Below are 576,716 nucleotides of genomic sequence, written 5' to 3' on the forward strand. Positions count from 1 at the left end.
CCACCCCTGCTAATACCACTAACTATTAATCTATTAATTGTAATTGTACTTGTTCTACAGGACACGAGAGCGGAAAAGCGGCCCGCACTCTACAGAAGAAAAGTAATAATGTTTATATAATAGGATGTGTGTATATTTGTGTATATATTTACAGAGACAAGTGTGTGACACCAACACCGCAAAGAAGGGACGTCATCAGGCGGGAAAGAAGATGCCCCTTACAACAAGTAAGGCTTGGCACTACTCCCCTTCTCCTTAAAAGGAGACTTGGCACCAGGGACTGCTGGCTGCTGGACCAAGGGACTAACCTGTGGCCCAAAGCCCAGACGCCAGCGGACCCGAGCCGCACCAGGCAGTGACAAGTAGGACTGATCCCCCATAATAATTGACAAAAGCTAGGTAAATGGTTATGATTGCATGACACATATTCCTAACTAACACAACCTCTGGTCTTTATCCAGCCCACATCCTTGCATGTGCTATCAAAAGATGTCAGGTTTTACATGTAGGCTCTTTCTTCTTTCTGCCTATGTGGTTTTTCCCTGACCCTTCAATACCATACACCAATACCATATACCTAACACAATCTCGCCTGGTAACGTGTCTGACATGGAAACAGGCAGATACTCCTTGTATCACATCCCACTCTACCCAGCTATCTCTTTTCTACTTAGAAATTAATAGCATGTCGGAGGCCATGTAGATTGAGTCGATGGTCACGGCGGGGGAGCGGGCTACGGGGGCCCCCCGTAAAAAAAAAAAAGCTCATTCTCACTTCGCCTCACTTCTAACTGCTGCTCACTTCAGCTTTCTTCGTCGCACGTCAGTGGAGATACAGTCATCGCCAAGGATAGTGGACGCATTTCCAGCGTTCAGCTCATACTTAAATTCTGCCGGGCTAGACGACTATAATTAGTGTTCAACCAACAGACGTCGAAAAGATTAGATACATAATTAAGGTACGTGTTTCTCTATAACAACTTGCAGGATTGTGCTTAAGACGTTTTCTAATTTATTCTGTACATGTTTCAGCAAAATCATCGGGAAGTGTAAGGTGGAAGAGGACCTCTACAGCATTCATCGAAAAAAGATGAAAGTTCGTGCCAGATACTACACATATTCCATCATGAAATTCTAAGTCAACGGACCGGCGCCAACAGCGGAGAAATGCAATGATTTCAACCCTAGAATGTTCGATTGAGGACACCAGGAGCTCAACGTGAAGACTACAGTATAAGTTAAGTCGACTACGTCTTATTTATATCTGTGCTTTATAGCACTTTATTTCTACTCTTCTTTTTTTGGTGTGGTCTTGTAGGCTGTAGTTGATTTCTTCTTCATGATATTTCATTGATTGTTCCCTAATATGTGAGATAGGACTTGGAGTTTATTTCGTGTACTTGTTCAGATTCCTGACCACGTGTTACTGAGTTCTGAAATGATAGATCAGTTGAAGTTATCCATGTGTTATCGTAACCATCCTTTCTTATTTTACGAATTTCATTATATTAGTGAGTTAATATTTTCCCAATATTTTTCGATTTTCCATGATATTTGGACTTATATTCAGACCTCGTGGTAATCGTAGTATGTTATCATGATATTAATTCCGGAATGAGATTATGGATTTATTAGGAGTACGTGAGCAGTGATATATAATTATTAATGGTTTATTTAGTCATCGAGATGAATTTAATGGGAGTAAGACTTGTTCTTGGTCGATAACATGTTCTTATATAATTCTCTGGCTACACATTGTGTGATATGCGGTTGTGATGAATATTAGTCGTCATTGTAATGTTGTTATTGTACGTGGAATTTATGTGGAATTAGTACATGTGATATGAGTCTTTTGATAGTGAATTGTCACGTGTTTGTGCGACGATATTTTTAATACATGATGTTGATCATGGCAGGAAACAGATAATGGTTCTTCGAGATTATACGAGGTGTAGTCACTTTGATAAAGTCTTCCGATGATGATAATAATAAGTATATGCCGATCGATGTACTCCAGAATTCTGTCTTAATATTTAGGAGTTAGCTTATCCTGATATAACTCATGGGAGTCATAAATTCAGAGTTTCTAATGTATGTGTGAATCCTTCTGGAAAGGCATTAAATTTGGAAAGTAGATTCTCAAATAAACACCCTGATAAAATTATAGTTTGATACCTGGCGAGCTCACTTTTTATCGCCGGAATTCATACTCACGTGGAGACCTCACATTTTCATTAACACTTCTAAATGGACCTAATGGAGAGTGATGATGTTAATTTGTACCTGGACGCGATGTAGATATTGTAAATATTTCTTCTTTAGAAATTTTCCTGTGGATAGTTGGTACAATTAGTAAGATTTTCTGGTGAAAATATATTTCTTTTGCATTTCAGATGTGATGTGTTAACAGAGGGGATAATCTGTGACACTTTAGTGGCATTTAATTTATAATTTTGGACAGTATTCCTACGTCGTTGAATTATTTTGTTTTAAGGGATTTTTTGAGGAATAATAATTTCGACTCCTCAGATGCCCACATAATAGTAACGTTAGATTTTAGTTCCCACGAGAAGATAAGTGGGAAAGACTTTGAGCAGATATACTCGACGTCTCGAGTTAATTTGTACTATTCTGCCGAGCACTTTCAAGATACATTTAATGATAAAAAATATTTAATGAACGTAATTTCACTAACATTTTGATATGAGAAGAAGTAAACTTTGTAAATTTTGATTATTTGTTTTATCTCATATACTTCATTAAAATTTAATGTGTTTTTCAGATTGTTCGAGGAATTTGGTACACCAACCTCATTTTTCAAGATTCCAAAAATTTCAAATTATTAAATTAATATTAACAAACGAAATATGTAAAATAACGAAAATAACTCTGTTAGAATTGTAGAGCAAAAAGAGTCACGTGTACCACCCCATTTGTTTGAATTATTTTTATGTCACGTCAAGATTCATCAGTAATTCAGGCCTAACTTAACGTAGCGATCATTTCCCATAATCATGGATATCAGGATGGCAAACGTTTTTTATTTTGAATAAAATATGTTATTTCATTGAATATCAAATATTCTTATTTCCGAACCTCATTTTAAATCCTGCTACTTGTGTTTATTCAGTCAGTAATCTTGACGAACTGAGCACCCCTGGGGTGTCTCTTGTTCACCGGCTAGATCTAGTTACGGGCACAATACATACATACATACATACATACATACATACATACATACCACCAACCGCAGTGGCACAATGATTTAGTCGTTGCTATTTCGTTCCTAAGATAGTGGGTTCGATCCCAACTGGATCTTCCTCGCGCACGTGCGTGCGGCGGCGTGACCGCGACCGCTCAAATCACATCATCGCGTGATCCGATTCGAGAACACTGCCAGTCTACAACCATTCCAGTCCCAGTTCGACTGTACTCTTCCAAACGTCGCCTTAAACCAGCTCCGAACCATTCATTTTTTACTTCCCACTTGCGATATGGGGGTCATCTTTGAGCACCTGATCTGAAGAGTAACAACTCAGGAGAGGAACAATTTGCCGTATATGAATGCCGACCGTTGAAATTGTTCCAACAACCCCAACAACAACCTTGGAATATCTCTAGATATAGAGCTACATCAGGTGGTGTGCGGTAACGTGCTAGTCAGGTGAAGCAGTGGATTCAAGCAACAAGCAACACATTCGAAAATAATAGCTCTTTCTAAATATTCCTCATACAGCATAATCACGTACATTTTTTAAGATATCAGTTAAGAAATGTGATCAAAGTACAAGTTATAAAACCAACTGCGCAATGTAATGAGGAAAAGAATTCCGTTCAAATTTCAAGAAATCGGTTATAAAATATAGTGTAATATATTCTTATTAATTGTATACATCCGGCTATTAATATATTTGTTATTTCATTGTAAGAACCACAACCTGTTATTGCTGTGTGCCTCATTGTTCAGTGCTGGCTTAAAGCCTCTACACACGACCCAATCTGGTGGGCCCGACCTGCAGAGACCCTGCAGATAGGGTGGTGTGTAGGATTGTCGGGACCGGTCGGGCCGACACAACTCATGTCGAGTGGTTTGGTCGGGGCCACCATACAATCTCCCAACTCACTACTGCGACACTCTGCAAGTTCGGTCGTGTGTTGGGCGATAGTGCAACTCGGGCCAATTTGTCATCGAGCATTTCATTGAAAGTGTCTATATCCATCCGTAGAAAGTTTCTAAAATCGAATGGTTCTAGTTATTTAATAATATTTGCATGACTAAATTCTTTTCTCTGTAATTACCACGTTTTAGCCCAATATTTTCTCTTTCGTATCGACTTCAGTGACAACAAAGTCAGGGCAATTCCTACTATTTGAAATATAGAAAATGAAGGAGCCATGATCACGCGTGTTTTCAGTGCAGAGCGAGCCAGCCTACTACAGATCGGACCCAGGAGATTGGGTCGTGTGTTAAGGCTTCATCCTATTATCAAATAGCGAATACGGCTTGGCGAAGGTCAGACCCACTCACAAACACGCAGCTCGCACAAGCACAAGCGCAGGGTATCAGGGGCCTGTTCCACGAACGAACTTGGCAACTTTTCCACTTTGCTTTTTTCACTTTTCAATCCTTGCAAAGTGCAAAGTCTTTCTGTTCCACCATGATCTATGTTCTACTTGTTCGCAAAGTGAAAAGTCTTTGCGAATGAGTGATCCGATCAAGTTTATTCCGTAGGCAAACTGTATAATACTTCATGATTTTAATGCTTTACTTTTCACTGCGAACTTGATAGTATAATTGTGGTACCGGTAGTTCTAAAGTTTTGATATTGGGGAAGAAAGATGATTACAAGACGCTGGCTGTGCTAGAAGCTGTCTAGGAGAAACGGGAGATACTTTTTTGCAACTTTAAAAATAACATCTCAAATGATCACAAGCATGAATATTAACGAGGGTGCCGTCAACACATCCACACACAGAAGGAAATTCACCCTTCATTAGAAATTCCTTCGCTATATTGAGTGGATTATCAGGCCAACTATGTCAGCATTTCCTAACCAATGTAAGCATAAGTATTTATTCTTTTTCGGAAAAAGATTGGTCTCTTTTTGTTGCATGTTTCAATAAATTACCGATCATTGCAAGAATATAGTCAGCCTTTATTGGGGTAATACGAAAACAATCGCGAAATTCCGTCGAAGTGAGGTTATGAATTTTTATTTTTTGCTATTTGCTTTACGTCGCACCGACACACATATGTCTTACGGCGACGATGGGATAGTAAAGGCCTAGGAATTGGAAGGAAGCGGCCGTGGCCTTAATTAAGGTACAGCCCCGGCATTTGCCTGGTGTGAAAATGGGAAACCACGGAAAACCATCTTCAGGGCTGCCGACAATTGGGCTCGAACCCACTATCTCCCGATTACTGGATACTGGCCGCACTTAAGCGACTGCAGCTATCGAGCTCGGCGTTATGAAAATTAATCCTGTCTTTGTACGTTCTCTTGTTGGATTCTTCCGGTCTAGAAAACCAAGAATAACGGCCGAGAGGATTCGTAGTGATGACCACACGACACCTCGTAATCTGCAGGCCTTCGTGCTGAACAGCGGTCGCTTGGTAGGCCAAGGCCCTTCAAGGGCTGTAGAGCCATGGGGTTTGGTTTTTTTGGTTTGGTTTTTGGATTCTTCATCACTGTCCTCACTTGATGATAACAAAAGCTCTCGTCGTAACATGTTTATATCACTAAACCAAATTCTACGCCGAGAATGTAGTGTGTATACTTGTTAATTAAGAGATGAAAAGGGAATCATCTCTTTGCAAGATTTATGAAAAAACTTTTCACTTCATTTCTTTGCACTTTGCATTTCTGTACCAATGGAGGAACATAACAGGCTTGAAAAGTGAAAAGATTCCTAACTTTTTACTTTTCACTTTGCAAGCTAAATCTGAAAAGTGATGGTGGAACAAAATCTGAACTCAAAAGTGCAAAGTGAAAAGTTGCAATGTTCGTTCGTGGAACACTCTCGCCTTCAGTTGATCAAACCTTAATTTATTTTATTTGAGTTTTGACATACTATATCATTTCTACACACCATTACAGGAAAAATGATACTAAACAATGTCTGTCTGTCTGTCTGTCTGTCTGTCTGTCTGTCTGTCTGTCTGTCTGTCTGTCTGTCTGTCTGTCTGTCTGTCTGTCTGTCTGTCTGTCTGTCTGTCTGTCTGTCTGTCTGTCTGTCTGTCTGTCTGTCCTCAAATAGCACCACCAAAGGTTATGTGGTTATAGGTACACCTCAAAAACAAATGGCGGTGCCAAAACGAGGCGTACTAGGCAAGATGAGGAATGAGGTAGTTTTCCATTGCTTTCCTCAATGGGCCAGATAGTGCTATAGGCGCACAAATGACCATATGAGCAACACTTTTCATAAGAATCAGACACACTAGTCATGCTCCGAATGTCATTACTCAGCACCACCCATACTCCAGCAGCTTCCATATTGTCAAAGCCATGGACCTCGGACTGAACAACTGCTTGTCCGACGAGTTTCCGCCATATGGGAACTGCTCTTACAACACTGTGTACAGAACGCTTTCATGTCAGTAAAAGCAAAGCAAAGCAAAGTCATCTCCGTACAGACCATGAAGACCCTTGGAGGGGTGGAAGGTAAAGGCTTCCACCATCTGTAACCTCGGCACTTGACGGGGTAGAGTAATTAGCTCTACGCTCGGCCGCATTTGCTCCCAGGAATTAACGTGGTACTCATTTTTCGTGTAGGCTGAGTGAACCTCAGGGCCGTGTGCACCTCCGAAAGTGGAAATCTCATGGAACCCACGTCCTTCAGGGCGAACCGAGCACGCCTTTACCACCTCGGCCAGGCAGCCCTTTCATGTCTGTATGAATACTTATGACACGATAACTGTTCATGTTTCTTGACACACTGTCTTTAATGTGTATACACATTCCGTTCAAATCTTAGATGTATAAAAATAAAGAAATGTATTGTTTTGTAATATCATCAGTCTTATTACTCTACCCCCCATCCGGCTCCATGACTAAATGGTCAGCGTTCCCGCCTTTGGTCACAGGGGTCTCGAGGTCCATTCCAGGCAGGGTCGGGAATTTTAACCATCATTGGTAAATTCCCTTGGCATGGGGCTGTGTGATGTGTCGTCTATATCATCTCTTCATCATCATTTCACCCTCATCACGACGGGCAGGTCACCTACGAGCGTCAAATCAAAAAGACCTGCACCTGGCGAGCCGAACATATCCTCGGACACTCCGGGCATTAAAAGCCATCTCCATTTAATTTCATTACTCCAGCCCCGACAAGTATCGTAATGCTACACACCGTTCGTCAGCATAGGTGTACGAATACTTATGGCATTACTGTAGAAGCTGATTCTTCTGACAGCTCCAGTAGGTATTCGCTCTACTGTGCCCATAAGGACCCTACGACAGATTGTATGATTTAAAATCTTTAGATAGGAAAAGCAGATGTGCGATCAGTTTTCTTTCCTGTCAGACTTGCCTTAATCAACCCTTGTTGTTTGGCGAAGTCTAGGGAGTCTTTCACTTTCACACGACCTTTGCGGCCGTTCTCTTTCTTTTGTTCATTCTCCGAAGGACCGAACCACTTCCTTTTTTCATTCTGATTAGCCTAGTGTTAACAAGGGGTGGTTGCCCAGTTGTACCAGTTGTAATGTTTGATAAAATGAGTGTTCAGAGCAAAGTGGATCAAATCCATTTTGTAAATAAATCGAGATAATGAATGCGTTGGTTTGCTCAGGATACCCTCTTTCTATTTTGCCTTCAGTGAAGCTCTGTAGTTTCTTTATTGGCCGCAAGAAGTAGAGATTTTTGTGCACTGAGTCTGAGTAGAATGTCATTTGTCTTCGTAGCACAAGTATTATCTGCGCACTTTTAATCGATATTTTTGTGTACGGGTGTGAGGAGAAAGGAGGGAGCAGTTCCGGTTCCAGTAGTACTGCCAACTGAATGGAAATGAAATCTGAATTGAATCGATAATATGATCGATCGATATGAATTTTGCTAACCCTTTGTTATCTTAAGCCAACAACTGTGTCACACACACATTATATAACATTATATAACATTTCTCGATGCAAATCTTATTCCTAGAGTGAATTCTATAGTTTGGCTTTGTTGTGTAAATAACAACATTACTAGTACGTAAAGTGTACGCCAGATGTCGCACAGCGATGCATAAGCGATTCATAGTTTGTGTTTCAAAGGTTGCCAGTACGGATCTCGAAGATTGCCGAGGTCGACCAATTCAGCACTAGGGTGTAAATGTATCCAGAAAAGGTGCGCAGATAATACTATACGTCCTCAAGGTCCGCTACTGAATTGCAAGTATGGACTCCGACGTATAAAGCGATAACTTCAGCACAACGATCACAATTTCTGGTAAGTTTCCCATTATTGACATTGCTTCATCATTACTGTTCTATTTATTTTTATTTCATTTCTTTATTTTTGATTTGATGGCCCTGAGAAGCAAAGCTTATCAGCAGTGAAACTGAATAATAATAATAATAATAATAATAATAATAATAATAATAATAATAATAATAATAATAATAATAATAATAATAATAATAATAATAATAATGTTGCAAAGTTTGGGCTGGGAAGAACTGGGAGATAGAAGACGAGCTGGTCGACTAAGTGGTATGTTCCAAGCTGTCAGTGGAGAGATGGCGTGGAATGACATTAGTAGACGAATAAGTTTGAGTGGCGTATTTAAAAGGAGGAACGATCACAATATGAAGATAAAGTTGGAATTCAAGAGGACAAATTGGGGCAAATATTTATTTATAGGAAGGGGAGTTAGTGAGCCTCCGTGGCTCAGGCGGCAGCGCGCCGGCCTCTCACCGCTGGATACCGTGGTTCAAATCCCGGTCACTCCATGTGAGATTTGTGCTGGACAAAGCGGAGACGCGACAGGTTTTTCTCCGGGTACTCCGGTTTTCCCTGTCATCTTTCATTCCAGCAACACTCTCCATTCACATTTCATTTCATCTATCAGTCATTTATCATTGCCCCAGAGGAGTGCGACAGGCTTCGGCAGCCGGCACATTTCCTATCCTCGCCGCTAGATGGGGGCTTCATTCATTCCATCCCTGACCCGGTCAAATGACTGGAAACAGGCTGTGGATTTTCAGGAAGGGGAGTTAGGGATTGGAATAACTTACCAAGGGAGATATTCAATAAATTTCCAATTTTTTGAAATCATTTAAGAAAAGGCTAGGAAAACAACTGATAGGGAATCTGCCACCTGGGCGACTACCCTAAATGCAGATCAGTGGTGATTGAAAATAATAATAATAATAATAATAATAATAATAATAATAATAATAATAATAATAATAATAATGTATGTTCAGTCGTCAGCCCTAAAACTGGTTGGATCCTCAACAGCCCCGCCATCAGCTGTCATAGATTGCCTAGGCATCACTGAAGAGGCGTACTAGGGAAATGAGGAGTGAGGTAGTTTCCCGTTGCTTTCCTCATATAATAATAATAATAATAATAATAATAATAATAATAATAATAATAATAAACACTTTATTAATCATCATAATTAATAAAGATACAGCACACAAATTGTGCATTGTATAAACAAAGTTTGTCATATGTACTGTCACTTCTCACTATTACAGAAGTTCACAATAGATAATCCCCGGTTTTTGCATGTGATTACGTGATATCGACTGCAATGCTCATTGCACAGCTTGCAAACACAGGTTTCGTCGGGTTCATGGAAGTACTCGGTCTTGCACAGTTTATGGTGATACCCATGGACCGCCATCGAGTTAAGGAAATGTCGCATGTCTTGATTAGTCTTTGTCCATGTCCTATTCATCATCGCCTCCGTTGAGTAGAAATCGAGCCAGATTTCTTCCCTCTTCTACACTCTGTCCTGCATTAATTTTTCCCAAGCATCTGTGGATGGAAACCCTCGCTTCATTCGGAGGTCCTCGATGAAGAAGGTTTCCTTTGCAAGCTCATATGCAAGCCTTGATTTTGTGTATTTTGATATTCCCAGTGTAGCTTTCAGGAAGCGCGACTTGACTGCTTCAGTTGTCTTCAGCTCAGCCAGACCCAATTTATCCCATATAATGTCCAGTCCATATGTGGCAACTGGCTCAATTTTCGTATCGAATAGTTTCATAGCAGTTTCTAGTGAAAGCTTGGTATTTGTTTTAATATCATATATTGCTTTAGTGGCCGCCGTTGCTCTAGACTTTATGTGAATTCTATAGGTTGTTGCTGTTGTTTACATGGTCAGTCCTAGATACTTAAATGTATTGACAGTCTTGAGGACTGTAGATCCTAGGTATATCCTGTCACTTGCGGCCTCTCGGCCACCTTCCCGAAATGTCATTTTCACTGTTTTCTCTGTGTTAATTTTCATCTTGTTATCTTTTGCCCACCTGTCTAGATTGTCTACAGCTTTTTGCACATCATGTAGGTAACTTGATCCAATGACCATATCGTCTGCATATAAGTATATTTTCAAATCCTCTATTCCTTGCTGAGTAACCTTTACCACATCGTACGTCGCAATGTTAAACAGCAAGGGGCTTAGTGGGTCTCCTTGGTCTGCATGATCAATTTCGAAGTCGCGACCTGGTCATCCATTTGTATGTAATATGTCGTCAGTATGTTACTTATCAGAGTCGTGAGCTTGTCTTTCCCCATTATTGCTTCCAGCTTCGCGATTATTAGTGGTCTGCTTAACGTGTCGAAAGCTTTTGCATATATAATCAATAAATACTGCATGGAATTTGCCTCTTGGATGTCTGAGGGCTTCTTCAATGTCATTGATGAGGTTGTTAATGGCATGGAGGGTGCTCCTTCCTTTACGGAATCCAAACTGTTCCTCTGGGAGTTTGTGTTCTACTGCGTCTGCAACTCTTTTTGTGAGAAGCTTTGTCATTATTTTCAGCATGCAATTTTTCTATAGCTATTCCTCTATATGAGTTAAGGTCTGACTGGTCGCCTTTTCCCTTGTACAACATTTTCATAGTCGAGGTTCTCCAAGATGTTGGGTTGTTGCATACTTGTAGACAGAGGTTCATTAGGTTTGAAATCACCGGTAATAGTGTTTCTGATGAGTCTTTTATGTGTTCGATGTATATGCCATCGGGTCCTATGGCCTTCTTATTTTTAAGTGACATAATAGCTTCGTACACCTCTTCCTTTGTGAACGGGTCAGTTACTTCTTGGTATGATCCTGTTATCGCAGCCTCAGTATTGACGTCCTCATCAACATTTAGTATATTCCTAAAGTGATCTTCCCATGTATCCATTTATATGATTCCACTGCTTTGCATTTTTCTAGGCTTTAATGCTACAAACGGGTCCTTGATGGCATCCTTCATGATTTTTATCGCTTCCTTTTTCTATATGTTCATTTCGTTTTACCGACAGCAGTTTCTTGTATTCCTTCCTGATGACGATATATTGCCTTACTGTCTCAATGCTCTTGTTGTTCTTTGCTGCATGCATGGCCTTAATAGTGCTCTTTCTCTTCTTATAGCAATCTTTATCGAACCATATTCGCGATCTTCTCTTACGCTTATACACAAGTGCTGATTTGATTGTCTTCTCCAGGGATAGTGCGGTTGCATCTATGTCATTATTCTTTATGTTCTTTTCAAGTTCATTCCGTTCTTTGGTTTGTTGTCTGGGTACATTTTTATTTATCTGTCTTGAGGGTTTGGCATCGGTATAGTTCTCTCTCTTCTCTATTCTTGAGACATTAAAATGCGTCGAGACAGGACAGTGTTTCCTTATCATCGCCTGTTCTGTAGTGAAACACACGGAGTAATTTATTAGCTTAATGTTTTGACCTTTGTAAAAGATTAAGTCTATAGTACTGCTCCCTGTATATGTAAAGTACGTTCTATCTTCGAAGTTGTTAACAAGGTTGAAACCTTCTTCAGTCATCATTTCCAGGAGCTCTTTCGCTCTATGATTGTTGTTGTCAAGTCTGCAGTTTAGGCCTCCGGCAAGTATTATGTCTCTGCCCGGAGCTATTTGCTTTATGGAGGACATGATGATTGCTATTAGTTCTTCAATGGGTGTTAGTGGTCCTGCGTATATTGCTATCACGGAGATCCATTTAAAGTTTATTATCATTGTATCCTGTTCTTGGTGTGTACTTAAAATTTTACCTAGTCTTGGTTTGCAGTACCATGAAATACCGCGCATTGGCCTCCCTCTTGGATCTTGCGTTGCTGGTAAATGTTGCGCATAGAAGTGCTTTAGTTCAATGGGTTTGGTTGATAGAGTCTCAAGTAGTATGATAATATCATGTGATCGTAGAAGGTTATTGTTTGTCAACTGTATGGCGCTCTTTAGACCTTCTACGTTCCATAACAAGATGCGAAGAAGGTTAGGCTGGGAGTTTGACTCCTGTTTCTCTGGAGCGAAAAAGACGGTATCGTCTCACGACAACGCCTTTAGGCCACGCTTCTGGAGCGTACACCTTCCCCATTTCATGTAAAGGTATAACTACTCTTAGTGCTTTAAGTGAATTATTAGTTTGTAATTCTTCACATTCAATAATATTTGTCACATTTAACTTGGTTAGGTGTCGCTTTATCATTTCTACAGTGGTATTATGGTGTAGTCGCCCTATGTATATCCAAGCTCTGGGTTCTGCTGCTTGTAATTCTGTTTCATTCATCGTGAGGTCCTTTTCGGAGTTGATTAATCGTGCATCTGCTGTTGTCAAGATTGTCGGCTGTATGTTGGAAGGCGTTGGTGTCTTTTGTGTGGATCGTGACTCTTCCATGGTTTCTTTGTATGTGCGGCTGAGGTGCGTTGTGATTTCCATGGATGACATGTTTGAGGAAGTTGCTCGATCCGCTTCTGTGTTCGTTATGAACGAATTATTACCTCGAATATCGTTCAAACTATTTCGATTGATGAGTTCACCCTTATGGATTGTAATTCTCGTGTTAATTTCCTCACGTAGCATACTCGTTAACTTGGCAGTTAAAGTATACATCATGGCATGTGAGTCCTGTGTAATTTTTCTTGTGATTCTTTCTTCCATTTCATGTTCTGAGGAACTGACTATGTTGCCCTGCTGGAGGTTGTCCTGCTGACCTCTAGATGGCAAGGGCGGTGCGTGGTATTGTTGCAGGTTTGCACAACTCCCAATAATTTTACCTTTCATTGGTCGTCTTTTCTTCCTATTTTGCAGCTTAATAAACCTAACATGTACTCTAAAATGTGTTAAAACCAACCATCTTTTGTCGTTCGATGTACTAATGCTTCGTAACGGACCATTAAATTCCGCCGTCTTCAAATCAAACTCAGGGGGTTGACTTTCCTACGCCAAACTCCCTAGCGCACAGCGCGCCGCTGTTTAGTTTCAGCAGGGACGAGCCTAAGCCTGTATACGATGTATAGCATCAGGTAGCAAGCCCGCCAGTATCGGTCCTAGGGAGTTGCACGAGAACAGCAAGTCCCCTAACGAAAAACAATTTCAAATGTCCCCGTTAGATTGCACCACTCTGCAGAGATGACTTCATCCCTGCTTTCTCTCCTCTCGCAACGGTAATATCTTTTCCACGCCACTAGGATAAGCTGTACCGCACCATTAACAATGTTACCAACATTTGTATTTCATGGGCAATCATGACCATTTTTTAAATCGCAAAATTTGTTTTGAGGATATACTTTCGGAGGAAACGTTTTTTCATGAGCATAACTTGATGTTATACCTTTTTCAACCGTAAAGCGAGCTTTGTGACAACATTGTCACATGTTGATTGTTGATAAACGGCTGGACTATTGCGATTTGCGACATGGAGTTGTTGGTGTTCCTGTAGACGTTATGTTTACATTTATCACGTGTAGGTCTTGGTGTGTTTTCAGGTGATTGAGTGTTTTGGTTGTAGATAGTTTGTCTGTGCGTTATTATTATAACTGATGGATTCTAGATTGTGAGTAAGAGTTCGTCACAAAGCTGCCGGTGTTAGTGTAGTTAAGTTTGACTATTTGTTGGTGTCGTGTCCTGGCATTATCGGTCAAATCTATCACCTGTGGGTGTATTAGTATTTTATTTTAACTGAATGTTTGGTTTGAAATATTAACTTTTCAAGGTGTAATCTCATGTGTAGCGGAGTGTGAGTGAAAATGAATACTGTAAGTAATTTACAAGTTAGAGAGTTTTTCCAGCTTTCTGACGAGGAGAAACTTACCGTAAAGACACTCGGAAGACCATTACCGGACTTAAATATTGTGCAGAATATTAATACTGGAAATCGACAGTTTAGGAGGGTGTTTAAAAGGGATATTTATACAAATAGTGATTGGTTATGTGGTTGCGAACTTAAAAATGCGTTATTCTGCTTCCCGTGCTTGTTGTTTGGTGGGGAACCCGCGTGGACCAAAGTAGGAGTTACGGACATAAACCATTTAAGAACCAAAGTAAAGAAACACGAATCTTCAGCTGTTCACATTCAAAACTGTTTAAGACTGACACTTTTTGGAACTGTCAACGTAGCTGCACAACTCGATAGTGCGTATAGAAGGAAAATTGCGGAGTATAACGAAGAAGTTAGGCATAACAGATATGTGTTAAATATTTTAATAAACTGTATTCGTTTCTGCGGTTCTTTTGAACTGGCCTTAAGGGGGCACGATGAAAGTGAATCATCATCAAACCCAGGTGTTTTCAGAGGTCTAATTAATTTTAGCGCTGAATTAGATGCCGTGCTAAAAGGTCATTTGGAAAAGGCAACTGTTTTCAAAGGAACATCCAAAACAATTCAAAATGAACTTTTGAAAATTATGTTGGAGGTATTCCAGGAAGAAATATCAAAACAAATAAGGGAATCAGAATTTCTAGCTATTATAGCAGATGAAACCAGTGACATTTCCAATATATTCCAGATGGCTGTTGTGTACCGTTACGTAGTAACGTAGTAACCAATAGAAAGGTTCTGGAGTTTCCTGTCTCCTGCAAAACATGACGCACAGACATTAGCTGCGTGTTTATTGGAAGAATTAAAGAAGCACGAAGTAAATGAAACTCCCCAAAAGTTAATTGCACAGACATATGACGGGGCATCCGTTATGGCTGGTTCCTCTGGTGGGGTATAAGCTATTGTAAAAAAATCCTATCCCAACGCAGAATATGTGCATTGCTATGCCCATCAAGTTAATCTTGTAATGAGCAAGGCGGCATCAATCAACCGCAATGTGAAAATATTTTTTTCAAGTTTGCAAGGAATTTGTGCGTTCTTCTCCAACAGTCCACAGCGGACCGCGATACTTGACGAGGTAGTGAGGAAACGTTTGCCACGGGCTTGCCCTACTAGGTGGAATTTTCAATCACGATGCGTAAATACAGTTTATGACTTCAAGGAAGATCTTATTGAGTGTATGAACCAGATATTGGAAGGCGACTCTGTAATGAGTGAAACTACAATTTGTCAGGCTCTTGGTCATAAAAAAGTTCTTTCAAGTTGTAGTTTCAATTTTTGGCTGGAATTCTTCCGTAAAATTATGCCACTAGTCGAAGTTCTCTTCGGTCAGCTACAACACGGAGACACTGATGCTGGTTCTGCACATAAGGCCGTTTCAGCATTTGAAGTAAACATCTCCAAGATCCGAGAAGAAATTGACCTCACGAGCGGTAATGAACCTACCGATTACTCATTGAAGAAAAATAAATTGGACAAGCCTGAATGGAAAAGAGAAGCAAAGGAAGTGTGCGATGTGATAATTTCCCAGGCTAAAAATCGTTTCAGCTTCTCAGGTCATCTTGTAGCTTCATCATTGTTTCTTCCAGAGAAGTTCTCCTTGTACTGTTCTAAGTTCCCTGAAGGTACCTTACATACAGTGTGTTCAGTGTATACGTTTTTGGACAAACTAAAACTACGCCATGAACTATCGTCCATCTATTTAGCACAAGAATTCAGAGCATTGTCGGGTGCTGTTAGTCTAGCAGAGTTTATAATAACCAACAACCTAGAGAAAACGTTCAGTGAGTGCTTGAAACTGTTGAAATTAATTCTTACAATCCCCATGACGTCTGTTGAAGCAGAAAGATGTTTTTCTACTTTGAATAGGATAAAAACTTTCTTAAGGAACTCAATGACCCAGGAAAGATTGTCGGCCTTGGCAATGCTTTCTATAGAAAGACATCTGGTGATGGAAATCGCAGACTTCAATCAACGAGTGACTGACAAGTTTGCATCAATGAAAAACAGGAGGGCACATTTTCAATTCAAGTGAGGTAAGAATAACTGTAGTTATACTGTATAAATAGCCTATTATTTCCTGGGTTTTAATTGCTGGTTATATTTCAGTTTTAATAGGAATGCAATTCATTACATACGGATACTAGGGATTCTTGTTATTTCTGTAAGATTCTCATTTAAAATTGCAACATTGAAAATTTTGGTGCAACACCCAGCTTCAGATACCACCAGCCGCCACTGCTAGATGGCATCTGGCCCTGTTGGCGCTGTTCTAGATTCGATATCTCATCTCTCTGATCATAGGTTGTTCTCCCTGTGCCATCGCTGCTGTCCCTAAAGCTGTTCCGCGGATGTCCGCTAGACAGAACCTGTCCCTCATCATGTTGGTCATTACTCATAACTTCGACTCGTTGCTCGGATAATGATATCTTTGGGTTATCTCCGTTATTCTCTTGACTGCTCTGTGACCAATCGGGATATTGCCTGCTACTAGTTGTTTCTTGCGAGATCCCAAGAGATGGCGCCACCTGTCCTGCAGTTAAACTATCTGACATTGCTGACATATCATTTTGTTTAACCTCATTGTCCTCATGTCGAGGAGTCTGCTTTCTTGCACTGTTATTTTCAAGCATAGTTTTCATGTCATCAAAACAGCTTATGATGACACTCACCATTTTATGAATATCTTCTTTAATTTCTTTCTTCATATATCCTCCTGCATCTGCAGTATTCTGTATAAACCTTAGAGCAATGTGTAACCGGCTTTCGATCTCGTCCGCCATCTTTTTGATTTATAATAATAATAATAATAATAATAACATTTTACAAATTATTTGCGTATTTTCATACAGCTAGCGATTCCTTGATACATTACTTAATATACATTACTTAATGCATTAAATTAAATAATAACTATAATAACTATAAATAATAAACATTTAGCTCGAGAGTACATTTCCATTCAACCATTTTTAAGCCTGCTTTAAAAGTACCGTATGCATTTTAGTGGAATTTAATAAACTACCTGCAATTTGATTATTTTGAGTACTTGGTATTTCAATGTCTTTCACCAGATTTATTACTTACATTTGGAATTTTTTAAATGCTCCAAATTTGGAGTGTTGTATTCACGACATTATTTACTTGATAAAACTTTAAAATGTTTAAGTATTGGTAAAAACCTCTTGGAGTTAACGTATTAATGAAATGAAATAAATACGTTTTACTTTTTAGTCCACATTTTGTTTGATCGAGCTTGGAATTATTATTATTATTTTAAATTCAATTTTGAATGTCGACCCATTTGACAAGCAATACATTTGACAGCACAGATTTAGTGCGTTTTTAGTCAGTTTGTTTTTAGTGTGTAACGCATTTTTAATACAATTTATTCTCAATCATTGCAATGCAGATAATCTTTCAGACATAATTCTTATTGTTTTGCGGTTTAGATGGTGAAGGGCTGTCCACATATTAACTGTTCGCTCTCCTAATCTTCACACATGAGGAGACGAAAGTTAATAGCTGGGGACACATGACTATAAATAAATATAAACTATATGTGGCTTGCCCGTAAATTGCCACGCAAATAGAACATTAATTATCAATCCATGGTTTCCCATTTCTCTATGTATTGTATGAGCGCCAGCTTTACAGTTTTAAACAAAACTGTACAGCAAAATTTATAGTTAATAGCATAGAGACTTATACTTAAATCACAGGGGCAGGATTTTAAATAATTAACCATTAATTATCGCTTTGAGAAAGAAAATTAACGCAATATCTGGTCAAATGAATGTATTAAACAAAAAATGAGATGAGTCGGAAAAGTACCTTTTAGCTTGGAGGGAATTAAGAATTTAACGTTACTGTAATTTACTGTTGCTTGCATTGTCTAATTGTGGCTCACCAATTGTTGCTTCCGTTGAGGTCTTCCGTACTCCGTGGTTACTCGTTCCCCTTTTCTCGTTGCAGACTGGCTCCATGGACATCCTTCCTTCCTTCTGCGATATGGTTTGGGCATCTGGACTAGCACTCCTTAATTGCCTAGTCTTTAAATTAGACATTGGTCCTATGCTTGTGAAAATTGATCATCGTTGATCATATGAGGAGAAAATTCAGTGTTGTGAATTTTTCCATGTTATCAGTAATCTTAATCCAACTTAGCTATTCTACTGATATAATACAGACTTGTACCAAGTTCCGTGGACTTGAACTAACGTAGTTCTTCATCCAGAATAATTATAGAATACAGTACATCACAAGCCGTATGCTTGTTTCGTCTCACCCTGATCCGACAACATCATAGCAGCTACGTACTGTGTCTTGAAGCGACAACTCACTGTCCCGAAAATGATTGTGTCTCGAAGCGAATACTTACTGTCTCAAAAATAAGTTGTAGTTGTGTGCTGAGGATTTTTTTTTTTTTTCGGGGGGGCCCCCGAAGCCCGCTCCCCCCGCGTGACCAACGACTCAATCTACATGGCCTCCGACATGCTATTATTTCTAAGAAGAAAGAGATAGCAGGGAAGAGTGGGAAGTGATACAAGGAGTATCTGCCTGTTTCCATGTCAGACACGCTACCAGGCGAGATTGTATTAGGTATATGGTGTTGAAGTATGGTATTGAAGGGTCAGGGAAAAACCACATAGGCAGAAAGAAGAAAGAGCCTACATGTAAAACCTGACATCTTGTGATAGCACATGCAAGGATGTGGGCTGGAAAAAGACCAGAGGTTGTGTTAGTTAGGAACAGGTAACATGCACAATACATAAACCAATTCCTTGCCTTTCCATCACCTGGGGATCAGTCCGTCTGGGCACTGCTGTGACTAGCACGGTCCTTGCCGGCTGCGGAGCCATGCGTCGAGTACCACTAGGGCCTGTCGCACGACTCCACCTCCTTGGGGTACCTCGTACCCAGTCTCCGATCCCGGAGAATGAGGCCAAGCCCGCCGAGGCGGGGGCCTCCTGGAAGGGGGTGGGTCATAGCGCCGGGCCTCCTTCCTCTCTGCCCGCGCCATGGCCCGGTAGACAGGGCAACTGCGATGGGAGGCCGGGTGGCCCCCCGAGCAGTTGGCGCACACCGGCGCGTCTCTAAGTGTTGCGCAGGCCGTGTAGTAGTGACACCACCACAGCGGTTGCACCTCACCTCGAGCCCACAGCTGACCTGACGGTGGCCCCACCTCAGACAGCGGAAACACTGCAAGAGCTGCTGAGGGGGACGTTTCACTCTCACCTGACTGCCGCTACCCGCTGAGGTCCTCTCCTGATTGGCTCCTCGGTTGACTGCTGTCCTGGGAGCAGTCCTGGGTTGCGGCTTGGCTGTCCTCTCCTGGTGAGCCAGCGTCGCCTTCTGCTTCCTGGTGCGGCGTCGTCTTCTTCTTCTTCCCGGGGGTTGCTTCTCGGCGGGGGAAGAGGCCTCGTCCAGGTGGCCCTCTTCCCGGCCTGGTGACCCCGGGGTAGTTGGTGGCTGCGCTGCGTCGCCATCTTCTTCTTTCCCCTGGCTGGGGGCGGCGTCGGTCGTTCCCGAGGTTTGCTTCTCGGCGGGGGAAGAGGCCTCGCCCTGGTGGCCCTCCTCCCGGCCTGGTAACCCCGGGGTAGCTGCCGTCTCCTCTGCGTCGCCATCTTCTTCTTTCTCCTGGCTGGCGGCGGCGGTGGCGTCGGTCGGTGCTAACACTCGACTGCGTTCCCTGTCCTGGGGGGCGCACATCGAGGTCTGCAACTCGACAGACGTGCAGGCAGGCTGGACCTGGGCAGCAGTATCAGTACGCCAGGGGGCGTCCTTCTCCACCGCTGTGCTGCTCTCCACCAACACGGGTGCGTTCCTGGTTTGCGCCCGGGTAACAGGCCCTTCCTGGTAGGCCTGCGTCTGCGACCACTTCGCCCTGGTTGTCGCCTTGTTGGTCTGCGTGTACTTCGTGGAGTACAGCTTTCCAACTGGAGTCGCGCCGTCGCGGCGCTCGGGAGCGCCGCCGTCGTCCTCGGTCGTTGGCTCCGTCTGCGAGGCTGCCTCCTGGTAGCCCGAGACGTCCAGGTGCTCCCTGAGTCCTGGTAGCCGGGCAACCTGGAACTGCTGGGACGCGCGCTCCTTGTAGACCCTGAAGCTGGCTGCGTCGTTAGGGCGGATGATGATCGCCCAGGAAGCAACCATAATGCCGATGATCGGCAGGAGTGGCTCTCCGATGAACTCCGCAGTCGCATTCAGGTGGTCGAAGACGCGCAGCGTCCCCTGGTAGTCGCTTTCCCCCGGCCGGTTGAACACCACCAGTCCCGGGCGTTCATAGCTGGGGACATCCGCCGTGTCGAGCGCGTCCAGCAGCTTCTCGACGGCTCCCTGGTAGTCGTAGTCGACCAGTCTCACTGGTAGGGTCGGCTTCTCCATCTTGGTCCTCCTGTAAGATAACCTGAAACAGAAGAAAGAGCGAGCACTGAGAAGTGCTACAGCTCAGACAATGCTCCTTCGAAAATGTACTAATAAGTACAAGTGCCTGGCTGATACTTGAAAAGTACAGAGCGCCTGGCAAGGAGAGAGAGAGCGCAGCGAGAGGCACGTATGTCCTTTCACTACGGCAGTCAGCTCGCTCCTGTAAAATGTGCTGAGGATTTTTTTTTTTTTTTTTTTTTTTTTTTTTTTTTTTTTTTTTTTTTTTTTTTTTATACGGGGGGCCCCCGTAGCCCGCTCCCCCGCCGTGACCATCGACTCAATCTACATGGCCTCCGACATGCTATTAATTTCTAAGTAGAAAAGAGATAGCTGGGTAGAGTGGGAAGTGATACAAGGAGTATCTGCCTGTTTCCATGTCAGACACGTTACCAGGCGAGATTGTGTTAGGTATATGGTGTTGAAGTATGGTATTGAAGGGTCAGGGAAAAACCACATAGGCAGAAAGAAGAAAGAGCCTACATGTAAAACCTGACATCTTGTGATAGCACATGCAAGGATGTGGGCTGGAAAAAGACCAGAGGTTGTGTTAGTTAGGAATATGTGTCATGCAATCATAACCATTTACCTAGCTTTTGTCAATTATTATGGGGGATCAGTCCTACTTGTCACTGCCTGGTGCGGCTCGGGTCCGCTGGCGTCTGGGCTTTGGGCCACAGGTTAGTCCCTTGGTCCAGCAGCCAGCAGTCCCTGGTGCCAAGTCTCCTTTTAAGGAGAAGGGGATTAGTGCCAAGCCTTACTTGTTGTAAGGGGCATCTTCTTTCCCGCCTGATGACGTCCCTTCTTTGCGGTGTTGGTGTCACACACTTGTCTCTGTAAATATATACACAAATATACACACATCCTATTATATATACATTATTACTTTTCTTCTTTAGAGTGCGGGCCGCATTTCCGCTCTCGTGTCCTGTAGAGCAAATACAAGTACAATTAGTAGATTAATAGTTAATGATATTAGCAGGCGTGGGTTTTTTTTGTCCACTCCTTTGTCGTTGGTGGGAGCGGGTAGGATTGGATCGTCTCTTTCTTGGCTGTGCTGCCTTCGTCGTGATGTATTACTTCTCTCAATCCTCGCTCGCTTGGCCAAATCTGTAACATAGCAATAACATAACACAATCTAGGGAAAGGATGTATGTTGTAAACAAGCATGCACATATATACAGGTGTTGCGGTGTGTGTGCATAGTGTTAAGTGGTGCGGTATTGTGGGTTGGTGTCAGTTTAAGAGCGAGGGCGGTTTTGGGCCCCCGGCCTCCTGGCCCTGTGCCTGAACAGAATGTGTTTCGGTGTGGGGTATTTGGTGTATAGATCGACGTCATAGCGTCCTATTCCACTGACTAGTGGGTTGACCTTACTACCCCATGACTTCTTGTACATTCGGAGTGTTTGATTTCGTATGTGTTGCCTTATCGAGCTGACTTTCGCAATTGCGCGTAGGTGGCGTATTGGTGTGTCATACGGGAGTCTAGCCGCTGCTCGAATGCATTTGTTTTGTATTAGTTCCAGCTTATCCAGGTTTGTCATAGCAGTGTAGCCCCAGGCGGGAGCTGCGTACGTTATTATCGGCCTAATTAGGGCCTTGTACATGTTTATTGCTACTCGCTTGTTAATACTGGATCTTTTATTCAGTATCGGATAGAGCTGTGCCAGTCGTGCGTTTGTTTTCCGCTGGATGTCTTTAATGTGATATAGCATGGTTAGTTTTCTATCTAGGACTACTCCTAGATATTTGACCTTGTCGTGCCATGCTATATCCCGATTAAATAGTTTGAGCGGTTTTATGTTAGCTGGCATACGTGTGCGTCTGTTCTTCCTAGTGAACAACACAGCTTGGCATTTGTCAACGTTGACCTTGATACGCCATTTGGTTAGCCAGGGCTCGAGAGTTCGCAGTGCTACTTGTAGTCTCTTTCGGGCGCATGCTAGCTGAAAGTGTTGTACTGTGATAGCAGTGTCATCCGCGTAGAGGTGCGTGGTAGTGAGTTCCGCTGTCGGCATGTCATTCGTAAATAGAATGAACAGGATTGGCCCTATAAGTGACCCCTGGGCTACGCCCGCCCTGATTGGTCGCGTGCTTGACAGCGTGTTATGAACATCTACTTGGAACTCTCGGCCTTCCAGGTATGATTTAATTAATCTTATGTACCCTGGGTGGAATTCGAGGTCAATTAATTTCGCTAATAGGCCTTCGTGCCAGACTTTATCGAATGCCTTCTGGATATCAAGGAATACCGTGCCTGTGTCCCTCCGCTTGTTTAGTCCGATGGTCGCTTGTTCTAGGACCCGGGTAAGCAGTTGCGGGGCGGAGTGGCCGTTTCTAAAACCGAATTGTTCGTTTCGAATGATTCCTCTTTCCTTGATATGTGCTATGAGCCTTTTCAGCAGTATTTTCTCAAATACTTTGCTGAGGGCGTCCAGGAGACTGATGGGCCTATAATTATTGGGGTTAGATTTGTCCTTGCCTGGTTTGCCGAATACAAGAATTCTCGCCTTTTTCCACTGTTCCGGATAATACTGCAATTGGAGCATTGCATTGTATATTTTAGTGAGTAGTGCGAGGGCTTTCGGTGTTAGCTTTTTGATTATTATATTTTGAATCTCATCTGGGCCGGGTGCCTTCTTCGGGTTAAGGTGATCTATTATCCACTTAATTTCGTGGATATTAGTCTTCTTAACCTCGGGCTTAGGTGCGTTTGCTAGGAATTCCGCTACCTTGACCTCTGTTTGCCTAATGAAGGCAGGGTCCGACGGTTCGTCATTGGGCTTAAAGGCCTCCTCGAGTGAGTCGGCTATCACCTCTGCTTTGTCTTGATTTTCGTATACTGGTCCGTTGGGTCCCTTAATTGTTGGGATCACGTGTGGTTCTCGCGTGAAATGTCTCGCTAAGTTCCACACCGGTCTGGTATTTGTGTCGAATGTACTCAGTTTGTTATTCCAGATTCGTGACCTATACTCCATTATTTCGGTTTCGATTTCGACCCTGAGTTCGTTTTTACGTATCCGGTCTTCATCGCGGTGGTGTCGGGCCCAGTTGCGCTTGTGTCTGTTGCGCTGGCGTATTAGATCTTTAATGTGGGCCGGTATTTCAATGTTAGTGTTTTGTCTAGGTTTGTGTACCGGAATGCTCGCAGTTGTGGCTGCCTGGATCGCATTTACGAGTGTTCTTAGTGATTCATCCGTTTGGGCTGGGTTTACTATTTGTATGTCCTCAGTCCCCTGCAGGAGTGAATCTAATTTTCTTTCGAATTTACCCCAATTGGCTGCTTTATAGTTGAGTCGGCGCTTGGGGTTATTCTCATATTCCTCCGGGTTCGCTTCCAGTGTAAGTATTACTGGTTGATGCCTCGACCCTAGGTCGTTAATGACCTTTATGGTGTGTCTTTGAGGAATATTTCGCAGTAGGGCGATGTCCAGTATGTCGTCGACCTGTTCGTTTGGTGCTAGGAACGTGGGTTCGCTGGGGGCTGTTACCACATAGTCCTGTGATAGCATGTGGTTGTACAGCCTTTCGCCGTCTGCGTTAGGTTTCAGGCACCCCCAGCTGGCGTGTTTCGAATTTAGGTCGCCTCCTAGGATCGTGTTTCGATTTTGCCTTAATACCGATTCTAAATCTTGTGTGTTAAGGTGTTTAGGTCTGGAGTATGCCGATATTACATTAACGAGTGTTCCTCGCACTGGCATGGCAATTCCGCACGCTTCCAGCTCGACCAGTTCTGGTAAGTCTATTTCCATATGTTTGATGTCCTTCCTTACCAGAACTGCCACTCCTCCGACTCTATTAGCCTTATCGCTTCTGTGTATTTTGTAGCCTCTTATAGTGAACTTCTTCCCCGGTGGGAGGAAGGTTTCAGTTAGGAGAGCTACGTGTATAGTGTTCGCGGCTAGGAAGGCTTCGAGTTCGTATTTCCTAGACCTGACGCCCTGGCAGTTCCATATTAGAACTCGAAGCTCCTGCGTGTTATTATTGTTATTATTATTATTATTATTATCGTCTTCGTTTGGTTGTTCAGCCTTCTAGGGTCAGGAGGTCAGCAATGGCATTAATCAGGTCCTTCAGCCAGGGGAATGGTAGCATGTTGGCCATCATAACCCCAGTGGTTATGGCTGCCGTGAGGTTCAGGTTCGGGAAGAAGGTTTTCAGGATTTCTTCGATCCTTTCCCTGAACGCCTTTACTACCATTTTCCCTTCTGGCTTCTGTGCCTGTTCTTGTGTAGGTGTTGTGATTGGTGTTGTGCAGGGGGCGGGCGTTGGGGGCGGTGGTGCGAATGCCGGTTTACTATTGGCAGGTTCACTGCGGGGGGGTGGAGCTGGCCTGGGTGGGGCCCTGTGGCTGCTCGGTATGAGCTTGCGTGGGCTTAGCCTGCCTTTGGTTTCTTGCTTGGGTCTGGGCCTTCTTTTTGTCTAGTTTGGAGTTCTTGGTTTGAACGGTGGTGGGGGCTGGTTGGGCTGAGGGCCCGGGGTTGTGTTCACCCACCGTCCTTAGGGGTTTAAAATTTAATATTCTCATGCCTGATGGGCGCTGTGTGCCTGAAGGGCCTTGTTCTTGGCCCTTTGTGTCTGAGGGACCTGCAGGACCTGAAGGGTCCTTTTTGCCTGACTGGCCTGGTTTATTTTTGCGTGATGCGCCTTTGCCTGAAGGGCCTGCTTGGGCTTTAGGGTTGCCACGCTTATTACCCTTTGGCCCTTTGCCTTGATTGACGGCTTCGAGTGTCCTGCGGCTGGGACAGTTTCTGAAATTAGCCGCGTGTTTTTCCCCGCAGTTTGCGCACTTGGAATACGCAGGGTCGTTGCCATGGGGGCAGTCGCGAGACAAGTGGGAGGCGGCGCATCTGCGGCACCTGGGCTCCAGTCGGCACCCCGCCCCTGGATGGCCATGCCTCTGACACACTCCACATTGGGGGCCAGTGGCTGGGGGGCGGTACGGCTCGACTGACACCAGCATGTTCGCGAGCATCCTCATTTTCCGCATGTTGTCCGCTCCTGGGGTATCCGCCACGGCAACTAGGAAAAGGTTGCCCTTGGCAGGCCTATTTCCTGGTCTCATTCGCACCACGGAGAATGCGGGGATGTCCTGCGCCTTCAGGGCAAGTTGGATTTCATCCGCATTACTTCCGTTAATGGGAGTCCTCACTACGAATCGCTTCATAGTGCTGTTGGGCAATATTCTTACAAAGTTAATATTCAGCCGTTTCAGCACCTCGATAGCGATTTCATAGCTCTCAAAGCTAGTCATATGCAGCCGGATTGCTTCGTGCGCATCTACTCTCGGCCTAGAGAAGTAGTAGTTTCTCTGATCATGCGCTAGCTTTTTGAGGAGCTCCTCTTCTAGTGACTTGGTGTTCTTGGTGTACACCGTAAGGGGTGGGGGGGTTGCCACCTTACGGGTGTTTGGTTGTGTTCGTGGTGGTGGTGGTTGAGGTGGGCTCAGCCGAGTGTTGTTATCGGCTTGGGTACTTGGTTTACGTACCCCGCCTATCTGAGCCTTGCGGCTCAGGGGCTGGGCTACTTTGCCTTTCCCCTTCCCCCTCTTCCTCCCTTTTGCCTCCCTGAAGCCGTCGCCCTGGTTTCCCAGCCGGGTGGCTGGGACCTCGGGTTCGGTCGCCACGCGCTCGCACGGTTCCTCTCCCTCCGAGCCTTCAGAGTCGGCATCCTGGGATGTGCTTGATGCATCTATCACCAGTTGTTCCTCATCTGAGTCGGAGTCCGATTTGCCAGCTTGCTTGTGGTGGGGTTGAACTTTACTTTGGGCCTTTCGCCCAGTTCGTTTATTCTTGCCCTCTCTCCTTACCTTGGCCGCCGCCTCATCACACAGGTTGGCGGGACTGGGTCCCGCTTTCCCGGCGTCCGGCTGGCTTGCCGCTGGGTTGGGTTTGGGGGCAAGATTTGTGTTAGGGGGAGAGGTGGCCTCCTGTTTATGTTCAGGTGTCTCCCCAGTCACTTTCCCATGTGCGAGTTCCGGCACTTCAGGGTCGAACCCCGGTTCCCGCTCACTCGCACATAACGTCAGGCCTCCTGCTTCGCTTTCCCCGCGCTGCGCGCTCCTTTCTCGGGGCTCGGCTCGAGTAGAGCCAGCCGGCCGAGTGGGCAGCAGCTGCACAGGTATGTGCTTGCCAGTGGCTACTGACGGGGTGGCTATGGGGGTTGTCCTGGTAGTGGTGGTGGTTGTTGTGTTCGTGGTGGTGGTGAGCGCAAAGTACTGCATGGCGCACCCCGTTACGTGAGTTTCGTGCGTCAGGTTTACTTGCACAGAATCAGGGGTGACTGTTCTGTGCTCCTCTGGCGCATTTAGCTCACTGCTCACGGGGGGCACGCAGTGGTGGGTCGCCAACAGTCCCCGCTCGGCCGGGTCCGTGGCCGTAGCGGGGTCCGTTAGCGCTGAGCTGCGCGCTTGTGGACACCCATCCAAACACTGACCAAGGCCTATGTTGCTTAACTGCGGTGACAGCACCGTGGAGCACAACATGGTATGGCCGTTGGCGGCTTGGGTAGGGCTACCTGAAGGCAGGAAATGGAGGTAGTCCTTAAAGGTGTCCTTGTGTAGTGATATGGGGCTGGTCAGCCCCACCGTACTCTGGGTGGTTGGCGGGGGGTTGCGCTGTGAGAACAGCGCTGTTCCCTCCGCTGGTGGACTGACGGCCGTAGAGTGGGTAGGGAGCCGTGATAACGGCATCTCCTCACTCTCCGTCAATTCTTGAAGTTCGTCGCATATGTCTGTAGTGGCTCCAGACTCGCTGACAAATTGCTCTTTCCTAAGTGCATGACAAATGCCCTTTTGGAGATTACGAGTCTGTTGCCGTGTGTTTTTGTGTGGGGACATTCTAAAGCGAGCTAGTAGACGCGGGATGATCCGTTGTTAAGCGGGTCCCTGGCCTACAGATTCCCTATCTAACACTAGGTACCGAGAAGCGGTAACCGATTGGGACAGGTAGTGTAGTCTCGTAGTCTTGAAGGTCTCGGTGAGAGGAGAGAGACAGCGGAGCGACAGGCACGTATGACCTCTCGCTACGACAGTCAGCTGCTCCTTATGTGCTGAGGATTGCTCCGCGCAAGATGATATACAGGAGCCATTCCCCCACCCCCACCCCTGGTAACTGCTCCATACCCAGTCTCTTTACAACGTAGCATTGGATTCGTTGATCTCATATCATGTTTTCCATCTCTTCATTCTTCACAAGTAACCAGTAGGCGTGGCGACGAAGTACTCGGTAGCTTGCGCTAGCGTTGCGCGCGGGTCGCTGTATAATGCAGTACTCATGAGTTAAACCCAATGACTCATTCCAAATTTCCAGCGTCAAGAATAACTTTTTCGTATACACAAATATGAGACGAAATGACACAAATTATGTTTCAACATATTAACCAAATCCAATACATAATAAATTCCTATCCTTCATAATAAAATAATAAATGATGTTCTAACTATATAATATGATTCCAATAGCCTTCTTATTTACAATTGATTGAAGTTAAATTAATATGTCTTTATGAATAATCGCCGATGGCGGATGATCTTGATATCGAGTGATATCACGTAATAAGACTGTACAATAAATTAGTATGGCTGGAGAAGTCTGGGCGGTTACAACATCTGATGATGATAGAGAAGTATCGGGCAGTAAACAATCACCAGCATCAGGGCCACCGCGAAAGAAGGAGGACAAAAAATCCATCGAAATGGAAGAGACGTAAGAAAGAAGCGTCAAAACAGAGGGCAGAAATACCAAAAAACCAAACCAAACCCCATGGCACTACAGCCCTTGAAGGGCCTTGGCCTACCAAGCGACCACTGCTCATCCCGAAGGCCTGCAGATTACGAGGTGTCGTGTGGTCAGCACGACGAATCCTCTCGGCCGTTATTCTTGGCTTTCTAGACCGGAGCCGCTATCTCACCGTCAGATAGCTTCTCAATTCTAATCACGTAGACTGAGTGGACCTCGAACCAGCCCTCAGGTCCAGGTAAAAATCCCTGACCTGGCCGGGAATCGAACCCGGGGCCTCCGGGTAAGGGGCAGGCACGCTATTCCTACACCACGGGGCCGGCAAGGCAGAAATACACTAGCTGTAAATGAGTTCTAGTACCCACAAAGTCTGCCAAAGAATATCAGCTGCTACTGTGAACACCAGCAGAGCAGTGCGGCTCGAACATTTCTAATACTGACCGATTTTTCAAAACAGAATATTTTTTTGTGTGTGGGCTAATACTGTTATCAAATGTGGCTCGACTTCGTATCAGAGATGGACCCGCCATTCCAAACAGTGTGCATTCAAGTGCTTTTTGAAAAGAGAAAAAGAAATGGTACTAGTTTGTAAGATTGTTTTTACAGACTTTACAAATGAATACAGGTGGAGTGTATAGATGCATGACTCAAGAAAATGTCTGTGGCGTTGTTGACATACGGGGTAAAAAGTCTACAGACAACAAACTTAATGACTCACATATGATTGCGCACAATGGCATTCCTGACCTATCGAAATCATTATAGTCTGCGAGATAATCCTCACCGAAAGTATCTTCATCCTGACTTAACATGGCAGTGAAAACCATTGATCACAAGTTCATCGTTAGTGGTCACTCATACCTTCCAAATGATGGCAGAGTTTGGTATTATCGGGATTGCTATAAAAAAGAACGCCAGTGTATTTTTACACCGCAAGACTAGTTAGAAATTGTGCAACGATCTAAACGCAAATATCTTAAGTATGAAGTAATTGAGTGCAAAAGAGATGACTTCTTATCAACTGAACCATTGGAACGTGCTATGACAAACAGGAAAAAAACCCGTTAAAGGTGAACAGTTCAGTTGGCTGAGTATTTCGTACCCCACTGTCGGCAGCCCTGAAGATGATTTTCCGTGGTTTTCCATTTTCACACCAGGCAAATGCTGGGGCTGTACCTTAATTAAGGCCACGGCCGTTTCCTTCCCACTCGTAGGCCTTTCCCATCCCATCGTCACCATAAGACCTATCTGTGTCAGTGCGACGTAAAGCAAATTGCAATTTTAAAAAAGGAATATTTGGTGGCTTCGTTCTGAAAAAGAATCTCACTTTAGCTTTAAAACGTCATTCGATTCAGGAGAAGAATTCAGCACTGTTTCTTTAGAAAAGAAATGTCGTGGTCGCCCTCATACAACGTTATCCAACGTTGAACAGCCGCTACTTTACCCCATACACCGTGCAGTTTCAGAAACAAAGGAAAATGACATGGAGGACTTACTGTCGTTTATTCCACCGATTTATCATGCCTATTTAATGCAGCTTCCTGTCGAAACTCGAAAAAGGACTTTAAATCGCTGTGGGTAACCAGAAGAGGATGATGACGGCAACGACGAGATTTTGTATGATTGAAGTACCGTACCGAGAAGCGTTCTGTGAGTATACAGTATTTACTTCACAAGATGGAAGTATTTTATTTTATTTTCCTGACAAGAAGTCAGAGCGTTATGCAACAGGAATATCGCGTTCGAGATGAGAGCGTAAAATTTTAATGTAACGATGGCACTTTACACTCCTCATTATAAAGTTTGTAAACGTACTGCACCTGTCCAGGGCTCCAGTGCATAACAATTTACATTAATCGGCTTGTGAAGTGGCTGTAAGGATTTATTTGACGAGACCCTGGGACGGACCCTGGAATCGAAGCTCATCACCCCTACTTGAGTCTTTCCTCGGCTTGCTCAGAGCTTGGGTACGTGGTCTGTCCGGAAAGGGGCTTAAACTATTTAATTCTAAGTAGAGGGAAAGAGTCTCGGACATCATAGGAATACGAACACATTACTAATGAGAAGGAACGCCGTCATTTTGCAGAAACACTTTTAATTAACTAAGGAAAACACTTGAAATTTCATTACATACAGATATGCCGAGATATTTATTAATACACTACACTAATTCATAATCAGGTCTGAGCTTGAATGTCCTTTTCTGTCTTTTTCTCAGACCGGCATTTGTCATTTCATAACCTTCAAATCATTAAACACACTGAAAAGGGCGTCCCCTTTGAATTACCTATCACACGAAGATCTTATTCTATTAAGCATTTTACACACATATTATTTACAAGGGCATGAGTTGTATCACTCAAGTTAATCATATCATGTTAATTGAGGGTCCTTGAAATTATCGAGTACACCTTGAAACACATGATAGCTATGTCACATTCTCTATGTTAATAACCTCGTCTGATTTATCGCACGGAGCATTAACTCCTCATAACGACTGCTTCATAGGGATTTACCTAGGCAACAATATAACACGTGACATTTCATTTCAACGGTGTTCCTAAAAATAACAGGCATATCAACCGACAACCAATAGATTGCATCACTTAACATATATTACACTTACTGGAAGAAATAACATAACACCTTGCATTTGTTTCTCCATGCCAAAGAAGAGAAGAAAAAAAACACGGGATCTTGGTACAGCTCAGCTTAGTTACCACATGTGGGCAACAGTCTCCGTCGAACCCTGGAGCCTCGAGCTCAGGACTCCCATATGTGGGGTGTAAAAAAACCTGAAAATCCTATCACGGTTTTTATTTTAATAATAATAACAAAGGTGGAAGGAGTTCATTCATTTGTCAAACCTGAGATATGTGCGACGGTGTCTTTATCTTGAATTATGCATGTTTTCGTTCTACTATGGAAAGAAAGGAGGACTGAGAAATTCCCTTTACACAGTGGCCAGCGAGCTCCGCTCGTCCCCTCTAGGCCATAAATTTGTCAGTCGGCTCGGCTCGCCTGTTCTCTATTTTCCTTTTTTCTTCCCCCACAGAGCAAGGCCATTCACTTACTTTCTATATTTAAATACTCAGATTAACGCAAAACAACTTTTTCTCTGCGATTCATCGGCGCTGTCAGCGTGACATCCTACATATGGCCTCAGCCATCTCATTCATATGACGGCATTCACATCGTCCCATATATCTGTTCTACCGGGGGAATCCACATATGTAAACACCACTGTACTTTCATACTTACGAACTCACAAATCAAGTACCGTCCTTTCGATCCTCATATTCCGAAAACTATGCACATTTAAATAAAAGACTCTAGCCTTCAGGACAAAAAAAAATAAAAAAAATTCATGGTTAATCGCGGTCTATGTAGTTCAAGTACACCCCACAATTGGTTCATTGCCGTCTTGTAGTATGCAGCCTTAAATATATACAGGAGGAAATTCTATCATCAGGTGACGTATCATCCTAAATAACTAATCGGGAATTTTGTGATGATTCGTAACATTTAAACTCAGCCTTGGACGATCGGATCATATTATGAAACCTTATTCCCCTTTATTTACATCACGTCACCAGTAAATTATACTAGGGCCTTATTAATTACCATGCATTATATCCCCTAATTAATGAAATGAGTGGCTCCAGCCACGAAGAAAATCTCACAGGAAAATCTTATCAACTATAATCCCTGAAACCTGCGTTATACTCAAATGATATTCAAAGTATTTACATGCAAATGATTTTACTTCCCTACACGTGACTAGCTATCAAGATAAATGAAAGAGTACTCAACACTTCTGCAATCAGCTCTCCTCAGGGAGTACATCCATCAGCTTAGGCGGTCATCGGGGCGTTGATATCTGCAGGGTTGTCCAGAGTCCTCATATCTCGGTTCGTCCGCATGCCGATTGGATCCTCAGATGTCGTCGGAAAGTCCAGAGTATACCTGATGTGTTGAAGTGACTATACAGCGGACCGCTCACCAGCCCTGAAGTTCTCGGAGGTCAAATATGCAATGAGGAAGGATTAATGTGTTATAAATGCACTAATTGTGTCATGCATTATAATTCTGTCACGGCTAAAGGTACTCATATATTCAAGTATCCTAGCCCTAGATTGTTAATCTGTCCTGCAGCTCGACACCGTTGCCTTCCCTTGCTCACACTAGTTCTCCATAAATACTGTAGTTGAATCTAGGAGCACCACACACTAGACGGGCGCACTCACAGGGTTCGAACATACATGTTAATATATTTTTTTATCGGTCATCAATCGACCCACTCAGCTTCAATAATCTTTAGTACAATGTGCAACTCACTGCATTAGAGCGAATACGGCGGACACTGCCCGGTCTACAAAAAAATGATGGCTGAATGCCAGTCACTGATGTCGTCGGTTCGGACCTCACTGCGACACTGTGATCGAACTATATCTTTAACACCCCGCGCCTCTCTGATACATGATCCGAATAAAAAATTCACATCCAGATCATTGCAGACTGCATTAGAAACATAATAAATATCTGGCTTGCAACGCACTGTCACTCACTATATGTTGTCATTTACTATTACATATCACTGTCCGATGAGGAATTTCCACAATGTACAACACTGAGTATTCATACTAACTGTTCACTCACGAATAGGCCTGTTGATTAGACCGAATGCACAGAATATACTGGAATACACTGGTCTCTTGCCTCTCGCTTATATGGTGGAAAAAAGTATTTCTGGAGGGGGAATCAATCCACGCCCTCTTGTCAAACATCGATCCGCTAGCAGATATTTTTACACGTTGAATTTAGTATCGAATTAAAGCCTGTACATTCCACTTTCCGTTGATCAATTTTCATTGCGAATCCTTCACGGGCTCGCCTGTAATTATCAAAGCGTCAGTACCAATTAAAAGTAGGTGGAGCTTGACCCCCGGGGATTTTTCAGTCTTCCTGGTCCCGTCATGGCCAGGCATCTGGTTTTTCTCATCTCAGGCGATCAGCTATGTGCGTACTTCCTCTTACTCTTATTATGTAAAATGGTTCTCCACATGATAAATCCACATAAAATCCCCTCATTTATTGAAGCTGTAACTCGAAATTATCTATCAAGTATTTCCGAGTTATTAATGTTGATAGCCTCGAAACAGATGAAAGCTATACATTGGTGCCACCAGATATTTAGGGGAATACATGGGGTGATATCGTCTCGAATGTTGGGACGACTTCTTTGAGGCTGTTTCGTGACCTCATCTCTCAGTCATGTGACATCTCGCTTGCCCCAGCTCTCTCGCTCAGAGAGAGAAAGAATTCCACTTACGGGCGCCTGTACTCCCTGTTTTCTCAATTGCGCGCAACGAGAGGAGAGGCGCGTGACTCAACGGGGGGCGGCTCGCATCCCGGAACCGTCAAGATTATCCCCGTTCGGCGGCTATTTAACGTACAACCGCGCGGAAAACGGCATATTCTCTCTACAGGATGTCTCCATATACGTATGACGAGGTCATGAACGGTCACAGTACGGTTTGAGATGTTATGTTTTCTTTCTTTCTTTCTTTCTTTCTTTCTTTCTTTCTTTCCTTAAAATGAGAATATTACTTCCGTAGTGCCATCAGGTCATCACGAACAAGAATGGAGCCACTTTGGTAAGGACGAGTTTATGTACCTCAAGTTTTGTAAATGTATAATATTTTAGTTTCGCTTAAAAATAAATATTACAATCTTGTTACATTCGTAGTAAAATATTTGTACTTGAACAACACATTCAGAATATTCAGAGCACAAGTGAACCCAAACTGTGATTTGTACTGTTTTTCGTTCAAACACTGTAAAAATAAACGCACCGTCCTTGTTGTCATCATCAATCTTCTCACTAACGGTTTTTCTCTTTCTTTCTTAATCTGTTTACCCTCCAGGGTTGGTTTTTCCCTCAAACTCAGCGAGGGATCCCACCTCTACCACCTCAAGGGCAGTGTCCTGGAGCGTGCGACATTGGGTCGGGCGATACAACTGGGAAGGATGACGAGTACCTCGTCCAGGCGGCCTCACCTGCTATGCTGAACAGTAGCTTGGGTGGGGGTGGGAAGATTGGAAGGGATAGACAAGGAAAAGGGAAGGAAACGGCCGTGGCCTTAAGTTAGGTACCATCGCGGCATTTGCCTGGAGGAGAAGTGGGAAACCACGGAAAACCACTTCCAGGATGGCTGAGGTGGGAATCGAACCCACCTCTACTCAGTTGACCTCCCGAGGCTGTGTGGACCCCGTTCCAGCCCTCGTACCACTTTACAAATTTCATGGCAGAGCCGGGAATCGAACCCGGGCCTCCGGGGGTGGCAGCTAATCACACTAACCACTACACCACAGAGGCGGCATACTAACGGTTGTTACGTCATTATATCGTGAAATCCAGTTATCGCATACTTCGTGGAATTTATAAAAGCCCACCAACTTTACGAGTGAATATGTCTCTAATCATCCCTGAATGGACTTCATCCACTTGTGCTCTGAACACGCCAAATAATACTCACTTCCACTACCACCATTACTTTCAAACGTTCAGTGTATTGTTAATTACTACCCATCTTACCGGACCTTCCTTTCTTGTTGTTTATGAATGTTTCGCCGGGCTGAGTGGCTCAGACGGTTAAGGCGCTGGCCTTCTAACCCCAACTTGGCAGGTTCGATCCTGGCTCAGTCCGGTGGTATTTGAAGGTGCTCAAATACGACAGCCTCGTGTCGGTAGATTTACTGGCACGCAAAAGAACTCCTGCGGGACTAAATTCCGGCAGCTCGGCGTCTCCGAAGACCGCAAAAGTAGTTAGTGGGACGTAAAGCAATTATTATTATTATTATTATTATTATTATTATTATTATTATTATTATTAGTATTATTATTATTATTATTATTATTATTATTATTATTATTAATGTTTCTCCATCTTTCTCTGCCACTTAACCCACAACATGGTGTGGATGTAGTTGCGATCCGTGTCATGCATGTGGATTTGGCCCAGTTTTACGGCCAGATGTCCTTCCGACGCCATCCATGTATAGTTTTATTTTTCTAGTGTTCAAATTAACTCAGGTGGGTTTTCGGAAACGATGGGACAGGAAAGGGCTTGGAATGGGAAGGCAGTGGTCTTGGCCTTAATTAAAGTACAACCCCAGCGTTTGCCTGGTGTGAAAATGGCAAACCACGGAAAATCATCTTCAGGGCTGCCGATGGAAAGGTTCGAAGATACCGTCTCCCAAACACAAGCTAACAGCTACGCGGCGCGTACCGCGCAGCTAGCTCGTTCTATCCTGTGTGGCTTAATGTCACATCAGGATAATAATGTTGTCCCTTTGAAACCGTCGAATATTCATTTTACCTTTACCAGTTAATGTAAGACAATACGAAAGGTGTTAAATCATACAGTTTATAATATTGTGTATTCATGGATACATTCGAACGAAAACCTAGCTGTAGCTGTCAGAAGAAGGTGCAGAAATTCTCTCTGTCAACAGGTAGCTCATGTTTCATACGTAGCGCGAATGGAACAGGGCCGCCCTTCGCAGGCAAATGGAGAACGTTTGAATGCATTACATTTTCTCCAGAAGTATTTGTCCGGTTTAAAAAATAGTAACGGTACAGAATTTCTAATGTTTGTACGTTTAATGGTAGGGGTAGAAAACAGCATAGTTCCATTTTAAAAAACAAAATTAGTACAACTATCTCGAAAGATACTGACACGATGAAAAAGTACTTTAAGTCTGATTATGAGCCCCTTGGTGTCATTACTACAAGTGAAAACAGAATGTCGACGACTTTTGCGGTTCACGGATTATTTGAGGCAGACATTTTACAAGAAGAGGCTAGACCCTGCGTCCAACCGATTTCAACGAGCCTTCAATGTGCAGTTCCTGTTGGGGGACACTCAACAGTAACTCTTCTTCTTCTTCTTCTTCTTCTTCTTCTTCTTCTTCTTCTTCTTCTTTATCTGTTTATCTTCCAGGGTCGGTTTTTCCCTCAGACACAGCGAGGGATCCCACCTCTACCGTCTCAAGGGCAGTGTCCTGGAGCTTCAGACTCTGGGTTGGGGATACAACTGGGAGGATGACCAGTACCTCGCCCAGGTGGCCTCCTCACCTGCTATGCTGAACAAGGCCCCTGCGGGGGATGGGAAGATTGGAAGGGATAGAAAAGGAAGAGGGAAGGAAGCGGCCGTGGCTTTAAGTTAGGTAGCATCCCGACATTTGCCTGGAGGAGAAGTGGAAAACCACAGAAAACCACTTCCAGGATGGCTGAGGTAGGAATCGAACCCACCTCTACTCAGTTGTCCTCCCGAGGCTGAGTGGACCCCGTTCCAGCCCTCGTACCACTTTTCAAATTTCATGGCAGAGCCGGGAATCGAACCCGGGCTCCGGGGGTGGCAGCTAATCCAACAGTAACTCGTGTGTAAGAATTTAGGTCAATGCGCTTTCGTTTTCGAAAACAATGAGGTCAAATGTCTTGACGCAGGATCCGCTTCGGACGAAGTGGGGGTGATGAGTACAGCAAAAGGCGAGCATATTTTACGTTTACCTGTCAGATCCGCAACGTATTACTTTCCGAAAAATTTATGAATCCCCTATTCCAATGCAACACATACATACTTGAAGAGTTACACCGCAGTCAAGAGTAGTGGCGGCCGAGTGGTCAGCGTACTTGTCTGCGAACGTCGAAGACGTGAGTTCGAGTCTCGTTGCAACGATGTAGGCAATGTTGTACAAAATAAATTAATATTTGAGGGAACGTGAAGATAAAAATGCGAACAAAAATATTACGCACATTGCATTACGCTTTATTTTCTACCTGAAATGAATATAGACCTAAACGTTCTCACAGTTACTGCTGGAACACACACACTCTCTCTCTCTCTCTCTCTCTCTCTCTCTCTCTCTCTCTCTCTCTCTCTCTCTCTCTCTCTCTCTCTCTCTCTCTCTCTCTCTCTCTCTCTCTCTCTCTCTCTCTCTCTGTTAATTTCTTTCTTTTTTTTAAACCGCCTCAAGGGCAGTGTCCTGGACCGTGAGGCTTTGGGTCAAGGGATACAACTGGGAAGGATGACCATACCTTGCCGCGGCCGCCTCACCTATGTGTTAACTTGAGGTAGAAAATAAAGTTCACTGCGGTTTGCCTAATGTTCTTATTCACATTCTTTTTTTTTTTTTTTTTTTTGCTATTTGGTTTACGTCGCACCGACACAGATAGGTCTTCTGGCGACGATGGGATAGGAAAGGCCTAGGAAGTGGAAGGAAGCGGCCGTGGCCTTAATTAAGGTACAGCCCCAGCTTTTGCCTGGTGTGAAAATTGGAAACCACGGAAAACCATCTTCAGGGCTGCCGACAATGGGGCTCGAACCCACTATCTCCCGATTACTGGATCCTGGCCGCACTTAAGCGACTGCAGCTATCGAGCTCAGTATTCACATTTTTATCTTCACGTTCCCTTAAATAATGGTTTATTTTGTACAAGCAATGTAGCTGCGACGAGCTTCGAACTCACGCCGTCGAGCTTCGCCGAAAAGTTCGGTGACCACTCCGCTAACGCTCCGTTTGACTGCGCTGTAAAGGCCCGCTCCCACCTAGTGGAATGGAATCGAATCGAACCGAACAGAATTTGTTTTTAACGTGTGTTTAAATGGGAGATAGAGATGGCGATCGCCACGAGTCGAATCGAATCGAACCGAACGGAACAGGATTCTCTGCCAAGAATATTTTTCTACTAGCGGAGCGGAATCGAACAGAATTATCAAGATTCGTGCAACTTCGTAGACGGTCGGATCGAGTCGAGATCTTTAGGACGACCATTTGGCGGCAAGCCGGCAAATGTGTATCAGCTTCAGCTGGAGAGTCAGCTGTTTCTTGGATACGGTCGGGAATGTTCTGTTTTGTGATTGTTTATTTAACTTATTGATACTAGACACGGAAAAATTGATTAGTTTAGTTCAAAAATAGAATTTCCTCTACTACAAAACCCACGAGCATTACTGCAACAACGTAAAAAATAATGCCTTGGAGGATATAAGCAAGGCTGTGGAAAACCAAACTTATTAGCATATTCAATTTTGTGGTAGGTTACTGTATTCTATATACAGTTTATTTCATAATTTTTGTTGACTTCATCACAAAATCATGTTATGTTGGAGTCCACATACAGTATATCAGTACGATAATTGACATCACATCTCACATAGGACGTATCTTTAAATGTTTATTATATTTTCAGTGAACGATTTCGTAAGTGGCATTCCCTAGGTTTCAAACTGTCGTATGTGAGCTGTGCGGTTAGGGTTGCGTAGGTGCGAGTTTTCATTCGGGAGATAGTGAGTTTGAAACCCACTGTCGGCAGCTCTGAAGATGGTTTTCCGTGGTTTCCCCATTTTCACACCAGACAAATGCTGGGTCTGTACCTTAATTAAGGCCACGGTCGTAGCCCTTTCCTATCCCATCGTCGCCATAAGACCTATCTGTGTCGGTGCGATGTAAAGCAAATTGTAAAAAAATAATAAAAAGGAATGTTGAGGCTTCCTCGATTAATGATTTCATCCTCCCACGGGACGCAATCTACTGCATTAAAGTAGTTTCAAAAATGATCACGGACTCCCATTGCATCTGATGTAGCATTTCCTTCTGTAAAACTGAACTTTTCTGTTAAATTCTACTATCTGAAATAGTTGTTGAAATTGCAATACAGTAACTCTGAAGTAGGCCTACCGTCGAAACTTAGCTTCATCGCGTATTCACCATTCAAATAAGTTTGAATACTCTCCGTTTGGCTGTCTTGTTAAATTCATGCACCCAGAAACTTCTCCGATCTCTCGTAATTTTCTACCTCCTCACACCTTCTATCAGACCGTCCATTGCAAGCCTGTGAAGTTTCTCGTAGAATCCCGTTCGATTCTGTTCCGCTAGATGTGAGCGGTCGAGTGGAATTTTAAGCTGTTCGGTTCGATTCGATTCCACTAGGTGGGAGCGAGCCTTAACTCTCCAAGTATGTATATGGGTTGCATTGGAATCGGATCTTCATCAATTTTTCGGAAATTATTAGGTAGTGAACCTAACATGTTTACGATAAGTAAAATGTGTTCGCCTCTTAGTGTTCTGTCACCTCCATTTGGTCGGAAGCGTATCCTGCGTCATGACATTTGTCCTCAATTTTTTCGAAAACGAAAGGGTATTGACCTAAACTCTTACACACGATTACTGTTGAGTGTCCCCCAAAAGGTACTGTACATTGAAGCTCGTTGAAATCGGTTGGACGCAGGGTCTGGCCTCTCCTTGTTAGCTGAATAACACTGTATATTAAACATTTTACGATAAAATGTCAAATGAAATAAATCAAGTTTTGATCAACTGAAGTCTACTCTACTAGTAACCAATGGGGCGAGAATCCAGCCGGTTCTAATCCCCTGCGCTCGTGTAGGTACAAAGTGAAAGTTTCTTTTCCATCCCCCTTCAGACAGGTGATTGCCCTGGATTCCACATTCCGGGGTGAATATTCCAATGGCTCTAACCTGCCGCTGTATGCTGATGATGGACGAATGATCTGCTGAACAGCCGGATGAAGCGTGCTTCAGTTCGGAAAATAGCGAGTAGTGACGAACAGCAGAACAGTGTTACTTAGGAGTGCTTTGCGGGCAGAAGACGTTGTAGGTGAGAGCTCCTATAACTTCACTGTGTAGCCTTTAGTGCTAACTGAATCAGCCATTTTACTCACGGACGAGAGGGAACCTGAGCGTTTAAACAAGGTAACATAGCAACCATTCTTCAGTTTCAAGGACATTTGAAGCTAAGTTGGGCACTGTTTTAGCTTAGTAAAGCAGTGCTTCATTTACTTCGGTCCAGTGTGAGCCACTGTGTATATCAGTATATACATGTTTCAGAAAGCCTCTACTCTTGATGATGATAATAATTATGTTATTGGTTTTTACGTCTCACAAACTACTTTTATGGTTTTCGGAGACACCGAAATGCCGGAATTTAGTCCCGCAGGAGTTCTTTTACGTGCCAGTAAATCTACTGACACGAGACTGACGTATTTGAGCACCTTCAAATACCACCGGACTGAGCCAGAATCGAACCTGCCAAGTTGGGATCAGAAGGCCAGCACCTCAACTGCCTGAGACACTCATCCCGGCTCCCTACTCTTGGCGTGTGCCAGAAATGAAAGACGATTCCACAACAACAAAGAAAAAACTAAATTAACAGCAAACCTTTTTCAATATTTTTACCATCCAGGGTTGGTTTCTCCCTCGGACTCAGCGAGAAATCCCACCTCTACCACCTCAAGGGCAGTGTCCTGAAGGTTCGGGGATACAACTGGGAAGGAGGACCAGTACATCGCCCATGCCGCCTCACCTGCTATGCTGAACAGCGGCCTTGTGGGTGAATGGGAAGATTGGATCGGGAGGGGTAGACAAGGATGAGGGAAGGGAGCGGCCGTGGCCTTAAGTTAGGTACCATCGCGGTATTTGCCTGGAGAAGTGGGAAACCATGGAAAATCACTTTGAAAATGGCCGAGTATGGAATCGAAACCCCCTCTACACAGTTGATCGTCCGAGGCTGAGTGGACCCCGTTCTAGCCCTGGTACCACTTTTCAAATTTCGTGGCAGGGCCGGAAATAAAACCCGGCCTCCGGGGGCAGCAGCTAATCACACTAACCACTATACCACAGAGGCGGACTTGAAGTGAATTCATTAAATTTGCTTATTCTTGTGCTTCCTGCTTTACTTCATTGTATTGTAGAAAATAATCTTCAAATACGTTTGCAGTGGGGTGTCTTGCATATCCTAGTGAAGCAGATAGTCGAGCCATAATTATAACCATGTTGTACAGGTATCTGTGGAGAGGCGAGATTAACGAATGGTTCATGGAGAAGGTAATAAAGCCCTTCGGATATTGTAACAGTTGCAGTCTGGACATTGGATGAAGGGGCCCATGTAATGTTACATAGCATGGCTTGGTTATGTTAGAACTGCTGCACGGCTGAAGGCAACGGGAAATTACAGTCGTATGACATTTTTTGTTAGCCGTTCAAAGTGGCACTAACTTACATTGGTTTTCGGTGACAATGGGATAGCCAGGGTTTATGACTGGGAAGGAGGCCTTAATCATTTGCCCGGTGTGAAAATAAAATACAACGGGAAACCAACTTCAGAGCTGCCGATGGTAGGGTTCAAACCCACCATCTCCTGAATGCAAGCTAACAGCTACACGGTCCGAATACTATGCAACCAACTCAATCTCGATTTTATAGTGTATTCTACTGATTATGCCTTCCTCGCTGGTAAAATGTGTATTTCAGAGGTAAAAATAGTCCTTCATTCATCGGGCGAGCTGCCCTTGCTCTTAGGGGCTCGCAGCTCTGAGCTTGCACCCGGGAGACAGTGGGTTCGAACCCCACTGTCGGCAGCCCTGAAAATGCTTTTCCGTGGTTTCCCATTTTCACACCAGGCAAGTGCTGGGGCTGTACCTTAATTAAGGCCAAGGCCGATTCCTTCCTACTCCTAGCCTTTTTTCTATCCCATCGTCGCCATAAGACCTATCTGCGTCAGTGCGACGTAAAGCAAATTGTGAAGAAAAAAAGAAGTCCTTCATTCGGATCTCCGGATGAGGTCTACCTCAGAAACCTTAGAAAGGTGAAAGCTGGCATTCTGTTGGTAAATGAAATGAAATGGCGTATGGCTTTTAGTGCCGGGAGTGTCCGAAGACGTATTCGGCTCGCCAGGTGCAGGTCTTGTGATTTGACTCCCGTAGGCGACCTGCGCGTCGTGATGAGGATGAAGTGATTATGAAGACAACACATATACCCAGCCCCCGTGCCAGCGAAATTAACCAATGATGGTTAAAATTTCTGACCCTGCCGGGAATCAAACGCGGAACCCCTGTGACCAAAGGCTAGCACACTAACCATTTAGCCATGGAGCCGGACATCTGTTGGTCAGAGCGTGGAATATCAAATAACAGAGTCTCAGACGAGGAAGGAGATGCTACACAAAGCCAGGGAATGTGTGGGCAGGCGAGCTTGTACACAAGACGGATGTGTGATTTTAATGGACAGTGGCGGCAAAAAATATGTTGTAAATACACCTGCTGAACTAGATTGTGTTCTCCAAAGGTTTGGTGCAGAGATGAACTATCTACTATGGCTGAATAATTCTGCAATAATCTTAGGTTTATTGTTATAGTGCGTGTGCCTTATTTCAGTTATGCTCTCTGTGTGTGTTTGAGTGCAAGCATAAGTTGGCGTTATATCTACAGAGATACGACGGTCTTTCTCTCCTGGTTAATGCGTTTATTATAGAGTACCGTTATGCCTCCCCGAAAGTGTGGCAATGACCCTCAACTAGACAGCGGGCCTGCTCCTTTCCCTTCCCCACCCTCCCAGCACTTGCCCCTTCACTACCATCGCTTTGTAACACACTAGAGAAAGTATTTGTGACTAAACCTCATTTTTTTTAACTGCATTCATACAAATTTTCAGTCTGTCCCAGACAATATTGACGAACTTAAGCCAAAAACATGTTGGAGTTGTTCATCTCGCCGCGCATCTCGCCATGCACCACGCACCTCGCCTCTGCATAACATACTGAAGCATTTCGCCTCGCCACACTTCCCGCCGTTTAATACATTGCAGTGGCGTCGCGTGACTTTCGTCACTGGGGGTTCAACAGAAGGAAAATTCCCCCCACCCCCACCCAACCTCAATATCTCCCCTCTCCCCTGTCACCTGTGCCATGACTAATTTCAGAGAATGGGCATAACGGTGCACATAATGTGCATGCCCAAAATCTTCCCTGATGAGAACTTGCACCCTGAATGGTGACCACTCATTACATTTTCTCCATCGTAACCTTGTGAAATCAACTTATCTCTATTATCCACAACTTCGCCCAAAGAAAATTTTAAACACTCTGCTATTGTCTTAGCATCATGACTAGAGGGTAGAGGAAAACCCAGAATCTTTCAACTGGCTTACCGTTGGGAAGAATGATAACAAATTGTGCTGTAGTTGATATATCGGTGGTCTCATCTGCGATTACCAAAATGAAGTGCGCTGTGGTGATTTTTTTTTCTCACGACAGATTTCATACATGCACGAAAGCAAATCATTCTGAATGTCTTTCGAGGTGCCTTTGAAAACAGTAGCTTTGGACAGATGGTCTCTTAATGCAACGTCAATTTCAGAACTAAAATTGACGAGGCCTCGAAATATGCCAGGATTCGATGATGCACTTGTTTCGTCATGCCCACGCAATGCCATCTCAAACGCGCCACAGAACTTTACACAGCACATAACGAATTTTCCGTACTTGGTCGTTGTCTCTTTCCACAGACTGCCTGTAAGCACAATCAAATTACTGACGGTTATCGTATCTTCCCAGGAGATCGAAACTGGGCAAGCATATGAGATTTAGAACTTCTGTGTTTCTTTATTATTTTTTTGGACAAATATCCTATATCTACCACTCCGACTTTGGTCTAAGTCCCTTCCCTTTCATCACCCATGAATCATAGAAAAGGAAAACAAATCAACATGTTAGTAATTTCGCAATCACAGATCCACTCGATTCTTTTATACGGTATAAATCCATTCTGAATTTACGCACGATTTCATTACTTTTACTTTTAGGATGCCTCGTTATATCAAGATCAGGCATTGGGCGTCCGGCATCCTTAATCTTGATCTTAAGTTTACGCTCAAGAGAGAGAGAGAGAGAGAGAGAGAAGTTTGTCTTCTTAAGTATCGTATCACTGTTCAAACTCATTATGTAGCTCCTTACCTTTCCCTGGACCAAAATTAAGGACGCAACTACAGTGCACAAAAATACACACACGGAGAAAATATTGTAACTTCTTTATGTCCTAAAAATTAAGTTTCTAAACGGCACAACAGTGCAGAAAAACACACACACGCTTGCACAGCGTACAATAATATTACGAATTAAGATAACTATTGCAAACTGTTATAAACACTAGCATCACACTTGAAAAACAGAGTAAACTTTAGGAATGTATGTTCGCAATGTTGGTAACTTAATTTTAAGAACTCCTGTGGCTAGGCAATTGGCGTTTTCTTTGGTATTACATTCCCGCTGCTCTTTTCCTCGGTGATTTTTAAGTTAATTTTCTCTAAAAAAACGTAATTATTCCAAAGAAGGCAAGTGAACAGATGTTAAGTAAATATTGATGTATCTGGAAAAAGACATCAATTGGAATTTGGCAATTTAATGTGACTGCTGGCAGAATGATGCTCTTCAACACTAGCGCTAATTATGTGCACTATTTTCTGCTACGTAGTTGAATTCCTGTAAGGGCAACAGATGGCAGGCACATACTTACCCCAACACAAGGTCAGTCTAGACAGACCTTGCCCCAACACCCCCGGCAACACGACTAGAGAGAGTGGCATATTGCGCATGCGTAAACCAAGGATATATGTTTCTGCGATATCCTGGTCTTCTCTACGTGCCGGCCGATGTCCCCCCGCACCTCACCACTCCCTTCGCCCAGGTACGGACGGAAAGATTTCCTTCCAAGGGGGTTCATTCCAGACAAGTACCCAGCCACGACACGTGCGCAGTTCACATGAATTGAAAGCTAGTACGAGTATATTACTGAGCCGTATCCGACCGGCCCATAATAGTAATTGGAATATTATTTGACCAAATATGTGAATTTTATTTATAAAAGATACAGTCTAATATGTTAAAGTATCGTATCCCAAGATAGTTAATACCGGATGTTGAGCAAGACTGTAAGTTGCTGGATATTGCTTCATATTTCCGCATGACCGTGAGAAAGTAAGCGTACCCAAGCGATGGCAAGGACCGACACGTGTATTACATGATGACCAAGCAAGATATTTCAGCCAATGGGAACTTAAGGATTTGGCAAACATGGAGGCTACACCGCGCTAAATGTTAATTCCAGGATGACCAACATGCTCTGTGGATAAAGTCAGTTTCTGTAGACAATCGGTTTTCCACAGTTTCTGAAGTTAGATATATTTGGAAATGTATTATAGAAATTGGTGGAAGAGATTTGCTAATGTTTGAGCTGTGTTTTATAAATATATCACAATAAGTATTGTATCATTATACATGACGAATTCTCTGATTGGTGGTTGGTTCAGATACCCGGGAACCCCAACAATATTAGCGTCACCGAAGCCTCCTCAGTAACCCAAGCTCTGGAGAGCGTCACTCTGTAGTTGAAATTTGAGCAGTACGGATGTACTAACTCGGCACTCTGTAGGAAAAGTTTGAACAGTGCGGATGTACCAACTCTGTGACTGGTGATTGTAATTAACGTGGCGTTATTCCAGAAATAGTAACTGGTTCTCATTGATACTTCTAATTGTGCAGTCGTAATATTTACTGTACTTGTGTAAATGAAGTAGTACAATTTTGACAAAGTTTACTTTTAATCGATAAAGACGGTGTAGTGACCGCTGAATAACAAGTGTGGTGGAAACGTGCTAGTGTTTCACTATTTCGCGACGGGCGCGTATTCGCGTGGAACTTCCGTACCGAACCGTGGGCTGCTTTTAAAACTATTTTTTACCCTTTTAGTGAAGTGTGTTATATATATGTGAATCAGTGTGTTAGCTGATCTGGTAAAAGAAAGGGTATCTCCTCGCAGCATTAAGCAGTGAAGAGGTTATCAATAATAGTCTTTTGTGTTCCAGTGAATTGTTTTCCAGCAAGATGATGGATACACCTGCAGAGGAAGGAAGCGCATTCCCACATGTTAAGGATGTGATTAACATGGTGTAGATCCCAAAATTAGTGGGGATGTAAGCTGCTATCCTGGTTCCCCGAGAGTCATCATAAAGTAAGATGCACATATTATATATGGCATGATATGTAAGTTATGTTAAGGTACTAGGGCAGTGTAGATAGAATTTTCAGTTTCATTTAAAGTAAGCCTGACGGCATGTATTTGTTTAACTTTGTTACTATGGTAGATTCGGATACGAGATTAATGCATGTTTATTTTATTTTCATTTTGCTTTATGATTAGGTGTTTGGGAAAATGAGGGATTGATAGGATCAGTTATTGTTGTAAATATAGTACTTAGAGTAGGATATTCCGAGTTTTCCTTAAATATATGCTAGAAGGGCTAGATCGACAGGTTCATTTTTATATTACGTCAAACACGTATCAATTCATTTTATTTCGGTTATTCAGAGAGACAGGTATAGCTATTTTGCATGATGCATGGTTTTACAGAAGCTGCCAGAAGGAGCTGCAGAACGTCGTTGTTAAATTAAGATCTTTGAAGTTAAGTTGGATTTTGTTTGCCTGATGGTTTGCCAAGGACTCGAACAGCGTCTCGTTATGTGGAAAGGCCAGTAGGATTCATGAGGAATGATGAGATAATAATTGCATGCTTAATTATAATGTATTGGTGCAGGCCGATTGTATGCTTGACAAGATAGAGAGAAATTATGCAGATGTGTGTGTCTGCTTAGCGTCTTCTGAGTATATTGTGATCAGAATGGACAGTGTTAATTCCAGACTATTGAGTCTGATGTTGTTAAATGGCCCAAGCATGCTAAGAAGAAATTAATATACGGGAGTTTCCGTGTAGTTGATGATGGGCGTTATCTCATGGCAAGCTGATTCCTGGCCTGTGTTATCGGCATGTGTGAAAGAGACAGTATTTCCTTGCGGCTGCCACGGGAGACAAAATCCAATCTTTAGCGTAGTGGAGTTCTATATTTCTTTACAGCTCGTAATCTACCCGGAAGTACATGACGGATGACCGCGCTATTGAGCGCTCAAACGCAGCAGAAGGAGGCAATGTTGCCCATTGCTTTCTTCATGACATCAAGGATTATTTATATGTTTTTCTCTTACAGGATGGTTTTACCTTATTATTTTGTGATTGCATACCTTGTCTCGTTGTTTTTAAAGGGAACAGCCCGAGTGCTGATGTATTGTTGGTTTATCTAGTTCTGTCTAGATCTTTTGTAGTGAACCGGGATTCACATTAGAAGCAGTGTAGCATTTAAGACTTTACTCGATATCCGATGTATATATATATGTTTAGTTTGATTATTTGAATTATCGTAAATATAGTGTAGGATTTGCCCCTAGTATTTTGCATACCTTACATAGCGTCCGGTGCGTCTTAAGTATTTTTTCTTTCCGTCGTAAATTTTCATATGATGTAACTTTGATTTTACGGAAATAGTTTGATGACTCTCGGGAGTAACTTAATTTTGAAACCGTATCGTTGGGATGCGATAGTGTGAAACTCCATACCGAAACACCACATGGCAGTGTTTGCATACGCTTGTTGCCATACAACATAAACATTGGACTATGAGAAGATACTCAGTCTTGATTTTTATATATGTTCTTCATTGAACTTGTTTTTCTTTTAATGTCAAATTTGTATTATCACTCATTTAACGTTTCTGATTTCGATTTATTTTATTACTTTGAGTTCATTTTTTACAAGTTATTATTTTTTTATTCAATTATTTTCGTGTGATTTGATCGGGGATATTTGTTAATAAATCCATCTTACCCCCTATGATTGTTTCTCATTCGTGTTATACCTCCATTTCCTGTCATTGATTGCTATTTTAGTGTTGAACTTCGACTTTTATCCTGACCCAATCGACAACCAACCCACACTCTGCCCAACCCTGAGTTAGTCGGATGTTCATACAGGAATGGAGGCATCGTCCTAGAGGGTATTTACCCCTGGGTACGGTAAATATATATTTGGCGCCGCAACTAAGGGCAAATAGACACTTTGGTGTATGTTCGTATCCTACTGGGAGTATTTTTGTGTTACCCAAAGATGTCTAGGTTGTTCTTATAAACTTGGGCAGGTCAAATTGAGATTTACGAGAGTGAATGTGATTTGACAAGCTATTCCGAAGGCTAGATAGGATTAGGATCATGGTTCGAAAGCTGGAAGAGACCAATAATTGGTATCCAGATAATTATTAAATTTAAGAAAGGTAGATAGGTAATTTCGAACCATAGGCGCAACTTAGGAATCTGGCAACCTAACGTTCAGACAACTTGAGTCTAGAGTCCCATGTTCAGTACTACGAATGATAGTAGGCGGACATGAAAGGGCAAGATTTCATCGGAAATCGTGTGTTTAGAAAATAGAGTAAAATCTAAATGCATTACGTTAGGGACATCGGCAAAAAAGTTTGATTTAAATTATGTTAGGAAGAATGAGGAACATAGCCGATAAGTAAGGCGTGTCGTAGTAATAAAGGAACTCTATTTGAGTCAGAGAACTATAAAAAGATTTCTCTAATGAGGTAAAGTGGTCGATGACGTGTCCTTCAGACATGGGTTGATCTTGACATAGCCTGGAATTTGTGTGCAGATCAAATTTCAATTGCCAGTAACGAAAATTTTATTTGATTTAGAGTAAGGCTAGGAACTTAAGAGCGCCCCAGTCTTAAGAAAATGGTGATGATATTTGCAATGAATGCTGATGATTCAGGACTGGTAAACCTATGCTGGAATATTAGTCTGGAGTCGGAGGTATTTATCGTAAATATGGTCCAGTACTGTTGTCTAGTACTTAGATTAGAGCCCAAAAGACAGGAAAATTAATGTTTGGATTTAAAGAATTTGGGGCTACGATATTAGTAATTTATTTTTAAAGTTATGATAACGCGTTTGTTTGTTATGCGCAGCAGAAAATAAATATCCCAAATCATAGAAAGCTTCTATATGGCGAATTTTGAGGCCATGTTTTCTTGATATATGATTAACGTAAATCATAGAAGCTTCTCAGTAAAGTAAATGGTTTTCGTATGGAGTACACAAGATACGGTATAGGATACTAGGTAGTGGCGAGCATCCCTGCGTTTTCTCGAATACGTATTTGGTATGGCGATGACGATAGAGGAGTTGTTGGCGGAGATGGACAGAAGGGAGCAGGAGCGTATGGCGGAGATGGACAGAAGGGAGCAGGAGCGTATGAATGAACTTTCGAGTAAGTTGGAGGAACAATTTAAACAAGCTGCAGATAGGACTGACGAACAGTTAAAACAGGCTGCGGAAAAAAGCGAAGAACAGTCCAGAGAGACTAGACAGTTACTTAAGCAGGCTGCAGATAGGACTGAGGAACAATTAACACAGGCGGCGGAGAAAACTGAGGAGCAACTTAAGGTGGCGACTAATGAGTTACAGGGGAAAATTGACTTCGTTCGTACATGCTGTTTAGAAGGCATGGGAAAATTAGAGAAACAGCTAGAGACAGTAGAATTTAAAACACAGACGCAAATTGAAAAGATCAGAGATTCTGTTGAGGAAATCGCCGATCGGGTTACAGAACACATGACTAGCACAGATATGCGGCTGGGAGACTTATCGCATACAGTAGAAGGAGCTACAGCAGAGATTACACTCCAGCGAGGCGCGATTGATAAGTTACGGATTGACACGGAGACGAGGTTGGAAGAGTTCACCGTGGACATCAGTAAACAAATTACTGAAGCTCAGCAGAAGACTGAAGACAAAATTGATTTGAAACTTAAGATGAAGCAAAAGGAAACTGAGGAAAGAATGAAGGAAATAGAAACTCAGATTCGATTGGAAATGAAGGAGGACATCGCGGAGACAGGCAAGGAAGTCAAAGATATGATAATGGCTGATCGGGAAAGGAACAAGGAAGATATACAGGTACTTGGTTCGAATCTGGAGACGTTGACAGAGGTTTCACAGAAAAATCAAGTGAAGATAGAGGTTGTTGAGAAGGAAATCGCCTACATGAAGGATAAGTTAGAATTGTTGGATTTACGAACGGACAAAGAACTTAGTAAATTAAAATGTACAGTGCAACAAACCATTATAGAGAAGGCACCCAGTCAAGTTAGCGATAACGTTGCGCTGAGCGATCTTTTACAGTTACCGCGTCAGGAGGTCCACTGTTCAACTCCGAATGAAACACACAATGTTCCTATTTACAATATTATGAGGAGCAATGAAGAAAAACCACGGAAGTTTACAGGGAATGATGAGAGAACACCTAAAGCTTTCTTGCGTGAAATGGATGACTTCTTAGCAGATTACAAGGTAGCACCAGAGCGTAAATTAAGGACAGTAGAAAGATTTCTAGGCGAAACCGTGGCTGAATGGGCGAATGCTTTCCGTTATACATTTACTACATATGAGGAGTTTAAGGAGGCATTTCTTAAAAAGTTTTGGGACGTATCTACGCAGCAATCACTGAGGATGGAATTGTATTCACGTAGATATCCGGCTACTACGCCAACGAAGTATTCTCCTTTTTTCATTTCTCAGATGCTAAAATTTCGTGATTTAGACATGCCCCCAAGCGAGAGCGAAATTATAGCAGCAATCTCTCGACAACTACCTCTTGAAGTGCAGAGAACATTAATTGCAGCTAATGCCAAAACTGCAGCAGAGGCGGAATTGACTTTAAGACAGTTAGACTTAACATCTAGTCAAAACCAGCCAAGGTTGAGGCATGTTGAGGCTATCCATACGGTAGGGGTGGAAGAAGGAAGTAATCCACCGAAAGTAAGGAAGAGAAATGATTATCAAAGCTTAGGGACTCAAACAGCAACACATGAGCAAGCCAATAGGAGTGCTGTATATCAGGATGGTAACTGGCAGCGGAGAGACAGAAGAGACCAGTTTCGAAGAAATAATTATCAAGGTAACAGCCTAAATCAGCGAGGATATAGCTATCCAAACGGAAATAATGGGAGGACTTATAGATACAAGTATAGAAACTATGGTGGACCCAGAAGACCATATTATCGTTGGGATGAGAAGGAGCGAAACCCCAGAGGAGGAAGAGACAATTACCAGGAGAACCGTGACCAAAGAAGAGAAGAATCAAGACAATACGTTGAAGAGTTGAGAGGAAAAAGGCAGGAGGAAGACCGGTGGAGAGGAGCCATACAAGCTAATGGTAACGAAGAATGTCACGGAGCTGAAAGTGTTGCGTACAGGGAATACCGTGTAAGGCAACAGGAAAATAGGTTGAATCCCAATGCTCCTAACTATGAGAGCCGAGGGACGGACAACAAAAAAAAGCACAATAGATGATGAGGAAGATAGCCTGGATTTGACCAATGGGAACAATAATGGTTGGACCGTAGTCTCTGTAGACAGTTGGATTGTAAGACCCGAGGATTTATTGGAAGAGGAAGTATCGCAAAATTATAATTCTGTAAAGCGCTTACCCGTAATATATACTAGAGCTGGTCATTTACGAGTAAAAACTTTGGTGGACACTGGAGCGTCGATTAGTGTGGTATCTCAGGCATTAATTAACGAATTGAAATCACGCATGAAGGTACTCACTATTCCTATATCAAAATTGAAAGTCAGGGGAATTGTACCGGACAAGACAGCTGTGTGTAAGGAGCAGGCTCTTTTGGATATTCAAATTGGAAATTTAACTATGTCACATCCCTGCGTAATTCTACCAAAGATGGAATTTAATTTGATTCTTGGTGCAGATTTTCTTGGAGAATATAATGCCTTGATAGACATGGGAAACAATAACATTATTTTCCGAACACAAAATTCTAGTGAAGAGCTGAGATTAGACCAGGTTGAAGAGAATGTTGGAGATGAAAGAATTTGGACAGCAGCTGTAACCGAGGGAAAAGAAGAATCTTTTGAGTTTCCAGTAAATTTTGTAGAAAATTGTAATGAGCTCGCAGAATATTTTGAGGCCATGACGTTAAACTTAGAAGCCGAGGAGGATGAAAAATTTTCAAAATTGTTACCAGAGAAATTAGCAGAAGCACCAGTGAACGAAGAAGCCCGTGGGAAAATGAAAGAAATTTTAGAACAACATAAGAAGGTATTCGGATCAAAACCAGGAAAAATACCTAACTACAAGTACAAAATTATTGTGAATAACTGGGAGCCATTTAAACAGAGACCATATCCCATTCCCGAGAAGATATTCCCTCAGGTGAAGGAATTGGTAGATGATATGGAGAAGAATGGAGTCATTACCAAATCGCCCACACCATTTTTGAGTCCGATCTTGGCTGTTCCAAAAGCAAATGGTTCTGTGAGGGTATGTTTGGACGCACGAGAGGTTAACAAGCGCCTAGTCCCCGAGTATACGCAGGCACCAGCAATTAAGGACATTTTAAAGAGGTTCGGAGGCATGGAGTACTTCGGCACCGTTGATTTAACTTCATCATTTCATCACATTGAATTACATCCAGAATCTAGTATGCTAACTGGTTTCATGTTCAACAACCAGACTTATCACTTCTTACGTTTGCCCTTTGGGTTAAAGAACTCAAGTTCCGTTCTTATCCGTGCATTGGAAGGCAATTTAAGTCCAGACATAAAATCATTTACTATCATCTACATCGATGACATAATTTTCTGTTCGAAAACAATCGAGGAACATTTGGACAAAATTGACCGACTTTTGGCAGATCTTAATCGCTGCAATTTCAAGGTGAATCTGGAGAAATCTCATTTTTGTAGCAGGAGTACCTTATTTTTGGGCCATGTCATCGATGGAAAAGGAATCAAGCCTAATCCGGCGAAGATATCAGCAATACAAAATTTTCCGAAACCTACTAAAATTAAGCATATCAGGCAGTTTTTAGGACTTTGTCAATTCTTTTCGGACCATTGTAAATCATATACAGACACTGTAGCACCATTACAGGAGCTTTTGAAGGTGAACAACAGATGGAAATGGGGAGAGGATCAAGATGTGGCTTTTAGAAAGACCAAAGAAATGATGGCGAAGGCAGTGAAGCTAGGCTATCCTGTATATGACCGTCCTTTCATAATTCAAACAGACGCTTCAAATGTGGGCATAGGAGCGGTTCTGTATCAGGAAAATCCAGAGAACGAACCCAGGATCACTTATTTGGCATTCACGAGCAGGAAGTTACGTAACCATGAGTTAAAATGGACTACAACGGAACTAGAAATGCTGTCTATAGTAGTTGCCCTAGGTCAGTGGAAGAAGTATATTTATGGATTTCCGATCATCATTAGAACGGACCATAAGGCATTAACTTTCATCCTAAAATCCAATGTAGGTAGCGACAGGGTGTACAGATGGTCGTTATTTGTACAACAGTTCGATCTGACACTAGAACACTGCCCAGGCAAGTTGAATACCGTGGCAGACGCACTCAGTCGAAACCCGGATGAAGTTGAGGCTACTGTAAATTTGGCAATGTTGGGCGAAGAGGACCAAAACATTTTGGACAAGTTACCAAGTTTAGGCCAAGAGCAGAAAAATTATGGACCAACCAAATTACTGATTGATTATTTTAATAAGGAACTTGAACCCGGCACCCCAGGTTTCATCGAGGCACAAAAGAAGGCATCCCAATATCACTACTTCAATAACCTTTTGCATAAATTTATTGACGAAGAACACACTAAATTTCGTATTGTTGTTCCACCAGTGTTCCAGATGGACTTGATATGGTTAGGGCATCATACCACTGGACACGCGGGCATTGAGAAAGTTACAGCTACGTTACAGGAAACATTTATTTGGCCAAGAATGAGGCGCATGATTCAACAAGTCTTGCGAACCTGTGACACATGTCAGCGTATCAAACCTAACACTTTCCTATTAAAACAGCAACCAAGAGCTGTATTGCCCACAATGCCCAGGAAACTGTTCGCAATTGACTATTTTGGAGCGTTACCTGCAGGACGTCGTGGTGTGAAATATATTCTAGTATGCATGGATGTATTTTCTAAGTATGTAACTTTGTGTCCCGTACAAAAGGCCAACACGAAATCCGCACTACATCAGATTAAAAATAAGATCATTCCTAGAATGGGTAAGCCAGAAAGCATACTAAGTGATCACGGTCCACAGTTCACCTCGCCTGCTTTCAAGAGGGAGCTCGATAGGATGGAGATAAGACATGTGTTGAGTTCAGTGAGACATCCGGAATCTAACCCGAGCGAACGAGTTATGAGAGAGATAGCAAAGTACTGTCGGATCTTCATACCAAGAGAGCACTGGAAATGGCCTGATGTAGTTCCAATTATCATGGAAAGCATTAATTCTACCAAGCATGAAAGTACCGGACAGATTCCCAGTATTATTCATCTCAACGAATACCCACAGCGTCCATGGTACGAGAAAATTCAATGTCCAAATGACCCAAGGCCGTCGGCAGAATTATGCATACGAGAGACTGCAGAAAAATTAAAGGCTCAGGCAGACAAGAGGCTACGCAGAAGCAGGAACAAACGATTTCATAGACAACTGCGGGTTGATGAGCTTGTACTGGTAAAACGTCCTCAGAGCTCAGATGTGTCAGCGCGCTTCTGTCAGAAGTTTGCTGAATTGTATATAGGTCCATATAAAGTAACTCAGGTATATGGAAATAATTCCTACAAGGTTTGTAGCTTAGACGGATCTACGGAGAAGGTTTTCAATGCCTCAAACCTCAAGCTTTATTATCCCAGAGGTCAAATTAGAATAGACGACATCCCAGAAGGAGAAGAAGAAGAAGGAGAGATGGCAGAAGATGAGAGTGAAGATGATGGAGAAGAAGAAGAAAACCCGAATGATGAACCTGTGATGGTGGATGCAGATGACCCGGAAGAAGACACGGAGAATGTCAACTTCGCGCAGATGGAAAGAGACAACTATTCAGAGGAAGAAGATTGTGAAGAGTGTGGTGGTGTGCAGAGACGTTTTCATGCGTTACTTGACATCTACTATAACATCCGCCAAGATAATGATAGACTGTGGGAAGAGAATACAAATTTGCGAGACGGCAAATAGTACTAAAGGAAAGAGATTGCATATATCCAGATGATAATAAATAGTCAAATTATACATTAAGGAAAAAAAATAAATACTCCATATTCATTTTTTTTCCCTGGGTAAGAGGAGGATGAGCCGTATCCGACCGGCCCATAATAGTAATTGGAATATTATTTGACCAAATATGTGAATTTTATTTATAAAAGATACAGTCTAATATGTTAAAGTATCGTATCCCAAGATAGTTAATACCGGATGTTGAGCAAGACTGTAAGTTGCTGGATATTGCTTCATATTTCCGCATGACCGTGAGAAAGTAAGCGTACCCAAGCGATGGCAAGGACCGACACGTGTATTACATGATGACCAAGCAAGATATTTCAGCCAATGGGAACTTAAGGATTTGGCAAACATGGAGGCTACACCGCGCTAAATGTTAATTCCAGGATGACCAACATGCTCTGTGGATAAAGTCAGTTTCTGTAGACAATCGGTTTTCCACAGTTTCTGAAGTTAGATATATTTGGAAATGTATTATAGAAATTGGTGGAAGAGATTTGCTAATGTTTGAGCTGTGTTTTATAAATATATCACAATAAGTATTGTATCATTATACATGACGAATTCTCTGATTGGTGGTTGGTTCAGATACCCGGGAACCCCAACAATATTAGCGTCACCGAAGCCTCCTCAGTAACCCAAGCTCTGGAGAGCGTCACTCTGTAGTTGAAATTTGAGCAGTACGGATGTACTAACTCGGCACTCTGTAGGAAAAGTTTGAACAGTGCGGATGTACCAACTCTGTGACTGGTGATTGTAATTAACGTGGCGTTATTCCAGAAATAGTAACTGGTTCTCATTGATACTTCTAATTGTGCAGTCGTAATATTTACTGTACTTGTGTAAATGAAGTAGTACAATTTTGACAAAGTTTACTTTTAATCGATAAAGACGGTGTAGTGACCGCTGAATAACAAGTGTGGTGGAAACGTGCTAGTGTTTCACTATTTCGCGACGGGCGCGTATTCGCGTGGAACTTCCGTACCGAACCGTGGGCTGCTTTTAAAACTATTTTTTACCCTTTTAGTGAAGTGTGTTATATATATGTGAATCAGTGTGTTAGCTGATCTGGTAAAAGAAAGGGTATCTCCTCGCAGCATTAAGCAGTGAAGAGGTTATCAATAATAGTCTTTTGTGTTCCAGTGAATTGTTTTCCAGCAAGATGATGGATACACCTGCAGAGGAAGGAAGCGCATTCCCACATGTTAAGGATGTGATTAACATGGTGTAGATCCCAAAATTAGTGGGGATGTAAGCTGCTATCCTGGTTCCCCGAGAGTCATCATAAAGTAAGATGCACATATTATATATGGCATGATATGTAAGTTATGTTAAGGTACTAGGGCAGTGTAGATAGAATTTTCAGTTTCATTTAAAGTAAGCCTGACGGCATGTATTTGTTTAACTTTGTTACTATGGTAGATTCGGATACGAGATTAATGCGTGTTTATTTTATTTTCATTTTGCTTTATGATTAGGTGTTTGGGAAAATGAGGGATTGATAGGATCAGTTATTGTTGTAAATATAGTACTTAGAGTAGGATATTCCGAGTTTTCCTTAAATATATGCTAGAAGGGCTAGATCGACAGGTTCATTTTTATATTACGTCAAACACGTATCAATTCATTTTATTTCGGTTATTCAGAGAGACAGGTATAGCTATTTTGCATGATGCATGGTTTTACAGAAGCTGCCAGAAGGAGCTGCAGAACGTCGTTGTTAAATTAAGATCTTTGAAGTTAAGTTGGATTTTGTTTGCCTGATGGTTTGCCAAGGACTCGAACAGCGTCTCGTTATGTGGAAAGGCCAGTAGGATTCATGAGGAATGATGAGATAATAATTGCATGCTTAATTATAATGTATTGGTGCAGGCCGATTGTATGCTTGACAAGATAGAGAGAAATTATGCAGATGTGTGTGTCTGCTTAGCGTCTTCTGAGTATATTGTGATCAGAATGGACAGTGTTAATTCCAGACTATTGAGTCTGATGTTGTTAAATGGCCCAAGCATGCTAAGAAGAAATTAATATACGGGAGTTTCCGTGTAGTTGATGATGGGCGTTATCTCATGGCAAGCTGATTCCTGGCCTGTGTTATCGGCATGTGTGAAAGAGACAGTATTTCCTTGCGGCTGCCACGGGAGACAAAATCCAATCTTTAGCGTAGTGGAGTTCTATATTTCTTTACAGCTCGTAATCTACCCGGAAGTACATGACGGATGACCGCGCTATTGAGCGCTCAAACGCAGCAGAAGGAGGCAATGTTGCCCATTGCTTTCTTCATGACATCAAGGATTATTTATATGTTTTTCTCTTACAGGATGGTTTTACCTTATTATTTTGTGATTGCATACCTTGTCTCGTTGTTTTTAAAGGGAACAGCCCGAGTGCTGATGTATTGTTGGTTTATCTAGTTCTGTCTAGATCTTTTGTAGTGAACCGGGATTCACATTAGAAGCAGTGTAGCATTTAAGACTTTACTCGATATCCGATATATATATATATGTTTAGTTTGATTATTTGAATTATCGTAAATATAGTGTAGGATTTGCCCCTAGTATTTTGCATACCTTACATAGCGTCCGGTGCGTCTTAAGTATTTTTTCTTTCCGTCGTAAATTTTCATATGATGTAACTTTGATTTTACGGAAATAGTTTGATGACTCTCGGGAGTAACTTAATTTTGAAACCGTATCGTTGGGATGCGATAGTGTGAAACTCCATACCGAAACACCACATGGCAGTGTTTGCATACGCTTGTTGCCATACAACATAAACATTGGACTATGAGAAGATACTCAGTCTTGATTTTTATATATGTTCTTCATTGAACTTGTTTTTCTTTTAATGTCAAATTTGTATTATCACTCATTTAACGTTTCTGATTTCGATTTATTTTATTACTTTGAGTTCATTTTTTACAAGTTATTATTTTTTTATTCAATTATTTTCGTGTGATTTGATCGGGGATATTTGTTAATAAATCCATCTTACCCCCTATGATTGTTTCTCATTCGTGTTATACCTCCATTTCCTGTCATTGATTGCTATTTTAGTGTTGAACTTCGACTTTTATCCTGACCCAATCGACAACCAACCCACACTCTGCCCAACCCTGAGTTAGTCGGATGTTCATACAGGAATGGAGGCATCGTCCTAGAGGGTATTTACCCCTGGGTACGGTACATTACGGATAGATGGGTTAAGCAAGAGCTTCGAGATTGACAAGGGAGTTATGAATATTAAGTAGTTGAATAAAATTTGGAAATAAACTGGAGGTTCATTGCTCCATTGCGCTATACCAGAAACTGCCACTGATACATTGAGTAATAGTATTTAGTCAGTAAGCGAGTTGCTTTCAGAGAACACTCAAGAGGAACTGTACTATCGTAATATTGAGATGCTTGCAAACTCTGACAGTGATAGTGATGTACGAGGAAAGTAGAATCGTTGTTACTTTCTAGTACGAGGTGCAAATATAGCGCACATCCAGTCACTAAGGAACGAAGCGAACTGGGAGAGTTCTATAAATTCAATCGGGAGTTTAAAATGTACTCGGGTAGATTTTGTGAATATCTAACCATGTCTCAATCGGGGGTCGTACATTGCAACGGGGCGTTGTTACTATTTCAAGATCGTGAGGTCACTTGATGTACATTCTCACAGTAGGTTCTTTCCACATAGTCCATTAGATTAGATATTTCACCACCGTGGAATAAGTCTTACCACACAGCTTACATTTCGCGGATTTGATTTCTTCACATACGTCAAAAAATGCCAAGCACCAGACAACTTTCTTGGCATTTTTATCACTGTTCTAGTAACCTACAGACCCAGCGAGTGGCTACACGATTTCCATCACGTAGCTGTCAGCTTGCGTTCGGGAGATAGTGGGTTCGAACCCCAATGTCTGCAGCCCTGAAGACCGTTTATCGTGGTTTTCTATTTTCACGCCAGGAAAATGCTGGGACTGTATCTTGATCAAGGCCACGGTCGCTTTCTTCCCATTCCCAGGTCGTTCCTATCCCATCGTCGCCATATAAAGCAGATTGTTAAAAAAAATCGACAAACTAAACACTTAACGATAAACGAGAATGTACATGTTTTCATATTTCATATATTCCCCTTCTTAACATGTATAAATGAGTATCACGTCGCGAGTACTGCAACTGCAAGCGAGCACACACGCAGTACTGTTCCTCTGTCCTCCGCTCACCCTCCGGAGCACCAATTGGTTCGTGAGCAACAATGGTGAATACCGGATGTAGCGCTGCACTCGCACTATCGATTACCATCATAGGATCAACTGCTCGGTTCCCACCTCTAACAGCAACGTGCATATTGCTGGAGTGAATAAGTCCACTCCTAGGAGGAAGTCCATTTCTAGTAGCATGGTTGATATAAACGGATATCGTCCATACAATCAGTATAAAAATCAGTCTGCAGTGATAAGAATCGAGGCGTTTGAAAAAGAATCAGCAATCCAGAAAGGAGTGAGGCAAGGTTGCAGTTTCCCCCCTTCATTTCAATGTTTATATAGAACAGGAGGTAAAGGAAATCAAAGAGGAATTTGGGAACGGAATCATAAACCAAAGGAGAGGAAATCAAAACCCTGAGATGTGCTGATGATATTGTTATTTTGTCTGGAGAAGGTCTGGAGAAAATGCTGAATGGTATGGACAGAGTCTTGGGTAAGGAGTACAAGACCACAAAAAAAAAAAGTAATTGGAGTGCAGTCGAACAAAGTCAGGTGATGCAGGAAATATTCGATTAGGAAATGAAGTCTTAAAGGAAGCAGATGTATATTGTTCCTTGGGTAGTAAAATAACTAACGGTGGCAGAAGTAAGGAAGACATTAAATGCAGACTAGCACAAGCAAAGAAGGTCTTTCTTAAGAAAAAAAATTGCTCACTTCGAACATTGATACAGGAATTAGAAAAATGTTTTTGAGGCGGAGAGTGGCATTGTATGGGAGTGAAACATGGACGACAACTAGCTCAGAAAGAAAGAAAATATAAGCTTTTGAAATGTGGTGTTACAGAAGAATGCTGAAGGTGAGATGGATTGATCGAATCACGAATGAAGAGATACTGAATCGAATTGGTGATCGATTTTGCTAAATATGACCAGAAGAAGAGATACAATAATAGGACCAGGGAGATGAGCAGAGTAATGGAATGGCCCTTAGCTAGGCCAAACGGGACCACTCCTTGAAAGCGGAAGCCATATTATTCGGCACCACGGCCTGCTGAGGAGCAGTATGAGTTAGTTGCTAGTCATAAGTTTGTATTCCCCCAGTAAGTTACCTGTGACAAGTTGCCTGATGGGACCTTTGTTTATCATAGGACTTTGCGTGTATGGTTACAATAATAGAAGTGACAGAAACAGCAAACCCGGCATTGCTTTTCATCGGTAAGTTTTTCTTCTCGTAGGCTAGTACGTATCAAACTTAGACACTCATGTTTGTTCTTTTCTTCATGGAGAGAACGTCATTGGATTGATGTAGGTTCCCTAAGAACCCAGACCGTCGGACCCTGTGGACGAAGGCAGTTTAGAGGAGGAACGACACCTGTTGTTCTTAGCGTTATTTTTACGGAGCGCAGCGCCTTAATAATTATTATAATAATGTCATTTGCTTTACGCCCCACTAAATAGTTTTACGGTTTTTGGAGACGGCAAGCTGCCGGAAATTAGTCCCGCAGGAGTTCTTTTAATTGTCAGTAAATCTACCGACACGAAACTGACGTATTTGAGCACCTTCAAAGACCACCGGACTGAGCCAAGATCGAACCTGCCAAGTTGGTTTCAGAAGGCCAGCGCCTCAACCGTCTGAGCCACTCAGCCCGGCAGTACTTAAATTAAGATAGTGACTGATATGCGTTTTGGTTCCGTTTGGATGACATTCTAAATAATAATAGTTTGCAGAAAAGGAAGGGTCCGCCTCTGTGGTGTAGTGGTCAGTGTGATTAGCTGCCACATTCCGGAGGCCCGGGTTCGATTCCCGGCTCTGCCACGAAATTTGAAAAGTGGTACGGGGGCTGGAACGGGATCTATTCAGCATCGGGAGGTCAACTGAGTAGAGGTGGGTTCGATTCCCACCTCAGCCATTCTGGAAGTGGTTTTCCGTGGTTTCCCACTTCTCCTCTAGGCAAATGCCGGGATGGTACCGAACTTAAGGCCACGACCGCTTCCTTCCCTCTTCCTTGTCTATCCCTTCCAATCTTCCCATCCCCCACCAAGGCCCCTGTCCAGCATAGCAGGTGAGGCCGCCTGGGCGAGGTACTGGTCATTCTCCCCAGTTGTATCCCCCGGCCCAATGTCCCACACTCCAGGACACTGCACTTGAGGCGGTAGAGGTGGGATCCCTCGCTGAGTCCGAGGGAAAAACCAACCCTGGAGGGTAAGCAGATTAAGAAAGAAAGAAGAAAAGGAAGGTACCAAAATCCAGGGATGTTGACACACACGAACCAAATAATATCTTATTGAAGTGGGCTACCAGTGCCATTAATACTGTTCAGGTGCAAAAGGTGAGAATTCCTGTTTTATTACAGGAAGAGCTTTGAACACAGTATACTCCTATCGTAGTTCGGTAGTCCCCATTTTAACTAATAATATTCTCGTTTACTAATTCAGGGTGTTCAACCCCAGACGAGGAAAATGGAAAAAAACTTTGAACATGCACAGTGTCAAAAGAAAGAAAAGAAATTGAAATTGACAATTAGAAAAATGAGGGCTTCATTGAGACGTACGAGAATGATCATTAAAAATTTACGAAGAAGGAATGCTAGAATGACAAACAGGAAAGCGACAGCTATGAAAACTTTATTTCACGACTTGAAATCCAAAAGTCTGTGAGTGCAATGCTGGTTCTTGTCAATTTGTGGTCTGTGAACGGCTTTAGTTTGATCAAAAGTACAGTTTTATATGTTACAATTTTGTGCACAGTGTAATATATTATCATTAGGTGCCTTGTGCTTGAATAGCAAGGAAACACAGCTAGTTTTAACCGCATTCTCCCTCATTCAGTAGCGCTCGGTTGTGGCGAATGGGCGTGGCCTCAAGGGCTTCCCCATCCTGTGAAGTGGGCCCACTTTCTCCACAGGCTATATGATTTTTCACGAGAGTTTAATCCTGATGTAAACAAATAGGCGGAGCACCTTGGCTTTGCACGTGGACATAGACGTAGTTGATTGGAGAAGCAACCGTCGCACTCACTGAACTGTATGCGAGCTCGAAGAAAAGTAGTACGTGGCCTTAATTTAATTTTATGTTAGTTTATTACATTTAGATAGTCTGAAAGAGTACGTAATCAAATTAAAATATGGTTGTCACATATACCGGTGTGTATCTATATATTTTTTTAAACAGTGATTAAATAACGAGATATGAAGGCAGAAGGCGTGGTGTAATGCAGGAAGTCTTCTCATAGCGAGGGAAAGTCCCAAGCTGTACAGTGTGGAGATAAGGTGTTGCATCTTGCAAAAGCTGTCAGTGTCAGTATTCACAGTGAGAGAAATGGAGCAAGAGGTGCTCTAGCCTACGATAGCTTTCTTTAATATTCAGAAATGAATAAATAAATAACGTAGGCCCTAATCTTCAGCAGTAGATCTCCCTTTAGACCCCTCTGTTTAGTTTCGCACAGCTCAAAAACTGTTCCTCGTCTATTTTAGGTAATATGCGCAGCACTGTATGTCCGAACACGAGACGTTGACGGGGCGGAGGTCGATACTACACGCTCAGCGAATCACAACTCTTTCTTTGGCTGAGGCGTGGACATGCCTTGTTTACATCAGGATTAAACTCTCGTGAAAAATCATATAGCAGTGGTGAGGGGCCACTCCATTACTCTTCTCACCTGCCTGGATAGGATACATCTTGACACCTAGGACTTGTGCAGTTGGTTTTTAGGGAAGTGTAGGCTGTAAGAACGGTAGATTTTATTTGTCCATTAATTACTTATATAATTTATGCCTCAGTTCTGGAACATATCCAAGGATATGGAAAGATGCAATCATAAATCCGGTACCATAAAAGTTTCCATCTGTTTCTCTGTCAGCCTATCGACCGGTGTGTATACTTTCATCTCTCTCCAAACCCTTCGAACCGATAATCCACCGGCAACTAACCGAGTATCTTAACAAATATTCCTTGATTGACCCTTTACAGACAGGCTTTAGAAGGGGATACTGCACGACAACTGCTCTAATGAAGGTTACAAAAAATGACATGGCGTATGGTTTTTAGTGCCGGGAGTGTCCGAGGATATGTTCGGCTCGCCAGTTGCAGGTCTTTCGATTTGACGTCCGTAAGCGACCTGCACGTCGTGATGAGGACGAAATGATGATGACTACACATACACCCAGCCCCCGTGCCAGAGAAATTAACCAATGATGGTTACAATTCCCGACCCTGCCAGGAATCGAGCCCGGGACCCTTGTGACCAAAGGCCAGCATGCTAACCATTTAGCCATGGAGCCGGACTGAAGGTTACAGATGACATTAGATACACAACGAGTGAACATTACAAAAGTCATTACAGTTGGACTATCGAAATGAATAAACATGACAAAGACTTTAGACATCCCTCACTCGCTATATATGGTACCAAAATTCCGTATGAAAGTTCGGTAAATAATTTAGGTGTTGATATATGTGAAAACCTAAATTGGAATGAACATGTCACTGGCACCCGTAATAGAGTGTATGCCTTACTCCATCATCTGAAATACAACCAAAATATTTTACCCTTAAATACGAAAGTCAGGCTTACAAAAACATTAGTTCTCCCTATATTCTATTACTCTGATGCTGCATTCATAGACTCAACGAAAGAGCAAATTAGAAAGATATTTCCTATAAAATGCAGACTAGCACAAGCGAAGTTCTTGCTTTAAGAAAATAAATTTGCTCACTTCGAACATTGATATAGGAATTAGAAAAAATAGAAATTTTATTAGATATTTTAAAGTAAGTTAGAAATCTGCATCAGGTTTATGTTTATGTTACGTTATGACACACATGTCACACCATATTACAAGCAACTTTCTCTCCTGAAATTTGAAGACCTCAGAAATCTTCATGTAGCCGTGTTGGTGTTCAGATTACTAACTGAGAGAACTATCTGTCATCAAACTTTATACACCTTTCCTCTTTTCACCAGCATAATATACGCTCTGCTACTACACCTGCCATTCCCTTTAGCAGGTCACCTGCCTATAATCGCTCATTTATTGCGACGGGGACGAGATTACGGAGTTCTGCTCCAAATAACATCCGCAGCAATAACTCATTAGAGTTTTTTCAAGTCTTCCTACAGAAAGTAACTCTTAGATGCATAAACCAACGTTGTGAATCTTGATGAGTGAATGATTGTGCGTGTGTGTGTGTGTGGGTGGGTGGGTGGGTGGGTGGGTGGGTGGGTGGGTGGGTGATGTAGTTATTTGTTATTAAATTAATTTAAACTTAATTTTCGTTAAATTTCATTTAGTATTTTGACAAATGATATGTACATATTGGTTTAATTATTATGTTGCATTTACTTTGAATTTATATCACAAATAAGTTTCCTTTTAAAATGTGTAATATTCTCTACAATTTGTCTGTGCAATGATGTGTTTAAGAGTAAGAGAGGACCATGAGTCCTGACTTCGCAGCTACTAAAGACAAATAAAATTAAACAATAAAATAAACTAAAAAGTCCGTCTCTGTGGTGTAGTGGTTAGTGTGATTAGCGCCATCCCCGGAGGTCCTGGTTCGACTCCCGGATCTGCCACGAAATTTGAAAATTGGTACGAGGGCGGGAACGGGGTCCACTCAGCCTCGTGATGTCAACTGAGTAGAGGTGGGTTCGATTCCCACCTCAGCCACCCTCGAAGTGATTTTCCGTTGTTTCCCACTTCTCCTCGAGGCAAATGCCGGGAAAGTACCTAAGTTAAGGCCACGGCCGCTTCCTTCCCTCTTCCTTGTCTATCCCTTCCAATCTTCCCATCCGCCTACAAGGCCCCTGTTCAGCATAGCAGGTGAGGCCGCCTGGGCGAGGTACTGGTTTTCCTTGCCAGTTGTATCCCCCTACCCGAAGTGTCACGTTCCAGGACACTGCCCTTGAGGCGGTAGAGGTGGGATCCCTCGCTGAGTCCGAGGGAAAACCAACCCTTGGGGGTAAACAGATAAAGAAAGAAAGAAAGAAAGAAAGAAAGAAAGAAAGAAAGAAAGAAAGAAGAAATAAATTAAAAAGTGTGTATAGGACTAGATGAAGAGGTTAACTCATGATAGTGTGGCATGGAGAACTGCATCAAACTAGTCTACAATATCTATCACTGCTGAGATGTTGTTAAAATCAAACACAGACATTCTTTCAAGACAAGCGAGCGTCTTTTCAACAAATGTACTTCGGTTAAGCACTGAAAAATTTAAGAACCAATATTGTTTTGTAAAGTAAATAGCAAGTAGTCCGTCTCTGTAGTGTAGTGGTTAATGTGATTAGCTGCCACCCCCGGAGGCCCGGGTTCGATTCCTGGCTCTGCCACAAAATTTGAAAAATGGTACGAGAGCTGGAACGGGGTCTAATCAGCCTTGGGAGGTCAACTGAGTAGAGGGCTTCGATTCCCGCTTCAGCCATCCTCGAAGTGATTTTCCGTTGTTACTCATTTCTTCTCCAGAGAAATGCCGGGATGGTAGCCAACTTAAGGCCACCGCCGCTCCCTTCCTTCTCCTTTGCCTATCCCTTCCAACGTTCCTATCCCCTATAAAGCCCCTGTTCAGTATAGCAGGTGTGACCGCTTGGGCGTGGTACTGGTCCTCCATCCCAGTTGTACCCCCGACCAAACGTCTCGCGCTCCATGATACTGTCCTTGAGGCGATAGATGTGGGATCTTTCGTTAAATCCGAGCTGGAAACCAATCCCGTACGTTAAACGGACAAATAATAAGGAAAGAAATAAGGGACTAACTAAAATAAAAGTATGGGAAAAATAATTTTGAAATTTCCAAGGCATCATGCTTAGTCTCACTTAATGATGAGAAGCAAAGCAAAGCAAAGTCACCTCCGTACAGGCCATGAAGGCCCTTGGAGGAGTGGAAGGTAAAGGCTTCCACCATTGTTAACCTCGGCACGTGATGGGGTAGAGTGGTTAGCTATGCGCCCGGCCGCCTTTGCCCCCAGGAATTAACCTGGTACTCGTTTTTGGTGTAGGCTGAGTGAACTTCCGGAAGTGGAAATCTCGTTTCTTAAATTCAGCCCAATAAATTTCTTCTTGCACTTTTTCCAGCACTGGTCTTATCCAAGATTAGTAGTCTCCTGATTCTTGACGATGTGAAACTCTGTAAAGATATATTCGTAAAATCGAGAAAATTAATGCCGAGTTTTTGTGCAGAAACAGAGTTTGTCTAGTCTGAGACGGTAAAGGTGTGCTTGGTTCACCTGGAAGAACGTGGGCTCTATTCCCCGCCAAGAAGTCGAAAAATTTAGAAGTGAGACCTCCCTTCCTGGAGAGAGACATGCCTGGCGTTAACGCTGCCTACATCGCAAAAGAGGACCAGGTTAATTCCTGGGGGTAAAGGCGGCCAGGTATAGAATTAACCACTCTATCGCACTTAGTGCGTAGGCTACTGACAGCGGGGCGTGGTAACCGAGTGGGATCGCCACTGACTTTTTTTTTTCACCAAAGCTCTTGCGATTCAAATTCCGACCAGTACAGGTGAGAATTTTGTAATAAAAAGTCTCGTCTCTGTGGTTCAGATTCCACGTAAAACTGGAGGCCACGTGGCTTTGGTTACGATAACACCCGTCACGTAAAACTACACGCCTGCTTGCTTTATTTTTTTAGGTTATGGTTAGCGGAAGCCTTTACCTTCCCCTCCTCTGAGGTCCTTTTAAAGGCTGTATGGAGATGGGAATCATTTTTATTTTTGGTCCAAAAATAACTATTTAACGTTGAATAATGTACGGTCATGACTTTTATCAGGAAAGAAAAATATACTAGTACTGAATACTTTGCTGGTAGCATAGAAATTAAGGGATGTACCCTATAAAGTACCGCTATACTGTATTTGGGTACTATTATTTGACGTCAAGTTAGAAAGTTCGGGTCATGTTAGTACAATTACTAACATAGGAAACAGGACGGTAGGCTTCATAATAAGAAATTCGAAATTATTCTCGTAGACGTCAATCATTATTAAATAAAATATCAGCCTAGTCAGAAGTAAATGAGGATATTGGTGCAATCATTTGAGAAACTCTCCGTAAAATTGTGAATAACTGTGAATGATTGTGAGATGAATATGTGATTAATAGAAGTGATTTAAGGTTGAATGGCGGAACGAATGGAAGAATATGTTTCAGATGTATGGAAAATAGCTACGAGAAGATAAAGAACGTAAAGAAAGCAAAGAAAGGGGGAGGGGACAAGACCTTTTTTAAAAAAGGAATGGGGAGTTCAGCCTGTCCCCCCACGTGCGTGTTAGCGGCCCATATGGTCCGTGTCCTTTCCACCTGAGCTGATCTTGCACACCGTACGTAGTCGGTGGATGTTACTTCATCCAGTCTATGCTGCTGTCTATGGACCTAATGATCGGCAAACGTTTCGTTTTTTGGTAGCGATGGGATATTGCATCCGTTCAAGAATAATATTATTCCACAATCCATGGCACAAGGCCTTCAGGCCACTAGAGTGTGTATAAGCTTACCCGCACTGTCACGCACCAGCAAAATACGTGTGGCCTGACACTAAAAATACGGGGTTGCAGACTCGCACGGTATAATAATATGATAATGTATGTCTTCACCTTAGTCCTCTTTCTTGATACGGTTAGATGAATTTATATAGCACATTTTTACGGCCGAATGCCCTTCCTTACGCCAACCTCAGTTGAGGAGTTAAAGAAGGAAACTGGGTAAGAGGGTGGAACGAATCATCTCTTTCTTACAAGTTGCTTTACGTCGCACCGACACACATAGGTCTTATGGCAACGATGGGATAGGAAAGGGCTAGGAGTGCGAAGGAAGCTCCAACATTTGCCTGGTGTGAAAATGGGGAACCACGTAAAACCATTCTCAGGACAGCCGACAGAGGTGTTCAAATCCACGCGTCTCCCGAATGCAGAGCTTGGTTCCATATTTTCAGCGCGTTAACACACGGGGCCACTCCACTCGGTATGACAAAGTCAAAAATAGTTACGATGATACTGAAACAAAACACATTTGTAAAACTGAAGAGAACTCTATTTAACGTTATTTTAAATCATAATGTCGACATGTGTGAGAACGCTTTAATGATATGATGGTGATAATAATTATTGTTTATATTATTTATTTACAAAATATAATGCCTGTATAATTTCAACCAAAAAAGTAAGTAAAATAACATTTTTTCTTCAATTTTGAATGAAGAGTCACGTAAAACTGGAATTCTCGTGATCACGATATCGAAAATCACATGAAACTACAAGCCTGCTTGCTTTTAAGAATAAGTAACCATGTGGTTTCTGAGGCCCCTAGATCAAGATGATTATTTTAGACAAATTCCCGCTTTGTAAGGATAGTATCTTTGTACAACTGACTGAGTGAACACTTGTAACTGTTGTTTGATGAAACCTGTAAATTTCTGAATAACAAATACTAATCGCTTGAAAAATAAATTTGATATCGTAACCATAGCCACGGGACCTCCAGCTTTACGTAGAATCCGAACCCAAGGAACGTGACATTTCGTTTAAAAAATCCCACATGCATTGGCCTGGATTCGAAACACAACAGTCGTTGCGTCACATAATCTTATAAATACAATTCTACTGGGGTCCTCTGTCTGTAATGTTATTTATTTCGCCAAATTTTTATATATTTATCCGTTTTAGGTCAACCCGAGATCATATCAGTAGCTTTTAGCTTTCGTGTCGGTTCCACCATCACGGTTAAACGGCTGAATAGATCTCAACCAAACTTCATATTTAGAGTCTACTCATACAGGAGCAGGTTTTGATATGCATATCATTGAAAAATCACTGAATGGACTGGGGATTTATAGGAAGACTAGAAGAGTTTTTTCAGTTTTCTGTTACACTATTGATTATATGTCAACTAAAGTTCATATTTAGAATATACATATCCAGGAGTAGGTTTTGATATGCATATTATTTATACAGGGTTATTCACCTAACATGTTACACGGAAATAACTTCTAAACCATCAAAGATATCAACATTCTGTTTTCATATTCGTAAATGGTACGCAGGATCTTGTAAAATAAAGTGCTACTTAGTCTCATAGGGTGATTAATAACCGAGATATTGATACTAACTCCATATTTTTAAATGGAACGGCACAAATTCATACAGCTGATTTAAAAGTTCATCTGCGTACAAGTTCAAATATGTAAGTATTTTCAAAATCGGACAATTACTTTTTGAGATATAAGTAAGAACAGCATGCGCTGTTTTGCATGGGGCATCAGACGGCGTGAAGTCGGGCAAGGACATATTGAGGCGCAAGCAGTTTCCTGGGAGTGAGTTCAGCCACAGAATGGATACCAGGCATGTAAGCACTTCGTACACATGTGATGGGTTTGTAAAGTGTGTATGACAGGCGAACACATGACAAGACAGGGAGGGTTGATGTGTTTAAAAAGGAATAAAATAAGTGCTTTGCCTTGAAAGGAACATAACGAAAGCTATAATTGTCACTGGTTTTAGTGTACAGTTCATACTACTCTATGAGCTGAGAAATAAACATTACACAAAACACCGGAAGAGCTCCTTCTAGAAAAGCAAATGTTCAGAGCTGATCGTGGTGAGATGGCAGCAACGCTATTATTTATGTTTTATTTTACACGCATTAATCTCCGCAGAGCTCCAGCGCGACTGTAGTAGCGTGCATTCGGGAGAGCGTAGGTTCGAGTCCTGCCTCGCCCAACCTGAAAGTGATTTTCATGGTGTCCCATGTTCAACACCAGGCAAATACCGGATAGGTACCTTTGTGATAGGCCACGGCCGACTTTCTTTCCAAATCCTTCCCATTCCCATCCGTGGAAAAAAAAAACCGCTAAACTGAGCGCAACTTGTTACATGTCAAAACAAAACAATACAACTTTAATCTCCCTTCCCCGTTGTGTGTTCGCCAGTCATACAATAACGTTGCACACCCAGGGTATGTTAGGTTCATCCCATTATGTTTACAGTACATGCCTGGTATCCGTTCTGTGACTGGAATGAAGGTCAGGAAGCATCTTGCGCCTCAGTATGTCCTTGCTCGACTTCACGCCGTCTGATGCGGCATGCAAAACCGCGCATGATGTTCTTATTTACATCTCAAAAAGTAATTGTCCGATTTTGAAAACACTTACATATTTGAACTTGAACGCAGATGAACTTTTGAATCAGCTGTATGAATTTGTGCCGTTCCATTTAAAAATATGGAGTTAGTATCAATATCTCGGTTATTAATCACCCTATGAGACTAAGTAGCACTTTATTTTACAAGATCCTGCGTTCTATTTACGAATATGAAAACAGAATGCCGATATCTTTAATTGTTTATAAGTTATTTCTGTGTAACATGTTAGGTGAATAACCGTGTATATCACTTAACAGACTGGCGGTTTATACGAAGACTAGAAGAGATTTTTCAATTTTATTTTACACTATTGATTATGTCCGCCTCTGTGGTGTAGTGGTTCGCGTGATTAGCTGCCACCCCCGGAGGCCTGGGTTCGATTCCCGGCTCTGCCACGAAATTTGAAAAGTGGTACGAGGGCTGGAACGGGGTCCACTCAGCCTCGGGAGGTCAACTGAGTAGAGGTGGGTTCGATTCCCACCTCAGCCATCCTCGAAGTGGTTTTCCGTGGTTTCCCACTTCTCCTCCAGGCGAATGCCGGGATGGTACCTAACTTAAGGCCCCGGCCGCTTCCTTCCCTCTTCCTTGCCTATCCCTTCCAATCTTCCCATCTCTCCGCAAGGCCCCTGTTCAGCATAGCAGGTGAGGCCGCCTGGGAGAGGTACTGGTCATACTCCCCAGTTGTATCCCCCGACCAAGAGTCTGAAGCTCCAGGACACTGCCCTTGGGGCGGTAGAGGTGGGATCCCTCGCTCAGTCCGAGGGAAAAACCGAACCTGGAGGGTAAACAGATGATGATGATGATGATGATGATGACTATTGATTATATCTCGACCAAACTTCATATTTAGTGTCTACTCACTCAGGACCAGGTATTGATACGGACATCATTTAAAAATCTCTGAACAGACTGGGGGTTTATAAGAAGACCAGAATAAGTTTTTTTAAAATTTCTCTTACACTATTGATTATATTTCGACCAAACTTCAAATTTAGATATCTCTCATCCAGGACCAGGTTTGTTTGTTGTTTGTTGTTGTTGTGGTTACTGTTGTGTAGTTATGTTTTAACTTTATTATCACTTGTAATCCTCCTCTGCGAACCATGTGACCTTGCCGCGGTGAGGAGGCTTGCGTGTCCCAATGATGCAGATAGCCGAGCCGCAGGTGCATCCATATCGGATGGGTATCTGTTGAGAGACCAGACTAACGAATGGTTCATCGAAAGGGGGGGGGGGGGGGTAGCAGCCTTTCGGTAGTTGCAAGGGCGACAGTCTAGATGATTGACTGATACGGCCTTGTAATAATACTCAACATGGCTTAGCTGTGTTGATACTGCTACACGGCTGAAAGCAACGGGAAACCACAGCCGTAACTAACTCCCGAGGACATGCAGCTCTCTCTGTATGAATGATGTACTGATGATGGCTTCCTTCCGGGTAAAATATTCCGGAGGTAAACTAGTCCCCCATTCGGATCTGCGGGTGGGGACTACACGAGAGGGGGCGATCATCAGGAAGATGGATACTGACATTCTGCGAGTCGGAGCGTGGAATGTTAGAAGTTTGAATCGTTGTGGTAGGTTAAAGAATCTGAAAAGGGAGATGGATAGGCTAAAGTTAGATGTAGTTGGTATAAGTGAAGTACGTTGGCAGGAAGAACAAGATTTTTGGTCAGGCGACTATCGAATTATCAACACAAAATCAAACAGGGGAAATGCAGGAGTTGGTTTAATAATGAATAAGAAAATAGGGCAGCGGGTAAGCTACTACGACCAGCATAGTGAAAGAATTATTGTCGTCAAGATAGACACCAAAACCAATGCCCACCACAATAGTGCAGGTCTATATGCCTACTAGTTCAGCGGATGATGAGGAAATCGAAAGAATATACGAGGAGATAGAAGATTTAATACAATATGTAAAAGGTGATGAGAATCTAATTGTGATGGGAGACTGGAATGCAGTAGTAGGCCAAGGAAGAGAAGGTAGTGCAGTAGGAGAATTTGGATTGGGACAAAGTAACGAAAGAGGAAGTCGGCTGGTTGAATTCTGCACTGATCATAATTTAGTCCTTGCCAATACTTGGTTCAAACACCACAAACGACGGCTGTATACGTGGACGAAACCTGGAGACACTGGAAGGTATCAAATAGACTTCATTATGACTAGGCAGAGATTCAGAAACCAGGTGCTGGATTGCAAAACTTTCCCAGGAGCAGACGTGGACTCTGACCACAACTTGTTGGTGATGAAATGCCATCTGAAGTTGAAGAAATTGAAGAAAGGAAAGAATGCAAAAAGATGGGATCTAGACAAGTTGAAAGAAAAGAGTGTGAGGGATTGTTTCAAGGAACATGTTGCACAAGGACTAAATGAAAAGGCTGAAGGAAACACTATAGAGGAAGAGTGGAGAGTCATGAAAAATGAAGTCAGTAGGGCTGCTGAATAAATGTTAGGAAGGAAGAAAAGATCAACTAAGAATCAGTGGATAACTCAGGAGATGATAGACCTGATTGATGAACGATTAAAGAATCAAGTGGATAGAAAGTGCAAGGTAGCTAAGGAACAATGGCAGAAGGAGAAGTGCAAGGATGTCGAAGGCTGTATGGTCTTGGGAAAGGTAGATGCTGCATACAGGAAAATCAAGGAAACCTTTGGAGAAAGGAAATCTAGGTGTATGAATATTAAGAGCTCAAATGGAAAGCCACTTCTAGGGAAAGAAGACAAAGCAGAAAGATGGCAGGAGCATATCCAACAGTTGTATGAAGGTAAAGATGTAGATAATTTGGTTCTGGAACATGAAGAGGCTGTTGATGCTGATGAAATGGGAGACCCAATTTTGAGGTCAGAGTTTGACAGAGCTGTGAGTGACCTCAATAGGAACAAGGCACCTGGAATTGATGACATTCCCTCTGAATTACTGACTGCCTTAGGAGAAACCAGCATGGCAAGGTTATTTCATTTAGTGTATGAGACAGGAGAAGTCCCATCCCATTTTCGGAAGAATGTTGTTATACCTATTCTCAAGAAAGCCGGTGCTGACAGGTGTGAAAACTACCGCACCATTAGTTTAGTATCTCATGCCTGCAAAATTTTAACACGTATTATTTACAGAAGAATGGAAAAACAAGTTGAAGCTGAGTTGGGAGAAGATCAATTTGGCTTAGAAGAAATGTAGGAACACGTGAAGCAATCCTGACTTTACGTCTGATCTTAGAGGATCGAATCAAGAAGGACAAGCCCACGTACATGGCATTCGTAGATCTAGAAAAGGCATTCGATAATGTTGATTGGACCAAGCTATTTAGGATTCTGAAGATGATAGGGATCAGATACCGAGAACGAAGAATTATCTACAATCTGTATAAAAATCAGTCTGCAGTGATAAGAATCGATGGCTTTGAAAAAGAAGCAGCAATCCAGAAAGGAGTGAGGCAAGGCTGCAGTTTGTCCCCTCTCCCTTTCAATGTTTACATAGAACAGGCAGTAAAGGAAATCAAAGAGAAATTTGGAAAGGGAATCACAGTCCAAGGTGAGGAAATCAAAACCTTGAGATTTGCCGATGATATTGTTATTTTATCTGAGACTGCAGAAGATCTCGAGAAGTTGCTGAATGGTATGGATGAAGTCTTGGGTAAGGAGTACAAGATGAAAATAAATAAGTCCAAAACAAAAGTAATGGAGTGCAGTCGAACGAAGGCAGGTGATGTAGTAAATATTAGATTAGGAAATGAAGTCTTAAAGGAAGTAGATGAATATTGTTACTTGGGTAGTAAAATAACTAACGATGGCAGAAGTAAGGAGGACATAAAATGCAGACTAGCACAAGCAAGGAAGAGCTTTCTTAAGAAAAGAAATTTGCTCACTTCAAACATTGATATCGGAATTAGAAAAAAATTTTTGAAGACTTTCATGTGGAGCGTGGCATTGTATGGAAGTGAAACATGGACGATAACTAGCTCAGAAAGAAAGAGAATATAAGCTTTTGAAATGTGGTGTTACAGAAGAATGCTGAAGGTGAGATGGATAGATCGAATCACGAATGAAGAGATACTGAATCGAATTGGTGAGAGGAGATCGATTTGGCTAAATTTGACGATAAGAAGAGATAGAATGATAGGACACATCTTAAGACACCCAGGCCTTGTTCAGTTAGTTTTTGAAGGAAGTGTAGGTGGTAAGAACGGTAGGGGTAGACCAAGGTTTGAATATGACAAGCAGATTAGAGCAGATGTAGGATGCAATAGTTACGTAGAAATGAAAAAGTTAGCACAGGATAGGGTGGCATGGAGGGTTGCATCAAACCAGTCTATGGACTGATGACTCAAACAACAACAACAACATCACTTGTAATGTTAAGGTAGTAGTAAATGAACTTACAGTATAGTATCGTAAGCCGTAATGTCACGCATTGGATATACTTAAGAATGTTAAACAAGTAATATTTCTTGTAATATTTTCGTTCAAAGGAAATGCTTGTTGTACTTTTGTTGTTGTTGTTGTTGGATACTTATGTTTCAACTTTACCTTATTATCACACTACTGTAAGTGACCATTGCCACCGGGATATTTCACAATTGTGATGTATTTATTATTATTATTATTATTATTAATAATAATAATAATAATAATAATAATAATAATAAATAATACATATTATGTAAAAATCACCGAACAGACTGGGGGTTTATATGAAGACCAGAAGAGATTTTTTAGATTTTCTTTTACTCTGTGATTAAATCTCTACCAAACTTCATGTTTAGAGTCTACTCATCCAGGAGTAGGTTCCAATAAGCATATCATTTAAAAGTCACTGAACAGAATGGGGGTTTATATGAAGACCAGAAGAGGTATTTTTTCAGTTTTCTCTTACACTGTTGAGGAGCCTCCGTGGCTCAGGCGGCAGCTCGCCGGCCTCCCACCGCTGGATAGCGTGGTTCAAATCCCGGTCACTCCATATGAGATTTGTGCTGGACAAAGCGGAGGCGGGGCAGGTTTTTCTCCGGGTACTCCGGCTTTCCCTGTCATTTTTAATTCCAGCAACACTCTCCATTAACACTTCATTTCATCTGTCAGACATTTATCATTGACCTAGAGGAGTGCGACAGGCTTCGGCAGCCGGCACATTTCCTATCCTCGCCGCTAGATGGGGGCTTTATTCATTCCATTCCTGACCCGATCGAACGACTGGAAACAGGCTGTGGATTTTCATCTTTCTCTTACACTATTGACTATATCTCTACCAAACTTCATATTTAGAGTCTAATTATCCAGGAGCAGGTTTTGATATCTATGTCATTTTAAAATCGCTGAATAGACTGAGGGTTTGTAGGAATAAAAGAAAAGTTTTTCATTTTTTACACTATTAGATTATATCTCGACCAAACTTCATATTTCGAGTCTAATCGTCCAGGAGCACGTTTTGATACGCATATCATTAAAAAACACTGAATAGGCTGAGGGTTTATAGGAACACAAGAAGAGGTTTGTTTTCAATTTCCTTTTTCACTATTGCTTATATCTAAAATCTGTGGACTATATGTGAAACGCCCCTTCATTTTAAACATTTTTGTTATGTACATAATTTCTCTTACTCTTCAAATGACGGAGAAAAATATTATTTTCTACGGGCTTTGATAATGTTATTTGTTTTACGTCCCACTAACTACTCTTTTACGGTTTTCGGAGACGCCGAGGTGCCGGAATTTGGTCCTGCAGGAGTTCTTTTACGTGCCAGTAAATCTACCGACACGAGGCTGACGTATTTGAGCACCGGACTGAGCCAGGATCGAACCCGCCAAGTTGCGGTCAGAAGACCAGCGCCTTAACCGTCTGAGCCACTCACCCCGGCTCTGCGGGCTTTATGCTCCGCAGCCAGTGACGGACATCCTCGCACATCTACAGTTATTATTTCTCTCGGCTTGAAACCCACCTAATGTAACTGAACACCGAGGAAACATGAGGTAGAACTTTTCCTTTTTGTGTCTCTCTGTATAACTGTTTGTATATTCCTAAAAGTGGAAAACTGGTGGACTTATTTCAACCAACTATTTAATTGGAATCTACTCACTCCGGATTGTGTTATCAGGTACATATGATGGCATGGTAATCACATGGAGTTGCTATTTTTAGGAAGATCTTTCTCAAATATTTTCGTTGACATTAGGTCTATCAAAAGATTGTATATAACAAACGTTTAAGAATATGTTATTTCCATTCCTCTGTTCCATGTACGTATTTATCTTACGACGGATAATAACGCAGATGATTACGAAAAATTAGATTTTTAGTCCAAGACCCGTGGGGCATGTCGTGCAGATTATTAAGAAAAATTAGATTTTTAGTCCAAGGCCCGTGGGACATGTCGTGCAGATGATTACGAAAAATTAGATTTTTAGTCCAAGACCCATGGGGCATGTCGTGCAGATGATTACGAAAAATTAGATTTTTAGTCCAAGACCCGTGGGGCATGTCGTGCAGATGATTACGAAAAATTAGATTTTTAGTCCAAGACCCGTGGGGCATGTCGTGCAGATGATTACGAAAAATTAGATTTTTAGTCCAAGGCCCGTGGGGCATGTCGTGCAGATGATTACGAAAAATTAGATTTTTAGTCCAAGGCCCGTGGGACATGTCGTGCACGTCACTTCAAGTTGGGTAACGGGAAGAACTAAAGAGCCATTTTACTATTTTCGGTAGGGCAGATGTTAAGAGAGGTATCATCAACGTCAGAGCGCCACGCAAGTGGTCAGAGATACAATATGCAACCTGAGAACCACAGAGAATTTCACACAACTTCGTAACAGGAACTGTACCGTATAAGGAATTCGGAAATCGTTCTCATTCTCTCTCGATTTTGATCAGCTTCATCATCATTTTGTTGTCCGATTCGTTGGCTGAACGGTCAGCGTACTGGCCTTAGGTTCAGAGGGCCCCGGGTTCGATTCCCGGTCGGGTCGGGGATTTTAACCTTAATTGGTTAATTCCAATGGCACGGGGGCGGGGTGTATATGTTGTCTTCATCATCGTTTCATCCTCATAACGACGCGCAGGTCGCCTACAGGCGTCAAATAGAAAGACCTGCACCTGGCGAGCCGAACCCGTCGTGAAATATCCCGGCACTAACAAGGGGGCATTCCCTACTCGTCATCACCGATTTCGCTCAAATGTATAGAACATGCAGGGCTTGGCTGGAATTGATAGTACCTAAAGTGGGAACTCCAGATGATCAAGCGTATAGAAAATGAAAATAAAAATAACAATGTTGACGGCTCTCGCACTGTGTAAGCTACTTACGTTAGTGCGCACGCCGAGCCGTCGTGGCGTAGCGGTAAGTGCTCGGGCTGGTAAGTCGGTGGTCGTGGCTTCGACTCCCCGTGTGGAGAGTACTTCTTTAAAAAATTTTATATTATTAATTTATTTTTATGCATATAAGACGTCATTATTTTAATGAGCGCACAATTGTAGAAAATTCGGAGTTGCGAAATTTCCCGGCGTCTTCAAACAGAAATTCTTCTTTTTTCTCCTTTATTGGCTATCTCTCCTCCTTGGGGAATGTGCCATAAACGAGAATAGTCGTTTCGCTGTAAGATTCGTTTTCACCTGACAAGTGAAGGTTGCTCCTGGCGGCTGTGCACAAACAATAGATTCTTGGCGCAGGTAGGAAAAAGTCTGACAATTAAATCCCAGTATTTTTACCTTTTCTGTGCCTTTTGCGTATAAATAAATAAACAAATAAATAAATAAATAAATAAATAAATAAATAAATAAATAAATAAATAAATAAATCATCATCATCATCATCTGTTTACCCTCCAGGTTCGGTTTTTCCCTCGGACTCAGCGAGGGATCCCACCTCTACCGCCTCAAGGGAAGTGTCCTGGAGCTTCAGACTCTTGGTCGGGGATACAACTGGGGAGTATGACCAGTACCTCGCCCAGGCGGCCTCACCTGCTATGCTGAACAGGGGCCTTGTGGAGGGATGGGAAGATTGGAAGGGATAGGCAAGGAAGAGGGAAGGAAGCGGCCGTGGCCTTAAGTTAGGTACCATCCCGGCATTCGCCTGGAGGTGAAGTGGGAAACCACGGAAAACCACTTCGAGGATGGCTGAGGTGGGAATCGAACCCACCTCTACTCAGTTGACCTCCCGAGGCTGAGTGGACCCCGTTCCAGCCCTCGTACCACTTTTCAAATTTCGTGGCAGAGCCGGGAATCGAACCCGGGCCTCCGGGGGTGGCAGCTAATCACGCTAACCACTACACCACAGAGGCGGACAATAATTAAATAAATAAATAAATAAAATGAATTATTCATCATCATCATCATCATCATCATCTGTTTACCCTCCAGGTTCGGTTTTTTCCCTCGGACTTAGCGAGGGATCCCACCTCTACCGCCTCAAGGGCAGTGTCCTGGAGCTTCAGACTCTTGGTCGGGGGATACAACTGGGGAGTATGACCAGTACCTCGCCCAGGCGGCCTCACCTGCTATGGTGAACAGGGGCCTTGGAGGGGGATGGGAAGATTGGAAGGGATAGACAAGAAAGAGGGAAGGAAGCGGCCGTGGCCTTAAGTTAGGTACCATCCCGGCATTCGCCTGGAGGTGAAGTGGGAAACCACGGAAAACCACTTCGAGGATGGCTGAGGTGGGAATCGAACCCACCTCTACTCAGTTGACCTCCCGAGGCTGAGTGGACCCCGTTCCAGCCCTCGTACCACTGTTCAAATTTCGTGGCAGAGCCGGGAATCGAACCCGGACCTCCGGGGGTGGCAGCTAATCACGCTAGCCACTACACCACAGAGGCGGACATGAATTATTCACCTCTTTGCTTAATTGGAAAATGAATAATATGAAAGTTGACAGAATAAAACCAGTCTCCACACGGGGAGCTGAACCCACGACCATCCAATTACCAGTCCGAGCTCTTACCGCTACGCCAACAACTTCCGGGCGCGCGCACTGACGTACGTGGCTTATACCGTGCGAGAGCCACGTCAACATTTTTATTTTTATTTTTATTTTCTATACGCTTGGCCATCTGGAGTTCCCACTTTGCGTACATTCATTTCTAGCCAAGCCCTGCATGTTCTATAAATTTGAGCGAAATCGGTGGTGACGAGTAGGGAATGCCCCCTTGTAACAGCCATACGACATTTCACATGTCATCATTTTGTTACTGCCCCGCACTGTCATAGGAAAATATAATTTTAACATGCCGCATTAAACGCGAATAGAGCCATGTTACTTTGCATAAATTCCTAAAAGAAGCATGTAATCCACTGCAAATTCACGTGCGAAGAACGGGTACAAATGCTAGTTTGACATATTACAAACGACCTTACCGAGAAACGTACTTATGCATTTTCGGATGACATCTACAAAACAACTAACATGTTTTATTTCTAAAGCAGTTTCTAAATTAATACTTTATTTGCTTGTCATATTTCCCTTAACTAGATGTTCGATATTTGAAGTCGTATTCTGAACATACAGCAATTTAGCCTTCAGTTGACATCAGACAGTTGCTTTGACCATACTCATCCGCCTCTCAGGGGTACTGAACTCGACAGCAGGCCGTGGCTAATTAGTGCGTGACGTCATCGATGCCGGCCCACAGGTTTCGCTTACACGAGTCAGCAGCCATGGGCCATCCACAATAGCCTTCCGTGCCAGGTGGTTCGCTGGGTCGTTTCCGAGAGCCCCTACTCCGTCAATAACGCAAGTGAGAGCCTCTCGTGGCTTGCTGAAACCAGATAGATAAAACAGCTTGAAGTTTTAGGTGACTATGATCGCTGTAAAAAACCTAAAATTACCCAAAAGAAGGCCTAAATATTGGCAAAAATAACGTAAAAATGCGATCCAAATTCATTCATAATTTTAGTTTTAATTACACATTTAATGAGGGAATGTGTTTTAAAATCCAAAATTCTGGTGGTCTGGAACACACATTGCAAAAAAATATGAGTGAAATACTTCTTCCTTAAGACATTATATAATTTTGGATTAACATAATTAAAAAAGAATTGCGTGTTTTATAAAACTTGCAGAATTTAGAATGAAATGGTTTTTTTCCACGCAGAATGAATTCAGCGAACCCGCAATGGACATCCAGGAGAAAGAAATTCAAATTAGTATAACTGGAATCATATTTGGCTTAACCACGCTAGGGTTACATGAATTGGAATTCGAAAATCGTACCTCAGTTGGCTTTGCAAAATATCACAATAGTCATCTCCAAGTTCTTAGGTGTAAAGGATAGTCGGTTTTCAGACAGCACATTGCAAAACATCGAGAAACTTCACTCCACATCACTGGATGTTAAGGGTTCATAATTGAAGCAGTGAGATCTTCCTCTTCAAAAAATACTCACATCAAAATTGTCTCCTTTCAATATTTCACTTATCTTGCGCGTAACTTGATACCCCTGATTTTTTCAGGCATTAGTTTCATTTTTTCATTTCATTTCCTCCCTTCGTTCGTTCGTAATCTGTTTACCCTCCAGGGTCGGTTTTTCTCTCGGACTCAGCGAGGGATCCCACCTCTACCGCCTCAAGGTCAGTGTCCTGGAGATTCAGACTTTGGGTCGGGGATCCAACTGGGGAGAATGACCAGTAACTCGCCCAGGCGGCCTCACCTGCTATGCTGAACAGGGGCCTAGTGGAGGGATGGGAAGATTGGATAGGACAGGCAAGGAAGAGGGAAGGAAGCGGCCGTGGCCTTCAATTAGGTACCATCCCGGCATTTGCCTGGAGGAGAAGTCGGAAACCACGGAAAACCACTTCGAGGATGGCTGAGGTGGGAATCGAACCCACCTCTACTCAGTTGACCTCCCGAGGTCCACTTTTCAAATTTCGTGGCAGAGCCGGGAATCGAACCCGGACCTCTGGGGGTGGCAGCTAATCACGCTAACCACTACACCACAGAGGCGGACCATTTCCTCCCTTACTAGAGAAGAGATGTTTAAGAGGCGAGGATGAACGAATGATGATTCAGTACAAATGTAGTTTAAAGAAGATGAAGTTGAAAAACCCCGTTAGGACCTAAAAAAGAAGGCTAAGAACGACCTATAAGCCAAGAAACGCCGAAAAAGTCAAAAAGTACAAATAAAACCCCACCATTTTCTGGCCTAGAGTAACCCAGAATGAACATGTTATGTTGGGCCTCGTCTTTGGACTCTCGAGGAAAAAGGGACTTTTCCTCAACTTCCGAGCCCTAATGATCACCCAGGGCTATGGCCACTATTCGATATTTTCTTTATTCATTTATTTTCTTGATTTATTATTACTTCTATAACAGTAAAACCCACAATTACTGTATAATTGGCGGTACAAAATACTTTCTTTACCTATAGCACATTTTATACAGCAAAACCTGCCTAAACCGGAACGCACATTCCGTTAATTATTTTCCATTAATGGAGATTTCCGGTTTACAAAAGGTTGTGTTTTAAAATAGTACTGTATTGCTGTAAATAATTAAACCATGAACAGATTATGTTAGCTTTATTCTCCGAATTAACTTACAGTATATGGCTGCGGCCTCCTATTTACTCTGTCCCAAGGCCGTTCCGGGGGAGCCTCAACCGCCCCCCCCCCCCTTCCCCATAATAGAAATGACTTGACAAATGTAATTTAAGCAGCACATAAGGTTTTAAAAATTTCAGCCCATTAAATTAAAACTGGTATGAAATAAAGATTTTGTAAAATGAAACAATTGAATTTAACCTATAAAACAGCGAGGGCCGCCTATAAAGGTTATCTCTGAATATAGTTAACAAATTGATAGAAAATTTAAATGAAAATTTTGCTTTTGGTGAGATTTGATTTTGAAGTTTTTAAATAAATGTTGCACTAAATAAATGTTGCACTAATATTCAATTATCTACACTTCAGGCCAAGTTATTCTTGTCTAAAATGTTTTGCTTGGATCTTTTATTAGCGTCGTATAAATACAGAAAACGGAAAACATAAAGAATATTGTCTAAATATTGCAAGTGTTGAAATACCAATATATTTGAATGGTTATATAATAGAAACTTACGATAGTCTTCACTTTTTGACACATTTGTTATCAGTTCATGTGGATCATGTTTCAGGTATAGGTAGTTAAGAGATACTTCTACTTTCCTGGCTTTTTCCCAGTTACCTTGGATCGGCACTATAGTGGATTAAGCTCTGTCTTACGAATGCCAAAGGGGGCAGAATATTTATTTACTGCTGCATGTGGTGATTAGAAGTGTGATATGTAGTTAGTAGGGAAATGTGTATTAGGATGATCACGAACACTCGACCACCGACTTAGAAGAATTAACCAAACGTGTTTAATACAATTCCTCCTGGGAGTCGAACTTTCAGACATAATTAAGAGCCTTAAAAAAACATTCTTATAATAATTTTCGAGAAATTATTGCAAATAATTCAAATAACAAATTCGTTTTTGTTAAGAAAATATTCAGGTTTTTTTTGTCTAATACAGTGGTCACTAAATAATTTCATAATTTCGTATTTTGCTTAGAATAATTGCATTTTGTAAAACCCTTACTTGTGCCAGCCGATTAACAAAAGACCAGTCCCTGACTCAGAAGCAGGAAAATAAATGCTCGCAAAGGCAATCTCTATCCTGAAGTAAACAAAACATATATGGGCCACCTTTATCCTGGTATAAGTACACATTCTTTTACTTTTTGTTTTCCTCACCTAAAGGTTTTTTAATGATATTTGTTCGTGGTGTCGACCTCTAGAGACCTTTTGCCACTACTTGCACCATGTGATATGAACCTGAGTATAATGAGGAATTGCGGAAGTGAAGAGTGTTGAATGTGAGGAAAGGAACGTTAAGGACTACGAACACCCAATCCCCAGGCCAGGAATATTAATCATTTACAATTACAAACACCGCACTCGGCCGGGAATCGAACCCGAGGCCGGCGGGTGACAGGCGGACGCGTTGCCCCCTACACCGCGAGACCGGACACATAAAGGGTTACCTTTGTAGTAAATAAGTGGTGAATTGAAGCGAAATTCGTTAGTCTAAAATCGTATTCGAACATCACAAGTCCCATAATCGTATCGTTCTGACTGCCAGTTAACTTCTTAATTGATAACAGTTATAGTCTGATCGAGATTTCGTGAGTTTATATTTCTAACATTACAACACACCCGGAAGTCTTATGGAAACAATACTTTGCTATAATAGACGTTATTATAATTTTTATTTATGTGCGTGAAGTGTTATAGTTTATTGGAGTGTGAAGATGAATTGATTTTAAACTGATTTTATGCAACCATATATGTAATGAAATAGATTTGCTGCATAATAATACGGTATGTATACACTTATTTGTGGACACGATTGATGAAATATCGAACTTTTTTTAACCAAAGTTTCTTCTGTACGAAGAGAAAGTATAATCTTTCCGATTTAGGTAATGCGTATTAACGAATATTTATACCCACTAAAATCTCGAAACTAGTATGAACAATTATTTATTATACAATCTTCCTGCAACAGCTGCAGGTTGCCCAAAGACAAAGAGTACCTTCACAACAATAATGGATGTGGATACAATAGATAATGTGTTCGTACTTACGAAAAAAAATGTACTCACCTACACATTTTTTGAAAAAATAATTAAAGACAGATTTGAAGAATAAAGTGAAAATGATAATATAAATGAGTCAAAATATGTGAATTGGCCCCCTATTTCACAAACACTACCCAAATGCAAAAACTATACACTTCAATAGTACTAAATGAAATATATTTTGACTATAGTTAACCTTGCAAATTCAAAATATTATGAAAATTGTGGACAAATGATTTGTATGCAGTGTTTCAAAAAATTCTGTATATGTGTGTTGTAAATTAATGAAATTCACGTATAATATATAAACAAGAATGAACTATTAAATATGATGCACGGGTGGCATTATGTTTGATGAACATACAGAAATATTTTCATGCTGTCGAGCCGCTATCAGATTTTTTAAAAATGTATCAAACCTGTATACGTCTTTTATAATAATGTTAGTGTAAAGAAATTGGTTTCCTCCATTTTAAACAAATGGCAGATATCTTTGTCTAGACCACTGTGACTTTACCTTCTCACTTAACCCGTTGAGTAGTAGGTGGTGCTATTCTAAAATGTTCGACTTTTTATTCAATTAAACCTATTTTATGACTAAAACTATAGTTTTTATTCGCTGATGGTTGTGGTTATTGCTTTAAGAGAAAATTCGACTTCGTAGCGTAACTGTTAGTGCTAAGTGTTGTCATCAGAGGCACAGTACTGCCAGACATTTAAGAATGGCAGGAGGGTTGGTATGAGGTAGCTCACCTCCACTGGGGCTGTGTGGGAAAAGAGCTCAGGATTTTTGTCCAGCTTCATGGCTAAATGGTTAGCATGCTGGCCTTTGATCCAAGGAGTGGGTATTCGGATCGAATCATGACATTAGGTTGCCCGAGAATTTCAGAGAAATGATAGAATATTTCATCTGAAGGAATTTTACAATTTTCAGCATTGGAATTTAAAACAGATCTAATAGCCTGATTGTAAAAGTGGTACTGGGTAAGCTGATATTTGTATCTTTCGCGGTGTTTTATTCGGTCATGTTTTGTTGCCCGTTCAGGATTGGTTGCCTCTTTGTATTTCCTTTGGTTTTCCGTGTTTTTTTAATTTTCCTGTACTGGTAGTATTTTCATGACGGATGTATGGGGCCAGGGAGCAAATCAATCGCTGAAGCCAAAAACTCACACCAAATGTTAATCTCATGGTTAAATAGCTCGTCTGCCAAATTATTTAAAAATCTGCTTCGCCACTGCATCATTTTCTGCTTAAATTCATGCAGTAAAGCGTTGACACCTTTAGTTTCCATGTTAGCATGAGAGTCACTATCTTGAGCATTTGTTTCGACATTTTGGGAGGAGTCAAACCCCTGTCGATTTCTAGAAACTAAAATTTGACGGTGAATATTAGGATGAGCCCTGCTGTTGTGTATTTTGACCCCACGAGAACTGGAATAATGACATCCGCAGTGTGGACATTGAGAATTTATATTGTAAAATACCTGATTTGAAGAATTCGCAGTGTGGCTAGCTGGTAAACTTGGATGAAGAATTTGAGATGCCTGAGGAATTCTTAAATTAACGTGCAATTGTTCATTATCTAAACAATGAGTCCTGAGATAGTGACTCGTGAGGTCTTGCTATGTGTATGTTAATGCCCATCTTTATAAACTTTCTGTGACATATCTTGCATTCAATAAATGTAAGCACAGCACTTGGAGTGCTTGATAGTTCCCGAGAATCGACCATGATCTGGTGTGTGTGGCTAATATATATTGAACCCATGACCTTTGTGTCCCAAGAATTTTGAGTCTTAAAGTTACCACATGAGGCCCCACATTAATCGTAATGAGAAGCTCGAATATATATTTATATCGCAGAGGCGACACGAGGCAGGAAGGTTGCTAGTTTCTTTCTCACGCTCTGAGATGTGACCTCATCCGCACGTGTCGAAGGTGGACGGATACAGAATAAAGTGTTGGTTAAATAAATATATTTAATAAAAGGAATTAGCAGTGAACGTGCTGTAATGAGTGTCCTGTAATTATCTGTGAGACAATTGGTCTTTAATAATACAGATTTGAGATTGCAGAGCAGTTCCGAGAATATTTTATGAAAACACGCGCATGTCTATTCAATCCACGCCACATCGTCAGAATATAGTGCCTATCAAATGAGGTCATTTAACCAGTTAATTTGGAACGAGATAATTTTAAATGTTCATGAACAATGTCACTAACAGCTTAGCAAGTACAGCAAAAATGGCTTTAAATACATTTCCACAAGGTCTCCAAAAGCACGCAAAATTTTTTGGCGGCAAGAAAAATGCCTAAGAGAGGGGACGGGAAACTATAAATAAAGGGAGGCGCCATCTTGAAATCCCCCTACATTGGATCATTGGAGCTCACGAAAGGTCATATTGTTGAATAAATCGATCGGCGAGCAATAGATTAAGTCCAGCAAAACTTAGATTTTGGCCGATATGGCTGGGGCATTGACTCCAAATGGAGATAGTTTGTTCATTGCAGTATTAATCAGATATAAAGACCGTCGTCAAACACCGAAGTAGTAGTAGTTAAATTCTAATAATATTGTGTCGTAAAAGAAAGAGTATTTTGTGTGCGGGTGACAGTTCAATCATTCGAGTTTGGTCCGCGAAAATATCGAGTGAAGGGTATTTCTTTTCTTTTGTGATTTATTTTTCAGGAAAGAAATATGAATAAAACAAAATGTGAAGCCAGAAGTGTTAAAATGGTTAACTAAACATCAAGAGGTTACTGGTGACCTAAAATGGAAGCTGACGTGCAATTAAGGTAGGTGGAAATGCCACTAACCCCGCGTTTGTATCTGTTTTATGATGTCACACTGATATGAATTTGTAATGGGTGAATGTCAGAAAGTATGACGAAAGGTTATTTGTTTTTTATGCTTGGATAAATTTTATAAATTATTACGAGTGCCGTGTAATATGTTGTAAATAGTCAATAATGAGGGTTAGGAAGCGATATAACGTCCAAAGTAGATCGTCATTTCCGTGAATTTATTGCCTGTATTTTGTGGTGTCAAGTTAAGATTTGTTTAACCTGACGTAAAAGTTTCCTGTTTGAATTGACGGAGGTGGTGCAAGACATCCGTGGTTACCCAGTTTCAATCGGGTGTAGGCGCGCTGTCGTGTTGAGCAATGCAGATCGGTGAATATCTGTCACGAAGGTACTGCTATTTCTATGTCAGTTTAAACTGTGTCTTACTGACAATAAATAACAGTAAAGTTTGTCAGTCATTTTGGTGAAAATCCAGTTCTAAAAATACGAGGTCATTTGATGCGAAAGTGTTTCCTTATTAGAGTATTTGTGTGTAGTTATGCGTTGTGGATTCTAAGGATTATTATTCCATTCTTTTGTCAGTGAGATTTGTCGTGTTTGAGGCAAGAGGTTTAAGTCCTGTTAGATATGAGTTGAGGTAGGATTTTGTGAATCAGGTGACTGGAAACCTGTAATGATACCGGGAGATTCTGCGTGAACCCGAGGAAGTTATTCGTATAACGTTTGAGATGAAAAATTGTGAGAGAATCCACGTCAGTGTAAATTTGTGACGTGTATAATTATTGAATGACATCTTAAGAAAATCTCTGTGCATATCTGTTTGGGCCAGGAATGTCGTATTTGTAATTTTATTTGCGAAATCGTAGATTTCATTCTTGTGAGACCAGTTAAGCGTGAATATATAATAGGTGTTTTCATTCAAAGCTATGACAGCGGAGGATAGCTTGTTTCCGATACACCGGCTGATCGAGAGTTCGCCGCTCGGAGAGTAACGGTATTTGTGCTGCCTGTTTCGTGTTGAAAATTAGATTGTCTTCTTTAGAATGGAGATCGTAAATTTGCAAGGACTAGTTGAAATGTTCATCCATGAGTAACGTGTATGTTATTAGATAGCATTCGATAATATTAACTTGTTTAACCGTGATCTGAATGTATATTTGAAACCACGAAGTTAGACTATAATGAGCGAAGTCAACCATTTCAGGGTGTCCAAACTTAAAGTGTTGGTAGTAGTTATTGATTTATTTTTGAGGGGTGCACAAAGCCTTATTTAAATGTCATGATGGGATATGACAGTTTTTGGCTTACATTTTACGGCAAGTTACTTATGCAGAGTTTAGTACTTAATAATTAGGGTATCCAAGTGTTAATAATTGCTAGTGTTAGATTAAACTTATGGTGTGATGTCATGAAACGAGATATAATACTGGAAATAAATGATGTAAATTTTCTTCCAGCTGCACGATACCAAACGACGATAAACATTATAAAAGAGTTATAAAATATAATTACGTCAGAATTTGAGTAGGGACTTGTTAAAGAAACCATTCGTCCGAGGAGATAGAATTTGTTGTTAATAAGGATTTATAAAAATCATGTAAATGTATTAAATTATTAAACTCAATGGAAACCGTATTTGTGAAATAACTTAAAGCCAAGTGAATAACTTGAAGGTGTATTCTGGAAATCTTAGTTTATTTTGCTGGGAAAGTTCAAGTATTAACGTAACGCTTAAGGGGACATGTCCGAAGGTTATGGATTTTACTGCCACAAAGTATTGTGAGCATTGTTGTTGTTGTATTAGTTGACTTTGATTGATTGAGCATTAAATGTGCTGGGATTAGTAAAGTGGAAACCTTGGTCGTCAACCGATCTAACTTAATTGTGTTTAGCCTTCAGCTTAGAAACTTGGATGGTCATGGGTCATCAACCTCAGTGACTTAGATTAAGGCCATACGCCATATAGCATCATTTTCCTTGCGGTCATCATCCACAATTACTTTAAAGTAGATTAGAAGGTTAGAAGTCGGTCCATGACATGGTCGCAGGTCACATCGATTCAATTAAGGATCCATGCCGTACAACCACTATGTGGCACATGCCGATTGGACTGCCTTAATTATACCCAGAGTCCAGAGTTCGTGTTACGAGGGCTGGACCATCACGAATCATTATGATGGTACAAGTAGTCTCACACGGAAGCCGAATTTAAGGATTTCCAGACTTTCTTTTCATTCTTAACTTGTTACAATGGTTTCTAGTAAGGATGCCCATCAGGCATTTATGTCAAAGTCTCAAACCAGTATACCGCTCCTCTGCGTTGTAATTATGGTTGCATTGATTGGACAAGACGAGTTCAATTTTTAATGATGATTTCTAAATTTTACTCGTTATCTCTTTAATATAACACAAAATTTTCTAGAATTGATCTTTTATTCAAGTAACTAGATTAGATATACTGAAACCGGTCTTTACCTCAGCAAGTGACGAAGAACCCGTAACGACCCAAGAGACAGATCTCATGCTAATTTCTGATAGGTAAGGAAGGTAGGTATCCTTTATGGACCACCAAGGGTTCAATATATAAAATAACATGTCCTGACTGACTGACTGACTGACTGACTGACTGACTGACTGACTGACTGATGCATTTATATTATAACTAGCTGATGTACCCGTGCTTCGCTACGGAATTCTAAATTGTTTACAGAATTCTAGGTTAAGTAGTGTGCACGTTGTGAAGCAAGATTGTATTAAATTGCATAGCACTTAACGTTACCCTAGAAGTAAATAAGTCACCAAACGTCTTTTCTCATCTGAAGACTGGGTTAGGGAATTTTCATTGTAATGGTGGGCCCCCTTGCCTACCATCAGTCACAATCAGGTTGGCGAGTTTTCAATATAACGCAAGCACTCGCCCTCCACCTGCCTTTTCACTTCCTCAGAAAGTCTTAGTAGTTTTCCCAACTGAAATGAACATAGTTCATTACAATGACGTCAGTAGGAATGTCGCGATTAAAAGCAATGCTTTCATATGAAATACTCGATTAAATGAAAAACCACACATTTTCTCACTTTTAATGAAGAGTACTACGCTGCCGATCTAACAGTCCGAAGTTCCAGAGCGGGAATGACCAAGCCGCAGACAGCCGTGATCCGTGAACCCACTTCGTCTTATTTCGGCCGGGTGGGGATGTCGAATAGTGGAGACTTCCAGGGCAAAAACTATGCTCTTTTATTAATCTGTTTCCTAGGAGTACCCGATGAGTCGGAAAATCTCAGTTCACTACACAGGCGGAGGAAAAATCTATCTGACTTAGCCAGAGGAGAAACCCCCTCTTCACTGCTTATTTGGATTAAAATGAATATAGAATTTAATAAAAGTGAAGAGGAAGAAGGTTTTCTTAAGAAATGGCTCTTTTCAGGGTTGAGTTTTGAGTTATTTAGTGAATTGTGGTGCTATTATTTGGAATAGGCCTAAGTTGTAATTCTAGACCCCTACTACAACTAAGTGAGCCTCTGCCTTAAGTATGCACACTGCTCATTCAAACCAGCGTGTCAGAGTAGGGATCGAATAGCTGGAATACTATGATGAACCAGTCTATTACGTACCGGCAGTCTCAAAATATGTATGAAACAGAGGAATGGCATGCTAAAGAAGAAAGTTTTGCAACCCCCCAGCTATTTCCCGCCAATATTCAGTCAGTCTGTTATACTCGGTACGCAGCAGTAATCCCATCTATCTGAGTTGAGCGGCAGAATAAGAGAAAAAGAACATCACAACAAACAATGGTCAATGTAATGTCATTGTTGATTAATGTTATGCGCTTTCAGTATTGTAGGCCTTCACATTTAGTTTTCTTCCGACTCTGAAATACCACTCTTTTCATAGTCGGTACGGTAAAACTGAATAAAACATTTGTTATGCAGTACTTTTCGATAGGAACAATAACATAGGTATTTAAAAATTAAATTTTAGGCGCCTTCCCCTAAACTACAATTTCATCCAGGGTGAATAAAAGTGTTTATAACTTAGACTGTAGTTTATTATTCCCCAACTGCATGTACTGAATTTCATTAAATTCTGTTAACCCATTTTCTCGTGGCTCGGCGTTGATGTGGCTCGGTGAAATCGGTTGACCGCAGGGTCTGGTCTCTACTGATAGATATTATGCTTGAGACACTTTTCATGTAATTGTAGGCGACTATGTTCACGAGTGCAAGAAAAAGTGTATAGAATCCTGCAAAGAATTCCTGCTGCCACTGCAGCATTAACAAGGCATTACATTATTTTGCCCTCAATAAAAGAATGCTCGAAAACCATTCAAAACATATCAATTATCACATTTTTCCGGTGATAAGAATATAAGAATAGCCTATAAGAATAGGCTACATCGAATGTTGTGATATAACAGTCCGTTCTTTCATTTTTTAAGCACATTCGCATAATTTTAAATTAAAACTATAGCAACATTTGTCTCGCATCTATCATAATAACGCTTCTGTTGCCTCTTACTTAACATGTTTACGTCTTATCGGTCTACGGTAACCATAGAAGAATTTGTAAGCTACGAAAAAGCTAAAGATGACAAACATGAAATTCTAGGGCTAAGGCTCATCTCTAAAGATAATAGGCAACTTGATGTCTTTGGAGTGTACAGACCAGGAAAGGGTAGCGCAGATGCTGATTCAGAATTATTTGATAAGATAATCAGCTATGTGGGAAATGATAAGGGAAGGAACGTGATAGTAGCGGGTGATCTCAATTTAACAAATGTCAGTTGGGAAGGTAATGCGAACGACAGGAAGCATGACCAACTAATGGCAAATAAGTTAATATGGGAAGGGCACCTGATTCAGAAAGTGATGCAACCAACTAGAGGGATGAATATTCTGGATGTGGTGCTCGTAAAATCAGATGAGCTCTATAGAGAAACCGAAGTAATAGATGGTATTAGTGATCACGAAGCTGATTTTGTGGTAATTAAAAATAAATGTGAAAGAAAGAAAGATATTAAAATTAGGACTATTAGGCAGTACCATATGGCTGATAAAAAAGGCACGAGGGAGTTTTTAATAAGTAACTATGATCGGTGGAAAACGGTAAATAAAAATGTAAACAGACTCTGGGATGAGTTTAAAGCAATTGTTGAGGAATGTGAAAGTAGGTTTGTACCTTCAAAGGTGGTAAGGAATGGTAAAGACCCACTATATTATAACAGAAAAGTAAATAAACTAAGAAGGAGGTGCAGGTTGGAAAGAAATAGAGTTAGAAATGGCTGTGGAAGTATGGAGAAATTGAAGAAACTTACCAGGAAATTGAATCTAATAATAATGTTATTTGTTTTACGTCCCACTAACTACTTTTACGGTTTTCGGAGAAAAATTGAATCTAGCAAAGAAGACAGCTAAGGATAACATGATGGCAAGCATAATTGGTGGCCATACAAATTTTAGTAAAAAATGGAAGAGTATGTATAGGTACTTTAAGGCAGAAAAAGATTCCAAGAAGGACATTCCAGGAATCATTAATGAACAAGGGGAGTATGTATGCGAGGATCTTCAAAAGGCAGAAGTATTCAGTCAGCAGTATGTAAAGATTGTTGGTTACAAGGATTATGTCCAGATAGAGGAGGTGACTAATACTAAATAAGTATTAAAATTTACCTATGACAGCAATGATATTTACAGTTAGATACAAAAGTTGAAAACTAGAAAAGCAGCTGGAATTGATAAGTTTCGGGGTATATACCAAAGACAATGGGTTGGGATATAGTACCATAGTGCCATACCTGAAGTACTTGTTTGATTAATTATTGTTTGCATGAAGGAACTTTACCAAATGAATGGAGAGTTGCTATAGTAGCCCCTGTATGTAAAGGAAAGGGTGATAGACATAAAGCTGAAAATTACAGGCCAGTCAGTTTGACATGCATTGCATGAAAGCTTTGGGAAAGCATTCTTTCTGATTATATAAGACATGTTTGCGAAATTAATAACTGGTTCGATAGAAGGCAGTTTGGGTTTAGGAAAGGTTATTCCACTGAAGCCCAACTTGTAGGATTCCAGCAAGATATAGCAGATATCCTGGATTCAGGAGGTCAGTTGGACTGTTTCGCGATTGACCTGTCTAAGGCATTTGATAGGGTAGATCATGGGAGACTACTGGCAAAAATGAGTGCAATTGGACTTGACAAAAGAGTGACTGAATGGGTGGCTCTGTTTCTAGAAAATAGAACTCAGAGAATTAGAGTAGGTGAAGCTTTGTCTGTCCCTGTAAAAATTAAGTGGGAAATTCCCCATGGCAGTATTATTGGACCTTTATGTTTTCTTATATATATCAATGATATGTGTAAAGAAGTGGAATCAGAGATAAGGCTTTTCGCAGCTGATGTTATTCTGTACAGAGTAATAAATAAGTTATAAGATTGTGAGCAACTGCAAAATGACCTCTATAATGTTGTGAGATGGACAGTAGGCAATTTTATGATGATAAACGGGGATAAAAGTCAGGTTGTGAGTTTCACAAATAGGAAAAGTCCTCTCAGTTTTAATTACTGGGTTGATGGCGTGAAAGTTCCCTTTGGGGATCATTGTAAATACCTAGGTATTAATATAAGGAAAGATCTTCATTGGGGTAATCACATAAATATGATTGTAAATAAAGGTTACAGATCTCTGCACGCGGTTATGAGGGTATTTAGGGGTTGTAGTAAGGATGTAAAGGAGATAGCATATTTGTCTCTGGTGAGACCCCAAATAGAGTATGGTTCCAGTGTATGGGACCCTCACCAGGATTACTTGATTCAGGAACTGGAAAAAATTCAAAGGAAAGCAGTTCGATTTGTTCTGGGTGATTTCCGACAAAAGAGTAGCGTTACAAAAATGTTGCAAAGTTTGGGCTGGGAAGACTTGGGAGAAAGGAGACGAACTACTCGACTAAGTGGTATGTTCCGATCTGTCGATGGAGAGATGGCGTAGGAGGAGATCGGTAGACGAATAAGTCTGAGTGGTGTCTTTAAAAATAGGAAAGATCACAATATGAAGATAAAGTTGGAATTCAAGAGGACAAATTGGGGCATATATTCGTTTATAGGAAGGAGTGTTAGGGATTGGAATAACTTACCAAGAGTTATGTTCAATAAATTTCCAATTTCTTTGCAATCATTTAAGAGAAGGCTAGGAAAACAACACATAGGGAATCTGCCACCTGGGCGACTGCCCTAAATGCAGATCAGTAGTGATTGATTGATTGATTGATTGATTGATTGATTGATTGATTGATTGATTGATTGATTGATTGATTGATTGATTGATTGATTGATTGAAAACCAATAAAATATCAACTATGTGTCTGTGTGACAAAATACTATTTCAACACACCACTAGGAGCACTTTATGAAGAGAAACAAAAGACGCTCACTGCCAAATGCGTTCAGAAATCTCACGGAAATGTGTTAATTTGTCTTCAGCAATTGTTTCGTAACAAATGTTGGAAATGTGTTCGTGAAACAGGGCACTTTTAAAGGAAGTGTTAAATTAATAACAATTGTTAGTTAACATTTGTTAAGTAAAATTTAACATAGAGTTGAAGAAACCGGGCCTGAGTCTTGCTTGTGGACCTAGATTCGTAGTCACGTGAGGCGTGCTTCATCTGAACTTTGTCGCACAGGAGAGAGAACGTGTTCAAGTACAGGCGCGTGTACTCGCTTCCCCCTCTAATTACGCGCTATGTGCCTTCAGTCGCACGAGCCCACAGAGAGTCACTTGTGTCTCGGAACAGGTGAAAAGTGCTAGTTTGGACACTATTAGTTATAGAATGTTGCGGAAAACGGCATGTTTCATCTTCACAGTCTCATGGCATGCTCTTGATAATGTTGTGAATCGTCACAGTACAAAGTTGTAATTTTTCGAGAAGGGTCTTCTTTTACGTCCTGGTGTAAAATATCGTATACTTAAAAATATTTCTCCCCCAAGGGTTTTAGATGGTGGTTGACTCTCGAAAACACAATATCCATTCTTTTGAAACTATTTCGGTAAGGAACTTATTTTTTATAAAGGGTAGTTTTCTATATCCTATATGTTATACAAATATTTAAAAACATTAACCCCTTAAAAAAGTATTCATTCCTCCATTACTGTTCGACGTACAAAATCAAAATTTCACAGGTTGGTTGCTTTTACATCCTAGATGTTAAATAAGATAGGGATTAAAACATTCAAATTCTTCCGTATGGGGTTCAAATGAGTGTTACATCAGAAAATAAATAATCATTCCCCCAAAACCGTTAGAAGTACGAACGGAGGGCGTATTTTACAGGCTCGACTGACAGTGGACTCTCCAAAATGAAAAATTTTGAATAATAATTTTCAGGCTAAAACCATAGCGAAGCGCCGGTATCTTGCTAGTCTGTATTAGTACTGTTTTTTGAATGATAGATCTTACCGAGTCAGATAGTTCGTTCCACTGCTAACACAAAGGTAAACAGCTGATATGAAGTGTCAGAACTTCGTCATTTGTACAATGACAGTGGTACAGAAATCGACCAACGAGGCCGTCATAGAAGGTAACCCACAATGATGTCACGGATACTGCCTTGATTGTCCTAATCGGAGATTGTCTTAGTTAATGTTTAATATATTCGTAATACAGAATAACATAGCAACCATTCTATGAACGTAAACGAACAACACGTGTATTAACATATAGGTATACGACAAAGCAACTATAAATGCAGAAAACAACACAGGGCACAATGTGAACCACAAAACATAACTCAAAATATCATCAAGACCAGAAAGCAAATAAGGAACATGAATATTGACCGAAATACAAAGTCAAAATATCAAATCGATATCAAGATCAGGAAGTGTGTCTTGACTACCAAGTTACAATAGTTAAAGAATTTATATCTAATAGGTACCGGTACTTATTTCTAGTACACTAATAATCTACATGTTATTCACAGTTCACATTTACTACGCCACACAACTTGATACTGTATATGTTTCACTCATGAGTAATTCTACTCGAATTTCGTATTAAATAAATCACTTGTGCACACAACACTGAATAGTTCCCTAGATAAGGTGCGTAGAATTGGATTCTGTTCGTATTCCAATTCAGTTCGATACCAAAAAATCAAACCTGATGTAACACAGATTAAAAATGTATCTTCAGTGTGAGGTATTGCATGTACAATATCAAACTTAGAGGATAAGAAAATAAATATCAACTTAGAAAAGAATACACAACACAGACTAATTGTTAAAAACAGCTGCAGCATTATATGCATAACATTTCAGTGCCACTGATGCAATGGTTTATAAAGACTGGATACAAAAAAGGTACAACTTCAGACCTACAGTTACTAGGTTCGCCGTCCATGGTTTTCATTATAAACTGTGTGAAACAAAACGGTTCCAGGAGCCAGGTCAGGACTGTGTATGTGATCGTTGTGGAAACTATACCACGCAATGTATTGCAAACTCCGGTGTGAATCCTGGAAACATTTCTATTCTGACGAGTGTTAGATTGTGTAATTTAGTATTGTGTTATTTTGAGTTATATTGGAATTGTAATATTGTATGTAATTCTTTATTCATAATGGTCATTGCTAAAATAAATGTTTCATTCAAAACAAAATCCATTTCTCTGAACTCTGTAGATATTTTGTTAAATACATAACACATTTTTATAACTGAAGAATTGTTCTGAAGCAAAGAGATTCAGCTGGGGTGAGAAATATGTGTGTCAAACGTAGACTTACCATCTTTGCATTACAAGTAATCACTGTCGATAGTAACATAATATTACAAACTTGCTTACCCACTTGCTTGTTCTGTGAAATATGCATGCATATGTTTTTTAAGGCCCCCAGAAAACGATCACAGTATGCCTTTTTCTAAACCAGTTTCTAAATATTTAATTATTTTTCGCTTGATCAGATGTTCGATATTTCAAGCCATATTCTGAGCCTTTCAAGCAACATATTTTAAGTCACAGGCCATGATACCTTCAGTTTTGCGTTTAATGCGAACCACTGGAACATACATTTTCATTTGTGGTACAGGGTGAGTGAATAATAATAATAATAATAATAATAATAATAATAATAATAATAATAATAATAATAATAATAATAATAATAATAATAATTAATAACGGACCAACAAGTGCTTCTCACATCGTACATCAATTCATCCTTTACTTACTTGAAAGTAACAAGGGGATAGCCAATGCCATGGGTAGCCTACCAGAGGTGGGTGTTTACATACCTTTTTTTTTGTTGCTAGTTGTTTTACGTCGCACCGACACAGATAGGTCTTACGGCGACGATGGGACAGGAAAGGGCTAGGAGTGGGAAGGAAGCGGCCGTGGCCTTAATTAAGGTACAGCCCCAGCATTTGCCTGGTGTGAAAATGGGAAACCACGGAAAACCATTTTCAGGGCTGCCGACAGTGGGGTTCGAACCTACTATCTCCCGAATACTGGATACTGGCCGCACTTAAGCGACTGCAGCTACCGAGCTCGGTTGTTTACATACTAATATGTGGAGAGGTATTCTGCAATAAAAAATAAATAAATACAGAAATAATCAAGAACTCTTCCATTCTCCACCCTGAGGTGGTGAGGCGGGTCACCTAGAGGGCAACACCTTCTCTCTGGCTAGGAAACCTACTTTGTCCTTAAGAAGATACAGTTACCTATTTTAAGTCATAGACCATGAGACCTGTCCGCCTCTGTGGTGTAGTAATTAGTGTGATTTGCTACCTCTCCCGGCGGCCCGGTTCGATTCCCGGCTCTGCCATGAAATTTGAAAAAAAGGTACGAGTTCTGGAACGGGGTCCACTCAGCCTCGGAAGGTCAAATGAATAGAGGTTGGTGGGTGGGTGGGGGGTGCTATTCCCACTCAGCCATCCTCGAAGTGGTTTTTCGTGGTTTCCCACTTCTCCTCCAGGCAAATGCCGGGATGGTACCTAACTTAAGGCCATGGCCGCTTCCTACCCTTTTCCTTGTCTATCACCTCCAATATTCCCATCCCGCCACAAGGTCCCTGTTCAGCATAGCAGGTGAGGCCACGTGGGTGAGGTACTTCTCCTCCTGCCCAGTTGTATCCTTCCGACCCAAAGTCTCACGCTCCAGGACACAGCCCTTGAGGTGGTCGAGGTGGGATCCCTTGCTGAGTTCGGGGGAGAAACCAACTCTGGAGGGTAAACGGATTAAAAAATAAATAAAGAAACAAATAAGACATGAGACCTACAATTTTGTGTATTATGATGAACCCACTACCTCCCGAATGCTAGCTGACAGCAAGCTTTCAGCACTTTCTGCCATTAACACCAAGTTATCGGCACAAGCCAAACTGCTTGCAACATTTCAACAGAAATGTATTCCTCTTTGCCATTTTATACCTTTCAGTAAATGATCCACGTAAATTATGAACAACAAAGGTGAAAGATTACCCTTGTTTAATCCCTGTAACTACTTTGAACCCAGATTTCATTCTACAGCCAATTCTTACTGAAGCCAAAATGTCAACGCACACGCCTTTGATTGCACGTATTAGCAGTGGCGTACACTGAGGGCTACCAAGGCTATCGGTAGAGGAATAATTTTTTCGCATTAACGACAAACGCGATAAAATTATTTTGAAGCGATTTTGAGATATCTCTACGAATAATGTGGTTGTGGTTAAGAAAATCGTGATTTTATTTTTACGAATATCAGCGAATTAAAGCGATAAGATCAATATAAAGCTAAATGTACTTATTTCGCTATAAATGCGAAACTGCAGCGAAATTCGCGGAAAATAGCGAACTTGAATTGTATTCTAGCGTTACGAGTGTGAAGGAAAATGAAAGACAGAATAAGGATTTCTCACTTCGACAGAAATACCTGTTCGTTTTAACATCCTAGGAAATCCCTTAATGGTATGGCCTTATAGGGTGAAAGCCATGGCTATGTAGGGTGTAAGGGTAATTTATTAAGTAACCTTGATAAGGGTTATATTGCGGTACATAAAGGAATCATGCATGATCATCAATATTGTTTGTATTTATTTATCTATCGTCCACATTAATTCGTGTGATTTGTGAATTAATTCACTCTTTATGAATAATTTTAGGAAATTATTAAAGCGAAATTAAAGCGAAGAGGTCAGTTCTATTTCGTGAAATAACGCGAAAAAGTTCCTTTTTCGCTAAATCATACATAAATTAATGCGAAAAAATCATGCATCTAGCTATCGGTGAAGTTCAAAACTTCAAATGAGAACGATGCAAATCTAAAGCACATTATAATGTAAGCATCTGACACATTGTTCCATTTACAAAACTTGAAAGCAATGAGAATAAATGACGCACGTACGGTATATCTGAGAGCAAGACGTCGGAGACTGATCTTGCAACGCAGGCTCTGCGTCCCTCTCCCCTCGACACACCTCACTCGGCTTGTTGCTGTATGAGCGAAGGTGCGGTGACCGGGGAGATAGCTGAGCTAGCAGTAGGCTTTTAGTAGGCTTCGCTCCATCAGACTTGCCACGGCTAACAACCATGCGTTCCTCATCGTATATACTTCCTCACCTCATACTCATAGACAACAGAGTGCTGGTATTTCACTCCCGTTTACTTTTACATCCTTGTAGGAAGATGCTGCAGGCCTGCTGTTATAGGAGAAATGTAGGTGGATCTTCTAACATGAAATGCAGTCCTTCAGGTTCAGTGTTCTCTTTCTTTTGCTGGTTGGAATCGAACCCGTAATCATCGGTCGCACACCACCACTGATCTCCCGAGGAAACTTAAAAAAAGTGAACGATGGGTACACCGTTGGTTATGCTGTAAAATTCATAATTGTTTGTAACAATAAGAAGAAGAATGGTACATGTCATCTGTATAGGCTTGGTGGTAACCTAATGAGGATGAAATGAATGGCGAAGAAGTCATAAACACCCAGTCCCCAAGCCAGTACGAGGGGATTGATTTTGAGAATTGAACCGGAGCCATCGGACCAAAGGCAAGCATTCTATCCAGTTAGCCATAAAGCCTGCCTTTTGCTACGGACTATAATTTGCCAAACCTTAGGCTACCATCTCCACTGATCACGTGTGGAGTATTGACAGTAGCAGAGGCCAGGGCAGTAGCTTGTGAAGCAGCCTTGACAACTCTGCACGCTTCTCCGTTGGCTATTGGCTGCAGCGCAAAACGCAGGCTTGGCATTCTCTGAACCAACCATCGAAAAGGGGTAACCTAAGTCTAGTGGTAGTCCACGTCTTGATCCCAGCATACGCCACTATGTATTAGCCTACCCCTAATCACATAATCCCCAAGAAACTTTTCCCTTGGCACTTTCTTATGCCTTCTTTATATATACGTAACATAAACATAACTGCCTATTCCTCTCGTAGCATTTTTAAGTTACTTGGTACATACCGGTACTGAATATCTGGTGCTGACAGCCCCTCTGTCGTCTGAAATCACACGGGATTTCATCCAACTTACTTTCAATCCCTGATCGCACCCTCCTTTCCAAGATGCCGCTGAATATCTTGCCTGGTATGCCGATGAATATAGTTAAGTGCGATTACGGCTTTCGTCCAATCAGAAGGTACCTTATTCACATAACCTGCTCATCTTATTGTACGAAGCGATCTCATCCCTGCTTTCTCATTCAGGTATAATTTCATCAATTCCTGCTGCTTTATGACACCGTATTTTATTCACCATCTCTCCCACTTTCTTGAGCGTAATGATACTGCCTATGTTGTTCTCGTTCGGGACTTCAACAGGAATATTTTCAAATATTCCTTCCATCTGTTCAGTGATTCCCTGAAATCTACTATGAACTCACACTTGTCTAAAACAGTATTCATTTCTTTTCACCCCTCCCCGCCCCCCACCTTTTGTAAGAGTCTTTATTACTGTCCAGGAAGGTTTCCCTGCCGTTTGATCAAGACCTTCCAGGTTATTACCGAAATATTTCCCATGCTTTCTTCCTGGATTCAAAAGTTATTTGTTTCGCTCTATTTTTTTCATCTACATACAGTTCGCTGTCTGTCAAGTCCTTGTTTGGAATCATCTGGATACACCGTCCGACTCGTTGGTTGAACGGTCAGTGTACTGGCCTTTGGTTTAGAGGGTCCCGGGTTCGATTCCCGGCCGAGTCGGTGATTTTAACCTTAATTCGTTAATTCCAATGGCACGGGCGCTGGGTGTATGTGTTGTCTTCATCATCATTGCATCCTCATCACGACGCGCAGGTCACCTACGGGTGTCAAATAGAAAGACCTGCACCTGGCGAGCCGAACCCGTCCTGGGATATCCCGGCACTAAAAGCCATACGATATTTCATTTCATTTCATCTGGATACACTTTCGTTTTACGTTTACAAGCTGCCCTCACATCTTCATTCCACCAAAAGATTTGCTTTTTCCCATTTTTACACACGGTTGTTCCTAAGCATGCTGTTTCAACTATAGCATACCTGTATGTCACCCGTTCTCTTTATATATCCTGAAACTGGTGCCTGTCTATTCTTTGGAACTTTTCAATAATCATATCCATGTACTTCTGTCTAATTTCCTCTTTCTGGAGGTTCTCAACCCTTATTCGCCTGGAGACAGATTTCACATTCTCCATCCTTGGCCTAGATATATAGTACTTTGTACACTGCAGATCAGATAGTGATCTGTGTCATCGAAAAATCCTCGGAATACTCGCACATTCGCAACCGATTTCCTTAATTCAAGTTCTGTTATGATTAAGACTATTATGGATCTGGTGCTAATACCCTCCCATGTGTGGCGGTGAACAGCCTAATGCATGAAGAATATATTCGTAACCTATAATCCCATACTAGCACAGAAGTCCAGTAAATGCTTCCCATTCCTATTTGCTTCCATGTCCTGCCTATATTTACCCATCACCTTCCCATATCCTTCAGGTCTATTTCCAACTCTCGCACTGAAAGCACCCATTAGCATTATCGTATCCTTGCTGATCACCCCGACTACGACACTCGGTGCTTCATAAAACTTGTCAACTTCATCCTCATCTGCACCCTCCCATGGTGAATAGACTGAGACAATTCTCGTCCTAATTCCTCAAAGTGCTAAATCTACCCACATCATTCGCTCATTTACGTGCCTAACAGAAACTGTGTTGCGTGCAATAGTATTCCTGATGAACGGCCCTACTCCACACTCTGCCCTTCCCATTTTAACACCTGTTAAGAATACTTTAGAATCTCCTATCTCTTCCTCGTTATCTCCTCTTATCCGAATATCATTAAGTCCGTACACATCCAGATGCATCCTCTTTGCTGACTCAGCTAGTTTCACTTTCTTTCTTCCATAAGATTCGAAATTTGCTTAAAACGTTCTGAGCTCGGTAAATTCTGTGAAGCAGGATGCTACCCTACTTACACATAGACCCAATGAGGACCGCTTCTCTTACGGTTTAGGGCCCGCCGGTGGATTATATAGTCCTAGCCGCCTGGGCACAAGGAGGTTCATGACTCACAATATGTCTGAGATGCCCACACGTATTCCATGCCAGTATCCAGTAATCGGGAGATAGTAGGTTCGAACCCCACTGTCGGCAGCCCTGAAAATGGTTTTCCGTGGTTTCCCATTTTCACACCAGGCAAATGCCGGGGCTATACCTTAATTAAGGCCACGGCCTCTTCCTTCCCATTCCTAGGCCTTTCCTATCCCATCGTTGCCATAAGACCTGTCTGTGTCAGTGCGACGTAAAGCAAATAGCAAAAAAACGTATTCCATAGCAACTGGTATCCCAATTCTCAGAACCGCTTACTAGGCCACTCAGACGTTGCCCATGGTTCTCCAACTAGGACGTGACTAGAGTGACCCACAGTCACACTCAGAATGTTCAATATATTTTAACCAAACCAAAATAAGCATAGTTATGTTAAGCTTTAACATATTTCCTACTACTGCTGGTGCCAGCCCGAGATCGATTCGCTGGCAGTCCAGGGATGTTTATTCTGGACTGAGAACTGGAATGAGTTCACTCAGCCTCGTGAAAGCAATTGAGGAGTGGATCCGCATAAGAAATACAAGTAGTATGGCTGACCGCTTGGCACTCCAGTACCTGTAGCCCACCTGGGTGGGCAGTAGCCGTCTTGGCAGAGCAAGGCCCTAGCGGGCTCTTGCGCCACGCATTGTTATTACTTCTATCGGCCGTTAAAGACACTAAAAACCCGGATCTATCTGTAGCTAAAATTTGCTGATATGGTTTTTTGTAGGTGACCGACAGTGATGAGATTCGATCCCGCAAATGCGCAAGTCGTTATTTATTTCAAATATTACCTTTTCATTCCAAAATGAATGTATGATCATCTGAAAAATATTTCGAATAATATTTATCGATCAAAGTGAAAACTTGATGAGTTTTGAATGTATTACATGCATACAAAGGTTTGCAATTAACTACAGAGGCTACTAACATTCATTAAACCTAGAGTATGTCCATGCTCGTGAATGGTGTGTGATAAACATTTTAGTGCTGAATTTTCCTCCATTACTTAAAGTTTACAATTTACTCCAGCTTATTAGCATGAAAAGCCTTCAACCACGTCTCTTTCTCTGTTCAGACAGAGTTTCACTTTACATTTTTTACACGTAATGAAGGTGTTCGCACCGGGCGAGTTGGCCGTGCGGTTAGGGGCGCTCGGCTCTGAGCTTGCATCCGGGAGATGGTGGGTTCGAGCCCTTCTGTCGGCAGCGGTGACGATGGTTTTCTGTGGTTTCCCATTTTCACACCAGGCAAATACTGGGGCTGTGCCTTGTTTAAGGCCACGGCCGCTTCCTTCCCACTCATAGGACTTTCTTATCCCATTGTCGCCATAAGACCTATCTGTGTCGGTGAGCCGTAAAGCAATCAGCAAAAAAAAAAAAAAAAAAAAAAAAAAGTGTTCGCCCTTACACGAGGGCAATTTGTATGTTGTGTGTTTTTCATTTCATTGTGGCCAGTAGGCCTAGTAATTACAACCCTTCCTTACGTCAGTTGGAGGGATTGATGTTCTTCGAAACTTTTTCTCAATGATATCCGAACTTGGTCTCCCTTACTTGGAATTTCGCTTTCCAGTCCGACACAGGTTTTGTGCAAGATCATTGCGAAATTGTTTCTAGTTGAAGTTATTACCATTTGTTTGTTTATATTCATTTACTTTTCTGTACAAAATCCAATCATTTATCACTGCTATAGCAACTAGAGGAAAAAACAATCGAAAATAGGTCTACTATCATCTAGATTTAATGTTGTTGTAACGGTACTCAACTACCTAAAAGAATGTATAGACTCTTATATAGGCCTATGCTGGATTGAGTTGCTATTTTTTGCTATTTGCTTTGCGTCGCACCGACAACGATAGGTCTTATGGCGACGATGGGATAGGAAAGGCCTAGGAATGGGAAGGAAGAGGCCGTGGCCTTAATTAAGGTACAGCCCCAGCATTTGCCTGGTGTGAAAACGAGAAACCACGAAAAAACATCTTCAGGGCTGCCGACAGTGGAGTTCGAAGCCACTATCTCCCGGATGCGAGCTCACAGCTGCACGCTCCTGACCGCACGGCTAACTCGCCCGGTGGACTGAGTTGCTAAGACGGTTGAGGCTCTGGCGTTCTGGCCCCAACTTGGCTGGTTCGATACTGGCTCATTCCGTTGGTATTTGAAGGTGCTCAAATACGTCGGCCTCGTGTAGGTAGATTTACTGGTACGTAAAAGAACTCCTATGGAACTAAATTCCGGCACCTCGGCTTCTTCAAAAACCGTGAAAGTAGTTAGTGGGTCGTAAAGCAGCCATTATTTTTTATTATTATTATTATTATTATTATTATTATTATTATTATTATTATTATTTGCCGAGGGAGTTGGCAGTGCATTTAGGGGTGCGGCAGTAAACTTGCATCCGGGAGATAGTGGGTACGGACCCCACTGTCGGCGTCCCCGAAGATGTTTTCCGTGGTTTCCCATTTTTACACCAGGCGAATGTTGGGGCTATGCCTTAGTTAAGGCCGCGGCCACTTCCTTCACACTCCTAGTCCTTTCCTATTCCATCGTGGCCGTAAGACCTATCTGTGTCGGTGCGACGTAAAGCAAGTTGTAAAAAATATACATATATTATTATAAAAGAATGTATAGCAAGAAAATATAAAATGCTGCGCATTTAAGAGTTAAGCATAGGTGACGACCGCCTACTAACCCTAATCTTCCGGTCTTAACGCTAGAGGAACGAGTCACCCTAACTAGAAGGCCGGCTAGACGTCATTTTTATCTATGCCTTGCTTTTATATCCGGAGAGAGATGTTGCTCAGAGAATCTCTTTTATAAAAGTGATACGATTTAATTCATGCACATTATGATAACATACAAGAACCTGAAACATTAAAGGAAGATCGAAAGTTGATAGAATATACTAGTAACAAGAGGATATCATGTCGTGTACCGACCTCCCACGGACTCGAACCGGCGGACTGCCAGGTGGAAGGCAGCCGGGGTTCGCAGCCGAGTTTGGAGCTCAAGGTGTCAGAGGAGATTAATTAGTGTTAGAATGATTATCAAAGACAGGAGACACCTTGTAGCGTTAAGGTAATTGATTAATAATTATAGTCAGATTTAGTTACTGTAAGAAAAGGGAAATATTTCAAGAAGTTACATGTAGTGGAGAGAGCTTGCGAAGTGCGCTTACACAAGTGTTGACTAAGAGCGGGGACTTGTTGATCACAACAAGTTATTTACTGTGTATCGACAAACAGAGGTAGTATGTCGGCGAGCCAGGCGGCCGCCGAAACCGACAAAGAAACAAAGCCCAGTGCAAGGCCATTCAGGGTCAGTACAGATGCACTAGGGAAACAAGGAAAGATGAGGACAAAAGTAAGACAGAAGACAGTAGTGCCTAGGTAGCAGCACTTACTGTAACGACTATTGAGAATAGCCACTTGAGGGCGCTAGTGACTGGATGATCAGTTTAGCAATGCCCGTAAGACCCAAGGAGGTAGGGATAGAACTTTGAGTTCAGGAGCGGAGATATAACCCCTGGCCAAGATGGCGCGGGGCCTTCTTCCAGCTAGTATTTCGTACTTGTCAGAACGATATTCTGTTCGGGCATAGCCCAAGTGCCGTAGGGCAAGATTCAGATAGACGCGTAGTAGAACAGTAGGCGCGTGAAACAAGCTCGCTCTCTCTATAGATCATTACATTCAGACTTGTAAATATACTGTACATAGTAGTTTTAGTTGTCCTCAGTAATAAAGGACAGGGAAATAACTTCTTCTTTTATTTCGGGAGTTGCGGGACGAGTCATACCTACAATTACCTCCCTACATTCCGCTCGGCAGGTCAGGTAATACTTCAACATCCAAGTGCCTGGTGACCAACCTACGAGAACGTCTCTCAGGACAGGTAGGTCACGACAGGCACGTAAAAAAATTTGGTGTCAGGTAGTGCAGGGTCCCGAGTTCGATCCTCGAACAGTGTCAACTCACCGAAATAACGTGAGAGAACCGCGACTTCGTAGAAGATTGTCCGTAAGAGAACCGCGACTTCGCAGAAGATTTCCGTGTGAGAAAATCGCGACTTCGCAGAAGATTGTCCGAACCGCGCTACCGCGTAGTTTCGTTCGTGTGCCGCGCATCGCAGAAGAGGAGCATCACTACCGCAGCCTACTAAGCCAGCCCAGCAGAGGGGTAGCAGTCCAGTAGCAGACAACGCCATCCGGTGGAGACGCAGCACTACAGCTGACTACTCATCCAGCCCAGCAGTGAAGCAGCATTGCAGATTAAGGTAAGCTGAATATTTATTTCAAATGGCACGACAGAACAGTTCAGTACCAGCAGACCAAGGCACTGAGATGCTTGACGAGGTGGAATCAGTAAGTATGAGTGGGCCTTTTGTTACAGTAGTAGAAGGACATCGCCTCATTGGACGAGAGTTTGATGGCAGTCAACCAGATAGACTGCATGAGTTCATAGCTAACGTAGATGCTGCTGTTCGTATGATTAAGGATGAGGATCAAGAGTTGTTTTTCAAGTATATTTTAACTAAGGTTACGGGCAGAGCCCGAGACAAATTATTGTACAGACGTGATATACATAATTGGGAGAAAGCCAAGCGGGCATTAACAGAATATTATGGCCAGCAAGGCACGTTAGATTTGTACATTTGTCAAATGTTCCAAACAGCGCAGGACCCGCGAGAATCAGTAGCACTTTGGGCACACAAAATAGAAACATTGTCAGCTTCTTTTAGAGAGGCAATACTTGAGGATGAATTAGAGGAGGATCGTGACGCGCAGTTGAAAATAACGAGAAAAATATGTGTTGCTAGTTTCATACAAGGATTAGCCAACCCTAGAATACAAGCTAGAGTACAGTCAGAAAAGGGCATCACTTTTGAGAGGGCCGTTGCACTTGCACAGCAGGAAGAAACCGTAATATTGTCAAAGAAGGCACGAGAGGGCCTACAACACAAACATAGTTCAGGGTTTAGCAAGCGCAAACCAGAACAGGAGCGCAGTGCAGCACCAAAGTGGCATACTAAGCCAACACATGCTAGGGAGCGCAGTGCAGCACCACAGTGGCATACTAAGCCAACACATGCTAGTGTTAGGGTGGTCTGCTACAATTGTAGCAAGGAAGGCCACATAGCAAGGAACTGTAAGAACACAGGAACGCAGGGGGCTCACACCACACAGACCACTAGTTCCAATACAGCTACAGGGGGCACATTCAGTAAATTAAAATGTCGCTATTGTGGGAAAACAGGGCACATTGAACGTGAATGTAGAAAGAAACAAAGAGATAAAGAAACAGATGTACGAGAAACAGTGCGCATAGTACGTACGGAACCAAACACAGTGACAAGGGAAAACAGAATTTGTTATCGTTGCGGCCAAAAAGGGCACATACAGGTGAATTGTCGACAAGGTGCACACACACAAGGTGCACGCACACAAGGTGCACACACTCCGGTGATGCGAACGGATAGCCGTAGATGCTATTCGTGTGGCCAACAGGGCCACATTCAGAGAAACTGTCGAAAAGCCCAAGGCGAGTCCACAGGCAGTAGGGCCATGAAAGGCCAAACTCAGAGTGATCGCATAGGGGGCAAGGCCGTAAGATACCGAGCCCAATGCGAACATTGTGATAGGTGGTCACATCGAACCCAAGACTGTTGGTTCAAAAAGAAGGGTGGCAGTACGCACGCCACGAAAACCTCCGTGGCTCAGGCGGCAAACTAGAACGGGCCCGTAGCAAGGGGACAGTTACGGAGGCCCGCACACCAGAAGGTCCCAAGAATCCTGACGTAGAAGGCACGGTGCTGATCCAGGTCACAAACCAAGGAAGACCGTTGAGATTTTTAGTAGATACTGGGTCCGATATCAGCCTAGTTAAGAGGCAATCGGTACCCAAGGAATGCATGATTGACGGGAGCAAATCAATTGAATTAGCAGGTGTAAGTAAGGGAATAATTTACACTCAAGGTACTGTACGTTTTGTCATTGGAAACACAAGTCACACATTTCATGTGGTAGGGAGTGATTTCCAATTAACACAGGATGGTATAATTGGACGAGACATCCTGACAGATAGTGTGATTGACTATAGGGAAGGTCATGTCACCATAAGAGGGCGACAATACCCTATGGGGGCACGAGAGACGAAGGTGATCCGTCTCGAACCAAGGACCCAGAAGGTCGTTGTTATAGAAGTAGATCGGAATCTACCCCTAGGAATTATTGAGAAGGAAGAGGTGATACCAGGGGTGTACCTCGCAGGGTGCCTAACCAAATCAGAGCGCCACGAAGCAGTGGTTAGCATGATGAATACCACTGAAAAGGCAGTGACTTTACACAGTCCACGAGTGCACATACAGGAGGTAGATAAAACCTGCCTAGCACAAGTGCGAAAGGTAGAGCAGAACAGTAGAGTGGCAAACGGAGAACCGGCCACCCAGAAGCCCCGATCACAGCGGGTGATAGACTGTTTGCGAGTTGATCACCTCACGCAGGTAGATAAGGAAGGGATATACGCCATCTGTGCTGAGTACAATGATATCTTCCATCTTGAGGGAGACAAACTAACTCACACTGATGTACTACAGCATGAGATCCCTACACCCCAAGATCAACCTCCAATTAATGTACGACCATATAGACTTCCCGAAGCACAGAAGGGGAAGATACAAGCTCAGATAGATAAGATGCTGAATGATGAAATTATCACACCTAGCACATCAGCCTGGAATGCGCCATTACTTTTAATTCCGAAGAAATTAGACGCCTCAGGGAAACAAAAATGGAGGGTCGTGATCGACTTTCGAAAATTGAACGAGATAACGATAGGAACCAGTTATCCCCTGCCATTAATTTCAGAACTGTTAGACGCCCTTGGCAAGGCGAGATACTTTTCAACTTTAGATCTCGCGAGTGGCTATCACCAGGTGTTGTTGAAGCCTGAAGACAGGCCAAAGACAGCATTCTCTGCGCTAGGACGCAAGTACGAATTTAGGAAAATGCCCATGGGTTTGAAAGACGCGCCAGCCACATTTACGAGGCTGATGAACAATGTGCTCACAGGGCTAACGGGTATAAAATGTCTGTGTTACCTGGATGACGTCATTGTGTACGGAAGTTCAATCCAGGAACACAACGCGAAGCTAAGGGACGTATTTCAAAGGCTGAGAGAGAACACGCTGAAACTCCAGCCAGATAAGTGTGAATTCCTAAGAACCGAAGTAGCGTTCCTAGGACATGTAATTACTGACGAAGGTGTCTTACCAGACCCACGTAAGGTACAGGCCGTTAAGGACTTTCCGAGGCCGACCACTAGCCGCCAGATCAAGCAGTTCTGCGGACTGAGTGGGTACTATAGGAAGTTCATACCTAACTACAGCAAAATCGCGAAACCGCTGTATCAGTTAGTGAAAAAGGACGTTCCCTTTGTATGGGGAGACGATCAGGAACAAGCGTTCCAGATACTAAAGCAAAAGTTAATTGAGGAACCTATATTGCAGTATCCGGATTTTGAAAAACCATTCGTTGTTACCACTGATGCGAGCAACGAAGCGGTTGGGGCAGTATTGTCACAAGGACCTATCGGGAAAGACCTTCCAATTGCCTATGCAAGTAGAACGCTTAACAAAGCAGAAATGAATTACAGCGTAACTGAGAAAGAATTGTTGGCAATAGTGTGGGCAGTAAAGTATTTCAGACCATATTTGTTTGGTAGAAAATTCACTGTTGTGACAGACCATAAGCCGTTGAAGTGGGTCTTCAACGTGCAAGATCCGTCTTCACGCCTGCTAAAGTTCAGGCTGAAGCTGGCGGAATACGACTTCGACGTCGTATATAAGCAGGGCAAACAGAACTGCAATGCAGATGCCCTGAGTAGGAATCCCACTGAACCCAAGTGCCAAGCGCGAGTAGTTAACTCGGCTCAGCACAGGTCTCACTCAGAGACAACGGTAGAAACTCAGGCCTCAGACGAGAATAGAGAGGAGGTACTGTCTTCAAAACCCGAGGACGCTACGGCAGAGGGAGTTGAAGCGGACGGTAGCGAGGTTTCCGAGGACGCTAACGCAGAGGAGATTTCGCCCGAAGGTAGCTTATCTGAGGAAGAGAACGAACTAGGCGAAGCTGAAAAGCTAGCCATTTTGAAAGAATGTCATGATTCTTTGGTGGGAGGCCACCAAGGAATAGCGCGCACGTACGCCAGGGTACGTGAACGAATTCAGTGGAAGGGCATGAAAGGGGACATTGAGCGCTATGTACGCACATGTCCCTCCTGCCAAAAGAATAAAGGGACCAGACCAGACGTCAGGGCTCCCATGAGAATTACGGATACCCCGAACACAGTCTTTGAGAAAATATCCCTAGACGTAGTTGGACCTCTTCCGTTGACAGAGGCAGGAAACAGGTACATACTGACATGCCAAGATCAGCTGTCTAAGTACCTAGTAGCGAGTGCCATGCCTAATCAGGAGGCAGAAAACGTGGCACGGGCGCTAATCAATAACGTAAAAAGTATCTACGGGATACCAGAGCAGATTCTCACTGACCAGGGTAGTAATTTCATGAGTGATGTGTTTAAGTCGCTGTGTAAAACGCTGCGCATTCGTAAAACACACACTACGGCTTTCAGGCCACAATCGAACGGTAGCATAGAGAGATCCCATAAGGTGCTCACGGAGTACCTAAGGCATTATGTCTGCTCAGGGGAGCAGAATGACTGGGACAAGTATTTGCCTACAGCTAGCTTTGTGTATAATACCACAAAGAGCACAAGTACAGGGTTCACACCCTACGAATTAATTTTTGGAAGGAAGGCAAATATCCCAGGTGTGCTGCCAAAGCCACCTGAAAAGAATTACAATGAACACCAGAACGTGGTGGAGGAACTGACGGCACAGCTTAGGCGAAATCACGAGGCCGCCAGAAAGACCTTAATAGAGCGAAAGGAATTAGAGAAAGAACACTACGACAAAAAGCAAAATGAGGTCACCTTTCAGGTAGGTGATAAGGTTCTCTTGCGCAATGACGCATTGCGAAGAGGAAAATCCAGAAAGCTAAGCCCACCATTCGAAGGTCCGTACGAAATAGTAGATGTTTCAGGGGTGAACTGCACCCTACAGATGAATAAGAAGGGGAAAAGGGTTAAGGTACATAAGAACCGTTTGAAATTGTACTTGTAGATGTGTGAAATGAGAACTGGGAAGCGAATGTATTCACAGATAGAAAGGTAACACACATCCTGTCTTTACCTTGCAGGTAGACAGCAAATATGGCGCGAATGCTAGGATTGTTGTCCATCGTAGTAGCAGTGATAGTCGTGACGTCACATCGCTACAGAATAGCCGGAGAAATACTGGATGTCAAGGTGACACCATATGAGAGTACTCCAGGGGCATACTTCGACAATCAGGGTGAGATACAGTTATACCATACGGAATGGACATTAGTTACCTATGTAAACCTGAATAAATTAAGTGATGTATTTTCAAATGTCAAGAGACACATACACTGGACTCAATTAATATGTACACAGTTAGAAAGAAGTACTAACCTAACATGTCAACAGGATGTTAAAATGCTAAGTGCACAATTAGATAGAATTAGGGAATCGAAGGAATTAATTACGAGGATTACTAAACCAATAGGGGAAACGGATAACACTAGGCGAAAACGAGGCCTAATTAACGCAGTAGGTTCCATCGCAAAGGCATTATTTGGAACATTAAGTCAAGAGGATGCCGATAAATATGAGTCAAAAATTAGTGAGTTAGAGCAGGAACAGCTTTCAATTATGAAAATTGCAAAAGACCAGATGATAGTAGTAAAATCAACATTGCAATCTATGAACAGCACCATTTACGATGTCACAGCCAATGAGCAGAGATTAACTCAAAACATTGCAGAAATTAGATCATATCTTGCCAATAGCACGCTTCAGATTACAGAAGCACTTAAGCAAGTAGAATTAGAAAACACAGTGAATAGGCATTTAATTGAGATTGAAGGCCTTCTCATACAACTGTATGAGCATTACAGTGTTGTGTTATCAGGTATAATGAATGCTCACGTAGGAGTCATTCAGGTGCAAATAATTTCACCAGATGATATTATTAAAGGTTATAAGAAAGCTCAGGGAGATTTCCCTAAAGGATTGTCCTTGCCATTTGATTTAAAATCAGCTTACGCCTACCTGATTTACAAGGTAGCCACAGTGGAAGTGTTCGCTAACAAAAATTATCTAGTGTACGTCATCAAGACACCCCTTACAGATAGGGTAACTTATACATTGTATCACATGATTCCATTCCCCACGTATATGAAGAGTAATTCACACCATTTTGTTTATATTCAAGAGACCAAGGATTATATCCTTATGGACAAGGAGAAACAAACTTATGTTCAATTAGACAAAGATCAGGTAAATCAATGTAAGGTAGTAACACCCAGTTGGAGACTATGTCATGTTAAATTCCGTATTAATACAGTGTACACTCAAAAGAGTTGTGCAGTCCAACTTATCTTAGGAGTTAGTCAGATTCCAGATTATTGTGATAAAAGAATACTTCCCGTTCAACAGCTCATGTGGATACCTATCAGAGCTAACAGATATATATACGTATCCCCAGAAGAAGTTAAAGTAACATGTATGTGTAAGGATACCACCAGTGATATCAGTTTAACAGGCACTGGTATTCTTGTTTTAAGTGCAGGTTGCACAGTGTATGGGCCACATAATAAAATACAAGGTGTAAGTGAAGTGAACACTACACAAAGTAAAGACTTTGTACCAGAAGTCACACTTGATTATGACTGTTGTGAACAGATAGGTAGTGAAATCAAGTTAGAACAGATACCCGAAATGAATAAGTTGTCATTAAACAATTTACTAAATCACATTAACGATTTACAATGGGCTACCCATAAGACACAAGAAGTGGAAGATATGGTGAGACAAAAAGAAGAAGAACTGCAAAGACAAATGGTCTATCAACATATTAATGTGTACAGATATATTGTGTGGATAGTTGTTGGTATCATAAGTTTAATTTTAATTTGTTACTGTTGTAATTGTTGCTGTCCGAAACTAGGGTTTCCAGCAAAGAGATGGTTTGATGATGCACGGGCTCATTGCCCTAATATATGTATAAAACAAACGGTAATCACGAAGGGAGATAAGGTTAAGACTTCAGATGAGGATTTAACTATATTCCAACGTCCCAGGCGGATCCGGGGACGCCCGGAGATGTCTGCGGAGATCATGGAATTACACTCCAGGCCTGCTGGGGGACGCCCTAGTACGCCTGTGAGATCTACAGAAGCAATAGAAATAGATGCAAGTGATAATCAGAGTAGAGAACAACCTTCCCCTTCACCACAGGGTCGCCGATCCTTACGTACCGGCAACATCAGAGTATAAATAGTGTAGGACAGAAATGGACGCAACGTATGGTTGCATCCATTTCTTCCCTAAGGGGGGAGATGTCGTGTACCGACCTCCCACGGACTCGAACCGGCGGACTGCCAGGTGGAAGGCAGCCGGGGTTCGCAGCCGAGTTTGGAGCTCAAGGTGTCAGAGGAGATTAATTAGTGTTAGAATGATTATCAAAGACAGGAGACACCTTGTAGCGTTAAGGTAATTGATTAATAATTATAGTCAGATTTAGTTACTGTAAGAAAAGGGAAATATTTCAAGAAGTTACATGTAGTGGAGAGAGCTTGCGAAGTGCGCTTACACAAGTGTTGACTAAGAGCGGGGACTTGTTGATCACAACAAGTTATTTACTGTGTATCGACAAACAGAGGTAGTATGTCGGCGAGCCAGGCGGCCGCCGAAACCGACAAAGAAACAAAGCCCAGTGCAAGGCCATTCAGGGTCAGTACAGATGCACTAGGGAAACAAGGAAAGATGAGGACAAAAGTAAGACAGAAGACAGTAGTGCCTAGGTAGCAGCACTTACTGTAACGACTATTGAGAATAGCCACTTGAGGGCGCTAGTGACTGGATGATCAGTTTAGCAATGCCCGTAAGACCCAAGGAGGTAGGGATAGAACTTTGAGTTCAGGAGCGGAGATATAACCCCTGGCCAAGATGGCGCGGGGCCTTCTTCCAGCTAGTAGTTCGTACTTGTCAGAACGATATTCTGTTCGGGCATAGCCCAAGTGCCGTAGGGCAAGATTCAGATAGACGCGTAGTAGAACAGTAGGCGCGTGAAACAAGCTCGCTCTCTCTATAGATCATTACATTCAGACTTGTAAATATACTGTACATAGTAGTTTTAGTTGTCCTCAGTAATAAAGGACAGGGAAATAACTTCTTCTTTTATTTCGGGAGTTGCGGGACGAGTCATACCTACAATTACCTCCCTACATTCCGCTCGGCAGGTCAGGTAATACTTCAACATCCAAGTGCCTGGTGACCAACCTACGAGAACGTCTCTCAGGACAGGTAGGTCACGACAATCATTTCATCGCTTTGAAAAATTCTTACACTTTGGAAAAGTAGACATTATTACTTTTATTTCAGCACTTAAAGATATAACTGGAGAAATAACTGCTTGATTCAAGATGATTGCATTACAATACCTTATGTGGAACTATTAAGTGACAATTCGATTCGATTTGTCCAGGTTTTGTGGCATTCATTACTTAGCACTTTGGGCAAACATTTTCCTCATACGATTCTTGTAAATTATGGTATCATTCGCATTCTTCTTAGATCTTGTTCTTGGCTGAAGAGGGAATTTCCCTGCGATGGTTTCATTGTACAACACTGGTCCGTTCCTTTGTTCAGTTTTTCTACTAAGGAAACAGATGTGAAATAGTTGCCACAGATAACATTCAGTCCTTTGGTGAAATATAGACGTAGAACGACAAATTCAGGTAAAGACTGATTCTGAGTTTTACGAGTAGTTTCATGTTTCCCAGCCTGGCTGAGTAGTTCGTACGGTAGAGCACTGGCCTTCTGAACTCCAGATTGGCAAGTAAGATCCTGGCTCAGTCCGGTGGTATTTAAAGGTACTGAACTTAAATACGCCAGCCTCGTGTTGGTAGACCTACCGGTACGTAAAAGAACTCCTGTGGGACAACATTCAGGCACCTGCCATTTCCGAAGACCGTAAAAGTAGCTGTGAGCTTTCATCCGAGAGATAGTGGGTTCAAACCCCACTGTCGGCAGCCCTGAATATGGTTTTCCGTGGTTTCCCCTTTTCACACCAGGAAAATGCTGGGTCTGTGCTTTAATTAAGGCCACGGCCGCTTCCTTCCCACTCCTAGGCCTTTCCTATCCCATCGTCGCCATATGACCTATCTGCGTCGGTGCGTCGAAAAGATAATTGTAAATATCTATACCAAGGCCTCTCAGAGTGCATGCGCCTGGTGCATGCACTGTGCACGGTGCAAAAAACGACTTCGCTTGGTTGACCAGAGTGCAGACCCCCACTCCTCGATTTGGAGCACTAGCGCTGTCTCTCTCTTTCCCCACACCTGTCTCGCTCGCTCCCCCTGTCTCCCTCTTCCTCACTTGCTCCGTAGCGCTCCAAATCCGAGTCGAGTTGAGCCGAGCTTAGTCGAGTAGCCCAGAGACGAAGCGTTGGTCCGAGCCGAGCCGAGCGGGACCGATGCACTGTGCACAGGAACTCTGCGCCGCTGTTTGCACGCTTGAGATTTTGGGCGTTTGGGAGGCCCTGATCTATACTAATATATTTTAATCTCCATTGCCCGGGGATATTGAGGGTTCGTAGGTGTTGTAATTAAGCCTCGGCCGGAGTCAACGGTGATGCTTAAGTCTCCACTCAGGGCATAGACATTCGACGAGTATCTATGCAGTTCTACTGACATTTAACGCAAGATCCCTATTATCGTAATAAATAATTGTTCAACAGATTATGCAAGACAAAAGTATACCTCACTTGAATAAAAAGATATCAAATGTTAGTTTCTTGGAAGGATCTTCCCAATTTAATGAAATCATAATAATTAAGCTAATACAACAATGTTTACATCGTAGAAAGATTGGATAATAATCAGATAAATGAAATTAAAATCTTTGTTGGCTGATATTTATATAATTCACCATCATTAAAGTCTTATTTTAAACTGAAAATTCTACCTTGATGAAAACAAATATGGAACTTGCTGAAGGCTTATTCTCATTCGAAAAAAAATTAGTTCGTTATTATTAATTATCCGCCCGTTATAAAATAATGAAATGAAAATATTAGACGTCTCACTTGTTTCTATCGTTCATTTATCCAAGATTTCATCTTTCAATGCCCTATCATTCTATCGTTCTTCTCATAAATTGCCTAAGTGCTAATCAACTTGAGTTCCCTAATGGTGACCTCTCATCAACATGACCATCCTTAAATGTGCAATCATACAGTATTAAAAGATATGATAATTGGCTTCAGCAATGATTCAATTGAAATAAAACAGCATGCGCCAGGAACTCACTTTCGCCACCTAAAAAAATGCACAATATCTAGCTGATTCTACATAATCAATAAGATCTAAAAATGATTAAGCCGCGCTGAGTGGCTCAGACGGTTGAGGCTCTGGCCTTCTGACCCCAACTTGGCAGGTTCGGTCCTGGCTCAGTCCGGTGATATTTGAAGGTGCTCAAATATGTCAGCCTCGTGTCGGTAGATTTACTGGCACGTAAAAGAACTCCTGCGGGACAAAATTCCGGCACCTCGGCGTCTCCGAAGACCGTAAAAGTAGTTAGTGGGACGCAAAGCAAGTAACATTATTATTATTATTATTATTATTATTATTATTATTATTATTATTATTATTATTATTATTATTATTATTATTATTTTTATTATTATTATTATTAAAAATGATTAACGGCATCTGATTTCGCCGGAACTGTCCTCCTGAAAGAGAGTCGTGAAGGTCTACTATCTACAAAGATTCATACCACAAGCAACTACACAAAGAACACAACCTACATTACACCAGGTGATAATAATTTGATTAATATGACATCCTACTACGTCCATATTGTTGTAACCAAGGTTGAAGTTTACAAAACACAACTTTTATTGCTTCATTTTATGATATTTACACAAATAACTGAAATTTATTTTGAAGCAAAAAGGAATATTGAATCTTGAGAAAAGTCTGTCTTTATACAATATGTACAGGTTTGCAGTCTTTATATACACTTCTATCTTGAAAAGATAGTCTTTGTGAATTGACACGTTGATAGTCGAGAACTATCTGGCACACTAACATAAATGTTCATGAGAGTCCTTGTTTGTTGAAGTGCCTGAATTCCTAAAAAGCAAGTTCAATTGATTGAAGAAATTCCACCTAGCGAAACTAAGGGAGCTTGCATAAGTTAGGGAATGAAAATGGCTTGTAAAAGAATTACGGGACTTAGGCAGCGGAAACAGGTAAGGGAACGGTGGCCAGAGGTGAGACCTCGTACTGCCAGAAATTCAGTCCACCTGGTCGAAGCACATTTTCAAGAGGAGTAGCCTCCGTGCTCGACGTAGGGTGTATTCTGGAGCTGGACACCGGGGCAAGTGGGCAAGTGAGCAGGCAGGGAGCTCCTATTTATAGTACACTCGATGGTCAGGCACGCGCACTGAGGGCTGCGCGTCGAAGCTAGCAGAATGATACACAGGCGCGCGTGCAGCTGGCTGGCGGAGCGAGAAGGGAGCGCCGGACATACAACACCCTCCCCTCCTAAATGCGCCGGTACGGCGTGAAACGGCGGCGGCGCTGGCGGCGACTGCGATGCTGGGGCGGAGCTGCTGATATCTCTGTTGTATTGTCCGGAGCTGGAACTGGGCGGAGTGGCGCTGTCTCGTCCTGAAAGGAACCCATTGTTATTAAATGATCTAAAGCGCGTTCAGCAATAGATTTATCTGGTTTAGCAATAGCATCAATAGCTGGACAGGGGCGGTAGCGCAGACGTATCTGATCTTGATGGCGGCAGATACGTTTCTCCGTAGTCTGTATCTCGTAGAGACGATGACCCAAAGATCTGCAGATGACTCCAGGTATCCAGAGTGGGTTGGATTTGAATGTCCTGGTGTAGACCTTGTCGTTGAGGGAGAACTTCGTTGGTGAGGTCTTACGCTGGGCCGGAAGAGGCTGTAACAGAGAAAGTAAAGTTCTGTGAGGTCGTCCATGGAGCTTCTGTGCAGGAGTGATGTTATCAGCGCCGGGTAGAGTTCTGTAGTTGTTTAAGAGTTGGAGCAAGGCTTGGTCTTTAGTTAAGCCGGAAGAGACAGCTTTCTTCATACTTCTTTTAAATGTTTGTACGAAGCGTTCAGCTTCACCATTAGATTGAGGGTGAAAAGGTGGTGCTAGGATATGACGAATGCCATTATGTGTACAAAAGTTCTGAAAAGCAGTAGCTGTAAATTGAGGTCCGTTGTCCGAAATGAGTACTTGCGGTAAACCTTCTGTAGTAAAGATTTTCTGGAGAGCACGAATGGTAGCTTCTGTTGTAGTAGTCGAATGCATATCCACGACATATGGAAAGTTTGACAGTGAATCAATGACTATTAACCACATGGAATTGAGGAAAGGACCTGCGAAATCGATGTGAACTCGTTCCCATGGAGTAGTAGCAGGAGGCCATGAAGCAAGATCAGAAGACGGGGCGTTCTGATTCGTTTGACATTGCTCACAATGACGTATTAGCTTTTCGATGGCGGCATCAATACCGGGCCAGTAGCAGTGTTGACGGGCGAGTTGCTTTGTTCTGGAGATACCCCAATGGCTTTGGTGTAATAATTCGAGAACTTGTTTCTGTAGGCTAAGTGGGATAACCACTCGGAAGATGGTGCCTGCTTCTAGTAGTACAACTCCGGCACGAGTCGTGAGACGATGCTGCATACGATGATAAGGTGCCAGGTGGGCAGGAAGTGTGCTCTGAAGAGGCCAACCGTTGCGGATGTAAGTACGTACAGTAGCAAGTGTACTGTCCTTATCCGTAGCTTTAGCTATGCAGGTAGCATCAATAGGAAAACTGGATACAGTATCTTCAAGTTCTATGTCCAACTGAAGACATTCAGATTCTTGAGAATCGAAGGCAGTATCAGGACCAACGGGTAAGCGGGAAAGGGCATCAGCATTACAATGCTGGGATGTGGCTCGATATACAATCTGATAGGAATAATCAGAAAGGAACATGGACCATCTTTGAAGCTTTCTGAGGGAATTCTCTGGGATCTTATTACCAGGATGGAATAAGTGTACGAGAGGCTTATGATCGGTAATGATCAGGAAATGGTTGCCATAAAGATATTCATTGAAACGGCGAATACCAAAGATGATGGCTAAAGCTTCTTTCTCTATCTGTGAGTATCGACGTTGATGGTCATTAAGTGTTTTCGAAGCGAAGGCGATGGGGCGTTCTTGTCCATGACGATCCTTCTGGGAGAGAACGGCACCGACACCATAGTCTGAAGCGTCAGTAGCTAGCGTGATGATCTTGTCGGGCTGAAAATGAGTGAGTTGTATAGCTTGAATTAAGGCGTTGTTGATTGTTTTCCATGCCTGTTGGCATTGCGGAGTCCACTGAAACTTAACACCTTTTTTACGTAGTGCGTTTAATGGAGCTGCCACTGTAGCGAAGCGTGGAATGAACTTATTATAATAGTTCGCTTTGCCTATGAAGGACTGGAGCTGCTTGAGGTTCTGAGGTGCTGGCATGTTTACTATCGCGGAGACATTCTGTATACTAGGACGAATTCCATGCTTATCAAGTATATGTCCGAGGTAGTGAACTTGAGGCTGAAAGAAGGTACATTTAGCGAGATTCGCTCGTAGGCCATTGTCTTTCAATTTCTGAAGAAGAAGGCGGAGATTGGTTAGATGTTCCTGATGATCTTTTCCAGTAACAATAATATCATCCAGGTAGTTAGCACAACCGGGAATTGAGGCGGTGAGTTGAGCCAAATAGCGCTGAAAAATAGCCGCTGAGGATGAAACACCGAATGGGAGCCGCTGGAGCTGGAGCAGTCCTAGAGGAGTGTTGAGTGTGAGAAATTTCTTAGATTCTTCGTCTAAAAGTAGCTGGAGATATGCTTCTTTAAGATCAACTCGAGAGAAGAATTGTCCACCAGAGAGACGACGGAATAAGTCTTCTGGACGTGGAATAGGAAAGATATCGGTTTCGAGTTGTGCGTTGACTGTAGATCGAAAATCGCCACAAAGTCGAACATTACCATCAGGTTTCTTGATTACCACGAGTGGAGTAGCCCATTGACTAGAAGTAACTGGTACTACAATGCCAGTTTGTATCCATCTTTCTAATTCTTTCGTGACCTGGTCTTGAAGTGCTAGGGGTACTGGACGTGCTTTGAGGAAGCGAGGCTTAGCTCCGGATTTCAGCTGTATGTGAGCTGTATAGTCTTTTGCTGTTCCAAGCTGAGAGTCGAAGACTTCAGGAAACTGCGCTAGGAGAGCGGTAACGTCAGAAGTAGGATGCAATGTAGATACGACGTTAATGTTGTCATGTATCTGGAAACCAAATAAGTTGAATAGATCCATGCCCATAATGTTTGATGCAGTGTAGTTGTTAACTACGAGAAGAGGAATGGCCTTCTGAATTCCTTTATAACTAGCCTGAAGCTTAATTTGACCTTTGATGTCAATTTTCTTCTTGTTAAATGTCACGAGCTGGATGTCAGCTGGAGAGCATGAAGGTGAACCTAAGTCGTGGTAGGTAGTCAGGTTAATAATAGAGACAGGTGATCCAGTGTCTAATTGAAAATCGACAGATCTATCAGAGAATGAGAGAGGAATGATGATTTTGTGAGAATCCTTTGTGGGAAGAATAAGATTGATCTGATCAACTTCCATGTCTTTGCGGGGCTGTATATGCTTCCGGCGCGCTGCAGTAGTCTTAGCAGGGCGGGGCGAACTTTGACAGACAGTCTGAATGTGTCCAAGTTTATTACATCGTTCACAAGTAGCTTTGAAAAAACGACAGTCACGACGTTCATGATGCTTGAAACAACCTCGGCAGGAAGGCAGGAGTTTCGAGGTGCTTTTAGAATTGGGCTTCCGTGTAGCATTACGAGAGGGAACCTGGCGAGAATGCTTGGTGGAGAGCGCCTTATCCGTACGGTGCACTGTAGCAGAGGACTTGCGGGCCTGAGGCGAGACTTGTGCAACTTCGTGTGGAGAAGCTATGGCTGCGGCAGTCTTGGTAGTAAGCTCATAAACCGTAGCAATACGCTGGACGTCTTCTAAAGAAGGGTTACTGTGCTTGACAGCGTCAAAACGTATTTTGTCTTCAGGAGTATGTAAAATTATCATGTCCCGAATGAGAGAATCAGTGTAGGATGAACCACAACCGTCCTTGGAGCAGATGAACTGGCATGGTTTAGCTAGACCACGCAATTCAGTTATCCATTCAGTATGTGTCTGATGGGGTTGCTTTCTGCTCTGAAAAAATTTATAGCGAGCAGCCACTATGTGAGGAGCTTTGGCATAGTGTTCCGTGAGACGGGCCAAGAGCTGCGTGAAGGGTACCTCAGATAAGTGTTCTTCTGGACTTAATTTACGTAGTAATTCACACGTAGCATTGCCAACCGAACTAAGAAATAGTGCGCGGCGGCGTTGATCGTCTGTGACAGAATGGCAGATGAAATGCTGTTGCAAGCGGGCTAAATAAACTGACCATTCTTCCTTAGCCGGATCAAAAGCAGAGAACGGAGGAATAGCTGATGGCTGTGTAGAGACAGAAATAGCTTGAATAGCCTGAATTAATGCTGCCTGTTGTTGTTGCATAAACTGCTGTTGTTGCTGCTGTAAGGCTTGGAAGACCGTAGCGAGTTGTTCCGCAGTAGCCATTGCGAGATGCGTGCAAGAAAGAGTAAGGTAAGCTGTGTGTCAGAACTGGTTGGAGTGTCGTTGCTGTTTAGCACGTCGCCGTAGAGTTGACGACTGGGCCCGTTGAATTGTAGTGTTGGTTTCGTGTTTACCTCGTCGCTATAGAGTTGGCAACTGGGACCGAAGAATTGTAGTTTGTTGCTGTTTTTACCTCGTCGCCATAGAGTTGGCGACTGGGGCCGAAGAATTGTAGTGTCGCTTTTTTACCTCGTCGCCATAGAGTTGTGTTGTAACCAAGGTTGAAGTTTACAAAACACAACTTTTATTGCTTCATTTTATGATATTTACACAAATAACTGAAATTTATTTTGAAGCAAAAAGGAATATTGAATCTTGAGAAAAGTCTGTCTTTATACAATATGTACAGGTTTGCAGTCTTTATATACACTTCTATCTTGAAAAGATAGTCTTTGTGAATTGACACGTTGATAGTCGAGAACTATCTGGCACACTAACATAAATGTTCATGAGAGTCCTTGTTTGTTGAAGTGCCTGAATTCCTAAAAAGCAAGTTCAATTGATTGAAGAAATTCCACCTAGCGAAACTAAGGGAGTTTGCATAAGTTAGGGAATGAAAATGGCTTGTAAAAGAATTACGGGACTTAGGCAGCGGAAACAGGTAAGGGAACGGTGGCCAGAGGTGAGACCTCGTACTGCCAGAAATTCAGTCCACCTGGTCGAAGCACATTTTCAAGAGGAGTAGCCTCCGTGCTCGACGTAGGGTGTATTCTGGAGCTGGACACCGGGGCAAGTGGGCAAGTGAGCAGGCAGGGAGCTCCTATTTATAGTACACTCGATGGTCAGGCACGCGCACTGAGGGCTGCGCGTCGAAGCTAGCAGAATGATACACAGGCGCGCGTGCAGCTGGCTGGCGGAGCGAGAAGGGAGCGCCGGACATACAACACATATTATGTTTATTTAATGTCGATGACCTCTTGTCAATGATCATTCATTCAAAATATTCGATATCCGTACCATATCATGCCGCAAAATAGTGTCTCGATGATCGTACGCCAATCTCTACTTTCGGACATGTTACACAACAAAATTAATAACAACCTTACAGCTTGCCTATCTCGGATTCTTAACTTGTATGATGAACGCTTAAATCCACTTCTCAATCCTAAGTTCATTAAAAATCTCGAAACTTACGCATTACGCTTCATAATACTTATTCTCAACGAACCATCTGCTATAACAACATTATTTCACCCTTAAACACTTTATCGACGACCCTATCCTTATATTATTCACTATACTTCAAGCGCACAACACTTATTCACAATTACTTACCCCAAGAACTTCACAAGCATCTGTCCGAAGAACCTTACCATCATTACAAACATATCACAATCACCACGGCACCAATATTACGTAATATACGCAACTGTACAATGTACCCACATGATATTATCACAAGAAGACCTTTTAAAATAGACATTAAATCACATCACCTTACGAAAATATTCATGCAGTGCTCGTATGGTTCAAATTACGAAGACAACGCCTCCTTACATCCGCAATAAACCTACGAGCTAAATCTCGCATAAGACAAATGATCTCAATACCTTCACATCAGACTTAACTGTAATCACGAGTGTAACTGGGCACTTGCGATGATCGCTTTAGGTCACTCAAGCTGTTTCAATTAATATCACTTCATTATAAAAATAAAATAAGATCTACTCTACCACTATGCATCTGTAAGATAGAGTAAAGAAGATGAAATCTTGGGCACTTATAAGTGAAGATCGCGTAACACTGCTCTCAATCCTCCGTTCCATCGGTCATAGTTTGGCATTCATCTTAGCATCATCTCGCGGGCCTGTTAGGACATCAAATCCTTCACGCCCACATAGTAGCTTTCCTCATTACATCACAGGAATAGTCTTCATACATTATGAGTCCAAGGACCTGAAACTTATAAAATAGAATTAGTATAGTGATATAGGTGTTATATAATTTCCCACTATTATTCCAGAGCACTCGCCTTATTTTGAGAACAAATACAAGATCGTTATTAAATGCAATATAGTTATCTCCCTAATACGTCTTTCAATATTTCCTTTGAATTCTATTACTCCAAATACTCCTTAAGACGCGTGTATCGCTATTAGGTCAACCTTCGATATCAGTTTCTTTCATTACAATACAATTGTTCATAAAAACAAAAGTTAATTTAAAAATTGTTACATTAACAATATTGGTCCGCGTTTCATATCTTAGGCAAGTTCGTTAACTTGTAACTTCTCTTCCACATGTTTTTGACATTTGAGGAAATGAATTCCGAGATAACATCATCTCTTCTGATTAGAAAGATGCACAAAGGAACACTTCACCATTTGTTTATCTTCATGACGTATGCAATCGATTTATTTTCTTCAGCGTCTTCTTGATCATTTAACCTATAACGTCAAGTCATGGCCTCCGCCGTGTTATTACTGGACCTGAATATCATATGGTAGACTTGCTTTTTCATACTGTTTAAAATGTAAACTTTACTTGCTAGCCTCAGTTCATATATTAAATAACATCTCATGACTGTAAGCATTCGGTGACCACGGGGTTCTGAGCTTATGAATCTCCGTTCTTATTTTTATATCCATCCTATTTCTTATTTGAATGAGCGAGTTATTCCGGCTATTTGACACAATTTGACGTATTACAACTTGATCTGCGGCTGCTGGACATATTTTCCGAGTAAATCCGGTTGATCTTTTCGTTAGCATAACCTCCAATGGCTCAATAGCTGACTCACACGCCATTGAACTGTTATAATATAAAGAGGTAAAATTTGTTTGTATGTAATGGCTAATCTCAGGAACTACTGGACAGATTCTGAAAATTCTTTCACTGATAGGAAGGTACATTATCCCTGAGTGCTATAGGCTATATTTTATTTTCAAAACAATTCGAGGGGGGGGGGGCGACGTGGGGAGATATAAAAATACTAGGCTAATATAGGCGAAATATCAAATTTGTCGTATAAGGAAGAGACAAAGCTCATTTTAAGCCCCTTGACGCAAAGAACAAAACTCGGTAAGCCCTACGGGCCCGAAAACCATATTTTAAGGCCCTAAAACCAACCGTTATGGATATATTATCACCACACTACCCCTGCTCAAGAAATCGGATAAAGAAATGAACTGGCATCAACAGCTCCAGTATGCTTACAGCAGCGAGATTATCTAGAATATATCACAAAAACCTAACATGTTACAGACATAAAATTTGGTATTTGGAATCGCCTTTCAAATAAAAGAACACACATTTTTGTTTTCAGAAAATCCACTTAAGGGGTGAGGGTTGAAAAGATATGAGGAAGGAGTTGAATTCTTTACATAAGGATACATATATCTCAGAAACGGAAGATGTTACAGACGTTAAAATTGGTAGGCCGTACTTGGAATCTCCTTTAAAAAACAAATGAACGCACTTTTTCTGGAAAATCCACTTAAGGGGCTGGGTTTTTTTTAAAGCGGGTGATATTTTAAAATGAGTATCTTCTTCTCTTCTACCGGTTTTCCCACACCTGTGGGGTCACGGGTGCGAACTGTGTCGCACATGTGGATTTGACGCTGTTTTACGACTGGATGTTCTTCCTGACGCCAACCCTATGTGTATGGATGTAATTACTATTGCGTATTCCTTGTAGTGGTTGGTAATGTGGTGTGCTGAGTGAATATGAAGAGGAGAGTGTTGGGACAAACACAAACAACCTGTCCTCGAGCCAGAAGAATTAATCACACGCGATTAAAATATTCGACCCAGCCCAGAATCAAAACCAGAACTCTGTGAACCGAAGGCCTCAACGATGAACTCTCAGCCAAGGAGTGAGGCAGTTTTTAAAATTAGTATATCTACAGTATATCTCATAAACTTAACATGTTACAGGCGTGAAGATTGGTATTTGTAATCTCCTTTAGAAATAAAGACACCCCTTTTTTGACTGATTCTCATATGTAGAGTTCCATGTCGCATGTTCGAGATTTAGCTCTGCCAGTAGCTTGGTCATCTTAGCCCTAAAAGGCAATACCACAATCGTGGTTTACAAAGAGGTTCTGGCGTAAATGAAATGCAATTTTTCGGCGAGTTTTTATACTTTAAGGATTTACTGATAATGTCTGAGTGCAGTACCAAGGAACAATTAATTTCAATCAACTTACGAAATCCTCGCGAGCGAAGTCGTGGGTAACAACTTAGTTATTATTATTATTATTATTATTATTATTATTATTATTATTATTATTATTAGTAGTAGTAGTAGTAGTAGTAGTAGTAGTAGTAGTAGTAGTAGTAGTAGTAGTACTACTATTGAATGGCTGGTGTTGTTTAGTGCTCCGCGTATTTGCTTAATTAAGTGGTGTTTTAAAGGCTGTGTATGGTTAAAATATATTGCGATTATAAGTGGAAGTGCTGCCCTTCAGAACGCGGTATTATCTCTCTTTGATGAGCTAAAGAGGCATCCCTTTTCTGACAAGGTAAATAGGCCATTTATATTGCTTTAAATGATTTAAGGTTATGTTTTCAAAGAGAAAAGAGAGTAGAGGTACTGAGAATAGAAATGTCAAATCCAAAGAGGTTGAAATAGACGTAGAAAACCAAAGAGATACTATGTCGGATGAGGAGCTGGACGTAACCATGGAACTACAGAGTACGAAGACTATAAACCAAAGAGTAGGATTAGAAGAGATGCGACTAGAAATTGATAAGTTAGTCAAGCATTGTGAAGACTTATTAGCATTAGTTAAGATGACTCCCAATACGAAAGCGGAGATAAAGAAAGGTATTAAAGAAATGGGACAAATGGCAGAAATAATCCGTAGTCGTTCGTGGGAATGGGAACAATTTGATGTGAATGAAGATCCAAAGGCTAGGAGTGATTTGGAACAGGGCACTACCTCCAGTAAGAAAATAACCCGTGATGTTGGGACACAGGCGCAATTCAGTGACAGAGTGCTAGATATAGAGCAGACCCTTTTGGAAGCTACGTGCTTTGACGAGTTTGCGAAGCTATTGGATAAGGAATGGCCTGACTGTGTTTACAGTAACACGCACGTCATCTCCGGAAATATAGGGAAACTGACTGATTGGGATATATCAATGGTTGTAAATCCCAAACATCTTACAGAGGAGGATGGAATTATGAGAAGCATGAAGAATATGCATACAGAAATCTCTGACTTGCTGAACTCTAATCTGGAGGAAGGTAAGACGGAATTCCTGCGCACTGTTACGCAAACCTACACGAGTCGAGGAGGAGAGCGGGAGAAGCTGCGATATGTATATGTAATACCATATTCATTTAATCAAGATGGAGTAAATGACCTGCAGAGCCTGTATTCATGTCTCACCCACTGGAAAGAGATAATTGAGACTCATGCAAGAAAGAAGGTGCTGATAACTATCCCGGATACCCTTGATCGGAATTATATAAGGAAAATCTTGGAATGGATGTTTCGTAAGAGTGATATTGAAATAGGGTGCTTGGAATCGGGTAAAACGCAGGTAAAACAGGCTGTTTCTGTGGGATTAACATCGAAAAAGAAATCCTTAAATGACAATACTCAGGAAACAGTTACGTGCAAAGCTGCGGGAAAAACGTACGCCGAATTGCTTAAAACAGTAAAGGAAGGAGTAAACATCGAAAAAATTGGTGTTAAAATAAAACGAATAAGGAAAACAGCAAAGGATGACCTTATACTTACTGTAGAAGGCAAAGGAAAGGCTGACGTATTACAACGTGAGATAACTAAAAATGTCAAGGAAAAAGAGGTTTCAACAAAAAGGAAGGAGACAACAATTCTAGTGTACGGTATGGATCCGGATTTAAATGAAAACTATCTCAGAGCAGCACTCTCCTTAGAAGCTGCTGTCGAAGAATCTCAGATCAATATTACGTCCGTAAGACCGGGGAGGTTCGGAAATCTGAATGCTACCGTAACATTGCCAACGGAACCATCGAAAATACTGTTAAAGAAAAAGAAAATAAATGTGGGATGGGCAACCTGTATGGTGAAGGAAAAAGTTACAGTTGCAAGGTGTTTTAAATGTCTTGGATTTGGACATAAAGCGCCACACTGCGACGTTAAGGATGACCGGTCACGGAGCTGTCTAAATTGTGGACAAGAAGGCCATTTGGCGAAGGATTGTGGGAACATTTCGTTTTGCACCATGTGCCAAGTGGAGGGCCACCGCTCAGATCAAATGAAATGCCCTACTTACAGGAAGCTAATATTAGAGGCAAGGAAGTTGAATTTAAACGACCAATAATGGACATACTGCAGGCGAATCTCATGAGGAAATCCGACAGTCATGACATCATGTATGCGACAGCCTTGGAAAAGAAAGTAGACTTAGTGCTTGTTAGCGAGCCAAACAGAAGGCGAGTAGCCGAAGGTGGTTGGTTCACGGACAAAAGATGTGATGTAGCTGCATATTTTTTAAATGATAAGTTGGAGGTGCTAAGCATAAGTGCAGAAGAAGGATATTTGTGTATTCAACTTCAGCAATATCAGATTTATTGTTGCTATATCTCTCCTAACATCCCTTTTGATATTTTCAAAGCTGAAGTAGATGCAATAGTTCAGGACTGCATGGCGTCAGGTATTGAATCTATCATTCTCGGAGACCTAAATGTCAAGTCGCCTCTGTGGGGGGCACCAACTGCAGATCGTAGGGGAGAATATTGGGCAGAATGGATAGCGACCCTAGACTTGGTGGTTCATAACACTGGAATCTTACCAACTTTTTCCAGAGGGAACTCAGAGTCTTTCATAGACGTCACCTGCTCAACGCAGGGTATAGCATCATTCATTGTTGACTGGGAAGTTATGGAAGATGAATCTCTCAGCGACCATCGTTTTATTTACTTTCAAGTTAAGGGATCGAAGAAGCTTAATGATATCACGAAAACGGTGTGGAACTATAATTGGGAAACCTTTAAAATTGCAATCGAGTGGATGTCACAAACTGTAGATACAGTGCAACATACTCTAAAAGATGTAACTACTGCTCTTAAAGATGCTAGTAGGACCAGCCGATTGAGGGGATCAACAAAATATAAAACACGAGTCCCTTACTGGTGGAACAATGAAATAGACATGCAAAGGAAAGACTGCAATCGCAAGAGACGAATTCTTACAAGATCTAGGAAAAAAATCAGCCAGGTCAACTTAATACCATTAGAAGCTGACTATAAGGCATCAAAGAGGCAACTAATGAAGCTAATAAAGGATTCTAAGAGAAATCTCTGGCAAAAGCTATGCGAAGATCTAGACAGTGATATCTGGGGAGCGGGATATAAGATAGTGACCGGTCGAATAATCAACAGGGTACCAGTTCAGCTCCCAGCTGATAGAAGGAAAGCCATAGCAATGGAGTTGTTCCCTTGTACTAATGACAGACTTGAAACGGAATCAGATTTTTGTGTTGCAGAACCGTTCACTGTGGTTGAGTTACAAGAGGTAGCACGCAATATGAAGACTGGTAAGGCACCAGGTGTAGATGGAATCCCACCAGAAGCCATCAAGTATGCAGTTGAGGTGGCACCTGGTTGGATCTTATCAGTCTTCAATGATTTATTAAAAAAGCGTGAATTCCCCGATGAGTGGAAAGTAGCCAAGCTAGTGCTGTTATTGAAGGCAGGGAAACTATCATTAGATCCATCAGCATACAGGCCACTGTGCTTATTAAACACCTTGAGCAAACTTTACGAAGGATTGATTAAAACTAGACTGGAAAAAGAACTTGAACAACAGGGAGGACTTTCTTCGAACCAGTTTGGATTTAGAAAGGGTAGAACCACAACCCAAGCTATTGAGAGGGTGATTCAAATACAGGCAGAAAGCAGTGAGAAATGGGCTGCCTTGATAACGCTAGATGTCAAAAATGCTTTTAACACTGCTTCTTGGAGCATTATTTTGAGAGAACTTCGTAGGATGAACATTTCTCAGTATCTACAACAAATAATCGTTAAGTACTTCAAAGGACGAAGAATACGATTTCATGATTTAGAAGATCTTGAAATGAGTGCTGGCGTTCCACAGGGATCTGTCCTAGGACCCACCTTGTGGAACATTCTATATGATGGTGTCTTACGCCTGCAGCTGACAAAAGGGACAACATCTATTGGTTATGCAGATGACCTTGCAATAGTGGTAATAGCAGAGAATGTAGAAGAACTGACCTTCCGAGTAAATGAATCACTGAGACGAGTTAACCTTTGGATGGTAAATAATAAGTTGAGATTGGCTCCACATAAGACTGAGGCTGTAATTTTGAAAGGTTCCAGGAATTGGAAAAATGTCCGTTTCTTATTAAATGATACAGTGATTATCCCAGGAAAGTCTGTACGATACCTTGGGGTTCTTATTGACAGGAATTGCACATTTGGTGCACATGTGAAGGCAGTAACCCAAAAGGCAGAGAAGAAGGCATCGGCATTAGCCAGACTTATGCCTAACATCGGGGGACCAAAAACAGTTAAGAGACAGATTATGTGCTCTGCAGTATATTCCATTTTACTTTATGCTGCACCTATCTGGCACAATGCACTCAGGAGGAAGATTCACCGAAGAGCTATGGAAAGAGTACAGAGGAAAATGCTGCTCAGAGTTACCTGTGCATATCGAACTGTTTCGACAGCAGCTTTACAAGTTGTAGCTGCCAGTATTCCCATTGACCTCCTCGTTGCAGAGAGAAAACTTTGGCATGAAAGGGGTGCAACTATATCTGCTGAGGAAAAGAAAGCCTCGAGGAACCAACTCTTACTAGAGTGGCAAGACCGATGGGATGGCACAACCGATGTTGGCCAATGGACAAAAAAGCTAATACCCAACATAGGAGACTGGCTTAAATGTAGACATCGGCAGGTAGATTACTATCTGTCGCAGATCCTGACAGGACATGGAAGATTCGGCGTATACGCCATGAAGATGGGAAAGACGCAGGGAGATGGTTGTTGGTACTGTTCTGAAAGGGATACAGTAGAACACACCTTTTTCTACTGTGTTCGATGGGAAGAAGAACGAAGAAAAGCCTGCCAACAACTTGGCCGACAACTCACACCAGGGAATCTGGTTCAGATTATGTTAGAGAGCCCGTTTGCCTGGAACACAGTAAAGGCAATGGCGACAAGCATTATGGGGATGAAGGAGAAAGAAGAGAAAGGAAGAACTTAATAACATACATCACTCCATTCTGATGTCATGCCGACAAGCAGTTCCAGAATGGTTTGAGTGAAGAGGGCAGGGGTTTTTAGTTGGTGGAAATCCAACTCCCACACAGAGTGGTGTCTTTAAAAGATTTTCCCCTGCCATAACAAAAAAAAGTAGTAGTAGTAGTAGTAGTAGTAGTAGTGGTAGTAGTAGTAGTAGTAGTAGTAGTAGTAGTAGTAGTAGTAGTAGTAGTAGTAGTAGTAGTAGTAGTAGGGGAAGCCGTTCAGGCAATAACCAGTAGCCTACTTCTTGATTGAAAACATATCTGGTTTCCTTGCTACGTATATTACAAGAATCTATGTCTACATTTTGCTGGGTTCAGTTGTTCCTCACAAGTCATTTTCTCCAGGACTGAAACAGCGTTGGGAATATTTTACATGACAATATGTCCTATGGATGACGGAAGTGCTAAGTTGTCTTACAACCTATCACATTTTTCTGAACTAATATTTTATAACCTCTAGCATTCTTTCTCGGCATTGAGTTACTAAAAGTTATCTTTCCCTCGTACTTTCAGAACAACAAATTTTCAGTGGCATGTGCCGAAAACCTTGCCCACGTCCTAACATACAGCAGAGCAATAAATGTTCAGATCTCTTCTTCAGAAACTGCCTAACCTGGCTTTCCATATAGTGCTTCTTTATCGGTACACATTTTTATAACCGAGAAAACTTAATGATTTATGTTTAGGAAACCACTAAACCACCAAGGCAGTGTTATTGGAAATACATGTTTTCTTATATATATAGATAAATGATAGCCTATGAGTAAAGAAGTAAAATCAGAGATCCGGCTTGTTGCGGATGATGTTATTCTGTATAGAGTAATAAACAAGTTACAAGATTGTGAGCAACTGCAAAATGACCTCAATAATGTTGTGAGATGGACGGTATGCATAATGGTATGATGACAAACGGGTTAAAAGTCAGGTAGTGAGTTTCAAAAATAGGAGAAGTCCTCTAAGTTTTAATTACTGCGTTGATTAGGTTTAATTTAATTTCGTGTGGCTATTTCTAGCCGGGTGCAGCCCTTTTAAGGCAGACCCTTCGATGAGTGTGGTGGGCATCTGCCATACGTAGGTAACTGCGTGTTATTGTGGTGGAGCATAGTGTTATGTGTGGTGTGTGAGTTGCAGGTTTGTTGGGGACAGAAAAAACACCTGGCCCCCGAGCCATTGGAATTAACCAATGAAGGTTAAAATCCCCGTCCCGGCCGGGAATCGAACCCGGGACCCTCTGAACAGAAGGCCAGTACGCTAACCATTCAACCAACGAGTCAGACACGTTGATTAGGTGAAAGTACCTTTTGGCGATCGTTGTAAGTACCTAGATGTTAATATAAGGAAAGATTTCCATTAGGGTAATCACATAAATGGGATTTTAAATAAATGGTACAGTTCTCTGCACATGATTATGAGGGTATTTAGGGGTTCCAGGATATGGGACGAAGACTTGAGAGAAAGAAGACGAGCTGCTCTACCAAATGGTATGTTCCGAGGTGTCAGTGGAAAGATGGCGTGTAATGACATTAGCAGACGAGTAAGTTTGAAGTGATGTCTTTGAATGATCACAACATGAAGATAAAGTTGGAATTCAAGAGGACAAATTGGGGCAAATATTCGTTTATAGGAAGGGGAGTTAGGGATTGGAATAACACACCAAGGGAGATGTTCAATAAATTTTCAATATCTTTGCAGCATTTAAGAAAATACTAGGAAGACAACAGATAGGGAATCTCCCACCTGGGCGACTCCCCTAAATGCAGATCAGTTGTGATTGATGATTGAAACTTAGAATAGTCTGTGACATTCTGGGAAGCCCATCGCGATGGTCAACGTACAATATGCATAATATTTTGTGCTGATCGCCTACCTGGTAGTGGAGAAGAACCATCTAATATTTCCTATCTGGTTTCGGTTGCTGTTGTTTCAGCAAATATTCCACTCGAGCTGGAATCAGAAGATGGCCTGTTCATGTATTTTACAACATTTGGGATCTTTCGGCAGTAAACTCTTGGATGCTCTACAAGACAGTTACTGTAACGCATAAAGCAGGGGGACATTCATTCTGAATCTAACAATAGAAAAGCTGAAGGAAATGGAAAATCACAGGGGTCCTCAGCAACCCCTTCAATCACATGTGAAGATGTTACTGAAACAAATGTTCGACCGCTCCAATAAATCCGCATGCGTGTGCTCCCCTTGCTAGAAGTAGTTATTACAGTCGAACCTCGATATCTCGAACCTCCATTACTCGAATTTTCATTATATCGAAGTAACTTAAATTTCCCGGCCGTTTATCCTATTCTTCACGTGTATTTATTTCTCTGTCTGTCTGTCTGTCTGTCTGTCTGTCTGTCTGTCTGTCTGTCTGTCTGTCTGTCTGTCTGTCTGTCTGTCTGTCTGTCTGTCTGTCTGTCTGTCTGTCTGTTAGGTCATCAGCCCAGAGGCTGGTTGGATCCTCAAATAGCACCACCAAAGGCTATGCAGTTATAGGGAAACAGCAAAAACCAATGGCAGAGCCAAAATGAGGCGTACTAGGAAAGATGAGGAGTGAGACAGTTTGCCATTGCTTTCCTCACTGGGGCAGAATGTGCCACTGCAGCACAACTGACCCTATGAGCAACACCTTTCATAACACTGAGACACTATTTGTGCTTTGAATGTCATTATTCAGCACCACTCATACCCCAGCAACTTCCATACTGTCACAGCCATGGACGAGACTGGGACTTCAGTGGAAGCTACATTTTGCTCTGGCCTGTGCCAAGAGACGGATACAAAAGTACTGTATCCATCAAGAAATGGCAATTACTCGAAATTCGGTTACACAAATTTCTCGTAGCAAACATTTCCTCCCTTGAAGCAAAAAATACTCTGTAACTCGAATTTTTTGCAACATTAACTGTACAATACGGCATTTATGGTTTGTGGGGAACAGTTAACAAGTAATGAAAGGGTTACAGTGATGCTGGGAGCTAATATGACGGGAACCGTGAAACTAAAACTTCTAGTGATAGGAAAATCAGCGAAGCGTAGCTGTTTCTCGGGTGTGAATTAATTACCGGTCACATACGAAAGCGACCTCCCGAAGTCGCGGATGACAAGCTCCATTTACGGATTCCGGCTGCGTGGTATTGACGGCAAGTTTCAACGCGAAGGAAGGAAAGGTTAACCGTAACAAACAAAACAGACTAACGGATTTTTTTCCAAGGGTCTTAACGGAGGTATGTTTCTTGTTTCACTACTGTATGTACTGTTCTGGGTGTATGTGTCATAATTAAAGTGAAGCCGTAAATAAAGTTTGTCTGAATATTTTTAAGTACTGTTAAAAATTATGTGTTCAGTATAAGCCCGTAGATATATAGATATTATGTGCTATACATGCTCAAAAACGATATTCTCTATATCTCGAAATTTCGATAACTCGAAATAAAATTTAGCTCCCGAGGTGATTCCATTGTATATTGCTTGTAACTAACTTTAAACTATTCATTGTTACTAGGGTTCGGAAGTTTATGACCTAAAGAAGTACAAAGTACGCAAGAAAATAGGGCCTAAAAATGAGCGAAATATGACCTAGAAAGGTAAAATATAACTTAAGCATTTTAGGAATAGGTAGCAAGTATTAGATTATTACTAACATTAAAGGTGTCAAAAAATGATTAGCGATTAAAGCAGCAGACACATTTAATCCTGCAAACTGACAGAGCTACAATATGTACCGCACGTCAAACCTTCTATCTATCTTCTTCTATCTTAATCTGTTTTCCCTCCAGGGCTTTTCCCCTCGGACTCAGCGAGGGATCCCACCTCTACCGCCTCAAGGGCAGTGTCCTGGAGCTTCAGACTTTGGATCGCTGGATACAACTGGAGAGAATGACAAGTACCTCGCCCAGGCGGCCTCACCTGCTACGCTGAGCAGGGGCCTTGCGGGGGGATGGGAAGATTGGAAGGGATAGACAAGGAAGAGGAAAGGAAGCGGCCGTGGCCTTAAGTGAGGTACCATCCCGGCATTCGCCTGGAGAATTGGGAAACCACGGAAAACCACTTCCAGGATGGCTGAGGTGGGAATCGAACCCACCTCTACTCAGTTGACCTCCCGAGGCTGAGTGGACCCCCTTCCAGCCCTCGTACCACTTTTCAAATTTCGTGGCAGAGCCGGGAATCGAACCCGGACCTCCGGGGGTGGCAGCTAATCACGCTAACCACTACACCACAGAGGCGGACACGTCAAACCTTTATACATTTATTCAGTATCATAGCCCTGAGGTGCAGTTCGCACTCTGTTTTCGTTTTAAAAAAATAATTAAAAAGCTGGGTATTAGCATGATAGGGCCTATTTGATTTATGTTGGCGTACGTTAGTACTGCGTCTCTTTTTCGGAATCATGTTTTCTAAACCTGCTACCTATCTGTTTCTGGAAAAGGAAGAAAATACATCTACTACTTTATTTTGAAGTTCTATTTTTGCCTCCTTTTTACAACTGGCTTTACGTCGCACCGACACAGATAGGTCTTATGGTGACGATAGGAGCGGAAAAGACTAGGAGTTGGAAGGAAGAAAGGAAGCGGCCGTGGCCTTAATTAAGGTACAGCCCCAGCATTTTCCTGGTGTGAAAATAGGCAACTACGGAAATCCATCTTCAGGGCTGCCGACAGTGGGGTTCCAACTCACTATCTCCCGGATGCAAGCTCACAGCTGCGCGCCCCTAACCGCACGGCCAAACCGCCGGGTAGTCCTGTATTTGAAATTCGACACAGCACCTTGTTAAAAACGACGCCACAATTTAAACAAAAATGCTCAAATATAATCAAATATGACCTTATCTCACTAAAATGAGCAAAATTTGCGGGTGAAATGAGCTCAGGAAAGAAATACGACTTTTCCTTAACACCCGAACCTGAATTATTACTCTGTATATTGTTATTATTTTCTTTCTCTCCTTCTTTATAGGTTTACCCTCCAGGGTTGGTTTTCCCTGGGACTCAGCGAGGGATCCCACCTCTACCACCTCAAGGGCAGTGTCCTGGAGCGCGAGACTTAGGGTCGGAGGGATACAACTGGGAAGAAGGACCACTACCTCGCACAGGTAGCCTCACCTGTTATGTTGAACAGGTGACTTGTGGGGGTTGGGAAGATTGGAAGGGATAGACAAGGAAGAGGGAAGGAAGCGGCCGTGGCCTAAAGTTAGGTAGGCCTACCATCCCAGCATTTGTTTGGAGGAAAAGTGGGAAACCACGGAAAACCATTTGGATGATCGCTGAGGAGGGGAGAGAAACCCCCTCTACTCAGTTGACCTTGCGAGGCTTAGTGGACCCCATTCCAGCCCTCGTACCACTTTTCAAATTTTGTGGCAGACCCGGGAATCGAACCCGGGCCTACAGGAATGGTCGCTAATCACACCAACCACTACACCACAGAGGCAGACCTGTTATTATTTTATTTATTTTATTTACTTTAGTAATGGCGTTCAGCCTCGGAAGACCATGCGGCCAATATATATATTTTGCTATTTTTCTTTACGTCGCACCGACACAGATAGGTCTTAATTGCGACGATGGGATAGGAAAGGCCAAGGAATGGGAAGGAAGCGGCCGTGGCCTTAATTAAGATACAGCCCCTGCATTTACCTGGTGTGAAAATGGGAAACCACAGAAAACTATCTTCAGGGCTGCTGACAGTGGGATTCAAATGCACTATCTCCCGGATGCAAGCTCACAGCCGCGCGCCCCTAACCGCACGGCTAACTAGCCCGGTGCGTCCAATATTTACACAGTGAGTGAGTATGTAATTATAGATCTTCGTGGTTGAAAGCTCATACCTTATAACATAATACCACAGTCTGATAAATACTGAATCATTACAGCGCATAATTGTGGAGTTAGTTTTGATAAGTGAGGAGTTGGCAGTGAAGTATTTAACTTCACTAGAGAAGAGTACAGATGGTTCTGCTGTTGGGAGTACTTCTTTCATGACAGTAGGATGTGGTTCAAGTCGACTATTTCTTCGGGCTCTTCTGGGCAGTGAGGGGTGTTCATCACCTTGATCCTGTGGAGATCACTTGGAAAGCAACACTGTTGTTGAATACAATGTATCTAATAACGATGGCCAGAACATGTTTGAAATTCAAGTATAACTGTATATTAATGATGGATCGAAATGACCAATTCGCATCCTCACTGGTATATATCTTATTCTTCCTCTACCTAATCAGGGAAAGAAGTTAAAAAATGTACTGCAGAGGGAAATATGAAATAGAGCGTGAATAATACCAGCAAAAGAACGTAGTGCTTACCAGTAGCGGCGATTAGGGGGGTGCAATTATCCCCCACTTTGTTGAGAAAACATTACATTTTTATTCCATTTTATGCGTATGAAACTAGGAATTATATGAATTATTAAAACAAGCAATTTGTACAAGCCTTGTAGTCTTATCAGCTAATTATTTCCTTTATTTTCTTTAATTATTAACAAAATTATTAGCGGAAATACATACAAGATGTCGTTCGTCACGGCTGACCGATTTGTATAGCGCCACAGCAAGTAGTGGACACATTGCATGTGTTGTGAGGAAGGGTAGCATGGACACTTGAGATAATATAATTCACACGCTTGCCGCGCGCACCGTCAGTATGGCAGTCTCTTCAGTGTCTGTTAGTTTCTTAGTGTGAAATCAATTGCTAAAAGATTTGTAATTGTATAATCACAACGTACTTTTATTTAATTGTAATGCGTGTGTAATAATGCTTTTGCTGGCAGGACCTAGTGTTTACAGTGCACTACGTCTTCTGGTATGGGCTAGAGCAATTTTGTTACTTTTATTGACCTGTCTCTGTCTTATCCTTGGCTTTGACAATGATGAAAGTGACTGAGGTATGAGCGATGCTAGTAATGCCATTCCTTATGCAGCCAGTCCCTGCTATGAATGGTGTGGAAATGTTGCTCATAGGGTCGGTTGGTGCATGCGTATCAGTGGGCTTGGTAGACTGATATGTAACTGCAACTTCTGGCTCGGTGAGGAAAGCAACGGGAAACTACCTCGCTCCTCATTTCCCTAGTACGCCTCTTCAGTGATGCCTAGGCCATCTATGACAGCTGATGGCGGAGCTGTTGAGGATCGAACCAGCCTTAGGGCTGAAGACGGTTGAGGCGCTGGCCTTCTTAAGGCCTGTTTTCACATGTAAGACTGTGCTGCGACTGTGCTTCGACCGTGCTGTGTCTTCCGCAATCGCCAAACAGTATAAACCATTCCATTTACATTGAACAGCAGTTGAGTATTTTCACATGTAGGACTGTGTCCCTACGTGTTGGTACCGTGCTGTCATGGATCGCCGAGCAGAGCGATTACGGCCCACACAGTCGTCGCCTGGTCTCACCACAGTACCACATGTGAAAATTAGAAACGGTCGCCCTAGTGTCGCCAAGCCGGACTTCCGTCTTATTTCGGTGGTAATCGGAAGCACTCGGTCGTACGTGATCCAGTGACCAACGAGCACAGAATAACATAGAGTGCGCAATGCGCTGTCTGAGTACTGTGCTCGTTGGTTGAGATACATTGTGTGATAGTTTGCAGTAGTAGGTGTGGCGCAGTTGTCTTCCTTAAAGATGGACGAACAAGTGATAATTTTAGTTCAACAACATGAATGCCTTTATAATTCTTATTTTTCTTCTTCTTTTGTTGTAAAACAATGTACGCTGCGCAGGCAATAACTACGTCTTCTTCGTTCGGATCCATGTCTCCAACCTGTGAGCACAGATGCAATGAACAAGGACCACACGACCACAGCACAGTCGCAGCACAGTCCTACATGTGAAAAGACAGAGTAGGCGACACCGCCGTAGCACGGTCGAAGCACAGCCGAAGCACAGTCCTACATGTGAAAACAGGCCTTTACTCCAACTTGGCTGGTTCGATTCTGGCTCCGTCCGGTGGTATTTGAAGGTGCTCAAATACGGCAACCTCGTGTCGGTAGACTTACTGGCACGTAAAAAAGTCTCTACAGGATTAAATTCCGGCACATGGGCGTCTTCGAAAACCGTAAAAGTAGTGGGACGTAAAGCAAATAGCATTATTATTGTAGACTTGGGCTTATGCCGTGTCAAGAAAACATGGTCAAACTCTTTACCTTTCGCAGAGAACTTTGATCCGCGTCTTCAGAAGAAACTCCGACAGTACAGGAGGAAGACTTCTACAAGCCCAAAAGCCTGTATCATGTCTTCAAGTACGGGCCGTGAAAGCATCAATGTAAACATTATTATTATAAAATAAATTTGATTCAGATTATTCAAGAATTGGGTAATGTGCAAAGAAGCAGCCAACATGAGACATAAAGTCCTGCTAGTGGTTTTTTAGAGTTGGCCGTGCGCGTAGAGGCGCGCGGCTGTGAGCTTGCATCCGGGAGATAGTAGGTTCGAATCCCACTATCGGCAGCCCTGAAGATGGTTTTCCGTGGTTTCCCATGTTCACACCAGGCAAATGCTGGGGCTTTACCTTAATTAAGGCCACGGCCGCTTCCTTCCAACTCCTAGGCCTTTCCTATCCCATCGTCGCCATAAGACCTATCTGTGTCGGTGCGACGTAAAGCCCCTAGCTAGTGGTTTTTTACGTCGCACTGAGCATGTTCTCCGACGGTTTGAAATCTTTACACGTACCACTGTCTCGAACACATTGACTGGCCATCAAGCATCCATTCACCGTAGAAGTAATTAGGCTATTCCAATTTTTTAAATGTTTATTTTGCTGAACATTCTTTCACAATCAGCATTCGAGTGAGGGAGTGACAAAACAGAGAGTGCAAATTCTGGATGTGCAGGAACTCACATTCGCCAAACGTGTTCTCCACCACCTGTCTCTTAGTCCAAACTTCATTTACTTCAGAGCAGGCTTTAATATCTCATTCACTGGGCGAATTGGGCGTGCGGTTAGGGGCGCGCAGCTGTGAGCTTGCATCCGGGAGATAGTGGGTTCGAATCCCACTGTCGGCAGGCCTGAAGATGGTTTTTCCGTGGTTCTCCATTTTCACACCAGGAAAATGCTGGGGCTGTACCGTAATTAAGGCCACGGCCGCTTCCTTCCAACTCCTAACCCTTTCCTATCACATCGTCGCCATAAAACCTATCTGTGTCGGTGCGACGTAAAACCACTAGCAAAAAAAAATCATTGATGTTGACAAAGTATAATTTCCTCCAGTCATCGTCAATCTGCTGAAGGCGAATGCTATGATCCACTCATTACAGTACAGGCGCGAGACCGTGAAGTAACTCACAAAGGAAAGAGCCCACTCTTGGTAAATTCCCTTTGGGAATCTCATTATTCGAAAAGCCCTTCCCTCTCCTTCCAACTTGTCATCTATGACAGAACATAACTAGCACGAATAAAAGGAGGAGCAAAAATCTACGCATTTTAAAGAGAAAACAAGACAAAATTTACGATATGTCATAGGATCGTACAATAGGCGTACGATCCGCGCGTTGGAGCGTACGATAGTACACAGCCAGTTACCTTGAGTACACAGCATCGAATTATCTTTTTTTTAAATTTGCTTTACGTCGCACCGACACAGATATGTCTTATGGCGACGTTGGCGACGATGGGACAGGAAAGGCCTAGGAAGTGGAAGGAAGCGGCTGCCGACAGTAGGGCTCGAACCCACTATCTCCCGATTACTGGATACTGGTCGCACTTAAGCGACTGCAGCTATCGAGCTCGGTCATCGAATTATCGCTCCATGGCTAAATGGTTAGCGTGCTGGCCTTTGGCCACAGGGGTCCCGGGTTCGATTCCCGGCAGGGGCGGGAATTTTAACCATCATTGGTTAATTTCACTGGCACGGGGGCTGGGTGTATGTGTCGTCTTCATCATCATTTCATCCTCATCACGACGCGCAGGTCGCCTATGGGAGTCAAATCAAAAGACCTGCACCTGGCGAGCCGAACATGTCCTCGGACACTCCCGGCACTAAAAGCCATACGCCATTTTATTTCATCGAATTATCGTACATGTACGATCTAAATCGTACGGTTGGCAACGCTGCGTGTAAAACCGAAGTAGAATTCAGGGCTATTGCCCGAAAGCCTCATCTATGGATCCACATTTTTATCATCTGAAGTCTGTACAGTAATATTTCTAATAACCAAACCAATACAGAACGTAGCCGCTATGAAATCTGATATTTATAATAATTTTGATTGTTGTACTAAGGGGTCAAACACAGAGGTCATTGGTCCGACTACTACTGCGATGCCTGCTGTCCCTCGTCTGTTCTTTATTCTCCTAATCTGTGTGACCTCAGTCGTGTTAACATAAAGAATCCGCCAGGCAGTATCTCTTTTAAAATTTTAATCAACATATTGTATGTCTTCACGTTTCCCACCGAAGTTCATCTTGGACAGGCTCAGTCTGATAGCTTAATAGCACAGTTCGTCTTTGCCCCTGATCTCTTTACGCAATAGATTTAAAGCAGAAAGTCCAAGAGTTCAAGTCCGACGAACGGATCAGATCACATTGTCGGCTACTTTATCTGAAGGTGGAACTCGTTTGTATAAAATTATATGTTTACAATCGTCATCATCCAACTACATAATAATAATAATAATAATAATAATAATAATAATAATAATAGAAGGTGGGTCAGCGGGCTAGTGGCTCGGACAGTAGAACGCTGGCTTTCTGAGCTTATGTTTTCAGTTTCGAGCCCGACTCATTCCGGTGGTATTTGAAGGTGCGTCGGGTGATTTACCGGCACGTAAAAGAACTCCTTTTCTTCTCTTTTTTACAAGTACCGTAGTTTAGTGTTGCTCTAATCATCAAGGGGAATGTAGCGGCCGTTGGAAAGTGAGAAACCACGGAAAAGCACCTTCAGGGCCGCCAATGGTAGGATTCGAACCCACCACTCCTAAAGGCAAATTCACGACTATTCGACCCGAAAAGTGCGACAAAATCGCTCAGTGAAAAAAATCCCATGGGAAAAAATTCCGTCATGTCTGCGTCTCAAGTTAAAAAAAATAAAAAACAACGTAAAAGGAGCATGGTTGCATGGCGAGAAGTCGCGCGTATGCGGTAAGAGGTGCGAGGGTTAAGCATGGCTGCCGCTCAAGCGCCTGTCTCAAGTCTCAAGGCCTGACAATCAACATCTGTTCCGTCCGCGGTGACTCTTGCAAACTGTGGTGCTATCGTGAAGTTTCAAAGTGGTTGTGCAATTGTGCCTTACTGCATAATGAGCAGTCTGATAAACAATATACATTGATTCAGAAAGCTTGCGTTGTCTGACACGACTGACGTTTGTTGCTAAGAACGTAGGATCTGACTCTTGCCGTACCTACAAGCTGCTGTGAATTCTCGTCAGACGCACTTAATAGTAAGTGGAACGTAAAACCATTGGGCCGGGCTGAGTGGCTCAAACGGTTGAGGCGCTTGGCTTCTGACCCCATCTTGGCAGGTTCGATCCTGGCTCAGTCCGGTGGTATTTCAAGGTACTCAAATACGTCCGCCTCGTGTCGGTAGATTTACTGGCACGTAAAAGAACTCCTGCGGGACTAAACTCCAGCACCTCGGCGTCTCCGAAAACCGCAAAAGTAGTTAGTGGGACGAAAAGCCAATAACGTTGTTGTTTAAACCATTGGCGGCCGGTCCAAATGGGGCTGTCGATGTTTATGATGCTAATCTCCTGAGAACACATGGGGCTTATCTTACCAATATATGTTATTACGAGACATCAGTCGATGTATTTAGTTCAATTATTAGACTATTTTCAGTCAGCCAGATTTACAGCCCTCCCAGCCCCGACCAGCCACCATTGCGTAGAAACCAATAACATTATTAATAGAATGTGGTTAACGTCCTTCCAAATCCCTACAGACTTAGTAATATGCCGGAGTATCTGAATGATACCATGATTCGTTAACTTGCCAGTAAATTTATCGTACCGCCATGTACTATAGGTGTAGTGCGTCTGCCTCTTATCAGGAGGTCCCGGCGATTCTCGGCTCATCTGAGGATTTCAGTCATGGACCGAGGACTAAAACGGGGTTCACTCAGCCTCGTGGAGTTAACTGAGAAGCGGTTTGATGTAAGTAGCCGCAGGCCAGGTCAAGAAAGCCAAGTTATACAGTTGAGAAAGTTGTCACGGGGCCCACGTAACGGGATACAGAATCTTCAAGTCATTGGGCAGGACAGCAGTCATTCCGTGACCCAGTTAGGAAACGAACCCGAGGCTCGAAATCCAAGACACCACTCAACCATGGATCTGGACTGAGTATAATAATAGTAATAATAATAATAATAATAATAATACCGAGCTCGATAGTTGCAGTCGATTAAGTGCGGCCAGTATCCAGTAATCGGGAGATAGTGAGTTCGAGCCCCACTGTCGGCAGTCCTGAAGATGGTTTTCCGTGGTTTCCTATTTTCACACCAGGCAAATGCCGGGGCTGTACCTTAATTAAGGCCACGGCCGCTTCCTTCCACTTCCCTCCTTTCCTATCCAATCGTCGCCATAAGACCTATCTGTGTCGGTGCGACGTAAAGCAAATAGCATGATGATAATAATAATAATAATAATAATAATAATAATAATAATAATAATAATAATGGATTTACGTTCCAATGACTACTTTTCTATTTTCAGAGGCGTCCAGATGCCGTAACTTTGTTCCGCAGGAGTTATTTTACGTGCCAGTAAATCTACCTACACGAGACTGGCGTATTTGAGCACCTTGAAATACTACCGGACTGAGCCGGGATCGAACCTGCCAACTTGAGCTCAGAAGGACAGTGCACTAGCGTCTGCCACTCAACCCGGCAGTGAGTATAAATGAGTATTGGATTAAGAGAAAAGAGAATTTACCTTTCAATCCTCATGTTTTATTTTAAGGAAACCGTGTTCCAGTTCTTGTTGCAGTCAACCTGACTTCACAAATCAAAATCAAATTAGTCACTACTGATCTGCATTTAGGGTAGTCGCCCAAGTGGGGTGGCGGATTCCCTATCTGTTGTTTTCCTAGCCTTATCTCAAATGATTGCAAATAATTTGGAAATTTATTGAACATCTCCGAAGCCTCCGTGGCTCAGGCGGCAGCGCGCCGGCCTCTCACCGCTGGGTTCCGTGGTTCAAATCCCTGTCACTCCATGTGAGATTTGTGCTGGGCAAAGCGGAGGTGAGACAGGTTTTTCTCCGGGTACTCCGGTTTTCCCTGTCATCTTTCATTCCAGCAACACTCTCCAATGTCATTTCATTGCATCTGCCATTCATTTGTCATTGCCCCAGAGGAGTGCGACAGGCTTCGGCAGCCGGCACAATTCCTATCCTCGCCGCTAGATTGGGGCTTCATTCATTCCATTCCTGACCCGGTCGTATGACTGGAAACAGGCTGTGGATTTTCATTGAACATCTCCCTTGGTAAGTTATTCCATTCCCTAACAGCCCTTCCTATAAAGGAATATTTGCCGCAATTTGCCCTTTTGAATTCCAACTTTATCTTCATATTGTGATATTTAATACTTTCAAAGACATCACTCAAACTTACTCGTCTACTAATGTCATTCCACGCCATCTCTCTACTGACAGTTCGGAACATACCACTTAGTCGAGCAGCTCGTCTCCTTTCTCCCAAGTCTTCCCAACCCAAACTTTGCAACATTTTTGTAACGCTACTCTTTTGTCGGAAATCACGCGGAACAAATCGAGCTGCTTTTCTTTGGATTATGTCCAGTTCTGGAATCAAGTATTACTTATGAGAGCCCCATACACTGGAACCATACTGAAACTGGGGTCTTACCAGAGACTTATATGCCATCTCCTTTACATCCTTACTACAAATCCTAAATACCCTCATAACCATGTGCAGAGTATTGTACCCTTTATTTACAATCCCATTTATGTGATTACTCCAATGAAGATCTTTCCTTATATTAACACCTAGGAAATTGCAATGATCCCCATAAGAAATTTTCACCCCATCAACGCAGTAATTAAAACTGAGAGGACTTTACCTATTTGTGAAACTCGCAACCTGAATTTTAACCCAGTTTATCATCATGCCATTGCCTACTGTCCATCCCACTACATTATCGAGGTCATTTTGCAGTTAAAAAAAAATAAATGAAATGGCGTATGGCTTTTAGTGCCGGGAGTGTCCGAGTAAAAGTTCGGCTCGCCAGATGCAGGTCTTTTGATTTGACGCCCATAGGCGACCTGTGCGTCGCGAAGAGGATGAAATGATGATGAAGAAGACACTTACACCCAGCCACCGTACCAGCGAAATTAACCCATTAAGGTTAAAATTCTCGACCCTGCTGTGAATCGACCCCGGGACCCCTGTGGCCAAAGGCCAGCACGCTAACCATTTAGCCATGGAGCCGTACCATTTCGCAGATACCGAGCTCGATAGCTGCAGTCGCTTAAGTGTCGCCAGTATCCGTTATTCGGGAGATAGTGGGTTCGAACACCACTGTCGGCAGCCCTGAATATGATTTTCCGTGGTCTCCCATTTTCATACCAGGCAAATGCCGGGGTTGTACCTTAAATAAGGCCACGGCCGCTTCCTTCCAATTTCTAGGCCGTTCCCATCCCATCGTCGCCATAAGACCTATCTGTGTCGGTGCGACGTAAAGCAAAAAAAAAAAAAAAAGAGTTGATCTTCAGTGGAAACACCTTTCCCAAACCCGAACTGCCTTCTATCAAACCAGTTATTAATTTCGCAATCATGTCTAATATAATCAGAAATAATGCTTTCCCAAAGCATACATGCAATGCATAGCAACGTATTGAGGACTGATTACATTTAGTTTGATCCCAAACAACATCGATGGAACTTTATTAGTCCTCAGATGCGACCGATGCAATTGGATAAATTTACATGCACTTCATTTACAGAACACTTATCGAGCGTGGCCGTGCGTATTAGCGCGCTGCGGCTGTGCGGCCATGCTCTCTACATTGGGGAGACGAGTTTGTTGGAATCCCAATGTGGGCTGTCCTGAAAACGGCTTTCTTTACTTTCCCATTCTCACCTCCAGGCAAATGCCGGGACAGTTCCTATTCATAGGCCACAGCCGATTCCTTCCTCCTGCATACCCAGTTTCATTCGCTATCATTCATTTCATTTTCATTGGCTCCTTAACTGAGATTGGCGGCAGGAAGGGCATCCGGCCGTAAAACAAGTTTCATCATTAACCACCCAAATATCAACTTTATGTTTGTGTCTCCTGTCCCTGGTAGTTTCTTAGATGGATATTAAAAGGGCAATCCTTGTGACAGAAAGAGAAAAGTACTTTTACAAGATTAAAGACGAATTATAATGCACGAAAACAAAGATAGAGTAATTAGGCACTTCGTAAGTTTTCCAGAAATGACAGCATATTCACATCGTTTTAGGTCTACAAAAATCAACTGTTATGCGAGTAATATCCCTATCAGATTGCGTGAAGTCATCACCAGAATCATCAAAAATGACCTCCTCATCAGTATTATCAATAGCATCGGTGACATCTCACTCTGTAACCGTTTCGAACTGCACAAAGCTATCTCTTTCTGGAAGCAAACGCCACAATACCGATGCCGTCGAACAGCAAGATACGGCTTTGAATGAGGAGAAATGAAGATAAAGTGTACACCATATCCCGATGAAAAATTATGTCCTAGTATGGTCCTTTCAACACGACACCTACTCGGAAGATCTGTATTGTTACATAATTGGCATAAGAACTAATCTTGCAATTTCACGTCGTAATATAGAAATATGCATTTTAGAAAATGTTTTCAGCTTACTGAAGAGAAGTCAGAACAGTATTTATACTTCCCTCTTGTTCAATCTATGATTGCAGTCAATCTCTGTTGTAAATAAATAAATTTCGTGTGGCTATTTCTAGCCGAGTGCAGCCGTTGTAAGGCAGACCCTCTGATGAGGGTGGGCGGCATCTGCCATGTGTAGGTAGGTAACTGCGTGTTATTGTGGTGGAGGATAGTGTTATGTGTGGTGTGTGAGTTGCAGGGATGTTGGGGACAGTACAAACACCCATCCCCCGGGCCATGGGAATTAACCAATGAAGGTTAAAATCCCCGGCCCGGCCGGGAATCGAACCTGGGACACTCTGTACCGAAGGCCAGTACGCTGACCATTCCGTGAGTCGGACAAGTATCTATTTTAATAGATCAGAACTACAAGGAATAATCGAAAAAAAATAATTGAAATGCAGTTACATGAAGAATAGTTTGGTTTCAAGAGTGGAGGATCAGTAGTGCAGCCGTTTTCATTATGGACCAGAATATGAAAAAGCATTGGAAGTATAGGGAGGATAAATGATAGAGACACTTATTAATTTAGAAGAACGTCTATGATAGTGTTTCAAAAGGGAATGTTTGGTAAACTTTGGATGAGAGAAGTACAGGCAAGGAGAAAATAAATATATTATGGTAGAATAAATGTATTTCAAATGCTATAGTTGTGTAAGGAAGTAACCATTGTTGTTTCTAATAGTAATGCACGAGGGAGCAAAATCAGCAAATCGAGGTACATAATAATAATAATCGTATGGCCTCAGCTACTGTGTGCAGACATTTCGATTTGACGCCATCTGGCTGTCTGCTCGTCAATTTCGACGTTCCGTTTTACTCTAGGTCCGTTCAAATCGCATAAATCGAGGTACATGATTGAAGACAACACTCTTTGCTGGTGGAAAGAACTTTAAAAAACCGTCAAAAGGAACTAATGGGAATGTTAAAGAATGAAGGATGAGAATCAGTGCGGAGGAAAGCATGATAATGGCTAGGGAGGGGAAGGGAGGGGGTGGGGAATCAGACACAAATTACTTTTTTTTTTTTTTTTTTGGCTATTTGCTTTACGTCGCACCGACACAGATAGGTCTTACGGCGACGATGGGACAGGAACGGCCTAGGAATGGGAAGGAAGCGACCGTAGCATTAATTAAGGTTCAGCCCCAGCATTTGACTGGTATGAAAATGGGAAACCACGGAAAAGCATCTTCATGCTGCCGACAGTGCGATTCGAACCCACTATCTCCCGGATGCGAGCTCACAGATGCGCGCCCCTAACCGCACGGCCAACTCGCCCGGTCAAATACATTAAATTGGCGGAGAACAGTAAGTATGTTACTGAGAAATTAATTAATAGAGTACTGAGGACTGCAAATGGAAATCAACACTTAAATAAATACAAGTCGGGTGTTCTCTCTGTCACGTAGTACACAATATTGTATGGAACAAAGGTATACCATTATCCCCTACCCCCATGGCACTACAGCCCTTGAAGGGCCTTGGCCTACCAAGCGACCGCTGCTCAGCCCGAAGGCCTGCAGATTACGAGGTGTCGTGTGGTCAGCATGACGAATCCTCCCGGCCATTATTCTTGGCTTTCTAGACCGGGGCCGCTATCTCACCGTCAGATAGCTCCTCAATTCTAATCACGTAGGCTGAGTGGAACTTGTACCAGCCCTCAGGTCCAGGTAAAAATCCCTGACCTGACCGGGAATCGAACCTGGGGCCTCCGAGTAAGAGGCAGGCACGCTACCCCTACACCACGGGGCCGGAGGTAAACCATTATAGTCTAAGAAAATTATTACCTATTACGTCATGCGCGCTGGGATGAGTGGCTCAGACGCAAGAAGTTGGCGCGTTCGATCCCGACGCAGTCCGGTGGTATACTTGAAGGTGCTCAAACATGCCAACCTTGTGTGGGCAAATATACAAGCAAGTAAAAGATTTCCCGTGGGACAAAATTTCGGCACACCGGCATCTCCGAAAACCGTAAAAGTGACTAGTGGAATGTAAAATCTACAGTATAACATTATTATCATCATCATCATCATCTGTTTACCCTCCAGGTTCGGCTTTTCTCTCGGACTCAGCGAGGGATCCCACCTCTACCGCCTCAAGGGCAGTGTCCTGGAGCTTCAGACTCTTGGTCGGGGTATACAACTGGGGAGGATGACCAGTACCTCGCCCAGGCGGCCTCACCTGCTATGCTGAACAGGGGCCTTGTGGAGGGATGGGAAGATTGGAAGGGATAGACAAGGAAGAGGGAAGGAAGCGGCCGTGGCCTTAAGATAGGTACCATCCCGGCATTCGCCTGGAGGAGAAGTGGAAAACCACGGAAAACCACTTCCAGGATGGCTGAGGTGGGAATCGAACCCACCTCTACTCAGTTGACCTCCCGAGGCTGAGTGGACCCAGTTCCAGCCCTCGTACCACTTTTCAAATTTTCGTGGCAGAGCCGGGAATCGAACCCGGACCTCCGGGGGTGGCAGCTAATCACGCTAACTACTACACCACAGAGGCGGACTATAACATTATTATTATTATTATTATTATTATTATTATTATTATTATTATTATTGTACGGCTCCATGGCTAAATGGTTAGCGTACTGGCCTTTGGCCACAGGGGTCCCGGGTTCGATTCCCGGCAGGGTCTGGAATTTTAACCATACCTGGTTAATTTCGCTGGCACGGGGGCTGGGTGTATGTGTCGTCTTCATCATCATTAAGTCTTCATCACGACGCGCAGGTTGCCTACGGGTGTCAAATCAAAAGACCTGCTTATTATTATTATTATTATTATTATTATTATTATTATTATTATTATTATTATTATCATGTCCGACTCGTTGGCTGAATGGTCAGCGTACTGGCCTTCGGTTCAGAGGGTCCCGAGTTCGATTCCCGCCTGGTCGGGGATTTTAACCTTCATTGGTTAATTCCCATGGCCCGGGGGCTGGGTGTTTGTACTGGCCCCAACATCCCTGCAACTCACACACCACAAATAACACTATCCTCCACCACAATAACACGCAGTTACCTACACATGGCAGATGCCGCCCACCCTCATCGGAGGGTCTGCCTTACAACGACTGCACTCGGCTAGAAATAGTCACACGAAATTATTATTATTATTATTATTATTATTATTATTATTATTATTATTATTATTATTATTATAGAGCAAGTTGACCGTGCGGTTATGGCCGCGCAGCTGTGAGCTTGCATTCGGGAGCTAGTTGGTTCGAATATTACCGTCGGTAGCCCTGAAGATGTTTTTTCCGTGGTTTCCCATTATCGCATCAGGCAAATGCTGGGCTGTACCTTAATTAATGCCACGGCCGCTACCTTTCCAATCCTGGCCCTTTCCCTTCCTTCCGTCGCCGAAAACCGTCGATGTGTTGGTGCGACGTTAAACATGTAGCATAATTATTATTACTTGCGCAGCTAGACAGTTACCGAGACAAAGAAGGATGAAAATTGAATGCAGACAGCTGAGATAAGTATGTAACGGTAGACATGGAAAATAATAAAAGTGGAAAGATTAAGTGCTTGTTTCACGTCGCACTCACTCATCGAAGGTTTTCGGCGACGGAAGGACGGGAAAGGGCTAGGACTAGAAAGGTATCAGCCGTGGCCTTAATTAAGGTACAGCCTGGCGTGAAAATGGGAAACCACGGAAAAACATCTTCAGAGCTGCCGACGTGGGATTCGAATCCATTATCTATCGAATGCAAGCTCACAGCTGTACGACCCTTAGCGCACGGCCAACTCCCTCGGAAAAGTGTAAAATGGAGAGAAAGAGATTGTAAACATATAGACGAAGAAAGAAGGAAAAATCAAGCTATTAAATTTAAAAAAAAGAGATGCCGGAGAAGACCCGGATTACAACAATGGTTGGATGTAATTAAACAAAGCATAAGGCAACGGGACCTGGACTGAAACACGGTGACGGATGGGGAGCAGAGGAGTGAGAGAGAGATAGAGAGAGAGGTTAAAATGAAGAAGAACTGTATCTGCCTCGACCCGGCTGCATATGTTTAATGGAAAATTATGATGATCAGTTATAATAAGACAAAAGTCTGTCTTTTGTCTCCAGACACTTAAAAGAAATAACCACGACTACCGACTACCACCATAGCACCGCAGTCGGTTAATCATTGCTATTGTTTGTAAGATTCCCCCCCCCCCCCTTTAGTGCAGCTGCCTTAATGGGTCTTGGCCTGCCAAGATATTGCTGCTCAGTCCGAAGATCTGCAGACTGTGAAGTGACGCATGGTCAGCATAACGAATTCTCTCGGCCGCTTCGTGGTTTTGTGGTTTTCTAGACTGGGGCCGCAATCTCACCATCAGATAGAATTGTAATCACATAGGCTGCGTGGGCTTCGAACCAGCCCTCAGATGCAGGTAAAACACCCTAACCTGGCCGGGAATCGAATCTGCAGCCACCTGGTAGCAGACTCGCTACCCCTAGATCGCTACCCCTCTGTAACTAAGGTAGTACCGGCAGGTTCAAATCTTGGTTGAGGTCAGTGACAAATGAGATTGTTAAAATGAGATAAATTATATCGTCAAACGACTTAGGTTCGAAATACATTGAACAGTTTCATAATAAATTTAAATTATAATTAATTTTGAGAATCGTTGTAGAGAAAGGATTTACTGTTAGTTTCCAAGATTATTCTTGCATTGAACTGGGGAGCGTTTCTTACAGGCTAAAAATACTTAAGAGAGCAATTTTCAACATTAGTGTAGGTGTTAAATTATATACATTTTTTTCCATTTATTTCTGCTTAAAATGTCTGTATTCAAAGAACTCCAGTTTTTTTTTTTTTGTTTTTTTTTTTTTTTTTTTTAGGGCGAGCACCTGAGAGCCCCAGGGCGAAATCTATACTCCTTCACTCACCTGTTTCCGAGAAATGACGATGAATCCGAAAAGTCTCTGGTTCTACACTGGCGGGGGAAAAACTCGAGCTACAAGTACTGAAATATTTATGACATTGAGCACGAGTCCTTTTCGGTAACGAGAGGATACTTTGCATGGGACATTTTGTACATTACTTTTTCATTAGTAATTTCAATTAGGTAAAATTTTCTTAGCTGTATAGTTTAGAGATAATATGCAAAATATGTAGGCAAACAAAGCTAAAGTGAAAAGAAAGACTGTGAAATAAATTTCCCCGAGAGCGCATTCTGGTGAGCTGTGAAATGTACGAGCTGGAATTAGTTGGGTAAGGTTGGCTAACTGGTTTAGTGAGGCACCGACGCCATATTTGACATTTCTGTTGTCGGCTGTCGGCGCCAAAACAATCCCGGTGGGGCCATATTGCGGGGTGTTAAAGAGAACTATATTCCCTGCTAATTTGATTAACGGTGAACTAACTTTTGTGCTTAATTTGTGAGTGTGTATTTGTTTACTTTCTGGTGTTAAATCGTTCGCGTGTATTGTGAGGTGGTCACACCACAATGATGAGAGAATTAATGCCGGCTGAACACACCATTTGGCAGTTCTGAGTGTTTTCCGGGTGTTATGCTGGTTGGACGCACTATGTCAGTGAACAAGGAAATGACTGGGTAAGTAACCAGCAGGTTCCCAGGCCTTTATACATTTCTTTCTGTTTGTTATGTAGTTATTACGGCAGCTGTCACATCCGTAGACCAGCAGACAACTTAATTTCTGTTGTGTACATAAAACACGGGGTTCCTCTATGTGTGATTAAAGTACATAAATACATCTTTGTTATAGAGTGTTACGCCTTTCACTGTTCAGTCTGCAAGCCTCCGTGAATTCACTAAATACCTCCACAATCCTATAGGCTATTTGCAAACAGCTTTTTCGTTCATTCAGTCCCATACACCTTATCTTTAAATCATTAGGAACTGAGTCTAACCATCGTCCTATTGGTGTCCCACTACTTCTCTTACCGTCAATGACAGTACGTTATTCTCCTAGGTAGTCTGTTCTCATCTATTCTCCTTACTGACCCCACCACAAAAGCCAGTTTGTGTGTACTGGTTTATTCCTCAAGTTCATTCCTAACATAGCCTTGATCTCATTCCGAATACCCTCCCGCCATTGTTCCCATCTCTTTGTTTTTTGGGAGATAGTGGTTTCGAACCCCACTCTCGTCAACCATGAAGATGGTTTTCCATAGTTTCTCAATTTCACACCAGGCAAATGTTGGTGCTGTACCTTAATTAAGGCCATGGCTGCTTCCTTCCCATATGAATAAGTTATCCTGAGTCTCCCAGCTTTCACTCTCGTACTACAGTCATTAAGATAGTTTCAGCCGAGAGGTGATATCTTTCTTACTGAGCGCCGTTGACCACAGTTGTGAGCTCACTGCATTAGCTTTGCTGCACCTTTAGTTTCTCTTAGTATACCTGTTATGTGAGGAGAATACACATCCAGAGCACTTGAATTGTTCCACTTGGTCCAGTTTTGTGTTTTCTACCTGGCATTCATTCCTCTACTGTGAACAATAACCGTGAATGATTGGAGGCTTGTCTAATCCAAGTAAATAATATGAATCAGAAACTCATTCTTCCATCAGTTATTACTTTGGCCCAATTTTCACCATAAACACCTATATTGCTGGTAATAAACTACTACTCCTAATATCTTTTCCCCTGGTACTCTGTCAGTATGCCTTCTCTGGATCTACAAAATGTAAACATAACTGTCTGTTCCTCTTGTAGCATTTTTCATTTACTTGGCACAAACAGAAATTCTGGCCCTACAGCCCCTGTGTGGTCTGAAACCGCACAGGTTTTCATCCAACTTACTTTCAACCAGTGATTGCATCCTCTTTTCCTAAGTGCTGGTGTGCACTTTGAGCGGTATACTGATCAGTGAAATACCTCGATAGATGTTGCAATTCTTCCTGTTCCTTATGGATAGGTGCAATTATTGCTTTTGTGCAATTAGAAGGTAACTTCCTCGCATTCTGTGCTAACCCTGTTAATCTGTGAAACTGCCATTCATTAAGCTCATATTTAAACTGAATTATATGATTTTATCATTCATAATTAATTAAATAAATTTTCCTTTTTAGTAAGCTGTTCGTAAAGAGCCTCCGTGGCTCCGACGGCAGCGCATCGGCCTCTCACCGCTGGATACCATGGTTCAAATCCCGGTCACTCCATGTGAGATTTGTGCTGGACAAAGCGGAGGCAGGACAGGTTTTTCTCCGGGTACTCCGGTTTTCCCTGTCATCTTTCATTCCAGCAACACTCTCCATTATCATTTCATAGCATTTATCACTCATTACTAAATCACCTTGGGAGTGGCGACCCCATTGTAATAACAGCCTATATATGTTTCATTCATTTCATACCTGATCCGGTCAATGACTGGTAAACAGGTTGTAGGTTTTCATTTTCAGTAAGCTGTTCGTAAAACTCAATAAGGTTTGGAGCTATGTTGGTCGAATGGATGTTAGGTTACCTATGAGAATAATAGATTCGGGCATGGAGGGTGAAAGAAGCAGAGGGTGACCAAGGCCGATGACAGCTGGACTTGGATTTTGATGATCTCAAGATAAGACTTGTAGAATTAGACAAAACCACATTGGACATTGGTGTATGAAAATAGAGGGCAGGGTTATATGAACGAATTGGATACACAAAATGGCACTGTAATATTTGTCCCAAATGGAAGATAATAATTGCTTTCACTCAAAGTGTAAATCTGCGGTAAATTAAGAAATATCTAAAATATTATTATAATATTTATAAGTCCACCTGTTCAATACAATTTGTAAATTAAGAAATACCGTCGTTACTAGAGAAATATATATATGTACTTACGGGCTGTAGACACAACTCCTTTGTGTTGCATTCCGCTGCCCGTGCCGTCTTTTGTTTCTTTCTTGAGGTCCAGGGCTAACACCGACGAATGGGAGTGCTATGTCTGTGAATTCTCATTATCTTTGTCCATATGACTAGCATGGGCAGTTCATACAGCAAAATAGCATGATCCCTGGACCAATAAATATATCATTTAATGAATGAGTTAGGGCACAAAATGAATGAACAACATGAAGAAAACAACACCTTATTAATTCGAACAACTTCAGTGAGCAAAGACATTACACACGAAAATGTTGGACAAACAACACACATACGGAAGCGCTGCGACGAAGCAGAAGGAAGTAAAGGAGAGAGCACATTTGTCTCTGGTGAGACCCCAACTAGAGTATGGGACCCTCACCAGGATTACTTGATTCAGAAACTGGAAAAAATCCAAAGAAAAGCAGCTCGATTTGTTCTGGGCGATTTCCGACAAAAGAGTAGCGTTACAAAAATGTTGCAAAGTTTGGGCTGGGAAGACTTGGGAGAAAGGAGACGAGCTGCTCGACTAAGTGGTATGTTCAACAACAATAAAGGTGTTTTAATTGAATCCACCTATTCAGTACTTTTATTTTCACTTATAGTGGTTACATAAACAGACTATCAGTTAAATGGGACATGTTTCGCCCTCAATTAAGGGTATCTTCAGCCTAAAAACAATAATCAAGAGTACAACTAATATTAAATGTGGAAGTTAAAAGTTTAGCCAGTTATTAAAATTCGGGACATAAAGATGGTAATGGAAACACTGTCAATGATTAAACTTTAATCTTGTCGGAGACTAAAACTTCTTCCATTAAAATTCTAATTAAAACAGTTCATTTAAAATGTTAGTGGAATACCAAAGTGGAAATAATATAAAGCCAACGACATGAGGGCGTGAACACAAGCGTAAACATGATTGTCATAAATACAATATGTCTGAGGTGGCTGATGAAATTCGTGAGCATAAAGTGAGACAGAAGCATCACTTGAAAAATTGTAGAAGTGGCCCTTAACACCGGTAGGTAATACTATTGGCTGAAACCTTGTCAGGAAATGTCAGTCGATACTGAAATAATGTTTTCTGTAAGAGAAGGAAAAGATGAATTAAGAAGTTGAACGTAAGGAGAGACTTCGGATTACATAATTTGAAACAGATGAGGACTTACATGTTAGTTGAAAGTTATTTGTTATCTACTGTTGTGTTGGTTGCTGCCCTTCTGTTGGCTGTGAGTCTCATGTTATAACTGTGCTGCAGAGGCGGCAGTGGACTCGGAGGGGACTGTTTTAATTAGAATTTTAATGGAAGAAGTTTTTATCTCCGACAAGATTAAAGTTTAATCATTGACAGTGTTTCCATTAGCATCTTTATATATTGTATCATTTTTCACTTTTTTATGTCCCGAATTTTAATAACTGGCTAAACTTTTAACTTCCACATTTAATATTAGTTGAACTCTTGATGATTGTTTTTAGGCTGAAGATGCCCTTAATTGAGGGCGAAACATGTCCCATTTAACTGATAGTCTGTTTATGTAACCACTAGAAGTGAAAATAAAAGTATTGAATAGGTGGATTAAATTAAAACACCTTTATTGTTGTTGAACTCTAAATTTTTCAATACGGACCAAAAATGAGATTTATAACATGTAATAAGTGGTATGTTCCGAGCTGTCAGTGGAGAGATGAGTGAATTTATAATACCAATATAAATGGTCCGTTATTGGACATTATAAATTTTCCAGCTAACTCATTCCTGGTTGTCCAATAACGGACCATTTATATTGGTATTATAAATTTACTCATTCGGAACAAATATTTCAGATTCCCTATGGGAATCAACATCTATATCATCTGATGGCCAAGCAGGCATCAATTTTTGATAATGAGACAAAGTATCTCATAGTGCATTGGCACTGCCGGTGGCTACAATTAGCCTACGCAGTGGCCCCCCCCCCGTGTGCACTAGCCATCGTCTTGGTAGGTGTGCTAGGTACCAACTGATGAGCCCAGCCTAGCACATGAGGGCGAAACGCTGGCAACCAGGAATGAGTTAGCTGGAAAATTTATAATGTCCAATAACGGACCATTTATATTGGTATTATAAATTTACTCATTCGGAACAAATATTTCAGATTCCCTATGGGAATCAACATCTATATCATCGTTAAGCAACTAGCAAAAAAAAAAAAATTACAACATAGCAGTAGAAGAATTGAACGGTTGCACTGGTCGTTTGTTTGTATTTTTTGCAAAACCAAATACTACATTCGAGAGATAGCGGGTTCGAATCCCAATGTCGTCAGTTCTGAAGATGGTTTTCAGTGGTTTCTCATTTTCACACCAGGCAAATGCTGGGGCTGTACCAAAATTAAGGCCACAGCCACTTCCTTCCAACTCCTAGGCTTTTCCTATCCCATCGTCACCATAAGACCTATATGTGTCGGTGCAACTTAAAGCCACTAGCAAAATTAAAAAAAAAAACACAAATACTGGTACATCTGGGTTTAGTTCTCAGTTTCCTGTCAATAAACAAAGCAGTAATTGCTGCAAATTTCCTCACCTACTGATTAAGAAAGGCCTGTCACCTGAATAATGTTTCATAAAATATTTGTGGGTCATTGACCTCATTGTTTGGCCCCTTAAATTAGCAGTCGTCATTAAAATATTCATGAAAATAATAAGATATTTGTGACAAATAGCAAGCATAACAAGGAGCAATTCAAGATAAAACATGTAGAACTAGACAAAACCACATTTGACAATGCTGTATGAAAATACCGGTAGAGGAGAGTACAGCAGCTTAGTGTATTCAGAGGCTGTGCAGTTTGGGTGTTATAGCTGTGAACTTGCATTCGGGAGATGATGGATTTGAATCCCACCGTCGGCAGCCCTGAAGATGGTTTTCTATAGTTTCCCCATTTTTACACCAGGCATATGTTGGGGCTGAACCTTAATTAAGCCGGTGGCATGGTCGCTACTTTCCCATTCTTAACCCTTTCCCATCCTTGCTTCACCGAAAATCTTCGATGTGTTAGTGCAACGTTAAACCATTAGCAATTTCTTCACCTGTTATGAAAATTACTGAGCTTGTTCAGTATGTTAGGGAAAGTAATCTATCTCATGTAAATGCATATGCAGTGAAGTTAAAAAATATGCCTGTGGAACTTGAAATGAGCAGAAACAAACAGTGACAGAACGTTTGTTGTACCTATTATGAAGTTACATTGGCCATTTAACGTGGTATATTATAGCAGTATATACTTGTAAATATACTACAGAATCATGGTTTTAATTATGTGCCTGCTAGGAATAAAGGACAGTTCCAGTCATGTGAGCATTTTCAGACCCTGAAAGGTATTTACTTGAATGGAAATCTATCTGGAAGGAAAAGAAAGTACAATGCCGAGCATGATTAGTGCAATGGTTCAGCTGATGTTTGAATCCTGTTGGACCCTGGGATGAAACCGTTAATTGTAAAATAATGCATCAAGAAGGGCATCCAGACTCAAGCCCTGATCAAACCCAAAATGATCGAGTGTTGCTCTAGCGACCCAGGAAATACCTGTGATAAGTCGAAGGAGGTTATTTATTCTATACAATACATGCATTTAAAATGCTTGAGAGTTGATTTTCACTGGAATCAGTTTTCATACTAGAGTTATCAAGATGCAAAACCCACCGGGCATTTTGGCCGTTCGGTTAGGGGAGGGCAGCTGTGAGCTCGCATCTGGGAGATAGTGGGTTCGAACCCCACTGTCTGCAGCCCTGAAGATGGTTTTCCGTGGTTTCCCATTTTCACACCAGGCTGGGACTGTATCTTAAATAAGGCCACGGCCGCTTCCTTCACATTTCTAGGTCTTCCCTGTGCCTTTGTTGCCGTAAAACCTAACTGTGTTGGTGCGACGTAAAAAAAAAAAAAAAAAAAGGAGATGATGCAAAACCAGCTCATACCTTGGGGGTTATATGCTTCGCTGTGTAAATTTTCATTTATGCTGACTACAGAAATTATGTAACTACTAATACTCACATTATTCATACTTGTAGTCTGAATTATTATTATCTTCATTTAAAAGCAAATGTTGCAAGATGTGCTGCTGTATCCTCTTACAGCTCATTTTCTCAAATTTTATCACAATACCGGACATTTTGCCACATTTTACTTTTTACAATCAAACCTCTCATCTGCAGACACCGTTGGTTCTTTGGAATAATGTCCGTTACGAGAGATGAACTCTAAAACAAGGTTGTAAAAATTAATCAAACATTTTAATGGCAAAGAATATCAATCTTCAATATAAGTATACATCTTTATTTTGATTATTCTAAATAATTTCTAACTAACTATTTGCCTGGCAAGATATTACAAGTGATTTTAAAGCATTTACATTCATTACAGCTTTGGCAAGTAATCATTCAACTGGATGTACAAATTAAGCACCTTTTTTAGCGCACTATCCTCAAAAAGGGAATAACGGCCCAGCGTGACATGAAAAATTCTTTATTCAATTAACCTCAACTTTCAGGGTATTTGTGATTTCTCGCGCTTTTTCTTGTAACATTGACGCACTCACTCCCAGTTTCTTTGCTCGAACACATTTGAATCACTCGTATACCACAGTGTTCACTTCTGCGAAAACTGACTCCCACTTTCTTTTCATTCCTCAAATCCTATTTTCTTCCCACTCATTTAAAATGTCAGTTTTATTCTTCACAATTGTGTTTTCCTGCAATTTAATTTTTCAAAGAGCTTTTCTTATTGAAAGTCCTTTTGCACTAAGTTTCTTCTTGTCTCGAGATCTAAACGTGCTCGTCCCTCCTACTCATGTTAACTGGGCGATTGAAATGCTTTTCTCAACAATCAGCATATGAAAGTCTCTTTCTTGTAAAGTTTAACTAAACTTCTGACTTCGGCCTTATCAGTGACAATCTGAGTTACACATGGAATGATGCAAGATAGGCTTGAAAATCCCTTGTTAACTTTCTAGTAAACAATCAATAGCGATATTCCCAGGCAAATAGAATTCCCAGAGTGTACATTAATTAAAACACAAGCGAACCCTAACAAAAATTTGGGAAGAGTCCTGTACAGAACAGTTAACTTCACGGCTACTTCAGCATTCTTATGTATGTTGCATCTCTCTTTTTCTTGGACTCGAAATAGTACAAATAATGAAAATAATAAACTATAACAGTATAAATATTCAAGAGGAATTCCTGTATGTTTGCAGAATAATATTAAGAGTAAAAAAATGACATAGCCTTGTGTAAAGTAAGCGTTCGCTTACGACAAGTGGACGAGATGAACGGCGATATCCGCTGTCCGGAATTCGAGGTGTCTGCTTAAATGAGGCTTATATAACATGTATCTTACGTAAAATAGAATCTGTTCCATGGAAAAATGTCCGTGTAGGGAGGGGTCCATTCGGACAGGTTAGACTGTACTTATCTTAAGCCATTGATTTCTAATATTGCTAGGTGATACCCGATTTGGTACAGAGAGATGTAGCTGGTAATTTTTCTTCTTGGTAATTAACAAAAAATTCACCACGTGCATTGCATTAGAAGGTGGAATTTTCCTTATGTTCAACATACATTTGACTATCATTTCAAAAGTTCAGTTTTCAGAGTAACTGCTTGTGATCTTTCTTCACATTTAGTGGACTGTGGTGTTCTTACCTCTTTAAATTTTGACTAAACAAGGAGAGTTCAGTTGTTTCTTAAAACAACCTTTTGAAAAAAAAAAAAATTCTTCTATAGCATTCAAAATTTTAGTCATTAATCCAGAAGCTATTAGGTCTCGATTGCCTTGGTAATGTAAAATGCTCTTCTTGCTTTTTCACCTCTCTTCTAAATGAGTCTTGGAAAATAGCAAATACAATTGAACCTACCCTAATGGACACCTTTATTCTGCGGACATTTTTCACGGAGCCAATTTTATTTTACATAAGACACGTGCTAAGTAAGCCACATTTAAGCGGACACCTCAAATTCCGGACAGCGGACATCGCCATTAGTCTCGTCCACTTGTTTTAAGCGGGCACTTTACGTGTTCCAGGACACTTCCTTTACACAAGGCTATGTCATTCTTTCTCTTTAATATCATTCTGCAGACATTCACGAATTCCTTTTCAGTGTTTTTACTATTTTGAGTCCAAGGAAAAGAGATACGAAACATCCATACGAATTCTGAAGTAGCCGTGAAGTTAATTGTTCTATACAAGGCTCTTTCCAAACCTTTTGTTAGGGTCATCTTGTGTTCTAATTAGCGTTCATTCTGAGAATTCTAGTTACCAGGGAATGATACCAACTCACATGTTACCAAGGTATTTTCCAGCATATCTTGCATAATTTCATTCATAACTCAGATTTTTGCTGATGAGGTCGTGGTCAAGTAGTTCTGTTAAACTTGACAAGGAAGAGACATTTAACGTGCTGGTTGTTGGGGCAGAAATTCCATAGCATTTCAATGGCCCAGTAATCCTGAGTTGGGAGAACTAGCGTGTTTTTGATCTCGAGACAAGAGAAATGTAACGCGAAAGTAATGTCGGTGAAAAAAGCTTCCTGAAACATTAAACTGCGGGAAAACACAATTGTGAATAAAAATGACATTGTAGGTAAGCGGGAGGAATATACGTAGGAATCGAGGAATGAAATGAAAGAGGGAGTCAGTTTTTGCAGAAGTGAACATTGTGGTATATGACTGATTCAAATGTGTTCAAGCAGAGAAGCTCTGAGTGAGTGGGCCAGTGTTACAGGAAAAAGGGCGAGAAATTGCAAATAACCTGAAAGTTGAGATTAATTGAATAAAGAATTTGTGTCTCACGCTGGGTCGTTATGTGCTAAATTTACACCTAGTTTGAATGATTACCTCCCAAAGCTGTAATGAATGTAAATGCTGTAATATCACTTGCAATGTGTCCCAGGCAAATATTTAGTTAGAAATTATTTTGAATGATGAAAATTAAACTGTATTATATTTAAGGTGGATGTTCTTTGCCGTTAAAATGTTTGATTAATTTTTACAACCTTGTTTTAAATTTTTCAATGCTTCAGTATTTTTATTCTTCAGTTGATGTCTTTCCTAATTCCATGTTTGTAGTTCTCTAACAAGGGAGTTGTTTGGATTGGACCTGACAGATATCAATGAAACTTGGATGAATGATAAATTAGCATATCCTAAATATAGTGGTAATAACGATTTTGCCGTAAAATGAATGGTGGTGTAAAAATAGCTGAAAAATAGCCGAGCGGCTTGAAACAGCTGTTTGTGACGTAGATTTATCATGCGTATGCATTATAGAAATGTACTGATAGTTCTATTTTAAACTAATGTAACACTTGCATTTGGGAGATGGTTCGATTCCCACCGTCAGCAACCCTGAAGACGGGTTTTCTCTTGTTGCCTATTTTTGCAGCAGGCAAATGCTGCGACCATGGCTGCTACCTTCCCCGTCCTAGCCCTTTCCCTTCCATCGCCAAAAACCGTCGATGTGATGGTGCAACGTTAAACCAGTAGCAAATATATACACAGGACACATTATACCAAAAATGAGCTTTTAACAACATGAAGAAATGTCATTCTCTACAAGCCTATTTTATTAACACATACAGTATATGAGTGGGCCAATATTCAAATAGTAGGGTTTTAACAATACTCTATTTTTATAGGCCTAATGTTAGCTGAAATATTATGTAGTATGCAATTGCACATCTATATATTTAAAATAAGAGTTTTGTCTGTACATTGCTCAGAATTTAAAAAGGGTGGTATTTCTGTATCAGTTGTGTCCACAGTAACAAGGAAATGCATTTTTTTAATTTTCCGTAATTTCTGTATGTATGTACATGCATCACAAGAAAACAGCTGAAGAGAATTTAATGAAAAACGGTATGCAAATTCAGGGAATAAGGCACTACAATCTAGGCCATAAATAATTGTATTCACGCTGAATGAAATGGTAGTTTAGGGGAAGGCCTAAAAGTTAATTCTGAAATATTTGTTATTAATGGTCCTATCTTGATGAAAATCAGTATGTAAAGTTCAAAAATGTGTCGCTATAAATAATTTTATTCACGCTTAGTGAAATGGTAGTTTTGGGGAACGCGTAATATTTAATTCTCAAATATGTATGTTGTTAGTGGTCGTATCGTAACGAAAATCGATAGGCAAAGCCGGGGAATACGTCGCTACAATTTAGGCTATAAGTTATTGTATTCACGTTGAGAAAAATGGTAGTTTAGGGGAAGGCCAAAAATTTAATTCTCAAATATTTATGTTATTAGTGGTCGTATCGATAAATAGTATTAAATTTCCGATCATTTATGTCTTATACATTGTTACTGAACCGGCTATGATCACAGAGATATTCATGAATTTGGATTTTTGTTACTATGTTTTTAACTGCGCCGGGTCACAAGAAGATTGGTAAACAGAATTTAATGAAAATCGGTATGTAAAGTCGGAGAATAATGAACTACAGTCTACGCTATAAATATTTTTATATACGCCCTAATACCATAGACTCGAAAGAAAACTATGTGAAGGCCTACAATATAGAAAGCTCATAAAATTGATCAACAGTAACATTACATTGACCGTTGTTTGTTGTGATGTGCTTAGTGTCTTCTGTTGCCACTCATCTCCGATACATGGGATTACTGCTGCGTACCGTATTTTTTTAAAATTTGCTTTACGTCGCACCAAAACAGATAGGTCTTATGGTGACGATGGGATAGAAAAGGGAAGCGACCTTGGCCTTAATTAAGGTACAGCTCCAACATTTGCTTGGTGTGAAAAAGGGAAAGAACGGAATGCCATCTTCTGGGCTGCCGACAGTGGGGTTCGAATCCACTATCTCCCGATTGCAAGCTCACAGCTGAGCGCCCCTAAGCACACGCCAACTCGCCTGGTCGTACAGAGTGTAACAGTCTGCCTGAATATTGGCGGGAAGTAGCTGGGGAGTTAGATAACTTTCTTCTTTAGCATGCCATTCCTCTGGTTCATAAATTTTCTGATACTAGTGGTACGTAACACACTGGTTCATCATAGCATTCGAGCTATTCAGTTCCTACTCTGAGGCACTGATTGGAATGACCAGTGTGCATATTTAACGGAATAAGGGCAGAGGAGTGTTCACGGCAGTCTGCGCCCTGGTCATTCCTGCTCTGGAACTTTGGACTGTTAGATCGGCACTGTAATACTGTTCGTTAATGGTGAGAAAATGTGCGGTTTTCCATTTGATCGAGTGTTTTATATGATAACATTGTTTTAATCGCTACATTCCTACTGACGTTTTTGTAATGACCTATGTTGACTTCAGTTAGGAAAACCACAAAGTCAGTCTTTCTGAGAATCCTGTAGCGAAGCACGGGTACATCAGCTAGTCTATGTATATAAATGTACACACTATTAAAATCTTTTATTTTTACAAAGTAGGAAACTGCCGGGCTGAGTGGCTTAGACGATTGAGGCGCTGGCCTTCTGACCCCAATTTGGCAGGTCTGATTCTGGCTCAGTCCGGTGGTATTTGAAGGTGCTGAAATACATCAGCCTCGTGTCGGTAGATTTACTGGCACATAAAAGAACTCCTGTGGGACAAAATTGTGGCATCTCGGCATCTCTGAAAACCGTAACCGATGTAGTTAGTAGTATGTAAAACAAATAACATTATTTCATTAAACTAGGAAACTCTAAGATTCCTGTTCAGACCTGCTCATTTTGTCATGATGTGGACAGCCTGTGTAGAAACGACAAGCATGCAGTGATGTTCTGATGTCTTAATTGATCATCCTACCTCGTTTCATTGGGCTCGGTCGTATCCAACCCAAACAGTTCTCCTGTATTACACAACACTTGCTCTTGAATGGACAGTAGTGGTTTCATGAGACACTATTTCATCTGTCAACATCTGAAGCGATACACTACATACCAAATCATGTTTGGGGAGTAACTCAACTATTCCCTCCCCATTTTTTAACCAGTGTTCATGATTGTATGGTGAAATCTGGTTGAGAGCAAGCTATTGTTGTGACTTACATCTTTAGGAAAGCCATTTGGATGACACCAGCCCTATCAATATTTTGTATGTTCTTTGTACATATTATTCTAACATAATATTGACAGATCTCAAAATTAACTTAATCACTGAATTTTGAATGGACAGATTTGAAAATGGCTTCATTTTTGCTATTATCCACTGAGTTATTTCTACCATGCTTTCTATGAGCACAATTTTCTTTTGGACTGCAAGTGGAGCAGTTAGTTATCATTGCAGTACAGGTACTGAAACTGACCTAGGATGATAATAATGAAACCATTATTTTAAACTTATAGGCCTACACAACCTGCTCTCATTTTGCTATGTTCTTCATTTGACCAACAGTAAAGAGTAATGAAAAACTTTATCCTTTAAAGATACCGTACTGTGAACAGTACATTGTAACATGAGGATGGTATCTGACTGCCTAGACATCTTGATCAAGTTTAATAACTTCATCATTATTTTGACCCATTATTTTGTTCCTATTTTATACATCTTGTACCATCTCCCAGTCCCATTCATGCTGCAGCAGCAGCTACAAGTGTTCTTACTGGCAGGAAGAATTGTCATAATATTACACATATTATAGAAATAAACATAACTGGACAATGGAATGCACAGTAATGTCATTTGTTTTCTGTTCCATCAATTGAAATAGATTTTAGGAGATGCTGAGATTTGGAATTTTGTCCCACAGGAGTTCTCTTATGTACCAGAAGTTGGCAGCACAGTTATCACATTTAAATACCTTCGAGATGTCACTGATCATGGCCAGTATTGAACATGCTACCATGTGAATGGAAGATCAGTAATTAACCGACTAAGCCACTGAGGTCATCACTGTTGAAGAAAGCTCTGTGCACGAGTAGGTCTGTGATGATAGTCGCATTAATCAGTCGCGTGGAAATGGACTTTGGGACAGGGTTATGCTGCTATAGTTGATATTTTATAATAGTACATTGTAAAGAAGCAATATGTTGTGATGTGTCTTCTGAACATCTTAATGACCTCGGTCTGAAGGTTCCTTCAGTTAAAGTACATACCGGTATGAGAAGTTGTTACAAATTTTGTTAACTTACTCGGTTAAATTACCATTTTTAATTGAAGTATGGTATATGTAAATAACTCTTGTACTTCATATGAGCAGTCTGTGGGCATGGAATTGGTGCGTTGTTCAATAGTTTTTGAAGGATAATACTTCATGATTTCTTTTTCACTGTTGATACCTTTTGGTTATGACACAAAAAGCATTGGGCAGTATGCCCAATACGTTTTGTAGTATAATTAATTTTAGGTTATGTAGCTGTAATATCAATGTCAAACTATCATGGTGTTTTTATTTCGTGTATAACTTACCGGTACCTTGAAGTATATTTCCAAAAATGCATATTTTTTTAATATCTCAGGGTGCGTCATTCAGTTTTGGACATGTTTCATTTCGATCCGGCTTTTGAAATTTACTGTTGATTAAATGAGGATTGATATAATAATTTCATATTATTTAAAATGTCCTTCTATATGTCTCATGAAAGGAGGATTCAAATGTTTATGCTGTGAGATCACAAACTTGCGAATAGTGCAGTGTGAGGTGTTTGTTATTATTATATCAGAGCTTGTGTTTTGAGAATTGTCTACACCATTTTTATACATAGATATTCATTAAAATATCATATTTAGTTCATGACAGTTCGATGAATGATTCTGAGTCAACCCAGACCACCTAATTTCATTCCACTCTAGCCTTCGTTTCTGGTCAATGTGCTGCCTTTTGGACCCCAGGTTCGATTTCTGACTGGGTTGTGGTATTTTAATTGTAAATGGTTTACTCCCTCGGTTCAGGCACGGATTCTTCTTCTTTGTCCATTTACTTGTCTTTGCCTCGTATCTGTGGTTCATGGTATGGGTTACTGCATTCATGTCCTATTTCGCAAACCATGAGCGATGGCTGAGCGACCTAGTAAATAATCCCTGAGGATTGAAATATACCAGTTGCTATTAAATACTGGGCATCTTGGACATATTCAGAGTCCTGGCCCTCCTTGTCCAGAAGTGGATCATGACTATTGTGGTAACTACTGATACTTGACACACTGGTCCATATTAGTATTTGAGCTTTTCTGTTAAAAATTCCTGTAGATTCTGACTGGACTGAAATGCTCGTGTTTTTATTTCATGAAACTGGAATTTCTTGGGTATGAGAGAATTCAGTTTGATTGTTTGGGTTGTGACACCATGGTAAACAAAAGGATGGTAGAAGCATTAGATCAGACTGATGGACATAGTTATGGGGGGGGGGGGGGGTACTGATGCTTCTGCAGGAGGCTTAAACAGACAGTGCCTGTTGTAGCAGTGGGACGAGAATGGACAAAGTACTGAAGTAATCATACTTATGGCCGATGATTGAGAAGCTTTCTCTCACAATCAACATGCATGTGCTTTTCTCTATTTTTCTGAACCATGTACACGGGCGACCTGACGAGAACCAATATGATAACTAATTTGCTGTATACTTCCCTCAAATATCTCTCATCCAATTTTATGCCCTGTTAACTACCAACATGTGTACGTATGCCATTTCTTTGTTAATTGTTTGCATTCACTTTTGCTCACTAAGGGGGATTTTTAAAACATTTTTTTCATTGGGCAGTCATGTGATTGCCTCTAGAAAAGCCAAAGTGGTATTTCAACCACACGTACCACAATAATGCATTATCTAACAAGGAACAGAATCAAAGCATTGGCATTATGATTTAGCTGCTTACACAGAAATTACAAGCAAGTTTATAGTTTTATGTGACTGTTGATATGGTGATGGTTGGTTTACGGGATAAAATGTATTGATATCATGACTAGCCTCAGGATCTCTAGTTTTATGTAGAATCAAATACGTGAGGACATGATTTTTCATTTTCAACATTTCCTCATTCATTGGTCAGAAATTTAGCTGCAGCAACGATTATGATTCATATACTGACAGTTTTCTGAACATATAATTCAGCCTTGTAGGCTATTGTCATAAATATTAAAAATCCTTACAATAGAGATTTTCCCCTCCATATTTGAACACACTGCCTGTTGATATTTCTTGATGGATGTAGTATTTTTTATCTGTTTCTTTGCACAGGCCAAAGTATAATGTAGCTTCCACCCAAGTCTCATTCTCATTTATAGCTGTGTTAGTATGGAAGCTTCTGAGGTATGATTTGTGCTGATTAATGACATTTGGAGCATGACTAATGTGTGTGTTATGATAAGTGCTGCAAATAGCACACTCTGGCCCAGGCCTGCTTCATTTTGGTGCTCCATTGGTTTTTACAGTTTCCCTATAACATCACAGCACTGCTCACCCTCTCTCTCATTGACGGCTATATAGCAGTTGTTTTGCCATTATATTATGTATCTAAACACCAGTTTGATTGTCTTGGCTTCCTTCTTTCAGCAAGTACACAAACATAATGCAGTAGTTGGGAATTTGAGGGAGCTTAAGTACAATGGACCTGTCAGTAGGTTTATTGACACTTTGGAGGAACCTTTTGTTGTTGCTGCTGCTGTTGTTGAAGGAATTCCAGTATTTCATTTTGTTTTAAAATTATTAAAGGGATGTTGAGAGCATATTACTCAGATCCAGTGTTTGGATGTAAGGAGTAGATCATTTCTTGAAAGTTGTTATTGTGTTACAGTTTCAGGCTATTCAATGTAGTTGGAGATTTTCACATAACTGGATGAAGTTTGTTTATAACGTTTTTGTGCCCACATCATTTTAATATTGCATTTTAATTTATTGTAATATTGTTAATGTAAAAATAATCCTGATATTTGATTGTACAGTGTTGTCATGTTGAGGGGAAGAATCAAATTACCAAGCGAGTGGGCCGTGCGGTTAGGCTTGCGTAGCTGTGAGCTTGCATTCGGGAGATGGTGGGTTCGAATCCCACCGTCGGCAGACCGAAATATGGTTTTCCGTTGTTTTCTTATTTTCACACCAGGCAAATGCTGGGGTTTTATTTTAAGGCCACGGCCACTACCGTCCCAATCCTAGCCCTTTCCCATCCTTACGTTGCAAAAAATGTTAGTGCGATGAGAAACCACTAGCAAAAACAAAAAAAACAAAAACAAAAAAAACCGAAACAATACACTGTACTGTACCTATGATATGATTGTATAATGCGCTCGGCAAGTGTACGCTAATATAACAGCAGTTTTGCTTGCGGATCCTGGGGTGGCTGGTTGAAATCACAGTCTCGGATGATACTTTTCTGCGAATGAATGCAAAGGAGTAGTTAGAAGCACCAATTTCTTCCACGACAGGGACACAATCCCAGTGCAGCAAAGCTCTAGGTCCATAGGCAAGTATGCTGGCACTAGACTCCCCCTGACCAGTTGACGGTTTAGCCTTATGCCATTTATTTTGCCAGTTTTGATAATTATTCTCTTGCGAACAGTACAGAGGTACCCTTTATTACTTCATTTTTCTATTACCGCACTGAAGGGCTCTCGGTTGAGGCGCTGGCCTTCTGACCCAAACTTGGCATGTTCGATCCTGACTTAGTCCGGTGGTATTTGAAGGTGCTCATATACGTCAGCCTTGTGTCGGTAGATTTACTGGCGCGTAAAAGAAACTCCTGCGGTACAAAATTTCGGCACCTATACGTCTTCGAAAACTTTCAAAAGTAGTTAGTTGGACGTAAAAACGATTATTATTATTATTATTATTATTATTATTATTATTATTATTATATTTCGTTTTGTTATATCTAATATGTGCTATTAATACACGAACTATCAATAAAATCTCTGACCCGAATGTCTGAGGGTCTCCTTGTCAGCTGTCAAATCTTGAATATAATTGTTGAAAATTATGGAATTCTCATAGTTGAGAAGTCAATTGGAAATGTATTCTACTTTATGGATGTTGACAATTATCCTTTATATCTTACATTTCCACTTAATACAGTGACTAAAATACCTTCAGACTGGGAATGCTGAGATATACTTATGAATCCTTCCTTCTTTGAAAATGAAGATTCACAGCCTGTTTCCAGCAATTCGACCGGATCAGGAATGTTATGAATGAAGCGGTGAGGAGAGGAATTGTGCCAACTGCCGAAGCCTGTCGCACACCTCTCCTCTGTACAACTTTATAATCATCAATGGCTAAGGGTATAACTTATTTCCTATGAATTTACCTCTTTTCTGAAGTAGGTCCTGGGACTGTGCATGTTGAAAATCTCTCGTGTTCAACTGAGTATCAAATCCTTGGACCAAGCTTTCATCGTCTTCTTTAGTGTTTATCATTCATAGATTGGTTAGAAGAGTGCTCTAGGATAGCACACATATAGCCTACAGTAATGTGGATATTATTCTAAGTTGTGATCTGTTAGATTTTACACGAGGACTTAAGTGAAAATGTACGTAATGGGCACAATAGATCTTTGAAAGGATTATCTCATCAACCCTGTTGTGGTCCGAATTTTAATCGGTTGCATGCAATATTTTCAAATTGTAAAATCGTGGTATGCATGGCTTATAGTAGCTTAATTAGATGTCAGAGTTGCTTCAAAGTTTAAAAGTTTCACATTAATAATATCATAATATTATCAGAATGTCCATTTCTCAAAGCCTCATATTCTCAAATTTTGATGGAATAATTTTGCTTGTTGCTCTACATCAGACGTTGTTGGTACTGAATACCGAGTGAGTGGTTGCCTGGTTGGCGTCACGTAGCTGTCAGCTGACATTCGGGAAATAGTGGGTTCGAAACCCACTGTCTGCAATCCTGAAGATGGTTTTTCCGTTGCTTCCCATTTTCACACCAGGCAATTGCTGGGGCTGTACCATAATCCAGGCCAGGTCGATTCCTTCCCACTCCAAGCCCTTCCTTGTCCCGATTCCTTCCCATTCCTAGCTTTTCCTGTCCCATCATCGCCATAAGTCCGGCTCGTTGGCTGAACGGTCAGCGTACTGGCCTTCGGTTCCGAGGGTCCCGGGTTCGATTTCCGGCCGGGTCGGGGATTTTAACCTTAATTGGTTAATTCCTACGGCACGGGGTCTGGGTGTATGTGCTGTATTCACATCATTTCATCCTCATCACGGTCGCCTACGGGAGTCGAATAGAAAGACCTGCACCTGGCGAGCCGAACCCGTCCTGGGATATCCCGGCACTAAAAGCCATACGAGATTTCATTTCATTTCATCGCCGTAAGACCTATCTGTGTCAGTGCGACTTAAAGCAAATTGAAATAATACTGTTAGGTACAGTGTTGCCAACTTGCGGGTTTTAGGGGGATTTAATCGTCCTAGAGGGCAAGTTGGGGGGATAAAGGAGTCAGGAGTAATTTTTGGGGGAAAATTATTTTTTGAGGAAATTTGAGGGGCTATGGGAAAGATATTTATTTTTTTAAATTTATTTATTTCATTGCTATAGCATGCTTGGGTCCGCTAGTGTGTCATAGTTATCTTGAGGTTTGATTTTTCACTGTTGGCCAGCCTGGTTAGGTACGGTATTGAGGAACTTCATCATCGGAGAGGCTCGCCGCGAACAGTGAGTGTAGTGGAGTTGGACAGTAGTAGTAGTAGTAGTAGTAGTTGTGTGGTGGGTGCCTCATGGAATTGATTTTGTGCCAGGGAGTAAAGTCGTGTTCTGTCGGATCCTCATAGTACAAGTCACTGTCCGTCTCCATGACTAAATGATTAGCGTGCTGGCCTTTGGTCACAGGGGTCCCGGGTTCGATTCCCGGTTGCGTCGGGATTGTTAAACATAATTAATTAATTTCGCTGGCACGGAGGCTGGTTGTATGTTGCGTCTTCGTCATCGTTTCATCCTCATCACGTCGCGAAGATCGCCTACGGGCGTCAAATCAAAAGACCTGCATCTGGCGAGCCGAAATTGTCCTCGGACACTCCCGGAACTAAAAGCCACACGCCATTTCATTTCAGTACAAGTCACTGATTTAATTTTTAACAGCAGAAGGGAACAGTTATTCGAGTATGAAAATACAATTTTCTGAAACTTATGTTGATGTAAGCCTATTCATTTCAAAAACTCTACAGTTAATACTGTGTCTGTTTTTGGAACTCCAAACTTATGTCCTGAAATGCAGCTACTTTGACTGATACTCTTCAGCCGTGGCAAGAAAGAATTGAGGAATATTATTGGCACTGAGAGTCGTTGCTGTTATGTAAACGCTGTTTAATTGTTAATGTTGAGTAGTTCAGTATGTGGAGCAGTCACTTTGACTGTGAGGTAATTGAGTTCTCTATTGTGTGAGTTTAATTCATTTTTAATTTCGTGTGGCTATTTCTAGGCGAGTGCAGCCCTTGTAAGGCGGACCCTCCGATGTGGGTGGGCGGCATCTGCCATGTGTAGGTAACTTTGTGTTTTTGTGGGGAGAGGATAGTGTTATGAGTGGTGTGTGAGTTGCAGGAATGTTGGGGTGAGTACCCTCCGATGTGTAGGTAACTTTGCTTTTTTGTGGAGGAGGAAAGTGTTGTGTGTGGTGTGTGAGTTGCAGGAATGTTGGGGACAGTACAAACACCCAGCCCCCGGGCCATTGGAATCAACCAATGAAGGTTAAAATCCCCGACCCGGACGGGAATAGACCCCGGAACCTTCGGAACCGAAGGCCAGTACGCTGACCATAGGCGGACATTGTGTGAGGCCTACCGGACTCATCTGGAGTCAAGCCAAGGAACAGTCGTCGTGCATAGTGATTGCTAACATACTGTGCTGGAACCCCTGTGTATAAAGGAAAGGGTGATAGACATAAAGCTGAAATTGACAGGCCAGTAAGTTTGACATGCGTTGCATGTAAGATTTGGGAAGGCATTCTTTCTGATTATATTAGACATGTTTGCGAAATTAATAACTGGTTCGATAGAAGGCAGTTCGGTTTTAGGAAAGGTTACTCCACTGAAGCTCGACTTGTAGGATTCCAGCAGGATATAGCAGATATTTTGGATTCAGGAGGTCAAATGGACTGTATCGCGATTGACCTGTCTAAAGCATTTGATAGGGTGGATCATCGGAGACTACTGGCAAAAATGAGCGCAGTTGGACTAGACAAAAGAGTGACTGAATGGGTTGCTATATTTCTAGAAAATAAATCTCAGAGAATTATAGTAGGCGAAGCTTTATCTGACCCTGTAATATTAAGAGGGGAATTCCTCAAGATGGTATTATTGGACCTTTATGTTTTCTTATACAGTATATATAAATGATATGAGTGAACAAGTGCAATCAGAGGTAAAAGCGTTTTGCGGATGATGTTATTCGGTATAGAGTGATAAATAAGTTACAAGGTAGTGAGCAACTGCAACGTGACATCGATAATGTTGTGAGATGGACAGCAGACAATGGTATGTTGATAAACGGGGTTGAAAGTCAGGTTGTGAGTTTCACAAATAGGAAAAGTCCTCTCAGTTTTAATTACTGCGTTCATGGAGTGAAAGTTCCTTTTGGAGATCATTGTAAGTATCTAGGTGTTGATATAAGGAAAGATCTTCATTGGGGTAATCACATAAATGTGATTATAAATAAAGGGTACAGATCTGTGCACATGGTTATGAGGGTGTTTAGGGGTTGTAGTAAGGATGTAAAGGAGAGGGCATATAAGTCTCTGGTAGGACCCCAACTAGAGTATGTTTCCACTGTATGGGACCCCCACCGAATTACCTGATTCAAGAAAAGGAAAAAAAATCAAAGAAAAGCAGCTAGATTTGTTCTGGGCGATTTCCGACAAAAGAGTAGTGTTACAAAAATGTTGCAAAGTTTGGGCTGGGAAGAATTGGGAGAAAGAAGACGAGCTGCTCGACTAAGTGGTATGTTCCGAGCTGTCAGCGGAGAGATAGCGTGGAATGACATTAGTAGACGAGTAAGTTTGAGTGGCGTCTTTAAAAAGTAGGAAAGATCACAATATGAAGATAAAGTTGGAATTCAAGAGGACAAATTGGGGCAAATATTCATTCATAGGAAGGGGAGTTAGGGATTGGAATAACTTACCAAGGGAGATGTTCAATAAATTTCCAATTTCTTTGAAATCATTTAAGGAAAGGCTAGGAAAACAACAGACGTCATCTATATTAAGGGTATCCACTTTGAACAGCATGTCGTCACTAAAATGTATGTCACATACTCGCGACATTTTCAAGTTAACAGTCTATCACTTCTTGGAATTTTTCTGTTCCATTCACTCTAAACGGTTTTGCTTAGGTCTAAAGTGCCTACCATCCGCTTCATTATACCCAGATTTACAAACTGGTACAAAACAGCCTGGTGTGTTCACGATGTTAATTACATTTTCTGTAGTTACACCACTTAATTCACACCTAAACAATATTTCACCCTTTAATACAGTGTGTCGCGCTACACAACAGTACGCTCAACCGTTACTACTTCAGACCAAATGATGCGTGCGGCGCGTGGTGTTGAAATATGGAACTAAGTTTTCTGGACAACGCAGCCTTATGGAAGTTCCAACACTTACATAATTAGGCATATGGTTCTCTGACTGGAGGATTGAATCAGATGGCATGAAATGCTGTAAACAAATCATTGTAACAGTAAGCCATCCATGTTGTTCCGTACCTTGATGTATTCAGCCAATAAGCAAAAGGTGTATGTTGTGATGACAATGGAGTGGAAAACACGTGTAACTTCACTCTGAAAGTAGGACCAAGGAAACGTGCACAAAGTGATACGGTGCATATGCTGTTCATGCATGATCGAGCAGGTGGAAGCAGTAAAGATTCCAGGTGCCTATATCATGATGCGTTCCGACGTCGTCGCCTTCTATATCACCTAACATTTGCAGCGGTTAGGGTCGCGCAACTGTGAACTTGCATTCGGGAGATGGTGGGTTCGAGCCTCACTTTCGGCGGCCCCGAAGATGGTTTCCCCATTTTCACACCAGGCAAATGCTGGGGTTGTACTTTAATTAAGGTCGCTTCCTTCCCACTCTTGGCCCTTTCTTATCCCATCGTCGCCATAAGACATATCTGTGTCGGTGCGATGTAAAGTTGTAAAAAATACTGTACACACATCTTCATTATACATTGTTATGCTTGCCGGGTTCAGTCTGCAAGCGTCTGTGATATAACCATGCGCCTCCTCAATCATCTGTTTGCAACTAGCTCTGCGATCTCTCTTAGTTCCATACTACCTTATTTTAAACTTACTAAAACTGCGTCTGACCATCATGGCCTTGGTCTCGCTCTGCTTCTCTTACCCTCCATCGTCGAGTTTATTCTTCTAGGTAATGTATCCTCCTCAATTTGCTTCACCAGACCATGCCACCGAAGCTGGTTTCTACGCACAACTTCATCAGAGTTCATTCCTAACAGCCTTTATTGCCCATTCTGTGTACCCTGTTGCCATTGTTCCCTACTGTTTGTACCAGCAATTATTCTTGGTACTTTCATGTCTGTCACTTCCAAATTATGAATACGATACATTAAAACCACCTAGCTTTTACTCTCTTACAGCAAAGTCAGTATGAAAATGGACTTAAATCAACATTGAAAATTGCTTTCATACAATCCTGTATTATGTTCAGTCTTCAGCCCTACGGCTGGTTGGATTCTCAACAGCTCTGCCATCAGCTGTCATAGATGGCCTAGGCATCACTGAAGAGGCGTACTAGGGAAATTAGGAGTGGTGTAGTTTCCCGTTGCTTTCCTCACCGAGCCAGAAGTTGCTAATACATATCAGTCTGCCAAGCCCACTGAAATACATGCTTCAACCGACCCTATGAGCAACATTTTCATACCATTCATAGCAGGGACTTGCTGTAGAAGGAATGACATTTCTAGCATCGCTCATACCTCAGTCACTCCCATATTGTCTAAGCCAAGGATAAGACAGAGACAGATCATTGAAAGTAACAAAATTGCTCTAGCCCATACCAGAAGACATAGTGCACTGTAAACACTACTGTAGGTCCTGCCAGCAAAGGCATTATACAATCATATTGGAATGATTAACATAATATTGAAACTTAAATCAAGATGTAGGAAGACTAGTCATTACCTTCTCTCGCTTTGTCCCGAGCGAGTGTTAGCTACGCTGAACAGGTCTTGTCGCTGTGAACTCGCATTCCGCAGATGATGGGATTGAACCCCACCGTCGCCCATCCGAAGATCGGTTTCCATGATTTCCCATTTTCACATCTGGCTGGGCTTGTACGCTATCCCTTCCCGGCATCGTCGCAAAAGTGTAGGTGTTCGAAGTTGAACCACTGACAAATACTGTAATGTTGTTTTTATCATTAACTTACTGCAGTAATAAGCCGGCCCCGCTGTGTTGGGGTAGCGTGCCTGCTTCTTACCCGAAGGCCCCGGCTTTGATTCCCAGTCAGGTCAGGAATTTTTACTTGCATCTGAGAGCTGGTTCGAGGTCCACCCAGCCTACGTGATTACAATTGAGGAGCTATCTGACGGCGACATGGCGGCCCCGGTCTTGAAAGCCAAGAATAACGGCCGAGAGGATCCGTCGTGCTGACCACAAACCTCGTAATCTGCAGGGCTTCGGGCTGAGCAGCGGTCGCCATGGGGTTTGGTTTGGTTTTTTTACTGCAGTAATCTTTGATACGGATTCTGTCACAAAGTTTCGGTCGTCTCTTGTCTGTTGAAGAACTCGCATGGCTTAGTTTTGGTGTTTTTGAGCGCTTAGGTAGCTTCTGCTGTTAGTTTAGCGTTTTGGAACAGCTTCAGATAATATTGGTTTGAAGTTCTTCACTGCTACTGCTGTTAGGGGTCTGCCGAAACTTCATATCGTTGTTGAAGTATTCAATATAACAAGGCGTTGGGAATCAGATCCCAGTAGACAACGCGACGATGGGATTCGGGAGTGTTAAGATTTACGTCGTTTGTTTCTACTCCGTTGGACATTTCGACTCCCTCACGTCAGTTTTAAGACAGTCTGCAGTTCTGGACGTAAATTTTCTTATTGTGATATGTATTGTTCGGATTGCCTAGGTTCTTCATTGATTACCGCTCGTCGGCGTGTGGTAATCATTCGAAGGTTATATCCTATTAGCTTTTTAAAAAATGTTACGATTTGCTTTGCGTCGCACCAACAAGGTTGGAGACGATGGAATAGGAAAGTGTTAGTAGTGGGAAGGTTCGACCGTGACCTTAATTAAGGTACAGAGATTTGCCTCGGGAACCATTTGACGGCAAACCACCTTCTGGGCTGCCGAGAATGGGGTTCGAACCCACTATCTCCTGAATGCAAACTGATAGCTACGTGATCGAAACCGCGCAGCCACTTCCTCGGTATTAACTGTTGTGTACACGTTGTTGATGATTTAGCTTTTTAAATTGCAGCAGTGGTGCTATCAAATGGTGATGAGAGGAGAGATACAGCACATCTCATCTGACAGCAGGAGTCAGTCATTTTAAAGTTACATTTTAGGGGCTTGGGACATAGTAGGACATCAAATTTCATTTCTTCCGCCTTGGCTTTCAACATCCTTCGATTTATCATTCCTTCATGTTTTTCTTCTCATTCTGATGGTTATTTTCATTACCTTACTGACCAGTAGGGACTAACGACTACACTGTGTTGCACTTAATAAAAACGAACACAACCATCACCAGTTAGTTCGTTACCATGACCACTGAACAACATTTCCATATTGGTGGTTCAGCCTGCAAGCCTCTGTGAATTAATTGAGAGCCTCCACAATCCTCTCTGTTTGCTGTTAGCTCTGTGACCTCGGCGAGGGTTTAGTGCCGTTTCGTCCAGCAACAAATTTCATTGAAAAACGTGCCATTTCGTCCAGCTCGGTTTTACAAATTATTACACAAGTTAATGAGTGCCATCTCGTCCAGACGAAATGTTGACAAGGGTTGAGGCAGTGCAGGTTAACGCTCACGTGCACAACCACAGGTTGTGGGATTTCCCACCCACCCCTGCTGTGAAATTCCATTCCTCCCCTCCCCACCTTTGTTTATGAACAGAGAATTCATTCGTTCGAATGATCTCTACGAATTAACATCTTTCTTAATTATGGAGTTTTCAACCGCCTCAAGGGGCCAACCTAGTTTATTACTTAACGGGTATCGGTATACGGTTAAGAATGGGAAGAAGTGCGGTAAAGTTGTGTGGAGTTGTGTTAACCGTTCTTATAGTGGAAAAGTGTTTACTATAAACCGTGAAATTATTAAAGAAGAAATCCAGAATACGTGTGTTCCTGATGTGGCTGCACAAGAAGTCCACAAGGCTATGGTACAGGGAAAGAAGAGAGTCCGCAAATAAAGCGATAAATCGATTGCACAGGTAGGTTTATATTTTTATTAGTGACAATATTTACGGCCTAGACTCTAGGACTCCGCCTCACTGGCTTTTAAACGGGCATATATTAATTTAAATTGAGTTTGAACTCCTTGCAAATCCTGAGGCTGAAGGCCGAAGGAAGTAAACTTGCGAACCGAGTTTACATTCTGTGAGCGACGTCTTGCTCAACAGACAGAAATTGAGATAAAGTTCGATTCGGCTTCTATGAGGTATAATACATGAAGTTATGCCAAAATTTCATTATTCCAAGTAATATACAGACAGAACTCTTATTTTATTCATACATATAGTATAGTTAGTTCCTTTTGGTTTCGGATTTTGGACGACGAATTCAAACCTCTTCTACAATCCGGATTTGAACTAGTTACCAGAATTCCTCAATTATATAACTGCAAGTCTACTCTGCATAGACAGCGAAGGGATGCTCAGGGAATTCAGGCTGAAAACAATCATCGACATGAAGTTGAGTTGGATTCAGAAAGTTCGAAGATGGCAGATGGAAATAATTTCTTACTAGCTGACGACTGTGGTGGTGAGCGGATACTTATATTTGTCAGCTCCACAGGAAAAACTGTATTAAAAGAAAATAAGATTTTTTTTCATGGATGGCGCCTTTAAGAGTGTTAGCAAACAATTTTCTCAGTTGTACACCATCCACGTAGATTTAGGAAGCACTGTGGAAGAAACGGACGTAACCCCCGCAGTTTTCGCATTACTTCCTGACAAGAGACAGCCAACTTACATTCCCCTGTTTAACGCCATTCTTCGGGTGATTCCAGACTGGTCCCCTGAGACAGTAAACGCAAATTTCGAAGCTGGAGTGATCGAGGCAATCAACACTGTATTTCCTGCTGCAGAATTTCACGGGTGCTTTATTCATTTTTCACGAAGTCTATGGAGGAATGTACAAAACCTTGCGCTTGCCAAAGATTGCAACACACGCCAGGAAATACGAGACTCCGTGAGAATATGCGCTGCTCTGGCGTTTTTAAAGACGAGGGATGTGGAGGAAAGCTGGCTACACATCCACAGTGTTGCTGTAGCACATGAGAAACTCAATGAGTTTTTCGACTATTTCATTGGCCAGTGGTTAGAAAACCCCTCATTTCCCAATTGATACAGGCAGGCGACATCGTACCAACAACGCTGTGGAAGGATGGAACCATCGCTTGAATGCAATCGTAGGCAAGCCACACCCTCGAATAAAACACCTAATTATGCCACTAAAGAAAGAAGCAGATTATTCCGACACGGAAATCATCCGGATTGACCTAAATTTAGAAGGTATAAAGAGGAGAAACAAGTACATTGTAATAGACAACAGAATAGAAAGAGCAATTGAAAAATTGGAGAAGTCACGAGACATTGAGAAGTTTTTGAGGAACGTCTCCTACATAATTAAAATGGATTAAGAGGAACAAAAAAGTTACTGATTTGCATCATCGGACAACGCATTAGCTGCTGCATACATTGTACACACTATATATATTTGTAAATAGACACAAAACTTGACAAGGCTGAAAGGCCGCTTCTTCCATTGCCAGATTTGGTTTGTGTTTTTAATGAAACCTTTGTAGTAATGTAAAAATTGGCTGAACGTGACTTCATAGCAGTCTCGAGAAACGCAGTTAATAGTGAGTATATTATCATATATTTAATTCCGTTAGGAACGTAATGAAATGAAACAGTTATTGTAGACCTGTCAAACTGTCAGTCATATGTGTTTGGACGAAATAGCACTAGTGGGCCGATAGAGAGTTAACTACCTGCCTCTGTTCGTGAAATTTGGACGAAATGGCACGACACGTCGGCGAGTTCCTCATGCCTTATCAAATCACTTACCGAGTCTAGCCTACGTTGCCTTGGTCTCTCTCTTCTGTTATCCTCTATGGCAGAGTCTGTTATTCTCCTAGGTAACCTATCCTCCATTCGCCTCACACCAAAGTCGATGTATGCACACAACTTCATCTCTCAAGTAGTTTAGTGCTGTTTTGATCCCCTTATTATCACTACGCCACTGTATACTAATACAATAATATTCTTCTAGTGGACAACCCGACTATCCCTTAACTTAAATACCGAGGTTCGAGAAAACCTGTTGAGCTGTTTTCCCGTTATGAACCGCAAGCAGACAAAAGATGAAGAGAAGTTATCTTCGACTTTTGTGTACCTTGTCGGAGATTAAAATAATTTCATTTTTATGGATATGTGACCATTGTCCTTTTTAACTCCCATGGATGCCTGGTCCTTTCTTAGAATCGTTGCTCCATTTGTAAATCGCATCACCAGTTCGTGAGCTTTGTCTTGTTTGGTTTTTCGAGTTACTTTCGTTTAACTTTCATTTTATTCGCTATCGCTTCAGGCTCTTTACGTGTTATTCGAAGTGTGGGAGAGTACCGTTAGAAATGTTGTTCTGCAAGTTCTGTATACAATTTGATAATTAGAAAAGGCAGTGTATGGTATGTTAATTTTGTTGGTCGATGTGCGTGTTGTGATCGTAGTGAAGCACAAAGAGATTCTTACTACTTTAATTTAACTGGTCGATTTTCACAGTGTGAGTTTCTCTTCGGAGTTGATATGTTCCATTGATTGGCTTGATTTGATTCTTGCGAGGCTCATCTCTTTGTCTGATATAAAATGTAATCGTGAGCGTACATAGATTCCTATTGTAACACTATGCCATACACGAACCTAAAATTGTTGCTCGTGACTGGTCTGTTCTTTCCGATGCCTTAAGCAGAACTGAGTATTATGTAACAGCACATCAGTATTTCTTGGGTGTATTCCTCAAATATCTGTTCATAAAAAACCAGCACATCAATATAATTTTCTTCGTCCCTTCTAACAGTTTTGTAGGTATGTACACTTACATTTTTCATCTTTTATTGTGTTTAGTGGATGAGTAAAATCGCATGAGAAGCTAAGATGGTAGTTTTCAAGAACCATTCCTTTTCTGTGAGTTCTAAGGGCATTTATTTCCAAGACAATGAGTCGCAAACTAGCAGTAACAGCTGCTTGCTAGCATGGCATTAGCTTTCCGGTCCTGCTGGACGGAACACCTGCTCTAGACTAGTCTGTTCTTTCCGATGCCTTAAGCATAACTGAGTATTTTGTAACAGCACATCACTATTTCTTTGGCGTATTCCTCAAATATCTGTTCTTAAAAAAAATAACACAGAGGGATCTCAAAACACCTTAACTGCGTGATGATCCGTCCCTGTATGGCATATAGATTGTCCATATTGAGAGGGGGACGTATATTTGCCTTGCGTAAAATTTATATTGTTCGTTTTTATAAGATACGATTCACAAATTGTCATGCTGACACGTGGTAGGAAGTGGTATCATACGACACCGTCCCTGTCTTCTAACCAAGTAGGCCGAGATTCGAATCCCGCTTAGTGCATTAGGAATGTTGTTGTTGGTAGATAAAATTAAAGCTAACCCTTACTATAGAGTCTGGAAATTGTATTTAGTGTTTGCTTATTTTTCGTTTTGAGACTCTATTCTTCGTTAATTTTGTTGGCCTTGTACATTTTGTTACATACTCTAAAACCAACTTTCAATGAGTCTATGTGCTTGTTACGCTCGAAGGAATAAAACAACTTGGCCATTCCATTCAAGGACACAGACCATTTGAATCCCGCCCCCCCCCCCCCCACTTTTGATTTTATACATTGTTTCATTTAATCTCATGATTATCAAACTCATAGGGAGAGGATCATGTTCAGAACAGCGGCGTTGAAATTTTTATCTGAAAAATGTTGTGGCATCGGGGAAGCCGTCAGAACTGAAAACTTTCAGCCAAAGCCCAAAATGAGGGAAGGGGGCTCCAGTGACTCCAGGAATATCTGAAAAAGGCTGGAGAATGTTTTATTATTGGAAGTGTATGAACATTGATTTAATCAATTCAACAATTTAGTGGTGTCGTCCTTCTCTGCCCAGTTAATTCAAATGCACCGCAATGATATCGTCTTTGGGCGTAAATTGCGGCAAGACATTGGTAATTGTAAACTTACTGGATTGCTGGTTCGAGTCTCGCCTCGCATGCTCTTATGAAATACTGCAATACCCAAATCATTGCTGTAATAATTAATCGTTTGGTACACATTTACATTTTATAGAAAAGAAAACAGAAAACAACCATGTAAGGCCGATTAACAGTCTAAGATTCATTTTCAAAAATTTTGAAAGGTGATCTCAATATAAAATCCAAGGTGAAAATATAGTCTACTAATGCATAAATCACAAGAGGAAAAATCCTTGATGTCTCCTCAATATGCTCTTAAGGGACAATCTTGAATGATGTGCTCACTGTCTCTCTATCGGCTCCAGTTCACTTTAAACTTCGGGTTATCTGTTAGTCGTGTATTGTAAAACTTAGTCTTAAGTTTAACTAGAGATTCATTTTACTGACACTCAATTACCGTTTAAACTGAAGTTTAAGGATACATAACCTTACAACATGGCAGAACGAATGGATCTCGAAGATATTTTTGAGGTGTTCGAAGAAATACTAAGCGATGATGTAGTGGTTCAAATTATTGAACGACCGTGGGCACCACGAGTTTTTCGAGCAAGTGCACGTCACTTTCATATAGCCTATGGAATGAAAAAATAGTTATTAAGTAGGTTTAGGCTTTCAAAACAGACTGTCGTAACCCTATTTCAGCAAATTGGTGCAAGAATAAAACATGCAACGAAAAGGTAAGAATGTAAAAATGACTTTTTGAACGGTTTGAATGTCAAAAGTGTAAATGCTGGGGCTGTACCTTAATTAAGGCTACGGCCGCTTCCTTCCAACTCCTAGGCCTTTCCTATCCCACCGTCGCCATAAGACCTATCTGTGTCGGTGCGACGTAAAGCCGCTAGCAAAAAAAGAAAAAAAGAAAATAAAGTCCATGAACCTGCTACGCTGGCGTAGCAGGGGGAGAGATGATACTCCCACATGGCACGTCCTAGGTGGCGGATAGGGGGGTCCTAACCGGCTTGCCGGTGAACTTGAGGGAAATAAAATACCTCTCGCGGACCAAGCACACACTCCTTGTGGGTGGGGGAGGCAGACGAAGAATCCATCCACGGTATCCCCTGCCTGTCGTAAGAGGCGACTAAAAGGGGCGACAAAGGATGAACCAATTAGAACCGTGAGACTACTTGTAATTACTATCATCACGCAGGGAACACCATGGGTCGCATTTACTTGCGCGTAGTACCACTATGTTAGGTACGCAATAGGTTTGTGATTTGTAGCGACAGTGTGTGAATCGGGATGTGGGTCCTACAGTACCTGCGATTCGTACCCCTATATGAGCGACACCATGGTTCTGCCTTACCTATGCTTAGTTCCCACTATGCGAGGAATTCCACGGGATAGTACGAGTCCCTGTGGTTAGTCCTCTTATGTGAGGAACGCCATAGGTTTGCGTTACCTGTAAATAGCGCCGCAATGTGCGAAACACAATAGGTCTGTGTTACATGTGCGCATTACACTACCTGTGAATAGTACCATAATGGGTGGAATACCGCGAGTCTCCGCTACTTTTGATTAGTACAGCAACATTACCCATAGCATGGTTCTACTTTCCTAGCGATAAATACCATTATGAGGGGCCGATGACCTGGATTTTGGACCCGTTTCGACTATAAGCATAATCGATTCAGCATCGTGCTATAGAACCAGTCCCTTGGTCAGTATTACTATTGTTTTGTGCCAGCTTCTGTGGGTCGGATCCACTGATCATTTTAAATTCATATCCGTTCATTCTTCGTCCTCATGCTGTGAATTCTGGTCAGTGGAGGGTTTTGGCCTTTTAAGTTATTTAATTTCTTCTCATTTCGTACCATTAGGGGCCGATGACCTCGATGTTATGCCCCTTTAAACAACAAATATCAATCAATCAGAAAATAAACTAACTTCCTTCTGTTTCCGAAATCGTGCTGTAGAACCCCTCAGTCAGCTACTAATAGCATTGCGGTTTTAGGCTATGTCTCCCGTAGTATGTTTATTACAATGGGAGATTTCGGAGGAATTCGTAAGGCCACTGCTTCACGGACTATATAAATATTTCTGTACTAATTGCACAAGCAGTTCTATTTCCTTACAAGTAAAATGAGGACAACGTTAATTGCTTTTATCCGCCCTTTTACCTACAAGAAGGAAACAAAACATTATCGTTAGTCATCTTTTCTTGCAAGTCACTGCAAAACATTATCAACAATAATCTTTTCTCGCAAGTCACTGCTACCAAGATCGTATATTTCGTTCTTCACCTCAGTTTAACTCAGACTGGCCATTATAAGACTCAACATCGGTTTAAACTCAAGTTACAGTTTAACTTAATCTTCAGTTTAAACCCTCATTATAATACCGGACCTTAAACAATGAGTCCGCACAAACTCCAGGGAACCGGGCGAGTTGGCCGTGCGCGTAGAGGCCCGCGGCTGTGAGCTTGCATCCGGAAGATAGTAGGTTCGAATCTCACTATCGGCAGCCCTCAAAATGGTTTTCCGTGGTTTCCCATTTTCACACCAGGCAAATGCTGGGGCTGTACCTTAATTAAGGCCACGGCCGCTTCCTTCCAACTCCTAGGCCTTTCCTATCCCATCGTCGCCATAAGACCTATCTGTGTCGGCGCGACGTAAAGCCCTTAGCAAAAAAAAAAAAACTCCAGGGTCGGTCCTGATCCGTTTAGTTTTGACCATATCCCGTGAGGTAGGTCACATTCAGGAACTTTAGAGGCGACTGATGACGTGTCTGGAAACTCCTGAGGAGCGAAAGTCTTCCAAATCCTGGGACCATTGTCGCACCATGTCGAAGGTATCACTGATTAGTCTTAGAGCTCTCTTCATAGGGGTCTGTCTTGAACGAAGTCTGGATATACAAGCTTCAGATGTCAGGATGAATAGGAAGATTCTGATTTTGTAGTACCTTGCGGTACTTCTTGACCAGAACATTACACCTGTGGAGATGACATCCTTCAACAAGAACTACGAGCCAGTGTGGAAATGCACAGCCAGTGTGGCGAATGCATCTTTATGCAAAACTAGCTGTTACCCGCGCCTTCGCTCGCGTGGACTTCGTAATTTGATAACAGTAATCGTTCCGTAATTTGATAACAGTAATCGTTCCTCGATACTGCACTAAGACATTATCTGAAATTTCCTAAAATTCACCGAAAAGTTGAGTTTCATTTACCCCAAACCACGTTTGTGGTAGCCTATTGCCTTTTGGGGCTAAGATGACCATGCGACATAGAACTGTACATCTTGAGAAACATGAGATTCCAAATTCCTATTTCCACGCCTGTAACATCTTCAGTTTTTGAGATATAAGTATCCCCATGAAAATAATTCAACCTCTTTAATAGTTCTTCACCCACCTATGTGGATTTTTCGAAAACAAAATAATAAATGTTTAATTATTTTTAAAGGAGATCCCAAATTCCAACTTTCACTCTGTAACATCTTCAGTTTTTGAGATATACGTATCCTTATAAAAATAATTCAACAATTTTGCACTTCTTTACACCCTCGTTAATTGACTTTCCGAAAACAAAAAATACATGTTCCTGTATTTTAAATGGACTTTCCAAATACCAGTTTTCACGTCTGTTAAGTTTTTGGCGTATACTGTAGATATACTTATTTAAAAAATTCACCAGCTTTTTCAATTTTCACCCCCCCCCCCCCTAGGTGGATATTCAGCAAAACAAAAAAAATCGTCTTTGTTTATATAGGAGATTCCAAATGCCTATTTTCACGTCTGTAACATCCTCATAAAAAATAATTCGAATCCTTCACTTATTACAACCCCCCCCCCCTCGCTTAAGTGGACTTAACGAAAACAAAAAAAGTGTTACTTTATCTTTAAAAGAGATTCCAAATACCAATTTTCACGTCTGTAACACCTTCAGTTTTTGAGATATAAGTATCCTCATAAAAATAATTCAACTCCTTTCCTTCTTTTCACTCCCACTCCTTTTAAGTGGATTTTCCGAAAACAGAAATACATGCTCTTTTATTTTAAAAGGAGATTTCAAATACCAGTTTTCACGTCTGTAACATCTTCAGTCTTTTAGATACAAGTATCATCATAAAAATAATTCAATTCCTCCTTCACTTCTCTTCACCTTCACCCCCTTGAATGGATTTTCCGAAAACAAAAGTACATGTTTGTTTATTTTTAAAAGAAATTCCAATTTTCACGTCTGATACATGTTAAGTTTTTGAGGTATAGCCTACTGTAGATGTACTCATTTTAAAAATTTACCCTTGTTTTCAATTCTCTTCACTGCCTCAAGGGGATTTTCCAAAAACAAAAATTGCTTGTTTCCTTTTTAAGGATATTCCAAGTACCAATTTTCGCTTCGGTAATATCTTCAGTTTTTTGAGATATAAGTATCCTCATAAAAAGAATTCAAACTTTTTCCGTCTATTTCACCCCCTCGCGTAAATGGATTTTCCGAAAATAATACGCATTTCTTTAATTTTAAAGGATATTTCAAATACTAATTTTCACGCCTGTGACATTTTCAGTTTTTGAGATGTAAGTAACCCTATTAATGGATTCAACCCCTTTTTCATTTATTTTCACCTCCTTTTAGTGGATTTTCCGAAAACAAAGGAATACGCGTTTCTGTATTTTTAAAGGAGATTCCAAGTACCAGTTTTTACTTCTGTAATATGCTAAGTTTTTTGAGATATATTCACTTTAAAAATGCACCTCTCCCTTTCATACCCTTAGCGAAGGAATATACTGAAATCCTCCCTTAGTGAGTACCTACACTGTAATATAAATATATCCCCAGAATTTCATCTCTGTATGTCCAGTAGTTTTGGTTCGGCGATTGTGAAACGGTCAGTGAGGACAAATTATGATGATGACTCCAAGCCTACCGCTCATAATGTCAAACTCTGACTGTTGTATAACACTTCCGTACACCCATACTCTCCACCCCAGTCCCCTGATATTACTCCCATTGAAAAGAACATGAGAGACAGATATATTATAAACAAAGATCTCAATTATGCTATGCTGGCTGAATCGGAACAAATACCTCCGACATTAACGGCATGTTACGTGAGCTCCATGTATCGCAAACTAAAAGTGATAATCAAAGCTAGAGGATATCCAACAAAGTACTGAAATAATAGTGTTGTAAGGTAGTTTTTTACTGGAACACTCATTGTCGGAATATTTTTTGAAGGAACCTTTATTTGTTTACCTGTTGTTTCTAATGTTATTTATGCTTTCCTTCTACCGAGCAAGTGGCCGTGCGATTAGGGTTGCGCAGGTGTGAGCTTGTATTCGGGAGACAGTGGGTTCGAACCCCAATCTTTGTTAACCTAAAAATGGTTTCCGAGGTTTCCCATTTTCACATCAGGTAAATGCTGGGGCTGTACCGTACCTTAATTGAGGCCATGGCCGCTTCATTCCCCTCTAGCCCTTTCCTGTCCCATTGTCGCCATAAGACCTATCTGTGTCGGTTCGACGTAAAGCAAATTGTAAAAATAAATGAACAAATATGTTTTCCTTACTTTCATCCGTGCTTCATGAAGGTGTAAATGCCCGAAATTTTGTTTGATTGTGTGTTCAGGCTTACATATGCATAATTCCACTCTACGAGTAATGGCCGTAAGAAACTGGCGGTGTACGAATACTTTGGTTCTCTCAGTATTTCTGGAGGGTATTCCACCGCAGGTTGTGAACAAACATTGTCCGTGCATATAGCGCTTACATTCATCTAACTTAACCAGTGTTATAACATTTCTGTTTCCTATTGCCATAACTCTGTTCTCCAGTCTAATCATCACGTTCCTGAGGTTCAAATTCCACGTAAAATTGAGGATCCCATGGCTTTGATCGCGTTGTTAACAGTAACATAAGACAAAAAAAAAAATGCTTCCTTGCTTTCACCTGAACCATGTGTCTTGGGTAGTTTTACTGCCTTTTTTTGAGATTGTCCGTATCTTTTTAATTTCATTGTCCTAAAGCCTTTCTCCCTTATGTTTCTATAGTGAGGCTTCAGCTTTACAGACACTGACAATCTATGGACGATATATGAAAATCTCTCTGTACTAATTTCCAAGCTTCATGCCAGTGATGTTATGTTCAAGCCACTGGAATAACTTTGGCCTTGTGCTTGGAAATGGATTGGAATGTCTACAAATAAAAAATCCGTAGATTGTACGTAAACATTTCGGGTGTTTTAATGACAATTTCGATAGTTTCTCTAACACCGAAATGTTATTATATAAATAAGTTAAAGAATGCAATAGTCGTGCGAAGTTATGAGAAAAATATACAATTCCACTCACCCGTACTCTCTGGCCACTGTATACTTCTTTTTCTTCTCCCCACTATTCCTGTAGATATAGTTATTCATTAGGCGTAGAAGTTGTGTGCCAGTTTTGAACTCGTAGCAGGAGGCAGATTTTGTATTCTACAGTATATGCGGGTCGGGGATTTCCCTTCGAATGATGCAGTCAAGCGTGAGTTTGGGGTTCAGTAAGAGGGGCGGGATTACGTAATTCGAGCCTGAAATGAATGCGGGGAAGTACCTAATGAAGTGGTGTTATCGATAAAATGTCACGCATTGAGACGAGCAAAGAGTTTTTCGGCACAAATATATTGTGTACCATTAATCATCATTATTCAGTTTCCCTAAATTTGGATTACAAAATATTTCGGGAGATTTTGTGTTTTTTCGGGTTTTCTGGTGTGTTGCAAACAAATCGGGAGATAATCTGAAATTTCAGGAGACCTGGCAACACTGGGCTCGCAAACCAGTCTGCTTGGTGCACGAAGCGCCTCCTTGCTAGTCCCATTATTATTATTATTATTATTATTATTATTATTATTTTGTCATTTGGCTGAGTGTGTCTAACAGTGCGGTGGCGGTTCGTAAGTTTTCACGTACGTGTGAGCTTAATGTGTGTGTATACTCTGGAGCAGGCATGGCAAGCTGATCACTTGGTAGCATTGGCCACGTCGTGGCTGATTTGATAGGCAGAGCTCCCGTGTAATGAAAGGTGGGACAACGATGTCCTGCGTTATGCTGCGTTTAAATGAATAGGTTTCATTCAAAGAATTTTACAGTCACCGGGCTGAGGAGCTCAGACGTTAGAGCGCTGGACTACTGAGGTCCTCAAATGTCGGAGAAAACGATTCGGAAACCATTGTGCCTACTATCGCAAGAATCCTGCGAAAAAAGGCTGAGTTCCTTTTGTCTATGGCCTACGAATTGACAGAGCCTGATCAAGTGAAAGCAGTGGCGTAATGTTGGTGGTTTGAGAGAGTTCTACAGGAAAGTCTGTTCATTCGGGAGTACCCTTGTTCGTTGGACTACGCGTGGTTTTTCATATTGCTATTTGTTAAGTCTCAATTTCCGTATTTAAGCAATATATGAAGAACCGCTTTGTTCATAGAACATTGGTGTTTTGTGTGGGATGTCCTGGCGGCGCATAGTTGGTCCAGACATCTAGGATACAATCATCGCAACAGTTGCGTGTATGGGAATCTTCAATAGCTTCGTAATAGCCCCTATTCTCTGACCGTGCCATTTTGAAGGGACTTCGGCCATCGTGCTTGTCCGATTTTACTCCGCCTGAGTATTTTAATGAGGATATCTGAAAGGGTCTGTTTACTAAAACCACGAACCATTGACGCCTTGAAAGCGAATTAGGGCTTCGATGAATTTTCGCCAGTGGACACTGCTGCGGGCCATCCGACGTAGTTCTCCCAAGGTTTTTCCTGCCTCACTTGCCTCCTCCAATACGGATCTCTTCCAGATCTGCCGTGGTCGACCCCGCTTTCGCTGTCCCTGCGGATTCCATTCCAGGGCTTGCTTCTCAATGGACCCATCCTGCTTTCTCAACCTGTGTCCTATCCACCTCCACTTCCGCTGTTTGATCTGATTTCCAATTGGTGTTTCCCAAGTCACTTCCCATAGATCTTCGTTACTAATCGTGTCCGGTCGATGAATGTTTAGGATCTTGCGCAAACACCGGTTTACAAAGGTTTGCAGCATCTTAGTAATTCCTATCGTTTGTGTGCTTAACAAAAACTGTGTTGCAGTCTGTGTTGGATTATTGGGCCATATAACGTTTGATGACTGATGGAACCGCCATATATCCGACATTCTTCTATCATTTCCTGCCATCGCCGGTAATCAGTATTTTCTAGTGCAATCTGCTTCCTGATTCCGGTAATTTGACTACCTTCTAGAGATACAGTATATCGTCGCTGCCGGGACAAAACCTCCTGTGTGAAATATTTTAGCTTAGAACTTTGGCCGGTAAGGTTCTGTCATCTAAGGTGCAATATTGTGTGAATATTATCAAGGCATTCTCGCTCTTCATAATGCATGTGCTGAGGGTCAGTTTATCTCCAAATGTGTTATCACATAGGAGGGTTTGTCCCGGCAACGACGATATTCTTCTTTGCCTTGACCGCTCACTGGCGATAACACCCTACGGATTATTTTCCCCTGCCGAGTCACGGCAGTAGTATACATCCAAATAATTACGTAAGAGTAGCTCGTACTCACGAAGGTCTCACGAAGGTCTCATTTCCAGATATCTATTTAAGATCTGGATCTAATCTTCGCCACATCTGCGTGATGAGCATTTTTTTAAAGCTTCATATTTTCCAGAGTTGCAGGTATACGTGATCGATTGCTGAGTGTCTCCCTGGGTGACTCAACGTCTTCTGTGGCGAAGTCCCTGGTTGAATATCGCACATTACCATTTATGCACCTTCAGTACACACTCCGTACCATTCATAGTGGTTTTACTCATCTGTATATCATCTTGCCTCTTTTACGTTTATAAAATATTAGTTCATTGCATACGTATATTGCAGATTGCGGCCGAACATAATGGAGAAACGCAGTTAGATGTCTCATAGAGATATACCGTATTCTACTCTGTCTTGACCGCTCACTGGCGAGGACGTCTTACGAACGAATGAAAACACACATTAGCCACTAATGAGCGGTATATTTAGTATCTGCCCATTGTAGTGTAGTGTGTGGGGTCGATGACCTAGACGTTAGGCCCCTTTAAACAACAAACATCAATCAATAAAGTGTGTTATTGGCCCTTACAATTCATTTTTAATAATTGCAGTCACCTTAGCTGCAACACTTCACTATCACGACGACAAGAGTTCTCAGAGAATTACTGGTTGTCAGTAAATATAGACGCTTCTGTCCTGAATACTAATTAAATATGACAATTCCGTATTTTTTAGCATTAATTGGTTTGACTCTATTAGCAGCTACTCAATTTGTTCACGCTTTATATACCCAACTTTCATCTTCACCATTTTAACGCATTGACTTTTCAGCACCTCGGTTACGCCAAAATACCGCAAAAATACTCTGTGGAACGTAAAACGTATATTATTGTTGTCTGTCTGTTAGGTATCAGTCCAGAGGCTGGTTGGATCCTCAAATAGCGCTACCAAATGCTATGCAGTTATAGGAAAATCACAAAAACCAATGGCCGCACCAAAATGAGGCGTACTAGGCAAGATGAGAAGTGAGGTAGTTTGCCATTGCTTTCCTCACTGGGCCGGACAGTGTTATTGTAGCACAACTAACGCTATGAGCAACACCTTTCATAACACTTGGACGTACTACGAGTGTCATTACTCAGCACCACTTATGTCCCAGCAGCTTCCATATTGTCCCAGCCATGGTTGAGACTGGGACTTTCGTGGAAACTACACTTAGTTCTGGCCTGTGAAAAGAGATGGATGCAAAAGTACTGTATCCATCAAGAAATGACAGCATGTGCATATTATTATTATTATTATTATTATTATTATTATTATTATTATTATTATTAACTTCGCATTCTTCTTTAAGCCTTCGCAAATGCGACCCATTCTATAAGTTTGTCGCATTATGACACAATGCCGTGTTTTATGTACTTAGCAGTGACCGGTATTTTGAATTAATGTACCAATCTTGGAGGGAGAGAGAGAGAGAGAGAGAGAGAGTGTAGAATAATCCAATATTTTTCTTATTTTTTGACATATTCACGTATGTATGTTTTTCATCCATGAGTTATTCGAATATTCATTCAAGTCCGGATATTGATTTACACTTGGACACTAATACTATCTACCGTATGGTTTTTAGTGCCGGGAGTGTCCGAGGACATGTTCGGCTCGCCTGGTGCAGGTCTCTCTATTTGACACCCATAGGGTGGTGGTGGTGGTGGTGGTGATGATGATGATGATGATGATAATAATAATAATAATGTAGGGAGAGGGTGAAACTCGGTGTCGGCACGTAGCCTACTCCTGTTGAATTACACCAAAGGGTCTGCTCAAAGCTGTACGCTCCATCCGACGGATGAATAATCATCAACGGCGTCAATGCCCTCACTCCATATGAGCGCTGCGGAGAATTTTGGAATTTATCCTAGGCTTTTGGCACGCAATCTAGTGATTAGAAATTGTATACAAACACATCCCCTACCCTACCGGTCAACATTATGATGATTTTTTTTTCGACCAGCGGATTCGAACCGGCTGACCGCGGTGCCAGACCATATAGACCTCAACGCCTTAGCGATCATGGCTACCGGGCGGGCAATACTGATACAAAACATATTCTATAAGCTGCTTGTTTCTGCAGCAATAGGGGCGTGATATCAGAGTGGATTTGCTGTTGGCTTCTTACTGAGGCGGTTGTAGTTCGAATGCCGGCCAGTGCATATAGAATTTTTGAAATAAAATGTCATATTCTTGTAATTCAAAACACACATAAAACTTGAGGTTGCGTGACCATGTTGATATCAATAGTCACGTAAAATTAAAAGCTTTCTTGTTTACTACGAGAGTTTCTCAGCGCTCGAACTTAATGTGTAGGGGCGTGTTGCATGTAAACTCGGTTATTAATTCTCTTCAACGATCATCTTTGTGAGCACTTTGCTTTCGGAAAATAGCGTTTGTCATACGCTATAACCTTGTGATACTAATTTTAGGCGGCAATATGGTCATACACGCAGACCGGGTATAGCCCGAGTCAATTTTAATTACTTACGCCAATGGAACTCAGGGTATCAGACAACAAACTTCATGCCTCTAAGACGGGGCAGACGATAATGAGGTTCCGAACCTCTTATGATGCAACACGAAGAGTGCCTCATAACCTACGTAAATTCGGATAGTTATATGTAATCTGTGATTAATTACTGCATTGTGTAGGAGTGGGTTTAATGGTTATCGCTGTTGTAGCTGATGTCAAGTTGCACGATGCGAGCTTCGCGTTGTTGTGATATCATTATTCAGGCAATAGGTCATGGTGGTTGTTCCATAGTCCATGTTTTCAGTAAATTGACTCTGAGGTTATCGGCTCATAACGTCAAGAAAACCGTAAACTGGGCGCAGTTGACCAGGACGTGATAGTCTTTTGAGTTGAGAGGTTCACCAGAATACCATTGACTTATTTGAGTTTTTATTTACGTACGAAATCGGAATTGCTCTCGGGAGTGATGCAGATATTGAATTACTTTTCAAAATCAGATTCCCATTGAACTGTTTGTTGCTTTATTTAAACTGAACTACCTCGTGGACAAGTTCCTACGAGGCAAGTGACCATTTATAATACAGTATCTTGTTTTTGTGGCTGTGGGCTGTGCCAGTTATGGCTTAACACGTCAGTTATATGTACGAACATAATCGCAAGGATTCGAAGATAATTTCCTGAAATGTGGGAGTTACGTGTCTGTTCGGATGAGGATACTTTAAGGAACTAGATGATCCTTTCGAAATCGTCTTAGCGCTGGTCCTTGAGTCGACACTCCTTATCATGTTCCAGACTCCATACTCCCGAAGTTTCTGCTCATACTAGCGAGCCTGTTCGAGCACGTAACCGGTATTGTCGTTCAGCAGGTTACGTCTACTCTCTTAAAACTGCTGAGATAGTACCGGTTTCAAGCCCCGGTCACCTATCTCAAACCCTAGATTCCTGCAATTACTGTTTCATACAATGCCACTGACGTCACAATAAGACATACAGTGAGTAAAGTAATTCTGTACACTAGCCTCCGATGATTTCGAATGTGTACGATATTGCGCAAATACGTATTACATCGCTTGGAACTCGTTTAACCCGTAGAGAGCCAGACAACGATATATCGTTGTTTCGTATATACGCGACAAGTGCCAACCACGATATATCGTTGTTTGGATAGCGCGTAATTCTATACTAGTTTGTACAACTTGGGCCGTCAGATTGCAACATCTTATGTGTCGAGTCCATAGAAACTTGTCATTAGATTTTAACTATGCCGCTAGATGGTGCGCAAATTCATTCATTATCACGCATTGAATTTTTTAAGTCCGTGTTTTTCTACGACGTATGCTCTCCATGCTGCGTGAGTAAAATGGCGACTAGCGGGAGAAGTTATTTTGTTAACGATGAAGAACTGGCTGTTTATTTTTATAATTTTTAGTGAAGAAACTTTACATGAAGACTCGGATGAGGAATACATTCCTCCAAGTAGTGAGGAATAGGAAAGTGAAAGTGTTATTTGGAGTGATAACAGCGAGTTTTCTGTAAACACTCAACCACGTGCTCATTGTCCGAGTGTAAACATTGAAAGTAGTAATGACCGTCTAAGTGACAGTACTGGTGATGCTGACGGCTCTAACAATATCCAACAGCAAGAATTTCCTGTTTTCCGTGAAATTCAATTAGGTCAAGATGCAAAATACCAACCCTCACCTGATTATTATGATACTCCTGGCCCGAGACACGCCCCTTTGTCAGGCGCTAACCTCTAGCGTATTTTTATTTTATTTTTCACGGCTCAATTATGGAACCTCGTAACTACAGAGACAAACAGATATGAGAAATCATGTCTTTTCACCCCGATTACATTGACTGAAATGAAGACTTTCATTTCTGTTTTGTTGGAAATGGGTATAACTAGAAGGCCGAGCATATTTTCTTATTGGGTCAAAAACTCCCCTTATATTCCATGGTTTGGAAATATGTTCTCAAGAAACAGATTCCAATTGATCTTGAGATTCTTTCATCTTGTGAACAATGGTAATCTATCACCATCTGGTTACCCTGACTACAACCCATGTTCCAGGTTCTATCCCATTGTTGAACATGCCCATTGTATATTACGATACCATTGTACATAACTCTTAAAATACTGAAGATAAAAATATGAAACTTTACATGTTTATTCGTCTGAAATAGGACATTTCGAAGAAGTCATCAATATTTATCAAGTTGAATTTTCTGTTTTTTGTGTGTTTTGTTTCTGATTTTTAATTTTTCGTGTTTTAAAATTGTTTGGAAATTTTTTTTTTCAAAATACCCAAGAGCATTTTAGTGTTCTAATTTATTTCAGCAGTAAGAGTGGCTTCTCGTTAACATTTAATACAAATTTCAAATCATAGTTATAATATTTGTGAACTATGTAGTCCAGAGAGTGAGAACCTGCAAAATTCTCTAAATCTGTCTGGCACTCTTGGCATACTCTGAGCACCTGGGCCTGGCACTAAGAGGGTTTAATAAGTTATCTGCATGTGCAATGTATTTTCACATATAATGGCGAGGTTATCTCACTCCATGTAAAACATGAGACTACTCAGAGCACTGTTTGACCTTCAAATAAGCCTCCGTACACATAGCGCATGTTCGTATAATCCTGCTCGTTACTTGTTTCGAATCCGAACAGTCAGTAAGGAGATTCAGTTGTCTATGTGCAGAACAGCACAGTGCATAAGGTTCGTCACGATGGAAAAACCACTTCCTATTGGAGAGTTAATAGTGCGGTTACGAACAGAGGGACAGTCTATAAGGAAAATGGCCGAAACTGTTAAGAAAACACCGCCTTCTGTGCAGTATGTACTAGAAAAATACCGGCAGACAAAATCTGTGGAAAACAGGCGTCGTTCGGGACGACCAGTAAAACTAGAAACTAGCCACAATCGCGCCGTTTTGAGATGTATAAGGCAAAATACGAAGATGAGTGCCTCACAGTTGGCAGCCATGCATGAAAGGGATTACGACATAAACGTAGTAGCACAAACCATCCGTAATATAATTTAAAAAGTTGGATATAATGGTAAGGGTTTCCCGAAAAAGCCCTATGTCAGTAAGGTCAACAGACGGAAGCGATTAGCCTTCGCAAAAGAGCATATCAACAAATCAGAGGCCTTCTGGGATTCAGTGATATTTAGCGACGAAAGCATCTTTAGGATATTCGGCTCGGGTGGCAGAGTTATGGTGTGGCGGCAGAGGTGGCAACTATTACGGATTGTCCGTAATTATTACGGATTTCACCTCACGATAACGGAATTACGGTCGAAGGGGAAATTATTGCGGAAACGCTGAAATTATCACGAAGAAATAATTTTCTACGAAAAAAGGAAAGGAGAAATGTTCAGTCCTTTCGAGCCTTTCTCCTAAATCGTCTTTATTTCAATGCTTGTGAGTTTGCAACGATACTTATTCGATCGTGACTTCCTTTTGTTACCCATAAGCGTTGTAAAATTCATTGCGAATGAAGGAATTCAGGCGCTGCTCTTCTGCACTACAAATCCTTCGGTAATGTTGTATTTGCTGCGTTTAAGTGTACTTGACAGTCGACTGAAAGATTGAGAAAGAAGTGAGGCCTACATTAAGCACATCTGCACTGGAATCGCTTATGGTTCAGAAAAGTGTCATCACAATCGGAAGGATGCTTCGAGAAAAACTACATTGAAAAGCAGCTGCTGCGTGAGAAACAAGCTACAAGGAATGTTTTATCACAGAACCAACAGGTTGCATGCAAATGTTATTGTGTAATATGATAAACTTTCTGATAGATTCCTAGAGGGAAGGGCAAAAGGGGTGTCATTATCAAGAAGGAAGGAGCATGCTTTGGACTTGATCCGAAATTTTACTGATTACTGATAATCCACTTCAAAGTTGGCACCTTTGTGGTGGAGACCAAATCTATAGTTGCAGAGCCAAAATCTTACACCAGCATTGAAGCATGGTGGAGGTGGTGTTTGTGTCTGGGGTTGCATGAGTGCTACTGGCGTGGGAAACCTGGTGTTTGTGGAAGGAAACAATGACTGGCGGCAGTATTTGGACATACTGAAACAGAATCTTCACGCTAGTGCCGAAAAACTCCATTTGAGAGAGTCATTTATGTTTCAGCAGGATAATGACCTTAAGCACACAGCGTTGAATGTGAAGCTGTGGTTACTTTACAACACCAGAAGACAACTTCATACACCCCCACAATCACCCGACGTGAACCCCATAGAACATTTATGGGGGGACTAAAAAAATTGACGGCACATGACATCAGGAACAAGGAACAATTAAAGTTAGCATTGCTAGAAGAATGGCATAAAATCGAGCCCGAAACAACTCGAAAACTAGTCACAACTATGCACAAGAAAACGAGGGACATCATCAAGGCTAAGGGAGGCCCGACGGATCACTAAAATGTGATGAATGTGAAATGAAGCTCCTTGACGCAAAATTCAGTGTACGGAGACTTCCTTTGCCGTATAATCTGTAATATGTTTTATGTCGTTCATAATATGCGTTATATTTCAAGATGTTATAAGTAATTTCATTGCACCAATTATTGAACTTTTATAGATACACCATTCGTTGTCCGCCTCCGTAGCGTAACGGTTAGTGTTATTAGCTGCCGTCTTCGGGGGCCCGGGTTCGATTGCCGGTACTGCCAGAAATTTAAGAATGGCAGGAGGGCTGGTATGTGGTTGAAATGGTACATGCAGCTCACCTCCATTGGGGGGGGGGTGCCTGAAAAGAGCTGCACCACCTCGCGATGAGGACATGAGTTCACGTTCACCATGCGTTGTGTTCTGATGTGTTTTGTATACCGGAAATTTTGTGAAAGTACATTCAAACGTAATGTACGGAAACTTTTTATACTACCTTTACAACCTTCAAGCCTTTAATAATTTCCTGCGTTTACACTTTCTGATATTGCGTTCGCAGGAGTATGCTTGGAAATAATGATATAGTAAACAGCACTGGCAGAGAATTGGCGATTGTATCATGGAGGAAACAAGGTGTGCAATTGATTTTGACACGATTAGCTCAATATTTCTATTTCCTTGAAATTCTTCACTGTCGCCAGAAGCGCCAGTGCTACGGATTAATATTTGGCGAAAGTGTGGAAAGCGTTGTTGTCATCGGGTTGTTTCAAATATCTGAAGTGTTATGCAGTACTTGTTGGAGAGTGAAAACCCATACAGATGTTTAAGATTCGCGGAAGGACATTCTGGTATGCGTTATCTGCTTGTATCGTATTTAAACACGATTCATAGGGAGCTGTGCTATGTTGCTAATTACAACATCCGCTTGTAAGAGATGAGGAATGAGTTGTAACGTGACAGTTTTGCTGTAAAGCTTTCAAGGCATAGCTTGAAGATGGAGTTGTAATAATATACTTTTCACATGCGTGGTTGAGATGGTTGCTGAACGCGTTACGTAGCTGTCGTGTTTTTATTTAATCTTTAATTCAGTTTAATGCTGTAGATGATCCGCTGGTGGCAGTGTAGTGTCATACCTGCTCAGCAGGAGGGCATACTAATATAGGGAAGAAGTAAGAGAGCAAGGACCTGTTTTCATTTTAGTAAGGATACGCCTGGAAAACTTCGAATAGTACAGTAGTGATCATCACTCATTGCACTGGTATGTGCATAGAACATCTAGTGGAACATTTTAGTTTAATGCAAATGCATCCAATCACAGATTTATTCTCTCGAAGTAAATAATGAACCATGTATGTAAAAGTAAGAATCATGTCTTGTTTGTACGCCTTTCAGTGAACCTGGCCACGCAAATTAAATTAATCTTGAGTTTAGACTGCAACCTCCCGAGTCTGTTCATCGCCCTGCTTAAATGTGCGATTAACTTGTAGGTGTCATTTTGGTGCATATTTTAAGAGAATTTATTTATTTATTTATTTATTTATTTATTTATTTAAATGCCGTCTTTGGGAACTTGTTTCCGGTTGTTAAAATTCAAGGTACTTTAAGTTAACTTGCGTGCTACTGTGTTGCCATCCTAGCTAGGTGACTGTACTTACGGTCGTCGCAGCTTGCAGCTTGGGTACTCCAGCCACGTCACGTCCTTTCACCCCTATGTGTGCACACCTGGTCGCTGCCTGGGTCTCTTCCCCTCATTTCCCCCCCAGTACATATGACGACATACTTCCTACCCTTATGTATAGCTAGAGTAGTGAACTGTTCAGTAGTGCACAGACCAGCCCGGCGGAACGGTGTTGTGTGCTGCAAACTTTCCCTCCCCCCATCCCCTCGCGTGAGAGATGGAGTGTGTGGGAACAGGACAGATGCCAACGTATGACTATTACTACTCACCAGCCGGCACAGAGCATAGAGAGGTGTAAGTACAAGTGTACTGCGATGAGTGTTTACATAGATGAGAGTTAATGGTAAGGTTTATGTTTTTTGACAGTCGAATTGAAAACGACCACTAAGTGAACTCTTTTTCTGCTTTTGATGAATGCCTGTTTGTTTTGAACTCCTGTTATCTAAGATTTTTTAATTAGGTTGCGTTTACTCAGTAGCTTGAGATCCTGTTCTTATCTGCTAGGGGATATTTATAGGAATTTGCATGGGATGAAACACAATTGTTCTCATTTAACTGTGCTATCTCCATTTGATGACTTCCAATTATTTGGACAAGCGTGTGCTAAGCGGTGGTATGTCGTGAATCATACTGTCATGTCATGTTGTTGTGGACCTGAATTGAATTCTGCAGTTCTCGGGAGTATTTGTTGTTTTTCATTTTAACCAAAGGAATTTGAACGCCGGTGCGTTTCATAGTTGTTTCAGTGTTCCTAGTAATAATAATAATAATAATAATAATAATAATAATGGTGTGTAGCTTCCGGAGAGGCCTGGTGCAGGTATTTCGAGATGACGGCCTGCGCGCCTGTGAGCACGGGGTCCAGCTTAAGGTGAATTCTAATGCTGGAGGCGGCACAAACACCCAGCCGCCGAGTCGGGGAAATTAACCATCGACCGAGCGAGTTCGCCGTGCGATTAGGGTCGCACAGCTGTGAGCTTGAATTCGGGAGATAGTGGGTACGAACCCTACTGTCGGTAGCCCTGAAGGTGGTTTTCCGTGGTTTCCCATTTTACACCGGGCAGATTTTGGGATTGTACTTTAAGGACACGGCCGCTTCCTTCCCACTCCTAGCTCTTAAGACTTATCTGTGCCGGTGCGACGTAAAGCAAATTTTAAAAAGAACCAATGAAAGTTCCCTGTCGGTAATTGAGCCCGGGACCTCTTGCGCCAAAGGCCAGCTTGCTAACGATTTATCCTTGTAGCCGGACAGTTTTCTTCGTAGAAGGGCGTACTTAGCTTAACTATGCTCGGAGTCTCGGTGTAGACAGTGTTCATGCAACGTTTACTAGTGACTCACTCTCGACTTTCCAGCTGGTGAAAAGCTATAGAGTGGGAGGTTGAAGTCATCTCAGTACAGCAGTTACGTCATGTTTTAGCAAACAAGTAGGGTTTTGGCGCGAGATGTAGCAGAGGACAACAGGCAAGACCTTCAGCCCACGCTGTGCTGAATGATTCTCGATTTTACCAAGTCTCCATAGCAAACATTTTATAAGATTTGTCATCGCGTGTAGACTACTACTGACACCTGAATTCGTATTTGGTACTATATTTGTCACGAAAGAATTAACTATTTAATGTGAACTATCAATGATAGCGTCGTGATCAAGGGAATCGTGTTTAATTCAGCAGTAGGACTAAGAGGCCTGTTGTTTAATCACGAATCCTTTATCCACCTGGTTTTCAATTTAGTACCGTCTACTAAGCAGTCTCATTCTTGTAATATTTGTGTTGGGAAAGCTTGTAATGGGTACTGCCGATCTCTGCAGCTGTGTGGATAAATATATCGTTTTCATTTATGTTGCGATTTACTTCGAATAATGACAGTTTCTTTCCTGTATTTCATGCGTTGTGCTTTATTTACGATGGAATCCAGTGCTGAAAATGGGTAGTGTGAGAAATAATTTAGCACATTTGCATAATATTAATTTGTCAGTAACCGGGCGAGTTGGCCGTGCGGTTAGGGGCGCGCAGCTGTGAGCTTGCATCCGAGATATAGTGGGTTGGAACCTCACTGTGGGCAGACCTGAAGATTTTTTCCGTTGTTTCCCATTTTCACACCAGGCAAATGCTGGGGCTGTACCTTTATTAAGGCCACGGCCGCTTCCTTCCCATTCCTAGCCCTTTGCTACCCCTTCATTGTCATAAGACCTATCTGTGTCGATGCGACGTAAAACAAATTGCAAAAAACAAGGTCATTGATCTCATTTTTGTAATCGGGCGTTTCGATTTCGTTCGATCCTGAGTTTATACGACGTTGGACTACTAGCGAAAAAAAATATATAACATTAAGCTTGGTGTTCGTACTCACGTTTGTTGGTGGAAATAATCTAGTGCAATGATGCGAAGGCGCCCCTGATGTTGATACGGGTTGTGCCTGGAGGAAATATGAGGAAATGAAATGGCGTATGGCTTTTAGTGCCGGGAGTGTCAGAGGACAAATACGAGGAAAACGTGAGCACTCAGGTACGTCAGTTTTCATTATTGCGCGGGCACTAAAAAGAGGGACCAAATTGGAGGACTTGGAAGTGACCCCACCGCGCCCTAGAATGAAAGTCCACCGTGCACATTGACTGCGTGATTTGGGGCGTGTGGCTGTTTGCTTTCGGGAGATTTTGGGTTCTGGTCCCACTGTCGACCGTCCTGAAGATGGTTTTCTATGGTTTCTCATTTTCATACCAGGCAGATACTGGGTGGCGGTCTGTTCCTCAAGGCCTCGGTCGCTTCCTTCAGAGTTCTAGCTTCGTCCTATCTTGTCATAGGATCTGAGTCGGTGTTACGCAAAACCAGCAGAAAACGATTCATATCCCCAGTCTTACGCTAGCTTATTGAACAAGTGGGTTTTAATTGTCGTTTTTCATGACAGATCGAGTGATCTTAGTTGATAAGGTTATGTTGAGGAAATCGTGAAATAAGCCCTTGCTTTTAATTTTAAAATGTTCAATAGAACAATACCGAGTTAACTTTGACATACCTGAATACTTATTGCTCTACGTAAGATGTGCCGCTACTCCCCCATCCCTCCCCGATAAAAGTCCCCGACCTAGCCAGGAATCGAAGCTGAGGCTTAGAATTGAAATATATTTGCCGGCTGTGTACCGCACTTAGATACTGCTTACAGTCTTCAAGGTTGTGGGATCAATTTCCTGCACATACGATTGACATTTTGGAGTGCGTAAATGCAAGAGATACGTCCGTACTGTAGATTAATTGGCACACTAATGGCTATATTATAGCGGCTTCAGAGAAAATCTCACCCCTCTATTTCCTTTGTAGATTGCATTTAGTAACAGTTATTTCAGAATTTTTCTGATTAGTATTGTGTGCTAAACAACCTGGCAACCAAATAATGTCGTAAAATGTAACAAAATTCGCATCAAGTAGTAGACAATGGTACAAATGACTTGTCATCTTCGAATTCGGGGCCACTACGTCGTAGTTCCCGATGAATGCAGGTACCGGTACGTCATATAATCGAAACTACTAATATTGTTCTACGGTTATAACGCGGAAGTAGAAAGTGGATGATCTCGGATTCAAACCCCGCTAGAGTCTTTTTAGGTTTGCGTAACATATCATTCCCTATTTTGAAACGGGGAGCATCTATTGTAACGAAGGACAATGTTACTGTTATGAATGAATGTTGGAATACTGATTTTTATAACGTTGGAGATTTATAAACTGATACGAACGCTTATTTAGACACGAAAAGGTATAGTACATATGTGACATACTATCTGCTAGTAACAAACACGAGATTAATCTGCATGTTGACTGCGATAGTTTGCACATGTTGCTGCGAAACGTACACGCAGGTGCAGGGGATCAGTATGCTCCATAGCGCGTCGCGATAAAATGGAATTCCAATCTGGTCGGCGTTGGTTAATGTTTTATTTGGGTCGTCATTACATAAGCTGGTTTGACGCAGCCCTCCGTGTTAACCTTTTCGTTTCTACGTAACTACTGCATCCTACATCTGTTCTAATCTGTTTCTCATATTAATACCTTTGTCCACCCCTGCAGTTCTTACAACCTACACTTTCCTCAAAAACCAACTGAACAAGACCTGGGTGTCTTAAGGTGTCTCCTATCATTCTCTCTCTTCTGGTCACCACATCGTTCTCTTCTCCCCAATTTAATTCAGTATCTCTTCATTCGTAATTCTTTGCACACACTATTGCAGCAAGACATAATGTACGAAGAGACATAGCAGATGTAATTCAACTATTTATTGGTAAGTTACATCTTTGGCCAGAAACTTACAGGTTTTATTTTCCTATTGTTTAAAGCGAGCGTTCAATTGGTAAGCTAGTCTTCCCTCATTTGCAGAAACATTACATGCAGTGAAAATAATAGTGGATCCGGACAAAAGGGCCCGATTGCTTAGTCAGGAGGCTGTTGACCAATTTTTAAACACGTTACCAGACTTCGAGTGAGGAAGATAATTTGGACCTGGACAGTGGACACATGACGGCATGCGATGAACATGTAGATGTGGCTGAAGTGGACGAAAGTTTCACTACTGTGGATAGCGGTAGTGAATGTCACTCAAAAAAGATACAACACTACGGAACGAAATGATCTGTCACAAACGTGCATATTGCAAGAGTGGGCATTGACAGAAAGTTGACGGTATGTATCTCATACCTTCCATATTTCGGCATCTCGGTCGTGGCTTGTACAATAATTTGAAGCGAAATACCGAATCTGACAGCGGAAAGTGGCATTGTGTTTCCAGCAGTGACAGTATTTCTTAACGGCACATTGAAAGCTGCAGGCATTTTTCAAAAGCAGATGTCACAATTCCGAAGTTCAATCCAGACTATGTTATCAATACAGATAAACACTGTCGGTGTACATTGGGGACAGGAATAAAGTTACGCATTCGTACACGCCCGAATGTGTCGTTACTCTTTGTGGCCGTTTGTTACCTGAGGTTTTTTATATTTTAATGCAATTTGCTTAATGTCTCACCGACACAGATAAGTCTTACAGCGATAATGGGATAGGGAAGGGCTAGGAGCGAGAAGGAAGCGACCGTGGCCTTAATTAAGGTGTGCCTGGTGTGAAAATGTGAAACTACGGAAAACAATCTTCAAGGCTGCCGACAGTGGGGTTCGAACCATTATCTCCCGAATGTAAGCTGATAGCCACGTGACGCAAACCGCGCAGCCACTTGCTCGGTGAAGGTATTCTTACGCATGCAGGAAACGGCAGTCCTCGTGTCTGTGAAAAAATGAGAGGATTTTAGGGATAATGAAAGGATACAACAGCCAAAGCTATTTTCCGCTCATATTTGCAAACTTTGTATAAAACCATATGAATCAGTAAGTTTCTGGCCCGCCTGGTGGTCATGATCGTTAGGGCGTTAAGTCTACGTGGTCTGACGCCTTGGTTACCCGGTTCGAGTCCTGTTGGTCGAAACGAAGTTTACGACCGGAGTGATGCCTGGCAGGGTAGAGGAGGTTGTATATAATTCCTAATCGATAGATTGCGTGCCAAAAGTGCGGATTTAATTCCAAACCTCTTCGCAGTGTTCATGTGAAGTGAGTGCATATGCTGCTGTTGATGGGGATTCGTCCGTCGGATGGAGACGTTAAGCATTGAACAGACCCCTTGGTGCTCTTCGACTGGAGTAGGCTACTTCTTCTTACTATCATGTCACACAATTTATTTAATATCATTAATTCCTCTGGTAAGGTTGGCGTCAGGAAGGGCATCCGGACGTAAAACATGCTACGAAGTTTCATATCACTTCATACCAGACCCCGTAGAGTAACGGGACAAGGAATACGTTTTCTCTTTGCATCGCCTGAGTTCACGAAGATGATTAAATATGCATTGTTCGCATCCAAGTTGGTGGATAACCGAAATACCTTAAATTTTCGTGATGTTAGTTTCCCTGAAGCCTTAAGCAAAGTGAGGTATGCATGCGAACATGAGTAATTTTTCAGATGTTCGTGGTGTCGAATATTTTTTTGTTTTTGTTTTGTGTGTTTCTAAGATTCAAATCATCGAGCAATATGCGCTAGAGATCGCAGTTAACATGCAGATTAATCTCCTGGGCCCTATTTCATAAAAGTTACAATTTTACAGGTGACAGGAAGTTGTCGGAGAGGTTTACATTTTTACAATTTTGTGTTTCATAAAAACTTACTAGTTTAAGGTTTTGCAGGTTTTTACGACAATTTTACAAATGTGTGTTTCATAATGCTTTTGAACTGATGAAAAAACTGACGTATTTGTCAAATTGTAGGCTGCGCATAGTGTTACAAAACATATGTAATTAGTTTTTGACATATTTACAAATTTATAGAATTGTCATTGTGGTGGCCTGTAATGTGCATATATTTAGGGAGTTTATTTTCGCAACGTTTTGTAATTTAAGATCACTTGTGGATAATGAACTATTCGTAACAACGGTAATAGCAGTAATGAAGAAATTGATGTGAGGCTACGCACAATTTCAGTGGCGTTGTAGTCAAAGATAAATTCCGTATTAGCAAGACATCAGCTGAATACATTATACAGTAAATCCTATAGGACAGCAATTGCAGTCACAAAGACAAAGGTTATTCATTCACACCTCAAGAGCAAATTTTGCTCTCTCTGCATTGGCTGTTTAATATCGTAATCTTACCAAAATTACTTGCCATTCTGAGTTAGGAACAAAATGTAGGTTACATTTCAGGCTTCGATTTTATTGCTTCGTAGTAAGTCGATCGTTTGTGCATCGCATTCAGTGATCGATATCACTCTTCACGGCCATTTAGAGCGAAATACACCGAGCTCGATAGCTGCAGTCGCTTAAGTGCGGCCAGTATCCAGTATTCGGGAGATAGTGGGTTCGAACCCCACTGTCGGCAGCCCTGAAGATTGTTTTCCGTGGTTTCCCATTTTCACACCAGGCAAATGCTGGGGCTGTACCTTAAGGCCACGGTCGATTCATTTCCATTCCTATCACTTTCCTATCCCATCGTCGCCATAAGCCCTATCTGTGTCGGTGCGACGTAAAACAAGTTGTAAAAAAAAGAGCGAAATACAGTAAACTTGTGGAGTTTATGAAACAAGTTCTACAAGTTACAATATTTATCCTGTCACACAAGAGAAACTAGTAGCATTTACGAAACAGAAAATTGTTATTACATATTAACAAAATTGTTGCACCTGTCAAGTTTTATAAAATAGGGCCCTGTCTGTTACTGGCAAACTGAAATGATGGTATGTAGCAAATGTGCAGTACCTTGATAATTAACTCCTCTAGAAATAATAGTTTGTATCATTTTATAAATCTCCCACGTTACGTACATCAGTATTCTGGCATTAACGACAGTGCAGATATTTCGTTATAATAGACGTACCCAGTGGCGGCCCAGCGGTGTAGGGGTAGCGTGCCTGCCTCTCACTCGGAGGCCCCGGGTTCGATTCCCGGCAAGGTCAGGCATCTTTACTGCATCTGAGGGCTGGTTCGAGGTCCACTCAGCCTACGTGATTACAATTGAGGAACTATCTCATGGTGAGATGGCGGCCCCGGTCTGGAAAGCCAAGAATAACGGCCGAGAGGATCCGTCGTGCTGACCACACGACACATCGTAATCTGCAGGCCCTCGAGTTGAGCAGCGGTCGCTTGGTAGGCCATGGCTCTTCAGGGCTGATGTGCCATGGGGTTTGGTTTTTAGATGTGCTCAGTTTCAAATTGAGTGCATGTTATGTTACATAAACCTAAAACAACTCTAGCGGGATTTGAACCCGGGATCCTTCACTTTCTAGTTCCGTGTCTTAACCATAAAGCAATATGCGTTATGGTCACAGATTATATGACCTTTGTTCCATGAGGTACTGGCCCCGATTTCCAAGGTAACGTGTCATTTGGAACCATTGTCACTTTTTTTTTTGCTAATGGTGTAAATGTTTTCGCTGACGGAAGGATGGGATAGTTCCAGGATTGGGAAGGTAGCGGCCGTGGCCCCAGTAGTTGTCTGTTACTTGATACCAATTTTGTTATATTTCATATGTATAGTATTTGTTGGGTACCTCTTCTTAGTGTACTTACCTGAATTGCCTTATGATCACACCCGAAATAGATTTTATCTCGAACCTTTTTGAGTTTTAAATCCACATACCAAATTGCCCATCGTGTACATACCTGCCAACTTTCCCGATTTAGGCGTGAGACTCCCGATTTTCGACATTGTTTCCCGCCTCCCGATTATTCTATTATTTCTCCCGATTGTAGCTTATTTTTTGTTGAACTAGAAAACATCTTTTTTCAAATCCCGCCATTTCAGCATTGTACGCAAGTGGCCGGAAGTCCTTCGCTCATTGCCGCTTTCAAATTAAATATCGACGTTTATTAATACGAAAAATGTGCGCGAATGTGCGATGTTTATTGAAACCTGAATATCACGACACGTATTTCGATCGTCAATCTGTCGTTGTCACGTGCTACGTTCGTGTTCGTTCACATCAGTCTAGTCGATTTTAGAGACTAGTCGCTAGGTTTGAAGTTTTTTAATAAATTAGTGACAGAATTTCAAAGATAGCGGCTAGTGACTTTTCTGGAGATTTTAGGAGCCATTCGGAGACAATTCTGGCGAATTTATATTTATTACTATAAAAAACAGTATTGAGATTCGCATAATCGCGCGGGCGCGTAATGCAATATATTCTATGCACTTGCTAAATAATGGCATCTACAGTAAATGCATGACCGATTCACACATGTGGAGCATGAGTTCATACTATTTTCGGAAGAATTATCAGAGACCGAACATTCACTCGCATACTTTCTGTGAGGGACTAGAGATGTGTAATTTTCAACCTTGTAGCGTCGTATAGCAACAGTCGTGTTTTCAGACAATAAGTATTATAATATACCATAGTACTCCTGTATTTCAGTTTTCAGCAATTGTATCTCCTGATTCCTCCCGATTTTTCCTGATTGTCATATCCAAATCTACTGATTTTTGGTTTTGCAAAGTTGGCAGGTATGCGTGTATGTGATATGGACGAGTAGGATGTTCGTAGTTAATGAAATGTTCAAAGTACTGACCTTCCATATGCTTTTCGTTAATTAATGAACAATCTTGTTCCATTTTCATGGCCTTGGTCGTCCATTCCTATCCTAAAACAAAATCATAACCAACCCCCATGGCGCAACAGCCCCGAATGGCCATAGCCCCAGTTAATAATAAACATGCACGCCTGAATGGACATCACGCTCTCACCTTCCCTTCCCAACCGAGCGACTGTCAACGTACAGTGGGTAAAATATGTGTTCATACACTGCATGTGCGGCTTGTCACAAGTCTTTAATGAAAACACAAACACTTCATGCCCTAGTACATGAATTATATTTCTTAATGAAGTGTGAAGAACCACCTATGGATAGAAATTATGCAGGCTTTAAAACAAAACAAGACGAATATAATTTTCTGTCCGCAGAATTAATATTCATACATGTTGAAACGCTGTCCTGAAACACACACAGTTTTACAATCGGTACTTCGTATGCATTCCCTGGGCATCTATAACTGCATTCGTGACATGGAAGCTTACAAGGTTTGATGTGATTTCGGCATCAACTTTTGACCGTTTCTTCTTCACATGATCGATGACGTTTTCTTTTGACGAGCATTTCCATTTATTTACTCTCTTTTTCAATAATGCCCACAGGATTTATTATGGGATTGAGGTCTGGGGACTGTGGAAGCATTGGAAGTTACTCGCTAACATTATACAGCAGCCATTTTTTTGTAATACGAGCAGAATGCTTCAGATCGTTGTCTTGTTGAAAAACAAACGAGTCCTCAAGATTGAATTTCGCAACACCGGCCAGCAAATTATCACGAAGTATGTTCACATATGCTGTGGCAGCAGTCAGATCTACTACCCCAGTGTCATGCATCCTCACACCATGACATGACCTCTGCCATTCTTGAAGTTGGTACAGTGTCCTTGGGGTCAAATTCTTGAGTTGGTTTACGCCACACTTACCTTCCCCCATCAGATCCAAAAAGGTTGAACTTCCTCTCTTCCAGTATTCCGTGTGTTTGTTGATATATGCGCGAGCAAACTGCAGTTTTGTCACCCTATTGCGCTGGTGCATGAATGGTTCTTTTCTTGTCACTCTGCCTTTTAAGCCAGCTTCGTAAATGTATTTCCTTATTGTTTGAGGTGTTACTTCCTTGCCTGTTGCTGTTGCGAAGTCTTAGCAAGCATTCGGGCGCTCACGCCCGCGTTCTTGCGCGCTTGTATTACATACCGCGACTCTGGGTTCGTAGAGCTCTAGGATGTACAGACCTTTCGCATATTCGCAGTAGATCTTGTTCGTTTCTATTTGTTCATAACATACTGGACAGCAGCATGCGATTTTTTCATTTTTTAGCAGTTTTTCGGTAACGGAAGTCCCTCTTACCATAAGGAAATTATTTCTTTCTTTACAACAGTCTTTAAATCACCTGATCGACATCCGTTCCTGTCCACTATTAGTTCCGGGACTAATACTCACTGTTTTAGTGGATACACGATGAATGATTTGTTTTACCCGCAGTCGGGTGGCATTTACTTACCATACATGACTATGATCTGATTGTATGAGAATTGTGTGCCGTTAAACAATACTTTGTTATAAATCAAGGAATGTAGTGCGTACGCTTTCTGTACGTCACAGTTAATTACGTCAAATTATAGTGCATCTGTAGTGTTAGTATAAATCGCTTACTGATAATTACCGTTTGAAACCATACATATATGAATACTTATTTTACCCACTGTATCATTTGTAGCAATGTCTGGAGGGCGCATTTACTGGTATTCATACAAAGTAAGAAATGTATCTTTTGTGTAAAGGAAGAACCTAGTCTCACTTACGCTCATTTAAAGACCAGACCTCTCACAAGTTCAGATTCACCTTGCTTGAATGAAGAATGTAAAATTAGTAATGCTCTTGTTGCGTAATACTAAATGTGAACATAACTCGTACGGATTAGATGCGTCATTTTGATATAAGTTTCAGTAGAATTTACTTTGTAAATATGCCGCCAACTTCACAGTAGGACTGAAGGGCTGCACCATTCGTGACTCTACCTAAGGGGGGTGTGATACTGTCACATTCACCCCAGGAAAATACTGGGGCAATACAGATTTTCAGTCTCAGGGCACCTAGATCTATCATAGATCACGAAATAGAGGTAATCTCAGCTTCTGTATTCACGTCAGCAAATGAGTCTGATAAGCAAATATGTCTCAAATATCTAAAAGCAAACCATCACCGCTCTTGCACATGTTATCAGGCATAATTCGAACCGGAATGGCTTTTTTCGTGCAGGCATGCCCCTCCACATATTCACTGTCAGTGCCTAATTGTAAAAATAGATTGGGTATAACGACCTTAATTATCCATCTGGATATAGTTGAAAATATTTTTTTTGATGGAGTCTGTTGTTGTTCTTCTTACTACCCTCTCTCCTGCATGATATTTTTTAAAAATTCCTGTTTAGGCAAGTCACGTAGATTAACTACAGGCAAGGTGTCTGTCCAGGGAAGAGGTGAGATGTGAAAAGGAAGTGGATAGCGTAACTGATTTGTCCTGGGTCCCTTTCTCACGCCATTTGGGCGCAGTTACGTTGTATTATGCTACTTAATGTTTCGAGAAACATCTTCCACTTTAGGAATGGGTTCCTTGAAGTGTACTTAGGCATCATTCTTGCACTTACGCGATATGTATTACATTTGTACTATCCCATGGAACAGATTATATACGCTCTAGTCGCGAAAGGTCAAGTTACATTTCCATGGCTTCTAAATATACGCTGTAGAATACTAACATTCATCCTATGTGGTTGGTGACCTCTGTTCGGTCTATAGGCATTCATTTGTAGGTGAAGTTTCCATGGTGATGCAGTAACAACATACTTACGTAATTTTCTTTCATACGGATATCAACCTTGATCTTAATTTCTCATGCAGGATTCTCGGTTGTTAAAAGGAATACGTTATGGTGTATGTTGAAAAACATGGAGACAACTTGCATGTTGAATTAACTCGATGGGTCGCGAATTACCGGCAGCCCATATGATTTGTTTGGCAGTTTAAGTATAAACTTTGCACATTATTATTTTGAAAGGTTGTGTACAAAGTACATATAACTCCTTGAACTTTTAAGTTGGAACTTGTAACCTGTGATTAGAGCGCTTATATAAGAACATTTTGTTCGGGTTATCAGTCTGTAGACTGGTTTGATGCAGATCCTCTTGCCACCCTATCCTGTGCTAACCTTTTTCATTTCTACGTAACTATTACATCTCTAAATTGTTTGTCATATTCATGCCTTGGTCTACTACCGTTCTTACCGCCTACACCTCCCTCAAAAACTAACTGCAAAAGTCGTCGGTGTCTTAAGGTGTGTTATGTCATTCTATTATCTTCTTTTCGTAGAATTTTGTTAACTCTGTTTTCCTCTCACCAATTCGATTCAGTATCTCATCATTTGTGATTCTGTCTACTCATCTGAACATCAGCATCCTTCTGTAACACCACATTTCAAACGCTTTTATACTTTCTGTGTTGGTTATTGTCCATGTTTCACTTCCACACAATGCCACGCTCCATACGGAAGTCTTCACAAAACCGAGCTCGATAGCTGCAGTCGCTTAAGTGCGGCCAGTGTCCTGTATTCGGGAGATAGTGGGTTCGAACCCCACTGTCGGCAGCCCTGAAGATGGTTTTCTGTGGTTTCCCATTTTCACACCAGGCAAATGCTGCGGCTGTACCTTAATTACGGCCACAGCTGCTTCCTTCTCACTCCTAGCCCCTTCCTCTCCCATCGTCGCCATAAGACCTATCTGTGTCGGTGCGACGTAAAGCAACTTGAAAAAAAAAAAAAAAAAAAAAAAAAAAAAAAAAAGTCTTCACAAACATCTAATTTCTATATCAATGTTTGAAGTGAGCATTTTCCTTTTCTTAAGAAGGGTCTTCCTTGCTTGTGCTAGTCTACATTTTATGTCGTCCTTCTGCCATCCACAGTTGTTCTACTACCCAATTAACAATAATATTTTACTTCCTAATCTAATGGTTTCTGCATCACCTGACTTCGACTGCACTCCATTACTTTTGTTTTGGATGTATTTTCATCTTGTACTTCTCCTCCAAGACTGTGTCCTTTCCATTCAGCAATTTCTCCTTATCTTCTGCAGATTCAGATAAAATATCATCGGCAAATCTCGAGAGTTTTGAGTTCCTCTCCTTTGATTATGATGCCCTTTCCAAATTCCTGTTTGATTTCACAGTTTGCTTTATGTCGCACCGACGCATATGGGTCTAATAATGTTTTTGTTTTTACGTCCCACTAACTACTTTTTGTCGGTTTTCGGAGACGCCGAGGTGCCGGAATTTTGTCCCGCAGGAGTTCTTTTACGTGCTAGTAAGTCTATCGTCACGGGGCTGACGATTTGAGCACCTTCAAATACCAGCGGACTGAGCCAGGGTCGAACCTGCCAAGTTGAGGTCAAAAGTCCAGCGCCTCAACCGTCTGAGCAACTCAGCCCGGCACAGATAAGTCCTATGGCGACGATGAGATAGGAAAAGGCTAAGAATCGGAAGAAAGTGGCCGTGGCCTTATTTAAGGTACAGCCCCAGCATTTGCCTGGTGTGAAAATGGGAAACAACGGAAAACCATATTCAGGGCTGCCGACAGTGGTGTTCGAACCCACTATCTCCCGAATGCAAGCTCACAGCTGTGCGCCCCTCACCGCACGGCCATCTCTCTCGGTCCTCTTTGATTTCCTTTACCGTTGGTTCGATATAAATATTGAAAAGAAGAGGGGACAAACTACCTCCTTGTTTCACTCCTTCGTGGATTGATGCTTTATTTTCATAGCCCTAGGTTTTTATCACTGCAGACTGATTATTGTTCAGATTATAGATAGTCTTCCTTTATTGGTATCTGTTCCCGATCACCTTGAAGGTCTCAAATAGCTTGATCCACTCAACATTACCGAATGTCCTTTCTAGATCTGCGAATGCCACATACGTGTACTCGTCCTCCTTAAGTCGATCGGCTTTAAGATCAGACGTAAATTCAGGATTGCCTCACGTCTTCCTACATTTCTTCTGGAGCCAAACTGATATTCTCCCAATTTAGCTTCAGCTTGTCTTTCCATTCTTCTGTAAATGATACGTGTTAAAATATTGCAGACATGATGTACTAATGGTGCGGCAGTTTTCACACTTATCAGCACCTGCTTTCTTGGGAATAGTTACATAACATTGTCTAAAGTCGGATGGCACATTTCCTGTACCATACATCTTGCACATTAAATGGAATAACCCCATCACTCCGGTTTCTCCTAATGCAGTCGAAATTCGTAAGGTGTATCACCCATTCCAGCTGCCTGTTCCTATTTAGGTCTCTAAAAGCTTTGTCGAATTCTGACCTCAAAATTGGGTCTCCCATTTCATCAACAGCCTCTTCTTGTTCTAGAACCATACCTATTTCTTCCTCTTAATACAATGGTTGAATATGTTAAATTAAAAAAATGTCTTGTTCCCATATAGGCTTGCCTGAAACTTCACCTTTCAAGATCCTCTCCGGAATTGTAATTGAAGAGAGTTCTGAAACAGGAAATCAAGCCATTGAAGGGTTGTTCATGGTATTCTCGACTCGGTGTAATGAACTTTCAACTCCACATAATGTCATTTCATATTATTTCCCTCCATCTCATACCACTGTTTGTTGCTACAATTGTTTTAAATTTCCTGAATGCTTGCCATACAGACACAATGTTTCCCCAGTCGATATTTTTGACCGTACTGTGTAATCACGAGTTGCATTTCTTCCCTTGGCTGTTCAACGGTTAATTGCATGGGACATACAGCAAGCAGACCTGAGATAGTTTGTAGTGTATGTTATTGTTTTAGCACAGTATTAGGATTTGGACATGTTTCAGGATATACCGTCTCGTGTGATGTTTTGTTTACTCTCCTGGGGCGTTGGTCCCCAATTTTGAGTGTTGTAGGATCCAAGAAACAGGACATTTCTGGACCCCGACTTTTCTCGGGATCATTTGTAGGCAATGGGACGTTAACACACAATATTTTCTTCCCAGTTGTGCTGCCGACCTTTTTGTGCGTGGTAGATTTTGATGCCGGTAAAATTTCTCACTGATGAAAGCATTTGTTTTTAATTACTAAAATGTTTAATTGAACAAAACTGTGTTTATATAATAAAATGCGATCTTCTAAATCTTCAAAGCTCAAACATACTACCGGTATATGTCGGATATTTATTTTTGTTAATAGCATTGGTTTGAACAGTGTTGTATTCTCTGCAAAATTGTTAATTTATACTTAATTTCACTTTCCCTAATTTATGATTTCATGATCTTGATACGGCAGTGGAAGGTGGAACTTGTTCCCTGGTTAGTGAGATTTGCACTCGGTGCTTGACTTGCCCCACACTGTTGGCAGCAGCTGGGCAAGCAGGTACCCTTGCTCCCAGGATGGGTGCGTATCGTGGGAAGTCCAGCCAGCCCTGTGAGAAGGGGAGCCTCCCCACTAGACGGATTAGTTTACGTCTATTATGTAACCTGCCTTGCATCAAGGTGCGGGGCAAATGCGTGCTTCGCTATTGAAGTCAGTCGGCACTGCATGATTCTCATAATATGCACCTCACCTCGTCATGCCAAAGTGTATTGGTTACTTGTATAATCCATTTATTTAGTTTCTTTATTTCCGGAAGATTGAAGAGTGGTGAGCAGCACGATTGTCCTAGGCTTGTTTTGTTTTTTCTTCTATAGGACCGTCTGATAATTATAAGCTTAGTTTCGCTCATACATACAAATTCGTTCCTTACTCTTTCAATATAGACCCAATACCCTCACCCTCCGGTCTGCTTTCACCGTCTGTAGTGCTCTTCGTTACATTGGCTTACTACTTAGTCTAACGTGTGCGTATAGTGATTTCCTCGACACTGTGGATGATAAGCCTTCTCCAGATAAGATTTATTTCGGGCATTTATCAGTTACTGAGCGTGCACTGAGACTTGCACACTTGACAGTCTGATAGTCTAACCGTATTGATATTTAGGTTCTTGTTGAAAAAAATTTCCAGTGATAGCATATTCTCCACGGTGCTCACAAACATGTCTTGAATACTGGTATTATATTTATACCTGTTCCACTCTTTTGGTACCTTTCTAAGTCGGATGATTTCGTCCAGTTAGGGGAACTTACTTTAATTCCACTCAGAGATTTAGGCTGTGCACCCGTTTTACATACTGTAGGCCTACGTCTTATTTCAGTAGTATTGGTCTAAAACTGCTTATTCCAGGTTTTTGGCTGTGTAATTTCCTCTTTATCTTCTGTCATGAATCTTTTATCCTGATTTTCTTTCCATTGGCTTACACAGTTAAGTTTCCACCTAAATTGAACTAGTTTTTCAAAATTGTCCTATCAAGTGTTTCCTTAGGTTTTACCTGATATGTAAATACTCTTTTCCGCTTCCTTCCAATTCTGAGATTATTTTTTCTTTACAAACGTGATTTCTTTTGAGGATGTCTATACTGCTGATCTGCTGGGCTGAGTGGCTCAGACGGTTGAGGCGCTGGCCTTCTGACCCCAACTTGGCAGGTTCGATCCTGGCTCAGTCCGTTGGTATTTGTAGGTGCTTAGATACGTCAGCCTCGTGTCGGTAGATTTACTGGCACGTAAAAGAACTCCTGCGGGTCAAAATTCCGGCACCTCGGCGTCTCCGAAAACCGAAAAAGTAGTTAGTGGTACGTAAAGCAAAACATTATTATTATTAATACTGCTGATCGGCATTTAACAGTGCTCAAATATGAGAGACCCACGTCATATTTTTTGCCACGTTAAAGGAAATCTTTTATGTCGAAAATCCATCAGTTTGGCGTATCATAATTACAACAGAATTGAAGGGACGTTAAATGTCTAGTAATAGTTATTCGCTCAGCTCCCCGCCCTGTAAATTTTCTCCACGCTGTTTTTATACGACCCTGTTCCATAATATTAGCTTCTCAGCCAGTCTGTATATATGAAAATGGCTGTTTACAGAAAATACGGTTGTTGGAGTCCCAAGTATTGTCTTGATTCGGTTAAAAGTTACGTTCGTAGCATTTGTTATGAATCGGAATCTCTGCGTTCAGTCTGAACTGGTACAATTACTTGTCTTCTGCTCTACCAACAGTCAGGTTGTATTCATTATGAGGCATACTTTTCATTTTTGCATATTCCTTAACCGCGTCCAAAATGCTCCATATCCGTAATAATTCTTGTTTGAGGCAGTTTTTCTTTCTTTTTCATGTAGCCTTCACTACAATCCTCCATGATATTTTCCTTCCAGTATCCTGACCTTCCTTCTCTATGTTCTTACCGAAACTCATTACGACGGAACGGATTTGTATGTGCTAAAAATTTGAAAATGTTTTTTTGTGTAGTAAAAATTAAAAATATTTATAAAATATATAACATTTCAAAAATATGTTGTTTCAATATTGCACATTTGTAAATACTTACGTAAAAAATTACTCACAAATGCCATTGAGGCAGTGGTGGATTAAAAGAGCTCACAATTGCAATGAAGTATGAAAACTTTTTCAATGTTTGCCATCACAAACGATGTCGTTTGTCTCGGAACAATGCATGATACCGAGAAAAGGACCGTTCAGTATCATAAGAAGACAGTCTTGCATATTTCATCGAAGGAATGTCACTACCAGCGTCGTCTTGCCCTTCCCAATCTTTGAAAATCTTACACGTAGTATGGAATCCACCGCATTTTTCAAACACACTTTAAAATTTGCTTAATGGCTTCCACTTCAGAACCTCTGAGTGAATTAATTTTTTTCCTCATTGTCGTGCATCTGTTTGTGCCATTTACCATGTTGGTTTGTCCGGCTCCTTGGCTAAATGGTTAGCGTGCTGGCCTTTGGTCACAGGGGTCCCGGGTTTGATTCCAGGCAGGTTCGGGAATTTTAACCATCATTGGTTAATTTCACTGGCACGGGGGATGGGTGTATGTGTTGTCTCCATCATCATTTCATCCTCATCACGACGCGCAGGTCGCCTACGCGTGTCAAATCAAAAGACCTGCACTTGGCGAGCCGAACATGTCCTCGGACATTTCCGGCACAAAAAGCCATATATACGCCATTTCATTTCAACATGTTGGTTGATGTTTCTAATTTTTTATGCAGGAAGGCGAAACTGAGTAAGTCCTGAGGAATTTTGATTGATGAAACGTCATCATTTAGTCCATCTATCACTGATTTAAAAATTCAAAATTGTTTTCTAACCACGTTTCCCAATGAGTAACAATGGGTCTAGGTGGAAGAGCAAGATCTGGAATTTTTGCTCTGAACAAATCAATTCTTGTTTGCGTTTTCAAAAAACATTTTTCCCCCGTTTGAAATCAATTTGTCAAGTGTCAGATACAGTATACGTATCTGCTCAAATACTCTGTGTAAACCATGCACTACAGAGGTTACGTATATCATGTTGGGGAAGCTCACAGAGAGGCAATCTGCTGCCTTCTTCGTATACGGAGCAGCATCCGTAATTTAGAGGCATGATGTTGAGGCAGTGGTGGATTAAGAGCTCTCTCTTGCAGTGAGTAAACGTTTTCCAAGTTTTCAATCTTAAAGCGATGTCGTTTGTCGCAGAACAATGCGCGCGCGCGCGATACTAGGAAGAGGACTGTTCATTATAACAAAAAAAATTCATACATGATCAAATTATTAAACATTATCAAATTTCACCCCATTCGGGCATAACTGCAGATATTCATTGAATAAGCGGGGCATTGTTACGTGATTCGATGCTGATATTTCTCTACATGTTAATAGGAAACACCTCTTGGAAACTGTTTCATTATTTTCTAGCACACCTACCGCAAAGTTTCCCACGTTCCTACTGCTAGAGTCTGGTGATTCTTTCATGCTTACCCATATATATATATTTATATATTTATTTATTTATTTTCACATTCTGTTCTGATCTTCGCTAGCATTTCTTCGTAACACGCAGGGAAATACTATTTTCGTAATGTTGATTTATTTGGTGTTTCAAATTTTGTGTACTTCATAAGAAAATTTCTAAGCTGTGGACTTGTTAACTTCTGTAAAGGAATAACACAAGAAAGAACAGTTTTGAATACATCTGCATACTATTCGAACATTTTGGAACTGCTGTATATGACCAGGAAGCCTAAAAGTACTTGTCTCGAGGTAGAACGTGAATCGGCTGTTTGTTTATTTCCTGCTAAATGCTGCAAGACTTGTAATCGCTGTTCCGCACTTACAGGTTTTTCATCTTATTGGCAGAATAGAATTTTGCAATTACTTGTGAAAATTCCACTAAATTCAGCAACGCATTGCCGCAAGCGAGAACATGTACTTGACTTCCCTTTCGACATTTTATCACCAATCACATTCACTATACACTTCAGTTGATATACCGGTGCTACATACACAGGGATTCACCCATAGACGAAGGAAGCCACTATGTGCGTTCAAGGTTAGTCACTGACAACGCAACAGTTTACAAAATTCGTTCGCATTGAGTTTTCATTAAAATGAAAAATACATGAAATATGTTTTTTAATTTAAAAATTAGAACAAAATAATTTGTTTTTTTAATTCAAAATATTTATTTAGATAAACATTTTTCAAACATATTTTTAGTTTAAATAAAATTTTATATATAGATTGGTTTCGGAATTCCTGTCGTTAGTCTTATAGCTATAAGCAAAAAAGATATTTATTTTACATAAAAATCCGTTCCCTCCTCATTACATATTTTGTGTATTTCTGTTCAGTTTTGTTGTTCTTACGTCGTTGTTCGCTCTGATATGCCGAGCTACAGTATGTGCAGAATAGAAATGTATCCTGAATTTTTATTATGTAATATTTCCTCAGTTTTTCGGCAGTGATATCATCGGCTGTTATCAGTGTCGTTACCACACAGCTATAGCGGTGTATAGCCATATGCTTCAGCAGTGTACTTGCTAAATGTAAACTCGTACAATTCGTGTTATACCTCCGTCTCTCCAAATTTACCCATTACCGCTTCATTCTCTCGATAAGTTCTCCGATTTCACCGTCTCTGTTCTGAAGATTGGGTTCAGTTGAGTTTCGCTAGTCTGTTTTTAATGAGATATTCCTTGCAGTCAGAAGTATACAGTTTTCTTTGCTGTATAAATACTTCGAAGCCGGAAGCACGTGTTCTAAATAATCATGCGGATCGTCCACGCTCGCTATGATGTCGATTTTGCTGTTGCTCCACGCTGCTGCTATTGCGCTACACTATGGTTACATTGTGTGGAAGGGCGGAGAGTTCATTAACCCAAGTATTAACGAAACTCTCGGGCATTCAGACAATTAGAGAACATGTAGTCTTCAGTGCTCATCGAAAGAGAATACTAGTCTAATCCCCTTAGGTCCGGTCGAGCTTGTCAAGTGTGGTAAGAAATATCGCCGTTTCAGATCTTTAATGATCATATAAATACAAGAAAAACTTGTCTTTTTGCGTCTTTCAAGGGTACCTCTCCCATTATTTGTACAAAACTGCATGAACTTGTTTTAAACTTCCGAGTACTTAAGTTTATCACTGGCGAGCCCTTCGTAATCCTACTGGAAAGAGAAAGCAAATACAGCACTGTTTTAAACAATAGTAAATACTTTCGCAGCATCCACAGGCATTGGACTTGCTCCGAATACTGAGGGCCGAATTCATAGACAGCACTTATAAGTGCTCCTTATAAGCCAGGTTTTATTTCATATTACCTACTTAAGTGTCCCACTTATTGCTATAAGTGGACCTCTCTCACACTCTCTCTCTCTCTCTCTCTCTCTCTCTCTCTCTCTCTTAGTGACTCACTTAAGTTGAAGCAAGATGGAGGATAATGATTTTGCTGAATATGTTGCATTTCACTCACAGAATGCTTTCCGTGCACACAGTAGAGATGAAAAATCCTGTCTAAATATGTGACCAACAATTTAAAGGTTTCTTTTATGTAAAGTGACAGTTATGAATATTCTTGTTCCTTTGATTGAGAGAGTGAACATAAACACCTAGAGGACTCCACTATCTCACCATTAATGAAGATATTGTTTTGGGATTTTATGCCACCTCTTAATTTCAGGTTATAATAATAATTATAATATTATTATTATTATTATTATTATTATTATTATTATTATTATTATTATTTCGCTCAGTTAATTGTAAACGTGTTACAAGTTATCAAGACTGTAGGCCTATAGAATAGTAAAGAACAATACTGACTTCTCCGAAAAATGAACGTGTTGCAGTATCGTCATTTATTTTAAGGCTGGTTTGTACTAATTATATCAGGTTAGTCAACCAATCGTTTGTCGAATTAGGCTATATCGGAAGTTTCTGAAATCGTGGCATCGCACATCAGAACATACTATTTGCATTTTATTGGGGAAGTAATTAGGCCTACTACAATGTAAGGGCTGTGGATATATTTGTCAGATCATTAGAAGCGTTGTAAGACTAGGTATTCTACATTTGGAGCCCTCCCTGGGTAGTGGACAACACTCCTCGTGGCTGGAACGCGGCCCACTAGTGTGCGGGGCTCAAATATTACTTAATACGTTTTCATAAAATAGCAAATTGTGCAGTGCGCGTGTTGTTTGGAGCCAAATACCACCAAAAATAGTTTGATTGAAAAATAGAGTTAGGCTCGATGTCAGTCATGTCCATTATTGTGGGCTGTGAAAGCATCGGTCTAAGTACAATTTAATCAGATAATACGGAACGTCAAATTGTTTGCCGTATTGTGACCTTCACAAGATGGTGACAAACTAGGTACTAGTGATTGAAATACAGTTAGGAATTACAGTCAACTTCAATACTAACCACAAAGGACCAAATAGTAATATTAAACCGAAGAGCCTGTTTTTAAACAAAACAAAAATAGGGAATAGGTATAATAGGTAGACACGGCGAAAGCTATTTCAGGAGCTTCCATATTATCATTGCTTTAAAACAGGTGGAAAGCCAGCCCCGCGGTGAGGGATAGAATGCCCGCCTTTTATCCTGAAGCCCTGGGTTAGATTCTCGGCCAGGTCAGGGATTTTTACCTCGATCTGAGGGCTGGTTCGAGGTCCACTCAGCCTACATAATTACAGTAGGGGAATTAACTGACAGTGACCGGTCTAGGAAGCCAAGAATAGCGGCCACGAGTATTTGTCGTGCCGACCGCACACACCACCTCGTAAACTGCAGGTCTTGGGACTTAGCAGCTGTTGCCTGGTAGGCCATGGCCCTTCGGGGCTGTTGCGCAATGGGGTTTGGTAAGACAGGCGGAAATTAGATTTTGCTCTGCCGTGTGCCAAAAGGACGACACATTACAGCATCCGTTAAGAAATGGAAGTAGACAATTATTTAAAAAATGTATGTTCGTATAATGTACATTCAGACATTTTACATTATATTTGGAAGTTTAGGACAGTGAAACAGTTTTTTTTTTTCTGTTTGTCACTGACTACATTACTGTAACGTTAAGGGAGATTCATATTATTCCATAATTAACCGCGTAGTTTTTATTATATCCGTCCTATCTGTTTAAGCACGTTTCCTTTATTAGAATGACTGGTGGAATACGGGACAATGATTTTTAAGCTTCATTCTCAGAATTTTGCGTTGTGGCGAGTTAAAAAGTATGACTACGGTGGCTGGGGCTCTGTCACCACCAGTAGCGTGGCTGTTCGTTGTACATCATTCATCGAGCACTTTTCGGATATATTTTCTTGACCGATATGTGCTATTCTCGCAGATGTACAAATCAGTTCAGTTTCACTACACAGTACCGCAGCATAATTGCGAAAATTTTGAGCACGGTAGATAGTGTAGTGAAACTAAAATTGACATTTCAGTTTTGCCATGTCTTTTCCTGTAAACTGTGTATTTGAATTTCTATTTTTAAATGTTATACTACTCACCAGAAGTATTAAACTGTGCCCCCTTTTTTATATATTTAATCAGTTCCACTGCAGTCAGCTGCTGATTGTCGTTCATATCACATGGTATGTGTATGCTAGATAGTGTCATCTTCGGGATTCGTATAGCAATGAACTGCTTCAGGTGTAGATTCTTCGTAGTTATGCACTGTACCTCGGTTGTCGTCTTGGTTCATGCTTCAAGACATTGTTGCCTCAGATTTTTGGGACATCATAATAATGAGTTTCGTGTATTCCGAGAATGTGAAATTGTCTCGTAATTTGTGCTCTGTAATATCTGTACTAGTGTGTGTAAACGATTGGAATATGGTGGGAAAGAAGCTTCCGTAGCCTATGTTAAATGCCGTAACAGTATTAGTCTGCAGTTTTAGTGGTTAGCTACTTTGAAGGTGGCCGATTGAGGGAATTCAATTGGGGTGTCTTATAATGTAAGACGTGTTACCTGAAGTTGAGTTCACCCCGTTTCCCCTTAAACCAGTCTTTAATGCGGGATAGAGCCAATAATCTAGCCTGGACCAACCGGCCGAGAAACTGGTATACCCATCTCTATGTAGCAGAGATCAGGGGCGCAAAAACCTTTGTCTAAATATTTTTCACGTGCTTTTTTCCGAATTCGAATTGCGTTAAAGGCATTAAAAATTTTCAATAATACAAGTCCCAGTGGTTCGATTTTTTAAACTATGTCTCCTACGTATAATCAGGAGTTTAATGCACGGTAAGCTTGTCCTATTTCGTTCTCTTTCTTTCTAATGGTGACAGTGATACATTCTTTCATGACTATTCTGTAGACCAGACCTTGTGAGTTCTCTTTATCTCCTATGCATTTCTATATCCAGGGTAAGGGCTCTTGCGTTTGGTCGTTTAGGACAGGGCTGTCAAACATACGGCCCGGGACATCAATCCAAATGGTTCGGAGCAAAATATGAAGTTTCTGTTAAGTTTGGCCCTAATTAGTTACAGATAATTGGAAGCAAATATACTGTAAATAAATCCCACAATATAATACCTCGTCTTTAGCAGGTGTTTGTTACAAATTATTCTGTTACAGAACATCTTTAGTTTCAGATAATTGAATGAAATCAACTCCCGTCTTCCATTCTAACTCTTGTGGATGGGGGTGTTAAAATGTATCCGTTGTATCCCTTGCCTGTCTTCAGGGGTTCAGCTTGGGGGAGCATGGATTGGCAACCACGTGTGTAGTCTTCACTTGTGCCAGGCTACTTTCATCTTTCCTGTCCGACCTTCCTTCCCCGACAGTAATAGGTTTGCGAAGCCTAGAAAGTCAGTTTTCACGTCCTTCGTAGCCCTTCCCTTTCTTTTCCAGATACCTTTTTTTTTCGAAGGATTGGACATGCTCAATTTTTCCATCTGGATTGTATGAAGAGAGGATGGTTGCCCAACAGTACTTCCTCTTAAAACAATAACCACCACTACACTTACACTCTACCATCGGAGGTATTACCGCACATTATTCAGTAGTTCACTCTAATACTTTCAATATGCGGTGGAATATATGTTTGCGGAGAGTTTTTCTCGTTCGTTATGTTGAACAAATTCAAATTAAGTCAATTTACAGATTAGTTTTTAAACATGTTAAGGCAGTTTTATCAAGCCAAGCCATTTCATGGTATTTTGAATCTGCGGTAGGCGAGAACTGTTACAAGACTTCCAGAATAAGATAATTATTTAACTCTACATGGCAGTGTAAACTTTTTAAATTTCTTACTGTGTCGATGTTTTTATATTTATGTTCTTAAAAATAATGGGGAATTTTACGGTACTGTTCTTTCTTATTTCACTCAACTTCTATCGAAATAAATACATACCATTAGGAAACTTTTTCATTGTATGTAAAACAGTTGTTTAGATACTTTATGTGGCTGCACTGTGCCATATGTGCGGGTCAATGCATCTATTGACTGGTTCTTGGATGGTATCGATTCTTTCACGGATGGCGTCGCATCTTTGAACAGTGGGCCCTGAACTGAGCATAATGTGTTCATAAAATAAAGAAATCCAACAAGGTATGAAATAAAATATTGTACATTTCACGGGAAAAAGTGTTTCACCTATTCGTTTCGAAACATCTCAATTCATGTGTAAAGACTCGTTTTCGACCTTCGTAAGGTAAATAATTTAAACGGTACTCTCGCATAGTTTAAGTATGTCCTTGTATTTTCTTCATTTAATGTATTATTTCGTACCACATTTCAGTTATATAAGGTTCTAATACAGGGTCTCTCATACAAACTAAGACCGAACCCACGGTGTTTGTACTCTGCGCTACGGCAGCTGCCTCAGCCGAATTTATGTCGTGCGCGGCCGCCCTGCTTTAAGAGTATAATATACAGTCTTGTATGAAATCTTATAAAAGATGCTGGAGGTGTCGTCCTTCCTGGGATATACAGGCATTGTATCTGGTAACAGCATTCTGGCTGACGCGAGCTAGTTCTGCCACTGTAATGTTTCTGATTTCATTCGTAATATTTTCTTTCAGTTCCACCAATGGGTGAGGATTTGTTCGATACCCTTTTTCTTTCAGTTTGCCCCACAAGTAAAAATCACACGATGTTAGATCTGCAGAACGAGGGTGAAATACACCAGTACTGATCACTCTGTCTGCAAACACTACCGAGATTGTAACGCCGGGCTGAGTGGCTCAGACGGTTGAGGCGCTGGCCTTCTGACCTCAACTTGGCAGGTTCGATCCTGGCTCGGTCTGGTAGTATTTGAAGGTGCTCAGATACGTCAGCCTCGTGTCGGTAGATTGACTGGTATGTTAAAGAACTCCTGCGGGACTAAATTCTGGCACTTCGGCGTCTCCGTAAAACAGTAAAAATAGCAGGACGTAAAGCCAATAAAATTACCGAAATTGTAAGAAGGGATTCTTCTGCTTTATGAGCAGGGACTGAATCTTATTGAAGCCACCCACGTGATTCTTCTTCTTCCGTTAACTGATGGAAGAACAGCGCCGAAATGTCATACTGGTACCTCTCCGCATTTTACTGTAGTCTCGAAAAAACATTAGGCCGAATTATTCGTCTTGCTCCAAAAGTACATCAAACACCAATCATAATGAGGGACTTCATAAACACCATTGGAATTTTCTGCACTCCAATAGCGAGAGTTACGACTGTTCACACAACCATTAAGATGAAACCAGAACTTTCCCACATGAAAATATGGTGTTGCAAATTGTCACTTGTTAACAGCTGAGTTTCAGAGTGGCGAGTCATACTTGCCAGGTCGAACACGTACAGGCTGCTTGCAGAGGATAAGAAGTATGCGCGCGCCTTTCATACTGCAGCTTACGGATTAGATAGAAAAACGCCGCTTCGACGGTCTTAGTTTATATGAGAGACCCTGTGTAAGAGCATTGAAATATCTTGCCTCGATCGGTGGCTAGCTGTGCTCTCTTGGTTAGGTTTGTCGCGATCGGTGGCTCGCTGTGCTCCCATGGCCCGTACACCAGTTCGACACACTTGGTCCTGGACATTGATTCAGGGTTGCCACTGGGCAAAATATTTTCGTAGTAAATTTTCCCTTGAAAAGGTACTAGATTATGGAAAAAAAGGCGTTTTTATTTCTACAGTGGAGAAGGATTATTCATAAAGGAGGTATAGAAAAGAAAGTATACTTATGAAAAATACACCTTTATTAACTTAAATGAGGAATTTGTAATTATCAGAACTTCCCGGTTTTGATATCTTTGTGGGAAGCAGCAGTGTTGCAGTTTCAATCACCAGCATCCTAACACTTCCAGTTCCAAGATAACTAAGAGATGAATCATTTATTTATGGTTAGAATATGAACAATAGTCCGGCTCCATGGCTAAATGGTTAGCGTGCTGGCCCTTGGTCACAGGGGTCCTTGCAGGGTCGGGAATTGTAACTATCATTGGTTAATTTCTCTGGCATGGGGGCTGGGTGTATGTGTCGTCTTCATTATTTCATCCTCATCGGACACTCCCGGCACTAAAAGCCGTACGCCATTTCATTTCATATGCACAATATGAATATTCTCATGCATTTCTGTTCAACACTCTCTCTCTCTCTCTCTCTCTCTCTCTCTCTCTCTCTCTCTCTCTCTCTCTCACACACACACACATATATATACAGGGTGAAGCGTAATTCGCGCACTCGGGCGTCGCAGCGCGACTCCTCACATGCCAGCAATAAAAAAATGTATCTTACAAAATTTCATCTTGCGAGTATATCCGGCAGAAAAACGACGTTGAAGATTAGCAATCTGGCAACACTGTAACCACATGTAGGGTAACTACCTCTGTCAGCAGACATTGCTCGTATTGTACAGTTGGTACAATGGATAGAGATTTGGGTTAGCATGCAGGAGGTCGAGTGGTCGATCCTGGGTTGAGGCGTATGTTTTTTATTTCCTAAATGTAGTCCAGGTGGTATGGTATCTGGCATATTAATCGTCAACAGCGATTGCAGTGGGTCCTCTAGAAACCATTTGCATCACTTCATCTACTAGATGTGAAACCTGTTTTCTTTGTACCCTCCTCCAATGGTCCCATAGATTAGTACCAACTATTATTCTTGCCTCGTTCAGGTCCATTACATTTCGTTAGGGCCTTACGTTACCAGTAGGCCTCGCAACGTGCTCTGCGAATAATGTCCAAACTCGGTTACAATTTGTATGTGTTATCACCATGGTCCCAATAATTCTGCCTTTCAACATTGCGTGTTGCGCCTGGTAACCGCATGCTGTTTAGTACGTATCTCAATATATTATTATTATTATTATTATTATTATTATTATTATTATTATTATTATTATGTTGTAAATGTAGGATACATGTGACCTCAGAAACGGTGTCTTACTGTATCACAGTAGGTAATGTCAGATGGAAATGAGCAAATAAAAAATGCGCCTCAACCCAGGATCGAACCATCGACCTCCTGCATGCCAACCAAAAACTCTACCCACTGCACCAACTGTACAGCACGACGAGGGCGTGCTGACAGCGGTAGTTTATCTACATATGGTTACAATGTTGCCAGATTGCTATTCTTCAACGTCCGTTTTCTACCGGATATACTCGCAAGACGAAATTTTGTAAGAGACATTTTTTTATTGCTGGCATGTGAGGAGTCGCGCTGCGACGCCCGAGTGCGCGAATTACGCTTCACCCTATATATATATATATATTCATTCATTTTGTCTTTATACACTACCCAAAACTTGGCTGTCTTTTAGAATATATTCACATGCACTTCACGTTTTGCTCTTCTCTTAATCCTTCGGAAACATCGCCGAAGCAATAAATGTTTTGAAATGTGAACATTTTGGGCAGACGAGTGTTCTAGTTTCTCCTTTCTTAGGAGCCCATTCAACATACAGGATTGGAGTTTGTTTCTCAATTTGGTCTTATTAATAGCAAAACCATGAGAAAAACCCGTTCTGTTGGAGCAGAAGAATGTGGTAAAGAGCACTACCTTCACAGAATTCGTCAAATTTGGAAAGATGTAGTCGTCTACAGGATTTTTCATTTCGAAAACAAGAGTTCCAAAATTTCATAAATTCTTAGTTTTCTTTCAGCGATTCTGTGGACTTGTTTCTTAAGAAGGAAGCCGTACTTCTCAGTGGCGACTCAGTTACATGTAACTTTAAAGTTTTCACTCTGTCGAAACACACAAGTTCAATATATATATTGTTTAATGGTGTGTAATATTTATATTGAGCTTGTGTGTTCGACAGACTGAAAAGCTTTTAAGTTTCTGTGGACTTGGCTAACCACCATTTCCTATCTAACTTCATAAACACTTTCTGTAATTATATTTGGGAAATGGGATTATACTGATGAAACTGCCATCTCTTTTGTAATTTTCTAGGTTCGACATGGACAGATTTCTTAAAATAGGATCACGAAAATCCACCGTCTTAGAAATCTGTTCGCAGAATTGGCTCTGAAATTACTTATCAATTTCTTTTTTGTTCTGCTGCACTAGAAAAGGTAATAGATTTCCATAAAAAGAACTAACATACTGAAAATGTCCATGAAGTACTAGATCTAGTACTAAAGTACTAAAGATGGCAACGCTGTAGTGCTTAACATCTAGCCATCCGCGCTCTCAGGGCGGTCCACGCTCATAGCGTAGAGCGCAGGCAAGAGGATTAGCCTGTTTGCGTTGGAATATATACGTGGGTAAGGAGGGGGAAATGATCAGGTTGTTACGAGTAACGATTGCATGCAAAGCATATTCACTCATGCAACCAAGCGGAAGTAAATCGGTAAAATGTCGCATAGAAAATCGAGGCAGTTTGTTATAGAGTGGTTCAAGCGAATTGTTTTTGCGGTTTGAGTTACATAGCTGTCAACTTCCTTTCGGGAGATATTGGATTCCAACCCTACTTTTGGTAGCCCTGAAGATGGTTTTCTGTGGTTGCCCATTTTCACGCCAGGGAAATGCTGGGACTGTACCTTAAGGCCACGGGCGCTTCCTTTTCAGTTCTAGCCCCTGCCTATCCCATCGTCACTGTAAGACCAGTCTGTGTCGGTGCGACGTAAAGCAAATAGTATGTATGGAAGAGAAAAAGAGGAATTCCTTGTGACATCTTTTGGAAATGGAACTCAGTGTTTGGTGTGCAGTTCTGTTAAAAAAACTTAAAATCATCATCGGTCTCCACAAACACAAAATGCACATGAAGACGTGGCTGGCAATGCATTATTTTGCAAGTACGGTTATATGAAAGCTGACAACTCCAGTTTGTTATTAACAAAATGTAAGCTTACTACTATTCCAGCGTGTTTATTACTAAATGATTGGTGTGTGTGTGTGTGGGGGGGGGGGAGGGGGGCATTTTTAAGCAAACACCACTAATCTGTCACCCAGGTTTCCGATTCCCTATCAATTGTTTGCTTACTTTTTTCTCAAATGATTTCAAAGAAGTTGGAAGCTTCGCTCTACTGACCATGCACATCCCACTACCCATTGCTACTAGCCATATGCCCTCCCAAAATCTTCGCATCATATCCATCTGTGTCACTCGCACTGCGTCTCAGCCTAGTTGCTTTCGGGAGATAGTGGGATCGAACCCTACTGTCGGCAATCCTGAAGATGGTTTTTGGTGGTTACCCATTTTCACACAACGCAAATACTGGGGCTGTACCTTAATCAAGGGCACATTCGCTTACATGATCTTTTAGTTGGACATTGCAACCTTTGATCGACCGAAAATCGAACCTTGATCGTCCGGGTGGGAAGTCAACTTGTAAGCCACTACACTGTTTATACCCCCCGTAAAATTGATATTAGAACAATAGCATTGAACTGCTCTATTGGTTTTGTTATAGAAATTTATTACAGATTGACCGTCTGTAATGGACAAGAAAATGTATCAGCAACGTGGTAACGCTGAAAATTCTTATAAACACACCTTGTATGGAGGAAATGCCGCTGAAGACCAACATACAGTGTCTGTTTCACGTGTTAAGGACGGCTAAAACGGCAGGTTCGCCATTTGTGAGGTGGCCTAATAAGACACGCCCCTTAGGGGCTTTCAGCATCTGGCTGCACGACAAGCCTCTTGCAGGAAATGATCCGAGTTCACATCATATGAAAATGAGACATAATTTTTATGCATGTAATACTTTTTTGGCTAGTTTTACGTCGCACCGACACAGATAGGTCTTACGGCGACGATGGGACAGGAAAGGACTAGGAGTGGGAAGGAAGCGGCCGTGGCCTTAATTAAGGTACAGCCCCAGCATTTGCCTGGTGTGAAAATGGGAAACCACGGAAAACCATTTTCAGGGCTGCCGACAGTGGGGTTCGAACCTACTATCTCCCGAATACCACTGGATACTGGCCGCACTTAAGCGACTGCAGCTATTGAGCTCGGTGCATGTAATACTAGAGCGTACTCGAGAAGCGACGCGGATTGCACCCGCCCAATCTATATGAGAAATGGACAAGGCTACCTACTCAAGACGGGGTAGGTTTATGTCACTATATGGCTATTCGATTTGCAGCAATCAGTATGGGAACCCTCATACAACGAAGGAGAGTATTATCTGATTTCCCTGGAAAGCAGAAGAGTCTATGTAGCCTGCATTCAGGAAAAAATAGGGTCATGGTTAAATACAAAGGACATTGCCAAGGGCTACGAACTGTTCTGTCATGGCAGGTCTAGTAGACGAAATGGTGTAAGCCAGCGTCTGCGTGATTGCATCACTGATGTGGCACGAATTTCTGACGGCATCATGCCCATCAAAATTGACACGGATGGTAACATCGTGCGAATTGTTTCATGTTATGTGCCACAAACTGTCTGCAAAGATGAGAAAGAACAGTTTTGGAACAGCCAGGACCCACCTGAGTACCATCGATACAAAAGAGGTCTCGTTTGCTGATGGTGACCTAGATACATATCTCTATAGGGTGGTGACCTAAACGGATATGTTGGGCAGAGGAGAGATGGCTTCGAGCGCATCTATGAGTAAATGGGTCTGGAGCGCATGTAGACGAAGTGGTCTTGATCTTCGAATGTGCAGAGGCACATGACGTAGCCATCGTGAACACATTTTACAAGAGAAGACCTCACATTGTCGCATACAATAGCGGTTGTTGTGCAACGCAAATTCATTACTGGTTGGTGCGCAGACGCATTTCGAAGAAGGCACTTGATGAAAAACTCACTCCATCTGAGAGCATTGCTCCGCAGCATCGACTAGTGTTCCTATATTTAGCACTCCCAGCTCCAGTATCACAGTAACTACACTCATGGTCATAAAAACCAAAACAACTTGAAATACTAAAGATAGGAAGTTCATATTCACAGGACATGTTCATCAATATGTTCTTCAGAAACCATTAGCATTTCAATCACCTAGGTTCAGCATGTGTCCTGTTGCTTAGTAGGCAGTGGGTCGTCAATAGGCACTGATAACTTTTTCCATTCGTGATGGCATCGACGCGTATAAGGTGCGAATGGCGTCCTGGAGTAGAGCCGTCCATGCTGCATTCACCTGGTTCCACAGTTCATCTTTGGTGGTTGGCATTGGGTCACAGCGCCGCACACGTCTTTTCACCATATTCCACACATTTTCGATTGGCGACAAGTCCGGTGATCGGGCGGGCCAGGGCAACAGTGACATCCTGTGATAAGAAGGCCCCTGTTCGTGCAGCAACATGTGGTCGCGCATTGTCCTGCTGAAATATGGCGTCTGAGGTGTCGTGAAGAGTTTGGTTACGGGTCGCAGGATATCATTCACGTAGGTCAACCTGGTCACAGTGCCCTGGACACGCACCAACTGTGATTTGTGGTTGTACCCAGTAGCACCCCACACCATAAGGCCTTGAGTTGGCGCTGTATGTCTTGTGCGAATGTAGTGAATGTGATGCCTCCCCCCTGTCTGCGGCGAACCAAAATGCGGCCATCATTTTCAAAAAACAGAACCAGGATTCGTCCGAAAACACTGTCTGCTGCCATTCCTGTCCCCAGTTACGTCGTTCCATATACTATTGCATTCTAGGATGTTTATGCGCATTAGTCAAAGGTAGGCGGAGAAGTGGACGACGTCCTGGTAACACAGACCGTAATAAACGGCGACGGACTGCCATTCCTGATAGTGTATGATGTGTTAACAATATTCCAGTGTTGCGCCAGAGCCGAGGAGGACGCAGATCTGTCCTGCAATGCCATTCGGATGAGGTGTCGATCTTCTCGGGGTTTGGTTTGGGTGCTGCGACCAGACCCATCTCGTGGTGTTCTACGCCCTTCTATGATCCATTCTGTACATATCCGTTGCAGTGCCGACACACTTCGTCCCACACGGACAGCAATTTCCCGGATGGATGCATCACGTTCTCTCATGCCAATAATGCGCCCTCTTTTAAACTCACCCTTTTGACGGTACGGTTCTCGAGTTCTCGTAAACTATCAAGGAGTGACAGTCCGTCGCCGTTTATTACGGTCTGGGTTACCGGTGCGTCGCCCCTCCGCCTACATTTTACTAATGTGCATAAACATGCTAGAATGCAATGGTGTATGGAACGCCGTCTTAGGGGACAAGAATGGCAGCAGATAGTGTTTTCGGACGAATCCAGGTTATATTTGTTTGAAAATGACACCCCCTGTGGCCGGGGGACGCAGATGAAGAATACACCCACGGTATCCCCTGCCTGTTGTGCGAGTTGATTAAAAGAGGCGACCAAGGGATGATTGCATTAGAACCATGAAACTACTTTTGATTAGTACCATCTCGCGGGGAACATCATGGGTCGCCTTTACTTGCGAGTAGTACCACTATATTAGGTAGACCAGAGGTTTGTGATTAGTAGCAACAGAGAGTGGTTCACTGTGGGTTTCCAGTACCCGTGATCAGTATCATTGTGAGAAACTCTACGGGTCTGGGCTTTGCCCGTGATTAGTACCACTATATGAGCGACACTCCGTAGGTCTGCGTTGCCTGTGATTAGGAACACCACGGGAATACCGGCGTCCGTGATTAGTACACATAGGTGAGGAAAACATCGGTTTGCGTTGCCTAGGAGTGGCGCCATTACGTGAGGAACACCATAGGTCTGAGTTACCTGTGTGACGTACAATACTTGTGAGTAGTACCATCATGTATGGTATACCGTGAGTCTACGCTCCTTTCGATTAGTACCCCAACATGACAAATACTATGGTTCTACTTTACTACCGATAAGTACCATTATGAGGTGCCGTTGACCTCGATTTTGGACCCCTTTGGACAACAAGCATCCTCGATTCAGGATTGTGCTTTAGAACCGGTCCCTTGATCAGTAATACTATTTTCATGATATTTTTTTGGTCGGATGCACTGATTGTTTTAAATTCATACCCATCCATGAATTCATGATTTTTTTATTTTGGCCAGTGGATTATTATGAACTTTTAATTTGTCATTACATTTCGTACCATTAGGGGCCGGTGACCTAGATGTTAGGCCCCTTTAAACAAGCATCATCATCATCATCATCATCATCAAAATGATGGCCGCATTTTAGTTCGCCGCAGATAGGGGGAGAGGCATCACATTGCATTCGCACAATACATTCAGTGCCAGCTCAAGGCCTTATGGTGTGGGGTGCTGTTGGGTACAACCGCAAATCACAGCTGGTGCGTGTCCAGGGCACTGTGACCAGTTTGACCTACGTGTATGACATCCTGCGACCCGTAGCCATACCCTTTCTGCACGACACCCCAGACGCCATATTTCATCAGGACAACGCGCGACCACATGTTGCTGCACGAACACGTGTCTTCTTGTTGTCCCAGGACGTCAGACTTGCCCTGGCCCGCCCGATCACCGGACTTGTCGCCAATCGAAAATGTGTGGGATGTGGTGAAACGTCGGGTGCAGCGCTATGACCCAATGCCAACCACTAAAGAGGAACTGTGGAACCAGGTGAATGCAACATATGGCTCTACTACAGGTCGCCATTCGCGCCTTATACGCGTCGATGCCATCCCGCACGGAGCACGTTATCAGTGCCTATGGTTATGGAGGACGCAGTGCCTACTAGGCAGTAGGACACACGCTGAACCTAGGTGACTGAAATGTAAATCGTCTCTGCAGAACATACTAATGAACATGTCCTGTGAATATGAACTTCCTATCTTTTTTTTTTTTGCTAGGGGCTTTACGTCGCACCGACACAGATAGGTCTTATGGCGACGATGGGATAGGAAAAGCCTAGGAGTTGGAGGGAAGCGGCCGTGGCCTTAATTAAGGCACAGCCCCAGCATTTGCCTGGTGTGAAAATGGGAAACCACGGAAAACCATCTTCAGGGCTGCCGATAGTGGGATTCGAACCTACTATCTCCCGGATGCAAGCTCACAGCCGCGCGCCTCTACGCACACGGCCAACTCGCCCGGTGAACTTCCTATCTGTAGTATCTGTTTTTTAAGAACATGAGTAGCCTATTATTTTATACTCAAGTTACATGTGGGCAGTACCGTAATAACACTGTTAAGAAGTGTAATGAATGTAACATTCGTTTCCATGCCAATTGTTTTGAGTGGTTTATTTGCTGAAAAACATGTAAGGACCTGTCTTACTATGTTATCCGGACCCCTGGGCAGCAGTAGTGAGTTGGTTTGAAAGGTCTCATTTTTACGGTGTGTGTAAGCTGCCTTTGGTCTATAGATCAAACTGTACTGTTATTCGTGATGATGTAGGCTACCGTTCTCAATATAAATGCGTTTAAAATAAATACGCATTATCTCAGTTATTGTATTTGGATTCTTTTCTTGCTCTCCAAAAGTTGCGATTTTATGAAACTACGACGTATTCGTAAACAGGGGCCATCGATCGCAGAAAACTAAACGCTGGAATACTGATTTCCATTTTCTTTCGTAAGTGTATCCTTCAGTTCCACGTACCCTACCGTGCCCAGTAATGGGCCGCCTTGTTTTTCTTTCCACAAACCTTGTTAGGTTAACACGTTTTCATTTCCGTTGCTCTTTAACCACGAATTCCTTTTACATGAATACAAAATTACAAATCAGAAACAAACAAAATTTTGGGCATGTACGGGATAACATATTTTTATTCTATAAAACCGTAATCCAGACAGGTTTAAAATGGCGTTATGTTCGAGGTACACATGACTTTTATTAAGAAAGCCTGAAAAACTTTCCGTATGAGGAATATGTTGGTACCACAGTTCACCTTACGCTGTAGCTGAGGTGTTGCTGTAACGAAGTTCTGCTGTATGTCGAATTACAGGTAAACACGTCATCTCATCTGTAGGTTTTTTCATACTGCTTTTGCCTTGTCTGTTGGTCCTTCACGTCCGTAGAAACACTGCTTGTCATGCGATTATTTTTGTAATAATAATAATAATAATAATAATAATAATAATACTTGCGTAACGTTACTTTAACTACTTTTACGGTTATCGGAGACACAGAGGGGCCGAAATCTGATCCCGCAGGAGTCCTTTTACGTGCCAGCAAAGCTACCGACACGAGGCCGACGTATCTGATCACCTTCAAATACCACCGGACTGAGCAGGTTAGAAGGCCAGCAGCGCCTCGAACATGTGAGTCTCTCAGCCCGGCGATATTTTTTATATTTCAGTAAACGCTACTGGTTTTTGGGCCGTGGGAGTCAAAGGGTAATATTTTTATTCGAGCCAAGGTATCCCATTTTAAACATCAGTGATTTACTTGTAATCTGACTCAAGTGTCTTTACAGAGAGTAATGATATACTGTTGCTTCACACGTTTAAGTTTGCTGCCTATGCTATTGTTCGATATTTTCATTGAGAATTGGAATTGAAAGGCTCTCCGAAATCACCGCTATTTGAAATGAGCGTAAAAACTTCCGAAGAAAATGCATCCACTGGTTTCTTGGCTATTTCGATCACGGGCCTTTTTTGAGTCAAGTTTTTGGAGCGCGGCCTTTAACGTCTTTTGTGCGCTTATCGATAAAATGTGAACCGTAGGGAATAAGCAAATCTTTATATAGTAAGTTGGTGTATTCGAGTCAGAGCACCACTTTGGGTGGATCTGACTAAATTTCGCGTGGCGATTTGAAATTCTGCGTACAGTACTAGTAATTTCTAATAGGCCTAATCACTGCTGCGAGGATTATTGTGTGCATTAAGTTATTGATCTTGAGGGCAAACATCCGTTGACTAGTAAAACCAAACAACATGGCGCTACGGCTCTGACTTGATCTACCAAGCGACTGCTGCTCAGCATAAACGTCTGCATATTACTAAGTGACGCGTGGTCAGCCCGACTAATCTATTCGGCCGTTATTCTTCGCTTCGTAGACTGGTGAGTTTGATGGATTTTAAACTGACTGTCAGCTTTCCTTGAAATGGCTTTCTCGTTCATTCAGTGGTACCTTTCTAGAGAACTTCAGTGGTGCGTTTTCTCGGTCCTAGTTCTAATCATTAAAGCAAATAGAATAATACAGTAATAATGTACATAACATATTGCTCACACGCTACAAGACGCATTAGTCGGCACTTTCACGTGTTGTTGGATTATCTCATTTGAGGATAATTCGTCCTATTCTCTTAACATTGTTTGCACCGAGCTCGATAGCTGCAGTCGCTTAAGTGCGGCCAGTATCCAGTATCAGTATCCAGTATTCGAACCCCACTGTCGGCAGCCCTGAAGATGGTTTTCCGTGGTTTCCCATTTTCACACCAGGCAAATGCTGGGGCTGTACCTTAGTAAAGGGCACGGCCGCTTCCTCCCCATTCCTAGGCCTTTCCTATCCTATCGTCGCCATAAGACCTATCTGTGTCGGTGCGACGTAAAGCAAAATAGCAAAAAAAAAAAAAAAAAAAATCATTGTTTGCGAGGTCGGGTCGGGAAGCTGAATATCAGAGCACTGCGGGGTAGCATCTGAATACAGACAAGGTGGCACGTGCACGCGTGGGGCTCCCACCAGCTGCGTCCTCCATCAGATGGCGGGGGTGGGGGACAGGAGATACGCAACAAGGCAGGCAGCTGATGAATTATACTTCGGATAGTATAGCAATGGCATTTCGATTGATTCGTTATGTTGCTGCTTCATTTGCTTTTCTTCAAGATAAAGGAGTTGGATTAATTCGCCATGACCTTACGATTAACTACACACCATTCAGAAATGAAAATGAAATGTATGGCTTTTAGTGCCGGGATATCCCAGGACGGGTTCGGCTCGCCAGGTGCAGGTCTTTCTATTTGACTCCCGTAGGCGACCTGCGCATCGCAATGAGGATGCAATGATTATGAAGACAACACATACACCCAGACCCCGTGCCGTAGGAATGAACCGATTAAGGTTAAAATCCCCGACCCGGCCGGGAATCGAACCCGGGACCCTCTGAACCGAAGGCCAGTACGCTGACCGTTCAGCCAACGAGTCGGACTATTCAGAAATTATACTAGCAGTTACCCGCGGCTTCGCTCGCGTGGATTTCGTGCTTTGATAAAAGTAATCGTTCCTCGGTACTGTACTAAGGCACTATCTGAAAATCCCTAAAATATAAAAACTTACCGAAAAAATGAGTTTTATTTACCGCAGAAACTCTTTAACCACATTTGTGATATTGCCTGTTGGGGAAAAGATGGCCATGCGACATAGAACTGTGCATGTAAGAAACAGTCTTCTCTCAAGTCGAAAAATATAAATTAAAAAAGTTTATTTTTAAAGGAGATTCCATATACCAATTTTCACGTCTGTAACATCTTCAGATTTTGGGATATAAATATCCTCATAAAAATAATTAAACTCATTTTCACTTCTTTTCACTCTCATTAAGTGCCTTTTCCGATAAAAAACATGTTCCTGTATATTTCAAGGACTTTTCAAATACAAGGTTTCTTGTCTGCAACATCTTCAGTTTTTTAATGTAGGTATGCTCATACAAATAATTTAACTAATTTTTCAAATCTTTCACCCCACCCCCTAAGTGGATTATCCGGAAACAAAAGAATATGCGTTTCTTTACATTTAAAGAGATTCCAAGTACCAATTTTCACGTTTCCAACATTTTTAGGTTTTGAGATTTAAGTATCCTCATACAAAGAATTAACCTAATTTTTCAATTCTTTCACCCCCCCAAATGGATTTCCTGAAAAAATACGTATATCTTTATTTTTAAAGGAGATCATCTGTAACATCTTCGGTTTTTGAGATATCAGTATCCTTATAAAACATTCAACTCCCTTTTCAGTACTTTTAAACCCCCACCTCAAGTGTTTTTTTCCGAAAATAAAGAATACATGCTTCCTTATTTTTAAAAGAGATAAAAAATACCAGTTTGCACCTCTGTAACGTGATAAGTTTTTGAGATATACTGTAGATATGCTCATTTTTTGAAATTCACCCCCTTTTTCAGTTCCCCTTAGGTGGATTTTCCAAAAACAATTTATCTGTTTCTTTATTTTTAAAAGAGATTCCAATGTTTGAGATAAAAGTATCCCCATGAAAATAATTCAGCCCAATTGTCAGTCCTTCCCCCCAAGTGGATTTTTCCGAAAATAAAATACGTGTTTATTTTTAAGGGAGATTCAAAATACCGATTTACACGTCTATAACATCAACTATTTTTTCACTTTTCAGTCCCGTTAAGTGCCTTTTCCGAAAAAACAAAAATAAAACATGTTCCTGTATTTTTAAAGGACTTGCCAAATACCTTCACGTCTCGAAGATGTTAAGTTTTTGACATATACCGGTACTCATTTTAAAAATTCATCAGCGTTTGCAATTCTCTACACCCCCTTAAGTGGATTTTCCGAAAAAATCCTTTATTTAAAACGATATTCCAAATAGTGATGGGACATTCGATTCTTTTTACTGAATCGATTCATTTGATTCCGTTCACGGTGCTGAATAGATACAGTGATCCGATTCACGGCACATTAGTTACCGCTCCTACTGCATCTGTGTAGTAAGTGTAACCGTCCAGTCTTCTCCAGCCATACTAATTTATTGTACAGTCCTATTACGTGATGTCACTCGATATCAAGATTATCCGCCATCGGCAATTATTCATATAGACATATTAATTTAACTTCATTCAATTGTAAATAAGGCTTTTGGAATCATATAGTTAGAACATCATTTATTATTTAAATTATAAGATAGGAATTCATTATGTACTGTAAATGTGGTCAATATGTTGAGTCTGAGTTTGTGTCATTTCATCTCATATTGTGTGCGCAGAGAAGTTATGAGTCATTGGGTTTAACTCACGAGTACTGTACTATACAGCGCCCCGCGCGCGAGGCTAGTCCTACTGGTTACGGGTGAAGGATGAAGAAGGGGAAGATATGATATGAGATCTACGAATCAGATGCTTCGTTGTATAGAGACTGGGTATGGAGCAGTAACCAAGAGTGGGGAGAGCTGTATATTATCTGCGCGGAGCAATCCTCAAAAACCACAACTACTTGATTAATTTTTAAGAGTGGTCGCTTCGAGACAATTATTTTCGGGACAGTGTGTTGTCGCTTCAAGACACAGTAAGTAGTTGCTGTGATGTCGGATCGTGGCGAGACGAAACAAGCATACGGCTTGTGATATATTCTATAATTATTCTGGACGAAGAACTACGTTAGTTCAAGTCCACGGAACTTGGTACACGTCTGTATTGTATCAGTAGAATAACTAAGTTGGATTAAGATTTCTGATAACATGGAAAAATTCACAACGCCGAATTTTCTCCTCATAAGATTAACAGCGATCACTTTTCACAAGCATAGGGCCAATGTCTAATTTAAAGACTAGGCAATTAGGGAGTGCTAGTCCAGATAGCCCAAACCATATCGCAGAAGGAAGGAAAGATGTCCATGGAGCCAGTCTGCAACGAGAAAAGGGGAACGAGTAACCACGGAATACAGATGACCTCAACGGAAGCTACAATTGGTGAGCCAAAATTAGACAATGCAAGCAACAGTAAATTGCAGTAACGTTAAATTCTTAATTCCCTCCAAGCTAAAAGGTACTTTTCCGACTCATCTCATTTTTTGTTTAATAAATTCATTTGACCAGATATTGCGTTAATTTTCTTTCTCAAAGCGATACTTAATGGTTAATTATTTAAAATCCTACCCCTGTGATTAAGTATAAGTCTCTATGCTACAAAATATAAATTTTGCTGTATAGTTTTGTTTAAAACTGTAAAGCTGACGCCCATGCAATACAAAGAGAAATGGGAAACCATGGAGTGATAATATTCTATTTGCGTGGCAATTTGCGGGCAAGCCACATATAGTTTATATTCATGTGTCCCCAGCTGGTAACTTTCGTCTCAAGTGTGGAGCTTAGGAGAGCGAACAGTTACATATGTGCTGGTGAGATACCAGCAACAGCATTCAGTGCTTGCAGCTGCCATCTGGTCTTCATACTATGAACTCCTTTCTTAGAAAAAAATGCTAGTCACTCTAATACATCGAAGGTTTCCGGCGACCCAGGTTGGGAAAGGTTAGGATTAGGAAGGCAGCCACCATGGCCTGAATTAAGGTACAGTCCCAGCATTTCCTGGTGTGAAAGTGGGGAAACTACGGAAAACCATCTTAACGGCTGCCGACGGTGGGATTCGAACCCACCATCCCCCGAATGCAAGCGCATAGCTACGCGATACTAACCGCACGACTACTCGCTCAGTCATTTTTGAAAATGTGTATTTTTCTATCAGTTGAGAACTTTTTAAATCGTCATATTTTGTATAGGCTACCCGAGATGTACAGTAGCCCGCTGGTTTTCTGATTCAACATACTGTTGGTTAAGTTTTTGCGTCTGTCCACATATGATTGAAGTCTTGTGCAACGATGGGACATATGAACTGAGAGAATACTGAGCCGTTCTTCCCAATATAAAACAGCTACTTTTGAGTGGTCATGAGCATGACTCATAGTCATAGGGCAGGCTAGAGTCGAGTTTAATTGTCAAATGTCAACCAAGTTATAATACCAAGATTCATTAAACTATTAAATGGTATAACCTAATATCTTACCTAGTTACTAGTTACTTCAGAATTATGTTTTGACTACTTTTTTTTTAACACTGCAAATAAATCCATCTATTATTTAAACCTCCCTGTAAGAAGAGGACAGTGAATGCAAATGGGTATTATTTTCAAATGAGCTGAGCTCAAGAGTCCATTATAGCATACGATTCTTTCAGTGTACTATGGCTCACTGTATGTCTCGCTGCAGCGGAAGCTCGGCTTTCCGCCAGTGTCCAGTATGCCGATAAGGAGCCGTGTGTATCTTGTGTCTCACTGAGCCGTGCTCGTTCACGATTCTTTCGGTGTGCTGTGGCTCACTGTATGTCTCGCTGCAGCGCAAGCTCGGCTCTCCGCCAGTGTCCAGTGAGCCGATAAGGAGCAGTGTGTATCTTGTGTCTCACTGAGTCGCGCTCGTTCACGATTCTTCCGATGTGCCATGATTCAGTGTCTCGCTGCAGCGGATGCTCAGCTCCCCGTCAGGGTCCAGTGAGTGCGCCACTCAGCACTATCCGCTGGGAGTAAGCTGAATCGTGTGCCGTGAGCTCGCCGTTCCTGTGAATCGATTCACTCGGACACTGGAATAAATCGATACACTACTTCGAATCATGCATTCAGTAGCCTACACTAATTCCAAATACCAGTTTTCACGTCTGCAACATCTTCAGTTTTTGAGGTATAAGTATCCTCATAAAAAGAATTCAATCCTCTTTTCAGTACTTTTTATCCCCCCTTGGGAGGTTTTCCCGAAAACAAAAAATACGTGATTCTTCATTTTTAAAGGAGAGTCATGATACCAGTTTTCACGTCTGTAACATATTAAGATTTTGAGATGCTAAAGATATGCTGATTTTAAACAATTCACCACTTTTCTCTTCCCCTTAAGTGTATTTTCCTCAAATCATGCTTGATCCTTTACTTTTACGGGAGATTCTAAATACCAGTTTTCATGTCTGAAACACGTTACGCTTTTTTAGATGTGCTGTAGATATATTTTTTTTATAATTCACCCCCTTTTTCATACCCGTTCACCCCCCCCCCCCTCCGTAAGTGGATTTTCGAAGAACGAAAAAATACGTGTTTATTCTTAAAGGAGATTCCAAATACCAATTTTCATGTATTTAAACGGTTCAGTTTTCGAGATATGCACTCATTTTTAAAATTCACCCCCGTTTTCACCCCCTTAGCGACCGAATATCCAGAAATCCTCCCGTAGTGAGCACCTGCATTGTAAAATGAATGTATCCCAAAAATTTCATTCCTTTATGTTCAGTAGTTTTGGCTCGCCGATGACGAATCAGTCGGTCAGAACAAGTTATTTTATACGTATAGACTTAGAATAATATTTCGGAAGTTACGGGTTTTGTGTGTTGAAATAGTCCATTCGGTTAGCTAACATTTTATCCTTAGCTGACGGGACCTAGTGTTTACAGTGCACTATGTCTTCTGGTATAGGCTAGAGCAATTTTGTTACTTTCATTGACCTGTCTATCTTACCCTGGGCTTTGACAGTATGAAAGAACTGAGGTATGAGCGATACTAGTAATGCCATTCCTTATGCAGCCAGTCCCTGCTATGAATGGTGTGAAAATGTTGCTCATAGGGTCGGTTGGTGCATGCATTTCAGTGGGCTTGGCAGACTGATATGTAATACTAACTTCTGGCTCGGTGAGGAAAGCAACAGGAAACTACCTCCTTTCTCATTTCCCTAGTTCGCCTCTTCATTGATGCCTAGGCCATCTATGACAGCTGATAGCAGAGCTGTTGAGGATCCAACCAGCCCTAGGGCTGAGGACTATACATACATACATACATACATACATACATACATATATACAACATTTTATTAAGTGAATTGAAAATTTGTTATTATTGGAGAATAATTAATATCCGGGCGATTTTCTTGTGTATATTCCTGTTAGCATGCTTCATTTTGTCTACCGGTCTGGGTACTGTACTTATCGACCCATTTGCAGGAAATAGAGAATCGATCTAATAGTTGGCTGTTGCTTCCAGTTTTCTCGTATTAAAAAAAGCCGTTGAATATTGGGTACTTCTATTATCAATGGCAGATGAAATGTACAAAACTATTCTGACATTTCACATCAGCGGAACTGCCCTATCCCAATTTAACGAAATTCGGGCCGTAACTCTCTAGCAGGACGGGTTGTAATATTGTACACACACATTTCTTTGGCTAATTTTCCGTGTCATCAACGGGAATCTGTTTTAGAAGGCTTGTTTCCTTCCAAGTAGGAGGGCATCCTACATTTCGTGTACTCTGATTAATCCTCTTCTCACCGGTCCATTTCGCATCATGACGGGGTAAGCACCGTATAATAGTAAGAATCAAGATTTTAGGATTTTCAGACCTTCTGGGTAGCTCATTTGATTTGAAGATTGCCTGTTGTGCTCAAGGTTGCAGAATCGAAGCCCGACAGTGTCTGTTGGCATTGTTCTTTTTTGTTATTTGCTTTACGTCGCACCAACACATATAGGTCTTATGGCGACGATGGGACAGGGAAGGCCTAGAATGGGAAGGAAACGGCCGTGGCCTTAATTAAGGTACAGCCCCAGTATTTGCCTGGTGTGAAAATGGGAAACCACAGAAAACCATTTCCAGGGCTGCCGACTGTGGGGTTCGAACCCACTATCTCCCGGATGCGAGCTCACAGCTGCGCGCTCCTAACCGCACGGCCACCTCGCTCGGTGGCATTGTTCTTAAATGCAACAGATGACTAGCACTTCATGATGATGATGATGATGATGATGATGCTTGTTGTTTAAAGGGGCCTAACATCTAGACCATCGGCCCCTAATGGTATGAAATGAGATGAAATGTTATGACAATATAAAAATCCATAATCCTCCACTGACCAGAATTCGAAAACGTGAGGACGAAGAATGAATGGATGAATATGAAGTTAAAACAATCAGTGGATCCGACCTACAATGCCCCAGAAACTAGCATTAAACAATAGTATTACTGACCAACGGACTGCTTCTAAAGCACAATACGGAATCGATGAGCTTGTAGTCGAAACGGGTCCAAAATCCAGGTCATCGGCCCCTCATAATGGTACTTATCGCTAGGAAAGTAGAACCACGCTATTTGTCATATTACAGTACTAATCAAAAGTAGCGTTGACTCGCGATATTCCACACATTATGGTACTATTCACAGGTCATGTGATGCGCACATGTAACACAGACCTATGGTGTTTCGTACATTGCGGCGTTATTTACAGGCAACGCAAACCTATGGCGTTCCTCACATAAGTGGACTAACCCCAGGGACTCGAACTATCCCCTGGTGTTCCTCACATAGTGGGTACTAAGCATAGACAGGCAGAAACATAGTGTCGCACGTATAGGGGCACGAATCACAGGTACTGTAAAATGCACCCTGAGCCACACACTGTCGCTACTAATCACCAAACCTATTTTGTACCTAACATAGTGGTACTATGCGCAAGTAAAAGTGACAGATGGTGTTCCCTGCGTGATGGTACTAATTACAAGTAGTCTCATGGTTCTAATTTGCTCATCCCTTGGTCGCCCCTTTTAGTCGCCTCTTACGACAGGCAGGGGATACCGTGGGTGTATTCTTCGTCTGAGTCCCCCAACCACAGGGGGTACTAGCACTTCAGAGAACCCCTTTGCTGGACAGCATTCTCTCAACACGCATAGTTGAGGAGACGTAGCATTATTTCTCTCGGATCTGTTTTATATATTTTCTTACGGATCCTATTTTTAAGTGATATATTTTACATGAGTACATGTTAGATAATACTCCGCCCCCCCCCCTGCACCCTACTACTGTAATACAAGTAACAGAAAATGTCTATCATTAGTGAACCACTTAGCTCATATTCTAAGCAGTACAGAACTATTATGAAATATTGACGTGTAGCTTATTTTGCTGCACTGAGATAAGACATTCCAGTGGGATGATTTTCGAAATAGTTGAAAAGTCCGTGTGTATCTATCGTCCTAATCAACCTCATTATGAAGCAAAGATTCTCCATAAATCGCTGAAATCCATTCTGGAATATTTTGTTCGATTAGGCATGCTGCATAGAACTCAATGATATCTATAATGAACTTATATGAGTGTCATCTTACATTTTTATATTGCAGATTTTTACTTAGTTTTTGACGTGTTAATAGCAACATGGCCCGAATTTACTTATATGTGTATATACTTGAAAGAAGTTTGGATCACATCCCGCTGTGTAGGGGTAGCGTGCTTGCGTCTTACCCAGAATTCCCGGGTTCGATTCCCGGCCATGTCAGGGATTTTTACCTGAAGCTGAAGGCTAATTCCAGGTCAGCTCAGCCTACGTGATTTCAGTTGAGCTAACTGACGGTGAGATAGTCCTGGTCTAGAAAGCCAAGAATAACTGTAGAGAGTATTCGTCGTGCGGACCACACAACATCTCGTAATCTGCAGACCTTTGGATTGAGCAGCGGTCGCTTAGTAGGCCATGACCCTTGGGGGCTGTTGTGCCATGGGGCTTGGTTTGGATTTGCGTTTGGAAATCGAAAAATGTTTCCTGATTTGAGTGATCGTTTTGGAGAAACTGAAATGTTCCTTTCTTGAACCTTCGTATTGCGCAAATCGTTGAAGCAAACTTCTTTTTTTGTGGTAATAACAGAGAATTAAAATAATCAACACACTTTCGTACGGAACTCTCAAGAAAATTAATAGCTGTTAAGAAGTGAAGTGAAAAATGTCAGGACTGAATTCTGTACATCTTTTTTATGCCATGCGGAAGTTTCTTTCGTTTCATTATTAAAAAAAAACCGGTTTGCTTTACCAGCGAGTCCATATGAGATTATCTTGTAGGCATTTAAATTATCTGTATTGGAAGAAGGTAATTACGTTAGTTTGGGAACCGTTTGCATAAGGCTCATAATAGCACGAATAGCACATTTTTTCTCGAAAACTACTTCCCTACTTCGGAAATATTCGTACGTCTAAAAAGAATAGTTATCTAATATTATCTCCCGGAATTTTCGAACTTTCTTGGTATTCTCGTGTCGCACATGTGTACTTCGGCCAGTTTTACGGCCGGATACCCAACCTGACGCCAACCCTATAGGGAGGAATGCCTTACTATCACATGTTACTGTGGTGATTGGTAGTGTAGTTGGTTGGCATTTGGCTCAGTGTAAATTAAGACAAACACCCCGTCCCCGAGTCAGAGGAATTACCCAGATGCGGCTGAAATCCGCATTCCGGCTGGCAATCGACCCCAGGACCCTCTGAACCAGTGGTACACTTAACCATTAAGGCAAGGAGATGGACAACTCGAATATATTGAAGTAACATGTAAATTATTGCACCTTAAACTGCGCCTTTGCACTACCGTTCCACTTTTAATGCCGTAAGTATTAATTTTATAACTAAATCTTTTTCCTATGATCATTTTAAGTCCTTGCTTCATAGTATTAATGTTGAGTAGTCAGCCCGATGGCCGGTCCGATCCGCAACGGCTCCGCCGCCAGCCGGCACAAACGGCGTAGGCGTCACTGAAAAGGTATATTAGGGAAATGAGTTATTTTCCCGCTGCTTTCCTCACCGAGCCAGGTCTGCCAAGCTCACTGAAATGTAGCACCAACGATCATATGGGCGACATCTTCACACCATTCATAACAGGGACTGACAGGAATGACGTTACTACCGTCGCTCATACCTCGGTTACTTTCACGTTGTCAAAGCCAAGGATGAGACTGAGACATTTCAATGATAGTAACAAATTTAACTTTGCCCATACCAGAAGACGAAGTCCACTGTAAACACCAGGACTCGCCAGCAAAAACGAACCGAAGTTTTTAAACATTTCCTTTATTCGTTCTTTTACGCCGTTAGAAAAAAAGTACAAAGACACCATATTGGTGTGAAGTTCCAGGAATTGGTTAATAACACAGAAATGAGGTACTGTAATGCAAATTACACTAAATTTCTTTTAAAATTCCTTTCTGCAGCGACACATTTCTGTCAGGGCGTGTGAAGTAGGGTGACCACCCGTTCCCAATTTTGTGGGACAGTCCCGCATTTTGGGACTTATAAAATTGCCCCTCTCGGGACGACGTTTGTCCCGAATTTTCGTAAATCTTTGCCTTCTCTTATTTTGGTCAAATTTTCGAATGTCTCGACAATCGATAATATGCTGTCCTTGCTGCAATGCACGTAATAACATTCCGTCCCCCCCCCCTGTATTTGGCCAATAATATGATGTTGGAAGCACTGTTGTTGCCGCTCCTTGGTAGCATTGCTACGCAAATTATCATTTCCGCCACCACTTCGTCTTTTCTTTTTGTTATTGGTTCAGATGGTGCTATGGCATGGTCCGACTCCTTGGCTGAATGGTCAGCTTGAGGCCTTTAGAGGGTCCCGGGTTAGATTCCCAGCCGGGACTGACATTTTAATCGCGTTTGATTAATTCTTCTGTCTCGGGGACTGTTTGTGTTCCAACGCCGTCTTCATATTCAGACCACACCACATTACTAACCACCACGGAAACACGCAGTAATGATCATATGTAAGGAATTTGCATCCGGCCGTAAACCAGTGACAAATCCACATGTGAGACGCAGGTCGCACCCGCGACCGCACAAGTTGTGGGAAAGCGGTAGAAGAATATGGTGTGGCATGCAGAAGCTGTACAGTAGTGTTGTAAAAATGGATTGTTATGGTAGTTCCGATGAAGATTTTAGGGACAAGAGGGTAAATTTAGTAAGTGCCTTTCTAGGTAAGAAGCGTCTGTGTGCATATCATTTCAAATGGGAAACGAAGGTAACATTCTTGGCACCATGCTCAACTAACCTGTACAGAGCCACGCGTACGATACGTAATAACTAGAGCCCGGATTTTTATGCATTAACTAGCAAGATACCCGTGCTTCGCTACGGTATTATACTGAAATTTATAATTGAATGCTTATTGTTTTATATATAATCCGCCGAAATTCGCGATCTGACTGGTTATCTGAGAGAATCCGCCAAAATTCGCGATCTGACTCGTTTTCTAATAGATTACTGCAAGTTTCCTCCCATTTTCCAATCTTTCTTTCCAGCAATCGATTTCGTACTTCCCGGGCAAGGTCCAGGTATTCCACCCTGTCAGTTGGGTCCTTAAATCTTTGCCATCTTTTCCTATAAGAATTTTTAATATGGATCAAATCCTTGAGGAGATCCGGCGTGGTGTCCTCTTGGGTGCCTTGGTGGTACTGAACCCGCGGCTGGACTACATTCTTAGTCATTACCCGTCCAGGACCCGTTTCCAGCGCGGTCTGCACATTTGACGACGGTCCATAACATTATTATTGTTATTATTATTATTATTATTACTACTAATTTTATAGATGTTCTGGACACAACAGGAACATGCAAGACCGCTACTTGGCGGTAAATTTCATCTGCTGCCATTGTAATCGTTGATAATGTGACCAATGTGACCAGCACCATTGTCGCTCGTAGCCAAGTGTGCGGGATTTCTTGTGATACGAATGACATATTCCGTGCATTGTTGACCTTATTATAGAGGTGAACAATTGGACGGTCATTCTCATTCCTATCGTTTATTTCAAAGGTGTTTAAATTGTTATTTATATGCCAGGAGAATGTACTGTAATCTAAGAACGTTTTCCGAAGAAAAAGATGGCTCTTGAAAACGAACCCAGGAAAGATAAAAAATGATCGGTTTATGATCAGAATAAGTACATCGGAAATCTACAGCCTGTTTCCAGTCATTCGACAGGGTCAGGAATGGAATGAATAAAGCCCCCATCTGGCGGCGGCAATAGGAATTGTGCCGGCTGCCGAAGCCTGTCGCACTCCTCTGGGGCGATGGATAATGAATGACAAATGAAATGAAATGATATTGGACAGTTTTGCTGGAATGAATGATGGCAGGGAAAACCGGAGTATCCGGAGAAAACCCTGTCCCGCCTCCGTTTTGTCCAGCACGAATGTCTTATGGAGTGACCGGGGTTTGAACCATATAACCCAGCTGTGAGAGGCAGGCGCGCTGCCACCTGAGCAACGGAGGCTCCTTATAAGTACATTATGAACAGTAAAATCAACTATTCTCACCTCCTTTCACACCCCACCGCCGTTAAGTTTATTTACCCCCCCCCCACAAAAATAACAGAAAGGCATGTTTCTTTATGTTTAAAGGAGATTCCAAACACCAATGTTCACGTCTATTACCTTCAGTTTTGAGATATAAGTATAAAAATAATTCACGAATTGAGTTTTTCGGCAAAAACCTTATTTCTTTAATAGTAAAGGATCTTCTAAATACCAATTATCACGACTCTAACTTCCTCAGTTTTTGATTTGTGTGACCTCATGAAAGGAATTCAACTCCTTTTCAAACCCGCCCACCAAGATGATTTCCCCCCCCCCCCCAAAACGCGTTTTCTTTGTTTCTAAAGGAGATCCAATTTTCACGTCTGTAACAACTTTAGTTTCTATTAGACGTAAGTATTCCCATACAATTAAGTCAATTAATTTTTCAATTATTTCACCCCTCCCCCCTTCATTGGATTTTTCGAGAATACATGTTTTTTTATTTTAGAGCAGAATCCAAATATCAAATTTCACGTCTGTAACATCTTCATTTTTGAGATATCAGTAGCTTAATTAAAATAATGGCATTCAACCCATTATTCACCCTTTTACACCACTCCTATTGGGATTTTCCGAAAACGAAAAATACATGTTCATTATTTTTAAAGGAGGTTTTAAATACCAATTTTTACATCTGTAAAATTTTCAAGTTTTAAGATGTAGATACACTCATTTTAAAAATTCACCCCCCTTTTCACCTCCCATATTTGGATTTTCCAAAAAACGAAAAAATACCTGTTTCTTCATTTTAAAAGTAGATCCCAAATACCAATTTTCAGGTCTGTAATATCTTCAGGTTCTAAAATAAAAGTAGCCTCATTAAAGGCATTCAACCCATTTTTCACTGTTTCCACCCTTCCTATTGGGATTTTCCGAAAACAAAAATATGCGTGTTTCTTTATTTTTAAAGGTGATTCTAAATACTAATTTTTTACATCTATAAAGTTTAAAAGTTTTGTGATATAGATACACTCATTTTAAATATTCACCCCCTCTCACCCCCCCATTAATTGGATTTTCCAAAAACGAAAGAATACGCGTTTCTTTATTTTTAAAGGAGGTCCAAAACACCAATTTTCAGGCCTGTAATATATTCAGTTTCTGAGATATAAGTATCATCATTAAATGCATTCAACCAATTTTTCACCCCTTTCCACCTTTCCTATTGGGATTTTCCGGAAACAAAAAAATATGTGTTTCTTTATTTTTAATGAAGATTCTAAATACCAATTTTTATATCTGTAAACTTTCAAAGTTTTGAGATATAGATACACTGATTTGAAAAATTCACCCCCCTTTTCACACTCCCATTAATTGGATTTTCCAAAAACAAAAGAATACATGTTTCTTTATTTTTAAAAGAGATCAAAAGTACCAATTTTCAGGTCTGTAATACCTTCAGTTTCTGAGATATAAGTACCGGTATTCTGATTAAAGGCATTCAACCCATTTTTCACGCTTTTTCACCCCTCCTATTGGGATTTTCAGAAAACAAAAAAAAAATACGTATTTCCTTATTTTTAAAGAAGATTCTAAATACCAATTTTTACATTTGTAATCTTTTAAAGTTTCGAGATATAGATTCACTCATTTTAAAATTTCACCCCCCTTTTCACCCCCTTAGCGACGGAATATCCAAAAATCCTCTCTTAGCGAGCACCTAGATCTTAATATGAATGTATCGCCAAAATTTCATTTCATTATGTCCAGTAGTTTTGGCTCGGCGATGATGAATCAGTCAGTCAGTCAGGACAAGCTATTTTATATATATAGATAGGTTAGAATACAAAGTTTCTGAAGAGAGCAGCAAGTATAGTCTACCCACAGTCTAATATATATTAGACTGTGGTCTACCTTCACAAAAATTGTGCTATGGGGTTTGAATAAACATTAGGGGTACGGCCCATCAGAACTCCTATAATTTATGTTACTCTTGCTACATGATGGAAGGGTGGGTGGCCGACATTTCCTATTAACCTAATTTAGTTTGCAATCTAACCTGTTACGGCATGAAAATCCGGGCTTTGGTAATAACTGTAATAAGCGTTGGTCTTAGGGAGATGGAGGGGCGGTGGTTTATACATCACTAAGCATGGAAATGTGCAAGAACACAAAAAGAATACAAGTTTATCAATTAAGCACAAGACAATACATGAATTTTTGTTCCATTCCTGAAAGTACCATTTATCAAGATAAAGTTACTGTTTCCGAATTGACGAAAGTTTTATCATAATGTTCTGCACGACGTTCCCTACCGTTATTATGAATTGACTCCCAGATTAGGAAGTAGTCAATAGCATTTCTTTGGAAAGAACCAAAGCAGCCACATTAGTTACTAATGTGCTTGCACACAGAATTTTCAATATCTTGTTCAGAGAAACAATCATATTTTATTCTATAGCGAGTAATGCCTCTAATCATGAACACACTGTGTTCCCCGTTTTGATTAGATATTTTGATTGTGATATGGGTATTGTACTTTTTTGTTACAGTCACAGTGATAGTCATGAGGCTGCAGATGGCATTGTTGATCAACTTAAGAGCAGGTTAACAATACACAACTTAAGTTTTAAAGAACATTTGTGCTTATTCTGCTGATAGTGTAAACATTAACTTTGGAACCAAACATTCACTATATACGATCTTAATAACTGAAAATTATTTAATCCTACAAAGTTGCTCAGCTCACAAAGTTCTACGCAGTTGATGAATTTCGTCTTTTTGATTTAGAAGGGTTTGTCACTAACGCGTATAGCCATTCTTCCTGTCATTCAAAAAGAGTAAAAGGTTTAAGGGAGTTTTGTTTCAAATTTTGTGACAATGAATAAATGGAACCTCTTGGGCATGTGCCCGCTAGATGGCCGAGCATTTATTCAGCCGTTGATAGGGTACTCAGAGGTCTTCCTGTCACAAAACCTTTTGTGTCTCTGGGGGATGATTGTTCTGTGACTATATAGATATTTTTTCAGGATGTTCAGCATGGCGATGATTTATTCAGAACATAATGCTAATTATTTTTTTGTTCACAATTATCTAAAAGTGTTTTATGACACAGTGCAGTCCTTGGAAAGAAATATGTTGTTGGCCTTGAAGTGTATTCTATTATGAAATCCCCCAAAAAGCAGTCAGAACAACAAATATCAGATACTGTCTGCCAGCATGAGAGATGCAGTCCATGGAGTTATGGTTTATACAACGTTATGCAAAGGCTTTAGGGCATTTGACTTTCAGATTTGACTTTTCGGAAAATAATTTAAGATCGGAATGTCATTAGAACAGAATTGATTTGAACTCTGTTCTCAAAATGGTTCAGGGATTAAAGTAGGAGACTAAGAATACATGGTGATGAATTGTATGAAGACATTTTGTTCATAAGAGATGCTCTTAACATTAGTGCGTAAAACATAAATGAGTCATATTTTGATGATTGGATGTTAGTCATAACATTTCTCCCTGAATAAAAAAGTGCAGTCTAGTTAGTTTGTTTTATTTTCAGTTCCACCAAGCAGTTAATTTGCTGAACAAACTTTCAGCCAGGGACAAATTGTCGTGATCAAAAATGGCTTCACATATACGCCTAAAGAATTTTTTATTGCTGTTCTCAGTGACTAAACTATTCTAGCATGCACAAGAAGTAGTAAGTAGTAAACGTTTAAACAGAAATAATACAATTTGGACTTACGTACTTATTAAATCCACAGGTCAGAAACTGATAAAAAAATGATCGTAGTATTTATTGCAGAAACAGTATTCATAATTTTCGTAATATTTTCAAAATATTTTAGAAGGTCTTCAACTTAATAAAGAATTTCAACTCTTATGCGTATTATTACAGTATTTTATCCTTGGTGCTTTCTAATTCGGTGATGTATTTTAAAGCTCTGAGGTGAAACACTGCTACGTTGTGTACCTCATAATCCTTAAAAAAAGCCCGCTTTTTCGGCTCTCCTGTCCTTCATTCCTCACGTATGGACCTAGTGTGAAGTGACTTGGATAACTGCTAGAAGCTATTTTGCGAAACCAGTCGCTCTCGTGGCATTTGCAGTAATTTCATCAACGTTTGCGAATTTCACCCCTTCACAAGGTACTGCTATGTAGCAGACATTATCAAATGCGAAAAAATGCATTCGAGAGATGGTGGGTTCGAATCCCACAGTCGGCAGCCCTGAAGATGGTTTTCCGTGGTTTCCTACTTTCACACCAGGCAAATGTTGTGTCTGTACCTGTACGGCTACTACCTTCCCAATCCTAGCCCTTTCCCATTCTTCTGTCGCCGAAAACCTTCGAGTATTGGTACGACGTTAAAAGATATACACGAACATGTGCAAAAAAAAAGTTTGCAATGCAAAGACAACAATTGTTATGATTATGAATATTCTACAGAAGTGGCTTCATGAACGCTCCAAACACCTGATAAAATATCCTTTACTGACTTATACATTAAAAAGAAAATATTGTAATGCGGGAACTTTTTGAATCTAGAGTTAAATTGCTATGAAGGCAGTTACACTGTTAACTCTACTCCTAAAGAGGTAGGTCCTAGGAAACGTGTCATCTTCGGCAGGGCTAAGTCCAGTGGAGCTTGGAAGGTTCGAAATTCGTTTGCTCATGTCCTGACAAATGAAGGGTTTCTTTTTGTTCAGAAATATTTTGTGGATAACTGGCACAGGTTGAATACTTCATCAATTTAAACACACCTACTTGAATGTTGTTGTAACGTCCTCATTTTAAGGAGAGGTTGTAAGCTGCTTTGTGTCAAAAAATCGAATTTTACATTTTATGTTATTTTGATAGCCTGAAGTCCAATTTACAATGTACATATGCTTCTTTGCTGAAAATGTTTGCTGAACACAATTTATAGGTCATTTAAATTCGATGTCCTGAAAGCCACGCCCTCTTTTAAGATCTATTCGTGAGATCCGGCATATTTTCGGTTTCTTGGGCTAGTTCCTTTCTATTTCAGAGGTTTGTGGTTTGCAGGGGAGTTTTGTGTGTTGGTAAGAATGGAAGACGGCTTGCGACATTCATTTGTTGGCTTCTAAACAACCAAATTCAGTATCTTTTCCTCGTGTCTAGAAGTTTTATTTTTGTGTGCTAAAACAATGCCAAGATCACAGATAATATTCAAGAAGAGGAAAGTAAAAACCGGACCTGGCAGAGGACGTATTGAAAATATATAATGCTGTGCTGGCATTCAATGAGGGGAACAATGGTAGGATTAAAGTATTGAAAAAACCGGGTAGAGAACCACAAGTGAACATGATTGGCGCGTGCTGTGAAATGGACAATTTCCCTATGAAAAAAGTCTGATATCCAATTTCAAGCAAGTTCTAAAGAAGCTAGGCAGTTAAAAAGAAACCATAAAAGGCAGAGAAGACGAAGACAACCCAGATGATCCTGAATATGGGCGTGGTGCACATTATGGTAAACACTTATCTTTAACAGCATTTTCTTCACTTTTGTATTTTTCGAGGCAAATGTTATTTTTTCTCAAGAAGTATTAACAATAGCGCTCTGTTTTTTTTCAGTAATTCAATATGATCAATGAAAGGATTGTATGTTTTCTTGTGATTTTATCATAAATAGAAAAAATAATATTTTATGTTTTCGTAGAGAAATAAGTTGAAAATTTAACATTTGAAATATATATTAGAATATTATTTGCAAACACACGTTTCCAAAAACAACCATTTAAAAATAAAACATAGGTCTAAAAATCTGAGAGGTTTTGTTTCAATAGGTTAAATACTTAATGAGCTAAAGGCACATGAAGTTGACAAATTTAACATGGCGGAGATAGGGCTTACAACCTCCCCTTAATTTAAAGGTTTGATTGACATTAGTACCAGTTTGGCATTTGGCCTTTTTATCTGCCTTTACAAAAATACATATTATTGTGTGTTAATAGTCAGGCTTGGGATAAATCTTTGAGTGAAAAAAAAACAAACTCTGAAATGAACTTCCATGGAGTGAAGCTCGGAATAAGGTTTTTGAAGTAAAATTAGTCACTGTATTCATACAAAACATTGTTGTTCCCTATTCATATAGCACTTCATTTGTCTTCCTGTTTCACTAAATTTGAGAACATGTTTTCTTAATTCTGAAGGACCTTTTGTCCTGGTGGTCAGGGACGCAATCCTAGTAGTTAAATTAAAAATATCGGAGGAGTTACATTTATCGCATTATATTGGCATATCGGACTTCTGCTGTATTGTTACTATAACTATCAGTTGTATCGGAGAAAATATTATTGAGATTGTATACGAACTGGGTAGGTAGATCAATACCATTATTTCCTGGATCGGTGCGTTAATATCTTTATGGTCATGAAGACACTATTATCATAGCCTATTTGCGATGTATGGAGGTAATAACATTGAATTTCCTTTTAGTATATTTTATTAATCCTTAAAGCCAAGCGAAACAGAGCCATTGTGGTACATGGTATTAGTGTTAATTATATTGGTCTTGGTATCAATAGTTTTCACTATTCTTTTTCCCTTTTTGCTCTGCACATCAGGCACTGATAAGACTTCAGTGATACAGTCCGCTGGGCATACGAGCGCATCTGGCCAGCGAGATGGGGTGGTATCTTGACATCTTGCAGGCTTTGCCACGAGCCAAGCCGTTCCACTTCATGGTCTTGGGAGAACTGCGGTGGTGAGTTAGTCAAGGATGACGGCTAGTTTTCCGGCAGTGGCAGGACACGCGCCCTGCTCCCCCAAGACACAACTGTCGTCCTGCCATGCCGTCTTCTCTAATAAAGAAAAGTATGGAACCATACAATCTAGTTTTCTTGCTATACAATTAAAATAATTATTCCTTCGCAAGTGGAAAATTAAGCCCAGTTTGCTTATTTTCTTTCTGTGTTCTCCAGCTCTTAAGATGTCATATCGTGAGGCAGGGGATTCATTTTGAAGTAGTCTCTACATCTCCTCTTGACTGTTTAAAAATTTGTTTGGTGCGTTGTGTCTTCAAATATCATACCTGTTGCAAGGACTTGTCTACTAAACTATGCAATATTGTAAGCCGCTTTGTGAATACATACATTATCATTATAGACTGTTATGCCTTTCAGCGTTCAGTCTGCAAGCCTCTGAGAATTTACTAAACGTCGCCACAATCCTCGATTTGCAACTAGTGTTGTGGCCTCATTTAGTTCTATACCTCTTATCTTTAAATCGTTAGAAACCGAGTCTAACCATCGTCGTCTTGGTCTCCCTCTACTTCTCTTACCCTCCATAACAGAGTCCATTATTCTCCTAGGTAACCTATCATCCTCCATTCGCCTCACATGATCCCACCACCGAAGCCGGTTTATGCGTACAGCTTCATCCATCGAGTTCATTCCTAAATTAGCCTTTATCTCCTCATTCCGAGTACCCTCCTGCCATTGTTCCCACCTGTTTGTACCAACAATCATTCTTGCTACTTTCATGTCTGTTACTTCTAACTTATGAATAAGATATACTGAGTCCACCCAGCTTTCGCTCCCGTAAAGCAACGTTGGTCTGAAAACAGACCGATGTAAAGATAGTTTCGTCTGGGAGCTGACTTCCTTCTTACAGAATACTGCTGATCGCAACTGCGAGCTCACTGCATTAGCTTTACTACACCTTGATTCAATCTCGCTTACTATATTACCATCCTGGGAGAACACACAACCTAAATACTTGAAATTTTCGACCTGTTCTAGCTTTGTATCACCAATCTGACATTCAATTCTGTTGAATTTCTTACCCACTGACATCAGTTTAGTCTTCGAGAGGCTAATTTTCATACCATACTCATTGCACCTATTTTCAAGTTCCAAGATATTAGACTGCAGGCTTTCGGCACAGTCTGCCATTAAAACCAAGTCGTCAGCATAGGCCAAACTGCTTACTACATTGCTTTGTGAATGCTGTAAATAATAATAATAATAATAATAATAATAATAATAATAATAATAATAATCATCGTCGTTTCAGATATTGGCGAGAAATGGATTCTTAAAAACAGTTTCTTCTAACTGCGTTATGAAGACCATATTGGGCAATGATATATAGTGTGCTAAAGTAAAATTTGTGAAGACATTCGTATGCTCATTTTACCCTTTCTGGTTTCATATCTGCATATATTTTACGAGATTAAAGTTTAGTTTATAATTTCGGCCATAGAAGATCCACTGTTATGTAGTTGAGATAATCATTTTATAATGCAGTCCTGGTGCTTTTCCTATAAATAGCCAAGAGTTCCGGAAATAATAGGCTCATCACAAAGTAAAAAAAAAAAAAGGAACTCGTGGAACAGCTGGTGGTGAATACAACTAACAATTTGTTCTCATATTAATTCTTCTTTTTCTTCTGAAATGAAATGGCGTATGACTTTTAGTGCTGGGTGTGTCCGACGATAAGTTCGGCTCGTCAGATGCAGGTCTTTTGATTTGACATCCGTAGGCGACCTGCGCGTCGTGATGAGGATGAAATGACGATGAAGACGACACATACACCCAGTCCCACTGTCAGCGGAATTAACCAATTATAGTTAAAATTCCCGACTCTGCCGGGAATCGAACCCAGGACGCCTGTGACCAAATGCCAGCGCGCTAACCATTTAGCCATGGAGCCAGACATTCTGCTTATTATTTTACTGCAGAAATGCTCTTTTTATGGTTTATGAATGTGGGATAATATCGTAGATACTTACATCAGGATACCTTTTTTGAAGGATGTTTTTGTAAGTTTTGGTGGGTTTTTTTTTTTCAACTTTCAAAGTGACAGATTTCAGATACCTTTGATCAGCATATTGATTGCAATCCTACTTTTTTTTCTGAAGTGGAGATGTGGATTTTACTGGTTGTATAACCTTTCTCTGAATCGTGAAATGATTTTGTTTGTGTTGAATTGCTTGAAGGCTATTGCTAGGCAAACTGATCTTCGTTTTTGGCTTGCAGATAGTATTTTAAACATTTTCCTCTTGGCCATGACTTGTGCATAAATCTACCTAATTTAGCAGGGCCGGGCTGAGTGGCTCAGACGGTTGAGGCGCAGGCCTTCTGACTCCAACTTGGCACGTTCGATGGTATTTGAAGGTGCTAAAATACGTCAGCCTCGTGTCGGTAGATTTACTGGCACGTAAACGAACTCCCGTAGGACTAAATTCGGGCACCACGGTCTTTCCGAAAACCGTAAAAGTGTTTAGTGGGACACAAAGCAAATAACATGATTATTAATTTAGTAGGGCTTACAGTGGTTAGACTCAGTTTTTAATGATTAAAATGTAAGAGGCGTGGAACTAAAGGAGGCTGCAGTGCTAGGTGCAAATAGAGGATTATGGAGGCAGTTGATTTGCAGAGGCTTTCAGGTATAACAGCCTATAATGATGGTATGTACTGTGTGTAGTAGGGCACTGGAAAATTCGTGGTACTTTGGTGTGGGTTGATGGCTAGGAAAAGGGAATTCTTATGACACATTTTCTCTCTCAAATGTATGGTAGGTTTTATTTATTTTCAAAAGTGAATTATTGATGAAACTGTGTTTTACGTACAGTACGTGCAACAAGATCACTGCTTAGTAATGTTAGGTAAATTATTTTTGATTTTTTTCGTTCTTTATCCTTCAGCGCATTCTAGTGTAGATGCTGATTTGTGAACAATTTGGGAATTTAATTAGGGCCTTCGTACCTCAAGTTATCTTATCCCACGCATGCTGTACAGAATCTACTTTGGAGCTACAGGTCGAGTTTACCCTTTGTATCCCGGATTATACAAACTAAGTCGCTCGCACAGTTTGCGTTATACCACTGGGATTTATCATGTATACACTTGGCGTTTTCTCCGAATGATAACTCAAATGGCTTCACTCTATCCACCAGGACAGTTTGTATTTACCGGTGTGGTCTGACGCGGGGACATTGAAAGTCAGAATACGTGGAACGAAGGTATGTTAAAATCGCAAAATAATGGGCGAATTCATATTTACCTTACTTTTATTAACTTAATGTAAAAGGTCTGATAAGTATGAAAAACGTCAAACGGATTTCCAACCTCATCTGCAAATTAGGTGAGTCTTATATTGATTTAATAATGTGTAATTAGGCATTTAAAATGTCATTTTGAATATGTTAAATTTTGATGAAATTTCCCATATTTCAAGATCTAGTACGACAGTGTTCAACACAATGTACCCGTCAGTAGCTGGGGAGGAGGACCTTCAAAATGCTCTTGAAGGGCTTGCAGGCCAGCCGGTATCGATCAGTTACGACAGCCAGAACCTCTTTATATATAATCATCTCTTACTTCGGCACTGAGACGGGAGATAGCGCATTATCTAAATTCGGTGAATTATTAGAGGTTTGCTTCGTAAGACCTGTCATCGGTTCGATTCGTATTCTAGCCTTTTAGTTTCAAGGAAAGTTGGTAGGCTACTACAATATACGGTGCAGAATTAATCTTTCCTTGTGGATGTGGATATCGTGTACAATATGCATGCGTATTGTGAAGAAGAAAATCACTGCCATCGTACTTTGTTTCTTGTTTTGAGGGTGTACTGTGTCATTTCATTCGTTTTTCAAATGATTTCATGGAAAGGTTAAAACGCCTACTTCTTGGAACCATTGTTAAATGGGAACTTGAATATGAGTGGTGTTTGGTCGAGGGTGGCTACTTCCTTTCGCCTTTCAGTGAGTGGTAGTTGAGTGCGTTTAACGTGTTCCGTCTTCCATATCTCCTCCGGATGTTCCCATCAGCAATGCTCGAGGTACAACCTCTTTCTGTGTCGCAGCTAACAACCTACGGTCTTCCCTTCGTGAGAAATCCTCCCTAGCCTTCTCCTTTCCTATGGCTCATTCAACTCGCATCGTATTCATCTCTTTGTGAATGCGAGTTTTTTATGCAGGCCATTTCTAGGGAAGATTTTAATTCTTTTTCCGTTCCCGTTTCTGATTATTGCATGACTATTGTTGCACATGGACATTCTGTTTGTTGAGTGGGATGGGGATATACGATTCTCCTGTCTCATATCTACAAGGTGTTTATTTTATGCAGCAGCACCACGACTCTCAGCCACAAGTTTCCGCATTGACACTCGTCCGCTGGCTGGTAGAATGCGTACTGCATTTGCGCACTACTCAACATCAAATAATCCACAGAAAGCTATTTCTGGTGAAACTGACACTCCACAAATTCACCTAGGATATCCTGAAATTGACGTCTGTCAGTCGTCCAACACGTTCGTACCTCCTAAGCAGGTTTGCAGACACTCGGGAATCTCACCATATGCAGTGATCGATATAATTTCCCTAATGTTCTCGTATAGTTCTTCTCTTGTGTGAAGGTTGTTGCCGTCAGTATATTCGTGATTTAATTGAAACCAGCACTCCTTGACAGACTACACTTTTCCGTCTCACATTTGAACACCCCGCTCAGCTGTCTGCTTCACTCTGCAGATAATACCGCTACCACGGCTACATGTGGTGAGGTTACAATAATAATTAGACTACCATCCCCGCCTACCTTGCCCAACTTAACAATAAAGACCTTGTATTTTTATACAATAATGTGTGCCGTACAGGACGCCCTGAAATGATAGGATTTGTTCACCTGAACGACCTAGCACTGTGGATATGCAGTAGAGTATAAATGTATTTCGCAAGGAAGGATAGAACGACCATATTGTTTTCTTTTTTCTTGTTTCAAAGAATATTCTCCGTAGCCAAGTGCTCTCGCTCACGATATACATGGGAAGCTGCGCCATTCATAGGTAAGATACTTTAATTATTCACGTTGCTGACTTTCGTTCAGAAACATTCGAGTGTAGTTCCTTATTTATTTTAATTATCTTCATATTTCTTATTGGAGGCCCAAATAATTACAATTACAGTACTCTTCTACTACTACTACTACTACTACTACTACTACTACTACTACTCTCCCTTTCTTAACCAAAAATGTCCTACATTCCTAATACCTACTAGAATCTGGCATAAAAATGAGACTTGATTGCATTCAAGGACATGGTCTGAAATTTAGGGGAAAGAAAATCGATTAAACCCAGGTATGCCCAGCGTCTTTTTTTTAAGGACGGTTCCATCGGTCTGAGATATTGTGGCACTATTCATATTAAGGATATTTGATTAGTCGTATAATAATATTGGCGTCATTTTTGAACTTAAGACAATCTAATCTCTCTGTTTCAGTTTATTTAATTAACATTCACTCCATCGTTAAGCATTTATTTGGCACTAATTCAGCAGGATGGAACGACACGCGCCTTATTACAAAGAAAGGTAATTATTACGAACTATAACACTGAGATCTGATTTCCTTCTTAGCTAAATAAGCTCACCGACAAGAAAATAGTCTCTCCTGGAGGAATCATTACAAGCATCATTTAATACCACCGAGCAAGTGGCCGTGCGGCTAGGGTACCGCAGCTGTGAGCTTACATTCGGGAGATAATGGGTTCGAACCCCAGTGTCGGCAGGCCTGAAGATGGTTTTCCGTGGTTTCCCATTTTCGCACCAGGCAAATGTCATTTTCCGTTTTTTGCAAGCTTTGTTTGATCACTCACAGTTCAGCTGTTATTGTAGGTAGAAAACTGAAATTTTCGTTATTTTTTTACTAATATGATTGCCTATACGAACAAAGCATTATTCAGTTCATTTATGACCATTAGTAAACATTTGGCAGCCAAAACCCAAAAATATTAATTAAAAATAAAACTGAACAAAAGTTTAGCAATAAAATGTAGGTAGAACAAAAATTTTGTTATACATCGCGCACATATTTATTGAATAGTACAACCTATGATGAAGCTATATTGAAAATTTCATTCATTTTGTGCCTAAAGTAAATCTGTAGTAAAAATAATTAATTTATTCATCCAAATGGGCCAAAAATACAATCTAATTACAATCGTTTCGTTTATATATCAGTACTTACTAAATACGGTACACACGTCTTTTACATAACACTTACATAACATACTACGAATAATAATAATAATAATAATAATAATAATAATAATAATAATAAATTCAGTACAAGTATATTTTTCAAGACCTTTCAAACACACTTGTGTTTTGTCAAGCACAACGGATTTTTCATTTTCACAGCAATAAATGAACAAGACCGGGCGAGTTAGCCGTGCGGTTAGGAGCGCGCAGCTGTGAGCTCGCATCCGGGAGATAGTGGGTTCGAATCCCACTGTCGGCAGCCCTGAAGATGGTTTTCCGTGGTTTCCCATTTTCACACCGGGCAAATGCTGGGGCTGTACTTTAAGGAAGGTCACGGCCTTTCCCGTCCCATCGTCGCCATAAGACCTATCTGTGTCGGTGCGACATAAACCAAAATAGCAAAGAAAAAAAATGAACAAGTAAAAGATCGAGAGGAACTAGACAGAGCGCTAAGTAAAGCGCGCCAATAACTATGCCTGCTGATTGGACTAATATACTGTAGTGATGTCCGACTCCTTGGCTGAATGGTTAGCGTACTGGCCTTCGGTTCAGAGGGTCCCGGGTTCGATTCCCGGCCGAGTCGGGGATTTTAACCTTCATTGGTTAATTCCAATGGCTCGGGGGCTGGGTGTTTGTGCTGTCCCCAACATCCCTGCAACTCACACACCACACATAACACTATCCTCCACCACAGTAACACGCAGTTACCTACAAATGGCAGATGCCGCCCACCCTCATCGGAGGGTCTGCCTTACAAGGGCTGCACTCGGCTAGAAATAGCCACACGAAATTATTATACTGTAGTGATGGGATATTCGATTCATTTTACTGAATCGATTCGATTCCGTTCATGTTACTGAATCGATACAGTGATCCGATTCACGGCACATTAGAGTCACCGGTCCTACTGCATCTGTGTAGTATGTAATGGTAAGACAGCAGCAACATTGTTCGCTGCTGCCATCTCTTCTCCATACTATGAACTCCTTTCTTAGAAAGAAAATGCCAATCACTCTAATACATCGAAGGTTTCCGGCGACGCAGGATGGGAGAGGTCCTGGATTAGGAAGGTAGCAGCCATGGCCTTAATTAAGGTACTGTCCCAGGATTTCCTGGTGTAAATTGGGGAAACTACGGAAAACCATCTTAACGGCTGCCGACTGTGGGATTCGAACCCACCATCCCCCTAATGCAAGCGCATAGCTATGCGATACTAACCGCACGTCCAACTCGCTAAGTCATTTTTGAAAATATGTACTGTATTTTTCTATCAGCAGAGGATTTTTTAAAATCGTTATATTTTGTATAGGTTACCCGAGATGTGCAGTCGCCCACTGGTTTTCTGATTCAACATACTGTTGGTTAAGTTACTGCGTCAGTCGGCACACTTACTGTCCACATATTATTGAAGTCTTTTGCAACGACGTGGCATACGAACTGAGAAAATACTGAGCCGTTCTTCCCAATATAAAACAGCTACTTTTGAGTGGTCATGAGCATGACTCATAGTCATAGGGCAGGCTAGAGTCGAGTTTAATTAATTGTCAAATGTCAACTAAGTTATAATACTAAGATTCATTAAACTAATAAATAGTATAACCTAACAGCCTACCTGTTTACTAGCTACTTTAGAATTATGTTTTGACTACCTTTTTAACACTGAAAATAAATCCATCTATTATTTAAACCTCCCTGTAAGAAGACGACAGTGAATGCAAGTGGGTATTATTTTCAAATGAGCTGAGCTCGGGAGTCCATTTAGCGTACGATTCTTTCAGTGTACCATGACTCTGTATGTGTTGCTTCAGAGGAAGCCCGGCTCTCCGTCAGTGTCCACTGTCTGTCCAGTGAGCCGATAAGGAGTCGTGTGTGTCTTGTGTCTCACTGAGCCGCGCTCGTTCACGATTCTTTCCATGTGCCATGATTCACTGTCTCGCTGCAGCGGAAGCTCGCCTCCCTGTCAACGTCCAGTGAGTGCGCCACCACGGTCCGCTGGGAGTAAGCTGAATCGTGTGCCGTGAGCTCGCCGCTCCTGTGAATCGATTCACTCGGACACTTGAATGAATCGATACACTGCTTCGAATCATGCATTCAGTAGCCAACACTGATATACTGAAAGAATGGCCTTGTAAATAAACGAGTCTATTTGTTGAAAAAATAGTAAGTCTTTAATTATATTGGGAATTTCTGAAAGGAAATGACTTACTTTTAATAATAAAAAATAAATACTGAACGTCCTTTTGAAAGGATGTTGGCATTTTTCAGATGAAAACCAAAGGGGCTTTCAAAAGGATGTTGGCGCTTAGAGGGTTAAGGCTACGGCCGCTTCCTTCCCTGTCCTATCCCATTGTCGCCATAAGACCTATCTGTGTCGGTGTGACGTAAAACCAATTAAACAAAAGTAAAAGAAATAATACCGTATAATTCTGCCTCTGGACATAACCGCCTGGAATCGGTAGTGCAGGTACGTCGCATCCAGGTTAAGCCACTCGCTGAGGATTTGTTTGTGCAAATCCCCCAAATTTCGGGGGTGCTGATGTCGGCGTTTTACCCGCTGTTCCAACATGTCTAACCGATTTTCACTAGGGTTCAAGCTGGGCTGAGTGGCTCAGACGGCTGAGGCGTTGGCCTTCTGACCCCTACTTGGAAGGTTCGATCCTGTCACAGTCCGCTGGTATTATTATTATTATTATTATTATTATTATTATTATTATTATTATTATTAGGGTTCAAGTCGGGTGATTGTGCAGGCCAATTGAGATGTAATAGGATGGGGGAGTGTTCATAAAACCAGTCACATATGCGTCTAGCCCGATGAACTTTGCTGTTGTCATCAGTAAAAATCGGGGTAACAATAGCATACTCATGAAGATATTGACTGAAAAACAACACCTAATCATCCAGAATGTTTAAATAAACATGTTGGTTCATGTTAGTGGTAACCTCAGTGAGCGGGCCCAATAAATGGTACAAAAAACACCCCCAAAAATCTGAGACCCAGCTCCGGCTTGATCCTGACCTTGCAAATATCAAAGATGAAATGCTTCATTTGGCTTTGGGTGTATTCGATGACTTGCGTCATTGGAATACAGGCAAAAACGTGATTCGTCAGACCGCGTTACGTTCCGTCAGTCAGCTGCTGTCCACGTTCTAGGATTGCTAGCCCATTGAAGAAGCGCAGCTTTGTGTAACTGTGTGAGCAGTGGCCTCTTGTGAGGAGACAGACCCCTAATTTTCATTGCGTGCAGTTTCCGTCGCAATGTTCTCTCAGTAACAGGTTGGGATGAACCTTCATTCGCTGGCTACAGCAATTCTTTCAGGTGTGGAAGCAATTTTGATTCACAAGCCATGAAACGCGTCTCCGGTCCCTCTCAGTCGGTATCTTTTTCCGACCACATTTCTGACGTCGTGTTTTGTGGCCACGTGTAGTACACCACTGCTTGTAGACACGCTGAACAGTCCGTTGCGAGACACCAGCAAAATCCAGCAACTTCTCGCACTGTATGGCTCTGGACACGGCCAAACATGATTGCCCGTTTTCCCCCCACTCTGTCTCATCCTTACATGTACCCATGTTGACGCCGCTTGAAACATGCAATACCTCACTGATCGCTACTGCGTCGTTATGCTCACGTAGAGGCATTGCGCCTGCGATTGAGCACGGGACTCGTTCGCTGCACTATCTGTACAGCAGTGGCGTATGCTGGGATCAAGACGTGGGCTACCACTAGACTTAGGTTACCCCTTTTTGATGGTTGGTTTAGTGAAAGTCAAGTCTTCAGCGTTTAGAGTTGCAGCCAGTAGCCACCGCAAGTTGCCTGCTGTGTTGTCAAGTCTGCTTCACAAGCTACTGCCCAGGCCTCTGCTACTGACAGTGCTCTCAACCCCTGATCAGTGGAGATGGTAGCCTAAGGTTTAGCAATTTCAAGTCCGGCTTTGTGGCTAAATGAGTAGAATGCTTGCCTTTGGTCCGATGACCCCGGTTCAATTTTCAGGATCAAACCCCTCATAATGTTAATTCCCCTGGCTTGGGGACTGGGTATTTATGACGTATTCGCCATTCATTTTATCCTCATTAGGTCGCCACCAAGCCTATACAGATGCCATTCATCACCATTATTATTATTATTATTATTATTATTATTATTATTATTGTTGTTGTTGTTGTTAAATGAAAATGTTGAATTTTACAGCGGTCGTGCCCATCGTTCACCGGTTAATTAGCTTCATCGGGAGATTAGTGGTGGTGTCCGATCCATGATCACGGGTTCGATTCCAACCAACGAAAGAGAACACACTAAACCTGAAAGATTGCATTTCATTTTAGCAGATCTACGAATAAACAGAAAACTACATTACTCCTATAACAGCAGCCCTGCAGTGTCTTCCTACAAGAATGTAGAAGTAAACGGAAGTGAAATACCAGCACTCTGTTATCTATATAATTAAGTCAGAAGTATGAGGTGAGGAAGTATATACGATAAGTAACGCATGGTTGATAGCAGTGGCGATCTGACGGACCGAAGCCTAGCACACCTATCCGCCCTGGTCCCCGCTCCTGGCCGATATACAGCAGCAAGCCGCGCGGGGCGAGTCGAGACGAGTAGTGTTGGCTACTGAATGCATGATTCGAAGCAGTGTATCGATTCATTCAAGTGTCCGAGTGAATCGATTCACAGGAACGGCGAGCTCACGGCACACGATTCAGCTTACTCCCAGCGGACAGTGCTGAGTGGCGCACTCACTGGACGTTGACGGGGAGCCGAGCTTCCGCTGCAGCGAGACAGTGAATCATGGCACATCGAAAGAAGCGTGAACGAGCGCGGCTCAGTGAGACACATGATACACACGGCTCCTTATCGGCTCACTGGACACGCGGAGAGCCGAGCTTCCGCTGCAGCGAGACAGTGAATCATGGCACACGGAAAGAATCGTGAACGAGCCGGCTTAGTGAAACACAAGATACGCACGGCTCCTTATCGGCTCAGTGCAGCGAGACATACAGTGAGCCATGCTACACTGAAAGAATCGTATGCTATAATGGACTCTCGAGCTCAGCTCATTTGAAAATAATACCCATTTTCATTCACTGTCCTCTTCTTACAGGGAGGTTTAAATAATAGATGGATTTATTTGCAGTGTTAAAAAGGTAGTCACAACATAATTCGGAAGTAGCTAGTAAGTAGGTAGGCTATTAGGTTATACTATTTATTAGTTTAATGAATCTTAGTATTATAACTTAGTTGACATTTGACAATTAAACTCGACTCTAGCCTGCCCTATGACTATGAGTCATGCTCATGACCACTCAAAAGTACCTGTTTTATATTGGGAAGAACGGCTCAGTATTTTCTCAGTTCATATGTCACATCGTTGCACAAGACTTCAATCATATTATGTGGACAGACGCAATAACAGTATGTTGAATCATGACGATTTAAAAAAATCCTCAGCTGATAGAAAAATACATATTTTCAAAAATGACTGAGCGAGTTGTCGTGCGGTTAATATCGCGTGGCTATGCGCTTGCATTCGGGGGATGGTGGGTTCGAATCCCACCGTCGGCAGCCGTAAAGATGGTTTTCCGTAGTTCCCCATTTTCACACCAGGAAATGCTGGGACTGTACCTTAATTCAGGCCATGGCTGCTACTTTCCTAATCCTAACCTTTCCCACCCTGCGTCGCCGGAAACCTTCGATGTATTAGAGTAACTAGCATTTTTTCTAAGAAAGGAGTTCATAGTATGAAGACCAGATGGCAGCTGCGAGCACTGAATGCTGTTGCTGCTGTCTTACCAGCACATACTACACAGATGCAGTAGGAGCGGTGACCAATGAGCCGTGAATCCGATCACTGTATCGATTCAGTAACGTGAACGGAATCAAATGAATCGATTCAGTAAAATGAATCGAATGTCCCATCACTAGAGACGAGAGAGGCGAGAGTCTGGGCTGCGATATCAGTCTCCGATGCCTTGTTCTCAGAAATACGTGCGACGTTTTTTCTCACTGCTTTCAAGTTTTGTAAATGGAACAATGTGTCAGATGCTTACATGATAATGTGCTTTAGACTTCCATCTTTCTCAATTGAGGTTTGGGCTTCACTGATAGCCTTGGTAGCCCTCAGTATACGCCACTGCTGTACAGGCTTAACGATCCATCTGTGCGTGCGCGCTAGGGTGACTAATATTTTGTCCGGTGAGCTTATCTTCCTAAAAGTTCAAATACTACTGTTCTGGAACATAATTTTAATTCATGCGTAACAGTGTGAGCTGTAGTCGTAGAAATAGCAGGTATCCTAGGACGGTGAGCAAAAGGGGTACTGAGGACAATTCTGCTTTATTTGTATTTATAGGTTGACGCTTGATGATTTTAACTATCTTGGAATCTGATGGCACAGTTGAAGGAGATATAGAATCGGTTGTGATATTTCCACCATTTCCACGAGATGGTGCTGTGACCGATAATGAATCTGGTGAAGATATTACTATGATATGAATCACTTACAAGGTACACAGTCACGAACTGAAGCCGAAATATTCAACAATCAGGAAGATGCATTAGATGAACTAGGTGATGAAGTGGTCGAAGAAACTGATGATGCCATCAACAAAGTCTGTTTCCATGTACAGTTATAGTAAAAAGTATTCGTACACTTAATACTGAAACAAAAACTACTTTATTTAGTACACTTATTGTCATGTACGTTGTAGAACATAAATAGGTTAGCTTTCTGTACACTATGTAAATATATATATATATACACCATAAAACATAAAATTGATAGACGTCTCTGTCATGCATAAATAAATGAAAATACCATGATTTCATACTCAAAAAGTATTCGTACAGTCACGTTTTACTTTTATTCCGCACTGATTTCAGTGCACATGTGGTATTTTGTTGCCAATCCTTTTGATTTTACAATGGCCTCAAGCCGCCTAGGCATTGAATGAACTAGCTTGGGGGGGGGGGGGGGGGGTTGGAGGTTGGCTCAATCTTACCCAATTCTTCCAAAGGAGCTATTTTCAAAGCTGGCTTTGATGAAATATTTCTTGTGCTCAGTCTCTCTCTAAGCCCACCCATCTTCAATTGGATTCAGATTCGGGGATTGAGGATGTGTTACCATACATTTGGGTGTGTTGTATAAAATCCACAATCGTGTATCAAGGGACGTATGCTTTGGACCATTATCCTGCATGAATATATAATTACCCAGAAGTCCCATTTTTTCGGCGCTAGATGCTAGATGATTCTTCTAAATTTCAATATAGTATTTACGGTCCATCTTTCCATCTATGAATTCTAAGGAAGCTAATCCAGCTGAGCTCATGCACCATCAAACCATCAAAGAACCTCCACCATGCTTCACTGAAGGAAGCAGATTTGTTTCTTCGAGTTCTGTGTTCTGTTCCCTCCGCACCTTTTTGCCATGTTCTTGAAAAATAGTGAATTTTTCTTTCATCCGTAAATATAACTCGTTGCCATAATTCTAGAGAAGCATCTTTACAGTCTGTAGCATATTGTAGTCTTTTATTCCTATTTGCTGGGGGTAATTAAAGGTTTTCGCCTGGCATTTCTACAATGATACTCATTCGTATATAAACACTTTTGAATTGTGGAAGCACAGATATTAAGTTTTAAATCATTTCCTAGTTCAGACCTCAGTTTTGCAGCACTGATTCTAGGATTTTTCTTAACTTTCCTGAGGATTAGTCTTTTATTTCGATCGTTTAGTTTGCATGGACGTCCACATCTACGTGCATTTTTTAAAGGTTTTCTCTCACCATACCTGTCAGTAATTCCCTGAATTACTTGGTCTCTTCACAAGTTTCGACATTCCCGAGTGCCATTTACAGGAATTATAAGCGGCCCATCTTACTGATTGAATGTATCACTTGTTGTTTAGAACGATTGAAGCACAACTGACTTGATAAAGGACATGACCTTCACTGCTTACCGGCGTTGCAAGGGATATCATCAAGGACTTTTATGTGAAGATAAACCACCTGTACGAATACTTTTTATGCATCTGTGTTTCGAACGTATTGGATGATACGCTTGTTAACAAACATTTCCGAAGTACTATTGTTATATACGGTACGTATTCATAGTCATGTTTCGTGAAATACCTAAATATAGAAAAGTAATGACATTTCTAGCGGCCTATAGACAATGCGACAACTACGAACGGCAATATTGCTTAACGTTTAAGGTGTACGTATACATTTTCCCATGACTGTAATCGTGGCATACCCAACAAAAGAAGCCCGATCCGCGCTAGAAAGCAGTATGTTTGGGACGACGGAGATTTAGAGTCTGAAGTTATTGATTGGCCTAATACTTCCGAAGTTACCAAGCACCTGTAGATATATCTTCGCCCTATTTGATGATGGATGTTATTGATATCCTTGTCAAGAATACTAATCATTACGTTGCACGTAAAAACCAATTGGGTGATATTTCAGATGCAGAAATGCGAACCTTTATTGGTATTATTCTCAGTGGCTATAATTCTGTTCCAAAGAGGCGAATGTATTAGGAAGGGTCTAAAGATTCTTATAATGCACTTGTTGCAAATTCCATGTCAAGAAACAGATTTGACTATATAAAAAGTAATTTACATTGCTGTGATAATTAACAACTGAGTACTGGTGACAAATTTGCAAAAGTTGAGCTTCTCTTTAGTATGTTGAAAAAAAAAAAATGTAATTCAAGAGTTCGTACCCCATCATGAAAAACACGTTGTAGACGAAGTCATGATCCCATATTTCGGACGCCATGGTTGTAAACAGTTAATTCGGGGGAACGCATTAGATTTGGGTAAGCCGGGCTGAGTGGCTCATACGTTTAAGGCACTGGCCTTCTAACCCCAACTTGGCAGGTTCGATCCTGGCTCAGTCCGGTGGTATTTGAAGGTGCTCAAATACGACAGCCCCGTGTCGCTAGATTTACTGGCACGTAAAAGAACTCCTGCGGGACTAAATTCCGGCACCTCGGCGTCTCCGAAGACCTTAAAAAGTAGTTAGTGGGACGTAAAGCAAATAACATTATTATTATTAGATTTGGGTAAAGATATGGGTAGGTGCAATCAACAAAAAGAACCATATCTCCAAATGTCCAGCCAGAAGAAAATATGGCCGGTCTGAGTGGCTCAGACGGTTGAGTGAACTTGGCAGGTTCGATCCTGGCGTAGTCCGGTGGTATTTGAAGGTGCTCACATACGTCAGCCTCGTGTCGGTGGATTTACTAGCACGTAAAAGAACTCCTACGGGACTAAATTCCGGCACATCGGCGTCTTCGAAAACCGTAGAAGTAGTTAGTGGGACGTAAAGCCAGTAACATTATTATTATTATTATTATTATTATTATTATTATTATTATTATTATTATTATTATTAAGAAAATATACTCTGCATAAACAGGACCGAGGCTCTTATGGCTTCAAGACAACAGCTGACAAGAGCATTGTTGTTGCTAAAATGGAATGACGACATTGTAGTGTCTGCATGAAATGAAGCATGTGTTTCCCCGGTACAAAGTGCAGGGTGATTTTCAAAGAAAGAGGGGAAGGAGTCTCATCTTTTTTCAGTATTACAATTCGGGAATGGGGAGGGGTTTGATAGGTCAGATCAAAATGTCAATATGTATCTGATATCATTTAGAGGGGGAAAAACGGTAATTCCCACTTGTCTGCCATTGCATTGATGTTTGTGAGCAAAACTGGCAACTTCACAAACACAATAAGGGGAAACTGGATCACATGGAGTAATTTTATTTCTTTTTTTAAGCATATTAAGTTAGAATGTTCATAGTGGTTGTATTGGAGATAATTACAATTCAGATAAAAAAAGTTCCACCTATTCAATACATATTTAGTAACTTTAGGTTGAAAACACCATGGTACTAGTTTCGACTTGTCTTGAAAGTAATCTTCAGCCATAAATCTTAAAAATTGACACAATGATACACTATGAGGAACAAAGTCTGGTGATATTTTAAAATACATATTCGTAGATTATGGTTTATGATTATAAAAGTATAAATAAAATGTCAACAATTCTGTATTAAAACTTGAAGATAACGCATGTAATTCGTCATATGGAAACAGTCGCCAGGAGATGCGCTGTATATTAGCTTATCATATAATGCGAAGCTATTTGTGTCCTTGAAGGTGCGAAGTACTTCATAGTCGGCTGGGGAACATCTTACTGTGATACATCGAAGTGTCTTTGTCTGTCCCTCTGTACAGTGTTTGTAATTACTTTGTCCGTGACTCATAACATATCTGAACCTGTTGCCACTGATTGTGGTTCCTTTTTGAACAGGGAAAATCTTTGGATTTATAACTTGATAACTATACGAAATTGTGGTAGCGTTCTGAAATTTATGGAACCTTCTTTCCCTCCCCTAAGTCATACTAATTAGGCATCACTGACAGCGCGTGAACTTTTTTTCATCAGAAATTTAGATAGTGTCTAAAACACATGTTTTAATTAATAGTGTTTCAGGCCTTGGACCTGGAAATTAATTTTAATGTTTTAGTTTCAGACTTGAGGTAATAATGTTCTTATCTGATTTAGTTCCAGTGCAAGTACAGTGCTAATACATACCGGTTTTAAGTAAGTTGAAGTTTAATTAATTTAGTACGTATATGCTTTGACCTTTATTTTTCTGTGGTTTCCGCTTTCAAGCAAATGCCGGGACAGTTCCTATTCATTGATCACAGACAATTTCTTCGACCTCCTTACCCAGTTTCATTCACAATCATTTAGGTTAGCATCAGGAAGGGCATCTGGCCCTAAAGAAACATGCCATATAATTTAACCTCACCTCATCCCCAACCCCGTATTAAGAAAGTGGATTAAGGGACATGCATACTGTACCAGTAAAAGAGCCCGACTCTCAGATTAAATTTCAAAGTAGCATGACTATAGTTCTCAGGGCGAAAAACTGGATTAATTGTAGTTAGGGCTCGGTACAGGAGGTAGGGTCCTATCTACAGAAAAACTTTGACTCTGATTGCACAAGAGTTTATTCAAATAAGTCATGAATTTGCACATCACCTCTAAGTAGAAATGGATTGTCTTCCTCGTATTCCAATAGCATGGCTCGGGTTCTCCAGCTCACCAAGCCAAGCTGGTTGAAGCACGTTCCAGAAGACTCCGGGGATTCCAGGGACTCCAGATACTCCAGACAGAGGCAGCTGGACTGTCTGGATTGACGGCAAGTAGAGATGTCTCGAACTCTGAGGCCCGGGTTGAACCCCGGTGATCCAGGCGATGTTGTAGATAGTCATGTACAACCTCAGCCCAATGAGACTGAGAGGATTGATGTTCCCAAGGTCACTAGTAGCACTGAGTCCATGAAAACCTTGGATGATCAACTTATAAGCAGAGCTCTTGATAATTGTACATCAAGACTTCCAACACTCCTAAAACGATATGAGTGGTATTAATAATTTAGAGTTCATCACTAAATTATGGCAACGAAAAATACAAGTCCCTTCTTGTGAAATTATAGTTAAACTCAAAGTTCATTACTGGCGAAGGTGCAAGTCTTTGCCTAAACTCGAATGAAAACACAAGTCCATTCACTTGGAAGTTTGAATATATTTAAAGTTAATCACTGGTGAAATTCATAAAGTCTTTGAGTGACCACTGACGAAAACACAAGTCCTTCCACATAAATAAATTCACTGACGAAATTCATAAGTCTTTTAAACCAACACTGGCAAATGTACAAGTCTTTGAGTAAATGTAAGTGAAATCCTAACTTCGTTTAAAGCCGTTGGAAAGTTAAAGTTCATCACTAGCAATGTTAATCAATCACCGTCTATTAGAAGGATGAGTTCCTCAACAGTCGCAAATATTCCACGTAAATAATACAAGTCCATTTCACGAACACTTAGAAAAATTCCAATCTCGAATGCTCGTAAATAATACAAGTCCATTCAATGATCACGTAGAAAAGTTCTGGTCTCGAACACATGAAAATAATACAAGTCCATTCAGTGAACACTTAGAAAAATTCCAGCTTCGAAGACGCGTAAATAATACAAGTCCATTTAATTAACACTTGTAAATATTCTAAGTTCAATTACGAAGACTTAGAAAATTTTCTACAACACTCGAAGTCTTATGAGTCCACTTTATAGTACTTGGAAGAATCGTCTTCCCACACTTGTATAATGACCGAGTTCCACGATGATAGTAGCAGGTGTCCCCGCTGACTACTCAGCTGAGACTGTCTGAATAGGCTACAGTAGGACCTCCTTTTATTCAATCCGGGATGTCTACGTCATAATACGGTTTGATTGAATATCTCCCGAATTCCTCGATGGATTTGCTTGAAACTCGAGCATTGGGACGTTTAGGTGATCCCAAACAAGATGACATCGCTCGATTCGCTAGCATCATTATTATAGAAATTTCAAAATTTTCTCCATCGAACTCTCTAGAACAAGTGACGTGGAATCCAGAAAATACCAGTCAAGGCTGGTAACACGTGTTGAGACGAGCGGGCGGTCTAGCTAGCCCCTCTGGCTACGTCACAGCTCACAGTCGTCGTACACTCGCTAGCTGGTCCTCGCTGCTGGTAAACAAACCAGGCGCGCTCGGAACATTACGCGTGGTAAATAGACGTAACTTATGCTCAAAAAATACTTATGTACAGGTCGTAACTGGTACAATACATACATTCAGACGCTGAATAAAAGCGATCTTCAGCCTCAGTGGAATGTAAGTCGTCAATAACTACATTTCAGTAATGTGCTGCTGGATGTGCAGGAGCCATTTTGTAAGCTAATTCTGGAATAATTTGGTTTGTTTGGAAAGGGCCAATCCGGGTTTTTGTAAAGAGCGGGTGTGTTTTAACGCCAATTTTTATAAACAATATCCTAGTTACACGACTGAAGATCCCGAACTCTGATGTTGATGCACGAGATCAGATGTGATACGTCGGAGACATACTAGTTCTTATTCTAATTCCACCCTTCGCCTGCAAGATTTTAGACAAATTTTCTGCGTTCGCTTTGAAAATCTCCGAATGAACTAAGTTCATCGTCAGTTCTCTCTTTACGACTAACTACGTAGCTTAGTTTGCTTCCTCATACCTACTTCTAAATTTATTTCGGATTTACGGGATGAAATTCCGAAAAGAATCCTGATTCGTAAACTCTTGAGTTTTGCTGACATTTAACGTAAAAAATACAGTGATTGCTAGAAGTAATCAAGAAGACCAGTGAGAACAGCGTACGTGCAATGAAAGGTGGATGTTGGAATTGCTGCAGTATGAAGGTCTGTATGAATCGACAAAGTAGCTGGGACTGCTATTGTACAAGAGACTGATTGAACCTGTTATGGTTGATAAGACTGTATTTTGGTTTAATAATGCTGATGTAAGTGATCTACATATAGAGGAGTCTACTTGCTAATTGTGAGTAGAGAATCATTTTTGTGTATAATGTGTTTTGTCGTTTGTGCATTTTGTTATTGTTTCCAGTGTTAATGTTTATTTGTAGAACATCTTTTTGTGTACATGTAGTTATTGTCATGTACATTTCTGTACTCACGGAGTAATAATGTATGCGTAGGTCTCGATCCGGGTATGACAGCAGCAGCAGTGAAGATGTTTCTGAAGAATCTGCCACTGAAGAGTCTCCACCCGCTACCGTCCCTTCTGGTAGAAAGTCTATCAACAAAGGTCGATGGAGTAAGGAGGAGGTACGTATTGACATCCGAAAGTCTGAGTCACTTTGTCATAATCATAACGTCCACATTGATAGTTTTGTGACATATACGATATTGATCTTCACTGTTTACACTGAAATGATGTGATCCACGATTTTGGAAACTTGTTTGTAGTGAACAAGAACTTTGTTGATTTTTGTGAATATATATTAAGTTACGGTCCTCTGCAATATATTGGGTTAGGGACCAGATAGACAGAGCTTCCGTGGTTCAGCCGGCAGCGCGTCGGCCTCTCACCGCTGGGTTCCGTGGTTCAAATCCCGGTCACTCTGTGAGATTTGTGCTGGACAAAACGGAGGCGGGACAACATTTTCTCAGGGTACTCCTGTTTTCCCTGTCATCTTTCATTCCAGCAACACTCTAGTATCATTTCATTTTATCTATCAGTCATTAATCATTGTCCCAGAAGTGTGCGACAGGCTTCGGCAGTCGGCTCAGTTCCTATCCTCGCCGCTAGATGGGGCTTCATTCCATTCCTGACTCGGTTTAATGACTGGAAACTGGCTGTGGATTGGGGATAAGATAGCCGAGTGGCCATGGTCTTTTGCTTCTCACCAAGGTGGCCATAGTTTGAAACCCGGCCAATGCATGTGGGATTTAAAAAATTAAAGGTCACGTGAAGAGGGAGAATTTTTTAAATGTGTATGGTCTTTTAGGTTGGTTACGTTAGTTCTTTTTGCGATGTAAGTTTCGATCGCTTCGTTTATATCTTAGGAAGGGAAGGAAAAAGGAAATTAATGTAGTGTTTCGGGTAATTCAGGTGAGCTCGGAATAGATCCCAGGGAATCACTGGACAGGTGGAAGGAATATTTTGAAAATCTTGTCACCGTAAGAGGAAATTTTCTTGATGACGTCGCGAACAACCGAACTCACCGCGAGGACAATGCTGTTGGTGAAATTTCGCTCAATGAAGTGTAAAGGATGGTAAATTTGCTCAATTTTCGTAAAACAGCAGGAATAGATGAAATTAGACCTGACGTGAAATATAGTGGGAAGGCAGGGATGAAATGGCTTCAGAGATTGATAAAATCAGAATGGAGTGTTAGTAAGATACCTTCTGATTGGACAAAGCAGTAATTGCACCTATCTACACTAGTGTCCAAGTTGAGCATAAGTTACGAGCAAGCAGGGCAACAGGAAATAGACCGCAAATCGCACGACATATGGACCTACCAACCTTACGTGTTCACTCTGTATAGGAAAGGAGTGTTCCCTGCTTTGACTAGCGGCGTAACCGCAAGGTAAACACAGCCAGTGCCTGCGTCCCATATTCCCTCAGTCGTGTTTGCCCTGTTACAGTGTGCGGAGTGTAGCCTCGCAGTGAACGTGACATCATAACACAACGACACCATTTGGACCCCATTTTGCAGGGTAGAATTCTCGGCCGCCTGGAAGCAGGGCAGACACAGACCGAAGTCGCCGTATCCTTGAATGTGCCACAACTTGTCACTTCCAGGCTTTGGAGACGATTTCGAGACACAGGAGATGTTAGTCGTAGGCCAGTACCAGGTCGACCAAGGGTAACCACTCCACAGCAGGACATATATCTGGCCTTAACCGTCCGACGAAATCGGAGTGCACCTGCAAGACAATTGTCGGCGGAGCTTACAGCCGTCTCAGGTTTTCCTGACGTCCAGTCCCGCTCACTCCAGCACAGAGACGGGCCCGTTACTGTGGAGCCGTCAACATCGAACCTGGACCATGAATGAATGAAGGCATGTGCTCTTCACAGATGGATCCCGCATCAGTTTGCAGAACGATTTCCGTCGTACATTAATCTGGAGAGAACCGGTTAGCCGATACAACCAAACGAACATCGTGGAACGGGACCAGTATGGTGTTGGCGTCGCGTCATGGTGTGGGGCGGCATCATGTTGAATGGCCGTACGGACCTGCACATCTTTATGGGTGGTCCGAGAAACACTGTTAATGCTCGGAGGTACAGGGATGAGGTACTGATATCACATGTTCGACTCTTCAGAGGTGCTGTTGGCCCAGACTTCCTCTTTATGGACGATAATGCCCGACCTCACCGCGCTGCTCTGGTGGAAGAATTTCTGGCTGGGGAAGACATTCATCGCATAGACTGGCCAGCTAAGTCTGCTGATCTGAATCCTATAGAACATGCCTGGGATGCATTGGAGAGGCGAATTGCATCCTGTCAGCCTCCACCAAGGACCCTCCAAGACCTCCCTCCTCATTTCCCTTTCATAGGAATGGGATCGACTGCCACAAGAGCTCTTGGACCATCTGACAGAGAGCATGCCACGTCGTTGCAAATCATGTGTGGCCGTTAGGGGTAACCATACACCCTATTAACAGCATATTTTGTTGTAGAAGACATTGACAAATTTTGTTAGTTGTTGTCAAATGTGTACCTTAGCTATCATAACCTTTTTGACAACTTTTTTTTTTTTTGGACAAGTTTTGTGACATGGTGTGTGAATCAGTTCCGTTTGTTCAGCAATACGTCTGACATTCCTAACAGGCGGTATGGCCTCGTTTAGTGATTATGCTTAACTTTTGGACACTAGCGTGTAAGAAAGTGAATAGGAAGGATTGCAATAACTACTGAGGTATCTCATTGATCAGTATACCGGGCGAAGTATTCACTGGCATCTTGGAAGGGAGGGTGCGATTAGTGTTTGAGAGGAAATTGATAACCAGCGTGGTTTCAGACCACAGAGGGGCTGTCAGGGTCAGATTTTGAGTATGCGCCAGGTAACTGAAAAATGCTAGGAGAGGAGTAGACAGTTGTGTTCATGTTTTGTAGATCTAGAGAAAGCATATGACAGGGTACCAAGCGAAAAGATGTTCACCACACTGGGGACTATGGAATTAAAGGTAGATTATTAAAATCAATCAAAGGCATTTATGTTGGCAATTGGGCTGCAGTGAGAATTGATGGTAGAATGAGTTCTTGGTTCAAGGTACTTAAAGGGATTAGACAAGTCATAACTGTCTATAATGAAGATGTTTGTATATAAACAAAATAAATATTTATAGTTCTAGTAGTAGGTATTGAGATTTTCCTTACTACTAATCTTATTTTACAACATATGTTAATCTGCATTTATATTGGAAATTATGAATATCTGCATTTATAATGGAAAATCTGAAAATTAACATTCATTAAATAAAATACACACTCGTCGAACCCTGTACTCACCCTTACTTGTTACCTGCTTACTTACACATACGTTATTTGAAGGGCGCCAGCTGTCACTCAGTACAGCAATAATAGAATGAGACTCTTGACTATCTCTAGGGTGTGGGGTAATAAGCTTACTTTTGACAACATACCATATAAGTTCTGGGAAAAGGAGATTGGCGTTCGGTTTCCCCATTAATTTTGAGGTTAAGATATTTTACTGTCAATGAAATGAAACTATGAATTCGTTTGATAGAACAATATATATTCTTTAAATAATATATCAAAAAATAGTGAGTCTTGTTGCGATAAAACAGATGAGAATATGAAATTATGACATTGCAACTGAAAGAAACTAGGCATGAATTTGAATTCTTCTTGACCGGACATTTAACAATTTATACGAAATATTTCCCTCACTGATTCACTTGACTGTACCTTCAACACTTTGAGTGTAATTACGACGTAATCCATTGCTGTGGTGTTTACTGTAGATGTGTCACGCCTAACGTGGTGATACATCCTTGCGACTGCTTCTTCTCCATATCATCTGACTTCTTTGTAAGTCAATATGGTATGACCTCTTGGCAGGTCCAGGGTTGCCCTCTCTGACTCCTTGGTAAGCCTTGCGTCTGCGTCTTCCACTAAGTGACGGACCAACCATTTGGTCTCACTCTCTCAATGACCAATAATTAATGGCTCACTGAGTCTTCTCCATCTCTCGTTCACACTCGTTGGCTGACCACCTAAGGCCTCTTGATCTAGTAGACTACTTCACTGTACTGCATCCGTATAAGTAATGACTGACGCTACAATGTGCATCCACCTTATATAGACGTTGGTTGACACAACTACGTAATCTCCAGAAATAACAATGACATACTCCCACCTACGCGACAGATATTACACACAGTGGTGAAATAGCCCCGCGGCGACGAGTCCGTGCGCGCATTGCTAAATAAATACAATGACGTAGCCAAGGCGCGGCGATGACTTGGCAGAATCGCCAGTGGTGTCGCAATATAACAACGTCACTTCCAATCTCTGATATATACAACAATTCTCACTGTACAGGTATTGAGTGTTATACTACACATACGTATATATGTATACATCTAAGTGCAATCTTGCAAGCAACAGGCAATTGCAAAATTGAATAAAACGGATAATTACAATAATAGTACAATATCACAGATAACATAATAATAATACTGACATAATAATAATAATAATAATAATAATAAAATACAGATAAAATCATACAATAATAAAATACAGATATCATCTTGTAACGGGATTTGAACCGTTACAGTATAACAGTATGAAGTAAACAAAATGATCAGCAAAACCTTATAAACTTAAGAAGACTCCTTTAGAGGCACAGAAGGGAGTACAATAAAATAATCTTGCGTTATTTGCTGCGGATGTGGGAAATGTGTAATGTGCAGCTTGAAACTGCGAGAAAAGTTAATCGGTAGTACAGTAAAATAATCTTGCTTTATTTGCTGCGGATGCGGCAGATGTGTAATGTGCAGATTGAAACTGCGAGAAAAGTTAATCTCAACTTCACTAAAACAAATCTACTCAAGTATGCTGAACAATTGAGCATTAGAAATGCTTCTATGTTTTGAAAGGACAATGCTGCAAAATATAAACGAGTTAAGAGCTGATCAGCAAACAGCAAATGTAATTCTCGTAAATCAAAGCGTGGTGAAGTTACTACATCACCGCCATGGCAAATTTCGAAGTCCACTAGAAAGGCGTCAGTATAAATACCATGCTTACACAGCTTATAACATACATAAAGGGAATTGCCACAGAGCAAATTGGCTGCGCGGTAGTGGTAGAATAGCTTTAAGCTGTCATTATTATGAAACAATGAGTTCGTACCACACCATCGGCAGCTTCGAATGGGATTTTCAGTAGTTTCGAATTTTCACGCCAGGCAAATACTGGAGCTGGAAGTACGCGGCCGCTTATTTCGTTGTCCCGGTCCTAGCCGTTCCCTAACCACTCGCTTCTTTCCTAGTCCCAGTCCTAGCCCTTTCCTAACCAGTTGTCGCCGAAAACCTACCGGAGTAAGTGCGACTTCAAGCCATTAGCAAAAGGGAACTTCCATTCCGATTGTCAGTATTGCTGCAAAACATTCATACGATCAGGTTTACTAATGAAAATTTAATTTTTAACGAATAGTTCGTGCATTTGTACAGGTTCCTCTGTAAATTGACACCCTCAGTTCTCTTAGTCATGCCCATACATACATACATACATACATACATACATACATACATACATACATACATACATACTTCATTATATACTGTTATGCCTTCCATCGTTCAGTCTGCAAGCCTCTGAAAATGTTTTAATAATTTTAATTCGATAAAAATAGTGTGTATGTGTATTTCCAGTTCTAATGATAGAAGGAAATTAAACAACAGTATGCATTTTGTGGACGGTGTCAAATTAGGAACGTGGAAAAATTAGTTTCTAATTAGAAACCTCTTAAAACGTCACATTATCTGAAATGCTTTGAAGCATCCCCATTAGTGTGCCAGAATGTATCGTTATTGAAATTTTACGTAATATTACCAGTCCATTTTTCCTGTCGCACGTATTTTTAGCTGTGTGTTTGTGATTCACTGTGTTTAGGAAGACACGCAAACTTGAACAGGAAGGGTAACATTTGTTTGATAGGTACTTCACAACAGTTTATATCCAGCTGGGGCTATACATTAGTGAAGGCCATGGCCGCTACATTCTTACTCATGCTGTCCTTGCCCTTTCCCATCCTTATGTCGCTGAAAATCGTGGTCTTGTACTGTATTAGTGAATAAACCACTAACCAAATAAGTTTAGATGCAGATTCCCTATTTCCTCAGTTAGTGTAATCGGTATGAAAAATATTGGATTTTGGACCTGTTTAACCTGCATATTATGCTGTTACATTGCACCGGTACTTTCATTTTTCCTTTGTATCTAATCTACTTCTCGCTCTAATTGTGAATTTCCGACGGGCTTATGCTATAGATACTCCCATCTTGCCGCCTCTCATTTAGATATAGTGAGGTTATTTCGTATTCATGTCTATTTATATTAACTAAAAATGCAAGAGAATAACTGGATGCCTGTACCTTTGTTACTAACTGTACATCTCAAGCTTCAGCTGGTGTTCATTGTTGGCGTACAAGAGGGGAGATCCCTCGTGAGCCTCGAGTTTAGAGGCGCATTCACAGCTGATGGATGCTACTTGCCGCTTTCAGCTGGCGAAAAGACATGTTCGAACCTGCCGGCTGTCATTCTAATTCTGTATAACGTAGGGAATTAAAAATCCTATGCATTATCCATTTCTGTTCGGACTGTGCTACACAGAACAAGACGAGCAACAACTAACTGAAGATAAACAGGTAGTGTGAATATTGCTGCAATCACTTCTATAGGACGAGTGAGGAGAGGGTGGCAATTACTGTATATTTATATTACATAAGAAATAGGCCTGCTTAAAATATGCCGCTTTATTACAATAAGAATTTAGCACATAATGACTTTACCATGCTAACATTTTAAATAGAGGTGGCCTGTTGGATTTACTGAGTGGGTTTGTTCTTCCTTTTTATCTGCGATGAATACTAATCTGGCCTGAATAATATTATATTATGAATATTATATTATAAATATTATTATAATATAATATAATATATATAATATAATATATTATATAATATATATAATATATATAATATATAATATTATTATAATATTATGAATTCTATTGAGGGACTATGGATATCTGGCAAATTATCTGAAAACAATAATGGACGTTCGCTGTGTACCTCAGTCCTACGTTTGCACTAGTCATTGAAAATGCAGGATTATAGTGTAAAAAGGATGATGTATACTTCATACAATATAAAAGTGGAAGACATGCGTTTTCAGCTTCTGTTCCAAGCTCTGTGGCGAATTACAGATAAGGACAATCTTGTTAAGGAGTCGGTGCAGTAGGCTTTGGACAGGAAACGCACGCAGTTTTCACGAAGTGGAGAGGGCAAGGATATATTACAAACGGGACTGAACGGAAGAGTAAACCTACGAACAGCTGCTCTGTCCACCTCACATTCTTCATGTTGGCGGGAAACCTATCGGGATATACTGCATTAGTGGTAAATAAGTGGGCTTTCTTCTCACAGTATTTCTCATCATTGAGCAGTATTTCAAATTGTTGTTGTTGTTTGAGTCATCAGTCCATAGACTGGTTTGATGCAGCTCTCCAAGCCACCCTATCCTGTGCTAACCTTTTCATTTCTACGTAACTATTGCATCCTACATCTGCTCTAATCTGCTTGTCATATTCATACCTTGGTCTACCCCTACCGTTCTTACCACCTACACTTCCTTCAAAAACCAACTGAACAAGTCCTGGGTGTCTTAAGATGTGTCCTATCATTCTCTCTCTTCTTCTCGTCAAATTTAGCCAAATCGATCTCCTCTCACCAATTCGATTCAGTATCTCTTCATTCGTGATTCGATCTATCCATCTCACCTTCAGCATTCTTCTGTAACACCACATTTCAAAAGCTTCTATTCTCTTTCTTTCAGAGCTAGTTACCGTCCATGTTTCACTTCCATACAATGCCACGCTCCACACGAACGTCTTCAAAAACATCTTTCTAATTCCGATATCAATATTTGAAGTGAGCAAATTTCTTTTCTTAAGAAAGCTCTTCCTTGCTTGTGCTAGTCTGCATTTTATGTCCTTACTTCTGCCATCGTTAGTTATTTTACTACCCAAGTAACAATATTCATCTACTTCCTTCAAGACTTCATTCCCTAATCTAATATTTCCTGCATCACCTGCCTTCGTTCGACTGCACTCCATTACTTTTGTTTTCGACTTATTTATTTTCATCTTGTACTCCTTACCCAAGACTTCATCCATACCATTCAGCAACTTCTCGAGATCTTCTGCAGTCTCAGATAAAATAACAATATCATCGGCAAAACTCAAGGTTTTGATTTCCTCTCCTTGGACTGTGATTCCCTTTCCAAATTTCTCTTTGATTTCCTTTACTGCCTGTTCTGTGTAAACATTGAAAAGGAGAGAGGACAAACTGCAGCCTTGCCTCACTCCTTTCTGGATTGCTGCTTCTTTTTCAAAGCCCTCGATTCTTATCACTGCAGATTGATTTTTATACAGATTGTAGATAATTCTTCGTTCTCGGTATCTGATCCCTATCATCTTCAGAATCATAAATAGCTTGGTCCAATCAACATTATCGAATGCCTTTTCTAGATCTACGAACGCCATGTACGTGGGCTTGTCCTTCTTGATTCGATCCTCTAAGATCAGACGTAAAGTCAGGATTGCTTCACGTGTTCCTACATTTCTTCTGAAGCCAAATTGATCTTCTCCCAACTCAGCTTCAACTTGTTTTTCCATTCTTCTGTAAATAATACGTGTTAAAATTTTGCAGGCATGAGATACTAAACTAATGGTGCGGTAGTTTTCACACCTGTCAGCACCGGCTTTCTTGGGAATAGGTATAACAGCATTCTTCCGAAAATCGGATGGGACTTCTTCTGTCTCATACATCTTACGCACTAAATGAAATAACCTTGCCATGCTGGTTTCTCCTAAGGCAGTCAGTAATTCAGAGGGAATATCATCAATTCCAGGTGCCTTGTTCCTATTGAGGTCACTCACAGCTCTGTCAAACTCTGACCTCAAAATTGGGTCTCCCATTTCATCAGCATCAACAGCCTCTTCATGTTCCAGAACCAAATTATCTACATCTTTACCTTCATACAACTGTTGGATATACTCCTGCCATCTTTCTGCTTTGTCTTCTTTCCCTAGAAGTGGCTTTCCATCTGAGCTCTTAATATTCATACACCTAGATTTCCTTTCTCCAAAGGTTTCCTTGATTTTCCTGTGTGCAGCATCTACCTTTCCCAGGACCATACAGCCTTCGACATCCCTGCACTTCTCCTTCAGCCATTCTTCCTTAGCTACCTTGCACTTTCTATCCACTTGATTCTTTAATCGCCTGTATTCTTTTCTGCCCTCTTCATTTCTAGCATTCTTGTATTTTCGTCGTTCATCAATCAGGTCTAGTATCTCCTGAGTTATCCACTGATTCTTAGTTGATCTTTTCTTCCTTCCTAACATTTCTTCAGCAGCCCTACTGACTTCATTTTTCATGACTTTCCACTCTTCCTCTATAGTGTTTCCTTCGGCCTTTTCATTTAGTCCTTGTGCAACATGTTCCTTGAAACAATCCCTCACACTCTTTTCTTTCAACTTGTCTAGATCCCATCTTTTTGCATTCTTTCCTTTCTTCAATTTCTTCAACTTCAGATGGCATTTCATGACCAACAAGTTGTGGTCAGAGTCCACGTCTGCTCCTGGGAAAGTTTTGCAATCCAACACCTGGTTTCTGAATCTCTGCCTAATCATAATGAAGTCTATTTGATACCTTCCAGTGTCTCCAGGTCTCGTCCACGTATACAGCCGTCGTTTGTGGTGTTTGAACCAAGTATTGGCAAGGACTAAATTATGATCAGTGCAGAATTCAACCAGCCGACTTCCTCTTTCGTTCCTTTGTCCCAATCCAAATTCTCCTACTGTACTACCTTCTCTTCCTTGGCCTACCACTGCATTCCAGTCTCCCTTAGATTCTCGTCACCTTTTACATATTGTATTAAATCTTCTATCTCGTATATTCTTTCGATTTCTTCATCATCCGCAGAACTAGTAGGCATATAGACCTGCACTATTGTGGTGGGCATTGGTTTGGTGTCTATCTTGACGACAATAATTCTTTCACTATGCTGGTCGTAGTAGCTTACCCGCTGCCCTATTTTCTTATTCATTATTAAACCAACTCCTGCATTTCCCCTGTTTGATTTTGTGTTGATAATTCGGTAGTCGCCTGACCAAAAATCTTGTTCTTCCTGCCAACGTACTTCACTTATACCAACTACATCTAACTTTAGCCTATCCATCTCCCTTTTCAGATTCTTTAACCTACCACAACGATTAAAACTTCTAACATTCCGCGCTCCGACTCGCAGAATGTCAGTATCCATCTTCCTGATGATCGCCCCCTCTCGTGTAGTCCCCACCCGGAGATCCGAATGGGGGACTAGTTTACCTCCGGAATATTTTACCCGGGAGGAAGCCATCATCAGTACATCATTCATACAGAGAGAGCTGCATGTCCTCGGGAGTTAGTTACGGCTGTAGTTTCCCGTTGCTTTCAGCCGTGTAGCAGTATCAACACAGCTAAGCCATGTTGAGTATTATTACAAGGCCTTATCAGTCAATCATCTAGACTGCCGCCCTTGCAACTACCGAAAGGCTGCTACCCCCCTTTCGATGAACCATTCGTTAGTCTGGTCTCTCAACAGATACCCATCCGATATTGTTGCACCTGCGGCTCGGCTACCTGCATCATTGGGACACGCAAGCCTCCCCACCGCGGCAAGGTCACATGGTTCGCAAACTTTTTCCTAAATACCCTTGCTTTCAAATCAGCAGCCCGAATTCATCTTTTGAGCCGGACTGAGTGGCTTAGACGGTTGAGGCACTGGTCTTCTGACCCCATCTTGGCAGGTTTGATCCTGGCGAAGTCCGGTGGTATTTTAAGGTGCTCAAATACGTCAGCCCCGTGTAGGTAGATTTACTGGCACGTTAAAGAATTCCTGCGGGACAAAATTCCGGCACCTCAGCGTTTTGTAAGACCGTTAAAAAGTAGTTAGTGGGACGTAATAAACTATAACATCATTTTGATATTTCAAATATCTCAACAACAAACTGCTGTAATATTAATACCGCGCATTGGAATTCACTCAATTCTTTCATGAGCAGTTATTTCGTGTGTACTACTAGGTATAAGAGTTCCCAAATTTCAGGGTAAAAAGATCAAGGAAATCATGTGTTGTTAATAATAATAATAATAATAATAATAATAATAATAATAATGTTTTACGTACCATTCATTAACTACTTTTACAGCCGATCAAGTTCGCGCGGTTTGGGTCATGTAGCTGTGAGCTTGCGTTCGGGATATGATAGGTTCGAACTCCAATGTCGGCAGCCCAGAAAATTGTTTTCGCTGTTTCCCCATTTTCACACCAGACAAATGCTAGGACTGTATCTTAAGACCACGGTCGTTTCTTTCCCAATCCCTTCCCAATCCCTTCCCTTCCCTTCCCTTCCCTTCCCTTCCCTTCCCTTCCCTTCCCTTCCCTTCCCCATCGTCGCTGTAAGACCTATCTGTGTCGATGCGACGTAAAACAAATGGCAAAAGAACACTTTTACGATGTTTGATGACTCAGAGATGTCGGGAAATTGGCCCGCAGGAGTTATTTCACGTGCCAGTAAATGTACCGGCGTGAGAGTGGCGTCTCTGAACACCCTCAAATGCCACCGGACTGAGCCGGGATAGGCGTCAAACGGAAATGATCGTAATTGCTCGACTGAAACTTGAAACAAATGTGTTCATTCCAGATGCAAGAAAGAAATTTCATCCCTTCTGGTGTCTTCCTCGTAGGAGGAAGAAATGCGTGATATTTCGTTGTTGGGAATAACTTTCTTCTCGAGGAAGGTAATAGTACTAAACACTACGAAACCTACACCGAAGATAGCGATGACTTTTTTAATGCAATTGTTTTCCTTCGGTTATAAGGAGCCGAAAATTTAAGTGGCTCAGACGGTTGAGGCGCTGGCCTTCTGACCCATACTTGGCAGGTTCGATCTTGGCTCAATCCGGTGGAATTTGAAGATGCTCAAATGAGTCGTAAGAGTAGTTAGTGGGACGTAAAAATAATACCATTATTATTGAAGTTATGCTACGCTAATATTATTAATAATATGGTCATGTTTTTAATTGTGGAACTAAGTTCCTCGCAAAACCTCAAGGGTATTAAGGGATCTGTACTACAGTTGTATCATTCACACTGCATAAACCCAAATATGTCTTACGCACACACTATTCAAGTTGTGTGGGTAATACTGACGCCATTAGGCAGTATTATGCTTTGAATTCGCTACGTCGTAGCAATTTGTTAATTGATAAAAATGTTCTTCTCATGTGTACATTTTAAATGTTGCAGGACGTCAGATTGAAGCTTTTGGTGGAGGAATTTCAGGAGCGTTGGGAAATAATAGCTCGCCACTTCGCAGATCGTTCAGATGTGCAGTGTCAGCAGCGATGGCAGAAAGTAGTCAACCCTGAACTTGTAAAGGGACCCTGGACCAAAGAGGTTAGTTATCCTGGCATTTTTGTTGTTAAAAATCTCTCTATCTCTGCGTCCGATCAGTTCTATCTATAATGTTACCGAATACCTTTATATTTAAAATGCTTGTAGCCATACCCTTCATAATATGTACGTATGAGGAAAGGATTCGTGTATTTTCCATACCCTTTTCTAGTCACTTCTCTGTTTACGAAATGTCTCGAACTCTGAACATAAGTAGCACTTGTTAAACCATGTGTATAGAGGAGTAACTATAACTACTTCCAGGTATTGCTGCCTAGGGGCCAAATAAAATGGGTAATTGGACGTAGGCCTATATCAGCTGCGCTGGAGAACAAAGTAGTTAACTAGAACATTAGAGTGTGAAGTTATACGTCGAACACTGCGTTTATAAGAAAATGGAGAGAAATTCTCGAGCTATTTTAAAGTGCTCGAAAGCTGTTCCCTTAACACGCATGAAATAGAATTCAGGTAACCAACATCGCTGCTCTGTGCATGATGCCCGGAAACCTCTGTTTGAATATCTTTGAATTCGAGACTTGGCGGTACGGTTTCATTCTGCTTAGGCTGCAAAATTATTCAACACGGAGCGACATCATCCTGTGCAGTGGCGTGGAAAGTGGTAGGAAGGAAGGAAGGAAGGAAGGAAGGAAGGAAGGAAGGAAGGAAGGAAGGCTAGGGGAATATATTTGAGTAAAATTCGTGTAAGTTATTTGTTGAACTGCCATGACAAGAGATAAAGGGGTGGTCCTTCATAGCAATCCCAGATATATTTAGCTTTAATTATGCTAATTTTAAAAGTAAATAGCATTTAGTGGCACTCTAACGTAAACGTTTTGGTACTTCATAGCCTTTCACTCCTGCGCGTTGCTTCGAAACAGTGTTGTCAGCCTATCCACGCTGATACGATGAAATGGTTTACTTATCTGTGAACGTGACGCGCGTGGGAATGAGCCAATCTTGAATCACCTCCCAGGCTCGTGCAGTACTGCCTACAGTATATCTGTGCCTTGCGCTGCGATGTAGCGGGAGGTGGTCTGTTAATCGGGTGGTGTCGTCATGCGCCAGGTGTGCCAGCTGCGTGCACTTTCAGGCCCATCAAGACAGTATTGTCATCACACACTCGCTTCCGTTCCCCGCTCTTTTTTTTTTTTTACCTGCGCTTTGTGGTCCATAGTTCCTGTAGTCAACTCATTGTTCGTAAGGATGAGGTCAAGTACTCGCCGGTAATACTCCAGAATTCAAAGTCCTCCGAGTATAAATATTTGGATCAGCGAATTCTGAAATCACTATGGGCCTATCAATAGTTTCTTTGATTCATCCGGATTCCAAGAAAGTCTTCAGTGATATTGCTTATTTTTGCAAAAAAAGAAAAAAGAAAAAAAAGCATCAAGATCTGTTTCCCTTTTCTCCCTTCTCTTCTTTCTTCTGCACAAACCGAGCTAATTGGCTACACGGTACGGGTTGAGTAGCATTAACCCGCGAATGGTGGCGCGGGGTATTTTGTGACCTGGCGTAAATTTATTTTGTTCGATTGCGCTTATTTTAAACTTAGAGACCTTGGCTGCCACATTCGTCTCCTCAAATTTCTTGACTTTTGTGCGAGGTCAGTGGCATTGTAGTGAAGGGTGTACATTCTTAGAAAGAGGGATTATTGCCTAGCGGTGCAATAAAGTGTCTCGTTAGACCCCGCGCCACCAGTCCCGTTCGTCGGAAGTAGGCTACACCAGCAGCAGTGTTGAGTGTACCCAGTGACTTATTTTGTAATAATCTTAGGAATTCATTCGGCCAATCCCTTATCGCTGAAATGATTTATCAAGAGTATGAGGCAAGGGTGTTACGTCTTTTACAACACCGGGCGAGTTGGCCGTGCGGTTAGGGGCGCGCAGCTGTGAGCTCGCATCCGGGAGATAGTGGGTTCGAATCCCACTGTCGGCAGCCCTGAAGATGGGTTTCCGTAGTTTCCCATTTTCACACCAGGCAAATGCTGGGGCTGTACCTTAAGGCCACGGCCGCTTCCTTCCCATTCCTAGGCCTTTCCTGTCCCATCGTCGCCATAAGACCTATCCGTGTCGGTGCGACGTAAAACTAAATAGCAAAAATGTCTTTTACAGTTTGTGGAGGAGGAAGTTTTAGTGAGAGTGAGGATGAATTTATTAGTAGTAGTAGACTCTAACGGTGATACGCGACAGAGCGCTAATGAAGAATTAAATATTAGTGATGATGATTTACCTCTTTATGAACGGTTTTGAACCACAACAGGAAAGTATGACGTTACAAACTGGACAAAAGTTCCTCCTGTTAAAAACTCGCGTACTCGAACCCACAACATTGTCACTCATATACTGTGAGTGAAACTCGAAGCCAGAAGTGCATCATTGCCTGAAGAAGCTTCGAGCATTTTTTTCACGAATGATAATATGTTGCAATTCATTGTAAACTGTACGAACCTGGAAACTGAAAGAGTCAGGGGAAATTATACTCGCAAACGAATAACTTATGAAGGTAATGGATTGCCGTGGAGAGGATAATTATTTCCGGTAGCACAATTAATTTGGAAGAAACCCTCCCCACCAACCAGGAATAGCTTTACACAGTTAGCAGGATCTAAGGCTGTCAGCTGAATTATGCAAGATAATGTGTTTAGTAAAAATTATTCCTAAGCATGACATGTTTTTACTTTTATATGTTGTGAAGCTAATTAATATTGGATATATATATTTATTTTCGATAAAATATCATGCTATTGAGTTAATAAATTTAATGCATCAGTATACACTGACTGACTAAATGTCATGGGATAGCGGAGCACTGATGTGCAGGTGTGTTGTCTGCGCACCGCACACCCCCTGTGCCAGTGGCAGTTGTATAGGAGACCTTGTGAGCAGTGGCTGTGCATGTGACAGGTGTAACATGGAACGTCGTCGTGACCTGACACCGTTCGAACGGGGTATGGTGGTCGTTGCCCGACGGATGGGAAGTGCGATTTCGGAAGTGGTGCGGGAATTTGGCTTCACACGATCAACCGTGTCCAGGGTGTATCGTGAACGGTTGAATGCTGGTGTCACCGTCCACAACAGACGAACGACCGGCCATCCAGCCACCCCCGATGACCGCGACCGGCGACATCTGAGACGGATTGTCAATAGTGACAGACGGGCAACCGTGCAACAAATCACGGCTCAATTCAACACAGGCCGTGCTAGACATGTCTCCCAGTGGACAATCCGTAGGAACATAGGTTCTATGGGGTATGGGAGCCGGCGTCGCACACGGGTGTCACCGTTAACTCAACGTCATCGGGCACGACGACGCGTGTTTGTCGCCAGTCACCAGGGATGGACACTGGAACAATGGCGTAACGTGATATGGTCGGACAAATCACGATTTCAACTGCACCATGCCGATGGGAGGCACCGTGTATGTTGCAGACCACATGAAGCGATGGATCCCGCCTGCCTCAAAGGTGTGGTTCAGGGCGCTGTTGTCTCTGTTATGGTCTGGGGTGCATTTTCCTGGTATGGAATGGGCGCTCTAGTTCTGGAAGAGACTTTAATGGTACGCGGTATGTTGAGCTGCTCGGAGACCATCTCCACCCATTTTTGGCCTTCCAGCACCCAGGCGGTTCTGCGGTGTTTCAAGATGATAACGCGCTGCCTCATTGCTCCCACGTCGCCCGGGAATGGTTCCAGGAACATGCAGCGGAGGTCCAACGACTGCCATGGCCACCCAGGAGCCCCGATATCAACCCTATCGAGCATATCTGGGATGTCCTGGAACGCAGGCTCCGTGCCATGGATCCTGCACCCACAAACAGACCAGCATTGGCGGCCGCTCTGCATACGATTTGGTGTCAGCTGCGTCCAGAGGACTACCAGCGACTTGTCGACTCACTTCCACGGCATCTCACTGCAGTTCGCAGGGCCAGAGGAGGCCCCACACGCTATTAGGTGACTATCCCATGACATTTGCTAAGTCAGTGTATAATGAATAAAAATTAGTAATTTTGTTATGAAAGCTAGTTCAATCATAGTGGTCAGAAAGTCCCCCACGCCACCTCCCACATTGCACCAACGAGCGCCACCTGTCCAGGGTTAAGCTTGCATTCGGGAAATGATTGATTCTAACCCAACAGTTGACAGCCCTAAATATGGTTTTCTGTGATTTTCTATAGTTACGATAGGTAAATGTCAGGGCTTGTATTAAGGCCACATCCGTTCCCTTCCCAGTTATCGCCTTTTTCTATCACAGCGTCACCTGTGGGATGGTAAGCAATTAAATAAAAGGAATCCTCTCTGCACATTTGTACCTGTCCTGTGCCCTGTTGTAGTTTTGCTGTGTTTCTGAAGTAGCCAAGTATAAAGTAATTGGCCACCCCCCTGTGGGTGGGGTACACAGGTGAAGAAAACACCCACATTATTCCATGCCTGTTGTAAGGGGCGACCAGGGGATGACAAAATTAGAACCATGAGACTATTTGTGATTAGTACCATTACGTGAGGAACACCATGGATCGACTTTACCTACCTTATATGAGGAACATCACGGGTCTGGGCTTAGTCTGTGTTCAGTACAATCATGTGTATCCCACCGAGGCGGAGGCGGCAGGAACTTGACTGCGCGGACTAATGTCCATGCTGGAAAAGGTGCCTTATGCTGCAATGGAATGTGTCGGTTCCCCTGTATTCAGAATGGGTCTGCGTCACCTATGAATAGTACCACCATATGAAGAACACCAAAGGTATATGTTGCCTCTGATTAGTTCCGCTATGTGAGGAACACAATGAGAATACAGACGCCCGTGATTACTCCCACTATGTGAGGAGCACCATGGATCTGTGTTGCCTGCAAGTGGTGCCATTACCGGTATGTGTGACATACCATGGGTCTGCATTACCTTTTATTAGTACCCCCATGCGATGAGCACCATGAGTGTTACCTGTGATTAGTACCACTATAGGAGGAACACCATGGTTCTGCTTTACCAGTGATTATTAGGACCACTCTTTATAACAAGCATCATCTTGGAAAAGAAGGAATTGTGAATTGGATCCACTGATTGTTTTGAATTGGTCATTTTTTTCAGCATTCGTTTTATACTTTAACCAGTGGATACTAGTTTTAATTATTGTTTTATTTCATTGCACCATGTACCATTAGGGGCCAATGACCTTGTTTTTAGGCCCCTCTAAACAACAATCATCATCAATAATTGGCCCGACTGCTTGATTAGCCAATATCAGTGTTGTTCGATGGAAATGGTTTCAGTCTTCAAGACTGCAAGATAGATAGATAGATAGATAAATAAACGCATACATTTTTATTAATACATGTAAAATGGTGGCAGTTGAATGCAGTCGAATGAAATGGTGCTAGAAACATCACATTGAAAAGTTCAATTTAAATGAATTTGCTGATTAGCTAACAATGTAAATGCAGAAAGAAAGAAAGAAAGAAAGAAAGAAAGAAAGAAAGAAAGAAAGAAAGAAAGAAAGGAGGAAACAAAATATGCGTTTGAAACCTGGCATTACAGAAGAATGTTGCAGCTGACATTTGGAGAGTTCATATCATTGCTGAAGAAATATAGAATCAAGTTGATGGGAGAACAGTATCGAAAAATCGTTCCCGAAAGTGACATACCTTGAACAGAGAGTTTTAGAATGACAGGGGGAGGCCAAAATGAAGATGAACAAATTGGAGTATAAAGTAGGCTTCAGTATTTGTTTCTTAGGCTTTTCAATTGGACAACAAAGTACGGTATATAAGCTTGTCTTTGGACGAGTGATCAAATTAAGCTGTATAATTTCACTTGTTACGAATAAAGGAAAAAACGTATACACACTAACTTTGTTATTTACTCGTACATTGTTTTGCACATATGTGAAGAAACAGCCTTGAAATAGGATTTCATAAATTAAGTGAGGAAGAAATACTCTGTGCACAGGCATGTATTTAGAAACTTGTTTCGGGAGGGGTCCAGGACCTTTTTCTTGATGAGTTGATGTTTTACCTAAAATTTTGGGTTTCAGAACATGTGTTTTAAAAGCACTTGTAGTTCTATCGCCAACGGCCGTAGCCGTGTTGAAACACCGGATCCCGTGAGACCTCCGAAGTTAAGCAACATTGGGCGTGGTCAGGAGTTGGATGGGTTGCCATGTGCTGTTGGTGGGGGGTAAGGGAATGGAGGAGCGGAAAGGAACTGGCCATCCTACCGCACGTAAACTCCGGCTCAGGAACACCTCTGCGGAGGTTCGGACTTGCCTTCGGGCAGAATAACCCTTATCATAGTTCTATCATATTTAAAGACTATTGATACCATTGCATATGGGACCTCCACTTTTACTTTGAATCCAAACTACTAGGGTGCAAATTTTCATTGTATTATTATTGTTATTGTTATTTATTATTATTATTATTATTATTATTATTATTATTATTATTATTATTATTATTATTATTATTAATAATAATTTGGTTCGTGGTGTGAGTTACTGTTGTCACGTCCTAGTTTGTGAACCATGGGTAATGGCTGAATGACCTAGTGCATGGTACTTAGTCGGGATACCAGTTCCTATGCGGGCATCTCAGACATATTCTGAGTCGTGGCCCTCCTTATGCTCAGGTGACTAGGACTGTAAAATACACTGGTGGTCCCTAACACATGGAGAGATTCTCACTGGGACTGTGCGTAAGTAGGGTTACATCCTGCTTCACAAAATTTATCGAGCATGCTCGGAATGTTTTCAGAAAGCCTCGGACCTATGAGAGTAATGGAGTTCCACTTCTATTTGACAGGTGAAGGACTTCTTGGAAACAACTTGTGACCAAACTGGATTTCGATGGGGAGTTATAAGTATGAATGGGTCTTACGGAAGAAAGAAAGCAGAACTGTCTGAGTCAGGAAAGAGGCTGCGTCTAGATGTGTTACGTGATTATAAATGGTTCTTTACAGGTGTTAGAAAAGGAAGGGCAGATTCTGGGGTAGGATTGTTCATCAGAAATACCATTGCATGCAACATAGTTTCTGTTAGGCACATAAATGAATGAATAATGTGGGTAGATTTAGAAGTTGGAAAAATTGGGAAGGGAATTAAGTCAAGTCTGTTCATGATGTGAAGGTGCAGATGAGGATGAAGTTCACAAATTTTATGAAACAGTGAGTGACATAGCAGTAGTAAGGTCAACAGCAAGGGTAAGATAGTTCTAATGGGTGATTTTAATTTGACAGATGAAAATAGAGCTGAAGGATATGAAAAGGTGATGGTTAAATGTGTGGCTGTGAGTATACTAAAATGAGAGAACTTTATTTTATGTCCCTTAAGCTGGTGGTGGTAAGGGCAGCGACATTTCTATAGCCACCTCTTGGCCATTTAAATGTGTTATCGGTGGAGATAGTAGCAGTTTATGTTAATGTCAGAAGGGATATTTCAGCACTTACTGTTGAATCACACAGCTTAAATTTTTCTATGAAATTATAACAAAATTTTTGTAACTGTTAAGTAACTGTCAGAAAGATGAAGTCTAACTCAGATTTTGATGAATGGCATTGGGCTCCTTTAGGGAATGATATAGTTAGTAGATATACTTCTGCAGCTGTTGATGTTAATATTGCTGCAAAAGAAGTTATTTCCTGGGGGCAGAGGTGGCCATGAAAATGAATACCCAAAATTAGCTATGCTGGCCAAACGACATGTATGAGAGAGGACACTTATCTCCAGGAACCATAGGTGCCATTCTCATTGTGCACAATAATGCAAATATTTTAGAATTAATATATTGCTATACTCTTTCTCTTTGTGTTTTGGTAACTATGAGCATCATATTTTGGCGTTTGACAATTGCAACCTATTTATATAGAAGCAGATTTTATATTTATTTGGAAATATAATAAATGTAGTTTCCCTGCATTTGTCAACAATTACTGTGTACAGTTCTAATATAATAGATATGTTTCTGTCTGCAATTTTTCTGTAAATAAGTTTTTTTATGTTTATGCGTAATTCCTTGTTGTTGTTGTTGTTGGCCACAAATATACTTTGTTTTGAAGGAGTTTAAAAAAAAAATATATTGAATGCCCTTTTTCTTTTTGAATTTTTGTAGGTTTTTGCATCATTTGCAGGATAGTTAGAACTTACTGATGATAATAGGGTGCATTTCTCTGAAATTATTTATTTGTTTAGTTTTTTTTTTTTTTTGTGCCTTTGTAAGTGGTGAAGATAGGGCTCCTTGGCCCCCTCTTACACTTAACCGCTGCAGTGATACATCATTGGGAGCAGAGCTTAAGAATATATAATATACAGCAACAATTTACTGTGCTATAATATTGTTTCTTTTTTCTTCATTTCACATATTCACAAGTTTGTTTTAGATGTTTGTGTACGCAGTTGTGAATAATACCGTATATACGTGAATAATCCCCGCATATTAAAAAAAGAGTTATGAAATTGGGTTGCGGATTTTATTTGCGTCAATGTTGGCTTTTTTTTTTTTGTCAAAATGAGCCTTCCTAAAATTAGGATGCGGGCATTATTCGGCGGCGGGGATTATTCGCATAAATACGGTAATACATAATCGTGAATGGTCTTATGGGTAATTATTTTTGAAGAGGGGTAGTATTGTGCTTTTTTTTCTGAGAATGTTGTTCATTAAACCAGATTGTATATTTTATTTGTATTCCAATTAATGCTGCCTGAATGGAAGCAAACTCCTCTCTGGCAGGTCCCTTTCACATTGACCTTTGGACGTGTGGCTCGCTCGCATCCAACATTTGGGAATACGACTCTTGCATGTTGCCAATATTTTCCTGGGTACAGGCGACCACGAGTATCGGCTGTTTTTGATGTCCTCTGGTCTGTAGCACCAAGTCATACTATCATTTTTGTCAGTGACTCTGCATACAGATATTTTGTATTTTTCTTGATGTGCTAATATCTCTGTAATAGGATGTAGATGATAAATATAAGGTAACCTTGCCCAATACATATCTTCTGACCAACAATCTTTTTCTGGGGTGTGATTGAGTACCATATCAGGCAATAACTCGCTGACATGTATGTCACGTGAGTACGGCTGCCACATCGAACCCTATTCCAGACTGTTATTTGTGGCATTGCTGGGGTTCAAAATAGTTTTACCAGGGAGGGTATTCCTGTTTACAAATTAATTAATTAATTAATTAACTATGCCTTTGTAGGTGGAAAAGTTTGGGCTCTTGGCCCTCTCTTACACTTGAACCACTGTAGTGATACGTCATTGGGAGCAGAGCTTAGGAATACATAACAATATCTAGTAAATAAGCTTAGTTTACCAGACAAAAAAATTAGTCACCCTAGTGCGCACGCACAGTTGGATTGTTAAGCCTGTACAGATGTCGCAGCAAACAAGTCCCTTGCTCGATCGTAGGCACACTGCCTCTATGTGAGCATAACAATGCAGTAGCGATCAGTGAGACATTGATGTTTCAAGCAGACAGTGTACGTCAACATGGGTAGATGTATGGATATGACAGAGTGGCAAAAATGGGCAATCATGGCTATACAGTGCGTGAAGTTGCTGGATTTGTTGGTGTATCACAGTGGACTGTTGTCTACAAGCAGTGGTGTGCTACACATGACCACGAAACATGACGCCAGAATTGTGATCTGAAAAATATACTTTAAAGGTATGGTCAAAAGTTCCACCTTTACAATACTAAAAGTTTTATTATTTAAGATCAAGCACAAAGGACAAGGACAAAAAACAACACATTAGCCACAAACATCCATACCACGCCAAGCTAGTCATTCTTGGGTAGGCGAGAACGTAAGTAATCAGATGTGCCGCATTTTATTTTCATTCATTCTTCTTTTGTATTACAAGATACTTTAAAAAATTGCCTACTTTTAAAGTCAATAATAGCCGTCTTTCTCATTCTAGGGCCCTCCACTGCACATTCTACATACAATATTACGATCAGATATTCAGCCTAATTTCTTAACAAGAATTGTCAAAATCATCACGCCAATAAGACGATCTCAATATCTTTTTACTGGAATCCTCACTCATGTTTATCACATGTTTATCGATCATCTTTATTCTACTGAAACTAAACATTGTGCTCCTTATCAGTTTTTACCGACACATCTGAATACTGTATGTCAACACAGCACCATCAAGTCAAGTCAAGAAGAACTTTAATACCAATTTTACTGAATCATCTCATGTGTACAATTTTTTAATTTCACTTTTAACAGTATTCAAGTGTTATGCTCAGAACATTCCAGCACATTCTTCACTATTGTAACTGACACATTCGGCAATCCGAATTATTTTTATGTGTTTTTTTGTCCTTGTCCTTTGTACTTGATCTTAAAACTTTACGGCTGATGATGTCTACAAGATAGATGAAACATGTTCCGTTACATTTTTAAAAATGTTATTTAAATAATTAAATAATAAAACTTTTAGTATTGTAAAGGTTGAACATTTGACCATACCTTTAAAGTAAACATACGACAATACGGGCTTTATAATGAAATTCATTTTATGCAATCTGAAAAAGATCCTGACTGAGAGGGACAAGAGGCGCGTTTCACGGCTTGTGAATCAAAACCACTTTCAAACCTGACAGGAATTGCTGCAATCAGTGAATGAAGGTCCATTCCAACCTGTTAGTGAGAGAACATTGAGATGGAAACTGCATGCAATGAATATTTGGAGCCTTGTCACCTCACAATAGACCATTGCTCACACAGGCACATAAAGCTGTGTGTCTTCATTGGGCTAGCAATCATCGAACGTGGGCAGTAGCTGACTGGCGGAACATAATGTGATCTGATGAATAACTTTTTTGCCTGTATTCCAACGACTCACGTTGTCAAGTGCACTGAAGGTCAAATAAAGCATTTCATCTAGGATATGAGCAAGGTCAGGATCAAGCTGGAGCTGGGTCTATGATGTTTTGGGGATGTTTTTCATATCGTGGATTGGGCGTGCTCATTGAGTTGACCACTCACATGAATCAGCATATTTATTTAAACATTCTGGATGATCAGGTGTTGCCTTTCAGTCAACATCTGCATGACGAGTAGGCTGTTGATTCTCCCAGTTTCTCAAGATGTCAGCAGCAAAGTTCATCGGGCTGGATGCATATATGACTGGTTTTATGAACACTCCCCCACTCTATCACATCTTCATTGGCGTGCAGAATCACTGGACTTGAACCCCATTGCCATGTTGGAACAGCGGGTAAAATGCAGAAATCAGCATCCCCGCAGTTTGGTGGAATTACGCGATCAAATCCTCGGCGAGTGGCTTAACCTGGATGCTACCTATCCGCACAACCTTTTGGACTCTCTTCCTAACCGAATAAAGTCCAGACATGGTAATAAATGATGCTTATGATTTCTCCAGGGGTGACTCATTTTTTGTCTGGTGAGCTTAAGAATCTACACTATAATTCATTAGATTTTGTTAGCTCAGTCATTCACTCATGCAGTCATACAAATTAGTCAGTTGCATTGGGCAGGTAGTCTCGGCAAGCAGCCGTAAATTAAGTGATGGGGTGGTATATCTGACACTGATAAACGGAATTCTGAAGTCTGGAACCCATCACAACAAAAGAAGAGGATTGGTGAACAGGAATAGAAAGGGAGGAACCAGAGCGGGTATTACTGCTGTGAAAGGAGGACAAATACTTAAGTTGGGATGAAATGTATAGAGGTCTGCCTTCAGTGAGCAGTCAGTATATCTGTATCAGTATGTGATGCGTCGTTCATCAGGTTTCAACCATGATATAGTGTGATAGATAGTTTTGGGTAACATGTATCATAACTCAAATTGTAAATAAGTCTGTCACTGAAGTTTCAAAGTCTTCTCCTTTGTTACATCTACAAGAATAACGACGCAGTAGTTACGATGGGAAGCGCTAGTAATCATATGAGTTTGACTTTCACATTACATGGCAAAATATTGCTGTTTATTTAAAAAGAATGAAGTATCGAAAATTTTATTCAGACCAGTTTAAAGTTTCGTTCAGTGTCGCTCCAAGATTTCTCACAGTTTGGCTGAATGGAATAACTCTACCATTCAGTATTACTGGAGGAATGGTTTTGTCTCTAAGTGGAGTCAACAGTTTTTGAGAGTCAATAATGATCGCTAGAGTCTTGTAGGACCGGGCGAGTTGGCCGTGCGCGTAGAGGCGCGCGGCTGTGAGCTTGCATCCGGGAGATAGTAGGTTCGAATCCCACTATCGGCAGCCCTGAAGATGGTTTTCCGTGGTTTCCCATTTTCACACCAGGCAAATGCTGGGGCTGTACCTTAATTAAGGCCACGGCCGCTTCCTTCCAACTCCTAGGCCTTTCCTACCCCATTGTCGCCATATGACCTATCTGTGTCGGTGCGACGTAAAGCCCCTAGCAAAAAAAAAAAAAAAAAAAAAGTCTTGTAGGGGTTGAGGAGGAGGAGGAGGAGGAGGAGGGAATTTCTCAAGGAGTCACTGAAGGTCAGTGTTTGTCTTTTATGGCTTTAGGCAAATCAGAGGTTTTACAGGACAATTGTTTTAATTAAATGATATTTCGTTCATGTACAGAATAAATAGCAAAGGGCCTAAAACCCTGCCCTGCAGGGTGCCTGCCTGTCTGGTTAGCCAGTGATGTTTCATTAAGGGTTATAACCCGTTGTGTACGATTTTTGAGGTACCATGAAAAGAAATTATTAGTTCATTGATTGAAGTAGTAAGATTTCATCTTGTTTAATAGAGCCTGGATGTTTACAGTGTGAAATGGAGGAGAATAATCATTGTCACTAGTCTTTGGTCCATTGCGTGTCTTATGTCCTCAGTCATTTTGAGCAGGCCTGTCTGTCCCTTCTTGAAGCCAAATTTCAATGGGTGTAGGAGAGAAGGGTCATTTAACCTTTACAACACCTGTCCTTGACCCAGACGCTCGAGTACTTTAGAAATGGCGTGTAGAATAATAATTTTTTATTTTTTTGCAAGCTGCTTTACGTCGCACCGACACAGATAGGTCTTATGGCAACGATGGGATAGGAAAGGGCTAGGAGTGGGAAGGAAACGTCCGCGGCCTTAATTAAGGTACAGCCCCAGCATTTGCCTGGTGTGAAAATGGGAAACCACAGAAAACCATCTTCAGGGCTGCCGACAGTGGGATTCAAACTCGCTATCTCCCGAATAATGGATACTGTCAAAACAGATCAAATGTAAGGCTTCTCAGGCGTTTGCTCTATTAACCGGCGTTTTGTCTTAGGTCTGACACTAGACTCATCAGAGTGGGATGTGTCAGACCCTACCCACTGATGCTGGGGTGTATGCAGGTGAACTTGCCAGAAGCCCTTATAAGAGGCACAGTCTGATAACTGCATACAGGAGATAAATCTCCACAATGGAAGTATTGCCTGCCCTGCAATTCCGAATGGAAAATTCTAAATTCCCATGGAGGGAATTAGATATTTTTCACCAATAGAGCATGTGAGAAATGTCAAAACAGATCAGATGTAAGGCTTCTCAGGCGTTTGCTCTATCTACTGGATACTGGCCGCACTTAAGCGACTGCAGCTATCAAGCTCGGTAGAATAAAAATTAATGTGTAGTCAGATGTTTGGGTGGGGTTGTATTTCTTAGGCATAGAGATAACGTTGGGCTTTTATCGATAGTGAAGGAAAGGTGCACTTTTTAAGGCATTAGTTAAAAATGTGGATAACAATTTGTAAAAGAGCACCAGTACAGTTGTGCAAGAAAGTTATAGGGATGAAATGGATGTGGATGAAATGTAAAATGTTGTTGGTCAGGTAAAAGGTTAATTACAGAGTTGGGTATTGAGTTTGGGGAATTTAGTACATTATGTGGTATCATGTCTTCATTAAAAACTTCATTTTACTTATCAAGTGCTATGTCTGGCACATGAGGTTGTTGCCGAGGTTTTCCTATGCCTAAGGAACGAAGCATGTTCCAAGCACGGTTAGAATTCATATTTCCAATCATATTTTGTAAGTAAGTAAATTTATGGTATCTAACGAGCTGTTTGGTCATGAGTTCGTTTAAAGCATTGAAAAAGTGCATCGCAGTGGGCCATCATGTTTTTAATTTTACTATTTAGCTGAGGACAAGATGTGCGAGTAAGTTTTATCTCTAGGATACTAAAGGGTTTATTGTGTCACCTATTCAATACATTATAAATTTTTAAACATTTAGGAATTTATTATTATTTCCATTTGAGACATGTTTCGCATTAGTGTTACGAACATTGACGCCAGACACTTTATACCCTTTCTCCCCAAACTGCTTCCATGTAAATATATGTATAAACTATATAATTTCCTACGATTTACTAATAGAGCAGCGTCAATTATTCTTCGGACCACCCCTGCTGGACACTGCTAAAATACCCTATGATTTTACGCATTGGTGGCGACTACTGTGTCTATAAACATGGTTTTGTTTTTGTTTTTTCCATTGTAATAGGTTAAGTTTGTATCTTAATATTTACAATTTAATTACTAATCAGGTACCTGATTTATGCGTTGAGGTGGTACTATGACTGATGATGCCCTCAAAGAAGGGCGAAACATGTCACAAATGGAAATAATAATAAATTCCTAAATGTTTAAAAATGTATAATGTATTGAATAGGTGACACAATAAACCCCTTAGCATCCTACATATAGTATCTTCAATACGGATTAACAATGATATTTATCACTTGTAACTTTTATCTGTCGTTTAGGGGCGTCTTATCACACAGAGTGATTACAAGGGAATTAAACCTGTTTACTTTCGTGTCTATATCGTCCAGTAGGAGTATGTCATTCCAGCATAGATTGTAAACGTCATGCCTTAACTCATCCATATCAATGGCTTTGTGTTTCTGGAAATAATATACTTAGGTTTATATTTTGGCATTTGGGGTTAGGACAAGTAGATAAGGTTACGAGTGGAGATGGCTGGGAATGGAATCTGACTGTAAGTTATAACTTTGTCTGCTTTTTTTTTTTGGTCACAGTGTGGTCAATGAGCATGTGTTGCAAATTGGGGGGGGGGGAAAAAAAAGTCAACGTAGTTCTCTGTGTAAGTGTGAAGTGTGATTCGTAGGTTCTAGATTGAGGATGGTCATATCACAGGAAGAAAACTAGTCAATAAATCGTTCAGTTTCTTTTTTAAGTACTGTAATTAGTTTAATGTTAAACTCTCCTATGGCAATAATATGTTCATAACTAGGTAGTAAGTCAAGCAAACAGAATTCAAATTCAGGCAAAATTTAAACAATCTGAATCTAAGTAGCCATTATGATTCATTCCTCATTCTTCTCTTTTAATAGGATTAGGCAACCCACTTAATGAAAAGACTCTTTGTGACCTGTTTAAAATATCTGCTCAGTTAAGTCATTTATACTCCTTCCAGGGCAACATTGATGAAGTTTATACTGTGGTTCACAATATTGCTCCAGTGACCGAATAGGTGTCAACAGCACTTCATATCAGTGACAAATTTACTTAGCTGTTTGTTGATGATGGCATGTAATTTTGTTCTCTGTGAATAGTAAGACTTGAAAGATCTGTTGTTCTTAAGTTTGTATTCATTTTACAAATGCTCATATTAGTTGTTTTGACTCTCTTGTCTCTTGACTTTTCACAGCCAACACATACTCTGCTAGGAGTGTGATGAGGTGAGCATTGGATGACTTTATTAAAATAGTGCCTTTGAATAATTGATGTTCAGTTTAAATTATATAATGTAGAAATATGTCAAGTTGAGACCTTGTTTTTTTATGACTTGCAACCTGTCATTGTCTTTAATGTGTCAACTCTCATTAGCTCAATCAAAGCTTTGAGACAGCATTTGAGTAAGAGGGTAGGAAGGTGAGCATGTATGTGTACAGTGGATTGTGATGAGATTTTCTGAGAATAAAAACATAGTACTGCCTTGATATTTTCGCATGTGGATCTCTGATCGACCAAGACTTGTGACTGCCAGAAAAGGCTTCATGTGCAGTAATGTTGCTGTAACAGCCACTACTTTTTTTTTAAGGCTTTAAGTCGCACCGACACAGATAGGTCTTATGGCGATGATGTGATAGGAAAGGGCTAGGAGTGGGAAAGAAGTGGCCGTGGCCTTAATTAAGGTACAGTCCCAGTATTTGCCAGGTGTGAAAATGGGAAACCATGGAAAACCATCTTCAGGACTCTCGACAGTGGGGTTCAAACCCACTATCTCCCTAATACTGGATACTAGCCACACTTACAGCTGCTACTATTGATGTAATGTTTATGCTGAATGATTCATTTATCAGTGTAACAGAATTCAAATTCTGGACTTCTTGCATGACACTAGTGATTGCAAACAAGAGCTGTAATATCATTTTCTAGAAATGGTAAACAAGGTAAGAATATGAGCCCTTCTCTACTGTCAGGTTTGTACTGCTATTCACATATTTTCTCATGGTCCCTGCACATCTCATATATAAAGCTTTTAAAAATTAATCCATGTACTCTGTTCAAATCTAGCCTATTATGCTTCATTCGTGGAATATTTTATGTTCATTTTCAGCAATGCTTTGATGAGAAGTTAAATTTTACGTACATGTTCTCACTAGGATCATTAATCTGTAAAATATTCAGTCTTTTATTGTTTTGCGAAGTATTGGTCCCGTTATGCTCTTAAGGTCTGTATCTTTGTACAGAATAATACCATGACCATTGTTTTGTATCACTTCTTTCTCACGTTAACATCTTAGTGTGGAAAATTTTGCCTATCTGTTTCATTTTGTCCTTCGTGTATTGAAGTGTCTATGTGGTTAAAACGAGTGTTGAACTCAACTTCAGAAAGACTTTAATTAGATGAAGTCATAGGCAGTCAGTTCCAACATGGCGAGTTGCCTGTGAAGCAGTGGGAATGGTAAAATTTTTAGTGCTTCTGATGGTATATTGGTAAGTGAAAATTCACTGAATTGCATAGAAAATATAGAAAATGTTATTTACTGTTTGGACTCTCGTACGAGGCAGACTAAAATTAATGTTGCTTTTCTCTGTAATAATTAAGGAGAGTTTAACTATGTCATTAGTAGGATGTAAAACATAAATGCTGTATAATATCTTGGCATACAGTGCATAAATCAGTTACGGTGTTGTCTGCAGTATTTCAGTAATAATGCTAAAAAATTAAACACATTTTGTATTTATCATATTGTATGTGTTTAGTTGTCTTAGTTCCACTTCACCGGGCGAGTTGGCCGTGCACGTAGAGGCGCGCGGCTGTGAGCTTGCATCCGGGAGATAGTAGGTTCAAATCCCACTATCGGCAGCCCTGAAAATGGTTTTCCGTGTTTTCCCATTTTCACACCAGGCAAATGCTGGGGCTGTACCTTAAGGCCACGGCCGCTTCCTTCCAACTCCTAGGCCTTTCCTATCCCATCGTCGACATCAGACCTATCTGTGTCGGTGCGACGTAAAGCCCGTAGAAAAAAAAAAAAAAAAAAAAGTTCCACTTAAATTGTGATCCAATGAAGAGCATTTTACCCAGGTGTTACTGTACCTCTTTTAAGTAAATGTACATACGCACCAGTCCAATATGTATCCATTATTCGATTTACTGTACCTCTTAAATAAAGGTACATATCCACCATTAGAATATGTACCTGTTATTCTAATGACTAGGTGCTTTATGAGAAAAAGAACAATAAATTTGAATCAAGAATTTTAATGCATTATTCTACCAGCATCTTATTCTGTAAGACTTGTAGAGGAACAAGTACAAAATATATTAATGGATATGCTTTCACTTGCATAAGACTACATTTTAGCACTGTAGACAAATTCTCTGGGCAGAAGGGGTAGGATAGGTTTTGGGCTGCTTCATACTTTACTCAAGTCCAACATTTTATTGTGTTCCAGGGTGCTGTTAGTATGAAACAACCTGCTCATTACTAATCTTAATAATTAATACTTAGTAAATGTCTAAGAATAGAGGAGTTCAACAATTTAATTTTTTAAATCCTGTGGTTGGCAAGCTAATGAGAAGCATAATACAAATAAAGAAAATCAGATAGCATTTTGGATAAGGGTGGAACGCATGCACACTCGGTCAGCTACATTTCACGTAGCACAGTCTCCTGTTTTATTGGAGGAAAACTATCTGTCCATCACGGGCTGTGGTTTCTAATGCATTTTCCTCCTTTGTACAGAGACCATTTAAATGAAAGATCTTAGTTTGTACGAAGAAGTTCGTTTCCAGGCAGAGGAGGCGACTGTTACTAACGAAGAATTGAAATTTACCTATGATAACAGAGACATTTACAATAAGATACAAGAGTTGAAAGCTACAAAAGCAGCTGGTAATGATGAGATTTCTGGGGTATACTAAAGGCAATGAGTTGAGATAGTACCATATCTGAAGTACTTATATTTGATTACTGTTTGCATGAAGGAGCTATACCAAGTGAATGTAGAGATGCTATAGTAGCCCCTGTGTAAAAAGAAAAGGGTGATGGGTATAAAGCTGGACAGTCGGCATAATATGTTGTACGTAAGTTTCGGAAAGCAGCTTTCTGATTATATTAGAAATGTTTGTGAAATTACTGACTGGTTTGATAGAAGGCAGTTCAGGCTGAGGAAAAGTTACTCCACTGAAGCTCATCTTACAGGATTCCAGAAAGATGTAACAGATATTTTACATTTAGATGGCCAAATGGACTGTATTGCGATTGACCTATCTAAGGCTTTCTATAGGGCAGATAGTGGGTGACTACTGACAAAAATGAGTGCAATTGGACTAGACAGAAGAGTGACTGAATGGGTGGCTCTGTTTCAAGAAAATAGAACTCAGAGAAGTAGAGTAGGTGGAGTATTTCCTGATCCTGTAATCATTAAGAGGGGAATTCCTCAAGGCAGTATTTTTTTTTTTTTTTTTAGTAAGGAACTGGAATCAAGGATAAGGCATTTTGCAGTTGATGTTTTACTATATAGAGTAATAAAAAAGATAAATGATAGTTTGTTAATTTGTTAAGAAAGAAGCCATACTTTTCAGTGTTGACTCGGTCAAATGTATCTCAAAGGCTTTCCAGTCTGGCGAACACACAATCTCAGTATAAATATTGCACTACAACATACGTGTGAAAAACAAATTATTAAACAAGGAATAAAAATACACACTATTAAAGAAAAAATGTCATGTTTTATTCTATCGCAACTTTTCTTACTTTACGCGTTAATTATCATGCCGGGGTCACCATATTGTTTTGTTAAGGGACTAATTCACTGAACTAGTATCAACCACAAAGATAGAACATACTATTTATTGCACACGACACAAAACATGATACATACACATGGCTATCGCCATTATACATCACTCTTTTGTCTTCACTGTCCCATCAGGCATCACACACCACCGAATCTAAGTAAAACATTGATATCCTGCCAGTGTCCACCATTTTTGAGGCCAAGAGCAAATAAACATAACCAAATTTTCGTAACATCCTCCCACCTTTTAATCACATGATTAAAACCACTAAATTCACAACCAAAACAAAACAAAAGCAAAGAAAAAATTACAAATTGAGACGAGAGGGAATTCGTATCTTCCTCCCACATCTTGTAGTAACCACTCGTGGAACAGTTCTGCTAGAGACAGGCACAGCAGGGCTCTTCTCCTGGACCTCTTCTTCATTCTGCCACTCGGCAATGGGAGTTGGCTTCCAGTGGATAGATGTTCTGCACAGGCCGGTCCAACTCACCACCAGCAGTCTTCAACTTGACCACCCTGACGACATTGTTTTTCCTGGGATATACAGCAACCACTCTTCCTAAAGGCCAGTCCATTCTACGTGTCCGTCACTTCCAAGGATCACTACCTCCCCGACCTTTAACTCTCGATGAGGGTTCGCCTGACCTTTCCCCGGTTTAAGTTGTCCTAAGTACTCTATCCTGAATCTTTTGCATAATTCTGTCCTCAGATGCTGCATACATCTGAATCTCTTTCTGTAACTTATCTGATCAATGTGATCAATATCGGACGCTCCCACCCTAGGAATATCCTGAAGAAACATTGCTGGAGTCAGTGCTAGTAAATCATTGCTGTCTTCAGATAAGTAAATCAATGGTCGGGAATTAACTGCTTCACTGTCCATTAGTACTGTCAACAGTTCCTCGTAATCCAAAGAGGAACGACCTAAGTCTCATCACAACAACTTCTTTAGCATCTGAACAATACGTTCCCAAAAGCCTCCCCACCATGCAGCCGTGGGAGGATTGAATTTCGAAGCGATTCTCAGACAACTAGCCTCTACGCTCACTTTCGTCCAGTCAAGATCACGGAATGCATTTTCAGCTCCCACAAAATTCCTTCCATTATCACTGTAAATAACATTTGGTCTCCCTCTTACGAGCAATGAATCTTCATAACGCTTGAAGGAACCCTGGAGTAGACAACGTCGTGATGAGCTCAAAGTGTACAGCTCTGAAAACCGCACACGTGGATATCACTTTCCACGCCTTTTCACCCCCTCGGAGATGTAATGGGCCAAATCCACCCCTACAATCTCAAAAACGGAAGCGTCTCGAATTGGATCCTCAGGCAAAGGTGTGACCTCTGTGGTAATTCCTTTTACTTGGTATCTTCTACACTTGACACAGCCAGAAATCACCTTTCTTATGGTTCTCCTACAATTCATGATCCAAAACCGCTCTCGCAAAGTAGAGAGCAGAACTTGTACTCCAGCATGAGAAAATTCCAAATGTTTCTCCATGATCATTATGTGAACTAGCTTATGGTTTGCAGGTATCAGAATGGGAGTAAGGAATAATTCTTCATCCTTTCTTCTTATTAACCTCGTCTTGACTCGAAGTAACCCACTTTCATCTTCAAACACATTGAGAGATTTGAGGGACAACTGCTCCTTTTCTCCAAGCATCTCTTGCGTCACAATTTTCCATAGCCTCCTTTCAGCCATTTGCAATTCTTCCACTTCAAGTTCCTTTGAAGTGTGTCGTCCTCACTTTCCTGCCGTGTTGCGGATGAATTGCAGAATCCAAGCTGTCATCCTGACAACTTTCGTATACTTTGAAAAATACTGAAGATACCATATTTTCTTTTGGTTTCGCAGAAACTGAAACAGTAGAAAGTCCTTTCTTTTTCTCTTCATTGACCTTTTCTTCATTAGGCATGGCATCGTCAACAGGCCACTCAGAACTGGGGCATCTCAGCCACTGAGGGCCCTCCCACCATTTCGACATCAGGAGTTTGGTAGCGGAGCAGCCCCTAGAGGGTAGGTCAGCCGGATTATTCACTCCACGCACCTGATTCAAACTATCAGGGCTCGACAACTGTTTAATTTCCTTCACCCGCTTGGCCACGAAAGTTCCCCAGACTTCTTTCCTCTTGATCCAGCAGAGCGCTGTTGTCGAATCCGTCCAATAATAAGTTGAAAGATCTCCAGTTCCTAAACTTGCCTTTACGGAGGAAGCAAGACGAGCTCCAACTGAACAAGCTAAGAGTTCCAACCGAGAAATAGTAGTTTTCTTCAGAGGTGCTACACGAGATTTTGCTTGTAAGTGTGTTACATTTGAATTTTGACCATCTTGTGATCGAAGGAATACAACTGCGGCATATGCTACGCCGCTCGCATCACAAAATGTGTGAAGGCTCCAAGATTCCTGTGTTTCACAAGGTGCTATTTGTCTAGGAATTTTATCAGGCAATACGTTCAGTTCTTGAAGCCAATTTTCAAAATTTTTCCTCATTTCGTCCTCCATTTCTTCATCCCAGCTCATTTTCTTCTGCCAATTTTCCTGTAGCAGCAACTTGGGTACTATAGAGACAGGGCAGGTAAAACCGATGGGGTCAAAGATGCTCTGGGCATCAGCCAATACATTTCTTCTAGTGATCATCTCACCAATCCTCGATATGTCAATTTTTTCACAAGAAATAACATCTCTTGCTTTATTCCATCGAAGACCTAACACTGAAGTTACCTCAGAAGCGGATGAATCTCTTTCAGAAGAATTTAGCCATGTGTGCTCCCAGTTACGAAGATCGAACCATGCTCTGCTCAGCAATGCAGTAGATTCTTCCATAAACATACATAATTCTTCCTCATTGTCCACAGAAGTGATACAATTATCAACATAAAGGGAGTTTCTCAACCTTTCAGCTGTCCCTCGGTAGTCTGTACTATGTTTCAAGTGTAGATCTAACACTGCTTCCAGCAGAGATGCGCTGCAGTTCAGTCCAAATACTACTCGGCAGTGACGAAATGCCTTTAATTCTCTTCTCTCTAAATCCTTCCACCATAAGAAGCGTAACCAATCACGGTCAGTTTCTTGGACAGATACCTGAAGAAAAGCCTTTCTAATATCCAAAATCACCCTTATCCTATTCTTCCGAAACATCAAAAGAAGTGTGGGGATTTGTAGTAGCAAATTAGGTCCTTTCTCGAGGCACTTGTTCAATGAAGACGTATCCTTTGACTTGCAGGAACCATCAAAAACTGGTCTCACCTTAGTGGTAGAGTTGTCTTTAAATATTCCTCGATGTGGTAAGTAGTAACATTGATCTTTGTTTTCTTCCTCTGGAACCTCTTCAATGATGTCCTCATTTATCCACTCCTGAAACACCTTTCCGTATTCCTCAAACTTGTCTTCTTTGATCAGCCTGTTTGAAACAGAGATCAATCTCTTTTCCGCTACCTCCTTGTTGTTCCGTAGATACTGACTGCTCTCCAGCCAAGGTAACGCAACTTCATATCGGCCATCGCCATTAATTCTTACTGTATTTTGAAAGTAGTTACGTGCGGCTTCTTCCATTCTCTCGATTTGTTTTCCACTGGATCAGATATGCCTATGGTATCAAAGTTCCATAAGTCAGCTATCGAGGCAGATTGAATGAACAGTGAGGTTGTATATAGAGCTAGAGTGTCATTCTCCCCTTCCTTCAATCTGCCTGTCACTGTCCAGCCAAGCACAGTCTTAACGGCTATCAATCCTGATTCAAGCTTATGCATTTCATCCATCAAAATATTTCTAGCAACATCAGCTCCTAGAAGAACTTCCACCTCAGCCGAATCAGTCCCCACATCTGAGAGCCAATCTTTTTCTCTCTCATCTCCTTCATCCAGGGCCCAAACTTCAACTTTGGAATTTTACCACAAATTACCGAAAATCAAATCAAAATCTCTTTATTTGCAAATGAGGTGTCTACCTCGGTGGCAAATGGTACACTAAAATACATTATTGTCAAGCACTAAATTTTAAATTTTACCTTCTGATCGATTAACTGCAACGTTGTACTATATGAACCATCGCAGCTGTTCACCTCTACGTTGTACACATGGTGGTCTTCTTCACAGGTCTCAGCGCCTCCAAACAAATCTTTTTCTCTCTCATCTCCTTCATCCAGGGCCCAAACTTCAACTTTGGAATTTTACCACAAATTACCGAAAATCAAATCAAATCAAAATCTCTTTATTTGCAAATGAGGTGTCTACCTCGGTGGCAAATGGTACACTAAAATACATTATTGTCAAGCACTAAATTTTAAATTTTACCTTCTGATCGATTAACTGCAACGTTGTACTATATGAACCATCGCAGCTGTTCACCTCTACGTTGTACACATGGTGGTCTTCTTCACAGGTCTCAGCGCCTCCAAACAACTTATGAATCATCGTCTCTGTTTTCAAAGGTATGTAACCCATTTTCTCAGCCATCTTCAAGATGTAGGATCTCTGAGATCCACTGTCTATCAATGCTCGGACCTTCATCTGTTTCCCCTTATGTGTCAGCTTGATACACAATGTTCGAAGAAACACCTCTTTTGTGGCACTCTGAATCTTCATGGAGATATTGCTCTGGTTTTCCCCACCTTCCCGAGTTCTAGGTTCAAGTTTCTCTTCAGCCCCTTTCACATTTAGTTTATGGCACATAATAACAACATGAGGGTTAGTGCACAAGGGGCATCGAATGTGTGCCTTGCAATTCTTGGCTCTGTGCCAGACATGCAAAACAACCGTTTTCTTTGGCTAGCTTGTTACGCTTTTCTTCCAAGCTCATTTGTTGAGCAAGATGACATTCCTTACTCTCGTGTGGTTTACTGCAAAACACACACTTTCGCTTCTTGCCATCAAATTTTGCAGAGAACAATGAACTTGCAGTTGGTAGCGATGTGTCTTCAGAAATTTTCCCTCTTCCCTTCTCTTGTTTTTTCCTATCGGCTAAACCGAAACCTGCCTGCGCAAAGGTAATCCTTTCTTCTCCCTCCACTTCACGTTTGAGGAAATTAAGAAGAGTCTCCAGTTTATCTTTATGTGGACTGATAAAATCTTCATTCCCTGACGATTGATTTCTGAGCCATACCCTTAAAACATCTTCAGGTAAGCACGATTCTACCAGGGGGAACAACATTGACCCACATTTATCCCTGGTTACACCTATGGATTCTAATGCTCTTAACTTGCTCTCTAGTGTATCATACAAAGCAGCTATCCCTGATTTATCTTTCTTATGGGACACATTCTGGATGGCTAACCCAATAAGCTCCCTAACGTAATACTCAGTCAAAAGATCTTCACATCCAAAGCGTTCCTTCATACACTCTATAACCTTTGGATAGTTTTCGACAGTGGCAGGGATGCTATTCACCAGTTCTCGGGCTCGACTGTCAGGTTTGGTGCACTGAATCAGATACTGAAATTTATCTTCAGATTCTGTATCGCAGTCATCGTGGATTCTTTTAAACATGCTCCAGAATCCGAGCCAATCCTTTATTCCCCCCCCCCCCAAACTTGGCTAGTTCCAACTTAGGTAGTTTTAAATTCTTTTTAGCTGTAGATGAAATATCCGATCTGTGATCTTCAACTATGCCTACATTTTCAGTACATAAATTCGTCATCTTTAACTTTGTCCAAATTGTCTCTGTATGTTTCAGTTGCCTCATACTCATGGTTATAAACATCGTCCTCTTGTTCCAATGTTAGTTCTAATATTTTTTCATCTAGTGGGGAAAGGTCAGCACTTAACCTCTCCAATTTCATCAGCATCTTCTGTGCCGATTCCAGCTCAGCTACTTCACTAGTTAAACTTCGCATTAGTTTGTTATACACCTTTGTAAATGACGCCCGAATTGGTTTACGTTGTTTCACTAACCTTTCCATGGTCGTGTGCCGGTATTTTTCTCTGACAAAAGAAATCTTACGTACCGTATTCTATTGCAACTTTTCTTACTTTACGCGTTATCACGCCGGGGTCACCATATTGTTTTGTTAAGGGACTAATTCACTGAACTAGTATTAACCACAAAGATAGAACATACTATTTATTGCACACGACACAAAACATGATACATACACATGGCTATCGCCATTATACATCACTCTTTTGTCTTCACTGTCCCATCAGGCATCACACACCACCGAATCTGAGTAAAACATTGATATCCTGCCAGTGTCCACCATTTTTGAGGCCAAGAGCAAATAAACATAACCAAATTTTCATAACAAGGATGTAGAGGAGAGGGCATATAGGTCTCTGATAAGACCACAACTAGAGTATGACTACAGCATATGGGTCCCTCATCACTATTACTTGATTTGAGAACTGGAAAAAATCCAAAGAAAAGCAGCTTGAATTGTTCTGGGGTTATTTCCGACAGGAGGGTAGCAGTACCATAATGTTCCCATGTTTGGGCTGGAAAAGTTTGGGAGAAGGAGACTAGCAACTGACAAGGAATCTGCCACATGGGTGACTGCCCTAAATTCAGATCACTGGAGATTAATATTTCCATTGTGCACCATTCCTGTCATCACTGAAAATTGCAGCAGTATACTGTTATCTATGTCACCAATGATCTGCTTTTAGAGCTGTAACCCAGGTGGCAGTTTTGATACCAGTTGTTTACCTAGTCTTTTCTTGAATGATTACCAGGAAGTTACAAATTTATCAAATACCTCCCTTGGCAAACTATTCCAGTCCTTATTTTTTATAAACAAATACTTGCCCCAGTGTATCTTTCTGAATTCCACCTGTATTTTCCAGAACTCCATTCTTATTTTATCAACATCATTCCATGCCATCTCTCCACCAACAGCTTGGAACGTGCAGCTTTATCAGCTCATCTTCTTACTCCCAAGTCTTCCTTACCCAATTTTTGCAACATTTTCGTGACACTACTGGTTTTATTTTATTTTTTGTAATTACCTAGAACAAATAGTGCTGCTTTCCTTTGGATCTTTTCCAGTTCTCGTATCATGTAATCCTGACAAGGATCCCATACACTGGAACCATACTCTAATTGGAGTCTTACTAGTGACTTATAAACCTGACACATCTATGTCCTTACTACGACTCCTAAATATCCTCATAACTATGATGGAGAGATCTTCAACCGTTATTTACAACCTTGTTTATGTGGTTACCCCAATGGAGATCTTTTGTTATATTAACACCCCAGTATGTACAGTGATCCCATTAAGGTACTTTCACTTCATCAGCAAAATAATTAAAATTGAGAGTACTTTTCCTCTTGGTGAAACTTACTACCAGACTTTTCACCCTGTTTATCATCATACCATTGTCTGCTGTCCCTCTTGCAACTGTCTTTTTGCCAAAGCTCACAATTCTGTAACTTATTCTTTACTCTGTATGCTCTAGTATAAATCATTTGCAGAAAACCTTATCTGTGATTCTCCTTTTTGTACTCGCATACTGTAATTTATATGGGACTATATAAAAAAGAAAATATTAATACCCAAGGCCTTGCAGAAACCTCTCTTAATCATCGCAGGATCAGATAATGGTTCACCTACTCTAATTCTAATGTTTTTTTTTTTTTAATTTTTTTAAAATCTAGCCACTGAGTCAGTAACGATTTTGTCTAATCCAGTGGTGGCCCACATTTGTCTGTATTGTCTCACAAACCATCCTATCAAAAGTCTTGGATAGGTCAAAAGCGATAGAGGCCATTTCACCTCCTAAATCTAAAATACCTACTATATTTTACGTGAATCCTGCAAGTTCAGCCTCAGTTGATTAACTTTTCTTAACCCATCAAACCAGTTGTAAGTAATTTTGCAAAGATGTCTAAATGTAGCTCCATCAATGAACAACAATAAGCCATTTTTTTTAAATTATTAGGTTTGTTTTGCAGTGTCATGCCACCTCATTACCTTCCCATTTCTCTTCGTAATACAGATTAGTACCTTCTTAAGTATCTAGCATACTTGCGTTCTGGGGGATCTTTTGCCAAGCTGAAAGTTCACTGAGAGATGATCCTGTTGTTTAAGATAATGATATTGCTTTGAACTTCCTGCAGTTTCTATGAACCAAGCTCTTCTTTTCTTTTGTTTAGTATTGGCTAGTGATATGTTCATTTTTCCATTTAAGACTTTTGGTGATGCCTAGTGATTAACAGATCTGGAGTGGAGGGTTGGGTAGGGATGATTTGTTCCACAGTGGTTCAGTTGCTGGTGTTCCACCTAGGTGGCTGAGGTTTCAATCCCAGTGGATCCTGTGGTGGAATTTTTCACCTTGAAAATCATGGGATGTCAGGAAAGGCATAGAGTCTTAAACCCTTGGCTAAAACTCAAAATTGAGTCAGGTGGCTCCAACAAAGCCAGAAATAACTTTGAACTGAAGAAAATGATAGTGATAAGGAGATATAATAGTCCTTTTCAGGGATGATGGAGTAGATCATTGCTTGATAATGGGACATTTGAAAGTTAAGTGGTAAATTTATGAGATGTTAGCATGAGAAAGGAAAGAATCTCTGAAGAGCTTATTAATTTGTTTACTCTGTTTACTGAAAGCTTGAATGTACTGTGATGGTTGTGACTCTCACCTTTGTGAATATTATTAGACATGTTTCCTGTCTCTCTTCATAGTGCTTTAAATGTGTTTTTTTTCCCTCTCTTGAGAAATTTTATGTTCAGATTTCATTTTAGAACTAAAATTGGTAGCTTTGATAATGTGTGTCTTAAAGAGATTCTGTGAAATTGGGTGAGCATGTATTCTAATTTCCATAAACTTGAGATTTGTAGTAGCATCATACATGTCATTTTTAAAATGTTATCTTTTGACATTAGGAGGATGAAATGGTGGTAGAGCTGGTGAATAGATTCGGACCAAAGAAGTGGACACTGATTGCAAGACACTTAAAGGGTCGCATTGGAAAACAGTGTAGAGAGCGTTGGCATAATCATTTAAATCCTAACATTAAAAAGTCTGCTTGGACGGAAGAGGAAGATTTGATTATATACCAAGCTCACAAGCAGTGGGGCAACCAGTGGGCTAAAATTGCTAAGTTATTACCTGGAAGGTAAGTGGAAAATATTGTACTCCACATGTGCGTATCAAATAGTTTTCAGTGCAGTAAATTCTTGAAAGGAATTCTGAAGAATTTTTCTTCCATATGTTACAAAATAGACAGCGGTAATTCATATCAGAACTTTTCTAATATATCAAATTGTAGTGTCTGATACTGCCAATGTTTACATTAAATTTCATATTGATTTGAGATATATGATCTTTTGTGTGTATTGTTCTCGATGGAGAAAGCATAAATCAAAAGTATTTTGTAGGTATGTTGATATATATGATGCAATAATTTTTCAAACAAAAAAAAAAAAAACCTAGTGGCAACAGCTCATTAACCTTTCAAGTGGTATATTTATTTTGAGTAGCTTACTAACACAGTGGCAATTTTCCATAAGGTACTGGGTAGTAACATATAGTGAGATACTCTTCTGTAGTATAGTATTTTTATCAGGTTCAAGAAGTACAGAATATGTATCAAGCTGTCAAAAATGATCATAGTACGAAGGGCAAGGCGTCTGGCTCGCCGAGGAAAGCAACAGGAACTTACGGTGGGATACGTTCAGTTGGTCGGGTATTTTCATCGGGTATAAAAAGACAGTCTTACTATCAAGCTTTTAAAATGATTACAGTGCCAAGGGCAAGGAAAGAGAATCTGGCTCAGTCAGGAAAGCAATAGGAAACCTACAATAACATACTCTTGTGTAGTCAAGTATTTTATCTGATTTTAAAAATATACACTCATTATCAACTTACCAAAAGTGATTACAGCTCCAGGAAGCCTCCGTAGTAAAGTTCAGTCAGGGCTTTCATTACATTACTAACTCCTCTTCAAATAACATATTTACTTACAGGATAAAAGCAATTGTCTTAGGTATTAGAATCACAAAATTTACTCTATTTTACAATACTTTATTCGTATTCATCAATCTTGAAGCATTGCTTCCACTTCCATAAAAGTAGTCCTCAGAGGTTGACAACTGTTTGGTAATGCTGGAAGCGAGGTGCGGCGCACTGGGCTACTTTGCAGTTTTCACACTATTACCTAGATTCTTGTCTCTGTCCCATTCGGTAACACACAACACACCGCCGAGTAGGGTTTTCCTTGCGCGCTGTTGCAACAATGTATAAGGGATAGTGAGGGGCATTTATTCTTGTTGGAGGATGAGTCTTCGAAGGTCTGCATGGCTGTGGTCTTTCATGTTTGTTGTACTTCTTGATGATCTCAATAAGTCACATCTGGAATTCTAATCAGGTATCATGACCTGACTTCTTGTACAAGTAGGCATTTAGGGAGCATATGTCTAGCATATGGCGGAAGTGCTTCTGGTAGAACTTCTTTAGTTTTTACGAGTACTTCGGTAGATTACGAGATTATAAGCTATAAATTTCATTTTTGTTCCGTATTGAAGTGCAATTATAAGAAATAAATTGTGAGAGCGTCCACATTTTCAGTACAACATACAGTAAAACTTTGTTAATTGAAAGTCGTCGGGATGCAAAAATCGGACTTATGATTTTGAATTAACCGCCAACTCGTAATTCAGAAATGCTAAACCTTGCAGCGTCACAAAATATTATAAGACCCATTACTGCATGCACTTAATCTTGATTCACTGTTACCTTTCAAATGCGGAAAAAAACTATTTCCAAAATGTATCGAAGTGCATTTACAGTATTCAAATAACACACTTCGCTAACGTACTGGCAAACATAACCTCATGCAATTAAAGAAAAGAGGAAAAAGCATGATTCAAAGACAAGGACAAATTATGCTGAGTCCCCTATGCAAGTGCTTTACTGTTTGGATTACTGTACCTTTTGCATTTTTAGATGCCTTTAACTTGCATGGAAAGTGCCCGAGGCCCTTGTTTTCAAACTTTATGATGAGGGGAGGAAGTCTCTCACTTCCGCCTGCATTGCAACACAGAACACAGTACAGTGACTCCAGCCTTGTAGGTTTCTCTGGCGTGGCACTTCTCTCCTTTAAAGCTATAAGTCTGTTTGGGATCGCATAATAAAAAAGAAAACAATGCAGTTACATCAGCATTGACAATATTGTTCGGTGCGTACAAGGCCACGTTTTTTCGTCAATTGTCTGCATCGCCAGTGTTCGTGGATTCTTCTTCTCCGCACACTGCCTGCTACGTGATTTGATACCGAATCTTGAGCGCTTAGACGGTATGAAAACTTTCCATGACAAACGTCCCTTCACAACATAAGAGACTCATCTACAGACCCATCGCTTTCGGGTGTGTGCACACTTTGGAATCTACTATTCAAGTGGTCCAGAATAGGTTACAGTTTGTAGAGATTTCGTTATCGACCAAGTGTAAGAATTTGAGGAGACGAAATCTTCTTTCAGAGAACAGCTCTAAAAATAATTGGGTTGTCTGATGTCTATGAGAAAAGTAGCTCTTGTTGTGAGGTAACTGATGAATGCCTTGCAAGAGAAGGAATTCAGGTAGTTATAATTTCATCTTTATTCTTGTCGGTCCACTGATAGTCTTGAATATAGTTTCTAGGTCGGTGTGCTTTCTAAAATCTGTTGAGCATACCGGTTGGTTTCCCTACTTATTAGTTCAGGAGTGATAAACAATTCAAAATATTCTAGCGGATTATTTATGTCTTCAATTTGTACATTTAGTCCAGGTTGTGCCGTAAATGTAAATCTCGGCTGTTCAGATCCTACCTTTGTCCATACACAGAGCTGAATATCACCGCTAGTGCTACCATCGTGTTCACTTGAGTGCTTTCACCATAGCACTCGCTATCTTCTGACATTTCAACATTATTCTCACTATCAGATGACACATCACACTCCGAATTGTCAGTGTAATCAAACAGTTGTTCTTCCAGATGTTTGTGAGCTCCGCTTGCACCTGCCCTAATGCACTATCCACCACACTCAGCAGCCTGGCGGCTGGTCTGCCTGGCTGCCAACTGGACACAGAATGAAAGCATTTCGCCCAGTCACATGGTTTTAGGAGAGTGCTGCTGTAGGCAAAGCTCAAAACTAACACACGCACAGAGGAAAGCAATCTTAGAACCTACGATGGAACAAGTTGTCATACCCATCGGCGAAAGACATTTACGATGTGATGACTGAATATTCCGTCGTGGCCACTTAGGAAGCCATGCATCTATGATGATTTATTCAGTCATTACCACTTGAAAGGTTAAGGGCCTTGGCCAGCCAAGATAACTGCTGCCCAGCCAGATGGCCGCAAATATTGATTTAAATAAGTCGACACTGGAAAGTATGATTTCCTTGTTAACAAATTATTCGGCCAGTCAGGCAAATTATGAAGCCAAGAAACTCAAGTCGCTTAAAATTAAATTCATGAACACTGACAAATCAATTACATTTAATCAGAAATGTCTAGAATTGAAGCTCCTTCCTCGGTACATATCCATAAAAGCTAAACCCGCACAACAACTTTGGCTAAAATGTAAACTTCACAATCACAGCTATTATGGATCAGAAACAAAATTAAATTTGCATACATAAAGAAACAGGAAATCAACAAATTAATTCTATGCATCCATTTAAACCCAAGCAACTTCTGGCACCACACTCAACGGACATTCAACTCAACGTTTTACATGATTACATTAAAAAAGAATCAGTCAGGAACAGAAGGCCATTGTCATTAAAATATGTAACCTAATCAATAAACAGATGAAACCAGAAAACAATAACCATGACAAATTTGCTAATTTGTACCCTAGATTAATTAATAGATTAGACACTACCTTTTCAAAGAATGAAATAAATCTGCTTGAGAAGGGACTCAAATTCAATTGCAAGAAATGTCATAATGAAAACATAAAACAGTTAATCACAGACGTAGAAATAGCACGCGACACAATCCCCAATGAAGCCCTGAAAATAATCACACAAGAAAATTCTGCCAAACAAGTGAATTGTGTCACTCAATACTCGGCATTGAAAACAGTTAGGAACAAAATAAAATACAACAACTTAATCGTCACAAAAGCAGATAAATTGAACACAACAGTCATAATGAAGAGAAAAGAATACATAGAAAAAACAACAGAATTCACCAACAACAAAGGAATTCAAGAACTACAACACGACCCACCTAATACATTTCAAAATAAAATAAAACAAGCTATCAAGGAAACAGACTTTATTCTCACTAAACAAGAGAAAATAAAGCCTTACCTTCAAAAGTTTTTCTTCTTTTACAATCTTTTTTAACGTCGCACCGACACAGATACGTCTTATGGCGACGATAGGTTAGAAAAAGCCCAGGAGTGGGAAGGAAGCGGCCGTGGCCTTAATTAAGGTACAGCCCCAGCATTTGGCTGGTGTGAAAATGGGAAACCATGGAAAGCCATCTTCAGGGCTGCTGACAGTGGGGTTCGAACCCACTATCTCCCAAATGCAAGCTCACGACTGAGCGCCCCTAACAGCACGGCGAACTCGCTCGGTACTATAAAAAATTCCAAACACCCCACACTAAGAGCGCTCTCCAAAGTACACAAAATCTCTCGTCCCATTAGACCAATAATAAATTTTAAAGATGCACCAAGTTATAATTTAAGCAAACAGCTCTATATACCGGGCAAGTTGGCCATGCGGTTAGGGGCGCTCAGCTGTGAGCTTGCATCCGGGAGACAGTGGGTTTGAATCCCACTGTCGGCAGCCTTGAAGATGGTTTTCCATGGTTTCCCATTTTCACACCAGGCAAATACTGGGGCTGTACCTTAAGGCCATAGCCGCTTCCTTCCCATTCCTAGGCCTTTCCTATTCCATCGTCGCCATAAGACCTATCTGAGTCAGTGCGATGTAAAGCCCGTAGCAAAAAAAAAATTCTGAAAGAAAAAATCTCACTTAAAGAGAATGTATAGACTAAAAACAGCCTAGAACTAAATAATCTCAAAACAACAGAGAGCACACACATGATATCCTTTGACATCACTAAATGTACACCAATATACCAATAGATGGATCCATTAAACATATAGAAAACCTTCCAAAAGAAAACATTTCACTACAAGAAACCAAATAAATTAACCTTCTTAGCACGACATTAAACCAAAACTGTTTTACATTCAACAATAAAATCTATTGTCAAAAGGGAAAGGTTAGCCATGGACTCACCATTATCAGGAATAATAGCAAACATTTTTCTAAATAACTTTGAAAATATTTTCATAACCGGCCAGCTTAAAAGGGAATCTTACGCTGGAGCATATACGTAGATGACGTGTTCTGCATATACAATAATGACATCACAAATGCACACCAGTTATTAAACACACTAAATTCTTTACCAAGTCCATCAGGTTCACAATAGAACCAGTAACTAATAAGAAAATAAACTATTTAGACATCACAACCAGTGGGAATAATGACAACCTATCATACAAAGTATAAAGAAAGCGCATTCAGATGTTGCACACTATTGATAACTAATTGAACCACCCATACACACACAAATTGGCAGGACTGACTACAATGATACACAGAACTATTTCCGTACCAATGAGTACAACGGATTTCAGTAAAGAGATACAAATAATTAAACAAATCGCAAAAGAAAACCACCACCCTCTGGGCACAATAGATAAACTATTAAATAAAGTAAGAAAAATGCCCGGGAAACCACCACACGACAGAGTAAGATATGTGATTCTCAACTACATTAACAAGAATACATACAAAGTAGCTAATATTTTCAAAAAACAAGGTCTAAAAGTAGCCTTTAGAACGAACAACACACTGCAGACAAACATCAGCAAATGCAACCTAAAAAAAAACAATCCTTTCTCCAAGTCAGAAGTCTATGAACTCGTGTGCCAAGAACCTAAGTACCGTGCCACATGTAGAGGCCACACAAGACACAGTTTCCACACAAGATACAAAGAGCACAAAAGTGCGATCAGATACAATTGGCATTCAGCCTTCGGAGAGCACATATATGGCAGTTCACACCATTTCACAGACATAAACACAGATCTAAAAATTTTACACATAGAAAATAAAAGTAAATCTGTGAATATTTAGGAAGCAATAGAAATTTACATTGCAAGAAAAGCTAATGAAACAAAAAATTTAAAATATCCCCCCTCCTCTTTGCTCTACTTACTTAATATCTGGTTAACATTTACTCTTTAAATGAGCACTCAATGGCCTTTAGATTATGTTTTATCATTTTAAATAATATCTTACTAGTTACTCTCTAATTCAATTCCATACTTTGTTTAACAAAATCATTAACTTGCATTTGTCCATAATACATAAAATACATTATGACCTGAAGAAGGTAAATAACCTTTTCTCCCCTCTCCAGTGGATAAAAGGAAGGATCCACAAAGCTCCTCTTGCTCCACCCCTACTTCCTCTCCCCCCTCCGCGGAACTGTATGCTAGTTTATAACATGAAGAAGGAATTAACCTTCTCTCCCCTCTCCAATAAGAAGGATCCACAACACTCCCCTCGCTCCCCCCACTGCTTCCCGTCCCCTCTCCGCGGGTCAGTTTGCTACGCCCAAAAACTTTCCACTTGCCGCTACATGACCACAGTCCTGAAACAGCGTTTGGAAACAACGGACTACGCTTCGGCAGACTAGATAAGTACAGAAGTTTTTCATTAAGTTAATACAGTGATGCTGAATACTGATACAATCATTATCTGTTATCACTTGTTCATATTATCAAACTCTCCATCATTAACGAGTTTACACAACGTAAACAATACTGTACATATATATGCATGATGCAAGTGATTTCATATCTGAGGATGTTCTTGTAGAACAAAACATGTCATTCTTTGTATAATAGTGTGTGTTTTTCTTTACAGATATGTTAGTGTTATAATTTATATTGAAATTTCGTGTTTGACAGACTGGAAAGATTTTACGTTACATTTAAATAGTGGAGAGTCATGTGGTTGGCATTATGACCTCCTCAGCCGTATTGCTTGGCATTCACAGCTGGGGATTTAGCAATGTTATTAAATGATACTAGTAGTATTAAACAATACTGATTATAAACTGTATCAGTGTGCATTCCTGTTTTCATTGTCTGATTGAATATGTATATAAGTAAAAAATCAGGTAGTAGTGAAAAGGTAAGAGCATGGAAGAGAACACGTACTAGGACAAACACAATGACAGGCCAGTGTTGTAAGATAGAGCAACAGAAACAGGAGATTAGGTGGTTGATTAGCTCTAAAGAAATATGGATAACTGTGGTTTTCTTGTTTTTTGTTTGTCAGTGCTACAATTAATAGTGAAAAGTAGAATCTTGATGCGAGAATCATGCCTAGTATGCTTAACAGGATGGTGTTTGAAGTGTTTCTTTCCTGAAGATTTAGAGATGTTAATCAACCTGACAGCAAAAAAGTAATAACAATAACAGCAAAACAGCTTAAATTTTCTTCTAAACCTGCATGAATTTTTATCTAACGTTATATGAATACTTTCGTACTGTTATAGATATATATAGAGCTATTGTTTTTCATTTATACAGGACTGACAATGCCATAAAGAATCACTGGAACTCAACAATGCGTCGGAAGTACGAGGCAGAAGACAGATCGCAAGATGTACGTCGTGGTAAATCCCGATCAAAGTCTCAGAATGCTGTTGTTGATACCTTGGTGTCATCGCAGAGTGATAACCATTATCGTGAGCAGTCTCCCAACGTAGGAAATTACGTCTTTCCTCGAGTGCTGCAACCACGAAATGCAAAAGTTAATTCTAAAGAATGTAGTCAAACGCAAGAGAGCAAGCATGTGGTTTCACAGTCAAAAATCAATGTGGAAATCTATAAGGAGGTAAACATTGCTATATAAATATATATTAATAATTTTAGTATGATATAATTAGGCATTTGACAGTTCTATTACAGTTTTGTTCGTTGGTTGAGACCTTTTTTAAGGTTGAAGTGATTATTTTATTGTTATTAACAAATACATCACAATTGGGAAATATCCTGGTGGCAATTGTTACTTACGGTAGTGTGATAATAAAGTAAAGTTGAAACATAATTACCCAATGATGATGACTATGACAAGCAATTCCATGGATAGAAAATATTACAAGAAATACTTCTAGTTTAACATTCTAAATCGAGCAGACAATCACAAATTCAGTGTCCGTCATTTACAACTTTTACTTTTCACTTTACACTAACACAGATGATCTTCTTACATGTCTTGATACCTGAAGGGAATCTATCAAAGAGTGCCGCAAGGTAATTTATTCCAATCCCTTATGGTCCTGTTCAAGAAGGAAAACTTGCCCACATCTGTATGCTGGTTCCTGGCCCTAATTTTATGTTTGTGATAATTTCTCGATAAGTATGAGGGAGGTTCCAACCTATTCCTAATACTACTCCAGGCAGCCCTTCCCATGTAGCTCCTATGAAGACCACACAGGCGAGCTTTAGTTCTTCTAGATTCAAGACTTTCCCAATTAATGGTATTCCTCCTATTCCCGTTTATGAAACACATCACTCTTCTTTGAACTTTTTCTAGGGAATTCATTAAACCTACCCTGTACAGATTCCAGCATGCAGATCCACATCCAAATTGGGGCAAATATTTGCTTATAGGAAGGGGAGTTAGGGATTGGAATAACTTAACAACGAATATGTTCAATAAATTTCCAGTTTCTTTGCAATCATTTAAGTAAAGGCTAGGAAAACAGCAGATAGGGAATCTTGCACCTGGGCGACTGCCCTAAATGCAGATCAGTAGTGAGTGATTTAAAAAGGTGATTATGTTTTTTTCCTGTAGCTTATATTTGCACATTTGTGTGTAAATTTACTGTTTTATACCAGCTACATTAGACATAAAACTTCACAGACAACAGATCTTCTGAAGCGAATAACAACACACATTTACACTGGGCTATTAATATCATGTTAAAAAACATCAGATGTAAGGCTTTTCAGGCGTTTGCTCTATTAACCAGCGTTTCGTCCTAGGTCTGACACTAGACTCATCAGAGTGGGATGTGTCAGACCCTACCCACTGACGCCGGGGTGTATGCAGGTGAACTTATCAGAAGCCCTTATAAGAGGCACCATCTGATAACTGCATATGGGAGATAAATCTCCACAATTAATATCATGCCAGAACTACTGTTCATTCGAGCAGCCTTAGAAACTGGAAAGTGATAGGACATTTTTAACACATTATTAGTTTCTTTTCCTTTTTGTGATAAAAATGCATACAAACAATAGAAGTGGGCTGACACCATTTTGGCCAAGCAATATTTTGACAAATGTGTACCAATTTTTACAGTACAAACTAGAAACAGGTTCATAAGTTACAGTTCCATGAAAACATTACATGCATAAAAAGGAACATCTTTATATAATGAGAATTATTCACTGTTTCACTAAGAAAGTGTGTGAAATTTTCTTTTATGTTTTTTGTGTAGACTGAGTGAACCTCAGGGCCATGCGCATTTCCAGAAATGGGAATTTCGTTCCTTAAATTTTGAGACTTCAAGTGGGGATCGAACCCACATACTTCTGGGTGAACTGAGCATGCCATTACCATTTTTATTGTGGAATCAAAATGGATGTAAGGTGACGTTGGTTACTTTAAAATTAATGGGAAAACTCTTACCTCTAATGTGTTTAATTCATTCTCAGCTGAGACACATTGTCCTCGCATGAATTACTCGTGACTTCTTAATGACTACAACTATGTTTCTTCAGAATTACTTCTAATTTCCCCTTATATTTTGTCCATAAAGTGTTGAAATGAAAAATTAGTTATGATATTAGCATACTGTACACAACGTAAAATTTGTATTTCATGTACACAGTACATATTATGTCTTGCTGTTTGTTTTGTCAGTACATTGCTTGGTTTGATGCAGTTCTCCTCTGGAATATTTTATGTGGGGGGGAAAACAGTCATCTTTGCATTATTCAGTTGTACCGGCAGAGAGCTGGTATCCTCGGTAGTTACGGCTGTAACATCCCATTGCTTTCAGCCATGTATTAACATTGCTAAGCCATGTTAAGTATTATTATTATGAGTTAATCAGGGGCTGCCTGGCCGAAGTGGTAATGGCATGCTCGGTTCACCCAGAAGTACGTGGGTTCGATCCCCACTTGAAGTCGCAAAATTTAAGGAACAAGGTTCACTCAGTCTACACAAAGAAAATGAGTACCAGGTTAATTCTTGGAGGCAAAGGTGGCTGGGCAGTGAGCAGTCCACACTACCTCACCAAGTGCCAAGGTTTATGGATAGTGGAAGCGTTTACATTCCAGTCCTCCAAGGGTCTTCTTGGTCTGTATGGAAATTACTCCACTTTGCTGTTTGCTTTTGCATATTAGTCGATCATCCAGGCTGACACCTTTGCATCTTCCAAACAGCTGCTACCTCCTTTTTGATGAACTATTTGTTAATTATAAGCTATATAAGCTAAAATTTTATTTTTGTTCCATATTGAAGTGCAATTATAAGGAATAAATTGACAAGAGGTTTCACCTTTCCAATACAATATATCAAGTAAATATTATTACGTAAGCCTTGGGACTAGTTTCAGCTACTTAGTGGCCATCTTCAGCCAAAATAAAAATTAAACAGATCACGTGATAACTAAAACATATGTATATAAGATAAAAGACAATGTTGCAGGAATAATTATAGCATAAAATACATATAACAACAAAAAATATGGTTGTGATCTTCTTGCCATAATATGATGTTGTCTTTAAGTTGAGTTAGGACCTCAGGCAATGAAGTAAATCTCTAGAGTGAAATATACAGTACATTTAATATCTGATGTAGAACAAAACGCTGACATGCTAGAGGAAGCAGACAGGCCATGGAAACAAAGGTGTAGATAGGGAACAAAACACTAATACACTGTAGGAAGCGGACAATCAATCGGTCAATCTTCAGTCACTACTGATCTGCATTTAGGGCAGTCGCCCAGCAATATTAAACTACCAGGATGGGAAAAACAAATCTTGAATAACATAGTTGTTGCATGCTACCTGCATTTACTCTTTTGAATTTCTGTGAAAAACTTCTGTGTATTGTGGAATACATTGGTTTGAAAGGAGCCAGCTGGACTGGAGGATTGTTAACAATCAGTTTAAAAAATATCAATAAATTCTAAAAGATCATGCTACTTACAGTTAAGTTGGATATAGAGAGGTAGACAGGGAGAAAACAGATTCGATGATCCATATCATATTTGTTGCAAAATGGAGAAAATGGATGAACTCTTTACCTTGGACATTCCATGTTAATGTGGGGTACTGTTCCTTGCCTTTTTATTTTCCATATATTATAATGTAGTGGAGTGTATTGTGGTCATGATGTCCCTGCCACCCACCTGAGGAGGGAGAGAGGGAGGAAATGTACTGTTATGTGCTAGATGTAAAGACTTTGGAGGAAAATTTTGGTTGTCTGTTATGCTTGTCCCATTGTAAGATTTAAGGTGTATTTAAATTCATTTTGTTCTTGTTCCTGAACTACATTTGTTGTCATTTTCTTATAGGGCGAGTGGTCACCTCCAGATTACTTTGACACCATGAGCAATCAGTCTACTAAGGGCTTGTTGTCCCAGCCATACATGGATGCCTCTTCGCAGCAACACTCAACTCAAGAATACATCAGTTCTGATTTCATTACATTTGAACCAAGCAGGTCACAGTCTCCGGAACATCTTGGACAGGCTCAGTCAGCGTCCCAACTTGTAACATCGCTTAGGTAATGCATACTTTGTAGCTGTAATGGGTGACATGTTCCGCTGTATTGGCTCTATTATAATTGTGTGCTTCATATTCTACGTAGTAATTCCTGGATATAAGTGTCCATGCTTTGTAACCTTCCCTCCTCACCATTAGCTATGCTTGAGGTACACACAGTAAGAATTTGTACAGGCTGATGAGACATTACTTTGTGCATTACTGAAGAGAATTTTTGTATACTTCATTCTGTTATGGAACTGCCTAGGCATTGCTGTGTATTGCAAAGGGTTATTGCTTATGGTTTATTGCAGAGAAGTCCCTTGCTTTTGTGGCATTTGAAGAGATCAGTATTGCAGAGAGTTCCCATCCTTTTTCACATCCTTCTCTACCAATCCCATATTGATAATATCACGATACCAATACCCTTACTTTGTGAAAGGGAGTACTCTTAAGCAGACCCAGCCAACAGCTGGAAACTGCAGATGTTGATGATGATGATTACTCTTAAGCTGTATTATCCTTCTGGTTTCCATTTATAGTCTTGAATTATCTGTTAATTCACTTCTAGAAATACATGGATTTCCACAGCTTTCATATCTTTTTCTTCTAAATTTTTTGGTGTTCCTTTTCTTTTTCTTGTGTCATCAAAATTGTCTTGCTTCTCTCTACATTGATTTCTCAATCTTCAATTTCCCCATGTGTTGCATTGCATTAGATTTCTTTCTCCGCAAATAACATTGTGTTCTTTCTTGTACCTGTATGATCTGCTTTTGCTGCACTCATGGCATCATCTGTCACAGTTACAAACTTAACCGTACACTAGTCCGACTTATTACGATTTCAAACCGTTGTGTTTTGCCCATTTTGTTCTTGCAGTGATTGCAACATTTAAAATGCATTACTTCTAAAATTTTAATTGTGATTTTCAATACTTTTTCCACCAGACATTTTCCTCATTCTTTTACTTATGGGACACTGTCATAGGTTTCTCCTAAATCAGTAAATATTATTGTAACCTTCCCATACTTAATGTTTTTCCATTTTTTTTTTTTTTTTTTTTTTTTTTGTCCCATAATTAGGAGTATTCTACTGCTGATCCTACACTTCTGAAACCACTGCAAACTATTCTTTGTGTATTTGCATTTCCACCTTATCTCTGTCTTCTGTATAGTATTCTTTCCTCCAAAGTGATAGTGAGGGAGATATTTGTGGTTACTCACTACAGTAGAACCTCGATAATTCGAAATCGGTTAATTCAAAATCCCACCTAATTCGAAGCTCTCGTACTCGGAAACATGAGGTACAGTTTTGCATGTTATTTAAATTGTTTAATTCGAAATACGAATCTAATTCAAAGAACAATGTTGGCCCCATTACCGAAATTCAGACTTTTAATTAAAAACTGCCTTTACATTAAAAAATATAGTATTTTACAGAGTAATTAAAATTTTAAAAAAAGTGCCGTCACCATAAGACCTATCTGTGTCAGTGCGATGTAAAGCCACTAGCAAAAAGAAAATGATCATGATAGAACGCGTCTTCCGGAACGTGCTGGGGTATCTTTCCATACTTTCATTCACTTCGGTGTTTCTACAGAGTGCTTCATATTTGGTAAGTTCGAGTAAAATCATAATACTTTTATTCAGCATATTTATCACGTAACAGACAGTGGGCAGAGAAGCAGAGAACACTGGTGATGCCGACAATTGGCGAAAAAGCGTGGCTCATATAATCAATTCGTATGCACAGAACAATATTGTCAGTGCCGATAAAACTGTATGGTGTTTTCTAATACCGAGCCCAAACTGACTTAGGGTTTTAAAGCAGAGAAGTGCCAGCCGAGAAATCGTACAAGGGTGGGGGTCATCACACTGTGTTGCAATGCACACGGAAGCGACAGACTTCCTCCCCACGTCGTAGGAAAGTTCAATGTTTTAAGGGCGTCGGGCACTTTCCGTGCAATTACGACGTATCTAAAAAATGCATACAGTACAGTAATCCAAAAAATAAAGCATTTGCGCTGGGGAGCCAGCATAATTTGTCCTCGTCTTTGAATCGTGTGGTTTTTTTTTGTTGTGTGCGGTTATGTTTGCCAGCAATTTATCCATGTGCAGTATTTGAAAAATGTAAATGCACCTTGTTGGATACATTTCGGAAATACCGTATTTCACGGCATAATCGTCGCCACCGCGTAATCGTCGCATCCTTTATTTTCAATACAAAAATCGGACTTTAAACTTTTAATTACATAATCGTCGCACGTCCAAATTTTGTTCACTAATCTGGTTAAAAGGTAAATGGAACTGCAACGTAAGTTGCACATGAATGCGCAATTTAAATACGTGTATGGTTTATGGGCAATTTGGCAACACAGTCACGTTTGCGACATGTTGCACAACGTATAAATAAATAATACCGGTATATGTACGACGCATGGCTTACCGGTAGACTATCGGCAGTTTGACAACGTGGTCGCGAGACAGTGTACTATTTATTCACCACCTACATATTATGCTTACCGGTAGGCTATCGGCAGTTTGACAATGTGGTCACGAGACAGTGTACTATTTATTCACCACCTACATATTATGAGTTCCCATTTGAAATACGTAAGGCTGTAAGTTATCGCTTATCGGCAACGTCGCCAGGAAATACCGGCTAGGTAGGTTGAATGGACCTCGAACCAGCCCTCAGATACAGGTAAAATTCCCTGACCCGGCCGTGAATTGAACCCGAGGCCTCCGTGTAAGAGGCAAGCACGCTACCCCTACACCATGGGGCCGGCTCCTGTGTTATTGCGCACGAAGTGAAATCCAAGACGATAACGCAGATTTCCACGGAATTATTCAGTCAAATTATTTACGATGTCTCAGTTGTCATCGCTAGACTCTTATCTTACTACTACGTCATAAGTGTCCGGGCATGGGATGAAAACTTTTATCCAAGCAGTCAAGGTAATTATTATCCAATGCTATTAAAGTTTTATTTTATAAACTCGTCAGTAATGTAATGTAAAATCATCAATAACTGGGAAGAAATATTAACCTAATTACCGTATGTTTAAAAGAAATTGAAAAAAATGAATGTTTGTTACTGACGTCTCGGAATACAGTCAACAGTAGATCTACACCGCGCTAGCTAGAGCTCCGGTTTGCGAGCTTTGCACAAGCGCAGTAGTGTGTCGCAACCAACGAGCTAAACTGATACAATTGTTGCATGCTTCCTTGCTGCCTAACAGTATTGGCTGCTCTGGAATGGACAGATCACAGATGCATTTATTTGTTTCAGATTTACGTGATTACTGTAGACATGTGTGCGTGAGAATTTAAGTTTTTAATTTGTGTTTTGGGTGTTTGCAGAAATCATTTGTTTTAATAGTGAACAATTACGGAAAGTCATTTATATCGCAAAACATTAACGTGTGAAGCATTTATAAGCGATTATGGGTAAATATAGAAACTATTCTGCGGGCTTCAAGCTAAGCGTAATTGCCTTCGCTGAACAGCACGGGAACAGAGCTGCAGAAAGAAAATTTTCTGTGAGTGAAAAGTTGGTGCGTGACTGGCGGAAAGTAAAAAACAAGCTAAAAAGCACAAACCCTTCTAGACGCGCGTTTAGAGGTCCTAAAACAGGGAAGTTTCCTATAATTGACGAAGAAGTGTTTAGGTACGTCAGTGAAATACGTAATAATGGCTGCAGTGTATCATATGAAATGTTACAAATTAAGGGACAGGAGGTAGCGCGCAAACACAACATACCAGTAACTCAGTTTAAGGCGACTCGTGGGTGGATTAAGGGGTTCATGCGACGACACAATCTGTCAGTGCGAAGGAGAACAACACTAAGCCAAAAGTTGCCTGCTGATTACACGGACAAGATTGTAAATTTTCACCGATTTGTCATACGTTTGCGCAAGGAAACTTCGTACTTGCTTTCTCAAATCGGTAATGCCGATCAGACTCCAATCTTTTTTGATATGCCTCGCAACAGCACTATTGCGCTAAAAGGATCACGGAGTGTATTAATGAAAACCAGCGGTAGTGAGAAATTGCGTTGCACGGCAATGCTAGCCATTACAGCTGACGGGAGAAAGTTGCCGCCTTACATCATTTTCAAGAGGAAAACGATGCCTAAGAATATACAGTTTCCCCGTGGAATTCATGTACGAGTGCAACCAAAGGGTTGGATGGACGTAGAACTCATGCTGGACTGGGTTAAAACTGTGTGGAATAGAAGACCTGGTGCACTACTAAAACAACCAGCTCTGCTTGGTTTAGATAGTTTCCGAGGTCACCTCGTGAACGAAGTGAAGCAAATTCTCACTACAAATAAGACACGACAGATAGTCATTCCTGGTGGCCTAACATCTGCTTTGCAGCCACTAGACGTATGTGTTAATAAACCCTTTAAAGACCACTTACGTCGATTTTACGAGTGGATGATGAGCGGCGATCAGCAATTGACATCCGCCGGAAATATCAGGCGTCCACCCTTGGACTTGTTATGCTTGTGGGTGAAGAAGAGTTGGGATCTTATACCACCTGAACTAGTCTCCAAGAGCTTCAAAAGGACTGGGATTTCGAATGCACTAGACGGTTCCGAAGATGACGCAGTGTGGCAGGGAGACGAAGAATCTGATACTGGTATTAACAGAGGCGAGGACGGCGCATCAGATAGCGAAACCTGCGATAGCGACACCGAAGATTTGGAATAAATTGCGTACCGGTAAGTCCGCATTTCACAACAAAGCGATAATTTTTTGCAAGTGTAATATTTTAACTTTAATACTCAAATTAATGACAAATTAACTTCATACGTTCATTTTAATTTTCAGGTTGGAAAAACGTTCGCCGAATTGTTGCGAAAAATTATGAATTTTGTTTTAGACTATTTTAATTATTTTGATGTATAAACGCGAGTATTACATGCATCTTAAATTTTTTATCAAATACAATTTAGTTATAAATACATTTTTTGAGTAATACAAATACTGGTATTAAATATTCATCGGATAATGGTCGCACCCTACAATTTTTTTCGAAAATTTTGGTATAAAAAGTGCGACGATTATGCCTTGAAATACGGTAGTTTTTCCATGGCATTTGAAATGTTCAAACTGTGAATCAAGATGATTGCATGCATTAATGGGTCTTAGAATACTTTGTAATGTGGCAAGGGTTGGCATTTCTGAATCTGGGAGAAGTGCCATGGTGGGAAATCTGGGAGAAGTGCCATGGTGGGAAATCTGGGAGAAGTGCCATGGTGGGAAATCTGGGAGAAGTGCCATGGTGGGAAATCTGGGAGAAGTGCCATGGTGGGAAATCTGGGAGAAGTGCCATGGTGGGAAATCTTACAAGGATAGTCAGTCACTGCACTGTGTTATAATGTAGACAAAAGGGAGAGACTTTCTCCCCTCATCATAGGAAAGTTTGATAAGTCGCAACGTTTTAAGAACATCGGGTACTTTCGTGCAAGTACAGGACATCAAAAATGCATACAGTACAGTAATCCAATGAATAAAGTACTTCCTTTCGTTGCGTGAGGGTATGTTTGTCAGTGAGTTATCCAAATGGATTATTTGAAAACTGTAAATGCACCTTGTTGGATATATTTTGGAAGATTTTATCCATGACTTTTGAAAGCTTTAAACTGTGAGTCAAGATTAGTTGCATGCAGTAACGGGTTGTAGAATATTTTGTGACGCGGCAAGAGCTGGCATTTCTGAATTACTAGTTGGCAGTTAATTAAGAATTACGTAATTTGAAGTCCGATCTTTGCATCCCAACGACTTTGAATTAATGAGGTTTTACTGTAATTCTCTCTTTACCTCTTTTGTTAAAATGTGGTTTTATAATTCTCTTTTTCCAAGTTTGTGGGTTATTTTTTCTTTCCGTACTCACTTGAGCAGTCTGTTAATAGCACTTTAACCTCAAAAGCAGAATGGACATGATCAGTTTTATCATATCTTTTTAACTATTCTATCTCTATTGTAGCAGTGCATGTATCAGCTTCTCTTGTTGGTTAGAAATCCTTGTTTGTTTGATTATGGCATGCTCTCACATTAATCATTCTTGAAAATATTCCTTCAGTTTGCTAATTATTTCTCCTGGTGTCGTCATTATTACACCAGCTTTGTCCTTATAAGTCTAGTATTAACATTTTAACTTGTATAGTTTTTAATAATTCCTTACACTGTTGGTGATTCCTATAAGGACCACTGAGAACATTATGGAATTTTCCCAGTGCTTAGATTATTCTTTAGAGCAGGTTGGTCGTGCGGTTAGGGTTGCACTGCTGTGAGCTTACATTCGGGAGAGAGTTTGTTCGAATCCTACCTTTGGCAGCCCAGAAGATGGTTTTCCATGGTTTGCCGTTTTCACACCAGGCAAATGTTGGAGCTGTACCTTGATTAAGGCTATGGGTGCTTCCTTCCTTCCTTCCTTCCTTCCTTCCTTCCTTCCTTCCTAAGCCTAGCGCTCTCCCATCAATCCTCTACTAAAAACCTTCGTTGTGTTAGTACGACATTAAAAAAGTAGCCCACCAAAAAAAAGAAGAAAAGATTGTTTATTATTTCCTGTGAACAGCGTCTCCTTTTCTGCTTTCAATAACAACTTTTTCTTACATATTTTTTTACTTCTGTGTACTACATTCTACTGCTTCCTCCAGTCTGTCATTTTCCATTATCTGCTTGATTTTTCTTTTCTGAACTTTTTATTGTATTCTGTCTTCCATGGTATTTCTTTCTGCCGTTCATTTCTGGACATTTAACAAACTTTTTCTGCCCTGCTAGCAAATTTACTCTTACAATTCTTTCATTTCTCATTCTCAATATCAATCTTTCAACTGTCTAAAATGAGGTGATGTAATCCCATTGTTCTGAGGATTGTTGATAAAATTGTGTTCATGCTTCAGTGAATGTCGGTGCAGCAGATGGGTGGTCTGCATAATACTGCATAATTTACAAACCATCAGTGAAATGGTAAATCCTTGCTGCCTGAGCGTAAGTAAGGCCATGACTGACGTGTTCACTTCTGTTCCATTGTAACTGATTTCTTGACATTTAGTACCACCTCTAGGTCACTCAACAATTGGCCATCATTTTATATACTGACTCTGCAAACACACAGTGAGTATTTTATGAAGAAAATTGCTTGATAGTATTCTGAATTTTGAGTATGGACATTTGTAAAACAATAGATTCTGATATACATAGGTCATTTCATCAGTCAGGATAAGTATTATGTTATCTGAACATGTGGCACAGTAAAGACCAGTATTATGTTGCAAACCCTATGTTACTTGCTACCCAAGGCCACCAACAGATAACTTCTCTGGGCATGGGTGGCTAGGTACCAGCACCCCGACACAGGCAGTGTGTGGTTTGGCCATGCTCCAAGATGAATGCGAGTAAATTGGAACAGCAGTCAGACGTGACAAAATGTCATGCATGATGGAATTGCCCGTCAATGTTATGTTGAGCAATGAGAAGGTGCAGTTGATAGGATGTTGTTAAATCAAACTGTTGCACAGCAGGCAACAGCCTTCCAACATGAACACGCAGCATGCAGCAATTACATGACTGCTTGCACAGTGAATATTCCATGTCTGCTCATTCAGCTGTATCTAAGATCTTTGTCAAAGAGTTCTTAACAGAAGACTAACGTTCGACTGTGCATGAATTATCCACACATATGGGTATGCCTGGGCCGATAGTGTTCCACATTATTTAATAGCATTGCAGATGCACTGGAAGTATTCAAAGTGGATACCATAGCAGTTACTAGAGGTACAGAAATGGACACAATACTTAACCTGTCATATCCACCTGGAGCAATATTTGCTGAAGGGAACGGCCATTATTGCAGTTGATGTAAACCTGAGCATGAGCGAACAAAACCAGAAGTGAAGTCATGCAGTCACTATTTGATCTTGCCCTACAAATAAATTACAAATTATTTGTCAATCTACATAAAATATTATAAACTTATCGAAATTATTTTTTCTAAAAACAAATGGTCTTGTAAAATTGAGGGATCCACTCTAACACATGTATCTGTAAATGATTATATATCTGCAATTCTTCCTGCTGAACATTCCTCTATTCCATTGCTTTGAGGATTTTTTACAAAATTTCTTGACCCAAGTATGCTGTTGTCACCTATGTATAACTATATTTGAGCTTGATTTCTCATGACTTTTGGAGTCATGCGAGCCAGTTGAACGCAGACCTTGTTTTTTTATCTTTGTGGCTCTCGCATTTGCTATTGATAAGCGTATTATACACTGTGTCTTTGTCTGCTTACCTATCAATTCAAAACATACATGACCTTGTTGTGGAGAAAGACTTGGAACTAATCATTTTTGTGCCATAATTGGCAAGTGCAATGCTTAGTTAGCATATGTATGTAATTCGACTCCTGCGATCATTACAGCCCGTGCTGTGCCACTTTGAACACTGTCAGTTTAATTGTGCACAGCCAGTATTTTTAGTATATGTTGGCCTAAAAGTTGTGTTCACCATTTGTTTTTGTTTTTTTAAATTTAGAAATACTGCCTTCCAACGAAGGTAGCCAGTATGACTCGGAATACAATCGTAAATTTGTAAAAGAATAGTGTAGAATACACATGTACAATTTGTAGTTCCTTTATACCCAGCAATCACTGCTTGAAATGGGAGGCTGTTGCATATTGGAGACCCCCCCTCCCCCTCCCTATCCCCTTTACAGTTTTCAACAACTGAAATAATCAGTAATTGTCATTTGCAGTTTTGATCCCTTCAGTACAAGATAAGCCTAATTTCTTCCTATATACTCCTGTTATTTCCAATGTGTGTGTCATTTGTCTTTTCCATTTAATCTACATTTACTTCATTATGTCCCTGAATTCTATGAAGTGGAGTTTGTTTTAGTTCATACCTGGAGCTGATGGAAAATAATGCCAGTCCCATCAAGTTGGAATCTGTTGGTGATGAAGGCTTCTCGGATGTTAATGTATTGGATCTGATGAGCAGTGATGCATATATTTCTCCAACCAAAGAATTTTCCAGTGAAAAGAAATCTCACTTTGGTAAGCAAGTATTTGGAAAGTAAATTCACTTATTGTTATATGAGCCTGAAACCAGCTGACTTTATTCCTTTCATTATTGTTATGGACCATTTCTTTGCACTAGTACATGAAACATTTTAAAGCTCTGATAGTGATTTGAGCTGCATGAATGCATTGGGAAAGACTGGAGCTGAAAGTTCTGGAAGATCTACAGGAACAGGACAGTTGGAAATTATTTTGTTATAGTTGTCAGTTAAACATCATTCCAGGAAGTTTTGTCCACAAAATGTTAATTGCCAATGTACTGTGTATTTTGTTTCCAGCATGGTTTACAGTGGTGTTACAGACATTTGTTGAGTGAATCTAAGACCTACACTGTTGATTTCTTATATATTTCTTTCTCATATTATTGCTATTTTTCTTACTAGAAAGGAAAACCACAGTGAATAGTTTATTTTCCAAAACTAAAGGTACATGACTCAAAAAATTGTTGTTACAAAGTTATTAAAAGATTGACAAAAAATTCTAATTTTAAAAACTGTTCACATATTTTCATTCCCATCTGTTATGGCTTTTTGATAAGTCTCTGGACATCTTGTCACATTTGCAGCACATTTTATTCTTGACATGCACCCACTCATTTATGTGAAAGAAGTAATTTTTCTGCTTTTGTTTTAAACATTCAGACAAATCATTGTCAAAATTTTCTTTCCTTCAATCACATCTTTATTATTAATCATTAATAATGTAATCCAATTGAATTGTTTCTTTAATTTTTCCTTTTCTAGCATTCCATTTTCTTTTTTAGCTTGCTCAGCACAATATATGGTAACTATAGTGACTTTGGAAGGTCTGGAGATTGAAGGAAAAGGAGGTACAGGACAAGTTAAGGAAAGAATTACAAAAATTGATACCAAGGACAGATATTAGTCATGTTGAATGGGAATGGAATAGTTTTAAGTGTGCATTTGTAAGGTATGCAGGGAAAACATTTGACAGAACATCAAGAAAGATAAGAGAGAATGGGACAACATGGTGCAATGACAGTGAAAGATAATGTATAGAAAAAGAAGAAAACATAGAAGAAATGGAAAACTCAAAAGACTGAAGAGAGTAGAGCCAGATAGATGGAAGTGAAGAATGTTTGCAAAAAAGTAGTAGTAGCCGAAGAAAAGTTAGGAAACTTTCATGCAGGAAGTAAAGAAAGATTTGAACTGTGGGGGGACCAAAAATAGTATTTGGAATTATAACAAACTATAGGAATGAAACGGTGAACACAGGGTTTTTGAAGGATAGAGGAGGAGTAATACTGACAAAAGTAGAAGAAAATGAACAGATGGAAAGAATATTGCAGTGACCTGCTGAACATGAGAAACCAGACATGTGGAGAAGGTAAGGTATCTAGGCAGGAGGAATAGAAGAAATAACAGAGAAGGAATTGGACATTACAAATGACTAAGAAAGAATGGGCAGTTAAAAAGAGGAAAATGGGAAAAACTGTGGGAGCAGATGAAGTAGCTGTAGTAATAATCAAGGCTGCACCACCAGCAGGACTTCAATGTGTATGCAGAGAGCGAAAATGCCCAAGGTACAGCAACAGCTGAATGTAATGAATAGTCGGTTGAACAGTGGGGAATGAGGATCAATGTGGAGAAGAGCAAGATAATGGTGATGAGTACAGGAAGTAAGAAAAGGAAAAGGAGCTATAAAAATTGGAGACGAGGAACTAGAAATAGTAGAACACTTCAAATACTTACGAACTGAACTGACAGAAGATGGAAGATTGAATATGGAAATTAGTAGAAGGATACAACTGGTAAGTTCCTTCTACCACCAGTTATTGAAATTAATATGGAATAAAAATGTACCAATGAAGGCTAAAGAAGTATGTAATGTAGAAGGGATATTATTTACCTATAATGACATATGCAGCAGAAACCTGGACAATGACTTGGAGAGATGGGAGTAGAGTACAGGCAGCTGAAATGAAATTCCTGAGGAGTATGGTGTAGAAGACAAGGAAGGATAGTGAGAAATCAAGACATAACGAAAAGACTAAATGACAAACTGTAACAGAACAAATTGAGATGGCTTGAAAATGTCAAGCAGATGAAAGAAGAAAGTCTGCCCAGACAAGCACTGGAAAGATTTGACAGGGAAGAGAGGACGAGGATGAAGAGATGAGGAATGGTAGAGAGACAGGACAAGTGGAGAGGAACCATATTTCCCCACCCATTGTCAGCTGGAAAAGGGGAATTGATGATGACGATGATCATGAGTGACGTACAAAATTGAAAAAACTGCAGTGTTGTTTTAATGTCAGCTGATTCAGAAGTTAGGTATGGATTACAGTACATTAGGTGAAACAAAAGGAAGTAGATTATTTGCTGCTAATAATTAGTTATTTGTGTGATATATAGTATAAGTTGACATTTCAGAATAGTGACCTATCAGGACCATCAGAAACAATTTTTCCAGACATTAGGTAGAATTCAGAAAATGTTTGTCCAGTTACGTTATGATAGGGTTGACCATGAAAAGTGATTGATTATGGCTTTATTATTATGTTTCTTTTAAATGATTTATGTGGATTTCAGGTTACCGATTTGATGGCCAGACGATAGCTAGTTTGCAGAATGATTTTGGGAGTATAGGACTTATACCCATTTCATCACCGTTGCTCCCAGCAGCAGCAAAACACGGGTCCCCACCAACGATTCTACGGCGGAATTTACGTTACAAGAGGCGCAAAAGTGAAATGTCTGACGGAAATTTATCTTCTGATTACATTTTACCTGATATCAGTACTACAGTAAGTATTTTATATTTAATTTGTTAAGTTGTTTTATTTTTTATTATAAAATAAATGCCTTCTATTTTGTTCTTAATGAACTAAATACAAAATAATATTTCAACAATCATTTTTTTTTAAACTTCGCTCCAGCTCGAAAGTCTAAGGTGTAAGATAAAAGACTTCGTCCAGTGGAGCGTTATCTGGAAAAGTGCCCATAACACTGGCAGCATTTCCTCGCTGGATAGCAAGTCCTATCCGCTGTCTCAGGAATTCTGTTGAAGAGGTGTCTCCAGTGATTGCTGTTAGTCGTTTGCCAATATCTGAAATCAGACTTTTAGCTTCTTGACACCACGTCCCCATCGTTTCGACTGCGAATACCACGAAGATGTAGTTGTCCGTTATTGCTTTATATTTCGCCCTTTTTTTTGCGCACGGCCATTTCTGCAGCAGAACCAGCAGCCTTGCCAGTGTGAGGCAAATGCGATGGTGCTAATGTGTCCACACACGTGGCATCCCACAGGAGAGATCTGCCTTTGTCAGACCATCAGGGCGTTTTCCGTCTGTGCGGCTAATTCCACTCGGTTCTAGGAATTTGAATTTGAATATTTTCCTCAATCTGTATGAGCCAAGCATTTTATTGGAAGAGGAACCATGATTGCTATTCTGAAATTTCAAATAAAATTGATATAATGAACAATAATGCTAACTACACTCCAGAGCAACACCATTTTTTTTTTTTTTTTTTTTTTTTTTTAATCTACCAGTCACTTTTACCAGGAAAAATTTAGGAAGATTTTAGTAGTAATACTGAAGTACACAAGTACCTCATTTTTCCGGCCCTCATTAATCCCGATCTCCAGTTTATCAGGATCAAAAATTATAAAATTTATTTTTAATTGAACAATATATCTTTTACTGGGTCGACTCTTCTTGAATGTCTCTTCTACCAAGGATAGTTAAGTAATTCGGTCACGGTCTATCAAAGGTAGCGTCCCGGCATTTGCCTGAAATTGAGAATGGGAAACTGTGGAAAACTATTCCCAGGACAGCCGAAGTAGGATCCGAACCCACGCTCTTTTGAATGCAATGCACAACTAATGTGCCTCAGCATGCAGAGCTAAACATTGTTTAGTCACTTCATCAATCACTTTTTTAATGACTATCCTGCTGACATGGGTCTGACACTCATCCGCTACAGCAGATGTTATGTTGGGTTTACATCGTTGCTCAATAATGACCTGCTCTGTGATTGCTTAAGACTACGAAAGAGGAAGGGAATGAGTCATCATATCCAGTAGTCTGTGAGAGACAACGTCAGTAGCTGAAGGTTAACACCACGTTGTACGTTGTACAGTGACAGTATTTTCCTGTGCAGTATTTAATTGTTTGAGTGAGCATGAAATGGCTTGGAAACTGAAGAAAGTGGTTGTTTCCATGGACAAAAAGTTTGAACAAATATTGCTATAGACCAGGGCCTCTCAAACGCCCAAAATCTCACACGTGCAAATCAAGGCTCAAGAGCTCCGTGCACTGTGCATCGGTTCTGCTCGGCTCGGACCAACGTTTCGTCTCTGGGCTACTCGGCTAAGCTCGGCTCAACTCTGCTGGGATTTGGAGCGCTACGGAGCAGGTGAGGAAGAGGGAGACAGGGCAAGCGAGCAAGACAGGCTGGGGGAAGAGAGAGACAGCACTATTGCTCCAGATCGAGGAGTGGGGGTCTGCACTCTGGGCAACCAAGCGAAGTCGTCTTTTTCACCGTGCACAGTGCGTGCACCAGGCGCATGCACCCTGAGAGGCCCTGCTGTAGACTATGGTGTAGGGACTTCAACAGTGTCTGACTGGAAGAAAAACCGGAAAGAAATTGAAGACTTCGGCTTTAAAATAATGATGAAAGATGGTTTAGAGAATCGTGCCACAGTAATGAAAGCTAGAAATGAATCTCTAAATGACACATTATTCATGTTGTTTAATGAAAGAGGAGAACATGGTGTTCTTATTTCAGGGCCGATTTTATAAGAAAAAAAGGCGCTTGATTTAAACAGCAAGCTAGCAAATGGAGATCATAAGAGGCCCATCTCCGAGCAGCATGCACATCAAGAATTTTGGATTGGTCCAAAACTAAACCTCAAAAAACAATAAAAAATAAAGATGGGACCATGGCCTCATGACCCTTTTAGTCGCCTTCTACAACAGGCAAACTTCACAGCTAGTCAGGTTTGGTTGGAAAGGCGGATAGCTCGTCATGGCCTACGCCAGCTTTCAGTGACTGGTGAACGTTTTTCAGGGGATAAAGTCGCTGCTGACAGTTTCATAAAGGAATTTCAGGACCTTATTTGCTCCGATAACTTAACGCCAGATCAGATATATAACGCTGATGAAACTGCTACCAAATAAGACACTACCATCTAAATTAGATGAATTGGCAAGGGGTTATAAAGGAAGTAAAGATCGCATTACAATTATGGCATGCGCCAATGCATCTGGAGGACATAAATTTCCTCTCCTGTTAATAGGGAAATAAAAAAATCCATGTGCTCTTAAAAATGTGAATTGATCTGCCATGCCAATTTCTTGCACATCCCAAAAGAATGCGTGGATGGACAGTGGAACTTTCAAAAACTGGTTCCAAGAAGACTTCGTGCTGAACGTAAAAAGGTTTTTAATGAAACAAAGTTTGCCACTGAAGGCCATTTTGTTCATTGACAATGTGCAGTCATAGCCAGGAGTAGAAAATTTGGTCAGTGGTGATATCAGAGCAAAATTTCTGCCACCTATTGTAACAGCTGTGTTGCAACCACTGGAACAGGGTGTATTGGAAAACATCAAGCGGTTATACAGGAGGCAGCTGCTCAGCAAACTGACTGAAGAAGAGGGGGAATATGGTGTAATTTGGTGTTGAAATCAATAAATTTGAAAGACATAATTTATATGATCGCATCAGCATGGGATCAAGTTAGTGAAATGACAATTAAAAAGTCTTGGAAACATCTATGACCTTCTGCCTGTGCATCTACCACAGAGGTTTGTAAAGCTGTGGACTCTTCTATGTTCCTTGACACATTTGCACGCATTCCCGGATGCTCGGATGTAGATGAGAACTATGTAAATGACTAATTGATAACTGACTGTAATTCAGGTTATGGCCTAATGACAGATGAAGAAATTATTGCCTCTTGTTCCTCGACAGGTAATGACTAGAGTGATGGTGAATTCAAAAATGAAATCGGCGCTCCATCAGAAGAAACAGTGACTCATGGAGAGCAAACAAAGCAGCTGGACAAATTGATGGCCTATTTACAATCCCAGACTGAAACCACACTGGCAGAACTGATGTTAGTAAAACGTCTTTGTGATCGTGCTGCACGCAAACGCTACACAAATGTAATCTTGATTTATTAGTTTCATTTTTCCGTATTGATAGTTATCATATATCATAGAGAAAGGATCCACCTAATCAATACAAGTTTATTGTAAGTTGGTTTGACTAATGTAATGTACAGCTGAAGATGACTATAAAATGAGTCGAAACCGGTACTGTAATATAAGAACTTATAATAAACTTGTATTGATTAGGTGGATCCTTTCTCTCTTCTATAATATACACAAATGTAAAACTGAAAAGACACTCACATTATTTTAGTGCACAGAACAGCCATAAATGTAAGAAAAGTGTTCTTGTATTGGTTTGTGCAATTGAAGAGAGATATTACTGTACAACTTAACATGTACTGTATTTGTTTTTAGTTTTTTCCAGATTATGTGGATTTTTGATAATCCGGATCAGTTCCGGTCCCATTTAATCCGGATAAATGAGGTTCTTGTGTACTAGATTTGCTTTATAACTTCAACATTATGTATGGGCAGTCATTGCCTTTTTCATTCTTATTCTTTCTCATATTATTGCTATTTTTCTTTCTAGAAAGGAAAACAGCCATGAACAGTTTATTTTCCAAAACTAAAAGTTTGCTTGTTCTTCCCAGTCCACTAAGTATTTATAGGAAAATTACAGTGTTACCCTGATGTACATTCCCATATTCAAAGTTTTCTTGTTGTTTACAACATTTTTTGTTGTTCCTCTCAGATTTCCTATGCTTACAATGTGTTAAAATCCTCTAATTTACGTTTGAGACCTTATATGCTTCCTGCCATTTACGCTACGTCACGCTGTTCAAGAGGGAGAAAAATTGAAGTAGAATTAAATCTAAACTAACCTAAAACGCTTCGCGTAACTTCGGCATGATGACCAAATCAAACAAACCATGGTCTTGCTCTTAGCTCTGTACTTCTGCCTTCCCTTGCAGTTAGGCATGTGGTGACGCTTAACACATGCACGTTCATTCTTAGAGTAGCTAAGTCATGAATTTATAAAGTGATTCATTGTTCCATCTTGCTTAAGTTTATTTTGTGGTTATTGTTTCACACTTGCTTTTGTTGTTGCAGTGGTTAAAGTCATTGTTGCTGAATCGCCACATTTACTTTTGTCATTCATTAAATTTTTTGTTTTCGTTATGGGTAGAGCGCTCGGAGTCATTGTTGCAATCATCTTGTGTTTGCGTTTCTGGCTAATAATGGAAAAAAAACAAGTGAAGGAAAACTTTCTCTACGGAAGAGAAGGAAAAAGTTTGATTCGTTTTCGGGAACCCATATTGCACTGGCACACGAGTTGCAGCTTTCTGAATATAATGGTGAAAAACAGAGGAAGCATAACATCAAGTGCTTCAGAATGCAGAAAAAATTAAAAAATATAACCATACTCCAAAAACGAGGATTTGGGAAAAGTAGTAAAAAGAGTTGGTTTGAAACTTCAAGACGCACAGGAATTCCAGTTAATGGTCTGCTCTTAAGGAAAAAGGCACGTAATGTGGCAAATATTCGTGGCATTGAATATTTAAGCATGTCCAATGGTGGGATCGATAAATTTAGGAAGATTGTTAGGTGAACAAAGTATAGTCAGTGACAAAAGTGTGGAAGAGTAAATCAGTGGAAGATCACAGGAGCTGACCAACGATTACAAATCGAGAAACATTTTTAATGTAAACGAAAGTCAACTGTGTTTCAGTGTGTTGCCTGGCAAGACTTTGGCATTCAAAGGGGATAAATGCCATGTTGGGAAACAGCAAAATTAGGCTCACAGTGATATGAGCCAATGCCGATGGCTCTGAGAAGCTCCAGTAACAGGTCAGTTATCAAGTCATACACCTGATCAAAAGCTTTTCCATACCCAACAAAATACATGTACCGCATTCCTCTGAATCTAACAAGTTTTTTTTTTCAGAATTTCATGTGAAAAATGAAGGGTCATCTTGCATTCGCGACATAACAGTAACTAACACCACTGGCAGCTACTACGGTAATAGCGCTGCTTCCTTTCACTCCCTCCCCACCGCGCTCGCACAAAACTCTCCAACTTCCCCATCTTTGTTATACATCGCTGGCCGTGGCAGTTGATAGTACAGTGCCTCTGTATAACGTCATTGGTTCTTGGAAAATAGTAAAGACAGAATGACATTCTACTAGCCTCTATAAATCTGCAGAATGTCATAAAAACATCAAGCCTACACTCTTGAGCTACTTCCGAGCCTCAGCTGCACAGGAAATGTCATTTGAATTGGAATAGCAGGGATGCGATCATTACAATTCTTAGAAAGGTCAAGATTATGCAGTAACAGTTATAACGAGTTTAGTCTACCTGACGCTTCGTGAATGTAATAGTTTTATAGACAGCAGAAAATTTTTCGTGATGCATCGTAGTAATATAGAGATGTGGAACAGGTATTGCTGGCAAATTTTCAGTGGGTTCTAGTCTATATTATGATGCCAATTTTAAGTTAATCATTATTAAACATGTGGAGATAAAAAATAATTGTGCAGCCACAAGAAAATGTGGTATAACTAAAGCCAGTATTCGGCATTAGTGTGAAGTCAAAAATTGCTTAAAATATGCACACCAGTACTGTACAAAAAATACATTCAGTGGCTCGCAACAAGAACGCTTTATAGAAGTCTAAGATGAAATTGTGGGGTATGTGTGCGAAAAACACAAATAAGGACGGAATGGCCATATCACGATGTACAAAACTCCTTGACCTTCAGTGTCCACGTCTTTAACATGCTGTGTACATTGCTAGCTGCTGAAGCTGGCCGAAGCCGGCAAGCGAGATGTGCGTCTAACGGCAGCCGGTTGTACCCGGCACTTAGTAAGAGTTTTATAGACAACAGGAATACTTTCATGATGGATTGATGTATTGTAAAGACACATGGAACAAATATTGCCGGCAAATTTTCAGCGTGTTCCCTTCAATAGTATAATACCAATTTTAAGTGAATGGTTATTAAACACACTGAAAGAAAGAATATTTGTGGGGCCGCAAGAAAATACGGCATAACTAAAGCCATTGTTTGGAGTTGGTGTGAAGACAAAGGTAGTCTAAAAATGCGTACACTACATGAACGGCATTCAGTGGCCCGCTACAAGGACGCTTGAAAGAAGTCCAACATGAAATGCGATGTGTGTGTGTGTGTGTGTGTGTGTGTGCGCGTGCGCGCGCGCGCGCGCGCGCGTGCAGAAAACGCATGGTTGGAATGGCCATAACACGAGATGCGATACGAGTGTGGGCTCGTTAATAGGAATTCCCTGAACTTTCTAAGACGGTATCAGATATTTCTAATGAAAATGAGTAAGGTGATACTTGTGTGTGTTTGTTTTATTTCTCGAATTAAATTTGAAATTTGTTATAAATAAAATGATTTCGCAAAGTACTTTTTAAGCCTGATTTAATTTTTTTGAAGGAAAAAGTGAGGTTTGTCTTGGATTCAGGGAAATACTGTTTAAACTTGCGGGACTAAATTCTGGCACATCGGCATCCCCGAAAACCATAAAAGTAGTTAATGGGGACGTAAAGCCATTATTATTATTATTATTATTATTATTATTATTATTATTATTATTATTATTATACAAAATCCTTTTTCTCTCTATCATTCTGAGGATTCTTACACAGCCAATAGAATCTCTTGTGCCTACACGCCGTCAGAATCCATGTCTCAAGTGAATGAACTGCATGTACTTCTGGTAACATGACACTTCTATATGAAAGATTTTTCAGACGTTTGGTCACAAATTTCCTTTATTTTCATAGGTTATTAAAATGGTTATTTTGAAGAAAACACAAATTATGGAAGGTCTCGTTCCCGGAAACATGAGGCACTGTTTTGCATGTTATTTAAATCTTTTAATTCGAAATACGCATAATTCGTAATATGAAGAACAATGTCAGTCCCGTTATCGAAATTCAGACTTTTAATTCGAAACTGCCTTTACATTTTGAAAAAAAAAAAAAAGTATTTTACGGAGTAATTTAAACTCAAAATTTCTCTGCGTCATGAAAGAACGCGTCTTCCGGAACGTGAAGGGGTAACTTTGCGCACTTTCACCTACTTCGGCGTGTCTACAGTGTGCTTCATATCTGCTATGTTCGAGCGGAGTCGTAATTATCTTGTATTCGGAGTTTTTAGGAACGCCATAATTCACAATATCACGTAGCAGGCAGTGTGCGGAGAGGTAGAATCCGCGAACTTTGGCGATGTAGACAGTTGGCGAAAAAGCGTGGCTTATAGCCTATAATCAATTCGTACGCACCAATATTGTCAATGCCGATGAAACTAAATTGTTCGTTTGTTTTATTTTTTTAAATGCTGAAACCAAATGGACTAATGGTTTTAAAGGAGAGAATTGCCAGCCAGCAAATGTACTTTGTTGCTATGCAGTGCACAGTGCACACGCAAGCGAGAGACTTCCTTCCCCTGTCATAGGAAAGTTCTAAAAGCCACGATGTTGAAGGGCGTCGGGCACTTTCCATGCCAGTACAAGGCATCTAAAAATGCAGACAGTACAGTAGGCCTAATCCAAAAAATAAAGCATTTGCACAGGGTAGCCAGCATAATTTTTCCTCGTCTTTGAATCGTGTTTTCTTCCTTTCGTTGCGTGAGGTTATATTTGTCATTGTTTTATACAAGAGCATTATCTGAATGATGTAAATGCACCTTGTTGGATACATTTCTGAAATAGTGTTTGCTATGGCATGTGAAAAGTTTAAACTGAGAATCAAGGTGATAGCATACATTAATGGGTCTTAGAAATGCCATGGCGGGAAATCGTACAAGTATAGTCACTGTACTGTTGTTGTAATGTGGACGGAAGCGAGAGACTTTCTTCCCTCGTCATACGAAAGTTCGATAAGCCGCGATGTTTTAAGGACATCGGGTACCTTCCGTGCAAGCACAAGGCATCAAAAATGCATACAGTACAGTAATCCAATTAATAAAGCACTTGCACAGGGGAGCCAGTATAGATTTCTCCTTGTCTTTCAATCATGTTCTCTTTCTTTTGATTTGATTGCGTGAGGTTATGTTTGCCGGCGAGTTATCCAAGTGCATTGATTACTGTAAATGCATCTTGTTGTATACATTTGGAAATAGTTTTTTCCATGATATTTGAGAGCTTTAAACTGTGAATCAAGGTTAACTGCATGCAGTAACGGGTCTTAGAATATATTGTTAGGCCGCAAGGGTTGGCATTTCCGAGGTACGTGTTGGCGGTTAATTCGAAATCACGTAATTCGAAGTCCGATTTTTGCGTCCCAACGACTTCGAATTAACGAGGTTTTACTGTAGTCATAAATCTGCATTTAGGGCTGTCACTTGGGTGGCGGATTCCCACAGACAGCTCGGAACATACCCCTTATACTCCCATAACTTGAGTTCAAGATAGAAAAATCAATGTCAGTTATTTAAAATAGAAGGGTGAACGTATCAGTTGTGTTAAAATATATACGGTTTCCCCTGTCTTTCTATAAATGAATATTCGCCTCAGTTTCTCTCTTGAATTCCAGCTTTATCTTATGATCTTTCTGACTTAAAAGTTCTACTCCCCTTGGATGATTGTGTTTTTACACTGGAGGCCGTCATAGTCCTAATGGTGTTTAAGAAGAGGATCAATTTTAGTTTTAAACGCTCAAATATTCAAGATTTACCATGTCATAATCATCAAAACTGTTAATTCATAGTATATTTTTTTAAACATACTTTCTGTACATTATCCTCATTTTAGATGTTATAGTATAAAATTTTATGAGATCATTGTTCAACATTTTACTCTATAGTTTTTAAGATTAGAAAGATCCATATACAATAATTTAAAGATTGAGATAGGCTGATGATGCCTGTAAAAAAAAGGGTGAAACATGTACCTATGACTTTTAAGTATTATGTATACATTTTGACCACATGAAATAGTGGATTGTATTGTATTGAACAGGTGGATCCATAAATATTATTATAATATTTTTATATACGTCATCTTCAATGCAGGACCAAAATGAGAATAGTTACTTGTAATATACCCCTTCGTCAAGCAGCTCATCTCCTCGCTCCCAAGTCTTCAGAGCTCAAAGTTTGTAACATTTTCGTAACACTTCTCCTTTGTTGGAAATCATTTATAACAAATCGTTCTGCTTACCTTTGGATTGTTTTCCAGTTCTCATATCAGTAATCCTCGTATGGGTCCTATACACTGGTACCTTACTCTAATTGGGGTCTTACCAGAGACTTACACGCCCCTCTTTACATCCTTTCTACAACCCCTAAATACACTCAACCACATGAAGATATCTGTAACCTTTATGTAAAACAACGTTAATGTGATTACCCAGTTGAAGATATTTCCTTGCGTTAAGTACTTACAGAGAGGTACAGCAGAAGTCCGCTATAGCGAGTACGGCATATAACGAGAACTCCGTTACAGCGACGACTTTTTCTGTCCCAAATTCCTATATTAAACTGTGTATCATCCTTCGATTACAGCGAGAACCCTATCACTGGCACATCCGTTATTACGAGCGATTAATAGCGCGTGATTTTTTTTTTCGTTACCAATATTTATGCACCACAGCGATGATATTGCATGCGATCGATTACCCTCGGCATCGTTTCCTCGCTATGTACACTAGCGATTTCTCTCGTCGACATTCAAAGGCGATGTCGGGAGTCGATTAGTAATATCCGTCGACAGCCATTCCGTAAAGAAAATTTGAAATAAAAGAGAACATATTTTCGTAATAAATGTATAAATAATGTGTCGGATAAAGGTTGTTAACTCGTTAAAAATTAAGGCTGACTAAACGACCGCTTAATTTTGAAGCTAAATACTGCAATTAAGTAAGAATGGGATACACCTCGAGATATGGCAGAGTGTTTAATTGATTTCATAGGTTAGTTTGTATTTTGTCGCGTCCGGTTAAATTACGGAAAGGCTATTATGAAAATTTGTAGCGAGAAAGGTGTAATTTCTCTACCGGCGCTTGAAGTGTGTTTTCATCATACGTATAGTATGGTTAAGTTAGGATACGTGACACTGTTTGAATAAGAAAACTGAAGCGTTTGCAATAAAATCATCTTCGGTACGGTATAGTTTTCTTACTTTGTGCATTTGCGAGCTCTCTCGTTGACATTCAAAGGCGATGTTGGAGTTGATTAGTAATACCCATCGACTGCTGTTCTCTAAAGAAAATTCGAAATGAAAGAGGATAACACGTTCTCGTAATAAATGCTTAAATAATATGGCCGATAGCAGTTGTTAACTTGTAAAAATAAAGACTGAATAAACGATATCTTAATTTTAATGTTATATATGGAAATTACGTAAGAATGTCATACACCTCAATATGGCAGAGTACATCACTGATTTCAGAGGATATTTCATATCTTCTCGCGTCTAGTTATGGCTATTTACATGTAAATTTTTCGCGAGGAGGTTATTTTTCTACATGCGTTTCAAATATGTTTTCATGATAGGCTACATATACGGTTAGGTTAGGTGACGCTGTTTGAAGAAGAAAGCTGAGATGTTTGCCACAGAAATCTCTGGAGTGATACCGTATTTCTCCGAATCCAAGACTTTTTTTTTCTCTGAATCTCATGCGAAAACTCAAGGGTTGTTGCATTCATGGTTGTATTCGTGGCCTAACAGTAAGTTAATGGATACCACTGGCAACTACCGCGGTAACCACGCTGCTGCTTTTCACACACGCACAGAACTCTTTGACAATAAACGACCGCTTCTTTACTACACATCGCTACCGGTTGTACAGTGTACAGTGCCTGTGTGTTTCTCAAATCTGCAGAATGGCATCAAAACATGCGACCCTTTGAATTCTTAGAAAAGTCATGGCTACTCAGTCACATAGTCATAACGTGTCTATTTTACTTGACGCTTAGTAAAATTAAGGTTTATAGACAGCAGGAATATTTTCGTGATGGATAGTCGTATTGTAAAGATACGTGGAAAAGGTATTGCCGGCAAATTTTCAACGGGTTCTAGTCTATATTATGATGCCAATTTTAAGTTAATGTTTATTAAACACTCGGAAATGTAGAATAATTGTGCAGCCGCAAGAAAATACGGCATAGGCCTAACTAAAGCCAATATTTGGCGTTAGCGTGAAGACAAAGAGCTAAAAAATGCGTACTGTACAAAAAACGCATTCAGTGGTCCACAACAAGGACGCTTTAAAGAAGTCGATGACATTGTGAGGTATGTGCACGAAAAATGCAAGGGCGGTTGGCCATACCGTGGCGCAATAAACTCGTTCATTGACTTTCAACGTTCGCGATTAGGCCTATACCGGTACATCGCTAGCCGTTGAAATTGGCCGCACCCAACAAGCGAGATGTGCGTGTAGCGGTAGCTGGTTATATCTGACGCTGCGTAAAAGTAACAGTTTTATAGACAGCAAGAATAATTTCCTGATGGATCATTGTATTGTAGAGACGCATGGAATAGGTATTGCAGGAAAATTTTCAACGAGTTCTCTTCGGTATTATAATGCCAATGTTAAGTCAATGGTCCTTAAACTCGCGGAAATAAATAATAATTGTGCAGCCGTAAAAAAAGAGATACGGCGTGACTAAAGTCAGTGTTCGGCGTCTAAAAATAGTCTAAAAATGCGTAGGCCTGCATGATTTTACAAACTTCTTTTTGAGCCCGATTTAAATTTTTTGAAGGAAAAAGTGGGGTTCATCTTGGATTCGGAGAAATACGGAAGTATACTTTTTTTCAGAATGAAGTTACATACACTTCACATAGTATCGGATTACGAAAAATAACAAACAAGTAAGCCGTAGTGTGGATATCATCTGCGGAAACGCAAGTTTTGAACAAACCGATTGCCGTTTCATACCGATTTTAAAGTGCATGAAGGGTTTTCCGACTTTCATACAAAAATCGGATATAACGACAATCCGTTATAGCAAGTAAATTTTTCGCTGTAATGAATTCTCGCAAAACTGACTTCTACTGTACTTTCACCCTGTCAACACAGTGATTATTAGAGAGGACTCTTCCTCTTGGAGAAACAACCTGACTTTTCACCCTGTTTACCATCATACCATTGTCTGCTGTTACCTTTGCAACACTGTTGAGGCCTTTTTTGTAGTCTCTTACAATCCTGTAACTTACTTACTACTCTATACATTACATAATCATCTGCAAAAAGCCTTATCTGTGATTCCAGTTCGGTATTCTATAATTTATATACATAAGAAAACATAAAGGTCCAATAATACTGGCTTGCAGGACCCCACTCTGAATCATTACAGGATGAGATAATGCTTCGCCTACTCTATTTCTCAGAGTTGTAGATTGCTGTCATTCAGCCATGGAGAATAGAAAGAGAAAAGTTGCACGCTGGATGAGAAAGTAAAATTCATGCACGAAGTGTACAATCCACATAAAACTAAAATTCAAATAGCAGGAGGATTGCTTATGCCCCACCATGCAGTCATTAGTAAAAAAAATACTACTTTAGCAACATTTTAATAAATTGGCTGCAAAATCTGTAATATTCATTAATAATATTGCAAACGTAATATATTAAATGAATCACAAGTACAAATTTTTATAGTTAATTTCCATCTCTGAAATGACCTATCTTTAATATTATTCCTGAAAATAAAGAAAATTATTTTTAATAATTATGACACAATATTTAAACTTGATTTGTAAGTAATCTTTAGTTATATGTATAAATCTGCTTTTCACCATGATTTACGTATGACTCAAGTATAAATAAGGGTATTGCTAGGTTGTGATTTTAGGTGTTGAGTATTACTGAAAATACCTTCTCTCTGCAGGGAACGAATATGGATTCATCCTCTGACTTTGGGATGACCAGTATTAAAGTAGAACACCAGACTCCATTGAAGGGCACACCTATTAAACCATTGCCATTCAGTCCTTCACAGGTGAGTATACCTGATAATTTAGCATATGTCTGTGTTTCAGTACAGTGTATTGAAATTGGAATTTTTAGAAGTTAAATTGAACTGTATTGTCAGACTTACAGTACTAATCAGATGGACCTTTCAGTATCGGTACTTGAGAATTTGTGTGTGCAAAATTTGGGCTTATACGATTGGGTGGAAACCATTCTTTTCAGCATCAACTTGTTTCCCATGAGAAAGTGTAAGATTTAGTGCTGTTGAACACAATTAACAGTATATAAAATGTTGAGGTATAAAAGCTGAAACAAAAACATTACTGAAAATTGAATTTAATTCTTGTCCAGTGAAGGAGATATCTTCAGTATTCTCAAATCACATCAAATAAAGTTTGAAGTTTGTCTGGATTTATGTACTAATACAGTATTCTATACTGATATGTTTATGAATTTGTAAACATGTCTTGTTGCTGGAAAAGATAATAAGATTAAGTAGTTGCAAGCTAATAGTTGCATAGCCTAGAAGTACAAGTAATACATTTAAAAAAATTATACATATAAATCACTTGTTTGGGGTGTAGGTTGTTGGAATATTTTGCTTTTCTGTATTTTTTGTTGTTGTTGGATGTTCTCTTGCTGCGTCAACACCTGGCGTAACTGTTGTGGACGTGGTTATTGAAGATTTCCACTACAGATGAATGTAAGAATTGTTGGGTTATAGCTTCTTCTTATCCAGTTCCTGACCCAATGAATTACAAATACACACTGTATTAGGTCATCACAACGCAGGTTTTCCGACAGAATGGTATTCAGATATCAGTATTGAAAAGGATCAAACAAGTGTCAAATCAAGTCGGGGAGAGAGAGAGAGAGAGAGAGAGAGAGAGAGAGAGAGAGAGAGAGAAAGAAAGAACGTGATAGGACAAACACTATGATAGGTCAGTATTGGAGCAAGGAGCACGTATAAAGGAGACAAGGACAAACATAAAAAAACACAAAAGGACAAGCATACAGTTATGTTGACCATAGTTTCCCCAGCCCTGACAATGGTGTAATGACAGATGTTCACAAGGCTCTTATTTTGCATAATCTGTTTCCTTCTGTACATAATTTGATGGAAGTTGGAACAGGAGGTCGCTATTATGTAGGTGAAGGATGGGACAGTTATACCAAGTGAGATGTTGGAAAAACTATTGTGAAATCATAACTAGGTCTGCACTGAGATAGGCAACAAAGATTTTGCAAGTATTGTCTCTCTTTTAACTAACCACTTGATGTTTAGTCTTGCTTGTGAGATGGTGAGATATTTAACATTTTTTTAAATCTCCACAGCAACAGTTTCAAATAATTATTCGGAATACTACCCTGTTATGCAATGCAATGGTATGTCAGATATCAAGTTTTATTTTAGTTTAAGTTTGCTGTGGAACATTTTCATTTGGTGTGCTTAATTTTCAGTGCACTTAACTATGCTTGTATAATCACTTTAAGTTAACATCCAAAAGAATTAGATTGGTGTAGGAAAGCCATCAGATAACTGCCAACATTGTATTTATGGTGGAAACTAGGCTACAAGACAACAAAAAGGAAGCAAACCTGAAATTTCATGACATAAATTTCTGCAAAGAAGTCTGAGCTTCTGCAGTTTTAATTTTAAGAATCTGAATCACAAGGGGCAATTTCTGGATTTAGGAAATCTGATGTTCATTAATTGTTGAATCACTACTGTCTTGCTCAGAAGGTAGCAGTTATGCAAGTAAGTGATCACTAGACAGCAAAACTAAAGACTCCAAAAAGTGGCGTTTAGGTTACCATAAATAGGTTCTTATACAGCTGTATTACTAACATCGACGGCTAAGAATGAGAGGGTAAAAACTGTTGTATGTCCGGCGCTCCCTTCTCGCTCCGCCAGCCAGCTACACGCGCGCCAAGTGTCATTCTCCTAGCCTCGACGCGCAGCCCTCAGTGCGCGTGCCTGAACAGTCGTGTGTGTACTATAAAGAGGAACTCCCAGCCTGTCCAGATGCCCACTTGCCCCGGTGTCCAGCTCCAGAATACACCCTACGTCGAGCACGGAGGCTACTCCTCTTGAAAATGTGCTTCGACCAGGTGGACTGAATTTCTGGCAGTACGAGGTCTCACCTCTGGTCACCGCTCCTATTCCGCTGCCCATATCCAGTCATACTATTACATACCGTAATATTTCCCTAATTAATTCAAGCTCCCTTGGTTTCGCTAAGTAAGAATTCTTCCAACATTGAACTTGCTTTTATGAACTCAGCAAGGAAGGACTTTCCAAAACATTTATGTCAGTACTTCTGATAGTTTTCGACTATCGACTTTCATATCACAAGGACTATCTTTTCAAGATAGAAGTGGATGTAAATACTGCAAACTTGTATATAGTGTACAAAAGATAGACTCTTTCTCAAGATTCCTAATCCATTTTGCTTCAAGTTAAATTTCAGTTTTATTTGTGTAAATAGTGTATTTTGCATTTGAAGCGAATAATAAAGTTGTGTTTTGTAAATCTCAACCTTGGTTACAACAAAAACAAAATATTAAATTACAATTGTGCCAGAGCATTTTGGTTAAGCTGGGTTTCGGTTAAACGAAGTTCGGTTAAGTGGGGTTCTACTGTATTTAAATCTCAAGCGTGAATGTGGTAAAATAAAAGAAAAAAGGAAAGAAAAAGGTTTTTGCCTAAATTCCACTCTAAGTGATCATGGCTGCTTGGAAACTTCACATTTCAGACGGAATCCAAAAGGTATTGGTTACTGTTCAGTTCCTGATTGTAACTTAAATTATGGTGTGGCTTTGTTGGACTGTATTTGTATCGCTGAGTTGTCACAGTTAATACACTCACTGACAAAAATAAACAAAATAAAAATAAATAAAAATCTCACATCAAGAATGAATTGTCGGTTTGCTATAAACATCGGCATACGTCTTGGGCAGATAGTCAAGTGATCATCATAGTAACATTAATTGAATGGTTTTGCCACTGTAGGCCGTGATCTTACACTCGTGCATGGCCTATAAAAAGGCTTGCACAGGCTATTCGAATGTAGTGGGCTGTTGTTTCCAGCTACATAAACAGTGTCGACCACCTGACGTGAATCTTCGACACAATTGAAGGAGAATTTACCCAGTTAACAGAGTTAGAGAGAGGACACGTTATTGGAAACTGGGGTCTGGATGGTTGTATTGGCAAATCGCTAGCCACCAATGCCGTTCTGACATGTTAGGACAACTAAATGTGTTGAGAGTCCACGCACACTGTGACTGGGCTCAGGACACTCGACGTACCACCAGAAGAGACTATGGCCGGATCCTCCAAGTAGCACATTCACATTTAGACGTTTTGTCACCTGCCATCCGGAGACGGGTAACACCATCTTCACAGGCCCCATTGTTGGCTCGAATGGTTTCCAGGTACTTGGTTGAAGGATATTTGATCTCATGGCACTCATTAAATGTCCTGCCATTGACACATAACCACTGTCGCCACATTTGCAGTGGTGTCGGGAATGAGAAACTTGGGCTGCTACTGACTAGAACTGGGTTGTCTTTAGTGATAAATATAGTTTCTCTTTGTGCTCTGGCGATGGCGATGTCTTCATACCTTTTGCTGCGAACCTCAATCCTGCGTTTGCTGTGGCGTGATGCACCACTCCCACTGCTGGCATGATGATCTGGGGGACATCACCTACGGCATACGGTCATCCTCTTGTGATACAAGGGTCAATAATGGCACAACAATGTGTGCGGGACATCCTTAGGCCACATGTGCTGCCTTTCATGGCAGGGCTTCCAAACGGTCTATTCCAGCAGGATAATGATCAACCGCACACAGCAAGGGTGTCACAAGATTGCCTCAACAGCACTGTAACACTGTTGTGACCCCTCCCTGATCCTGGATATGTCACCATTCGAACATGTCTGGAGTCACCTGGGATGCCAACTTTAGCATCCTACAAGTTTACAATATCTAGAGAACCAGTTGCAGCACATATGGACAGATGTGCTACAGAATACCATGCAAAACATGTATCACTGCATGCCTGCCTTTATTACAGCCTGTATTCAAGCTGGGGTGGACTAACAGGCTACTGGAGCCTCAGTTCGGGTGGTCATTTTTATACAATTTTGCTGTGATATTGCTTTCATTTACATATATTGTTGCACTAGTCCATATCAGGTTTCATACAATTCCCTCCTTTCATTCTTGATGCGTGAAATTTTTTTTTCAGTAGCTGTATATTAGTGTTGTATGTTAATTCTCTCATCTGACTGCCGTGTAATTCATGGTATTTTGGCAAATTTATACATTAAAATGTTGCAACTGTTTAATGACTGTGTTATTGAGATGGCAACTAACATTTCTTGCTTCTGTATATTTTGATTCTTTGGTTACCTTACTTGTTCAGTTTAATCTTTTGGTACATTTTGTCATTGCTATGTTTCTTGTTTCAGTTCTTAAATAGTCCAAGTCTGTCTTTTGATGTAAACTTATCATCGACACCTGTGAAGCGCTGTATGGCACCAGCTCAATCAACTCCTCTGCAAGGTGTTGAGAATAGTCCAGGTTCTCTTTGTACTCCCAATCCTATAATGATGATGCCTCTCAGAGGCAGTCAGAGTAGAGACTTCTGTACGCCTACAAAAGTTCGGCGTTCAGTTTTGGACACTCCTCGAACACCAACACCTTTCAAAGATGCTCTGGCTGAGCTAGAAAAGAAGAGTGGTGCTGTGAAGTACATGGTAAGTTTTACTGGTTGGGCAAAATTTACTTCTACATCTGAAATGAATTGTACAAGACTGTATTTGGGTAGCAAAATTGTTTCCATTTTATGAAAAATTTAAACTCGCCGGATGATTTACCTGGCTCTAATGATCACCAAGTGAAAGATTCAATAAATTTTAATACAGTAGAACCTCGATTATACATTCCCGGAAACTACGTTTCCCCATATTATTCGTTCAAATTTAGGGTCCCGCTAGTATCCTAATTAAATCACGTTGCAAAAATCCCACATTATCCGTTCCTCGAAGAAACAATTTCCCGGTCCAACCGTCCAGAAATTTCAGTCCCATCAACGCTAAATCCTCGCTCAAGCGTTTTTCAAGAAACTGTAACTGACAAAAACAAGGCTACGGCATACATAAGGATCGTGGTGTTGACATTCTGTCATTGCGGTAATTTGAAGAAGCACTGAACTGGAAAAGCGATCGGCGGTGAACTTGCATAAAGGATCATCTTAGCATCGCATTCGGGTAGTATTGTGTAGAGAATCCTCGGAAATCATAAAGCAGAGAGTGCCCACAACAGTTGGAAGGAGACAGAGTGCATTTCGACAGCTCTATTTGAAGAGTTTCGTACTTGCAAAACGTCTACGTTATGTCCAGGGTTAGATGTTAACATTTTTTTTTTTTTTTTTTCCAGAGTGTATCGCCGAACAGGTTTTCGGCATTTCCCTCAGGGCTTTTAGGCAGGAATTGAAACTGCTCGTTCTTAAGCAACACTAATTTAGTGTTTTAATATTATCGTATACGATTATGTTATCGAGACCAGAACAGATGTTGCACCTTACAGTACATACATAAAGCCATGGGAGGTTTTGGGATTGCCTATTACTTTTTTCATCCTAATATAAGACTGGGAATATCATGTTTTTGTGTTAATATATATGCTCACGTTACATTTTAAAATTTTGTATCATTTCGCACTCATAGCGACTTGTACACCTGAGCTCAAGGTCAATAATAATCGTAATTTTAGAAGTGTTAATGATATCTTTCCTTTTTCCAATTTGATTGTGATTAGTGACGGGCACAACTAAATATAATGCATTCGAGAAATTGAGGATTGATACTTTCGAAACCATATTCTCGAGCTCAACATAACCTTTAAAAAATGTTGATGTAGGCCTAATTTACGCGTACAAGAGTTCCATCAACTAACTAGGGACAGTATACCGGTGACCAAATTACTGTACAATGGAAGATTTAAAAAAAAAAAAATAATAATTTGCCATCATGTTGGACGCTTTTGTATCTAATGTGCTTTATTTTAGTAGATTAGAGAATGAAAAACTACTTGTGGTCGATTGTTGTTTGGCTTGGCATTACGGGTATTAGATTTTTCGAAGAGTTTGGCTGATCAAAGTTGCTGAAATGAAAAAAGTTTTCAAAAGAATATGATGAAGTATTCAGAGGAAACTGACGAAGTTTCCCCGGTAAAACTAAATGTAAAGTTTTGAGATTTTTAAGTCACGTACCGGTAATAAACGTTTGAAGCCAGCCCCGCGGTCTAACTTGCCTGCCTCTCACCCGGAAGGGCCCGGGTTCGATTACTGGCCAGGTCAGGCATTTTTACCTGGATATGAGGACTGGTTCCAGGTTCAGCATTCTGCAATTACCGTACCTTTAATTGAGGAGCTATTTAATGGTGATATGGTGCCCCCGGTCTAGAGAGCCAGGAATAACGGCCGAGAGGATTCGTCACACTGACCATGCGTCACCTCGTAATCTGCAGGTCTTCGGACTGAGGGCGATCACTTGGTAGGCCCATTGGGGCTGTAGTCTGGTTTGATTTAGGGGTGTTTGTAAGAGTATAAGTATACCTATTTCATTTTTGTGATGTTTAGCCAAATTATTGATGGTTCATTCGTTCCCGGATTTTCCCATTTCCCTTGTTGTACGTTTTTTCAGTGGTCTCTCCAAAAATGGAGAATCGAGGTTCCACTGTATTGTAAGATTGTACAGTTTCAACTTGATTTTGCATACAAATCCTTCTAATTGACAAACTCTGTACATCAGAGGAGAAAGGAGAAGTTTGCACTACTTGCATACAAACGGTGAAAGTGTCAGGGACTAGTAGAGAGAGAGAGAGAGAGAGAGAATTTGAATTTGAATTTATTGATCATGATTTACATGCCACTGAGACTGAAAAGCCCCTTTATGCAGCGTCTTCTTTTAATACCATGCAGATTTATGAAAACAGTAACTACATTTTTATAATATTAAAGTATTAAACTAAACAAGAAACTTAAAAAAAATGAAAATACAGATACCAAATCCAGTAAGGTTAAGACATACATTATATAATAAGTAAGAAAGTAAATCATTAAGCCCTTCTGTTATTCTGGACTACATGGGTTTAAAGAATATAAAGCTAAAGCAGAGAAACAATTTTCTTCTAAATATACATATTCCTGATTGTTCGACACAAGAATGCCTGATCTCAGCCTCTTGTGTACTCCTCCAGAAAGATAGATGTTAAGAACTGCTTTAGTTGGGTACAGTTAGTGTTACTTGCGAAACGGTGAAGATTAAAGACGTTAAAGATACGTGATGCAGTGCAAACAAAGGATTTGTTAAATTTAGTGGTACGATGAAGGGGAATTTGAAGGGTGGTTTTTGTAAACCTATTATCTCTGTTATGTACCGACTCCATAGGTTTAAATGCATTATAAAGGTAGGATGGTGTCTTCAGTTTGAGAATTTTCTGCGTAGCAACAGCTACTGAGAATTCCCGACGTTCATGGAGTTTCAGCCATTGTAGCTGTATGTAATAGGGTGTTATGTGTTCATCACGCCTGGCATTTGTAACGTAACGAACACATGCGTTTTGTACCCTCTGTAGTTTTATGTTCAAAGTTTCAGATAAGTCGTTGTATACGACTGAACCATAGTCAATTATTGGAAATATAAGACTTTGAACAAGTAGTTTTCGCATGAAAGGTGGTGTACATGACACGTTACGTTTCAAAATATGCATGGATGACACAACTTTTTGGATTACATTTGACGTATGATCAGACCAGGATAAGGTTCTGTCGAAAATTAGACCTAGATTGTTAACGGTGTCACTATAATGAATATCTGTCTCTAGAATTTTTATTGCTGGGAGGGATTTGAGGTCAACAGTTTTCAGGAGTTTTGTGTAACCTATGCAAATAAGCTGGGTCTTAGCCACATTTAATTGGAGGTTATGATTTGCGCTCCATTCAATCAATCGAGAGATGTCATGGTTAAAATGCGTTATAGAAGAAGATGCGTTAGTGGGACAAAAGTGGAAGTAAGCTTGTAAGTCATCCGCATACATGTGAAAGCTACTGCTTTTAAAGACTTCAGATATGTCATTAATATAAATAGAAAAACATAAAGGACCGAGGACTGATCCTTGTGGTACGCCACAGTTTACTGATTCCCAGCTAGAGAATCGACCGTCAACGAACGTGACTCTTTGTGATCTATTTGATAGATATGATTAAAACCACGACAGAGCACTCTGGGAGAAGCCAATTGACTTCAGCTTAGCAAGAAACAACTCATGATTAACAGAGTCAAATGCCTTAGAGAAATCAAAGAGACATAAGATAGTAAGCTGCCTCTTATCGGTGGCCGCGCGTATATCATCTGTAACCTTCAGAAGAGCAGTAGTAGTACTATGGCCCTTCTTGAAGCCAGATTGGTAGGGATTTAGAATGTTGTATTTAGACAAATATTCACATATCTGCTCATGAACAATTTTTTCTAGTGCCTTACTAAGTGCACAGAGGATGTTGATAGGCCTAAAATCACTACAGACTGTTGGTATTTTCTTTTTGGGCACAGGACGTACATTGGCACGCTTCCACTCTGAGGGATAAACTCCATTCTGTAGAGAGAAGTTAAATAAGTGCACAAGGGCAGGAAGAAATATGTCCATGCAGGTAGAAATCATGGATATTGGAATATTATCTGGACCTTTAGCTTTAGTTCGTATTGATCTGACTGCTTTTTCTACCTGTGAAGGGTGTACGTACATGAAATAGAATTTATCTCTGTTACTTGGAGTGAGATGTCTATAATGTTTGGCAGTCTCTGATACTTTCGGAGAGTTGGAGTTAGAGACTGATGTCATATAATATTCACTTAATTCAGATGGAGTAACAGGCATCTGGCTATCTAGAGAGTGACTGACTCCAATACCAAGAGATTTTGCAGCACGCCAAGAAGCTGAGGTGCTCTTACAATTACGGAAGATGTTGTACGTATACTTCACTTTAGTGTTCCTAATTACTTGTTTTGTCTCGTTACGTAAGATCCTGAATTGCTCGTAATCATCTGGAAGTTTAGTTTTAATAAATTTCTTCCTAGCTCTGTCCCGTTTGCTTATCAATTCCTTAATACGCTTATTGAACCATGGTGATGACCGGTGTTTTACGAGAATTCTTTTTTGTGGCGCATGCTTGTCATAGAGTAAAAGTACAAAGCTGTTGAAGAGAGATACTTTTTGATCTACGTCATTAGACTGAAAAAACATATACCAGGGTAGTAATTCAGCGTCAGCACGAAAATTGTTCACGTCAAATTTACTGAAGTCTCGAACAAGAATAGTTTTAGGAATTTGTTTTGGCGTGGATAAAGTGAATACAGCATACAGCAAGTCATGACCAGAAAAACCGGCAGCTGGTTCCTGTCCGTATTCTACTACCAACTCATTGCAGTTCGATGAGATTATGTCGAGAGTGCTATCGGAAGTGGCAGTATGAAAGGTTGGATTGAATGGAAGGCAGTCGAGGTTACAAGCGTTGAGCACATCACGTATTTTTTCGCTTTCAAACGCCCCAGTTCCGAACCGAGCATTAACATCGCCCACAACGAATATATATTTATAATTCATAACATGAGAATACATATCATTCAGGAATGTATCCATGAACCCTACTTTTGGTGGACGATATATACAAGCGAAAAGAATTTTAGTATCTGAAAGGGCTAAATCAAGGATTATGTACTCAGGTTTCTTACTGTACTCTCCAGGAGATTTACTAAGTACACTACATTTTATGCTATTCTTCAAATAAACTGCAACACCACCAGCGGCTCTGTTTAATCTGTCGTTACGGAAAATATTATACCCATCGAGACAGATGGCAGAATCTGGTACTGAAGGTTTAAGAAATGTTTCACTGACTGCGATAATATCAAACAAACTCTTGCCAAAAATGTGCCGGAACTCAGATATATGGGAGGAGTCGACAAGAGACTGAGAATTGATATGAATGACCTTAAGATTTTTTGTGTTTCTCACACTAACATCGTATAGTAAATCAGATAAGACACACTCATTACTTGTCATGTGTACAATATGGTACAAAGGGTTCAATAGTTCAATAGCAAATCGTACAAAGAAGTACGATGATTTTAGTAGCCTATACAAATATAAAATAACTTAAGGATTTAGAAATTATGTGATGAAGTGAGAAAAATAAATGAGTAGAAAATTGGTATAAAATGAATCGCATTAGTAGATATTTCTAAGTATTAAAAAATTATAACTAATATACTACGCTAAATAGAATGGTTGCGAAAGAGAGACTTTTGTATTGTTAGCCTCGCCAGAATTATCTCTACTTCTCGTCCTACGTATTTCCAGTAATAGAGTGATACACAGGAATACGAATTATCTCACCGCATCATTTCAGTGGAGCTGGGTAGCGTTTCTTCAGTTCCTCAAGGTCACGTTCAGTCTTCACTCGATGTTTCACATCACCAGCGCGCACCATTATAACACCATCCATAGTCCACACTGAATTTAGTCCGAAATGGCTCACAGCACGTTTGAGAATATCAGTACGGGTCTTAGTTAGGTCCTCCCGTATAGTTATACCGCTGTTCTTTAACAGCCTCTTTGATTTGAAGACTGCATTTCGGTAGGCGTATGAAACAAATTTCACAATGATGGGCCTGGTTTTGTTGTGACTTCTGGTACCAACTCTGTGTGAACGGTCGATCATCGCTGGATCAAGTGGAACATTGACCCGAGTGGCAATCTCCTGAATGCGCTTGTCCGTGTCTTCCCCTGCAATTTCAGGTACTCCAAATATGCGTAAACTGTTCCGACGTTGATAACTTTCCAACTCATCTGTCCTATCTAACTGCCGTTGAAGTTCAGTTATTGCCTCATCTCGTCTGCTGAGTTCACATTTTAATTCTCTTATTACATCAGTATTAAAATCAATACTTTCCTTAAGTTTTTGTATGACCTTATCGGCTACTCTGTCTACAAGTTCGTCGAGGAGTGAACTGTTCTTAATGAGGTTATCCAACGTTAGCGACACCGTAGTATCTATAACCTCCTTGCTTACACTGGTTCGCAAAGTGTCCGATGGAGTGCACTGATCATCACAGGCCAAGATGTTGGCAGCGCTGTTCTGTGAATTTACAGAACGGTTGGTGTTCTTCACTTGTTCCCGCGTAGTTTCAGCAGTTGCCACATGAGAGCGTGGGCTGTCACTGTTTATTTCCTTGCCGTTAGAGAGTGGGGTGGCACTCCTGCTCGCGGGCTGAGCGATGCGGGCTTTAGCCTTCACTTGTTTCCGTGAGTTACCCATTGTAATTCGATAAACTTTTGCAAATTACTTACGAATCACGATACCTTCTTCCAATTAAAGTACCACTGCACATGCACAAGTTAAAACACCACTGAATGCACACTTGAAATACACTTAACACCGTCTTATGACACCTTCGCAATGATAAATACTGGTGAGAGAGAGAGAGAGAGAGAGAGAGAGAGAGAGAGAGAGAGAGAGAGAGAGAGAGAGAGAGAGAGAGAGAGAGAGAGTGAGTGAGTGTGCACTTTTTTTTTCCTCTGCAGGAAAGCTTGTGGGCTGCTAATGTTTAAAGTCAATCTAGGTCAATGATGCAAGCCATTTCTGTGTTTGTTGGGAAAGTTCTCCTATTTTAATTTTTACTTAGAAGTACTCCCAACAAATTTCTCTCTGATGACCATGAGTTATCAGCATATATTTATAGAGTTGACCATGCCACATGACCTTTTCTGACAAGTTTTTAGCACACCAGTTTGAGAGGCCATTGATCATCTACTGACCCTTGGGTACCTTATACGAGGTGATATTTACTAACGTATTCAGGTCTTGCGCACAGCAACTGCCGGATCTTGCAAGCACTAAGGCAGACACCAGCTGTGATCCTTCTTGTGGTAAAATAAACAGCTATGGAATAATGAAATTTACTTACCACATTACAGCAAATGCTGAAAATGCTTTCCATTAGCCTACTAACGTGCATTGTAGTGTGAAATGATGTACCTGTTTACCCTTGGCAACTCATTCAAAGGAATTGTGACAACTTTACTACGGATTGCACATTTGAATTCTTTTGATATTTTGGAAGCCATTTGTTTTCAGTTTTTGACTTAATCTAAAACGGTTCGGTTCTTCAGCCTGTCAAAACTAATTCAGGATAAAATTTAAAAAAAAAAGAAATCATTTAACAACAAAAAAGATAAAAGAAATACAATTTAAAGAAATACAATTTAATTAAAAATAGAATGACGTTCTGATTTTCAAAGAACTGCATCAGATTCTATCATATCACACTTTGTGTGGAAATCACACCAACAACTTACGGTAGGCGTCGGCAAAACACAAGGAACAGGACTGGGAAGCAATGGAATCTGGGCAAACCAAGGTAAAAAAAACCTCAACAGGGGTGGATCAGGGGCAGAAGGATTGAACACTGTTCTTTAACAAACCTATGAATGTATTTTAGTTATACCGACTATTTTCATTGGAAGGCAGTATTGCTAAAAGTAAAAGGTCAATAAATGATGAACACGACTTTTAGGCCTGCATATAAATTAAATATAATCCATTTTCGTTGCTCATATCATGTTATTCGTGGCATATTATTAATTCCTCCGATGAGGTTGACGTCAGGAAGGGCATACGGTTGTAAAAACTCGCTACGAAGATTCGTCTCGCTTCATACTCGTCCCGTAGAGGAAAGGGACAAGGCTATTGTATTATATTATGCAATATTGATACAAAATAACTCAATGGCCAGTCATTTGTCTATGTCAGCTGAGCAGTAGGCCTACCACAAAGTAAACCCGATCACTGCTTTCATTTTAATTGTCTTGCGCTGCTAACTTCCCTGCTACTGGCGTGTCATGATTCCAAGTGACGTCATCTTCACTGCCATCTCATCAGCCATGCACTGCAATCGAGACCGAGAGCATTCAAGGTCTTGTTTTTTGAATCTTTTAAAAATAGTTTTATTCCACACTATAGAGTCTAAACTGTGTGTAGCTATTCCTAAGTGGTTTCTGGAGATGGTCTCTGATATTCCCAGCAGGTGCATGTGTAGCAGAAGCCACTCCTTCTGAATAAAGCAGTGTTGTTGAAAGCATGCCAAACCACCAGCTGGTGACTAGCATATGGTAATAGTTGTATTTCTGAATGTAGTACATTGTGACTGGAAGCATTCTTTTGATAACTGCGGCTGTTGAAAGCCACACCCTTATTTTTAAGTATATTTCATACTTGTTCTCTACATTTATCACATCACTATTTACCTAAAAAGCTGTAAATGAGATGAGAGAGACCGCATTGTTTAGGTCAGTTATGGTATTGCCCGGATTGTGCCAAAAGTTCCACGATGGAAAGAATAAAAATAATAAACAGGAAAGTTAGCCGCATTTATGTATATCTACAGGTGTGGCGGTAATGCGTTTTATTATCATAATGTTTAATTTTGTACGTTCATTGTCTCCCATTTTTTATTAACCCTAGTATGTTTTGTTTGGCGTCTGGGGACATAAAAAATCAATATTATTATTATTATTTGTTACATACGTTGGTGAGTAAAACAATTGTGATTGGATTGTTATGTTCTAAACCTACTTATCTCCCCAAAAACCCTATATTGGCCTGAGTTACAAGATATTAAATGATCACCTTGTTAATGATCTCGCCTGCGTATATTAATAGGCCTAGCAACAACCGTGAATATTTCTTAACTAAACTATTTTCCTCATCCCGAGGTGGTGGTGCTGCTCGTTTTTAGACAGGCCACCAGTGGAAGGGAGTTGCATGTACCATTTTTACCGTAAATCAACCTTCCTGCAATTCGTAAATCTCTGGCAGTACGGTATCGGGAATCATACTTAAGCTCCCAAGAATGGCAGCTACAGTAATTGTGTTAACCATTACGCTGGTAGACATTCTTAACTACAAAACGCAGACATACATACATGACTGATGTGTGCTTGCAGTGCGCAGGTCAAACACGAAACTATTCACCTATTTGTGCAACGTCGTCAGAGCTGCAGTAGGCCTATGCTACGAAGGTGGAAATTTCTTAACTATGAAACACAGATGTACCGCATGACTTAATGTGTTTTCATTGCGTGGATCATGCGGACGAAACTAAACACATGTCTCTGTGGTTGTCATCAGAGCTGCATAAGGCTCGTAGCTGCTTCGAAGCGGAATCGTTCTCCTCTGATGAATTTTTTTCATTCTTCTCAAAAAGCCAGTGGGGGGGGTCTAATACACTAGTGAGTTTAAACCGCATTAAAAATTTAATGAAGGAAGAATTTAAATTTTTAGATAGTAATGAACATTCATTAAGCAAAGAAAACAAACTGAAAAGAATCTAAATAAATTAAAAGGTTAAAAACAAATTAATTCATACATTGAATCAATTAAAAGGGAGGGATCTTCCAAAATTCATAGTTAATACCTTCAGAATTTTTGAAAAAAAATGGTAGCATTACAATTATTTATTGTTTAAAAAGTTGAAAATTCTTAAAATGATTCCCAATTTAAAAAATATGAATAACTTGTGCATAAATAAGACCATTAGAGTAAAAACCTGTATCTTGAATGTAAATTACGGTACTTAATGAACTTAATCACAGCTACACTGTAAATGTCAAGTCTGTTGTTCATCTGTTCAGTCTAAAGCCCTATTGTTCTTCCTCTGTGTTTCTATTATATCCCTCAGTTTTTGCCTATGACTTTCTCCATTATTTTTAGCCCTGTGATAATAGGGTTATACCTCTATAATTTTCATATTTCTTCCTATTTCCTTTTTTGAACAGTGGTACAATTCTTCCTTGTTGCCAATATTCAGGTATCCTTTCATCCTTCCATATGGCATTGAGGGCTCTGTATAGCCACTGTAGTCCAATGCTTCCTGCTGCCTTAATCATATCAGCATTGAATTCATCTTTTCCACTTGCTTTGGTCATTGCTTTCAGTGCCCTTTCAAGTTCCGACCATATTATCGGGTTCTCTTCTTTTTCTCCATCTATTATTTCCATTTTCTTATCTCCTTCTTCCTCAAAGCAGTCATCTTCATTATAAAGTTTTTCAAAATACTTCGCCATCACATTCTGAAGACCCTTTTTGTCATGTACTATGGACCCGCCTCTCTCTTTCTAATGCCTTAATTTTTCTTGATTTATTTTTTCGATTTTATTACTCTGTATAATAGTTTCTGATTTCCTCGACTATCTTGCTCAATTTTGTTGGCAGACTCCCCCAACATTTCTCCTTTTCTTCCTTGAAACTCTTTACTTGTAGTTTCAATCTTTTGTATTCCACATGTAACCTTTAAATTATTATTTAATTATTTATTATTATTTAATTATTATTTATTATTTAAATTATGTAATCCATAATGCAGCAGAAACACTTTTTCACCTGAATAAACAATCAAAGACTGACAGACTTCAGAAAATTGAAAGGAGGATTGGAAGAACCTGCATCAACAAAAAATACCAGAAAGATGGACAATGGCTGATAATACCTAACAAAGTCGTGTACAAAGAGCTGGAACCCATTACAGATACTATGCGTAAGAGGAGACTGGGATTCTTTGGCATTTCATGAGGATGCAGGATTCGAGACTTCTGAAACAACTAGTACAACACAATCTCGTCTCAAAAACTACCACAACAGGATGTAAATGGATCAGAGAAGTAAGAGAGGATCTGAAGGAAATAGGCCTTACAACAGAAGACACCACAAATAAGATAAAATTGAATACAAATCGCAAGAATACAAACCTCTGCTTGATACTTACACAAAACAAACCAATAACACACACATTTTCGACTGAGGAAAGGGCTCGGAAGATCGGAGTGTCTCAAGAAGTACTGGGAGGACCGCAAAGCCTGAACAATCCCTTCAAAGAGACCTGAATGATGGACTCACTAAAGTGATCTTATGTGGTCAAAGAATAAGAAGAAGAAGAAGAAGAAGAAGAAGAATCCATTAATTCACTAATGTTCATTAAACATCCTCTAAATCATTCCAAAGCCATGTAAAATATGATGGAGGGCTGATGACTTCACCAGAGCATGACGTAGTTGGAAGTTACTAGCAAACAAGCCAGCTGGCACTACACCACTGGCAGTGCATTACACCATATCACACTCCTAGCTGGATCAGTGAGAATACTTCATTAATATGTCAGAAAATTTCAACAAAAATTAAGAGTGTAAACAGGGTTTTAACATATATTATTCTACACTTCTTAATAATATTTGTTAATTCATTAATTTGTCTAACACATTCCTCTTCATATTCACACAACACATTACATCACACTACCAGCCACTGCAAAATCGTCCAGTAGTGAATACATACCTTTTCATATGGTTGGTGTCAGTAAGGGCATCTGGCTGTAAAACTGGGTCATATCAACATATGTGTGATACTGTTTGTGCCTGCAACCCTATCACTGTGGAAGAAGCAGTAGATGATGATTCCTGATATTTGAACATCAGCCTTTTGCAGTATACTCAAAACATTCTTGTGAAAGTTACAGATCACACTGATACTGCTGGTATGTCTCAGTCACATTAACTGTTACCCAGTCAGTTTCTTCAAACATATTTCACTTTGAATAATTAACTACTGATATTCAGTGATGGGTACCCTGTGTTTCCAAACTTATTGTTCTTATGAATTCTGTTTTGGCTGCTTCAATGAAAGGTACAAAATGATTACTTAAACTTCCCTTGTAAAGGTGTGTTTCTTCAAGTGTACTTCCTTTCTAAACATGCACAGAATTGATGTCAAATTGCATACAGGGAAAAATTTGGGTGCCATGTAGAGACCTTACTTACTGCAGTATATTTTCATTGTATATTAATGCAAAAAATACCATCCTGGGTTTTCCAATATATACAGAACTGTATAGATCTGTTTCGTAGAGTTTGTTTTCCATTTGTAGTTTTACCGTAAATATAATGGATTTAAGATTTATCATTTGTATCAAGACCTCAATGACTAAGCAAGTTTTCTCATGATATTACACACTGAATTAAGCAAGTTTATTTCACTGTACTAATGCTGTTATCGGATTTCTTTTTCTCTTACAGCCTCAGACTCCAACCCGGTTAGTTGAAGACATCACTGAATTTATTAAGAAGGAACAAAATATGTCGGATTATCATTACGATGAGGACAGTAGTTTAATTTTTACAAATAACGTAAGTATTCTGAAATTTGTTCTTCTGTTTCCTTTATATTTTGTATACTGTTTGAAAGAATAAATGAGTGTAACTTACACTAAAAGCTTTTCAGTCTGTTGAACGCACAAATTAAATACAAATATTACTCTATAACATACCTATAAAAAAAGCCCATTATTAAACAAGAAATAAAAATACACACTATTAAACTAAGAATGACATCTTTTATTCTTGAAAAAACATCATCAGATTCTGTTACAGGGGTACGGAATGCCCTATGCTTCCAATGATAAAATTGGCTGTTTATATTGTACTTTTTCTCTGAAACCACTGCAGATAGATGCTTCAAATTTTTGCAGCTTATAGTTAAATATCTTGGTCTTCTACTGAAACAAGCATAATTTTTATAAGGACCTATTTAAGGAAGATATTATTTTTTATTTTGAAACTAGATATTTTTGATATTTTTAGAATGTATTTTTCTAATAAAATTTATATTACAAAGGCAAATCAAAAACTGTTGTTTCAGCAGTAGAAGGAGGTATTTATAAGTATGTCCTGCAAATTTCTAGTTCATATAATCAAAACTGGCTCAGAAAATGCACCTTAAGTATTAAAAAAGTAAACTTATGGGAAATGGGCTTCAAAGTTAACATATCAATGCATACCAGGTCCGTAGCTTGGATTATCTGGATCTTCTTCAAATTCCCCTTGTAGTCTCTTCTTGGCACCTCTCCTGTCCTTTCTGGCTTGAAGGGCTATTTTTAATGACATTTTCAGCAGACCTTAGTCTTACCAGGTCACTACGCAACATTGCATCAACAGTACTACACCCAACAGTCACCCCTAACACTTGCAGAACTTTGCACTTTGTGATGTTTCCCTGGTTGAAACTTAAAACAGCATCATATACACCAAAATGAAGTGTGCTGAAACACACACTGTATTGGGTAGGCGGTTCCAGATGACACTATTGACACATTCGTTTGGGTTTTGTGTCCTACCGTGCAGGTATTTTTTCAGGAGATTATTGTCAGAAAGATCCCTGAAAATTGGTTTGATTTCATTCATAATGGCTGGTGGCAAACTATGAGGATGGTTATATTTCTCCCCTGTTACTTTGCTCCTGTTATATTTGCACCATCTGTCTGTCCCTGAAGGACACAAGCCATGTACAGGATTTTCATTACTGGAATAAATGTGGAAATATGATGCCCTAACAGCTTTCATCATTACTTCCACATTACCAGTATCTTGTCTGATGGCCAGACCACAGTAATTCTGGAGAGTATCAATGACTGAATCAGTCAATCTGTTCTTAACCTCTAATGTTCTGTCATCACTAAGTTTCTTTCCCTTCATGCTTGATTTTAGTCGTCTCAATCTTGTCCTCATACGTTTCTGAACGTGACCAACACATTGCAATTTGGTTATATTTACATCATTTCCATAGGGTTTAGATTCCTGAACATCTATGAAAGCCTTAGCATCACCATCCTCTAAGTAATATAAATACCTAGCATTGTACCACTGAATGCAACGTTGGTCAAGTGACTTGCAAGAGACCGTCATGTCTACTCACAGCAGAAATCTAGCGTGCATCATCATAAAAATTATTTTAAAAAGCACACTTGTAGTTACCATATCATCATAATTCATACACCATATTAAGAAATAATAATAATAATAATAATAATAATAATAATAATAATAATAATATAAAACCGACAAATTTTTGGCAAAATACCCATTCGTATCCCCTTAAGTCACATTCAGATATTTAGAATACTTGTTTTTTTCTGCTTAATACTTAGGAACTTGAAATCTGGAACTTGCCTTAATGATGTCCTCCTTTGTCTCTACTCAATTATTTTCTGCGTTTACAGCATTTACATCATTAAGATAAGTTCCAGATTTCAAGTTCATAATTATTAAACAGAAATATACATAAATATTCTAAATATTTGAGTGTGACTTGATAGAATCTGATGATGATCTTTTAAGAATGAAGTGTGTCATTCTTTGTTTAATCGTGTGTATTTTTATTCCTTGTTTAATAATGTTTTTTTAATTTTTTTTACAGGTATGTTACCCAGTGTCATATTTATATTTAACATGTGTGTTCAGCAGGTTGGAAAGCTTTTAAGTTACATTTAACTGAGCCAACACAGGAAAGTATGGCTTCCTTCTTTTTAAAAAAAGTTCATGAGTCTGCTAAAGATCCACACTTGAATCTGATTGAAACCGTGGGAGTCAAGTTGGGGCATTGCATATGGTCACAATTTATTTTAAAATTTCTGCTTCTCTTTTTCCCTTTATTATGTTTATCACTGAAAAGGAAGGAAATACATAAGTCCCACAAGTATTTTCTGCTGGTTACTGGCTCTATTGGAGCTTATTGTTGCATGGTTTGAATCTGCCCTTATTCTTTATTGCGTATGTTGAAATGCGTAATCAATTTGTCTTCTCTCCCACTGACCTCTCTCCTTGTTATTGAAGGCCATCCATCAAAGGACACGTGCACTCAACCACACAAAAATTATCCGTCGCGGAAGGTAACTTTAATTCAAAATCCTCTTGTGTTAAATAGGATGAACATATTGTGCCAGTGGTTGGATTCCAAATACCGTCTTTTTGGCCACTGGCTATCCACAGTTTACAAATATCCTCATAAATTGAGAGTGTGTAAAATTAAATACTTCTTTACTGGACAAATTTTGTATGGTTGAGTGTAAAAGTTCATTAGAATAACACAAGAATAAAATAAAGCAAAATATAATGTAGAAAGGAAGAAGTTGATATACACTCTCCTGTCCTCTAGATGGGGGAGAGGTTAGCAACAGAAAGAAATGTTACCAAGGTGGAACTAGTTAATATTCCAGCAAACTCAGTCTCATTGCAGGAAAGTTCCAGAATCCAGTAATTTATTGAAACCATCAACAGTGAAGAACTCGTCCAAGGCATACGTCAGGAGGTAGTTAAAGTGAAGTTTGTGCATTGTTCTCTTACAGTGACCTCTGCCCATCTTGGTGGTTGTGATCATTAAAGCTTGCTTGTGCTTGTTGCTTAAAGGGGCCTAACATCTAGGTCATCGGTCTTATCATTAAGGTGTGAAGTCTGCATGGTCTGACACTGTGTTTAGCCGATTCATGTCCCGTTGGTGGAAAAGAGAAGTTCACCATCTGAATGTTGGCCGGCAGGGTGGGAGAGGTGGTAGCATACAATTATAATTGCTGTGTTCATATAGAGTGAGGGCACATGATGCTCTTGATCTTGAATCATCCATCAAATGGGAACATTAAGCATTGAGTGGACCCCTTGGTGTTATTTGACAAGAGTAGGCTATGTGCCAACACCAGGTTTGACCCTCTCCCGAGTTCATTACCGAATAGTAATGAAATTTATCAGGTGTCATTGAATAGGTCGGTTACAAAAATTTTGAATTGGAGGACCAGTGATGTGGCCACAAGTGTGGCTATGAGTACATGTTCATTATAAACACTGTAGTTGGTATAAATGGACTGTATTGAGATAACGCGTGGTTATTCTTGATTGTTTTCAACCACTTTAGTCTGGGTCTCCCTCTTGCCCTTCCTCCTCCTATCTTGGTCTCCATCATCGGCTTCAGCATCCTTCAGTCTTCTATCCTCTTAACATATCCAAACCATCTAAGTTTATCCCCATCCAGTATGCTGTAAAGCTTTTCCACACAGTTTTCCTTCCTGCCGTCTTTGTTTCCTATGCTGCCCTTTTTGGTCTTCCTTTGCATACTACTTCAAAATTTAATTTCACTGGCCTGGATATTATTCTCCTGTCTTTTTGTCAGTGTCCAGGTTTCCACTGTATATGTCAGTATTGGGCAGTAGTACATCTTAAAAATAACCTCTTTACACTTCATTGATGCTTCCTTCCTCCACATCAGGTTCCTCACACTTTGGTGGAATGAATTTCCCTGTTGAATGTCCAACCCTGCATCCTGCGTAAGTTTGCTTCCCAACTACTCATAAGTTCTCCACAATTTCAAGTTCTTGTCACTTTTTTATAATTCCTTTCCCTTCCCTTTCTCCTCTTGTCAGTACCATTGTCTTTTCCATGCTGATTTTCATTCTATGGTTTCCATTCCATATTTTTCAATAATCTCACTAAATATGTTGAGTTGACCTCTTTTTGCTCCCCACACCACAATATCATCTTCAAACAGTGTTACCATCAGCTTCCTGTCCCCATATTTTACATTTGTGTCCTTCACAATTTCATCCATAACCATTATGAATAACAGTGGTGACAGCACATTTCCTTGTTGTAGTCCAGTTTCATTCCAGATTCACTCTGTCCTCCCCACACATGTCTGGACTGTGCTGCAACAATTTTTTGTACATTGCTTGGATATGTTGTATCATTTGCTTTCCAAATCCTTTCTGTTGCGTTACTTTCCATACCTTTAGTACACTATCGTAAACATTTTCTGAATCTAGGAATGCCATCACTATATTTCTTCCATATTCCCAATATTTCTCCATTAACTGCCTCATACTAAAGATACGGTCTAGTGTTGATCTTCCATTTCGAAAGCCATATTGCTCTTCTTTCCACCTTTCTTCTCATTCTCTTTTTTAGTACTCTTTCAGATATTTTTGCCATCTGAGTTGTAAGTGTGATTCTTCTATAATTATTACATATCGTACTTTCCCCTTTCTTAAATATTGGTCTTACCATATTTTCTCCCATAATTAACACACTTTTATGACGAAAAGTAGGCGAAAAATTCGGATGCGTAAATTATTCAAGGAATTTGAGATATTACAAAAAAAATTATTTAAAATTTATTTACATTTAAAAGAGTACATGACATACACACAATTAGTTCAACTCATTTGCGGTTATCATTTGGCATAAAATTATGGCGTGCATTTCCTTCTGAAAGTCAGATAGGGAACATAAGGTAAGTTGGAGACACAGGTTTGAAGTACCGACTCTGGAAAGTTCTCTTCCCATTACGAGCTGATGATACGACCTGACCGGGCGAGTTGGCCGTGCGCGTAGAGGCGCGCGGCTGTGAGCTTGCATCCGGGAGATAGTTGGTTCGAATCCCACTATCGGCAGCCCTGAAAATGGTTTTCCGTGGTTTCCCATTTTCACACCAGGCAAATGCTGGGGCTGTACCTTAATTAAGGCCACGGCCGCTTCCTTCCAACTCCTAGGCCTTTCCTATCCCATCGTCGCCATAAGACCTATCTGTGTCGGTGCGACGTAAAGCCCCTAGCAAAAGATACGACCTGAAGGAAGTGAAATAAGTATGAAAACTAATAAAAGTTCAATTCATGTAAGTACATAATAATGACATACCAGCAAAAAACAAAACAAAAAAACAAAGGTATCGTCTTTGAGTACGCTACCAGCATTGGAGGAAGAACTGCTGCTACTGTTATCACTGCTCACATCCCTCCATAAGAAATCATCTTCACTCCCGTCTAACGATTTCGATATTCCTGTTTTCTTGAAGCTCTTTTCAATCACCTTCGAAGCGCGCAATATCCACTCACAAAGTAGTTCCACAAGTGGTTTCCGAATCTTTCCTGTTGAGGCAAGTTTATGCACACTCTCTGCCATCCATCACTGATAAAGTTTCCACACGTTGTCCTTGAATGGTTTATTTACCGAAACGTCCAAGTGTTTAAGTACCGACGTCAGTCCACCAGGAATCGCTGCCAAATCTGTTTTCATGGTTTCCATTAACTTCCTGGTGTCTTCCATCAGGTGGCCACAAAAAGTGTCCCTTACTAGAAGGCCCGGGCGTCAAAGGAGGGACCCCGCTAGATTTCCCCAAACCGTTCGTATCCAATCTTGTATGAGTGACGTGTCCATCCACACTTTTTCCTGGATACGAACGTAGATCCCTTGCGGAAATTTTACTTTCGGCATTGTTTTTCGCTTTAGAACAACGCAAGATGCTAGCTTTCTACCATCAGCTGTTACAGCAAGCATTACAGTGCATCGTTCTTTTTCGCTTCCCGTAGTGCGTACGATAACACTCGATGTCCTTTTCGTATTGATTGTTCGACTTTGTGGCATGTCGAAACTTATTGGCGTCTGATCTGCATTTCCTATTTGGGAGAGCAAAAATTCCTTAACTTTACGCTTCTCAACCACAAAGCAGTGAAAGTCAATTACTTTTTGGTTGAAATCATTCAGCATTCTTTGGCATAATATTGTTCTTCGTTGAAGAGAGAGCCCATTTCTCTCCATAAAGTTAATCATCCAGTCTCAGCTAACCTTAAAATTGGAGACACTAATTCCATGCGCAGCAGCTATCTCTCCTCCTTTAAAATACAGCATTTTGTGAGAAACGGCATATCCATCGTTGCGTAACGAAATCACATATTTAAGTATTACTCGCACACTTTTTAGTGGTAGATTTTTGTATAGGGGTGAGGAGTAAAGAGGGAGTTCTCCTGGTTCCAGTAATACTGCCAACTGAATGGAAATGAAATCTGAATTGAATCGATAATATGATCGATCAATTTTGAAATTTCTAAACCTTTATTATCTTAAGCCAACAACTCTCTCTCTCTCTCTCTCTCTCTCTCTCTCTCTCTCTCTCTCTCTCTCTCTCTCTCTCTCTCTCTCTCTCTCTCTCTCTCTCACACACACACACACACACACACACACACACACACACACACACACACATTATATAACATTTCTCAATGCGAATCTTGTTCCTAGCATGAATTCTATAGTTCGGCGTTGCTGTGTAAAGAACAACAGTACTAGTACGTAAAGTGTACGCAAGATGTCGCACAGCGATGCATAAGCGATTCACAGTTTGTGTTTCAAAGGTTACCAATACGAATCTCGAAGATAACCGAGGTCGACTGATTCAGCACTAGGGTGTCCATCTATCACTAAAAAGTGTGCGAGTAATAGTTCTACTTGCGGAAACTTGCCACTTTTTGGTCCGTGAAATGCTTTGCGAGACTTGTTTGTCTCTTGAAGTGCAATTTTCTGTTTCCGCCAGTAGCGCACGTTGCATTTAGACACTGAATATAGTACTTGCGGCCCACTGCCCTGTTCCCTTATTTTTCGGCGTAGCTGATCACGGCGAGTGTACATTATGCCATATTACTCTAATACTTATTCATGTAGATTAATAAGCAGTTTTGAGATCACAGAAAGCATATGTACCACACCTGAAACACTCGTAAAATATGTTCGTACCAGACTGGAATAGCGTGTCACTAGCCACTTCTGCGCTGGTTCACTCACTGAACTAGTGCAGTGGTATTTCGTACCGGCTGATAACAGCACGTGTCCCAGTATTTGGAATGCCTGATTTTGCAATAGGAAGGCTGCTACTCAAGTAATTTACATCTTTATTTCAAAACGCATCCGGAGCTGAGTGATGGTTGTTCGAAAAAGTGGGTGTATCAAATATGGGCACATTTCTTTTTCTTCACTTTGGGCCCAAAAATATTGGGATTCGTAAATTATGCAAGGGCATTAATTATTTGAGAAAATACGGTATTGCTCCTTTACTACAGGCATTTGGTACAGATTTTTCCTTCTCCATCTAAATATCCTGTACAGCCATTGTAGACCAATGGGTCTTGCTTTCATAATTTCCACAAATAATTCATCCAGTCCTGCTGCTTTTCCCACTTTAATTCGTTTAACAGCAGTTTTTACCTCTTCCATTCTGATTTCACTAATAATGTTGTTTGCTTTACGTCCCGCTAACTACTTTTATGGTTTCTGGAGACGCTAAGGTGCTGGAATTTGGTTCCACAGGAGTTATTTTACGTGCCAGTAAATCTACCGGCACGAGGCTGACTTATTTGAGCACCTCCAAATACCACTGGACTGAGCCAAGATCGAACCTATCAAGTTGGGGTCAGAAGGCCAGCGCCTCAACTGCCTGAGCAACCCTGCCCAGTGCTATGTAAACAATATTGTACACAAGTTATATACACATGATTAAAAGTGATTTGATAGAATCCCAGGATGTTCTTGTAGAATGAAACATGTTGGGTTCTGTTTATAATTTCCTTTTTACAGGAATGTGATAGTGTTCCAGTTTGCATATTTTATTATTCAACAGACTGAAAAATTTGTGAGTTACATTATAGAGAAGCATTTCATTTTTATGGCATGTTTTAAAGTTTGACTGATTCGATTTGCAGAGAAATCATGCCATGGGTCGAGAATATTCTGAGATGAGTTTAATGTATGCTACTGGTGAAGACAAAAAGTTGTTCTTAAAAACACCGGTATGTGATTATAAGCATTTCAGAGGCCGAAAGAACTACGTTAATCTATATATAAAATAAGTCTTTTCTGTACATTGCTCAGAAATAAAAAAGAATGGTATTTCTGTATTGGTCATGTCCACAGTAAGAAGGAAATGCAGTTTTTAATTTTTAGTCATCTCACCATCTGCCTGTAAGGTACGTGAATCATGAGAAAATGGTTGTTTAGGGGTAGGCCTAAAATTTAAGTCTCAAATATATGTTATTAGTGGTCCTATCGATAAATAATACATAACAAAAGTTACACAGAATTAAATTTCCAATAATTCGTGTCATACAGTTTTACCGTACCGGCTATGATACCAGAATTTCTGGATTGCTTAGTCTTTATCAACGCCAAGCATCGCTAACATGGGAATGTAGTTCAATTGTGTTAACAGGCATGATGGTAGTTTTTTGTCGTGATTGTCTTAAGGTGAAAAACCCCATGATCTTCAGCCCATATGGACAAGGAAAACTTTGAAGACTATTGCCAGGATGAGAAAAAATAAATCTTAAGGAATGATCGCTTGAAGAATAAGATCCTTTACATTAAGTGCTGTACTATCAGAGAGTCAGAAGAAAACTAAATATGAAGGCGTACAGTATTGAAAGTCCATAAAGTGGATCAACAATAACATTACATTTATTACTGTTCATTGTGATGTGCTTTCCCTTCTTCTGCCACCCATCTCCGATTCATGGGACTGTTGCTGCATCCAAATTAGAGTCTGCTTGAATATTCACAGGAAGTACTGGGCAGTTAGATAACTTTCTTTTTTAGCAGGTCATTCCTCAGGGTTACACATGTTCTAATAACTACTAGTACGTTTGGTGTTTGATGATGTAGCCATCTGAGGAGAGACGGAGGTAGTGGTACAAACTAGGCTGGCCGGACTGAGTGGCTTAGACGGTTGAGGCGCTGGTCTTCTGACCCAACTTGGCAGGTTCGATCCTGGCTCAGTTCGCTGGTATTTGAAGGTGCTCAAATACGTCAGCCTCATCTCGGTATATTTACGGGCACGTAAAAGAACTCCTGCAGGACTAAATTCTGGCACCTCAGGGCCTCTGAAAACTGTAAAAGTTGTTTGTGGGACGTAAAGCAAATAACATTATTATTATTATTATTATTATTATTATTATTACAAACTAGGCTGGATGAATGGGTAGCAAAGTTCAAACAGTATTGGATGAAAGTTAGCATGATGAGAGTTTTGGTTGTGCAGTTAAGGGGCGCGCAGCTGTTAATTTGCATTTAGGAGATAATGGGTTTGAACCCCACTGTCGGCAGCCCTGAAGGTGGTTTTCCATGTTTTCCCATTTTCACACCAGGCAAATGCTTAGCCTGTACCTTCATTAAAGCCATGGCTGCTTCCTTCCCACTCCTAGCCCTTTCCTATCCAATCGTCGCCATAAGACCTATTTGTGTTGGTGGAAGTAAAGCAGCTTGTTAAAAGAAAAGAAAGTTAACATAAACTGTTGCACTGAAAATGAGTAGGAAAGATACTGGCTGCCAAATAAAGCTTGAAGGTGTGAAAACATTCATGTGTACAAGTATCCAAATATCTCAGGAATATGATTTCCAGCTGGGGTACTGCAGATAAAGAAATAGTAAACAGAGTGGTTAGCAGTTCCAACTTCTACATCCTTGTATGACATCTACTTTGGGATAACAAAGTGTCCGTGAGAACCAGGATGACTCTGTATAAGTGATACTTTGTGTTCATTCTTATATACAGTCGTGAAACATGTACACTGAAAGAGAGAGAAGTTACTGAATTGAAAGCATATTAATGTACCACCCTCCAGAAAACATGGAAGGACCTTGTAAGGAACGATGTCATCAGAATGGAACTGGAAGTGGACTCGATAGAAGTGAAGCTAAGGACTTCGAGATGAGCATGGTATGGACATGTAACGTAAAGCGAGGTAAAACTGGGTCCACCTCGTTGTGAGGGAGCTCTGCTATCATACTGTGGTGTATATATGATTACCAATACCGTAGGGAGCTCTGAATACCAAATACTGTAGTGAGATAGCGTGCAATAAACAAATAGTATCAACCGAAGTGATATAGTATGGATAATAATAATAATAATAATAGTAATAATAATAAATGATTAAACCATGGAAAAAAGCGCAGTAAGGAGGAGCTAGGCCAATAGGAAGACCAAAAATTAACAATATGAATAGAATATATTTAACAAATTTTAACAAGTGGTGAAAGATAAATATGTAAAACTTAAGAAAATCAGAAAAGTGTGCCATATTTACAAATAGAATTTCCGAAATGCATGTAAGAAAAGCCTATTGAACAAATACAAGCGTACAATGAATACATACAGAAACTGAGTAAGAAAAGTGGGAGCAAAACCTGAAAGAAAAGAAATACGAAAGAAAGGGGAAAGGGAAGTGGGATGAGGATCAGAACGGGGAAAGGATTTTCTTCACCGGGTATTCCTATTGTTATGAGAACAGAATTTACAAATGGCATATGTCTTAGAAGACAACTGAAGTGATTACAAATAATTTTATATTGTCCGTAGCGCAGTTCGTGTAGAAGTGCAGTCTTTCATATGAGCTTTTAAAATACAAGGTATTAAGTCGGCGGAAGAAAAGTTCAGCAGGCAAATAGCCCAGATGAAAAATTAATGTCCAAATAATGATAAATCTTGCTCACCAAATAGTTTGAAGATATACAGTCCAGATGGAATTGACATAATACAAAGTAGCACGGTTATTTTGGTGCTCCACCACTCCAAGACGAAAGCCGACTCAAATGTGGAGCAGCGGAGTGGGAAATATATAGTGGTGTAGAAAAATCTAGAAAGGTGAGGAGGCTACAAGCCAGCAAGTTCGAGAAGCATATCATCACGTGTCCAATAGGTGAGCACGCAGCGCACAGACAACGGAGAAGGCGAAGCGTAGAGAGGATGACGTCATAGTCACGTGATGAATGGCGCAGGCAGAGCACAGGTGAGCGGAGTAGTAGAATGCTTGATGCGGCGAGGACAAGATCGAAGAGAACAGCAGCATGCAAGGTAGGGAATACACGTTGTAAATTCGGTGATCGTAACAACCTATTAAGTTCATTAATGACAAATATAACTATGTTCGTAAAAAATTTGTTACATTCTCATTAAGACATTAATTAATGGTACTATTTTCAACCCATTTTTCCTTATTTTGCATATAAAAACTGTCATTATGAAGTTTATATCATACTAGCAGTTACCCATGGCTTCACATGCATGGATTTTGTAATTTGTAAAAAGTAATCGTTCCTCAATACTGTACTAAGACATTATCTGCAAATCCCTAAAGTATAAAATCTCACCGAAAAATTTAGTTTCATTTACCTAAGTAGCTCTTCGTAAAGCATGTTTGTGGTATTGCCTTCTTGGGTGAAGATGACCATGCGACATAGAAATGTACATGTGAGAAACAGTCTACACTCAATTTAAAAAAAGAAAGTTTATTTTTAAAAGAGATTCCAATGATGTGCACAGTGTTCTGGGACTGCAAAGGCATCTTACTCATTGATTTCTTACCGCGTGGTCAAACAATGTAAGCAGATGTTTATTGCGAGACACTTAGGAAATTGCGCCGCACAATACAGAATAAGCACCGAGAATTGCTGTCAAAAGGTGTTGTTTACCTTCACGACAACGCACGACCACACACTGCAAATGTGACGAAAAACCTCCTACAGGGATTTGACTGGGACGTGTTTGACCATCCTCCGTACAGCCCTGACCTCGCTCCTAGCGACTTTCATCTGTTCTTACATCTCAAGTCTTTCCTTGGCGGTCAACACTTCAACAGTGATAAAGAGCTGAAAAAAAATGTTTCCAACTGGTTGAAGACACAGGCGGCAAACTTCTATGAAGAAGGTATACAAAAACTTGTGCCCCGCTATGACAAATGCCTGCAAAATTTCGGCAGTTATGTGGAAAAGTAGTTTAAGAGTTGTAGAATTTTGTGCAATAAATAATTTTTCTGTATCTGTACACAATTTAGTTTTATTACCAAACGGAACTTGCTTTCTGGACGTACTTCGTAGATATGCTCATTTTAAAAATTCACTCCTTTTCACCCCCTTAGCGATTGAATATCCAAGAATTTTCCCTTTGTGAGCACCTACACCAATATGAATATATGGCCAAAATTTCGTTTATGTCCAGTAGTTTTGGCTCGGCGATGATGAATCAGTCATGTTAGTCAATCAGTCAGGACATATTAAAATGCGCCCGTTAGAGGAGTCGGAAAGCAAGAGACACCTCAGGGGTGGTCAGTAAGGACTTTACATTAATGGCTGAGTAAACATAAGTGGCAGTCGGATGAAATGATTATATAATTTATTCACAAAATAAAAATGTCTTGCCGTCCTGACTAGCTCTGATTGTGAGAAATGATTGCTACGTTAAAATTAATGAAGGGTCTTGATGTAACATACAAATATTTCAAACAAATGGGTTATAACTTATTGTCCCTAATTTTCTAATGGTATTGATTAATGATTACAATTTCAATTGATAAATTTTTACAAGTTAATTTAAATCTTGAGAAACGAGGCAAATCTGGGAAAATACATTAAGTTTTAATGGACATTTTAAAATAGGAAACATTTAGAATTCACAGAATTGCATTTTCTTATGATAACATTTTAAGTGAAGTTGTATTCTTGAAAACATTTAATACAATTCAAATTTCACTTGAAAGTTTACTCGAAATTTTACTTCAAATTTTTACTTTAAATGTCACTTGAACATGCTTTAAGAAAAGAAGTAAAAATTAAATCGAGACGCCGGGTATATCTGTTCTAAATTATTCTCCATTATTTCCTTACGAGAATCAAAATTTAACGTTAAGTGCTCATTTCAAATGAACTGAAAGAAATAACACTTCTCACAACCAAAGAGAACCAAATTTATCAACGCTGAAATACGGACAGCAACGTGGATTATATTCAAACACAAATATCATTGGCTAGTCCATCTGACAGTAACACATATCTCTGAAATTCACAAAAGTCTCTAATAATTACAAAATGTTACTAACTCTACAAACTAACTACAGAAAATATTCTATAAAAGAACTATCTACAGTATTTACACAACATCTACGAATGAATTAACACTACCACTCTCCAGTGCAGTCAACTCCGGGATATAACTGAGAATAAAAAGTTACCACGTGGTTAGGAATTTGTGCGACTAAGATGGGCTTCGCCTGGTATCGAACTACAGCCTGTTACAGATCTTAATCATCCTAGAATCTATGTCCTAATTCAACTATTCCTCAGTAAATATTCACAAATACACTCGAAACTTTAGATCAATGATTTCATGAACTTGCACCAGGATAAATTAATTCATAGAAATTACATCAGAAATTTTGGAGTACACTAACCAACTTATCATTATTGGAAGACTTTATTAAAGGGACTACAATCTCGTCTTCTCGAAGAACTATTATATATCTCCATTGACCTTCAAAAATTGCATAATAAAATATGTCGTAATTCACTATCTGACAACTATCATCACATTTATCAATTCACCATTTGCACACTAGGACCACTAATAAACTTACAGCTTCAGCTATTATCATCCATAACTATATATCACAACATGTGGTCAGAAAAGTCGCATAATATCATACAATAGCAAACAAGAAATAAGTCTTACTTTTATTAAATCATTCTCGAAGATTAAATGTACCATCCAAAATGGTATATTCTTACGTAAGTACTCTTAATTAAACCATGATCTGATTCCAGAATTATTATCCTGACGACACTATTCAATTGCCACGAGGTATGAGTGTAAGTTTCAAATATCACCGAAATATAGAAAATTATATGGAACATATTACCATAATAAATTCACACGACACAGGTCAACTCACTAACATCATAAAATTAATTAAATATGGAAGGATGGTTACGATAACACACGGATAAACTTTCGATGATCCATTATTGTCAAGAGCATGTAACACATGGTTAGGAATGTGACTCACATATTCAAACAAAGATCCACATCCTAACACATACATTTAGGGAGCAGTTAAAAAGAAGAAAAATAAGAAATAGAGCAAATGATAGGCTATGAGACCACACCGAAAGAATAAAGAAAGAAATAAATAACTAACTACATAGAACAGATATTTAGTAAAGATGTAATTGACTTAACTTTAACTGTTGGAAATCAGGACGTCCTTAATTGAGTAGTCTAGGGTAGAAATTCCTGCATTTCTCCTCCGTTTGCGATGGTCTGCTAGTTTAGAAACTCATGGCGAAGTATAGGTAGTACACAGTCATAAACTCCATTCTCTGTTAACCCATCCGCTTACCTTATAAACATCAGTTCCAGATCTTTAAATTACCATTTAAATGCTGGTGTTTATAAGGTCCATGCAAGACTGCGCTTAAATGATATCACTGTAACTACTGGCTCAAACTTTGTCAAACATTCATAGAAATACTAAAAAATAATCATTTCAATTGAATGTGCTACATTACAGTGAAAAAACTATGCACAAGACTCACCTAGTAAATCTTACGGTGCGTCGGAACATTTACTGTACCTTCGTAATATTTACATCTGTTTCTTGACTCCTATTACTACCGCTAACTTCACTAAGCACAGATAACGTATCCACATCACTAGATTCACAGGTAGAACTTTCCAATATATTATAATCTTCTTCACAATCACTATTCAGTAAAATATCCACGACTTCTCGCTCGGTAATAGCCTTGTGCGTGCTCATCTTGACTCGCTGAACCCCGTGACATCAGCTCAATGCTATCTTCAATTTATGCAGTTAATCTCCTAAACATGACTCAAATACAGCGGAAGAGACTTCCTTCAGATGTAAAGAATGATTGTAATGCCATCTGTTGAGTTTTTAACGTACTACCTTCACTTTACCATCGATAAAGCAGGACATTGCATTACCCCGTTGATTCGACGGTTAGGTAAGCCGGGCACAGGCTCGTGCATCCTGTCTATTCGACGGTTAAGTAAGCCAGTGAGTTAATATTGGCTGTTGAGGTCCTCTTCAAGTTTGTACTCCCAGATTCATTCGCTGAAACTTGTACAGAACAATTAGCAGTAATCTTAGGCACAGTTCTTTGAATTGAGAAAGAAAAATACGTACTTATCACTAGTAATTCAAATACATTTGACGCCTGTTGGTCAAGTGTTGTACATTTGGTTTGAATTATTGAGGCAGGCACAATTTCCTAAGTTCTTGATAGACACTTGGATAGACGTCTTCGCTGTCCCCTGAGACACTCGGATGCAAAAAGGATGTTCTAAAACGATGTGTAGCCATGTTCTCGAAGAAAAGCAGAATGAGAGCAGAAAAATGAGAATGAACACACGTAATGTCTCCCTTAAGTAGAGCACATTTCCCCCACTAGTCGTCGGAAGTATAAGTAAGTTCAGATACTGCATTCTTGTAAGCTCCTTTGATTAATTACCGTATTTATGCGAATAATCCCCGCCACCGAATAATCCCCGCATCCTAACTTTAGGAAGGTTGATTTTGAAAAAAAAATGCCAACATTCACTCAAATAAAACCCACACCCCAATTTTGTGCGTCAATTTTTTAAAAAATATGCTGGTATTATTCGCGTAAATACGGTATTACTGAAGCCACACGTACACAAAGATTCAAATATAAATTAAATTCTTAATGTTGTAATTTAAATATAATATCACTGTACGCCCTAGTTTCAAGTTTACTTACATGTAAGTACAGTAGATCATGCCGCCAGCATTTACCAGTAATATTTTCTAACATTTATAAGGTGAAAGACAGCTGTGAGGGTGCATAATCCATTTATTTCTTCTCTCTTCCTCTTTTTCTTTTCTTTGTCTGATTCGAACTAGTTCGTCCCCTCTCGATTGAAACCTGTCGCCGCCCCACTATGGAATATGACCCATGCCGTGCCAACAAAGAGAGGCCAGGAATCTCGTCATACCACTCTCTATATTTAACCATTCGGACAGAAGCATACGGTCACAATATATAGATGATATGGACATGTAAAGTGAATGCCTGGGTCAATGAACACCATGTACATGCCTAAAAAGAAGTGTTGAAGAAAGGCCAGTTGGAAGACCAGGAAGAGATGGCTACACCAGCTGAGAGAGGATGTAGAGAGAAGAGGAGGAATTGGAAGTCAGTGATGAGTGAGAAGGCATTTCTGGATAGACAATTATGGCGAAGACTCGTTCAACACCAGCCTACCCGGCATGTTGGAGGGGTCGTATGATGATGATGATGATGATGATGTGACACACTGGCTCAGCATAGTATTCAAACTATTCCATCCCTGCTCTTAGTTGCTGATACAAATGAGCATGCACACTTAATGGAAGACAACAGAATAGTTTTCACTGCTGTCTAGGACCAGGTCATTCCAGCTCTGGAAATTCACTGTTAGAACGTCAGCATAGGACTGTTCATGAAAAATGAGAAACTGTGCCGTTTTCCATTTGATAAAGCTTTTCACATGATAGCAAAGCCTTTAACTGCTATATTCCAAGCGGGGACTAAAGCATAAAAGTTGATGTATATCTCTCACGGTTGGTTTTACACGAAAATAGCTAGCAACAAATTTTTGTTTTATACCTTTTTCTGATACAGTGAAAAATATGGAAATACCAGTGGCAGTCATGTGAAAGTTTAAGTCCAAGAGCCAGCATCTAACTCTGTAGACTGTAAAGAGATTTGCTACAGAGATCCTTCCGGGAATGTCTCGTGAATTTGCAAATAAGGCTTTGTATACCCGGCAGTATCTTTTGAATATGAACCCAATGATTCCCGTTACTTGGCTGTCTTTTATACCAGAAGGAAGGGATCAAATGAAGTTCAGCAATAATGAAGGAAATAAAAAAGGAAGAAAGTTTAAGGGGCCTCAGAGAGCAAGGAAGGAGTAAGTCACGACAAGTTGCTGGCAGGGGAGGCATGCTCCCTTATGTGACTAAGAATCGAGGAACAGTGTGAGAGGTGGACAAAAATGTTATCATACACGTGCTAATAGAATGTCCTGTCAACGAGATGCTTAGTACATGACGGTTGGTGGTAGTACTAATGTTTCTTTTTTCTTTTCGTGTGCAGTGAAATTGAAGCAGAAATGGCAGAGGGGGGAGCATGTTCAGATATTTTCGTTGATACTTGGTAGCAAAAAATGCAACAACAAAATACATTCTATTTTGCAAATTCTTACCATGTAAGACTGCGTGGATAGAATACGCATAAAAGAAGACAAGGTTTTCTGCTGCAGCCTTCATCAGTGGAGGATGGAATAATACATTTTCAGCTGGAGCCTTCTGTTTCCTAGACTTACAGTTTGCTCCTGCTAAGTTTCTTACCCGATCATTTATTGTGCTAATTCATGAGACTGTGTTACTTTCAAAAATATTTAAATTCTAATAAAGTTCAATTTACTAACTTCCTGAATATTCCTCGCACCCTGATTTTTCAGCTCAAATTTTTAGAAGAATAGTTGGAGGTATACACAAGTAAATACTGTAGGTGCCTATTGTTGCTTTACTTCAAATTTGCACTTGATGTCCTTATTTACGGATCACTTCCATTCAAAGGTTTACTCATTTGTTGTGATTTGTGACCTGTTTATCTGTCCCTTCTCTGTACTTTATCTGCAAAAAAAAACAAAAACTACAGTATGTTGAATGTGTTGAAAGTGTAAAACAATCCTTGCACTTCATAAACATATAATGATAGAAATATTTTCTAAGGAATTATTTGAAATGTTTGACAGTGCTAAAACAAAAATATTTCCTCACTTCCAGAGCACCGGTACATTACAAGACAGTGGATACCTCACCCAGAAAAGGAAGGTGGCCCAACCTGTCGGTAAAGAGAATGCTATGCCTAGCAGAAAAGTACGCAAGGCTCTGGCACCTTCGTGGAGTACACCTGGTAACATTGCTGTGCCGGGTGTCACTGATGTTTCGTTTGTTGCAGAGACACCGGTAAGGTTAAATGTAGTCCTGTTTTGATATATTGATTACTTATTTCCATTTCTTCTCTCTTCATAAAGACTTCAAGACAGAGAGCACTTGAGTGTTTTCAGCCTAATTCAGTATTGCCCTTCTGGTGCAGAATGCATTTCAGTAAAAACTCCATCAATCACTGATCTGATCTGATCTGCGTTTAATGTTGTCGCCCAGGTGGCTGTCAACAGGGACCAGAAAACCATGAATAAATTGCTTCATTTTTGGTGGAGAAAAAAATACTTAAAATGTGGTAAGAAATAGCAGTAAAAGAACACGACAAAGTGGAAAGCAGTAAATAAAGATGTTAAATAAGTTGCAATAATTTTAATTTTTAATGCATCATAAAGCAGATATGATATAAACTTGCGCAGACCTAATAGCAGTCGGTAACATTACTAATAGTAATAATGATAATGGGTGTGTGCAAGAATTCTAGAAAATTCACTTAGCTGCACTAAGCTACTCAGAAATTAACCCCTTTTAGCATAGTGTAATATTTGTCTGATGGCTGCAGCCTGAGGTTTGATTGAATCTTTATAGATCCACCATCAGTTGTCATAAGTAGCCTAGGTGATGCTGAAGAGGTGTACCGGGGAAATAAGTGCGATAGGTTACCGTTCCTTTCCGCACGGACCAGAAGGTGTTGCTTATCAGTCTGCCAAGGCCACCGAAATGCATACACCAATTGACCCTATCAACAACACTTTTTTTCACCATTCATTCCAGGCTCTGTCTGCATAGGGAATGATATAACTAGCATCGTTCATACCCAGAGGCATGAAAATATTACAACCATGTTAAACTCTCTGAAAATAAAAAGCATTACTTTGGGCCTTTTTTTTTTAACTTTTCTTTATATCTCTTCATAATTTCACGCCTTTAAGACCACCTCATTATTACGAAGTAACACTATAAGCGGATATCATAGCAATGAACTGTATTTTCAGAGAAATATGAGCAATTTTGAAGCATGTGTAATATGTTGACATCTATAGTTTTGGAACTGTACTTGGGCCGGTGTGATTTATAAAGAAATATGAAAGTTTAAAAATCGTAGTAACTTCTAGATAGCTTGTGCAATGACTGTGCACAATAATACCTATCGCACAGCAGATATGCTACCTCAAAACAGACCCATTCAAATATTTAAAGTAGAAGTTGTAGTTTCAAACTTTGTTTCGTTCCTTACAACACAGCTAAAAATCATGAAGTCAGCTGATATTTCAAAATTTGAAACACAAGAATAGTGAATATTACATAAGAATCAGTGAAAAAGGGTAAAATGACTAAAATTCAATATATGTCTCAACTGTAAGCAATTGGCAAAAAGAATGGGTTCCTTCATCTCAGTTGTTTATCTAGTCTTTTCTTAAAATATTTCAAAGAATTTAGAAATTTATCAAAGTTCTCCCTTTGTAAATTATTCCAATCCCTAATTCCTCTTCCTGTAAACAAATACTGTATTTACTCACGTATTAGACCCCTTTCTTCCCCACTTTTACAGCCAAAAAAAGTAAAGGGGGGTTCAATATGCGATAATCTCAGATTTTGTGCAGTGAACACATGACTTCTAGGTTATAAAGAGCTATAAATTGTACATGTAAACATTCTACACTGTTCTTTAACCCATTCCAGTCTAGGCCTTAATATCCCTAACAAACATTCTGGACTGGGCATTTTTAAGGATATTTAAAACATTATATCTCTGTACCTGTAGGAGATAATATAAAATGTGCATTGCAATTATAAAACAACAATAATGAGTACGATATGAAAATAATTTTTCATTAATAATAGTAATAATTACAATAATGAAAATGGAAGCCCTTATGACATTTTATTTTAATTGATAAATTTTGTCAAAAGTTACACAAGTGTAAAAATATTGTTCCATTTACCACAAAAGACTTCTGAGAAAGAGAAAATACAGTCTTCTAAACAGACAGCTTTATAATATGTAGACAATCTTACGTATTCACGCAAATTTGAAATACGCGGGAACATGTGCTAGTTACATGTAACTAATCTCATGGTTAGACCCGTATTGAATTTGCTATAATATGCTTACAATATTGTGATTTTTTATTCCACCTTTTCAATACGATTGGTTTTATGTTGTTAGATCATAATGCTACAACACTATTTTATAGGGACATGTTTCACTTGAATTTCAAGCATCCTCAGCCTATATAATCATCTCAAGGTTAAGACCTGTCATATTTAATTTGCACCGGGCGAGTTGGCTGTGCGCGTAGAGGCGTGCGGCTGTGAGCTTGCATCCGGGAGATAGTAGGTTCGAATCCCACTATCGGCAGCTTTGAAGATGGTTTTCCGTGGTTTCCCATTTTCACACCAGGCAAATGCTGGGGCTGTACCTTAATTAAGGCCACGGCCAATTCTTTCCAACTCCTAGGCTTTTCCTATCCCATCGTCGCCATAAGACCTATCTGTGTCAGTGCGACGTAAAGCCCCTAGCAAAAAAAATTAATTTGCTGTGACAAATTTGTGCTTAATTATAATTCTAAAATTAAGTAATAAAATATATAAACATACGAAGTTATGAACACATTAATAGTTTAACAATATGAATGACTATACTAAAATTGGAATAACCGTTAATTCTAAAGATATTGACGTCCAAAACACAGTATCTTCAAATGTTGAAAATTTGGCTAAAATTGTTTTCTCAAAGTTCTAGTTTATTAAAAACAATTGTAATTTGACTTCTATGTTAAAATTTGAGTCGTAATTATAGTTAACACTTATTGGTGTCTGAAGATTAAAATCTTGGATACGTTGGAATTCAGCTTCAAGTTTTAATTTTGAGGCTTGCTACTGTAATTTAATAGTTTTGAACAGTAAAATGTTGAATTAGTTAGTTGCATCGAACTAGTCTTGTTTTTATGACAGATTTTCCGTTGGTGGTAGTTTCTTCCCCTAAATCCCCTACCCGCCCTTCACAACAGCTTTTCCATACGTATAACACAAGGAGTAGAACCACAACAGGTAAGTCACCGTAATGTAACAAAGTCCACAAGATTTTGTAGTAGCAGTCAAAGGGGTAAGTGAATACATACCATCAGATCACTGTAAAAGCACAATAACACACATTATTCACGTAAATTTCCTTTGTTGCAGACGCACCATCATTCAAATATTATGAAAGAAACAAATCAACTCCAAGATTTTGGATTGACGTCCCTTTTGACTAAAACCCTCATAAATACAAACTACTACCAACGGCAAATCTGATCATAAAAACAAGACTAGTTCGATGCAACTAACTAATTCAACATTTTACTGTTCAAAACTATTAAATTACAGTAGCAAGCCTCAAAATTAAAACTTGAAGCTGAATTCCAACATATCCAAGATTTTAATCTTCAGACACCAATAAGTTTTAACTATAATTACAACTCAAATTTTAACATAGAAGTCAAATTACAATTGTTTTTAATAAACTAGAACTTTGAGAAAACAATTTTAGCCAAATTTTCAACATTTGAAGATACTGTGTTTTGGACATCAATATCTCTAGAATTAACGGTTATTCTAATTTTAGTATAGTCATTCATATTGTTAAACTATTAAAGTGTTTATAAATTCCTATGTTTATATATTTTATTACTTAATTTTAGAATTATAATTAAGCACAAATTTGTCAAAGCAAATCAAATATGACAGGTCTTAACCGTGAGATGATTATATAGGCTGAGGATGCTTGAAATTCAAGCGAAGCATGTCCCTATAAAATAGTGTTGTAGCATTATGATCTAACAACATAAAAGCAATTGTATTGAAAAGGTGGAATAAAAAATCACAATGTTGTAAGCATATTAAACATGTGCTAGGCCGTAAAACGAACTCCAATCATAATGAAATGTAAGAAGTTGTTGTGAATTCATATGTCAATAATATGTTCATTTGCGCATAAACTTATGTCATAAAATATCAGAAATGTCACTTTCGTCAAGCACATGTTTGCCGCGAGAAGCCATGTCAAAAGAGCTCACTGAGTGAAAATCTACTGATGCATGTTGATCGAAAATATCGTAAGTTCTCTGACTTAGACATATAACACTGCCACAGCTATGCTCGCAGTTAGACTGGAAAGAGTTAACAAACCTATGAATGTATTTGAGTTATACTGGCTATTTTCATTGGAAGGCAATATTTCTAAATGTAAAAAGTCAATAAATGGTGAACACGACTTTTAGGCCTACATATAAATTAAATATACGGTAAAAGCTAGTTAATTCAAATTCGTTGGATGCTAAAATCGGACTTCAAATTACATAATTTCAAATTAACCGCCGCTAACTCGAAATTCAGAAATGCCAACCCGTGCTGCATCACAAAATATTCTTAAACCTTTCAAATGCCGTGGGGGGAAAAAAAAAAAAAAAAAAAAAAATTCCAAACTGTACCCAACAAGGTGCATTTATTGAAATAATGCTCTTGGATAACGCCATACACTGTCAAATGTAACCTCACACCCGTGAAAAATAAAACACGATTCAAAGACAAAGAGCATGGTAATCTACTGTATATGCACGACGCAGTTTAATCAAATACTTGATTTAAGTGCAGTATAAAGCACTTGCACAGGGGAGCCAACAAGACTGTCCAAATTGGAAACGCATGACACAAACAAAACTAACTTTAAAAACCCAGCCATATATTTAATACAAATATCAAGAATAATAAATGATTTTGTACAGTATCTGAATAGTTCGCAAATGTTTAATGGTCCAGTAGGGTTTTTCCTTGTCACACATTAGACTTATTGCCTTTTAAAGAAAGAATGTATGACAGGTTGCTTCATCTTTTTTAAAAATAAACATTAGCTACTAACTGCTCCATATGGGCCACAGCCTTAATTGTAACGTCGTCAGCATCACTTGCACTTATCACAGAATCCAACACGACTAGAGCTGCAAGTACATAATTTTTTGACGGAATAGTTGCCACCTGCACCTTATCTTCGTCGTGTTCGACATCAGCTGTAGTTGTATCTTCCTCTGGCGTCACGTGATCACAGCTGATAATCGTGGTGGGATCCCGCTCTTCTGAAGTAGTCTCTGCATAGTCTAAGGCGATGTATTCAGAGAAAGTCATACTGACATCAGACTTTTGATGTAACTCCTCCCATTCATCTTCATTGTCATCTTCTCCTTCTTCCACTTCATTTAATGAACCAAAACTACACTTGACGAAGCAGTTCTTGATTGTCGGTGAAGGAATAGCATCCCAGGCAACTGTCACACTCCACGTTGCATCAGTCACGTTCCACTTGCATATTTCTCCTGCTGGAATGTTTCTAGCAACTTCACGGAGAAAGTAACGCACCAGTCGCTTTCTGTAGGCACGTTTCACAGATGAAATTTTACCTTGATCTAGGGGCTGCAAGTAGCTGGTGGTGTTGGCTGGCAGAAAAAGAAGATGCACATATTTTAAAATTGTGTTTGTGCGCTGCGCACTGATCCAACAACAGAAGTATGTTTCTGTTGTTGCATCAGCCATTTTGCGCTCAAGGCAAACCAGCCACTCCTCAAAAATTTTGCCTGTCATCCAGGAATTTTTAGACGACTTGTATTTGCACGGAAAATGCCTGATGCCCTTAAAATTTCCTGGCTTCTCGAACTTGCCTATGACGAGGGGAGGAAGTCTCTCGCTTCCGTCCGCATTGCAACACAGGACTGTGACCCTGTCCTTTTAAGATTTCCCGTCATGGCACTTCTCTACTTAAAAACCATAAGTCCATTTGGGCTCGTCATTAAAAAATAATGGAGCCTCATCAGCATTAGAGATATTGTTTGGTGCATACGAATTGATTGTGTGAGCAATGCTTTCTCGCCAACTGTCTGCATCGCTAATGTTCACTGTATCTGCTTCTTCGTACACTGCCTGCCATGCGATATTGTGCCGTTCTTTAAAATGCTGAATCCACCCGTTTGAACACTGAAACTCAAGCCCCATCTTTAGCGCCAGTTCATTCGCCTTCCTCTTAATAATCTCGCCATCAACAGAGATATTGTTCGCCCGAACATGCCGAAACCACTCGATCAATTGTACTCCTAAATCATAGTGTTTAGCTCCTTGAATGCGCATTTGCTTTGCTGTATTTACACCTTGCATTTCTTGAGCTTCTATGCTCTCACGATTTTTGAAAAACGTTAAAAGTGTAATCACAGGAATTCCAAAGTCTTAGCTATTTCAGTTTTCGTCTCTTGTCCTTCGTCGACCTCAGTTATAATTTTCACTTTCTCCCTGACTTGGAAGAATTTAAAATATCATAACAATAAACTAAAGCACAGTATTAATAAAATATAACAACTTTGAAGTTTATACCTGCACACTAAAACTTAAAGTAAAATGAGTAACTACAAGAATAAAAAATAAATAAATATATCACTAGAACTTGGCAACTCTGAAGCACGCTGTAGACACACCGAAGTGAAAGTGCAGGAAGATACTCCTGCACGTTCCGGAAGACGTGTACTATCGTGAGATGGAAAATGTTTAATTCAAATTATGCCGTAGAATTTTTTTTAAAAATTAAGGACAATTTCGAATTAAAAGTCTGAATTTCAATACTGGGACTGGCGTTGTTCTTCGAATTACGAATTATTCAAATTTCAAAGTAAACAATTTAAATAACATGCAAAATCGTACCTCGTGTTTCTGGGAATGAGAGGTTCTTCCAATTAGGCTGCATTTTGAATTAACCGATTTGGAATTATCAAGGTCCTACTGTAATCTGTTTTAGTTACTCATACCACGTCATACGTTTCATCTCATAAATTCCACCGATGTGTTCTACGTCAGGAAAGGCATACGGTCATAAAAACTCGCCACGAGGATTAGTCTCTCATCCTATTCGACCCCATAGAGAAAATGGATAAGGGTATCCTATTATCATATTATGCAGTATTGATACAAAATAACTCAATGGGCCAGTCATTTGTCTCTGTCAGTTGAGCAGTAGGCCTACCACACAGTAAACCTGATCATTGCTTTAATTTTAATTGTCTTGTGCCGCTAACTTCCCTGTCCAAGAGAATGTTCCCTGCTGCCGGTGTGTCGTCATTCCAGGTGACATCATCTTCACTGCAATCTCGTCAGCCATGCACTGCAGTGAAGACTGAGAGCATTCGAGGTCCGTTTTTTTTTTAACCTGTTAAAAATAGTTTCATTCCAGACTATAGAGTCCAAACTGTGTGAAGCTATTCCCAAATGGTTTCTGGAGATGGTCTCTGATATTCCCAGCTGATGTATGTGTAGCAGAAGTCACTCCTTCTGAATAAAGCAGGGTTGTTGAAAGTGTGACAAACTACCTACTAATAAATAGCATATGTTACGAGTTGTATTTCCGAATGTGACTGGAAGCAATTTCTTGATAACTGCGTATGTTGAAAGCCAGACCATTATTTTAAAGTATATTTCATACTTGTTCTCTACATTTATCACATCAGGATTTACCTTAAAAGCTATAAATGAGATAAGAGAGACCGCATTGTTTAGGTTAGGTATGGTATCGCCCAGATAGTGCCAAAAGTTCCATGGCGGAAAGAATGAAAATAAATAACAGGAAAGTTTGCCACATTTATGGATATCTACAGGTGTGGCGGTAATGCATTTTATTATCATATTGTTTAATTTTGTACGTTCGTCGTCTCCCATTTTTTATTAATGCATACCCTAGTACGTTTTGTTTGGCATCTCCGAAAATCGTTGAAAGTGTGGATATAAAAAAGCAATATTATTTGTTAGGTATGTTGGCGAGTAAAACAATTGTGATTGGATTGTTTTTTATCAAGTTTTAAACGTACTTCTCTCCCAAAAAACCCTATATTGGCCCAAGTTAGGAGATATTAAATGATCACTTTGTTGATGATCTCGCCTTCCTATATTAATAGGCCTAGTAAAACAACCATGAATATTTCTTAACTAAAGTAAACTCGTTTCCTCATCCCGAGGTGGTGAAGCTAATTTTTAGACAGGTTCCCAGTGGAAGGGAGTTGCATGTATCATTTTTACTGCAAATCAACCTTCCTGGCATTCATAAACCTCGGGCAATACGGTACTGGGAATCAAACTCAGGCTCTCGAGAACGGCAGCTAATTGTGCTAACCATTACGCTGGCGGACATTCTTAACTACGAAACACATACATACATACATGACTGATGTGTGCTTGAAATGCACGGGTCGGACACAAAACTATTCACCTATTTGTGCGACGTCATCAGAGCTGCAGTAGGCCTATTCTACGGAGGTGGACATTTCTTAACTACGAAACACAGATGTACCATATGACTTCAACGCGTGTATTCATTGCGTGGGTCGTACAGATGAAACTATTCACCAATTTGTGTTATGTCATCAGAGCTACATAAAGCTTGTAGCCACTTCGACGCAGAATAATCGTTCTTCCCTGACTAATTATGTTGGGAACTGTTGTATGCGAGATTTATTTTTTTCATTTTCTCGTCTCGAAAAGCCAAGGGGGGTCTAATACATGAGTAAATACAGTACTTGCCCAGTCTGTCCCCTTGAATTCCAAATTTATCTTCATAATAGGATCTGCCTTACTTAAAAAACTCCAAGTTTATTTGTCTGATAATGTCATTCCACACCATCTCTCCACTGACAGCTCAGGACATGCTGGTTAGTCGAGCTGTTTCTCTTTACACCCAAGACTTCCCAGCCTGAAGTGTGCAAAATATTTGTAACACTACTCTTTTGCCGGGTATCACTCCCAACAAATTGTGCTACTTCCTTTCGATCTTTTCCATTTCTCAAATCATGTAATCCTGGTGATGTTCCCATACACTGGAAAATACTCTTAATTGGGGTCTTAACAGTGACTCGTACCTCCCCTCGTATACATGTGTAGCTACCCCTGAATAATCTCAAAACCATATGAAGAGTTGTGTAACCTTTATTTACCACAGCGTTGATGTGATTACCCCAGTGAAGATCTTTCCATTAATGAACACCGAATGTAGTTTCAGTGCATCAGCACAGTAATTAAATGGGAGAGGACATTTCCTCTTGGTGAAACTAACAACCTGACTTAACCTGTAACTTATTTATTACTCTGTATAATATAAACAGTATGATATCATCAACAAAGAGCCTTTTCTGTAATTCCAGTTCGTTACTCATATATAAAAACATTATATTGCCTTGTGGAGCCACCTTCTTAATCATTACTGGATCAGATAATGCTTCAGGTACTCTAATTCTCTGAGTTCTGTTTTCCAGAAAGTTAGCCATCCATTCACTTACTCTTTTGTGTAGTCTAATAGCAGTAATTTTGTTGTCAATAATGCTTTCACGGCCTGTACTTAGACATGATACTGTATAGGCTTTTGGGCTTATGCTGTGTCAAGAAAATAAGGTGAAATTCTTAACGTTTCGCAGGGAAGTGTGCTCTGCGTCCTCAGAAGAAATCTCGATTGTCCACGAGAAAGGCTTCTTAAACAATGACACTTTAGACGTTGTAATAGAAGTGGAGACATGGAATGTTCATTCGCCATCTGATGGCCCCCAGGACGTGGCAACGCTAGTGTTCGAAGCGGAAGCTGACCGAACCATCACAATCAGTCTAAGCAGTTCACATAACGTGTTTGTGTAACACATGACATTGGCAGGTGTATGGCATAGACACAAGCCTGGAATGAAACATCTGGCGACGAGGAACATACGAATTTGGAAAACATCGAGACAAAATAACAATAGTGAAGGGACTGGGAAGGGAACTACCTATGTAAATTCTTAATGGCTGGCAACCAGGTATTACTTAATTGATAGCCGGTATCCCTGTTGAAATTGTTAGGATTTCTACGTATTTCCACAGCTTCCCGTATAATCCTGGACCTGTAGTGTCTAGTGTGGGTAAGAACTCGAGCATCTTGGAACGTGACATGACCCGACGATAGGTCATGCTCAGCTACGGCCGATTTGTTTTCATCAGTAGTCTCCCATAATGTACCCTATCAAAGGCCTTGGATGGGTGAATAGCGATACAGTCCATTTGACCTCCTGAATCTAAATTGTCTTCTAATTTTGCTAGAATTCAAAAAGTTATGCCCCATTGGAATAATGTTTCCTAAACCCGAACTTCCTGCCATCAAACTAGTTAGTAATTTTGCAGACATGTCTAATATTAGGAGTGCTTCCCCAGAGCTTACATGCCAAGCTCACTGGCTTGTAATTATCTGTTTAATGTGTTTATCACCCTTTCCTTTGTACACAGGGGCTTTTATAGCGACTGTCCATTCGTTTGGTATAACTCGAAGTACTTCAGATATCAATAATAATTATTAAATTAATGTTGTAATGTTCCACCTTTTTCAATACTATAATATGCAATATTATTGAATTACATTACTAAACTAGGGACTAGTTTCGGCCTTGGCTGGCCATCTTCAGCCTTAACGTAATACATCTAATAACTAAACAAATGTACAAACACATAATTGACATTAAAATCTGGGATGAACTATGTCTAAAATTTGAAAAAAAGAAAATAGGCTCTAAGTTCTGGAGTATGCTCATCACCCAGACTCTTTCTTGCATTAATATTCATAAAATTGTTAGTTCCATCACTGCTAATCATTACAATTTCACTTGCGAAACGGGAACTGCTAAATGTTGAATCGTAGTCAGATCATCAATCACCAAATCTACTTGAGTGGTGTTAGCAGTATGCAAGCCACTGGACGCCACTGTAAATAACCACCAGCTGATGCAGAACTGCTAGATGGTGTTTCCACATCATCCAACGTAAATAAAATGAAATGTTACCATAGTGCTTGTTAAAATCATGCTGAAATGCTGTTGGACATTGTCAGGACAGCACATGAAGGTATGGTTAAAACCGACACGTTCTTAATTTGTGGCTGATATAAATTCGCAATTCATTGTGGTGTCCATGAAGTTAACCTGCCATATACCGGCAGTCTTTGTCAAAACTGTCGTGCCGATCAGAAGTCGAAGAACAGGTGATGTGTCTTCATCATCTTCATTTCCATTTCCAGCTTCCCGAGTCGGGTTGTGAATCAAGGACCTCCATCACTGCCTGTATCTCCACCACTCTTCTCCTTTTTTTAAATACATCTTCTGGTTTTCCTCCCCTATTCTCTATGCACTCCCATACTGAATATGTCCACCTCCTTCGGGGTCTTCCTAGTGGTCTCTTTCCTGTTAACTTCTCTGAAAAAGCTATTTTTGGCATTCTCTCTTCTCCCATTATCATCGTATGCCCATACTACTTTAGCTTTGTTGTTTCTATCCTGTCTTGAAGTTTCATGATTCCTGTACTTTTCCTTATCTCTTAATTTCTAATTCTATCCTTTCTGGTCTTGCCCTAGATACTTCTTTAGGAATTTCATCTTCACTGCCTGTATTCTACTCTCCTCTTGTTCTGTTGTAGTCAATGATCCAGCTGCATAGCTTGGTATGGGTTCATAATAGGTTGAATATAATACTTTCTTACATTTCTTTGGGACATCTTGGTTTCACAAAATACCTCTTACACTGGTGGAAGCTGTTTGCTTGTTGTATTCTTTTTCCAAGTTCCTTGGTTATCTTTCCATCTTCTCTGATCACACTTCCAAAATACTTGAAACTTTTAACCACTTCCAGAATTTTACCATTCAGTTTTATCTTTCCTCTTCTTCCTTCCCTTTGTCATCACTATTGTTTTACTTTTCTCTGTGCTACTTTCATCCTCACCCCATATCACTATATCATCTGCAAATGACATGGCTTTTGTTGCCTGTCTTCCCAATCTCTGTTTAATGTTCTTTTGAATTTCATCCATGACTGTGATGAATAGTATGGGGGATAGTACACTTCCCTGTCAGAGAAACCATTTTGTTTTTCCTATACTAGTCTTCACACTACTAACACAAGTTTTGTACATAGCTTTTATCGTGTGCACTTCCACTCTGTTAATTTGTTTGTTCCTTAATGTGTCCCATACCATCTGTCTGGGCACATTGTCATAAGCTTTCTCATTGTCAATAAATGTCATCACTATGTCTTTTCCAAACTCTATCTTTTCTCCATCATATGTCTTAATGTAAAGATCAGGTCAAACGTTGATCTGTCTTTCCTAAAACCATACTGTTCTTCCATTTCTCCTTCTAGCTTCCTTCCCAGTCTTCCTTCCAATACTCTCTGAAATATCTATCTACATGGGCAATAAGGGTGATCCCCCTGTAGTTATTACATTCCTTTTTATCACCTTTTTTAAATATTGGGATAATTATAAACCCTTTCCCCACTCTTCTGGGATCTCTTTCTTCCTCCAGATTATTCTAAATCTATACAGCCACTGTAGCCCTATTTTGTCCTGCTGCTTTTATTATTTCTGTAGTTACCTCATTCACTCCTGCTTTATCGCTCTTCATCTTTTGTATGGCTTCCTCTATTTCTAACATTGATATCTCCTTTCCTTTTTCTTCTTTCCCCATTGTTTCTTCTTGCTTCTTCTCATCTACCAGTTCACTGTATTTAATATTTAGCAATTCTGAAAAGTAATCTTCCCATCTTTTAGTATGTTATCTCTTTGTGTCAATATCTGCCCTGTTTCAGTTTTAACAAGTTTTGTATCTTCCCTATTTTGTAAACTATTCTTCACCAAACCATACAAAACCTTTTTACTTCCCTTTACATCCTCCTTTAAAGTTTCTGTGAAATGTTCCCAGCTCTTCCGTTTCTCTTTGTGTACTATTTTCTTGCACACCTTTTTGGCTTCTTTATATTTCTGCCAATTCTCTGTACTATTGCTACTTATCTACTTCCTCCAAGCCACTTGTTTCTCTTTAACTGCTCCCTTTACCCTGCTGTTCCATGAAGGAGTCTCCTTTTCCTTTTTCCTCCCTGATAGTCTTCTACAGGTGTTTACTGCACACTTTACAAAACCATTTCTGAAACATATCCATTCCTCTTCCACACTGTTCACGTCATCTTTGGGAATTTCTTTCTTCAGATCCTCTTGAAACTTTTCCCTTATTTCTTTCTCTTTTAACTTCATCCCTTTATTTTTTCTTTCCCTTTTTTCTATTAATTTGGCTACCACTACGTTATGGTCTCCTTCGAAATCTGCTCTTGGCATTGCTGTCACATCTTCCAGTTGTCTACTTTTCTCCTTGTCCATCAGAATAAGATCAATCATTGTCTTTGTCTTTCTGTCTCCCCAACCATATCTAGTCATTTTTGTAAGTTCTTTTTCCTAAATCATGTATTGCCAACAATTAATCCATTCCTTGTACAAAAATCTATTACCAAATCTCCTTCATCTTGGTTTCCATAACTATAGGGGCCAATTATCTCTCCTTTTCCCTGTCTGTTCCAACATGTGCATTCATGTCTCCCATTATTATAACCTCTTTGTCTTCAATACAACTTTCCTGTTCTTCTAGAAACACTTCTCAACATTCATCTGCATTCCCCGATTGGGGTGCATAAACCTGTATACATTCCTTGATACCACACTCAAGTCCAAGTCTAACTTTGTCCTGTCACTTATCTGGTCAATTTTGTCCACAAGTTGCACTAGGTCTTCTCTTAATATAACACCAACACCATTTGTTGCTATCTTTCCTTCACTCCAATATAATCTATACCCTTTCTTCAATTCTTTTTGACCTTTCCCCTTTCATTTTGTCTCTCTTATTCCTATCATTGCTATATCTTTCTTCTCCATATACTCTATCAGTTCTTCTACCTTGCCATTCCAAGTCATGGCATTTATGATACCGATTCTTGTGATGTTTGGTAGCTCACTTCTCACTGTTCCCCCAGAGCACCGGGAACTGCACGTCACTTCAGGGTTAGATAAAATCAGCTTCATGGTCCGTATCGCACTTTAAACAGATTCACAACTAAGTATTTTTTAGTGTATCGACAAGGTGGAAAATAAAAAATACTTAGTTGTGAATCACTTCAGGGTGACGCCATAGAATTTTCCGAGGCCTCGATTCACCCGCACTCATTTTATAGGCTGTTTGTACAATGGGTTCGCCATTCCCAAAGGCATTTTATTACCTTCTGCCAGGTTCAAATTAGGCCGCTCCTAACATGGAGTCAGATGCCTTTTGTGGCCGTTCCTCTGGAGTACAAATCATTTGATAAGGATGCTGAAAATCTGATGTGTGCAGCATTACAAGCTCATGGTGTTTCGGATTCTTTAATGAAATTGATCCAGAATATGTACCAAGGATGTGATCACCAATGTGAAATACACCGCAATTATATTTTCCAGTCAGTTTAAGTTTGTTCGCTAGGGCAGTGTTCTGAACCCGTTCGTTTCCACCATTGTCGTGAATTTCTCAACATTGGGAATCACAAATGCACTTCTTGAGATGTTACTGTTTTCTGATGTTGCATTGATCAGCTACAACAGGGTGTTGCTTCAGCAGGCATTTGCAAAAATGACAAAACATGCTACAAGACATGTGAAACTGAGCCGCTTAAAGACTGAACATTTTCACTGCACTTTTAAAGATCCCGTTGCTTTACCATTAGATATTTCACTGTACACCCAGCCACAGGCTCTGTTGTGGAAAAATTGAGTGGATGTGAGGAAGATGTAAATCACAGGATCTTTGTTGGCCGGCTGGATTGAAAACAAAGTTCGCCAGTGTTTTGCAATAAGAGGATGCCATCGAACTTCGAGGAAAATTCTTTGATGGTTGTGTGGCTTACACAGACGTATGCTTCGAAATGCTGGAACCGAGCAAGTGGCTGCATGGTTCCGTCACCTAGCTCATGGAGATGGTGGTTTCGAACCCCACTGTCAGCGGTCCTGAAGATGCTTTTCCGTGGTTTCCCATTTTCACAAAAGGCAAATGCTGGGGCTGTACCTTAATCAAGCCCATGGTCTCTTCCTTCCTCCACCTAGTCCTTTCCCATACCACATCACGATAAGACCTATCTGTGTTGGTGTGACATACAGCAAAATGGTAAAAAAAGGATACAGAAATGCTGAGTATTTTGTGAACATCACAAGTGTCATCTAAATGTCAGAGTTAAAGATGCCTAGATTTTAACAGGCGTTTCAAAAAAGTTCAATCTGAAATGAGCACTTCAGGAGCATGTTACATGTGAATGAGACTGTCGTAGGGAAGGTTCTGCATGAGTGGAGACTGTGGTTAAGAAGGTGAATGAACAGCGATTTAGCTAAAAGAGCCCTTGACGTTCAGCTACCCAGGGTATGAAGTAAAGGAAGGCCTAAGAACAGTTGGGCCCAACAGATGAGGTAACTACTACTTTTCAGCACCACTGATGTTGAAACATAAGCAGCTGCCAGCAAAAAAATGCACCTGCACTCCCGTAACCCTGGATGATCTGCAGCACCAGCTCCACAACCTGGACATCATCATTGAAGTATATCAATGACAAAGCAAGGAAGAAAGATGATGCATAGTAGAAAGTGAGACTAAATTATGGTGGTAATCAAAAAACCACTAAGTGTAATATTTTTTCATATATGAACAGAATTTTATTTTGGTAACTCTTTATAGACAAGAATTGATATTTACTTAAAAACAGAGTATGTAATATAATGTTGTGACAGGTCTATATGTACAGGGTGGGCAAAATAAAACTACCCAGGAAATTATTTATAAGACTGGAGTGGAATGGACCCTTCTTAATGAACACGAGAACGGCCCATCACAGGAAATGTTGGAAACCATGATTTCGATGCACCAGTCTATTGCTGTCACATTTCTGCGTGCGTGCATCTCGAGAGTCCATCATTGTGTCATTGCACGTGAGTAAGTTTGTGAGAGGAGCAGGCGTGTTTAGTGACTTGTTAAATGCAACACAAAATGGTGCTCACGATAAAACCGTGTGTGTTCATTATCGATTTTTATGCAAAGCATGAATCGTGGAAAACCTGTGCAGAACTGCAAGAGTTTAAGACTGGAAGTGTTTTGGCCAAACCTCCAGCAAGGTCTGCAGTGCAAAACTTAGTGGCAAGATGGTGTGAAGTAGGTAGCGAATAAGAACCGCAACTATCCGAAAAGAGTTCAAACCCCAGAAAACATTGCTCGAGTGAAGGAAAGCCTGGGATGAAGCCCAACAAAATCTCAACGCCGTATGTGTGTGCAAGTGGGAATTCAAGATTATTGTGTTGAAACATTATTAAAAGGGGCCTACATCTTTATTCTTACAAATTTACTGTTGTGCATGCATTGAAGCGTCCAGACAAATCTTTGCGTGCTGAGTTCTGCTGGTGGTTTATATGTGAAGTGGGGTCAGGACTTTCGGATCCTCAGTTTTTCATTTCTTCAGATGAGGCCATTTCCAGCATCTTTTGGTTCTATTGTAAATATTTTCTGGGCCAGTTTTATTTTGCCCACCTGGTATAAGTCGCATAACTGTGTGCTGTAATTAATCAGTAGGGTACAGCACTAGGTAATATTTCTCATGGTGCTACCTTTAACCGTACATATTTAAAGAAGTCTTTCTTTTCTAATAGTAACGTACCAGTGACTTGTTCAGAACTATGGGACATGGATGTTTGACAGTGATTTCAACAGCTCTGAACCTGTGGTTATGTGGTAAATTATTTGAAATAATGACCTTTGGCCAAATAATTGACTGCTAACAGTTATCATGACCTATTTTCATATACTTGATGGTGTTCAAATGTCAGCCATTTTGTGTTAAAAACTGTAGTTTGAAACCTGACCTAGAAGGCTGGAAACTGAAGAGGAATTATTATTATTGTTAGTCTTATTTTGTATTGCATACTGTTCTAGATGATACAATAATTTGATTGATATTGATCAGCAGGATGTTAAAGCCAGGAGAACTCAATGACTTTGCATGTGAAAAAGATCTTTCTAGGTTGATGCCCCGAACAAATAGAAAAAAAAAAGTAATTAGTTTTCACATTAGTAACAAAGTGTTCAGAATTCAAAACTTTTGAAGTTGCCAGAGTCAAATCTTTTGACATGAAGTAGAAACGTTAAGGCACCGCCACAACAAAACCACGAAAGGTTGGGCCACGTTTCACAGACGAAGACCATTGAGCATTGAAGAATGTAGTTATTGAAAATTACCAGACATCAGTTGAAACAATTGCCTGCAAGTTCCACTATGCTGCTGATTGTCCATCCAGCAACATAATTGAGCATTATGAGTTAATACCAAGTGGTACATAAGGTGGTGCAAATATCAACACACCAGGCAAGTTGGCCTTGCGGTTAGGGCCACACAGCTGTGAGCTTGTATCTGGGAGATAGTGGGTTTGAACCCCTGTCGGCAGTCCTGAAGATGGTTTACCGTAGTTTTCCACTTTCACTCCAGGCAAATGCTAGACCTGTACTTCAATTAAGGTCACACCGCGCTTCCTTCCCACTCGTAGGCGTTTCCTATCCAATCATCGCCATAAGACCTATCTGTGTCTGTGCAATGTAAAACCAATTGGTGGGGGAGGGGAGGGGGAAGAATACAGCTGGACAGTCTAAAACAGCCAGCCCAGAACTCTGACCTGAATATTATTCTTAGGGATGAATTAGATCACTGACTTGGTTTCAGAATGCATTGACCTAAATCACAAATTGCTGTGGCTACAATTCCTCAGAAAAAATGGCTGCCTTTCCTCGAGAGATGCTGAGACATGATAAAAGTCTCTCCTGCAGAGTTCAACTGTCATAAAAACGAAGGATGGGCTTGCTCCCTGATCACATGGATTATGTAATGAATTATATATGCTTCATGAGTAGAGAGCAGATTTTGTTCCATTGCTCGGATTCATAGGCTTTTGTTAGATAAATTACTTTCAGGACTAAATGATTCAATTTATGTAACTTTCGAAGTACCTATAGCTCCCTGTTTTGATTATGAGTGCTTATTTCTGAAATGCATGCTTGTAAGTGGCATCTAATTTTCAAACGTCTTCTTATTTAACCTTTTTAAAAAAATGAATGTTTTGAACTATTTCAATATATACGTTATCAATTGCAATTGCCATGACAATTTGTGTCTGTACTGTATGTGGGGAGTTTTTCAATACAATCTTGATACTACCCTATAAAATTAAGACATCCTTGTACTGGGGAAGGTTGGACTCATCATGGGCTTGGCTGTGACAGGGTGGAAAATGTTGGCCCCAGATGTAGGGAAAGATGAGCGTGCTGTTCAAGAAGGAAACATCACCAGCCTTGCGAAGAGCCTTACATAGCTCCATATACATAATCCTGTCTGTCATGTGGAACACATTACAAAATTATAAACATACATTATTGATCAATTTAAATGAACATATTCCAGATTAATGGAGATTTTTCATTTGTGACCATATTTTTTACATGCACACTGAAGAGTTCATAGGCTGTAAATTCCTTTGATGAAGATAGGTTTAACTATAGTTGAAGGCCAAAAATGCTTTGTTTCTCCACGTCTTGCAGCAATTCTGACCTCTGTTTTGGCTGATTTCAGTAAAATTCATGCTTTTTTTTTTTTTTTTTTTTTGAAGCAGTAACAGTCATTGAATGATGTAGGCTAGGTTCCAGTAGGTTCCAGATATCACAAGTACAGAAGTATCAGGAAAATTTGAGAAATATTATAGCCATCCGGGTTGGGTAACTATGGTGAAAGTAAACTCTGAACCTCTGTTTTGGATCACAAGTGTTCAACTGATTCATGATTATGAGCCAATGGGACTGTCTTCTGTGGAATATGCACCTGTAAATTCATGTGATGCCAAGAGCTAAAAAAAAAATGTTTTAAGTGACAGGAGATTGACTATTCCACCAAAGAACTTAGAACAGTTTTTAGACATACTATAAAGAGAGAGTTGGCCGTGTCGTTAGGGGCGCACAGCTGTGAGCTTGCATCCGGGAGATAGTGGGTTCGAACCCCACTGTCAGCAGCCCTGAAGATGGTTTTCAGTGGTTTCCCATTTTCACACTAGGCAAATGCTGGGGCTGTACCTTAATATAGGCCACAGCTGCTTCCTTTCCACTCCTAGACTATTCCTATCCTATTGTCACCATGAGACCTATCTGTGTCGGTGCGGCATAAAGCCAATTGTAAAAAAAAAAAAACGTCGTACACTGTCCTTTGAATATATGAGAGCTTTAAAAAAAAATGTTAGTTGGACTGCAGTCTCTTGATACCTCAAACTTTTAACTGTGTGAATTTACATTTCCCATAGAGTTCATATTCTGTGTATCTATTAGTAAGTTTTATAGCAACACTAGCTGATGTACCCGTGCTTCACTACGGGATTCTCAGGAAGACTGACTTGGTGGTTTTCCTAACTGAATTCAACATAGGTCATTACGAAAACGTCAGTAGGAATGTAGCGATTGAAAGCAATGTTATCATATAAAATACTCGATCAAATGAAAAACCGCACACTTTCTCAAATTTCAACGAACAGTACTATGTTGCCGATCTAAGAGTCCAAAGTTCCAGAGCTGGAATAACCAGGTCGCAGACAGCTGTGAACACTCCTCTGTCATTATTCCGTTAAATATGCACACTACTCATTCCAATCAGTGCCTCAGAGTAGGGATTGAATAGCTTGAATACTATGATGAACCAGTGTGTTACGTACCAGATATATCAGAAAATGTATGAACCAGAGGAATGGCATGCTAAAGAAGAAAGTTATCTTACTCCCCAGCTACTTCCCGCCAATATACAGGCAGGCTGTTACAGTTGGTACGACCAGGCGTGTTGCCGTGTGGTTAGGGGCACGCAGCTGTGAGCTTGCATCCGGGAGATAGTGGATTCGAACCCCACTGCCGGCAACCCTGAAGAAGGTATCCCGTGGTTTCCCATTTTCACACCAGTCACACCAGGCTGTACCTTAAAGCCAAGGCAGATTCCTTCACACCACTATTCATTTCCTATCCCATCGTCGCCATAAGACCTACCTGTGTCGGTGCACTGTCAAGCAAATTAAAAAAACCTCGGTACGCTGCAGTAATCCTATCTATCGGGGATGAGAGGAAACAGAAAACAAAAAGCACATCACAACAAACAATGGTCAATGTAATGTTATTGTTGATAAAGTTTGAGCTTTCTATATTGCAGGCCTTCACATTACTTTTCTTTCGACTCTGTGATATTAGGGTGTCCCACAAAATTATTTATATCGTAGGCTGTAGTTCCTTATTCTCAGACTTTACATACTGACTTTCACTAAATTCTGTTTACCCATTTTCTCACGACTCGGCGCTGATATGGACTTAGTAACAAAAATCCAAATTCATGAATATCTCTGATTATATGCGGTACGGTAACAATGTATAAGACATAAGTGATCGGAAATTTAATAACTTCTTACATAACTACTACTAACTTACGACATAACTAAAGTTATGTTAGTTATGTAGTATTTATCGATACGACCACTAATAACATAAATAACTTATTTAAGAATTACATTTCAGGCCTTCCCCTAAGCTACCATTACACTCAGTGCGAATAACATTATTGATAGCCTAGATTATAGCGACCTATTCCCCGATTTTGCATACCAATTTTCATGAAGATACGACCACTAATAAAATAAATATTTGACAATTAAATTTTAGGCCTTCCCCTAAACTACCATTTTTCTCAGCGTGTATAGCCTATATTGTAGCGAATTATTTCCCATCTTTGTCTAGCCATTTTCATTAAGACACGACCATTAATAACATAAATACTTGAGAATTAAATTTCAGGCCTTCCCCTAAACCACCATTTCACTCAGCGTGATTAAAATAATTTATAGCCTAGATTATAGCGGTTCATCATCCGACTTTACATTCCGATTTTCATTAAATTATCTTCAGCCGTTTTCTCGTGATGCGTGTACATACATACATACATACATACATACATACATACATACATACATACATACATACATACAGACAGACAGACAGACAGACAGACAGACAGACAGAAATTACGGAAAAGTAAAAAATGCATTTTCGTCTTACTGTGCACATGACAGATACAGAAATACCATTCTTTTCAAATTCTGAGCAATGTACAGACAAAACTCTTATTTTATATATATAGATATGTTTTTTGAAGTTCTTAATTGGTTGATAGAATATTGTAAACGTAAAAGTTTGTTTTGATGGCTAGCTGAACACAAGACTCTGTCCAGGGGTGACCGGTCCTTGTCTGACTTGTTACAGAGGAGAGGGAAGTAAGATAAGTATAATGGAACACTAATTTAAAAAAAAAAGTTTATTCATAAAATAAAGTCAGAATTTGAACATCACCTCAGCACAGCAGTTACAATGAGTACTTCTCCTGGGGTTGAAATGGTCCTTGTACATTGTGGGGTCGCAATGTTTGCTCATGGTGCCACCATCTTCCGAGCCGGTCTCGAATATCTGGCAGGTTAGAAATAGGAAAGGATTTCCACCTATCAATACTTGTTTATTGCACTTATTATGCTACAGGACTGGTTTCGACCCTTTACATAAGGTCATCTTCAGCTGAACCATGCATACATATCTATGTGATGAAGCTATGATTAAGATAGTATTGTCAAAGGAATGCCATAGATAATAAACATTAGGTCACATCCAAATGGGGCATGTCGTAACGTGAACAGGCATATATGTCACTATGTACAACAATGCATTGTATGTCTAAAATAGTACTGTATGTTTAAGATCTTAAAATTAGTTGATAAAACATATCTCACTTGAAATGAAATGGCGTATGGCTTTTAGTGCCGGGAGTGTCCGAGGACATGTTCGGCTCGCCAGGTGCAGGTCTTTTGATTTGACACTCGTAGGCGACCTGCACTTCATGCACATGAACGTTCGTGTCTTGCTTGTTGGCCGATTCCCGTGTTCAAGTCTTATTTACACAGTTGTACACTCAGCTGCTGTTCCTGGAGTTTAAATGATATGGTTTGCTTGTAAAATTATACATGTACATAGAGCAAAACACTTTCCAGTTTTAAAAAGGTGCCAGACGTATGGTTAAAATTAGGCTAAAATATGTTCAGCTCTGCTTTGTGTGTTGCCTTATGTTAAAATCAATTCATGTTGTCCTGTGACGTCTATGAAATTTGAATGACATTGGGTTCAAAGTAGTGGCTCCTCTCCCATTTGTAGCTGTGCAGTTAATTTCGTGTGGCTATTTCTAGCCGAGTGCAGCCCTTGTAGGGCAGGCCCTCCGATGAGGGTGGGCAGCATCTGCCATGTGAGGTAACTGCGTGTAATTGTGGTGGAGGATAGTGTTGTGTGGTGTGTGAGTTGCAGAGATGTTGGGGACAGTACAAACACCCAGCCCCAGGGCCATTGGAATTAACCATTGAAGGTTAAAATCCCCGACCCGGCCGGGAATCGAACCCGGTACCCTCTGAACCGAAGGCCAGTACGCTGACCATTCAGCCAACGAGTCGGACAGCTGTGCAGTGATGTTATATTTATTGTTGTTGGTGTGGCTGAGATGTGTTGTGTACTGCTTCGTGTTCATGGCATTCCTTTGACAATACTATCTTAATCATAGCTTTATCACATAGATATGTATGCATGGTTCAGCTGAAGGATGACCTTATGTAAAGGGTCGAAACCGGTCCTGTAGCATAATAAGTGCAATAAACATTATTGATAGGTGGAAATCCTTTCCTATTTCTAATTGTGTAGATCGTCAATATGGAAATGAAGATTATAAATTACGATATCTGTCAGGTCTCGAATATCCTGGAGGTCTGGATGGGTCTAGGAGCACTCGTGGCCTGGTTGTAACGTGGCACTGGGTATGAAATGGATTCAAAGTAATTGATCTGCACAAATGAGATTATGGTCAGTAGCGTTCTTTAATGAGTCAGTTGTCTTCACAGAGGGATTTCACTAATTAATTAGAAGAACACAGTCATTACTGATGGATGAACCTGAACTCAAAATTTAAACTTGTCATGTGTTAATCAGGTAAAAAAATAGTCACCTTGTTAAAGTTAACTGCGAGAACATTGTCTGAATAACTATGTAGAAAACAAGGTATCCCGTTTGACACACAACATCAAAGGGAAAAGAATAAGTTCCGTGAATTTAGTCCCGTTCACTATCGAAAATGGAAAAAGAAAACACTGTCCTTCCTTGGTTCGACACAAGTCTTATTGGGATAATTAAAGAATGTTAAATGCACCAGGTCATTTAAATACTGTACTGAGTTTATGCTCAGTTAAGAATTTGGACACTTGTAAAATAGAATCAAAGTTCGACAACACTGTTAAATATGATTAATTATATCGGTCGTTCGTAACATCGATGTACAGTTTGAAAAATGTTCCAATACCTTTGATAGAACAACTATGCACTATGATGCTTCACTACCGTAAATTCAATAACCTGAACAGTCTGAAAATATTAGATTGTGTTCCACTACTAGTACAGTTTGTCAAAATTGAACATAAAATCATGGACAGTTTTGGCGTTTCACTGATGATCACGTTTCAACACTTTCAGTATTCAATGTAAAGTTAATCACTTTCGTTCAAATACGAACATCAAATTATATTAGCATAACATCGTATTGGTGAGAAAATGTAAATTCCAGTCACACTGTTCTCGTAAATGGTAACACTCCTCGACTGTTCACATTTCAACTTAGGCGCAGTTTCTATCAGCACACGTACGATACTGAAAATATTCTAAGTCTTGCAGTGCGTCGTAATATGCGGGCTTAAACTTTCGCAGAGAGTCGAACTGACATTTTACATAATGACCGCAGAATACCCAACAGCCGGCCGTCTGATCTCGGCTGTGGTACAAGGTGAACTGGCTTGACAAGCTAAATGCCTGCCTTTTATTCAGTATCCCCAAGAAATTGTAATGGCTAATATCTTCCGTAATTTTCAACAGATCTGTTTGAAACTTGGGATTCCTGATTATAAAAAAATAAGCTACACGGTGATGTAGTTCATTTCTTCATATCTTAATCCATTCAGAAGAAATTAATGATGGAAGGGAATCGAACATTCCGTCTGACGTAATACAACCTTGACCAAGTTCTCCCTTCAGTTGTGACGTCGCACTTCCCTGCTGCTCTCAGCTGACATGCTCGCAGGGAAATCGTGCTTGGCGGGTAGCATAACTCCACACACATCGGGGACTTTAACTTAGAACTGTGTTATGGGTATAATGTGAAATAACAATAAACTTGTATTATGCAGACTTTTCTGTTGTTTTTAAAAATTGCCTTTTTCAGTTCAGATGCCTGTAAAATTTCCTATTTTATATTTTTGGTGTGTATTGATCCTCCCTCAATGCACAAGTATTGTTTTCTTATCTCCTGAGTATGTGAAAGTAGTAAGAACAATAGAATGTGAAGTTTTTCAAGCTTACAGACTTTCTAGTATCAATACATTGTTATTTAAGAGCACTCTACTCATTGAAGGATGAGTTGTGCAATGCTACTAGATATCTTACAGTTCTCAAAAAAAAATTAAAGGTTATGAATTAGAAGTGTCAAATTCCAGGTCTCTGCCGTGGATCTGACCCCCAAGTAACTTTGTACAGGCTCTGGTTGGAAGCACAGAAAAACCTTCTCTATAGTACAAGTCTTCTAAACTGTATTGTTTGCACACATGTAGAACAGTTTATGAAGTCCTAAGTCAGGCTGATTAAAAGTTAAGAGTTGGATAGTGATTGCTGTGTTTGATGTGAGTGACTTGCAGGTTAAGACAAGTGGGCTTCTCATAAGAAGAGAGAAATATGATTACTAACAAAGCAGGCAGGGTTGTCACTTACTGTATGGATATGCTGCAATATTCCACAAGTCGAAACAAATGATGTGCAGTTTGCTTATATAAAAAAAAAAAAATTAAAGCTCTCCATTCAACGCTCCAAAGTCTGAAGCTTTAATTCTACCCACTAGTAAAGAAATGGTTAAAACTAGGTTCAGAGAATGTGGCAAAAGAGATACATTAAAAAGTACTGTCAGCAAATTATTATTATTATTATTATTATTATTATTATTATTATTATTATTATTATTATTATTATTCAAAGAAGTTTACATGTTGCCTCTCTATTGAGGGTTGATTGTCTTCAGAAATACAGCATTCTGTAAAATGTTATGAGTAACCTTAGTTTCTTGAGGATATGTTTCAGAACTTAGAAAAAGTAATGAAACATTTGAAAACATGCCCATGAAGATGTAGTTATATTCATTAATAAATTTATCTCTTTATATGTTTGGAATTTTCAGAAAATATTTGGTTTAAGAATCAGAAAATGATGTAAATGACATAAAATTGGTTACCAGAAAGAATTATTACATTGTAATAAACATCAATATTGAAGAATATATATCCTGTGTTCAAGTAGAAAACATCTTGCAAAGAAACTGGTATATAAATTATCACAGTCATTAGTAAAGTGGGACTTCAAGACTCTTTCCAATTGTTTGTTGCACATGTTCACAGTAACTTTTATTAAGAAAACTTGTACAACAAAGTTGTAGGAGAAAGATTTCTCAAAACTAGTGTTTCTGTTCATTTTCCTGATAGTTGAGATGAACTGTTACTGATATATCTGCTGAATATAGCCCAGTGTGGACAAAGGAATACAAGATTATTGAACTGGAATGGAGCTGCCTTCGGCGAAGTGACGTTTTTCTGAGAGGCGGGTTTGCTTGTTTTGATGGCTCTCTCCTTACAGCTTTAACTTATAACGCATGACATGGTAATGTTCTATGATTTACTGAAGTTCCGTAAAGATAAGCATTAAGTACTCTTGCAGACAAAATGAACTTGTATGGGTCCTGTGAACTGAGCAAGGCAAAAATCATGTTGTCAAGAATGATCATCCTAAAGCAGCAGTACTACATAAAAGTCTATCAAATGCCTCCCCTTCTAGATAACGACTGTATCTTGTTAATGGGTGTCCATGTTAAGGTTGTAACCAAGTTTTATTTAATGCTTGCACTGATGATCCAGTTTCCTGACACTTGCCATAAAGATATTTTGTGCAGCAGTTATTCTCCAGGATTTATTTTAAATATGGAGTTCCATTTAGCAATTTTATACTTGCTTTCTTATTTACATTTCATTGTTCTAGAGCAAAACACTTGTTGGTGATCGATCAGTTCTCTTTTCTCCTCCTTCAATCATCAAAGATGCGTTAAATGAGGAGTCTGCCTCTGATAAGGAGTTCTCATTTGCTCTGCAGAGGACTTCACCGTCAGCTAAAGTAAGTCATTGAGGTACTCCTTCTTTCTTTTGTAGTTAGGAGTTGAAAGTGGATCTTTTCTGTTACTTTTCCTCTTCTACTATAGAAATATCACCCCTTCATCTCTTTATTGTGTAGAATTTGCCTGCTTTGAGATCATCTCCCATGATATTTAGTATTTACAGTGCACTTTGTCTTCTGTAGTTTGTTACTTTCATTAACCTGTCCCAGTGTGATCTTTGACAGTATGAAAGTGACAGAGGTATGAATGATGCTAGTAATGGCATCCAGCCAGTCCTTGATGAATTGTGTGAAAGTATGTCATGTAGGGTCTGTTGGTATGAATGTTTCAGTGGGCTTTGCAGATAAATATGTAACAACACATTCAAGCTCAGTGCAGAAAGTTACAGGGAAGTATCACTCCACATTTCCCTTGTACGCCTTTTCAGTGGCACAGCGGTTTTCTATGGCAAATGGTGATGAAACTATTGGGGCTTCAACAAGCCTTTGTGCTGAGAATTCTCCTCCATGACTTGAAGCATGTGTACATATGAAGTGTCATTTGCCTGTATGGTCCGTTGGTTTACAGTTACCATAAATTCAACTGAATACTACATTGCTTGCACTGAAATTCACTTAAAAAAGGAAAAGCGTTCTTCCCTCAGATGCTGCTCCTCTTCCAGTCTTCAATTAGTTCGTATTGTCACCTTGTTAACTTAACCCCATGCATTATTTGGATTATTTTATTCAATCGTATGCATTTGACTTGCACTCTTTCATCTAGGATGTTCATTTCTGTAGCAAATTTCTTCATTTTTGCAGCAGATGTGACCCTGCCTAGGAAATGGGCCCTAATAAGGAAGTAAAGTTTGATCATTAAAAAAAATCCTACTTTATGTAAAAGTTGATCGTTTTATATTGATTTAAAGTTATTACAAAACCATAAGTCAATCAATACTGATCTGCATTTAGGGCAAGCCCAGGTGGCAGATTCCCTGTTTTTTTTTTTTAACCTATCTTTTCCTTAAATTATTGCAAAGAATTTGGAAATTTATCAAACATCTCCCTTGGTAAATTATTCCAATCCCTAACAAATATTTCCCTCAATTTGTCCTCTTGACTTCCATCTTTATCTTCATAATGTGATTATTCCTACTTTTAAAAACACCACTGAAACTTATTCGTGTACTAATGCCATTCCACGCCATCTCCCCCACTGACAGCTTGGAACGTACCACTTAGTCGAGCACCTCATCTCCTTTCTCCCAAGTCTTCCCAGCCCAAACTTCGTAGCGCTGCTCCTTTGTTGGAAATCACCAGGGAACAAATCAAGCTACTTTTCTTTGGATATTTTCCAGTTGTTGAATTAAGTAATCCTGATGAGGGTCCCATACACTGGAACCATACTGTAGTTGGGGTCTTACCAGAGACTTATATGCCCTCTCCTTTACATCCGTACTACAACCCCTAAATGCCCTCATAACCATGTGCAGAGATCTGTACACTTAATGTAAAATACTGTTGATATGATTACCCCAGTGAAGATAATTTCCTTATATTAACACCTAAGTACGTAACAGTGATCCTAATAAGGAACTTTCACCCCATCAACACAATAATTAAACCTGAGAGGACTTTTCCTATCAGTGAAACTCATAACTTCACTTTTAACCCCATTTATCATCATAACCATTGCCTACTGTCCATCTCACACCATTGTTGAAGTCTTTTTGCAGTTGCTCACAATCATGTAACTTATTTTTACTCTGTACAAAATAACATCATCTGCAAAAAGCCTTACCTCTGATTCTACTCCTTTACTCATATCATTTATATGTATAAGAAAACATAAAAGTCCAATAATACTGCATTGAGGAATTCCCCTCTTAATTATTACAGGATCAAATAAAGCTTCTTCACCTATTCTAATTCTCTGAGTTCTTTTTTCTAAAATTATAGCCACCCATTCAGTCACTCTTTTGTCTAATCCAATAGCCCTCAGTTTTGTTGATAGTCACCATTAACTACACTGTGAAATGCCATGGATAGGTCAATCGTGATACAGTCCATTTGACCTCATGAATACAAGATATCTGCTACGTTTTGCTGGAGTCCTACGAGTTGAGTTTCAGTGGAATAACCTTTCCTAAACCCGAACTGCCTTCTCTCAAACCAGTTATTAATTTTGCAAGCATGTCCAATATAATCACAAAGAATGCTGCAATGTTTGCAATGTAAACCATTTTGAAAAGTGAAAATAATAATGTATTCATACTGAATGAATAGACAACTGAATTATTATTAAGTATTCATAATTAGTATAATTATTGGCTCCTCCATGGCCCAGATGGTAGCTTCTGACAGTTAAGGGTATTTAATACACTTTTAAGGCGTTAACTCCCACTTCAGGGTGTTTTGCAAACAATAAAAAGCTTCATATACATTGGATTATTGTTATTTATTTACTTTATTATCCATAAATACTTGTAAAAAGAAAAAAATACTTTTAATTTGATGTGTGGGTCTCCAGAAATAATAATAATAATAATAATAATAATAATAATAATAATAATAATAATAATAATAATAATAATAATAATTTATTAATTATTATTAACAAATACATCGCAGTTGGGAACAGGTTGCGATGGTCACTTACATTAGTGTGGTAGTAAAGTAAAAACACAATTTACTACTACTACTACTACTACTACTACTACTACTACTACTACTACTACTACTACTACTACTACTACAAGAGTAAAACAAGCAATTCCATGGAAAGAAAATTTTACAAGAAATATTACTAGTTTAACATTCTAAATCCAGTATCATCATAAACATAACCATTAATCCATTACGTTTCTTCTTATTAAAATTTTACCTTAATCGTTGTCACGTCTTCCTCCTCAGAACCAGAAGAATCTGTTAGCTGTATACAAATCCTCTCATTGTCAAGAATGGACTGTATGCTCTTGTAGCTTTTTTCTATTTTCTCCACATGGCTGATGTAATTTCTCCACTTTACAGGTGTCACGAGCATACAGACTTCCTTCAGTGATTGAATAATTTCTTCCATGGTTTCTTTCTTAGATTTTGTGATGTGGTCCTCTTTTTTATCTCCACCCACACCATTTCAATGGGATTAAAAATGCAGTGGTATGGTGGTATGCGCAAGACCATGTGTCCATAACTAGCTGCCAATTGGTCTACAACATACTTCTTTTTTCTTTCTCCAATAGGCGTGTTCTCCATAATAATTTCGAGGAGTACTTGTATTATAGGAACAGGATGAGGGACAGGAATATTTTTATCGATCATATATTGAAGGATTCAATCTTTTTTCCAGGATTGATTGAGTTTAGTCGTAAGTGCACGCCTGTGGTAGGAGACATTATCCGTAACTATTACAGATGGTCCTTCTAAGCGTCGTAGTAACTTCTCTTCCAACCAGTTTTCAAGGATTTCCGATTTCATGCTGCCATGGTAATCCGCGGGATCATCCGCCATTTTAGTATGTGTAACTGGAGGAGCATCACTAATAAAACCAAACTGTCCACCACCGGGCGAGTTGGCCGTGCGCGTAGAGGCGCTCGGCTGTGAGCTTGCATCCGGGAGATAGTAGGTTCGAATCCCACTATCGGCAGCCCTGAAGATGGTTTTCCGTGGTTTCCCATTTTCACGCCAGGCAAATGCTGGGGCTGTACCTTAATTAAGGCCACGGCCGCTTCCTTCCAACTCCTAGGCCGTTCCTATCCCATCGTCGCCATAAGACCTATCTGTGTCGGTGCGACGTAAAGCCCCTAGCAAAAAAAAAAAAAAAAAAAAAAAAAACTGTCCACCGCAATGAACAATAACGATTCTATCGCCTTTGTTGTATGGGGTTGTTACAGCACAATTGTCAGAATCGTCTGTCCAATTCTTCATTCTGCAACAGTTACTGTTGAACCACATTTCATCTAGGTATACGTCAGCATAACCTTGGGCCTGAATATCTTGAAGATATCTGTACCGCCAAGCAATTATTTAAGCTGTTTCAGCTTTTAAGCACTTTTTAGGTACAGACAAGTATTTAAACCCCATATTTTTCAGAAGACAACAGTGTCTTCGTCCCATACGGAAACTGATATTCTGTCCCAGCTGTCTTCTGTTTCATTGATTCTGTTAGGTCACCTATTGTTGGAGATTTACCGTTCCTATAATACTAAAAAACTGTTCGACGAAGCAGGTCCCGAGTGAAATTGTCTATTTTATTAAATTTTAATTTCTGCTTCTGAACTTTCTCTGGTGGTGGTTACATAGGTATTGACATCACTGATTTCAACTAGTTTTTCCACCGTAGTAACACAGATTCGTGTCGAATCCAATGCTAAATTATTTAAATTTTTACCAGTTATAACACCGCCATTTCCTAAAACACCTCATAAGAAATTTTTAATGTTCCTCACCAACATCACGGTTTGTTTTCGTAATTTAACACCTCTGCCCATCACATTTTTGTCACTTTTAGTTGGAGTTCTTGGTGAGAAAGGAGAAGAAGAAGAAGAAGGTCCAGGCAGCTAATTTAATTCCGCTTCATTATACTGTGATTCTGGATTTACCCACGGCTGGAAGAATACTGACATATTACTGCTCTTGCGCTAAACTGATAACTGATATCCGTAATACTTAGAACTTATTTCATATCTTACTATTAATAATGCTCACTAGGTCACTGCACTGCACTTGGCATGAAGAAAGAGTCAAGACTGAAGAGAGTGGTTTGGCAACCTCTTCATACCAAGCAAGGCTCACACGGAGCTCATTAACTCAGCAGGGTGCAGTGTGGGATTTACAGCTGGCTTCCAGCTCGCTTCCAAGAACTGAGGTCATCATGTTTTGTCCCCAACTATATGATACTTGTCGGCATGGCTTCAGGAATGTGTCCATCACTACAAACTTCGACACTGATAGTAGGCTTTCCAGTTTAGTTTGACAGAAAATCACTGCAAGATGTTCCTTAGATTTAAAGACATCAGAGTACCTGGTGATGTGGGGGATTATTCTCCACCGGTTCTCTGTGAATTACGCCTGCCAATCTATAAAAGTGTATGTCCATCCTCTGTGCTGGTCATTACAGCCTGATTTAAATGCGACTCTGGTGTTCTCGATTCCACTGTGTCTGCCAAAACAGCTAATGAACAAGCAGCAGTCACATGGAGCTTCCTTTTGAAAGGTCCAAAAACCTGCCCATTCGTGAACTTCTTGTGACCTACTGGTATAAATGATATTTTTATCCTCTGATGAAAACATGCAGTCACTCTCCAGACCAGGTAGCATGTAATTACATTGTTCTCATTCTGTGCAATGCAATTTTCAGCATGAAGATCTGAGTTTTGCATAGCCATAGTTCTGTAGGTATTAATGAAGCATATTTGTGATGGCATTGGCTCCTTTGTGCATGATGACATCCTCTGGAATGAGAAAATTACGCTGTCTGAGAGCCAAATCTCATATAATTCCAAAAAATCCCATGCCAATTCGGCAATGTTGAAATTCCAAACTGGCCTCCATGTTCACAGGCAGTCACATACTGTTCAATCTACAGTGATTTTGTGCCCACGTGAGGTAGTCTGAATGATGAATAATTTAGGTACAGTTTGGTATGGAGATTGACTTTCTTTCCTATGTACATAATGGAGGGGGCTGATGACCTTCGATGTTAGGCCCCTTAAAACAACAAGCAAGTACATAATGGAGGAGAAATGATTATTCACAGCATTACCCTTGTTATGATGTGATGAGATTACTTGTATGATCCTGCTGTCTCATTAGATTCAATGACCTGCCTGGCATGCATATGCTCAGAAGACTGACAAAGTTAGAAAAGCGTGACAGAGAAGTTGTTTCAAGTTGCAGCTTTTCCACAGTATTAAAGAAAAAACGTGGTTGGAACTATTTCAAGTTATGTTAATGAACGGCATGGTTAAATACCAGAGATCTATGCTATTAGATTTACTATACCAGTATAAATGGTCCGTTATTGGACATTATAAATTTTCCAGCTAACTCATTCCTGGTTGCCAGCGTTTTGCCCCAGTGTGCCAAGTTGGGCTCATCAGTTGGTAAATAGCACACCCACAAAGATGCATGGCTAGTGCATACCAACTAATGAGCCCAACTTGGCACACTGGGGCAAAACACTGGCAACCAGGAATGAGTTAGCTGGGAAATTTACAATGTCCAGTAATGGACCATTTATATTGGTATTATAAATTTACTCATTCGGGACAAATATTTCAGGTTCCCTATTGGAATCAACATCTATATCATCATTAGATTTACTGTCACATTAAAAAAATCCATTGTTAAGGCAAAACTTCAGTCTTACTTTAGATCTGGTAATCATTTGGTAGTTGAAGGAATGTTAAAAATTTATCTTATTATTATTATTATTATTATTATTATTATTATTATTATTATTATTATTATTATTATTATTATTATTATTATTATATATTTAAAACCCTACGCTGATTTTTGTTAAATCGATTTTGAGAGAACTGCTGAAAGCAATGGACATCGTAAAGCATTCTGACGAAAGCTCTTTGCCTGTAGCTTTTTAGTGTCCTTAAAAGCATAAATATTTCTTGCCGTATATTTTTAAATTATTAAAGAGAAATGTATCATTCTGATTGGGTAATGTGCTTGCCTACTGGCGAGCCCAAGCCCGCCTGAACCGCCTGGGCACTGAGCAGCAGGCACGATAGCGGAAGTGGAAGGAGAGTAGGCATGCATGCGCAGTCATTGTTTTACTGGTCAGCTGGTATTTTGTGGACAGGGAAAACGGCTGTTTTGCTGCCCATCTGTTGAACAGCGCTCATTACATTCAACATTCCTCTAAATTCAAATGCAGGCCAATGAACTTAGATGTTAGGCCCCTTTAAACAACAGACATCATCAAATTTAAATGAGAATTCGGTGTCTGGTTTAAAATAAAATCCCAAAACTGCTGGCGATATTCGATTAGCATGGCTCAATATGGGATAAAGCCCCAATGTCAAAAGTCCTTCATTAATGTGTGTGAATTGTCTTTTAAAATGTATCATAGGTAATGATATTCCATTCTTTCTGGTGGGAAAATTGTTCTTGGGAGAGATTTCATAAAGGCTTTGTCTGTTTTGCCACATGCTTATTGCCAGACAATTATTTATTTATAAAACCAAAACCCATGATGTAACAGCCTCAAAGGCCGATAACGAGGTGTCGTGTGGTCAGCACAACGAATCCTCTCGGCAGTTATTCTTGGTTTTCTAGACCGTATTTATTTATAATTGTATTAAATAATCTCTTCTTTGAACCTTTTTCAAAATGCGCCATTTAACTTGCATAAAAATATGCGGGCAAAACCACAAAAGAAACTGAATTCACATATTTGTTTTGCAAGAAATCGGTAACAGTGTCTGCCCTTCCGTAGATGGAGACGGAGCAAATGTTATTGAACTGTCAGCCAGAATTTTAGCATCATTATAATAATAATAATAATAATAATAATAATAATAATAATAATATAATATAATATAATATAATATAATATAATATAATAATTATTATAATATTATTATTATAATTATTATAATATTATTATTATTATTATAATTATTATAATTATTATAATATTATTATAATAATTATTATAATATTATTATAATTATTATAATATTAATATTATAATATAATATAATATTATGATAATATTATTATAATAATATTATTATTATTATTATTATTATTATTATTATTATTATTATTATTATTATTATTATTATTATTATTATTATTATTTAAACACTTTTGGCACATAGTAAAGTAATTGATGACCATGAGTTATTATCTAAGCAAGGACACTGTAGTTTAAATTAGAAGAATAGATTAGAACATACGGAGAAACTGTCTAGTACTGTCTTCATCAGTCAGAGAGGAAAATGATTCATGTTGAGGCAACGTGTTCAAAGAAAGGAAAAATAAAGGTGTCAATATAATCTTGGGTGCTTTTCCTTTCTTCTCTCTGGCCTGCATCTAAACCCAAGTTAGTGATCTTCCGCTCTTCTGTTTTCTTTATCTGCCTTAATTTTTTGTCTGTAATCTGCCTTTGATGGATGTTCAACCGATATTTGAAATGATGAAACTTTTTTGATTGCTGACGACCTCATTTCCCTTCGTCCATGCAAGTTCGTAATTCAGATACTCTCATCTTGCATGCTAAATTAAGTTTTCCATTCTTTTGATTATGGTATTTGTATCGTTAACATTTTTCCAGAGGACTTTGTGATAATGGGACTTCATCATACTTCTAGATCATTGCAAAGTAGTTTCATATATTTCAATATGATCGCTAACCTTGCTTTCATCATTAACACATTGCTGACCGGATGCTTGAGCTTGTCACATACCCTGTGGACTGGACATCTTTCTGCTAAGCATACTAGGGTGTACTTGATTATAAAAATGTACATAAATATTAAACCAGTCAAGATTTTATCTTTAAAGGTGGTGTGAGTACTCAACCAATGCCCCTAGTAGTACTTCAACATATCTAAGATAAGCAAGCAAATCCGTGTTCATTCAACAACACATCATTAATGTTTACTTCGTTGTCGTCGTCAGTCACTTGAATAAATAAGCACACTAGATAAATTATGGCGTGTAGAGGCTTGAATATCACTTCCACTATCATTCTCACATTCAGTTTTCACTAATTCATTATTACTATATCCGTTTGAACGATCATCGGCATATAATTCTTATCATCGTCAGCTAACACCGTATTCCGCGGGCGCTCCATCTTGTCATTGACTGAACCGGCAGAAAGAAAGTAGACGTTTCGAAACTAAATCAAAGAATAAAAGAGGCCGTGAATAAAAGAAAAGTGGCAGGTATACATCTACGATTTATTCTACTCAATGTGCAAGTTCGAAATAGTTCAATATATGGTCAAGAGATGTCACAGGAAGACCGAAAACAATGTCGTGAATAAAACAGATTTCTTGGGGCCCGTCACCTACCGCTGGCGAGCGTACTACGAGATTTCTCGGGGCCCGTCACCCATGTGTTAACTTGAACAGTAGAGGGATGAGTGTTGCTTGCACTTTATGATGTAAAGTAGCAAACAGTGATTGCCAAAATAGCCACAAATGGTCAAACATTTGAAGTAGCTTGCAATTAGTTGCTGTTATGTGGGTGTAAATCACAAGACTGTGTAGGATTTCTCTCAGTGATTTTGAACACTTATGAAAATCCACAGCCTGTTTACAGTCATTCGACCGGATCAGGAATGGAATGAATGAAGCCCCCATTTAGCGGTGAGGATGGGAATTGTGCCGGCTGCTGAAGCTTGACGCACTCCTCTGGGGCAATGATTAATGAATGACAGATGAAATGATATTGGAGAGTGTTTCTGGAATGAAAGATGACAGGGAAAACTGGAGTACCCGAAGAGAAACCTGTCCTGCCTCCCCTTTGTCCAGCATAAATCTCACATGGAGTGACCAGGATTTGAACCACGGAACCCAGCGGTGAGAGGCCGGCACGCTGCCACCTGAGCCTTGGAGGCTCATTTGAACACTTACGTTACAAAAATATAAATACTCCCCCCTCGTTCCACTTAAGCTGCACCCCTTCCAGTTTGGGTGTCCATTTGATTTTTCTGATTACCAGTAAGCTGCCCTTGTTCCAGCAAATTCAAGAACTTGTTTCCACATGGCTTAATCCAAACCTTAAGCTCTAAATAGCTTTGGTTTTTAATGTCTCTCTTAATTTGTTTCAAACGATGTTACAGTAATCCGACTGAACATGCACTTGTCTTCCTTATTTGAATGAGGCAAATTTAAGGCTGAAAGAGCCATAAGGCCGCGTGCACACCGAGCGCGCTTCGCATAGTGTATCGCGTGTAGCGTGAAATGCTATGCATAGCGCAAGGCGTGCTTGCTGTTCACACCGAAAACTCTACGCCGTGCTTTCAGCTTAGTTTGGTGCGAGGCGTTTTAGCGTGGTCACAAACTAATGCCGTTCTCCAAGTACACTAGAAACAGTTTACTGATGGATAACAGTTACCTACAATTGAAAATTAGGAAAAAGAATCGAAAGTGGGTTCATTAATTTAATGAAGAACGAATTACTTTCAGAGAATTCCATCGTTTGCACAGAGATGCAAGACTTTATCGTGATAAATTTTATGATTACTTAAGAATGACAAAAAATGCCTTTGACCTTCCAAACCCTGCAACTGAAATGTGGCGTCATGTAGCAGAGAAGTATTGGGAGAAATGAAATTTTCCGAATTATCCAGGAGCACCGTGCAGCAAACACGTGGAAATTAAATTTCCGACTAAATCACCCTCTTTATATAATAATTATAAATAGTATTTTTTTAAAAATATTGTTACAATTAGCATACGCAATTAATCCTCGTAACAAAAGTGGGGTAAATGTGTGACAAATATAATTAATAAACAGAAATATTTACTTCCAAGCCCACTACTAGCCTGCAGATTGATATTCTTCATGTTACCACTCTCCATTGGCAAAATTATAAACCGATATGACAGAGTCTGGGAGATTCTATGCACTTTTTCACAAGGTGTCCGGCTACAAGGCTAAAATGGTTACCATACTGGCCTTTGGTCACAGAGTCCCGGGTTCGATTCCCGGCAGAGTAGGGAATTGTAATCATAATTAGTAAATTGCATTAGCACGGGGGCTGGGTGTATATGTGTATTTATAATCATTTCATCCTCATCATGATGCAGGTCATCTACGGACGTCAATTCAAAAGACCTGCACCTGGCAAGCCGAACTTCTCCTCGGACACTTCCGACACTAAAATCCATACCCAATTTCATCCTGTCACAATGTTAAGCCCAGTAAAGTGTGACAGTAGAAGTAATATTAATGTATATGTTTACTGTAGGAATGCGATACAACTGTTGCAGATACTTAAGTCCACTTATTTTGCAAAACAGTTACATTTTTATAGTTTTCGTGTCTTGGGTTCCATATTTCTTCTCTTTGAAACACTGCATGAATAATTTCTTCTTCCATAGATTCAGAACCAGCTAGGTAACGCTAAGCAATTAACCAACACTGTGCGTTGTCTGGCGCTTCGCTTAGCTGTAAGATAGGCATTCAGTGCAGCAGAGCGCGGACGGTGTGAACACCTGGATTACGAACAAAGCACTGGTTTTGCTTAGCGTGACGCTTAGCGTTGAGCAACACGCAACACACTATGCGAAGCGCGCGGTGTGCACGCGGCCTTAGACCAATTCTAATTAGGGATTTCCTACTGCAGCAATTTTATATTAAATTCCAGCCAGAATTAAGTTGTGGAAGACCTATTTACCCACTTATGAAAAATTACATTCCTCCACTGATTTTTAGTTTAGTCAGTACAGTAGAACCTTGATGTCCGGCTCCATGGCTAAATGGTTAGCGTGCTGGTCTTTGGTCACAGGGGTCCCGGGTTCGATTCCTGGCAGGGTCGGGAATTTTAACCTTAATTGGTTAATTTCGCTGGCACTGGGGCTGGGTGTATGTGTTGTCTTCATCATTTCCTCATCACGACGTGCAGGTCGCCTACGGGAGTCAAGTCAAAAGACCTGCACCTGGCGAGCCGAACTTGTCCTCGGACACTCCCGGCACTAAAAGCCATACGCCATTTCATTTCATTTCAGTGGAACCTTGATAATTCGAAATCGGTTAATTAAAACTCCCACCTAATTCAAAGGTATGGTTTTGCATGCTATCTAAATTGTTTAATTCAAAATACGGATAATTAGTATTTCGAAGTACAATGTCTGTCCCATTACCGAAATTGACTTATTTTTTGCTAGTGGCTTTACGTTGGACCGACACAAATAGGTCTTATGGCGACGATGGGATAGGAAAGACCTAGGAGTCGGAAGGATGCGGCTGTGGCTTTAATTATGGTACAGCCTGGTGTAAAAATGGGAAACCATAGAAAACCATCTTCAGGGCTGCTGGCAGTGGGTTTCGAACCCACTATCTCCCGGATGCTAGCTCTCAGCCGCGCGCCCCTAACCGCACTGTAACTCTCCTGGTGATATTCAGACTTTTAATTCGAAACTGCCTTTACATTTTAAAACAAAAGTATGTTGCAGAGTAATTTAAAATAAAAATTTATCTGCATCATGATAGAATGCATCTTCCAGAAAGTGCAGGGGTAGCTTTCCTCATTTTCACTCACTTCGGTGTGTCTACAGTGTGCTTCATATTTGCTAGGTTCGAGTGAAATCATACTTCTTTTGTATTCAGCGTTTTGAGGAACGCCAAAATATCAAGTAGCAGGCAGTGTGTGAAGCAGAATCTGCAAACACTGGCGATGCAAACAGTTGACGAAAAAGCGTTGCTCATATAGTCAATTTGTACGCACCAAACAATATTGTGTGTGTCGATGAAACTGCATTCTTTTAATGCCGAGCCCAAACGGACTTCTACTTTTAAAGGAGAGAAGTGCCAGCGGGGAAATCGTACAAGGGTGGGGGTCATTGTACTGTGTTGCAATGCCCACGGAAGTGACAAACTTTGTCCCCTTGTCATAGGAAAGTTTGATAAACCACAATGTTGTAAGGGCATCGGGCACTTCCCATGCAAGTGTAAGGCATCTAAAAAATGAAACAGTACAGTAATCTGTAAAATAAAGCATTTCCACAGGGGAGCCAGCATAATTTGTCCTCTTCTTTGAATTGTGTGTTTTCTTTCGTTGTGCGAGGTTATGTTTGTCACTGATTTATCCAAGTGTATTATTTGAACATTGTAAATGCACCTTGTTAGATTCATTTCGGAAATAGTTTTTTTCCATGGCATTTGAAAGGTTGAAACTGTGAATCAATGTGATTGTATGCGGTAATGGGTCTTAGAATACTTTGTGACGCGGCAAAGGTTGGCATTTCTGTATTAAGAGAGAAGTGCCATGGCGGGAAATCGTACAAGGATAGTGAGACTGTATTGTGTTGTAATGCAGATGGATGCGAGAGACTTTCTCCCCTCGTCATAGGAAAGTTCGATTAGCCACAATGTTTTAAGGGCACCTGGTACTTTCCGTGCAAGTACAAGCGTATAAAATGCACACAGTACAGTAATCTAATGAATAAAACACTTGCACAGGGGCCAGCATGGATTTCTCCTAGTCTTAGAATCACGCTTTTTTTTTTTCTTTCATTGTGTGAGGTTATGTTTGTGAGTTATCAAAGTGCATTATTTGAATACTGTAAATACACATTGTTGGATAAATTTTGGGAATAGTTGTTTTTCCATGGCATTTGAAAGGTTTGAACTGTGAATCAAGGTTATTTGCATGCAGTAACGGACCTTAGAATATTTTGTGACACGGCAAGGATAGACACTTTTGAATTAAGTGTTGGCGGTTAATTCGAAACTTCATTGGAAGTCTGATTTTTTTAGTCCCAGTGACTGTTTCTCACATGTACAATTCTGTGTCGCATAGTCATCTTAGCCCGCAAAAGGCAATTCCACAAACGTAGTTCACAGAGAGTTTCTGGGATAAATGAAACTCAGTTTTTCGGTGAGTTTTTATACTTAGGATTTTCAAATAATGTCTCGGTACAGAACCGAGGAACGATTACTTTTAACAAATCACGAAATCCATGCTAGCGAATCTGCAGATAATTGCTGGTATTTTTATATAAAGTTCTTTATGCCATTTTAAGCATTTGTGCAAAATACGTTTCAAGACTGTGATTCCAGATTATGATAAACATACTTGAGCATCACTCTTATGTACTTTTACAATCCCTTATCCAACATACTAATTTAAGAAGGAAGTCGTTCTTTTTTCAGTCTCAACTATGTTCATTTAAGAAGTGATGCTTCCATGGTGTGTAGAATTATTTAGTTCTTCTTCCAGGTTGAACTATGTTGTTATTTTCTGTCCATTTAACTTTGTCCAGTATGTTGAAACATGAAATACAAAACATGGAACACTAACTTAGCTGTAAAATGAAAGCTTTTTGTAACAGAGTGACATGTTTTGTTCTACAAGAAAATCATCAGATTCTATTAAATAACTTTTAACCATACATATATATTAGTGTCCCTTATTTTCCAACTTAAAAATTTTTTAACGCTCACCCTCCAGTTTTGTTTGAATGACTCTAAAACATACCTATACAAAATGTTGAGATCGGAGCATTCTAACCCGTGCCGACTTGAAGTGGCATCAAGAACTACTCCGGACTTGCCACCCAGCACTGAGTCAGGCCTGAGCCTGTTAGTATGTGCATTGTAATCCATTGTGTCACACGTTTTCAAGTCTCTAATCTAACATAATGTCACGTTGATTATGCAGTGCCATGGAACGTGTGTTTTTAATAGGAGATATAAAACACCAAATAACCGGACACAAATTACCCTCAAATAGACAAGTGCTTGAAGTTTTATTTTATAACATACGGAACATAATCAGCATTTTCGCAAAAACTGATAAAATTGTATTCAGAGTGGAGAAAATTGCAAAAAAAAAAAAAAAAGAAAAAGTGTGAAGATTTTTAAGCACCAGAAATAATTTGGAAAATCTTTTTGATATTGCACATGCAAATGCTCTACAAATGAAGAAGTTGGAAGGAGACGGGATATTTTTACTTTGGCAGAGAGAGAGAGAGCCTGCCTTGCAAGAGTAGACCAAAAACTTGCAGATAAAGAAGAAAGGGGGAGGCAAAGAAAATTACATGAAGAGGAGAGGAAAGAGAAACAACAGAGTGCAGCATCTGAATCTTCTGCTGCACCTCCTTTATCATCTGAAGATACAGATAACGCACTTCCAAGTTCAGATGAAATCAACGTTGATGAATTTTTTAGGAGAGTATGCCAATGTAGAATGTTGCAAGGCGAGGTATGAAGATTACTTCTAAATTAGTGACTGCTTTGGATAGATGCTAGATGAGTATAAGAGATTCTGTATACATCCTTCAGGCGACAGCAGAAGCTCTTGGCCACAATACAGAACCCAAAAGAAGAAAGACTGCCAATTGTTGTTACATTTGGGGACAGTAAGCAGCTCGTCTGGGTTCCAAAATTACAGAATTCTTCTGGTAAAGAGCAAGCAAACATGGTTGGCAGTGCATTAACATATTGGGGTATTCTCTGCTGTGACACAACTGCATCAAACACTGGGCATCTCTTAATGGAGCATGTGTTCTACTTGAACAAAAATTGGACAGGGAATTGTTGATATTTCTGTGCCGTCATCATGTATATGAACTTATTTTACAATGTATATTTGAATGAATAGTATGTGATGTAACGAGCAATCCTGACACACCTCTTTTTAAACATTTGAGGAAAAGGTGGGAAAGTGGCAAAGAGAAAGTGGAAATGATTTTTACTGAGTTGGAAATAAAAGAGATGTTAGACTTTTATGAAAGTGACTTAAATAAACCTACAATGAGAGGTAGAGCTCTTTCTAACGTTTTCGGGAGGACACCCTGGAAAAACAAAAAATACGCCCTCCTGGGGCAATGCATCAAGCTCGATGGATGGCAAGAGCTATTTATTGTTTAAAAATGTTTCTGCTAAGATCACAACTTAAATTTTATTTTATTTTTTTATTTTTTTTTGCTTCACGTCGCACCGACACAGATGTCTTACGGCGACGATGGGATAGGAAAGGCCTAGGAAGTGGAAGGAAGCGGCCGTGGCCTTAATTAAGGCACAGCCCCGGCGACTGCAGCTATCGAGCTCGGTCAACTTAATCTAGTATAAATGACAATGCCTTAAGAGATGTCTCTCTGTTCATTGTAACCGTTTGTCAAACCATGGCTCCAGTGCAGTTCAGCCATAAAAGCTCCATATCAAGATCTCTGCTTCTTACAAGTTCTAAAATCATATGAAAGGATAGATTTCACAATATCAAAAGCGGCTCTAAAGAAATTGTCACCACTTGTGATATTTATTAGAAGAGTTGTCTGTCCTATGACTCTTTGGCGAAGGAGACATACAAATCAAAATTAAAATAGTAGCAAATTTGGCCAGAGGGAATCTACACATTGAAGATATATATTTGTCCTCTTTGTGGAGAAATGGATGGACAATTATATGGTAAGTTTATTTTTATCCTGATTAACATTCTTTAATTTTTAATTCGTTTTCCCTCTCGCACTCAGCTCACATGCAGGTGTTTTTTCTCGAAGAAGCTCAAACTAACTTCCGTGATTTTCCAACCAAATTACAAAAAATCAACACGTAAACAGTTTAACACATATTAAAATAAAATAAATCGCACTAATACAGGAAACTGTGAACATTTCAGAAATGAACATACCTTGCACGTACTATTATTGGTAAAGTAAAAAAAACTTTGAAAATAAATTATGGTTTTCAATGACAAAGATTAGACATTATTGCATCTTTCTTCTTTACTCTTGGACTTGAAAAAAAGACAATTTCATTCTGAATAATTTTATATCAATATGATGTATGGGCTGTAATTCACTCATTAAGCATGCATGGACAAAGTTATTCACTCAATGTACACGTAACTGTCATAGATATCAGGTCCTCGTGGTCCGATCCACGGTGAGCAGCTGTGACTGTGTTACTTCCCACATAATGGGAGTCAGTTTCGGCAAAAGGAGGTCATTATTACTGTCTATATATCATCTGAAAATTAAAGTATATCGGCCTCATTTGGCCTTGAATATTGCCTAGCGATTATGATAAAAAGATGACACAAGCACGTGCAACAACGGAGTAATGAGAAGGAGTAAAATCATAGTTCGTGAAGTACAGCGAACACATGATATACCAAAGAAACGAAATAAACTCGAAGAGTGGTGTGCACCAACCAAGAGTAAGTTCTACTTCCGTAGTAAAGTACTCTTGAAGTCAGCATTCGGCGACTTCCATACGAAAGTAAATTACTTCCGAAATATTTGTCCTTTCAGATACTCCTGGACTAAATTACTACACGAGTAAAATGTTGAAGAGCACAATCTTGTAGTATATTACTAAAGAAGTAAATTACGTACGAATATAGGTTAGAATTTACTCTCACGTTGTGCATGGAGTAAGCTAAGTGTAGACTTGTTGACTAATGATAATATTGTGCCGTATATGAGACGAAAGACGTTTCAAACGTGTTTATGGATTACTTAGATTATATTGATGATCTCGACGCAGTAAACAATGGGAAATATAATAGTGCGTAGGCCTACAGTGCGTGAAAGGCGAGAGCCGTGTAATGTGAACACGGCGAGTTTCAGGAACGTTTTTGGTCTTAGGAAGGAATCCTTTACTTTCCTTCTAAATCTACTTGGAGATCACTTACAGCTGAATTCTTGTCTTAATTTTGTTGTGTCTCTCAAATTACAGTTGCTGTGTGCCCTACGAGTGTTTAGTACCGGAACATTTCAGTACAGTTGCCGGTGATCTAATTAACGTTTACCGCACAACTGCTTGCAGTATCTTGTAATGCTTGGAGTATCTTTCATCGCGTGGTTAAAGCACCAGTTGAGGCTAAGAGGGAGGTACGCCTGCAAATGATGATGATCATTCGGAAAATAAAAGGATATTCTTCACGTTGGCAGGTTTCCACAGATCGTGGGTGCAATTGACTGTGACTGCGCGCATATTCCCATTTATTGCCCTCTCGGTGACAATGGTGAACTTTTCAGAAATCGGAAGAGGTATTTATTTATTTATTTTTTCAATTTGCTTAACGTCGCACTGGCACAGATAGGTCTTACGGCAACGATAGGGCAGGAAAGGCCTAGGGATTGGGAAGCAGCCGTGGCCTTAAGGTAGGGCCTACAGATCCAGCATTTGCCTGGTGTGAAAATGGGAAAATTTTGCTGTGGATGTAGGCCATCTGTATGAAGAAACCGCCATCAGTTTTAATTTTTCCCGCGTGTCCATGACTTTCTGCTTTGCTTCCGTCTTCGCTTTTAAGTCCTTCTACAGAATCTTAACTTGCTTTTCACTGCGTTTTCAGTCACTCGAAACATTGAATTCTTTCGTCACGACTTTCCATGAATTTCTTTTCTTATCCAGCATCTTTATGTTGTGTATCTTACACCTTATATCCTTTGCATGGATCGTCATTATCTCTATTAACAAGCATTTATCTTTTTCGCTTACATTTCTTCCCCGTTTTCTATCGCACATAACCTTATCTATTTAGATTTCTTTAAAGAAGATACACGAACACAGCACTACTCCGCGAGTAACGAACGCTACTTCTGTAGTAGTAACTAAAAGAGTAAATTGTACTTCAACTCTCCGATGTTATTTTCGGAGTAAATAACTCCCGTAGTAATTTACTTCTGTAGTATGGACTGCTTTAGTAAACGCTACTTCCGTAGTAATTTACTCCCAAGATGGTGCATGTCACCATAAACTGATAGCAGGATCAAATTGTTGTATTCATAAGCCAACCAAAACAGATCCACGCAATAACAACTTCTAACAACCACAACATAAACATTCACGGTCCAACAGATTTTGTTTGTTGAAAATAAAAATATTTTGTAGGGCTGGGGGATATATCTGTAGAGTAAAATGAAAATTCAGTGCTTTAAGTTACTGCCATGATCAACTGTTACCATTTAACTGCCACGCAAATTACCAAAATCCCTAAATAGGACAGAGCCGATGTATCTGCGCCGTGAGCTTTCTCACCATAACCTCTTGTGCCGATAGATCGGCACGCTGAGTGCGAAAGGGTTAATATACATCCTCTAATTCAATCTTACCTTCATTTCAGTGAAAACAATAGATGACTTTGTGTCAACCAAAAGCGGAGATCTGTTCTCTTGCCTGAAGATACACTAGTTTTATTCAAGAATGTCCTTTGACATGGACAAGTACCATTCATGTCTAGAAACTCGGAGGATAGTTATGGAGTTAAAAGCTGTGAATGACTGTTCTAAAAGGGGTGTTAAATTAATGCAAGATTTTCATGGACTGCTCACTGTAGATGAAGAGCAAAAGCAATTTGTGCTGTGCTGTGTTCTGTTGTGTTCAAGAACATTGTACACTGTACCCAGATTGCAAGAAAGAAACACAAAGTATCCACAAGAATATTAAAAACCATAATACAGTCTAAAGAGTTAAAAGGTGTAAATTGTTATATAAAATTAGATATTAAACATCTATCAATAGCTTTTCCACTGATTTAAAACTATAAAACCTATAATTCCGGACAGTCAAATTACGCGCAAGTGGATAGTCTAGATGTGTACTCAAAAGGCGGAAGGTGGACCAATTAAAATGATTTCTTTTAAAGAAAGATTTTAATGTTAGAAATTGTATAAACTTGCCGATGATTGTGAACTGATGTTATGAACATGTGTGACAAATTATATGAACGTACAAGTCCATTGTTACACCCAAGTTATAACGGTTCAAATCCCGTTACAAGGTGATAGCTCTATTTTTGTTATTATTATTTCATCTGTGTTATTATTATTATTATGATTATTATTATTATTATTATTATTATTATTATTATTATTATTATTTTATCTGTGAGATTACTATTATTGTAATATAATTATTATTCAGTTCGATTCTGCAATGCTTGATATAGATGTTGATACCAACTGACGAGCCCACCCTAGCACACGAGGGCGAAACGCTGGCAACCAAGAATGAGCTAGCTGGAAAATTTATAATGTCCAATAATGGACCATTTATATTGGTATCTGCAATGCTTGTCGCTTGCGTGATTGTAGTTAAATGTATGCATATATACGTGTGGTAGATTAACACTAAATACATGTACAGTAAAGAGTTGCTGTATATCAGATGTGGATATGACATTGCTACGTTGTGCAATAATGCTGGTGTTTCTGCCAAGTCATTGCTACGTCATGGCTACGTCATCGTGAGCATTTAGCGATGCGCTCACGGTCTTGGAGATACTTAGGGAGCTCCGGGTTATTACACCATTGTAGGTAACACTTGCTGCGAGGTGGGAGTCGATGATGGTTATTTTTGGAGGTTACCTAGGTGTGTCAACCTAACGTCTATAAAAGGTGGCTGCATATTGTAGCGTCAGTCATTATTCAATTGGAAGCAGAGGCCTAAGTCGGTCAGTCAACGAGAGTCAACGAGTGTGAACGAGATGGAGAAGACTCAGTGAGCCATTAGTCGTTGGTTATTGAGAGAGTGAGGCTACAGTTGGTCAGTTTGTTAGTTGAAGATACAGACGGGAAGGCTTACTACGAAGTCATAGAAGGATAGACTTACAATGAGGTCATACAGTGCAGACTTACCCAGAAGTCATGATATGGAGAAGAAGCAGTCACATGGATACATCACCAAATTAGGCGTGACACATCTACAGTAAACACCAGATCTAAGGAATACGTCGTAATTACACTCAAAGTGTTTGAAGGTACAGTCATGTGAACCAGTGAGGGATATATTTCGTATAAATTGTTAAATGTCTGGTCAAGAAGAATTCAAATTCATGCCTAGTTTCTTTCAGTTGCAATGTCATAATTTCATATTCACATCTGTTTTATCGCAGCAAGACTTACTATTTTTTATATACAATTTAAAGAATATATTTTGTTCTATCAAATGAATTCATAGTATTATTTCAATGACAGAATTAGCTAACCTCAAATTAAATGGGCAAACCGAATGCCAATCTCCTTTTCCCAGAACTTATATGGTATGTTGTCAAAAGTAAACTTATTACCCCACACCCTAGAGATAGTCGAGATTCTCATTCTATTATTGCTGCACTGAGTGGTAGCTGGTGCCCTTCAAATAACGTATGTGTAAGTAAGCAGGCAAGAAGTGAGTGTGAGTACAAGGTTCAACGATTGTGTATTTTATTTAATGAATATTAATTTTCATAATTTTCATTTTAAATGCAGTTTTATATGTTTCAAAAGATAGTCAGCGAGTTAGGAACAACTACAGAGTAAACTGTAGAAAACTTCAAGTTCTATACATTTACGTACTGTAAATTGTGTTCAGACAAAGGGAAAATAGGTAATAGACAGTTAGGAAGGAAACAGCTGTTCTGCAGTATTTGTGATCTTGGTTTGTGTATGGTGGATAGCTTCAAGGCATACCTCACAAAAGCAAGTTAATTACATACTATCCACTTCATTCCATATCGATATTGTAATCAAGATAACAATTAAGTAAAAGGTTCCACCTGATCGATATTTTTTTATTATTTAGCCTTCGGCTAAATTTATGTCATTAAAAACTTGCAGAACATGTTTCGATTGCTTAGCAATCATCATCATCAGCTGTGTCGCATAAAGCTTAGGTGAAAAAGCATAAAACATTTCATAATTAAAATTAAAATGTGTTAGTAAGGGATGTTTAAGTGGTGAGGGAGGGTGGATGGGGGGGGGGTTGTGTTTGTTAGTTAAGATTAGAATAGTTTTTAATTTGCATAATTTTAATCTTAACTAACAAACACAAACCCCCCTCCCCCATCCACCCTCCCTCACCACTTAAACGTCCCTTACTAACACATTTTAATTTTAATTATGAAATGTTTTATGCTTTTTCACCTAAGCTTTATGCGACACAGCTGATGATGATTGCTAAGCAATCGAAACATGTTCTGTAAGTTTTTAATGACTTAAATTTAGCCAAAGGCTAAATAATAAAAAAGCAAGTTAATGTTGTATATAAGGAAGGACCCCCTTGTCTCTTGACCACGTAGGTTAGACTGTATGTTTAATTTGTCTATTTTAATTAATGTGGCCCTGAATATATGTCATATTTAAAAATATTAACATGACTGGCATCCATAACTGTACCAGATTTCTGGGGGGTGTATTTTCATAAATTTATATAAAATACTATTATGGTAATAAAAATTCATTTTTTGTGACCAGGGAAGTCTAATCTTTCAAAATATTCCAACAGTTTTTACAATCATTTCTTTCCCTAACCTTGAAGAAATTGGAAAAGACATTAAAAATCCTGCTATTTCTGGAGGATAGCCCATTCAAATATGGCCTTCTCCAGTGAGTTCACCCTGGACAGGTGGCGCTCGTTGATGTAACATGAGAGGTGGTGTGGGGGTACTTTCTGACCACTATGATTGAACTAGCTCTAATAACAAAATTACTTATTTTTATGTATCAGATATTTATGTATTAGGTTTATGAACTCATGTTATCAGAAAGCCGTGCGGTTAGGAGCGTACAGCTGAGAGATTGCATCCGGGAGATAGTGGGTTCGAATCCCACTGTCGGCAGCCCTGAAGTTGGTTTTTCGTGGTTTCCCATTTCCACACCAGGCAAATGCTGGGGCTGTACCTTAATTGAAGCCACGGCCGTTTCCTTCCCACTCCTAGCCCTTTCCTAGCCCATTGTCGCCATAAGACCTGTCTGTGTTGGTGCGACATGAAGCCACTAGCAAAGAAATTATCAAAAATAAATGCATATATATCAAATACTGATTAGCTTCACAGCATATGAACGTTATAAAACTAAAAACTTGTCATGCACAGGAATAATCTTCATTAAACACCTTATCTTGATTCAGCTGACAACCTCAGATTCTGCTAACTACATAATGCTATTCATGCAGTATATCTCTGGGTGGTGGGGAGGGGTCCTTCCAAAATAATTACGCTACTGGAAATAATTATCCTCTTTATGACAATCCATAAAATCATGATAATTTGTCTGTGAGTATAATTTCCTCTGACTCTCAGTTTCCAGGTTCATACAGTTTACAGTGAGTTGCAACATAGTACCATTTGTAAATAAAATGCCCCAAATTTCTGCAGGCAATTATGTACTTCTTGCTGAGAGTATCACTCCCAGTAAATGAGTGCAATGTTGTGGGTTCCACTATGTGTTTAGGAGGAGAAATTTTCGTCCGCTTTGTAACACCATCCTTTCCTGTTACGATCGAAAACTATTGAGAAATGTAAATCATCACTACTAATATTTATTATTTCTTCATTAGCGTTCTTTCCCATATCACTGTTAGTCTACTACTTCTCATTCATCCTCACTCTCACTAAAACTTCTTTCTCTTCTACAGACTGTAAAAGAGATGTCACCCTTGCTGTATACTCATAATACCCCATTTCAGTGATAAGGAATTGACATTGACTGAATGAATTCGTAACATGATTACATGAGTAACTCACTGGGTAGACTGTACATTGTTCCAGGTTACTTCCTACGAAAAGGACTGGTGAGTCACTTTTATTACACCGCTTGACAATAATCCCTCTTTCTAACAATGACCCTTCACTACAATGCCACTGACAGACAAAAGGCAAGGAATGTGGGGGAGCGGTGTGTGGCAGCCAAGGTCTGTAAGTTTAAAAATAAGCGCAATCTAACAAAATAAATTTGCGCCAGATCACAAAATACCCCACGCCACCACTCCTGGGTTAAAGGAGTTCTGTATCATGCTGGTACATCAAAGAGTCTGCAATATTGATCATGACATACAAAAAGCTTGCAAGGGATTTTAGTAGGTTCACTAACAAAAATAGATTAGGTTTTAAAAATATCCTGGAAGTTAGATATCAGTGATAATGCTTGGCTTACAAAGGTAGATGAGTGTAAAATTGAAGAATGGTTCCATACTGGTGATAAGTTATCTGAGCATTACATTTCTTACTATTATGAAATAATTAGCAGTGGCGTGTGGAGGAGTGCAGCAATCTGTTGTGAAGCATTAACCAGTGAATGTGAGGAGAATGAGAGAGTTAATTTTGAGTAATGTAAATGCCACTTCATCACCCCTCAAATGGACTTCTTGCAGTAGAAAGATGGCAAAAATTTTTCACCTGTTCTTAGAAGCTTAGTATGGACTTGAGAAAAAGAAATCAATTGTAGGAAAGTGCAAGAAGGGGCAACTGGTATTATTGAAAGTTGCTTCGAATACTGTGTCTGAAGTATTAATTTATGTCCGTATTGTGCATTATGGGTGAGAGTATAGAAGGTACTAGTCCAGTTTACGCAGCACTGCTACATTATCACACTATCCTAAACATAACTTAAATCCCTATAACCTAATTTCACAAATAATCACAATGTCCATCATTTTCTTTATTTAGATTTTTATCTCTTCTCGCTTGCATTCAATTTATTGCAGTAGGTATTTATCTTGGTCCACTGAAAATAATGTGGGTTATCAGTTCTTCTCTTCTCAGTTTACCCTTAACCGTGACCAGTTCATTAGCATGGGCAATTCAGGATCTGTTGTTGACTGGGCAATATGTGAAGGAAATACTTTTTGAAGTGTATTATTTTGTGTAATATCTTAAATTCTCAACTCCACAGTGATCTCTTAATGCAAGTATAAATTTTCTTTATGGGCAGTGTATCAGTTGCTATGTAATTGGTGTGATTGTGACAGCTGAGTAACCAAATGTGATTTTTTTTTTTTTGTGAATTTAATTTATTTCTATTTTCTTTTTTAGGTGGATGTGAGATGGGAAATGGTAGCTTATGGTCGAACTCAAGATCAGTTAGATCTTACTAAACAAGCTCACATGTATCTAGATCAGCATGGTGTTCATCCTCGCTCACTTGATCTGTAGTCAAGAGCATGAATTGTCCTTAAAGTTTCTTGGTCTGTTTGTACATTGAAGAATTGGTATGAACATATTTAGAGTTTTAAAACTTTCTGCTAGTCTAAATATTTAACAAAGCAAGAATAAACTTGTTTCAACAGCAGGGTACTCCAAAACAAGCTTGTCGAGTAAATATTTTGAATAAATGCTAGACTATTCTGTAATGAACCCATGATTAACAAGGTCAATTTATATCCTTTCAGTTGGTTGTAATTCTAGAGTTTATTATGAAGACACACCCCTCTCGTGTATTATGAAAATTTGTTTTGAAATGTAAGTTGAAATAGTGTCAATCTGTATCCAAGAAAGAGTTAATATTCACTTTTTTTGAATCTAAGACTACCTGGTACACAGATGTTCTTTTTCACAGAAATCCATTTAATCACTGTTTAGGATAAATGGCGCCATGGCTAAATGGTCCAGGGGGTTCCCGGATTGAATTCCCGGCTGGGTCACGATTTTTAACCTTCATTGGTTAATTCCGATGGTTCAAACGCTGGTGGTATGTGCTGTATTCAGCATTAGAATTCATCATAGGTAGGACTCCATTTTCATAGTCGTGCAGGTCGTTTAAGGTGTCAACTTGAAAAGACCTGCCCGAGGATTCTTCAGAGGCCACACGCCATTAACATATTTGGATAAATGAAAGGAATGACATGAATTTGATGGCTTTTTCATCTGATATATTTCCAGTTTTTGAATGGCCACAAATGTGGATTAAATTTTGTGTGTTAGAGCTTAAACCTTACAAAGGGTTCTAACAAAATATTAACTGGTATATTTTGCACAAATTAAATTTGAAAAGGAAAATCAAGTAGTCTTAGATTTAGGTGAATACGATATGTAGTCTCTTTGTGCAGGATTAATCAAATACATGTTCAAAAGTTGAGAGAATCCTGGATAGCTATGAGAAAGGTTAGCTCAAGTTCAAGTATTGCATAATTCATTTCTCATGAGCATGTTCTCTGTTCGCTCTTGAATTTCTGGTAATTGAGCAATCCCAAAATAATTTGCACATTATTATTGCAACTCTTATCAACAGATACCTACATGTCAGCTAACTGATTTTGCTATCTCATTTTTATTGTATAAAGTTTGAATTGTTAGTGGATTGATCCTTTGATGATAATAACAAAGGAAAATTGCCAGCTTACCAGCCATCGATGTATCTTATAAGAATCTCTTATCTTTATATATGTGTATACATGCTGAGAATCTCTTATTTTATATACCCTGAGAATCTCATCTCGCGTTGTTTGAGTGCCTCCTGGTGTGAACAGAACATAAAGTAATATACTTAGGGGATTCACTTTAGTGTAATAAGCTTTGAAAGCTGATCACCAATAACATAGAATTAATAGGGGAAACTTGTTAATATCTGTGAAATACATTTAGAAGTCACTTAGTCATCACTTAGCTGATTATGCTTTGAAGGCTCTCATTCAGTAGCACAATTTATTTTATATTATCTAGGTGTCATTGTTATGTGGTTGTCATTTATTGTCATAGTTTCTCCAGTTCCCAGTTTAATAACTTATCATTTTAGGCATTGTTGAGTATGCTGTTGTAAGAGTAATGAACTTTTCATTTTATTTTTTCATTAGTTTTGTATTAATCAGTCTACACTAATGAATTTATGGATTTCATTTTTTAGTTTCATTTATTTAATTCACTCACATTTCAGACTTTGATAGTGGAAAACTGACTAATGAATTTTACTCTATTTTGCTCGTCTGTTACTGGTTCTTTTTTTATCTGCAGTTTTAATAGTGAGCATATTACGAATGAATTTTGTAGAACTTGATTCTTTTTATGAGAACTAAGATGTAAATTTATATAAGACTTAAGCCGTATTGTGGAAAAATGAACTTCACATCACGAAAATATACTTTAAGATAATGTACAATGCGATACCGGTACCGTATATTAGTTTATGATAGATAATAGGAAAATGTTTGTAAATATTGACAGTGTAACCTTCGTATTCTTGCAGTGGATAAAGGAAGCATGTATGACAAGTTTGAGAAGTATAGGGATCTTGGATACTTTTTTCATAAGTGTATCAGTTACAAAAAGCAAATGAATTCTTGAAATTGAAAGCAATTTTTTTCTGTCATTCCCTTGGTGTCTGGTGGTAAGTATCAAGTGACAGTAGTATGTTACAAATCATATCGATGAATGTATTTTCTATACTATGAGAAAACTGTGCTTCCAGTCATGTCTGATGTTTCTTTTTTCTTTTTCTCTTTTGTTAAGTTTTAAACATAAATATAGTTTATTGACCACTAAGGATGATTTAGTGGATATTTACAAGCTCATTCTTCGTCTCTCTCTAGTTGTCTCTGTTGAAGCTGTAATTAAGTTATTTATTAAGTAATCATTTTATGCTTTTCTCATGTGAATCTCATCCTTGAAAAGCCTGTGTAAGGGTTCACTACTTATTTAGGTAATTATCATGCTGGGAAACATGCATCAGTATTCATTCAATCTCTCTCACTCCTATGTATGGTTTGCAGACTAGCAAGATCTTGGCTATTAGCTCCTTTATAAGAATTTGCTCATTAATGTCACTGACTTTTTAATTTGAGTTTTGTTTAACTTCAAAAGTATAATATTTTAAGTTCTGGGCAAATTCTTGCAATCTTGACATTTCTGTTAAATCCTGTTTTCATTTTAAGGGAAAGAATGTGTATGTAAAATTTTAGCATAGGTGCATGCTCCAGAGCTTTGGTAATGAGTCTCCACTTCCTCTATCATTTTGATGAGGTATTCCGCTTTCTTACGAATGCTCCAATGGTACTTTCATAATTGAAAACGAAATATACAATCAAGGAATATAACGTCCAGGTTTCATTGTTCTGTGCAGTGTATGAAATTCGTTCCAGTCATGACGTTGGAGATGTTCAGTATACTTAACTAAACTGGATATATTGGTGTTCTTAAATCAGTGGGATTATCCAGGTATTATTGGCTCTTTATCACCCAGCATGGTTTCTATTCTGTAAACTTGGTTCTGTATTCTGTATAAATTTACAGTACATATTTTACCTCCCTTATGTACACACATCAAAAAAAGTTTTGCAACACCTCAGACCAGAGTTCTTGACTCTTTACAAAACAGGGCACATTACGAGGTACCATATCTGTGTTAATTACCCAACAAAACAGTGAGAGCCTCTACAATAATATAGCTTTGCTTCCTCAATTTGATTTACTTAATACAGCACACAGTTAGTACATTGATGCATGCCTGAATTCATCTCATACTGTCCGCAAGAATGACATTCCAAATTATCCCACTCTTCGATGATTAGGCATGGAACTTGCAGAGCCTTCTTTAGTTTATTCCAGGCATGTTCGATAGGGTTCATGCCCAGCAAACAAGCAAAGAAGTTCTTGAGAGCCGCACAATGGATTTGTGCACCATCGTCCATTAAGATGAGTTCTCCTCCAAAATGGTGCCAATACAGTGACTTAATGGGTCAGGGGATGTCATGCCTGTATCGTACTGCCATAACATTGCCATGTGTGACTAGACGTGGTGTACAGTAGCTCCCATATGACGACACCCCGAAACAACATGGAACCATGACCTTGTTGCACGTGATGGACAGTGTGTCCGAGATGTGAAACCTGACCAGATTGCCTCTAAACACTTTGTCAACAATCATCAAAAGCAAGGCTTATGCAACACTCATCGGTGAAAGGACCTATGCTGAATGGTCTCTTCAGAATTTGCATAAGGTTGAGCGCATCTCTACTGCACCACACAATGTCCAGGTTTGAGAGCTTGGAGAAAATGGTTTCAGTACACAATACAAAACCACTAGGGCCGAAAGGTTTAACAAGAGCCGCACTATAGATTCGTGCAATATCGTCCATTAAGATGAAGTCTCCACGAAAATGCTGGTTATACATTGACAGTATGGGTCAGGGGATGTCATCGCTGTATCATACAGCCAGAACATTGCCCTGTACAACTAGAATGGCATATGGTGGCTCCCATATAACGCCACCCCAAAACATCAGGTAACCACGATCTTGTTGCACGTGCTAGACAGTATGTCTGAAATGTGAAACTTGGCCAGATTGCCTCCAAACACTTTGCAGATGATCGTCAAAATCAAGGCATCTGCAGCTCTCATCAGAGAAAAGAACTGTGCTGAGTGGTGTCTTCAGATTTCTTTTACCACTTGTTTTACGTCGTACCGACACAGATCGGCCTTATGGCGATGATAGAACAGGAAAGGGCTAGGATTGGGAAGGAAATGGTCGTGACCTTAATTAGGTACAGCCCCAGCATTTGTCTGGTGTGAAAATGGGAAACCACGGAAAACCATATTCAGAGCTGCCAACAGTGGGGTTCGAACCCACTATCTCCCGAATACTGGATACTGGCTGCACTTATGCGACTACAGCTACGAGCTTGGTGTCTTCAGATTTGGCGATGATGTCGAGCGCATATCTACTGCATCACACAATGTCTAGGTTTGAGAGCTTGGAAAACATGGTTTCAGTACGAAACCGGTAGGGCCGAAAGGTTTAACAGGAACTGCACAATGCAAACGTGCAGCATGGACCATTAAGACGAATTTGCCTCCAAAATACGGTGACCCTATGGGTCGGGGGGGGGGGGGGGGGTCATCCCTGTACTGAAATTGTTTAGCCATAACATTCGCCTACACGGGTTTGTGAGCTGGGCCTTGCCATGGGTGTTGAGTGAAGTTGTGCGTCGTGCAACTTATTTCTCGCAGTTGGTGTTGAAACATTGTAACCTGTGGCTGCCAGAAGGTCATTGTTCAGTATGGTGGCATTACATTTTAAGGTTTCTCTGAGCTGAAATTTGATAACTGTCATCAGTTGCTGTCATATCTCTTGGACGAACTGTGCAAGGCAAGTCATAAACAGTTCCTTTCTTCTTGTACTGCTTCCATGTTCGAACTACATCACTTTGATGTTCCAATTTACTAAAATAATAATATTCTGAAAAGAATAAAAGCAAGTGCATTGTAAAAGTGGAATTTTTACCTGAAAATACCATAACACTGTTAAGGTGACAATACGGGCTTAAATATGAAATTTATCTCTTGTAATACAGCCTACACGTCGAGCAACTGCCCTTGTAGACCATCCTTCTTGACATAATGTGATTATACGTACACACTCGCATGCACATCATGCCATTGTAGATGCTCATACACTGCTTAGAACATACACATTTAATGCTTCAACAGTAGTGGTACAACTTCAATTGAAATATTGCCTCCCATTTGAGCATGGTTTTCTGCCTGTGTATTGGGATACGTGCAGTTATGTTTACAACTGTACTTATGGCCATCTTTCTGGACTAAAATAATGTTATATGTACACAGACCAAGATAGAAAGACAGTTACAGTAAATGGCATACAGGGCTGATGCAAAACTTTTTTTTGATATGGGTATGTAAAGATGGAAATGAACTGCATTTCTTGGCAGCTTTAAAATTATTTTTTGTATGCTTCATATTATACTTACTTGATATTAATCAAGTCCTAGTTTTGCATTTATTTATTATGAACTCTCTACTAATCATTATATGTACTTGGCATTGATATAGATACTTACTTCAACAGTATTTCTCTTGAGGTAGTTAGCGAGTCAATCAAGAGACCTCGTGTAAATCTAGTCCACTTTCGTTTCATGTTAGTGTTAAAATGAGTTATTTTTAAAACTAATTTTACCCTTATTTTTAAAAATAATTTTACCCTTATTGTGTAACTCTATTTAAAAATTAAAAAAAAAAGAATCTAAGGGGAACCATTTAATTTTCACTTTTTATTTATAAGTTGTATTTGGGTTAAATTAATTTGTATTCTGTAAGATGAGTGATCATTTTCATCGTATGGAAGATATTACATTATTTTGACATCAGTTCTTCAGTGACCTCTGAAGTTACCTTATGGTATGTTTAAATAATAATAATAATAATAATAATAATAATAATAATAATAATAATAATAATAATAATAATAATAATAATAATAATAATAATAATCATCATCATATGGCCTCAGCTACCATGTGCAGGCATGTTCAGTTTAGGCCATTAGGCTGTTGCTCATCAATTTCAACATTCCATTTTACTCTAGGCCAACTAGATGGCACGGTAAAACAAATCCCCCTTGGGCGTCCGTGGCTCGTGGCTGAGTTTTAATGGATTTTGTCGGGTGAACACCAAATGTCTCTTCAGAGATCTTTTACATGCTGACATCGTACGACATAGAGTGTCAAACAGACATCTTTCCACCCTTGAAAAATCAATATACCTCTGCCGGGTTTGGACCCGTGTTCTTGGGATCTGGAGGACAGACTTCAAATAAACAAAGGTCCATTTTGTTCTGTATGAGAGTAGAAAATTCAAAATGTGAATAACAGTTGGAGGATTGTCATAACAATGGAAAGTTAAATGTACAATATACTACTGTAATATCATTAATGTAACGTTTCTTTGGTACAAATTTTCTGAACTTTTTGCTTGTTTGAAAGCATGAAAATTATCCATGCCAGGTATATATAAGTCTACATATTGCATACACCTTTTGAGTTTAATCTGTGCAAATAATATTTTGTCTGTTTATGGATATGAAGAGAGAAGAATTATTGTACCTTCAATAGTGAAGGATCTATGTACCTAATTAATTATTAGTTTCATGAAACAGCAAGGAAATTATTTTAAGTTTTTATGGAATATTATTGTAACCATAAAATAAGAAAATCTTGTGATTTAAACGTTCAAATTGCTGCAGTATCCATTTCATGGCTATAACCTTTCACTAACTGATGTACATCATTTACCATAATTCAGTGTTTCACTAGTGGTTCCATACTTTCAGTAGATAAATAGGAGAATTTTAAGTCATAAAATCAAGTAGCCAGACTGAGTAGCTCAGATGGTAGAGCACTGAAGTAGTCAGATTGTATTTGTAGGTGCTCAAATACACCAGCTTAGTATTGGTAGATTTACCAACATATAAAATATCTGCAGAACAAAGTTTTCAGCTTCTTGACATCTGTAAAATGGACAGTTAATGGGACGTAAAGTCATAACCATTAGTGGGAAATTATGGGCAGCATAAGTAATCATTATGAGTAGTTTTGTGATAAAAGTAGATTTTTACTTCACAGCTGATGTGTGAACATGATACGTTCCTTGTTCAAAGGCATGGAAATACATTGTGAGCTGTTTCATGGGATTTCAAGGATTGTTCTCATTGTACAGAGGAGTGCATGAAGAGCTAACACATTTATATTCACAATTACAATGCTAATTTACAATATATATTAACATAATTTCACATGAAGATAACATACTCATTGGAAATAAATTTCACTTCAACACATGTTAATTGTGGCTTCCATTACAATAGACAACTTCTTCGTGACAAGTGCGCACGTTAACTATGACTTTGTGACACATGTCTTCAGGAATTCCACTGCATATTTCAACAATCTGCACACACATTTTGATTGTTACATTATTGACTCTTAACAGAATATACTTTCTCTGTCAAGAAATCCCACATAAAGAAGTACCGAGCAAATTCAGGTTCAGGTAACTTAACTATGAGTTTGCATTCACAAGAAGGTGGATTTAAAACCTCACTGTCAGCAGCTCTGTAGATTGTTTCCCAGTTTTATACCAGTGCACACCATGCCTTAATTAAGGCCAAACTAGCTTCTCTCCCATTTCTAGTTCTGTATAGTCGTCATCAGACCTATCTGTGTCGATGCGACGTAAAAGCATATAGCAATTAATTAAGTCCTGTCCAATTTTGTAGTCACCATAAGACCTGTCTGAGCTGGTGCAATGCAAACAAACAAGAAAACTAACAAGGATTTTAATTTGAACATGAAACACTGCCCAAAGGTTTTTTTGTGTCACTATGACACTCTCTCCGCGTAAAGCAACACCGTTTTAATACACTGTTGAACAGAGAGGCGACTGTAATTTCTATGGTGAAAACACAACTGAAACTAAGTTAGTTGACAGTTGGATCCATGACGATCGCCTCTCCGTACTTTTCCAGTTAATGGGACGTATGAAAGTTCAATGGCATTTAACATATGATTAAAATGTTTTCGTTTATGAATGTGTTGGCTGTTTATGCGCCACCCTGTTTGAAATGTATCTCAGTTTTATGTATATTGTTTTATTTCAAGTGACTACTTTTGTTCTTGTTTTTGTTTAAAGCATGTGCATGGGTGTGTATAATAATATTTGTACATAATGTAATTATCGGCAAGTAATTGAATGGGAGACAGCCATTCAGCATCAGTTACTCATTCTGTTCGTTCCAACTGTTCACTGTAAAATTTGGGGAGACTGTTGCAAAGCCTAACAATTTCTTGACTAAACAGCATACAAGGTAATTTACACCCGGGTGCATTTCCTGGGTGAGACAAAGGATTGGCCCAAATCATATTGAAAACATACCTTCGACAGGCTCTTAAATACATATTTGACACTGCAATTTGGACACTTGCAACCAGAGCCACACATTGAATAAAATGTATTCAATATTCATCCCACTTACATTCAACCATTGATCGCACCCCACCTTCCAAAATGCTGGTGAACACTTTGCCAGGTATACTGGTCAATAAGATACCTCAATAGTAGTTGCAATCCTTCCTGCTCTCTTGCTGATTGAGAGGTGCAGTTACTACTTTCATTCAATCAGAAGCTACATTAGTGACAATCCATGCTAATGTTGTTCTCAGTGAATCCATTTTAACTCTGTCTTCCTGCTATGCTTGACCATTTCAGGTCTAATCTAACTTCATATGTTCCTCCTACTTTCTGACAGTAGTTTATTTACCATCATTTCCACTTCCTCTAGCTTAATTTCACTGCTGTTATTGTTCTCCCCATGAATCATTTATGAGAAGATTCGTGATAAAAGTAGATTTTTATTTCACAGCTGATGTGTGAACATGATACATTCCTTGTTGAAAGGCATGGGAATCCACTGAGAGCTGTTTCATGGGATTTAATGGTTTATTCTCATTGTACAGAGGAGCACTTGAAGAGCTAAAACATTTATATTCAGAATTACAGAATATTCTCATTTTCACTTTGCGACTCAGACGATTCTTTTAACCCTTACCACTCGTCTGTCGGGTGAGGCCCGACATTTTGATATTCCCGTTCCAGTCGCATGTCGGGGGAGACCCGACACGACATTTTATTGCCCACCGCTCGTCTGCCGTCTCTTAGCTGACAAAATTCACGATGATATACTGTACTGCTATCTTTTGGTTCAGCGTGGAACTTTGTAGAATCCAGATACTATTTGACAGTCAGTCGAAATCTATTATTTAGATGGCAGTGTAGCCGTCAGCTGTCCACTCACGCACATGAAAGCTCGAGCGATAGTAAACAAACATGGTCGCCATGTGCTCTTCTAGTCATATATATGTTGTATATGTCAGGGAACGCACGAAACCACAGTATTTTCGCACCTCTGCCTCTAATGAATATATCTAATAGCATTTCACGATGCCTAAAAGTGAACTGAAGATGGTTGATTTGTGTATCGTAACCCAACATGTACCTGATGCTGACGGCTGGCACAATTATAAATAAACAGATCCAGATTTCAAGAAATCACTGTTTACAGTGGTTTTAGCCCACAAACTACCGCGGGGTATGAAATCACAGACAGATTTGAGGTTTTCAGTTGATTTTTAGCGACAATTTGTACACTGAAATTATTAACAAAACCGATCGGTATGCGTAATAATAATAATAATAATAATGCAAAATAATTTGTTTTAAATTCCACACATTGCTTTTATTTGCTTCAGTATAGCTTGCTGTAAACATGTATAGCCTAACTAAATCATTTAAAAGCAAGTGCTATCTCCAAAATCGTGAAACATGAATACAGGTCATATACGATAAAAATTTACTTTTAAAATACGAGTAGTAGAGACAACACAGAAAACTTTAATTCGAGGGGTAAGGGTTAACGTTCCATTTCCTTTGTTTCATTTTCAAAATATTCCTGTCCAATGATTCTCTGGGACCTGCTACGAGTTCTGATCCACCCAAAACATTATTCATTTTCCCCCCTCCATTTGGAAGATACTTTATTACTGTCCAGAAAGGTTTTCCTGCCAGTTGACCTAGCCTTATCAGTTAACTACCAAAATCTTCCCACGATTTCTTGGACTCTGCAATGATTTGTTTCGCTTTTTCTTTCATCTATGTACAAATCCCTATATGCAGTGGCAGTTTTTGATACATCTCCTTTTTTATGTTTACAAGTAGCCCTGCCCTGGCTTCATCATTCCACCAAGATGTTTGCTTTCCCCCCTCCATCTTTACACACAGTTGATCTTAGGCAATCTCATCCTTTTTCTACTACTGCTTCATTGAATGCCACCCATTCTCCTTCTATACCTGCTTACTGTCTATTTCTTCAAACTTTTCATTAATCATATCCACATATTTCTGTCTTAATTTTTCATCCTGGAGATTCTCTACCGTTATTCTGCTGGAGAGATACTTCACTTTCTCTGTCCGAGGGCTAAATGTGCTTAGTTCACTGCAGGTCAGATTGTGGCCTGTCATCAAAAAAACCTGGAAAAACCACATGTTGCTAACAGATTTTTTGACTTCACAGTATTTAGATATAGTTTTGTTATATGTAACTCTAAGATAATTGTTTATTTATGTTGAAAAATTTAGGAATTCGATACTTATAAAATCAGTTATGATACAGTCTCTTATGGGTCTGGTGAATAGCCTTATGCTTGAAGAAGGAATTCATAACTGCTAATTCCATACTAGCACAGAAGTCCAGTAAATGCTTCTTCCCATTCCTATTAGTTTTCATATCTGTCTACATTTACCCATCACCTTTTCATATCCTTCACTTCTGTTACCAACTTTCATATTGAAGTTGCCCATTAGCAGTACCCTCTCTTTGTTGTTGACGCTGGCTATGATATCACTCAGTGCTTCATAAAACTTGTGAACTTCATCCTCATTTTCATCCTCACATGGTGAATACACTGATAAAATTCTTGTCCTAATTTCTCCAACTGCTAAATTTACCTATATTTTTTGCTCATTTATGTGCCTGAGATTAACTTTGTTGTGTGCTGTGGTGTTCCTAATGCACAATCCCACCCCACACTCTGCCTTTCACCTTTTCACACCTGTTAAGAACACCTTATTATCTATTTCTTCCTGGTTATCTCACCTTACCTGGTTATTGCCAATTCTTAACACGTCCAGATGCATCCTCTTTGCTGACTCGGCCAGTTCTACTTCTTTTCTTCCATAAGCCCCTTTGATATTGATAACTCCCTATCGAATTCAATTTCGTTCACTGAGATGTTTCTAAGCCGTTCCTGGCCTATCAGATGGTAGTTGGATTCCGTCGCTTTCATAGTTCTGAGGCTTGCTTCAAACGTTATTAGCATGCTCTGTCAAAATTCTATGAACATGGTTTCTATCCTACTTGCACATAGTCCCAGTGAGAATCCTCTAATGGATTAGAGACCACTGGTGGATTGTATAGTCCTAGCTGCCTGAGGACAAGGAGGGCCACGACTCCAAGATGCTCACTCCTATTCCACCTCTCTCTCAGTTACTAGGCCACTCACCCGTTGACCATGGTTGACAAACTAGAATATGACTAATGTTACCATAGTAACCCACACCATGAACCACCCCGCTGTTGTATATCCTACATTTTTCTCAGCACCTGTCCCATTTTCTCTCTCGCTTGCAGGCGAGCTGTCCTTAGAAATGCCTCTTCCACACAATTAAGTTTCAAGTGATGCTTTTATTGAAGAGATTAAATCAGTTTCACAATCTACGACGAAAGGCAAATTAACATAGTTCAGAACTGTCTGATTCAATCGTCAGAAAAATAGAAATTAATGGAGTAGTGTGAAAAACATAGTTCTTAACCTTCTCCATCACTAAGGTTAATGCAATGAATTTAACACTGGTTTTTTTTTTTCTAAGCACAGTCTAACGAAAATCAAAGAAAGTCATTGAGACGTAGTTTTATAGAACACTTGAAAGTATGATGAGCGTCGTAATGAAGTACAGTCCCATTAACATACTACAGCACTGTTGGTGAAATGAGAACGATCGCTAAGACAAGATCGAATGAAAGAAAAGAGTCTTTTCTCGATACACCTTCTTTCGAAGTTTCCTGAAGCACACAGTCTTTCAAAGCACAATCTCATAAAATTAACACAGTTCTTTCAGGGAGAATAATCATTCAAAATTAACACAGTTCTTTCATTTAGCACAGACTTTAGAAGTATGAAAAGAAATTAAGTTCCCGTACGGAAACAGTCTGAAAGAGCACAGTTCCTACGGAAATAAACAAAGTCTTTCACTGAGCACAGTCATGAAGATACGTTTAAGGCATAGTCTAACGCAAGAGGTTAAGTTCCAACACTGAGGCACTATCAATTCATATGTGATAAGGTACATTTTTCAGAAAATAAAGCACAGATTTGTAAATGCACAGATTTGTAAATGCACATTCAGAGTGTTATTCAAATGAAATAATTTGAATGCACAGTCTTTAAGAGAAAAACTAACTTTTCTTACAAAGCACTGTCTTTCAGAAAAGGAACTGAGTTCTCACGAGTCACTTTGCAAATATTTGTTCATAGAATGAGTGTTACTTTTACGAGATAAATCCTGTCACACTCGTGTCACAGTTAAATGTCAGTCACTATAAATGACTTGTAATATTTTGAATACCTCTTCTCACACTTGAAATTTTAGAGTTCGAGGTTTGCACCCCGGACTTAGAAAATTTACTGAGCGTTCGTACTTTACGTGTAGAACATCGACGTTTTGCCAGGCAAAGTAACGATGTACAATTGAAGTCCCGCAGCTGGTCCGCACCCGAGACGGCTGGGACGACACGAAGATACTTACTATCGACCTCGTGGCCCTCTTTTATATGCGAAGGTCGGACCACAGGCTTCCTAATCCATATAAATCTAACTTCTAATTACTCGGCTATCTTGCCGCCGATCTTCTTGAAACTTGGTACATCACCATATTTAATACTGGGCTACATGAAGGTGTAGTCAGAAATTTGATGTGTTTCATTCAAGAGATAGTGACATAGAACGTGTAGACGTGACGTTATTTGTCCTTGGCAAGCTCAGAGCAGTGAGCAGCCAAATGACTCGCCGTCATATCCGTTGCCTGTGCATACAGCGGTGTTTCAAATCACCTAGATAAGTGTTAGCTTGCGCTGTCTCAGAAATACTTTGGGTGGAAAATGTCGGCACGGCATTCCCATTTCATTATAAATGGAAGTCAGTTTGGAACGATCTATAAAGGTATAAAAATGAAAATAGACATGAATTAATAAGGCACTTCGAAGAATCTTAAAAACTTAACTCGCTACCAGAGTAGCTGATGACCTCAGGGTCCTTAGAAAAATCAAAAATTCCCAAAAGTCCCTGAGGGGGTCTTGAAATTTGGGGTTTAGCATAAGAATGCAAGTGTAAGGATTTCTTTCACCCAGTAGATTATAATTTTCCAGAGCAATGACCTGTAGTTTTCATGTTCTTAAGCTTCCTGAAAGTCCTCATCTTTACCCCCTCCCCAAATCAAAATAGCAGATACAATCTGCTAGACAAGAGCTAGAAATTTGAAAGCCGGCAAAATTATAGCTTTCAGCCTGTAACCAACAGAAAAATTCTAAGATGTTGAAATGTTTATAATTTTACCCCCCAAAAATATGGAATTATCGAGGTAATTTTTAATGACTGTGTAGAATTTCGTTCCAAGGTAATTTGGAATGATATACAACTTCGGTCCTATGACATTTTGTCGTATCTTGATACCTTGTACGTTAGATAGAGCTGCATTTTCCATGTTACGTAAATTTTGTACTTTTTACATGTATATTTTATAGTTTGACACACTTACATGAAAGATAGAATAATCTAATTCAGCATGCACATTGACATGACCATTGGCCATATGCGAGCCAAATTTTATGATTCTAGCTGTCGCAATAAGTATGTGAAAAATAAAGAAATATCTGAAAACTGTACCCGAAATTTGCACTATTCAAAGTTTCTAACTCAATGTAACACATAAATAGAGGAGATATAATAATATGGCATAGGACTAACCATGTAGACTGCTAAAAACAACCCATCTGATGGCGCAATCCATTTGTCGATATGACTTGCCGTTTAGCAGCAGTTAATCTTTTAATAAAGTCTGCCGTTTGAATGTTCATATACTTTCGTATATCTATATATACACTGAAATCAATGTGTAGCGATCTAGAAAGGGGGTCTGCTATTATAATTTAAATCCCCAAATTGATAGCGACTGTCAGGAGGAGGGAGGTCTGCAATTGTTATGAAAAATCCCCTTTTCGATTTGACTGGCAGTAGGCAAGGGAGTCCACAATTTTCTTCAAAACCCCTCTACCCGGTTGTATCTGGCAGTAGGAAAGATGGCCTGCCGTTATGAGTACCCCCCAGCTTGACAGTGATTGGCAGTAGGAAATTTAGTCTTATAATGAAGACACCCCAATTAGATTGTAACTGGTAGTATGCAAAGGAGCCTCCTATTATAATTAATGCACCTCAGCTCGATTGTGACTGGCAGTATGCTAGGAGGCTTCCCATTATAATCAAAACTCCCCAACTCCAATTGTGACTGAAATTAGAAAAAGGGGCTTGTCATTATAATGAAAACTCAACTACTCAATTTTGACTGGAAGTAGGAAAGGGGCCTGTTATTTTAATGGAAACTCTACAGATCAGTTGCGATGGGCAGTAGGCAAGGGAGCCTGCCGTTATAGTAGAACCTTCCGAACTCATTTGTGAATGGCAGTAGGAAATATGGCCTGCCATTATCATCAAAACTCTCCAATGTACATCTTATATGGAAAACAATGTATGGGGACCTCCCTATGGTGTTTCTCGGATAGTGCTAAGAGACATGCATTTTAATTAAATCTTACTCACTACGGGTACAGTAATTTATATAGAAATCTGTGTACAATGTAGAATACTGCAGTGAAGCATGGGGTACATTTGCTGGTTTCAAATATTTTTTTCCCCCCACAGTTCAAATTTTCTTTCACTTCCTGGGTGAATGTTTCCCAACTTTCCTTCTGCTGCTACCTTTTTGCAAACTCTTTATGCTTCCATTTACCTGCCAACTTTCTTGATTTAGGTGGGAGAGTCCCGATTTTAGCTTATTTTTCAGTGAACTTCAAACATTTGTTTTCAAAACACGCCATTTCAGTCTTTTATAATTTCTATTCCTTCTAAGTTTTCTTCTTTGTCTTTACTTTATCTTTTACTCTCTTCATTTGACCATGTCTCTCTCTCTCTCTCTCTCTCTTTCCTGATGTTCTGCCACATATTTTCTCTGTACACCTTACAAATGCACTCCTAAAATAATTCCATTCCTATGCAACACTACTAATATCTGTAAATGATATAAGTTTTTGTAATTCATTCTTGAACGCTTCCTAAACCTCCTTTTCCTTTGATCTCCAGACCTTAAACTTACTTTCTCTTTTATCTTGTTTTGTGACCTTGCCTACTTTCAACTTTGCTATCACTGCTCTATGGCCACTCCCAAAAGCTTCCTCAGGCATAGCTGTGAGGAGGATACAATTTCATCAAAACCCTAGCCCTTTATACCCTAAGGTACTTAAATTAGCTTTAATTCCATACTCATATTCCATGTTGCTTTCTGGCACTTGGCGATAACTGATTTAGGTAGACTAGGTCTCCAATGCATTAACTTGTGCATACCTGCCAACTTTCTTGATTTAGGTGGGAGAGTCCCGATTTTAGCTTATTTTTCAGTGAACTTCAAACATTTGTTTTCAAAACACGCCATTTCAGCTTTGTATGCTAGTGACCGGAAATCCTTCGCTCATTGGCCGCTTTCAGATGAAATATCGACGTTAATTAATACGAGAAATGTCTGGCTCTATGGCTAAATGGATCCCGGGTTCGATTCCCGGCCGGGTCAGGGATTTTAACCTTAATTGGTTAATTCCAATGGCTCGGGGGCTGGGTGTGTGTGGCGTATTCAACATTAGAAATCGTCCTTCACAGACGTGCAGCTCTCCTAATAGGTCGTGTACAAGAAGACCCACACCAGGCCTCTCCGGAGGCCACATGCTATTATATATAATACGAGAAATGCACGTGAATGTGCAATGTTTATTGAAACCTGTATATCGTGACGCGTGTATCGATTGTCAATCTCTCGTTCTCGCTTGCTCTGTTCGTGTTGGTTCACTTCAGTCTACATATAGTTGATTGTAACTAGTCGCTAGATTTGGAGTCTTTTTTTTTTTAGTAATGTAGAGACAGAATTTCAAATATAGCAACTAGTGACTTTTTTTTATAGATTTTAGGAGCCATTTGGAGACAGTTCTGGCGAATTTTTATTACTTGATGAAAATAGCATTGCACTTAGCATAATCGCGCGGGCGCGTGATGCAATATATTTATCCATGCATTTGCTAAATAATGGGATATATGGGCATGACTGATTCACACATGTGGAGCATGAGTTTATACTATTTTTGGAAGGCTTATCAGAGACCAATCATCTTGCTCACATACTTCCCGTGAGGGAATAGAGATGTGTACTTTTTAGCCTTGTAGTCTCGTATAGCGACAGTCAGGTTTTGAGACTATAAGTATTATAATATATACCACAGTACTCTGCATTGGGCAAGGCATACAGAAAAAGCAGTTTTGACCAATTGCATCTCATGATTTTTCCTAATTTTCATATCAAAATCTCCTGATTTTTGGTTTTGTGAAGTTGGCAGGTATGCATGTATATTGTTGAACGTACGAGCAATGAAGGTCACTTTCTTTTCTTAGCTGCAGTTTCCTTCTGCTTGTATTTGTTCTGATTGTCAGTTAGAGAGTTCTAAACATCATGGGATTGAACATTTTCACTAATATCAAAAATGAGCTTGGCTATCATTTGATAACTTGGCAGGATCAACTTCAAATCTGCATGTTCCACACTAGTAATTCAGTGGATGTTCCTTTGTATGCTGCTTTCGTAAGTTGGCTTTGTCTCTTTGTTTACCCTTTCATTTGTAATATTAAGTTACCATCCTATTGTTGATCACTGCTGAGAATCGTGCAGAAACGGTCGGATATTGTGAGTATAGCAATGTCAGTTGATGATAATGGTCAAACTCAGAGTGTAGATAAAATTGTACCATGGTCATCTCCCATGTATATATCTGTAATTATTATTTCTTGTATCATTCTCATATTTATTGTTTGTGAACTATTCCGCCTCCTCATCTCCATATTTCTCTTCTGATTTCAAATCAGACATTTTTTGTTTATGACTGGAAGTCATGACGACGTGCTGTATTTTATTAACTTGCCATATATTTTGTTTAATGGCAGGTGCTCATATACTCTGTAAAAAGAAACTTTTGGTTTAGTTGGAACTGGCTGAAGTGGTTGGCTTCCTTTTCTGTGTATTTAACTCTGAAGGGAAAGAATTATACTAGCCTGACGGAATATTCACTAACGAAAAACTTGTCTGAAATTTTATCTTTTTTGATTTCCTACAGAGTATCCGTATAATATTATAATTAATTTATTGACATTGAAAACAGCTTGTGAAATCACTTGTTCAGGTGATAAGTGGTTACTGATGTAATTCTTTCCCCAAGGTACACTAGTTACTTAAAAATTCCGTTGTACAAAAACTTGACGTGAACATTGTTCGAAGTATTTATTTATGATAATTTTTATCTCTCTACTTAAAGTGTAATTGTTGAGAGTAGTGTGTATAGGTGTAAGGAAAGATTACAGTGATGAACTGATATAAAAATTATTCATCAGTAAGGCCAAGATCTGTCTCGCTGTGTTATGGTGATATTAGAATTCCATAATTGTAATCTCTCTGTAACATGTAACATAGTGTTTAGAGAATCTGTAACAAGTATTATTTTTTCTTCTGCCACATCACATACAAAAGGAAATAGCTCTCATACCTTTATTTTTCCAGTCATAGCTGATGTTGGGAATATCAGCTACATCTAATTTAATATTTTTTCCAATATATATATATATATAATCAAAACATTTAATTTTTAAATTTGTAACAATTTTTTAAAAATCCAAAATTATTGTAAATTTCTGCTTATGCATTTTTATTAGCTGTGCAGTGCATCTGTTAATACTCTGTAAGTTTTATTTTTCAAACTCATACTGAAAATAAAAATATTTGTACTAAAATTTATTTATCAGCATTTAATATGAGGTTTCATACCCTTGCTCTTGTTGTGAGATTCTGAGATCATGGTACTCTCTTCTGTAACTTGCATCATTTCACTGCAAGATCTTGCCATTACAAGTTATAAATCTCATCATTAAATCCATATTGAGCAACATATACCTTTCTGAAAGAATGTTACTTGAGGGTCCACTTTTCAATAAGTTGCTTTTTTATTAATTAACATAATGTTACATTATTACTATGTCTTAAGACGGACATGTTTTGTCTTTTTTAGGCATCTTCAGCCACTATTCCTAATATCTAAGATCTAAATTGCTAGGATCCTAAGCTTATATGAAAACCTACAACCTGTTGTCCAGTCATTGACCAGGTCAGGGATGTAATGAAATGAATCATATATAGGCTATTAGTATGATGGGGTCGCCACTCCCAAAGTGATTTATTAATGACTGATAGATGCTATGAAATGAGAATGGAGTGTGTTGCTGGAATGAAAGATGACAAGGAAAACCGGAGTACCCGGAGAAAAACCTGTCCTGTCTCCGCTTTGTCCAGCACAAATCATACATGGAGAGCCCGGGATTTGAACCACGGTATCCAGCGGTGAGAGGCCGACACGCTGCCGTCTGAGCCACGGAGGCTATAAGCTTTATGATAAAATGCTTAAAATAGTAGGGCTAACATGAATTGCTCTGTCTAAAAAGTTATGTTTACATTACTATACATTTTATAAAAACATCCTTGACATGATTGTTACACTTAAAAACTCGATTAATGTCCAACGTGTGTGCGACCAGTGGAAACTTCACTGACTTAATAGTAATTTTTTTGTGATGTTCGTTTTTGGGATAATAATTCAGTTTTAGTTTTGTGAGATGACTGTTTTTCTTCTTCGGTGCCTTGTGATGGTTAAAATTAGGTAAAACAGGGCTGCTTGCTGTTATGTGGGTTGGAAGAGGGGACTTCTCAAGATCGTTCTTTTGGTTGTTGTGGACCTTATTGCTCATTGCTGTCAATCCACCACTCTCAGCCCTTTATATTATTATTGTTATTATTATTATTATTATTATTATTTCATTTAACATGACGCTGAACGTAAGTATCTTCATCAGTCATGACCATCTGGGGTGTACATATATATTGCACCCATAAGCGAATGTGCATAATTAATGCATATTCTAAATATTTAATAATTCACATATTGGAATACAGCAGTAGGCTGGGAAAAGATTGCAGTCTAACAAAGCAACTGCCAGGCGCCGTTCAGACGGGAAGATACATCCACAGAACACGTCTTAAAGCACGGACAGGAAGTAGCTAGCCTAAGTGGCACCTCCAATCATGTTTTATGATGCCGACGGGAAGCGAAACTTTCTATCCAGTTCCCACGGAAATCCACGCGTTGGAATCTGACCTACTTAGATGTGCGAGTGAGACACGTATAATACCCATCACCCCTTAGCATTAAATGGAAGAACCCAAACCACCACGAGCGCGAACGTCTTAGCCAATCACAAAATTGCAAATTTTAATGTCTTGTCATAGCGGGAATCTGCAGCTAGTTTTTCGCGATCTGGTGCCCGAAGTAGCCGTAAAATATTGTTTCCTGACTTCCGAGTAATATTTAAGGATTTATCAGTGCAAATGTGTGATTAATCTGTGGCTAAATTAGAAATTGTTAACTTTACATGGAAGGGTGGTATCGCCCAGGAAGCGAACCGTCATGGCGGGAAGACGCCATCCTCTGACAGAAAATAGAGCCAGTGACGCGCGACGTATGAATAAACCTGTGATCGTTTCTCATAACGCAATATAACACATAAGTCGGACCAAAATTAGGAATGTTTTGAGTGCATTTCCTGAAGTTATAACCTACGGACACATGATAAATCAGTCCCAAGTGCAGAATTATTACACCACATCCCTTCCACAGAACTATTTTCGAAGTGGGGGGAGGACTGTTTACAAAAACAGAGACACCAAGTGTGGTGAACTTCAGTCTTCTTCAGTCTCGCGGTGAATCTCAGCAGTCTTGTAGAAGATCGGTAGTCTTGCACGAAATCTCAGTTTTGTAATGAATCGCAGTCCTGTGAGAATTCGCAGCCTTATAAGAATCTTCAGTGTCTCATACAGTAGTTGACATTCTAGTGAGTACTGGATTTATTTGTGTGAGTAGTAATATCTTAGCCGAAAGGAACACTTTGATAAACTTTATTTCAACTTTTCACCGGGCGAGTTGGCCGTGCGCGTAGAGGCGCGCGGCTGTGAGCTTGCATCCGGGAGATAGTAGGTTCGAATCCCACTATCGGCAGCCCTGAAAATGGTTTTCCGTGGTTTCCCATTTTCACACCAGGCAAATGCTGGGGCTGTACCTTAATTAAGGCCACGGCCGCTTCCTTCCAACTCCTAGCCCTTTCCTATCCCATCGTCGCCATAAGACCTATCTGTGTCGGTGCGACGTAAAGCCCCTAGCAAAAAAAAAAAAAAAAAAAAAATTTCAACTTTAAATTATGCAGAACACTTGCCATGAATGAACTTAAAGTGCTAGGACCGAGGTGAACATTGAATCTTGTAGTAACTCGTAGCTGCACAAACTCTTTACTATTTCACATGTCGTTTGCATCTTTCGTGGAAAAGTCAAATGTTGGAAAACGATTATTATAAAATTTTCCACATCATTGGGAACACTACATCTAATTTTCCACACTCCCATAGAACTATTATTGTAAGTGAGATATTTGGGAGCAGAATTGGTCCAGCCAGTACAGGGAAAAACTGTGTTTTCATAATTGGAACCGTACTAAGACCTTGAGTTCAGTGTCTTGGTCGGGGAAGGTGAATAACCGCTAATCCTGTACACAAACAATTTGGGAGGGGAGAGAGAGAGAGAGAGCTTCGGTAGGCAGGTAGCAGGGTCCAGACTTTCGACTTCACGTCAGGTGATCAATGCAGTGTCATTGAGTATTCTTCGCAGGAGTGTTAATGCGAGTGTTAATAAATATGGACGTGTGCAACGATAGTGTTATAATGCATCAAGTTTGCATGTGTGACCTCTTGGATATCATCAGCTTGAAGATGAGGTGCTAAATGCAACATGACGGGATCCGGAGGACGATCTGACCTGCCTCCAGCACCAACTAAGGTATGAGCATAATATAAATATGTAAACATCTAGGGCTATGAACAAATCGATGATCAACAATGTAGTTTAAGAAATTTAGGTAGGATTGTAAATAATTCACGGATCGGATAGTAATTGTAAACTTATAATAATAATAATAATAATAATAATAATAATAATAACAACAACAATAAATGTTAGCGTGTGTTACTTGCGCAGTTTCTTTTAATGTAAGTCATTTTGACATGTGTGAATCTTATTTTATTTAGAAATTTACATACGGTGTAGTGCAGATTTTTTTTATGTGATGAGAATAATATAGTTGTGGTGATGAGCGGTATTTTTGTCGACACTTTGATTTTGTGGATGTCACCATGTCAGTTTAAATGTTTATTTTGCTATTAGCGCATTTCAGTTTATTAGTTCACGTCCTGTAATCATCATTCAGATGACCGTTTCCGGTAGCTCTCATACTTTATATTTCGCAACGTTGGTTGATACGCGAGAGTTAATTTCTGATGTAACGTGGTTACGTATTTTGATAGCCGTGGTTTTTGAGAGGCAATCTCATTATTACAGTTAATTAATTAGTGACAGGAAGCCATTGATAAGTTAGCTCTGATATTACATAATATGCGGAAAGATGGATAATCACGATAACGAGCAAAGTAATAGCAATATCCCTGATGTTTGATGTTGAGAAATGGAAAATATGATATTTGGACCATATTATTGATATGTCGTATAAATTGAACGACACAGTTATTTTTGCCCGCCGGATACGAGCGAGGCCGTATCATGAGTTACTACGTCGAGAATATTGATGAGTAAATAGAATTGAGAGATGAATAATTTAACCGAGAGTGTTAAATATATGACGACATGTGTTATGATTGTAGGCGGAACGCCTCTGTTGCTTCAGATAATTTCCAGGGAAATAAATGCTCGGAAAGTATGCGATTAATAGTCCGAGGTATTTGTGAACAGAGCGACTGATCAATGCGTGTTTCGACAGTCTAGTATAATTATTGATGACATGTAATACCAATAATTATTGTCCGTAAAGATTTGAATAAGGTCATGTCCAGACATTTTAGTCTGAGGTTAGAAGATTGCCATCAAATTCACGTATTTATTTGCTACTTGAATCAGGGTAATATTTTATGCTTCTTCAGTGCGCATTTTTAAAATTTTTTTTTATTAGGCAGCGATCTTTTGGGATCTAGATTTTATGATATCATTGCTTTGTATATATTTGTCACCGTATTATTTCAGATCTGATACGTGAATAGTGTCTGATTTAATGTGTGTAAATAGAATAGTATAGGCGTAGTTAGATTATTTTAATTTCTGTATTTCTCAGGAGCTGTGTTTCTCCATTGACATGCCCATTTATGTAAATAAGATTTCATGTGTTACGGTAAGAGATCATCGATTAGTTCATAGTCAAAATTATAGTAGTGGTATGCTCATACCAGGAAGGAGTTTGTAACCACCAAGTCATAAAAATCCACTACATTTCAGTTAGGAAAATGAAGCGATCTTTAACAAGCAGTTGTATCACAAGTGCCACAAATGAATTATATAAATGAGATGGGACCTGCCTCCATCTAGTGGTGGTACCACGAGTATGGATTCGCAATGAAAATGCAGATAGCGGCAAACTAATAAGAATTAATAATGTAAAGAGATCGCTTTCATTTCAGATGTAAACCCGAGGCACTTGGCCTAATTAATTAAAGTAGTTTTAAATGTCCGGACTATCACAGTGGGATGAATAAGATTTAATAAAATAAAGGAGTGGTGGTAGCACTCAGATATTCAGTTCAATTAATTTTCTTGTTTTCAGCCACAAGCAATTTAAATATCTGGCAAAGATTTTATAATGGATAAAAGTACCATGTTCATGGTTGTGTTAATTTTCCTTTTTCATTTATTATTACACATGGTTAGTGTATTTCTGGTATTACTTTAAAGTTGGATATTTCCCAATTGAATTTAAACATGAATTATATATTTGACGGACACCTTACCGTCAATGTCAGTTGGATGAAGTAATAATTTAATTAATTAATTAATTAATGGATTGATTGTGAGATGACATTTTCAAGGTATTTTAAAATCATTCATTCACATAAGACTGTATTTCTGACCAGTGTTTAAATGTGGTCATGTCATCGTCATGGAGACAGTAGTTCGATGTAATCCAGAACTCTAAATTTTGTCGACATTCAGTCACAAATTTTATCAAGGCAGATAATTATTTTATTGTTATGCAGATCTTTTATTTGTCTTAAAATTTCATTTCATTTCACATTATTTTACTTTACACCATTTTACTTTCAATTTTACACTTTGCATTTTGTTTAATAAACCATTTTATTTATTTAAATTTTAATTCAGTCTTTGGGTACCGTCATTTAATAGTTTAGTTTACCCCATCTTTCATTTCCTCACCCCTGTGGCCCAGTAATCCGAGGGATATACGGACGCACCACACTTGAGGAAGAAGAGTTTACATGCAGCGGTAGGTATTTTGATAAATGTCATTATTTACAGGAGCATCCGGCGCACACTTCAAGAAAGAGGACCACCGCACTTGGGTGCCTCTACAAGGGCACAATATATATATATATATATATGTATATATAAAATAAGAGTTTTGTCTGTACATTGCTCAGAATTTGAAAATAATGGTATTTCTGTATCGGTCCCCACCCCCACCCCCTTCCCCAACCCCCTCTCCTGACCTTCCCTTCCCCTCTCCTTCCTTTTCATTTGAATCTCAACAATAGACCACACACCTCATGCTGTATTGAGAGGTAAGTCTCATATAACGTATGCCATCTAACTAACACATTCTCTCATTCAATTCATTAATTTAATTTTATCTAATTTATCAGGTTAACTTCATGGGCACCGCAATGAATCACAAAAATGTTATACCAGACACAATGTATCTGTGTACTGACATGTACACAGTAACCACGAAATGCACATTTTACTTTTCCGTGATTTGTGTCTGTCTGTCTGTCTGTCTGTCTGTCTGTCTGTCTGTCTGTGTTGCTGTCCTGACAATGTCCAACAACATTTTCAGCAAGATTTAACAAGCACCATGAGAGCATCTCATTTATTATTTTGATTGAGGATGAAACAACATCTAACAGTTCCCCGTCAGCTAGTGGTTATTTACAGCACTGTCCAATGGATTACATATAGCTAACACCACACAAATAGATTTGATGACAAACTACAGGATCAACATTTACCAGTTCCCAGCAGTATTAGAACTAACAGTTCTGTGTATATAAATTAATACTTGAAATTATTCTCAATGATGAACATACTCAAGATGTTAGAACCTAGTTCATTTTCAGATTTATTCATAATTCCATCCCAGTTTTTAATGTCACTTTGTATATATTTGTTTTCATTTGTTTTATGTCAATTGTGTGCATGTACATTTGTTTAGTTATTAGGTGTTTTACATTAAGGCTGAAGATGGCCAGCCCCGGCCGAAACTAGTCCCTAATTAATGTAATTTAGAATATTACATATTATAGTATTGAAAGGTGGACCATTACTACATTAATTTAATAATTACATTGTACTTGCAATTCAATACGGATCAGAACCATGAAGTTTATAACCTATGACATGTACACAGTAACCACGAAATGCACATTTTACTTTTCCGTGATTTCTGTCTGTCTGTCTGTCTGTCTGTCTGTACACGCATCATGAGAAAACAGCTGAAAAGAATTTAATGAAAATAGGTATGCAAAGTCGGGGTAATAAGTCTATATAATCTAGACCATAAATAATTGTATTCACGCTGAGTGAAATGGCAGTTTAGGGGAATGCCTAAAATTTAATTTTCAAACATTTGTTATTAGTGGTCGTATCTGAATGGAAATCGGTAGACAAAGACGGTAAATAAGTCGCTACAATATAGGCTACACATAATTGTATTTTCATGCTGAGAAAAATGGTAGTTTAGGGGAAGGCCTAAAGTTTAATTCTCAAATATTTATTATATTAGTGGTCGTATCTTCACGAAAATTTGTATGCAAAGTCGGGGAATAAGTCGCTATAATCTAGGCCATCAATAATTTTATTCACACTGAGTGAAATGGTAGTTTAGGGGAAGACCTGAAATGTAATCTATATATATAAAATAAGAGTTTTGTCTGTACATTGCTCAGAATTTGAAAAGAATGGTATTTCTGTATCGGTCATGTCCACAGTAACAAGGAAATGCATTTTTTACTTTTCCGTAATTTCTGTCGGTCTGTATGTGTGTATGTATATATGTACACGCATCACGAGAAAACGGCTGAAGAGAATTTAATAAAATTCGGTATGTAAAGTCACTACAATCTAGGCTACAAATTATTTTATTCACGCTGAGTGAAATGGTAGTTTCGGGGAAGGCCTGAAATGTAATTCTCAAATATGTTATTAGTGGTTGTATCGATAAATACTGCGTAACTAACATAACTTTAGTTATGTCGTAAATTAGTATTAGTTATGTAAGATGTTATTAAATTTCCGATCACTTATGTCTTATACATTGTTACCGTACCGCATATAATCACAGAGATATTCATGAATTTGGATTTTTGTTACTAAGTGCATATAAGCGCCGAGTCACGAGAAAATGGGTAAACAGCATTTAGCGAAAGTCGGTATGTAAAGTCTGAGAATAAGGAAGTACAGTCCATGATATAAATAATTTTGTAAGACGCCCTAATATCACAGAGTCGAAAGAAAACGAATGTGAAGGCCTGCAATATAGAAAGCTCATAAACTTTATCAACAATAACATTGCATTGTTTGTTGTGATGTGCTTTTTGTCTTCTCTTTCCACTCATCGCCGATAGATAGGATTACTGCAGCGTACCGAGGTTTTTTAAAATTTGCTTTACGTCGCACCGACACAGGTAGGTCTTACGGCGACGATGGGATAGGAAATGAGTAGGGGTGTGAAGGAAGTGGCCTTGGTTTTAATTAAGGTACAGACTGGTGTGAAAATGGGAAACCACGGAATACCATCTTCAAGGATGCCGGCAGTGGGGTTCGAATCTACTATCTCCCGGATGCAAGCTCACAGCTGCGCCTGATGGTACCGAGTGTAACAGCCTGCCTGTATAATGACGGGAAGTAGCAAGGGAGTTAGATAACTTTCTTCTTTAGCATGCCATTCCTCTGGTTCATACATTTTCTGATATTACTGGTACGTAACACACTGGTTCATCACAGCATTCGAGCTATTCAATCCCTACTCTGAGGCACCGATTGGAATGAGTAGTGTGCATATTTAACGGAATAATGACAAGAGGAGTTTTCACGGCAGTCTGTGACCTGGTTATTCCAGCTCTGGAACTTTGGACTGTTAGATCGGCACCATAATACTGTTCGTAGAAAGTGAAAATGTGGTTTTCCATTTGATAAAGTATTTTATTTGATAACATTGCTTTCAATCGCTACATTCCTACTGACGTTTTTGTAATGGCCTACGTTGAATTCAGTTAGGAAAACCACCAAGTCAGTCTTTCTGAGAATCTCGTAGCGAAGCACGGGTACATCAGCTAGTCAATATATAATTTAAATAGATTATAATTTCGGCTTGCGAAATCAATCAAAAGGATTATTCAATATACTGCACCCGCCCCCTCCCTAAATGGCACCGGCATGGAATCTACAGGGTCGCACACGGGTCAAGAAGTATGAAATAAATAGGCGCTGAACTAAAGTAAACTTAAAGGCGTACAGGGGAGGAGAAGCGGGGCATACATAACTAAAATGAGAACACATTCGAATTAAGATATTTAACTCACAAACCGGTTTATTGAACCTTAATGATGATGGGAAATGACACACTAAATAACACTAATGAATTACATTAAAATTTACAAATGTTTGTTGTAGTTTGTTTGGTGAACATCTGTCCGTTATACGTGATAGAAACTAGTACGTTTATCGCGAAGCGATGTATCGTGACATATAGCGAATGGTAATTTTATCATAACACTGAGGCTATATTATCACTAACACATAAAACTAACATGCGTCCAACAACACGTCTGAGCAATCCCTATTCTAATGAAGACCTAGATTTCCCAATGAAATGACGTAAAAATAAAATACACACATATGATACAACACCTGGGTTCGAACCGACCCTCGCTGTTCTGGACATCGCCGAGCTGATGGACAGAACCACCACTGACCTTATGTACAACCACACATGACATAAAGAACACATAAATGGTACATGATATGCAAGAAAAATACGTAAAAGGCACTCGATCGTTCTTCTGACGCTGTAGGCCTCCAATGCCTACGTTGAGCATCGAACTGACAACCTCTTGCGATGAAGGCAGGGTCCTGTAATCCCTATCTAATTATACTCGAACAATTCACAATGGTTCATTGGCAAACATTATCATTATCGGCCGGGTCGCTTGTTAATTATTACACTGCTCTGCCGTGTTAGGTAAATCACATTATTTCGCCGTTCAGAGAAGCCCACTTCTCTTTAACAGCAATGTCGCTCCTTCCTCAGCTTACGGAACGCCCACACACAAAAAAAGGAACACAACTGGGCCAAGGCCAGACGGCGGTTCACCACCCCAAGGGTCAACACCCACCTACAGGCGTAACATTTCCTTTCAAAAGGAAACAGTAACACTTCACTCGGAAGTACATCTACAATAAACTGCGGTCTTAAAAGACTCGCGCAAATCACCTTGAATTCAACACATATTACCCAACAGTATCACGTCATTCTCACAACGCGACTCCGGTATTATAATGGTAATCTTTGCCCGATTGTTGTTGTTGTTGTTATTATTATTATTATTATTATTATTATTATTATTCCTACCGTCCTACATAGCTTACCCGCTACATTACTTATACACGGTCATCGTGCGGAATCTATTCAGCAATTACAACACAATTAAGCACTCGCGCGGCAATTAACATCTGATTACTGACTGCTAATTAATCGATGGTCGGCACATGGCTACTTTATCGTCACACGGCAATACATTCATTAATTAATTAATATTCACACGAATTGATATTTGACACACGTATAATGATCATTTCCTGGTAAATTTAATCACATAATCAATTTAATCTTATCACTCCCTATCTAAGTATTTCAAAGGGTGGAGTTTTTGTGGCTGTCAGTTCGGCCGCTGGGCCTCGTAGCTACGTGCCTTACGTACTGTAGTACTTACCGTTTTACATACCATACACTTATCAAATTAATGAATACTCTAATAACTACTCTCACTGCACTCACCTAAACTAATTACTCCTGGTCTTCTGACGCAAATAAACAAACAGAATCTCCCAAGAAAGAAATAATTGAATGAATCTCTATCCCATGCAAAGCTAGGGTATTATATTCCCTAAATTATTTACAATCAATTACTCAGACCTGTCGTCGGTTTCCTAAACTAAGAATTAATAACTACGCGCCCATTCCGGCGCTCTATTTCAACAGGACTACATCTTTAATCTCTTATAGCGTCAGTTTACAATAAATATTCCCATCCCTTCTGTGCATGCCAGATATTAGAACTTTGTACTCATCTCTTTCATATGATGACACCTTCGTCAACTCAGGAGGTCCATCCTGAGCTTACTCCTCCTCCATGGGCACCACGGTGATTACTTAATTTTCCATTCCATCTTGGAGTTGAAGATCCATTGTTCGATGCTGGTGGAGCCGCTGGCAGCTAATCCTGTATACACACAACGTCACTGTTTAATTCACACTTCGGTTAACAGCGTTCACTGTGAACGTCCGGTCACGATCTCGTAAGCTATTACGTAGTCCGCGGTTCAGTACCGAATCTCGTCTATCTCTCGGTTTTCCTATTCAATCTGCTGCTACGTCAGATTATTATACTATCGTAATGATAATAATATTACTTTACACATCACGGTTTTCTAAAAAGTTAACACAGGCGTCACAGAGATCAAAACTATACACTGTTTATGCGAATTGTATTATTTCACTTAAAATAGGAGTTAACTTCACTTGAACAAAGAACTAACGAGGGCTTAACCGAGCATAGCTTCGCCGTCGATGAGCCACTCACCCCGAATGACGCTTGTCCCTTACTGCAGTAGTTTTTACAAGGGAGCGATACCCCTTCCACTAATTTGCGTAGCGCCTATTCCCGGCGTACTCGAGGTATGATAGTGCGGTTAATCGGTGACCAGTATTTAGTTGATGCGATTGAGACATAACCACTCAATTATCCTTCGGTGAATCTCCTTAAATTAATTAAAATCTCTCCTGCTTCCCCCACCATGCGTGGTAAACTCCCTTTCTCGAGGACGTGTCGTGAGAATAAACAGATGGCCCAGTACTTTTCCACGCAGAAACCACACAGTATTCTTTCTTCTTCTGAAAGTTATCACGGAAGAGGACATTAAACACTCTAAATAAATGTCCCAGTGACATTTATCCCTTTTAAATCGGGAGATGACCCCCTAATTCGAGTTTCATTAATTTTCTAGATCGTAGGTAATTAAGTTGGCCAGTCCGAGTCCAAGATGGCTCCTATATTTCGTTTCGAAAAAGTTAGTTTCCCCTCATTCTGTGAGTCTTGAGGAGGGATGTCTTCTCTCGAGTGATGTCACAGAGAATCCCCATTCATAACCCCTCCCGGGTCTAAGTTGGCTTGGCTTCATCTGCGGGGCCCCCGCTACACAAAGGATAATACTGCGCAATAAGTCGCAGACAAAGAAATCTCGTAGAATAATTTTAAAAGACACAATTTATCTATCTCAATGGTATGAATATTAATTAGTTTCGGTATGACCTCTATTAATGATATGAACATTAATTATTTTCAGCATTCTTTCCCTTAAATAGCATTGCGTGCGTAATTACGGAAATCAATATCAACCAAAGGTTCTTGGATCATGCCCCTGTCGGGTTCAATACTGATATGTTAAACTTCAAATAGTCAGTGAATTCAAAATTGACATTATTAGTGATGGGCAGTCTGAGACGAGGTCTCGGGATTTCTTGAGATTTCTCGAGACTAGCGCAGGCACTTCTTCGCAAGAAATTTCGAGAGATCTCGAGGGCATTGTCGCTGCATTGTGTGACGAGCAGCGTGTCGTAGGCCTACAGGTGTTACACATGATAAATACTAGTGTTCTTTAATAGGCCTACTGGTGGACGGAGCTGAATGTTGTTTGTGCCAAGTATGCGAATAACCAACCACAGGCCTTCTCCATTCCTTAAATACGTGTCAACAAGCGAATAGGGCGTTCATTTCTTTAATGTCTACAGAGGTCTATTTTGACACAGTATAACATAATTATAAAGGATACGCATTCTGGCATTGTATGCAGCGATGGGTACAGGAATGAGTAGGCTAAATACAGAAACTGATGGCTACAGAAAGAGGCGTGCATTATTCAAACCCGAAAAGGTGAAATATGCGTCTTGCTGCATATGCAACCACCATTACACACAAGTGGAACATGTAATCTAAAATGCCTGAGTTTGCTCCAATTCTTTTGATAGGTAGGTGTAAATCATTATCAGACCTCACATTCAATTTCATAGGTCACTGCTTGTGTTTACCAATGTTTTGGTGACAAAGGAAATAATTCCTTACAATGTATTTGCGTCATAATTAAGTACTTCGTTATATGACGGTGCAATGTGTAATTGTCTAATTGTACGCGACAACTTTAAGACGATGTCCGAAACGCAACGTAAGTCGTGGAAATAGGTTATTTTGAAGAGATACCACAGTCATGGGACAGCTCGCTGTGTTGTTTCTTCAAAAGCAGTAAAATACTTAGGCAGAAATATTTCTGGGATGATCCGCCACTTAAAAACACACAATATCAATGAAGGAGAATCATTATAGAACACCTCCGGCCCGGTCTGCATCACAAGAAGCTACCCTTCGACAACAATTGTGAGGTATCCAGGTAAGTGTACATCCTGTCTACAGTTATTCACAAATTCTAAGGTTATTCAGCTAAGATGCCCACCTGAAATTACTGGTGAACCGTTTAAGATACTGGCGTTCTGTTTTCACTTTCGTTAATGGTATTAAGGAGCTCATAGTTAAACATGGCAGTGCTTTTCCAGGCTTTTGAAAATATGTACTGGCACACACGTTTTCATATGAGAACTGCTAATGATATACTATCAAGCTTACACTCATAGTTACTGGAACGTTGCACAGATTGCAGCACAGGAAAATCTGTCTCCAGATCTATTTGAAATTAATGAAAATTAATTACAGTTAAATTCTTTTCCAAAATATTTGCATGTGTGTCAATTCCCAGCATTTCATTTGCTGACTTCTCCACTGCATTTTTAATAATTTCCACTGATATTTGATGTCATTGCACACTCAGTATTTTCAAGAATCTGTGTAACCCTCTCCTGGTACTGATTTTTAATTTCAGATTATTCCAGAGCAGTTGTATTCTAATTAGGTATGTTGGGTTGGGTTGCTTCGAATGCATTGGAGATCCTATCCTTCACTCGTACCCATACCAAGAAGTTGTCTTAGTCTTTATATGGGCTGCTGAGACTCCTCACATCCACGAGATCTGACTTGTGCCTTGCATCTATCAACATGTGATAAATCTGGTTAGCTATGTTTCCATCTGGGGATGTCCAATGTTACTTCATGTATGTCTTTGTATGGAAACTGTGAGGAGCCCACAACCATATTTCTAGATGCTGCAAATAATATGTCTCATTCTAATATCATTGTTTATGGTATGTTTGCTGTGGGGCATTTGTTAGCTTATATATCTGTTCCCTTCCTGCCTGAGCATTTAGGTCACTAGCAACTGTTCTAATATCATGGCCTGGGAGCCATCATATCCTCTTTCCATAAGTTCATAGAACGATTCTTCCTCAGCTTCCGCTGTTGGCGCATGGGCATTTAGGCTATTATAGAGCAATTGAATAGATAAATGCAAAAACAAGCTAACCATCACATTTGTGAAAATTGAGTTAGATGGTGCCACCTACTGGTAATGATATAAACTACATTTACTGAAGTGAGCTACCATCAGGGGATTGCCTATAAGGAAATAAAAGCCTTCAAAGTTCTTGAAATATCTAAATCGTCGTGACGGAATTGCAAAATTGGGCTTTCGGATTGTTACCAAAAGCTTGCGTATGATGGTGCCACAGTATCGGCAGTGTAGTAAATACTATGGAATTTGGTAGTCCATTTTGGTACGATGTTAATTCAAAATGAAATAAAAATGCAGATATTATTTTCATTTTAACCCTCGTCTAGTTGAGCGAAAATTATTACAATACTAGTCGCGCACGGAGGTAACCTCCGGGGTTTAAAATGTGTGTCATTTTCGTCTTTTGAGATGTTGTTTTGGCATGTTCGTTTGTAGTATTCTTCGGTATAATTAAAGGAAACCCTTTTAAGTACTTGTAGGTTACTTTTACACTGTTTGTTTGATTTAAAAGCAGAATACTGTAGACCTTAACTATGTCGAATGATCTTACGATATTAAATTCGTGAGACTCGCCATCACCTACGATGATCACATGAAATATGAAATAATATTTTTCTAAAATAAGTTTAAGGAACAATACAACAAGGTCATCGACCTACAAAATGTCTACAGTTATTCACAAATTATAAGGGTTACTTACCTAAGATATCCACCTGAAATAACTTGTGAACCGTTTAAAATACTGACATTCTGTTTTCACTTTCATTAATGGTATTAAGGAGCTCATAGTTCAACATGGCAGTGCTTTTCCAGGCTTTTGACAATGTATATCGGCACACACGTTTTCATATGTCACTCGTCACAACAATGATCCCACACTCGCACACAGGATGCACGATAGCACTGAAATGCTGACAGGACGAGTCCAAATGAACAAGGAGAAAGGTATCGGGATGGGGAGACCCACAGTTCAACTGGGGAGTTCAGTACCATGCAAAGTGTAATCGGCCTGGAGGAAATCTCCGTGAGCGACTAATTAAAGGTTAAAAATGCATTGCATTAGACGTGTATTCATTGCAATAAATTCATGTAAATTATGAAGTGTTATATGGACATTTATTGTTTGCTATTGGCCATATTCTCTGTTTACAAACCAAGTGAAGAAGACTTCTGCTTTTGAAGGTGATGCTCACTTATGTGAACATAATCGGAGTTCTACCAGTGGAAGTTAACAGAAAACGTAAAAAAAAATGTCGGAAACTGGGAAAGGGAAAAGCGGAAAAGGGTTAGTGGTGATTCTTACATTATGTTCAGAGGTGAACTGAGAGAAAAGAAAAGCGTGGATGGAGACTGTAAATATGTGTGAAAGTTAATTCTGAAAAATTGTAAAATCATGTTGTGTTCTCATGTTCTAGCCCAGTATTTTGTGTTCCATTCACCTCCGTGGCTGAGCGTGTTCACTCAGCTATCCTGCGTGTGGTTTTATCCTGGGTTTTTCTGCATTCCCTCTAGACAAATGCTGGATAGTACCTTATTCCACATCCCCTGGCACCTGCCTCATGATGACAACCAGCTATCATTTGAGGAACCTTTCTTTCAGTGGGGTGGATTATGATTAAATGGCTGCATCTGAACATAATTTGTCCCACCCCTGTTGCGATTATCAATAAAAATTTTAAAATTTTATGCCATTGTTAAAATTATAGCTACATCTTTCAGATGAAAACAAAAAAAAATGTTAATTTTATCCTCAATTTTTTTCTTTCACTGAGAAAGTATCTTTTTCTCTAATTTAAGACAATGATGGTTAGCCCGTTTTTGCATGCATCCGTTCAATTAAAGAATTTCCCATCTATTCTCCCCATTGATATTCTTGGACTAGTAGGTGTAAGCCCAATTACAATGTGCTTTAGCTGGTAGTGTACCACAAATCCTGTGCCGAACTCGTGCTTCTCTCTACAGCTATAGAATGTACTAGCTTCTCGCTTTTCTAGAATTGCACTTGGGGTCCACCTTGCTTCTTGTAGAGCTATTATACTTCGCTTCAGCTTCATTGTTTGGTTCAATAGCACCTTCGGGGCTCCTGGGTGATACAGAGATCTCTCATTCCAGGTTCCAACTTATAAATCTGACATTCTTTATATTTCTTTTCTTTTTTTCATGAATTGCTTGTTCATTATCGTCCTTTTCCATTCCATGTTTGTCTCCATTAATCAATCTGGCCTTCTTTTGTTGAAGTTTCGCAAATTGATTTTTACAGAACGGGGTGTCAGCTCTACGTCCAACCACTTCTGGAGGATGGGTAGTTTTTAGACAGGGTTTTCTTCCTTAGCCTTTGGGGAGCTAACCTCACATACTATAAGGCAACATCATCTTCACTAGAGTCAGATTAGTCACCACTTTTCGAGGTTCCTGCTGAGCCTTCTCAGTTACCGAAGCGGTCACGGGGCACACACAGTCCCCACTGTACATCACCCCACTAGGCAGTCCCGTATTTTATGTTGCCCATCTCTCACAGCATGGTTGAGGCTTTGGCCTTATGGGAGTAGAGCGCACAGTTAGTTTGATGTAATACAATCATGATTATTATACTTTAATAATGGGTTACTAACATTAATTACATTGTTATGTATTCAGTTGATTACAGATTTTGTAGATTATCTGTGTGATATAGACAGAAATAAGGTGTTGCATACAAATCCTTTTCACAGTCGGGACACAAGTATGTTGTTTCTTTCCTCTTTCCTTTGGACCAACACACAACACATCTTCAGAGGTTTTTTCTGTGACGCTGTGCTGGGAATATCTTCTGGGAAGCAGCGGCTGTGGAGGTGAGATGGCCCTGGTGATTTAGAAGGTTAATCCATTTCTGGCTGCACCACTCCTCCAGACTATAATATCTTGCAGTGTCAATTGGAAATAGAGCCTGAAGTTTACTGCCTTGTTTTTTTGTAGAGGACATAGGCATTTAGGCAAACCATATCAATCAAGTATCTGAACATCTTCAGGTAATAATCCTTGAGACGTTCCCGAGCACTTTTATACCTGTGGAGTTAACTTTCCTTCTTATCCATCTCTCCTATATTCTTATTATAGTCCAGGTCTAACAATGGTTTCTCTATAGCTCCCTTTATTGAGTTAATATTCTCCATGGAATCATCATGGAAAGTGCTTACAAGAGAGAGATCTTTCCACTTCATGATAATCTGTTTCTTTCAATAGCTTGAAACTCATTCGCCCTTCTGTAATCTTGCCTTCTTCACTCTGGAAACTCTCTTCGGTTATCTACCAGTCCTAGAGGTGAAGGTTCCACGGTGTGTATAATTATTTATTTTATATTTTCTGGGTTGACAAAGAATACTGCAATGTATTTGAAACGTCGACAAACTGCACATAATGTACAGAAAACAACAACACTGTTCAACCCGGAAAATAAACTAAACTTATCACCGGGCGAGTTGGCCATGCGGTTAGAGGCGCGCGGCTGTGAGCTTGCATCTGGGAGATAGTGGGTTCGAATACCACTGTCGGCAGCCCTGAAGATGGTTTTCCGTGGTTTCCCATTTTCACACCGCTTCCTTCCAACTCCTAGTCCTTTCCTATCCCATCGTCGCCATAAGACCTATCTGTGTCGGTGCGACGAAAAGCAATTAAAAATGACTTATCTACCAATGTCGCTAGTATAACAGAATTGATTATTTTCACCATGTTGGTCCGTATTGACTTATATTCAAATCCCGCCTTGTCAATACTTTATATATTTTATTACAGTATATTAAATTACCGTACATGTTTCGAGGCTAACTACTCTCTTCTTCAGCGGTGCCAAACATTAATTAATCTTTGGACTTGGTGTATTGGTACAAATAGAACAATTTATATATACATTTTAAAATTGTTACAATATTTCTCTGTATTTCACCTTTCACTTACTATGTCATTTGTTACAGACTTGAAACTAGAATTTTCAAATTATAAATAATAAAATCTATTAAATTAATCACTATATGTTAATTTTACGTCCTTATTTACATTTAAAAAGAATAAAATGTTTCTTCGTGTTTAAATTTAAAATTTACTTTGCCATTTAGTAGAACCCTTTAAAATAAAATAGTTTCAATTCGTAAAACTAATAAATAACATCTTTAAAGTTAGTCACTATCTTAAAATCGTAAAATAATAATTAATAAATAGCCATTTCGTAAAATAATAACCTATAAAGTTAGTCGCTCTCTTAAAATATTTTCCGCTCTCTTCTTTTTCTTCTTTCCTTAAGTCTGATATAATTCAGAGACCTCACATGAATTAGAATTTCCTCCTCTTAATCCCGTCCGATTCCTTTAAATAAACAAACCAACTTTAGAGACTTTTTTGCGAATAAAGACAACTCAGATGCCTGGAGAATTTTATTTTAGGCCTACTTAATTTCATCTAATTTATCCACAAATTAAAGTGATGTAACATTGGTCTGACTCAAACAATATGTCCTCCTTGCTGTCATTGACCTTATGGGGCAAGCTGCTACTAAATGGCAAAGTAAATGTTAAATTTAGACACGAAGAAACATTTTATTCTTTTTAAATGTAAATAAGGACGTAAAATTAACATGCAGTGATTAATTTAATAGATTTTATTATTTATAATTTGGAAGTTCTAGTTTAATGTCTGTAACAAATGACATAGTAAGTAAGTGAAAGGTGAAACACAGAGAAATATTGTAACAATTTCAAATTTTATATATAATTGTTCTATTTGTACCAATGCACCAAGTCCAAAGATTAATTAATGTTTGGCACCGCTGAAGAAGAGTGTAGTTGGCTCTCGAAACATGTACGGTAATTAAATATAATAAAATATATAAGGTATTGACAAGGCGGGAAAGTTTTCTATAGAGATTTGAATGTCGCTAGTATAACAGTAAACAAGATACAAGCAGTATCCCTTGTCTAGTAACTCAGCACCGAGTTCAAGAACTATTCTCGCAGTTGTACTTTCTCCTGTATGGTTCTGACCTTATACAGTATCCTTACCAGTATACATAATACATTTCCAAACACATCCAGAACTACACTCTCACAATTTGTAGAGTTTCATGCCAAGTCTGCTGCATTTTGAGGGTAGGACCTGTACCCAGCTTTATCATCCTTTCCAGAGGAGAAGCGATTCATCTACACGGAACATTTTGTTCAGGAGTACAGATGGAGCAAAATTTGTTTAGTAGATGGCTGAGGATTTTCCTATTGTGGATCTGAGAATCAAACTTCAAATTATGCGCAAAGTCAAGGAATTTCAAAAGTTGGTGTAATCTCTTTTTGGACATAATTTTTGAGAAATAGGGAGTAACTTTACTTTCACATTTTGTGAAGTAGATAGTTTTCTGGTTTGTGAAAAACACCCTGAAATAGAAGAAGTCCAAGCAAACTTTTCATTTCAGCAGCATTTGTGCCTGTCCAGCTTTTCACTTGGGATCGTGGTTTTAGATTAGGGTTAGCAGCTACAAAATTGTCTAGCATACAAGTTAGTCTGTTCAACTAATAACTGAAATCTATCGTCTACGAATGCGGTGAAATATTCAACATTGTACATCATTAAAGTTATATTTATGATATTTACCCCTGTAAAAGCACACCTTGGTCTTGGCACTCCATTCTCAACGAACTGAGCTGGCTGAGTCACATTCTGAATGTTTTTGTTGTCCCATGGTTCATCTGGAAACACTTCACTTTCACAATCACATTCACTGTCCTCGTCTTCAGTACATGCCCACTGATAAAGAAAACCCATCATCACTCTCTGGATCCAAAACTGTCGAAATGCCTGCACAATCAAGCCTATCTACAGTACTTCATGTTTAGGAGACATGCTTCGCGACATAAACCGCTGATATAGATATTGATTCCCATAGGCAACCCGAAATATTTGTCCTGAATGAGTAAATTCATATTCCAATATAATTGGTCCATTATTGGACATTTTAAACTTTCCAGCTAACTCATTCTTGGTTGCCGGCGTATCACCCCAATGTGCCAATTTGGGCTAATCAGTTAGTAACCAGCACACCTACCAAGACGCATGGCTAGTGCATACCATGCAGCCCACTGCGTAGGCTACTTGGAGCTACCGGCAGTCCCAGCGCACTACGAGAGACTTGTCTCATTCACAAAAATTGATGCCTGCTAGGCCATCAGATGATAAAGATATTGATTCCCATAGGGGACCGTAAATATTTGTCCTGAATGTTTAATTTCATTATAACAGTATAATTGGTCCATTACTGGGCACTGTGAATTTTCCACCTAACTCACTCTTAGTTGCCAGCGTTTCGCCTAGGTTTATAAACGGCTGTGCGAGAGCTTTATGCAACACACAAGGACGAGTTGACTGCCGTAGGGGAAGCACGTACGTGCCTCTCGCTGCGCTCTCTCTCTCCTTTCACCGAGAACTTCGAGAGAATACACTACCTGTCCCAGCCGGTTACCGCCTCTCGGTACCTAGGGTTAGATAGGGAATCTGTAGGCCAGGGACCCGCTTAACAACGGATCATCCCGCGCCTACTAGCTCGAATTCGTATGTCCCAACAGCTACACACACGGAACCAGGCTTGTTATTCAGAAAAGAGCAATGTCACGCTTCGGAAAGAGCAATTTGTCGGCAAGCCTGGAACCACACAGACAAAACTCCGAGAACTTCTAGAAATGACGGAGAGTGAGGAGCTGTCGTTATTACGGCACTCTGACCACTCTACGGCCGTCAGTACATCAGCGGAGGGCATAGCGCAGTTATCACAGCGCCGTCCCCCGCCAAATACCCCAACCGGCAATATATTGTTTAATAATATATTGCACTTGTCTGCAGGGTGGAATGCTACAAGCGCGCATAGCTTGTCGCTACCAGTCCTCGCTCGGGTCAATGACCCGGCCGAGCGGGAGCTGGAGGTGACTCAGCGCCTAGCGTGCTCCGAGAGCAGGAAACGAAATGTGCAGGAGCTGGGAGCAGACTTTACCCCTGACTCCCAGCAAATAAACCTGACGGGAAACGTTTACCTGACGGGGCAAGCTGTGCGTAACTATGCGTGCGCCACCACCACCACTACTACGTACACCACGACATCTCCGATTACCACCCCGTCAGTACAAGCCAGCTCGCACATACCAGTGCAGCCGCTCCCCAATCGGCCGGCCAGCCACAGGGCTGACCCCCGAAATAAGAGCAGGCGAAGCCTGGAAGCGGAGCTGGAGTGCGTGACGCTGTGCTCGGGCGACCGGGAACCGGGGCTAGCCCCTGATGTGCCGGAACCCGAACACGGGAAGGAACAGTCGTATGGCTCCACTGAGCTAGCGGCTGAGGAGGAACACGAAAACAAAATGGAGGCTACTCCTCCCCCCAACACGAACCGAACCCTCGAACCCAACCCAGTGGTCAGCCAGTCGGACGCCGGGAAAGCGGGACCCAGTTCCGCAAACCCGAGCGCGAAGGCAACAGCGCACAAGGGAAGGAATAAGAGGGGGAAACGGACTCGGCAGATGGCGCCAACTACAGTCCAACCCCCACCCGGGCGAGCGGGAAACTCGGACTCGGAGTCGAACGAGGCCCCACTGGTGATCGACCTTTCAGGCGCATCCCGGGAGGCCGAATCTGAGAGCTCCGAGGGAGAGGGACCCAGCCAGCACGGGGTGACCGAACCCGAGGTCCCAGCCACCCAGCCGGGAAACCAGGGTGACGGCTTCAGGGAGGCAAAAGGGAGGAAGAGGGGGAAGGGAAAGGGGAAAGGAAAAGTAACCCAGCCCCTGAGCCGCAAGGCCCAGGCAGGCGGGAGAAATAAGCCAAGTACCCGAGTCGATAGTAGCACCGAAACATCTATCGGCTCAACCCAACCCCAGCACTCCACACACAAGAGGCAGACTCGTCAGAGCCCACCTCCACCACCACAACAAAAGAAACAGATCACCCGTAAGGGGTCAACCCCCCCACCCCTTACGGTATACACCACCAACACCAAGACACTCGAAACGGAGCTCCTCAAAAAGCTGCCGCATGAAGAGAGAAAATATTATTTCTCTAGGCCGAGAGTAGACGCACATTTAGCGATTCGGCTGCACATGACGAGCTTTGAGAGCTACGAAACCGCTATCGAGGTGCTAAAACGGCTGAATATTACATTTGTAAGAATATTGCCCAATAGCACTATGAAGCGGTTCGTAGTGAGGACCCCCGTTAACGGAAGTAATGCGGACGAAATCCAGCTTGCATTGAAAGCTCAGGATATCCCCGCATTCTCCGTTGTGCGGATGCGGGCAGGGAATAGGCCAGCCAAGGGCAACCTATTCCTAGTTGCAGTGGCGGACACTCCAGACGCGGACAATCTGCGGAAAATGCGGATGCTCGCGAACATGCTGGTGTCGGTCGAGCCATACCGCCCCCCAGCCACTGGCCCCCAATGTGGAGTGTGTCAGAGGCATGGCCATCCAGGGGCGGCGTGCCGACTGGAGCCCAGATGCCGCAGATGCGCCGCCTCCCACTTGTCCCGCGACTGCCCCCACGGCAACGACCCCGCGTACTCTAAGTGCGCTAACTGCGGGGGAAAACACGCGGCCAACTTTAAAGACTGTCCTAGCCGCAAGGACTACGAAGCCGCCCATCAAGGCAAAGGGCCAAAGGGTAATAAGCGTGGCAACCCTAAGGCCCAAGCAGGCCCCTCAGGCACAGGCGCTTCACGCAAGAAGAACCCAGGCCCATCAGGTACAAAGGACCCTTCAGGTCTCGCAGGCCCGTCAGGCACAAAGGGTCAAAAGCAAGGTCCTTCAGACAACCAGCGCCCATCAGGCGGAGGCATTTTAAATTTCAAGCCCGTACGGACGGTAGGCAAGCAAAACCACGGGCCCTCAGCCCAACCAGCCCCCACCACCGTCCGAGCTAAGACCTCAAGTAAGAACAACAAGAAGGCCCAGCCCCAAGAAAACAAACAAAGGCAGGTTAAGTCCACGCCAGCACTTCCCGAGCTACTAGAAGGCCCACCCCAGGCCAGCTCCACCCCCCGCAGAGAACCTGCCGATAGCCAGCCGGCATCCGCACCACCACCCCCCTCGCCCTCACCTCTCACCACACCAATCTCACCAACAACACAGCTACAGGCACAACAGCCAGCGGGGAACATGGCAGTAAAGGCGTTCAGGGAAAGGATAGAAGAAATCCTGAAAACCTTCTTTCCGAACCTGAACCTGACGGTAGCCATAACCACTGGGGTTATGATGGCCAACATGCTCCCCTACCCCTGGCTAAGGGACCTGGCTAATGCAATCTCCGAACTCCTAACCCCGGATGGCTGAACTACCCCACGAAGATAATAATAATAATAATAATAACAATAACACGCAGGAGCTTCGAGTTCTAATATGGAACTGCCAGGGCGTCAGATCTAGGAAATATGAACTCGAAGCCTTCCTAGCCGCGAACTCAATACACGTAGCTCTCCTAACAGAGACCTTCCTCCCTCCGGGGAGGAAGTTCACTATAAGAGGCTACAAAATGCACAGAAGCGATAAGGCTAACAAAGTTGGAGGAGTGGCAGTCCTGGTAAGGAAGGACATCAAGCACATGGAGGTAGACATACCAGAGCTGGTCACGCTAGAGGCATGTGGAATAGCCCTACCAGTGCAAGGAACACTCATAAATGTAATAGCAGCATACTCCAGACCGACAAGCCTTAACACTCAAGACATAGAAACAGTACTAGGGCTAAATCGAAACACAGTGCTAGGAGGGGACTTAAACTCGAAACACGCCACCTGGGGATGCCTGAAACCAAACCCAGCAGGCACAAGGCTGTATGACCACATGCTAACCCAGGACTATGTGGTAACGGCCCCCAGTGAGCCCACGTTCCTAGCACCGAACGATCACGTATCCGACATACTTGACATAGCCCTATTGCGACATATTCCTCAAAGGCATAGCATTAAGGTAGTGAACGACCTGGGGTCGAGGCACCAACCAGTGATATTTACACTAGATGCGAACCCAGAGGAATATGAGAAAAACCCCAGACGCCGGCTCAACTATAAAGCAGCCAACTGGGGCAAATTCGAACGCAAGCTAGACACACTCCTACAGGGAAGCGAAGGCATGCTAATAGACAGCACAGCCCAAATTGACGAAGCAGTCAAAACCCTCGTAGAAGCAATTCAAACAGCCACAACTGCGAGCATACCGCTAAGCAAACACAGAGAAACACCTCTTTTCGAGATCCCAGCGCACATTAAAGAGTTAATACGCAGGCGCAACAGCCACAGGCGTAACTGGGCTCGACATCACAGAGACGAAGACCGCGAGATGAAAAACGAACTAAACACGGAAATACAAAAGCAACTACTCGAATACAGGTCGGAAAAGTGGAACAACCACCTCAAACTTTTCGACACCAACACCAGGCCAGTGTGGAACTTAGCGAGACACTTCACGCGAGAACCACACAACATCCCTACCATCAAGGGACCTAACGGCCCGGTTTACGAGAACCGTGACAAAGCCGAAATCATAGCGGACTCCATAGAGGCGGCTTTCACCCCAAACGAAATACCATCTGACCCAGCCTTCATCAGGCAAACTGAGGCAAAGGTAGCAGAATTCCTTGAAAACGCACCTAAGCCGGAGGTTAAGAGGACAAATATACACGAAATTAAGTGGATTATAGGTCATCTTAACTCCAAGAAGGCGCCAGGCCCAGACGAGATCCAGAACATAATAATTAAGAAATTAACTCACAAAGCCCTAACACTACTTACCAGCATCTTCAATGCAATGTTCAGACTACAATACTACCCTGAACAATGGAAAAGGGCTAGGATCCTCGTATTTGGAAAACCAGGCAAAGACAAGTCAGACCCCAACAACTACAGACCCATCAGCCTTCTGGACGCCCTCAGTAAAGTATTCGAGAAAATACTACTGAAAAGGTTAATAGGGCATATCAAGGAAAAAGGTATAATTCGCAACGAGCAGTTTGGCTTTAGGAACGCACATTCTGCCCCACAACTGCTCACTCGATTCATAGAACAAGCCACCATAGGTCTCAACAAACGAAGAGACACAGGAACGGTTTTCCTTGATATCCAGAAAGCATTTGACAAAGTCTGGCACGAAGGCCTACTAGCGAAACTAATAGACCACGAATTCCACCCAGGCTATATAAGACTTATTAAATCTTATCTGGAGGGCCGAGAGTTCAAAGTAGACGTACATAACACGCTGTCAAGTACTCGCAGGATTAGAGCGGGCGTAGCCCAAGGGTCCCTTATCGGCCCAATCCTCTTCGTCCTGTATACAAACGACATGCCTACGACAGAACTCACTACCACACACCTCTACGCTGATGACACCGCTATCTCAGTTCAACATCCACAACTAGCGTGCGCTCGAAAGAGGCTCCAAGTAGCACTAAGAACTCTCGAGCCTTGGCTAACGAAATGGCGCATCAAGGTCAATGTTGACAAGTGCCAAGCAGTGCTGTTCACTAAGAAGAACAGACTCACACGCAAACCAGTCAACATAAAAGCGCTAAAGCTTTTCAACGAAGATATAGTGTGGCATGACAAAGTCAAATACCTAGGAGTAGTCCTAGACAGAAAGCTCACCATGCTACACCACATCAATGATATTCAAAGAAAAGCACACATACGACTTAACCAGCTATATCCTATACTGAACAAAAAGTCCAGTATTAAAACGGAAGTAGCCATAAACATGTATAAGGCCTTAATCAGACCAATAATCATGTACGCAGCCCCAGCGTGGGGGTTCACTGCAATGACGAACCTGGATAAGCTGGAATTAATACAAAATAAATGCCTACGAGCAGCGACCAGACTCCCTTTCGACACGCCAATACGCCAACTACGCAGTATTGCGAAAGTCAGCTCAATAAGGCACCAAATACGTAAACAGACACTAAACATGTACAGAAAGTCATGGAGTAATAAGATCAACCCGTTAATAAGCGGGATCGGACGCTACGACGTTGATCTGTACAAAAAGTATCCTACACCGAAGCACATTCTGTTCAGCCACAGGGTTGGGTGGGCGAGGGGCCGATAGCCAACCCACTCCCGCCAAGCTGACACCTATATACCACATACACCCACACACTGCAGACACCTATGTAAATATGTAAATATGTTTCAGCTGTCCTAGACCCAGGGACCAGGCGAGGAAGATTGACAAAAAGTACAACTTAAGAAGACGACGGCAACGCAGCCAGACGGCCAAGGACGTGTCAATCCACCCCCGCCCCCCTACAGAGACATGGGAGCGGAACACCAGCCCGCGCCCTATAAACAGCACTAATATCTATCTGTTATCTCTTTCCTATCTAGGTTGTAAGCTGGACATGAGAGCAGGCAAACAGCCGGCACTCCAATGAGAACTTGTATATACATATGTTATTAATAATCTTAGTTTTAGATCTGCAGTGACAAGTGTGTTCAAACAACACCGCATAGAGGGACATCGACAGGAGGAAGAAGATAGCCCCTTGCATGCAAGGCTTGGCTCTAATTCCCCCCTCTCCAAAAGGAGACTTGGCACCAGGGACTGCTGGCTGCTGGACAATGGGACGAACCTGTGGCCCAAAGCCCAGACGCTAGCAGACCCGAGCCGACCCGGCAGTGACAAGAAGGACTGATCCCCATAATAACAAAAATTGCAAGGAATTGGTTTATGTTTGTGCATGTTACCTGTTCCTAACTAACATAACCTCTGGTCTTTTTCCAGCCCACATCCTTGCATGTGCTATCAAAAGATGTCAGGTTTTACATGTAGGCTCTTTCTTCTTTCTGCCTATGTGGTTTTTCCCTGACCCTTCAATACCATACCTTAACACTATCCAACCAATACAAACTTTGCCGTGGTAGCGAGTCTGACTCGGAAACCGGCAGATACTCCTTGTATCACTTCCCACTCTACCCAGCTATCTCTTTTCTACTTAGAAATTAATAGCATGTCGGAGGCCATGTAGATTGAGTCGATGGTCACGGCGGGGGAGCGGGCTACGGGGGCCCCCCGTAAAAAAAAAAAAAAGCTTTATGCAAGAAGGACGAGCTGACAGTCGTAGTGAAAGGACGTACGTGCCTCTCGCTGTGCTTTCTCTCTCCTTGCCAGGCGCTCTGTACTTTTCAATTATCAGCTTAGATGCCAACTATTACGATTCAATCGTAATAATTACGAATTACCCGTCACAATTACGCCTTTACGAATCACACACCTCAAATTACGATATTTGTTGATTTTCAAATCTAAGTGTATGAAGTGTTCAAAAGTATAGACAAGGAATGCCATTACAGCTTTAATTCTCTGAATATTATTTTCGGATTTCTCGGTAATCATTTATACACCTTACCTGTCCGTCATTTGAGAATATTTCGATTTTTCTCGCGCCGAACTCAGTGTGTGCTTCCATTACCGGAGAAATCGGCACCTGTGAAGTGGTATATTTTGCGGAGCTGTTGTCTTCGTTACATGACCAGACTTCCATTCAAATATGCGAGTTGTTTTGCCTTTGTTTTGGCTGTGAAGTGGTGAGAAACTCCGTTTTATTGTGGATACTGCGTGCGTGACTGTTGAAGTATTTATTGCGATTTTAGTTGCCAAATTTACATATATTGCTCTTGTAGGATATATGCTAATCGTGTGTTACAAAATGCAAAAGGTTTGAAATAATGAAGCGATTTATTGTGCAGGACGTTATAGTAATTAGTGACGCTAGTAATAAACCAAAAGTAGTTCAAAAATTTAGGGAGCAATACTCGAAAGAATGGCCCTGTTTATTGCGTTCCTCAAAATCTCATTCACGCGTGTTTTTGTAGTGTTTGTAGCCGCGAATTTTCAGTTGCGTATGGTGACGAAGAACAAGACTGAGTTCTGTGCTAATATGAACACCGGGTTACGTAGCGCATACCTATCTACGAAATGTCACTGTAATATTTGTCCCAAATGGAACATAATAATTACTTTTACACAAATACACTCGAAAATATGCGGTAAATTAAGAAATAATACGAAATGTTTTACTTGAAGGGAATGACATGGATAGATACTTTACTACCTTACAACTATTTTTTCTGCTACGTCGCAGCGCTTCCGTATGTGTTTTGTTTGTCTAACACTTTCGTGTGTGATGTCTTTGTTCACTGAAGTTGTTTACATTAATTAGGTGTCGTTTTCTTCATGTTGCCCATTCGTCTTGTGCCCTAAATCATTCATAAATTATATATTTATTGGTCATGGGATCATGCTATTTTCCTTTCAACAAAAAAGTTATATATTTATTTTGCTGTTTGAACTGCCCGCGCTAGTCACATGGTCAAAGATAATGAGAATTCACAGACATAGCACTCCCATTCGTCACGTATGCTGGACCTCAAGAAAGAAACAAAAGACGGCACGGGAAGCGGAATACAACACAAGTGAGTCCTGTCTAAAGCCCGTAAGAACGTATAAATATTTCTCTAGTAACGACGGTATTGCTTAATTTACCGCAGATTTTTCCTTCATTTGTGTAAAAGGATTGATTATGTTCCATTTGGGACAAATATTACAGTGGCATTTCGTAGATAGGTATGCGCTACATAACCTGAACACCGAACTGTTAAATGCTCTGTTAGTGCAGAGGAAGCACACGATATCAAACGGAATAGCATGTCACCAGTGTACGTTTACCAAACAGCAACTACAGTACTCAACAAAAGAAATGATTCTTCAACATACCTCAGATATTTACTGCAGATCACCTGCTACTTTAGCGGGTAAGTCATACACTCTTTATATGCCAGTCTTTGAATATCTGGTTGAATTGTATGTTGTTCATTAATTTTTCAATGATATGTACGTTAGTAAGATCTCGAAAAAAGAAAATTCTACGGCCGCCATGCCCGTCAACCCCCCCCCCCCCCCGGTGCCCGAACGGCTACATTACGAATTGCCTTTCTTGAAAGTTGGCATCTCTGTATCAGCCAGGCACTTGTACTTATTAGTACATCTTCGAAGGAGCATTGTCTGAGCTGTAGCATTTTTCAGTGCTCGCTCTTTCTTCTGTTTCAGGATTTCTTACAGGAGGACCAGGATGGAGAAACTATCAGTTCCAGCGAGACCGGCCCACTACAACCACAAGGGAGCGGTGGGGAAAGTACAAGCGGTGCTCAGGTTGTTGGACGGCCCCGATTTTCGACGCCCGTCGCTGGTGGTGTAAAACCGGTGGGGGAAGAACACCTACCGGGGAACGAGCGACATAATCGATCACCTTAGTGTGATCGCTGAGTTCCTGGGAGAGAACATCACCGAGATCATCGGCGAGGTGATCCCTACCTGGACGGTCATCATCCGCCCTAAGGACGCATGCCGCTTCGAGGTCTACGCGGAGCTGGTGTCCCAACTGTACCAGGTCGCCCGGCTACCAGGACTCAGGGAGAAGCTGGACGCCTGGGGCAGCCACGAGGATGCAGCCACCCAGACGGAGCCGAGTACCGAGGACGACGACGGCGGCGCTTCCCAGCGCCGCGACGGCGCGACCCCTGTTGGACCGCTGTGCTCTACGAAATACACGCAGACCAACAAGGTTGCCAACCAGGATCGTCGACCACCTACCAAGGCGAAGTGGTCGCAGACGCAGGCCTACCAAGAAGGGCCTGTTACCCGGGCGCAAACCAGGAGAACGCCCGTGATGGTGGAGAGCAGCACAGCTGTGGAGAAGAACGCCCCCTGGCGTTCCGAGGCTGCTGCCCAGGCCCAGCCTGCCTGCATGTCAGTCGAGCTGCAGACCTCGATGTGCGCCCCTCAGGACAGGGAACGCAGTCGAGTGTTAGCACCGACCGACGCCGCCGCCGCCACCACCAGCCAGGAGAAGGAAGAAGACGGCGACGCAGCGGAGCCACCAGCTACCCCGGGGTCACCAGGCCGGGAGGAGGGCCACCAGGACGAGACCTCTTCCCCTGCCGAGAAGAAACCCCCGGGAAGAAGAAGACGACACCGGACCAGGTAGCAGAAGGCGACGCCGGCCCACCAGGAGAGGGCCGCCCAGCCGCAACCCAAGACTGCTCCCAGGACAGCAGTCAACCGAGGAGCCAATCAGGAGAGGACCTCAGCGGGTAGCGGCAGTCAGGTGAGAGTAAAACGTCCCCCTCAGCAGCTCTTGCAGTGTTTCCGCTGTCTGAGGTGGGGCCACCGTCAGGTCAGTTGTGGGCTCGAGGTGAGGTGCAACCGCTGTGGTGGTGATCACCACTACACGGCTTGCGCAACACTTAGGGAGGCGCCGGTGTGCGCCAACTGCTCGGGGGGCCACCCGGCCTCCCATCGCAGTTGCCCTATCTACCGGGCCATGGCGCGGGCAGAGAGGAAGGAGGCCCGGCGCCATGACCCACCCCCTTCCAGGAGGCCCCCGCTTCGGCGGGCTTGGCCTCATTCTCCGGGATCGGAGACTGGGTACGAGGTACCCCAAGGAGGTGGAGCCGTGCGACAGGCCCTAGTGGTACTCGACGCATGGCTCCGCAGCCGGCAAGGACCGCGCTAGCCACAGCAGTGCCCAGACGGACTGATCCCCAGACTATGGAATGGCGAGGAATGGGTTTATGTTTTGTGCATGTTGCCTGTTCCTAACACAACCTCTGGTCTTTTTCCAGCCTACATCCTTGCATGTGCTATCAAAAGATGTCAGGTTTTACATGTAGGCTCTTTCTTCTTTCTGCCTATGTGGTTTTTCCCTGACCCTTCAATACCATACTTCAACACCATATACCCAACATAAACTCTTGCCGTGGTAGCGAGTCTGACTCGGAAACCGGCAGATACTGCTTGTATCACTTCCCACTCCTCCCTGCTATCTCTTTCTTCTTCTTAGAAATAATAGCATGTCGGAGGCCATGTAGATTGAGTTGATGGTCACGCGGGGGGAGCGGACTTCGGGGGCCCCCCGAAAAAAAAAAGCTTTATGCAAGAGGAAAGGTGGCCACGGCTCTACCGTGGCTCTACGCCGCTGCATCGGGAGACGGGCCTGGGGTACAGTGCCGGACTTCACGCCTGGCTCCACCCGTCGGCTGTCCTGAGAATGGTTTTCCGTGGTTTTCCGTGGTTTTCCATTTTCCTACACTAAGGCGAATGCCGGGACAGTTCGTAGTATAGGCCACGGCCGCCCACCCCCTCACCTTCTCCGCACATCTCCTTCACCGTAACAAATCTCCCGGCCTGAGAGACGGCGTCACCGTCTAAGAGGCCCGCCTCCCCCTTCAGAGGAGGAATGAAAACGTTTAGTAGTAGTAGTATTAGCTTTATGCAATGCACCAAATACATTTTAGGAGGCTTTGACAGCTCTACAAAACAATACACAGCGTGATCTCTTGAAAAACATATGAACTAATATAATAGATTTCATGGCAATGTTATATGCAGTCACCCCCAAAATAAAAACGTGATAAATTTTACCCGCCATTGTCCAGGAAGTTCATTTTGTCCGTTTGGAGGAAAGTGCAGTAAGTTTTTTCCAAGTTTCACACTGTTGATCTCAGTATCTTCTTTAGTGTTCACTCATGGTGGAGGTTCTCATGGTGTGCCTGTATTTAAGCTTTCCTGAAATTCATTTTGGAAGTTTCTTGTCAGACGCTAGTGGATCACGAGTTGAGCTGAGGCAGTTGCATGTGTTGATATGTTGAAGAAATGCCTCCCATTCTGCTTTCAAAATTCCCAAACCACAAACATTCCATGAGGAGTAGAGCAAGAAGTCTGGCTTATCAGATGGATGACCAACTACTTCCTTGGCCATGAAGGTGGGGATTATCAGTGTGATAATCCTGATGGGAGAAATCTCAAGGGACGAAGAGACTATCAGTTTTATGGAGAAGTATGGCATGGCATGGCATGGCATGGCATGGCATTGATGGGGCTGAGTGAAGTAAAATGGAAGGTGAAACGAAGAAAGAAAATGAAAGGATACATAGTATACTGGAGTGGTGAACAAGAGGCTAAAAATATAATGGGAATGATCATTTAAAGGAACCATTGAAGAGTATATGGAAATGGCAGATTGCATAAGTGATCGGACAGGGGCTTGCAGCCTGGATACTTCATTGATCTACTTGAAAATTTCTGACATTTTTAAAATATCTAACTTACCCTTTAAACAATTTCAATCCATCTTTAAAATTTGATTAAAGAAGCGCTATAGGCCATTCCATGTTAAGAAAACAGTATTGCTTTTATGGCAATGAGGTTACCATATCGAACGGCTCTGTTCGACAGCATCACAGGAAAACTGCGGCACATATATATTGATGAAACTCGGCATTTCATTTCATGGCAAAGGGGGGGGGGGAGAGAAGTTAACGAAAATGATTCTTAGGACCTCAAGGAGATGGGGGTTTTAGATGGGGGGGGGATATTTTGGTTTTCACAGCAATAAGAGAAAATGGTGGCACATAAATTTGTGGAAACTCGGTACTTAAGTTCAAAATAAGAGGAGGAAGGAACTAAGATACAAATTATGTTTAGGAACTGAATGGGGCTGGGGGTTTAGAGGGGGGACACATTTTGGTTTTTGCAGCAATAGGGGATATCCATGGCTCATAAATTTGTGAACTTGGTATTTAATTTCATGATAAAGGGGGGGAGGGGAGTTAGCTGCAAATTATTTTTATTAACTGAAGGGAACGTGGAGGGGGAGGGTTTTAGTGGGGGCTTATTTTTGTTTTCACACCAGTACGGGAAAACGGCGGTGCATTAATTTGTGAAATCTGTAATTAGGTTCAAGACAAAAGGGGAAAGAAATTAAGCTGAAAAATATTTGTATGAGCCCAAGGAGACGAGTTTTCTGAGGGGCTCATTTTGGTTTTCACAACATAACGTGAAACTGGTGGCACAAAAAATTGTGAAACTTACTATTTGACTTGAACATAAAATGAGGATGAAACTAAGCTGACCGGGCGAGTTGGCCGTGCGGTTGGGAGCGCGCAGCTGTGAGCTCGCATCCGGGAGGTATTGGGTTCGAACCCCACTGTTGGCAGCCCTGAAAATGGTTTTCCGTGGTTTCCCATTTTTACACCAGGCAAATGCTGGGGCTGTACCTTAATTAAGGCCACGGCCGCTTCCTTCCAATTTCTAGGCCTTTCCTGTCCCATCGTCGCCATGAGACCTATCTGTGTCGGTGCGACGTAAAGCAACTAGCAAAGAAACTAAGCTGCAAACCATTTTTATGAAATATAGGGTATGAGGGTTGTAGAAGGGGTTTACTTAATTTTTTACGGCAACAACTAAACTTCAGTGTTGAAGCAAGGCAGATTGGAGGAAAAGACACATTTCTTATAAGCTCGGGAGGTGGAGTATGCAGTTAACCGTAGTTAATAAATTTGTCCAGACAACGCCGGGTACTACTGTCCCGCCATATCGCCCCGTGAAAAGAATAATAAAAGTTAATGTGCTTGTGAAAAAAGTGGTAAAAATAAAATGCACTTAAGAAACACTAAATAGCAAAGCCAAGCACAGATAAAAATCGTAGCGAATTTCTGTATCCGTACAAGTCATGCCAAGATGTATCGCTGCACACTACAGCGTCAAAGCCTTAAGTAACAACTGCTGTACAGTACCGGTATGTGAATATTACAGCACACCACAAATAAATAGAAGACTTCTCTTCAACAGAGACATAAGCTGCCGGTGATTCACATCGTAATTGTTTATGCGTTAAATGTACCAGATTAACTCAGAAAGAAAGTGAAGTAAGGCAACAAAGCGATGGCGTTTTCCGCCATTATGCTTCCTCCCTGCGAATGCATTTATGAAACAGAAAATGTTAAGTAATTATTTTAATAACTCATGGTCAAAAATGCCTCATCCTTTTCTTTCTTTCATAATACAATATAAATTGTACTATTCTTTAATCACGAGGAATTATAGGCTCCGTGCGTATAGCACTGTGCTGCTGCGGGTGGATACGACGAGAACTACTTAGAGGCATCTTCATCAACAGCTCACCATAAGCTGGAATGTGTGTGACGTTTACATGCATTTATTCAATTATTTTACAGTGCTGTCTTCAGATGATTATATTTCAATGTCACAACGTTCCGACAGAATGAAGTGTTTGTTCTTGGCTGCATTAATAGATAGTGTAATACAGAGCTTTCATTCACGACCTCACGAAATGGGTTTTAAAAGACGGCGGATCTTAGCAGTAAATCGCAGGAAGTGATTCAGGATTTGTACATTTATTTAATACACAACAACTCTTTACACAATGTAAAGGTTAACAATTACAAATTATTATAGCAACGTTAAATTTCAAAGTAAGCTACAATAGGCCATATTTTCTAAAGCATACACATCATACTGTAACAGATACATTGTATTCTGTTAATATAGTCTTAATGATAGCAATAATAATAATAATAATAATAATAATAATAATAATAATAATAATAATAATAAAGAAGAAGAAGTTGGATGTCAACGCCAAGACCAAGACCATGGAGAAGACGGTGATCATTGCCACGACTGGAATTGTACAGAAATTTATGGGTTCAAATTCTACGTAAAACTGTAGTGTAAATTAAGGATTATTCTGCTTTGATTTCCTAAAATCCGTACAATTGCTTGAATATCATTGCCACGAAAGTGTGCAAAATAAATAATAATAATAATAAGAAGAAGAAGAAGAAGGAGGAGGAGAAGAATAACATACCGTGCTGTACTACAGACCACAATGTGAAATTTTATAGTATTCTGTTGCAACCTCACGAAATGGATTTAAGAAGGCAGTAGACAAATATAGGCTAATTATAGAAATAGGCCTCCATTACACAATATCAATAGCTCACAGAAATACCGCATTTTACATACCTAAAGTTCTGTCCTCACCCCGAGATGGTGCAACTCTTTTCAAACAATCCTAATGAACATGAGCTGCATGTTCCCTGATGTCAATCTTAAATTTCTGTCTGTATCGGGAATCAAGCCCGGGCCCCCGACGAAGGAAACTAGTAGCACTAACCGTTATATTACAGAGGTGGTCGCGATCATATTATAAATACAGACACAATAATTGATTGGCAACGTTTAGATATTCTGATATTTTCAATTGGTCCAACATCAAACCTGTGCCTTTTTATCGGAAAAAGTTCCTCTAAACTCTTCTCCTTGTTGTATTTCTCTTTCCCCGCTTTTGAAATGCGAAGTACAGACCATTCACAGGGTTCATCAGTACGCGAGGTGACATGTTCTGAGTAAACTGTATAAATAACAGCAGAAATGTGCTTACATTTCATGGAAATATTTTTATTCTTTTGCCAAGGCCTTCCTCGCAACGTTAACCTATGCTAACATGATATCGTGATCGGAATAATTTGGCCGATTGTTGTTGCATAAAACACTCTGAACCCACTGTTATTGTTTAGTCGGCCATGGCAACACTCCGTGAAACGATAGAGATATGTGCGCGGTGATCGCATTAACTTACAATGTTCGCCACTCGCAGCGCAGCGGTGCATTTTTCCCAGCAGCGCACGGGGCCTATAGGGAGCTTGCACTGCCGCTATTAGTGCCTCTAGCGGAAGAAATCGGTAACATTTAGGTGATCTTGTCTTGAGCAGTCAATCCAGGCTGTGTAACTGTAGGTGTGAAATTGTGGTAGTAATAGTGTATCAAAATGCCTAAATCGAATAGAAACTGTTGTGTAATGAACTGCCACAACACATAAAGGAACACGCATGGAAAAGGAATTACATTTCACACATTTCCTGGTCGTCCATGAGAATCGGACAGACGCAGGAAGTGGATTTCGGCTGTAGGAAGAATCAAGTAAGTACAGTACCTTATTTCATCATCATCATCATCATCATCATCATCATCATCATCATCATCATCATTTCCCTTTATCCAGCTGTAGCCTTATTTCATATGTGACGTAAATCATACATTTCATATCAACACATTTCAAACATACCAGGTATGCCAAGTCAAGAACACGTTCATTTAACTTAAGTACACTTTGAAATAGTAGGCTACATTTCATTTCAAGTACGCATTGCAGCAGGTTCGTATGTTTACATTCATGTCCTTCCATGTGCACGTGTCTTGACTACGCCGAATATTTATAATAATAATAATAATAATAATAATAATAATAATAATAATAATAATAATAATAATAATAATTGTACCGGGAGGTACACCCCAACGCCGCGCATTTAAATGTTGCACCTAATAGAACTCCTCTACGGGGGGAACAGTGAACTTGAAACAAGACCTTCTTAAACTTTTACTTAGAAGATGTCACTACAGTAATTTGACGTAAATTTGTTATTGTGAAGTTTCCAGTACTGTGTGAATTTCTAATTGTTTTGTTAGCCCTTTATCAAGAGTTAGAACTTTCTTCAACAGATTTCACTGCTCATAAACTATGATCATGCACCCTGGTGCGAAGTGGAAGAACCTTGATTTGAAGAAGTTTTGTATTCATAAGTTTTTTCTTCACTAAATTTCGTTCATTCATTTTGGGGTTGGCAATATTGGTCTTTTCTTTCCGCTAGTTTTGAATCCAGCCAATCCCTAATTTTTGTAATTAATTTCCAACCAATCCCGTATTTCTTCTTCGATTCTGAGTGTCACTTTTAAATTTGACCCTGTGGGTGTTTCTTGATTATTCATGAAAGTTCTCGAACTTTCCCCGAGGGTTTATAAACTGCGGATTTTCACGTCTCTTGGCCAATTGATCGTCATCTAACTTAGTGTGTGTCCAGCAGGAGGCGGGAGGCGCCTCTTGCATCAGGCAGCAGTTCTTGAACAAGGTAATGGCCATCTAACATCTTACTTTTTGCTAGCTCCGCAGTTTAACCCGAGGGAAAGGTCCGAAACTTTAACTGTGTAACCAACTTCTCTAAAATGTAAGTTCTGCCGGCTAATGTAAAAATTTCATAAAATCTCCAACTGTAATTCGGGGATAGAGAGTGACGTACCTCTCGAGCTCCCCTTCATATTGGTTTGAGGTGACTACGTTTTGTAACTGGTTTTCTTCCTTTCCGTAATGTCTTAAATTATTCTTACACGAGTCACCACCATAGTTTGGGAATAGCCCCTGTTTCATCGGCCTAGTGCCCCTTAGGTTTTCAGACTTCATATCTTGGAGTACAGATACACGCCTCCATTCTATTTGTGTTTTGGGCCATTTACTTAACCTGTTCTTTTCTACTACGGCCCAATAGGTTGGGTACTATATACCCCTGTTTCAAATTTTGTAAGTTGTGCTTTGATGGCAAGTAATTGTAATTTTCTTATATTGCCTTGAGTAGGCTTGAGAACTGAGAGCACGTTAGCTCTTTTTCTAGTGTTGTAAAAGTGCCTCTGGGAGGCCGGATATTGTAATAGCTGGAGCAAGGGCTCCATGCATTAGGCAATTTCTGCCCTTAAGTAAAGTTGTGATCTTTGTAAACTTGAGCGTGTAGCTCAGGAATTGTGAAGTGAGGGCTTGAAGCCCAAGATCTGTTTATAGCACCAATCTTGTCTTTCCTAAGACTTGTTTATTGCTACTGGTACCTGTTACATTGTTAAGTTACTTGTTTTTTTAAAGAAAAAGTATATAACCTTTGTTACAGTTTTAGATTAACTTTGATTTTGTAGTTAGACCCATTCACCCCGGCACCTTCTTTCACCTCTGCTGGTCCACGGGTATCCTCATAATAATAATAATAATAATAATAATAATAATAATAATAATAATAATAATAATAATAATAATAATAATAATAATAATAATAATCACTATCGGCAGCCCTGAAAATGGTTTTCCGTGGTTTCCCATTTTCACGCCAGGCAAATGCTGGGGCTGTACCTTAATTAAGGCCACGGCCGCTTCCTTCCAACTCCTAGGCCTTTCCTATCCCATCGTCGCCATAAGACCTATCTGTGTCGGTGCGACGTAAAGCCCCTAGCAAAAAAAAAAAATAATAATAATAATAAATGTTTTCCTGCATTTCAGTGCAGATGAAACTCCATGGGAACACACCAAATGCTCCGTCATTTGCAGTGAACATTTTGTTGGAGGAAAGCCGAGTAATGTTGAAAATCATCCATCATATATACCATCGGTGTTTCATGAGAGCTATAGGAAGAAACCGAAAAGAGAATGTGATGTATCCCGGTTTGAAAGAGCGAGTAAACGAATGAAATGCTCGAATATACATACATCTTCTAATCAGGAAACTCATGCATTTATTGTGAACATACGTACATACGTCGGTGCAAGCAGCATTTCAGATTGAAGCAACGACTTTCGAATTCACTTGCATTTTTAGTGCAACTCAAGCACAGTACCTCCAAGTATTTCGGAGCAGGTGGATAAAATGTGTGGTCCCCACACCCCCCCCTGGACATATGCAGAGGATTTCATGGATACCAGAGCATAAAAAGTGAGGCACAGTTGAAGGATTGAACAAGTGTTACATTTAAAACATTCAATTTTTTAACTTTCTTTCTTTGTTTCTAAAGTGTCTATAAATATAAGTACCTAATAATGATGTTGTTTACTCTTTTTAATGAAAATGAAATTGGGTACAACGTTTGCTGCCTTGGCAGTCATATTTGGTGTACATCGGACTACTGCTGCGCGAACATTTTTTACTGCTCTCGGAGTAGTCAAGAAACGCACTTCTAATTTTATTTTCTGGCATAGCGAACTATCCGTGCAAAATACTTTGCTTTGGCTTTTAAAACATTTTATCCTGACGCACGAGTTATAATAGATTGCACAGGAATGAAATCAGAAACGCCAGCAAGAATAGATGAGAGATGTTACATGTATTCATCGTACAAGTCATGTTATACATTTAAATTATACCTTCAACCATTCATCACCTTCATTTGAAAACTGAGTTTTAAATGCTATATCAAGTATTTTTTCTGTTGTTAGCTTAAAACAAACTCTCCAGAAGTGAACACTGTGGAATCTCCTTGAAGTTAAAGCAACTCGTTCATGAGTTTATTAAAATTTGTTCTTATGCCAATACTGACGCTATTGTTGCACAACTCTTCACACAAAATTTTTGTTATCGATTGAGACTCCGTTTCCAGCTCCTCTCTGATCATTTCAGTCTAAGGCGAATTATCTATATCTGTTTTTCCTAGTTCATCGATGGTAATAACAGCACCCTTGTCAGTTCTCGCCCTCTTCTTGGGAAATAGATCTTCAGCCTTCTTCCCTTTCACATATTTTACGGACCCTAGAAGATATATAATCTACACTGTATTAACTGTATTACATTTATTACATAATTAACAGCGATCATATTACATACCAGCTGTTTTCAAATTTGGTTTCCCCCATTCTTGTGGCAAACTTGTCTTACTAAATCCTGAATCAGAATTGCAGTACTGTATAATGGCACATAAGTTCTTACGTGTTTACAGTGTCCTCCGGCACCAGGCACACAGTCACAGTTTGATTCAACACAGTTTCGTTGATTGTCAAGCTGTGATAGAAATTCTAAGTATTACAGACTTCACTGAAGCATATAAAATTAAAATATAATACTGTATGTTTAACAATAATGAGCTAACGTAATTACCTCAATTGTAACCTTGTACGGGCTTTTGCTAACACTCGTCTGTCTTATGACGAAGCCAGTAAGTGTACGACTGGAAACGGTTCGCTTTTCTTCAACTTGTAACACATGGCCACTGTCAAATAGTTTCTGCGCTTTATTCACTGTTGACTTGCGACTATTTTGGAAGTGTATGTACTCAAACCCATATTGTATTACAACTTCCACAGCACTACTTCATATCTTGACGACAAGATGCAACGATATCTTTTGCCGTAACTATGACGCAAGTCTTCACTTCAGCGGAACGCACTCTCACCGTATTCATTCTCGGAACTCCGCCAGAGCGCTCTGTTACTAGTACCGTGCACGCTCCCTATAGGTGTCCAAGAGGTTTGTTCACTCAGGGGCGTAACGAATGCTATACGGGTTCGCATGCCAAAAATAAAAATTCCGGCCCACTAAAGTGCGATGTAAAACCTACGAAAAACTTAATATAAATTTTACTGCAGATAATTTAATACAGCAGGTAGAAATAGTGCAATATATTGTCAAGTTATCTGGACTAAGGGATCATTCGTTATTATAAGATTATTAACAAATTATGTTTAATAGGTTTTATTTGCCTGCCTCCATGGTTTAACGGATAAGCTGCTGAACTTCCAACCATGAACCACTTACTTATTCGTACTTAAATTTAATTGGTTTCTTTTTTTTTCAGTAACTACAGGAACATACTCCGTAACCGATACCGAAGTCTCTGGTATAATAATTTATTCAATTAAAACACAGAAAAATATACGAACAAAAATGAAAACAAATACTGTTCAAATAGTTTGAAAAGTGTCAAACCGCACAACTGCTAAACCTATTTAACTGAGCGAAAAGACAGCTCGTTCGAAACTGAGTTGACGGTTCCTAAATACACCTACTACTTATTGGCAATGTACACAGTTGTCGAATAAATGTGTGACAAACGTAAAATGTTCTGTAAAATGTGTGCATAATACGATCTCAGGTGCTCTACAAATCAAGAAAGAATCATTTCCTAACAAAAGTACGATATTTTGGTATCAATTATCATTGCTGTAATTATTTTTAAATAATTTAGTGCAGGCTTTCTTTCCCTGAAGAACCTGTCGCGGTGTTGTGAGAGACGGCAAGGGCAAGTACTTTTTACAGCTGTGCTGTGTTACAATTAACAAAATAATCTGCTGTTAGGTGCAACCGACCGACCGAGCGACCGACCGACCGACCGACCGACCGACCGATCAACGTACAAATTGTAAAAATATCTTGACTGATTCTATAAACTCGTCAGACCCGTGTCCGTAAGAGCAATACTGTTTTCTTAACATGGAATGATCTATAGACAATGTAATTAAGATATATACACGAAAACATTATACTACAAACCAGCTGTCACCCGCGGCTTCGCTCGCGTGGTCTTTATAATTTGATAAAAGTAATCGTTCCTCGGTACTGCACTAACAAGGAGAGGCCAGACCCTGCGTCCAACCGATTTCAACGAGCTTCAGTGTACCTGTTGGGGGACACTCAACAGTAACTCGTGTATAATGGTTTAGGTCAACACGCTGTCGTTTTCGGAAAAATTGAGGTCAAATGTCATGACGCAGGATACGCTTCGGACAGATTGGAGGTGATAGAACACTGAAAGACGAACCAATTTTACTTAAACATGCCAGGTCCGCAACCTAATAATATCCGAAAAATTGATGAATCCCTGATTCCAATGCAACCCTTATATACTTGGAGAGTTACATCGCAGTCAACCGGAATGGTGGCCTAGTGGTCACCATACTCGTCCGTGAAACTCGAAGATGTGAGTTCGGGTCTCGTCGCAGCTATATTGCTAGTACAAAATAAATTAATATTAGAGGGAACGTGAAGATAAAAACGGGAACAAAATTATTACGCAAATTTCAGTACACTTTATTTTCTACCTGAAATTAATATAGGCCTAAACGTTCTCACATTTACTAATAGATCTCTCTCTCTATATGTATATATATACCAGGTGGCTCAGGAACGCCGTACTTTCTACTTACACATGTCCCGCATGCACAAATGATGAATGGGATGTCTACCAACTGATTTTCACAGGGGAACTACTGCCAGCGGGTAGGTTACGTCAGAATATGAAGGGATAAGGACCAGCCTGTCGCTCGCAGCATGTTGCTCAGCGCTACAGGTCTAATGCACCCCTTGCAATAGTAAACATTGTTTTCCACCGCATATTTCTAGGCTGGTGTATGGTACAGCCGCACTATATTTGCTGGCAGCATATCGGCAATGGATAGTGTGTTCAGCAGCGACAAATACACGGATATTATTTTAATCTGGACAACCTGGTCGGAATGCAGCCGATGCTCCAAACAGACGTAGGCCAATGCCCCCTACACACGTATTTCACCGAACAGTATTAGTTTTTGTTTCATACAAGCAAGTCTATCATCGAGTGGAATTTCTACACGTTTATAAATTAATAAGTTATTAAATTTCCTTATGGTTCATGTTTGTGGGTTACTGTAGTCACGTCCTAGTTCGTGAACCATGGGCAACGGCTGAGTGGCCTAGTAAGTGGTCCTGAGAGTCGGGATACCAGTTGCTATGGAATGGGAGTGGGCATCTCGGACATATTCTGAGTCGTGGCCCTCCTTGTGCTCAGGCGGCTAGGACTATACAATTCACCGGTGGTCCATAACCCGTTAGAGGAGAGATCCTCACTTGGACTATGAGCAAGTAGGGCAGCATCCTGCTTCATGAATTTACCGAGCTCAGAACACTTTAAGCAAGCCTCGGACCTATGGGAGTAACGGAGTCCCACTCCCATTTGACAGGCGAGGGACTCCTTGGAAACTACTTGGCGAACGAAATGGAATTCGATGGGGAGCTATCAATATTAATGGGGCTTATGGAAGAAAGAAGGTAGAACTGGCTGAGTCAGCAAAGAGGATACATCTGGATGTGCTAGGAGTAAGTGATATTCGGGTAAGGGGAGATAATGAGGAAGAGATAGGAGATTATAAAGTGTACTTGACGGGTGTTAGAAAGGGAAGGGCAGAGTCTGGGGTAGGGCTCTTTATCAGGAATACCATTGCACGCAACATAGTTTCTGTTAGGCACGTAAATGAGCGAATGATGTGGGTAGATTTGTCAGTGGGAGGAATTAGGACAAGAATTGTGTCCGTGTATTCACCATGTGGGGGTGCAGATGAGGATGAAGTTGACAAGTTTTATGAAGCATTGAGTGACATCGTGGTCAGGGTCAACAGCAAGGATAGAATAGTGCTAATGGGCGATTTCAATGCGAGAGTTGGGAATAGAACTGAAGGATACGAAAGGGTGATTGGTAAATGTGGGGAAGATATGGAAGCTAATGGGAATGGGAAGCGTTTGCTGCACTTCTGTGCTAGTATGGGTTTAGTTGTTACGAATACATTCTTCAAGTATAAGGCTATTCACCGCTACACATGGGAGGCTAGGGGTACCAGATCCATAATAGACTATATCTTAACAGACTTTGAATTCAGGAAATCTGTTAGGAATGTACGAGTTTTCCGCGGATGTTTCGATGATACAGACCACTATCTGATCTGTAGTGAACTAAGTATCTCTAGGCCAAGGGTATAGAAAGTGAAATCTGTCTGCAAACGAATAAGGGTAGAAAGTCTCCAGGACGAGGAAATTAGACAGAAGTACATGGATATGATTAGTGAGAAGTTTCAAACAGTAGACAGTAAGCAGGTTCAGGATATAGAAAGTGAATGGGTGGCATACAGAGATGCTGTAATAGAAACAGCAAGGGAATGCCTAGGAACAACAGTGTGTAAAGATGGGAAAAGGCGAACATCTTGGTGGAATGATGAAGTGAGAGCAGCCTGTAAACGTAAAAAGAAGGCTTATCAGAAATGGCTCCAAACAAGGGTCAAGGCTGACAGGGATTGGTACGTAGATGAAAGAAACAGAGCGAAACAAATAGTTGTTGAATCCAAAAAGAAGTCATGGGAAGATTTTGGTAATAACCTGGAAAGGCTAGGTCAAGCAGCAGGGAAACCTTTCTGGACAGTAATAAAGAATCTTAGGAAGGGAGGGAAAAAGGAAATGAACAGTGTTTTGAGTAATTCAGGTGAACTCATAATAGATCCCAGGGAATCACTGGAGAGGTGGAGGGAATATTTTGAACATCTTCTCAATGTAAAAGGAAATCATCATGGTGGTGTGGCGAACAGTCAAGCTCATGGGGAGGAGGAAAAGGATGTTGGTGAAATTATGCTTGAGGAAGTGTAAAGGATAGTAAATAAACTCCATTGTCATAAGGCAGCAGGAATAGATGAAATTAGACCTGAAAAGGTGAAGTATAGTGGGAAGGCAGGGATGAAATGGCTTCATAGAGTAGTAAAATTAGCCTGGAGTGTTGGTAAGGTACCTTCAGATTGGACAAAAGCAGTAATTGCACCTATCTATAAGCAAGGGAACAGGAAGGATTGCAATAACTATCGAGGTATCTCATTGATTAGTATACCAGGCAAAGTATTCACTGGCATCCTGGAAGGGAGGGTGCGATCAGTCGTTGAGAGGAAGTTGGATGAAAACCAGGGTGGTTTCAGACCACAGAGAGGCTGTCAGGATCAGATTTTCAGTTTGCGCCAGGTAATTGAAAAATGCTACGAGAAGAATAGGCAGTTGTGTTTATGTTTCGTAGATCTAGAGAAAGCATATGACAGGGTACCGAGGGAAAAGATGTTCGCCATACTGGGGGACTATGGAATTAAAGGTAGATTATTAGAATCAATCAAAGGCATTTATGTTGACAATTGGGCTTCAGTGAGAATTGATGGTAGAATGAGTTCTTGGTTCAGGGTACTTACAGGAGTTGGACAAGGCTGTAATCTTTCACCTTTGCTGTTCGTAGTTTACCTGGATCATCTGCTGAAAGGTATAAAATGGCAGGGAGGGATTCAGTTAGGTGGAAATGTAGTAAGCAGTTTGGCCTATGCTGACGACTTGGTCTTAATGGCAGACTGTGCCGAAAGTCTGCAGTCTAATATCTTGGAACTTGAAAATAGCTGCAATGAGTATGGTATGAAAATTAGCCTCTCGAAGACTTAATTGATGTCAGTAGGTAAGCAATTCAACAGAATTGAATGTCAGATTGGTGATACAAAGCTAGAACAGGTCGATAATTTCAAGTATTTAGGTTGTGTGTTCTCCCAGGATGGTAATATAGTAAGTGAGATTATATCAAGGTGTAGTAAAGCTAATGCAGTGAGCTCGCAGTTGCGATCAGCAGTATTCTGTAAGAAGGAAGTCAGCTCCCAGACGAAACTATCTTTACATCGGTCTATTTTCAGACCAACTTTGCTTTACGGGAGCGAAAGCTGGGTGGACTCAGGATATCTTATTCATAAGTTAGAAGTAACAGACATGAAAGTAGCAAGAATGATTGCTGGTACAAACAGGTGGGAACAATGGCAGGAGGGTACTCGGAATGAGGAGATAAAGGTGAATTTAGGAATGAACTCGATGGATGAAGCTGTACGCATAAACCGGCTTCGGTGGTGGGGTCATGTGAGGCGAATGGAGGAGGATAGGTTACCTAGGAGAATAATGGACTCTGTTATGGAGGGTAAGAGAAGTAGAGGGAGACCAAGACGACGATGGTTAGACCCGGTTTCTAACGATTTAAAGATAAGAGGTATAGAACTAAATGAGGCCACAACACTAGTTGCAAATCGAGGATTGTGGCGACGTTTAGTAAATTCTCAGAGGCTTGCAGACTGAACGCTGAAAGGCATAACAGTCTATAATGATAATGTATGTATGTATGTATTAAATTTCCTTTTCTTCATCTTTGGCGTGTTTACAAACAGTAGCGGTGATTATGGGGTGGGGCGAGTAGGGACAGTGGCACCATCCCCCAATTTTTTGGAGTAAACATTACATTTTTTTCCACTTTAGCCAGCTGGAACAAGGAATTATTTTTTAAGAAAGCTACCTGTACAAGCCTTGTTGTCTTATCTACTAATTATTTCCTTTATTTTTTAATTATTAACATTATTATTGGTGGAAATACGCACAAAATGCCGTTCGTCGTGGCTAACCGATTTGTATAGCGCTGCGGCAAGTAGTGGAGACTTTACATGTGCTGTGAGGAAGGGCAGTACGGGTACATATTGTTTTGACAACGTCGTGGACACTGAGTTATAATTCACCCGCTTGCCGCGCGCATCCGTCAGTCTGACAGTCTCGTTTAGTGTCTGTTAGTTTCTTAGTGTGTATTCAAATACTAAATAATTTTAATTGCATAATCATGCCGTACTTCTGTTTAACTGCACCGGTCGAGGAGGCCGTGGGTTTAGGGGCGCACAGCAGTGAGCTTGCACGCGGGAGATAGTGGTTTCGAATCCTACAGTCGGCAGGCCTGAAGATGGTTTTCCGTGGTTTCCCATTTTCACACAAGGCAAGTGCTAGGGCTGTACCTTAATTAAGGCCACGGCTTCTTCCTTTCCACGCGTAGGCCTTTCCTGTCTCATCGTCGCCATAAGTCGTATCCGTGTCGGTGCGACGTAAAGCCAATTCTTCTTCTTCTTAATCTGCTTAACCCTCCAGGGTTGATTTTTCCTCGGACTCAGCGAGAGATCCCACCTCTACTGCCTCAAGGTCAGTGTCATGGAGGGTGAGACATTGGGTCGTTATAAAACTGGGGAGGATGATCAGTACCTCGCCCAGGCGGCCTCACCTGCTATGCTGAACAGGGGCCTTGGTGGGGGGATGGGAAGTTTGGAAGGGTTAGGCAACTAAGAAGGCAGGAAGCGGCCGTGGCCTTAAGTTAGGGACCATCCCGGCGTTTGCCTGGAGGAGAAGTGGGAAATCACGGAAAACCACTTCGAGGAGGGCTGAGGTGGCAATCGAACCCACCTCTACCCAGTCGACCTCCCGAGGCTGAGCAGACCCCGTTCCAGCCTTCGTACCACTTTTCAAAACATCGTGGCAGAGCCGGGAATCGAACCCGGGCCTCCGGGGGTGGCAGCTAATCACACTAACCACTACACCACAGAGGTGGACGTAAAGCCAATTGTAAAATAAATTCAATTGTAATTGTAATTTCAACGGGAGATAATACCAACGTTCCTTTCACTGGGCTAAATTATTTTCTTGTGTTATATTATTTATTAAGTAAATCTATTTAACCTGCCCCGTGGTTTGTTTGTGAGACCTGGTGAAAATTTGAGTATAAAGCATTTAATCACAATCTCAAAAAAGTATTATTACAAATAAACCACGGGGCAGGTTAATTACATTTACATAATAAACAACATAACACAAGCGAAAGAATTTAGTCCGGTGAAATTAAAGTTGGTATTCTCTCCCGTTGAAATTACAATTAAATATTTTTTTTTTACAATTGACTTTACGTCGCAGCGACACAGATAGGACTTATGGCAACGATGAAGCAGGAAAGGGCTACGCGTGGAAAGGAAGAGGCCTTGGCCTTAATTAAGGTACAGCCCCAGCACTTGCCTTGTGTGAACATGGGAGACCACGGAAATCCATCTTCAGGCCTGCCGACTGTAGGATTCGAAACCACTATCTTCCGGGTGCAAGCTCACAGCTACGCGCCCCTAACCACACGGCCAGCTCGCCCGGTACAATTAAATAGAAGTACGGCATGATTATACAATTAAAAATCATTTAGTATTTGAATACACACTAAGAAACAAATTGCCCTCAGCCGGACAGAATAACAGTCTATAATCCCACAGCTGGCCCGCACGGCGTGGCAGCTGGGACACGACGAAACACACTCTGAATTCTACGTTTTTTTACGGATGTCCCCGAATGCCGCTCCCCCCACGTGGCAATCGACTCAATCTACATTGCCTCCGTCATGCTACTAGTTTCTAAGTAGAAAAGAGATAGCAGGGAAGAGTGGGAAGTGATACAAGGAGTATCTGCCGGCTTCCGAGTTAGACTCGCTACCACGGCAAGAGTTTTTGTTGGTAAGGTGGTGTTAAGGTGTGGTATTAAGGGCCAGGGAAAACCACATAGGCAGAAAAGAGAAAGAGCCTACATGTAAAACCTGACAAATTTTGATACCACATACAAGGATGTGGGCTGGAAAAGTCCAGAGGTTGTGTTAGTTAGGAATATGTGTCATGAAATCATAACCATTTCCTTGCCATTGTCTATTATTATGGGGATCAGTCCTTCTTGTCACTGCTGGATCGGCTCGGGTCCACTAGCGTCTGGGCTTTGGGCCACAAGTTCGTCCCATTGTCCAGCAGCCAGTAGTCCCTGGTGCCAAGTCTCCGTTTGGAGAAGGGGATTAAGAGCCAAGCCTTGCGTGGTGCAAGGGGCTCTCTTCTTCCGCCTGGCGATGTCCCTCTTACGCGGTGTTGTTGGAACATACTTGTCACTGCAGATCTGCAACTGCTAAGGTTATTAGTACAATATATACAGATGTTCGTTGGAGTGCGGCTTGCTTGCCTGCTCTCCTGCCAGGGTTCTACCTAAATAATGAGTGAAATAACACAAATAAATATTTATATTAGTACTGCTGTCTTCGTTGTAGGGCGTGGGCTGGTTTTCCGCTCCCGTGTCTCTGTCGGGCGGGGGTGGATTGATTCGTCCTTGGCCGTCTGGCTGTGTTGCAATCGTCCTTTTGTGTTGTGTTTCTGATCAATCTTTCCTCGCCGGGTCCCTGGGGGTGAAGACAGCTGTAATCAAAGGAACATATTTACATAGATACATGGTGTGTGCAGTGTGGTGGGTTTATGTGATGTCTAGGTGTTAGCTTAGTGAGGGGGCCGGCTATCGACCTCCCGCCTCCCCACCCTGCGGCTGAACAGAATGTGTTTCTGTGTGGGGTACTTAGTGTAGCGATCGACGTCGTAGCGTCCTATCCCGCTTACTAGTATATTGATCTTGTTACCCCATGACTTAGTGTACATTCTTAGTGTTTGTTTACGTATGTGGTGCTTTATCGAGCTGGAATCTCGAAATGAGGGTACGCTTTGTGCTTGCTTACTGGTATGCTCGAAATTAAGTGGATTATAGGTCATCTTAACCCCAAGAAGGCGCCCGGCCCAGACGAGATCCAGAATATTATAATTAAAAAAACTAACCCACAAAGCCCTAACACTGCATATACATTTCTGACACCATGTACTCTGATACCATTCAACCTTCAAATCTCTCTTCAAATTTCAGATCTTTGTGTGCTGTTTAATAGCATGCCCTCGCGTCCCTGTAGAAGTGAGTCTAGTTTGTGTCCTATATCTACGCCTGTGTGGACCTTAGTTAGACACTTCACTCGAGAAACACTCAGCATCCCTACTATCAAGGGACTTAACGGCCCGGTATACGAGAACCGTGACAAAGCGAAAGTCATTGCGTACTCGATTGAGGCGGCATTCACCCCGAACGAAATATCATCTGACGCCGCCTTCACCAGGCAAACTGAGGCAAAGGTGACAGAATTCCTAGAAAACACACCTAAGCTGGAGGTTAAAAAGACAAATATACACGAAATACACAGGCGTAGCCCAAGGGTCCCTTATTAGCCCAGTCCTCTTCGTCCTATATACTAATGACATGCCAACTGCGGAACTTACTACCACACACCTCTACGCTGATGACACTGCTATCACAGTCCATCACCCACAACTAGCGTGCACTCGGAAGAGGCTACAAGTAGCACTACGAACCCTCGAGCCATGACTAATGAAATGGCGCATCAAGGTCAATGTCGATAAGTGCCAAGACGTGCTGCTCACTAGGAAGAACAGACGCACGCACAGACCAATCAACATTAAACCACTAAAGCTTTTTAATCAAGACATAGCATGACATGATAAAGCCAAATACCTAGGAGTAGTCCTAGACAGAAAGCATGCATCAAATACATCCAGAGAAAAGCACACATAAGACTCAGCCAGCAAAAGTCCAGTATAAACACGAACGTAGCTATTAACATGTATAAGGCCTTAATTAGGCCAATAATCATGTACGCAGCCCCAGCGTGGGGGTTCACTGCAATGACGAACTTGGATAAGCTAGAACTAATACAAAATAAATGCATTCGAGCAGCGGCCAGACTCCCTTTCGACACACCAATACGCCACCTACGCGCTATTGCGAAAGTCAGCTCGATTCGAAATGACATACATACATACATTATCATTATAGACCGTTATGCCTTTCAACGTTCAGTCTGCAAGCCTCTGTGAATTTACTAAACGACGCCACAATCCCCTATTTCCCTACTTTCGTCTTTGCCAGAAAATAAACCCTCTGGTCCTGATGGTCTCAGTCTTATCTTCCTAAGAATACAGCAGTAACTCTTTCATACCCTATTAGCGTGATATTCAATCGGTGCTTCTCAGTCGGCTACCCTCCGAGGTCCTGGAAACTTGCTTATATCACACCCGTTCTTAAAGATGGACTGAGGTCGGATATCGCAAATTATCGCCCAGTCTCTATATTACCTGCTTTATCAATCATTTGCGAAAGGATCATCCACCAGCATTTGCTTGCGTTTACAATTCCATACATATACCCTCAGCAGCATGATTTCCTTCCTGGAAGCTCCTGCGTAACTAACTTGGCTATCCTCCTCCATCATGCCACGTCTGCCATCCACGCGGGCTCTCAACTTGATGTATGCTATATCTACATCGCGAAGGCCTTCGATACTGTGGATCACACGCTTCTTGCACACAAACTTTCTGAACGGTTTAACGTGCATGGGAGACTCCTAGCTCTAATTAATAGATTTCTGAGCGAAGGACTACAGCGCATGGTCCTTGAGGGATGCAGTTCTTCTCCCACCACCACCCTCTCTGGTGTCCGCAGGGCAGTGTCCTAGGTCCACTTCTTTTTGCCCTGTTTATTGATGACCTTATCGATACTGTTTCACACTATTCGTGTGAAATCCTTCTCTTTGCAGATGATTGTAAAATCTTCAAGCAGATCGATTCTCCTACAGATACGATCCAGTTGCAAAATCCACTTGATTCACTGTCAAGTTGGTGTACTATATGGCGTCTTAAATCTCATTCCTCCAAGTGTTCCACCATTTCGTTCACACTTCGTAAATCCCCTGTTCTACAAGAATATCACCTACTGAACCAACCGATTGTTTTTGCTGACAATCAAAAAGAGGAGTGCATTTTGACAGTAAATTGTTGTTTGTCTCGCACATAAACAGGGTTACCTCATGTGCTGTATCACTCCTTGGTTTACTCTACAGGTTTTCTGACATCACAGATGTAAATGCCCTCAGAGCATTCCACGTTTCTTGTGTCTTACCTATTGTTGAATACGCCTCTCCAGTCTGGTCCATTTCTGCTTCTTCAACTCTCACCCACCTTGACCGTGTACAATCTTTTTTCTGTGCTATCGTCAGAGCCAGGGTCCCTGCATGTCGTAACTTAAGCACTATCCAAGTGCTTGGGAAACTGAAACTCAAGACTCTTTCTACTCGGAGGAAAGTAGCCGATCTAAACCTGCTATGCAAAGCAGCTAATGGTTTATTTAGGTTTCCAGATTTAGTTTCCTTATTCCCCCTTCACGTCCCATCCCGTCGTACCAGAATGAAGACCCTATTCCATATTCCTTACTCCCGGCTTTCTCTCACCCAAAGGTCCCTATCTGTACGTATTCCAGCAATGTTTAATACACTATCTATCAACAAGAACATAGACATCTTCGTACCGTTTCCTTCCTTCTGTCATGAATCATGATATTCCTCATATAACATAACTTTCCTTCTTGTTCTGCTCCTGTATTTACTGTAAATGTATTTTTCTTTGTTAATATCGTTGTTTATGTATTACGGTATATATGATTGTACAGTTTTTATTGTGTATATCTGTGTCCTTTGTAATTTTTATATATCTTTCATTTTAGATTCATATCTATTGTACATAGCTCGGATCTTCATGTTGCTGATCCTGAATAAATAAATAAATAAATAAATAAATAAATAAATAAATAAATAAATAAATAGTGCTGTGGCCTCATTTAGTTCTATACCTCTATCCTTAAATCGTTAGAAACCGAGTCTAACCATCGCCGTGTTGGTCTCCCTTGACTACCCTTACCCTCCATAACAAAGTCCATTATTATCCTAGGTAACCTATCCTCCTCCATTCGCCTCACATGACCCCACCACCAAGGCCGTTTTATGCGTACAGCTTCATCCATCGAGTTCATTCCTAACTTAGTCTTTATCTCCTCATTTTGAGTACCTCTTGCCGTTGTTCCCACCTGTTTGTACCAGCAATCATTCTCGCTACTTTCATGTCCGATACTTCTAACTTACGCATGAGATATCCCGAGTCCACCCAGCTCCCGTAAAGCAATGTTGGTCTGAAAACAGATGCCAGTGAATACTTTGCCTGGTATACTAATCAATGAGATACGTCGATAGTTGTTGCAATCCTTCCTGTTCCCTTGCTTATAGATAGGTGCAATTACTGTTTTTGTCCAAGCTCAAGGTACCTTACCAACACTCCATGCTTATCTTACTACTCTATGAAGCCATTTCATCCCTGTCTTCCCACTATACTTCACCATTTCAGGTCTAATTTCATGTATTCCTGCTGCTTTATGACAATGGAATTTATTTTCCATCCTTTCAACTTCCTCAAGCGTAATTTCACCAACATCATTTTCCTCCTCCCCATGAGCTTGGCTGTTCGCTACACCACCAGGAAGTTTCCCTTTTACGTTGGGAATTTAGAATTTTCCATTCGGAATTGCTAGGCGGGCAATTATTCCATTGTGGAGATTTATCTCCCGTATGCAGTTATCAGACTGTGCCTCATATATAGGCTTCTGATAAGCTCACCTGCATACACCCAGCGTCAGTGGGTAGGGTCTGACACATCCCACTCTGAGGAGTCTAGTGTCAGACCTAAGACGAAACGCTGGTTAATAGAGCGAACGCCTGAAAAGCCTTACATCTGAAATGTTTTTGACATGCTCTATTGGTGAAAAATATCTAATTCCCTCCATGGGAATTTAGAATTTTCCATTTGAACAACGCCTGCGGGAAAACGGTAATCTTCGTTCACAAGTAGTGGACAGAGGTCGTCCAAGGACTAGACGTACTCCACAAACAGAGGACGACATTCTTGAAGCCGTTCACCACTTACCTAGGCGATGTACCCGTAATATTGCAAGGGAGTTCCAGGTATCTCAAATACTGGTTGCTGACGTGTTGCACGACGAAAAACTGCATCCATATCATTACAAGTTAACTCAACACCAGCAGCCAGAAGACCGCTTTCAGCGAGTACAGTTCTATGAATGGCTTTTGCAACCCGTTGAAGATAACGAACATTTTATAAAGAATGTGATATGGAGTGACGAATGTAGCTTCACTCGGGAAGGTATTTTCAACCATCGCAACAGCCATTATTGGTCTGACCACAACCCACATGTCACCCATGTACGTGGCTTCCAGGCACCTTTGGCATAAACCTGTGGGCTGGAATCGTGGGAGGAGTGCTTTTAGGCCCTTACCTATTACCGGACAAGTTGAATGTGCCCCGTTATCGTATGTTTCTTGGCAGTATGTTGCCTGACGCTTTGGAAAACATTCCACTTGGTGTACGGCGACAGCTATGGTTTCAGCCTGATGGTGCACCGTCACACTTTGGAATGACTGTGCGTAACTGGTTAAATGAAGAGTTTCCAAGGAAATTGATTTGGTCGTGAAGGTCCAATGTCCTGGCCTCCACGCTCCGCGGACCTTAATCCACTAGAATTTTATTTGCTGGGACTCTTAAAGGAACATGCTCATAGTACTCCACCCATGGATTTACAAGACCTAATAGCTCGCGTGCATGCTGCATCGGCAATGGTGGATGCAGGTGTGTTGCGTAGGGTCCGGCAAAGTATGCTCCAGTGAGTGGCGAAGTGTTTGCAAATGCAAGGTGGTCGTTTTGAACATCTGCTGTGAAGTGAAAGTAGCTCGTAAGTGTAGGTACCGACTATGTGAAGATAAGACTGGACGTCACACGTACACAATGCGTAGCATAATGGGCATTCCAGTGTAGCCTACATACTATTCTGTATTGTGCTTCTTTGTACCGCATTGGATATCCGCTTCCTTAAATTTCGCCCGTGCTGCATTTACCAGGTCCCACACATCCCCAACTATGTTGGTACTTATACCTGCTTGACTTACGTTGTTAGTAACACTACCACCTTCTCCTTTCCTTCCTCATTCTCTTCTACTTTCCTCAACATCTGCCTTAACCTAATTCCTAGATAACACTCTACCGTGGTACCTTTTCCTCCACAAGATTCCGCTTACAAGATTGTGAGCGACTACAAAAAGACGTCGACAATGTTGTGAAATGGACAGCAGGCAATGGTATTATTATAAACGGGGTCTAAAAGTCAGGTTATGCATTTTCCCAGGAGGAAATATCCTCTCATTTAAATACTGCGTTGATGGGGGTGAATGTTCCTCATGGGAATCGCTGTAAGTACCTAGGTGATAATATCAGGAAAGATCTTCATTGGGTTAATCCAGTGGCGTTTTCTCAGGGTATGTAATTTTAAAAGTAGGAAAGCTCACAATATGAAGATAAAGTTCGAATTTGAGAGGACAAATTGGGGCAAATATTCATTTGCGGGAAGGGGAGTTAGGGATTGGAATAACGTACCAAGAGATGTTCAATAAATGTCTAATTTCTTTGCAATCATATAAGAAAAGGCTAGGAAAACAGCAGATAAGGAATCTACCACGTGGGTGACTACCCTAAATGCAGATTCGTAATGATTGAGACCCCATTTAGCGGCGAGAATTGTGCCGGCTGCCGAAGCCTGTCGCACTACTCTGGGGCAATGATTAATGACTGACAGATGAAATGACTCATTATTGGAGATTTTTGCTGAAATGAAAGATAAAAGAAAAAACGGACTACCTGTCCCGCCCCCACTTTGTCTAGCACAAATCTCACATGGAGTGACAGGGATTTGAATCACGGAGCCCAGCGGTGAGAGGCCGGCGCGCTGCCGCCTGAGCAATGGAGGATCATAACATCGAAAGAGAAGTAAAAATTATTTTATTTCACTTGTTTAAATGTGATATTACATTGCAGTGTATTTTCTTCCCTTATCGTTCGTTCTTCCGTTACGTATACTGTAGTTACTCTCATCCATTGAAGTAAAATCTAGTAATAAAAGCATTGTCCCCCTCGATAGACACCACCCAGCATTAGAGATTTCTTTACCTATAAATGAGCTATACAATTCTTTGCCTGCTGTTAGTTTTTATTTTGACTTTTTAAATAGTGACTATAATGGACTAAATTACTAACCTGTCACAGTTCATCTGGAAGGTGATGTTTCAAAATGTATCAATTGATGAAGCAGTGGAAACCTTCTATTCACTACTACATTATGGCATGGAACTTTACATCCCTATACGGAATTTTAAGACTCCCAAATTCCCAAAGTGGTTTAATAATAAATTGAAGTCACTAATTATTGAAAAGAAGAAAGCACACAAGCGATACAAAATATCTGGTCTCAATAGTGATTATCAGCATTTCTCGAAATTAAGAAATGAATGCAAGTCTGAATCTAAATCTTGCTATACAATGCATGTCTCCAACTGTGAACACAGTATTACTTCCAATCCACAGAAATTCTGGCAATATCTAAGTTCTAAAAGGTCATGTAATAATATTCCTTCATCAATGCATCTTAACCCTTTCCGGCCCTTAGCGCCCGAAAGCGCCCGACTGTTCATTTAGCCTTCCGGTCCTTAGCGCCCGAAAGCGCCCGGCTGCATTATCTGCATTCGTCTGCGATCTGTGCGATAGTTTTTTTTATTTTTCTCATCAGTGAAGTGTTTATAAGGCATTTATGAACACGCAGTGTGATCTACAAGTCTTAGAGAATAAAGGAAGACAGATAATCTGTCTTGACGTTGCCTAGGCAACGGTCTTGAACTTCCGCGAGCGCGGGTCAGCTGTTTCGTCCGTAAACATAGCGGGATTGAATATCGCGTATATTGAAACTGAGCTGAATATGGGCGAAAAAAGTGACACAGAATCCTTGAGTAGGGGTGCAGGTGAATTTTTAATGAGTGAATAATGTATCAACGAAGATAATTTTAGTGATAACAGTGATGTGAATGAAAACGAATATCGATAAATCGGACCTGATGGCGATGCCACGGCAATTCAGGTAACACAAATATTACGTCTCGTTACTCCGAATGATTACATGGATGATGTTGAACCTGCGCATAATTCGGAAAGAGTATTAGGGGAAAGAGATTGTTTTTAACATGTTAGGAGGAGAAAAACTATTCAGTGACATAGCCTATTGCGCATATAACAATGCAGCCTTCAAACAGTCGCATTCCGGTAAGATAAAAACAGAATGGGAAGACCCTCGCCCAGATGAAATAAAATCTTATATACATGGCCATCATTCCACTTACAAAATCACGTGATTATTGGTTTTGAGGGATTCAGGCAACATGGGAATGTGACAAATGCAGACTGTCTCTGTGTCGAGTATCACGAGGGGGGGGGGACGACACATTATGACTCAATAAACAGAGAAATGGATGTGATGGTATATTTTCTAATGTTATTGAAAATTTGAATTCATTGTGATCAATAGTTTTTACTGTATATAACTTTTTCTGAAACAATACGGTCTGTTTCAGTTTTTGCTAAATAATAGGTTAAAACCTGGGGATAAGCGGAGTGAAAATGCGGGCGGGAAAGGGTTAATGAAGTTTCAGCAGATACTGGAAAAAACATTGTCAATCTTTTTGCTAACCACTTTTCATCTCTTTATTCTTCTTATCAGAATAGTAGTAGTGTGGCATATGATTATCCTTTCTCTGTCAATCTATCAGTTATGAACATTAGTAAGGCAGAAATTTACAACAAACTGATATCTCTAGAATTAAAGAAAACTGTGCGACCTGATGGTGTTTCAACTTACCAGCTCAAGTACTGCTCATTCATTTTATGTGAAGCACTCTTTTATCTGTTCAACTTATCATTAAACCAAGGCGTTTTTCCAGTGGAATGGAAGAAAGGATTTGTTAGTCCAGTTTTCAAAAATGGTGATAAAACTGACATAAAACAATATAGACCAGTTATAATTCCTTCTCATATTTCCAAAATTCTTGACTCAATAATTCTTGACAAGATCACACCTCTCTTTAGAAACATCATCATTGATGAGCAACAAGGATTCTTTTCAGGACGGTCAACCTGTAGCAATCTTCTTTTATTCTATCAGTTCCTCTTGGATGCAATAGAGAACCACTCTCAATTGGACTGCATTTATACAGACTTCTCAAAAGCTTTTGACACTGTTGAGCACGATATCTTGCTGCAAAAACTAACAAGCTACACAATTAATGGGCCTCTCCTCTCATGGTTTGAATCGTATCTTAAAAATCGCCTGCAGATTGTTAAAATAAGGAATCATTTTTCTGTGCCTATTATTGTTACCAGTGGAGTTCCTCACGGGCTTCACCTTGCGCCCTTACTTTTCACTCTCTACATAAATGACATTAAAATATACTTAAGAATTCTGAATTGATTTAGTTTGCTGACGATCCAAAATGTTTTATGCAAATTAATTGTCCACTTGATTGTTTAAAACGTCAAGAATACTTACATCATCTGGAAAAGTAGTGTATTCACAATAGGTTGAAATTAATCATGAGAAATGTAAAATAATATCGTTTTTTAAAAACAAGAAGAAGATATAATTTCAGTACAAATTTAGTAATAACAACATTCTAACTCCTGTTTCACAAGTTAGTGACCATGGTGATTTATCCGGCTATAACCTATCGTTTAATGAACATATTGAAATTATTTGTAAGAAAGCATTTCAAAGATTGGGTTGCATTACTAGAGATTCTAGAGAATTTTCAAACTTAGCTACCTATCGATTGCTGTATGTGTCTATTGTACGCCCTATACTAGAATACTGTACACCTGTTTGGAACCCTTTTCATCAGACCTCTATCCATAGATTAGATTCAGTACAACATAAATTTCTTCGCTTATATTCATTTAGAGCAGGATTCTCATGTGATAATGTTGAATATACAGCCCTACAACAGTCCTTAAATCTGCATTGTCTGTCACAACGCCGTGAATTATTGGATACACTCTTCAATTTTTAAATTGCTTCATTCCTTGGTGAATTGTCCACATTTCCTTGCAAAAATTAACATACATGTACCAAACAGACGCACAAGGTTCAAGAATACATTGTCTACAAATTGGCATAGAACTAACTACGCATTCAATGGGCCAATTGAACGAATGTCAAGATCTCTAAACAAAGTGGATATTGATATATTTAACTGCTCATTGTCAAAATTTAGAAATCACTTACATAATCTCTAGAATTGACTACTACTTTCCTGTGCTTTTGTAATATAACCTGTGTATATTTTTCTACTTATACTCCATTGAACTTTTTTTAGTGTGCTTTGTTTTGTTTATTCTTCTCTATTGTTGTGTAAAATGGTATTACCGTTAATAAAGTATTATTATTATTATCACCGTTCGGGACCATCTGCCACGCCGCCAAGGCGTTGGTTCTGTTTCCAATGACTCGTGCAATGAATTGCGCAAAAAACGTGTTTCTTTTATTTTTAAAGGAGATTCCAAGTAACAATGTTTACGTCTGTATCCTCTTCAGCTTTGAGATATAAGAATCTCTTAAAAAGAATTCAAACCCTTTTTTGACCATCTTCACCCACACTAAAAGGGATTTTCGGGAAGCAAAAAATGCGTGTTTAAATATAAAGGAGATTCCAAATACCAAAATTTACCTCTGTAACATAATCACTTTCTGAGATATAATTATCCCAATTAAAAGATACAACCCCTTTTTCAGTCTTTATCACCCCCTCCCTTAAGTCTATATTCCGAAAAAGATACGTGTTTCTTTATTTTTAAAGGATATTCCAAATACCAGTTTTCACGCCTGGAACATGTTAAATGTTTTACTTTTAAAAATTTACCCAATTTTTCAAATTTTACGCCACCTCAAGTAGTTTTTCCGGAAACATAAAATGCGTGTTTTTTAAATTTTTAATGGAGATTCGAAATACCTATCTTCACGTTTGTACCATCTTCAATTTTTGAGATATAAGTATCCCCATAAAAAGAATTCAGCCCATTTTCTGCCCTCTTCTCCCCTTCTTAAATAGACATTCTGTAAACAAAAAATACGTGTTTATTTATTTTTTTAAACGAAATACCATGTACCAAATTTCACGCCTGAAACATCGTCAGTTTTTGAGACGTAAATATCCTCATAAAGGGGATTTAACCCACTTTTTCACTATGGAGTTACAGTGGAGTGGGTATGTGGGAAACTGGGAGTGATATTTCTAGACCCTAATGGTTGGGTAGAGATAGGGATTTGTGCACAGATGGCGTTCATTTAAACCACAGTGTTATGTATAAGTTAGGAAATTTGTTTAGAAGCATTATTGGGAGGTACATTCAGTGAAATGGGGTGGTCAGGGAGCGGCGATAAGGTACAAGGATCCAGAATTCAAGTAGGGATGACATAAAAATGTAACTGTTGAACTGTGGAAGTATTATAAACAGAGGAATAGAATTAAGTCTTTTAATAGATATATACTTACCAGATATTTTAATACGAGTTGAATCATGGCTGAGAAATGATATAATGGATGCAGAATCTTTCCCACGGAACTGGAATGTCAAGAAAGCCTTTGCTGACAAGTATGAAAACTACCGCACCATTAGTTTAGTATCTCATGCCTGCAAAATTTTAACACGTATTATTTACATAAGAATGGAAAAACAAGTTGAAGCTGAGTTGGGATACGATCCATTTGGCTTCAGAAGAAATGCAGGAACACTTGAAGCAATCCTGATTTTACGTCTGATCTTAGAGTATCAAATTAAGAAGCACAAGCCCATGAATATGGCGTTTGTAGATCTGGAAAAGGTATTCCATAATATTGGTTGCACCAAACTATTTGAGATTCTGAAGGTGATCGTATCAGATACCGAGAACGAAGAATTATCTACAATCTGTATAATAATCAGTTTGGACATAAAAGAAGCAAAACCTTAGATATCAGAACTTCAAAAGAATGCAAATAAAATTGGCCTCAAAGTATCATTTGAAGAAACGGAAATTATGCCCCAAAAACCAACACAACTAAAAGAAGTTACCATAAATGATAATAAAAACAAAACAGTAACTCAATTTAAATATCTTGGAGAAGTAATAACACATAACCTAAATGAAAAAAAATCCAAACAAGAACAAATATATAAAAAGTACAAAAATTAACACGGGATATCTTAAAAAGAAATGTCTATCAATAAATGCAAAAACAAAGCACTACAACACGGTTATAAAACCGTAAGCTACATATGCAGCAGAAACACTTTTTCACCTGAATAAACAATCAAAGACTGACAGATTCAGAAAATTGAAAGGAGGATTTGAAGAACCTGCATTGACAAAAAATGCCAGAAGGATGGACAGTGGTGGATAATAACTAACAAAGTCATGTACAAAGAGCTAGAACCCATTACAGATACTATGTGTAAGAGGAGATTGGGATTCTTTGGACATATCATGAGGATGCAGGATTCGAGATTTCTGAAACAACTAGTACAACACAATCTCGTCTCAAAAAATACCACAACAGGATGTTAATGTATCAGAGAAGTAAGAGAGGATCTGAAGGAAATAGGCTTTACCACAGAAGATACCACAAATAAGATAAAATTGAATACAAAACTCAAGAATACAAACCTCCGCTTTACCCTTACACGAAACAAACCAACAACACGCATATTTTCAACTGAGAAAAGGGCACGAATGTCGGAGCGCCTGAAGAAGTACTGGGAGGACCGCAAAGCCCGAACAATCCCTGGAAAGAGACCTGAACGATGGACTGACTAAAGTGAACCTATGTAGTCATAAAAAAGAAGAAGAATCAGTTTGCGTGATAAGAATCGAGGGGTTTGAAAAAAGAAGGAGTAATCTGGAAAGGAGTAAGGAAAGGCTGCATTTTGTCCCCTCTTCTTTTCATCATTTATATAGAACAGGCAGTAAAGGAAATTAATTTGGAATGGGAATCACAAACATAGGAGGGGAAATCAGTACCCCGAGATTTGCTGATGATATTCTTATTTTATCTGGGACTGCATAAGATCTTGTTGCTGAAAGGTATGGACGGAGTCTTGCGTAAGGAGTACAAGATGAAAATAAATAACACCAAAAGAAGAATAATGGAGTGCAGTCGAACGAAAGCAGGTGTTGCAGGTAATATTAGATTAGGAAGTGAAGCCTTAAAGGAAGTAGATCAGTATAGTTACTTGGGTAGTAATATAACTAATGATGGCAGAAGCAAGGAGGACATAAAATGCAGACTAGCACAAGCAAGGAAGGCCTTTCTTAAGAAAAGAAATTTACTCTCTTCGAACAATGATATAGGAATTTGAAATATATTTCTGAAGGCTTTCGTCTGGAGCGTGGCACTGTATGGAAGTGAAACATGGATCATAACTAGCTCAGAAAGAAAAAATATAGAAGCCTTTGAAATGTGGTGTTACAGAAGAATCCTGAAGGTATAATGGAGAGATAGAATCACGAATGAAGAGATACCGAATGGAATTGGTCACAGCAGATGGATTTTTCTAAATTTGACGAGAAGAAGACATAGAAAGATAGGACATATCTTAAGACACCCAGGAGTTGTTCAGTTGGTTTTCGAGGGAGGTGTCTGAAAAGGCATGGTGTCATTCTTAATATCAGTAGCGTCTAAGATAATATAAAACTTGTAGATATTTTAGGCCTATTGAAAATAGTACATCCGAAAGAAAATACAATAATCGCGAATTGATTATTTAGCTTACCTTCGAGCGTCTCATCAAGTAATTCCAAAACTGTTGTTGGTCAAGATTACGATTACAGTGTACTCTGGTCTTGATAGCCATTTCATCTATGATAAGGGATCCTAATGTTTCCTCCATCCATATCAAATTCATGGTTTCCTAACGGAGCGGTTCTTTAATGAGGGATGTTATTCCAGATTCTCCATTCGGAAAGCCAGCATAATTCTTAAGTGTCTTTTGATGCGAAAGTCGGAGGCAGTGAAGTGATCTAATAAATCTGTAGCCCTTAAATTGAAGTCTCAATATTTAAAATGTAAATTACACACTCTGGATGACGTCCCAGGGGACCAAATGGAACCTAATTTGCCCACCTATCTGGATATAGCAATTCTCCATTTCTCCTTTAAAACTGGATCGGCAAGAAATGATTGAAAACTCCAATGTTCTCCTTTCTTTGACGAATTGAACTTACAGTACGATATGCCATATTTTGTAGTGTATATGAAATCTAGTTGGAGTTCATTTGAACACTAATAATAAGTGAAATCTATACGTAAATGTATTAAGAACACTTTTCTCCGTACGTTAAAACACTACAGGAAATGCAAACTATAGCACGATGTCGAGACATCTGGCGGCGGTACTGTTAACCTGGTTGGGGACGGTTTCTATGCTCAGAACTAGTGCACACTTCCCGGCCTTAAATATCTCGTAGGCGACGCTCAAACTGACCGTCACGCGACTAACGAATGTGTCAAGGAGCGCTGCCTACGCTATAATAGAAGGCCTGGACAAGCCGACACATTTCTGGGCGAACAAAGTAGTTCAGGCAATCACCGCTTGGATCGCGTTTATGTTCTGTTCTTCTCATGTTCTGTCTCTCATGTTCTGTCTATATCCTTATATTGGAGATTCATACAATAACGCGAAATAATACATTTTTATTATCATTATGCCCGGTTTGAATCAGATATAAATATATAAAACAACTTAGAACACACTACACTTCATAGATTTCTTTCATTTTGCACTTGTTTATCACACAAGGGCAAAGAATAGGGAAATAGACCTAAATAGAAGTACTCACCCGATTTTTCCCTGTTTCTATAATTTCAACACTTTTCTGCTCAGAGGCTTGCTCTTGAATTTGTTTAATAAATCACAGTCATTAGTCACTTTCTTTGCATTATTATCAAGAACAGGCCTGAAAATATTTTTGAGTATAACGTATGTGATGTGTGCTTGATCACACTGAAACGTCTCTTTAAACTTTGGAGCGGTAAGGAATTTCAGCTTTCGGACAAGGTTACATTTTCCGAGATATCCTAACGCCCATGTTGTAAATATTAATACATTTTTAAGAAGAAACGAATTTGCTTCGGCACTTTGTTGGGGAGCAGAATTCCCCTCACTGTACTTACACCGTAATCTGATTCGACAAAGTGCATGCTGTATATTCTGCAGTTATCATTAGGAGCCCAAGGAGATCCTTTTCTGCTGCCCTGTCAAGAAATAGCAAACCTACATTTCTCCTGTAAACTCGGATCTTTAGGACAAGGATGAGAATGTATATGTGTGTATATTTCTTCGCTGTGTCAGATGTGCAGTTAGGCAAGCAACAATATACCATCTTAACCTACAGAATGGAAAGAGAAACTTGACGGTAATTGGCCTCAAGGGCCCTGACATTTTGAGCGTGGGTTGATGACCACGGGGTCCTTAGCTTAGTCCTGGCATGTCTTCCACTTATTTGCGCCACGCTCCTTACTTTCATCTATCCTATCCGACCTTCCTTGGTCAGCTCTAGTTCTTTGCCGCCCTCGACGCTATTAGGATTCCGAGGGCTAGGGAGTCTTTCATTTTCACGCCCTTCGTGGCCCTTGTCTTCCTTTGGCCGATACTTCCATTTTTCGAAGTGTCGGGTCCCTTCCAGTTTTTCTCTCTGATTAGTGTTATAAAGAGAATGGTTGCCTAGTTGTACTTCCTCTTAAAACAATAATCACCATCACCACCTTGACGGTAATTTGGAAGCAAATAACAAAACAAATATTAAATTCATCTCAGCAACCATCCATATATTGCAAATCGTGGGACTAAGTAAATAAATTAAAAAACGACAAAACTCTTCATTTTTCATGTTAGAAAAGGCCTTACCTTATAAAATGAAGTTTAATATGTTATTTCTTCTCATCAAACATGTTGCAGTAACACACGTAATCATAGAATTCACGCCAAACAACAGAACATAAACGCGAACCTAGCGGTGGAAAAGAGAAAAACTATTGCACCGCTTTTAATGCAAGAAATTGGCTTTCTGTCCAGGCATGGCCAGATTACACTAAGGCCGTGACACTGAAAATTGGCAACACTGTACTGCTGCTCTTTGGAGTCTTACCTGTAACATATGGGAAGTTAACCTTCAATTATGTTTTCTCAAATAAAACGTTGATGGAAGAGCAGTTTTCATTGGATACATATAAAACAAGGTGAAAATTAAAACAAATACGTCAATGCGAATATGAGAATAAACAAGCATATGTCTACAACTAGAAAAACAATACAATCCTATGTCCATCAAAACACAATTTTAACATTGGGAATCAACTTACAACATAATCACTCCGGGATCATTAGTTTTCTTTCCTTGCCAGAACTTTTAACCATAGCATCAGCAACATAAACATGTTTTGTGAAGTTGTTGATTAACATATTTGCAAAATAGGGCAAATATAGGCAAACAAGTTCGTATAGATGTTTTTCACAATGTGAACAGCACTCAACTGTATCAATTACACTTTGCCTTGTAAGCTGAATCAATACATACTTCTGATTCTTACTCCGAAAGAATGATACTTCATATTCCTCAGAGATTAAAATCTGCATGATCTTATATAAAGAGCAATTCTGATGGGACCGATAACCCACCTCTGTTTAAACTGTTAAACATGTCATTTTCCACTGTTTCATTTGATATGGAGATACAGTATCTACAATTAAGTTTACTGGCTAGCTTAAAAGCTACATAACCTGAAACGTAAATGACAGGAAACATGTTATCGAAGTCTACTCCTATTTCATTTACTTTAACTAGCACACAGGAAAATTCACTGCATATATCTGTTTCGTCAGTTATGTTCAATGAAACGGAATCTAAATCAAACATGTCCTTGCTTAATGATATTTCTTTATAGGTATTTTTCAGACCTTAATCCTAAAAAACACTACACTGTTATCTTCTTCTCAGCTTCAACAATGCCTTGGCATCAGAAACTAGTCTAGTTTCAGTTGTGGTTGTCATACATGTGCAACGTAAAATAAAGTAACACAATCATGCTGCACTTTTAAACTAGTGCAATTACAAAAATACAAACACAAAATGGCTTTCAATACTATGTGGATTGCCACTATCATACATTCTGCAATATGAGAAAGGTCACCTTTGAATTCATGTCGTTCCAGGATACCAAATAGCGTGAAGGTTAATTTTTAAAACTATAACATATAAAATATCTTCAGTATACTCTGAATTTAAAACAATGCCATCAAGTTAATTCACGCACAACACAAAATATAATGATACACCACGTTAGACTTGTTTACAAATTACGAACACAGAAGTCACATGCTTGTCTCCAAGCGACGTTGTCGGATCTCCAATGTCACGGCCTTATAGTGTAGTCCGGCCATGGTCCAGGCATTCTAGTATCTATAGTAGTGTTTAAGAACTTTGGTATCTAGTAGGCTTTGCAAGGAGCGAGGCTAGTGAGAGAACGAGAATGTTAGGTCCGCGCACTGGAGCGGTAGCGAACTAAAACCTATGACTGTCGTACCACTGGCGACCGACGGATTCTCATTGTATCAGTAAGTTTAGATATTTTAAAATATATTTCCTAGTTGGGTTTGGGGTTATGCATTCCATTTTTAATTCTGGGTTCTAAGGTTTGGCTCATGATTTTCCTTCCTTTAATCTCTAATTGTTTCTTTAAGTTTATTTATGCAAATTGAGCGTTTCTGAAGCACAAAGAGCTTCAGTTTTGATCACTCGTAAGTAATGACTAATTTTACTGTTCCTGGATAAGCATATTTTGTTGTAAACATTCTTTGTGTGTTGAAAAGCAATTTCCGTTTTATGAATTCTTGAACTTACTGATGTATTTTCATTGCCATTTTCAGTAATCCATTCACCTAAGTACTTAAATTCCTTTACTCTTGCAATTATATTCATATAAGTGGTAAGTTCAGGTGGGTCAATTTTTATATTTGTCATGATTTAGCTTTTTACACGAGATGTTAAGTTCTATTTTTGCTGCTTGCTCTCATGGGCGCCCTCAAGGGGGGGCAAGGGGGGCACTTGCCCCCCTGGAATTCTAAAAATGTTGATGTTCAATTGTTTAATATCATACCAGATTATTTCATAAACTGAACTTACTGACAGTCATCTAGCATCTGTTTTAACTGGAAATTTCTGTAAAAAATTTAATGTTGCTGACGTTATATTGGTTTTATATTCAAGAAAATTGTTAATGTGCCCCCCCTGGAAAAGATCCTGCGGGCGCCCATGCTTGCTCTTGCAGTAGGGCCTACTGTATAACAATCTGTTTCTGTGCATCAGAGATGTATTTGGCAATTAGCGCCTTATCATAAGCAAACGCTAGATATTCTTTGTCATCCCTTTAATTTTTGGTCTAGGTCGGTGACATGGGGCACCTAGTTTTCTCCATTCTCTGACATCGTTTTCAAGAGCACAATTAAACAGTAAAGGAGAGAGCCCGTCGCCTTGACGTACACCCGTATTTATTTCAAACTCATTACCTACCGGTACTAACTTATTACTTTAGCATTCTTTTTTTTCTTTTTTTGTTCAAGTCCAAATTCTGTTAAAATATTAAGTAGTGGGAAGCGATCTATACTATCAACAGCTTTTTTGAAATCGACAAATGTGATGACATAATTTTTATTAGACGTGTTTCGAAAATATACTATAATGTTTTAGAGTCAAAATTTGATCTGTACATGACCTCCCCTTTCTGAATTCGCCTTGATATTCACCGATTTGGTGGTCCAGTTGATGCTCTGCACGGTTTAGTAGAATTTTGGAGAGAATTTTGTATGTGAACTGTAGAAGGGAGACACCTCGATAATTGTTTGTATCAGTTTTACTTCCTTTTTGTGTATGGGTGTATTATTGCCAGCTTCCAATCCTTGGGGATCCTTCCAGATAGCCAATATATTTTTGTGAAGTTTTTCGATGAAATTTTCTCTTGCATTTTCCAGAGTTCTGCAGTTATTTGATCTTCGCCTGAGGCCTTGTTTTATTTTAGTGACTGACTGGTTTCTCTAATTTTTTGGATAGTCAGTGGGGTTGAATCTTGATTATTTTGATAACAAGCAAAATAAAATTTTCCATAGGATTTTCACTGTTAACTAATTTGGAAAACTGTACTGCGAGGGTTTTACAGTTATCATCAAGTGTATAAGTCGTTTCTCTATTTTCATAGGCCGTTGACCTACATGTTGGGCCCCTGCAACAATCATTATCATCATCATCCATTTTCATTGACAAAACGTAGTGAAGGAGGGAATATTTGGTTAACTTTTATTTGAAAGCTCTATAGTAGTTCCTTGACTTATGTTGTTTAAAGTCATCTTCTTTAGATTGCAAATTTACGTTCTCACTTTGTTATGAATGTTTCTTATTGATTTTGTAACTACCTTTCCAATATTTTGAAGTTCTTGAAAGGTGGTTAGAGTTTTATTGCATGACCAGTTATTTCATATTTTACAGGTTGCAGGTATTACCAGAATTGAGGCAGATCATTTTGTTTAAAGTACAAGGGAATTGAGAGAATTGTAAAAAATGACAGAGCAAAAACCAATGACACACAGGGTATGTGGGTTCATCCCTAATATTCTGCAAAGAAAGTCTACACCAGAAAAAACTGTGAAGGAGATCAAATTGCAGGATCCCACCTGTAAACCTCGTGGTTTATCCCTTGATGATACCAAGGTAAAATAATCTATATTAATTTTTTTACATCAAATAATTGAGTAGGCCTACCTATATTTTTGTATTTTGAATACTCCTTCAGTTCAGTAATAAAGAAAGGGTGCCCTTCATGAAAAGGAATCCACATTTCAAAATCTAAACCCAATATAGATAAAATATGAAATGAAATTTGTAACCATGAAAATTAGTTTTAACATAAATAAAACAGTGTGTGGAAGGTTTGACATTATCAGACAGTCTTAAACCAGGTAATTAGAAGAGATCCTTTTAAACCCAATATAGATAAAATATGAAATGAAAATTGTAACCATGAAAATTAGTTTTAACATAAATAAAACTGAGTGTGGAAGGTGTGACAGTATCAGACAGTCTTAAACCAGGTAATTAGAAGAGACCCTTTATAAAAACATTGTTATGTTATATTGGTTATGCTACCTGCATACCTACATGTTTTAATACTGTGAATAAATGTCACTGCAGGGGCAGATTACAATTTATTAAAATGATTAAAATTACATCCACAAATTATCAATACATATGAAGCCATGTCTTCTTTTTTCTCCTGTTAACGAAAGAGTATACAGAAAAAGAATGATATTGTCTACTAATAACCTCGCATCTTCCTACCTTGATTTAGAGGTAGACAAATAAAAAATAACACAAGAAAAATACATTAAATTCAGCTAAAATACAGGAAAAGGAAGGAACACAACAAAATTTACAAACATTTTGGACAATATCCTCAGTACTTACAAATTCAGTTTTGCAGACGCTTTGATTTGCCTGCCACTCCTGGTGCTCCATGATACCCCTTCTCTCGAGGAAGGACCAGATGATTCAACAACCTTATCATGTACCTTCACCTCTTCCACCCATTCAGCAGAGACTTCTAAAGGATAAACCCCATGGACTGGTCTAAAAAAGGTAGATGTTGCAGTCTGCAATCGTACTAAGTGGATAACATTATCCTTACTTGGCAAAATCTGAATAACCTGCCCTAATGGCCAATCTATCCAGTTTGAACTGTCACTTGCATCTAGGACTATGTCTCCTAATTTTATTTCATTTTGGTACATTTTACTTCTGACCTCTGGATTAATAGACCTAAATACTCTGACCTGAATTTGTTGCGGCGATCTGTCCTGATCTTCTGCCAATACTGCAACCTCTTGTTGAAGGAATTTCCCTCACTGAAATCACAATCTGACAATTGAGTTTCGGAGACATCATGCAAGAACAATGCTGGTGATATGGGAAGTAATTTTCCATCAGTCTCAGAAATATAGGTTAATGGTCCAGAATTGATAAGTGATTTTGCATCACAGAGAACAGTGGTAATTTCTTTGTAGGGAAACAAAGCTTTACCCAGAACCTTTCGTAGAATCTGTTTCATAATTCCAATTAACCTTTCCCAAAATCCATCCCGCCATGGAGCTTCAGGGGAGCAAGCTGCCATTAAATTTTTCCTAATGCTACTGAACCATGCAATATGATCCCAGTCAACTGATTTGAGCTCATTTGAAACTCCAGTAAAATTTCTCCCATTACCCGATAAAATAATTGCTTGCCTCCCATGGCAAGCTATGAATCGTATAAGGCCCTGCAGGAAGTTTTCCGAAGACAGTGAAGAGAACAATTGAAGGTGTAAACAGTACAAGTAAACAAAGCAATCCAGTCTTTGGCACCACCTCTTAGATAAAGGGGTCCAGCTGCCAATACCAACCCCTTAAAATACAGATGAGTCTTTGATTGGGTCTTTAGGAAGAGGTGCTGCTGGTGCATTTAAATAATGTCCTACTTGCCTCAAACAAATGACACATTTTGACAGTAATTTTTGGACAGTTTTCCTGGCTTTCAAAATCTCATATCATTCCCTAAAAGTGGTAAGCAGGGTCTGGACGCCCATATATGAATTATTTCTGAGTTCATTCATAATTATTCGATACACTACAGGACGTCATTACATTGCCTGTTGACTAGTTTTGTCTTTAACCTAAGAATGCCTCCTTCATCCTTATATATCCTTATGCTACTTAAACATTTGGCATCCTCTGAAATGAAAGTTTCGTGTTGTACAAACCACATTACTAACTTTTCGGCCAAGTAGATCTCTTCACATGATAATTCCCCACTGCTTCTCACCAACTTTGTGTTCTGGGAATTATGGATGAATCTCTTCATCCATGCAATCATTCAGATCATTTCATAATAGCTTGATTAGTATATGTGGTAGCAACTAAGGCTATGGTATGTATAGTGTTTATTATGCTTTTTCTTAGGACTGTTATACCAGTAACAGGTAAATGACTCCTTTGCAAGACAACTCACCAAGAGTGATGCTTCTTTCACCTCTATGGAGATCAGCTGTTGATCTACTAGTACCTCTCCCGAGCATCACTCTTGTTTAGGTTTCTTAAGCCAGTCTGGTCCCTCCCACCATTTCAGTATCAATAGTTCATCATCCTGGCAATTTCTTGAAGCAAGATCTGCAGGGTTTGGGTTTGCCAGGTATGTGCTTCCACAATTCAGACTGAGTCAGACTGTGGATTTCTTGTACCCAATCACTTGCAAACAGAGTTCAGTTGTCTTGCTTCTGTATCCAGGTCAAAACGGTGGTAGAGTCTGTCCAGAAATGCAAGTCAGTATCTTTTAAATCAAGTGCATCCAGCACAGACTTACATAATCTAGCTCCTACTATTGCAGCAGTCAACTCCAGTTGGGGAATTCTGACTGCCTTAATAGTAGCTATTCATGTTTTAGCTGCTAGAAGACTTATCTTAATCAAACCATTGAACTCCAACCTTATAAACACAGTTGCAGCATAACCTAGTCCACTGGAATCACAGAAGGTATGAACACTTACACAAGAGTTGCTGGTTAATGTAGTGGAACCAATGTGGGACCTGCAACTCTTCAAGAAGGCAAAGGCCTTGGAACCATGTCAAAAATTCCATCCTGTGTCTCTATCAACTGACTCATCCCAAGATATCCCACTCTTCCAAAATGTTTGTAGTAACACTCTGAGAATTAATAATACAGTGCTGGCTATCAATATAGGGCCAAAGATCTTCTGGGCTACTGAAAGAATGGTTCTTTTTGCCACTTCACCAAGCCCAAAACTGTCCAGCCACTCCAATTTGAATGCCAGTGTGTCTGAAACTGTATTCCACAACAAAACTAATACCACAGCCTTTGTAATTGCATTAAAGCTATTGTGACTGTACTGCAATCCACTTAAATTAAATTTAACATCTTCCATTACCTTAATAGCCTCACTGATGAATTGTTTTAATTCAGATACAGACTCAGTACTAGTTACCACATTATCGACATACAGGCATCATCCTTTCAGTTCCAGCATAACATAATTGTTGTATAGTGAGCTACGCATTGCTTGACTGACATGATAGTCAAGAACTACTTCCAGGATAAAAGTGCTACATTTCAACTAGAACACAATCTGCTGATGCCAAAACACTCCAACCTTTGCCCTGTCATCCTTATCTCATTAGAGGAAATGAACACTGTCTCTGTCTTCTTGGTGAATACTTATTTACAGGAAGGCCTTTTCAGTATCCTCTACTACTCCAAACTTTCCTTTTCTAAATTTAAGTAATATGGAAGGGATGAGCTCAATGAAGTTAGACCCACACTCCAAATACTTGTTCAGAGAGTGTGAGTTTCTCTCTCTTTTGCACATAAGCATCAAATACCAGACACAAAAGAGTGTAGTGCCATTCTCCTTAACAACAGCTCAATGAGGTAAATAGTGCCCGTGATCTCCCAGTTCCTGAGGTGGCACCTTTACAATTTTCCCCAGTTGTTCCCACTCGGTTACAACAGCATCATATGGACTAAAAAAATATTATTCACGTAATTTTCTGTTTGTGTACTCTAGTCTCTTATGTGCCAAGTCCTGGTTATCTGGAAGAGATAAATAGTCCTCCTTGCACAATAACAGTACTTCATACTGCTCATTATCATTTCTGACTCTACATTTCTGAAAAATTGTTTGAATCTTCAAATCTCTTTCTTCTTTAGTCTTCTGAGTGGCTGAGTCCAATATGCCAAGGACATCTAATTTCCAGAGGTCACTAAAATCATTAATAAGTAGTGAAGTAATCTCTGCTGCCAGTTAGTCAAAGACTGATATGGAAACTTATGGAAACTTCCCCATCAGAGTCCACCCTAATTTAGTTTCAATAGATATCAAGCCCAAATCCAATCATTTCAGTCTCCCTATCATTAGCTTATTAGCTACATGTGTCCCAGTCAGCAAGTGTACAGGGCAATCCCTTCCACCTTCATTTGGTTAAAGAAATATTCCTCTCTGCAAGTTCCTCTAAGTAAGGTCCTTTCTTGACAGAAGGAATATTATCACAGATGATTATTAGATCCAGTGCTTCCAAATTACAGTGAAATTTACCATCTAGGCTTTCTATCTCTACATTGTAACACAAATAGGCCTTCAAATTAGTTGTACACCACCGAAGAGGCCATGTTTAATTGCTTCTCCCCTCAATGGCTTATAACCTAATTTGTCCACAAATTCTTGTTGGACGTATGACCTCTGAGGGCCTGAGTCAATTAATGCTTATGCAGAGATGTGAGTCCTATTACCCTTGATTAAGTTGAGTTGTTGATGTTCAAAATTATCATTTGTAACAGAACATGGTGTTGTGTGGTGCTACTAAGGGAGGTGGTTTTCTGCTCACCCTTGTCTTGGTTGTGGTCTAAATTATTTTTTTATTTTTTATTACTTACCACATCAGGGCGTATTAAAACTTATAATAAATAAGATATCTGACAGCTATTTTTTGTTTATTTAAACAATGACCTCTCTTAAAGCATCAAAAGCAACCACTTTTATCTTTATTACCTTCTGTTTCTCAATCAAGCTAATTTTCTGAGCCTTAAAACAGATGGAACCATCATGTCATCCACTGCAAAAACAATACAATTGTATTTCCTATCTTCTACATCACTTGTACTTAATAACTCAGCAGCAGTGGCTGTTGCAGGTTTAAGACATGTTGGTATAATTAGCTAATTGCAATCATCTATAATACCAAAATCTGCTACAGCTAAAATAATCCTCTCTTCTGATTCTACTTCTACGCATGATATTTTCTAACGTGTCTTTAGAGTGCCCGATAGTTACAAAATTTTGGCTTCTTCGCCAAGCACTGAGAAGTACCTCAGGCAAACATGTCTCAATTAAAGTGTACAGCATAGCAGCACACTTATCAGAGGTAACGCCTAGTGTTTAAATTGACCTGATCTAGGATTCTAAACTGTCATATAAGCTATACAATGAACTGGTATCACTGACACAGGAAGCATTCTTCAACACTTAAGTCAACAGCAACTCTAACATAAACTTCGACAAGCAGATATTCCCTGCCAAATCTGCCCTTCAGACTTTCTATTGCTTAGCGATAGTTTTCACCTGTAAAAAAAAAAAAAAAAAAAAAAAAAAAAGTACTTTCCATTACTTCCCTAGCATGCAAACCTTTTATAATAGCCTGCACTAGATACTGAAAGTTATCATCTGATACAATATCTGGGTCTATATAAATTTTACTAAACTCCACCCCAATGCTCTATTTGTAACTAAGCCTGTGGCTTCATTCAGTTCTTTACCTCTTGTCTTTAAATCCCTAGAAACAGAGTCTAATCATCGTCATCTTGGTCTCACTCTACTTCTCTTGCCTTCCATGACCAAGCCCGTTATTTTCCCAGGTAACCTATCTGCCTCCATTCACCTCATATGACCCCACCACCAAAGCCAGTTCACGCATGCAGCCTCATGAATCAAATTCATTCCTAACTTAGCCTTTATCTCCTCATTCTGATTATCGTCCATTCATTGTTCTCACCTGTTTGTACCAGTTATAATTCTCGCTATTTTAATGTCTGTTACTTCTAACTTATGGATAAGATATCCAGAGTCCACCAAGCTGTCACTCCCATTAAGCAAAGCTGGTCTGAAATCAGACCAGTGTAAACATCATTTCGCCTGGGAGCTGACTTCTGCCTTACAGTATTCTGTTGATCACAACTGCGTGTTCACTGCATTAGCTTTGCTACACCTTAATTCAATCTCATTCACTCTCATTCACTATATTACCATCCTGCAAAAATACACACCTTAAATATTTAAAATGATCGATCTCTTCCAGCTTTGTATTTCCAACTTCATATTCAGTTCTGTTGGGTCTCTTACCTACTGACATACTTTAGACTTGGAAAGTCTAATTTTCAGATCATACTCATTTCAGCTCTGCAGTCTTTCAGTACAATCTGCCATTAAGATCAAGTTGTCAGCATAGGTCAAATTGCTTACTATATTTCCACCTAACTAAATTCCTGCCTGCCACTTTATATCTTTCAGTAGATGAACCATGTAAACTATAGGCTTGTCTAACCCCTGTAAGTACCTTGAACCAATTCTCACTGCAGCCCAATTGTCAACATAAATACCTTTGGTTGCTTTTATAATCTACTCTCAGTCCAATAGTCCACCAGAATGGCTAATATTCTTTCCATCAGTACTCTGTCATATGACTTTTCTTGATCTACAAAACATATCTTCTTGTAGCATTCTTTGATTATCTGGCACATACAGAAAATCTGAACCTGACAGCTCCTCTGTTGACAGAAACTTCACTTTTTTTCATCCATCTTAGTCTCAACTACTAATAGTACCCTCCATTCCATAATTCTAGTGAACACCTTGCTTGGAATGCTGATTAGTGAAATACCTCTCTACTAATTACAATCCTTCCTGTTCCATTGTTTGAACTGACCCCAGAATTGTAACCACTGTCTAACACCTCCATAAAATTTTCTAAGTTCCACCTTCCTGAGCTTGAACTTTCGCCTGCTTGTCATATCAAAACTACCACTGGTGGTACTCTCCGTATCAGGTAGGTACGTGGAGGAGGTTTATACCTATATTCACACTTACCTCTGCATCCAGGAACTGTGTTTGATAGTCACTGTCAATTCATCTTCTGCCCAATGTCTATTTTCAAATTTAAGATCTTACCGCTTAACGGAAGTAAATTTTCATTTTTCTTTCGCAGGCCAGTATCATAGATGCAACCTACTACAACTACAAAACACACTCCTACAACAGCTACTACAACTACAAAACACAAAAAATTATATTTTTACAAAGCTTTCCATTCTCCATATTAGTATATCGAAAAACTAGCAAGAAATGGAAGACAATCTGTAATTTGCATTTGAAAACAGTGGTGTATAAACTTCCAGTTTTAAACCAGTTTTTTGTATACTGCAGTTGGGTCTCCTTTTAATGTATAATGTAAAGCAGTATAATTCTTAAAATGTTATTCATAGATTTTCTGACTAATTTATTATTTACTGCATGGTGATTTCATACAGTTACATGAAACAAAGATAAGAGTTTTATACAACAAAAACAGCAGAATAAAGTTTCCTTTAAGAATCTTTGTTTCCATAACATTAGGAACAAAAAAGTATTAAAACTTTTTTCTGTAAAGTTTATGGTGTGGGTTACTGTAATCACGTCCTAGTTCGTGAACTGCAGGCAATGGCTGAGTGACCTAGTATGTGGTCCTGAGAGTTGGGATATAAGTTACTATGGAATGGGTGTGGACATCTCAGACATATTATGAGTTATGGCCCTCCTTGTGCACAGGTGACTAGGACTATACAATCCACAAGGCTCCCTAACCCACTAGAGGAGAGATTCTCACTGGGATTTTGTTTAACTAAGGTAACATCCTGCTTCACAGAATTTTTGCTGAGCACACTGAGAACGTTTTAAGCAAGTCTTGTATCTATGGGAGTAACAGTGTCTCACTTCCATTTGACAGGCAGGAGGTTCCTTAGAAACAAGTTGGCAAATTGTATGGAATTGATGGGAAGCTATTAATACCAATGGGGCTTAGGAAAGAAAGAAAATAGAACTGGCTGAGTCAGCGAAGAGGATGCATTTGGATGTATTAGGAGTTAATGATATTTATGTAAGGTGAGATAACAAGGAAGAGATTATAAACTATTCTTAACAGGTGTTAAAAAGGAAGGGCAGAGTGTAGAGAAGGACTTTTCATTAGGAACACTATTGCACACAACATAGTTTAAGTTAGGCACATACATGAGCGAATGATGTGGGTATGTTTGGCTGTTGGAGAAATTAGGAGGAGAATTGTGTCTGTATATTCACCATACAAGGATGCAGATGAGGATTAAGTGGAAAAGTTTTATGAATCCCTGAGTGACATCATAGTGAGGGTCAACAGTAAGTATAGGGTAGGGTCAATGTGCAATTTCAGTGTGAGAGTTGGAATAGAATGATGTGAAAAGGTGATAGGTAAATATGGGGGAGAAAAAAGAAGCTGATAAGTATGGGAAGCATTTACTGGACTTCTGTTCTAGTAAGGGATTAGCAGTAATGAATACATTCTTCAAATATCAGCCTATTCACTGCTGTGCATGGGAGGGTAGGGGCACCAGATCCATAATAGATTATATCATAACCAACGTTGGAGTCCAGAAATCTGTTAGGAATATGTGGATATTCCAAGGATTTTTTGAAGATACAGACCATTATCTGATCTGTAGTGAACTATGATAGAGAAAGTGAAAATCTGTTAGCAGACAAATAAGGGTAGAGAATTTCCAGTATGAAGAAATTAGACAAAAGCACATGGATATGATTAGTAAAACGTTCCAAACAATATACTTTAGGAAGTTTCAGGATATAGAAGGAGAATGTGTGCACACAGGGATGCTGTAGTAGAATCTCAAGGGAATGGCTGGGAACAACTGTGTGTGAAGATGGGGAAAAGATAACATCTTGGTGGAACGATGAAGTGAGGGCAGCTTGTAAACATAAAGGGAAGTCATATCATAACTGGCTCCAAACAAGGTCTGATGCAGACAGGGAATTGTACGTAGATGAAGGAAATAGAATGAAAGAAATAATTGTTGAATCCAAGAAGAAGTCATGGGAAGAATTAGATAATAACCTGAAAAGTCTAGGTCTAGCAGTAGGGAAACCTTTCTGGACAGTAATACTGAATCGAAGAAAAGGGAAAGGGGAGGTGGGGAGGAAATGAATAGTGTTTTGGGTAAATCATGTGAACTGAAAGTAGATCCCAGGGAATCACTGTACAGGTGGAAGGAATATTTTGAAAATCTTCTCTATGTGATTGGAAATCTTTCTGGGGACATTGCAATCAACCTAGCTCATTGGGAGGAGGACAATGATGTTAATAAAATTACATTTGAGGGAGTCAAAAGAATGGTAAATAAACTCCATTGTCTTAAATCAGCATGAATAGATGAAATTGGACTTGAAATGGTGCAATATAGTGGGAAGGCAGCACCTTCTGATTGGAAGAAAGCAGTAATTGCACCTCTCTATGAGCAAGGGAATAGAAAGGTATAGAGGTATTCTACTAATCAGCATTCCAAGCAAGGTGTTCACTGGCATTATGGAATGGAAGGCGTTATTAGTAGTTGAGACTAAGAAGGATGAAAACTAGTGTGGTTTCAGACAACAGAGGGGCTGTCAGGTTCAGATTTTCTGTATGTGACAGGTAATCGTAGAATGCTACTAGAGGAATATATTTTGTAGATCTAGAGAATTCGTATGACAGAGTACTGATGAAAAGAATATTAGCCATTCTGGGGGACTATTGGATTGAGGGTAGATTATAAAAGCAACCAAAGGTATTTATGTTGACAATTGGGCTGCAGTAAGAATTGGTTCAAAGTACTTACAGGGGTTAGACAAGGCTATAGTTTACATGGATCATCTACTGAAAGATATAAAATGGCAGGGAGAAATTCAGTTAGATGGAAATATAGTAAGCAGTTTGGCCTATGCTGACAACTTGATCTTAATGGCACATAATGCTGAAAGCCTGCAGAGCTGAAATGGGTATGGTATGAAAATTAGCCTTTCCAAGACTAAAGTATGTCAGTAGGTATGAGACCTAACAGAAGTAAACATGAAGTTGGAAATACAAAGCTGGAAGAGATAGATCATTTCAAGTATTTATGGTGTGTATTCTTGCAGGATGGTAATATAGTGAATGAGAGTGAATGAGATTGAATTAAGGTGTAGCAAAGATAATGCAGTGAGCACGCAGTTGTGATCAGCAGTATACTGAAAGAAAGAAGTCAGCTCCCAGATGAAACGATGTTTACACTGGTCTGTTTTCAGACCAACTTTGCTTAATGGGAATGAAAGCTTGAAGGACTCTGGATATCTTTTCCATAAGTTAGAAGTAACAGACATTATAGTAGCGAGAATGATAACTGGTACAAACAGGTGAGAACAATGGATGGAAGATACTCAGAATGAGGAGATAAAGGCTAAGTTAGGAATGAATTTGATTCATGAGGCTGTATGCATGAACTGGCTTTGGTAATGGGGTCGTGTGGGGCAAATGGAGGTGAATAGGTTACCTGGAAAAATAACGGGCTTGGTCATGGAGGTGGGCAAGAGAAGTAGAGTGAGACCAAGACGATGATGTTTAGACTCTGTTTCTAGGGATTTAAAGACAAGAGGTAAAGAACTGAATGAGGCCACAGGCTTAGTTACAAATAGAGCATTGTGGTGGAGTTTAGTAAAATCATATAAGCTTGCAGACTGAATGCTGAAAGGCATAAGAAAGTATAATTAATGTATATATGAAATTAAAATTCAGGAAACTCAATCGTCAAAAATTACCAGTGTTTCGCCCAGAGTGCGGCATGGGCTCATCAGGGGATACCGCACCTTTTCCAAGACACTGGCCAGCTAGCACGCCGGTAGCAACACTACTGCAAGCCATACATGTAATAAGCACAATGCAGTGCCGATGTACTAGGGGAGAATTGCATCTCCACTTGCTATATTGCCCTCCCAGGCTAGCATGAGCAAAATATGGCTTCCAATTGAGACAGCTAAAATTAAAAGCCATATTTTGCTCATGCTAACCCAGGAGGGCAATATAGCAAGTGGAGATGCAATTCTCCCCTAGTATGTCGGCACTGCATTGTGCTTATCACATGTATGGCTTGCAGTGGTGTCGCTATCGGTGTGCTAGCCGGCCAGTGTCTTGGGAAACGTGCGGTATCCAACTGATGAGCCCATGCCGCACTCTGGGCGAAACACTGGTAATTTTTGACGATTGAGTTTCCTGAATTTTAATTTTAGCTATCTCAATCGGAACCCATATTTTGCTCATGCTAGCCCGGGAGAGCAATTTAGCAAGTGGAGATGGAATTCTCCCCTAGTACGTCGGCACTGCATTGTGCTTATCACATGTATGGCTTGCAGTGGTGTCGCTACCAGCGTGCTAGCCAGCCAGTGTCTTGGAAAAGGTGCGGTATCCAACTGATGAGCCCATGCCGCACTCTGGGCAAAACACTGGTAATTTTTGACGATTGAGTTTCCTGAATTTTAATTTTAGCTATCTCAATCGGAAGCCATATTTAGCTCAATGTATATATGAGTTTGTAAGTACAATATATCACAACATTTTCTCCAATGGCACTGCGACTTCCTCACATAGTGCACATGCAGTTATATCAAGTTTAGAAAAGTGTTTTATTCTGTTATCTGTTTATGTTGCTCATGATAAATATGCTGCTGATATTTGTCGAAGAAAAATGTTTTCACGTATGTAAAAATATCTTCCAAGTCTGGGCCTGGTGAAAGTGTTTTCTGACAGTATTGAGAACCATTTTTAAAAAAGACGTACATCTTAACCAACATAACATTGCCTTCTAAAATATTTGTAGTCAAAATTGAATGTTACTTTCTCTGAATCATTCCACAGAAAAGGGGCAGTTTGGACTAGAAGGCATGTAAAAACTATGGTGTGGGTGCCTTTGAAATCTGGAGTTACTGAACAAAAATTCTGGAGATTTGTTCATTCAATAAGCAGGAAAATATTACACTTTATTGCTGAGGAGGTATTTAATACTTATATTGATGAAGTGCAGAAGTGTCTTGAAGTAAATTCAGCAATATTTAACTATTTCAGGTATTTATAGAGTTTGTTATGCAAAAAATGTTATATGAATATGTCATGTTGTATGCACATTATTTGTGTGAGCAAATAGTGAGAAGAATCCACAAGTTTTATAACAGAAAAAAAAGGAAGAAAAGAAAAATAACAAACAGCTATATAATATCTGTAAATACTTGAAGCATTCTGTGTTTAATGATCCTGCAGTTTATTGTAATATCCCTGTACCAACATGAGGAATGATTGCTCTCTACTTAAAATCTGAACCCTAAAGTTATTTGCAGTAGTGAAGGTGAGCATGCATGGAATGAATACAGTGATCTTTATTTTGTATTTGCTCCCTGAATTTAATTCATAGTAAACTGTTCTATATTTATAATAAAAACATCCATATTCAGTATTTGTGTTTTTGTGCTGGTTTGTGTCTCTGATATGAAAGTCTATTATAACCAGTTTGATGATGAAGGGGCAGAGACTTTTAATAAATATTGAATTTAGTAAAATTAAGTACTTTGTGTTCTGGTCCCAAGTTATGTAAATACATTTCAGAGATGTCAGGTAGTCACAAAGATGGGTCATGTGGTTATGAAGTACTTTTTGGATCCTAACTCCAATAATATTTAAGGCTTAGTCATTTTTAAGTTATAAACTTTAAGCTTAAGCTCCCTCACTTCAAACAGTCTTTTTAAAAACTGTTATCGAAATTAACTTTCAGAGAAACTGAAAAAGAACATGATTGACTTGTAATGACAATAGAGAAAATGTCAAACAGTAACAAACTCACTGATACCAGATACCAGTATCTAATACATTTTTTCTTTTTTATCATTCTGTTTCATGATAATCTTAATCAGTTGTGTTTTTCTCTTGGACAGTGAGGTCAAAATTCATAGTTAGAACCCATCATCCATTATAAGGCATGGGTTTTACTGTAATTATGTATTGTAAAAGTCAGGTAGGCTGTTGCAACATAGAGATGCTGGAATGAGTTAGCTGGAATATTTATTATGTCCAATAATGGACCATTTATATTGGTATTATAAATTTACTCATTCGGGATAAATATTTCAGTTTCCCTATGGGAATCAACATCTATATCATCTGATGGCCAGGTAGGCATCAATTTTTGGTAATGAGACAAAGTCTCTCATATTGTATTGCACTGTCGGTGGCTCCAAGTAGCCTATGCAGTGGCCTCCATGGTATGCACTAGCTATGCGTCTTGGTGGTTGTGCTATTTAACAACTTAACACAGTGGGTAAAATGCTGGCAACCAGGAATGAGTTAGCTGGAAAATTTATAATGTCCAATAACGGACAGTATATAATGGTATTATAAATTTAGTCATTCAGGACAAATATTTCAGGTTCCCCATGGGAATCAACACCTGTATCATCTGATATCCAGGCAGGCATCAATTTTTGGTAATGAGACAAAGTCTTTCATATTACATTGTCACTGCCAGTGGCTGCAAGTAGCCTTCGCAGTGGCCTCCATGGTATGCACTAACGATGCATCTTGGTGGGTGTGCTATTTCCCAACTGATGAGCCAAACTTAGCACACTGGGGTAAAATGCTGGCAACCAGGAATGAGTTAGCTGGAAAATTTATAATGTCCAATAACGGACCATTTATATTGGTATTAAAAATTTACTCATTCGGGACAAGTATTTCAGGTTCCCTACGGGAATCAACATCTATATCATAGAGATGCTTGTCAGGGCAATGCGTGACAGGCACTGTTTACTGTAGAGACTTGAAGAAGAAGGCGGTCCTCCCCGACCACCTGAAGACTGGTTGCCAGGCCACGAAACCCCGAGCTTATATAGGAAAGCCAGGGGCGCATGCACATAAAAGGCACTGGCGAGAACTATGGTGGCCGAGGAAGCTCAGCAAGCAGTCCCCCTGAGGGAGGAGCCATTTGCCCCTTATGTAGAGGGGAGCCACTATCACACTCTGGATGACCAATCCTCCCCTCCCAGTTGGAAGAGCCCCTCACTGCTTTATTCAAATATATATTAATACATACATACAGCCACTACTCCAGAATCATAACAATAACATAGAAAATACATTGACTGTGAAGACATATACAAGAATCAAGAACACTGTCAGTGATGGCGGAAAAAACTTTAGCCAGAAAGAGAATTAAGGCAGACAAACCAATGACAAAGAGAAATATACAAACAAACAAAGTCCAATCACTAGAATGTCCTGGAGAGTAGGCGATGCTGTGGCTGCTGGCAGGATCTAGGCGATCGCACTCCCTACATGGCTGCTGTGGCCTGTGCCCCCCGAGCTCCACAAGTGCCGCGTTCTCTGCCAAGTCTTGATCTACTGCAGCTGACCGCGGGCGCTTGGATGGGCTGCTGGAACTGAAATCCCGGCAGCAGGGAAAGGACATAGTCCCCTACTGCCAAACTGAGCTCCAATGCATACTGCCAGCCCTTGGTGAGGGTGCAGTATAATTATGATGCACGAGTCACAAAGTATTCCCTTTGACCATGGTCCATTTGCGGCTAAAGGGAAAGGGTGCAGAAAATGGCCTTGGGCCTTGTGTTGGTCTGGGCCTATAGGAGTGGCTGGGACTAATGCCTTCAATGCTTCAGCTAGCTGGACGACACATGCAGTGTTGGGCATAGAAGTGCCTTGGTGTAGGAGTTGGTCACAACGGCATGACAGTCGTGTGCCTGATGAGCTTGCGGCTGGAGGATCTCTGGTGCGTCGTCGAGCTCCTCTGATGCTTGGGATTGCCCATCATCGTCAACTCGCTGTTGGAGTTGCTGGACGTCCTGATGAAGTGTTTCCTGTTGTTCTTGGATCTGCTGGATAGCCTGTAATATGGCTTGCAGCGTTACTGATTTAATTAGTATAATGTATATCCTATGTATCCTATTTCAATCACATATGGAATCATTCTCTGATTGAATTTTAATACCATCCTTGTGGTATATGAGGGTAGTTTCTGTCTCCTACATAGGGCCCTTGGCTTCATTTTCCAGCTTATTTAAAAATTGGAATGCTGGTGTGAGGGTTTGAATGGGAGTCATTCAAACATATGATGTCCTCCAACGGGCTGCTGATATGTCAAATAGAGAACGTGATTAAGAAAGCTAAGTAATATGCTTGAGTAAGTCATCACAGTTCAATGTGACACTCCTTCATTTGCAGGATATCTGACTGGGTAAAGGTTGTTCTGGTGGGAAAAAGGCCCTTAGTGAATAATATCAGCCAAAGTCTTTTGTTAAAATTTTAAGTTATACGTTTGGTGAATTACCAATCCAACTTTCCTCATCAATATTTTCTGCAGAATATTTCCTTTTGTATTTCCTGTGTTTATATTTGTATTTCTTCTACACTGACATTGCAACCTTTCTGTATGCACCACTTTTATCTCTGTTTTTTCTATTTAAGTTTTCTAAAATTTCTTTAATTTATAAAATATTCATTGTCTGTGGGTAATTTATATTTGAATTTGAATTTAATTTCCTATTGAATTATTCCTTACTTTTTGGTGACATGACACTACAGGCTTATGACAGTATACAAGTTTGAAATACATTCTGTGTGCCAGATCACTCATTCTATCTTGTTTAAAATTTATGGTACAGTACATAAGTAAATGTTACCCAAAATGCATTACATAATTAGATAAAATGAATCACAGTACCTACCAATGACTGTTCTTAGTGATAAAATATTCATACAGTTCATACAGTCACTGAACATATTTAGTTTAAACTAATGTACCATCTTGATATTATCATACTTTAAAATCCTTGAAGCCAAATTAGCCTTTAAGCTCCTTAGTCTACCGAAACATGAACATAACATACCTATACAAACACCTATTTTTTTACAGGTATATTATTAGTATTCTAAGTGCTATAATTTATATTTCAACAGACTGAAAAACTTTAAAGTCATATTAACTGAGTAGACACTGAGGAAGTAATGGCTTCCTTCTTAATAAATCATACACTTCACGCAATCCCTCTATGAAGATTTTAACTCCTGACCATTAGTGAAATTCTCCACAAGTGAAAAATAAATAATTTAATGGATGGACCCTAATAATTGAAATCAATCAATCAATCAATCAATCAATCAATCAATCAATCAATCAATCAATCAATCAATCAATCAATCAATCAATCAATCAATCATCTGCATTTAGGGCTTTTATCCAGTTGGTAGTTTCCCTATCAATTCTATTGTTTACCTAGCTTTTTTTTCCTAACATTTTCAAAGAACTTGAACTTTTATCAAGTATCTCCCCTGATACTTTATTCTAATAAATTTCATTTATTACTTGTAAATTAATATTTGAACAAATTTTTCCTCTTGAATTCCATCTCTCCTACTTTGAAAAGCTCTGATCAAGCTTATTCATCTGCTACTGTCATTCCCCTGTCTCTTCATTGACAGCTTGAAACATACCACACAGTGGGGCATCTTGTCTCCTAATTCTCAAGACTTCCCAGTCCAAAGTTTGCAATATTTTTGTAATGTTACTCCTTTATGTTACAAGTTCGTGTTGATCAATTAATGTTTTTATGAAAGAATGTCTCTTGAGTGTCTACCATTCCAATACTTCATGGGATTTCTATTAATTACATATATAATATTGCATTGTCTAATTGTAGGACATGTTTTGCCCATCTTTTATAGGCTTCCCCAGCTGCCTTAAAGTCACTCAGAGGAACAGAATCAACAAAATTATAAAAGTAGAGAGAAAAATAGCAAGAACATGCATAAATAAAAAATATCAAAAAGATGGACAATAGTGCATAGTGCCAAATGAAATGGTGTCCAGAAAACTGGAGCCAAACACAGATACTATAGGGAAGAAGAGAATCACTCCTTTTGGTCACATTATGAGGTCACCTAAAACCAGATTACAAAGAAGAATTATAGGAAAACTCTGGAATCTGAAGAAACATGTAGGAGTGATAAAGGAAATTAGAGAGGATATGGAAGAACTAGAAGTAACTCTGGGCAATTTGCAAACCAAAACAGAAAAGTTAAAAAAGTGAAAAACACACACAAAAAAAAGATTTAAACCAAATTAAATAAATGACATACAATGAAAAGTGTGTTTACAAATAATGATCAGATCAGAAGAAATGAAAAGCTACTGAGCAATTCAGAAAAAAAGCCTATTAATTAAAATGACCAAAAAAATTAGGCCTTAAAAGAAGAAGAAGTAGAAGCAGAAGAAGAAATAAATCTAGATCACCAGCCTCATCAGGAGTGCACAAGTTCCCTAAGCCAGAATTAACAACATTCCTGGCCTTTACAACAAAACTACTACAACATTTATTCATCATTCAACCACTACTGATCTGCATTTAGGGTGGTCGCCCAGGTGGCAGATCATTATCTGTTGTTTTCCCAGCGATTTTTTTAATTATTTCAAAGAAATTGGAAATTTATTGAACATCTCCCTTGGTAAGTTATTCCAATCCCCAACTCCCCTTCCTATAAATGAATATATGACCCAATTTGTTCCCTTGAATTCCAACTTTATCTTCATATTGTGATATTTCCCACTTTTAAAGATACCACTCAAATTTATTCATCTATTAATGTCATTCTACATCATCTCTCCACTGACAGCATGGGACATACCACTTAGTCGAGCAAGTCTTCCCAGCCCAAACTTTGTATCATTTATGTAACACTACTCTTTTGTTGAAAAACACCCAGAACAAATCAAGCTGCTTTTCTTTGGATTTGTTCCAGTCCTTGAATCAAGTAATCCTGGAGAGGGGTCCCATACACAGGAACCAAACTCAAGTTGGGGTCTTACCAGAGACTTATATGCCCTATCCTTTACCTCTAAACACCCTCAGAACTATGTGCAGAGATCTGTGCCCTTTATTTACAATCCCATTTATGTTATTATGCCAATGATGATCTTTTAATATATTAATACCTAGGTACCTACAATGATCCCCAAAAGGAATTTTCACCCCATCAACACAGTAATCAAAACTGAGAGGAATTTTCCTATTTGTGAAACTAACAACCTCACTTTTAATCCTGTTTATAATCATACCATTGCCTGCTGTCAATCTCACAACATAATTGAGGTCATTTTGCAGTTTCTCATAATCTTGTAACTTGTTTATTACTCTATACAGAATAACATCATCTGCAAAAAGCTTTATCTCTGATTCCACTTCTTTACTCGTATCATTTATATACTGTAAATAGGGAAATATATAAGTCCAATAATACTGCCTTGACAACTTCCCCTCTTAGTTTTTACAGGGTCATATAAAGCTTTGCCTACTCTAATTCCCTGAGATCTATTGTATAGAAATATAGCCACCCATTCACTCACTCTTTTTTCCAGTTCAATTGCACTCATCTTTGCCAGTATTCTCCCATGATCTACTCTATCAAATGCCTTAGATAGGTCATTGCAATACAGTCCATTTGACCTTCTAAATCCAAGATATCTGCAGAATTCTACAAGCTGAGCTTCAGTGGAATAACCTTTCATAAACCCGAAATGCCTTCTATTGAACCAGATATTCAATCAATCAATACTGATCTGCATTTAGGGCAGTCGCCTAGGTGGCAGATTCCCTATCTGTTGCTTTTCTAGCCTTTTAGTAAATGATCATGTTTAATATAATTAGAAAGAATGATTCCCAAAGCTTACATGCAATGCATATCAAATTGTCTGGCCTGTAATTTTCAGCATTATATCTATCACAATTTCCTTTATACACGGAGGCTACTATAGCAACTATCCATTCATTTGGTATAGCTCCTTCATGCAAACAATAATCAAATAAGTACTTCAGATATGGCACTATATCCCAACCCATTGTCTTTAGTTTATCACCTGGAATCTTTTCAATTCCAGCTGCTTTTCTGGTTTTCAAACATTGTATGGTATTGTAAATGTCGTTGTTATCATAGGTAAATTTTAATACTTCTTTAGTATTAGTCACTTCTTCTATCTGGGCATTATCCTTGTAACCAACAATATTTACATAGTGCTGACTGAATACTTCTGCCTTTTGAAGATCCTTGCATACACACTCCCCTTGCATTTTGTGTGTAATTTTGGTAAATTGTTTAATCTTCATAACATGAATGATGATGCATCTTACAATATGGCCAACTTAGGGAATTTAGTTTGAGAAGTAAGCATGAGGTATATTGATTACCGGTACCCTATTGCCATTGTTTGTATGAATTAGAGTACAGGTTTTCTTTCTCCCTATTTGCCAGATTTTGAAAGGTATTCACTATAATATTTGCAAAATTGATTTAATAAGTGGGAAATATGAATCACTGTTAATTATCAGGTCATTATCTTGAGTATCATGAAGGAATGCCAATTTGCACTGTGTGGTGGTGTTGTTTTCTTCTTGTGTGTACCTGTCTGTATGTGTCCTGCCAACCATGACTTTGTTTAACAGGAACAGAAGCATCGGCAGGAAGCAGCACCAACCTGGCAATTTCAGGAAATAGTCGACTTAACGGCTGTACCTAACAGAACAAATCAACAAGAAATTGGAGCACTCAAATTGAAGCATGAGTTTGAAAGTCATGCTGAAGAAGCAGCTCACCAGGATGTATTAGATCAAGAAGATTCTCAAGTAAGCTGGAATATTTGACATTCTTCTAACCCTCTTGACTTTTCATTCAATGCAAGTGGGTTTACCAATATGTCAGGAAACTCAGGTTAAAGCAGAAAATTACAGGCTAGTCAGCTTGACATGTGTAGTTTGTAAGCTCTGGGAAAGCATTCTTTCTGATTGTATTAGACACTTTTGCAAAATTACTAAGTGGGTTGATAGAAGGCAGTGCGGGTTTAGGAAGGGTTCCAGTGAAGCTCAATTTGTAGTATTCCGGCAAGATATAGGCGATATTTTAAATTCAGGAGGTCAAATGGACTGCATCGCTATTGACCAATCCAAGGCTTTTGATAGAGTAGATAATGAGTGATTACTGACAACAATGATTGCAATTGGACTAGACAAAAGAGTGGCTGAATGGGTGGCTACATTTGTAGAAAATAAAACACAGAGACCGGGCGAGTTGGCCGTGCGTGTAGAGGCGCGCGGCTGTGAGCTTGCATCCGGGAGATAGTAGGTTCGAATCCCACTATTGGCAGCCCTGAAGATGGTTTTCCGTGGTTTCCCATTTTCACACCAGGCAAATGCTGGGGCTGTACCTTAATTAAGGCCACGGCCGCTTCCTTCCAACTCCTAGGCCTTTCCTATCCCATCGTCGCCATAAGACCTATCTGTGTTGGTGCGACGTAAAGCCCCTAGCAAAAAAAAAAACACAGAGAATTAGAATAGGTGCAGTGTTATCTGATCCTGTAATGTTCAAGTGTGTGTGCCCGCAGGGCAGTAGTTTTGGAACTTTACATTTTCTTATATATATTGTAACCATACCACCGCATCGACGAGTGATCCTCATTGCGCTACAGCCATATGCGATCAGACACCAAGTTGCTAGGTGGTTTGGGACCTTTTTGGTCAAGAGTCAAATGCCACGCCATCTGGAAAACCACGAAATGAATCCAACTAATGGCTGAACAAACGCCCTTCTGACCGTGGAGGATCGACCGCACATCCCTCCGTTCCTATAACACAACATCCGGCCATGGTGAGTTCGCGGCATAATAAAAGAATTCTAAAAACTAACTTACAGGTATAATAGAACGGAGGGAATTTGGATGCATTAAGTACGGCAAATGATACCAGCAGGAAATCCTTTTAACAAATCTAATTAATTTTGTTAAGATACATTTTATCAAATGTAACCCTGAATAATAATACAGAGAATACTATACATGTCGGATGAACTGAACAAACATTAAAAAAAAATTGTCATTGATTTGATCATCCGTTATATTTCTGGACCTTACGATAAGCATACCGATTCTTTGAACACTAATTTGAAATATACCGGTACTCTAATACATGAATTTTGTTTGTAAATGCGATGGTTTTTCAGTAATCTATTTCTTCTTTATTGGAAGAAAATTCAACACTCCCGAATTTAGGATACCGGTACAACTTTGAGTGGACGCCTAATTAACTGAATAAAATCATAATTTACACCAAAAATAAAGTCAATACTTGCGGACGACACAACAAACAACACAAAATAAACAGATGTTGGGTCCGGCATCGAATCCACATCGCTTTGAACAAAGAGACCAAACCACGTGGCAAAACGCGCTCTCGAAGTACACAACATAAAATAACCGTCAAAGAACAACGTTCAGTGAAAATATATACACACATTACAAAACTCCAGTGCTTCATCCTACGACCATAAATCTCTCGTCACGTGGTCCTGTCTTTATTTATTTATTTATTTATTTATTTATTTATTTATTTATTTATTTATTTATTTATTTATTTATTTATTTATTTATTTATTTATTTATTTATTTATTTATTTATTTATTTATTTCATACCACCAACAGAGATGTTTCTCCAATTACAGGTGGCTTAGTCACTATGCATTAATTATTAAAAATAACAAATGTCAGAAAGAACTTAATATCTAAAAATAAAAATACACAACATTATTAACAAGTAGAGTAGCAAACGGAATTTACAGCACATTAATAGTTTTTCAAGTTTGAATATACTTAATATCTAAAAATTAATAAAAAAGTAGACTTTTTCAGGTTCGAAGTGGACTTATGACCTAAAATACTTAATATCTAAAAATGAATTAAAAAGTAGAAATACAGAAATTTAAAATAAATTAGGAATTAGTATCTGCAAAAGAAATAACTCCTATCTTAGACTGCCACCCGTTAAAGCAACTGACATAACTTATAAAAAGATTTCAGTTTTCCCTACATTTTCTTTATCTATCTTTAAATCATATAAATTTAAATAAAATAAAACACAAATTAACCAAGAAATAAGTATAAATATAGTATAGTACATATATACACCTATAGGGTAAACCTACAGAAATAGTGAACTGAACTCAAAGTCCCCAGCATAGTGCGACCATTACTTTAACTGTGTGCCTTCTTCAATAATTTTACATAATAATTGTATCTAACAGCAAAGTCTAGATCAATATCAGGAAATTTATGGACTGTGTCGTTATAAGTAGTGCACATTCTGAACAGTGGTGAGCTTCTATAAAATACTGTTTTAGAAATCGGAAGAAACAAGAGATGTCTGTGTCTTAAACTTCCTTTCCGGGTATTGAACGAGAATTGTTGTAGAAAGTAACTGTTATCTACCACATTATTGATAACTCTATGGAGGTATTTTTGATCATTTATTATACGTCTGTTTAATAATGAAGTGAAGTTAAATTCTTTCAGGAGATCGTTATAGTGAATTATGCCGCTAGGAACAAACCTGTTATATTTTTTAAAGTAAAGATAACGTAAGAAACGTTTTTGAACTTTCTCCACATGGTTTTGATAAGATTTATAAATGGGAGACCAAATTACCGACGCGTACTCAAGTTTGGACCTCACAAGTGTGTTTAACAAAAGTGTGAGGGCTTGGATATTATTCAGGTCTCTGGTGTGTCGGATTAAGAAGCCCAGTTTTTTGTAGGCATCATTGATTGTGTCATAAATGTGTGGGTTAAACGACAAATTGTTTGTGATGCGTACTCCTAGATCATTAATTGAATTAACCTGCGTCAGTACTTCGTTGTTGATAGAGTACACGTGTTCTTTAGGGAATTTTCCGTGTGTAATTTTCATGAAGCAACATTTCTCTATATTGAAATATAAATTATTTTCTATACTCCATTCGTATAATTGATTTAAATCGCTTTGTAGTTTGTCGATGTCTCCATCACACTTTATTTCTTTGTAAAGTTTCACATCATCCGCATATAAAAGGCAGTTTGAAAACTTAACCTTAGATGGGATATCGTTGACATAAACGTTAAACAGCAACGGACCCAGGTTTGAACCCTGTGGAACACCAGAATAGACAGAAAATGTCTGAATTACAATTGCGATATGCTACACACTGTTGCCTGTCTCTAAGGTAGGATGAAATCAGTGATAGCATTGGCGAAGTCATTCCAAATTCAGAGAGCTTTTTCAATAAAATCTCGTGATCAATTTTGTCAAACGCTTTCGAAAAATCCAAGTAAATTACATCAACATTTCCCTGCCTATGTAGAACATTAAAAGAATACTCCGCAAAATTAACAATATTGCTTATTGTTGATCTACCAGGCATAAAGCCATGCTGATATTCACCTAAAGCGCATAAAATACAGACAGGTCGATAATTCTCAATCATCTTATTGTCGCCAGATTTAAAGATTGGACAAACTCTCGATATTTTCCAGGCTTTGGGAAATGTCTGCTTTTTAAGTATCAAATTATACAGTCCCAGAAGAAGAATGAGTAACACTTCAGAACATGCTTTTAGGATGTAGGGAGGTATCCCATCAGGGCCACATGATCTTTTGGACTTTAATTTCATAATAGCTGCTTTATATTCACTTGTGGTTATAAATTCTACTCCTAGGGAATCGTTTACCAGAAATCGCGGTGTATCAGGAATAGCGTAAGAAGGTGGAGAAGAAGAGTAAACAGATTTTAAGAACGTTGCAAAACCATTGGAAATACATTGACTATTATCTAACGTTATATTATTAAGTTTCATACTCTGTAAGGGTGGATCTTTTGAGTTCGCTTATTTTTAATAAAATTCCAGAATGATTTAGTATCTTTCGTGATGTTGTTTGGAATTTCAGAGGTATAACGATTGTACGCTTTGTTGATTAAGGTTTTAACATATTTCCTGAGTTGTTTATATATATGTTAACTATGATCAGAAGGTTTTTGTCGTCTTCTATGCAATTCTTTCAAATTAATATTATGGATTATTTCTGAAGTAAACCAAACCGGGTATTTAGTTCTCCAAAAAATGCTCTTTTGGGGACCGTGGCTTCAAATACAGAATTTACTTTCACGTAAAATGTTCTACTGCTTCATCTACATCTTCAATTGTTTCCAACTCAGACCAGTCTGTTTCTCGAAACATGTTATATATACCGAGAACATTTGCTTTCTGAAAATCATACGCTATAGTACGAGTTTGCTTTATTCGATCTCGTTCACCTCTTGGTTCTAGAATAATTGTTAGTGCAGGGTGGTGTGGATCTTCTGGGACTAACGGACATTGCTCTCTACTCACAGTAACACCACTTACATTAGTTAAAACGAGATCAGGAGTTCTATCATTAACATTCAAAATCATTATTGAGAGATTTCAATTGATACAGAGGCATAAAATTAGCTAGGGACTTGTATGCAATTCCACCATTTAACATATCATAATCTGAACTAACTATTAATGGAAGGTTGAAATCGCCTACAAGTATGATATCCTGGCTTTGAAGTTTTTCATTAGTTTCAAATAAATTTTAAAATGTTAAGTATGTTTCTAGATCACTGGCAGGTGGAAAGTATACACATACAATGTAGTATTGATGATGGTGCAACACTATTTTAACACATACTGCCTCAATATCCTTAATTTTTAAATCTAGTTGCTGTGACATGATCTCCTGATTGACAGCAATAAGTACCCCTCCTCCCCTCTTGGTACCCATTCTATCTCTATGATATACATTATACCTATTATCCAAGAGTTCACTATTGCTGACGTCACTACTTAACCATGTCTCGGAAATTAACAATACATCATGTTCTGAATCGGTACTATTTACGCAAAATTCATTTAGTTTGGTGTTGTGTCCTCTCACATTCTGATAATAAATAGAAATTATATTAGAGTCCATTATGAGTTTGAGAGATAAGTCATTTTAGTTTAACCTACTGACGTCTTCAAGTATTTGATATTATACACGTACTGGTCCTCTTCCCGCTTGCGAAGCTTTATGTTGCCTGAAGGATCAACCCACAAATACGCGTAGTTCTTCTCATTCTTCAATCTGCGCGCATGTCCAAGAATCTTCTTACGATAAGGAGTTAAGTTCTGGTTTATGTAGATTATTCCATTACTTGGAAAGCCAAGCTGGGATGCGTTCAGATTCCTCTTCACTTTACGTCTCCGAATAAAGTTTTCTTTATCTGTTCTCCGCACAAACTTCACAATGATTCCCGCTGAAGACTGATGGTGTTGTTTCTTTAATCTGTGGCAGGTGTCGATCATTTCGTTGTTCACTTCAATGTCCAATGCTCGACCTAACACCTTCACTAATTCCAGCGTGTCTTCTGTTTTCGTTTCAGGAATTCCATGAATTTCGATGGAATTCCTCCTACCATACTGGTCTAAATCGTCAAGCTGCAATGTTACATTATTAAGCTGCGTTTTAAGTTGAAGGTTCTCCTCTTTCAGTTTGTCAATGTTTTCTAAGCACAGCGCTATTTCTTTTGATTGTTGCTTAATTAGCTCCGCGGCGGTATCAAGTTTCTCATGAGTTAATTCTAAACTCTTGCCCAGTTCCCGTTCGGTTTCCATGTTCTTTATTTTCACGTACTCTAGTTCCGTCTTTACACTTTTCATCTCTGTTTTTACTTTCGCTACTTCACTCTTCAACTCAGCTAGTAGTTGGTAGATATCACTAACAGATGGCGCCTGGGCTTTATCACCACTGGCTACAACCTGACATGTCTTACACTTCCATAACCGTCCCTCCTATTCTATAATGTCCACATCCTGTTCTGTTAAATCAACACAATTGCTGTGGTACCAACCCTGACATGCTCTGCACTTAATTTTCTGTGAACTATTCCGTTTGCCAATAGTTTTACCACATTTTACACATGAATTCATAGCGGAGAACTTGCGAAACGGTGAATCGATAGTTCAACGGCGATACCACAGAATTTTATCATAGATGACCCGCGTTCAGGACTAAACGATGGCACCGAACATAACGTACGCTTTTCTTCTAATTTATACTCAAACAAACATTCAAATGGATATGCGTGTGGCCATTATTTTCAGTCAATAGAAATTATTACCTTCTTAACAGACAAGAAAAACCCTATCTAAATTGGGAGGACATGTAGTCGAGCTCCAAGCATGTCACAAATAACACAAATTTATACAGACATTTTTCTATATTACGAGCATGCAAAATTTATATAAATCCAGAGTGCATTGCTATTCCAACAATTAACACCTCAGTAAACGCATCTGGAAGACCCTACAATTATGCATTATGGATATAAAAATGAATATCCCAATATAAAAAATGTATACACCGTTTGAAATCGCCAAAACAAAATTACACTTCACTCCTAATATCTAAAAGCACTCTAAACCTTTTGGATATCCATCCTTTAATCCATGCTCATGCATTATTCTCAATTTTAAATGATATATTCTTAAAATTTATATCACATTTCAAAGTATTTCTCAATCTAAATTATCTTACTTAATAAATACGAGTATAAAGACCGACTCAAGTCTGTTCCCAAGTTTCAAAACAAATCCATATTTTAGATTTACAACCTTATTCTACGTAATTTACATATTTACAAAAAATTAAACCCCTAATTTACAAGACTACATAATATATAGTCATGTTGCGATGTCCATGGATGGAGCCTCTAAGAGGCCCCAGGTGAATTTTTACGCCTGCATGATCCTGGCACGGATCACTGGTTTGAATGATCATTTTGCGATCACCGTCGGCACCTTCATGGTCCTGACATCGGATCCACTGGACCTGGCTAATACAAAAGGACTTTCACTGAACTACGTCTTCGTTCGACACTGTTTTCGACACTGTTTTCGACACTGTTTTTGAAATCAAATTATAGTGGAATCTCCTTAAATTTTTACCGACACTGTATATCAAAGCGAGTTATGGTGGAATCTATGTTAAATTGTCACCAGCACTGTTTATCAAAGCGACTTATGATGGAATCTTATTTAAATTTTCACCAACACTGTTTGTCAAGAAACCTTTACAGTCTCCGTGGTCTTACGACGATACAATCGTCTTTAGCCCACTCGAATATTTACATTTTGCCAACTCATCGGGATTTTTACATACGTGTTCGTAATCAGCATGCAAATTACTTATATATTTACCTCGAAATTGTCTCGAAGACAGCGTAGCGATACAATTCGGACTTTCACTCCCGCACAAAGAAAATGGATATGCTGAGCCGCGACACGACCGGACCGTCTGTCTCTCCTCAAAACATCACGGCAAGTTCTCTCGTCTCAACATGGAGGTCTCTTAAGGGGAGTTTGAAAGGCCTATCTTGCCAATGTTAAATATGCCAAGATTATGTTCCTATATTTTTGGAACCAATGAAGGTATGACTCTGAATTTTTTTACAGCTGACATTTCTATATTATTTATGTGGACTGAAGCAGAATTAAAATATAGAAACCAAAAGAACGAGATATATTAATTTTTTTAAGATGTCTTGTTTTACACAAAATATTTGAAGATGGACACCCCTTACTTCATGTCTATGGAAAACTGTGCTATGATTCTGCTTCAGTAAGGACAGTAAGATATAGTAAAGCATCTCACAAAATTTCATGTATGTATCAGAAGTAGTTTTTCAGATACAGGAACATTAATTTTTAAAAGAAGTCATTTTGAGAAAATCTGGTTTAAAACTTGAAATTATCAGAACTCACTCAGATTTTTAAATTAAGGCTCAAAAGCACCCCTCAGCGTAGTCAGTATCCTCTTCCTGGTACCCCTCCTCTAAAAACCTTTTCATTCGTGATGACCTTGCTGCTTTGGTGTTGAACTCTGCTGCACGCTGTGCCTTGGCAATTCTTAATTTGTCTAAATGTTGCAGTCCCTTCATAGTATGACGGCCAGGGTTGATGTGGAGATGCAATAACACTCTTACTCTTCCCATGTTCCCATCATTAAATGTTAATACAGCATCACTGACTCCCCATTTCAAAGTTCTTAACCCCACAAATTAATACATTTTTTGGCACTTGATTCTAGATAATATTGTTGAAAGACTCGTTGGGATTCTGAGTGCGCCCATGTAGACACTTTCTGGGAAGGCCTGGATGAGCTAGGTCTCTGTAGATTGGCTTGATAGCTTCCATAACTGCTTCAGCTATAGAATTATTGTGCTCAAAATACTCTTCTGAAACTTCAGCCTTCCAGATCCCAGTTCTTCAAAATGTTCACCTAATTTAGGTTCACTTTCACTGTCTTGTTCTTTGGTGTCACATTTTGACAATCTGTTTCTACACTGTTGTAGGATTCTACCTCATGTGAACCACATGGTCTTGTGTTTTTAGTATGCTGGTTGCCACAAAACTTACGTTTCCCAAAACTTCTAGGCATATTTATACTTTGTTTACCAAAATAAGTGCAATCAAACTACACGGAAGCATTTCCAGAGACACTAATTCACACGAAATTCAACATTCTTTACATAAAAACAAGCATAGCGGCAGACATATTTGAAATAGAAGTGTAACCAAAATTGAGCGCCTAGTATTCTCTATTGACAGGCGAAAACCACAACCTTCTATGTGCAGTAGTTTCAGAGATATTCGTAAATAAAGAGATGCATGTCCGAAATCAACCAGTCTGATGGATACGCAAGCAATGTTACAAAATTAAGAATAAAATACTTCTAGCAGTCACAGAGAGATAAATTATATACCATTTTATTCATGAAACACTAAATAATATTGTAGGACTTATTTTGGAGAATGTTAAAAAATTCACATTTTTGCCCTTCAAACTCCCCTTAAATAAACTCACGCCAACTCGTCTCCACTGCAATTTTCATATCTCGTGTCCATGGAGTCCTCCGACCTCGATGATGGTGTCAAAACGTGAAGCTCATATTCTATGACGTCTGATTATATGTGGACAACAATCCGATCGGTAATTTAGTAGATATCTTCAATCAGATAAGACGCTTCTTCGGTGACTTCCTGTCTGGAGTCTGGGTTCACAGCTGGCGTGGGTACGCTTCTAACGCTTATATCATCCTCCTGTGACGCACTTTGACTAACGCAGAGTTTTTGTAACCCTTTATAATTTTGACAGAGGTCTAATATGCTCACATATGACATGCTGATGTTTCCCTTCATAAGTAATGCAATTATCTCGAAATAACCAGTTAGCAAGTGGGCAATACTGTATTTCAGCCATTTTAGTGGGCGGGATTATTAAAATGTATCTTCCCTCCTTGTTCATTCCTTAGCTAGCGTTCTCTCTCCAGGGATTTTTCAAGCTATGAAATACTTGATTCGGTGCCACCAAGTCGGAACTTTTGCGCAATCCAATGCAACCTAACTTCAAGACAAAGAAGGCTCGACAAATGCCTCAAGTCTCTTAGTCAGTTGCCGATTAATTATATCTATTACCGGAACGGTTACAATATAAATGATATGAGTTAAAATCTGGAATCACAGATAAGGATATCTGCACATGATGTTATACTGTATAGAGTAGTAAATGAGTTGCAGGATTTGAGCGACTGCAGAGGGACCAACAATGTGGTGAGGTGGACAGCACACAATGGTATGTATTTAAATGAGGTGATAAGTCAAGTTGTAATTTTCAGCAAGAGGAAAAATGCTCGCAGTTTTAATTACTGTGTTGAGGGGGATGATAGTACCTACCTCATGGGGACCTCTGTTATGTACCTAGGTGTTAATACGGTATAAGTGATGGATGATCTTCATCGGGGTAATCACATTCACAAGCTTGTAAATGAAGGTTACAGATCTCTTCACATGAATATGAGAGTGTTTAGAGGTTGTAGTAAGAATGTAAAAGAGAGGACATATGAGTCTCTGGTGAGATCCAATTAGGGTCTGGTTCCAGTGTATGGGATTCACGCCAGGACTATTTGATAAGAGATCTGAAAAACATCCAAAGGAAAGCAGCACATTTTGTTTTGGGTGATTTCCAACAAAGGAGTAGTGTTAATAAAATGTTGCAAACTTCGAGCTGGGAAGACTTGGGAGTAACGAGATTAGATGCTCGATTGCATGGTATGTTTGCAAGAAATCACTTTCATTTCTTGGATCAAATCTTATTTTCATTAAATCATGAAAAGTATGGAACACGAGGAAGTTTACTTTTATTGATTTAATGTATGTGGTATGTACTGGGCTGTCAGTGGTGAGTTGGCGTGGAATGACATAAGTACAAGAATAAGCCTGAGTGGAGCTTTTAAAATGAGGAAAGTTCATAATATGAAAAAATTGAAAATCAAGAGGAGAGACTGGGCAAATATTCATTTATAGGACGAGGAGTAAGGGACTGCAATAAATTATCAAGGGAAATGTTAGATACATTTACAAGTTCATTGAAAATATTTCAGAAGAAGCTAGTAAAACAATAATGAATTAATGTAAATATGGGCTAAACAATTGATAGGGAATCTGCCACCTGGGTGACTGCCCCAAGTACAGGTCATTGATGATTGAATTTGATTTGATCAAAGATTAAAATTGCTGACAAAGCCCTAGGCTCATAATTAACTTGTACGTCACTGGTAAAATTTGTTGTAATAACATACAAGGTTGCTCCGTCTGTAAAATAATTTATGATTTACATGCATTACATCTAATTATAAAAACACCCAAAACATTATTTTCACATTTTATAAAATTCCAATTGTGCATCTATAATATACTGTTGTTATGGTCAGTGATCTGACTATTTTCTCCCTCGTTGCTTTACGGTGTTTAAAATATGTTAAAATGGGACTGCCTTCTGTTGCGTTGATTGGAAGAGGGAACGTATCGCGATTGTTCTTATTTGTTCTGTAATGAGATAAGAGTTGATGTACTGAATGTCCCCTTGCTTCTTCGTTTGCCGCCTCTGCCTGGTGATGTGCCCTGTCCGATCAGGGACCTATACGACCTTACTTAGATATCGGAAAACAGCTGACGATGCCTATAGAAGTTAATGATATAGGTGTAGAATCCCATATAGTGCCTGAAATAGTTGTCCTGAATAAGTAAATTAATCATTTCAATATACTTGTTCCGTTACTGGACATTTACATTTTTCAGATTCGCTATGGGAACCAACATCTATATCATCTGATGACCAGGCAGGCATGAATTTTAAAAATGTGACAAAGTCTCTCATAGTGCATTGACACTGCCGGTGGCTCCAAGTAGTCTACGCAGTGGCCTGCGTGGTATGTGATAGTCATGCGTCTTGGTAGGTGTGCTATTTACCAAGTGATGAGACCAAATTAGCACACTCAGGTGAACAGCTGGCAACCAGGAATGTGTTAGCTGGAAAATTTATAATGTCCGAGAATGGTTCAAGGTCCACATTGATATCTCGGCGCACCACAACCGACTGGTAAAATGTGCCTATGGCTCTCGTTGTCACTATAAACCGAAGGTAATGGATCAGTGTGACTTGAACAGATGATCAGGATGCCTCGCAGACGTATGCGAGAACCATGGCGTCAAATGAGTGAGTTTGAAAGAGGGCGCATTGTTGGCACGAGAGAATGTGATTCATCCATTCGGATAATTGCTGCTCGTGTGGGACGAAGTGAGCCGGCAGTGCAACGGAGGTGTACAGAATGGTTCAAAGAAGGCCGTAGAACACAGCGAGATGGGTCCGGTCGCACCCCCTCCCCCCGCAGAAGATCGACACCTCATCCGAATGACATTCCAGGACAGATCTGCGTCCTCCACGGTTCTGGCGCAACAGTGGAACACATCGTACACTATCAGGAGTGACAGTCCGTCGCCGTTTATTACGGTCTGGTTACCAGCGCATTGTCTACTTCTCCACCTACCTTTGACTAATGTGCATAAACATGCTAGGCAGCAATGGTTTATGGAACGGCGTCGCTGGGGACATGAATGGGAGCAGATAGTGTTTTCGGACACATCCAGGTTCTGTTTGTTTGAAAATGATGGCCACATTTTGGTTCGCTGCAGACAGGGGGAGAGGCATCTCATTGACTGCATTCGCACAAGACATACACCGCCAATTCAAGGCCTTATGGTGTGGGGTGACGTTGGGTATAACCACAAATCACAATGGGTGCGTGTCGAGGGCACTGTGACCAGTTTGACCTACGTGAATGACATCCTGCGACCCGTAGCCATACCCTTTCTGTACGATACCCCACACGTCATATTTCACCAGGATAATGCGCGACCACATGTTGGTGCACGAACACGTGCCTTCTTGTTGTCACAGGATGCAGACTGCTGCCATGGCCTGCTCGATCACCGGACTTGTCGCCAATCGAAAATGTGTGGGATATGGTGGAACGACGGGTGCGGCGCTGTGACCCAATGCCAACAACAAAAGATGAACTGTGGATCCAGGAAAATACAGCATGGATGGCTATACCTAGGCGCTATTCGCGCCTCACACGTGTCTGTGCCATCACGTATGGAACACGTTATAAGTGCCCATTGAGGACCAAGTGCCTACTAGGAAACAGAACACATGCTGAACCTAGGTGACTGAAATGCTAGTCATTTCTGCAGAACATACTAATGAACATTTCTTGTGAATATGACCTTCCTATCTCTAGTCTTTCATGGTGTTCTGTTTTTTTATGAACATGAGTGTAATTGGTACCGGTACTATAAAAGTTAGGCGAAACATGTTCTGCAATTAGACATTGTAATATTATGTTGTTGTTTGAGTCATCAGTCCATAGACTGGTTTGATGCAGTTCTCCACGCCACCCTATCCTGTGTTAACCTTTTCATTTCTGCGTAACTATTGCATCCTACATCTGCTCTAATCTGCTTGTCATATTCATACCTTGGTCTACCCCTACCGTTCTTACCACCTACACTTCCTTCAAAAACCAACTGAACAAGTCCTGGGTGTCTTAAGATGTGTCCTATCATTCTATCTCTTCTTCTCGTCAAATTTAGCCAAATCGATCTTCTCTCACCAATTCGATTCAGTATCTCTTCATTCGTGATTCGATCTATCCATCTCACCTTCAGCATTCTTCTGTAACACCACATTTCAAAAGCTTCTATTCTCTTTCCTTCTGAGCTAGTTATCGTCCATGTTTCACTTCCATACAATGCCACGCTCCACACGAAAGTCTTCAAAATCATCTTTCTAATTCCGATATCAATGTTTGAAGTGAGCAAACTTCTTTTCTTAAGAAAGCTCTTCCTTGCTTGTGCTAGTCTGCATTTTATGTCCTCCTTACTTCTGCCATCGTTAGTTATTTTACTACCCAAGTAACAATATTCATCTACTTTCTTTAAGACTTCATTTCCTAATCTAATATTTACTACATCACTTGCCTTCGTTCGACTGCACTCCATTACTTTTGTTTTAGATTTATTTATTTTCATCTTGTACTCCTTACTCAAGACTTCATCCATACCATTCACCATCTTCTCGAGATCTTCTGCAGTCTCAGATAAAATAACAATATCATCGGCAAATCTCAAGGTTTTGATTTCCTCTCCTTGGACTGTGATTCCCTTTCCAAATTTCTCTTTGATTTCCTTTACTGCCTGTTCTATGTAAACATTGAAAAGGAGAGGGGACAAACTGCAGCCTTGCCTCATTCCTTTCTGGACTGCTGCTTCTTTTTCAAAGCCCTCGATTCTTATCACTGCAGACTGATTTTTATACAGATCGTAGATAATTCTTCGTTCTCGGTATCTGATCCATATCATCTTGAGAATCCTAAATAGCTTGGTCCAATCAACATTATCGAATGCCTTTTCTAGATCTACGAATGCCATGTACGTGGGCTTGTCCTTCTTGATTCGATCCTCTGAGATCAGACGTAAAGTCAGGATTGCTTCACGTGTTCCTACATTTCTTCTGAAGCCAAATTGATCTTCTCCCAACTCAGATTCCACTTGTTTTTCTATTCTTCTGTAAATAATACGTGTTAAAATTTTGCAGGCATGAGATGCTAAACTAATGGTGCGGTAGTTTTCACACCTGTCAGCACCGCCTTTCTTGGGAATAGGTATAACAACATTCTGCCGAAAATCGGATGGGACTTCTCCTGTCTCATACATCTTGCACACTAAATGAAATAACCTTACCATGCTGGTTTCTCCTAAGGCAGTCAGTAATTCAGAGGGAATGTCATCAATTCCAGGTGCCTTGTTCCTATTGAGGTAACTCACAGCTCTGTCAAACTCTGACCTCAAAATTGGGCCTCCCATTTCATCAGCATCAGCAGCCTCTTCATGTTCCAGAACCAAATTATCTACATCTTTACCTTCATACCACTCTTGGATATGCTCCTGCCATCTTTCTGCTTTGTCTTCTTTCCCTAGAAGTGGCTTTCCATCTGAGCTATTAATATTCATACACCTAGATTTCCTATCTCCGAAGGTTTCCTTGATTTTCCTGTATGCAGCATCTACCTTTCCCAGGACCATACAGCCTTCGACATCCTTGCACTTCTCCTTCAGCCATTCTTTCTTAGCTACTTTGCACTTTCTATCCACTTGATTCTTTAATCGCTTGTACTCTTTTCTGCCCTCTTCATTTCTAGCATTCTTGTATTTTCGTCGTTCATCAATCAGGTCTAGTATCTCCTGTGTTATCCACTGATTCTTAGTTGATCTTTTCTTCCTTCCTAACATTTATTCAGCAGCCCTACTGACTTCATTTTTCATGACTTTCCACTCTTCCTCTATTGTGTTTCCTTCAGCCTCTTCATTTAGTCCTTGTGCAACATGTTCCTTGAAACAATCCCTCACACTCTTTTCTTTCAACTTGTCCAGATCCCATCTTTTTGCATTCTTTCCATTCTTCAATTTCTTCAACTTCAGATGGCATTTCATGACCAACAAGTTGTGGTCAGAGTCCACGTCTGCTCCTGGGAAAGTTTTGCAATCCATCACCTGGTTTCTAAATCTCTGCCTAATCATAATGAAGTCTATTTGATACCTTCCCGTGTCTCCAGGTCTTGTCCACGTATACAGGCGTCGTTTGTGGTGTTTGAACCAAGTATTGGCAAGGACTAAATTATGATCAGTGCAGAATTCAACCAGCCGACTTCCCCTTTCGTTCCTTTGTCCCAATCCAAATTCTCATACTGTACTATCTCTTCCTTGGCCTACCACTGCATTCCAGTCTGCCATCACAATTAGATTCTTGTCACCTTTTTACATATTGTATTAAATCTTCTATCTCCTCGTATATTCTTTCGATTTGTTCATCATCCGCTGAACTAGTAGGCCTGTAAACCTGCACTATTGTGGTGGGCATTGGTTTGGTGTCTATCTTGACGACAATAATTCTTTCACTATGCTGGTCGTAGTAGCTTACCCGCTGCCCTATTTTCTTATTCATTATTAAACCAACTCCTGCATTTCCCCTGTTTGATTTTGTATTGATAATTCGGTAGTCGCCTGACCAAAAATCTTGTTCTTCCTGCCAACGTACTTCACTTATACCAACTACATGTAACTTTAGCCTATCCATCTCCCTTTTCAGATTCTCTAACCTACCACAACGATTCAAACTTCTAACATTCCACGCTCCGACTCGCAGAATGTCAGTATCCATCTTCCTGATGATCGCCCCCTCTCGTGTAGTCCCCACCCGTAGATCCGAATGGGGGACTAGTTTACCTCCGGAATATTTTACCCGGGAGGAAGCCATCATCAGTACATCATTCATACAGAGAGAGCTGCATGTCCTCGGGAGTTAGTTACGGCTGTAGTTTCCCGTTGCTTTCAGCCGTGTAGCAGTATCAACACAGCTAAGCCATGTTGAGTATTATTACAAGGCCGTATCAGTCAAACATCTAGACTGCCGCCCTTGCAACTGCCGAAAGGTTGCTACCCCCCTTTCGATGAACCATTCGTTAGTCTGGTCTCTCAACAGATACCCATCCGATATGGTTGCACCTGCAGCTCGGCTATCTGCATCATTGGGACACGCAAGCCTCCCCACCGCGGCAAGGTCACATGTAATAATGTATTGAAATTGTGGTCTCTCAAGAGACATTCTTTCATTAATACACTACTCTTTTGTCGGAAAACACCCAGAACAAATCGTGCTAAATTCCTTTGGATCATTTCAAGTTCTGGTATCAAGTTGTCCTGGTGTGGATCCCATGCACTAGAACCATACTCTAATTCGAGTCTTACCAGAGACTTAAATTCCCCAACTTTTACACCTTTACTACAACCCGTTAATACTCACCTTTCTTAATAACCTCGTTATATAATTACCTCAATGGAGAACATTTCTTGTAATAGCACCTAGATACCTACAGTGTTCCCCATGGGGTGTTATCACCCCACCAGACATAAATTAAAAGTGAGAGGACGTTTCCTCTTGACAAAACTTTTAACTTGATTTTTCATCCCACTTACCATCATACCATTTCCTGCTGTCCATCTCACAACATTTTCTAGGTTTCCCTGCAGCTGCTCACAATCCTGCAACTCACTTACTACTCCATACAGTATAACATCATCCGCAAATAGCCTTGTCTATGATATCGGCTTTTTATTCATGTCATATATATACTATTAAGAAAAGGTAAAATTCAAATAATACTGCCCTGCGGGACCGCCTTCTTAACTATTACAGGATCAGATAACACTTCACCTACTCTAATTCTCTGAGTTCTATTTCTTAGAAATTTAGCCATCCATTCAACCAATGTTTGTCTAGTCCAACTGCCCTCACATTCGTCGGTAATCGCCCATGATCTACATTATAAAAGACCTCAGATAGGTCAATAGCAGTACAGACAATTTCACATCCTGAATCTAAAATATCTTCTATATCTTGCTGGAATTCTACAAGTTGAGCTTCAATGGAATAACCTTTCCCAAACCCAACTGCCTTCTGTCAATCCACTTAATAATTTTGCAGCCATGCCTAACATAATGAGAAAGAATGATTTCCCTAAGCCAAGCTGAAGGGCCAATAATTATCCACTTCATGTGTGTCACCCTTCCCCGAATTTTGCAACACTCCATTCATTCGGTGTCACTCCTTCATGCAAAGAGTAATGAAATAAGTATTTCTGATATGGCACTATATCAAAACCCATAACTTTTAATATATACCCAAAAATCCTATCAATTCCAGCTGCCTTTATTATAGCTTTCAATATTTGTATCTCTTATTTTTTGTCTTTAATATCATAGGTAAATTTCAGTGATTTGCCAGTATTAGTCACTTCCTCTGTCTGAACATACTATCAATCAATCAATCAATCAATCAATCAATCAATCAATCAATCAATCAATCAATCAATCAATCAATCAATCAATCAATCAATCAATCAATCAATCAATCTGTCAATCAATCAATCAATCAATCAATCAATCAATCAATCACTACTGATTTGCATTTAGGGCAGTCGCCCAGGTGGCAGATTCCCTATCTGTTGTTTCCCTAGACTCTTCTTAAATGATCGCAAAGAAGTTGGAAAATTATTGAACATTTCCCTTGGTAAGTTATTTCAATCCATAACTCCCCTTCCTATAAACGAACATTTTCCCCAATTTGTTCTCTTGAATTCCAACTATATCTTCATATTGTGATCTTTCCTACTTTTAAAGACACCACTCAAACTTATTCGTCTACTGATGTCCTCCCACGCCATCTCTCCACTGACAGCTCGGAACATACCACTTAGTTGAGCAGCTCGTCTCCTTTCTTCCAAGTCTTCCCAGCCCAAACTTTGAAACATTTTTGTCACGCTACCCTTTTGTCGGAAGTCACCCAGAACAAATCGAGCTGCTTTTCTTTGGATTTTTTCAGTTCTTTAATCAAGTAATCCTGGTGAGTGTCCCATACACCGGAACCATACTCTAGTTGGGGTCTTGCCAGAGACTTATATGCCCTCTCCTTTACATCCTTACTACAACCCCTAAATACTCTCATAACCATGTGCAGAGATCTGTACCCTTTATTAACAATCATATTTATGTGAAGGTCTTTTCTTATATTAACACCTAGGTACTTAAAATGATCCCCAAAAGGAACTTTCACCCCATCAACGCAGTAATTAAAACTGAGAGGACTTTTCCTATTTGTAAAACTCACAACCTGACTTTTAACCCCGTTTATCATCATACCATTGCCCACCATCCATCTCACAACACTATCGAGGTCACCCTGCAGCCGCTCACAATCTTGTAACTTATTTATTACTCTGTACAGAATAACATGATCTGCAAACAGCCTTATATCTGATTCCACTTCTTTACACATATCATTGATCTATATAAGAAAACATAAAGGTCCAATAATACTGCTTTGAGGATTTCCCCTCTTAATTATTACAGTCTCAGATAAAGCTTTGCCTACTCTAATTCTCTGAATTCTATTTTCTAGAAATATAGCCACCCATTCAGTCACTCTTTTTTGTAGTCCAATAGCACTAATTTTGGCCAGTAGTCTTCCATGATCTACCCTATCAAATGCCTTAGATAGGTCAATCGCAATACAGTCCATTTGGCCTCCTTAATCCAGGATATCTGCTATATCTTGCTGAAATCCTACAAGCTGAGCTGACTGAATACTTCTGCCATGTTTAAGTCCTCATATATACACTGACCTCTTTCAATAATGCTCTCTGAAATATCCTTCCTATAAAACTGTTTCTGCCTTAAAGTAACCATACATAATCTTCCATTGCTTCCTAAAATTCATATGGCTGCCAATTATATTTGCAATCATGTTATCGTCAGCTGATTTTTTGCTAAATTCAATTTCCTAGTAAGCTCCTTCAGTCTCTACTTACTCCTGCAACCACTCCCAAATCGATTTATTTCTAATCTGCACCTTCTTCTAACTCTCCTTAATTCCCTGTTATAATATAATGGAAATTTACCATGCGTTACCACTTTTAATGGTACTTGCCTGTTTTTACACTCTTCAGCAATTGATTTAAGCCCATCTCATAGGCGATTTTCATATTTAGTTACCATTCTCCATTGATCATAATTGCTTTATAAAAATTCTCCCTTACCCCTCTTATCAGTCACATGGTATTGCCCAATTGTCCTACTTTTATGACATTCCTTCCTATTACATTTTAAAAAATTACAACAATGACAGCTTCATGCTCACTTATACCATCACTCAACTCAGTTTCTTTATAGAGCTCATGTGGTTTTATCAGCACAAAGTTTAGTATATTTTCCCCTTACTTGATGCCATCATTTTCTAATTCAACTTAATTTAGTTTGGTACTAGTTTCGACCTAAGGTCAAGGTCATCATCAGCCATAACACAAATTATACAATATATCAAGTCGATAGTCCAAAAACAATGTACAATACAATGCCATTAAAACGAATATGTTAGAGTTAAAATTAGACAGATTTTGGATATTGTAGTGTATCGTTACAAAGTTAAAATTGAAGATAAAGGATGATCCCAATTATATTGAAAATTAAATTGTGCACACAGTACAATTAAAATGAGGCAATTGGGAGCTGCTAAGGAATGTTTCAAGTCAATCGATCTTGATGCTGAAGAAGATTCATAAAGATGTGTTGCATTCTATTACAAGGTTCTAATAGTCAGATGACGTTGTGTGGTAGCAAAGACATTTAAGATTAAGTTGTGCACATAATATGATTAATGATAAAACAAGGTGCGTTGATGCCGTTAAAAACTTCCAGTTGAGGTTCTTAACGCTGAGGGCAAATGTTGCGCATGGTGGTCTGATTAATTCTTTCATGGCATTAACTTGTTCTGAATATCTTATGTTGAAACTCCTCCCAGTCTGTCCAACGTAAGAAAAATTACAACTATTTCATCTGATCCTGTATACTCCTGATACTGAGAAACTGTTAGTCTTGTTAACTGATGTAGAATTATGTAAGATTTCCGCACTTTTATTGTTAGATTTAAATGCTATATTTACATTATTTATTTTTAAGATGTTAGTTGAGAGGATGTTGGATTTTTCTTTCTTTAACGTGGTCAAAGTACGATATGTGTATCTGTTGATTTTTGTTTCAATGAAAAAACTTTTGTAACCATTAGATTTTGCGATCATGCCAATAGTGTTCAATTCACTTTAGGTCTTTTTATAGACATAGGAAAATTAAAGGCTCGGTGAACCATGCTATTGTAAGTTGCTCGTTTATGAATCTGTGGATGTGAAGAGTCTTGGAGGATTGTTAAAACTGTTTTGGTAGGTTTTCTAAAAGTATTATAGCTTAAAAAGCTTGAGTGTCTGGCGATACTTAAGTCTAAAAAATTTTTTTGATCATTTTGGGATTCAAGTGTTAATTTGATGTGTGAATCAATGTTATTAAGACTGAGAAGAGTGGTAGCAGCGTCTACTGTTTTTTCGTCCATAATTACTAAGGTATCGTCTACATATCTTGCCCAAAGGAAAATATTGTCCAAGTTATTATTGTTATCATTATTAGTATGTTCTAAAAATCCAGGTAAATCTCAGCTAAGATACACAAGGCCGGCGAATCCATAGCCAAACCTTCCTGTTGATAGATGACGTTATCAAACGTGAAGAAGTTATTGTCTACAACTCATTTTAAAATATACATGAAATCCTGGATTTCTAATTTACTTCAACGACTATATTTATTTAAATTATTTTTGATAATAGGGTATAATTTAGAAATTAGTACGCTAGGATACATGTTCACAATATCAAAAGAATGAAGGGAGTGATTAGGTCGAATATTTAACTTTTTTAGTTTGTCTATTAATTCTGTGGTGTTTTAACATATTTTTAAACAAAAATGGTTAATTCTTACTTAAAAAGTTTGAATGAACTGAGATATGTTATATAGAGTATTTGGTCTATAGTTGATGATCGAGCGAATGGGGACGCCGGTCTTGTGTGTCTTAGGAAGGGCTTTTGTGGTGGGAAGACCTGGGTTCTTATTTATTAATTTTGTTTCCTCTTGGTCTGTTCATACGTACGGAGTATTCTTTAGGGTCTGCTGGAGTAATCGTTAAATTATCTGAGTAGGGTCCTTTTTAACTATGGAAAATGAACTATCTGTAATTAATTTCTTTGTTTTACTAATGTACTCATTTTTGTCCATTACAACGGTTGCGTTTCCCTCCTCTTCTTTCGTAACAATAAGATCGTTGTGAATGATAGCCTTTTTAGGTGCATATACTTGTTTTTGTTCAGCAATTGAATCCTTGATATTGCTATAGTTAGTGGGATTGATCTTATTTATTGGAGTAAAAATATTATTCAGTTTCCTTTTTATATCGATTTCCAACTCATCTTGTATATCCCTTGGCACTTTGCTGATGGCTAGCTTGGATTCTATTATCATGGTAGTGGCTGTATTGAGCGCGTTAAGATTAGGCCAGTTATGCTTTGGACCTTTGGCTAGAATCGAATTGTCATCCTCATTGAATGATACCCTAGATAAATTTATAACCGGTTGGTGAAATTGCTCAGTCACGTTTTGCTGGTTTCTTCGACATGGCTTTTGTAATGATTCGAGTTCATTGGTGTGCCCAATTTTTGCTCTAAGATTAGCTGTTTCTTATATAACACGGTAAATTATCTATTATCGACTTGAGCCTGAAAAATATTCCATTGAGCACCTGAAAGTAAATTAGCTGCTACAAAGTGAGTCTCATTTATCCTATAAAAAATATTTTTCTTATATAAAATCTAATCTCTTCTCTTAACCAAATTTTATTTGTTTTGAGTTCTAAAGATTTGAGACGTTAAACTACGTTTCTTAACGTTACCTCTAATGAATTTAGATGTTAAATTATGTGAGATACACAGTTTAAGGAATTCAATATCCTTGCATAATTTGGTTATCTTGATTCTTAAACCTAAGTATAGATAGGCTTTTAGTTTTGCCAGGTTGGCTGCATCATTAAGGGATATAAACTTCATGTTAATTGGTTCGTATTGAACTGTGATGACATTAATAGTCAAATAAGTTTTATCAGTTCCACCTTTTCAATACAAAGTTTTGCAATGTGTTTACATTACTAGTTAATTTAATTTGGTACTAGTTTCGACCTAAGGTCATGATAATCATCAGCCTAACACAAATTATACATTATATCAAGTAGTCAAAAAACAATGTATAATACAATGACATAAAAATGAACATCTGAGAGTTATAATTAGGCAACTCCTTTTTCTCCCCAACGCCGTTAAATTGATTACCCCCCCCCCGACAAGAAAAAAGGAAGGCGTGTTCCTTTATGTTTAAAGGCAATTCCAAATACCATTGTTCACGTCTGTTACCTTCATTTTTCAGATACAAGTATCCCCATAGAAAGACCTAACTTTTTTCACTTCCTTTCACCCCCCCCCCCCCCATTAAGTGAATTTTCGAGAAAAATACTTTTTCCTTATTAGTAAAGGATCTTCTAAATAAAAATTATCACCACTGTAACACCTTCAGTTTTTGAGACAAGTGTCCTCATAAAAGGAATTCAGCTCCTTTTCACCCCCACCCCCAAGATGGCTTTCCTTCGTAAATGGGTTTTTCTTTGTTTTTAAAGGATATCCAAATACCAATTTTCACGTCTGTTACCTTCAGTTTTGAGATATAAGTTACCCCATAAAAAGAATTAACTTTTTTCACTTCCTTTCACCCCCCGCCCTTTCATTGGATTTTCCGAGAATACGTGTTCCTTTAGTCTTAAAGCAGATTCCAAATACCAATTTTCACGTCTGCAGAATCCAGAATCTTTCCTTTTTGAGAACAGTATCTTCATACAAATAATTCATCTAATTTCTCAACCCCCCTTTAATTGGATTTCCGAAAACAAAAAATACTTATTTCTTTATTTTTAAGAGAGATTCCAAATACCTAATTTCACGTCTGTAGCATCTTCATTTTTGAGAAATCAGTATCTAATTAAAAGAATTCAACCCCATTTCCAGTCGCTTTTACCCCCCAACCCCACCCAAGTAGTTTTTCCCAAAGCAAAAGATACATGTTTCTTTATTTTTAATAGAGATAAAAATACCATTTTTCACTTCTGTAACATGTTAAGTTTTTAAGATATACTGTAGAAATGCTCATTTTAAAATTTCAGCCCCTTTTTATTCCCCTTAAGTGGAGTTCACAAAAACAAATCATCTATGTTTCTTTACATTTACAGGAGATTCCGAATACCAATTTTTACGTCTGTAACATTTTACGTTTCTGAGATATACTGTAGATATAATCTTTCTAAAAATTCACCCCAGATTATCACTCCTGTTTAACCCCCATTAGCTGGATTTTCCAAAAACAAAAAAATACGTGTTTCTTTATTTTTAAGGGACATCCCAATTACCAATTTTCAGGTCTGTAATATCTTCAGTTTCTGAGATATAAGTATTGTATCATTATATTTAACCGCGAGAATGGATATTTAACGCAGTCAAAATTTTGCAGTAGGACGCCGATTGTGAGGGCGTGATGCTATATGGGGCGCGGGAATCGAGAAGGTGATTTCCCGAGGCAAGGCGTGGTCATGTGTGACGAAGAAAGAATATGTGAGGAAGAAAGAAAGAGAGATGGGATTTTGTCTGGGGGAGAGACCTGCCATCTTAACAGAGATTTTTAGCGGGAGCAGACAGGCCCACCACATTACGGAAATTGAGTCGTAATTCCCGTAATTGGAGGTTTCTCAGGAAAATAAAAAGATGGAAATGATTGCCAGAATTTTACGAAGCTATAGATACCTCTAGGTTTATTAACATAGAATTAGGTCAATAAAATGTAGCAAGCAGACCCACCGTGGGAAGCTCTGTAGTGGCCACATTCCAGACTCAAGTTGTTTCTCGGGGCTTTCCCTGGCGTCCTTTGGTGTGTTGCCTCATATAAAAGCTGAGTGATATGGGGGGAGATCATCCAGACGACGATCATATTGCTGCCAGTACGCGTCGCACGTCTGCCTAGATTGCGCCAGAAACCTTTTGTTTAGAACAAAGACAGTGCGTAATTATTGCAGTGCGATAACTTTGATCCAGTGGATCGGTGACTTACAGAGTTACAGGTGGTGGATTTATAGGTGGGGCGATGTTCAGATACCTATCAGTGAGATCGCGTGTGGTTAATTGTATCAGCAACAAAATAACGCCGTACTTATAGACTCTGATAAATAGCGGTAGGGGCGAAGCTCCTGAGGTGCCGAGGAAGAGCGGACGATCGGCTAAGGAGGTCTATATTTATCCTCCGATAGACTGTTGAATCCAAATTAAGCGGACATAAAAACACAATAACCGAGTGGATAGTCTCTAGAGCAGAAAATAGTTTGTGGCATAGTGCACAAGTTAGCGAGTATGCAGTTATACGAGAATGGAGGACGAGGAATGTATATTGCAAAGTGTTAGCGCTGTGTGCTAGCTCAACCTAAATGAAGTCCAGAATGTTGCGTTGTGTTTAAAGTGAGTATTTCATTGTAGTAAGAAGTCGAGATATTACGAGGGAAGTGAGGTGCAAGAACTTCAGAACGTGGCTTCGAAGACGCTACCTTGAACGAGGCATCCCTCAAGAAGAAGACAGCACCATGGACCAGCGGGGCGGGAAGACTGGACTCCAAGAATCGACCCTGGCCGAGACCTCTACCGTGATGGGCTAAATCATGATAGCCTACCCGGAGGGAGAGGGGAGGAGATCCTCATAATGCGATAAGTGGACCATGAGATACTAGACATGTAGTAGAGTTAGGGTGTCACGCAGAGATAGTAGAATTAAACTTGTAAATATTAACATAGGATTTGATTGTGGCCCATCAGGCTGCATATTAAGATAGTTTGGATATATCTAAAGGGTAAGTGTAGATAGGTTTTCTTTTCTTTATGTAAAGCAGACAATGATGTAATTTTGTTAACGCGGCAAGAGGTAGTGTGCCTAGTTGATACATATTGTTTGAGTACGATAGACCGGACATTTTTCTTTTGGGTCGGTTAGTTGTATACATGTCCCTTGTAGGATTAGGATCACTATGTGTAATTCCCATTATATCCCTGGGGGAAGGGCAGTCATACCTGCGTAAGGTAAGGCATGCATGCTGATGGTATTTATTTAGTTAAGTGGCTCTATTTACGTGCCTTAGACGGGCTTAAACTATAGCGGAGGCGCAGGGTTTAACGCTATTCGACTCTGTGCTACTCTGCCAAACGTTGGGTTTGAACCTCTGACCTCCAAGGTTACTGTTGACGCGCCGCATATTGACGGTGTTGGTTTGATGTGATAGTATGGTAGAACACTTTATGTGATTCAACTGCGACCCGTGTGGGTGGTTAACTGAAGTCAGGTGCGTAATGTGAGATGTGTCTTTTCTCACTTATTTTGTGGCCATTTGCTGCTATGAGTAGAAGCTTGAAAGTCCCTTTGTGAAAGAATGTAGGGTAAGACGTCTAGCGGTAGTTTGTGTACAAGATTTTTTGATGTAGGGGGAGGCTCCAGACCAGACTGCGGGTCAATGTTCGCCTGCTCTGTGTTGGGGTGAGCTCGGCCATTTTTAAATCGCTCTGGAGGTAGGTCATTCTCCTTTGGCAGAGAAGCATTTTGCAAACACAGTGCGTCATTTATTTTAACCATTTTACCTCCTTTTCCTTTCTTGTTTGATTCGCATTCTTAGGGTTGCGTATTTTACTAATGTGATCTTGGCACTATGCTACTGTTATGATTGCCCTGTTGACACAAAGTTCTGCCTGGTGGACGTGGGTTCACGTCCGTGTAAATATGTCATTGAGGGCGCTAGAGTAGGTTATCTGAGATTATTTTTATCACTTATTGTGCTGCTATTTTTGTGTATATAAATATCCCGATATGGGAGGAAACTTTCATAATAGCGGGAATCTCTGCGGGTATCCTTAATTCTACCATCATGTCATTTTATGTCGCAGGCATAGTGATGATGTTTTCCATGTTGGGGACACATCCGTTTCGTTTCCTGGTTCACAGATCGACAAACTTCAGCACAACGTCATAACCCAGATTATGTTTTCTTTTGAACTGTAGACGTGAGCCTTTGAGGCATTTATTTTGGCACTACAGGTGCAATCCTTGTAAATAACTTGTGTTGTGAATACAAACTTATGCTCAAAAATTCTGATCACAGCGAAAGTGTTCCTCATTTCGTAGTTTAATGTAATTTTACTAGCCCCATAATCCTCTCGTCACAAGAACCCAACTATCGACCATTTCTGCCGACTGCAGCTGAGCTGGTGCCCGTATGCAAGAGCAGGTGAGCAGGTAGGTATGATCCTGCAGTGTTGATGTGCCCTGTAGGGTATAGTATCCTCATTAAAGGCATTTAACCAATTTTTCATCCTTTTTTTCACCCCTCCGGAGGGGAGCTCCTATTGGGATTTTCCGAAAACAAAAAATACATGTTTCTTTATTTTTAAAGGAGATTCTAAATACCAATTTTCACATCTGTAAACTTTAAAAGATTTGAGATATAGATACACTCATTTTTAAAATTCACCCCACTTTTCATCCCTCATTAATTGGATTTTTAAAAGCAAAAAATATGTGTTTCTTTATTTATAAAAGATACCCCGAATAACAATTTTCTGGTCTGTAATATCTTCAGTTTCTGAGATATAAGTATCACCATTAAAGGCATTCAACCACTTTTTCACCCTTTTTCATCCCTCCTATTGGGATTTTCCGGAAACAAAACAATACGTGTTTCTTTTTTTTAAAGGAGATTCTAAATACCAAATTTGACATTTGTAATCTTTTAAAGTTTTGAGATATAGACACACACTCATTTTAAAAATTCACCCCCCCCCCCCCCGTTTTCACCGCGTTAGCGGCGGAATAACCAAAAATCTTCCCTTAGCGAGCACCTACATTGTAATATAAATGTATCCTCAAAATTCCATTTCTTTATGTCCAGTAGTTTTGGCTCGGCGACTAGAATCAGTCAGTCAGTCAGTCAGTCAGTCAGTCAGTCAGTCAGTCAGTCAGTCAGTCAGTCAGTCAGGACGTGTTCTTTTATATATATAGATAATATCCTGATATATACTGGCAAAATACTGAAATTTACTAATTATAATAAAGATGGTTGTGAAAAGATACAAAGTGTGAAAGCTAGAAAGGTAGCTGGAGTTGATAAGATTTCTGGGGATACATTAAAGGCTATGGGTTGGGATATAGTGCCGTATCTGAAATACTTATCTGATTACTGTTTGCATGAAGGAGCTATACGAAATGAATGTAGAGTTGCAATAATATCTCCAGTGTACAAGGGAATTGTTGACAAACGTAAAGCAGAAAATCACAGGCCGGTCAGCTTGACATGTGTAGTTTGTAAACTCTGGGAAAGCATTCTGATATCATCAGACACTTTTGCGAAATTACTACGTGGTTTGATAGAAGGCAGTTCGGGTTTAGAAAAGGTTATTCCAGTGAAGCTCAACTTGTAGGACTCCAGAATGATAAAGCAGATATTTTAGATTCTGGAGGACAAATGGGCTGAATCGCTATTGACCTATCCAGGGCTTTTGATAGGATGGATGATGGGAGATAACTGACGAAAATGAGGGCAACGGGACTAGACAAAAGGGTGGCCGGATGGGTGGCTACATTTTTAGAAATTAGAACATAGAAAATTAAAGTAGGTGAAGCATTATCTGATTCTGTAATGTTTAAGTGGTTATAAGGTGGATGTTCCCCTGCAGGCGTACTGTATGGTACTAAAGTCCAGTGAGCACATTTTGCCACACGATTCTGGACCCTACCGACAGGTTTTATCATCCGCTTGCAAATTATGACGCGTTGAAGCAATGTAGCGACGTCCTTTGACCATGTAACTATGTTAATGTGTCGTGCCTCGTGACCGGGTGTAACGAAGAGGGAAATCACTGCATAAAACTAGGTAACAGTGCTGTAATAAATGTCTTAAATACCGAACCGGATGGCTTATAAACTCTACTCTCGTAGTACTAGCAGGGCGTCTCCTGCAGTGTAGTGTGGCGATGTGGTTAGGTGTTATCCAGGCAGTCGGAGGAATGTGCCATCGGCGGTTCGAATCCTGCATCGTTCAAAAAATTTTCATCGGTATAATATTTGAATACGTAAATAAAGGCCCACGTTTGCCACAATCAAACAGTAGAACGACGCTGTTATTCACCTTGTGCCCTGCGCATATTCCGCTGGTTAGTACCTAAGTGTAATCTCTGCTGTCATTCGGCATGTTTTCCACAAAGAAATACGTTGAATACTCCTCATTTATCGGGATGCAAGACAAAATGCGTGCGATGCACTACTCTGTACCAGGAACGGTACCCCACAGGCCACACACGGCTGCTACGACATTCCGCCATGTTGAAAGACACCTAAGGACAACAGGCGTGATTTCCAAGTAGCCAGCAGTCCGCGATAGGCCCGTTACTTTGGGTGAAACAGAAGAGGCCGTTCTGGAGGCAGCTCTTAATAATCCACTCATCACGACAGGTGAACAACATAAATTTCACCCATACCATCTTGAGCTACACCACGAGCTCCATGGGCGGGATTTCGAAGCTCGAATGGAGTCCTGTGGGTGGTTGTTAGGCAGACGGGACAATGGTGCAGCATTCGTATCGCACATCTTGTTTACGGACGAATTGCGCTTCCACAATAATGGGAACATCAATCGCCACAATGCACTACTGGAATCCGAACAAACCTCACTGAGTGCGACAGGCGGCCCATCAAGTACGATGAGGAAAGAATGTGTGGTGTGGAATCTGGTGGTGGGGAGATCGTGTGATTGGACTTTATTTCTTTGAGGCCCATTGGACGGGCGCACGCTACCTGCATTTTCTGCGTCAGGACCTCCCATTGTTGCTAGAGTATGTACCCTTGCACGATCGTTTGACGATGTAATTGCAACAGGATGGAGCTCCACCACATTCGTCTTTACCCGTTCGTAACCATCTGAACGAGGAACTGCGGATATAAGACGATGAAACCCAGTTTCTTGGCCGACCAGACTACCGTATTTAGTGGCGTTAGACTTCTTGTGTGAGAATTTGAAGAACGTCGTTTACACTAAAGCGCCGGAAAACTCCGACCAACTCTGGCAACTCATCACGAACGCCTGCCGAGCAATTACACCTGGAATGCTTCAGCGCGTAAGACGATCTACTGGACACCGGGCCCGAATGTGTATAAACCAAAACGGTCATCACATCGAGCTTTTTTGCTGCAACAAAACATTGTCAGGGCAGTTGTGTGGCTATTATTTCCTGTCCGTCTGTATCCGGCCTAGTAACAAATGGGCCCTTCTTAGGGCCACAAACACATTCACTCACAGACAATTTGCATGAAAGCGGGTATTGAACTTACATTACGTGCGGTACGTATGAAACAAATATTTCAAAAACGTTCAATTTTCGCTCCGGATACGAACCTCTCACCTCACACTTTAGCTCTCTCCAGCGTGCCTTCACCTGCCACGCTACGGCTCCTTGCTGTGTAACTTATAGCTAGGGACCTGAAAAATTAGCACCTATTTGTTTTAAAATTAGCATATATTTTTTCCAAAATTAGCATCTTTTTACAAAGTTAAAATAATCGCATGGTATTATTAATTTTAACGTTCCCAAGTTTATGAAGTGCAGTTCTTGTCCTTGGTTCACACACAATACAAATTCATTGTTCAAACGAAAGCATTGTCAGTACTTCAGCATTGCTTTTTTTCAAATTGCACCGTCTGTCTGTAACCAATGTGTTGTAATGAGATAATATGCACTCGCTATCTACATTGTTCGTTGGGGTCCACAACAACTCAAGACAGTATTTAGCAAATATGCTGAACTCTGTCTGAACGGCAGTTAATGCAAGCATGACATAACATTTTTCACTTTCTTTTATCTGGGTTTGAATGGCATGTTTCAGAGAACAGTAACCAACCCAGATATCGTTTTTGTGAGATATCTGTTACTCCAAACAATTTCTCAAGCCCATCTAATTTATCAGTTCGTTCGTTCGTAATATGTTTACCCTCCAGGGTCGGTTTTTCCCTCGGACTCAGCGAGGGATCCCACCTCTACCGCCTCAAGGGCAGTGTCCTGGAGATTCAGACTTTCGGTCAGGATACAACTGGGGAGAATGACCAGTACCTCGCCCAGGCGGCCTCACCTGCTATGCTGAACAGGGGCCTTGTGGAGGGATGGGGAGATTGGATGGGACAGGCAAGGAAGAGGGAAGGAAGTGGCCGTGGCCTTAAGTTAGGTACCATCCCGGCATTTGCCTGGAGGAGAAGTGGAAAACCACGGGAAACCACTTCCAGGATGGCTGAGGTGAGAATCGAACCCACCTCTACTCAGTTGACCTCCCCAGGCTGAGTGGACCCCGTTCCAGCCTTCGTACCACTTTTCAAATTTCGTGGCAAAGCCGGGAATCGAACCCGGACCTCCGGGGGTGGCAGCTAATCACGCTAACCACTACACCACAGAGGCGGACCTAATTTATCAGTGTTAATCAAAATTATATTTTTTGGATACAAAGCTTGAAAAATTGACAAAAAATGCTTATGGTTAGGATCTTTAGCTTTCAATGTGCTTTAATGACATAGGATGCTCTATTTAAGAAGGCGGATAGTGCTCAATGGAAATAGCCTAGCCTTGTTAAGTGACAGAATGGGTTGATAGCTCATATTTATGTACATTGAGGAAGTAGCAACGAATATTGCAACTGTGGAGAATGAGCAGCTATGACAAATGTGTCTCTACATGCAGCCTGCTGTAGAGGTGTGAGCTTAATCAAATCATTATAAGTTGCCGCAGAAAAATTCCCCTCACAAATTAAGGTAAAACTGGAGTCAAGGTTATGCAGTTTGGAGTAAAGGAGATGAGAGCTAGGATACAGCAGTGGCGTATACTGAGGGCAACCAAGGCTATCAGTGAAGCCCAAACCTCAACTGAGAATGATGGAAGTCTAAAGCACATTATGAGGTAAGCCTCTTGACACATTGTTTCATTTACAAAACTTGAAACCAGGGAGAAAAAACGTCGCATGTATTTCGGAGAGCAAGACATCGGAGAGTGATATTGCAGCCCAGGTTCCCGTCCCTCTC

The 576,716-nt window shown here is 40.1% G+C and overlaps 1 protein-coding gene across 3 annotated transcripts; it reads left to right on the plus strand.

Annotated features, from left to right (window-relative positions):
• The first annotated feature begins 152,541 nt into the window (after positions 1-152,541).
• On the plus strand, positions 152,542-441,543 carry LOC136863459 (myb-related protein A). 3 transcript variants are annotated; one of them, XM_068226482.1, is made up of 14 exons: positions 152,542-152,927; positions 275,805-275,934; positions 288,227-288,376; positions 316,432-316,664; positions 324,164-324,470; positions 328,168-328,379; positions 337,269-337,426; positions 340,003-340,217; positions 353,388-353,498; positions 357,950-358,237; positions 370,668-370,778; positions 388,880-389,062; positions 415,149-415,280; positions 439,699-441,543. In XM_068226482.1, the coding sequence occupies exons 1-14, from the start codon at positions 152,884-152,886 to the stop codon at positions 439,816-439,818; spliced, it is 2,394 nt and encodes a 797-aa protein (XP_068082583.1). In that variant the 5' UTR covers positions 152,542-152,883; the 3' UTR covers positions 439,819-441,543. The 3 variants fall into 3 exon arrangements, with proteins under 3 accessions (XP_068082583.1, XP_068082582.1, XP_068082584.1); XM_068226481.1 differs by lacking the exon at positions 152,542-152,927 and adding an exon at positions 199,806-199,936; XM_068226483.1 differs by lacking the exons at positions 152,542-152,927; positions 415,149-415,280 and adding an exon at positions 199,806-199,936.
• Positions 441,544-576,716: the final 135,173 nt, after the last annotated feature.

This window comes from Anabrus simplex, chromosome 2 (assembly GCF_040414725.1).
Source record: "Anabrus simplex isolate iqAnaSimp1 chromosome 2, ASM4041472v1, whole genome shotgun sequence".
Lineage (NCBI taxonomy): Eukaryota > Metazoa > Arthropoda > Insecta > Orthoptera > Tettigoniidae > Anabrus > Anabrus simplex.

What these genes read in the sequence shown, in the direction of transcription:
- LOC136863459 (XM_068226481.1), top strand. Translation starts at nt 199,860, where the DNA reads ATGGAGTGTGTGGGAACAGGACAGATGCCAACGTATGACTATTACTAC. An exon ending in GGCACAGAGCATAGAGAGGT is followed by an intron (nt 199,937 to 275,804) that starts GTAAGTACAAGT and finishes ATGTATGCGTAG; the next exon opens with GTCTCGATCCGGGTATGACA. An exon ending in GGACTTCACCGTCAGCTAAA is followed by an intron (nt 415,281 to 439,698) that starts GTAAGTCATTGA and finishes TTTCTTTTTTAG; the next exon opens with GTGGATGTGAGATGGGAAAT.